The sequence below is a fragment of the Gadus morhua genome, chromosome 4, assembly GCF_902167405.1.
Source record: "Gadus morhua chromosome 4, gadMor3.0, whole genome shotgun sequence".
NCBI lineage: Eukaryota > Metazoa > Chordata > Actinopteri > Gadiformes > Gadidae > Gadus > Gadus morhua.
Window position 1 is genome coordinate 23,639,039 of NC_044051.1, and position 491,247 is coordinate 24,130,285.

General features: G+C 44.7%; 6 protein-coding genes, 2 long non-coding RNA genes and 1 pseudogene across 9 annotated transcripts; 6 read left to right on the top strand and 3 right to left on the bottom strand.

Moving 5' to 3' along the window:
* The first annotated feature begins 128,070 nt into the window (after nucleotides 1-128,070).
* On the top strand, nucleotides 128,071-129,675 carry LOC115541647 (putative nuclease HARBI1). Its single transcript, XM_030353475.1, has 4 exons — nucleotides 128,071-128,568; nucleotides 128,670-128,782; nucleotides 128,876-128,987; nucleotides 129,062-129,675. The coding sequence occupies exons 1-4, from the start codon at nucleotides 128,136-128,138 to the stop codon at nucleotides 129,433-129,435; spliced, it is 1,032 nt and encodes a 343-aa protein (XP_030209335.1). The 5' UTR covers nucleotides 128,071-128,135; the 3' UTR covers nucleotides 129,436-129,675.
* A 23,954-nt stretch (nucleotides 129,676-153,629) lies between these two features.
* On the top strand, nucleotides 153,630-154,940 carry LOC115541696 (uncharacterized; annotated as a pseudogene).
* A 41,947-nt stretch (nucleotides 154,941-196,887) lies between these two features.
* LOC115541697 (inactive dipeptidyl peptidase 10-like) lies at nucleotides 196,888-451,168 on the top strand. The gene is made up of 27 exons (XM_030353542.1): nucleotides 196,888-197,232; nucleotides 217,327-217,441; nucleotides 218,175-218,270; nucleotides 285,100-285,194; nucleotides 287,107-287,181; nucleotides 294,076-294,128; nucleotides 294,826-294,907; nucleotides 295,252-295,372; nucleotides 298,047-298,201; nucleotides 315,970-316,070; nucleotides 316,702-316,825; nucleotides 318,978-319,016; nucleotides 319,421-319,528; nucleotides 323,049-323,140; nucleotides 324,576-324,623; nucleotides 338,078-338,196; nucleotides 348,143-348,190; nucleotides 351,240-351,338; nucleotides 353,164-353,233; nucleotides 353,459-353,587; nucleotides 371,293-371,358; nucleotides 371,797-371,851; nucleotides 403,775-403,880; nucleotides 437,851-437,909; nucleotides 448,446-448,518; nucleotides 449,059-449,132; nucleotides 449,687-451,168. The coding sequence occupies exons 1-27, from the start codon at nucleotides 196,888-196,890 to the stop codon at nucleotides 449,789-449,791; spliced, it is 2,652 nt and encodes an 883-aa protein (XP_030209402.1). The 3' UTR covers nucleotides 449,792-451,168.
* On the bottom strand, nucleotides 343,784-346,711 carry LOC115541642 (uncharacterized). Its single transcript, XM_030353463.1, has 8 exons — nucleotides 346,244-346,711; nucleotides 345,858-346,080; nucleotides 345,632-345,758; nucleotides 345,033-345,331; nucleotides 344,786-344,876; nucleotides 344,447-344,563; nucleotides 344,289-344,364; nucleotides 343,784-344,213 (listed from the first exon to the last, which is right to left on the bottom strand). The coding sequence occupies exons 1-8, from the start codon at nucleotides 346,569-346,571 to the stop codon at nucleotides 343,918-343,920; spliced, it is 1,557 nt and encodes a 518-aa protein (XP_030209323.1). The 5' UTR covers nucleotides 346,572-346,711; the 3' UTR covers nucleotides 343,784-343,917.
* LOC115541643 (uncharacterized) lies at nucleotides 425,016-434,178 on the top strand. The gene is made up of 6 exons (XM_030353465.1): nucleotides 425,016-427,472; nucleotides 427,956-428,025; nucleotides 431,084-432,070; nucleotides 432,297-432,464; nucleotides 432,905-433,000; nucleotides 433,213-434,178. The coding sequence occupies exons 3-6, from the start codon at nucleotides 431,108-431,110 to the stop codon at nucleotides 433,519-433,521; spliced, it is 1,536 nt and encodes a 511-aa protein (XP_030209325.1). The 5' UTR covers nucleotides 425,016-427,472; nucleotides 427,956-428,025; nucleotides 431,084-431,107; the 3' UTR covers nucleotides 433,522-434,178.
* LOC115541654 (uncharacterized) lies at nucleotides 441,080-445,987 on the top strand. 2 transcript variants are annotated; one of them, XR_003976403.1, is made up of 8 exons: nucleotides 441,100-441,206; nucleotides 441,360-441,499; nucleotides 441,744-441,880; nucleotides 442,515-442,619; nucleotides 442,709-442,945; nucleotides 443,026-443,209; nucleotides 443,643-443,770; nucleotides 443,871-445,987. It is a non-coding gene; the product is annotated as an uncharacterized LOC115541654 (long non-coding RNA). The 2 variants fall into 2 exon arrangements; XR_003976404.1 differs by lacking the exon at nucleotides 441,360-441,499 and having other exon boundaries at nucleotides 441,080-441,206.
* A 365-nt stretch (nucleotides 451,169-451,533) lies between the features above and the next one.
* LOC115541644 (tubulin alpha-1C chain-like) lies at nucleotides 451,534-458,682 on the bottom strand. Its single transcript, XM_030353466.1, has 4 exons — nucleotides 458,528-458,682; nucleotides 454,875-455,097; nucleotides 454,263-454,411; nucleotides 451,534-452,856 (listed from the first exon to the last, which is right to left on the bottom strand). The coding sequence occupies exons 1-4, from the start codon at nucleotides 458,528-458,530 to the stop codon at nucleotides 451,882-451,884; spliced, it is 1,350 nt and encodes a 449-aa protein (XP_030209326.1). The 5' UTR covers nucleotides 458,531-458,682; the 3' UTR covers nucleotides 451,534-451,881.
* Nucleotides 458,683-460,840: 2,158 nt separating this feature from the next.
* Nucleotides 460,841-462,227, top strand: LOC115541652 (putative nuclease HARBI1). The gene is made up of 4 exons (XM_030353484.1): nucleotides 460,841-461,385; nucleotides 461,467-461,579; nucleotides 461,700-461,774; nucleotides 461,856-462,227. The coding sequence occupies exons 1-3, from the start codon at nucleotides 460,956-460,958 to the stop codon at nucleotides 461,754-461,756; spliced, it is 600 nt and encodes a 199-aa protein (XP_030209344.1). The 5' UTR covers nucleotides 460,841-460,955; the 3' UTR covers nucleotides 461,757-461,774; nucleotides 461,856-462,227.
* Nucleotides 462,228-462,369: 142 nt separating this feature from the next.
* On the bottom strand, nucleotides 462,370-462,756 carry LOC115541657 (uncharacterized). The gene is made up of 3 exons (XR_003976407.1): nucleotides 462,678-462,756; nucleotides 462,538-462,585; nucleotides 462,370-462,453 (listed from the first exon to the last, which is right to left on the bottom strand). It is a non-coding gene; the product is annotated as an uncharacterized LOC115541657 (long non-coding RNA).
* Between the last annotated feature and the right edge of the window lie 28,491 nt (nucleotides 462,757-491,247).

The following is a 491,247-nucleotide window of genomic DNA, read 5'->3' on the forward strand; positions in this document are numbered from 1 at the left end:
CAAATGTATTCCCATTTAAAAAATCTTCTGAATGGTATACTTTGGTTCCACCTAGTGGATCAGAAGGGACACTGCAGTATTGAACACTGCGTCTGTGGGAGTCTCTTCATCACCACATATACAGGTGCTTCTCAATAAATTTGAATATTGTTGAAATGTACTTATCTTCAATAATTCAATTTAATTAATTCATTATTATATAGATTAATTTCACCCAAAGGGAAATATTTAGTGCCTTTGTATTTATCTTGATGATTATGGTTTAAAGCTCAACATTTGAAAATCTTGAAATCATTTTCTAACTGGTTTTAGGGAATTTTTACATAATCAAGATTAATACAATTAACGCCTTGAAATATTTTACTGATGGTGAAATTTATCTATATAATATGAGTTTCACTTTTTAAATGTAATGATTGAAATTAACTTTTCCACAATATTTCAATTAATTGAGATGCACCTGTCAATTGCAAAGGAAATGTTTAGTTTTTTTTTCAATCGCTTGAACACATTTTGCAAAACTTGGCTCATTGTGGCAAAACTCAACACACAAGCAAATAAGACAACACTGAGAAATATACCATTCACATCTACGTCAAATTTAAACTCTTCTATCGAAGCCTAACAATCCTTTGTCAATTGACAAAATGATACACACTTATCATATGAATACACTTTCAGATCAGCAGCAGCACCCTAGTCTACTTTATATAAAACATTGCAGTCTTCCCTATTCACTGTTTTTATTCAGTTCCGCAGAAGGCACATTTTCAGAACAATCAAATACTCAGTACTGTACATTGCAATAAGGTACTTTACAGCGCAGAACCAAAAATACACAACTGTACTGTAAATGTAACCAATAAACAGAATTGACTTAGGTTGTGATAGCAGTGTACTCTCGATTCAGATTTATTCAACAATTGCTGGACTGAAACGCATCTTCATCATAATGGAAATCGGCTAAACCATATAACAGTATATTTAAAGCACATGGAAATGCAATTATGTTTTAGTTAACCCTCAATTGGAATACGAAAATAAAATACAAAAATAACATATATTTCCCACTTTTCTCCAATATCATTAAAACAAATACTAATAATGCGAAAACTCTATTTGCAACTGTTGACAGACTGACCAACCCCCCAACACAAATTCCACCTGATCTCCATTCCACGCAGAAATGCAATGAGTTTGCAGCTTTTTATACTGATAAAATTGAAGGCATCAGACGCGCCATCAATATCTCCACTTCAAACAAAAATGTTGGACTACCACCCTGTTCAGGCAAAAGTAACGTGGCAGGGATGGCATGCTTTAATGTTATAGACTCTAAAACTCTTGTGGAAACTGTTACACAACTAAAGCCATCCACCTGTTGCCTTGATTCTTTACCTACCAACCTCTTTAAGAATGTTATAGACATATTGCAGATAGTTATCAACTCTCCAGTCAGGCAACTTCCCAAAAGCCTTGAAAGCTGCAGTTATTAAACCCCTTTTAAAAAAGCGGAGCCTAGATACCTCTATTATTAACGACTACAGACCAATATCAAATCTACCCTTCATAAGTAAAATCATTGAGAAAGTTGTCCTCCAGCAACTTAATCACTTCCTGGCATCAACTGGTTGTTATGACACCTTCCAATCAGGATTTCGACCCCTGCACAGCACTGAGACCGCCCTCATTAAAGTTGTAAACGACATCCGCCTTAACACAGACTCTGGCAAAACCTCAATACTAATGCTACTAGACCTCAGTGCTGCATTCGACACTGTAGACCAGGCATCTCCAAACGGCGGACCGCGGTCCGGGTCCGGACCAAGTGACGGTCCTATCCGGACCCATGACCAATTTAAAATAATTTAAAAAATAAAATAAATAAAATATTTCTTTATTTTTTTTTATGATTTCACTATACAAAGCATGATTATGTTAGTAAAATCATTTCTCACTGAAATACAAATTGAAAGGCAGAATAGTCTGTAGTACAGCAGGAAAACAGCAAAAAGCAATGATCTTCACAGAGCGAAGATCATGCACTCACCGAACTCCCCCCCTCCCTCCGTCTGTCACGGCATAGCGTCACTCAAAAAAATAGCCAATCAAATTTTTTGTTTATCGGAAGAGCGATTTGGAATGAGAAAATGGCTTGCTTGAAAATAAGGAAAGTTGATCCCGAAAACAGACATTTTAAAGATGAATGGACTGACCAATACATGTTCATTCTCCCACAAGGCAGTACTAAACCTTTGTTGTGTCTTTTTGAAACCGTGGCGCTGATAAAAAGCGGGAATATTAAGCGGCATTACGAATCCAAACACAGATCCTTCGAGGAAAGGTATCCCCAGAAGTCAGAAGTAAGAGCGTGGAAAATATCCGAGCTGAGAGCTCAGTATGAGAGGTCTATGCGTGTCTTCACACACTCATTTACAGGCCAGCAACTTGCAAATGAATGCTCACTTAAAATTGCATGGATTTTGGGGCAACATAAAACTTTCAGTGACACGACTGTTGTGAAGGGGTGCTTGAACGCCGCTGCAGAGACGTTACTTGAAGGTAAACAAAGGGATGAATTGCGTGAAAAAATAAAGCAAATCCCAATGTGAGCTGCAACGACAGCCAGAAAATCCGAAATGTTATCAGATGACGCTTCACGTCACAGCTTGATGCGGCTGTTCAGAGTGCCCCATCCTTGAACAACTCACTTGTTCAAACTCGCACACAACGTCTAACTGATCACTGTTTTGATTGTTTTTGTTTTATTTATTTCTTATTGCTTATGTTTATTTATTTATTTATTTTTTTCCACAATGTGTTGCTTTTTAAAAAATGTATGATGACTATATGCTCTGTAAGGTGACCTTGGGTGTCTTGAAAGGCGCCTCTAAATTAAAGGTATTATTATTATTATTATTATTATTATTATTATCCTTAGCCATTGATGAGTCTTCAGATGTAACGGATAATGCCCAGCTTTTGGTTTATGTGCGATTGTTTCATCAAGACAAGAAAGAGATCTGTGAGGACCTGTTGGGCTACTTGAGACACACACAAGACGAGAAGATATTTATGAGGCTATTAAGAAGATGCTGTTAAAGAGGGGGATTGATCTAACAAAGGTTGTCTCAGTCACTAGAAGGGGTAACTGTTTTGCTTACTTGAAATGTAGGCCTGGTGTACCTGTTTTGCTTACTTGAAATGTAGGCCTAATGCACTTTGTGTTTATTTGAAGTGTAGGCCTAGTGTTCCTGTTCTGCTTACTTGAAATGTAGGCCTTATGCACTTTTTATGTTTGCTTGAAATGCAGGCCTAATGTACCTGTTTTGTTTACTTGAAATGTTAATATGTGTTACTTTGTCTTACTAGTTTTTCATGGTTAAAAGTAAGCTATTTGGAAAATAAATACATCTGAAATTATTAGTTAATATGCCGTGTTAATTGTATTTGACAAAAGAAGGCTATTAGGACGTGTTAGGTTCGGACCTTTCTTGGAAGGAATTTTTAGTTACTGGACCTTGTTCAATTTTAATTGAAAACCCCTGCTGTAGACCATACAATACTATTGGACGGGTTAGAAAACTGGGTGGGGCTTTCAGGCACAGTCTCAAATTGGTTCAGATCCTACCTACAAAATAGGAACTACTTTGTTTCCATTGGCGAACTTTGTATCAGAATCAACCAACGTGATGCTGTGGAGTCCCACAAGGTTCGATCTTAGGACCCTCTTTATTCAACCTCTACATGCTCCCACTAGGGAAAATCATGCAAAATAACAATATTGACCATCATTGCTATGCTGATGACACGCAAATCTATGTATCGCTATCACCAAATGACTATCGGCCCATAGATCTGCTGTGCCAGTGCATTGAGCAAGTGAAAGACTGGATGTGCCGAAATTTCCTTCAGCTAAATGAGGATAAAACAGAGATAATTGTAGTTTGGTGCTAAAACGGAAAGGCTTAAAGTAACCCAACACCTTCACTCTGTCCTGAAAACCTCAATCAAAGCCAGAAATCTAGGGGATTATCATGGATTCTGATTTACATTTCGACAGTCACATCAAATCAGTTACAAAATCTGCATATTATCACCTTAAAAATTTAGCAAGACTTAGAGGGCTCATGTCCACCGAAGACTTACAAAACTTGTACATACCTTTATCACTAGTAAGCTTGATTACTGCAATGTTCTCCTTACAGGTCTCCCAAAACAAACTCTAAGGAAGCTTCAGCTTGTTCAGAATGCTGCTGCTAGAGTCAAAAAATTTGAACATATTACACCAATTCTTAAATCGTTACATTGGCTTCCTGTAGGTCAGAGAATTGATTTTAAAAATCATGTTGCTAACCTTCCACTACATAAGCGTTCTAGAACACTAAGATCTTCTGAGACCAATCTGTTAATTATCCCCAGAGTAAACACGAAACATGGGAAAGCAGGATTTAGTTACTATGCAACAAATAGCTGGAATATACTCCCTGAGGATTTAAGACTTGCCCCAAATCTGAGCACCTTTAAAACAAGATTGAAGACTTTTATGTTTCCTTTAGATTTCTGCTAAATCTTAAATACTTTGCTATTATTACTAAAATGCCGTTTTAACTTTCCCTTTATTTTCTATTTTTACCAGAAAGATACATGATCTGATACCAGAGAGAAAGGATAAGGGTTTGAGACCCAAGTTCTGTCTGGGTTAGAGTCCTAGAATCTGAGTTGGAGACCCAGAGAAAGGACCAAGTTCCTTAGGTCGGGTTGGAGTCCCAGAGAAAGGACCAAGTTCCTATAGGTCGGGTTGGAGTCCCAGAGAAAGGACCATATATTGGAACGTCCTAGAATCTGGATTGGAGTCCCAGAGAAAGGACCAAGTTCCTTTAGGTCGGGTTGGAGTCCCGACGTGGGTTCCAGAGAGACTGTTGATCTGATCTTAAATACATTGCACTTTCAATTTTACTTACTAAAAAGCCTTTTTAACTTTCAATTTAATTTTTCTATTTTTACAAGAAAGATACATGATCTGATACCAGAGAGAAAGGATAAGGGTTACTAGAATCAGGGTTGGAGTCCCAGAGAAAGTACCAAGTTCCTTTAGGTCGGGTTGGAGTCCCGACGCGGATACCAGAGAGACTGTTGATCTGATCTTAAATACAATGCACTTTCTATTTTACTAATTTCTTTGCATATGTTTTCTTTTACTTATCTATTATTTTATTTTATTGTATGACAATGTTTATATGTGAAGCACTTTGAGCCTGCCTTGTGTATGAAAAGTGCTATATAAAGTTGCCTTGCCTTGCCTTGCCTTTTTTTAGGGCGTTAAACCAAATACTTAAATGTCTCAACAACAACAACGTATAGTCTTTCTCAGTCCATAAACAAACTAAATACCGGTCTTCTTAAGAAGTAATAAAGTAAAGTAAATTAAAGTAAGGTGCGGGCCAGCAAAACAATATTGTAGAGCTCTAATATGTGTGGGGTGATTGAAATGGTTTTGCCTGTAATCCTCGGGGACGTCCAGAAGATGGCGACGGCTCCTCACGAGCCACTGGGAAAAGCAACTCAGGAAAAAAAACTTAACGGCCGTCTCTCACCAATGTTCATCAACTCGGCGGAGTTCCCTTCTTGCGTCTTCTTGTGGATACACGGCTTCTGGATTTTTATCAAAAGCAAACCGAGTACTTTGTACTGTAAATAAAATACTTTTAAAAAGTTAAACTCTGAAATAACAGTAGGAAAATTACAGCTTGTCCACACATTGCTTGCATGTATTGAAAGAGAAAAGGCCACGCATTTTCATCGCCAAGGAAACGATAACACGGCAGTCGTAAAGCTGCCGGAACATAAAGTGGTCATAACACTTAAAGAAACACGTACCAAAAACAATGATATTACAAGACAGAATTAGCTGACTGAAAATAAAGCTGGGTTACATAAACACAGGAAAACAAGGCAATTGTGGGTGGTAGGTGTAAGGATTTCGGTAACCCTTCCTTTTACAGTCCCCTAATTACTAGGTATTTACCCGGTACATACATGGTAAATCATAGTGTATTACTGGGTAATTGCCACTGGTAATAAGAAGGTAAATACAGAGGTAGTTACCCGGTAAATACATGGTAAATCATAGTGTATTACTGGGTAATTACCTCTGTAATAAGAAGGTAAATAGAGGAATTATCCGGTAAATTATAGTGTATTACTGTGTAATTACCACTGGTAATAAGAAGGTAAATACAGAGGAATTAATGCTGAAGTACTAAGTAAAACCTCCACTATTACCCATCAACTCAACTAAGTAGCGTGTAGTTGTAACTGTTTTAGGTTGGTAATAACTCCGATATTGTGTACTTCCTAGGAAATTAGGCAACCAATTCTTATAAACACCTATTATCCAAGGTTTATGTTGGTAACAGCCCAAATTTAATGATGTACTATCTAGAAATTAGCATAGTGCTTTCCAATAAAATACTTTTTCTTAGTTATTATTCATAGCTACACCCATTTAGAAAGGGTTTATTCGATTTACCACTATGGAATTACTTACCTGGTAACAACCTCTGCAGGAAGTTTTCCTCTAGTGTCATGGTACATCTTCTTAAATACTGGGTACAAAGCCGTTTGTTTCCATGGTATTACCAGGTTCTTACCATATAATTTATAATAGATTCCATTATCCATGCAGTCAACACAAACATGTACCAAGTACGTTCTGCGACGTTACCAAGTAAAACACGACAATTTACCCAGTAAGTAAGCTGAAACTGTACTGTAAAAGGAAGCCTCGTTTGTTTCCATGGTATTACCAGGTTCTTACCATATAATTTGTAATACATTATTCCCTTTTCCATGCAGTCAACACAAACTTGTACCATGTACGTTCTGCGACGTTACCAAGTAAAACACGACAATTTACCCAGTAATTAAGCTGAAACTGTACTGTAAAAGGAAGCCTCGTTTATTTCCATGGTATTACCAGGTTCTTACCATATAATTTGTAATACATTATTCCCTTTTCCATGCAGTCAACACAAACTTGTACCATGTACGTTCTGCAACGTTACCAAGTAAAACACGACAATTTACCCAGTAAGTAAGCTGAAACTGTACTGTAAAAGGAAGCCTAGTTTGTTTCCATGGCATTACCAGGCTCTTACCATATAAGTTGTAACTGGTTATTCCCTTTTCCATGCAATCAACACAAACCATATATGTTCTGCAACATCGTTCACCAGTAGTTAAGCACTTTAAAACCCCAAACCACTGTTATTAAAACATTAAAAGGCATATTAAAATTAAACAAAATCAAAGGCTTATCTTTCAAACTATGCATATCTCACAAACGGGCACTGAACACTGAAGAAATCGGACAAAAAAAAGAGCCGTCCACATCAACTCAATTTAAATGTTACTGATGGTGTTTTCATAAAACACATGACATTGTTATGGCAAGTGACCACAAGGAAGACTGCTTCAACCTCTTCCATTTGAATAAGCGGTGAATGCCATGCAGCAATCTGCCTATGGGAGCATCTTTGTGGGCATTCGCAAACCAATGTGTCCACTCGATGAACGAGAGATTACTCTTTAGTGTTTTCTCTGTGAGGTATCCCTGCAGTCTCCACATCTGGGATTTGAAGGCTGACCAAGACCTGACCAGGTACCTCCAAATCTCCCCTTCCATACTGTAATAAAGAATCAGAAGACAATAAAAAAATAAACATTAGGACTGTCAATTAATGAACATTTCTAGAACATGTAGAACTCAAAGATTATTTTGTCTATTAGTTAAAAAAGGATGCTGATCCTCTGGCCAGTGTTTGGTCATATTGAAAAGAGAAAAAGGCATAGCCATAAATACAGTTAATAGGACGGGAGGGGACAGGCTGTTAGCTCCGGTTAGCACTTTAGCATCGAGCTAGCGGAGCTTCTGTCATTCAAATAACTCGGACATGTTGTTTGAAACCTATAACACCCAATTTATTAAAATATCCGGATTTAATCGGGCTCTCTCCCATAAGTACAGTTAATAGGACGGGAAGAGACAGGCTCTGTTAGCCCCGGTTAGCGCGATGCTAAAGAGCAGCTCTACCGGAGCATGCCACCTCAACAGGTGCAAGTTAGCCTCCGGTTTGATATTCGCCGGATATTCGGTTTACCACCCAATCGGATTCATCAACATAAGTGCAATACATTACGGGCTTAGTATGTGGAGGACGGTTTAGGAACACGCGTATCGCGAAAAATCACAAACACATGTTGGCGCCATCGATGTCTGTGCAACAACGTCATTTACGTTCTGGCTGCTACCTGTTTTAGGGACCGTCAGCAAGTTACACTCACCGACTGGTGGCAGAGACATTACCATGGAATTGTTTGAGGAAATTAATCACACAAATATATTGCAATATAGTTAATCATAATGCAGTTAATAGTTTAATATTCGACAAAAATCAACTAAACTATATTTGAAATTATTAATTGCATCCCGTTCCCGTTTAACAATGATGCAATATATTAGCAAAGTTACCTGCAGTAAGTAGCAGCCCACCATTGGCAACTTCTACTACATCAGGTGACAAAATGTATTTTTTAGTGATTTTTATGATATTTTATATGATTTATTTCCAGAAACAATTCCATGGTAACGTCTCTGCCACCAGCAGTGTTGTATAGTAGCGAAGTAGAAATACTTCGTTACTGTACTTAAGTAGTTTTTTTTGGATATTTGTACTTTACTTTACTACTTATATTTCTCTGTACTTTTTACTTTACTTCGCTACATTTTGCGAAGAAAACGGATACTTTTACTCCGCTACATTTCCCTTGAAACCTTCGTTACTCGTTACAAAATCAACTCATCTTTAGAAAAAAAAAAAAAAAGAATCATGAGAGATATGAGAATAACGTCGGGGACTGTGGTAGAACACAGACTGCGAGCTTGTTTGGCGAATCAGCTGTCCCAGCTCACGTTCGCAAAGCCCCCTTGCTTAGTTACTGTTGCTACGTCGATCAAACCTCCTACGACTGTCAACACACAAATGCATGGCTAGGACGAGGGCAAGGGCTATCAAAATTCTACTATTTGTATCAGGCTGGTTTGTACACGCAGTATTACAACACTATCTTATACACTTCAATACGCTGTATATGTGCGTATTGGCGCGAAGTAGAATAAACAGAATAATCACCTCAAGGCAGGGCACTAAACAGTTTGATATGCCCGGCTCGCGGAAGGTTACCGCCCTCGACTTCGTCTCGGGCGGTAAGCCGTCCACGAGCCGGGCATATCAAACTGTTATTGCCCGGCCTCTCGGTGATTATTCCTTACTTATTCTCAAAATTCTGACCCTTTGCTTTTTTATTAACAGCAGTTACTTGTACTTTTACTTTCAGTACTTAAGTACATTTAATATCAGAAAAGTACTTTTGATACTTAAGTACAGTAAAGATCAGATACTTTAATACTTTTACTTAAGTACTATTCTAAAAGGTGACTTTTACTTTTACTTAAGTAATTTTCCAGTAAGGTATCTGTACTTTTACTTAAGTATGGCTTTTGAGTACTTTATACACCACTGGCCACCAGTCGGTGAGTGTAACTTGTTGACGGTCCCTAAAACAGGTAGCAGCCAGAACGTAAATGACGTTCTTGCACAGACATCGATGGCGACAACATGTGTTTGTGATTTTCGCGATACGCCGTCCTATACCGTCCTCAACAAACTAATGCTGCTATCCATTTTGATGGTAGGCTGGTACGAACGACCAGCTTCAGCGAGAACGCGACGTATTTCCCTTGCTCCAGCCTTCCAGTTTGCTATTTGTGTCCGACGAGTTTAAGAAGAAAACTATTTTGGAAAAAAGAAATAATCCAGTGTATAATGGTTGCCAGCCTTTACAGAAACATTAACATTGCAAGCCTTTTACATTGCAATAATATTTTGCCATTTTCGCCAATTTTTATTTCAACAAGTGCTGTCGTGTTTCTGTCGAGCCACGAGGGGTAGTAGCGGGCTAGTCGTCATTAGCAACATAGCCTCTTTGGCAAACCAGCTTGAAAACACAACTTTACATTGAATTTCACGCAAAGCAACACCATAAATTGGTGACCGGATTAAAGCAGCAATGAAATCAAGTGTGTAAGAGGATTTAAAATCGACATTACAACCCCCAACGTGGTACAAATACAAAGAAAATACAGCTCAATCCCCATTGACTATGGGCGCAGCCATCTTGTTTGCTAGTTGTACAGATCTGCTCGCTCTACTTTGAAAGCGACGAGATACTACGACCGAAAGGGGGCGTGCCTCAGTGAAATGCCGCAAGAAAGCTGGGAGATTGGCGACTTTACCACTTCGTACATCCAAATGGATAGCAGCATAAGCCCGTAATGTATTGCACTTATGTTGATGAATCCGATTGGGTGGTAAACCGAATATGCGGCGAATATCAAACCGGAGGCTTACTTGCACCTGTTGAGGTGGCATGCTCCGGTAGAGCTGCTCTTTAGCATCGCGCTAACCGGGGCTAACAGAGCCTGCTCTTTCCGTCCTATTAAACTGTACTTATGGAGAGAGCCCGATTAAATCCGGATATTTTAATAAATTGGGTGTTATAGGTTTTAAACACATGTCCGAGTTATTTGAATGACAGAAGCCTCCGCTAGCTCGATGCTAAAGTGCTAACCGGAGCTAACAGCCTGTCCCCTCCCGTCCTATTAACTGTATTTATGGCTATGCCTTTTCTCTTTTCAATATGACCAAACGCAATGGCCAGAGGACCAGCATCCTTTTTTAAACTAATAAACAAAATAATCTTTGAGTTCTACATGTTCTAGAAATGTTCATTAATTGACAGTCCTAATGTTTATTTTCTTGTCCTCTGATTCTTTATTACAGTATGGAAGGGGAGATTTGGAGGTACCTGGTCAGGTCTTGGTCAGCCTTCAAATCCCAGATGTGGAGACTGCAGGGATACCTCACAGAGAAGACACTAAAGAGTCATCTCTCATTCATCGAGTGGACACATTGGTTTGCGAATGACCACAAAGATGCTCCCATAGGCAGATTGCTGCATGGCATTCACCGCTTATTCAAATGGAAGAGGTTGAAGCAGTCTTCCTTGTGGTCACTTGCCATAACAATGTCATGTGTTTTATGAAAACACCATCAGTAACATTTAAATTGAGTTGATGTGGACGGCTCTTTTCTTTGTCCGATTTCTTCAGTGTTCAGTGCCTGTTTGTGAGATATGCATTGTTTGAAAGATAAGCCTTTGATTTTGTTTAATTTTAATATGCCTTTCATCAACAGTGGTTTGGGGTTTTATAACAACAATTAAAGTGCTTAACTACTGGTGAACGATGTTGCAGAACATATATGGTTTGTGTTGATTGCATGGAAAAGGGAATAACCAGTTACAACTTATATGGTAAGAGCCTGGTAATACCATGGAAACAAACTAGGCTTCCTTTTACAGTACAGTTTCAGCTTACTTACTGGGTAAACTGTCGTGTTTTACTTGGTAACGTCGCAGAACGTACATGGTACAAGTTTGTGTTGACTGCATGGAAAAGGGAATAATGTATTACAAATTATATGGTAAGAACCTGGTAATACCATGGAAATAAATGAGGCTTCCTTTTACAGTACAGTTTCAGCTTAATTACTGGGTAAATTGTCGTGTTTTACTTGGTAACGTCGCAGAACGTACATGGTACAAGTTTGTGTTGACTGCATGGAAAAGGGAATAATGTGTTACAAATTATATGGTATGAACCTGGTAATACCATGGAAACAAACGAGGCTTCCTTTTACAGCACAGTTTCAGCTTAATTACTGGGTAAACTGTCGTGTTTTACTTGGTAACGTCGCAGAACGTACATGGTACAAGTTTGTGTTGACTGCATGGAAAAGGGAATAACGTATTACAAATTATATGGTAAGAACTTGGTAATACCATGGAAACAAACGAGGCTTCCTTTTACAGTACAGTTTCAGCTTAATTACTGGGTAAATTGTCGTGTTTTACTTGGTAACGTCGCAGAACGTACATGGTACAAGTTTGTGTTGACTGCATGGAAAAGGGCATAATGTATTACAAATTATATGGTAAGAACCTGGTAGTACCATGGAAACAAACGAGGCTTCCTTTTACAGTACAGTTTCAGCTTAATTACTGGGTAAATTGTCGTGTTTTACTTGGTAACGTCGCAGAACGTACATGGTACAAGTTTGTGTTGACTGCATGGAAAAGGGAATAATGTATTACAAATTATATGGTAAGAACCTGGTAATACCATGGAAATGAACGAGGCTTCATTTTACAGTAGTTTCAGCTTAATTACTGGGTAAATTGGTGTGTTTTACTTGGTAATGTCGCAGAACGTACATGGTACAAGTTTGTCTTGACTGCATGGATAATGGAATGTATCTATTATAAATTATATGGTAAGAACCTGGTAATACCATGGAAACAAACGGCTTTGTACCCAGTATTTAAGAAGATGTACCATAACACTAGAGGAAAACTGTTCCTGCAGAGGTTGTTACCAGGTAAGTAATTCCATAGTGGTAAATCGAATAAACCCTTTCTAAATGGGTGCAGCTACGAATAATAACTAAGAAAAAGTATTTCATTGGAAAGCACTATGCTAATTTCTAGATAGTAGCCTACATCATTAAACTTGGGCTGTTAACAACATAAACCTTGGATAATAGGTGTTTATAAGAATTGGTTGCCTAATTTCCTAGGAAGTACAGAATATCGGAGTTATTACCAACCTAAAACAGTTACAACTACACGCTACTTAGTTGAGTTGATGGGTAATAGTGGAGGTTTTACTTAGTACTTCAGCTGTAATTCCTCTGTATTTACCTTCTTATTACCAGTGGTAATTACACAGTAATACACTATCATTTACCGGATAATTCCGCTGTATTTACCTTCTTATTACCAGTGGTAATTACCCAGTAATACACTATGATTTATCATGTATTTGCTGGGTAACTACCTCTGTATTTACCTTCTTATTACCAGTGGTAATTACCCAGTAATACACTATGATTTACCATGCATGTACCGGGTAAATACCTAGTAATTAGGGGACTGTAAAAGGAAGGGTTACTTTCCTGCAAGACACTATTATGTTCAGGGCCACCGTAGCTGGAGACTGTGACGTAACGAAATGTTTAATAAAGTTAGTTGAATACTTACCAGCTAAGATGTCAGTCGCATATTATTGCATGGTAGGCCTACCAGGAGTAAAATTATTAAATAGTTAATGTCTGTGTGAGATAGACGGAATGGATGTCATAAAACCACCAGAACCATTGAAGCTCACGGGAAATATTGATTATGCTTGGAAACAGTTTAAACAGGCGTTTCAACTTTATTTGACTGCAACTGGCGCCAACGACAAGAGCAGTGAGAGGAAAGTAGCACTGGTACTTACGACAGCAGGGTCACAAGCGATAGAAATATTCAATATGTTTGAGTTTACAGATGGAGATGAAAAGAAACTGAGCAATGTTCTGGAACAGTTTGATGCATACTCTAGTCCGAAGAAGAATGAAGTATACGAGAGACATGTTTTTCGTTGCTGCGTACAGCAGCAAGATGAATCGTTGGACTCGTATGTGACTGAGCTAAGGCTGAAAGTGAAATCCTGTAACTATGGCGACATGCAGACCTCCATGCTACGCGATCAGATAGTCTTTGGAAAACACAATAAAAAGGTGCGGGAACGCCTGCTAAGGGAGGACAGTCTGACATTAGAAGATGCAATCAGAATGTGCAGAGCTAGCGAACGGACTGAGAAGCAGATAAAGATTTTTGAGAAGCCATTTGTTAATACTGAAGCACCAGTGGGTGTAGACAGGGTTTTCAGAGTTCGCACACCTTGCTCAGAGGGGGAACGTTCTAGTAATGCACGTGAAGCAGGATCAGACTACGTTATGAACTGTAGGCGCTGCGGTGGGAAACATCGCTTCAGGCAATGCCCCGCATATGGGAAAGTTTGCTCGAAGTGCAGGGGAAAAAATAATTTTGCAAAAGTGTGCGATTCTGCTAGTGAAAAGAAACAAATTAATATGATGGAAGAGAGCGGAGGCTATGATGAGGATGACATATTCTATACTGACACTGTCACTGTGGAAAATGAGGCCACTTCAACGTTTGAAGTTAGTGTGTGAACACAATAAATGCATGGATTGTGCCACTTACAGTGAATGGCATAGAGATTCACATGAAACTTGACGCAGGAGCTATGGCAAATCTTATCACATTGAAGGACATCAAAGCTCTGCACCACAAGCCGGTCATAAAAAACAGAAAAGTGGGATTGAGAGCTTACAATGGACAAATGATTGAAACACAGGGTGTCTGCAGATAACAAGTCCAGAATAAGCACATCAAGAGAAATCTACCGTTTGGGATAGTGCCAAAAGGGAAGGACTCCCTACTGGGAGATCAAGCTTGTGAGGAAATGGGACTTGTTAAACATGTTCTAAACATTGCCAAGACAGAGAGAAAAGTACAGTCACAGCAGCTGAAAAATACAAGAGTGACCACATCACAAGCAGAAAGCTGGGAAGTGCATTATCCAAACATTTTTGATGGTATAGGGGTGCTTCCGTTCCCATAGAGCATTAAACTAAAGGATAATGCTAGACCTGTGCTGCATGCTCCACGTCGAATTCCGGTTCCACTGGGACAAGATCTTCGCAAAGAACGGGACAGAATGGTGTCATTAAATGTCGTTCAACCCACGAGGGAGCTACGGAGTGGGTGAACTCAATGGTCTGCATAAGAAAGCCTAATGGTGCTCTCAGAATATGCATGCACCCGAAAGACCTCAATGAAAACATCCTCTGAGAACAATATCAAATTCCCAAGAGGGAAGAGATCCTGAGTGAGATGGCTGGGGCACAGTGGTTCACAAAGCTTGACGCGTCACATGGATTTTTGCAGTTGCAAATTGACAGTGCAAGCACAGACCTATGCACCTTCAACACGCCCTTTGGGCGCTACAGTTATCAGAGACTTCCCTTTGGTATTTTCTCAGCACTTTCCTCAGCACCAGACATTTTTTACTGAGCAATGGAGAATGTGTTTGAAGGAGTGGAGGAGGTCAGGGTTTATATTGATGATGTCATAATATGGGCGGAGACCCAAGGATAGCTCAACAGCAGAGTGCACAGTGCGCTTCAGAGAGTCCACAAGTAAGGGCTCAGATTGAACAAGGATTCAGTTCAGCACACAAGAAGTCACGTTTCTTGGGGATCGACTGACACCGGCAGGAGTACAGCCGGACATGAACAAAATCAAAGCAGTGACGGACATGCCCCAGCCAACTGACAAGCATTAGGGATGGTGAACTACATGGGAAGATTCGTGACTAATTTGGCCGCAAAGACTGTTGCTCTCCGCCAGCTCCTGCATTCAAACACAGAGTGGTCTTGGCACCAAATGCATGAAAAAGAGTGGAAAGAAATCAAGGACATTTTAAGCACAGAGCCAGTGTTGGTGTTTTTTGATCCAAGTAAGAAGAAGCAAATCTCCACGGACGCCTCAAAAGATGGACTGGGGGCCGTCTTGCTGCAGGATCATGATGGAAATTGGAAACCAGTGGCTTATGCTGCACCATCCATGACAGAAAGAGAACACAGATATGCGCAGATAGAAAAAGAGTGTCTGGGGATCGTCTTTGGCTGTGACAAGTTCCACTCTTATGTTTTTGGCTTGCCACACATTGAACTTGAGACCGATGACAAGCCACTCATAACTATCAGCAAAAAGCACTTGAATGAGATGACACCACGCATCCAGTGTATGATGATGCGTCTACAGAAGTATACCTATGAACTGTCATACAAGCCGGGAAAATACCTGGTAGTGGCTGACGCTCTGTCAAGGGCCAATCCAGCACAAGGAATGAACACAGACGGCACAGAGGAATATGAAGCCATACGAGGCCACGTGGATGCTGTGGTGGAGGCTCTACCTGTGAGCTCTACCCTGAAAGAAAAAATAATAATGGAGACTGCAATTGACCGCCAGCTCCAGAAAGTGATATGGCACATGCGAAATGAGTGGCCAAAGCAAGCGTGCCAGCAGTACTACACATTCCAGGATGTATTGGCGGTAAATGGTGGCCTGCTGCTGAAAAAAAAATAGTCATCCCAACAAAGCTGCGGAAGAAGGTCCTCCAAATACTGCATAAAGGGCACTTGGGCATAGAGAAAACAAGGAGACTAGCCAGACAGACTGTTTACTGGCCAGGCATGAATCGTGACATAGCAGAGATGATCAATGACTGTGCCACTTGCCTTACTTACCATAACAGACAGCAAAGAGAACCGCTGCTGACAGACATGAGGGCGGAGCACCCCTGGGAAAAAATTGGGACAGACCTGTTCCACTTCAGAGGGAGAGAGTATCTACTGATGATCGACTACTACTCCAACTATCCTGAGATGGCTCTGCTCATGAGCACAACAGCAACGGGAGTAGTTAAGCATATGAAGTCCAGCTTTGCACGACATGGCATTCCAGGAACTGTCGTCTCGGACAATGGGCCTCAGAATGCCAGTCAGGAGTTCAAGCAGTTTGCCAGAGAGTATGGATTTGAACACTTCTGACTGAGGCAACAGAGAATGGTGAGGATCCTTATTTAGCTCTGCTCGCTTATAGAGCAGCACCTCTGGCGTGCAGGAAGTCTCTGGCTGAACTGCTCATGGGCAGACGATTACAGACACAGATCCCAACAGTGAAGAAACAAGTCTCCACACCTGTGCTGGAAGCCATGAAAAAACTACAGAAAAAACAAAAGAGATACTTTGATCGCACAGCAAAAGCAATGCAACATCTGCAGGCGGGCGACAGAGTCAGAGTTTTCAACACAGAAAGACAGGACTGGCAGCGCGCTGGAACAGTGCTAAATGAAGAGGCTCCGAGGTCCTACGCAGTTCAGACAGACACCGGGGCTGTGGTCAGACGAAAAAACAGGTTGCAGTTACTCAAAACACAGGCCAGCAATTCAGTTCCTTCAATAGAGGAGCACAGGGACAAACGTGCACAGCAGGGAACAGTAACAGAAAATCAGCCAGTGGTTTTAGAGGAGAATGCACCTGTCATGACGGAGCCAGAGGCAGCTCCAGAGAGACAGTCAGAGCGAATCAGAAAAGCCCCTGACAGACTTGATCTATAGCAGAAGGCTGTAAGCTCATTATTACACAGTTGAGCTATAATAAGTTTATTGTTTTAAAGGAAATTATCAGTTAAAAGAGTTAACATCAGGTAATGTGTTGAGCCTTAGTTAATACCAGGTAATGTGTAGCTTTATTGTTGAGTCATGTTCTCATGCTCAGGTTAGGCTAAAGTAATCATGACACAGTCACGATTACCAGTGTTGTATAGTAGCGAAGTAGAAATACTTCGTTACTGTACTTAAGTAGTTTTTTTGGATATTTGTATTTTACTTTACTACTTATATTTCTCTGTACTTTTACTTTTACTTCGCTACATTTTGCGAAGAAAACGGATACTTTTACTCCGCTACATTTCCCTTGAAACCTTCGTTACTCGTTACAAAATCAACTCATCTTTAGAAAAAAAAAAAAGAATCATGAGAGATATGAGAATAACGTTGGGGACTGTGGTAGAACACAGACTGCGAGCCTGTTTGGCGAATCAGCTGTCCCAGCGCACGTTCGCAAAGCCCCCTTGCTTAGTTACTGTTGCTACGTCGATCAAAACTCCTACGACTGTCAACACACAAATGCATGGCTAGGACGAGGGCAAGGGCTATCAAAATTCTACTATTTGTATCAGGCTGGTTTGTACACGCAGTATTACAACACTATCTTATACACTTCAATACGCTGTATATGTGCCATTTTTGCTACAAAGCTAATTTAAATACCCTTTTTGGGCAGGGACTTAAGTTTTCCGAAAATCCGCGATCCTGGATGACACCAAAATCAATATTAAGTAACGTGTACCAGCGCACACACACACACGCACACGCACGCACACACACGCACGCACACACACGCACACACACGCACACACACGCACAGACACACACACACACACACACACACACTTTCGGTGCTGTTTTAATAATGATAAATAATTAATTTAATTTGTATAGCACACTTTAACACTGCAAGGAGGTTTGAGTGTCCTTGATTTAAAATGAGCGGTGAGGAGGTCCTGGAGGTAGGTTGGACCGGAAGTGTTTATGGCCTTGTGGAGTTTTGCCTATTGTGTTTGTGTTAGTTGAAATAAACTCCATTATTCTCAAAATTCTGACCCTTTGCTTTTTTATTAACAGCAGTTACTTGTACTTTTACTTTCAGTACTTAAGTACATTTAATATCAGAAAAGTACTTTTGATACTTAAGTACAGTAAAGATCAGATACTTTAATACTTTTACTTAAGTACTATTCTAAAAGGTGACTTTTACTTTTACTTAAGTAATTTTCCAGTAAGGTATCTGTACTTTTACTTAAGTATGGCTTTTGAGTACTTTATACACCACTGACGATTACTCACTGCACAGTTAAAGAGTGTGCAGTGAATCTGTTTTTGTTTACTGTATAAGGGAGATGTAAGGATATCCTGCGAGACACTATTATGTTCCTAAGAGGCCACCGTAGCTGGAGACTGTGACGTAACGAAATGTTTAATAAAGTTAGTTTAATACTTACCAGCTGGGACTTCCGGGTTACACAGCATGGAGTAGGTGCGATCGCTTTCTAGCTCCCACTAACTATTTCTGACTTAACTGATTGCACCCTATTTTCATCAACTATTTGTTCTTGTATTGCCGATAACACCAACACTGTATAAGGGAAAATGCCTAAATCAAAGAAATATGCAACAAGAGACTCAGCAGAGTCAGAGATAACCTCGGACAGCTTTAGCAGTGACGTTAATGTTAGCTTAACGGCTACTTCCATTTCGGTCTTGCTTGAGCAGCACAGAGCAGCAATAGCCACCGAGTTCAAGTCATTGTTCGTCAGCATGGACGCTAAGCTAGACAAGATCCAGGCCGTGGTCTCAGGCCAGGGGAAAGGTATAACCGATCTCGAGGAGAATGCAGAAGCTGTTTGCGGACGCCTGGAGCAACTTGAGGCTACATGCTCCTCACTGCAGGAAGATAACAAGTCGCTGAAATCGAAATTATCGGATTTGGAAGGGAGAAGTAGGAGACAGAACTTTCATCTTGTGGGCCTACCCGAGTCACTTGAGGGCGCACGCCCCACCTCCTTTTTCTCCAAGCTTCTCGTCAAGGTCTTTGGTGATCAAGTTGTTCTCCCTTCCCCCCCGGAGCTGGACAGAGCTCCTCGCACTTTGGCACCCAAACCTGGCCCGCGTGAGAGACCACGTCCCGTCATCATCCGCTTTCACCGATACCAGATTAAAGACTTGATCATGATACCATGGCCACAAGCTCCGGTTCTACGAGGATTACAGCGCGGAGGTTTTGAAGCGGCGGCTGAATACAAGGGGGTCTTGGCTGAGCTCTATCAGCACGGTCTCCGACCCTCTCTCCTCTTCCCTGCGAAGCTGCGCATCACTCTCCAGAGCGGCGAGAGGATGTGGTTTCGGTCCGTCTATGAAGCATCTAACTACATCTCTACATTGGGTGTGCGTCCGTAGTAAATACGATTGCCTGCTGTGAGTATACAACTGTGGACAAAGGTTATTTTCATGTCCCCAGCCAATCTCTCAGACTGATGGTACTTCACGCCTTTTTTCTCCCCTCTTAAGTGAGTAAATCAGCTGGGTGATTTTTTTGTTGCGTGTCGTTTTGACGTATTGTCTAATTCACGCGCTTTATGTATTTTTATTTTTATTTTAAAACAGTTGGATAAGCGTGTCTGTTTTGTTATTTGTCATTTTGGCATCACCAGCTTACCTAACTCAAGCCTTTATTTTTTATTTGTATTTTGAATCTGCTGGGTGAGCATGGCATTTCTGTTTAGTATGTTGCCATTTTGACCGTTTGCGGGGTATATATGATTGTTCATAGTGTTGCTAGGCTGTTATGGGTTGAATTGAACACGATCTATGTGGGAGCTAGCACAGATCAGGAAGTTAAAGCTTGGAATGTTTGTTGTGAGACTAGTAAGGGTTTTTAGGGGTTTGCTGTTTAGAGCAATATATGGGGTGGGGTCAGGGCGGGGTCAGGGTGGGATGGGTGGGTGTTAACTGGGGGTTTAGCTGATAAGCCATCACCTGCTGTGTTTTCAGTTATTTATGTTTTCCTTCCTTTTTTTTGTGTGTTTTATTTTCATTTCCTCGATATTTTGCTACTCTGTCCTTGTGCCTTTCATTTTCTCATCGGAGCAACTCTTTTTACTTTTACTCTCACTATAACTGAGCTTGATGAAGGGCAATCTTAATTTAATTAGTTGGAATGTCAAGGGGCTAAATCACCAAGTGAAGAGGGGTAGGGCCTTAACCCACCTAAGGCGGCTCAGGGCTGGAGTAGTTTTCCTTCAAGAAACCCGCTTGCATGAATCTGACCAAGGGCGATTAGGTAAATGCTGGCGTGGACAATCTTTCCATTCTAATTTCAGGGGTAGGGCTAGGGGCACAGCTATCCTTAGTGATAGTAATATTCCTTTTGAGTCCTCAAACATTATATCAGATAAAAGTGGACGTTTTATTATTGTTTCAGTCAAACTTTACAATAAGTCAGTCAACGTCTACGCGCCTAACGTTGATGATGTAGAATTCTTTTAGAGATTATTTTCTCAACTCCTTGATCTAAATTCCCGCTGCCTTATTCTTGGTGGGGATTTTAATTGTTACTTAGATGCAGTCTTAGACCGCTCTTCCCCTAACCCTTCCACTCTTAGCAGATCTGCGGGTTATATCAAATCATTTCTTGCTGATTATAGCCTCTCTGATCCATACAAGTTTTTATACCCCACAGGAAGAGAGTATTCATTCTTTTCAAATGTCCACCACACCTACACCCGTATAGATTATTTTTTTGTTGATAATTCATTAAAGTCAGACCTTAAGTCATGCAGTTATGAAAGTATTGTGATTTAAGACCACGCTCCTCTGCTCCTTCAACTGGCTTTCTCTGATGCTGAGTATACAAGAAGGAAGTGGAGACTGGAACCATTGTTGCTCACAGATGAGTTTTCTTTCACACATCTCCACACATATTAAAACTTTTTTGAGTATAAATAAAACACCAGATGAGTCCAATGCAACAATTTGGGAAGCCTTGAAAGCCTATTTGAGGGGTGAAATTATATCATTTGCAGCATACAAAAATAAGTGTACAAAACAGAAACAAACTGAAATTGCCGGTCAGATTCTGAACATAGACAAACAATATGCTAATTCACCCTCATCTGAACTTTACAAAGAACGTTTAAAACTTCAGACAGAATTCAACCTTCTTTCCTCTCGTCAAGTTGCTGACCAGTTGCTTAGGAGCAGTGTACTTTTTACGAGCATTGTGACAAGATTAGTAAACTGGATTCTAGTCTCAACTGCGCGGATTTAGAGCGAAGCAACTTATCCCTGGTATACGGACAGACAGTGGGTGTACAACATCAGATCAGAAATTGGTAAACCAAAAGTTCAAAACATTCTATTTCAATTTGAATAGCTCTGATTGTACAGTGGACGTAACTGTTATGGAAACCTATTTCAGTAACCTAAACATGCCTTCCCTTTCTCAATACCTGAGACATAGCCTTGAGGCACCTATTACACGGAAGGAAATTATTGCAGCAATAACATCTATGCAATCAGGTAAATCTCCTGGTCCAGACTGTGGTGTTTGAATGGAAAACATGTTATATGCTGTTATGCCTGTAGGGGGCGCGGTAGAATCTAAGTAACTGTGTAACCATATGTTGCCAGAAGAAGCCAGTCGGTAAGAGGAACAGACATGTTCATGTTGCTCTACGCCTGCTATTAAAGTAGCCACGTTTCTATGCATATTCCTCTCTGTCGTTTTCCATCATAAGTATCCACAAAGTCTGTAGCGACACAACAGACTTTTGGCGACGAGGATAGGATATCTTATGTGAAAAGAGTTTTCAACAAGTGAAAACTTCGTCGAGACGAGGGGACGCATGGTGGAGAAAATGGCGACGGCATTCGGGAAAATTGAAGACCTTCACTTCGACGAAAATGAAGAGGAATTTGACGCCTGTTTGGAAAGGCTAGAACAATTCTTCGTAGCAAACGGTCTGTCCTATGACGATGATAAGGAAAAGACCATGTTCCTGACAGTGGTGGGCAGAAAGAACAACACCCTGCTTATGGACTTGTGTGCGCCATTAAAGCCGTCCGTTAAAAAGTTGTCGGAGCTAATTGACTTAATGCGCAAACACTTTGTGCCGAAGACAAACTTCTTTGCAGAAAGGTACAAGTTCAACTCGAGAGACCAGAGAGAGGACGAGTCCATAAGTGAGTACATGGCAAGTTTAAGGAAGGTAGCAGCTACTTGCAAGTTTGGGGCATTTTTGGAGTAAAAAGTGGAGAACTCCGTGACCGCATGCTAAATTCCACCCACACTAAAGAATTGACGCTGGCTAGTGCTTATGATATGGGACTGGCACACGAAGTGACTAAACGAAATGCACAGCAGTGGTCACACAAGTCGTTCAAGGCTAACGCCATTTCCAAGACAGCAGCAGTGCCGAAAAAGGAGGAAAACGGGCGGCCATGTTATCGATGCAACGGAAAGGGGCACACACTAGAGGGGTGCCGCTTTAAGGAGGTGGAATGCCGGGCATGTAAAAAGAAAGGACACATCACCAAGGCTAGCAGATCCCGACCAGAAGGAAGGAAAGACAAGCAGACCAAATGGACCAAGCATTTGGATGTTACAGCGCGCACTGAGGATGACCGCAACCGGGATAAAGGTAGAGGGACTCCGGCGGCAGCGGAAGACAGCGAGGCGAGCCTTCCTGACACCGACGGTCAGCCTGTGGACATCGCCGTTTCACCGCAGAGAGAGCGCAGCGCACCGTCTGAGAAGCCAGAGCACCGGAAAGCCGTGACACCAGAGACTAAAGCAGCCTCGAGCTTTGACACAGAGTACCGGGCAGGTAACGTCAGAGACATTGAACTGTTTTCAATAGGGTCTAAAAGGGGTCAACATTGTTTCTGAATGGGATACAGGGATTGAAAAACCTTATTATGTGTATGTAAGGGTAAATGAGAAAGGGTTTAAAATGGAAGTAGATACAGGAGCAGCCGTGTCTGTCATTTCAGAACAACTGTACAAGCGTAGGTTTAAGAGAGCAAAGCTAATGCCTACAAATTGTGTGCTAAGAACCTACAGTAAACACTCACTTAGCGGGAGAGGGAGTATTTCTGTTAAGGTAAAGTGTAATGGGAACATTGGCACACTCACCCTGCTTGTGGTAAAAGGTAAAGGTCCAGCTTTGTTGGGGAGGGACTGGATCAAAAAGCAAAACCAAGATTGGTCCTCTGTGAACAGAGTAGCACCTGAGAGTTTTGAGGAGCTTTGTAACAGGTACCCAGAGGTGTTTCAGCCCACTCTAGGCAAGGTGACAGGGATAAAAGCTAAACTTCATGTCATGACAGGGGCCATTCCCAGGTTTTGCAAACCACGATCTGTGCCTTACGCACTTAGGGACGCAGTCGAAGCCCAGTTAAACATAATGGAGGCTGATGGGGTTATTACACCTGTTAATTTCAGTGAATGGGCTGCAACCACTGTAAACATCCCTAAAGTAGATCAAACAGTGAGAATCTGTGGGGACTATAAAGTGTCTATTAACCCCTAGCTGTGTCCAAGTGTCCAGTCCATCGTTGTTCTAGCAATCTTTTCAGTGTCGGGCCTTTATACTGTGCAGCTACAGTAGGCTTACGCAGGAATTTGTACAATAGATTGCATACATCAAAGAAGTCACGGAATGCGTCCTCCGAGGACAGTGCGTGTACAATCACTAAGTGGAGCTGGTGATTAAAGATTCGCTTTGGTCGCTCAAGTCGCTCATGACGTACAATTCAAAAGTGCCTGCTGGTGCGCCCTGGGATCCACGCAAGCGAAGGGCGTCTACATTCCGATTGGCTGTCAGTGTTTTGCCGCTGAAACGCGTCATAGTAATTTGCATAAAGTTCAACAGTTTTAAACTTTTCTTGGACGCTCTGGTCGCTCAACTTTGGCCGCTGGTAGCGTTGATCGCTTTGGTCGCTCTTGCCCATAGAAAGTGAATGACTTCCGGCGATTTGGTAGCTCAATTCGCTTCTGGTGTGGACGTACAGTAAGCCCGAACAATTCCTCATTCTGTCTCAACGTGTAGCCAAATAGCGACAGGAAAAGTCCACATCCCTTTTCATTACTGCTGTCTACGGCATCAATTGAACCCCTCAATGGCAATTCATTCAATGCAAGGAATGTAATTGTGTCCACAATCCCAGCCACATACACACGGTTTCGTGAGAGTTGATCAGAATTGATCAGGGTCGAAATTTCGCTGCCTGTTGAACATCGCAACTCTCTCTCTTTCCACGCAGGCACACCTGATAGATGTTCTTTGCTCTTCGCATGTCTGGCAAAACCCTTAGTTTTGTCTTTAGCATGTTTCCAATTGGTAGCTCACAGTTGTGAAAGTCGAATCAATGCCACCAAATTTCAGACAGGAAAAACAAAATGCAGCATCGGCTTCGACTGAATATTCCAGCCATTCCCTTCCCCTGTACCAAGAGCCTACAAAAGATCGGAAGCAGTCGCTTTGGGTTAATTTCCTTTTGGGAACTGCTTAAGTATTGGCTGAGCGGGACTCAGATGGCCAAGGTCGCTAATTTGAAGTCTCTCATTAGCACTACCGTCAACAGCTCTTACTTTAGCAGGGATCCCAGAAGTGAGCGACGATGTAGGCAGCTGACTCGGCTCTGCTACAGATGGTGGCGTGTCTCTGTCAGTTGATATTGTAGATCTTGATGATGCTGATGCAGATGCCGAAACACCTTTCTTCATCCAATTTCGGATATCCATTTTTAAATTTACAGTATAGCTTAGGCTAGTACAGTAGTGTCAGTAGTAGGGTTGCCAACCGTCCCGTAAAATACGGAATCGTCCCTTATTTGGCAATTAAATGTTGCGTCCCGTATTGAACCAATACGGGACGCAATTTGTTCCGTATTTCCATAAATGTCCAATACACATGTCTGTCACACACACAAATACTAAATCTAACAATAATGATCAAAACAAAACACAGGGAATACTACGGTCAGCGAAATTGTCGCGGCGGGATCTACGCAAGACCCGCTCCGGTCATCTGTGTGTCTGCGCATGCGTTTGGTGGTCACGGTTGCCTAGCGACAGACACCACACACCGGCGCTGCTCACAAAACCCGCGCCTTTTAAAAATGCCCACTACACCCGGTACTCCACCACGTCCTCAAAAGCGTAAACGCTTGCCGAAGTACGGACGTGAGTGGGAAGACGCACATCCTTGGCTGGACAGCGTCAATGGAGATGTTTACAAGGCAAGTAGTAAAATACGTCGACGAGTGTTTTCAGTGGCGCACGGTGGGCTGTCTGACATCAGACAGCATGCAACAGGAGAGGAACACTGCAGACACGAAAGATCACAGAAGACCCAAGCGTCAGTGTCACAGTTCTTCATACCCCAATCATCTCCTGAGGTTGATACGGTATGGGACATTATGTTGTGATTGATTTCCTATCTGGTTGTGCTTTTGCCAGAACATCGCAGTGCATGGGCAGAGCCTATTTTAGTAAACTGTTGTGGTTTGATTGATTGTTTAGAATGTTGAGTTTTAAAAGTCGAATGAACGACCATTTATTTAATATACAGAAGTATATAAATATTATATATGGCCATTTAAAGAACAAATCATACTAATGGATTAACAGTTAATAAATAAAAAAATACATTTGTTCAAAGAAAACCTTTATTCTTTAATATACATACATTTCCTAGATTAAAAATGTTTGTATAGCTTTCTGTGTATTCTGTGTCACAATTTTTATATTTTTGAGGAATGCAGTGTTCAGTGATCATTACATCAATTATATTATTAGTGTGGTTTAACTGTTTGGATGACCTGACTTATTTTCGAGTGACAAGACAGGCAGCAGACAAATGTTCAATTTAATCAACAATATGTCATCCCACTCTTCCTCTCTATATTACCGCAGCTGAGGTGACACAGATGTACCACACAGTCAGACACAACCTCAGCTACAACAGTGTTGACTGTGCACATAAACTGAATCAAAAGATTCTCCTGGATTCAAAAATTGTAAAAGAAATGTATAGGGAGAACAAAGGCAGAGGCAGTGTTTAAAGATGTCCTTGCTCCAAAGGCAGTGGCTGATGTTCTTAAGGCCCTAACATCAGATAAACCCCTCCCATTTTCCATTCAGACAGATGCATCAAATAAAGGCAACAGGAAGATGTTCCCCCTTGCTGTTCAATACTTCAGTCCAGAATGCGGGGTCACCAACAAAATGCTGGATTTCATTGAAAATGCAGATGAGTCCGCTGCTGGGATTGTAGCTCTCACAGAGCAGTCGCTTGACAAATTTGGCTTATCGTTGGATCATGTGACAGCATTTAGTGCACTGCAGACAACACAAATGTGAATTATGGAATTCAAGACTCTGTCTTCACCAACTGGAAGAAGTAATAAAAAGATCTGCTGCAAGGAAACTGCCATGCCCATATTTTGCACAACTCAGTGAAGCATGCTCTTTACCAGCTCACTGTAGATTTGGAAAATGTTGTGCTGAAGGTCTATGCCTTCTTTTCCACATCTGCCAAACGAAGAGAATCACTCAAAGAGTTTTGTAGGTTTTGTGATGTTGCGTTCCAGGAAATTCTGCAACATGTCACAACCAGGTGGCTCTCCCTTAATCCAGCCATCACCCGGCTAATGCAAACCTGGATTGCACTGAAATCGTACTTCATCAGCCTAGGGGGAGGAGTGTCCCAAACAACTTCGAGCATTGTTAAATTTCAGTGAGGACTCAACTGAGGAAGATGGAGACATTGTGGAGGTTTACCTTCTTTTCTGCAATAATATCCTCTCTCTCTTTGAGGAAGTTGTAAAGAAGCTGGAGAGTGATGAAACCACCTGTGTTGAGTTATATTCCATCATGGAAAACTTCAAGCAAAAGCTCACACAGAGACGAGATTAACAGTTCTATGGCTACTTAACTAAATTGAAGCTGCAGCGTCTCCTTCCACTTGATGCTGACATGGCAAGGGCAGATTTTACTGTATTCCTCAACACAGCACTCTCATATGTTGAGAAATGGTTCAACTTTTCGGAAGACTACTGGTTGTTCTCACTGCAACCTCTCTCTCTGCACCATGGCACCATGACCTTTACTGACATTGAGAGGGTGACCACCAAGCTCAACGTCATCCATAAAGTCAACATGGATGAACTTTATGATGAATGCTCCACAGCAAAACCCATTCTGAAGAGGCTCAAAGAAGATGCTGAAGATGAATGGAAGTCCAAAGGTGTGGCTGCCAGGTTGGTGGCTCTCTTTCGAGTAGCTGACCTGCCAAACATGCTGTCTATCACCAGACACATCCTGAGCATCCCAGCATCCACTGGATGTGTGGAAAGGATCTTCTCCAGAATGGCCAACAAATGGAGTGACTGCAGGAATAGGTGCTCCACAGAGCTCATGAGAAGTGAGCTGCTGATCACTCTCAACTTTGAGCAGTCCTGTTCAGAGTTTTACAACAGCGCTTTGAAAGACAAAGAGTTACTCAGTGCTGCAAGGAGTAACAAGAAGTGCACCTGGAAAAATAAGTAACAGTTTTGAGGGGAGGAGTAATGTTGAGGGAAGGAGTAATGTTTTGCACTTTCTTTTTTTACATAAGGGTTTTTATTGTTTATTTGTACTGTTTTTTTTTGTAAAAATGTTCAAAGAGAGTCCCTATAGTTATGCACTTAAAAAGTAACATGAAGTTCTCAGTTTATTTAGTTTATATTTTAAAAGTTCATTGCTGCACACGCCACACAAAGAGATTTCATTCAAGATTTAATTGACTGCACTTTATAAGAGAATGTTTTATGATAATAAAGCATTTCAAGCTTCAAGTATGACTAATCCTTTCTTGATCAACCCTTTACTAAAAACACCAGCACAAAATAAAACATACCACTGCTGCGGGCGCCCCGCCCCACAGGAGTCGGGCCCGTGGTGAGCGTCCCTTATTTTAATTTCTTAAAGTTGGCAACCCTAGTCAGTAGCTACGACTATTTTCCCACGCTTTGCCGCGCAAAATGTAACAATTTTGGAACTTCATTCTAGCTACCCCAACAACCAATGAAATCAGGGTTGCCAACTTTGGGACTTTGGCTGGAGTGAGACTCTAAAATATTAGTGTGAGCGGCTAATTTTTTGGACGACCCTTAACCCTAAAAAAATGTTTCATACAAAATAGTCCTCGTTTAGTATAAAGCCTCATCTATGAAAAAAAGTTAAAGAATGGAAACGCTTTTTCAAAATGTACAATCTGGGCCACCTTGAATCATTTGGGGAATTTAAAAGTACCACTCGCCCGATTCTCAAGTATTCCAAGATATACCCTGGGCTAGGCTCTACCCCCTGTGAAAATCGACAAGATATACTATTTTGTATAGGCAAACGTCCCACCAATATTTATACCACTTGCTTACTCTCTATATGTCATTCATGGTTTTATTTTTATAATTTTTATTTTACTTTACATTTAATTCTTCATAATTCAGGCATTACAGAACTTTCATGGTCATAAATAAAAAATACGAACTGCAGTTTAATTTCTTTGTTTGTTCTTGAATTGACGTAGAATGGAGAAAAGGCTCATGGGATTGGGAAATAAGGTTATCCAATAAACAGATGGAGGTCAAGTCTATTTTTGGAAATGTAGGGGGATATATTAGTGGCCCCACGTCGAATGGTATGACCCAAGATACGTCAGACAGAGAAAGCGCGCAAATTCGACGGTACCACCTTGTCATTTGTTTACCCAGGTGCCATGGCAACACCATTGCTACCACTCATTGGCTGAATCTTTGAGAACGTTGTAGACTCAATCGATATGAGGTGGCGGGGAGACGAAGCTCTGTTCGTTTGTATATTTTATTTACGTAACCATATTTTTGTTTTATGTTAAAAAAAAAAGAATCAAAGAACCAGTTCTTCTTGTTTTGGAAAACAAGTTCTTGTCGTTCACGTTCGGGATTCATTCGTTGTGAACGAATTGGTCGCGACCGACCCATCCCCCAACGCGCATCAGTGGGCTCCGACTCCGGCTCTGAACTCTCTCTGACCTTTTCAAATGCAACTTAGTATCATGTGCGTGGTTTTCAGCGAATCAACGATCAGAGAATACTGCCGTGATCACGTTGTAGGTAGGCAGATGATACAGCTGTTAGTCTGCTCCCGCAGAAAATGAACGGGAGGATTTTTTATTTTGCGTGACATTTCTTGCGTGTGCGTGACAGCGTGAGATTGATGGTGAAAGCGTGAGAGTCACGCCAGGGGCGTGACTGTTGGCAACGCTGATGAAATTGATTTTGCAAATACCGGTAGGCTAAACTGTTTCTAAGAAATTGTATTAAAATGAGTAGGGTCAAATCCCTACGGTTTAAATACGGTTTTGCAGGTGAAACAAATTATTTTTAACATACTTCATATTCCTTTCCACTGAGGGGGCGGGGATTGTCGTGTGAGGGGGCATCGCCCCCTCACACGACAATCGCCCGACACGCCTCCCCCGTGGCGCCGGGCCTGAGGTGAACGATTCACAAAGCTTGAATTATCACAAGCATACCAACAAGTAGAGCTAGAAGAGAGTTCTAAAGAGTACTTGACCATAAACACACACAAAGGGCTATACCGAGTAAACAGGCTGCCCTATGGTTTGGCCAGTGCACCTGCAATATTCCAAAAGCTAATGGATCAAGTTCTGCAGGGCATATATGGTGTAATCTGTTATTTAGATGACATATTGATCACAGGCCAGGACTCAGAAACACATAGGAAAAACCTGGAAGAAGTGCTGAAAAGACTAAAAAAACACAACCTCAGGGTTAAGAAAAATAAATGTGCCTTCTTTCAGCACAGTGTATCATATTTGGGACATGTCATTGATGCAGAGGGAATTCACCCAATGCAAGAAAAATGTGAAGCTATTGCTAAGGCAGCCGTTCCCACAACTACCACTGAGCTTAAGTCTTTCTTATCACTGCTGAGTTATTATGGAAGGTCATTCCAAACCTTTCTACCATAATAGCACCTATGACAAGGTTACTGCAGAAAGATGTAAAATGGGAGTGGGCAGCATCACGCCAGAAGGCCTTTGAGGAAGCTAAAGAACAGCTTATGTCTAACACAGTCCTTGTTCAGTACAACCCAGACCTGACACTCATACTAGCTTGTGATGCTTCACCAGTAGGGGTAGGTGCAGTGATCTCACACAAAATGCCGGACGGCAGTGAAAAACCAGTATCTTTTGCGTCTCGGGTGCTTACCAGCGCTGAGAAAAACTATTCACGGATAGAAAAAGAAGCACTTGGCCTGGTTTTTGAAGGAGTGAAATTTCATGAATACTTGTATGGTAGTAAGTTTACACTGATAACAGACCATAAGCCATTACTGAAGATCTTAAGTTCAAAAACAGGGGTACCTCCCTTAGCTGCAGCTAGGATGCAGAGATGGTCCTTGATTTTAGCTGCTTACACCTATGAGATGCAGTACAAACGATCTGAAGATCATGGAAATGCGGATGCATTATCCAGACTACCAATAACAGACGACAGTTTTCCCAGACCAAACCCAGTATTCAGAGTGTCTTATTTAGACAGTCTGCCTTTAACGGCAAAAGATATTGCACAGGAAACAGAGAGAGACCCTGTACTAGCTAAAGTAAAGCAACATACTTTGTCAGGTTGGCCAAAGTATGTTCCAGATGAGGCTCTAAAACCATATGCAAAACGCAAGTTTGACCTTACTATTGAAGAGGGCTGTGTACATTGGGGTTTTCGGGTGGTCAGACCAGAAAAGCTGCAAAGCAGGTTATTGGCAGAGTTACATGACAGCCACTGGGGTATGGTGAAAATGATGTCTCTCTCCAGAAGCTTATTTTGGTGGCCTACACTTGATGAGGATATTGAAAGTGAGGTAAATCAGTGTGACATATGTAAGCAGCAGCGTAGCATGCCTGCCACACGGGACTCAGGTCCATGGGAGAGAATACACCTTGATTTTGCAGAAGTCAAAAAGGAAATGTTTCTTGTGGTTATGGATGCATATAGTGGCTGGCCTGAAATAATACACATGCAAACCACTACAGCCAGAAAAACTATTGAAGCATTTAGAAACCTTTTTGCAGCATACGGTTTACCAAAAGAGGTGGTGTCAGATAATGGACCTCAATTTACTTGGCTGAAAGACTGGTCCAAAACTTTAAAAGGTCTTTAGCCAAGAACAGAGCAGTGGGTGGCATGACGTTGCAGCATTGTATCGCTAAGTTTTTGTATGGCTACAGGAACATGCCACATACAACAACTAAGAAAACACCAGCAGAGCTGTTTCTTAAAATACAGGTCCAGACTAGACTTTCGATAGTGAAACCAGAAGTGTCTCCATCGTTCCACACAGGTAGTTTTCCAAAACAGTCAGAGATGAAAAGGAAAGTCAGATCTTTCTCTATGGGTCAGGCTGTGCTTGTTAAAAACTAGAGGGGAGGAAAGAAGTGGTTGGATGGTGTAATAACTGATGTTTTGGGTCCTGTAACTTAATTGGTGTCTGTAAAAAGACATGTAAATCTGATGCTGGATGCAAAGAAAAAGAATGCCATTCTAGAAAAGACTATGAGTAACACTGAAGGAAAATGGGATTACCACATTGATCCTGGAGATGACATGAGTGACTATGACACTGTTCCTGCTGTCTGTGAGCAGATGCATGAGAACCACCAAAGCTCAAGGGAGACTGAACAAGCTCGCAAAAACACTTCAAGTTCAGGATGCATGGAGCGCCCTAAAAGGAATGTGCGCCCTCCTCAACGTTTGGACTTGTAAAAGAAAGAGACTTTTAAAAGAAGAGTCATGTTATAGAAATGCATTATTGTTTGTACACAGGGGAAGTTGTTTTAAATACCTGGCAGGTGTGTACATTTATTTGCTTTGGTATTTTTTGTACCAGGATAATTGTTGTTCAAAATAAGGGTACAAAATAAGTAAATAAAATGTTAAGTTTAAAGCTACAGGGGAGGAGCAGTGGTGTTTGAATGGAAAACATGTTATATGCTGTTATGCCTGTAGGGGGCGCGGTAGAATCTAAGTAACTGTGTTACCATATGTTGCCAGAAGAAGCCAGTCGGTAAGAGGAACAGACATGTCCATGTTGCTGTACGCCTGCTATTAAAATAGCCACGTTTCTATGCATATTCCTCTCTGTCGTTTTTCATCACAAGTATCCACACAGTCTGTAGAGACATAACACAGACGGACTTCCATCTGACTTTTTGAAGAAATTTTCAGCCGAATTGTCGCCTTTTTTATGTTCAGTTTTCTCAGACTCATTTGACTCAGGTAAACTCCCGCCTTCGTTCTATCAGGCCTGTATCTCCCTGTTGTTAAAAAAGGATAAAGATCCTCTAGATCAGGGGTATTCAACTAAAATTCAAATAGGTCCAGTTAGAGAAAATGTCCTCACGCAAAGGTCCGGAACATCATAATGTCTAACTTGCGTTATGATTCAGTGCGATATTGAAGTAGCCTAGTAGTTGTATCAACGTCTGCATGTAATCAACAACTGACTGTCAGGAAGAACAATTCAATAATTCTTAATAACATTAAGCCTACACACCTTATGATTGGCTTCATCCAGCTGAGCTAGCACATCCTGGGTTAAAATTTCACTTTTCTTTGTGGCTGATGATGCTGACATGGTTATTTGCTTTATTTCGTTAAGGCTCTTCTTTCTGTTTCCCCTCAAGTAAGGTTTCAGCTACTGCACTCATTGACAACCCCTCCATCAGTAATTGGCTTTTTGTGTTGACCCAAAATCCAAGTGACTCTGAGGGAACATTCATTACGTTGTTGGGCAGTGAATGAATCGGTCAGGATCCGGTTGGATAGTTCATATTGGGCTCTGAGACTGCTTATTTTCTGTGACCGCAGTTCAGACTTGAGTGGGTATGTTTGTTGAAAACCGTTGTGCTTTGTCTCATAGTGGCGTTTCACGTTGGCACTTTTTATGAGTGCCACTGTCTCTGAGCATATGAGACAACCTGGTGTTGTGTTTCCAGTGGGACGAATGAACATGAATGAGTCTGTCCATTCTGAGTTGAAAGCTGTTTTCGCTGTTCACTTTTCTCTTCTTAGAGAGCGCCATGTGTAATAATTTTTCTGTCTCCGGCTCACTGTCTGTCTCCTTTCTGTCTCGCTGTATTTCTCACTGTTCTCCCGCTGTCTTTCTCACTGTTCTCCCGCTGTATTACTCACTCTTCTCCCGCTATCTTTCTCACTCTTCTCCCGCTATATTACTGAATCTTCTCCCACTGTCTTTCTCACTCTTCTCCCGCTGTATTACTCACTCTTCTCCCGCTGTATTACTGACTCTTCTCCCGCTGTCTTTCTCACTCTTCTCCCGCTGTATTACTCACTCTTCTCCCGCTGTATTACCCACTCTTCTCCCGCTGTCTGTCTCACTCTTCTCCCGCTGTCTTTCTCACTCTTCTCCTGCTGTATTTCTCACTCTTCTCCCGCTGTCTTTCTCTTTTCCCGCTGTCTTATCTGCCTTCTCCCGCTGTATTATTCACTCTAATCTGACGTCTTTCTCTGTGATTCTCGCACTTCTCTCTGTCATCTCTCGCATGATCGCTCACTGTCTGTGCGCCACGCAGCCTGTGCCGGGAATGCACATATTCGATTGGCTGAGTAGCATCACGTGGGATGGCTTAACTCGAATGCAATTGATCAATGGATTTCCTGATTCGCTAAACCAGAACCGTAATCGCTAGAAACACTGTGCCAGTCAAAATAGAAGCGCCCTGTCAAAATTAAAAATACTTGAACAATTTATTGACTATAGGTCTGGGTCCGTATAGGACGGCGTCTGGGTCCGGACCAGGACCGCGGTCCGCCTGTTAGTGACCCCCGCTCTATATTGTGCATCATAAAGACCAATTTCACTATTAAATACGGATGTGAAGATACATTCTAAAATTCACGCCCACAGATTGGAGGATGTTCTCCCCTCTATCATACCCCCTGACCAAACTGGGTTTATAAAGGGACGCCAATGATTTTATAATATCCGCCGGTTAATGAACATTTTATATTCCCCCAAAAATATTGAATCAGAATGCCTCGCTTCTATGGATGCTGAAAAAGCATTTGATTGAGTAGAACGGAATTATTTGAATTATTTGTTTTTTGCCCTTGAGAAATTCGGTTTGGGTCCTGTTTTCACTTCTTGGGTTAAATTATTTTATGCATGCCCTTCTGCCTCAGTATTAACAAACAGCCGTTACTCAAGTAGTTTTGATTTGCACCGTGGGACCCGGCAGGGTTGTCCTTTGAGCCTGCTCCTTTTTGCTAATGCAATCGAACCACTTGCGATTGCAATTTGCGGTAACAAACAGATGCAGGGGATATGGAGAGGAGGAATTGAACATAAGGTATCATTATACACCGATGACTTACTTTTATTTGTCTCAAAGCCAGCCACCTCCCTACCGGAGGCACTTTCTGTGTTGGAGGTCTTTAGTCAGTTTTTTGGCTATAAACTTGAGTAAGAGCGAACTCTTTCCGATTAATTAAACTTAATTATACAGCTCTTCCACTCAAAGTGGTGACAGATCATCTGAGTTACCTTGGGGTATGTTTTACCAGAATTTTTAAAAACCTATTTAATTCGAACTTCATCAAATTATTGGATCAGGCGAAGCAAATATTATCGAAGTGGTCTCCTCTGTCTTTTTCTCTTATAGGTCGAATAAATTCAATTAAAATGACACTACTCCCAAAGTTCCTATATCTATTCCAATGTCTGCCAATCTTTCAGGCCCTTGACTCTTTAATGATAAATTATATTTGTGTGGGAAGTCTTTATTATATTCTGTGTTGGAGGTCTTTAGTCAGTTTTCTGGCTATGGCCCTCCCTAATTTCCAATACTATTACTGGGCTGCTAATATCCGTTCTTTAGTGATTTGGGTGCATTTTCACCTTGACGACTCTGCCCCAGTCTGGGTAACAATGGAGTCCAGCGCTATTAGCCCATTGTCTCTATCTGCCCTCTTAAGCGCCGCACTCCCACTCTCTTCGGCTATTCCCAACAGTGGTCCAGTGATTAAGCACTCCCTTCGAATCTGGACCCAATTTAGGAAGAATTTTGGACTGCAGAATCTTTCACTTTTCAGCCCAATTGCAGGTAATCATTTGTTTGCTCCCTCGACGGAGGATGGGGCATTTAAGATCTGGCTTAAAAAAGGCTTAAAATACATCTGCGATTTATTTATCAATGATTTATTTGCTAGTTTTTCTCAATTGACCAAAAAATCTGTAAAATGTTTTTTCCCGATTTATGCAAATCAGGCATTTTACACAGAAGTTAATTCCCCAATTTCCTTATAAACCGCCAGCCACCCACGTCGATATGTTTCTTTCTGTTAACCCCACATTGAAAGGCTCAATTTCTGTGTTTTTCAACCTTATTTCAAAGTTGCATAGCCGTTCATTAGCAGCTATAAGAACCCTGTGGGAGCAGGACCTAGGTTCTGCCTTCTCAGATCACATGTGGGATTCAGTCCTGGATCGGATACACTCTACCTCCATGTGCGCCCGGCATGCTCTTGTGCAATTTAAAGTAGTACACAGGGCTCCAGAGTGTGCCTAATTTGGGCGCACATGCGCCTAGAATTCGGGGTAGTGCAACCAAATATTTTATTTGGGCGCACCGGTGCGACTGAAAATGTATCTGGTATAATTATTATTATTTAGTTTTTTACAGAGCAGTCCATTCATAATATTGTAATAACCACTGAAGAGGCAGTGAACGAAGTATTGATTAGACAGCGATTTATTAGACACCTAATAAACCGTTGGAACACGCAAGACCGGTAACAATAGAAACGCCGGGAAACAAACCCGCGAAGCCCAATCCAGGGGGGGCCTGCCCGTAATTCCGACGCCTCATTGTTCCGACGTCTCAATGTTCCGAAATATTTCCCATTAGATCGACATGCCACTATTCCGACGGTTCAATGTTCCGAAAACGAAACCCATTGGTCTGAAGGTCCGTTAGTCCGACTTTACAAAAAGGAGGCGCATTAGGCCGACGGTTCAATATGCCGAATAGGAAAAAGAGTTTTATACCTCGCTTGCTCCCTCTCTCTCTCACTCTCACTGTGTGTGTGTGTGTGTGTGTGTGTGTGTGTGTGTGTGTGTGTGTGTGTGTGTGTGTGTGTGTGTGTGTGTGTGTGTGTGTGTGTTCGTGCCCGTGTTGAGAATTAGACCTCCGCTCTCTGTCCATGGTGCTGCAACACCGTGTCGAAATGAAGTGAAGCGTTGTCTTTTTGCCCTCCAAAATTCATCATGAACGTGATATGTAGGCCTAGGTTGTATTTTGGAGACAGAGTGAGAGTGAGAGAGATTGATTTGTTTATTTGGTTTTGAAGAGAAAGTTTTGGATGCATGCATAGGCTTTGTTTGTTTGTTTGTTGCTTTAAAATTACATTCGCTCGCAACACACAAACACACACACACACGTTCATTCACGTTCACCCACAACAACCTACCGATCTTCAATCAAAACAACATCAAGTAAGCGATGCCGCAGCGCGTTGACAAGTCCGTCCCGAGTCTCGAGGCGCCCATAGGGTTTATGGTTTATATGTTTGAAAGCCGTGACACACTCTTTTACCAGTTGGCCTGAAATACCACGCCTTGCAGTCATGGTCCTGGACCTATAAAGAAAGTCGTAGTCGTACCATGCGTGTTTAGCGCAACATTGAAAAGGGTCCCGTCTGAAACAGTGTCGCGCAGCGCTGCGTTCCGAACGTTGTGTAATCAAATACACCGGTATGGCGGTCTATAAAAAAATCATATCCTAACGAAAATACACACCGTTATTCAGTGTGAACCGGTATAGCGCCCAGCACTAACGCAAGTTGACGCCGCAACACCATGGGGGCGGGGCAGGGGGCGTTAAAAAACGCCAGGCTACGCTATGAGGAACCAAAATGTGCGTTCTTATTCGATCTCGTTAGAACCGTTTACGTCAGAGCCGGTTCCCTACTGGAACCGAGTTTCGGTGCTCAACCCTAGTGGGGACGCGTCCCCGGCGTAATCGACGCCTATGAGTATGTATGACTCATAAACTCTGATAAACATGACTATAAAGTCATCTAATGGTACTATTTGTCTTGCCTTTACTACCTATTCAGCAGCTCGTCTTTGTGCTGCAGGTGGGCGACGCCCACTTTCACTTCATGCGCTGCAGTTCTCACAACAGCCCCTGGGGGTGCAGTGTTGCACCTCGTGTCGGCTGCTTTAACCCGCTGTCGAGGACGCTGGTAGATTTCGCTCTGTCCAATCGATCTGTCGATCCATCCTTCGATCCTCAATGTATTTTGAACATTGAGCCCTCTTTCTGGTTTGTCTAGGATTAAATAGAGTGGTTAACACTGAAATTAGGAATATTGGTACTGTCTCCAGTATTTGCCTTATTTCGAATCACCCCTGCCTGCTTCACAATGGCTGGCTATGGGCATTCACAAACCTGTCCTTAAAACACCTCTTAACCTTCGTTTGCAGGAATGTGAAACTCATCGGGTGTTTATTGGTGTTCGTTGATGTTCCTCATCAAGTATCGTAGCGAAATACAGTTTCTGTCGTGTTTTATTTGGCATTTTGTAAATTGGCATTTTGTAAATTAAACGGAAACCGGACTGTGGAGGATAGGATGAATGAGGAGAGGGGTGCTTGTGTTTGTTTGTGTGCACCAGCATTGCAGTTGTACCTGCCCTCAGTTTAACCTGCCCCTCAGACAGAGACAGAGACACAGAGACAGAGAGACTGGTGTGCTGACAGCGTGGTGGGTCTGATTGGTCGCTATACGTTCACTCTCTTCTTTACGTCATTACATGACCATCTTAAAAGAAAACACTGCAGACAAGAACAGGGTAGAACAGCGGAGAGCGCTCACTAGTAGAGCCATCACCCCACAGACTATAAAGACTTTAATACAATAACAAAAAGGCTTTGCGACGAAAACAAGCAACGGTAAAAAAACCGAGAGACCACGTTTATTTGATTTAGCTTAAAGTGAAACTTCACCCATTTGCATTAAACTTTGTATCGTTAAAAACCGAAGCAATGTCGGATTAGAGACGCAGTCGTTTATTCATAATATCATGGTCCTTCAACATCAATCAAAAGTCGCGGTACATCTGGAATTAAGAGAGTCCAAGCCAACATTTGATCCCCCGATTCCTTCTCCACCATGGCCGAGAATCAATACACGGGTCTTATTTTGCAAACCGCCCGTACCCGCAAATTGCTGTTCAGGCGTCCGACCAGACACGCACCCGTGTCCGACACAATTTCCTTTTTTTACCTGTTTCATCCAAATTGTGCGGGTCACCTGTCGGGTACCTGAAACCGTGCAGAACTCTGGCCGAGATAATCCCCACTACAAGGCTTTACTTGATGTGGAAGTACCTGAGATGTCCGAGAACCCGACGCAGTCTTTAATTCATAATATCATCTGGAGGCGCACACAGCTTTTGGCCGTGATATTATGTATAATATTTTACATTTACATTTACATTTAGGGCATTTTGCAGACGCTGTGCTACGGTGACGGTTTCGGGCCGCCCTGGGCGATTGCTCCCGCGCCCCCTCCCTTCTCCGTTCGCATCGTATATTTTAATTGACTTATTAAGGGCGCCACCAGAGGGCGCCCCCAACGCATTTGTCGCCGTAGGCTGGCGCCTAGCTCGCCTATGCCGAGCGCCGGCCCTGCACTGAGCTGTGGTTCTGGGTCACACTGAGCCGTGGTTCTGGTACACTGGGCTGTGTTTCTGGGTCACACTGAGCCCTGGTTCTGGTTCACACTGAGCCGTGGTTCTGGTACACTGAGCTGTGTTTCTGGGTCACACTGAGCCCTGGTTCTGGTACACTGATCCCTGGTTCTGGGACACACTGAACCATGGTTTTGGGTCACACTGTGCCCGGATTCTTGTACACTGAGTCCTGGTTCTGGGTCGCACTGAACTGTGGATCTGGGTCAAACTGAGCCCTGGTTCTTGTACACTGAGCCTTGGTTCTGGGTCACACTGAGCCGTGGTTCTGGTACACTAAGCTGTAGGTCTGGGTCACACTGAGTCCTGGTTCTGGGTCACACTGAGCCCTGGTTCTGGATCACACCTAGCCATGGTTCTGGTACACTGAGCCTTGGTTCTGGTACACTGAGCCCTGGTTCTGGGTCACACTGAGCCGTGGTTCCGGTTCCACGCTCCCCTGAGGTTCTAAAGACGATGCGTGCTTTATCTCTCTGCTCTGACCGTAAGAGATAAACATGTTACTTTTATGATGGCAGTATCTGTACTGTGAATGTACTTTATTAATCCGAATTGGAATCAGATTCAGAGTAACTTTTATTACATATTTTTGTATCTAAGGGAACATTTACTGCTGTTCTACAAAAGGACTCACCACAGAGAACAAACCGGAAAGATGACCACTTTAAACCTATACATTTTATATCCTCCAAAACATTCCAAAACAAATCTATTCGAATTATTGGGTCAGTCCGACTATGTTTGGATTTTTATGATGCATCATGCATGTATGAACCTTAGTTGGACTAGAATCGGACCGAATCGGGTTTCTCATAGCTGGATTAAGACTACTAGATTATTCGATTGATAGTTGTGCATGTAAACGTTCAATCGGATTGGAATCAGATTTTACGTCCTGCGCACACTCAAGTTTTTTTCCCGGGGCCTTGAGTCTGAAGTAGAAGGAGAAGATAGTTGCGCTGTAGTCGCCATCGAAAAGGTAAAGAGGTCAGCCGGTGACCTCTATTACCACTAGTTGAAATGGGTACAGCGCCAACAATCGTACCGGGGTATGACATGCTTCGGCCAGTTTATCGATTTTCTCCCCGCCATGTATAATCGGGCAATTGAGTTCCTGCGCCTGTCGTCATAGTTGCTGGTCACGTGCCGAAAAACGATAGGCGTAGCCATTTTGGCAGTAATCGCGTCAGTTATCTGGCAGGCACTGACTGGCTGTCACGGTGACACAGTGACACTTGACAGGATGGTTGACAACTGTTGTGCACCAGGTTGCCGAAACAGACGAGGGAAGAAGAAGGGATGTTCATTTTATCGCATCCCAAAAGATGCAGCGAGGAGGGAAATGTGGTTAAGTGCTATTAAAAGAGCCAGGAGCCAACAGAACAACAGTGAAAGGTGGGACCCGCCGGCCGTTGGATTTCGGTTGTGCAGCGAACACTTCATATCAGGTGGGTGACGAATACAGTACAATGTTACAAAAAGTTTCTGGTCAGTTTAATTTTACCTAAGTACTTGAATCATACCATCCAGTTATTATAACTAGCGGACATAGTGACGTCCCTTTTTCAAGATATGTTTCTGGCGCAGCCTACCCAGTTAGCAAATTAGCTTGTAGTAAGCTAGTGGTAAACAAACCCGTGTTGACATTCCTTTTTATTTTGTAGGGAGAAAGAGTGACAACCCTTTAAGCCCGGACTTTGTGCCATCGCTTTTTAGCTATCTTCCGTCTCCAGAGAAGAGGAGACGGAAAGCTAGACTGGAGGTGTTTAACAGGAGGCAGAAGACGAAATTGCAGAAAATAGAGCAGGCAAAGCTATGTGCAGAAGCCACCCGTCTAAGGTGGGTAAAACTAGTTGTTAGATCAAGCCCCCGTCTGATTGATTATTTTCATGTTGGGTCTACTTGTGATCGGTGTTCAAATAGGTAACTGCCATGATATGGTTATAAACAAAAACATCACACCAGTCATTTAATGAAGGATAATGTCATGTGATTTCCATGAAACATCCCAAACTGTAAACGTGTAAACATGTCATTGTCATCAGTATTGTATGCATGATAACTTCATTTGCTGCTTCTGTGTTTTCATCAGGGCATCAACTGATTGTCCCCAAAACAATGCAGCAACAGAAGACCAAACCACAGAGCCCTCCATCACAGAAGACCAAGTCATAGAGCCCCCCATCACAGATCCTTTGGAAGACTCAGGTGATGAAGATCCTGTCCAGCCTGATCCAGCAACACCACCATGCACTTCTGAAACCTGTAGTAAGCGCATCGAGTCTCTTGAGCTAGAATGCCAAGCTCTAAGAACTGAAAATATGTTGTTAAGGGACAAAATAAGTAGGAAGACCCTGACAGAGATAAGTTTGCAAAATGATGATAAAAAGGTGAATGTCCTCACTGGGTTAGCAACCTATACATGTCTGATGACCATCTTTCAATATTTGACTCCATTTCTCAAACTTAAGGCATCGATAACATGTTTTCAACAATACATGTTGACTTTGATGAAGCTGCGAATGAACTTGACATTTGACTTTTTAGGTTTTTATTTTGGCATTGACCCAACTGCGGTCTCCAGACACTTCAAACACTGTGTTAATTTGATTTATTGTAGACTGGTGCCAAGTCTAGTGGTGTGGCCTGAAAGAGAATCTCTAAGAACATCTCTTCCATATGTATTTAGAAATGGCGGCTACGAGAAGACTGTTTGTATCATAGATTGTTTTGAAATATTTCTAGAGAAACCAAGTAGATTGCGACCCAGTGCACAGTGTTACTCAAAATACAAATCACATCACACCATGAAATATTTAATTGCCATTTGCCCTCAAGGTACAATTTCTTTCATTTCTACTGGATGGGGAGGTCGCACCAGTGATAAGTTCATTACAGAACACAGTAATTTTTTACCCAATATTCTCCCAGGAGATGTTGTTTTGGCAGACAGGGGGTTTCTGGTGAAAGAGTCTGTTGAAAGGTGTCAGGCTGAATTAAAAATTCCAGCATTTACTCGTGGGAAAGTACAGTTAGATCCTGTTGACATAGAGAATACAAGATCTCTAGCCTCTTTAAGAATTCACATTGAAAGAGACATAGGAGTACTTCGTCAGAAATATACTATCTTACAAAACACTGTGCCAATAACTTTCACAGATATAGAGACAGAAAATGATGTTACTTATCTTGATACAATTGTGAGTGTATGTTGTGGACTAACAAATGTACAAGATTCTGTGGTGCCCTTTGAGTGATGAATTTGTGTGCCAACAGAAAATAAACCTTTTTGATTGCTTCTCACTTGTTTGTTGTGACTACTTTTCTCACTCACTAGATTTGAATGATCTATCCATGTTTTATGATCGCTACAGATACTACTACAGACAGTCAGACACAGAAGAGAACAACATTGGCTTAACAGTTTTTATTAACCAATTAAATATTTACATTGCATCAGCTAGTTCATATTCACACATTGTGTAATTAAGTAAGACTAAGTAATTAAGTTGTTTTTTTTTGGGCATTGATTAGTTTCCTACAGCTGGGACACACCCACTGTTTCGGTACCCTTTTCATCCGAAGGCAGGTTTGGTGGAACTTCTCCACGGCACAGAACCCTGAGGCACAAACAAGCATGTTCCCTGCCGCAGTAGCACCACTGTTGCTGGGGATTGGTGTTTGCAGTTGCTTGTTTTGGTGCAGAAAACCATTTGCCTAACAACTCTGGGATTATACATTTTATAAAGAAGGTACGAGCAAGTTCAAGTTCTTTTTGGAAGAATTCTGAGTCGAATGTAATGCGTTCCACAAAGAGTGAATCATCTTTTTCCGTCCACAGAATAAAATCACAGTAATCACATTTCGTAACAAATAGCTGCATCTGAACTTGGTGGAAGTATGCATAGTCTCGCTTAACTTTAATTTTTCCTTGGGAATCTTGTTCCAGGCAAAAGTGTCCAACAGACTGTACAGCTTCACTGATAGAAAGGTCCTTTGCTGAAAATGGACACTTAATTTCTATAACCCCTGTACCACAGCAGCTGCAGGAAACATACCCATCCGGTGAGGCCCCAATAAATGGGTGGAGAGTTGATATTTTAAATCCGGCTGGTCTAATCAGGACATCTCTGTGTGATAGACGATGTTGCATTTCGTAGTATTTTCTGGCTAGTTCTTCATTCTTGCATCCCCAACTGAAAGAAGAATGTAAATATTAGGTTTGGACAATAGTAATGCTCCCCACATTACTACTTCCCTGCCCTTAACAAAATGTTTACTGCTGTACTTGGTTTACCCTTCTGCTCTTTTTTTTTTAAAGAATAGCCTAGTACTTACTGCATTTACCCTCTCTGTTCATTCACCTCACAACTTCTCTATGCTCATGAATACCTGGTAGCCTCACTGCTGAAAACATGGGACTTTGGGTCACATATCTGTCTTATGGGAGACACTGCTGGCTTTCTGGGGTCTGTTCTTGTTGCTGCTCTGAAGGTAGATCCTGTCACCCTACCACTCCTCCGATCAAACCAAATTCTGGACTTGGACTGGGCTTGCGTCTCCTCCTCTACAATATCACTCTGAAGAAAACATGCCAATCCAGTTACTCAGGTACTCATTTACATTGCAAATTAGCAGCACACACAGCACATGTGCACATAACATGGTAGATCTTAGATTTCAGTCAATAGTAAAAAGAATATGTTCTCTACCTGTTGTTCAGTGACAGTCAAGTCATCAAATTTTCCTTCTGCACGCTCTTGTAATTCAGCCAGGCTCAGGTCTCTTGCCTTCTTGTCGTACAAACTGGTAAGGGGTTCAGGTAAATCAAGCTTGACAGCCTTTGGTACATAGGTTGGGGCATACCCGGGAACAACTGACAGAACAGCAGGTCTGCAGGACTTCACATCTTGAGTCCGGCACTGAGAGAGGTTTTGGTAGAACTGCGCTTGCTCAGCAGCAGTCAGGGGTGGGAAAGATGGGGGCGCAGATGTACCCTTGGTGGAATTCCCCTTTTTATTTTGTTGACTACTGTTGATTATGATGTCCTTTCCCTGTTGGTACTCCACATTCTTCCCAGCATCCTCACTGGGAGAGGTCCACTTGCATTTTTTGGACGTGCAGCTGATCTCCTCATGCCTTGCATTGTTTTTTTCCCACAGTCTGAAGAGCACAGCTGACACATGAGAACAACTCTCCCCAAGTCCTGCTGTGCAGTTACAGTGGGCTCCCATCACTACACCGTCGTTCCTCACCACCACCCATGGCTTCAGTTGACTGTCATTCAGCCGTTGGGAGTGATTAACCTATGTATGAAATTCAAAAAATATAAATTAAGGTTGAAAATGACAGCCACTTAGGTTGGGTACGTTTAAAAACACAAACTAGCAAGTTACAGATGCACTGCAGTAGCTAGTACCAAGATAATAAACAAACAATGCTAACGTGACACTGTCTATCAAACTGGGATAATTTAATACTTACCCTTGCAGTGATGATACCGAAGTCTTTGGATGCAAGACTCCACAGTCGAAGTTGAGTTACAAAGCCTATGTAATTTTCCAGTATAAAAACGAATTTCATCTAAACTAAAATGGCACGTATACTCGCTCGGTAGGAACTCTTGAAGGCTGCTGGCGCTGGTCGTCATGTTTACTGCCAAAATGGCGTCCGACAACCAAAAGACACGTGACGCAGGAGCTCAATTGCAGTTGTCCAATTGTCCAAAAGAGTCGAACTATGGCTGTAATCGGATTATGTAAAAATACTGTTTGTTGTATACGGGGAATGGGTTAACCTAGAGATTGTTAGTGCTTGGCACTTGGTTCTACGAACATCCTTACTGTACCGACAGCGATAAATTGTTTCACCTCTTCTGACAAATATAATTATTGTAACTCGCTATGGATAAAAGCTTATGCTAAAGGCCCTCAATGTAATTGTAATGTCTCAACCCAAAAGTCATTCATGACCTGACTCTGAATGTGATGATTATCACAGTTCACTGGTCCTCCACAAAAGTGACGATGGAAACACAAACAGCCAGGCTAGAGGAAGAGTTCAGCCGGACCAGGCGGGAGGTTTCGTCCTGTGTCATCATGATGTCACTGACATGACCTCAAAAGATGGCTACATGGTACACTTCATCTGTAGGCCTACTGCACACGCACACACACACATCACACACTCTCACACACACACACACACACACACACACACACACACACACACACACACACACACACACACACACACACACACACACACACATACACACACACACACACACCACACGTGTGTCCCACACGTGGGGCTGAGGTCGTTGTTAAATCATGAAAAAAATTGCAACCTTCTCAATTATTTTCTTGAATACATTATTTTGTAACGTTTCAACACAGAAAAATCGATGATAGATTAAACTTTGGTTGGCGGTTTGCACACTTCATTTTCGTGGAATTATTGTTGGATATCTCTTTTGTCCCGGTTTTAAATAAAGAAAATACCTTGATAAACGTGTAAGATACGAGGCCTATAGATTTAATAGATCTTTAAGGTTGTTAATGTTATCGACTGTGAAATGATTGTTATTGTTCTGTTCTGCCCATGGTGTGTTGATCTGGGGGAGACGCTAATGAAGTCATGATGTCATGCATCATTAACCTTCATGTTGTCATTATCTCCTCGAAGAACGGCATGATTCATCCCTCAGTCTGACGGAACGCAAGCCTGCTCACGTACGCACATGCATACACTGACAAACACAAACACACGTGCGCATATGCACTTGCATACACAGACACACACACCTACATTTGCGCATACGCACATGCAAACATTGACACACACAAGCGTTCGCTGGCACACACATACTCTCATGGACCCTGGCATTTGCGGTCACAGAACAAAGACCCTATGTCATTGGGTCTTCTGGTCATGTGCTGGGAAGACTTGTGGCGTATCTCTGTGTGTCTCCCATATGATGATAGATGATGGCGGGGATGTTTGGGAAGGGGGGGACTAAATGGTGGATCACTTTTTTATATTTAGTATACATTCCCATATTTATAGGTATGGGAGATAGAGGGGAGGACATGCAGCTATAGGGCTTGAACCCGGGTAACTGCGATCAGGACTGAGCCTATATGGTATGCGCTCTACCCAGTGAGCCACCGGGTAGCCCACTCTCTGTGCATTATTTTAACTCTTTCTCTTGTCATGTGTGACTTTTAAGGGTTCATTCTTCTGGTCGGATCACATAAGGATTTAAGTAGGTCTTCATCACAAAACTCCAAAAGTGCTAACTTAAATGAATGAAATGTTATCCAAGGGAGGTCTGATGATGCTCTGACAGGTTTAAAACCCTCTCTCCGGCGAGGGAAAACACACTCCACTCAAAGCGGACATCAGAGAGACTCCATGAGACAGTGAGCCATGATTGAGGTCTCAGATCATCTGTCATTAGCACACGGCCCAGAGCCCCTCAGGATCCCTTCAACCCAATGCCCAGAGTCCATCCGGTCCCTTTGACCCACGGCCCAGAGTCCACCAGGACCCTTCAACCCACGCCTCAGAGCCCATCAGCACCCATCAACCCACGGCCCAGAGTCAATCAGGACCCTTCCACCAACAGCCCAGAGCCCATCAGCACCCTTAAACCAACAGCCCAGAGTCCATCAGCACCCTTCAACCAACGGCCCAGAGTCCATCAGGACCCTCACCGTCTGGCTGGGAGTCAAACCAACATCCTTTCCTCCCCTAGATTCCATGACACCTCCTCTTGGTTTCCATGTTTCCACGGTGATGCATCCCCCCCCCCCTCTCTCTCTCTCTCGTGTACGTTGAGGAGGAAATGTGCGTTTAACATTGCGTTACATTTGCCCCCGGTGCTAAATGTCAGTGCCTCCGCTGACTGGATGCTAGCTGACAGCGAGGGCTGTGTATGTGTGTGTGTGTTAGTTTGTATGTGTTGGCATGTATCTCTCTCTCTCTTTCTCTTTGCTAGTGCCTCAGTGTGCATGTGTGTGTGTTTGTGTATGTGTGTGTGGGTGGTGGGTCGGGGGGTCGGTTGGATCTCGGACCCACTGACCTAGAAGTCTGTCGACGCCCCCTGGACAACATGACCACCGGCATGTTAACCTGACACAAACAAACACACACTCGCACAAACACACACACACACACACTGAGGCACACGCAAAGGGAGCGAAAGAGAGACACACACACACATACACACACACACAGACTCACACACACACATACACACCGTAAAAACAGTAGAGTGGATGTACAGAAGACGCGAGCCACAGGAACAGGTAGTGTGTTTATCTCCTGGACAATTCGTCAGGCGTTGCTATGACGATGTTTGTGAGCCATTCGCCTGCTAGATAATGATGGTTGAAATGTCATGATCTATGACGCACACTGAGAGATCGGGTATGGTCCTATTAAATATGAACTCATTATTATATTGACAAATTAGTCTATGTATTCAATAACAAGTGCCTGACTAAAATTCTCCATGTCCGATGGCAAGATCATATCAGGAGTGAGGAGCTGCTCAAGAGAGCTGAGATGAAGCCACTGAGGAAGTCAAGATCCGAAGATGGATGTTGATTGGCCATATCTTGAGGCAGAATAGAGAAAGTGATGGCAATGTGGCAATGACGTGGGCACCGGAAGTGAAAAATGTAAGAGGAAGACCTAGGACAACGTGGAAAAGGACTATGGAGAAAGAGAGGAGAGATGGTGGCTGGGTCTCATGGGAATTGGTGCGAGTTGCAGCAGCGGACCGAGAGAAATGGAAAGGTTCTGTAAAGGCCCTTTGTTCCACGAGGCACTTGGAGGACAGGTAACAGGTAACATTATAATGTTGGCCGCTTTACAGAGTAATCTAAGGTAGTTGGCCCTTTGAGGTTTAGGGTTTTTCACTGTGTTATGTCTGAGAGTGGTTAGATAATTGTATGTTGGTTTTTTAACAGTGATGTTTACAGGAAGATGTAGGCCTACAGTTTAATCTGCTTCCTGCTCTCTAAGCCAAAAAAAATGCTGCATTATTGACCTTTGAAATATTACCTAGAGCATTCAGCCTCATATTTTATCATTCATGTTTTATATTTACACTTAAACTTGGTTTAGTGTGGCTGCTGAAAACCGAAAACCTTAATCTACCAACCCAGTATCACGCGATTTCGTGCTCATGCGCACGAACGTTAATCTATTGAATCGTGTTCCCGAGCGCGATAGTCTGACTTTCTTCGTGCTACACAGAACGAAATGTAAACCAATGCATTCTGAATGGGAGTGTTCTCAGACAATTAACATGCTCCACAAAACGCTACGAGAGAGAGAGAGAAAGAGAGAGGGAGGGACAGAGAGAGAGAGCGAGAGAGAGGCTTCAGAAAGGGTGTGCGCAGATAGTACAGTGCACCCTAGTTATGTTTATGCCAAAACCACAAATGCTATATATATATATATATATATATATATATATATATATTGCCTAATTATAGCCTATATATTGCCTATATATATATATATAGGCTACATATATAATTAGGCTATAATTTTATTATTTAGCGTGTAATGAGACAATCTATAGCCAAATTGTCGAAGATGCCCGAGAATCTCCGGAAATATCAGCATGGGAAATCGGCGCATCAGACCCATGAACCTATAAAGAAAGACGTCATCTCAAGCGGGAGAGAATGTTTGCGGTGCTGGTTTGTGTCCGTAAGTACAGGGCTCTCAAGTCTCATGCATTCGGCGTGAGACACACGCAATTCAACCAATGCACACGCTCGAACCTGGTCTCACGAAAATACGTGACACTGTCACGTTATTTAATATATCGAAAAGTGATCAGGGACACGTATTTTCTACATTTTGTATTTCAATTGGAAGTATTTGTCGTGTCACTAAGCACGACTTCCAAACTAAGGTTCTGTCCGGGAGCGTTCTCCCTAATGTCCCTTAAAGGCCCCACTATGCAACTTTTTTAGCCAAAATTACATTAAGTATGCAGGTTGAGAGTTATGCTGATGGTTCTGCATCCATTCTGGGTGAATTGGTGGGTGTGTCATTTACCCATGTCGCCTCTCAGTTGAAAAAGCGCATATGCAACTTGATCTGTTCGGACCGACACAATCCGGGATGTGACGCAGCGGAAGTATCCTCGAAATGTAGTCAGATTGTAGTTTCGAAAATGCTTTACGGCACAGACACACCCCCAAACATCGGCACCGGCTAGATATAAACAGCCAGTTGCGAGGCAATGTTGTCCGATGTAGGAAACCCAAACGCCGCCGTGTTTGGGTGCATGATAGAGTTTAGATCGGGTTAGATTAAAATAATCTCGGATATAAATAACGATCTCATCTCCATCGTCATCCGTTTTATCCGGGGTCGGGTCGCGGGGGGGAGCAGCTCAAGCAGGGGGCTCCAGACTTCCCTTTCCCGCGGCCACATTGACCAGCTCTGACGGGGGGGATCCCGAGGCGTTCCCAGGCCAGTGTTGAGATATAATCTCTCCACCATAGTCCTGGGTCTTCCCCGAGGTCCCCTCCCCATATGGACGTGCCTGAAAACCTCCAAAGGGAGGCGCCCAGTAGGCATCCTTGCCAGATGCCCGAACCACCTCAGCTGACTCCTTTCTAAGTAAAGGAGCCGCGGCTCTAATCCGAGTTCCTCACGGATTACTGAGCTTCTCACCCTATCCCGAGACGCCAGCCCACCCTTCTGAGAAAACTCATCTCGGCCGCTTTTACCCGCGATCTCATCCTTTCGGTCATCACCCAACCCTCATGACCATAGGTGAGGATAGGAACGAAGATCGACCGGTAGATCGAGAGCTTTGCCTTGCGGCTCAGCTCTCTTTTCGTAACAACGGTGCAGTAAAGCAAACGCAATACCGCCCCCGCTGCTCTGATTCTACGGCCAATCTCACGCTCCATAGTACCTCACTCGCGAACAAGACCCCCGAGGTACTGAACTCCTTCACTTGGGCTAAGGACTCATAAATAACGATAACGGGTTAAATAACTTCACATGGTGTGTCTGGGTGTTCTCCAGCATTCGTATGTGTTGATCAGCAGAGAAATAGTCCGCCAAGACGTTGAGGTTGGCTTAGCAGCCAGAGACTCTGTCCATGCAAGTGAACGGAGCGTTCACTCTCTCGTTCATAAACTATCAAACCAAACATCCTTCACATTCACGATCTGCGAACATTCTGAAAGTAAAATGCCACATTTCTCGCTAAAAATGTTTCCATAAACGCATTTAATGGCGTAACTATGTTACTATTTCCACCCAGAAAAACAGAAGATGTCGGCCGTATGCTTCTGTGCAAGGGTCACTACTATGGTCACTACAGTAACGAATTGCTTTACGGCACAGACCCACAAACACGGAACCGGCTCGATATAAACACAAGTAACTAATGGATGGTTATATTCATCATAGATCAGCCGACTAAAAAGAGACAGAGAAACCCAATGTCGGAGGGAACAGAAGAAGAGAAAAGGGAGACAGACCGACAGAGAGGCCAGACAGACACGAGGTAAACGTTGGGCAAGCTTTTCAGGAATAGCGTGATGAACTGAAAGAAAAAGAAGACTGCAAATCAGACGCCGACTCGCCGTGTTGCTTTTGAAATTGGAAAGTACCCTTGGGTGAACTTTGTCTGCGTAATATTCTTGATTCTGATAGTCTCTGTACACATGTGTTTGCTCAACCATTTTTTTGAGCCCTGTAAAAATTGGTTTTCTCGACCGTTTTTTGTTGTGAGCCCTGTTTGTTTCTAGCTTGCTTGGTTGCAACCATATAAACACCTTTGTTTCCATGGGTGTTTTTGCTGTTCGTATGTCTCGTCCCCCAGCTACAGACTGAATCCCCGAATCCAGGTTCTTGTTTATTTAGATTATTATGTTGGCCAAACCTCGTACACTGATTGTTCTGTTCAACCTAAGATAAAATAATTATAACCTAGGGTATAAATTCTCCCCGTCAACTATAAAAAATGATGGATTTATGTTTATTGCAATGCAAATACACCATTTTAAAAATGTATAACCTTGCCTACACTTTATGAACATCTATTTTCGGACATGGCTCCGCGCATTCGCCGGCTTCTCTGAAAACAAATGCACATGGCTCGCGGTAGAAGAGCATGGGGAAGGGGACGTCAACGAGTTGTTACGACAGTGTTGTGAAATATCTACTACGAAGCTTTAAGGGGGCGCTTGTGTAGAGAAATGTGCGTGCCAAAACCAAGAAAACAGCCAAGAAATGCCCGAAGTTGGATAGTGGGCCTTTAAGGAGGCTCCGTACAGATCATTCATTGTTAAAATTGTTCTGTGATAACTAACAAATGACAGCTTTTGGCCACCCGTTTCTACTTAAAATTGTCTGTGATAACTAACAATATGACAGCTTTTGGCCACCCGTTTCTACTTTCACCTTTGATTCTGAGAAATTGTGACAATACCGGATATATTAAATGCAGGTGCGCTGCTCTGTAGGCAACCGCCGAAGGAAAAAAGGGTAGCTGGCTTCATCTGTTCTTTTTAGAATTGTATGTCTTGATGTTTATTTTATCTAGCCATCTATTCTCTTGTTTTTGGCTATGTGAATGAAAGTCTGCGTCGATGCCTCGCAAGTCCAGTGTCGCGAGCGGACGTTGCCATGACATCTAGAAATCATACCGTATTAATGGGTTATCATTAATATGATGTGTAGGGGTTGATAATAAGGCACGTTGTAACGAAAAGAGAGCTGAGCCGCAAGGCGAAGCTCTCGATCTACCGGTCGATCTTCGTTCCTATCCTCACCTATGGTCATGAGGGCTGGGTGATGACCGAAAGGACGAGATCGCGGGTACAAGCGGCCGAGATGAGTTTTCTCAGAAGGGTGGCTGGCGTCTCCCTTAGGGATAGGGTGAGAAGCTCAGTCATCCGTGAGGAACTCGGATTATGAAGCCGCTGCTCCTCTACTTAGAAAGGAGTCAGCTGAGGTGGTTCGGGCATCTGGTAAGGATGCCCACTGGGCGCCTTCCTTGGGAGGTGTTTCAGGCACGTCCAGTGGGGAGGGAGACCTCGGGGAAGACCCAGGACTAGGTGGAGAGATTATATCTCAACACTGGCCCTGGGAACGCCTCGGGATCCCCCCGTCAGAGCTGGTCAATGTGGCCCGGGAAAGGAAGTCTGGGGCCCCTGCTTGAGCTGCTCCCCCCGCGACCCCGACCCCGGATAAGCGGATGCGATGAGGATGAGGATGAGGGTGATAATAACTCGTGAACAATATTGTTTTAGACCCCGGTCTGGGGGAATACTCGTATTCTGATTGGCTGCAGGCGTGCATTAACTCCTGATATATCCCTACAGACACCTGCTAAGTAGTTTCCAGTCAGTGTTTAGATTCTCTGCCCGAGCCCGAGCCTGACGTGGGCCCGGGTCGGGTCCGATATTTCCCACCAACTATACTCAGGCCGGGCCTTTGATCAAGCGTTTTATTTTTTTTATCATTGGTTTTATTGGCCTAATCTGAGGAGAAATCTATGCCATAAACAGAAATATTATAGGCCTTTATTACAAGGTCTTCTCAATGCCGTGGAACGCTCCGCTTCACTTGCATGGGGTAGTAGTCCGGTGACTTGTACTACCCCAGGTCTTCCGTTTGCTAAGCGACGTACACGTCTTTGCGGACAAATTATTTCTCTGCTGATCAACACTACGAATGGCCAAAAGACTTGTATGCCCCCCCCCCCCCTTAAATTAATACTATGGCAGAATTATTATTATTATTATTATTATTATTATTATTATTATTCTCATTCAACTTGAATATGTGTTTTTAGAGTAGAGTGGTGGAGGGATGACGTATGTTGGCCAACCAACAAGTGAGTGTGGTAGAAATTAGTGAGTATATTTTATGGTAAACCATGATTATTAATAGGTTTTATATTTTTAATTGTGGAAAGCATTGTGCTTGCAGAATCTGAGTTCATAACAGATGGTAAGCAGAAATGTCCTGGGAACTGCGGGGTCAAGTCATGTTGACCTCACCCTGTCAGCCCTGGGTCATTTTGGCTAACGAGGTCAATCCATGTTGACCTCAGACCAGGGCACGGTTGATAACATGCTGAGACGAAGATTGACTGGGCGGAAACCCCCATTGGAACAAAGGGAAACCTCCATTGTGACAAAGAAATTCTTGTATGTGTGTATGTGCATAAAGAGGAGCTGGAGTCTATGTTCGCCAGTGACTCTGCAAACCCACTCAGGCTGTTGTCGTTGTTGTTTTTCTTCACGATAAAGTCTTTTTCAATTCTTGCTCCGGACCCCTCGATTTCTTTACTCTCTCTCTAATTAGTCTAAGTGTTTTAAATCTCGATTAATCTACGACATAAATTGGCGTCGCGACCAGGAGGAAATAGGGACTCGCCAGCTGCCGGGCCAGAGGACGGGACGCGAACGGATCATACGACCAGAGCTCAAGGGTAAGTTGTCTTGCCATATATAGGATAGAGTCGTTTGATCTGTTCTTGCCCCGTCTGAATGCCGAGCAGCAGGTAAAGTGTCTCTTCGATCAAACGAACCGAAATTATAGATAAATGAGCGAGTGAGAGATACGGGGGCTCCGGGAGAGATTGACGTGCGCGCGCACATATGCCATAACGCGTTCTGTGGTTCTAAATAACCAAGACGCTTTGTGGCTCCCTATTTTCACGAGTTATTGTTATTGGGAGTTTTGAGGTTTTGGTTAAATAGACCTATTATAAAGTCCTGTGGCTGTCTTCTGAAGGAAGGAAGGACAGGGCAGTGTTTTGTTTAAATAGGCCTTCTGTAAAGTCCTGTGGCTGTCTTCTGGAAGAAGGAAGGACAGTGCAGGTCCGCAGGTCGGTTGAAGTAGGCCTACCTGTTGGATGACTGAGAGTATCCCAGAAAGCTGGGTTGGAATTCATTGCTGTCGATTAATTCATTTTTATTTTCGAAAAGTTTCCTTGAAGTACCGACTAGTGAATTGTCTCTTGGTTTGGGCCAATCGAGCAGTTTTCTGATCTCGGATCGATTGAGTGAGTTTCTTTTATTTTGGGCCAATTGAACAGTCTTCTGATCTTGGATCGATTTAGTAAACTCTCTCTCTTTATTTTGGGCCGATTGAACAGTTTCCTGATCTTGGATCAACTGAGTGAATTTTCTCTTATTTTGGGCCGATTGAACAGCTTTCTGATCTCGGATCGATTGAGTGAATTTTAATTCTGATGTTGGCATTATGAGAGAAAAGGGTTTTTATTTTAAGTTCAGGTTGAGTAGCTCAGATTTGGAGTACTCGACTGTTCATGTTTTAATCAAAAGGCCAGTTTCTACGCTCGGTCAACTTTTTATTTGTAATTATTACAAACAATTCGGACATTTTTAATAAAGATAAAGAAAATTGTATGAACCGGCTTATTGTCTGTATTTAAGTCGTGTTAGGATTAACTCACCTCGGAGGTTTTTACGACCCGGTTCATTTTTTGTTGTTGTTGTTGATTCTGTCATAAATAAATTAGGCGGACAGAGAATAGTTAATTTGTTTGAAGTAGTTGATAATCATAAATAAACTAGACGGATAGAGAATAGTCAATTTGTTGAAGTATTGAATAAATGTGTAAATCTTCTTTGACATCGCGCTGACTAACTGCACGTGCACGAGCAAACACACAGGGGACGAGCAGGAGCCTGCAGGCCGGGGTTAAAGATAACAGTGAAGGGTGGGGGCCACATTCCAACCTTCGGGAGGGAGACGAGCGCTTGGGAAGAGTTCACGTTTGTAGCTTAGAGATAGTAAAGTATTTAAACTAACTAGTGGAATAAACTCAAATAAATTTTATTAATAAATAGTGTACTTCAGAATAGATAAATAAAGTAATAAAGTAATAATTAAAAATGGCACCAACAGCGGTAGAGATTTTGAGTAGAGACCGTCTATTGCTCAAAGGTGAGATGAAAAAGATCTCTGAGAATTGGGAAGAAAGGACAGAAGCAGCAGGTACTATATGGCCCATGGGAGGGACTTTTGATCCAATAATGTATAGGGACATGGAGGTAGTAATAAGGAATTACATAGATAACATAAGTGGAAAAACGGCCTTAGCGAAGAAGGACAGGGAAAGGTTAGTGCTAGCTTTGTTCAAAGAGGAGGGAGAGAGGTGTCGCGCATTACAACGAGTGGCCAGAAAAATAATCACAAAGGAAGAGTGTAACAATGCTGACATTTGTTGTAGTGAGGGTGAAAACGAGAATGAAGGAGAGGAGGAGGATGACATTGAGCATGATGGTGAAGGGTCATCACAACCATGTGTAAAACACATTACTAAGAATGCTAAAAGGAAATTAAAGAAGCAGAACAAAAGAAAGGAGGAGTGGTCTGGGACACAAGGGGCAGAGGAGCCTGGCTGCAGTACAGCAGTACTAAGCCCCACACCACTCGAGTTAGATGAGAAACTAAGGAGAGAACCAAGGAAAAAAAAGGCACCCGACACCCTCCCCGGTAATTATCCTATTCTAGTCAAAGGACAACAGGTCCGTTTTCAACCGTGGGGTTCACAGGACTTAGAGGGGGTCATTTCTAGACTCCCTAACATAATTAACGGGGCGTCTAAATGGATTAGAACATTTGAGGAGCTCACAGTGGGAAAACTAATTGCAGTGGGGGACCTGAAAGCTCTGTTGGCAAGAGTGTTGGGGTTATCCAAGATGGAGTTTGTACTGAGGAATGGAGGGTTGAATATACTGGATGGAAAGTATGATGAGACTACACTTGATCATTGCAGAGGGGCGTTGTGGGCCACACTCAGGAGGGAGTTCCCGGTCCGTATGGATCCTAAAAGCATGAGAGGTCTCCCTATTGGTGACACAGAGAACCCTGCATCCTACCTGCAGGCCCAAGTAGACAGATGGCGCATGGAGACGGATGAGGATCCTGAGATCCATCCGGTGTTCTCTGTCATGTTTAGAAACTCTGTGATAGAGACACTACCCAGCCAAATCAAAGCCAAGCTAGAGGATGTGGTTGGACTGTCTACATCAGGATCTCATAGAGATTTTAATGACCATTTAGTTCATGCAGTGGATGAATATCGTCAGAATAAACAAAGAATACAGGAACAAAGCAAGGAGGTTCAGAGGAAGCTATATCAGCTTCAGCTGGAAGATCTCACAAGGAAGGAAAGAGATAAGAAGAGACAGGCAGGTGTTTTAGAACCAGCTGCTGTAATATCGCAAGCCGCCCAGCAGGGCGCACTTCAAAACCAATATCCAAGATTGGCATTTTCTCTCCCAGTACAACAGCCTCAGAGCCAACTGTCACCTACTCCACCTGTTACACATGTGCACATCCATAATTATGGGAACCCCACAAATAAAAATAGACAGAATCAGCAACAGGGGTCCCAAGGACAGAATAGAAATAATCAACAGCAAGGATTCCAAGGGCAACGCAGAGGTCCTTTAATATGTTATGGGTGCAACCAGGAAGGACATATGAAGAGAAATTGTTTGACTAAAGCCTGCCACACACATAAAGATTTTATAAATCTCAACCGATTTTTTATCTGTGAGAGACCCCACACATAAACATTACATTAACAGTTTTGATCGTATTGTGTGTGGTGTCCTGCGATATTCCAAACACAGCACACCACACACATAAAGATTTGTCTTCAGACGCACTAGAATCTGTCCTCAAGCAAGAAATCTCGCGTGAACAAACGTGATCTGACGTAGTACTCTGACTGACCTGTAGGGGGCAGTCACACCAAAAATAGTCATTGAACTAACTACAAGAAGAAGTGAAGAAGAGCGAGTGTAAACCGGTGTAAACTCATGGAGGACCAGCTGGATACCGACTGCATGATGGTGGTTTTGGGATTAATCCTAACTGAAAAATCCCTTAACTTTAACTGTCTTTCGCCATATTGGTGGTATTCAGGGCTATCGTAGCCATGGAGATAGCTCGTTATAATTCCGTGTTCAGTCAGCTCGCTCTTTATTGGTTAAATTCAATATTACGTCACGTTGGAGACTCCCGATTGTCGGCTTCCCCCCCACACAAGACGTTTGACACCATAACGTTCTCCGCCGATAATCTTAAATATTGAACATGTTTAATACTTACGATTATCGGCGTCCGACTGATTTCGGAGCCGATTGTCGGCCGAATTTCACTCTTAACACACCACACACTACAAGAGAATCTTATAAAATAATCTTAAGAGCTTAAAATAATCGGGGCGATGTCTGTCCGTGATCGGAAGGGGAAAATCGGGGCAAAATCAGCCCGATTATCTTTATGTGTGTGGCAGGCTTAACCCTCTTCCATCCCAGCAAGGACAGGGTAACGGTTATCAGGGGAGGCAAGATCGAGGGAACTACAACCAGGGACAGCAGGGTCCCTTTATGGGACAGGGATACTAGGGGTGCCCAGAGAATCCACAGGGGGAGGGTCAGCTTGTAGCAATCACAAACAAGCTGGATGAGGAACCAATACTGCAGGTTCTGATAAAGTATAGAGGCACGCCAATGATGGCCCACACTGGAGCCACTTACACTTGCGTAGGTCCAAATTATGCCTCACACCTCCCCCTGGCAGGAAAATTCACCAAAACGTTGGGATTCTCGGAGCACACGCAGTTAATACCTATGACAGCTCCAAGGATGACAGTCTGTGAATTCTTATTTTAAGTTGTATATGTGAGCGAATGAGTGAGTGAATGAGCGAATAAGTGAGTGAGTGAGTGAGTGAGTGAGTGAGTGAGTGAGTGAGTGAGTGACGTGAGTGATGTGAGGTGACGTGAGTGAGAAAGAGCTGGCATTGAGTTGAGTTAGAGGGGACAGATGAAGTGATTTGTTGGAAGAGTGAGACAGAGAAGAGGAAGAGTTGTGTGGATTGGCAACGAGAAGTGGCGATGAGATTGGAGAAGGCTTCCGGTTAGAATTTTCTTTGGGAGAATGATATCTTTCGATGGCCTTTTAAGATTAATAATCTAGTTTTGGGGTGTGTCCAAAAACGAATAAACCAGAAAGAAAAGGAAAGGATTACTGAAAGTGAAAATGGTTATGGAGATTTGTGAAAGCAAAGGAAGTAGATAAAAAGAGGTAAAGAAAGTTAGAGAGAAGGAACGTAAGTGAGGAAAACCCGCCGGTGGGGGCTGGACAGAGAGACAACAGAGAGAAAGAGACTGAATTTGCATTGTACTGAATAGATTATTTGTGTGCTTGGATGTACTCTGTATTTGGTCCCTGAATGTATGTCCACTGTTTTAGAGAAAACATAGAACCACCACTGGGATTGGTGATTCTGTGGCTCTTGGAGACTCTGCATCGCGTCGGAACACCATGTGGTATAGATCATTACATCTTGGTACACGGAGCACTGGTGAGACAAAAGGTTGGATCAGAGGGAGAAGGTGTCTGAAGAAGGGAGGGGAATGTAAAGAAAGCAAAAAGGGCGGACGCGGACCGACACAGAGGTAATAAATCAGCGGAGAGGAGGCTGGGGGTCGGTTTAGCTCAGGAAGTAGAGGGTGTCTTGTAACCGAATGGTTGCTGGTTCGATCCCCATCTCCTCCTAGCTGAGTGTTGATGTGTCCCTGAGCAAGTTAAATGGTGATTACAGGATTTAGGGATAATTATCTAGACTCCAAAACATGAGCAATTAGCGTTAAAAAAATTGTCTGCACACCACACTCCACAGGAGTCAATGGGTTCAATGGCGCCAGGGTAAAGTGACTCATCAAAGGAGGAGCAGACCCAACCCATGGACTCTGCGTGGATAGGTGGATGTTATTTTGGTGCTTGGGCCTGACGAGGTCTAGGTGCCAAGATAACAACACAAATAAAATATTTCCTTCGAGATTATGATAAGTAATAGACAATTTATTAAAAGTGATCTTCTAATTTAGAAAAAACAATCGGCAATACTTAAAAATTAGACCAAATAAGTATGATAAAACGTTATCCAAATTTCTAATTTAGGTTATCCACAATGACAAATGTAATTTAAAATAAATAAGTAAAATAAAATAAGAACGGGTGTGTGTGAACCTGTTCTCGTGTGTGTGTCAGGACTGCCGAGGTAGGGGAGAATCCTCTCCTACTCCGAGTGACAGAGCACACTTCAGATAAAACAATATGGTTAATTACTATAGAAACAATGTATAAATTCAGTGTTCAATAAACTAGTTAAGATCAACATAGAGGATTTGGGTTTGGTATAGTAGTGAATCAGAATATGGAAAACACTAAATGCAAGCAATAGGTAGAATAAAAGGTTTAATTAGGTCGTCCAATTTAAATAGATAATGAAGGGCAATCGGGTAGGATTATGAAGAGAATTGTGATTTTGAGTAGCGGTTAAGACAAAAGTGAGTCGCCCAATATTGAAAATGCAAGTTTTAATATTGTGATTTTTGTTTTCTTTCACATCTCCCTAGTTAAAGACAATAGATGGATTGACGCCACATCTGCTGGGAAGGAGTCATACATGCTATGTTGTCAAATTGGATTCGGAAGTAGTGGGTTTACTTTTCAAATGCCACTACTGCTGCTGCAACACTTTAATAATTTTAACTCTGATAAATTATCTTTTGTTTTATAGTCGCCCTGATGTGTATTCATTACGCACACATATGGCTGCATAAGGCAGATGCGGCTGAAGACTCTGTCTCCATCCCTCCACTCTGCGATCTATACCACCATATAGGTGGGGATTGATCGTATCCCAGGTACGGCATCCTGCAGTAAGCCAGTATGGAAGGCTGGTTAGCCAACGACGGGTAAGATCCCACCTTGAAACCCGGGACAACCTAATTCAGGCACAGTCACGATTACTTGGCAGAGTCACTGTGAGCACTGGCTCACTTGAACATGTAGTGACGAACTGCAAGGGAAAGCCGGCTGATGAAAGGTGGAGGGGGAACAACAGGAGTCAGATATGTCAGCTCTGGCAGCAGAGGTCGTCTTGAAATGGGGCATGTCGCGTTTTATTTCATTTTATTTTACCTTTGTGGTATAGAAGGCCACTAACGCATGTACGTTTTTTTCGGTTTAGTGCATGACTTTGGAACAGCGTGGTTTCAGGCGGCTGATGGTAAACCCACCCATATTGGGCTTTGGATTTGGACATACTGGTTTCGATTTCCCTTCCCAAAAGATTGGTTTCAGTTTACTGATGCTTAAGGTTAGACTTTCGACGTTGGGTGCACCAACGGCGTTATTAGATTTGTTTATCATTTACTGCGCATGGTTTTGACCATTGCGCAAGGGGGGAGGTATTAGGAAAAATTTGAAAACAAGGTTTTTCTTCACCATACTTGCAAACAATGATTGACATCCAGCTAAATGAGTGTGAAATATTTGAAAAAACAGTGTTCAACAGATGGGTATAAGCAGTCCCATCAGAAGACCAAAGTGCGGCTACGGTAATCAAGGTTCTGACTAGAGAAGTCATGGCAAGGTTTGGAATTCCGTCACAAATTAGCTCAGGCGACAGAGCAGCGTTTAGTCAGAAAACACTCAAACAAGTGATTTAACATCTGCATGTCAAACAAAGATTAGGCTGTGTCTACATTCCTCAAACCACAAGGTATGGTGGAGAGAGGAATCGGACGCTTAAGACAAAGATTAACAAAATTAAATTAGAATACTAAATTAAAGGACTAATGCATTACGACTGACACTAATGAGTTATCGCATGAAAACTAACAGAACGACGCATCTAACCCCGCATGAAATGTTTACTGGTCGACCCATGCCTTCATCTGTCATTCGAGGGCCTCATTAAGGACCTCCATTAGAACAATTGGAAACTGAATTAAGACGTTATATGGGACAACTAACTGGCATACACAGGCTTATTTTTCAACAAGAGAAAGGCAGAGTTCCAGAGTTGGAGAAGGAGCCACCAAGGGGGGTGGAGCCGGGTGACCAAGAGCCTAGGCGAGAAGGACCATACAAAGTCACCAGCGCAACACCAACAGCCATCCAAGTGGAAGGAAGTGCCACGTGGTATCATCTCAACCACTGCACAAAAGCTGCTCAACCCAAAAGCAGAGACGACCGTGAGAAGGAGGAGCCAGACGCAGACACACGTGGGGCTGACCAGCTGCCCCAGGACCAGATCCAGTCGAGCCAAGAGATACAACAGCATGATGATGCTGAAAACAGGGAGCCTGTTTCTGATCCTTTACGGGTTGTGCCAGATTTCGCTGGCACAAGCACAGACCCCGAGGAAGGATGAAACCACGGGGACAACACAAACCTGGAAGGGCCAGGAATTAGGGGGTGGTAGGCCTACTGAAGAAAGCCAGAGAGGAACACAGGATAATCCGGCCCAAAATCATTCAGGACTGGTTGACAACAAAGGGAAAACAGTCTTGTATGCTCACATACCACCGCAAGACCAAGTCAATGACTTTGTGTTTACTGTTATGTCGGATGACCAACACCTATGTGCATTAACCCTCCGCCAGAATTATGAACATGCACATAGGAAAGATCGGTGTAAATTACATATCCAATTTTATTCAATGAAATGGTGTTTAACAGTAACGTCAGGAATGCATGTGGCTATAACAGAAAGTATAAATTAAATATGAGAGAATATATACTTCTTAAAGCTGTGGCTTGGCAGAACAGACAGGCTTTAGATTGGCTTTTAGCAGAAAAGGGGGGAGTTTGTGCTCTTATTGGTGAAATGTGTTGTACCTTCATTCCAAATAATACTGCCCCAGATGGATCATTTACACTTGCGATGAACAATTTAAAACGTTTAAGAAAAGAATTAAAGGAAAACGCAGGCCATGATCAGGGAATGTTTGGATGGCTTGAAACAAAGTTTGGTATGTGGGGAATGATGTTCGCAAAGATAGGTGTAGTGCTCTTAATAGTACTAACAGTGATGGGTCTGATCTTCTGCTGCTGCATTCCCATAGTCAGATCCGTAATAGCATCCAGGCTTTCTAAAGAGAAGACCCTCATGGTGACTGGCATAGAGGAGTCGGGGGAGTGGGAGAGGATGCTCTATGGAGAGATAGATTGGAGTGACACTAGAAAGGAGACCGGAATGTGAGAATCGGACATCAGAAGGAGGTCCTATTCTCTTAACTGGTGACCACAACCATTTCAGACAGTGTGAACAAATGGACATTGGACTAATGGGTTCCAGGGCATGGTGGCTGCGAACAGAAGCAACTACGGTGCCCTAAACCCGCCACATTATATAGTATACCAGTACATGACGATAAATCAGAGTTATCCAAATCCATGCAAGCTTCTTGACAATTTTAGTTTTTAATTTCTATTATTTACTTATTTTTTGAAATATCATTTTTGAGTTTCATATTTTTATGTCATATATTCTGAAATGCTAATTTTCAATGTAAGCTGAAAATACTGTGTTATGTGTGAATTCTAGTTAGACATGTTAGACATTTGATAGATCCTTTTTGCCTTAAACCAGGTTGAGATTCCTGAACATGTTTAAAGGTTTTTTAATGATGATCAAATGTAGTGCAAAATATGACCCAAACGAATGTTATGTTTTTGTTGTGATCTTAGTAGTCACAAAGGGGGGATGTGTGGTAGAAATTAGTGAGTATATTTTATGGTAAACCATGATTATTAATAGGTTTTATATTTTTAATTGTGGAAAGCATTGTGCTTGCAGAATCTGAGTTCATAACAGATGGTAAGCAGAAATGTCCTGGGAACTGCGGGGTCAAGTCATGTTGACCTCACCCTGTCAGCCCTGGGTCATTTTGGCTAACGAGGTCAATCCATGTTGACCTCAGACCAGGGCACGGTTGATAACATGCTGAGACGAAGATTGACTGGGCGGAAACCCCATTGGAACAAAGGGAACCTCCATTGTGACAAAGAAATTCTTGTATGTGTGTATGTGCATAAAGAGGAGCTGGATTCTATGTTCGCCAGTGACTCTGCAAACCCACCCAGGCTGTTGTCGTTGTTGTTTTTCTTCACGATAAAGTCTTTTTCAATTCTTGCTCCGGACCCCTCGATTTCTTTTACTCTCTCTCTTAAATTAGTCTAAGTGTTTTAAATCTCGATTAATCTACGACATGAGCGTCGCCCTGGATTCCCTCGACAAAAAGCCAATGGGTTTTTCCATTGGATTTTGGATTATTGCAGAAACATTTGCATCTTTGAAGCACCTCCTCAAAAAACTGAAAATAAATAAATAAATAAAAATAACCGTGCTCCAAAGAACGAAATGTAAACCAATGCATTCTGAATGGGAGTGTTTCTCAGATTTTTCCATGCTACACAGAACGAAATGTAAACCCATGCAAATAAAGACTTCGTGGTCATTATAATTTAAGGCCCAATCCCATTACTACCCCTTACCCCTCCCCCTTATCCCTTCCCCTTACCCCTTCCCCTTGCCCCTCAATACAGAGGGGTAAAACGTTCCCCTAAGAAATGAGACGCCCCTCCATTACGTGGCTTCATCGTCGCTGACTGCGGACAGCTGACTGCTATGTCAACAGAGGCCAAGAGTAGGCATGTTTCAGATCAAGCATACGTTGCATTGCGTTGCCTCACATAACATAATGCAGGGGTGCCCAACCAGTCGATCGCGGTCTACCAGTAGATCGCCGATAGATCCCAAGTCGATCGCGAGGGGTGAAGAAAAAAAAATAAAAAAATTGCGCGGGACATATACGTGCGGTAGCGCATGCGCTGTCAACAGTAGTTGAAAGCCGTCAACAGTAGTTACGCAGTCCTAAACGTTGGCATGGCTGAGGGGAAACGAGTTAAGACCTACCATTTTCACCCTGAGTGGGAGGAAGATCCTCATCCTCATCGTCATCCGCTTATCCGGGGTCGGGTCGCGGGGGGAGCAGCTCAAGCAGGGGGCCCCAGACTTCACTTTCCCGGGCCACATTGACCATTCAAAACAAACTTGACTATTGAATCAAAACAAACTTGACTAGTGATTCAAAACTAACTTCACAATTAAAAACTGCTCGAAAATAGTATTATTACACCAGTCTGCCGTAATTAAAATGCTGAAAATACTTACATTTGTGCGTGTCCTTCGCTTGAGCCATCGCTGCTGTTTGTTTATCTGGCGATTTCGGTTGGCCACTAGAGAGCGCCAAAAGCTTGTATGTATAGTTCAACGGTTATTGACCGTTATGTCATGTTTTATATCGAGCTTAGGGATCTCATTGTCCGTGTATGACTTTGAGCCGAATATTACAGTCAACTTTACAGCATGGGTCCGAATGATAGCAACTAGTAAAAATGCATTTTCGGCCGTATTTCCCTCGAAGCCCTCCCTTTAAAGTGTGGTCCTTGGACAGCTTCGTTTCAAGGGCTACGTAGCCTTTTGTCTTGGCCCTACCCCTTAACCCAAATGGGAATTGGGACACCCCTTACCACTTCAAAACAAGGGGGAGGGGTAAAGGGGTCGAAATGGGATGCAGCCTAAATATCATTAATCTCCTGAGTGTGTACGGTGGTATTCTATTTTTTTCAACGGGGCTGCATCCAGTCACTTGACCGTCATGGTTGCTATGGTGGTTGCTATCGACCGCCCCCCTCTAATCCTTACATGGCACTAAAAACCACGCGGCAAAGGAGCTGCCGTCAATTGTCTTGTTTTTGTCGTAAACTAGGGACCGATGGTTAAAAAATAGACAGATATTCCAAAGTATCCTTAAAAGGCAGCTTGGATGTTTTTATTTTCTGCAGTTTAGACTAGAATTTATTGAATAAATATTTGTGAGAGGTCATTCCTTCTCCTGAGTTTGCTTCCTATTTATGTCTAGTGTACACCCCTACTGTCCACAAGCACCCCCCCCCCACCCCTCCCCATATGGATTTGGAGAATTGTTGCCACGTCCCAGTGGTGGAGGTATCAAATATATGAAAGAGGGCATTAAATTATACTACAATGATCAATTAGGAGGCCGAAGCCCTGGCGGCTCGCCTATAGAGGGCGCTGGGGCGCCACCCTCCCGCCGACCGGCCATCTTTTCTTTTTTAAATATATTTATATATAATTTTTTTAAATAATCTTCTCATTTTGAGAATTTATCTATTTTAATTGCATTCGAGTAATGCATTTACTTTAGAATATCTTTAGAATCCCCCATGATTAAATCTTCATTCACTGACATGTTCAACGTTCATTTTGGTAAAGCAGATGTCTTCCGTGGGGCGCTTTTCGCTCAGCCCCACATGCCTGAATTATTAGCCAATGGTTCCCCCGTTGCTAGGCAGAAAAGTATATAATTTCGCCAATCAGCGTCGTCGAATTGTATGGCTTTGGGGCGCTAAAGATATAGCCCCAAGCGCAGTGCACCGTCCACTGCGCGTAACCGTGCGTTTGCCATTACCTCAGAGATCAGCAAGATGGCGACTTTGAGTACTGCTTCCAATGTTTCCCTGTGAGTTCAGCTAGTAAAAGAACTCGGAGCAGAAAAGCCAGAAGTGAACGTAACCCAACAAGCAAGAGAAAAGGATAGAGCCTACAAGAGAAGTTTTTCCAGAGTTTGGTTCAGGCTTGGCTAACTAGCTCTGGGTATGCCAATGCAATTTTTTGCTTTCCTTGTATACTTTTTAAAACAAGTGCGTGTGATAGTTCGTGGACACAGACCTGACGTAAGCGAGCAAGAGTGCATATGAACAACTGTGTGAAGCTAGCCATGCTAGAGGTAAGCAACTTCTATTTATTCCACTAGCCTATATGTATTTCCCTTGAGATGAACACTGGTTGCAGACCCTCACAACCTCCCCCCACCCCGTACTGTATATAGTTCTCTGCAAACCTATGGTGGGACCAGGCCTTCATTGTGCATATTGTATATAGTCCTCTGCAAACCTATTCAGTGTACATACTGTATATAGTTCTCTGCAAACATGGTGGCATCAGGCCTTCAGTGTGCATATTGTATACAGTCCTCTGTAAACCTATTCAGTGTACATACTGTAAATAGTTCTCGGCAAACCTATGGTTGCTTCAGGCCTTCAGTGTTCATATTGTATATAGTCCTTTGCAAACCTATTCAGTGTACATACTGTATATAGTCCTCTGCAAACCTATGGTGGCATCAGGCCTTCAGTGTGCATATTGTACTGTATGTAGTCCTCTGCAAACCTATGTTGGTATCATGCCTTAAGTGTGTCTTCAACAACCACACACAAAAGTTTGCACATTTACATGAATTTTGTGGAATTCATATTTCATTGTATTTGTCTAAATGCTTACTAATGCAGACTGTATATATATTTATGAGTGAAGTTTACCAACACAATGGCTTGGCCGTAACACAGTCACCCATTATCTCTATCTCTCTCTCTCTCACTCACACACAGAGAGAGAGAGAATGTTATTTTTTTGCCTTTACTATTTTGTCAGAATGCACCAGAATGCTTCGTTTGTTTGTGAAAAACGCAAAAAAATCTTGTGGGGGAGGATGCCCCCAGACCCCCCTTTTTGGGTTTGGAATGCAAACGTTCAGCCCCCCCTCAAATAAATTCCACCAGCCGCCACTGCTACCTATAGGGTACCTAGGGTTTGTTTCAGGTTAGAACACCTAGGCCAAGACATCAGGTGTCTCCACCGCCATTTTCCCATTGGTAATAGTTGACCTTTGCTGCTAGCCCACTCCACCAGAGAATTTCTGTTGGCCCCAGTGTATCCAGGAGTAGGGGGAGTGTCAGGGATGGTTTGAAGGAAGCGGTCAAGTTCTGCCTTGAACTGGATCAGGGTTGGGATTGACTTGACATTTTTGGGTACATCGTTGTACAGAGCAGAGGCTGTTGATGAGAACGAGTGGAATCTCATTGTGTTGATGCTGCTATACTTGGAGCTTGCAAGCGGCCGTACACAGGTTACTCCTCGCCTCTCCGAATGTTGGAACACCAGGTTGACGCTGTTGGGGATGGCACCCTGGTAGATTTTCCAGACAAGGATGACCTTGTATCTTTCACGGCGGCGTTGTAGAGAGTAGAGGTTAAGATGCTTGAGGCGGTCCCAGTAGCTGAGATTCGAGCAACCCGCTATCTTTGCAGTGAAAGAGCGCTGGATCGACTCAATCATGATAACGTCGCACTGCAGATGTGGTGACCAGAGAGCACAGCAGTACTCTATGATGGAGCGAACATAGGTCTTGAAGAGCAGTAGCATCGTGCTTTTGTCCCTGATTGAGAACGTCCTCAGAACCCAGCCGGCTTTTCGTGCAGCTTCGGCTGTTTTTTTGGTGATGTGTTGCCGCCAACGGAGATCTTTGTCAATGTACACTCCGAGATCTTTGACGACATCGTCTGAGGAGATTACTAGTCCTGTTGATAGCTTGTAGGGCTCCTGTAGATCTTGATTCTTCCCGTGCTGTAGGAGCTGGAACTTGGACTCATTTAGCTCCATGTTGTTGTTAGTTGCCCAACGAACAACTGCGTGGAGATCCGCCTGGAGCAGCTTGCAGTCTGTAGGGGAGCCGATGCTCTTGTTGAGCTTTGAGTCATCAGCGAATACCTTTATTTTGCTGTGCTTAATGACAGAGAACAGATTGTTTATATACAAGATAAAGAGGAGTGGGCCCAGCACTGTGCCCTGCGGGACACCACTCAGAACTCTGATGACGTTAGATCTCACACCATCAATCACCGCATGCTGAGTTCTACCGCTGAGAAAGTTTGAGAGCCAACGATGTACTTTTCCCTGGATTCCATAAAGGTTGAGTTTCTTCAGCAAGATAGCATGATCGACCTTGTTGAAGGCTTTGCTGAAATCCAGATATAGGATGTCCGCGTTCTCGTCGGCATTCAGATCATTCAATATGTCTTCCATGTGGTGGAGCAATTGAGTCAAGCAGCTTCTTCCAGCCCGGAAGCCATGCTGGTCGTCATTGATGATATCTTGGGCCTCGATGTTATCAACCAGTTTAGCTCGGAAGACTCACTCGAACATCTTGATAAGAGGAGAAGTCAGAGAGAGCGGTCGGTAATTGGCAGCAATCAATCTTTTTCCCTTCTTGAATAGTGGGATACACTCTGGCTCTTGAACTTAGCGGCTATGTCGCCGGAGTCCAGAGATGCTCTCCAGAGCTGTGTGACCACTGGCGCAAGGACTTGTCCACATTCCTTGAGGATGATGGCAGGGAACTTATCCGGACCAACAGCCGAGTATCAGTCCATTGCTTTGATTGCACCCAGGACCCAGTCTTGCTCGTCGAAAACAAGATCTGTTATTGACTGTGACTGTGCAACAAGCTTCGATACACGGCAAACCTCAGCAAGGTTAGCTTTGTTAGGGTTGCTGAATGCCCTGGCGTATTGCTCTTGTAGGATGCTGCCCATCCTGACAGGGTCGGACTGAAGCTGGTTGTCGCTATCCAGTTGAGGTCCAACCGACGAGACTGGAGTTTTGAACTTTTTTGCAAAAGATTAGAAAGCTTTAGGGTTTGTCTTGATCTTACTCAGTTCAATGAGCTCGTCTCTGAGGCGCTGCTGCTTGATGTCTTTTTTCATAAGCAGCTCAATGGCAGCCCGCTCGTCATTGAGCTTGCAGAGTTTGTACTGTTGCGAGGAGGAGAAGGGCCCTGGGACTTGTACTTGATGCAGTTAATCCTGGTGTTGAGTCGCTTTCTTTTCCGGAGTAGAGCTCTTCTTGATTTGGGGATCTTTGATGATTCAGAGACTTGGCGATTGTGGCTGTGCGAGGGGGCGTGCTTCTTACACACATCCACGATGATGCTTTCAAACAGGTCCCAAGCAACTTCTTGATGTGTCGATGGGTTGATGAATGTAGACCAATCCGCAGACAATAGATCCCTGTTGATTGATTCCCAGTCAGCAGAGTTGAAGTTTATGTCATCGAGTTCCGATGAAGGGGTGAACTGGGGTGTTGCCACTTGATTCAGCAGGAACTGAGGATGAAGAAGGGTGCAGCACACGATATCGTGATCCGATTTCTCTGTCTTGTAGACCGATACACTGTGGATCAGATCCGTGTTTTTGGAGAGGATAAGGTCGAGGATATTCTGGTCATTCCGGGTAGGTTCATTAACTATCTGCTCCAGAAAGTTTGAGGACATGAACTCCAGGAGAGCTAGCTCCGAGCTCCTGTCAGAAGATGTAATGTTGGTCCCGGGCTTTGTAGATCTTGTAGACCAGTCAATGAACGGTAGATTAAAGTCACCGGTGATATGTAGCTCGGGCGTACCTACTACGCTGTCGATAAATTCTTGAATGATGCACAGACATTCGTCGAACTTATCGAAGGGTGCCGATGGTGGGCGATATACTCCGGCAAGGATGAAGTTACTGTCTGCATTATAGACTAGCGCAACTTCACAGAAAGAGTTGGAGAACACTTTAACCATGTCTGCGGGGATCGCCTGGTGAAGGTAAATGGCTACTCCACCTTGGGCACACTTGTCACGGTCTGCCCGCAGGGCAATGTATCCGGGGATACAGGTCTCGGCTTCGAGGTGATGGGGCTTCAGATGGGTCTCCGTGAGGATGAAGAAGGGAGTGTGCAGTGGGCTGGAATTTATTTCCTCTTGGATAGATTTGATCTTCCATCGCTGGTTTTTGATCCCCGGGTTCATTCCCTGACCATTCAGAAGGAAACTGGATGATATGGGAAGAGGGAGAGCTCCTCCTACATTCCCTTGGGAGCTTGATATTGCAGGAACTGCGGTGGAATCTGTAGAGGATAGGCTGTGAACGATTGGGTCGGCAGGCTGTGGGTGGGATGATGGACCTCGGGTAGAGGCTGGAACTGGACTGGAGGAGGGGGATACATCTGTCGGTTGGGTTCGACTCGCAGCTGTTGCTGGACCATCATCGATTGAAGGGAAGATTGGATCAGCGCAGACAGATCTTTTGTCACCTCCTTGGTCAAGTCTGCTTTCATCTGAGCAAGGTGCTTCAGAAAATCCTCATTGTTCATCGGTTTCGAGGACGGGGGGTTGTTGATAGCTGGCGTCCTGTTTGGAGGCAAGGTTTCGTTACTGCTACGCTTGGATTGTCGAGCAGGTGATGATGTAGCCTTTTTTTTAGGAGGATTTGTATTTTTGTCAGTGGGCTGGGTCTTTTTGGGTGCTTTCACATCTTGAAGGCGCTTTACACCGCGGATGTGGATGAGCTTACAGTTCTTGTTGAAGCACATCATTGTAACGAGGCCATTCTGACAAAGTGTCGGGTGGAAGAAACGGCAGTTATCTCCACTCTTACAGCCCCTCGTGCTGCCATCGGGGCCATTTCTCATGTATCTTTTGCACCAGGTGGGGTGGTAATGCTCGCATGCACCACCGGTGAGACTTGTGATACCGTGAGGGCACTCTTACTTGAGAAGACGCGGACAAACCGTCTTGGACCGGTTGTATTCACTGTCTTTGTGGGGCTTCTTCTCTTTGGTATTATTCTCAGAGATGCGGGCAGAGTGCTGATGTTTTCGAGCTGGGGGGTTGATTCCCTCCGGCTTGGTTTCCGGCTTGGTTTCCGGCCTGGTTTCCACCGGTTTGGCTTCCGGTGCGGTTTCCTCCGGCTTGGCATCCGGGGTGGTGTCCTCTGGGATTGTTTCCGGGCTGGTTTCTCTCGCTGGTTCCTGGTGGTCTGGAGGCGGAGGATTCTTACCCGAGAGGCACTCGCTGCATCGATAAACTACACCAGCTTCTTCATCCAGCTGGGCATCTGTCTAGCATTCTTGATGACCAGGTCTGCGACACATGTAGCATGTTACCTCGCTGGAGGAAGAGTTAGCAGCACTGTAGGGACAGTAGTCTTCTTTGCACTTGTTGCAGGGGATGTCACGTGCGTCCTTGATGAATCACACTATGGCCATAGCAGCAGCCATCTTGGTTGTGCGGCTGGAGCTTTTAATCGCAGATATCCGTGTTGCCAGCGCTGGGTAGACATTATCCATGGATTAATGGTGGATTCAATGATTCGTTTACGTGAACCAGTTCGCGTCAGTCAGTTCGCCAAGATGAGTCGTTCGCGAATCGTTCGTTTGTTCGTTCGTTCAGTCCAGTTTCCGTTTCCGTTTCCGGTAGCGGTGAATCGCATCATGGAATGCACCCATTGCATGGTTCTCAGCTGAGTCAGTCAGACTAAGTGCTACCGGAAACTCGACTGAACTGGTTCAGTCGAGTTTCCGGTGAATCGAATCATGGTCATGGAATGTGTTTGCAGATGGTTCTGCTGACTCTGTCAGTCAGACTCAGACTCTCAAAGGATCGTGGAACTTAAGTCGGTCATCAGCTGCTGACTTTATCCTGAAAGGTGAGTCAATATCGTTAATTGTATATATTCAAAAAATACCCGAGATAAACGTACAATGTGTAACCCTAACCCTAAAATGTAAACACCAGGCTACTCAACAAGAAAATGTAACGAACCACTTGAGGCTTTACTTTACCTCAGAGATAATGCGTTAGTTAATAATGATATGCCGTGCGGCATATCATGCGGCATCTGCGCATAGTGCTGCTGCGTAGGCCTACATGGACATTCCAAGTATGTTTACTTCATGTATCGTTGAAGCTAGCTAAGTACAGCCTAGTTATAACTATAACCTACTCCTGGTGCAGTGCATGCAACAGTGTGTGCCATTTATTCAGCTACAGTATGGGAAGGTTACTTTGAAAATGTAATTCGATACTGTTACAAGTTAGTTACCCTATTAAGAATGTAATAGTATGTGTATGTGTATTATTATTAATATTATCAAAGCCAATATAACACATTTGAGTTTTCCTTTTTAACCGTAGGCTACAATAGGCCTATCCCTCAACACTGAATGAGCTACTGTGTCAACTGTTGAACACAAACTTTAACATCTTTTTGACTATGAAATCATTCTGAGATCTAATAGATTTGATTAAAAAAAACGTTTTAATAATATCAAAATATATAAATAATAAAATTATTCACACACACAGTGGCGGCTGGTGAATTTTATTTTAGGGGGGGCTAAAAGTTTGTAAACCAAACCCCTGTAGGGGGTTCTGGGGGCATCCTTCCCAGTAGATTTTATTGTGATTTTCACATACAAACTAAGCATTCTGGTGCATTCTGACAAAATAATAAAGACAAAATAGAACATTTCCTTACAAAGACGAATGGAGCCGGGGAACTAAGTTGTAACTTAATTTATTTGCCTTGTAGAATTCAGACAGATTAAAAGTGCAAATACATCAATAATAATTGGGAATTATACACAAGAGTCAAGTATGCACTTAGACAAATACGATAAAATATCAATATAATGTGCAACCTTTTTATGTGCGGTTGTTCAATACACACTGAAGGCATGATGCCACAATAGGTTTGCAGAGAACTATTTACAATATACACACTGAAGGCATGATGCCACCATAGGTTTGCAGAGAACTATATACAATATGCACACTGAAGGCATGATGCCACCATAGGTTTGCAGAGAACTATATACAATATGCACAATGAAGGCATGATGCCACCATAGGTTTGCAGAGAACTATATACAATATGCACACTGAAGGCATGATGCCACCATAGGTTTGCAGAGAACTATATACAATATGCACACTGAAGGCATGATGCCACCATAGGTTTGCAGAGAATTATATACAATGTACACACTGAAGGCATGATGCCACCATAGGTTTGCAGAGAACTATATACAATATGCACACTGAAGGCATGATGCCACCATAGGTTTGCAGAGAACTTTATACAATATGCACACTGAAGGCATGATGCCACCATAGGTTTGCAGAGAACTATATACAATATGCACACTGAAGGCATGATGCCACCATAGGTTTGCAGAGAACTACATACAATAATAATAGTAATAATAAATGAAATTTATATAGCGCTTAATATAGTACTCTAAGACGCTTTACATATTGGCCTATCAAAACTATGTAAGACAGACTAGGAATAAAATAAAAACAGAGGTTAAACATGAAGAATAAGGTGGGAGTTAGGTGGGGAAGGCTAGTGTGAAAAGGTATGTTTTGAGGGCAGATTTGAAAGAAGAGAGGGTTGGAGAGACTTTGATGTGGGAGGGGAGTGAATTCCAAAGGGTGGGGGCAGCAACTGAGAAGGCCCGATCACCCCAAGTCCGTCGCTCAGTCCGTGGTACTTGTAGCAGGTTGGCAGAATTGGACCTGAGGAATCGGGAGGGGGCGTGGTGATGGAGGAGGTCGGCAAGGTAGGGGGGGGCTAGGCTGTTGAGGGCCTTGTAGGTGATGAGTAAGAATTTGTAGTTGATTCTGTGTTTAATTGGAAGCCAATGGAGTTCACGGAGGACAGGTGTGATGTGTTCTCTGGAGCGGGTACCAGTGAGGAGGCGTGCAGCTGAGTTCTGGACATATTGAAGTTTTTTGAGGACTTTGTTGGTGGTGCCGTAGAGAAGACCATTGCAGTAGTCAAGCCTGGATGAAATGAAAGCGTGGATGAGTGTCGCAGCAGCGGTAGTTGACAGGTTGGGGCGGAGGCGGGCGTTGTTTCGGAGGTGGAAAAAGGCAGTTTTGGTAATATGGTTAACATGGGGGAGGAAGGAGAGTGGGGTCCAGGATAACTCCAAGGTTACGATTTTGGTGGAGGGGGTGATGATGGAGCCGTCAATGTTAAGGGTATATACACTATACCCTTCAATATACACACTGAAGGCATGATGCCACCATAGGTTTGCAGAGAACTATATACAATATGCACACTGAAGGCATGATGCCACCATAGGTTTGCAGAGAACTATATACAATGTACACACTGAAGGCATGATGCCACCATAGGTTTGCAGAGAACTATTTACAATATACACTTGAAAGGGGTGTGGTGGGGGGGTTGTGAGGGGCGCTGTAACCCAGTGTCCATCCTCGGGGGGGGGGGGTTGTGAGGGGCGCTGTAACCCAGTGTCCATCCTCAGGGGGGGGGGGGGGTTGTGAGGGGCGTTGTAACCCAGTGTCCATCCTCGGGGGGGGGGGGGGGGGTTGTGAGGGGCGCTGTAACCCAGTGTCCATCCTCGGGGGGGGGGGGGGGGGTTGTGAGGGGCGTTGTAACCCAGTGTCCATCCTCGGGGGGGGGGGGGGGTTGTGAGGGGCGCTGTAACCCAGTGTCCATCCTCGGGGGGGGGGGGGGGGGTTGTGAGGGGCGCTGTAACCCAGTGTCCATCCTCGGGGGGGGGGGGGGTGTGAGGGGCGCTGTAACCCAGTGTCCATCCTCGGGGGGGGGGGGGGGGGGGTTGTGAGGGGCGCTGTCACCCAGTGTCCATCCTCGGGGGGGGGGGGGGTTGTGAGGGGCGCTGTCACCCAGTGTCCATCATCGGGGGGGGGGGGGGATGTGAGGGGCGCTGTAACCCAGTGTCCATCCTCGGGGGAGGGGGGGTGTGAGGGGCACTGCAACCCAGTGTCCATCCTCAGGTGGGGGGGTTGTGAGGGGCGCTGTAACCCAGTGTCCATCCTCGGGGGGGGGGGGGGGAACAAAACCGAACATTGCCATTTAACAAACATTTTTGTCCTTTGACCAACAGTGATGGCAGAAACAAAACCCAAGAACCTCTGGGAACTGAAGAAGCCTGAATGTTCACTTCAGGTTCGCATTGAGGAACATGACTTGTTGCGCCTTGGAGGGAGACAGACGGCTGCGCCTGTCTGAAATGATCAGCCCCATCTTACTGAACACGCGTTCAGATGGTACTGACGTGGCGACCACAGACAATCTCTCCAACATCAGCTGAGTGAGCCGCGGATAGATCAACGATCTACTTTTCCACCAGGTCAGAGGGTTGGAGGACCTAGGGATCAGTGCCTCTTGAAGGAAGGACCGGATCTCGAGGGTCGCTTCCGCACCTGCACTAAGGTGACTAACGAGCCCTGAGACCTGCTCGTCGAAGTCACCCCAGACCATGCTCTCCTCTGTGGCTTGTCCCCCCGCAGCTCCTTCTTCCACCAGAGCTTCCTGCTGGGATGGATTGGAGACGGTCGCCTGTGCTGCAGCAGTTGTGAGCCTTTGGATGGCCTCGGTGGCTGCCTGGTCATCAGAGAAGGTCTTCCTCTTGAATCTGGGGTCAAGGATGGAGGATTCAGACAGCAAGGCGTTGAACTCGATCCTATGGAAACGCTTTGCCATCTCAGCGTTGAGTGAGGTTAAAAGGGACACCACCACAGGCTGCTTGAAGCATCCGGACCTCAGGTGGTTTGCATTGACCCTCTGCAGACCCCGTGCCAAAATAATTCTTTTGGAGGCAGTCACGTAGCTACAGATAGGACACAGAAAGGACACAGTTACAGTGGGTCATCTTTGTTATGTGGAACCTTTTTTAAATGTGTTTTAAATAAAATATTTATGAATTTGTTCTATTCTATTTATTATCCATGTATTTATGTATTTATATCTATTTATTGACCATATTTTTATCTATTGACCTTTTATCTATGTATTGCCATTACCATGTGTCATATATGTCATATAATTTATTATTCTCCAATGAATTTAATTACATAAATTAAATAAATAGATAAAATACATACCCTTCTCCACTGATCTCTACTGTCACCTCTTCATATGGCTGAAGCACTTCGCATGCATCTTCAATGGCCGCCCACTAATCATGGGTCAAGGTGGTCACTGCTGGATTCACCAAAGCCAGGGTGGTGATGATGGCATCCCTCAGTCTCACAAAACGCTTCAACATGAAGAAGGTTGAGTTCCACCGGGTGGGGCAATCCTGCAGAACCTTCAGGTCTGGCTGACCCATTTGAAGCAGAGTGGCCCTTAGCTTCTCCGCCGACAAGGAGCTTCGATGGAAGTGGTCCGCAATTTGTTTGACCTTATCCACTGTTTCTGACAGCTTTTTCAACCCCCCCCTAACTATCAGATTCAATGTATGGGCCAAACAATGCAGGTGCTTCCATCGGCCTTTCTGAATCGCCAAGGTTATATTCAACGCTCCATCCGAAACGCAAGCGACCACCTTGTCCTGGATCTCCCACTCCCGCGTGATCCTCAAAAGATGTCCGGACAAATTGTCCGCTGTGTGTCGCTCACTGAATTGAAAACAATCCGGGAGACAGCTGACCATTTCATAATTCTCCACGAAATGGCATGTCACGGACATATAGCTCTGGGTCGTCCTGGATGTCCAACAGTCTGTTGTCAGACACACAGCTGCAGCGTGTCCCACTCTCTCCTTGACTCCGGCATGGCAGGTGGCATAAAGCCGAGGAACCAGGACCTTGGAGACGGTCTTCCTACCTGGTAGGGTGTAAAAGGGATTAAGGGCCTTTGTAAATGCCTTGAAGCCCCTGTCCTCCACAAATGAAAATGGCTGTAGGTCCCAGACCACCATTTTTGCCAGCTGTTCATTCAGGTTTTTCTGCCGTTGCGGTGTTATCGGCCGCGACATGTACTGGGTCAGCCTGGATTGCGTAGCCTGGCCTCTGCCCCTGGAGTCTGTGGTTTGCGATGATCAGACGGTGCCGCAGACTGTGCCTCTGCCTCCTCTTCCTCCTCTCTCCTCACCTCGTTAAGCCGGGCCCCAGGGTGCCTGGTCTTGATGTGACGGTGCAAATTGGCTGTGGACCCTCCTTTAAACGAGATTTTGTTCTTGCAAATATTGCAGGTAGCTAACACTGAACCCTCGGTTGTGTTAAAATGAGTCCACACGATGCTCTTCTTTCGTCCCGACATGGTTGACCTCTTATCTTTTGTTATAACGCAGATGAAGGTCAAGAGACTCGAGACAAGAGGAAGTTAAAGTTCAGAGTTTAAGTTATAGTTCAACTGAGACCCACCAACTGGTGGGGGTGGGGGGGTGATGGATGTTAAAAAAAATGTGTGAAACTAGCAAATACAAGATTGTGTATGGTTAAATATGTTAGCATCTATATTCAATGGCCTTTGAGTTATTCAAAAGCTTTATTTAATGTATGCATAATGACATGTCCTTAAATTAATAGGCCAAGGATCAAAATGCCCCCTTCCCCACATTCAAGGTGAAGGAGGAGGGGTGGGTGGGGGGGGGGTAGTTGATTATCGGAAGCTTAACAAATCAGCAAGATAATAGACTTGATTTAGCAATGATGGAGTTTAAAAGTAATTTGTGTACAGTTGTGTTTATTCTGGGCATATTTAATTTTTCTTGGGTTAACAGTAACAACACTATTGTGAAGATGGCCACCCCCACTCAAGAATCGATCAAGATCCACCATGGTGGGGGTCCCAGGTCGCGTGCAGCAGAACGAACCATGAAAGAACAAGACAGATTGACGAGACATTCAAATATTTTATTAATCTGGCATGACACAGAAAATACAAAGACAACATGCATTTACCATTTCACTGATATTTAATCGTATTATCGTACGCTCACTAAGCCCCTTAGTTTTTTTCCCCAAGGAATCGGTTTATTTCTGGCTTGCATATGATTGTCTGGCTCTCGTGAGTCGCCTCGGTCTCTCGTCTTCACCACTCACACAGTGAGTGAGTGAACGAACTGTCAGCGAGTCGTGGGTCTGGGAGGAGTCAATTCTGAGTCACGAACAAGACGAACGAGGCGAACGAGAGAGAAGAACCAGTTTGGTTTGTTCGTTCTAACGATTCGTTCATTCGAACGAATCAGTTCGCGACCGAACCAACACTATGGAGCAGCTTGACGGCAGACAATAGGTGTTTAAGCAGGAATGAGCTAGAACCACCAAGGAAGTCCACATTGTGCTCCAGGGACTTTGTTGGTTAGTAGGCGTCAAGGATAATTTTGGTCTCCGTGTTAGTTGCGAGGGCTTTGATTTTCCCGATGAGAAGCTCGTCTTTGGAGAAGTCAGAAGGCATGCTCGGTGCGGAGCGTGTGTGTGCGTGTTTCTCCATGTGTGTGTGGAGGCGTCGTGTGTAATTGGAGAATTCCCTTCGTCTCTCACTTTAGGTGACTGAGTCGAGAACCTTGAAAGGTCCCATGACATGAAAATCTCACTTTATGAGGTTTTCTAACATAAATATGAGTTCCCCTAGCCTGCCTATGGTCCCCCAGTGGCTAAAACTTGCGTTTGATGTAAAACGAGCACTAGCTGTTCTGCTCGCCTTTGAAAAAACGGAGGATCAAGTGCGCTGATTTGGAATGTGTGTTTAGGACGTCATCAGCATCTAAGCTCCTCCCCTTACTCTGCCTGGCCCGCCCAGAGACGTTGGCCCGCCAAAGAGGCTCGACCGTGCGAGCGCCACATGTGTGTGTGTGAATACACACACTGTAACGCAAGTGTTTCTTGTCGGTTCTTTGACGTGTCTTGTATTTCCACAACGAGACTGTCGTGGGGGTTATCTGAGCCATGGTTGAGAAGGAATTGGGGGGAAGGAACTTTGGCTTTGACTCGCTGAAGTACATGAACTGCGACATGCCGCCGGTTGCCGCAAGGCACCATCGCCCGGCAGCGGGCAGCCGGCAGCCGGCAGCAGGCAGCGCGCGGTTCAGTCGACTTCAGGTTGATGTGAAAGTGGAAGAACCAGAGACGTCGCAGAACCCGACAAAGTCGTTTGTGATTCATAATATCGTCTGGAGGCGCACACAGCTTTTGGCCGTGATAATATGTATTATATGATATAGATATCTATGCATTATATGATATTATTTAGATACCTCCTTGTCGCGGCCTCCTTGTCGCGGTTCAGTCTACTTCACATTGATGTGGACGTTGAAGAACCAGGAACGTCGGAGAACCCAACGCGGTCGTTTGAGATTCATAATATCGGCTCACACAGCTTTTGGCCGTGATAATATTCATCAAATGACATAGATATCTATGTAGGCTATATGATAATATTTAGATATAGAGCTCCAGGACTCCTGTGTGTTCTAGAATATTTACAGAACACGGCTAAAGGCTTTGTGTGCCTCGCCATTGCGATACATCCACTGTAAACAGAGCGCATGGTACCGTGGCTGCAAGCTGCTCAGGGCCACACCCCCACCCTCCTCCTTGACCCGCTTCGCTCCTCCTCATTTGCATTATAGCTACAGACACCAAAACAGCGCATTTGGAGGAAGCTCAATGTGCGACTGGCTCGGAGTGGCTGTAACTCTGCACCACGGCTGAATTTCGGGAACGTCTTTGAATACTGTGTTAGTTGCCCACTAATACCTATATTAAAGAATACATACAATAGCATGTCATGGGACCTTTAAGTAAGCTGTACCTTGGGGTCTGTTATATATCAAAGGGGGTCTCAAAGGATGCATACGCTTCAACCTGTGGCTCCAGCCCTACAGGAAATGACTCAGCAAGTGCTCCATCTCGTTGCACCTCACCCAGCGGCTCGCTTGCAAGATTTTGGTCTGAAGTTCTTCCCAGACCTACACCCTAGCCATCCAACATGCATATCTGAGAATTAGGCCTCTCTTTAATAATGACAAAAAGTTATGAGAGAAATACACATGAACTATTTGTTATCTGATAAGCAGCGTGGTGCCGGCTCCTTTTGACCTTTTGACCCCAGACTTAAAAAACGTGACCACAGGCCAGCTGTGTCTACACACCTTAATCCACAAATGTACACCTCCATCCCACAAAAAATGGGGACAAGAAACTAACCTCCGTCTTTTGTACATTTACTGTACTGTTGGAGGTCACGCCCCTTTTCCAGCCTTTTCGAGATTGCTAGGGATGCTAAAATGTTTACACACATTTCCCGGGACCCCGAGAACGACTTATCCGAGATTTGGAGTTCTAGCACTTAGAGAAAAAAAGTTTTTACAAATGGACTGTCATTTGGACAAAGCCCCTCAGAAGTGTTGCCTGCAAGATCTAATGGTTCAGAATGTGGTGGAAAAACAGTTTTTGAGATAGGAAGGTCCTACCGCCCTGAAATTTGAATACCTTATTCTAGGGCCTAAAGTGTCAAATAATGACGTACATGAATTTCGACGTATTCCCTGCTGACAGTCTGGGTTGGCTGTGCAGAGCACTAAACACTCGGGAAAACGTTTGAGATTCACTTGTTTCCATTTCCGGGAAATCAACTACGTAGAGGCACTCATGCTGCGCCCCCATATGCCTGGTCAAATCTGCCCGCGCACACGCTTCAAGGAAGGTAACCAATCACAACGGAGTTGGGTTGGCGCGAGGGGGCGGAGAAGGACGTAACCGAGCGCTAACAGAGAATGCTGAAAGCGCCCAGATGAGAGGAAGAGTTTCCCGAAAATCTACATCGTTCTTTGTGTATGGTTAAACATGACTATCAATCATTATAACAACGTTTATAGGTCATAAAAGTCGAAAAGCATAATAGGTCCCCTTTAAAGGCCCACTATGGAGGACGGCCATTTCTTCGCTGTTTTCTTGGTTTGTGCACACACTTTTCCCCCTACAGCTTCGTAGTAGATATTTTACAACACTGTCGTAACGACTCGTTGACGACCCTTCCCCATGCACTTCTACGCTAGCCATGTGCATTTGTTTTCAAAGATGCCGGCGAATGCGTTGAGCCATGTCCGAAGTAAATAAAGTGTAGACAAGGTTATACATTTTTTAAATGGTGTATTTGTATTTGTTCTTTTTGGTTACCATGGCGCTGTGTCGAGCGGCAGCCAGCAACAGATGCTCTCTCTTTTCTTCACTTTTAGCTATTTGTTTCATATTCATTGTTTTCTATTACCTTTTTTTTTTTCTTCAGTAAGTTGTTCTAACCTTAGCCAACTATGTTTGGGAACTTTTTTTCGTGTTTTTTGTCCATGTGTCTCATTCTTTGGACAATTTTTCTCGACCGCGTCTCCGTTGGGGCGCAACAATGCGGCGTATCCATTGTTTACACCCGAGATCAGCTGTTGTCGCTACAACCATCGGCGCTGATGCGGGAGAGACCTGAAATCCCCAGAGAACTGAGGAGGAAGTTCAGGGGATGTAAGGCTGGACATAAAAATCGAGAAAAGAAGCGGAGATATAAACCATCTCTCCCTTCCATCACCATGGGGAATGTGAGGTCGTTGGCTAATAAGACGGACGAGCTGGCAGGCTTGGTGAGGACTCAGCGGGTGTATCGTGAGAGCAGTGTGCTGTGTTTCACGGAGACGTGGCTCCATGAGGACATTCCGGGCGTTAATGTTACTGTGGACGGCTTTCAGACTGTTCGGGCGGACCGGAATCACCGAGAGAGTGGCAAGAGGAAAGGTGGCGGACTTGCTATTCTTATTAACAAAAAGAGGTGTCATCCTGGTCACGTCACGGTGAAGGAGAGGGTGTGCAGCCCGGACATTGAACTGCTTGCCGTGAGTCTGCGGCCATATTATCTGCCGAGGGAGTTCTCACATGTGATATTCCTGGTTGTTTACATTCCTCCGACTGCAAACGCGGTGGATGCGAGTGACGTCATCCATACCGTCGTCGCGGGACTGCAGACACGGCACCCTGACGCATTCATCGCGATATCTGGGGACTTCAATCACATCACTCTGGCTGTAACACTGCCCACTTTCAAGCAGTTTGTTGACTGTCCTACCAGGGAAAACAAGACACTTGACCTGCTGTATGCAAATGTTGAGGATGCTTACAGCTCCACTGCCCTTCCTCCTCTTGGAAAATCAGACCGCAACCTCATCCACCTGCAGCCCCTGTATAAGCCCCAAGTCCAGCGGCTACCTGTGACCACCAGGACTGTGAGGAGATGGTCACAGGAGACCGATGAAGCTTTGCAGGGCTGCTTTGAACTAACAGACTGGGAGTTGCTCTGTGATTCACATGGAGAGGACCTTGATGATCTCACGGACTGCATAACTGGGTACATCAACTTCTGTGTGGACAGTGTTGTTCCTACAGTGACTGTACGCTGTTTCCCCAATAACAAGCCGTGGGTCACCAGAGACATCAAGGTCCTGCTGAATGAGAAGAAGAGGGCCTTCAGAGATAGGGACAGGGAGCAGATGAGGCGGGTACAGAGGAAGCTTAAGGAGAGGATCCAACAGGGCAAGGACAGCTACAGGATGAAGTTGGAGTGCAAACTCCAGCAGAACAACCTGAAGGACGTGTGGAGCGGCATGAGGAGCATCACTGGCTACAAAACATCGGGCAGCCAAACAATAGGAGGTGGTACTGAACGAGCCAACGAGTTGAACCTGTTTTTCAATAGGTTTGATGAGAGGGCTCCGGACTACCCCTCCCCCAGCTCCTCTACAACCATCCACCTCCAAACCTCCAGCCCTGCTGCCCACCCTCCATTCCTTCCTGACTACACCCTACCTGTTCTCTCCCCCCCACCATCACCTCTCCCCACACCCTTCAACACACACGGCAGACAGACCTTCACTGCAGAGCAGGTGAGGAAGGAGCTGTGCAGACTCCGCCCAGGCAAGGCAGCAGGACCCGACGGTGTCAGCCCAAGGGTCCTCAATACATGTGTAACCCAGCTGAGTGGAGTTCTGCAGCACATCTTCAACCTGAGCCTGAGTCTGGAGAGGGTCACTGTACTGTGGAAGACATCCTGCCTGGTACCTGTACCGAAGAAGGCGCGTCCCAGCATCCTCAACGACTAGAGACCGGTAGGGTTGGGTATCGAACAATGGTGCCATTTGGCACCGACCGAATTATGTCGGTCCTACCGAGTATCGAATTGTTTTGGAGAAAAAGGCGCAAAATTTCGATACTTTACGGTAGACGACGCAAAAGCTTTTATTTTATTATTTTTTATCTATCGCAGCCAGCCAATTACTACCGTTGTTGTTGTATACAGGCGACTTGACTGACAAATCAGCATGAAGCTATTTGGGTGACGTAAGACTCGTCACTGCCTTCGAGTTGAAAGCGGGGCAAATTCACTGAACTTCGCGCTAGCCAAGATGCGTTCCAAAACGTGGTTACATTTCGTCAAGATTGATAGCAATACTGTTAAATGCAACCGTTGCTTGGCGATTATTAAATGCAAGTCCGGGAACACATCAAATAGGATGAAGCATTTCATCATCCATGGCATAAATTTAAGACTGGACACCTGCACCGTCTTCAACACTCCATCTGCTGGGTCTTCTGCTACCACCGATGAAATAACAGGTACGTTTCCCGCTAGAAGTTAGCTAGCTAATAGCAGGTTAGCTGTGTGCCAGCTAATATTACGGTAGCTAACGTAATTTACGATCGTTAGTTGAGCAAAGATTTTTTTTTTTTTCAAAGTCACCAACAATAGCTTGTAGTACAGGCTTTGCATTTGCCTTTGACTATCTCCTATTTCATTTCGTACTAAGGTCCATCTGTCCAAGCTAGCAGCAGTGTAGCTGGTTCCACCCCCTCCCTGACTCCCTTTACTATGGCAGCTAGTCATAATAAGCTGAGGAAGGAAAAGAGAGACGAATTCCACCGTGCTGTAACCCGCTTTATAGTTAAGGGGTTGCATCCTTTCAACACAGTTGAATCTCCATCTTTTAGGTAGGTTTGCAACGACTTTACTAGGGAAAGTAAGCAAAAGTCTTGGATTTGAAAACCTGGCTTCATGTAAGAAAGTATGCTCCATTCATGGAACCAGCTGATTTCACAAATTAGTTCTCCTACGAGCTGTGCTCTTCAGCCTGAAGAGCTGTACCCACACATGCACTGGTTTAGTGCATGGGTGGGGCAAATACATGGTTAGTAGTACTTCTACTTGCTGAAGGCGGGTTTTCCACCTCTGAATGATGATCTGGTGATGGTCTGCACGACATACACTGTTCTATTTTTTCTTTGTTTTATTAAGAGAGATGGTAGCAGCCCTGAATCCGAATTACCAGCCCCCATCCAGAGACCTACTGTCCAATACTTTAGTACCTGCTTGGTACAAGGTAGAGAGGGAGAGAGTGAACGAGGAGTTGAGGGAGGTGAAGGAAGTAGCGCTGACCAGTGACGGATGGACAAGCGTCGCACAGGACCATTATCTCTCAGTGACGGCCCACTTCATTAAGTCAGGCTCAGGCAGGGTGACGGAGAGAGTTCTTCAGACCAAATCTGTCTACCAAGCGCAGACAGGAGTGAATGTGGCTGCAGAAATTAGCCTTATATTGGAAGAATTTCACATCAAAGAGAAGGTGGTGGTGATTACAATGGACAACGCCATGAATATGGATGTGGCGGCAAGGATAATGAACTACATCAAGTTGCCTTGCTTTGCTCATTGTCTTAATCTTGCGGCACAGAAGCTCTACACAGATCAAAGTATTGCCAGGTGGGCTGCCCGAATCCGCACAGTGGTAGTGTGGCTGAAGAGAGCAGTCTTGGCAAAACCAGTCCTCAAAGAGAAGCAACGCCTCCTAAGTATGTATCCATTATTATTTTCAATAAAAAAGAGCTATATTTATACGTAGATAAATATATAGCTAACTAATATTTTTATATTTTAAGACCTTCCTGAGCACAGACTGGTGTTGGATGTGAAGACCAGATGGAATACATTGTTCCTGATGGTTGAAAGGTTCATTGAGCAATACCCTGCCATTCAGGCAACTTGTATGGACCCTCGCCTGAGAAGATCAATGGAAAGAGATAGGTAAGGTTGTAGAGGCTTATTTCTTTTTTTTATTATGTTTAGAGCAATACACTTTATAGGCTAGACCACTGTACAAAAGGCTGTTTGTGTGTGTTGTATGTTTTCTTTCAGACTGGAAAGAATCACAGAACAGGACCTCCATAAGGCTGAGGACTTTGTTGGTATAATGAGAGTCCTGTACACGTCAACTCTTTGTGTTTCTGCGGAGCATACCCCAACTTGCAGCCAGATTTTGCCAATCATGCAGAAGCTGGAAGCCCACTTCAAAGTTGCAGATGGTGAGGACCCCTTCTCTGCCACTGTCAAGAGAAAGGTCTGGGATGACCTCTCTAAGCGGTACAAAGTAAGTTCAGGGTGTCCGTGGGTCCAATACTAATAATAAATAGTAATGGTTAAATTGACTAGAATTACCCCTACCCAGGGATGGACTGGCCCAAAAATTTGGCCCGGGACTTTGGGATGGAGAGGCCTTTTATGAGACCGCGGGAATAGCGCGCGTAGAATTTTGCCACGGTGTAAAATAATAAAGCTAGTCCTTATCCGTGGATATGTGCATTGCAACTGCATGTCAATGTTGGGATGTGCATGTGTTTAGAATATTGTGAAGATCACTGGGAAATAGGGATGGGCGATATGGCCTAAAATCCATATTGCGATATATATTGCAACCTATTGCGATAACGATATATATCACGATATATAAATCATAATAGAACCATTTCAGAACAGGTTACATAGACTAAGGAAAGCCAAACTGCTAAATGTATAAAACAAAAGAAAGAAACATAGTATGTCGTTTTGAGAACAAATTAGGGAAATACGTCCGGTATTAGGCATTGCTATTTTAAATAAAGAAAAATCTTCCAAGTGTGTGCAGTCAGATACTTGATATTAAAACATAAAAGTGCAAAGTGAACGCATACAATTTTAAAATGAACATGAAATGAGCGCAATCACCACCTCCTCCGTTTCGCTTTCAGCCATATTTGCTTAGATGACAATGATGCGTTGAAGCCGGTTGCAGCTCATGGCTCTTTAAATTTCGCGGGTCGCGGATGATGCGTTGCAGCCGGTTGCAGCTCGTGGCTCTTTAAATTTCGCGGGTCGCGGATGATGCGTTGCAGCCGGTTGCAGCTCGTGGCACTTTAAATTTTGCGGGTCTCGGACGATGCGTTGCAGCCGGTTGCAGCTCGTGGCTCTTTAAATTTCGCGGGTCGCGGATGATGCAATGCAGCTGGTTGCAGCTCGTGGCTCTTTTTAAATTTCGCGGACGATGCGTTGCAGACGGTTGCAGCTCGTAGCTCTATCCATGACCCGCTCTTTATATTTCGCGGGTCATGGATAGATCTCGTCAAACATGCATTATCGCGATAGAGCAATATAACTAAAATCTCTATCGTAGGCCATTTTTTATCGTTTATATCGTATATCGTTTATATCGCGCATTCCTACTGGGAAATATTTTATAAGCAATCTTGTCCATGTACAAAATATTAGAAATTGCATGTGCCTAGAAAGGTAAATCAAGGCTGAAAATGATCTAAATAGTGCAAGATACAATTATTTTAGTGGAAAAAAATTGTCATACACATACACAGGGTTTGGGAGATGGGGGCGGGCCGGGGTTTGTTGTGCGTTGCTGTGGTTTCGGTGTTGAAGTGTTCCAATGGTTTATTAGCGGTGGTATCTAATAAATCGCTCTCTATTCAATACTTCATTCACTGCCTCTTCCGTGGGCATTACAATATTATGAATAGTTCTCCGACGTCTCTGGTACTTCCATAATTAGTTTAAGTCATTATTATATTGCCAAACATGCTCGCTAGTGCACCTGTCATACTGCTGTGTCCTGTTCCCGCCGAACCATTGGTCTCGCTGACAGGGGCGTCGCCGTCAACCTTGGCTTTTCCACGGAAAAGGTCGGTTCATTTAGCACATTTGGCTGCGTCTTGTTCTAACATTTTTTTCAGTTTCAACCTCAACTTCTGAGCGCCACCCAATTCTTTTTCCTCTCCACCACCTTTTTTCCTTTTTGACTTTTTCGTATTTCTGTGTAACTTCAGTGAGATCAACGAGAAGTAAGTGACCCAGCCGTGTGTCAGGCTGAGCCAATCAGAAATGACAGACCGCGGAGCAGTCCAAGTTGGGAGGGGCCGTTCGGCCGCTCGCTTTGCCCCCATACACTGTGGGGGTGCTCCCCCCTCTAAATTGACATTAATACATCGGCCCCGTTTCACCGTCAGGCAAGAGCAGCTCTGGGCAAGAGCTCCATTTCGCGCTGTAAGTAAATATCCGGCAGCAGGTCACCCCAAATCAGGCCCGGTTCCAGAACAGAATGCCTTGGGGTGCATCTGAGATTACCGGGGGTGCACCAGTACTATACTAAAACCAGCTACCCAGCTTCAGTTCAGACTTCGCTTTTTTACACACAGGCTTTTCCTACCATAGACAAGCACTTCTGCGTAGTTCTACTGACATGTTGGGACAACAAACAATTACTGTGCTTAAAAGATGGTATCATATCATGTCTTGTGATGTGGAGAACATTTCAGCTGCAACATTAGCTTATTGATATCTTAGATAGCTTTGAATATGAGATAGGTTTTTGAGGTGTAAAAAAGAACAGAATTCTACACAAAAAAAAAACCATGTGACTGCAATTCAAAAATAACGATTATTTTTTTTATAAATTGTGGCAGGATATTTGACGTAACAAATAATTGTACATTGCCACTTATAAATAAAACAGATTTTAGCTGAACAAGGAAAGAACACTTTCAGACTTTGAACTTTGAACAAAAAGTAATCATGCTCTTAAAGTTAACACGATTGTAAATAAATGCAATAAAAAGAAATATGGGTTCTTATGAACATAATACATTTAATACATGTATTGGATATCCAACGGATATCCAACGGATATATAACTGTTGCTGCCGAAGAAGTTCAACGTCACTACCGTGCGCACCATAGATATACTATATGGGTGCGTGCATTTTGCACACGATGCCGGCCGGCGGCCAATCACAGCAGCGCTGATATAGAGCGACAACATTGCGACCTCGAGTGTGATATTGCTTTATACAACAGTTATACTAGTAAAATGTACTGTTAATAATAATAATTGACAATAGATTTTGTTTTGTTTGTTTATTTAATCATATAAACGAATGAAATTGCTTCCGGCAACAAAAATAGATCCCCACTGAGCGGACTGTTGCCAAGCAACATATAAACAAAACACCATACATAAATGCGGAGGGATTTTGTCAGTTTGGTGAACAGTCAGAGTGATGTTGGATGCTGATATCTCAACGGTATTTAATGGAAATTGTCACAGGTTTCATTACAATTTGTTTTGTGAGCAAGTATTTTATTATTTTTTATCATATTTATAAAAAAAATAATCTTTTTTATTTTTTTTCAATTGAGGGTGCAAACATTTTTTTTGGGGGTGCAATGCATGCTTATGCTAGGGTTGCCAACTTTAAGAAATTAAAATAAGGGACGCTCACCACGGGCCCGACTCCTGTGGGGCGGGGCGCCCGCAGCAGTGGTATGTTTTATTTTGTGCTGGTGTTTTTAGTAAAGGGTTGATCAAGAAAGGAATTAGTCATACTTGAAGCTTGAAATGCTTTATTATCATAAAACATTCTCTTATAAAGTGCAGTCAATTAAATCTTGAATGAAATGTCTTTGTGTGGCGTGTGCAGCAATGAACTTTTAAAATATAAACTAAATAAACTGAGAACTTCATGTTACTTTTTAAGTGCATAACTATAGGGACTCTCTTTGAACATTTTTACAAAAAAAAACAGTACAAATAAACAACAAAAACACTTATGTAAAAAAAGAAAGTGCAAAACATTACTCCTTCCCTCAACATTACTCCTCCCCTCAAAACTGTTACTTCTTTTTCCAGGTGTACTTCTTGTTACTCCTTGCAGCACTGAGTAACTCTTTGTCTTTCAAAGCGCTGTTGTAAAACTCTGAACAGGACTGCTCAAAGTTGAGAGTGATCAGCAGCTCACTTCTCATGAGCTCTGTGGAGCACCTATTCCTGCAGTCACTCCATTTGTTGGCCATTCTGGAGAAGATCCTTTCCACACATCCAGTGGATGCTGGGATGCTCAGGATGTGTCTGGTGATAGACAGCATGTTTGGCAGGTCAGCTACTCGAAAGAGAGCCACCAACCTGGCAGCCACACCTTTGGACTTCCATTCATCTTCAGCATCTTCTTTGAGCCTCTTCAGAATGGGTTTTGCTGTGGAGCATTCATCATAAAGTTCATCCATGTTGACTTTATGGATGACGTTGAGCTTGGTGGTCACCCTCTCAATGTCAGTAAAGGTCATGGTGCCATGGTGCAGAGAGAGAGGTTGCAGTGAGAACAACCAGTAGTCTTCCGAAAAGTTGAACCATTTCTCAACATATGAGAGTGCTGTGTTGAGGAATACAGTAAAATCTGCCCTTGCCATGTCAGCATCAAGTGGAAGGAGACGCTGCAGCTTAAATTTAGTTAAGTAGCCATAGAACTGTTAATCTCGTCTCTGTGTGAGCTTTTGCTTGAAGTTTTCCATGATGGAATATAACTCAACACAGGTGGTTTCATCACTCTCCAGCTTCTTTACAACTTCCTCAAAGAGAGAGAGGATATTATTGCAGAAAAGAAGGTAAACCTCCACAATGTCTCCATCTTCCTCAGTTGAGTCCTCACTGAAATTTAACAATGCTCGAAGTTGTTTGGGACACTCCTCCCCCCAGGCTGATGAAGTACAATTTCAGTGCAATCCAGGTTTGCATTAGCCGGGTGATGGCTGGATTAAGGGAGAGCCACCTGGTTGTGACATGTCGCAGAATTTCCTGGAACGCAACATCACAAAACCTGCAAAACTCTTTGAGTGATTCTCTTCGTTTGGCAGATGTGGAAAAGAAGGCATAGACCTTCAGCACAACATTTTCCACATCTACAGTGAGCTGGTCAAGAGCATGATTCACTGAGTTGTGCAAAATATGGGCATGGCAGTTTCCTTGCAGCAGATCTTTTTATTACTTCTTCCAGTTGGTGAAGACAGAGTCTTGAATTCCATAATTCACATTTGTGTTGTCTGCAGTGCACTAAATGCTGTCACATGATCCAACGATAAGCCAAATTTGTCAAGCGACTGCTCTGTGAGAGCTACAATCCCAGCAGCGGACTCATCTGCATTTTCAATGAAATCCAGCATTTTGTTGGTGACCCCGCATTCTGGACTGAAGTATTGAACAGCAAGGGGGAACATCTTCCTGTTGCCTTTATTTGATGCATCTGTCTGAATGGAAAATGGGAGGGGTTTATCTGATGTTAGGGCCTTAAGAACATCAGCCACTGCCTTTGGAGCAAGGACATCTTTAACCACTGCCTCTGCCTTTGTTCTCCCTATACATTTCTTTTACAATTTTTGAATCCAGGAGAATCTTTTGATTCAGTTTATGTTCACAGTCAACACTGTTGTAGCTGAGGTTGTGTCTGACTGTGTGGTACACCTGTGTCACCTCAGCTGCGGTAATATAGAGAGGAAGAGTGGGATGACATATTGTTGATTAAATTGAACATTTGTCTGCTGCCTGTCTTGTCACTCGAAAATAAGTCAGGTCATCCAAATAGTTAAACCACACTAATAATATAATTGATGTAATGATCACTGAACACTGCATTCCTCAAAAATATAAAAATTGTGACACAGAATACACAGAAAGCTCTACAAAAATGTTTAATCTAGGAAATGTATGTATATTAAAGAATAAAGGTTTTCTTTTAACAAATGTATTTTTTTATTTATTAACTGTTAATCCATTAGTATGATTTGTTCTTTAAATGGCCATATATAATATTTATATACTTCTGTATATTAAATAAATGGTCGTTCATTCGACTCTTAAAACTCAACATCCTAAACAATCAATCAAACCACAACAGTTTACTAAAATAGGCTCTGCCCATGCACTGCGATGTTCTGGCAAAAGCACAACCAGATAGGAAATCAATCACAACATAATGTCCCATACCGTATCAACCTCAGGAGATGATTGGGGTATGAAGAACTGTGACACTAACGCTTGGGTCTTCTGTGATCTTTCGTGTCTGCAGTGTTGCTCTCCTGTTGCATGCTGTCTGATGTCAGACAGCCCACCGTGCGCCACTGAAAACACTCGTCGACATATTTTACAACTTGCCTTGTAAACATCTCCATTGACGCTGTCCAGCCAAGGATGTGCGTCTTCCCACTCACGTCCGTACTTCGGCAAGCGTTTACGCTTTTGAGGACGTGGTGGAGTACCGGGTGTAGTGGGCATTTTTAAAAGGCGCGGGTTTTGTGAGCAGCGCCGGTGTGTGGTGTCTGTCGCTAGGCAACCGTGACCACCAAACGCATGCGCAGACACACAGATGACCGGAGCGGGTCTTGCGTAGATCCCGCCGCGACAATTTCGCTGACCGTAGTATTCCCTGTGTTTTGTTTTGATCATTATTGTTAGATTTAGTATTTGTGTGTGTGACAGACATGTGTATTGGACATTTATGGAAATACGGAACAAATTGCGTCCCGTATTGGTTCAATACGGGACGCAACATTTAATTGCCAAATAAGGGACGATTCCGTATTTTACGGGACGGTTGGCAACCCTAGCTGCGACCTTCAGTGGGGGTTTCGGTCCACAATAGCAAATAATCACATGTTGGATAAAGGAGATCGCCTAGGATTGCCTTTGCATTGTTTCTTGTTGGTGGGCGTGCCCTTAACCTGCATCCGCGTCCAAGTTTCATTGACATGATCAAACAGCCCGCCCGCTCCCTGATGACAGCCCTCACTACTTTCTACACACAGCTATTCGATAGATGCCAGATTATAAAACACGCATTTCAAAAATGGAGTCTGACTGTCAACGTCTCAATTTGCGGGACGTGCACAAAGTAATGGAAATGCGGGACTGTCCCGCACAAAGCGGGACATCTTGTCACCCTATAACAACCACAAAAATAGACTAGGCCCAATAACACTGCCGGAACGTTAAGCATGAACGGTATGTTACGTTCCGAACCGGTTCAGGAACGATATGTTGGTGGTGGAACTGTTGGGCAAAATAACCTGCTGAGTACATCACATGTACATTACAAATATAGCTAACTCCTACCCTAGCCTGATGAGCACATCACAGGGCAGACACATTACAATATAGTCAACTCTTGCTCTAACTCAACGAACAAAAACATGATAATATATAGTCAGGTCAAGGCCGGAGCCGAAGGCCCCATTTCCCAGGCTGGCAGATGGTGGACACTCAGACAATGCACCAGTCATCCTCAAGAACGGGAGAGCCACATTAATTTATCACAACAGGAGACACTTTGAAGCTCTCCCCCGTTACCTGCCCATACCAAGAGCCTGAGAGCCACATTTCGGGGGGGCACTCCCCGGTTTAATTTACCACACAGGAGACATTTTGAGAGCTCTTCCCCGTTAGGAGGAACCAAGAGATACCCCTGCCCACACCAGGGCCTGAGAAGCCACATTTCGGGGGGGGGCACTCCCCGGTTTAATTTATCACACCGGAGACACGAGGAGCTCTCCCCCGTTAGGAGGCATACACAGCAGGGCCTGGGAGCCAAGGCCAAGCAAAAACACACAGAACCACACACACCTCAAACGCACACACCTCATCGAGAGGAGGATACAGCATAAAACTGTATCACACAGGGACTCTTCACCTTCTTCTGAAGCAGACCTTCCACGGAGGCGAAGCTCCGGACGAACCATCAGCGCTGATTAGGGACTTAGACATATTCGATTTCTCACGCTTATGACTCTGTATAACCGTTGCCACTTTACTTAATAAATCCAAGGTCCTCGTGCCGACAGACTTTATTACCTCTCCGTCTCATTTTATCTGGTCCAGTAACTAGACAGACCGTTTTTCCCTTCAATTTGGTGACCCACGACGTGATTTTTTCTAAATTGGACCGCAACTGGGAAACGAGAGACGGAGAGCGGCACGACCTCGGGACCCCGGAGCACCGGACCGATTCCTGCAGTCTCACCTCGCGCGCGCCCAACAAAAGGTAGGCAGAACCTGTTGATAAAATCCAAACTCTGCATAGTTATATAGGAACCACATTAGGAGGTGAGACTGTGAGAACGGTTCGCTACGGGATATCTCGTGGGGACGAATAGAACTGTACCCCAGCATTTCCCCATAAAAACCCGATTGACCCTGAATGCGTGACACATCGAATATCGGCTCGTTGCATGGTGAAAGAATACCCTCGAGACCATAGGGCCTATAAGAATCGGGCATAGTGATACAAGACTACCGATGGCCAAGTAATGGGTGTGTGTGATCCCCACCGGCGTGTTAAAGAGGGTTTAGTATCCCCACCGGCGTTTTGAAGAGGGTTTAGTATCCCCACCGGCGTGTTAAAGAGGGTTTAGTATCCCCACCGGCGTTTTAAGAGAGTTGTGATCCCCACCGGCGTGTTAAAGAGGGTTTAGTATCCCCACCGGCGTTTTGAAGAGGGTTTAGTATCCCCACCAGCGTGTTAAAGAGGGTTTAGTATCCCCACCGGCGTTTTAAGAGAGTTGTGATCCCCACCGGCGTGTTAAAGAGGGTTTAGTATCCCCACCGGCGTTTTGAAGAGGGTTTAGTATCCCCACCGGCGTGTTAAAGAGGGTTTAGTATCCCCACCGGCGTTTTAAGAGAGTTGTGATCCCCACCGGCGTGTTAAAGAGGGTTTAGTATCCCCACCGGCGTTTTGAAGAGGGTTTAGTATCCCCACCGGCGTGTTAAAGAGGGTTTAGTATCCCCACCGGCGTTTTAAGAGAGTTGTGATCCCCACCGGCGTGTTAAAGAGGGTTTAGTATCCCCACCGGCGTTTTGAAGAGGGTTTAGTATCCCCACCGGCGTGTTAAAGAGGGTTTAGTATCCACACCGGCGTTTGTGTATTAAATAATTCTATGTGGTGAGAAGGTTGGAGTCCTTTATCAGGGTTAAAGTCCCTTTGCAAAGAGAAACAGTGTGTGTATGCGCGAGTGAAAGAGAGACAGCGTGTGTATGCGCGAGTGAACGAGAGACAGTGTGTGTATGAGAGAAAGAAAGAGAGCGAGCGTATTTTTGGGCCGGCTGAAATATGGAAATAAATCAATCAGTGATAACCCGGCTATGTGTGCAACGCTTGCTTGCTTTGCTATGCTTAACGCTATTTTGCCGTGTCTGATGATTGTGGGTGCGGGACACAGAATGAGAAGTCTGTCGATATGTTTCTGTGTGCGTCTGCGAGAAAGAGGGAATCTGTGAGCGAATCAGTGAGTGTGTATGCGTGGTCCGCTCTATCTTTGCCCGTTAAAACGGGTAAAAGTAAGAATAGATAGATTGATAATAATGAATAATGTCTCTCTGACGTATTACGTTGCTCTATGGCGTAACCTGCGGAAATAGATAAATTGACAATGATAAATAACCTTTTTTACTGTGTCGCTTCAATTTACTGTTTGAACCGTTAAAACTAGACCTAGACAAGTTGACAAGGATAAATGATATCTCTTTTTTCTCTGTGTTTCTTTGAATTACTGCCAGACCTGTCGCATTGATAAACTACGATACTAAACAACATCTCTTTGCCGCGTTGGTTGACGGTTTAGTCTGTTGAAGCAGATTAATCAATAAAGATAGATAACGATTATTGGCTATGAAGAATATCTGGATGTATTGAATAACGTCTTTAGGCCCTGTTGTTGTTTTTTGCTTCCCTCCCCCCTGTTTTTTCCTCCTCTTTTCTCGATCTCCTCCTCCAAGAGTGACAAGAGTTACCCCCTAGTCTCTCATCCGCTCTCGTGTGTTAGACAGGCCCAGAGTGTAATCCCCTTTCCCATATGTGTAGTCCTCCCATTTGAGGTCCCCGTCCATCATATTTGAAGTCCTCTACTCCACCTCATGTTGTAGTTCCCCTCCCTAGAATTGTATGGAAGTTAGAACCTGTGAGGGTGTTTTGGTTCGGCCTGACGAGGCCTGTACCAATTTCGGTGGTCAGCTTCGTAGTTTTGTGTATATAGAAATTTGGAAAGGGGGAGCAGTATTAAGTTATATATAATAAAGTGAAAAGTTAATTGTGAATGAAGGGACAGAAGGATCTTTTTGTGTGTGAGAGATAGTTATTAGGCCATTGTTCCATGATGGATAGTTCAGGATGTTGCATTCCAGGCTTATCTTTTAACAATCCTAGGTGCTGCTTGACCCTAAGGGGAGTGAGGAAGAATAAGAGAGAGAACACATTTCACCCCCATTTGTCGACCTACACCATTAAGGCAGTACAGAGAGACACACTAACACACAGTACAGAGAAAGGAAATAGAGAGTGTGTTCAACTGAAAGCGTGTGGTGGCCATACGCCATAAAATACCACATATCCAAGGAATACAGGTAGAGCTCTGTTGAGTTTTCAGGCTTTGATAAATTTGTAGTTCCCCGTCTGCCATGTTTGAAGTTCTTTGTAGTCTCTGTCCATAGGTTTCACCTGAACAACCCCTCTGCTGGCCGAGAAAAGGAACTACCACTGGTTTCTCCCACACCCAGCCCCCGGGGCACGCTCGCTTCAAGGCGTTATGGCCGCACCCAAAATGGGAGGGAGACACGCAGAGAGAGAGAGAAGCCACATTCCACCCTTATCTTGCACCAAACAGCACCCCGTACTGAGGAGGGAGAGAGAGCGTGTTCTCCTGAAGGAGGGAGAGAGTCACAGGGAGACACGCAGTGGATATTCACATTATGGCTAATTTTTTTTTTCTTTAAGTTTAGTTTTTATTTTGTTTTTTGTCTTCCTAGGACAACAGTAATGATAATCTAATGCAATTGGACTAAAGAAGAAGGTTTGCTATGAACTAAGTGATTATTATTATTTTCACACAGGAAAGAATAATTGAATAAATATGGATATGATAAAGATGAGGATAATAATTAAAAATATATACATAAAGTAAAAACGTAATCTTGATAAACTGTACAAATAGGACTACACCAATTAAAATATAGGGTAAATCCCTTTGGTCAAGGATGACGGGGATTAGCGCTACATCTGCTGGGAAGGGGTCCCACATGCTATGTTGTCAATTTGGATTCGGAAGTAGTGGGTTTACCTTTCAAATGCCACTACTGCTGCTGCAACACTTTAATAATTGTAACTCTGATAAATGACTTTTTGTTTTATAGTTTCCCTGAGGTGTATCTTTCACGCACACACACGCTGCATAGGGCAGAAGCGGCTGAAGACTCTGTCTCCATCCCTCCACCTTGCGATCTATACCACCATATAGGTGGGGATTGATCGTATCCCAGGTACGGCATCCTGCAGCGAGCCAGTATGGAAGGCTGGTTAGCCAACGACGGGTAAGATCCCACCTTGACACCCGGGACGACCTAAGGCAGGCACAGTCACGATTACTTGGCAGAGTCGCTGTGGGCACTGGCTCACTTGATCATGAAGTGACGAGCTGCAACAATCATGGGAAGTGCCGGGTGGGGTGTAAGGTGGAGGAGGAACAGGAGTCAGATATGTCAGCTCTTGCAGCAGAGGTGGTCTTGGAACGGGGCATGTCGCGTTTTATTTTATTTTATTTTACCTTTGTGGTATAGCAGGCCACGAACGCATGTACGTTTTTTCGGTTTAGTGCATGACTTTGGAACAGCGTGGTCTCAGGCGGCTGATGGTAAACCCACCCATATTGGGCTTTGGTTTTGGACAGACTGGTTTCGATTTCCCTTCCCAAAAGATTGGTTTTAGTTTGCTGATGGTTAAGGTTAGACGTTTCGACGTTGGTTGCACCAACGGCGTTCTTAGATTTGCTTATCATTTAATGCGCATGGTGTTGACCATTGCGCAAGGGGTGAGGTATTGGGGAGAATTAAAAAAAAAAAATAATAATAATAATAATTAGAAAACAAGGTTTTTCTTCACCATACTTGCAAACAATGATTGACATCCGGCTAAATGAGTGTGAAATACAGTGTTCAACAGATGGGTAGAAGCCATCCCATCAAAAGACCAAAGTGGGACTACAGTAATCAAGTTTCTGACTGGAGAAGTCAAGACAAGGTTTGGAATTCCGTCAGAAATAAGCTCAGACAAAACGTTTGTTCAGAGAACACTCAAACAAGTGATTCAACATTTGCATGTCAAATAAAGACTAGATTACGCCCCAATCCTCAACCACAAGGTATGGTGGAAAGAGGAATGGGACGCTTCAGACAAAGATTAACAGAATTAAATTAGAGTACTAAATTAAAGGACTAATGCACTACGACTGACACTATTGAATTATCGCAACAGAACGACACATCTAACCCCGCATGAAATGCTTAAGGGTCGACCCATGCCTTCACTTAACATTCGAGGGTGCCAAAAGGGACTTCCATTAGAGTAATTAGAAATAGGATTAAGGAAAATATGTTTGAACATCTAACTGTTGTACATAAGTTTGTAATTCCAGCAAGAGAAACACAAAGTTCCAGGGCCAGAGGAGGAGCCAGATGCAGACACGCCCGGAGCCGACCAACTACCCAGGGATGATGCAATCAGATTTCGGCAGGGATTGATGGAGAGCCCAGTGAGCGATGGGCACTACAGGTGCAGCGGGTGCCGTCCAGGCTTACCTGGGGATCGAGTATACACCGGGGAGTTTGGACGAGGGACCACCAGAGGGGCCCGACCTGATCTGGCTGGAGAACATGGAACAGACCCCTGCCCCACTGTCCAAGGGCCCCCCACGCAATGCAGCGCACCAATACATGAAGATCATCCGGCCCCGGCGTCCTGTTTCCACCACCGTATGCTGAAACCCCACCACCACACCCCCCCCCCCCCCCCCCCCCCCCCCCCCCCCCCCCGCCTGTGACGTGCTAGTAACCTCTCCAGGTGGGCTGCCCCATTCCCGTCCCCGCCAACGGCACCACCCCCCTCCCACCTGATGCACCCACGTCGCCCGGACCAGGGATCTGCGTTCCGGTACCAGGGGCTGCGGCCCGTTCCCTTAAGGCTTGAGGGCGCCCCTGGCTGTATTCGCTTCTGTACGCTTCACTGTTTTTAGCCGCTCCCATATCTATGCCCGCGTCTACGCAACCGACGCCGGGAACGTAAATGTTGTTGTTTATATCGCTGTCCCACTAGATGGAGCTCGGGGATACACACGGGCGAGATTCCAGGGGCCTTGATTGCCCGTTTATCAGATGAGGTCCTGAGCGCAGTTGAATAAAAGGGTCTAATGCTCAGGTGGCGCCTTGCGACCACCTGCCCGTGATGACGCTCAGGACTATTCCATGGTTTTAGTTGTTCCCGTGCTCCGGGCCTACCCTGGATACCCCATGCGTGTGATTGCTTATTGTTATGTGACCAGTTAACTCCTCCTCACATCCTTAATGTGTGGTCATCTAGGGATGGGTTGAGGGGGATTGCCATTCGTTGTGTACCTCATATCTTTCTGATATTATTATTATTGTTTAGGGACACGTTTCATGGTTACATTTCTTTCCTGTGATTGTTGCATTTTTGTTTATATCGTTATTGTTTACTGTTAGTTTTGTTGTTGCATTTTGTTGTTGTTGTTATGGTTTGGTGTTGGTTTTGTTGTGTATCATCTGCTGCCAGCATTGTTGGTATTGTCTGCTCGCGGTGTAAGGCCGGGGTGGATCCCACCCCCTAGGTGGGGTGTGTATGGCATACCCATGTCTGAAGCATGGGTAGCGTTTCTCCCACGTGGTTTCCCCATACACCCGGTCCAGCGAGTTGTTTTAGTCCCATGCTCATGGTTGTTTGTTTTATGGTCATTTGCCTTCTTTCTGTTATTTCTAATATTGTTATAATGGTAGTCCCGCGCTGGAGTCCTATCCCTCGTACCCCTAATGAGTAAAAGTCGTCTTGCGACGACTTGAGGGGGATATGTTGGGCAAAATAACCTGCTGAGTACATCACATGTACATTACAAATATAGCTAACTCCTACCCTAGCCTGATGAGCACATCACAGGGCAGACACATTACAATATAGTCAACTCTTGCTCTAACTCAACGAACAAAAACATGATAATATATAGTCAGGTCAAGGCCGGAGCCGAAGGCCCCATTTCCCAGGCTGGCAGATGGTGGACACTCAGACAATGCACCAGTCATCCTCAAGAACGGGAGAGCCACATTAATTTATCACAACAGGAGACACTTTGAAGCTCTCCCCCGTTACCTGCCCATACCAAGAGCCTGAGAGCCACATTTCGGGGGGGCACTCCCCGGTTTAATTTACCACACAGGAGACATTTTGAGAGCTCTTCCCCGTTAGGAGGAACCAAGAGATACCCCTGCCCACACCAGGGCCTGAGAAGCCACATTTCGGGGGGGGGGCACTCCCCGGTTTAATTTATCACACCGGAGACACGAGGAGCTCTCCCCCGTTAGGAGGCATACACAGCAGGGCCTGGGAGCCAAGGCCAAGCAAAAACACACAGAACCACACACACCTCAAACGCACACACCTCATCGAGAGGAGGATACAGCATAAAACTGTATCACACAGGGACTCTTCACCTTCTTCTGAAGCAGACCTTCCACGGAGGCGAAGCTCCGGACGAACCATCAGCGCTGATTAGGGACTTAGACATATTCGATTTCTCACGCTTATGACTCTGTATAACCGTTGCCACTTTACTTAATAAATCCAAGGTCCTCGTGCCGAAAGACTTTATTACCTCTCCGTCTCATTTTATCTGGTCCAGTAACTAGACAGACCGTTTTTCCCTTCAGAACGCAAGAACGAAAACGTCAAATATACCGGTTCCGTTCGGAGCGGAACGATAATTTTGTTTTCAAGCCCTGCTGCTGTGTGTGCACGTGCGTATGTGTTCTAACCTGCGCGGGTGTCGATGGCGGAGTCATTATGTTTAAGGGCTGCGCTGTGTGCGCGTGCGTGTGTGTTCTTACCTGCAGTTGAAGTTTAGTCTTTTTTCAATAGAATACTTTTTGAGAATGGATGTTTATGCAAACAATGTGAAGCAGGGAAAAGGTAGAGTCCCAGTTTGAAGATGAAAGAGGAGGTTTTGTGAGGCGCAGCTTAACACTGGCGAATCTCAGTGTGTTCGCCGTCTCGATTCAACATGCCCCTCTCACCAGCTTTTTAAACTCATTCGGGATCTCGTCGTACGAAGCCAAACATCTCTCTCCATTTGTGTCCCTCTGTTGTTATTAAGAAGCCCCTTTTGAGAAGGAGAATGAATTGTAATTAAAGGTGATTGCTGCAGATGTGTACCCCGCTCTCCTCCCTAATAGAAGCTGACCACAAGTCTGTTGTTGGCTGGAGGTTTCAGCGCGACACGGTTTTAATTAACTTTCAGAGAGAGCGTAGCTTCACCGTAGCTTAGCAGCTGCGCTGCAGAACCTTGTGGTAATCAAAGTGAGAGTGGATCAGCAATGACCCCCTGGTGGGTTGATGGGCTCGTGGCTTCACGCTGAGAGCCTCCATAGAGCATGGTTTGCCCGTGTGGAATGATTTTACGTGGTCTTCATTAGATTCCAGAGTTTCTTGGGGGTGGGGGCGGGCATACAGCACAGCTCCTGGGCCGAAGAGCAGGAAGTGCAATGCCTTGTTTCCTGTTTCGATGAGGAAGCAACCACACATGCATATGAGGGGCCGTATGGGACATTATTCAGAATAAGCATGCGCAGATATGATCCTCATAATAGGGATGTCAGTAACCTACTCGGATCATGTATAGATGCTTTCGCAACTTGCTGCAGGGACATGAGGCCAGACAGATATCCACTGATGTGACCAATATCGTGGATTTTAACCGAGATATAAAACACTTAGACTAATTTAAGAGAGCGTAAAAGAAATCGAGGGGTCCGGAGCAAGTATTAACAAAAGACGTTATCGTGAAGAACAACAACAACGATAACAGCCGAATGGGTCTGCAGAGTCACCGGTGGTCAACGGATCAGCCTCTTCTTTATCCACACACACACAACAGTTTCTTTGTTCGAGGTTTCCACCCACATTAATCCTGAGTTTGTCTAACCACATTTTCAACAAAATAATTTAGGACACCAGTCTGAGGTCAGCATGCATTATCCCCGTAGCTTCCTGCTCATATCATGGGTTCCACCATCTGTTCTGACCCCAGACTCACAGGCACCGTGTGTCTTCTACCATTAAGATATACAGGCCTAATAATAATCATAGTTTACCATAGAATATAATCATTAATTTCTACCACACATCCCCCCTTTGTGGCTGCCAAGATCACAACAAAAACATAACAGTCGTTTAGGTCAGACTTCGCGTTACATTTGATCATCGTTAAAGGTGAGCATGTTCAGGGAACTCAACCTGTTGTTTAAGGCAAAAAAGATCTATCAAATGTCTAACTAGAATTCACACATAGTAATCATAACATAGTATTTTCAGCATGCATTGAAAATTAGCATTTCAGAATATATGGCATAAAAATATGAAACTCAAAAAATGACATTTAAAAAAATAAGTAAATAATATAAATAAAAAAATAAGATTGTCCACAAGCATGCATAGATTTGGATAGCTCTGATTATCGTCATGCACCGGTATACTATATAAATGTGGGGGGTTTGGGCATTGTGGTTGCTGCTCCTGTACGCAGTCACCAGGCCCTGGAACCCATTATCCAATGTCCAATGTCCATTTGTTCACACTGTCTGCAATGGCTGTGGCTCACATGGAGAGGTCACCAGTATGAAAATAGGACCTCCTTCTGATGTCCGATTCTCACATTCCGGTCTCCTCTCTAGTTTCACTCCAATCTCCCCATAGAGCATCCTCTCCCATTCACTCGACTCCTCTATGCCAGTCACCATGAGGGCCATCTCCTTAGAAAGCCTGGATGCTATCACAGATCTGACTATGGGAATGCAGCAGCAGATGATCAGACCCATCACTGTTAGTACTATTAGGAGCACTGCACCTATTTTTGCGAACATCATTCCCCACATACCAAACCTTGTTTCCAGCCATCCAAACATTCCCTGATCATGGCCTGCATTTTCCTTTAACTCCTTTCTCAAACGTTATAGGTTGTTCATCGCAAGTGTGAATGATCCAATACTGGGACAGTATTATTTGGAATGAAGGTACAACACATTTCACCTATAAGAGCACAAACTCCCCCCTTTTCTGCTAAAAGCCAATCTAAGGCCTGTCTGTTCTGCCAAGCCACAGCGCTTGTGGCTGTCAGCTGTTCGCCCAAGGCGGATAATGCATCATCTGTGTAGTTAATAAACCTTTGTTGGTTGTAAAAGATATAATTGATCCATTCCGCATTTTTAGCAATTCCGATTGCTGGCAGTAGTGCCTCAAATCCTGCTGCTATTTCACTTTGTGCCTTAAATTTATCGGGTATTCCCCTGGGTTGTCCTATTTTATCAATTTTTATGTCCTTGTCTGGTTCACAACATTGACATTTGGTTCTCTCTAGACTTCTGCTGAGAGCCTGGTAAAAGCTGAACATTTTTAATAGCAGGTGGTTGAAATAACATTCGTTTCCCGTTTATATCGAATAGTGTGACATTCCAAATTATGTTACATTGTTCCTCTGGTATGCTACCTACATCGCTGGCATTTATGTTTCCTTCGTCATTTTGATAGCATTCTAATCCCTCTTCAATATGAAAATTTGTTTGTTTCGGTCGTGTTACTTCGCCTATTTCCTTTGATAGAGTTATGTCAAATTCTCGGCATCTTTTCATAATTACGTTCCATGGCTCTCCGTCAAATTTATCTTCAAGATATTTGTTATGTTGACTCGATCCTAACAGCAGAAAACATTTCATTGAACATATAACGTACTTTTTCTGATATGGGATACCTTATGTTTGTGTTCTATTTAAATTGACCTCTTTTAAGCAAAATTCTAAATCATATTTAGTATTTACAACATATATTGCATCCTGACGATTTTTGCTACACAAATAACAGTTGTTTGCCTCTATTTGTTTCCCTGTAAATTCGACCCATTTGTACCACCTATTTGATTTTGCTTGCCTGGACAACTGGGGCCGGTTGCACCAACTGGGCGTAACTAAGACTGGTCGTAACTGCTAAGTAGGTCTTAGTTACGACCTGGCGTTAGAATGGAACTAACGCCGGTTGCACCAACGGGACTTACGCCTGGTCTTAACTACGCCCGGTCTTAGCCATGCGCGGCCATGTGAATGTTCCATGGTACGCGCATATCACCGCGTTGCTAGGATACCTCGTGACAACAGCTGTTTACTATTTTACTTGACATGCTGTTGGACACCGAAATAAATAATTCATTCGTTCACTCATTGTCATTCATCAATTGTGTTAATGCCTAACAATAAAACACTGCAAACGAATATAATTAAAATATGTATTTGTAATGTCTGGTTTACGACGAGCAGGCATTTAGACGGGAATGGTTCTGTAGGAGAGATTTGTTTAATGTGTCGGCCTATATAAAACATATAAACATAGTTAAAACAACATTCACAACTGATTATAAGTTGAGAACGGACTAATCGGCCAGCGATATCTTCCCGACAGGCAGTCGATCTGTGAACACTGATCATATCGCCGGCTGTGCTTTGAAATGCAGTTTAGCGAAGCGTTGCAAGGATGGTGGTAAAGCTGCATTGGATTGGCTGTAATTGCTATAGAAACAGCCTGGAATTTCAACTCTACGCCTGCCCCTGACCAGGCGTAGGATTTACGCCTGGTCTTAGTGAAAAGAACGCTAAGCCCAGTTGGTGCAACCAGCGTAACGGTTAGGTTGGACTTAGAACGCCAAGTTACGACCAGGCGTAGTTACGACCAGGCTTACGCCCAGTTGGTGCAACCGGCCCCTGGTCTGTTGTTCTTACCCTAATGCGGCCACTGGGATCAGGTTTATATTGTTTTAGGGTCCTAGCTGTTGAGCGGCGACCAATGCTTTTAGTTTTATTACCCTCCCAAATAGTTGTCTGTTCTACAAGAGTCTCTTCAAGAGACATTGATGTCGATGTTAAGATCCTTGTCGCCATAGTTTCTGAATTCTCCATTGATATTGCGGTTGCCAGTGTTTCTATATTATCCTCTTTAGACATTATCATTGTGGTCACCTCTACTTTTGCTAGCATTGTTGTCTGTATTATTTTACCCTGAGCAGTCGCTGCTGTACCATTTAGTTTTATTTTACCCTGAGCAGTTGCTGCTGTACCATTTGTTGTTAGTTTTTTTATTAGATCACTCATGACTGTTGTTATTTCTCTAATTGGAGTTACGTTAGTGGTTGCTAGTATTGTGGTTGCCTCTCTAATAGAAGTTACATTTGTGATTGCTAATATTGTTGTATCCTCTCTAATAGAAGTTACATTAGTGACTGAAGGATGTGCTAAATCCCTGATATCAGAAGTTTCATTAGTCTTACTTGCATCTAGAGTTGAATTTAATCTCTTAGTGGTTACCAACGAATTTATCCCATTATCTCTAACTGGAGGTTGATCTACTTTATCGGTGGCTGTGGTTACATTTACTTTGTCATCATCTGAAGATTTTAGTGGATTGCTTTGATCAATCTCAACGACCTTACCCGGTTGATTTTTGATTACACAAGGGTCTTCTGCTTCTAATGTAAAATTGAACGTTCTGTCTGTCACTGCTTTAAGAAGTATATATTCTCTCATATTTAATTTATACTTTCTGTTATAATCCCATGTTTTTCCTGACGTTACTGTTAAACACCATTTCATTGGTTTAGGTTGGATATGTACTTCACACTGATCTTTCCTATGCGCATGTTCAAAATTCTGGAGAAAGGTTAATGCCCTGTTTACACCTACCCGATAGTGGGCCCCAATGGTGCCCGATGGCTAAATCAGCAGCTATCGTTATAACATCTGCAAATAGCGTGGTTGCATCGGGAAACACCGTTACTCTTCCCGGGAACATCGTTAGACAACGGGAAGAAACGGGAAGAAATGCTCAATGATCGGGCAACATCGGCAAAGAACGAACATGTTTGTTAATTTTGGGTCTATCGGGGTAGAATCGGTTACCAGGTGTTGCTATGGGCTAATTGGCTATAATCGGAAATAGAACGGGAGTATAACGTAAGACATCGCAAATCGTTCGGGAATTTTCCTGGGCACATCGGCTTTATTCGTTAATCTTCCGCGCTTTATCGTGTTTTATCATCTTTATATCGGCAACCTCAACACACGAAAGACCCTCGAGAACCCAAGACAAATAACGATTGTGAGTGACCAGATTGTGTTAAGGAAGACCCTCAATCTGCCACTTGGGTATAAATAGGGGGTGATGGATGGATGTCCTACTTTTATAATTACAGGGTACTTCGCCCATTTAGAACCGGCGTTCTATTATTATAAAATCGCTATTGTAATATAAATAAATATATAAATAAATATCAGTCTAAACCAGTCTCCCCTTTGCCTTCTCCCGAAATGACGCCAAATGACGCCAAACGCGTCATTTGAAGTGTTTGGCGTCATTCGAAATGACGTCAAATGACGCCAAACGCACTTCGGGTGTCTTCCCTGGCATAAATCGTTATGTTATCGTTATAACATTGGGTATGTGTAAATGCTACCCCGATAAATTGACCCGATTATACATTTTTAGCCCGATGTCACCCGAATCACCCCGACTTCCACATCGGTGGTCCATCGGCCATTAGCGGCCATTAGCGGGATGGTGTAAACGGGGCATAATGTACATAACGGTGGGTAACCTGACATAACAGTAAACACAAATAAATTAACTTGGTTCTGCGGTGGTATCTGACCATGTAAGACTATTTTCCCTTTCTTGTTAACTATTCCTGAGTGAGTTGGGGCCGGATTGTCCTGTGTTTCTCTTAGGCTTCCTTCAGTACCAGCCCCTGATTCCTGGCTCTTCCAGGTCTGTGTTGTCTCCATGGTTTCATCCTTCCTCGGGGTCTGTCCTTGTGCCAGGGGAATCTGGCACAACCCGTAAAGGATCAGGAACAGGCTCCCCGTTTTCAGCATCATCATGTGGCTGTAGCTCTTGGCTCGCTTGGATCTGGTCCTGGGGCAGCTGGTCAGCCCCAGGTGTGTCTGCATCTGGCTCCTCACCCTCCTCCTCACGCTCATCCCTGGCTTTGGGTTGAGCGGCTTTTGTGCAGTGGTTGAGATGATACCACGTGGCACTTCCTTCCACTTGGATGGCTGTTGGTGTTGCGTTGGTGACTTTGCATGGTCCTTCTCTCCTGGGCTCGTTCCACTTTCTCCTGAACACCCTGAGGTACACTTGGTCACCTGGCTCCACCCCCCTTGGTGGTTCCTCCTCCAACTCTGGAACTCTGTCTTTCTTCTGTTGAAAAATAAGCCTGTGTATGCCAGTTAGTTGTCCCATATAGCGTCTTAATTCAGTTTCCAAATGTTCTAATGGAGGTCCTTTATGAGGCCCTCGAATGACAGGGGAAGGCATGGGTCGACCCGTAAGCATTTCATGCGGGGTTAGATGCATCGTTCTGTTAGCTTGCATGCGATAACTCATTAGTGCCAGTGGTAGTGCATCAATCCAATTCAAATTAGTACTTGCACAAATTTGGTTAATTTTTGTTTTGAGCGTCCCATTAACTCTTTCCACCATACCTTGTGATTGAGGATGGTAGACGCAGCCTAATCTTTGTTTGACATGCAAATGCTGAATTACTTGTTTTAGTGTTTTCTGAATAAAAGCAGCCCCATTGTCTGAGCTTATTTCTGACGGAATTCCAAACCTTGGCATGACTTCTCTAGTTAGAAACCTGCTAAACCTGTCTATGATAACTAACATATACCTTTTACCACCTATACTTTTAATCATGTCAACATAGTCCATGACCAAATGTCTAAATGGTCCTTCAGGTGTAGGAATGTGCCCCAATGGAGTAGTGATTGTTTTTCTTACATTGTTTTTTGCACATACTTCACACTCATTTAGCTGGTTATCAATCATTGTTTGCAAGTATGGTTGTTAACCTTGTTTTCTAATTCTCCTCAAAACCTCCCCCCTTGCGCAATGGTCAAAACCATGCGCATTAGTGATGAGTAACCCCAACAGCGCCGTAGGCGCCAACATCATCCCGTCATGAGTTCTCCATAACCCTGTGGAGGAGCGTATAGCACCTCTTTTCAGCCACATGTTCTGCTCATAGACACCAGCTTTCTCCTGCATGCGGACAATGTCGTCCTCACCAGGCACGGCCTCAGGCATGGATAATACTGACTGGATTGCCCTGCAACTGTCCGAAGCTACTTTTGCAGCCTCATCTGCAGCGTTATTACCTCTCGTGATATTATCAACGCCCTTTCTGTGCGCTCGACATTTGATTATTACCACTTGTTTTGGCAGCAACAACGCCGACATCAATTCCACAATCTGATTACAATGCAATATGGGGGATCCATCAGTTTTCTTAAACCCCCTCATTTTCCACACTGCCCCGAACAAATGACATGCGCCGTGTGCATATGCAGAGTCTGTGTAGATGTTCACCGATCTACCCGCTCCCTCTTGACAGGCCGCTGTAAGAGCCTTCAACTCAGCCAACTGTGCTGAGCATGGCTGTGCGCACTGAGAACTACCAATAACGGCGAATGTGTTGTCCGGATTCTGTCTAACCACTGCAAAACCTGCATGGTTACCCAAATGATCTCTGAAGCATGATCCATCCTCAAAAAAATCCTCTTCTGCCCCAATTGTGGGCTCAGACAATAGATCGGGCCTTAGTTTAGTGAAGGTGAGAGAATCAGCCACACAATCATGTGGTGTCCCTTCAAAATCATGTGGAATTCTGTCTGCTGGATTCACCGTGAAACATTTTTCTATGGTTACATCTGGAAATGTTAGTAATGTCAAATAATCCAACAACCTAGCGTCCGTTAACACAAACTTTCCTTTCTCAATCAACTCTGTGATTTTGTGATGTGTCCGAATCGTGGTGGGTAGCCCTGTGCTACCGCATCCAACTTTGAGCTGTAGTATGCTATTGTTTGACTCCGCCTACCACTACACAAGTCCTGCATTAACACTGCCGATGCAAAGCCCTGACTCCTATGGGTCAGATTCCCGGAATAAATCACTCAGTCGCGGAGGGGTGAAGGCGCACTCGGCATTTAATGCGTAACACAAAGGAAAATAACTCATGTAACACGACTATAGGGTCTCCGTGAGCCTCTAGTTGCGCGCTGGTTAGGCCGTCCTCTCCAGGTCGCTGTCGCTCGTGTTCCCCTGACGTTTGCAGCATGCCGGCTCCTTATACCGTGGCTTCCTGGTCTCGTCCTCCCCCCGGCCAGCTGTTCGCACTCTCGCTCATTAGCGACATCTACGGGAGGCTCTTTGTCGCCGATTAGTGGATGGCGGCGGTATATGCCGTCTAACACAAACCCTCGGGACCGCCCGGGCCGAGGTTTAAGGGGCGGGATGCCACACTCCCCCACCGCTTGCTCAGGCCTCCGGTAGACGGGGAACCAACCCAGGCAAGCGTCCCGTCGTGACAGGGCGTCAGCGTTGGCGTGCTCTCGGCCCGGTCGGTGGTCCACCTTGAACCTAAAGTCCTGTAGGGCCAGGAACCATCGTGTCACTCGGGCGTTCATGTTTTTGGCGCCAGCCATCCACTTCAGTGGCGCGTGGTCGGTGACCAGAGTGAACTCCCGCCCTAGGAGGTAGTACCTCAGCTTGTAGAGGCTCCACTTAATGGCCAGGGCCTCCTTTCCTACCGTCGAGTAGTTTCGCTCGTTCGGCAGTAGTTTCCGGCTGATGTACATGATGGGGTGCTCTTCTCCCGCCCGGACCTGGGACAGGACTCCCCCCAACCCGACCTCAGAGGCGTCCGTGTGCACTATCAGAGGGGAAGCAAAGTCAGGGGTTATGAGTAACGGCTCCGCGCATAAGGCTTCGCGGAGTGTCCCAAAGGCCTGGCCAGCAGCCTCTGACCTGGTGATCCGATCCGGCAGGGCCTTCCGGGTTAGGTCGTTCAGGGGGCTGGCCAGCGTGGCGAACCCGGGTATAAATCACTGGTAGTACCCAACCAGCCCTAGAAACGACTTCACCTGTTTCTTGGTGCGGGGTTGGGGCCAGTCCCTGATGGCCGTGAGGCCCGGCGGAGGTGGACATCCCAGCTGTGGCTATATATGATGATGTCGTCTATGTAGGTGGCCGGCGCTCCATGTACTTCAAAGGGGAGGACGGTGTACTGGTAGAGCCCCCCTGGAGTTGAGAACGCCGTTTTCTCCCGGGCCCCCCGGGTCAACAGTACCTGCCAATATCCCTTGGTTAGGTCCAAGGTCGAAAGATAACGGGCTGGTCCCAGGCGTTCGATCAACTCGTCCACCCGGGGCATGGGGTAGGCGTCGAACTCGGACGCCTCATTCAGCCTCCGGAAGTCGTTGCAGAACCGGTAAGATCCATCTGGCTTTGGTACGAGGACCTTCGGGCTGGACCAGGCACTGCGCGACTCTTCGATGACCCGGAGCTGTAGCATCCGGCGGACTTCGGCCTGGATGGCCTCTCTCCGGGCCTCCGGAATCCTGTAGGGTGGAACTCTCACCTTCACTCCCGGCGCCGTCCGGATGTCATGATGGGCGACCGTTGTCCTCCCCGGAAGTTCGGAAAACACATCCCGGTGCTGCATGACAAGGTCGTCCAAGTCTCGCTTGGGCTGGGCTGAGGTCCTCGCCCACCGGAACCTCCGGGATCTCTTGTCGGGCCGCCAGCGCCAGGGGGGCAGGGTCAGGGGGTTCCCTTCCCCCTCGCAACTGTTTCAAGATGTTAATGTGATAGACCTGGGTGGGCTTCCGCCTCCCCGGTTGTCTAACCCGGTAGTTTACTTCTCCCACCCGTTCAACCACCTCATAAGGTCCCTGCCACTTGGCGAGGAATTTGCACTCTGCCGTGGGGACCAGGACCAGGACCAGCTCCCCAGGATGGAGGGTTCGCAGCTGGGCTCCCCGGTTGTAGACCCTCGCTTGGACCTGCTGGGCTTGCCGGAGGTGTTCTCGGACGATGGGCCACACTCGGGCCATGCGGTCCCCCACCTGCTTTACGTGGTCCAGGGTGGTGCGGTGGGGTGACGGCTGGCTCTCCCATGCTTCCTTGGCGATGTCCAAGATGCCGCGGGGCCTCCGTCCGTACAGCAGCTCGAACGATGAGAACCCGGTGTATACCTGGGGCACAGCCCGGACTGCGAAAAGCACATGGGGTAATAGCTGGTCCCAGTTCTTACCATCTGTAGCCATGGCCTTCTTCAGCATCTGTTTCAATGTCCGGTTAAAACGTTCCACCAGGCCATCGGTCTGGGGGTGGTAGACGGAGGTCCGGAGCTGCTTCACCTGCAGGAAGCTGAGTAGTTCCTTCATTACACGGGACATGAAGCATGAGCCTTGATCGGTTAACACCTCCTTGGCTATCCCCACCCGGCTAAACAGGAGCATCAGCTCCCGGGCGACCGCCTTCGCGGTGGCTGCGCGCAGGGGTAGGGCCTCGGGGTACCGGGTGGCGTAGTCCACCAGGACCAGGATATATCGTGACCCCGGCTGGTCTTGGGGAGGGGCCCCACAATGTCCAGAGCTATCCGCTCGAAAGGAGTCTCTATTATTGGCATGGGGATAAGGAGGTCTCTGACTGTGGCCCTAGGCGCCACCCTCTGGCACTCGGGGCACCCCTGACAATGGCGCTCCACGTCCCTTTTTACCCCCGGCCAATAAAACCGCGCGAGGACCCGCTCTCGGGTCTTGTCCATGCCCAAATGGGCTCCCAGGAGGAGGGTGTGGGCCATAAAAAGCACCTTGCTTACGTACGCCCGGGGAACTACCAATTGTTCCCTTACTCCTTCCTCTCCTTCCGGAACTCTATATAACAGCCCCCCCCTCGTGCTAAAGTGTGGGTGCGACGTGTGACTCACCGAGTCCCGGGTCTGACCGTCGTGGGCCACCACATGGCTCCAAGACTGTTTCAGGGCCTCGTCTTGGAGCTGGGCGCTGGCGAACTGTCCTGGTCGGGCCGAGCCTCCCTCCCTCTCCGGAAGGAAATCGGAAAACTCGGTGAGGGGGGAGCTCTCCGGGTCTTCCAGGGGGTCGGGTTACTCGGACGCTGTGAGGGTGTCCGGGGTGTCGGGATGGGGTCCCGGCAACCGGGTTAAGAGGGTCCGTCCCCCTCGGACTCCTGGTCCTCTGCCGTCGATTCCCTGGGGGACGACGGGCTCCGTGTGACCCCGTACGCCTGCCGAGCTCCCCTCGCCCCCCGGCGGGGAGGTTCTCTCCTGTCCCGGAGTTCTCGCGTTGGGTCCCACAACCGGTTAAATATCGGGCAGTCCCTCCAAATTTGGAGCGGAACCGGGAGGTGGGGTACAATCCCCGCCCGTGCCGTAAACACCCAGAGTGGTGTCCGTACGACCACATGGCAGCCCTCATAGGTCCGTATGTCCCCGTGCACGCAGGCTACCTCCATGGGTTTCCCCTCCCTCCCTCCCGCCAAGTCGGGGCGGAGGAGGGTGACCACGCTGCCGGTGTCCAATATGGCCTGCGTGTCCTGGTTCATAACCCTTGCTGGTATGGTCGGGCTCCGGGACGTCGTCTGTGCCCAGCAGGTGGCCAGCATGCAGGGCCGGTCCGCCCCCCAGTCCGCGTAGGCCGACGGCATTGATACCTCCTGATTTCCAGGGCAGTAGCCCAGCAGGTGGCCAGCATGCAGGGCCGGTCCGCCCCCCAGTCCGCGTAGGCCGACGGCATTGATACGTCCTGATTTCCAGGGCAGTAGCATTCAACAGGGCATTCAACCTCGATCTGACAGTATTGTAATTTCTTCTCTGACACCTTGTGTCCGCCTTTTTCCAATTTTCTTAATACAGACATGGAGTCCTCGTGACATTGTTCCATTGTGGGGGAACATATCAGAAGATCATCCACATACTGTATCAGAGTTCCATGCAATTCTAATTCCTCCAAATCATTCTTCAGCACTTGATCAAACAAATGTGGGGAATGTTTGAATCCTTGTGGCATCCTTGTGTATGTGTATTGTTTACCTTTATACGTGAATGCAAATAGATATCTGCTTTCCTCCGCAAGCGGCACACTGAAAAATGCTCCACATAAGTCAATTACTGTAAAGTATTTAGCATCTGGAGGGATGTTGGTCAGCAGTGTGTGTGGATTTGGAACTTCGGCATGCATATCTTCAACAACATCATTTACAGCTCGTAGATCATGTACCAGCCGCCATTTTTCTTTGTCAGCTTTTAACACTGGAAGCAGAGGAGTGTTACAGTTGCTTTTGGTCTCTATTAGTACTCCTGCTGTTATTAGACCTTCTATGGTAGAGGCTATTATTATCCCAGTCCCTGGTTTCATGTAATACTGTCTTCGCCATGGTAGCTTAACATTTTGTCTAGTCTGGACTAACACTGGGTTAGCTGAATGTACCAAACCTACATCTGTATCGAACCTTGACCACACCTGTCCAGGTATGGCTGCCAACATTTATTTTCTCATCTCATTCCGCCCATCCCATGGTCCATCTATTGTCATCTGCCGTTGTTTTTTCTGAACCACCTCCACTTCCTGTAAGATTCCTGTCATATGCGCATTAACACAGAATCTTCAAAAACTTCCCGCAACATGACATGAGAACCAATGGATTCTCTGTGTTTTCCCAAGTTTGTTGTTTTTCATTGAACATCATTTCCCCCAGATCTTTTGCTTCAAATCCCTTGTTTATCAACAGATGATGACTGATCTGCATCTTGTATCATCATGGCTGCTCCTTGTGGCCCAATTACTATGTACTGTGACTCTATCTCTGCTGCTTTTCCTGCCGTTTTCCAAATCTGGGTCCTGTGTTGGGTCATACATTAGAGTGCAATGATATCCTATCCTTGACTCCCTTGCATTTGGGATCTGAGCCTTGATGTAGCTACCCCATTTCCCCACTGTCTCTTTTACCTGGTCCTGAATTCTCCCTATCCAATATACATTTGCAGTGTCAAGCTTTGATAGAGTCATTTGAGATGCTGTTCCTGCGGTTTCAATCATTATGCCCTGTGGTGTACATAATATCTGCAATCCTAATTTACACAATGCATCCCTTCCAATCAAATTAACCGGTGTAGTGTCTGATACCAAGATGGGTAGCTTAGCTGTACGTCCGTACAGTTTTAGCATTACTGGAGCTGTCATAGGTATTAACTGCGTGTGTCCCGAGAATCCTACAGTTTTGGCGAATTTTCCTGCCATGGGGAGGTGAGAGGCATATTTTGAACCTACGCAAGTGTAAGTGGCTCCAGTGTCAGCCATCATTGGCGTGCCTCTATCATTTATCAGAACCTGCAGTATTGGTTCCTCATCAGCTTGTTTTGTGATTGCTACAAGCTGACCCTCCCCCTGTGGATTCTCTGGGCACCCCTAGTATCCCTGACCCATGAAGGGACCCTGCTGTCCCTGGTTGTAGCTCCCTTGATCTTGCTTCCCCTGATAACCGTTGCCCTGTCCTTGCTGTGGTGGGAAAGGGTTAATCAAACAATCTTTCTTAATATGTCCTTCCTGGTTGCATCCAAAACATGTTAAAGGACCTCTGCGTTGTCCTTGGAATCCCTGCTGTTGATTATTTTTATACTGTCCTTGGGACCCCTGTTGCTGATAATTTTTATACTGCCCTTGGTGCCCCTGTTGTTGATTATTCTTATACTGTCCCTGGGGTCCATTGTTGTGATTCTGCTTGTTCCCAATCATTGGGTTCCCATTGTTATGTGTGTGTATATTTTTGGCGGGACGAGTGGGTGACCATTGGCTCTGAAGCTGTTGTACTAGGGGGGAGAATGCCTGTTGAGGAGGTTGGGTTTGTGGTGCGCCCTGCTGGACGGCTTGCAATATTGTATCAACAGGCTCTGAAACAACCGCCTGTTTTTTCTTCTCTTTTTCTCTTCTTGTGAGTTCTTCCAACTGAAGCTGAGATAGCTTCCTCTGCACCTCTTTGCTTTGTTCCTGTATTTTGTGTTCATTTTACCGATATTTGTCCACTGCATGAACCACATGATCGCAGAAGTCTCTATGAGATTTATTTGTAACCAGTCCAACCACATCATCTAGCTTAAATTCTATTGGGCTAGGTAGAATCTCTATCACAGAGTTTCTGAACATGACCGAAAACACAGGATGGATCTCAGGATCCTCATCCGTCTCCAAGCGCCATCTGTCCACTTGGGCCTGGAGGTAGGATGCAGGATTCTCTGTGTCGTTGATAGGGAGGCCTCTCATGTTTTTATGATCGATATGGGTCGGGAACTCCATTCTGAGTGTGGTCCACATCGCCACTCTGTAGCGATCAAGTGTAGTCCCATCATACATTCCGTCCATTATATCCAACCCTCCATTCCTCAGTACAGACTCCATTTTAGATAACCCCAATACTCTTGCCAACAGAGCTTTCAGGTCCCCCACTGCCATTAGCTTTCCCACTGTGAGTTCCTCAAATGTTCTAACCCATTTAGACGCCCCGTTATGTATGTTAGGGAGTTTAGAAATTACTCCCTCCAGGTCCTGTGAACCCCACGGTTGATAGTGGACCTGTTGTCCTTTGACTAAAATAGGATAATTTCCTGGGTGGGTGTCGGGTGCCTTTTTCCCCCTATGTGATCTCCTTTGTTTCTCATCTAACTCGAATGGTGTGGGGCTTAGTAATGATGTACTGCAGCCAGGCTCCTCTGTCGCTGGGCTCCCACTATACCCCTCCCCCTTGGGGTCATTACTCTTTTTTAGCTTCCTCTGAGTCTTTGTCCTCTTTACTGACCTCTTTCCTCTCTTTTTCTTTTTCCGGAGAAGGCCCCTCGCAAATTCGCTCATTGCCATCTTTCACATCTTCATTACTGTGCTCATCACCACTTGCCCCATCTTCGTCCTCATCTTTACTCTCACTAGAACTAGTGTCAGCATTGCTACACTCTTCCCTTGCTTTCCTAATCCCCTCATAACAGTCCATGTGTACCCCTCCTCCCCTGTGTGTTACATTTATTATCTCCTTCATCTAGTGTGACTTCCCCTTTATATTCTACGTTGCCTGTTACCAGTGGATACATGTTAGTTGGTTTGTACGGCGGTGGCTTAAGCTTCAGAGGCAAAGGTTGAGCCTCTTCTTCCTTTGTAATTATTTTTCTGGCCACTCGTTGTAATGCGCGCCACCTCTCTCCCTCCTCTTCGAACAACGCTAGCACTAACTTTTCCCTGTCTCTCTTCTCTAAGGTCTTTTTACCATTTCTATTAGGTTTGTAGTTCCTTATTACTACCATGTCCCTACACATTATTGGATCAAAAGTCCCTCCCGCGGGCCATATTGTGCCTGATTTAGCTGTCCGCTTCTCCCACTTCTCAGAAATTCGTTTTATCTCATTTCTGAGGAGTGGATTGTCTCTACTCAAAACTTCTACCGCTGTTGGTGCCATTTTTAATTATTACTTTATTACTTTATTTATTTTATTTATAAATACACGCTATTTATTTATACAATTTATTTGAGTTTATTCTACTAGTTAGTTTGAATATTTTATCATCTCTAAGGCTACAAATGTGAACTCTTCCCCGGCGCTCGACGCTTCTATTTTTAAACCTGCTTTGCAGGCTCCTGCTCGACCCCTGTGGTCGCTCGTGCACATGCAGTTAGAGTCAGCGTGATTATGTTTAAGTCAAAGAAGATTTACACATTTATTCATTACTTCAACAAATTAACTATTCTCTATCCATCTAATTTATTTATGATTATCAATTACTTCAAACTAATTAACTATTCTCTGTCCGCCTAATTTATTTATGACAGAATCAACAAAAAATAAACCGGGTCGTAAAAATCTCCGAGGTAACTTAATCCTAACACGATTTAAATACAGTCAATAAACCGATTCATACAATTTTTTATATTATATTGAAAAATGATCAATAAAAAGTTGACTGAGCGTAGAAACTGGCCTGATGATTAAAACATGAACGGTCGGATGGATAATCAACCAACCAGAATTTCAAACAAGTACCTATCGCTTCACAGTGCCAAGATCAGAATTACAAATTAACTATTTCAGTTTATCCAAGAGCTGCATCTCAATCGGTCCACGATCAGCACATTAAACTCATTCACATGGCACTCCAAACAACAAGCCTATTCTTCTAAAATAATGGCTGAATACATAACAACTCGACCATATCAAGAACAAACAAGAAACTTCTCAAAATACCAACTCAAAGGGTACCCCAACCAAGAACCCTATCTATTCAAAAGTGCGAGAAGCCTGTTTTCTCAAAATGCCAAAATCGGAACTAGAAATTCACCAATTCATCAATTGGTGCGGGACTTGCAGTTCAGCCGCTCCAAGATTAGAATTGAAAATTCACCAGTCGGCATCCCAAGGAAACCCCTCTCAAATAAAAATGAATTCATCGACGGCAATGAATTCCAACCCAGCTCTCTGGGATACTCTCAGACATCCAACAGGCACTTCAATCGACCTGCGGACCTGTACTGTCCTATTGGAACTTTCCCACTTATTCGATCCTCTAGAATACAGCCACAGGACTTTATAGTAGGTCTATTTAACCAAAACATAAAATAACGACAACTCGCATCAAAATAGGGAGCCACAAAGCGTCTTGGTCATTTAGAAGCACAGAGCGCCTATGGCCTATGTGCGCGCGCACGTCAATCTCCCCCGGAGCTCCCGTCTCTCTCTCTCTCTCTTTAACTTAGGTTAGTTTGACTGAAGAGACACTTTACCCGTTCACCAAGCGTTCAGACGGGGCAAAAACAGATCAACCAACCATTAAATTAGTGGTGAGCCAAACTCACCGAGAATAATTTTGTGCACTTGGTTGTGTGATCCGTCCGCGCCCCGTCCAGCAGCCCAGGAGTTGGGCTGTCTCTTTCCAATCCTGTTTGTGACGCCAATGTATCGTGGATTTTAACCGAGATATAAAACACTTAGACTAATTTAAGAGAGAGTAAAAGAAATCGAGGGGTCCGGAGCAAGTATTAACAAAAGACTTTATCGTGAAGAACAACAACAACTATAACAGCCGAATGGGTCTGCAGAGTCACCGGTGGTCAACGGATCAGCCTCTTCTTTATCCACGCACACACAACAGTTTCTTTGTTCGAGGTTTCCGCCCACATCAATCCTGAGTTTGTCTAACCACATTTTCAACAAAATAATTTAGGACACCAGTCTTTGGTCAGCATGCATTAACCCTGTAGCTTCCTGCTCATATCATGGGTTCCACCATCTGTTCTGACCCCAGACTTACAGGCACTGTGTGTCTTCTACCATTAAGATATACAGGCCTAATAATAATCATAGTTTACCATAGAATATAATCATTAATTTCTACCACACCAACCATCTGATACCCCCAACAACCTTAACTGGCCATCCAGGTCGGTCACGATACACCATAGCCGCTGAACAGATTTCGCACTGTGTGTCCATTGGCAGGACATGGCAGAGAATTGCATCATGCTTTGCAATCAGTCGTACAACCCTCTACCGACACAGGCAGCCTTGTGACCAACATACTTCAGAACACCCCAAATGCAGGTGCAACATATGTACTTGGATGCCTAAGATCACGTGGCATAATAAGGTCTATAGTGTTCAGTCCCCCAACCAGTTATGGTAAGTTCACATGGTGGAAGAATGATTCAGATACTTTACTTAGGTAAAAGTACTAATACCACGCTGAAAATACTCTACAGGTAAGAACATGCAAAACCTTACTCAAGTAAAATTATTACCAGCAAAATGTACTTGTATAAAAAGTAAAAGTAGTCATTGTGCAGTATAACGATCCCTGTCAGTGTTTTACTATTATATGATGTTTTTGGAATAATATTACTATTGCATTATGTTGTATTTTACTGTTGTAGATGGGCAATAATGCTGATTCTGATCTCCCAACAGGCATTTTAATAATAATAATAATAATAATACATTTTATTTAACAGCGCCTTTCAGGTCACTCAAGGACACTTTACAAGTTTAAAACAATTTAAAACAAGGGCAAACAAATAACAAAACCATTAAAAGTGCAAGTAAAAACATGACAACTACAGTGAAAATGCTATCCTGAAAAGGTGGGTTTTGAGAGAGGATTTGAACTGAGGGAGGGAGTCAATATTTCGGATGTGAGGTGGGAGTGAGTTCCAGAGTTTGGGAGCAGAGCGGCTGAAAGCTCTGCTCCCCATGGTGACGGCAACCACAAGCTGGTTAGGTAGCGGATGGTCATGCATGGCTGTGTCAATGGCTTCAGCCGGACAATTATATACTTGCGGTGCTTATCTTACAACAGAACTTTAAGGGTCTTGTCATAGTTTGTAGAGGGAGATGAGAACTTCGGTTTGCCCTTAAGGGTCAGATGTGATCACGGCATGGAAAATATACATGCCCGTTTTATGTTGGGAAGAAGGGGATTGAACAGTGTTATAACGGGTGTTTCAGTACACAACAAAATAATTAAGAGACTATGGGCTGAAGTCAATAGAGTTGTATCTAGACACTTTATCAACATATTTTTGTTCATGGAGGAACACGGTATACTGGGTTCATTGAATGAAGTACATCTTTTTTGTCTGCATTATGCGTATTTACGAAGAATTGATTTAACGATTATGAGCCATTTCTTTCTCCTGAAATAGAATCCTGGATTAGAATCATAATTTTAAGACTGCATCAACTAAGTTTACATCAGTAAACAATTTCCTAGAGAGCAGTGTTCTGTTGTACTCCTCCGCATGCCTCTTCCTTTCTTGATCTCTACAGTTGGACATTGATGCTGTGACAACACACAAGTCTTCTTCCTCTGTCCTTTTTCCCTACCTCTGTTCTGTATGTTCAGTGTTGTTAAATCCTTTATCTTTTTTTTTTATTATTTACTATTAGTTACTGTTCTTATTGTGTTCTTGTTATTGTGATGTTTGAATAAACTTGCCTGTTGCAATGTTGGTATAATGTTTGTATAATTACTGTTATACAACTGTTACTGTTTCAATGTGACCCAGACAATATTTCTCATTTAACAAACATGCGTAGCTTATAATGTGTTGCAGGGCACAGCAATTATATTCAATGGCTTAAAACAAACCCATCTGTAAAGATCAGTGAATGCATAGCAATCAATGACCAGTGGTGTAGATGGTTTTCACTCTGTGCAAGGTCATTAGCCCAAGTAAGTCCTACAAAAAAAGAACTACAGTAATAGCAGATGTTGAAGTTGTTAAATCGTTAACAAACAATTTGCATGGAACAATCGGTTAAGGTAAGTTAAGTGCTTTAGTCTCGACACTCGACACTCGCGATTTTACCCGGGCTCCAGCGCAACTTTCCCTACCAGGTGCAGCCTCAGGTAGCCTAGGACCATTCATACAGGAGCAAGCAAGAACGTTACCCATTTCTGTCCTTGGGAAACGAAAAGACGTACAATCCGTTTCCACTGTTAGAGCAGTTTATCATTGCACATTTACGAGGCATTTATTTTTTAAACTATCTTTATTTTCGAAAAATAGACAATGACAGATGAAATGATATTGAGCGGGACATTGACTGTATTATTTAAGGTGGTCATACCGTACCTACCATGTATATAACACATTGAATACAAGAAATGGAAGAAATTCCATTATGCCCATGTACTTTCACCATACATAACTATATAAAAAATAAAAGGGCCTGCAGGAAAATATAAATACAGTACGCAAAAAATTAACTTCGACGGATCCTGCTTCAGCTTCAGATGCCGTCAAGAGGGGTCTGTGGTCGTAATCAGTCGCAAGTCCGTCCCTGACCAATGAGCATTCAATAGCAGAATGCTAGCGTGCGCGGCCAACAACCGCCCAAACTGTAAGAAATCGAAAGGACATAAGTACTCATTCATTCGACTTTTGACCTATAATCTATATTGAACTTGCGGAATCTACAATAAAAATTGCAATATTTCAACGACAAGCAGGTGAAAGAGACATATTTAGCCGTCTAGCCCCATAGACTCCCATTCAATCTGGACTCGCCCGCGATCACCCCCAGTGGATGTCTAATGGAACTACAACCAAGATCGGTACAATGGGGTGTATAGGAAGTGCCCAGGCTCTTCGTAGACGGGCTCTGGCCTGCATCGATGGTGACTTGTGTGGACTTGGGACCGTTAAATATCCGAGGATGCATTTTGCATTCCTGTTTTAAAATATCTGTGTGTAAGCTATAAAATAGGCTATATAGGAACATTTTAAAAGTAAAACAAAGATGGAGGCCTATTCAACATATTTACATACTATTATTTTAAAATGAAAGAGGGGTTTTGTTTTATATAATTTGTTTATATTGTATAAGTCGCTGATGGAGGAAACCCATCGCAACGGAATTCCATGTCGGATCCATCTGATCGTGTGTGTGTGTGTGTGTGTGTGTGTGTTTCTATTCTATTCTCGCGCATTCGTAATTCTTATATCAATAGCCTACTCTCCAATAATATAATAATATATATACATGAAAATTGAGAAACGGCAATTTCATACAATCTTTTTCAAGCCACTGATTGTTTATATGTAGGGTACAGCTGGCTTGCCGTGTGAATACGCATAACTTTTAATTTATAGTCATTCAAAATATTAAAATACTATTTTAAAACTGAAGAAGCTGGTGTTTTGTTTTATATAATTTGTTTATATTGTTCAGTAGTTATATGCCTACATGACTCCCAGCAGCCAATGCTCCGTCGATGCTATAAGATGTCTATAGCTGTGTTCAAAATCGTTCCCTATATAGTGTTCATGATATAGTGCACTATTTAGGGAGCGAACAAACGAGAATTCGGACACTACGCTTAACGCCTCGTTTCCACATACGTACATTCTCGTATGCGATCCAACCGTCTCCGACCAAAAGTCCATTCATTCCTATGTGATTCTCCGTAATGTCCGTTTTTCCTCCGAGACTCCTCCCCTCCGTAAAATTTCTGTCCGGTATGTCCGTAATATACTTTCAAAATTGTTTACTTTCGCCATAGTTTTATGGAGATACCGTATGAAAGTTTTTATGTTTTTCACAAAACATGTAAGTACCTGGCAGGCCAAACTCCTCGCCGATCTCTTTCCAAGCCTGGTTGGTTTTGTTTTTATCTCTGTATGTCGATCCTCATGTTCCAAAGTACCGGTCTCCTAAAAACGGCCATTATCATACGCTCCCCCATCTTTTGTCCGTAAATAAATTCATGTCCGTACGTAAAACACTAGAGACTCCTTCCGTAAATTTACGGAAGCACGGATATGAAAAACATACGTATGTGGAAACGAGGCGTAAGATTTCTAAACGTCATTTGCGTCAGTAAATGCACCGGGTATTTGTGTGACGCAGACAGATGCGCCAACATCATGTTATCAAACCGGGCACTCACGACGAAAGCTGGAGGTTGTATTGATGTTGAATGTTACATTTCCTTGTTTAATATTTTTTTGTAATTTTTAACATATTCTATGTTAAATCCCAAATAAATTGTTGACATTTCTAAACGAAAGCCGGAGACTCCATCATTAAATGTATTCGTTTTTGCGGTTATTCAGCTTCTTCTTTTCCTCCGGGAAAACACGACCGCATTGCATTGTGGTATACGGGAGTAACATGTAGGGTACATCGTATGTACCCTATTTTAAGTCCACTATATAGTGCCCTATATTGTGGACAACTGAGAATTCGAACACCCTACAAAATGGCGTGCACTCTATTTAGTGCACTACATCCATGGTAGGGAACGATTTCGAACACAGCTTATGTCTATAGCGCCCAGCACTAACGCAAGTTGACGCCGCAACACCATGGGGGCGGGGCAGGGGGCGTTAAACGTCAGGCACCGCTATGAGGCACCGAAATGTGCGTTCTTATTCGATCTCGTTACAACCGTTTACGTCGGAACCGGTTCCCTACTGGAACCGAGTTTCGGTGCTCAACCCTACTCAAAAGGCTATTGGCTTTGTAAGGGATCCTGATATTTAAGTTCCTGTTTTTTCAGCAACATGTGTTTTTTATTATTTATTTACATTTTGTAGGTCAGTTGGTGGTGTTTTCTGTTTGTTTTGGATTGCAATGTACTTTCGACTCCACCCTGCTACTTCCTGCTTTTCTTTGGTTTGCTGATATCCCCTGAGTTTGTGAACACACCTGTTGCTAATGTGTGTTGATTGGTTTGTGGCTACTTAAGCTCAGTGTGCCCATTCAGTCTCTGTCGGATCGTGCCTGTATGATACCTGTGCCTTGCTGGGAATAAACTCGGAGAAAGTTCTTGAAACCAAGCATTCTGTCTGCGATTGGATCCTTTTCTACCGAAAGCCTAACAGTACGATCCGACTAGTATGGATCCAGCAGAACTCAGCCAGTGGAAGACGGTCCTCGAACACCATGGTGTCACTCTGGGGAGACAACAGCAGCAACTGGAGGAGATTGGGAGAACAGTAACGGCCATCTCAAATGGGCTCACTGATCTCGCAGCCCAGGTTCAACAACTCCAAGTCTCAAGGGCCCCTCCAGCAGCAGCTCCCCTGGACCCCGTCGTACCACGGCCCAACCCTTCAGTCTCAGAGCCCCGTCTGCCCCCTCCCGAACACTATTCAGGGGAGCCAGGTACCTGTCGTTCTTTCTTAGCCCAATGCGAACTAATCTTCCAACTTCAACCGTCAGCTTTCCCTACCGTCCAAGCAAGAGTGGCGTATGTCATTACCCAGTTGTCCGGCCGAGCTAGAGAGTGGGGCACAGCTGTCTGGTCAGCCAGGGAGACCTTCTGCAACCTCTTCTCCACATTCTCTGAAGAGATGAAGAAGGTTTTTGATCGTTCCAAACACGGCAGAGAGGCGGCACGGGAGATGCTGCATATCCGCCAGGGAAACCGCTCTGTGTCGGACTATGCCATAGATTTCCGGACTCTGGCTTCTTCTAGTGGATGGAATACAGACGCTCAGTTCGACGTTTTTCTCAATGGTCTCTCAGAGACCATAAAGGATGAAGTGATTACCAAGGAACCCCCCTCCAGCTTCGATGCTGTGGTTGACCTGGCCATCCGCGTGGACTCCCGACTGCAGCAGCGCCGCAAGTGGAGATCTCCCAGAAGCCTTGGTGGAGCACCAGGTGAAGGAGCAGCTCCTCATCCGGCCTGGCCAGCCCTGCCCTCCACCTCATCCACACCTCCAGAGCCAATGCAGATTAACCGCTATCACCCCAAAGCAACAGAGAAGCAGCGGAGACTCAATGGCAATTTGTGCCTGTATTGTGGTCAGTCTGGCCACTTCTCCGTCTCTTGTCCATCAAAAGGAGGTGCTCATCAGTGAAACGAGGAGTACTGGTGAGCTCTACCCTTTTCAAGTCCTCCTCGATCATGCTTCCAGCTACAATAGAGTGGGCTGGTCAGCAGCAACCACTCACCGTTCTCATTGACTCTGGGGCTGATGAGAATTTCATTGACACTAGACTAGCTTTTCAATTGGGACTGCAGATTTTTCCTTTAGATTCACCCCTAGTGGCCAATGCCTTGAACGGTTGGAAACTTGCTGATATAACCCATGTGTCTGCTCCTGTGTCTCTTCTAGTTTCTGGCAACCATCGTGGACAGATCCAGCTCCACATTATTGAGTCCCCTCACGCTCCCTTAGTCCTTGGTCGTCCCTGGTTGAGGAAACATAACCCTCACATTGACTGGGTCAGCAACAAGGTTCTGGGCTGGAGCCCTTCCTGTTTGTCACTCTGCCTTTGCCAAGCTCATGTCCCCGTCCCTGCCGTGGTTGATTCCCCTGATGAATTCCCGGATTTGTCTGCCATTCCCTCTGTGTACATGGACCTCAAGGCCGTGTTTAGTAAATCCCACGCCGTTGCCCTTCCCCCTCATCGCCCCTATGATTGTGGTATCAACCTCCTGCCGGGTAAGGCACCACCCAGGGGCCGACTCTACTACCTCTCCCGACCTGAATATGGGTCCATGGAGAAGTATATTCAGGAGTCATTGACTAACGGCATAATTCGCCTCTCTTCCTCCCCTGCGGGGGCAGGATTCTTTTTCGTTGGTAAGAAGGATGGCTCCCTTCGTCCCTGTATTGATTATCGTGGTCTCAATGACTTCACTGTCAAGGACCGGTACCCTCTTCCCCTCATGTCGTCCGCATTCGAGCTACTCCATGGGTCAACCATATTCTCCAAACTGGACCTCCAGAGTGCTTACCACCTGGTTCGGATTCGCGAGGGGGATGAATGGAAGACCGCGTTCAATACCCCAACCGGTCATTATGAGTACCTCGTCATGCCATTTGGCCTCACCAATGCCCTGGCTGTTTTCCAGGCACTAGTTAATGACATCCTCAGAGACATGTTAAATAAGTTTGTTTTTGTCTATATCGATGACATTTAGATTTTTCTCGCTCCCCTACTGACCATGTTCGTCATGTCCGCCAGGTTCTCCAGCGCCTCCTGGAGAATCAACTCTATGTTAAGGCACAGAAATGTGAGTTCCACCGCAGCTCTGTTCCCTTCCTGGGGTTTGTTATCTCTGCCGGGGCCATTGAGATGGATAAACAGAAGGTGAGAGCAGTCATTGACTGGCCCCAACCGACAACCCGCAGTGAGATGCAACGCTTTCTGGGACTTGCTAATTTCTATCGGCGGTTTATCAGAAACTACAGCGGGTTGGCTGCCCCTCTCACTGCCCTTACCTCGACATCAGTTCAGTTTGTCTGGTCACCTGCTGCGGAGAGAGCTTTTCAAGATCTCAAGAGGCGGTTTACCTCTGCCCCCATCCTGACACAGCCTGACCCCAACTGCCAGTTCATCGTGGAAGTGGACGCGTCAGATGTGGGTGTTGGAGCCATTCTTTCCCAGCGTTCAGCCAAGGATGGGAAGGTACACCCTTGGGCCTTTTTCTCCCATCGACTCACTCCATTGGAGCACAACTATGACGTTGGCAATCGAGAATTACTGGCTGTTAAGTTGGCTCTAGAGGAGTGGCGCCATTGGCTAGAGGGGTCTAGTGTTCCTTTTCTGGTTTGGACTGATCATAAGAACCTTGAATACATTCGCACAGCAAAACGTCTGAATTCCCGCCAAGCCCGCTGGTGCCTTTTACTTTCCCGATTCAACTTCACCCTGTCTTTCCGTCCCGGATCAAAGAATGGCAAACCAGATGCCCTCTCCCGCATCTTCCCTGCCTCAAGTAGCCCAGAGGAACCGAGGAATATCATTCCTGGTCACCGTATTGTTGGGGCAGTCCAGTGGGACATAGAGTCTCTGGTGCGCTCCGCCCAACTGGACAATGCTGCTCCCAGTCAGTGCCCTGTCAACCGCCTGTTTGTCCCTGTGCCCCTCCGTTCCCAGGTCTTGCAGTGGGGTCATTCTTCCCGGCTCTCCTGCCATCCTGGAGCTAGGCACACCCAAGCCTTCATCCGCAGGAGATTTTGGTGGCCTACCATTGATGGTGATGTTCGTGCCTTTGTCTCAGCCTGTTCTGTCTGTGCACGGAGTAAGAACTCCACGCAACCCTCTTCCGGCCTGTTGCAGCCCCTACCCATCCCCAAGAGACCGTGGTCTCACATTGCTCTGGATTTCGTCACTGGCCTCCCACCGTCTGATGGTAACACCGCTATTCTCACAGTTGTTGATCAATTTTCCAAATCAGTACATCTTGTTCCATTACCCAAGATCCCCTCTGCCAAGAAGACTGCAAGCTTAGTCATGCTGCATGTGTTCAAGTACCATGGATTGCCTGTGGATGTAGTTTCCGACAGAGGCCCACAGTTCACGTCTGACTTCTGGAAGGCCTTCTGCACTCATTGGTGCTTCTGTCAGTTTGTCCTCAGGGTACCATCCTCAAAGCAATGGCCAGACGGAGCGGGCAAACCAACAACTTGAGACAACTTTGCGTTGCATGGCAGCTGAGAGACCGTTCTCCTGGAGCTCCCAGCTGCCTTAGGTTGAGTATTCAATTAATTCCCTCCCATCTGCCTCCTCAGGCCTCTCCCCTTTTGAATGCTGTCTCGGCTACCAGCCCCCCCTATTCCCTGCTCAGGAGGTAGAGGTCAGCGTGCCTTCAGCCCAGGCCTTCTGCTTCTCCATGTCTGCCGTTGCCGGCAGACATGGAGAAGCGCACGGACAGCTCTGCAGCGTGCCTCGGTCAAGATGAAGAGTCAGGCAGACCGCCGTCGCTCTAAGGCTCCTCCCTATCGTGTGGGACAGCGTGTCTGGCTGTCGACCCGGGACATTCCACTCGGGGTGGAGTCTCGGAAACTCGCACCCCGCTTCATTGGTCCTTACCCCATTGAGAGAATTATTGGCCCCGCTGCTGTCCGTCTAAAGCTCCCCCCCAACCTCCGCCGCATCCATCCCACCTTCAATGTTTCCAGGGTTAAGCCCTTTGTCTTGAGCCAGCTCTGCCCCGCCCCCAAGCCCCCTCCTCCACCACGAATCATTGATGGCTCAGAGACCTTCACTGTTCACCAGCTCTTAGATGTTCGTCGCCGGGGCCGCGGCCTCCAGTTCCTAGTGGACTGGGAGGGCTACGGTCCAGAAGAGAGGTGCTGGGTTCCAGGTCGTGACATTCTTCACCGTTCGCTCATTAAAGACTTTCTAGAGAAACATCCAGTTCCCCCAGTTATGACGCCAGGAGGCGTCCGTAGGAGGGGGGGTACTGTAAGGGATCCTGATATTTAAGTTCCTGTTTTTTCAGCAACATGTGTTTTTTTTATTATTTATTTGCATTTTGTAGGTCAGTTGGTGGTGTTTTCTGTTTGTTTTGGATTGCAATGTACTTTCGACTCCACCCTGCTACTTCCTGCTTTTCTTTGGTTTGCTGATATCCCCTGAGTTTGTGAACACACCTGTTGCTAATGTGTGTTGATTGGTTTGTGGCTACTTAAGCTCAGTGTGCCCATTCAGTCTCTGTCGGATCGTGCCTGTATGATACCTGTGCCTTGCTGGGAATAAACTCAGAGAAAGTTCTTGAAACCAAGCCTTCTGTCTGTGATTGGATCCTTTTCTACCGAAAGCCTAACAGGCTTAAGCAATACAAGTAGAGGCATATACTTGAACTTTATACCCTGAACTTTTAAACGTTGCAAACGTGCAAAAACATAATTATATATTTATGTGGCATTCATTCCAATGCTGAAAATATATCTGTGGCATTCAGTAGGCCAATGCTGTGGTAAAGTGTGCAAAGTATGAAGTGTTTCTTTCTGTTCAATAGATAGAACGTTATCAATCCCCTGTAGGAGAAATTTGTTAATGTTTGTACCTGTACAATAATGGTAAAAAAATAAATACAAAACACGACGATAACTGAGTAAGTCAAACCGTCAAATTCACCGCAAATTCAATGTGAACATGTATGAGGCTTTAATAAAATCCCGGACGATTTTGAAATTCCGGCACACATTTTTTTAGAGTGTCTCAAAAAGAGGGCATGTCCGGGCAAAAGAGGACGTCTGGTTACCCTACGTACGGGAAACCCATTTGATTCCTACCTGTAACACTGTTAAATAGCGGCCCAAATTGGTGGGCGCTATCCTGGTAATTTCTATGTGTGAGAAATACGAAGTATGGTGGCGTGTGAGCTTGGGCATGGGTTGAAATGCGTGTGTCTCACGCCGAATGCGTGAGACTTGAGAGCCCTGTTACTGGTATATTATCCCGGATGTTGACAGTCGCAGTTCAGCAAAAGTGGCATAGAGGAAGAAGGGGGCCGGATGTTGACAGCAATGGTTGTGGAACTGTGCAGCGCCGTATAACTAATGTATTAAATAGCCTATGCAAATTTGATCGGACCTGACTGGAAAGTATTACCCGACACAGTGGCGGGTGAAGTGATACAAGTCACCCGCCACCATACAAATCCCCCTGCAAATGGCGTGTGGCGGGTGCTAATTTCCATCCCTGACACACACACACACACACACACACACACACACACACACACACACACACACACACACACAGTGGGGAGAGTGGCAAAGATGCATTATGTGTTATATATATATATATATATATATATATATATATATATATATATATATGATATGTAGGGGTCACTCCTGACCACAGCACATAAAATATGGAGACTTCAGATGCATATAAAACCACCAACCATGGCCGGAACATAGCTTTTGGGGTAAAATTGTTCTTATCACTCCTACGAATCTTTCATCTCTCCCATGGGAGGTCAGAATTGAATGTGTGTGTTTGACGGACATTAGTAACCATCGGAGGCCTGTTTCAGGTAGCTGGTTTTGAGGCAACCCCGAGTTTGTTCGCTCTGAGTTAATGGAAACTCTGGGTTTTCCGTTTCAGGTAGCAGGTTCAGCGCAACCGAGAGTTAGTTGCTGCGGCAACATACGCCGTGGACCTAACCTGCTCGGGAGGTGGTTAGACCTACTCTGAGTTTGTTGTCTATAAGGCTGAAGGCAGCTCTCCGACAGAAGGAAGTGTTAGAAATGGCATGTCCTTTTCTAAGAGAGCCCGTGGACGTAGAGGCTGCGATCCTCAGAAGGAATCTCCGTGAGGAACGATTATTAAGACCCCGTTTGGATATACTTTCTTTTCCTGATCATTTTCTTCACGAGCGCTATCGTTTTTCAGCGCAATCTATCATTTATTTAGACAAACTTCTCAGCCCCCATGTTAAGTGTCAAACGCACCGGGGGCATGCTTTAAGTTCAATTCAAATTATTTGTGTCGCACTCCGTTTTTTGGCAAACGGCAGCTTTCTTTACAACGTCGGTGACGCCGAGCACATTTCAAAGGCAACCGTGTGTCGGTCTGTCAGAAATGTGACTTTGGCACTTAAACGTTTTCTTTACACGTTTGTTATGTTTCCAAGTCACCGACCTATAAGAACAATCAAGGAAGAGTTCTACAGAATTGCAGGTAACAGTAGCAACAATGTAGCCTATTTGTTTCTTGGAACGTTTTAATTTAATAAATAATATGCACAATTTAATTAAATTAATTAATTTGTAATGTTCTAGATTTTCCGGGTGTCATCGGGTGCATCGATGGAACTCATATTCCTATTAAAGCTCCTTCAGTGCATGAAGGAGACTATGTTAATAGGAAGTCCTTCCACAGCATCAATGTGCAGGTACAGGTGAAGGCCTAGACCTTCAGCATTTTAAATTAAAGATACTTAACAAAACAGCCTCTGTATCTAATTATACTCCTCTGCAATTTGAAGGTTGTATGTGATGCCAGAAACATCATCACCCAAGTGGAGGCAAAGTGGCCGGGGTCTGTGCATGACGCACGCATATTTCGGGAGTCTAATTTGAGCACTCGCTTTGCCATTGGTGAGTTAAGCCTATATTTGAAGGATTTATAATCCATATTTGTTCAGATGATTAATATTTCACCTGTATCGTAGGAGAGTTCGACGGTCATGTTTTAGGTGACAGAGGGTACCCCTGCCAGCCTTGCCTTCTGACCCCGTATGCCGATCCCGTGCCAGGACCACAGCAGCGCTACAACCTGGCGCATATGAGGACGAGAGCCAGGGTTGAAAACACTTTCGGGATCCTGAAGGCAAGATTCCAGTGCCTCAAAATGCTGCGAGTCACACCAGAAAGGGCATGTGATATAATAATTGCATGTGTGGTTCTTCACAACATCGCGATTTGGAGAGGGGAAAATTGCCCACCTGCAGTTGCAGATGAGCAGCCCATAAACCCAAACCATGCCATGGATCCACAGGACGGAAGGGTGGTTAGAGATAGACTCTGCCAAAATCATTTTGTTTGAGTTTTCTATGTAGGCCTAGTTAAATGTATTTTATTATTTCCGAAATGTTTTCTTTGGCATTCTTTCGCCTTCCTGTATAATAATAAATTTAATTTAGAGGCGCCTTTCAAGACACCCAAGGTCAAGTTTGTATGATAGTAAACTCGTGTGACAGTCCCAGCCTCTGGTAGGGGGTGACACTGTTCAACAAAATAACTTGTCCCACCACAGCCCGTGTTCTAATAAAGACATTCTACTTTTTATGAGGATTTCTTTATTTCCTGAAAGCACAAAAAAAAGTCATTCATATTGGGTATGTTTTTGGAGCAGGAAACAGCATCCCAGTTTGTACATCACCCACCTTTAACTTGTGTTCCAAAATTTGGATCTCCAAAGCATCCTTTTGCATCTTTTGCCTTATGTGGTCCATTTCTAAGTCTGCTTTGTTTATTTGTTTTCCCAGATAGATTTTATAGAGCTCTTTGACTGGAAGCTATAGGAATGCAAAAGATGACATTGGATTTCACAGTGCCAAGTACAGCGTTTCATTATAATTCCAGGGAGAATCTTACAGAGGTAAGCTGTGAAGTAGAGCTAGAAGTGGATGGCCTCTCATTGAATTCGATTTCATCCTGTTTAAGAGAAAGAAGATGTCAGTTTTAAATTGTACAACGCTGTCATCAACTTTTAGATGTTATTTTTAAAAGGTGTTAACCTCAATAGGCCTTTCCTCTTCCCTTTCAAATGCCGCAGACAATGTTTCTCCATCATCTTCCTGTAATGACATTAACAGTTGGGTTCAGCAATTATCAAGACATTATTAATAATCTGTGGAAGGTGAAGAATTGTTACAATTGCATGGAGGTTGGTGAGGGCATCTGGTTCCAGTAGGTTGATGACGCCATCAGTAACTGGAAGAAGATGATGAGACAGTGAAATTATTACTTGAGCCAGAATATTGCCCCATCTAATTTGCAACGCGCTGGGTTGCGTGTACACATTTAATTATTTTGAATAACCAACCTCTGATAAAGGCACTTCTATCCTGGGGGGGATCAGAGGAGCTCCCCCCAGGGATGCCCTCAGCCACAGGACGCATACTCTGTTGGCTGAGGGCCATCTCCTCAGCCACTGTGAGGGCTGCAGGTGGTGGACCCCCTCCAGTCTTCCGGGCCTCTGCTTTTTTTCGATTTGCTAACGTGGAGGGAAATGTTACCCTAATATTCAGTAAGCGCTATTTTGAAGACACATATATATGTATATACACATACATACATACATACATACATACATACATACATACATACATACATACATACATACATACATACATACATACATACATACATACATGCATACATGCATACATATAATGCATTTTGCCTAGGAGTAGCCTTCTAATATATCTAAATCCTATTAAATATTGGCAGTGTTGGGGTGGCTGAGAAATGTAGGCCTACTACTTACATTTTGCCTACTGCTTAAATATAGACCCATCACATGTTGAATATAGCTGTTAAATTAGGTAGAGCAGGCAAAACAGCACAATTGATTTGATTTCAATTAAACATTAGTTTACCTGTTTGAACTATATTTTTATACTTCATTTTCATTTGCTGCCAAGTCCTCTTGGGGCAACTCGGGTTGTTCCTGTGTAAATTGACACACACAGACACACACACACAATTTGCATATTGAATAAGTGGAAGATATTAAACTTTCCTCTTATTTTATTTTACTATTTTATTTTACTCATGCATTGACTTGTTCGGCTATTTCCTGCCAAGCTCTCTCTCGTGCTCTCGCTGCCGCGGCGGTATTGCTTTTTTGGGTGAAAATGTGTTCCTGCTCGGCATATGCGTGCATTAATATTTCCAATTCCGTGTGTGAAAAGTAACTGGATCTACGTTTTTGGTCCATATTGATCATGTTATCAGAGATCCATTGATGATGGCTCTTTATAGTCAACAGGCACGCCCCCAACCCAGCGTGAACACGCTCAGAGTTGATTAACCCAACGCTGATCACCTGTTCTGAAACCGAAAACCCAGAGTTGCTTTTCAACCCTGAACTCTGAATCAACCAACTCAGATCGCAGGATTAAACTCAGAGTATGTTAAACCAGCTACCTGAAACAGGCCTCGGTTGTCTTCTTGGACACCCCAGAATTGCTCGAACATAAAACACATAAAACACACACACTCTTCGGATTCATAAATGACGACAGGACACACACTGGCACACAGACATACACCCACACATTTGTATCTGCAGTCACACCTTAAATTGAGCTGGCGTTCACCGATGGTCTGGCGATGCAATCCAGCTGCTCGATGGCGCCATGGTGTGGATACGTGGCGTCATTACAATTCACCTGTCGCTTAGTCACGCCCCCCGTCGTTACTGTGGTATTATTGCACTTTACTTCATAATAATAATAACGTGATAGGAACCTATGTGTTGGGGGAAGGTTTAGCCGGATGCACGGGAAGGGTTGACCACGTGATACTCGGGAGAGGCTGCGTGGTTCAATAAAGTGGTAGCCTGTTAACAGTGAACTTGCGTGTGTTATTATTCAGTAAACACGACATGGTGTCAGAAGTGCTGTTATATGGTACCAAGTAAAAGAATAAGACGATCTGCTTGGAAGGAAATACAAAAAGGAGACCGGTGAGCGTCTCAGATGAGTGAAAGTGGAGACGAGCGTAGTGGGGAAGGAGCTAGCACAATGGCTAACACACACGGCGCTACGTTTAACATCCAGCCACCGGAGCCCTTTGATTTTTCCAAATCACACGAGTGGCCAAAGTGGATACGCAGATTTGAGAGGTTCCGCCAAGCAAGCAACTTAACTGCAAGCTCCGATGACAACCAGGTGAATACTTTGATCTATTAAATGGGAGATGAAGCAGACGACGTGTTAAGAGGCTTGAAGCTAAGTGACGAAGACTTGCGCAGCTACACTACAGTACGGGAAGGCTTTCAGTCGTTCTTTGTGGTGAAAAAGAACATTGTATATGAGCGTGCACGATTCAACATGCGAAAGCAAGAAGAGAATGAGACTGGGGATGCATTCGTCACTGCCCTGTATGCCCTAGCCGAACACTGCAATTATGGAACGTTACACTACTCAGGGATAGGATTGTGGTAGGGCTAGCGGATATACGGCTCTCAGAACGTATGCAGATGGAAAAAAATCTAGACCTGGAAAAAGCCATTGATATGGCGAGGCAATCAGAGGCGGTCAAAAAGCAGCAAAACACATTGAGGTGTGATACCAGTGGGGCAAAGCAGATGGATGCCTTCTCTGCGGACAGAGTTTTTCCAAATCAGACGGCACGAAGAAAAAGACAATCCTAAATTCAACAAAATCAAATACAACAGTGCAATGCCATTCAACAGCCAGGGCAAGACCACAAAACGCTTTCAGTGCTATAAATGTGGAGGCACTTCACACCCCATGCATGAGTGTCCTGCCAATGGTGCCAAGTGCCATTCCTGTGGAAAAATGGGTCACTACCAGCGTGTGTGCCTTGCAGGTAAAGCTGTGCATGGTATTGAGGAAGAGGAAAGTGAGAGCTTCTTTCTCGGCTCTGTTTCATCTGATGCTGATTCATGGACTGTTGATATTGGCATAATGGACAAAGATGTCACTTTCAAACTTGACTCCGGAGCAGATGTCACTGTCGTTTCATAGACTCTTTTAAACAACATTTTTTCTGGCACACAGCAGCCTGTTCTTCATAAAGCAGAGAAACTCCTGTATGGACGAAACCCTCTGGATGTGTCGGGATTCGTCAGACTGCAGCTGAGGAGAGGAACTAAACAGACAGCAGAGAAGGTGTATGTGGTCAAAAACCTGAAAACGCCCTTGCTCGGGAGGCCAGCCATTGTGGCCCTTGGTTTACTCATCCGTGTGGACAGCATAGAGATGGAGAACATCAAGGCATGCTATCCCAAACTCTGCAGTAGCTTAGGTGAGATACAACAACCATACGCCATCAAGCTTAAACCCGATGCTGTGCCATTTTCTGTGAAAACCCCCAGGAGAATTCCTATACCGTTGGTTGGCAAAGTCAAAGAAGAGCTCCAGTGCATGGAAAGCCTGGGCGTCATCAGCCGTGTTGAGGAGCCGACTGAGTGGTGTGCCGGCATGGTGGTCGTGCCCAAGAAGGATAAGGAGTCTGTACGCTTGTGTGTGGACCTGACCGGCTTGAACGTGTATGTGTGCCGCGAAAAGTACATTCTACCGTCAGCAGACCAGAGCCTTGGAATGCTTGCTGGGGCATTTTTCAGCAAACTGGACGCCAACATGGGGTTTTGGCAGATTCCGCTGACAAAGGAATCATCCAAGTACACCACATTCATTACACCTTTTGGGCGGTTCCATTATAACCGCCTCCCCTTCGGTATTGCCTCAGCACCCGAACACTTCCAGCGCATGATGGCTGAGGTCATTGAGGGACTAGAAGGGGTGGTCTGCCACATTGGTGTCCTACTGGTGTGGGGACGCGACCAGGAAGAACATGATGCTCGACTCCATGGCGTGCTACAGAGACTGGAGAAAGCAGGCATCACCCTTAATGTGGACAAATGTGAACTCTCCAAAAGTGAGGTAGTCTTCTTGGGCCACATCATCACATCCGTGGGCATCCGCCCTGACCCAAGGAAAACAGATGCCATCATGGAGATGAAAGAGCCCACAAATTTCGGTGAGCTGAGGAGTTTTCTCTGCATGGTCAATCAGCTGGGAAAGTTCATTCCACAGCTAGCAGAGACGGACAAACCACTCCGTGACCTCCTCTCTAAGAAAAACTGTTGGGTCTGGGACGTGGACCAGGCAACGGCGTTCACATCGCTGAAGAGAGCACTGTCTTCTCCTCCGGTCCTTGCTATGTATGACCCGAACAGAGACACCAAAGTGTCTGCCGATGCATCGCCATATGGGCTGGGTGGCGTTCTTCTTCAAAAGTGGGAGGAGGAATGGAGGCCTGTGGCTTATGCATCGCGGTCGCTAACTCCAACTGAGCAACGGTATGCACAAGTGGAAAAGGAGGCTCTTGGCCTCACATGGGCCTGTGAACGGTTCAGGGATTTCCTCATAGGGAAACAGTTCTGCATGGAGACTGACCATAAACACCTTCTCAGCCTACTTGGAGCACAAGCACTGGATCTGTTGCCGCCGAGAATCCAGCGCTTCAGGATGAGACTCATGCGGTATTCATACTCCATTGTGTATGTTCCAGGAAAATCACTTTGGACAGCAGACACACTGTCACGCTCACCTGTGAAATCACGCATGTCTACAGAGGAACAGGGGCTGATGGAGAGCACAAACATTTATGTAGACGCTGTCATAGAAGAACTACCTGTAAGCCCCATGTATGTGGAAAATCTCAAAGAGCAACTGAAAGTTGACAGTGTCTGCTCACGTGTCATGACCCTGTGCTCAGAAGGATGGCCAGCACATGCGAAACAGGAACCTGTACTGAAAAACTACTGGCTAGAGCAAGCTACACTCACAGTGAAAGACGGCTTATTGCTGAAAGACACAAGGCTCGTTATACCTGCTGCCATGAGGAACGACGTGTTAGCAAAACTGCATGAAGGACATCAGGGAATGGAGAAGTGCAAAAGCCGTGCTCGTCAGTCTGTGTGGTGGCCTGGTCTCAGTCAGCAGATAAACGAAATGGTGCTCAACTGCAGAGCATGCATACACAACACATTCTCACTCCGAGCGCGTCGATTTCTGACGAACGGTCAGTGACTTTGGCTTCAGTTTCTGACGCAAAAGGGTACCCTTGCGCTTCTTTTTTCGACGCATGGGGTTTTCAACTCCTTACAATGTAACAACTTCACGGGGGAGCCGATGGGTGCACACAGAGACACTATGAGCATTCATCCCATTGGCTAGCGGGAGGACCTTGCGCTTCTTTTTTTCGACGCAGGGGGTTTTCCACTCATTACAATGTAATCCCTCCACGGCAATATATGAAGCTATGAGCATTCATCCCATTGGCTAACGGAAGAGCCGATGGCTGCACATAGAGACGCTATGAGCATTCATCCCATTGGCTAACGCAGGACCATGTGCTTCTTTTTTCGACGCACGGGGTTTTCCACTCATTGCAATGTAATCCCTCCACGGCAATGTATGAAGCTATGAGCATTCATTCATCCCATTGGCTAACGGAAGACCCGATGGGGATTTGGAGAATTGTTGCCATATCCCAATGGTGGAGGTATCATATATATGAAAGAGGGCATTCAATAATGCTACAATATGTTCAATAAAACGTAATCACAGACAAAATACGTTTTTTAGACAAACGTAATTGAGAATGCCGAATAGTTCTCTGGGAACGTAATTTTGATGAGAAAGGGTTGCTCTGTCTGTCTTGGTCTCTATAGCAATGACCTCAGCTACCCAGCACTGATCAAAAAAACGATTGTTTCTCTCAATCAAAGCACAAAACAGGACAACTGATGCCCATAAACTTAACCCATACATGTTTTGTAATTAACAAGCACGCGTTGGTGTAGTTGTGTTGAGGAATGTCACAGATTTCACTGTAAAATCGCCGTTAATGTGCAGATATCGGGTCTTCCGTTAGCCAATGGGATGAATGAATGCTCATAGCTTCATACATTGCTGTGGAGGGATTACATTGCAAATGCAATGTGTGGAAAAACCCCTGCGTCGAAAAAAGAAGCACATGGTCCTGCGTTAGCCAATGGGATGAATGCTCATAGCGTCTCTATGTGCAGCCATCGGCTCCCCCGTGAAGTTGTTACATTGTAAGGAGTTGAAAACCCCATGCGTCGAAAAAAGAAGCGCAAGGGTACCCTTTTGCGTCAGAAACTGAAGCCAAAGTCACTGACCGTTCGTCAGAAATCGACGCGCTCGGAGTGAGAATGTGTTGGCATACAAGAGCGACAGAATCGCAAGGAGACACTTATGCCATCAGAATGCCCGGGAAGACCATGGCAAAAGTTGGGGGCGGACCTGTTCCTCCTGGGGAGCAAAACTTACCTGCCTGTGGTTGATTACTTCTCCAGGTATGTTGAGATTGCACAGTTACCGCACACCAGGTCCACCGATGTCATTGTCCATCTCAAGTCGATTTTTGCCAGGCATGGTATTCCTGAGGTCCTGATGTCTGACAACGGGCCGCAATTTTCTGGACAAGTTTTTGCTGGCTTTGCAGCCTCGTATGGATTCAGACACGTCACCAGCAGCCCAAGGTTTCCGCAGAGTAATGGTGAAGCGGAACGGGCAGTACAGACTGTCAAAAATCTGCTGAAGAAGGCAGCAGACCCCTACCTGGCTCTACTCGCCTACAGAGCCACGCCCCTTCAGAGTGGATACAGTCCAGCTCAACTCTTTATGGGTAGGCGTTTTCGCACCACAGTGCCAATTCTTCCCACTCAGCTAGACCCTGCACTGCCTGATGGTGTAGCTTTCGCTAGGGAGGAAAGAGAGGTGGTGAGGAGGTCAGACGCTGAAACTACAACAGGCGTCACCGTGTCAAAGCTCTCAGTGCTCTGACGGCTGGAGAACGGGTATGGGTAACTGACACAAAGACATCAGGAACCGTGCTTCAAAACCATTCCACTCCAAGGTCCTGCTTGGTGGATCTACCCCAGGGGGTGGTGAGACGCAACCGCAGTCACCTGATACCTCTACATACACCTACAAATGACAGAGGTTTTCCAACACAGCAAATACCAGAGACAACGCCTGAGCAGGCTCCTGTGATACCTGCTGTGACAACGCATGTTTCACCGACAGAGACTCCCACTCTCAGAACCAGGTCTGGGAGAGCTATAGTTGCACCTGGTAGACTTAACCTGTGATAAAAAAAGAAAGAAAATACTGTGTTACTGTGTACTGTTCGTGTTCTAGCTTTGTACACTGGGGAGTATTTCGAATTCAACAGTACTTTATTTAGTTGTTAAACAATCTGCCTTTATTTACTTTGTTCTTCCTTACAGGGTTCAGATAGGGACAGACCTTTCAACAAAGATGCAGAATAATCCTCTAAGGTCTGATGAGACAAAGGTAGTCTACCCTTTGTTCTCTAGAAAGGGGAGATGTGGTATTATTGCACTTTAGTTCATAATAATAATAACGTGATAGGAACCTATGTGTTGGGGGAAGGTTTAGCCGGATGCACGGGAAGGGTTGACCACTTGGGCCGTTTCTCATTTTGCGTACTTGTGCGTGCTCGTGGACTCGTGAAACGTCATCAGTCGTTATTCACCAGATCCCGGTGAACCTCCCCATACTTGGGCGCACTGGGGCGCATGCGCACGCAGCGACCGGCAGCAGGAGTTGTACGTTTACTTGTCTGTCCTTTGGTAGTTTTTTTTTTTACCATCTATGTGCGTTCTATGTACTTTGCCTGTGGATTACAAGTGCACCGTTGACCCATAACTTAGGTGAGTTCTGATGAATGAGTTCGGACTGTGAGTGGAAGCCGGCTAACTATCCTAGCTCCTAGCTCCGCTAAGCTAGGTGATAGGATAATAACAGTAGGAGAAAGTTGCTCTGGACTGCCTTCTCAGAGCGGGAACACTCTTTATTAAGAGCCCGAACCCTCTGGTCATATCATATCGTATTGTATCTGGTCATACCTTACAGTATCTACTAGGTCCGAGCCACTACTCGGACCTAGGATAACAACAGAGGATAGCCGCCTGGGTCTGCTCCCCCAGAGCGGGAACACTCCTCTTAAGAGCCCGAACTCTCTTCTCTCATTATGGATCTACTCGCTCTGCTTCTAACGTGGTTGGTGCTCCAGCTGACGTGGAGCACGGGACACACACTGCTGTCTCCTACGGCCTGCGCGGATCCAATACACTGCAGAGCAGCTACTTCGCTGGAGCAACATACAGGAGCCACCCGCGGACCTGATTCGACCAAATCCTGCGGATCTACTGGGACCCATCGTGCCTTCCAGAGCCTGCTGGACGAGGAGAAGGATCAGAAGGCGAGGACGGAGAGGAGGCACTCGCCTGCGGAAGCTACAACCCCTTTCCCGCATCCCGCTGCCTTCCATCATCCTTTCCAACGCGCAGTCCCTTAGGAATAAATCCGAGGAACTCCAGGAGTTGGTCGGCTGCAGTCACCATTTCAGGAACGCATGCCTTCTAGCCTTCTCGGAATCCTGGCTATCTGAACGTGACTTGGCCACTGATCTGGAGATTGAGGGCTTTGGGACACCCTTTCGTCTGGATCGTGATGCCTCAGTCACGGGCAAGTCATCTGGCGGAGGGGTATGTTTGTATGTTAATGAGCGTTGGTGTAATGCTAAATCTGTCATTGTCAGGGAAAGTGTATGTACTCCCGATGTTGAACTGCTCTCTGTCTCCCGGCGGCCAGCATATCTACCAAGGGAGTTCCCACAGATATTTATTACAGTTGTTTACATTCATCCAAAAGCTAATGAAGCTAGGGCCTGTGAGCAAATTTTAAAGGTTGTACAGAAACTTCAGCTAATCTCCCCTGACGCACCTAACCTCATCCTCGGTGACATGAACCATGTCTCCCTGAAAAAGACTCTCAGAGACTTCCATCAATATGTCACTTGTCCGACCAGGTCTAATAAAACCTTAGACATGTGCTATGGTAATGTTAAAGATGCATACAAATCTGTACCCCTCCCGCCTCTAGGATCCTCCGACCATAACTGTATTCATCTTTTTCCTGTGTATCGCACTGCACTTAAAAGGGGCAAAGTGCAGAGCATCCGCATTAAGAACTGGAATGACAAAAATGCATGTGAGACTCTTCGTGGCCTTTTTGAAGCCACAGATTGGGACATGTTCTCCGAGTCCTCTGCCGATATCAATGAACTGACTGATGTTGTTACTAGCTGGTCTGTGTACTGTGAGAATATCATTATCCCAGTGAAAACAATCAAAGTTTATCCTAATTCCAAACCATGGATAACAAAGTCCCTTAGACCTCTTCTTCACATGAAGAACAAAGCCTTTAAAGAGGGTAATTCAGTAGAACTGAGACGTCTGCAAAAAGAAATTAAAAGAGAGGTCTGGGCTGGCAAAAAGACCTATAAAGATAAAATTGAAAGCCAACTTAAAGCTAATAATCTGGGCTCTGCCTGGGACGGCATGAAAACCATCACTGGGCTGAAAGAGAAAAGAAAAAAGGTTTCTTTAGCCAATTACACCAGTGACTTGCACCTTGCACAGAGCCTCAACAATTTTTATGTCAGATACGAAATGCACGATTTTAGCGAGGAACACTCGGTGATCAAATATAGACATCTGTCCGCCCCCCCCTCTAATCCCTTTTTTATGGAACAGGATGTGATCAATTGCTTCAAAAAATGCAACCCCCGTAAAGGCCCAGGCCCCGATCACATCGGCGGCCGTTTATTAAATACCTGTGCGGATCAATTGGGTCCCATTTTTAATTTGATTTTTAACAGATCTCTCAGACTGCAGATACTACTAGACTACAGTCTACCATAGTACCCATTGGCAAGCGCATTAATCCAAAAACACTTAGCGATTTCAGACCCGTAGCCCTTACTTCCCTGGTTATGAAGCAATTTGAGAAACTTGTCAAATCAGAGCTTGTGGAAAAAACAAAGAGCCTTCTTGACCCTTTTCAATTTGCTTATAGGGAGGGAAGAGGCGTCCAGGATGCTACTGCTACTCTTTTAAATCTGCTTTTTAAACACCTTGAGGGCAGTAAGAAGCACGCCAGGCTACTTTTTGTCGATTTCTCCTCGGCTTTTAACACGATCCAGCCCCATGTTCTTATTGACAAGCTAGTTAACACCTTTAGCCTAGACCCATGTTTAGTAGGTTGGATACTGGATTTTTTAACTAACAGATCCCAATGTGTTAAGGTGAATACAACTGTGTCTAGCCTTCTGTCCACCTCCACTGGTTCGCCACAGGGCTGTGTTCTCTCTGCTCTTTTGTTTACTTTATACACCGACGACTGTCGCAGTAACCACGACAACCGTTTCATCCTAAAATACGCCGATGATTCGGTCATAGTCAGCCTTCTCAATGATGATGAGACTGTGCATGGCCAGGTTGTAGAGGACTTCCTGACCTGCTGCAACGATGCATTCCTTGAGCTGAACATCTTAAAAACTAAGGAGCTCTGCATTGATTTCAGACGTGGCCCCCATCCCATTGAGAACACTATCATCTGTGACCAGCCAGTGGAATTTGTGTCTAGTTATAAATACCTGGACACGATCATCGACAATAACCTAAAATTTGATGTTAACACGGGCATGCTGTGCAAGAGGGGCCAGCAACGTCTTTACTGCCTTAGGAAACTAGTCAGATTCAACGTTTCAAAAAGCCTGTTGAAACTGTTTTACTGTGCATATATACACTCGGTCATCCCCTTCTCTCTCATCTGCTGGTTTGGTAACCTCACTGTCAAGGACAAAAATTCTTGGCATTATTGTTAAAACTGCCTCCAAAATCACTGGCATCCAGCTAGAGGGCCTCAATTGCTTTTATAACAGACAGCTGTTCAAGAAAACCTCTCATATCCGTCTTGACAGTGCCCACCCGCTGAGCTCTGAGTTCAGGCTGTTGTCTTCTGGCAAACGTTTGTGTTAACCAAGGATCAGCAGGAATAGATACGGGTATTCTTTTGTCCCTGCAGCCATCCGGGCATTCAATGCGGCCAGCAGCAGATAATTTATTTTACTTGTGTTGCGATGACTTTTTTTAATCTATTTTAATGTTTTAATGTTTTAATGTGTTAATTTGTATTTTACATTTTTTTTTATATATCCTGGCACTTTATCTTTCGAGCACTTTGTCTCCACAGTGTTTTGTGTTCATTGTTGTTTTGTCTTGTCTTGTGGGTTAAACCACTTCTCCTGGCTGCGAACAAATTTGCCCTCGTGGGACATTTAATAATTCTCTTGAATCTTGAATCTTGCCCGAGCACTGTTCCAATTCGAAGTACGCATCAAGCGAGTACTGTCGTAAAACCCGGAAGTGTTCTTGATGCGTGCTCGATCTCGCCGTTTCACCCATGGACATAATAAAGGATGGACCACGGACTGGAAAATGGCCGCCCATTCATTCCTATACAAACTGCTCAGTGGCGCAGGGTAACATACAGGAGCGATTTGCTTCCGCGTTATGGGGCCAAGACACGTGGCCTAGTCCGTGTTGTACCGGATGCAGAAATATAGAACTGATACCGTAATGCACCGCTTCTTTGTCTTTGGATCTTTTGAATAAATGGATCAATACATGATGAATCACAATGATCGCAAGCAGAGGACCGTGAGAGCTTTTGAGCAGCAGATGAACCAGTCCAAAAATCGGACACGTTAACGGAGCACTGAACTAGGCCCTCTCGGATGCCATTTGTTTCACTACGACTCCTTTCAGCTGCACACCCCTCTTCCCCAGCGAGATAACGGCTAATAAAACGCTTGAGGTGGCGTTATGGACTGAAAAAACGTACATTTTTTTAGGACATGGCATGAAGGTAATTATGAGCCTTTGATTGATATCCAGACATTTTTTGCGGAGACACAATCCTGTTCCCCACTTGTATTGGAGTGGACGGCGATATCTCCTTCTGGGCCACATGAAATGACAGACCCCCGTCCACAGCCAGCTTAAACAGCTGCAATACCAGTCTTGGCCTCTGAGCACTGGTGGATTGCGGAAGTATGCGCCGCTCCTGGGGGCCTGGTTTCACCGAGCATGCATCGGAGGTGGCTCGTGTGTACTTGCAACCGCTATAAATCCCAGGATGCATTTCGCACTCGCAGCAGTACGATGGCGGACAATATGGAGAAGACGCACAACTGTAGCGTCAAGTTACTCTTAACTTATATATTTAATATATAATATAATAATAATAATATAAGATAATATATAAATATATATATATAAAGTTGTGTGTGTATAGCTTATACGCATGACAGGACACGCATATCTTTTCTATTTTTATTCATTCAGAATATTTACATACTATTTGAAAATGAAAGAGGCTGGGATTTTGTTTTATATCATTTGTTTATATTGTTCAGTAGTATATGCCTAAATGAGGCCGTAGCACAGTTAAAGGACGAGCAGAGGTGGTGACGTCATCGAGTCCGCTGCTGTTCCAATTGCAGGTACGTACTCGCGTTAGGGCTTTGACTTCGAACTTCGTGATTCGAATATAATTCGAATATCAAAAAATAAATCAAAATTCGAACGAATATTAGGCAGCCCTTAATATTCGAACCTGTTATGGGCAGGCCAAGAGGGAGAGACGTCGGAGAACCCCACGCAGTCTATTCATAATATTGTAATGACCACGGAAGAGGCAGTGAATGAAGTATTGATTAGACAGCGATTTATTAGAAACATAATAAACCGTTGGAGCACGCAAGACCGGTAACCATAGCAACGCCGGTAAACAAACCTCGCAAAGCCCAATCCAGGGCTGAATCCGAATACTCATACTTATAGTATGCATTTTGTAGTACGCCACAAATATAGCGCGTCCGAATGCTCAGTGTGCATTGTGTAGTCCGGAAAACGTTTCCGAATACGTGCTACCGCCACAGTATACAACGGTAGGTCACTACGTTACCAGACTACGAGTCTGGTAACGAAGAAGAGATGGCTGACCTGACACTACCAACAGCGGCTTAGAAAGACGTCATAGAAAGCGGCGAAAAACGAGACATTAAAAATAGTAAAAAAGTAAAGTAAGTAATTAAGTAAAAAGAGACATTTTTAATTTAATAGCAGCGATGACAAGATGGAAAACAGGTAACTTATCAAGGTAATTTTGCCGGCATCTGAGGGGAGACACGTCATCTCCAAACATCCGGTGGAGTTTCGGCGGTGTTCGGAAGCGTTCAGAGGCGTTCTACGCATAGCTGTAGACCGTTCTAGGCGTTCTACACATAGCTGTAGACCGTCAAGTAGTAGACACTGAACATAAATAGTATGTACTAAGTATTCGGATTCAGCCCAGGTATTACTGAAGGCACTTAATGGTCAAAATAATAATAAATATTCGAATATATTCGAATATTAATATTAATAAACAAACAAACTTCGAATATGATTTTTGGGCAAAAGTCAAAGCCCTAACTCGCGTGCTCGCAAGTCTGTGCTTGAAGTACGGACTTGCCAAGTACGTACTTGCAAGTCTTCGAGTCCGTAGTACGCGTGCTAGGAATTGAGAAACGGCCTTGATACTCTGGCTGCGTGGTTCAATAAAGTGGTAGCCTGTTAACAGTGAACTCGCGTGTGTTATTATTCAGTAAACACGACAGTAACCATGACGAAATCTGACAAAAAAAACGGACTATATAACAAAAACATATGGAAAAATGTCAGCTGACAGTAAATCAAAGCAGGTTTTTGAGAATTTTTTGGCATAAAATGATTTAATTTCTTCTATGAAAGGGACTACATTACGATATAGAGTGGCGAAGTCACGCCCCTTCCGGTAGAGCTCATGGGACCTATGAGATCGAAAAATATGGCAGTTTCTCAATTCCTAGCACGCGTACTACGGACTCGATGACTTGCAAGCACGTACTTGGCAAGTCCGTACTTCAAGCACAGACTTGCGAGCACGCGAGTACGTACCTGCAATTGGAACAGCAGCGGACTCGATGACGTCACCACCTCTGCTCGTCCGTTAACTGTGCTACGGCCTCATTTAGGCATATACTACTGAACAATATAAACAAATGATACAAAACAAAATCCCAGCCTCTTTCATTTTCAAATAGTAGGCTATGTAAATATTCTGAATGTTTAAAAATTGAAAAGATATGCGTGTCCTGTCATGTGTATGAGCTATACACACACGACTTTATATATATTTAAGCAATAGATCACGCCAGGCTGTGGTATGTGCTCATTATACTACTGTTAAGGGGCGTTGGGCCGGCGGCCCCCTTCACAGTGGTATAATGAGCACATGCCACTGACTGAAGTGATCTATTGCTTTTATACAACGGTTACTATTATGGCGAAACGAAAGTCATAGACACACTACATTTAAAAAGAAACCAAGAAAGTCAAAATAGCCGTTTAATTAAAGAATACAAAAAAATAGTCCCTCCTGGCTGCCGCTATGCATCGACGGTCGCTATGCAACACACTTTAGCGTCCCTCCGAGAGAAGGCTCCGATAGAGCGGTTCGCCGGCAATTTATCCTATGGAGCAGTTCACTTGCCGTGTGCCTAAGCTTTCGTTAGTCTCTCCATCGCCTTGCTCACTCCCGGAGTAACAACATTTACACGCTCTCCATCATCCAACATATGATTTACTTTGTAACTGTTTCTACTTCCAGGCGCGGAGCCGGAGTGATATGCAAACTTTCACAAAATGATCGGGCGTCATAGCAGTTATGTATACGCTCATTATACAACAGTTGGGAACCAATCAGATCGCTGGATTTAGGTCCCCCGTTGTATAAATATTTATATATTATCTTATATTATTATTATTATTATTATTATTATTATATTATATAAATATATATATAAGTAAAGAGTAACTTAAGCTACAGTTGTGCGTCTTCTCCATATTGTCCGCCATCGTACTGCTGCGAGTGCGAAATGCATCCTGGGATTTATAGCGGTTGCAAGTACACACGAGCCACCTCCGATGCATGCTCGGTGAAACCATAGACATCTTATAGCATAGACGGAGCATTGGCTGCTGGGACGCGAGAAATACGGCCGCCATCTTGGAGTGGTCAACCGGGAACAGCAACAGCAGCAGAAACAGGATGCCGGGCTGTTGTTCAGCGTATTCCTGCTCAAATCGGCAGACCATCCACAATAGGAATCGGGGGATTACTTTTCACAAGTAAGATTTAACATTACCGTACTATTGGTATAATTGGTATTGAATAATAAAACACGCCAAACCATGTGGCCTTTATCATAGCTACACGTATGACAAAAAAACGCATGAAAATCAGCGGTATTCAGTGAGGCATGATTAATTAAATGTGCTGACAGTTCATTGCTCCAGCCAAACGGATTACACTGAGTGGAGCGGATGACCACTCCAAGATGGCGGCCCTGCGTCTCGTCAGCGCCAGTAGTCGGTAGCATTCGATGCTCCGTCTATCATATAAGATGTCTATGGGTGAAACGGCGAGATCGAGCACGCATCAAGAACACTTCCGGGTTTTACGACAGTACTCGCTTGATGCGTGCTTCGAATTGGAACAGTGCTCGGGCAACGACTGATGACGTTTCACGAGTCCACGAGCACACGAGCACGCACAAGTACGCAAATTGAGAAACGGCTTATGAATGGGTGTCAATGGAGAGAAAATAATTATTTTCTGGTCCCAGTCTTTATATGCCCTGGATTACACATATGTTGTTTGTGGATTTAAAGGATAATTTTTCATGCAAAGAGTTGGACCGTTTATTGTGCAATTGTTCAGATAAAGGCTGTAGAGAAAACACAACGAGAAAGACTACACGGCTCGTATGTGACGTCACGCTCCCTGCGACTGGCGTTGAGAAGACCGACAATCTTCCCATCGGCCTAACTGAAACTCTGCACGTGCCCCGACTTATAATGGTTTTCACCTCTTTCTATGCTTTTATCCTCGCCTTGAAAAAAAGTTGTGAAGTGGAGCAGAGAGATCGCCATCTCTGTACTGAGTTCCAAGTGCGGGTGTGGTGACGTATTTAATATGCGTCAAAAACAGCGAAGAGCTGTAGTTCACAAAGCGGCCTCACATTAAACCCAAAATTATCAAACTTCTTCACGAAAATTTTTAGTTTTCTTTGCATGAAAAATTTCTCATTTAAATCCACAAACAACATATGTGTAATCCAGGGCATATAAAGACTGGGACCAGAAAATAATTATTTGCTCTCCATTGACACCCATTCATATCTTTCGATCTCATAGGTCCAATGAGCTCTACCGGAAGGGGCGTGACTTCGCCACTCTATTGGGGGTCATATTCAACAAATTAAAATACATACAGAAGGTGACAAGCTTAAATTCAGTTGGTATTCTGGCTTACCACACAGTCTCATCCACATCACACTTTTTCTTGTCCCATTTTGGCTTGGGAATAGGGATGAAATATACCCCATTCTGCAGCCTCTCGGGAGAGAGGATGCAGAATGTCACAGAGTGTGTCTATGCATGTTTGCTTCTCCGTGTGTGAGTGTGTTTCTCAGATTGTGTGTGTGTGTGTTTGTATGGGTGGGTGTCTCAGAGTGTTGGTGTGTGTTTGGGTGTGTGAGTGTATACGTCCACATCAGGAGTGACCAAAGCGTCAAAGACGCTTTGGTCGCTCACAAAGTTTCGCTGCGAATATTTCTGTTCGCTTAGGTCGCTCATGACGTACAATTAAATTATGCAGACGCATTTAAAGGAGCCGTATGCTTTTATACGGCTATAATATATATATATCTCTTTAAAAGACAAGAGATATATCCCTTGTCATTTATCCCTCGTCTTGTCGTTTAGTTTGTTTATGTGACGATTTCATTGGTTGGTTAGATTGGTGGCATGGAGCGCAAATGAAAATGATTCCCGCTTAAATACGAACGTTCTAGATGTATAAATACTCCCGCTTATCATCACTTGGTATCCAAACCACTATGGCGTTTCGATCTCTGAACTGAAAAAGGGTTGGTTCGTACAACACCGGGTGCCCAGTTACAGCCGCGATTAAAACTTCAGCCGACATTTTGTTCAGTGAGTGAATAAAGGTAGGTAGGAACCAAAGTGCCTGCCGGTGTTCCCTGGGATCCACGCAAGCGAAGAGCGTCTACATTCCGATTGGCTGTCAGTGTTTGGCCGCTGAAGCGCGTCATAATCATTTGCATAAAGTAAAAAAGTTTTCAACTTTTTTTTGACGCTCTGGTCGCCCAACTTTGGCCGCTGGTAGTGTTGGTCGCTTTGGTCGCTTTTGCCCATAGAAAGTGAATGACTTCCGGCGATTTGGTCGCTCAATTCGCTTCTGGAGTGGACGTACAGTAAGAGTGTAAGTGACGTTGCATGAATAAGTTATTTCGTTGTGCACACTTGATAATTAATACTTCAATGGGCCTACTTCAGTTTGGGTTAAAACGTTAAAACGTTTAATATAATGTATCTTAACCCATTTGTAATGTGTAATTATAATGTGTCAATGTGCTGCAAGTGCACGGAACTAATGTTTTGTTCCTTGTTTCCCTACGTCAGTTTAATTGATGCAAAGCATGACCAAGCACATGTTTGAATGTTGCTCGTTAAGTGAAGTGATATGATAATAATAAGTTAGCCTCTGAAGCTAAAGCAGACGGCCAAAAAACAAGGACAGTAAAATAACCTTTAAAGAACCTCTTGTCACAGCAAGCGGCCAGCGAGGTATTTTTTTCCTTTATTTCCTGTTTATGCATGCCATTTCCACGTGCGTATTAGTGTCATATCTCTCCGTTTTATTTTGTGTATGTTAATACTGTGTATCATTTGCTGATGTCGTACTTTGTTTTATGTTTACTTGTGATCGTTTTCACGGCATAAAGAACGCCCGTTTGAAGAAACCAACCTGTGTCTGTGTGTTGTGACGAACGAGAGCTACAGTGAAAACTCGGACCGCTCCTCACGGGTAGGAGAGACGACAAGACAGCAGCGCGCACCAATGCAACGAGGACCCAGCAATCAGCTAAGGAAAGCCCATGTCGCACTGTCGGCATAGCGACTGCATGCAGCGGTGATTAGACTGTTAGAAGCGCAACTTTCAAACTATGGCAATAAGTGCTTCCTCCACTTCCTTCAAGTTTAAGTGGTGTGAAAAGTGGTAAAATAGTTGCAAAAAAGATTTTGCAACTATTAACCCTGCATTATATTGTGCTTAGCCTACATGTTTTATGGATGCATATTTGCTGGTGTTAATTGTTGTTACACGTGACAAAGATTAAAGGGTACTTTCACCAATTTAAAATATATATCTTTATTATTAAAGTTGTTAAAGTATTTCTAAGCTGATTCAATTTGCAACTAAGGTTTATTTTGGATAATTTGTCAAAGTAATTTAAACTTGCTTACTTTGTTTTGAAAATCAAAGTTAATTTGAGATAAGATCATTTGAGTGTTTAAAGGGTTTTCTTGGTGTGATATTCAAGTCTATATTTAAAAATGAGGCTTCTCACATAGCCTTCCCACATTTGTCAAGAAATTCATAATTATTCACCTTTTGGCCACTCACTTTAAGGCTAATATTTACACATAGCCACATAAGTTACGCATGTCCAAGCCATTCAAGTCACCTCAAAATGTCTGAGGCAAGCGCTGAAACCTGCATTAAAGATCCTAAGGCACTTGTTATTGAAGCTACAGATGATGAATCTGCAGACCATTTAGAAGAGTTACGTAGTGAATGAAGCCTCAAATGACGAGTTGAATCAGCTCCTTGAGAACATTCAAAACACCTGCTCTGAAGTAAAGGTCATTTATGAAGAGTTACGAAGAATACAAACTCCTGAACAAGACCTGCGGCGCAGAGTTGATAAGTGTGTAGAACTTTCAGGATTCATTACACAAAAGGCAGATAGGCAACTTAAAGGGCTTACAACAGACGACGAGGAAGAACCTTGGCCTGATGTCGGATCCATCTTAGACTCAACAGGTTCAATGTCAAAGCCAATGTCTTATCGATCAAAATGCGGTTCTGCTAACTCTAGCTCCATCGCAGTCAGAATAAATGAGGCTGCAGCTGAAGCTGCTGCATCCCAAGAAATACTGGCAGTATTGGAAGAACAAGAAAGGGAAGAGACCGAGCTGCAAATGCTACAGGCTGAAGATAAACAACGACTGGCAATATTTGAAGCTAAAAACCTAGCTAGACAGCAGACTATGGAAGACAAGCGCAGAAAGCTAAACCGCCTAGAAGAAGTGAAAAGGTTGAACGCTGCAAAGAATAGAGTAAAGGTCTATGATCAGGATGAAGAAAATGTTGAAGTAGTTAACATACTGTATGAAGTTAAACCTAACACAACTCAACCCTTCCATACCTCAAGCCCCTCATGCATTCCTAAACCTCTTTCAGTCCCAACTCAAGCCCTCAATGCCGCAAGTTTGTTCCTTATTTTGTCAGGCCATCTGATGTTGAGGATGCGTCTTAGGCAGTGATTTGTGAAAACCTGTAGCTTCTTTAGTAGTTTCTTTGTTGTTTTCCATGTTTCCGATCCGTACAGGAGAATGGTTTTAATGCTTGAATTGAATAGCCGTATTTTGGCCCCCATCATTCCAAATGCCGCTCTTGCCTTGCCTATTCTCCTCTTAACGTCCCCTTCTGATCCACCATCACTCGCTACCACGCTTCCCAGGTAAATGAAGGAGTCAACTTCCTCTATTGGTTGTTGGTTTACTGTCAAGCTTGCTAGTGTCTTGGTATTGGCCTTGAGAACTTTGGTCTTCTGTGTACTAATGCGGACGCCTGTTTCAGCTGCTCTCTGTTCTACCACTCTCAGTTTGTCCTTCATTTGTTGGTGGTTATGGGACAGGAGCGCAATATCATCTGCGAAGTCTAGGTCATCCAATTGTGTAAACGGGGTCCATTGGATACCATTTTGTCTATTATAAGTCGCTTGCCTCATGATCCAGTCTACCGCTAAAAGGAATAGTAATGGTGACAGTAAACAGCCTTGTCTTACTCCTGTTGTGATGTTAAATGCCTCCGTCAGCTGGCCTTCATGTATGATCCTACACTGCGTTCCAGAATAGATGTTCTTGATGATGTTGATGAACTTCTCGGGTATGGCGTAGTGACTCATGAGTTGCCAGAGCACTTTCCTATCCAGACTGTCAAATGCTTTCTCAAAGTCCAGAAATCCTGCGTAAAGCGGGGACCTAAACTCTTGGGATTGTTCAAGGATGATTCGCAGGGTTGCTATTTGGTCGGCACATGATCTATTTGGCCTGAAACCAGCTTTGTTGTCTCGAAGCTCTGCATCCACTGCTGCCTTGAGGCGTTGTAAAATTACTCCATTTAACACTTTGCCCGGGACGGATAGAAGCATTATTCCCCTGTAATTGCCACAGAGGCTTAGGTTGCCTTTCTTGGGGGGGGACGTTTTGAAACGTTGATCGACAAGAAAAACATTCCTCAGAAAGAAAAACTGTATTACCTCAGACAGTACTTAGGTGGCACTGCAAAAACAGCCGTTGAGGGATTTTTCCTACTAGGCACAGAAGCAGCATATGAGTCAGCCTGGCAGCTGTTGGAAAAACGTTTTGGAGACCCATTCATAATTGGAAATGCCTTTAGAAACAAGCTACAAGACTGGCCAAAAATTAATTCCAAGGATGGTCGTGAACTGAGAGACTTTGCAGACTTCCTCCGAAGCTGTGAGGCTGCTATGCCCCACATCAAGACCTTGGAAGTTCTCAACGACTGCAATGAGAACCAAAAGATTCTGCTGAAGTTGCCAGATTGGTTGGTATCCAGCTGGAACCGCAAAGCAATGGAAGCAAGACAAGCATATCTTGAGCACCCACCATTTAAAGAATTGTTTGTTTCCTGTCAAAATAAGCAGACCTCGCTTGTGATCCCATCTCCTCAGTACAAGCACTCAAAGGTGTGGCAAGTGACAAACCAAGGTATCCACGAAGCCATACTGTTCAAGCAAAGACTTTGTCTACCAATACAACACGGAACAACATCCTATCATGCATTTTCTGCAAAAGAGTAGGACACGTCGTCGCTAAGTGCAGAAAGTTTACAGAGAATACAGTTGAAGATCGTGTCAAGTTTGTGCAGGCAGAAAAGCTTTGTTTTGGATGCTTGAAGACTGGTCTTCACTCAAGAAGTAGTGATAACAGGAGCAGATGTGAAAAGTGTCAGAAGAGACACCCCACATGTCTGCACGACCAGTTCAGGGAACATCTTAGGTAGACACCCCTGAGAAGAGACATATCAAAGGAAATATCACCCAAAAGAGAAATAGCTGGAACAGCAACCACTAACAGAGTCATGCAAGAGGGACCAAACACACAAACGTCCTCGATTGTACCAGTCTGGGTTTCATCTCCTGAACAGCCAGACAAAGAAGTGCTCGTCTACGCACTCTTGGACACGCAGAGTGGTACGAACTTTATACTTGATGAAGTGGCCCAAGACCTTGACACAAGCAAAGAGAATGTTAGTCTGCGGCTATCCATAATGTCTTCAAGGTCAATGGTTATAAACTGTAAGAAACTACGAAACCTTCAAGTGAGAGGATACAACCTTAAGAAAAGGATCCTATTGCCACCACTCTTTACACTAGAGTTCATTCCAGCAGACAGGGCGCACATTCCAACTTCTGAAACAGCTCTAAAATGGCCTCATCTGGAAAAACTGGCAGCCAAAATCCACCGCCATTAGACTGTGAAGTAGGCCTACTGATTGGCTATAACTGTCTACAAGCGCTTTTGCCGAGAGAGATCCTGTCTGGTGAAGAAAGTCACCCATATGCTCAGCGAACCGATCTAGGCTGGAGCATCGTCGGCCGTTCACACCCAGCCAGTGACTTTGTTTATGCAATAGGAACCAGTCATAGAATCATACTGCGACAAGTAACACCTCCTGTGCAGCCATCAGTTGAGCTCAAAGGGGAAGTACACTTTGTATGCAGAACTCAAATCAAAGAGATCACTCAGACGGATATAATCAGGGCTCTCGAATCTGATTTCACGGATCACACTGCATACTAGTGATGAGTCTCGAGAACCGGTTCTTGTTCAGAACCGGTGCCGAGTCAACCGATTCCTTGAAATCATTAGCAAGCCTGCTTAACGATTCCGCTTATCGGTTCCGGTCGCGGCAAATGCGTCATGACGTCACACACACGCTGCTTTGTTTTGGTTCAGAACGCAGCAAACATGGCGCTGCCGAGGAAGAAGCGCATTGTGCGTTCACACCAAACGCGACGGGGCGACAAGATCCCATACAAAGTCAACGTAGAGACGCGTGTCGGGCGAATTTTCGCGAGAGAAAACCGGCGACGAGTTTGACGCGAATTTCGCGTGATGACAGCCAATCAGCGTTCAACAGCGTGGCCACTGAGTGACATGTGTAACGTAACAGCCAATCAGCGTTCAACCGTCAAACTCAGCAGTGCAGTGCAGTCCGTGGTGAACTGCAGCATGGAGGAGAAAGTGATTTTTGCCGTTTGCGACTCCCGGAGCTCTATATATAATAGTATATAATATAATTGTGTATATAATATCACGGCCAACAGCTCTGTGCGCCTCCGGATGGTCGTAGCGTGGGGAGCTCTCATAGGGATTGGGGTTATCGGGGTTTGTTTACCAGCGTTGCTATGGTTTCCGGTCTTGTGTGTTCGAACGGTTTATTAGGTAGGCCCATCTAATAAATACTTGTCTAATCAATACTTCATTTTGTCAGTTGAATATTGTTACAAGTTGAATGCAAATGAGCATTGTTAGTATTCCAAAAGGCACAAGCTCTTACTTGTTTTCAGTCTGTGTTTTTAGTTTTATGGCACATAATGATGGCATTTGGGCTTAAAAAGCCAAATACATATTTATTTGTCCAGACCAATTGATTTGAAAATGTACAATTTCCTAATACTAGACGAACTTCTGATCAGATATTAAAGAGATGTAATACAAACAAACACATTTGTACTTATTTTCTCACCCAATGAGAATCGATAAGAGAATCGATAAGGAATCGGATCGATAAGCAGAATCGGAACCGGAATCGTGAAATTCTTATCAATTCCCATCCCTACTGCAGACGATAACCCAGTTTCTCAGGAAGCCCTTCTCTTCTTGTCTATTGTGAAAAATGGGATAAGGCAGAAGGAAAACGGACACTACGAATCCCACTTCCTTTTAAGACGGACAAACCAAATCTCCCAGACAATAAGCAATGTGCAGTTCATAGGATCTCGTCATTAGAGAGACGTTTTAGGAAAAATGAGCAGTACTACAAGGATTATGTCCATTTCATGAATGACATAAGAAGAGGAGATGCTGAGAAAGTATCAAAGCCTGAGCTTGATAACCAACCAACATGGTACATTCCGCACCACGGGGTCTACCATCCCCACAAACCGGGGTAGATTTGTGTGGTTTTCGACTGCTCGGCTCGTTTTTTTAAAGAAACCTCTCTAAATGATCATCTCTTGACCGGGCCAGACCTGACCAACATATTGGTTGGAGTGCTGTGTCGATTCAGAAAGAGCCCAATAGCCATCATGTGCGACGTGGAACGGATGTTCCACCAATTCCACGTTGCAAAGGAGCATCAAGACTATCTCAGATTCCTCTGGTACGACAATGGCGATCTGGACTCCAAACCCTCTGTGTACAGGATGAAGGTGCACCTGTTTGGGGCAGCTTCTTCCCCAGGCTGCGCCAACTTTGGCTTAAAGCATTTGGCATTGCAGGGTCAAGGAAGGTTCAGCGAAGAGTTCATCAAGTTCATTCTGAGAAGCTTCTACGTTGATGATGGCTTATCAAGCGTCATGTCACCTGCTGAAGCCATACATTTGGTAGAAGAATCAAGAGCCTTGTGCAGAACAGGTAATCTTCGGCTGCACAAATTTATATCCAATGACAAAGAGGTGACCAACGCCATACCATCTGAAGAACGTGCCCAAACCAAGGATCTAGACATGGCCCTAGGAGAACTTCAGATTGAGCCCTTGGAGTCACGCGCCCTTGGAGTCCATGAATTCCAATTCAGAGTGATAGTTAAAGAGAATCCACTGACAAGAAGAGGAGTCCTCTCTACCGTCGCCTCTGTCTAAGATCCACTAGGGTTTGTGGCCCCCTTTGTACTGGTTGGCAAACAGATATTTCAAGCTTTATGCAGAGATAAAGTAGACTGGGATGAAGAACTTCCTGAGCACATTCTGCCACAATGGGAGTAATGGCTTCAAGATCTACCTCACTTAGCAGCTCTGAAGATCCCAAGAAGCTACCTTCCATCAAGCTTTGGGGAGGTCCTGCAATACCAGCTTCACAACTTCTCAGATGCAAGTTTTAGTGGTTATGGTGCATGTTCCTATCTTCGAGCTATAAGTAAAACTGGACAGGTCAGGTGCTCTCTGGTCATGGGGAAAGCAAGAGTAGCACCCACCAAACTCACAACAATCCCAAGACTTGAGTTGTCTTCAGCTGTGACTTCCGTCCGCAATGGCGATGTCGTCAAAAGGGAGCTGGAGATTGAAAACCTGCAAGAGTTTTACTGGACTGACTCAAAGGTGGTTCTTGGCTACCTGAACAACGACGCCAAGAGGTTCCACACATTTGTTGCGAACCGGATTACAAGAATAAAGTCTAGTACAAACCCTGAGCAATGGCGACACGTCAGCTCTGAAGAAAATCCGGCAGACTATGCTTCAAGAGGCCTAAATTCAGCCCAGCTTAAAGAGTCTAACTGGCTGAAAGGACCTAATTTTCTCTGGCAGAAGGATCTTCCACGCGAAGAAGAAATGGTGAGAGAAGTTGAAAAAACTGACCCTGAGCTTCGTAAAGCCCATGTTCAGAGTCAAGAAGAGTGAACTCAATTCAGTTGTGAACCACCTCAGTAAGTTTTCTGACTGGACCAGAGCAGTGAGAGCTGTAGCCAGGCTCAAGCGATTCATCAGAGAATTCAAGAAACTTCAGCCAGGAACGAACAAAGCAACTAGCCTTGAAGATAGAAGAGAAGCTGAAATCTTTATTATCAAGCTGGTGCAAGAAGAAGCTTTCGCTCAAGACATCCAGAAAATTCAGCAACAAAAAATCAACTCCCTGAACAAGCAAAACAAGTTGCACCGTTTGAATCCCTTTTTGGATAAAAACAATGTCCTCAGGGTGGGAGGAAGGTTAACCAGATCAGCCTTGCACTATGACGTAAAGCATCCTGCCATACTTCCGAAGAAGTCTCACATTTCAGCTCTGATAGTCAGACATCATCATGAGCGTGTACAGCACCAAGAAAGAGGCGTGACCATGAACGAATTGCATTCCAACGGAATATGGATTTTAGGATGTGGAAATGTAGTCTCATCTCACATCTTCAAGTGCGTAAAATGTCGAAGGTATAGAAGAGCTACAGAAGTTCAACAAATGGCAGACTTACCGGAAGAGCGGACTGAGACATCCCCATCCTTTACGTCAGGGGTCTCAAACTCAATTTACCTGGGGGCCGCTGGAGGCAGATTCTGGGTGAGGCTGGGCCGCATCAAGTTTTCCACAAAAAAGTACAAATATCCATTCTTCTCAAGCTTTACTATTAACAGTTCTATTTCATGTAAGCTACGCCGTCTAGGCTTCGCCTTATGGGCTTGTCCCGTGCGCACGCTGGCGCGCGCTGAAAATTCAAACTATGCACCTATCAGCGTGGGCACCACCCACATTTGAGTGGGTTGTCATGGTGGCGGCGCCGGTTAAGGCGAGCGAGCGACGGACTCCTCAACAACATAGCAGTATTTTACTTATTTTAGTGTTTTTATGCGTGATTTTACCCTGTAAAGTTGCGGGCTGCATTATATATGACCGAGAGACACTGTTGAACATAAGAGATTCGGGAATTATTCACTGTCAACCGGAGTTTTTCTACTGGGATCCCCAGCTGGCAAACGTAAACAAATGCCTAACAACGGCCCTACTACCGCGTCGGAGACGCCGGAGACGTGGGCGACGGGCTGGCCTGCTCGTCCGACTCAGACGGCGAGAAGGCAAAACACCTCTCCCCAGCATTCTGCTAGCCAACGTACAATCCATAGAAAACAAACTGGACGAGTTGAGAGCAAGGATTACCTTCCAACAGGAAACAAGGGACTGCCATATCATCTGTCTAACAGAGACGTGGCTGGGTGAACATATCGCGGACTACGAAATCTCTCCCATGGGCTTCTCTGTACATCGTGCGGACAGGTCAAGAGAACTTTCGGGGAAAAGTAAAGGCGGAGGTGTATGCTTCATGGTGAACAAAGCCTGGTGTAAACCGGTAAGTGTTCACTCACTCAAGTCATTCTGCTCCCCGGACCTCGAATACCTAGTCCTGCTCTGCCGCCCACACTGGCTTCCGAGAGACTTTACTGCTGTCATATGCATAGCAGTTTATATTCCACCACAAACTGACACAAACGTCGCACTCAAGGAACTGTACGTAACCATCAGCAAAATAGAAAACAGTCACCCAGAGGCCGCTCTAATAGTGGTTGGAGACTTTAACCGAGCGTCGCTGAAGAAAGTTTTGCCAAAATTCTATCAACACATAACTGTAAATACGAGAGGCGGAAGATGCTTGGATCACGCCTACACTCAATTCCGCAATGCATACAAACCCCTCCTCCGCCCCCCGTTCGGCAAATCAGACCACTCTTCCATTCTCCTTGTGCCCGCCTACAAGCACAGGCTGAAAACGTCTCCACCAATCACGCGCACATGTCGATGCTGGTCTGACGAATCAGACGCTATCCTCCAGGACTGCTTTGATTCCATGACTGAGTTCGCGGAGAACAGTGGTGACGTCAACGAGATCGCGGAAGGAGCGCTGGGTCTCATTGGAAAGGTGATAGAAGAAGTAGTGCCCACAAAAACAGTCCGTGTATATCCAAACAGGAAACCATGGATTAATTTTGATGTTAATACAGCACTTACTATTAGGAAAACAGCATTCAAAACGGGAGATACAACTGAAATTAAAGCTGCCCGGTATAACCTAAGAAAAGTGATCAAAGCAGCAAAGAGGGATTATGGCAAAAAAATAGAGGCACAGCTGAGCAGCAATGACCCACGCAGAATGTGGAAGGGACTACACACCATCACTGATTTCAAAGAGACCTCTAGCTGCACAGCTGATACTTCTGTCTCTTTACCTGACGAGCTGAACAGTTTCTACGCCCGCTTTGAAGTGAGCCAAACCAGTCTCCTAGAGAGGACCTACTCAGAGGACGCAGATAATACAGCCAGCGCTCTTGTCATCACAGAAGAGGATGTACGTGTGGTGTTCAAACGCATCAACATCCGAAAAGCGGCCGGGTCAGATGGGTTACCTGGCCGGGTGTTCAAAGTATGTGCGGACCAGCTGGCTGGTGTATTCACAAACATTTTCAACCTCTCCCTCTCCACGGGCATAGTGCCAGCCTGCTTCAAGTCATCAGTAATCATTCCTGTACAAAAGAAGAGCAAGGTAACATGCCCAAACGACTGGCGCCCTGTTGCTCTCACCCCCATAGTGAGCAAATGCTTTGAAAAGCTCATCAAGGTGCTGATCTGCAGAATGCTGCCACCAGCCCTGGACCCCCACCAATTTGCCTATCGGAAGAACAGATCGACAGATGACGCCATTGCCACAGCACTCCACTTAGCCCTCGCCCACCTCGACAAGAGGAACACCTATGTGAGGATGCTGTTTGTTGATTATAGTTCGGCATTCAACACAATAGTTCCCTCCAGACTTGACAGGAAGCTCAGGGATCTAGGCATTGATCCCAGCCTATGCAACTGGATCCTTGACTTCCTGACGGATCGAAAACAGGTGGTGAAGATGGGTCCTAAGATCTCCGCCCCTCTGACCATCAGCACAGGAGCCCCCCAGGGCTGTGTCCTAAGCCCCCTCCTCTACTCCCTATACACCCACGACTGCGTGGCTACACATGGATCCAATGCAGTGATCAAGTTCGCCGATGACACGACAGTCATGGGCCTGATCACTGATGGTGATGAGACGGCCTATAGGAGCGAGGTCGACTGTCTGGCTCAGTACAGCCAGGACAACAACCTCATTCTCAACACCGATAAGACCAAGGAGCTCGTAGTGGACTTCAGGAAGAAGAGACAGATTCAACACCCCATCTCCATCAATGGGTCTGCTGTGGAGAGGGTACACAGCATTAAGTTCCTGGGAGTCCACATCACCAGAGACCTCACTTGGGAGGAGCACACCAACCAGGTGGTGAAAAAAGCACAGCGGCGCCTATTTCACCTTAGGCGTCTGAAAAAGTTTGGCGTGGGGCCCAAGATCCTGGGGGCCTTCTTCAGAGGCACAATGGAGAGCATATTGACTGGATGCATCACTGCCTGGTACGGGAACTGCACTGCCCAAAGCCGCAAAATGCTGCAAAGGGTAGTGCGGACAGCTGAGAGGATCAGCGGATGTGAGCTTCCCTCCATCCAGGAAACCTACAAGGCCCGGTGTGTCAGGAAGGCCCTCCGAATCATTGGGGACCCCAGCCACCCCAACCAGAAACTGTTTGAGCTACTGCCGTCAGGGAGGCGGTACCAAAGCCTAAGGGCCAAAACCCAGAGGATGACAAGCAGTTTTTTCCCCCAAGCAGTCAGACTCCTGGAAAAACACACTACGCCCCAACCATCCACACGCACACCACAACAACAGACTGTTGTTACTTTTTAGTATTATTGATGCTGCTACTTACTTATTTATTTATTTATTTTTACTTTGTTCCTTTTCATATGGTTTCTTATTCTTATTCTTATTTATTTTATCTTTTACTGTTGCTGCTATGTGAATGTTGAGGAACCAAGCCTAAGATTTTTACTCTTGAGTACTGTACTATAAGATGTAATAAAAGTGATTCTGATTCTGATTCTGATTCATTTCCCACGGTATCGTGTCTATATAACGCGGTGTATACCGTCGCTCATCCTCCCTTTTCTTTCAGCACTTGTGCTTATCTGCGAGAAATTGAGAACTACTATTAAGGAGATGAGAACTTCAACACGGATCTCCCAAGCCGGTGGCAGCGGCTCGGGCGAGGCCGCGGACAAACGGCCCTTTTCAGGGCCACCTGAGAGCGCTCCTAGAGCTAGGTCCTTTTCAGGACTCCTATGCGCCTCCTGTCCCGCCTCCCTGGCACCGGGTGACGGGCACTTGGCGTGCTTTTGGTGCCTCGGCGCCGACCACGCCGCGGCTGCTATGGCGGCCCCCGTCTCCTGTGTCGCCTGCCGGGAGCTGCCTGAAGAGGGGATCCTCTCCAGGCATCTCTTCTTTTCCCCTGCGGTGGAAATGGCGCCATCGACCTATTCGGACCTGACGTCGACGATGGCATCATCGACGCCTCCCTGGACGACGTCTTCGGCGACTCGGCGTCCGGTTTTTCCCGCTCTCGGGTTACAACCGCCACCGTCATACAACACGAGGATCCGCGCCGGATGACCGATCTCTTCCGGGAGATCATGAGTGAGGCGGCGGCCATCAAAGGGATTCCCATGCCGGCCCCGCCTCTCGCCCCCGTATCTGACGATATGCAGGGCGAGTGCTTTCGCACCCCATCTTTTTCCCGGCGGGTTACCCAGTGCCCCTTGTTCCCGCCTTTGCAGCACTTGTTTATTGCTGCCGGTGAGGACCCTTCGACCCTGAAGGCTCCGGTAAGATCCTACACGGATTTCACCAACGTGGAGGGGTGGGCCGATACTCAGGCGAGGGGGATCCCTCGTCTGGAGCCTCCCCTGGCAGCGCTTCTCTGTCCGGGCGCCGGATGGCTCCTTAACGAAAAGCCGCTGCCCCCCGACCGCCTCCAGAAGCATGATTGTCGGCCTAACGGACAGGGTGTTCGTTTGTGCCTCTCAATCCGCGGCGGCGGTCAACAACATCGCCCTGCTCTCCTCTGCCATGGTCTCCTTGTCGGCTGACAGGGAGGCCTGCGGCCCGGAGGAAGCCGCGAGATGGCTGGCGGTTTCCCGCTTTTCCAGCGCCATCCTCCAGTTATGCCAGCCGATAGCCGTTTCGGCCGGCCAGCATATGGCGTGGGCTACCATGATTCAAAGGGTCATATGGCTCTCCCACACTGCGGTGCCGGAACGAGAGCGGGCCAGCCTCGTCCAGGGTCCACCAGCGCCGGATGGCCTATTTGGTCCCAGGTTCTCCGAGGTGCTCGCGCACCAGCAGTCAGTCCGTGAGAATCGTTCCCGGTTCGGGACGATTCTCACGGCCCCCCCCCCGCCAGCAGGCTGAGAGGAAGCGGGGTCTAGGTCGGTCCCAGCGTTCCATGGGGCCGCCTCCGACTCCAGCCCCGGTGCAGCAGCCGCAGCCGCCGCGCACAGGGAGAGCAGCAGCGCCACGGACCGGGAAGTTCCGGACGCTTGCTCCTACTTTTTCTTTCCCTATTAAAGAAAAGAGTAAAGACCGTTCGGCCGAACGGCATACATGGTACCTAAAGAGCGATATTCCCCAGGCCACCTGCGTCCTACGCTTGTGGTGCGCTCCTCCATGTTGCCTCTTTCCCCCTCTCAGCCCGGTGGCTGTAGGGTGGCAGTCGGACGGCGTGTTCACATGGCCTCTGGTTCACCTGCTTCTAAGAAGCGGCATCCCTTGGAGCCTCGTGGACGGATCAGAGACTCGTTGCACGGTCTCCTGGTTCCCCACATTATAGGTGAAGAGATGGGTCCGCGCGCTGTGGCTACAGCCTGTGGACAGCGCATGCGCACAGGTGCGGCGGCCGGACGGCTCGCTCCCTGTTCAGCGGGCACGAGCGCGACGTCTAGACAGCTCGTTGTTTTTACAACTGCTAGTTGTGGTACGTCTCCTACGCTCGCTGAGCCTCCTCCCTTTCGTGGGAAGCCCCCCTTGGTTCACACGCAGTGTGAAGGCGGTAGGGGCAGAGGAATACGGGTTATTCCTGGACGGTCTTCCTCAGCTGTCGGCTCGCCCTCTCTCCAACCGCTATGCGTGTTGGCAAGAGCGGTGCGTTCTGCCATCGTGGTTGGACACCACGTTGAGATGGGGCCATCCCATACAGTTCAAGCGTCGTCCCCCACCCTTTATGGGGTTGGTGGAGACCACGCTACGGGACCCGGCTGCGAGCACGGCTCTGGCAGCAGAGGTGGCACGTCTCTTGGTAAAGGGGGCCATCACTGTCGTTTCCCCCCACGAGTCTCACCTAGGTTTTTATTCCCGCTACTTCCTGGTTTCCAAGAAGTCAGGGGAAATGAGACCTATTCTGGATCTTCGCGTGTTCAACAGATTCGTTGCCACGAGGAAGTTCAGAATGCTCACGGTCGGAGCATTGTTCCAGTGTGTGAGAGAGGACGATTGGTTCACATCCCTGGATCTCAAGGATGCTTACTTCCACGTCCCTGTTCGGCAGGCGCACAGGAAGTTTCTCCGCTTTGCCTTTATGGGGATGGCGTACGAGTACCAGTGTCTGCCGTTCGGCTATTCCCTGGCTCCGCGCACCTTCTCGAAGTGTGTGGAGACGGCGTTGGAACCGCTCAGACGTCAGGGAAAGAGGATTCTCTTCTACCTAGACGATCTGCTTATTCTGAGCAACTCAGAAGAGACCGCGAGAAGGGACACCATGTTGGTGATAAACCATCTCTCCTTCCTGGGGTTTGCCATCAACTGGGAGAAGAGCTCCCCGCTCCCCAGCCGGCAGACAGTCTACTTGGGGCTTTGCCTAGACTCAGCCACCATGACTGCGATGCTTTCGCCTCCTCGGCGAGACGCCATCCTGTCGGCGCTCTCCCGTTTTCACGTTCGCAGAAACGTGACCGCACTGTCCACCATGCGCCTGTTGGGGCTGATGGCAGCTGCCCACCCCGTGGTCCCCCTGGGTCTGCTTTTTATGCGCAGACTCCAGCGGTGGTTTGCTCGCCAACGGTTGGACCCCAGGCGACACAAGCTCAGGGTGCTCCTCGTCCCCCGTTCGGTGTCGCCAGACCTGGAATATTGGAAAGGACCCTCCGCCCTTCTCAAGGGTGTTCCACTGGGCAGGGTGGCGTCCTACGTAGTGGTCTTCACGGACGCCTCGTTGACGGGTTGGGGAGGAACGTGCCTCTCTCACTCGGTCGGAGACAAGTGGCGCACGCCCCCTACAGCACACATAAATGTGTTGGAGCTCGACGCTGTGAGGAAAGTGCTGTTGCATTTCTTTCACCTGGTGCGCGGCCGCCACGTTCTGATCAGGACAGACAGCGTGTCGGCGGCGGCGTACATCAACAGACAGGGGGGGGTCCGCTCCCCTGCTCTCCACCGAAAGGCGGTCGAGCTCTGGCTTTGGGCTCATCAGTATCTCCGCAGTCTGAGAGCCCTGCATATCGCGGGCGCCCAGAACTTTGGGGCGGACCTCATGTCTCGAGGCGGTCCCCGCCGAGACGAGTGGCGGTTACATCCCGACATTGTCAGACTGATCTGGCAGAGGTTCGGGACAGCGCAGGTGGACCTCTTCGCGTCCCGGGAGAACACGCACTGCAGGTGGTGGTTCTCCCTCAGCCCTCGGGATCTTCCCCCGTTGGGGGTAGATGCGTTGGCACACACACCTTGGCCGCGGGCTCTCTTGTATGCGTTTCCCCCGCTCCAGCTGATCCTTCCTCTTCTGGAACGGGTCAGACAGGAGAGACTGTCCCTGATATTAGTGGCCCCGGAGAACCGTTCAGCTCTGTGGTTTCCAGAGCTTGCCGCGCTCTCGCGGTCGGCGCCTTGGCCAGTACCATTCAGGCCGGATGCGCTTTCACAGGCCCACGGGACGGTGCACCACCCGCCCGATGTCTCGGGACGGCTGTTGGTTTGGCTCCTGAGAGGTTGATCCTGCAGGGCAAAGGTTTGCCTGAGACGGTTATCAACACTATTCAGAGTGCTCGTGCGCCTTCTACTTCTTCCCTCTATGCGGCGAAGTGGTGCGCCTTCTCTAATTGGTGTGAGACGAACCACGCTGTCCCATCTCAATGCGAGGTGGGAAGCGTGCTTTCGTTTCTACAAAACTTATTGGAAAAAGGTTTGGCCTTCTCCACTATCAAGGTCTATGCGGCAGCCGTTTCGGCTGGCCATGCAGGCTGATGGTGGACCGATCTTCAGCCATCCACTGGTCAAGAGATTCTTGCGTGGGGCTAGACGGGTTAGGCCTGTTTCACACGTGCTTACACCACGCTGGGATCTCCCCACCGTGTTGCGCGGATTGTCCAGGGATCCTTTCGAGCCTCTCTCCCAGGCCCCTTTGGATGCCCTGTCATTTAAGACGGCGCTCTTGTTGGCCTTGGTTTCTGCCAAGCGGGCCGGTGAGCTAACCGCTCTGTCTGTCAGCACGAGTTGCTTGTTGCTAAACGAGGACAGCTCCTTCGCGTTGCTCAGACCTAATCCTGCGTTCCTCCCGAAGAACATTAATAGTTCTTTTTGGTCGAGGGATATTGTGCTTAAGGCTTTTCACCCCCCGCCTCATTCTAGTGAGGCGGAGGCGGAGTTGCATCTCCTGTGCCCGGTTCGGGCGTTGGCTATGTACGTGAATCACAACAGTTGTTTGTGTGTTATAACGACGCTAGCAGGGGCCGCGCTCTCTCTAAGCAGCGGTTTCCTCGCTGGGTATGTGAGGGTGTTTGCCTAGCCTACTCTCGGCAGGGCTTGGCTCCACCGTTGGGCGTTAAAGCTCACTCCACACGGAGCGTGGCCGCTTCAACGGCTCTACTCAAGGGCGTTTCGGTGGAAGACATCTGCGCGGCTGCGTCTTGGTCTTCCCCCGGCCCCTTTGTCCGTTTTTACATGTTAGACAGGTCCAGGGGCTCACTCGGCAACTCTGTGCTAGAGTCCGGGACCCCTTTTACGGCTTAAGAATATAGACATGTTCTTTAAAGCGGCGTGGTTGGATTTCCTCTCGCCGGCTGGCGAGTTGGTCTTGATTACCAGTCTCTTACTCTCCCACCTTTTTTCAAATGAAAAACAGGCTAGGGGGTTTTCTATTGGCTCGCCAATTGTCTGGTGGTTTTGTTTACCAGTGAGGCACTCCCGCCGTTTTCTTCAAATAAGAAACGGCCGAGAGAGTCCCATTATTGGAGAGCCGAATTCCGTAGCTCCGCCCCCGGTGGTAGCGGACCTAATGGAAACCGTGTTGCTCTGGTTTTCTTTTCCTTTTCATGGGTTCCATGAAGCACGGAATAGAGCCGGAGTCTTTACAGACTCACTTTTTTCTCCCTTGATCATTGCCTTGCTTGATCTAGGAGGAATTCGTTTTTATAAAGCTGTTGTGTTTTACACTTCCTTGGCTTTTTGAGTCTTAATGTGCTCTGGTGACTTAGGTCGTTTTGACTGGGGTCCAGCAGGAGTACATTGATCGGGCTCCGCTCGCAGCTTCACCTTAGCCCATAAGGCGAAGCCTAGACGGCGTAGCCTACATGAAATAGAACGATAGTTATGTTATTATAACTCTAGTTCTATGATTGTAGGCGTAGCCGTCTAGTTTCCCACCTGCTGTACCCTCCAAATGCTGAAAGAAAAGCGTGGAGGATGAGCGACGGTATACACTGCGTTATATAGACACGATACCGTGGGAAATGTGGGCGGTGCCCACGCTGATAGGTGCATAGTTTGAATTTTCAGGGACAAGCCCATAAGGCGAAGCCTAGACGGCTACGCCTACAATCATAGAACTAGAGTTATAATAACATAACTATCGTTCTGTAACATGAATGCTTTTTTGAACATGAATGGCTCTTTTGAACATGAACGACTTTAAAACATGAACCTTCTTCAGAACATGAAGTGTCCTTCTGAACATATGGCTTTTCAAGCCCGACCCGGCCCGTGCACGATCTGTACGAGCCCGGCCCGGCCCGTGCACGATCTGTACGAGCCCGGCCCGGCCCGTGCACGATCTGTACGAGCCCGGCCCGGCCCGACACATTAACTGTAATTATGAGCCCGAGCCCGATTTCAACCCGAATTTTTTTTTCATAGATGTGTAACTTATGATATATAAATTTCGATTGATATGTGTCGGCCTCAACTTGATACAAAACACTCTTTCACACGTCGATATTTCCTCCCCCACTGGACACACAGGAACACACACACACACACACACACACACACACACACACACACACACACACACACACACACACAGACGTATCCAGGCCCATGCAGTTATAAAATGCAATCAAACATGTCAGAACATAGACATTTTCTATAAATAGCCTACCAACGTTTGCAGTGAAAAAAAACTGACGCACATTTCATGCTCAGGGATATGAAGCTCCACAACTTCAGGAACTCGGTTGCTAAGCGGTTAGTTTCAGATGCTTCAGTAAGATCGAAATACATCAGAGGAGTCACACAGGAGAGAACCCGGTCAGGTGCATGGTGTTTGGAAAGAGATACACACAGAAAGGGCGTATCTCCAGCGCACACAGACTTGGGAGAAGCCATACCGTTGGCCTAGCACATTTCACCTCCGTCTTATGCAAGGTTTTTGTGCGCAGCAAGCTTTATAAATGAGGCCAACGGGCAAGCGCAGCGACTCTGCAAAAAAAAAAAAAAAAAGATTAAAACGTGCGGGCCGCACTAACACTTAACTTTGATATCAAGTAGGGGCCCACAAAATATCGTCCCGCGGGCCGCGAGTTTGAGACCCCTGCTTTACGTACTGTGGCATCGACTGTTTTGGCCCCTTCAGTGTTAAGGAAGGAAGAAAGGATATGAAACGATATGGACTGTTGTTCACCTGCTTATGCTCAAGAGCAGTACACATGATGATTTAACCACAGACGCCTTCCTGAATGCACTTCAAACCTTTATAGCCATCAGAGGACCTGTAGGACCAAGGTGAAATGACCTGTACGCCAATTAAGGTGTGATCAGGGAACACATTTTGTGGGTGCTAGAAGAACATTTTGCGAGTTGCTCAAAGGAATGGATCAAGAACAACAAACATTTGGTTGTGAATTCGTAATGAATGTTCCATCAGCAAGCCATATGGGTGGAGTCTGGGAGCGCCAAATCCGTACAGTTCGAAGCATCCTGACCGCCATTCTCGACAAGTCTACAAGCAGACTTGACACTGCATCTCTGAGGACGTTTCTTTACGAAACAATGGCTATAATCAACAGCAGGCCATTAAGTGTCGAGCATCTGTATGATCCTACCGGTCCAGAACCGCTCACTCCCAACCATATACTTACGATGAAATCTTCCGTTATTCTCCCCCCGCCTGGAGAGTTCTGCAAAGAAGACCTGTATCTCAATAAAAGGTGTAAAAGAGTGCAGTTTCTGGCCAACGAATTCTGGCGAAGATGGAAGCTAGAATACCTGCTGAACCTGCAACAAAGGCAGAAGTGGCAAAAAACAACACGAAACTCAAAGGTAGATGACATTGTGATTCTACAAGACGACAGCTCACCAAGAAATGAATGGAAACTTGCCAGGGTTGTAGAAGCTCTCCCTAGCGCAGATGGAAAGGTGCGAAAGCTGAAGCTACTTGTCAATAGCACTACACTTACAAACAAAAACTTACTAGATCATTTCACCTTGAAAAAAAACGTTTAATATAATGTATCTTAACCCATGTGTAATGTGTAATTATAATGTGTCAATGTGCTGCAAGTGCACGGAACTAATGTTTTGTTCCTAGTTTCCCTACGTCAGTTTAATTGACGCAAAGCATGACCAAGCACATGTTTGAATGTTGCTCGTTAAGTGCAGTGATATGATAATAATAAGTTAGCCTCTGAAGCTAAAGCAGACGGCCAAAAAACAAGGACAGTAAAATAACCTTTAAAGAACCTCTTGTCACAGCAAGCGGCCAGCAAGGTATTTCATTTCACCATTTAATCCACTTTATTTCCTTTTTATGCATGTCATTTCCACGTGCGTATCAGTGTCATATCTCTGTGTTTTATTTCGTGTATATGTTAATACTGTATCATTTGCTGATGTCGTATTTTCTTTTATGTTTACTTGTGATAGTTTTCACGGCATAAAGAACGCCCGTGTGAAGAAACCAACCTGTGTCTGTGTGTTGTGACGAGAGCTACAAAGAGTGTGTGTGTGTGTGCGTGTTTGTAAATGTTTGTGTGTGTGTGTCTCAGAGTGGGGGTGTGTGAGTGTGTGTCTAAGAGTGTGTGTATGGGGCTTTATTGACAAACTCCCACATTTAGAGAAAACCTCTAGAATTTGGCATTACAACTAAAGAAATTATTGTGTCAATATCTTCTAACATAAAGAGATCTAGAAACACGAGTCAAAATGTGTGTGTGATTGCCAGTTTGTCTGAGTGTTTGTGTGATGGGGTATCAGAGTGTGTGTTTGTGTGTGTGCATGTCTGAGTGTCAGTGTGTGCATGCCTGAGTGTGTGTGTGTGGCCCATCTAACATGACACAAGGAACTTCCTGATCCGACATTCCAACGTTTCGTAAGCACCCGCAGCGCTGTACGCTGTCTGCATTGCATGCATCGTGATTCGGAATGGGGCTGAATCTGCATTGCACGATCTGTTAAAGTAGAGCCATGTGTTGTGAGGAGGGAAGTGCATCATCAGGTAAGAAGATCTCGGGCCGCTCAGACTTTGACACCAGGGGAGATCTCAATGAAACACGATACACTCTATCGAGTCAGCTGGGGGCTGCGGACAGTGCTCTCCACCAGAAAATACGATTTCAGTTGTTGCTAAATGGACTGCATTTAAAGAAGGCTTTTTTTTTTTAACCAGTGGCCACTCAAAGCACTTTACAATACTGCCTAACATTCACCCATCCATCCACACATTCACACACCGACGGCGGAGTCAACCATGCAAGGCGACAACCTTGCATGGTCGACTAACCCTAACTGTCAGGAGCAGTTAGAGATGCCTTGCTCAGGGAGACATCAACACTCAGTTAGGAGGAGCCGGTGATTGAACTAGCAACCTTCCGGTTCTACCTTCCGAGCCACATGCCGCCGTTGGTAAGAGGGTCTTCCAAGAAAATAGAGAGATGAGAAGAAAGAAGTGAGTATAACATGGGCGGAGGAGGAGGTTAGGAGTGATGGAAAGAGAGAGGGCGAGAGGGAAAGGACAGCGCAACCCCTGGGAGAAAATGGATAAAGGTTAACCCTATCGATATGTTTGTCTGATCCAGCCCTCCATCGCTCTCCGTTTCCAAGCATCCAAGTCGTTTCCATTTGATTTGGATGATGAGCGAACAATGTCTTCATCTCCAGGATGATTCAGTCTCAAGTGTGTCAGTTTATGACTCCAACCCACCCTCCTGCCCTCGTCTACCCCCCTCCCTACCCCTGTACGACCCCCTCCACCTTTCCAAAGTCTCCCCAAGACCCAGCGCTACCACTCCCTCCATTTAAATTCAGGGCATTTAACAGACGCTTTTATCGAAAGCGTCTTACAATAATTGCATTTATCAAAAGAAGGAGAAACAACAATATTTCACTCTCGGTACAGTAACGATGTTCATAGAACCAAGTGTCAAGCACTAACAACAGCTAGGTTAACCCATACCCCATGTAAAACAAAGACAGCTACACCCCCCAGCGTAGCTGGAGTCCGCCCCCCTCCCAGGAAAATGAATAAGGCCCGCGGTGAATGACTTGAGGTCTAGATGAAACAGGTGGAAGAACACAGCCCTGCTACGGTGGCAATCTGTGGGCTTTGCTCTGTTGCAAAAATTTGAATATATTTATTTTTTGGAGTCCCGCTGTAAATATTAGCTTTACAGTCTAGTAGTAAAGAAAATAGTACTGGGTGGGGAGCTGGGTGGGTTTGCGTCTCCCGGGTTGTGTAGCATCTTATCCTAGCTCTCTCTTTTGTGTACGGGGAATGGGTTAACCTAGTGATTGTAAGTGCTTGGCACTTAGTTCTATGAACATTCTTACCGTACCGACATAGATATATTGTTTCTCCTTCTTCTGAGAAATGTACTTTGTAAGTTGCTTTGGATAAAGCGTCTGCTAAATGCCCTGAATGCAAATGTAAATGTCTAGCTTGTTAGGGTTGTTTATTTTTTTACGTACTGTTGTGACCCGACCCCAGGCATGTCTCTCTCACGCAGAAAACACCACACGCCAAGACTCCTTCAAAGCACCACCTCTCCCTCGGGCCCCCTGCCCTGAGGGTTTTGGGCCGGGTTGCCACACTCCTCCATGCCTCGGGTCGTCTCTAAGGCCCCGTCCACACAAAGCCGATTTCATGGCGAAACCGCAAAGGTCTTGTACGGTTCGGTCTTCCATCCACACGAAGCCGGTGAATCCGCTGACCGAAACCGTATACTTCTGAAACCACCCTCGGAGGTGGTTTCAAATCTACCCGGTTTCGTTTTGGATTCGTGTGGACGCCTGAAACCGACTGAAACCGTAAACCATGACGTCATCGCCCCACCCCTCGACCCTCTAGCCAATGACTGTTAAGCCTGCGGAGTCACAGAACTCACAACAAATAAGATGATGGCGGACTACAGGCTTGTAATCGTTCTGCAGCAGATCATGTCCCTTGTTGGGTTGCTAAGCCATTATTTATTGAGACTGTTGACTGACTGTTTGTTTGTGTTGTTAGTGGTTCGGGGGGCAGCCTTTATGCGCATGCTCGCCTCTTCTTATTTAATTTTCTTCTGGATTTCTGTAGCAGAAGCAGCGCCCCTTATGGGCCTGGCATGTGTACTACAGCGTTTCTACAGATCTACCCGGTTTCGCTTGACTCCGTCTTTACGGAGATACTCCGAAACCGGATAGATCGAAACCGGAACGGTTTCGCCCGTTTCGGGGCCTGAGTGCCCAGAGACAGGCATCTCGGCGGGATAGAGCGTTGGCGTGTTCCCTGCCCGGTCTGTGATCCAGCTGGAAGCTGAAGTCCTGGAGGGCTAGGAACCACCTCGTTACCCGTGCGTTGGATTCCTTCGAGTAGGCCATCCATTTGAGTGGCGCAGGGTCGGTGACGAGCGTGAACTCCCGGCCCAGGAGGTAGTATCTCAGCTTGTCCAGTGCCCACTTGATGGCCAGGGCCTCTTTCTCCACAGTCGAGTAGTTCTTCTTGTTGGGGGGGAGCTTTCTGCTGTTGTAAATCACTGGGTGTTCCTCTCCCACCTGGACCTGGGAGAGTACCGCTCCCAACCCCAATTCCGACACGTCGGTATGGACTATCAGGGGCAGAGAGAAGTCAGGGGTTATTAGGACGGGCTCCGAGCAGAGGGCTCATCTGAGGTCCCCGAATGCTCTCTCGGTACCCTCACAGACCAAGAAACGACTTCACCTATTTGGAGGTGGGGGGGGCCAGTCCCTGATGGCTGCGACCTTGCTCTCTTGGGGTCGGACGTTCCCCCGTCCGACTTGGTACCTCAGGTAGGATGTCTCCTCCAGTCCCAGGTGGCACTTGGCGGGGTTGGCGGTGAGTCCGACCAGGGGTGCCGGTGCCAGTGGGTCAGCTCCAGTTCACCACTTTTTCAGGAGGTTGATGTGGTAGAGCTGGGTGGATTTGCGTCTCCCGGGTTGCCGTACCCTGTAGTTTAACTCCCCGACCCCGTCGACCACCTCGTAGGGCCCCTGCCACTTGGCCAAGAACATGCACACTGCCATCGGTATGAGTACCAGAACCAGGTCACCGGGACAAAATATGTGCAGCTGGGCTGCCGGGTGTAGACCCGGGCTTGGGCTTGCTGGGCCTGTCTGAGATGGTTCCTCCTGACAATCACATTATTAAAAATAGACAATTTTTTTGGGAGCATGCTCTTGCAAGTAGTTCGCTGCCCCACCTTCCCATATGGACGACACTAGCCTGGGTTCGACTAAGATTTCTTCAAATACACCTCCCTGCCTTACCTGTTTCCATAAACCCTTTTCACAGATGCGTCACCGTGGGGCAAACACAGGTGCTGTTCGTAACACTTACTTGTGGTTCTGCTGCTTGTATATACCAGGGCACGGTGGGTAGACTGGTCTGCACTAGTTTAGTCTACTACCGCGTCCTTGGACATTAATACAGCAGACCCATCACTAGCTTTGGGAGCTCTTTTAAATGCGTTTGTCCTACGATGACACCCCAATGACACAGGTCTGTTAATCAGGAGTAAAAAGTGGCGGATTGCGTTGAAAGACAACATACATAGACGAGATATGAGACATCTCACTCTTTTGACGCGGTAATGAGACTGCCATGGCATTTGAATGAAGACGTTTTACCATCCCTGCATTATTTAACACCAAGTAGTCGTATATATCAACTACTACAACTACTGTGCTAATTCCCTCAACAACTGGACATGCTCCATAGCAGTCTTGATACATTTTAAATGAATGGGCGGTTCATCAAATATGTATTGTAGAGAGGTTCTACATTTTTAATGTCAAAAGCAATTTCCGGGAATGTACAAAGATACGAGATGGAAGGAGTGAGAAGGCATTTGTTGACACTTGCAGAGAACATGGCGAAACAGAAAGAAATAGTGGTCCACTCACCGGCATGTCACCAGCTGAGAGCAAGGGGGAGAGGAGATGTGGAACGCCATTTGAGTCAATAATAAATAAATGAGGGAATAAATATATCAATGAATATAAGTATGTAAATTAAGAATGACACATTTATTTCATGATATCATTTATTTATTGCAAAAATTTGAGTCAATAACAAATAAATAAATGACGCATTCAATATTTAAATAAATATAAGTATGTAAATTAATGAGGACACATTTATTTATTTAATGACACATTTCCATCTAGTGGGGGAGATGATGTTGATTCGACGACACAAATAAATCTGAAATAAATGGGGACTGCTCGCCCTCTTCTATTGATCATTTATCAACGGAAGACGGGAGCTTTCAATTTAGTGTGTTTACATGCACTCGAGAAAACAGAATAATTGGGTTAGTCCGACTAATCACTCAAGGAACTAGGGACCTGGTTGTGGAAAACCACACACACACACACACACACACACGTCCCTGCATTTCACACCTTATCACGCCACTTAAGATGCAAAGCAGTGAACAGTGAGCATGTGAAAGCACAGAGCCCAACGGCTGTAGCGGTCTGGGAAGGGGGCAAAATATTAGCACCCCATCAGAGGCGTGATGTTTTGTACGTTGTAGGGGGCTGTCAGAGACAGAGAAATATAGTGTGAGAGAGACTGGAAAAGTGTGAGAGAGAGACTGAGGTATGAAGAGAGTGGGAGTCGGGAGAGAATCAGAGAGAGGGAAGAGAGAGGGAAGAGAGAGAGAGAGAGAGTCAGAGAGAGAGAGAGAGAGAAGGAGAAACTGAGACAGAGGTATCTGCAGAGAGAGCTTGACAGAGAGGGAGGAAAGATATTCCAGGAGTATACAACGAGGGGTGAGCGAGATGTACAAAGGCTTCCCAGACATCCTGCTACAGCTGCTGGTTGGTTGAGGCTTAACGAGCTGGCTAATGAGCAGGACCACAAGCAGAGGGCCTGCAGACAGACAGGTAGTCGCTCAGTGATCACAACAGAGCAAAACAGAGTAGAGTGGACTTGAGTGAGGTAGAGTGGGTTTTTTCTCAGTACCAGAGAGAGGAACTTATTTTTCAAACCTTTTTTAATCCCCTTAATGCTTCAGACAGAGAATTGTCTCAGCTTTGTTTTTGTCGACGTGTCGCTGGAGAAGGATTTCGGCGTGGTTTTGAAGGATCCCAGAAGGAGGGAGTAAGAAGTGACGGGTGCTGGCATCTGTCTGATAACCAGGACCACCAACCCCTTCCTCCACCCACCGCCTCCACCCCCGGGACCACCAAGCCCTTCCTTCACCCACCGCCTCCACCTCCGGGGCCACCAAGCCCTTCCTCCACCCCCGGGACCGGGTCCTGTCAAGATGAACCAGACTGCCACCGTGGCTCACCAGAGCAAGTGTCAGCACAGCAGCAATGTCAAGGTAGCACGTTATTTTTGGGGTTTTATTTTATTAAACTTTTATTTATTTTTTTTATTTTAAGAAACAACAAAGCCAGCTAAAGGCAAGGCTGGCATTTCAAACTGGCATAAACATATCACTGCCGAGCCAAACCCCACTCGTAAGCTCCGTGCTAAGCGCCCTTCTGAAGTATCTACAAGCTAGTTTAGTTTCCTCCCCGTTTGGTCAGTCTTCTTCTTACTCACTCCGAAAATGCTTTTTGTAGAAGTTTGTTCATTCTTCTTACTTCAGCTTCTGCTCAAACACTTTCTTTGAGAGTGTTTAACTGCTTGTGTGATCAACCTGAGGGTTTAAGCAATAAAGCACAAGGAGGATTTTGACAAATCCAGGCCCTCCATCGTAACGACTGGTTAGTTTATGCAAAGCAATGCTTTGGAGAGACAGCGAGAGATCAAGAAAGAGAGAAAGGGAGTGAGAGAGAGGAAAGGGAGATAAAGGAGGTAGCGAAAGGGAGGGAGAGGGAGAGAGGGAGAGAGCAAGACAGAGACGGAGAGAGAGCAAGGAGGAGAGAAAGGGAGTAAGAGAGAGGAGAAAGCGAAAGGGTGGGAAAGGGAGAAGCGAAAGGGAGGGAGAAGGAGAGAGAGAAGGAGTGAAAGGGAGTGAGAGAGCTAGAGAGGGAGAGAGAGAAAGGAAGAGAGAGAGCAAGAGAGACAGAGAGAGAGACATAGAGGGGAGAGAGCGAAACGGAGGGAGAGATAGTGAGAGAGAAACATAATCCTATAAGAATCATTTTAATGTTACAGCAGTGTGCCAGAAAGAGACAGACTGAGTTGAGACAAACTGAGGTAATTTATGCTAAGTAAGATCTGCATCAGGCTCCTCTCTACGGAAGATAGCTGAGACTTTAGAATTTAGTCGAAGTACAGGATTTGGAAAGCAAGGCTACTTTTGGTAAATTCATATATTCAAAGGTATATTTTTTAATTGAATCCATTGTAGTCCAGCAGATCCACCGTTTGCTATTTTCGCCACAATTTAAAAAAATCAATGAAAAACGATGCATTGACAGCTATTTTTCAAAAGCATTACGGTCAAAGGGGATATTTATTTTAAATCAGTTTTCCTCTTTTATATTTACACTTACTTATGGAATATTAAGTTGTTAGGAGAATGTGATGTACCTCATTAGGGAATGAGGTAGGCCTACACCTTGTAAGTGTAAGGGGGTACACATCATTAGGAGAAAGGGGGACACCTTGTTTGGGTTAACAGGGCACAGCTTGTTGGGGTGTACAGGCTACATTTGGTTAGGGGAAGGGCGGGGGAACACATTGTTAGGGGTAACAGGGTACAACTCTTAAGGACTAACAGGGAACTCCTTGTTAGGGGTTACAGGGTACAACTCGTTAGGTTAGGGGGAACAGGGTACACCTCGTTAGAGCTAACAGGGTACACCTCGTTAGGGGTAGCAGGGTACACTTTGTTAGGAGAAGGGGTACACCTCGTTAGGGGTAACAGGGTACACCTTTTTAGGTTAGGGTCAACACTGCAGGCATTGCACCTCCTTAATTGAACAAATACCAAATTCAAATGTTATTGCATTATGTTTGGTCCAGTGAATTTGGTCGGTTATTTTTTTTGGCCATGTAGATCTGGCTGATGTATTTTGTTCAATCGCCGAAGTCGGAGTAAAGCTGAACAATTATTGTAGCCCTCTCTGACCATCACCACTAGGTGGCAGTAATTCACAACTTTAAACAACAACAGCAAACAAATTGGCCTCACTCGAGGAAATACTTCAATAGCTTCATATCATAAACATTCAGATTTAATAACTATCATCTGTATTTATATCAAAATATTATAGATTGAACAGAGAACCGAGCTAGAGTCTGTTTGTTTGGCCCTATGTAGGGTGTATCTGCGCATCAGTTCACACTTCACAGATATAAATGTCATGCAGGTATTTCTGCCTCAGGCCGTGCTTTTCCATTTTCTTGTATTATTGCGGAACGATTTGCCACATGAACACGATCTGTTTGAGTCACGGCCTTGTAGATGTGAGGTCTATCTTTGGTTAGTCTGCTAAAAATCGTAATGTCCCAGAAAAGTCTCTAGCGATGACTAGAGAGGGCGCTGGTTCATCAGGTCGATGGTAGAGATTACATAAGTGATGAATGATAAATTGGCCTCAAATGTCTCCCACCTCTACAGAAACTACTGAAGGGCCTTTAAATACTGAAATACTGTCATATATATATATCATTTAAACAATACACAAAACATTCTCTGTCCATTCATTTGTTTTTGCCATTCCGCACATGCAGATATGTCAAAAAACAAAGAAAAATCTATTTGTATTTTTTATAAATACCCAAAGTTATCAATACATGCTTGTCTATGCTAAACAAGCTTTTCATGTTTAAAATTGTCTGAACATAGGCGTCAATTATGGACACACACACACACACACACACACACACACACACACACACACACACACACACACACACACACACACACACACACACACACACACACACACACAAACACACACATGTAAGTCGATAAACAGATATTTTAAATATAGAAGAGGAGCTAATGAATCGCCGCCAGGCTAATTCCCAGGGACAGATAATTGGGAGCTGTGATCTAGATTCAAACACAATAGCCTAACCATACGCCATTGATGCCACCTTCTGTCAAACAGAAAAACGAGGTTAAATGGTTTTTCTATTACAAATGACATGGTTTGCCAGTAAAAAAAAGTAAAAAGACAGGGAGATGGTAGAGACCTCGTTTCCTGATGTACCGCCGGGTCTAGGAATAGCTTGAATAGCTTTTGCAATTTTTTCAATTTTTTCAGTTTGTGATTGACTTGGTATTTTTAAGCAGATTCCTCGGTTAAGGTTTGCTTTGATCCTTGACGGGAGAGCGAGGCTGAGGGAAGAGCTAACTGTTGCTTGTGTGTGTGGTCTGGGGGTCTCACAGCGTAGAACTACACCACACAGAGAGGTTCTCAGACAACATGATGGAACCAGAGCTACGCTTCATAGAGGTGAGGCATCAACGACTTGTTGTAAATTACAGAACCTAAGCACTGGATCTTATGCAAGTTCATCTTCTAATGATGTGGTTTAATGTTATACAGACTGTAAGTAAGCAATCAATATTAGCGTGCATACTAATATAGCAGTATATATTCTAGTATATTTGATGATGATAGAATTTTTTATAGTGCTATAAAGGTTTGCAGTGAAAAGGAGGATGTTCACAATGAGGTAAGCACAGAATCTGATATTATTTCATTTTCTATACATGTGAAGACAATTGTAAATATATTATTATTATATATTATTATAATATATTATTATGGATTGGGTGTAGTCAAAATACTACTATCCTTTTCAGTAGCAATACTATAGGGCTGAAAAACATAAAACATATTTTGATAGCGATGATGGGACAGTGAATATAGAGATGTTGCCACATTGACAATTCATTGGTTAAGTTTATGTTTCTCACTGCTTCTATGGTGTGTAGGCCTATTCAAGAGGTTTTCCTATTACCTTTTTGTCATGATTAGCAATATCGGAGCTTGATTGAATAAGTCATGCCCTTGCTGGTGACCCATACTGCTTCTAGTCAATTTGTGTGGTCAGTTGCTGTTAAGCAGATGTTTCGAAATTCTTCTATTTGGCTTTTCACTCTTTCCTGCCTTCTAATAGATGAATACAAACAAAATACCATATGATTGTTGGAATAATACATTGTAAATAATAAAAATAAAAATGTATTGTTTGTTTTTAACTGAAGTTGGATTCAAATGAAGGAAATCCAACCAGTGCAGCACATTCCAGTCTACTGCTGTGATATCTGGGTAGTGAATACGCTAACAAGGTTAAAGATGACGGGAAGATTTACTGGGCAGTCCAGAGTCAATGTGTGGTAGCCTGATTGGTAAAGCGCTGCTATTTAAACACATGATGACATCACTGCAAGGGTACACTCACTGTGGGTGAGAATCACATTACTACTCTGTAAATAATCTCCATTATTCTCTGTAATTACATAATCCTTCTACCTTTGCCTGTTTAAGACACACACACACACACACACACACACACACACACACACACACACACACACACACACACACACACACACACACACACACACACACACACACACACACACAGAATCTCCAAGGCACAGATATTATCAGAATATTCAAAGTAATGGGGGTAACTAAGCCAGGGACAGAACTATTTATTGATGATGCATTCTGTATACATTACACAACAGATTGGATACATTCATACAATGGTTCTGTGAATTTCATTTGAGAGACAGCACGAGATTTATGGAACATTAGATGAAGGAATGTCCCACCCAGCACACCCAAACCCAGACAGACACAGACATGCACACACACACACACACACACACACACACACACACACACACACACACACACACACACACACACACACACACACACACACACACACACACACAGCGTAGTGTGTGTGTGTGCGTGTGTGTGTGTGTCACTTACATTCTCTCTATCACTCTCACCCTCTCTCTCTCTCTCTCTCTCAAACACACGCAAGCACACACACACACACACACACACACACACACACACACACACACACACACACACACACACACACACACACACACACACACACAAACACACACAATGCCCATTTGACACAAGGTGAGGTCAGGGATAGAGTGAGGGAGAAAGATAGGGAGAGAGAGCTAGGGAGAGAGAGAGGGAGAGGGAGGGAGAAATAGATAGAGATGGAGAGAGAAAAAGGGATTGAGAGAGAGTGGGAGAGAGAGATTACCAAGTTGTTGTTCATTTAATCAACAGCAACTAAACCTGAATTCGAAAGATTTAGAGTGAAAGAGAGAAAGGGAGGAGGATAAGCGAGTGAATGTGTGTTTGTAAGTGAGTGAGTGAGAATAGAGAAGCAGATGGAGAGACAGACAGAGGAGGGAGAGTAAAGGGTCAGAGAAAGAACGTTTTGGTTTGGTCTCTGGTTGCACCTGTTAAATATTTAATGGTAAAGGGGAGCACACCATCCCCCTTTCCACGTCCCATCTCCCTCTCTTTTCTCTCTGTCTTAGGTGAGTGCTGCATGCAGCGCTCAACTATTGTTCATAAGTTTTATTCTTTCTTTCTTTATTATTCTCTATAAACTTTGGGACCTATCTCCTTCCTCAATTTTTCATCTAGAGACTCCATTCCAATTTTAAATTGTTCATATTAGCTTGAAATCACACGCTTCTTTACAGATTTTTAAAATATTTTATACTTTTTAAGATATTAAAATACTATTTTTTAAAATGGAAGTAAATTCTCTGACAGTAATTACTTCAGACTTCGTAACTTGCTCAATGTTTTATCATTAACCTTCGTTTAAAGGTTAACAAATCAACACCCTTGTGTCTTCAATAATCTGGAAACAGAATTTTGATTACCTTTATACTTTTTTCAAAATCACAGTTTAAATTCCATGTCGGCTTGTTTTCAGTTGGTGTCATTGATTTACGCAGTAAGAGCGCGAGGAAGTGCAGGCAGCGTTGCCAGATTGGGCGATTTTCCCGCCCAATTTTACTATTTTTAATAACGTTGGGCTGGAAAAATTTGCATTAGGCGAGTACATACAATTTCGGCTGATTTAAAAAAAATGGCGAATTATTACAATTTTTCTACAAACATCTATCAATACCATACCTTTCATAAGGCATATAGTTTTCGCAGCTAGTACCACTTTTACTTCAGCTACTACTACTACTTCAGCGACTACTACTACTACTACTACTACTACTAATGCAGCTAGTACCACTACTACTACAATCTCCCAGCTTTGACAGTAGTACAGTTTAACTTCAAGCTTTTGTAGCAATGTATTTCAGCACTTTGCTTCTTCAGTTAATGCAATTCAGCGTTAGCCTGTTCCTACCAGACTCTCGTAGGCCTACTTCATTTCATTTGAACAGAGAGTCTGACCCACCCAATTGACTAACGTTAACTCATTTGAAGGCGAGTGTCTGTTGAAGTTTAACACTATTGGATCTGCCCAGTGCCACTCTGGATCTGCCATAATCAATCGCTAACGTTTGGTCATGACGATCAATGCGCTGGGACCGTCCGGGAATCGTTTGTGTATAACCTAAAATCGGTTGCTATGGAAACGTGACGTCACACTTTAGTACTCTTGTCTGTTCAGCCTTCAAAACTAGCTGGTAAATTGTGAAAAATGCATTAAACTGTCATCAGAAAACGTGGTTATATGCTATATAGACCCTATAGTATCTTGGGTATAAAGGCTGGGACGAATTTTAAAGTACACCTTATGTTGAAAGTATAGACCGTGGCGATTCCCATTGTGGCGAATGGCGCGGTGATTTTCTTCAACACGAGAGCCGGTAAATTTTGAAAAATGAATTAAACATTATACAGTTTGTCATAGTTTTTATTATCAAAGATCTATTTTTAGCTCGTCAACGTCGCGTCTTAGTCATGGAAAAAAGGTTGTTGACAAGCATTTTTCGTCATATTTTTCGTTAACGAAATTAACACTGTAACACCTCTACCGTCTCAGCTACTTTTTACTATCTATGCGCAGTGGAACAGTGATAAAACATTGCGGTTCATCAGCTATCGTCATGATCTCTATAGTAACGCTGATAAACATAACCGAAGTTCGCGAGTTAACAATTCAATAACCAACACAACGCAATCAAACATGGCCGATAGCAAGAAATTTTTTTTTTCCTCATTCCTCTTGCTGTTGTTCAGTTCCAGCTGCTCTGAGCGTAGTCTCCACGAAAAGACTGTTGCATTTCAAATACAAAATATATAGGCGGTGCCCGGGCCATTCATTCATTCTTTCACCTGGCACGGCGGGAGTCGGAGTGGTCGCGGTGCCCAAGGTCACGGTGCCCGGGCCGCAAAATCAATGAAAAACGATGCATTGACAACTTTAAGCAATATAACACGAGTGTGAGTGGGGTTGTTAGTTTATTTTTATCTAGAGCAAGAGGCGCTAGAGGATCAGGGTAAGGTCAGGGTGAGAACCACTGCTGTACACAAACCAAACACCGTGCGTGAAGATGTCCATCAACGAGAGCTGACTGTAACGTCATTGTTATTGTTCGCTGATTGGACGCACAAAATTTGGACGGAGAAAACAGGCGAATGTACCGCAAACCCAGACGTAGTACTGAAGGGAAATGAAAATTGAGTGGAAGGTTTTTTAGCAGTGCACTGCAATACATTTGACCTTTCAGATTCTTCAATTCAATTCCTTTTACATTTCTGTATTTTTAGCAAAGCTTTGCGCTTTTCATTCACCAGTCACTTCATTTGTTTCCAATAGGGATGGGCGTGAGGAATCGATTAGGCCTACTCGAGTACTCCTCGTTACAAATGAACTCGGTTGGTGGACAGGCAAACTCGAGTTTGCATATAGCCTACACACACAAACAAAGTTTTCTGAAGCAAATGTATCAATTTTCTGTCGGCGCCACTAACGCATGACGTGGGCACAGAGTAAATTAAATGCATCCATTTCCATGGCGCGTTCCGTGCCGTGTGCAGGCACGCCAGAATTCAAAAAGTTAAGAGATGGCGGTTAAAGCAAACCGCAGCGAAGAATTGAAATACTTAAAAGAAATAGGAGATCATAAGGTGAAATGTAAAATATGCCAAGCGAAATTGAGCTACCAGAAAGTACTATGCGGCAACATATGCTCCTGAAACACAATGGTGAGTTCGGGAAAGCAGACCCGCAGCAACGGTGAAAGTGAAAGTGTGTCGGCTATTTTCACCGCCGCAAGACGCAGCTGTAATCCCGGGCGTGTAGAGAAGATCACAACGCTGAGTATTTCCATAGTCCATTTGCTGCCGTTTTATTTGCAGCTTTAAGCATTTATTTGCAATGGTTAGGCTACTTGCTTCGTTTTTTTTAAACTGTTAGGCCTACAGGCCATGGTTCGACGTGATTTAAATTGTGAGACGCATATTTATTTTTGTAAGGAAAATGTGTTTTGAACGTTTGCAAAAATAAACTAGAACTGCAAGCAGTTATGCAGGGGTCCAAGAAGTGTGCATTTCGCCGGCACAACGCGACAAGAAATGTGCGTTTCGCCGGCACAACGCGAAGCAAGTATTCAAAATGCTACCGTGAACAACATGTGGATATAAAGGTTTTGACTGTGGGAGGTTCGGTGTGGGAGTTATAGCCCAAAACGCGTTTTCAGAACATTCCATTGGCCAATTAGGAGATACATTGTGTCGTCGTTTTTTTGCACCCCCTTGTGGCGAATTTTTCCAAAGACAATTTTCCTTTTCCAAATAACTCCCGCCCACATTAATAATTCTTGGCCATATTTCTATATAGACTAGGGATTGCCCCTTGATGGTTTCCCTTGAGTTTGAAGAACATTCCTCTGGCAAATGAGAAGATATACAATTTCCTCGTTTATTGCGCCCCCTAATGGCGAAATATTCCGAATTCTTTATTGAACGCCATTAAGGGTAGCACCGACATGTGTCAAAAATTTGGACTTGATCCGATGTCTAATTTTGGTATTTTCTGAATTTTTGCGTATCGACGTAAAACGTAGCTAATAAACAAATATTCAAAACGCTACCGTTTCGTAGTCGAAGGTCGGATCAAAAAAGTGTTTGAGTTTTTCTTTTCGTGTGCGTCTGAAGACGTCGTGTGCAAAGTTTGGTGTTGATTGGTCAAGGAATGTGGGAGGAGTAGCGAAAAAACAGTTTAGCGGTTTTCGCGATTTTGCGAAAAAAAATTATAGACGCAAATGGGCGTGGCCTATGCCAAAAGATGCAGCAGACTCCAGTGAATATGTGCGTACAAGTTTTTGACTGTGGGAGGTTCGGTGTGGGAGCTATAGCCCCAAACGTGTTTCTCCTTGGTATAGCGCCACCTAGTGGCCGGCATGTCTGGATTTAGTCGTCTGCCGTCACCTCACGGACCTGGATCTAGTCATGCAATTCGCGTGTCCGCACCATTTACGGTTTGGGGTGTGGGCACACTTTTAGTGCTGGAATAATAATAACTAGAACTGCAAGCAGTTATGCAGGGGTCCAAGAAGTGTGCATTTCGCCGGCACAACGCGACAAGAAATGTGCGTTTCGCCGGCACAACGCGAAGCATGTGTTCAAAACGCTACCCTGAACCTGTGGATACAAAGGATTTGACTGTGGTAGGAGTAGCTAGAAGTCAGTGTAGCGTTTTCGCGGCGAAATTTTGTAGAAGATATACAATTTCCTCGTTTATTGCGCCCCCTAATGGCGAAATTTTCCGAAATTTTTATCGAACGACAATAAGGTTAGCACCAACATGTGTGTAAAATGTGGACTCGATCCGATGTCTAATTTTGGATTTCTTTGGATTTTTGATATTCCACGTCTAATTTAGCTAATAAACCAATATTCAAAACGCTACCGTTTCGTTATCGAAGGACGGATCAAAAAAGTAATGCAGGAATTATTTTCGTGTAGGTCTGAAGATGCCGTGTGCAAAATTTTATTTCAATTGGTCGAGAAATGTGGGAGGAGTAGCGAAAAAACATTTTTGCGGTTTTAGCGATTTAGCGAAAAATATTCCTAGACGCAAATGGGCGTGGCCTAGGCCAGAAGATGCAGCAGACTCCAGTGCATCTGTGTGTACAAGTTTTTGGACTCTGGGCGGTTCGGTGTGGGAGTTATAGCCCCAAACGCGTCTGTCCTTGGTATAGCGCCACCTAGTGGCCGGCGTGTCTGGATTTGGTTATCTGAGTAGCGGTGCCGGACCTGGATCTAGTCATGCAATTGGCGTGTCGGCACCATTTACGGTTTGGGCTGTGGACCCACTTTCTAGGGGGGAATAATAATAAAAAGAAAAAGAATCCTTACAAAAACAATAGGGATCCAACCTGTTGGCTTGGACCCCTAATAATCCTTACAAAAACAATAGGGATCCAACCTGTTGGCTTGGACCCCTAATAAACACTACAAAAACAATAGGGATCCAACCTGTTGGCTTGGACCCCTAAAAGCATGTGTTCAAAACGCTACCCTGAACCTGTGGATACAAAGGATTTGACTGTGGTAGGAGTAGCGAGAAGTCAGTGTAGCGTTTTCGCGGCGAAATTTTGTAGAAGATATACAATTTCCTCGTTTATGGCGCCCCCTAATGGCGAAATTTTCCGAAGTTTTTGTCGCACGACAGTAAGGTTAGCACCAACATGTGTGTAAAATTTGGAGTCGATCCGATGTGTAATTTTGATTTTTTTGGGATTTTGGATTTTCCACGTCTAATTTAGCTAATAAACCAAAATTCAAAACGCAACCGTTTCGTCTTCGAAGGTCGGATCAAAAAAGTAATGCAGGAATTCTTTTCGTGTAGGTCTGAAGATGACGTGTGTAAAGTTTTGTGTCAATTGGTCGGGAAATGTGGGAGGAGTAGCGAAAAAACATTTTTGCGGTTTTCGCGATTTAGCGAAAAATATTCATGGACGCAAATGGGCGTGGCCTAGGTCAAAAGATGCAGCAGACTCCAGTGCATCTTTGGGTACAAGTTTTTGGACTCTGGAAGGTTCGGTGTGGGAGTTATAGCCCCGAACGTGTTTTCCTAGGTATAGCGCCACCTAGTGGCCGGCATGTCTGGATTTTGGCGTCTGCGTAGTCCCCACGGATCTGGATCTAGTCATGCAATTGGCGTGTCGGCACCATTTACGGTTTGGGCTGCGGTACCACTTTCAAGGAGGTAAGTATAATAATAAACACTACAAAAACAATAGGGATCCAACCTGTTGGCTTGGACCCCTAATAATAATAAACTAGAACTGCAAGCAGTTATGCAGGGGTCCAAGAAGTGTGCATTTCGCCGGCACAACGCGACAAGAAATGTGCATTTCGCCGGCACAACGCGAAGCAAGTATTCAAAACGCTACCGTGAACAACATGTGGATATAAAGGTTTTTACTGTGGGAGCTTCGGTGTGGGAGTTATAGCCTAAAACGCGTTTTCAGAACATTCCATTGGCCAAATAGGAGATAGACAATGTCGTCGTTTTTTGGCGCCGCCCTGTGGCGAAATTTTCCCAAGACAATTTTCCTTTGCCAAAAACTCCCGCCCAATTCTTGGCCATATTTTCTATATAGATTCGGGTTTGCCCCTTGATGGTTTCCCTTGAGTTTGAAGAACATTCCTTTGGCCAATTAGAAGATATACAATTTCCTCGTTTATTGCGCCCCCTAATGGCGAAATATTCCGAATTCTTTATTGAACGCCATTAAGGGTAGCACCGACATGTGTCTAAAATTTGGACTTGATCCGATGTCTAATTTTGGTATTTTCTGAATTTTTGCGTATCGACGTAAAACGTAGCTAATAAACAAATATTCAAAACGCTACCGTTTCGTAGTCGAAGGTCGGATCAAAAAGTGTTTGAGTTTTTCTTTTCGTGTTCGTCTGACGATGTCGTGTGCAAAGTTTTGTGTCGATTGGTCAAGAAATGTGGGAGGAGTTGGGAAAAAACAGTTTTGCGGTTTTCGCGATTTTGCGAAAAAAAATTCTAGACGCAAATGGGCGTGGCCTATGTCAAAAGATGCAGCAGACTCCAGTGAATATGTGGGTACAAGTTTTTGACTGTGGAAGGTTCGGTGTGGGAGTTATAGCCCCAAACGCGTATTCCTTGGTATAGCGCCACCTAGTGGCCGGCATGTCTGGATTTTGTCGTCTGCATAGTCCGAAGAGACCTGGATCTAGTCATGCAATTGGCGTGTCGGCACCATTTACGGTTTGGGCTGTGGGCACACTTTTAGGGAGGTAAGTATAAAAATAATAATCCTTACAAAAACAATAGGGATCCAACCTGTTGGCTTGGACCCCTAATAATAATAATAATCCTTACAAAAACAATAGGGATCCAACCTGTTGGCTTGGACCCCTGAAGACGTCGTGTGCAAAGTTTGGTGTTGATTGGTCAAGGAATGTGGGAGGAGTAGCGAAAAAACAGTTTAGCGGTTTTCGCGATTTTGCGAAAAAAAATTATAGACGCAAATGGGCGTGGCCTATGCCAAAAGATGCAGCAGACTCCAGTGAATATGTGGGTACAAGTTTTTGACTGTGGGAGGTTCGATGTGGGAGCTATAGCCCCAAACGTGTTTCTCCTTGGTATAGCGCCACCTAGTGGCCGGCATGTCTGGATTTAGTCGTCTGCCGTCACCTCACGGACCTGGATCTAGTCATGCAATTCGCGTGTCCGCACCATTTACGGTTTGGGGTGTGGGCACACTTTTAGTGCTGGAATAATAATAATAATAATAATAATAATAATAATAATAATAATAATCCTTACAAAAACAATAGGGATCCAACCTGTTGGCTTGGACCCCTAATAATAATAAAAATCCTTACAAAAACAATAGGGATCCAACCTGTTGGCTTGGACCCCTAATAATGAATACTCTGATAACTCTGACTGTTTTGATGGAGAATAAGCATTACATGTTTGGTTGGTAATATTGCCGTTCATCATCAGGCCTATTCCTGCTGCAGATGCGTTGCATTCTAAAAATAGATTTGATTTAACGAGTACTCGATTGATCCTCGAGGAATTCCTTCGATCACTCGAGTTTGGAATTTATTACTCGTGCCCATCCCTAGTTTCCAACCATTTACATTTCTGTTAAATGGTGTGCATATTTACTTTGTTTACTCTATATAGACCTAGGAACTCTGTTCAAATCCCTTCACTTGATTTAAGCCATTTAAAGTTTTTTTATGTCTTAATCTATGTGGCTTAATCATATCAAATTTTCAACCTCACTTTGTACGACAGCACTCATCGCATTTTCTGCAGGAAATGCATTTTCTAGTTCCTATTTAGTCTCATAACCTACCTACGCTTTTATACATATTATATCAGTTGCATTCCTTTGTAGCATGCTTCTCTTTTAGATATATTTACACTCTCTCACACGCTCCTTCTCTCACTGTTGCGCGCACACACACACACACACACAGACAAGGGAGCGCACGCACGCAGGTATGCACACACACACAAAAAAAGACATGTACACACAAACGCACGCTAACACACACTCACACACACACACACACACACACACACACACACACACACACACACACACACACACACACACACACACACACACACACACAGACACACACACACAAAGTTCTGAGGTGCCGGTTATCAAATAACGAAGCGTCATGGGCAGCTCGAGGTAGCATAGACCTTCAGCAACACGGAAAGCTCCTCGACAGTAGAAAACATAAAATAAAGCGAGACGAACCGTGAGATAGACACACACACACACACACACACACACACACACACACACACACACACGTAAACACACACACACACGTAAACACACACACACAGACACACAGAAGGAGGAGAGAAGTGAGAGCGAAAGAGGATATAAACGGATGAGTGGAAGTCGAGACCACCAGAGCACCGAGCCACCAGAGGAAAGCTGCTCTACTGAGACTGAGCCGAGCACCTCGCTCACCTCGATCGCGCTGATCGGTGGATAGACCACACAGGACCAACCCGGGAGAGCGTGTCTGGCCCACCAAGAGGGAATAGGTGGATGTCTGGAGTTGCGACAGCGCGTCGTGTCCCTCCGCTGCAGTGGGGTGATCGGTTCGGATTGGTTCGGAACGTATAGTGGCGTCTAGAGGGTTCAGCGATTACTGGAGCGTTTCTGTCTGAAGACAAACGGGAAACAGGGACGCCGTATTGACCATGACGGCTTCGAGCGAACCCGCGAAGAAGAAGCCTAAAGAGTCTCTGCAGGAGGAGGTAAAGGTGTGTTTGGTTCAACCTGGTCTCACTGGAATCCGTGAAATGACCACGGACGCTTAACTCGAAATCCGTGGGATCATCACGGAAACACGCAGATTTCCGTGATTTGCGCACGGAATTCGCTCCACTGCAAGTAAATGACACTGATATTCCGTGGCACACACACAGATCCCCGTTTCAACGAGCGAGTCGAGTCGACCACGGGCGCTTAACTCAAAATCCGTGGTGGTCTCACTGAAACACTTAAATTGTCTGTGATGTGTCCACGGAATTTGCTCCAATGCAAGTAAATGACACTGTTATTCCGTGGCACACACACACATAGATCACCGTTTCAACGAGCGAGTCTACCACGGGCGCTTAACTCAAAATCCGTGGTGGTCTCACTGAAACACTTAAATTGTCCGTGATGTGTCCACGGAAGTTGCTCCAATGCAAGTAAATGACACTGATATTCCGTGGCACACACACAGATTCCCGTTTCAATCTGTGTGTGTGCCAAAGTTGACCACGGCGGGGTCTTAACTCAAAATCCGTGGTGGTCTGACGGAATCACTTAAATTGTCCGTGATGTGGCCACGGAATTTCTCCAATGCAAGTTAATGACACTGATATTGCAACCCTGTATCACGCCAAGGCATGAAATAGATACGTTGGTCCACATCGCAAGGCGTGTTCAGGGTAGAGCTTAGATCGGGCCGAAAAATCAAACCCGACCCTATCCGGGCCCGTGCTCATTCGAGCCCGGCCCGGCCCGGCCCATTAACTGTAATGATGAGCCCGCGACCGATTTAAACCCGACCATTTCTTAATATGTGGGCGGTTATAGCTGACGCTGTCAACAACAATTTTGAGTTGCTTGAAGTGAATCACAGAAATTGGTTAACAATTATCCAGATGAACAATGCAACAAGGACAACACGTGTAGCCTAAATGTGTGTTTATTCGTAATTGGATCGTAGCGTACATCCAAATGGAGAGACTTACTTGTCCATATTTTCACTACGACGTAGGCCTACAACATAGCCAAGCTACAAAATTAACACGAAATAACAATAAATTAGCAAAGTATAAAATAGAACAATTTGACAAAACAATAGGCCTACTCATATTTAAAATAGGCGTAGAGTAGCCTTGCGCAAAAAAACTCGAGTATCGAAGAATCAAGATTGGGGCGGGCTAGGCATCAGTGGTTAAGCCAACACACTCAAGACAAAAATAATAATAGAGAATTAACAAAGTAATTATTGGATTAAATAAAAACGGGGCTTATTAAACTGAGCATGTCCACCCCAGGTTTACGTCCTGCCTGTTGATTGTAGCCTCCTGCCTGTATGAGGATAGATGAAGGGAAATTAATTAGGCCAAATATGCTGCCTGCTATAACGTAACAAATAATAGTAGCATACATTCATTATAACGATATAGCTTCCTTACAAGGTTCTACATGCTGTTATGTAAGAACAGGATCACGTCGACAGTGGCAGGTTTTAGAGCCGTCCTTCTCTGCTCAATGGTCCGTCCGGCTGCGCGGAAGACGCGCTCACTGCTGCTGCTGCTCGCTGGAATGCAGAGGACGGACCGTGCCAGCCTGGCTAGTTTTGGGTATACCAACCCATTGAGCTTCCACCACTTCAATAGGTCCCTGTCGTCCTCCATGACATGCCTTTGAGAATTATATTTGGCAACTTCATCGTCATCTTGATCAATGTCGTCATCTTGATTCTCCCACTCGGCAAAGACAGCGTCTCTCCTGGGCCTGGCTGCTGGTGGTGTGAGGCCAGTGCTCTCAGCTGCTGCAGCACCTGCAGCACCATCCTCCAGAGGCAAGAGTAGGGTGCGAGCATAGACGTGTACTTCGGATATTTCCGCGACAGACATCATCCTCAACTTGCTGAACTTTGGCCACAGAAAAAGAGCAACTTTGTGCAGCATGTCCACTTTGATTTTTTGTCGTATGAATTCAGCATGTCTCTGGCGCACGAAGGCTTGCTGAGGAGAGTCGATGGGAGAGGGCTCGCAGTGATTCTTCAGCCTCTCAACCCAGAGGCAGACCAGGTTGATAGTTGGGTATTTGTCGCCTTCAAGCTCTCTCTGGGCATTATAAAAAGGCTCCAAAAAGTTGACCAGAAAGTCCAATAAGTCTGGAGCGATGTTTTCGATGCGCTGAAGCTCACCGCGCGTCTCCAGCTTCTCCCATAGTTCGTGGTAGATGTCCTGCACTGATTTCAGTGTGAGGTAAACGGTGCTGAATCGCGTGTCTCCCATCTGTAGCACTGTCTTCGATAATTGCGCAACAAGGCGAGATTGTTTGAGATGTTTCACGAGTGCTTTCGCAGCAGATATTGTCTCTCCTATGTCTGACGCATTGTCGGCCAGTGCGTCGGACTGCAGGCCATGGCGAAGGACAGTATTGATCAAGTGATCGAGACAAGAAAGCCTCCTATATATTTCCAGGGCTTTGATGATGTTGCTACCTTCATCTGTTACCCACACTATTCGATTGAGGGAGCTAGGGTCGAGGCCAAATTTGTTCACCAGCAGGCGGCTTATTTCACGTCTGATGTTTTTCCCTGTTTTCGCATCCTCAATGGGAAACATTGCTGTGGTAAGAGTTTTACCAACTAATGCAAAGTCGTCTGTGACGTAATGACACGTTATTGCGATGTAGCTTATCTTTTTGTAGTCATCGGTCCACATGTCTGTGCTCATTCCCACGTCTCCATTCTTCTGAGCATCTTTGAGCGTCTGTACAAGAACTTCCCTCTTCTCCTCTGCCTTTACTATACAAGCCTTGGAAATAGTGCTGTGGTGAGGAAGGATGGACTGGGCTGATACACGACCATATGTAGCGCCAATGTTGACTAGTTCTTGAGCTAGCTCCTGGAAGCCCTGGCCACTTACAACGTAAAACGGCCTTATGTCCTTACAACAAAACCCAACGCATTTCTCTGTGAGGGCTTGCTTCACTCTCATGGGTATGGTTGGAGAAGTAACAAAAGATGACATTGAAGGCTGATTATCATCCTTTCTCGCATGGCAAACCTGCTTCATGTGTCTGTTCATGGAAGAAGTACCCGTTTTTTTGCTATCATAAGTGAACAGCATGCCACACTTGCTGCACTCCACAAAGCCGACACAAACATTGTCACTACCCATGACTTGTTTAAAATATGTCCATACCTCCGACTTTCCTTCAAACTTGCTCACTTTTAATTCTCCCGTTTTTATTTTTTTCTTTACTTCTTCAGGCTCCATGTTGCACGCCAGCCAATTCAGCACAGCAGGGCAGGCTCGGTGTTACGCTTGCCAGTGGAGGAAAACTGCGCATAACACGTTGCCTTTTGCAATTTCGTAGTCTGACTTCTGCAACTTTGTATACATTAAGAATATTATCTACCTATATAGAATATTTCGTCTGATTAATAGACAATTTTGCCCGTAGCCTACCAATTAAGCTAATAGTGATTAAAAAAAAAAAAAAAAAAAAGCTTGATCACGCCCGGTCCGATCCGACCCGAGGATAGTGGCGGGAAATATTGGACCGACCCGGCCCGCGGGTCGGGTCGGTTCGGTTCGGGCTCGGGTGCGGGCAGAAAATCTAAACTCTAGTTCAGGGTCACGCTTTGCCTGACCAAATCGGATCCTGAACACGCTTTCTTCTCAATTTGAAATTAATGGAGGAATAGCACCAACAGGGGGCGAGACGCTCTCCTAGCATTTGGTGAAATTGTTACGTAGCCTATATTAATCTTTATTATCTGAATAGGAAATGCAATAGTTTAGGACAGATACACCAATCACCTGCCACTTTGCCAGGGGCAGGTGATTCAGGGGCAGGTGATCCAGGGGCAGGTGATCCAGGGGCAGGTGATCCAGGGACCACACTGCCAGGGACTGATGGGGCGACTGTGGAGGACCTAATAAGGCAACTAGAAAAAGAAAAATTTATGAGAAGGAGAGCAGAGAGGGCTCTTGTAAAACAAAAAAGAATCAATTTGGCACTAAGAAAGAGAAATAATTCAGTCCACAAGAAGTTAAAACGAAAATGCCATACAGGCCCGCCGACAGGGGGGGACAAACGGGTACGTTGTCCCGGGCCCTGGACTGGCCCTGGAATGGGGGGGGCCCATAACTGGACCCCCATGAAGTTGGGATTAATTATTGTATGTATACTTCAAAATGTGTTGATTTAGAGAAGAAAAGTGCTTTATTTGCATTCAATTAATGACTCCTAGATTGTTTGCCTTCATTGCCCTTGAAAAAACGGCCAATAACCTCCTATCACCCCTATGCCAAAATGGTTTGGTCTTTGGAGAAGAAAAAAGACGACATCATTCCATTAGTGGTCAGTGCGCGAGTTGATTCAACATGCACAAGTCAGGAGCCCTGAAAAAAAAAGAAAGGCGAAAAAGAGAGGAAGAAGCCGAAAGCCTGAGGGGATCTCTTTATAAATATTTCAGAAAAGACTCAGGTGATGCTGCAGGTACCAGTAAAGGCAGCTATGTAAGGCAGCTATGTAAGACACGGCCAACTTTCTCCAGCCCCGTCGTCAAGTAACACAGGCACAGGCGGCGTGTCAAACATATTAGCGCAGCACCACATGAGCAAGTCACACGGAGATCAATATCAGACAGACAGGGGGCATTGAATAATTTGATAACCACAACGGCTTTATTACACTGTGTTTCATACGCCTATATCTAATTGAATCTTAGAATATGCACATTACTCCGGAAATAGGCCCATGTCCAAATCAAATGTTTCAGGCAGGCACGCGCTGCGCACTCCAATCAGGCTGAATTGATTTGAGAATCATTCCCAGTCAGCTGAATTACAGCCAGTGTAACGCGGCTCATGGTTTCAAATAAGCCAGTGGCATGGCAACATGTGAAATTGCCATTTAGATAGAGTTGGATGTAACGAATGGGTTATAAACGTGACGTTTTGGGGTAGCCTGTAACTTAGTTTCTGATTGCCGTTAACTTGAAACTCGCCAGATGAATGGGCTCCGCCTTGTTCCCCAAACATTCTCTGGAAGTTCAGCGGACATAAACGCGGGTCTGGCGATAAATAAAAGTACCCTTGACATGATTCCCCTTGGTCAAGTGAAAAATGGTCGATGAAATGTGCAGTTAATGAGCTCTAAGTGAATACAATAGCGTGAGTTTTATAGTGGTTTGATTCTGAAAGCCATAACTTCACTCAGTCCATATCCATAGCCTATCCAATTAAAGTTGTAAATAATCCTTTTGGTTTATCCGTAATAAATGGGCTTGTCATCCCGACGTCATGTGTTTGGGAGCTGCACAAGGGAATTCTGTGGTTGTGTTTCGGCGTTTGACAATTTTGGGAACAAAAAAAAAAACCTTAGATTTTTAAACTTTTGTAGTCTTTGGGATAGAGTTAGCCAAGTTGATCAGTCTATTCTTTTCTGTGTTAAATCGTCAAATTAAGGGGTTTTCAATTTGTTCTTTTTTAAATGGTTCATTTTGACCCCTGTTAATTTAGATATAGCCCTTTTTATCGAAATATGTTCACCTTTATAGGAGAGGCTAGAGAGGATGAGAGAGAAGAAGAACAGGCTACCAAACAGGATGAGAGAGAGAGGAAGAACATGCTACCAAAGAGGATGAGAGAGAGGAAGAACAGGCTACCAGTGAGATAGAGGAAGAACAGGCTACCAGTGAGAGAGGGGGGGGGGGGGGGGCCCATTGAGAAAATTTTGTCCCGGGCCCAGCCAAACCTGTCAGCGGCCCTGATGCCATACACAGGTTAAATTCACCGCCCATCATAATCAGCATTGTTGAAGCGGCGGCATCTGTAGGGCTTCATGTGCTGAACATCACCCTTTCCAGGATATAATTAATCGTCCTTAAATCAACCTAAAAGATCCTAGTAATCCAACATAAATAACTAACTAAATAAAAGTTAGATTCACTATTGAACTTCGTAATTGTTGGTGTGGATACCTTCACATGGCGAAGTCGAGCTAACAAACTAGCAGGCAATCGGTCGTCTACCAAGATAAAAATGATATATAATTATGCTGTGCATATATAAATAAATATCAGTATATGCATCATAAAGGTCCTGATACAATATAGACAGTTGACAATTCAAAAGAGGTAGCTATTTAATCAATTTACCCCTGGAGATATCTTCACAGGTGGTGAAGTCGAGCTAACAAACTAGCAGGCAATCGGTCGTCTACCAAGACAAAAAAATATATAATTACGCTGTGCATATTCAAATAAATATCAGTATATGCATCATAAAGGACCTCTAATACAATAGACCAGTGGTTTTCAATAGGTGAGGCGCGCCTCCCCTGGGGGGCGCCAAAGAGTCGCAGGGGAGGCGCGAAACAAGCAAAGAAATATTAGCAGTTAGCAGTTACAATAGCAGTTAACTCATTGTTCGTGCTTGCGTGTGTGAACAAGTTGGCCCATTGAAAAATGCATCGCTTTCTGATACAACCACCGAAGTCAGCAGAAAGGGAGGAGCCCACAAAAAAACATAGGAAATATGATCCCGATTACTTAAAAATAGGGTTTACATGGTCGGGTTCCGAGAGCGCACCTCTGCCACAATGTGTGGTGTGCAAAGAGGTTTTGGCTAACGATAGTATGCGGCCATGCAAACTGCGCCGCCATATGGAAACAAAGCACACGACTTTAGTTAAAGGAGCATTTCACCGGTGGAGGCATGAATATGTATTGAAATTGGGTCCTATATGTAGTCGAATAATAAAATAAAATTCTAATTTGGTGCCGTCTTGACCGAGAAAAGGCAGAAAGCGACTTTTTGGCGCTTGTGGATTGAAGACAACAACTCCCACCATGCACAGCTTCGCTGGCGGCCACTCCCGCTGATCATCTCCGCCGATTGGACACCTCCTTGTTCCATCTACTAATGGAACAAATCAGCGTGGAGCTTGACCCGACGTCACTGGCAGAGAGTAGTGACGCTTGCACAGAAGCATACGGCCGACATCTTTCTTTATTCTGGGTGGAAATAGTAACATAGTTACGCCATTAAATGCGTTTATGTAGACATTTTTAGCGAGAAATGTGCATTATACTTTCATCATGTTCGCTCGTTGAATGTGAAGGATGTTTGGTTTGATAGTTATGACGAAGAGGGAACGCTCCATTCACTTGCATGGACAGCGTCTCTGGTTGCTAAGCAACCTCAACGTCTTGGCGGACTATCTGCTGATCAACACTACGAATGCTGGAAACACACCAGACACACCATGTGAAGTTATTTAACCCGATTATTGTTATTTATATCCAAGATTATTTAATCTAACCCGATCTAAACTCTATCATGCACCCAAACACGGCGGCGTTTGGGTTTCCTACCTCGGACTCCTAAATCCAGCGCAGCCACAGGCGCGTTGGCGCGTTGAACCATTTTTGTGACACACAATGATCAAGCGTCAAGTTAGGCACGTTACACGCGTTTGGTGTGGCCGTAGCATTATGCGGTTTCACCCAAAAAAACGGCTTCGTGTGGACGGGGCCAAGAAGGCGAACATCACTTCACCAAGTCACCAAGACAGCGCCAGGCGACTTACGCCACTATCTGCCAATGGATCGTGGATGCCTGGGCTGATATAACAGTCTCAACTGTGGTCCAAGCTTTCACGAAGGCAGGAATAATCACTGAACTGCCAGGCAACAGCAGCGACACTGACTCGGATAATGACGAGAGGGATCCGGGCATGTTGGATGCCGTACTCGCCCAACTGTTCAATTCGGACACACAAGAATTCGAGGGATTCGTAGACGGGGAATGAACTGAAAAGTGAGCTTATTGTTAAGAGATATTGATATTGATCAGATATTGATGAGATATTGTTAATATGCACATTAACCTTTGAACATCGTTACCATGGGAGTGACCGGAGTTGTCAGAACGCTTAATAAAGTTTGACTTTATCTGACTGTTTTGTTGACATTCCCTTTAGCACATCTCGGTCTAGTCGATGCATAACGCAACCCCAGTCAAACGTTTGACTGCAGTATCTTCTATTCTATGCGCCTTATAATCCGGTGCGCCCTATATATGAAAACAGTTCTAAAATAGGCCATTCATTAAAGGTGCGCCTTATAATCCGGTGTGCCTTATAATGCGGAAAATACGGTAGTCCTCGTTTGTATTTCTTTCGAAATGGTGAACTTTTGCATGGAGCCATCTTCTATGTCAGATCCAGTACCCTCCGCCAATGTACTTCAGTTTTATCAACAGCCTCTGTTATCTTAGCTTCAGACGCTGTGGATGTTAGTTTCTGCTGGTGAAGTCCCACCCACTGGCACTGCTCTAATAGGTCTGTAGCGTCAGGGGGTGGGACCCACTAGTGCCCACTAGTGGTTGTAGTCTTACGAGAATCATCCCCTCTTACACTTCCTATTTTCTTGTACGCAAAAATCGTCATATTGCGTCATTGAAAACAGGAAGTGTTGGAGATCGATACGGATCTCTCCAGTCTCTCCAGAAAATAAGGGAATGATGCTAGACCATTCAAAAATATGCGGGGGGTTCTAAAAATACAAAGCTTATGTGAAATGGGTGAAGTTGCCCTTTAACAAGCCACTAGAGTTTTTTGAGAGGAAACGTGATGAATTGCGGTCACAAAAAGCAGTAATTCGTTCGTTTGGCACCACTAACGTCAAGGCAACTGAGGCATCTTATCGAGCTGCTCTCCGTATAGCGAAGGCAGGCAAGCCCCATACTGATGGAGAAACATATCTGCTCCCTGCAGCTAGAGAAATGTGTTCAGTGATGCTGGGAGAAGCAGCTGCAGCTAAACTTGACACGATCCCAGTATCTGACAACACCATCCAGCGATGAATATCCGACATGGCTTACGACGTCAAAGAACAGGTGGTGAACAGTGTTCGCAAAAGCCCCATACACGCCATTCAACTGGATGAGTCCAGTGACGTTGCACACTGCGCTCAATTGATGGTGTACGTCAGGTTTATTGAAGAGCTAAATGTGCGCGAGGATTTTTTGTTTTGCATTCCCCTCCCTGCCCGCACAACAGCAGACGAACTTTTCAAGGCTCTGAATGATTTTTACCAGGCCGAAGGCCTTGAGTGGAGCCGGTGTTGTGGCATATGCACGGATGGAGCAAGGGCCATGACCGGCCGTCACAGCGGTCTTGTGAAACAAGTGCAGACCGTTGCCCCGGCCGCTGTCTGGAGACACTGCATCATTCATCGCCAGGCTTTAGCAGCAAAAAAGATGCCCAAAGAATTGCGTGCGGTTCTGGATGAGGCAGTGAAAATTGTGAACATAATTAAGGCCCCGTCCACACGAAGCCGGCGAATCCGCTGACCGAAACCGCAAACTTCTGAAACCACCCTCGGAGGTGGTTTCAAATCTATCCGGTTTCGTTTTGGTTCCGTGTGGACGCCTGAAACCGACTGAAACCGCAAACCATGACGTCATCGCCCCACCCCTCGACCTCCTAGCCAATGGCTCTTATGCCCGCGGAGTCTCAGAAATCACAACAAAAAAGATGATGGCAGACTACAAGCTTGTAATCGTTCTGCAGCATATCATGTCCCTTGTTGGGTTGCTAAGCCATTATTTACTGAGAATCTAGTTCGCCATCATAGAAGAGCTGTTTGTTTGTGTTGTTAGTGGTTCGGGGGGCAGCCTTTATGCGCATGCTCGCCTCTTCTTCTTCTGGTGTACTTCATTTGTGTACCAGAAGCAGCGCCCTAATGGGCCTGGAATGTTTACTACAGCGTTTCTACAGATCTATCCGGTTTCGCTTGGCTTCGTCTTTACGGAGATACTTCGAAACCGGATAGGTCAAAACCGTAACGGTTTCGCCCGTTTCGGCTTCGTGTGGACGGGGCCTAAATCACGTGCCTTAAACGCACGCATGTTTAGAATCATGTGCGATGAAATGGGCGCTCAATTCAAGCAATTGCTCCTGCATTCCGAGGTGAGGTGGCTCTCTCGGGGTAAAGTCCTCACCAGGCTCTGCGAGTTGCGAGAAGAAGCCTTCCTCTTCCTCACCGAGATAAACTCCCCACTCGCAAAACATCTGGAAGACATGAACTGGCTCGCGCTGTTGGCTTATCTGTCTGACATTTTCGAGCGGATCAACACCCTGAATACTTCTCTCCAGGGCAAAGAGTGCAATGTGTATACGGCACACGACCAAGTGTCTGGCTTCATGAAGAAGCTGGATGTGTGGTGTGCCCGTATTGGAAGGGGCTCTGTTGAAATGTTCCCGACATTGGAGGATACGCTGGAGAAGACAGCGCAGCCGCTCAGCTCTGTGAAACCGGTCATCAGCGCGCATCTGAGCGGGCTGCGTGACCAGTTCGGAGAGTATTTTGGAGAGGAGCCACTGGGAAACCAGTGGGTCCGGAACCCCTTCTCCTTCCCACCCACAGTCCGAGATGATCTGAGCATACACGAGGAGGGGGCTCTTGTCGAGCTCAGCTCAAATGTGGACTTGAAACAGAGACTGGTGGAAATGCCGATTACGCAATTCTGGTTGAGTATCGAGAGCGAGTTTCCCCATGTGTCCGCAAAAGCCATGAGAGTCCTGATCCCCTTCACCTCCACTTACCTATGTGAATGTGGGTTTTCCGCTCTGACCCTGATCAAAAACAAATACCGGTCAAGGCTACAAGTACAGGATGACTTGAGGCTGTTTCTTTCTTCTGTGCAACCTCGCATTGAACAGCTGTGTGCATCAAAGGAGCGCCCGCACTGTTCGCATTGAGAATAGCGAAAAGTGTATAATTAGCCCTAAATCGGAATATGGAATGTGTTGACGTCTGATAAATTCAGGATATCTTTATTATTATTATTATTATTATTTCAGTTGACGTCTCGTGTTGACGCGAGTTCAGTTTGAATAAAAGTAGCCTCTGACATGGAAATATTGGATGGACATTTTATGAATAGGCCCTTTTTTGTGAATGTACTTTGTTAAAAGAAATACAACTAGAACTGCAAGCAGTTATGCAGGGGTCCAAGAAGTGTGCATTTCGCCGGCACAACGCGACAAGAAATGTGCATTTCGCCGGCACAACGCGAAGCATGTGTTCAAAACGCTACCCTGAACCTGTGGATAAAAAGGATTTGACTGTGGTAGGAGTAGCGAGAAGTCAGTGTAGCGTTTTCGCGGCGAAATTTTGTAGAAGATATACAATTTCCTCGTTTATTGCGCCCCCTAATGGCGAAACTTTCCGAAATCTTTTTCCAACGTCACTAAGGGTAACACCGACATGTGTGTAAAATTTGGACTTGTTCCGATGTCTAATTTTGGTATTTTTCTGGATTTTTGATTTTCAACGTAAAACGTAGCTAATAAACAAATATTCAAAATGCTACCGTTTCGTAATCGAAGGTCGGATCAAAAAGTGTTTGAGTTTTTCTTTTCGTGTGCGTCTGAAGATGCCGTGTGCAAAGTTTGGTGTTGATCGGGCGAGAAATGTGGGAGGAGTAGCGAAAAAACAGTTTTGCGGTATTCGCGATTTTGTGAAAAAAAATTACAGACGGAAATGGGCGTGGCCTATGCCAAAAGATCCAGCAGACTCCAGTGAATATGTGCGTACAAGTTTTTGACTGTGGGAGGTTCGGTGTGGGAGTTATAGCCCCAAACGCGTCTTTCCTTGGTATAGCGCCACCTAGTGGTCGGCGTGTCTGGATTTGGTTATCTGAGTAGCGGTGCCGGACCTGGTTCTAGTCATGTAATTGGCGCGTGTGCACCATTTACGGTTTGGGCTGTAGTCCCACAAGTACGGGGGGAAGTATAACTAGAACTGCAAGCAGTTATGCAGGGGTCCAAGAAGTGTGCATTTCGCCGGCACAACGCGACAAGAAATGTGCATTTCGCCGGCACAACGCGAAGCATGTGTTCAAAACGCTACCCTGAACCTGTGGATACAAAGGATTTGACTGTGGTAGGAGTAGCGAGAAGTCAGTGTAGCGTTTTCGCAGCGAAATTTTGTAGAAGATATACAATTTCCTCGTTTATTGCGCCCCCTAATGGCGAAATTTTCCGATTTTTTTATCGAACGACATTAAGGCTAGACCCGACATGTGTGTAAAATGTGGACTCGATCCGATGTCTAATTTTGTTTTTTTTTGGATTTTTGATTTTCCACGTCAAATTTAGCTAATAAACCAATATTCAAAACGCTACCGTTTCGTCGTCGAAAGTCGGATCAAAAAACTGTCTGAGGGTTTCTTTGCGTGTGCGTCTGAAGATGCCGTGTGCAAAGTTTGGTGTTGATTTGTCGAGAAATGTGGGAGAAGTAGCGAAAAAACAGTTTTGCGGTTTTCGCGATTTCGCGAAAAAGAATTCTAGACGCAAATGGGCGTGGCCTATGCCAAAAGATGCAGCAGACTCCAGTGAATCTGTGTGTACAAGGTTTTGAATGTGGGAGGTTCGGTGTGGGAGTTATAGCCCCAAACGCGTCTTTCCTTGGAATAGCGCCACCTAGTGACTGGCGTGTCTGGATTTGGTTATCTGAGTAGCGGTGCCGTACCTGGATCTAGTCATGCAATTGGCGCGTGTGCACCATTTACGGTTTGGGCTGTAGTCCCAAAAGTACGGGGGGAAGAATAAAAATAAAAATAAACTAGAACTGCAAGCAGTTATGCAGGGGTCCAAGAAGTGTGCATTTCGCCGGCACAACGCGACAATAAATGTGCATTTTGCCGGCACAACGCGAAGCAAGTATTCAAAACGCTACCGTGAACAACATGTGGATATAAAGGTTTTGACTGTGGGAGCTTCGGTGTGGGAGTTATAGCCTAAAACGCGTTTTCAGAACATTCCATGGCCAAATAGGAGACAGACAATGTCGTCGTTTTTTGGCGCCGCCCTGTGGAGAAATTTTCCAAAGAGAATTATCCTTTGCCAAATAACTCCCGCCCACATTAATAATTCTTGGCCATATTTTCTAAATAGACTCGGGTTTGCCCCTTGATGGTTTCCCTTGAGTTTGACGAACATTCCTTTGGCCAATTAGAAGATATACAATTTCCTCGTTTATAGCGCCCCCTTAGGGCGTAATTTTCCGAATTTTTATTCGAACGTCGTTAAGGGTGGCGCTAACATGTGTGTTAAATTTGGACTCGATCCGATGTGTAATTTTGGTTTTTTTTGGATTTTGGATTTTTCACGTCTAATTTAGCTAATAAACAAATATTAAAAACGATACCGTTTCGTCGTCAAAGGTCGCATCAAAAAAGTGTTTCCATGCATTCTTTGCGTGTGCGTCTGAAGATGTCGTGTGCAAAGTTTTGTGTCGATTGGTCAAGAAATGTGGGAGGAGTAGGGAAAAAACAGTTTTGCGGTTTTCGTGATTTTGCGAAAAAAAATTCTGGACGCAAATGGGCGTGGCCTATGCCAAAAGATGCAGCAGACTCCAGTGAAGCTGTGTGTACAAGGTTTTGAATGTGGGAGGTTCGGTGTGGGAGTTATAGCCCCAAACGCGTATTCCTTGGTATAGCGCCACCTAGTGACCGGCGTGTCTGGATTTTGTCGTCTGCGTAGTCCGAAGAGATCTGGATCTAGTCATGTAATTGGCGTGTGTGCACCATTTACGGTTTGGGCTGTGGTACCACTTTTAGGGGGGTAAGAATAATAACTAGAACTGCAAGCAGTTATGCAGGGGTCCAAGAAGTGTGCATTTCGCCGGCACAACGCGAAGCATGTGTTCGAAACTGAGAAACGGCGTATGCCAAAAGATGCAGCTGACTCCAGTGAATCTGTGGATACAAAGGTTTTGACTGTGGGAGGTTCGGTGTGGGAGTTATAGCCCAAAACGCGTTTTCAGAACATTCCATTGGCGATTAGGAGATGTATTATTTCGTCGTTTTTTTGCGCCCTCTTGTGGCGAAATTTTCCAAAGACAATTTTCCTTTTCCAAATAACTCCCGCCCACATTAATAATTCTTGACCATAATTTTTATATAGACTCGGGTTTGCCCCGTGATGGTTTCCCTTGAGTTTGAAGAACATTCCTTTGGCCAATTAGAAGATATACAATTTCCTCGTTTATTGCGCCCCCTAATGGCGAAATTTTCCGAAATTTTTATCGTACGACATTAAGGTTAGCACCAACATGTCTGTAAAATTTGGACTTGTTCCGATGTCTAATTTTGCATTTCTTTGGATTTTTGATTTTCCACGTCTAATTTAGCTCATAAACCAATATTCAAAACGCTACCGTTTCGTCGTCGAATGTCCGATCAAAAAAGTGTCTATCAATTCTATGCGTGTGCGTCTGAAGATGCCGTGTGCAAAGTTTGGTGTCGATTGGTCAAGAAATGTGGGAGGAGTAGGGAAAATACAGTTTTGCGGTTTTCGCGATTTTGCGAAAAAAAATTATAGACGCAAATGGGCGTGGCCTATGCCAAAAGTTGCAGCAGACTCCAGTGAATATGTGTGTACAAGTTTTTGGACTGTGGTAGGTTCGGTGTGGGAGTTATAGCCCCAAACGCGTTTTCCCTTGGTATAGCGCCACCTAGTGGCCGGCGTGTCTGTATTTTGCCGTCTGCATAGTCTTCAGGGACCTGGATCTATTCATGCAATTGGCGTGTCGGCACCATTTACGGTCTGGGCTGTGGTACCACTTCTAGCCGGGAATAATAATAATAATAATAAGAAAAATCCTTACAAAAACAATAGGGATCCAACCTGTTGGCTTGGACCCCTAATAATAACTAGAACTGCAAGCAGTTATGCAGGGGTCCAAGAAGTGTGCATTTCGCCGGCACAACGCGACAAGAAATGTGCGTTTCGCCGGCACAACGCGAAGCATGTGTTCAAAACGCTACCCTGAACCTGTGGATATAAAGGTTTTGACTGTGGGAGCTTCGGTGTGGGAGTTATAGCCTAAAAGGCGTTTTCAGAACGTTGGCCAAATAGGACATAGACAATGTCGTCGTTTTTTGGCGCCGCCCTGTGGCGAAATTTTCCAAGGACAATTTTCCTTTGCCAAATAACTCCCGCCCACATTAATAATTCTTGGCCATATTTTCTATATAGACTCGGGTTTGCCCCTTGATGGTTTCCCTTGAGTTTGAAGAACATTCCTTTGGCCAATTAGAAGATATACAATTTCCTCGTTTATTGCGCCCCCTAATGGCGAAATTTTCCGAAATTTTTATCGAACGACATTAAGGTTAGCACCAACATGTGTGTAAAATTTGGACTCGATCCGATGTCTCATTTTGGATTTCTTTGGATTTTTGCTATTCCACGTCTAATGTAGCTAATAAACCAATATTCAAAACGCTACCGTTTCGTCGTCGAAGGTCGGATCAAAAAAGTCTTTCGTGCATTATTTGCGTGTGTGTCTGAAGATGTCGTGTGCAAAGTTTGGTGTCGATTGGTCTAGAAATGTGGGAGGAGTAGGGAAAAAACAGTTTTGCGGTTTTCGCGATTTTGCGAAAAAAAATTCTAGACGCAAATGGGCGTCGAAAAAAAATTCTAGACGCAAATGGGCGTGGCCTATGCCAAAAGATGCAGCAGACTCCAGTGAATATGTGCGTACAAGTTTTTGACTGTGGGAGGTTCGGTGTGGGAGTTATAGCCCAAAACGCGTTTTCAGAACATTCCATTGGCGATTAGGAGATGTATTATTTCGTCGTTTTTTTGCGCCCTCTTGTGGCGAAATTTTCCAAAGACAATTTTCCTTTTCCAAATAACTCCCGCCCACATTAATAATTCTTGACCATAATTTTTATATAGACTCGGGTTTGCCCCGTGATGGTTTCCCTTGAGTTTGAAGAACATTCCTTTGGCCAATTAGAAGATATACAATTTCCTCGTTTATTGCGCCCCCTAATGGCGAAATTTTCCGAAATTTTTATCGTACGACATTAAGGTTAGCACCAACATGTCTGTAAAATTTGGACTTGTTCCGATGTCTAATTTTGCATTTCTTTGGATTTTTGATTTTCCACGTCTAATTTAGCTCATAAACCAATATTCAAAACGCTACCGTTTCGTCGTCGAATGTCCGATCAAAAAAGTGTCTATCAATTCTATGCGTGTGCGTCTGAAGATGCCGTGTGCAAAGTTTGGTGTCGATTGGTCAAGAAATGTGGGAGGAGTAGGGAAAATACAGTTTTGCGGTTTTCGCGATTTTGCGAAAAAAAATTATAGACGCAAATGGGCGTGGCCTATGCCAAAAGTTGCAGCAGACTCCAGTGAATATGTGTGTACAAGTTTTTGGACTGTGGTAGGTTCGGTGTGGGAGTTATAGCCCCAAACGCGTTTTCCCTTGGTATAGCGCCACCTAGTGGCCGGCGTGTCTGTATTTTGCCGTCTGCATAGTCTTCAGGGACCTGGATCTATTCATGCAATTGGCGTGTCGGCACCATTTACGGTCTGGGCTGTGGTACCACTTCTAGCCGGGAATAATAATAATAATAATAAGAAAAATCCTTACAAAAACAATAGGGATCCAACCTGTTGGCTTGGACCCCTAATAATAACTAGAACTGCAAGCAGTTATGCAGGGGTCCAAGAAGTGTGCATTTCGCCGGCACAACGCGACAAGAAATGTGCGTTTCGCCGGCACAACGCGAAGCATGTGTTCAAAACGCTACCCTGAACCTGTGGATATAAAGGTTTTGACTGTGGGAGCTTCGGTGTGGGAGTTATAGCCTAAAAGGCGTTTTCAGAACGTTGGCCAAATAGGACATAGACAATGTCGTCGTTTTTTGGCGCCGCCCTGTGGCGAAATTTTCCAAGGACAATTTTCCTTTGCCAAATAACTCCCGCCCACATTAATAATTCTTGGCCATATTTTCTATATAGACTCGGGTTTGCCCCTTGATGGTTTCCCTTGAGTTTGAAGAACATTCCTTTGGCCAATTAGAAGATATACAATTTCCTCGTTTATTGCGCCCCCTAATGGCGAAATTTTCCGAAATTTTTATCGAACGACATTAAGGTTAGCACCAACATGTGTGTAAAATTTGGACTCGATCCGATGTCTCATTTTGGATTTCTTTGGATTTTTGCTATTCCACGTCTAATGTAGCTAATAAACCAATATTCAAAACGCTACCGTTTCGTCGTCGAAGGTCGGATCAAAAAAGTCTTTCGTGCATTATTTGCGTGTGTGTCTGAAGATGTCGTGTGCAAAGTTTGGTGTCGATTGGTCTAGAAATGTGGGAGGAGTAGGGAAAAAACAGTTTTGCGGTTTTCGCGATTTTGCGAAAAAAAATTCTAGACGCAAATGGGCGTCGAAAAAAAATTCTAGACGCAAATGGGCGTGGCCTATGCCAAAAGATGCAGCAGACTCCAGTGAATATGTGCGTACAAGTTTTTGACTGTGGGAGGTTCGGTGTGGGAGTTATAGCCCCAAACGCGTCTTTCCTTGGTATAGCGCCACCTAGTGGCCGGCGTGTCTGGATTTTGTCGTCTGCATAGTCTTCACGTACCTAGATCTAGTCATGTAATTGGCGTGTGTGCACCATTTACGGTTTGGGCTGTAGTAGCACTTTCTTGGTAGGAAGTATAATAATAATAATAATAATAAAAATCCTTACAAAAACAATAGGGATCCAACCTGTTGGCTTGGACCCCTAACTAGAACTGCAAGCAGTTATGCAGGGGTCCAAGAAGTGTGCATTTCGCCGGCACAACGCGACAAGAAATGTGCTTTTCGCCGGCACGACGCGAAGCAAGTATTCAAAACGCTACCGTGAACAACATGTGGATATAAAGGTTTTGACTGTGGGAGCTTCGGTGTGGGAGTTATAGCCCAAAACGCGTTTTCAGAACATTCCATTGGCCAAATAGGAGATAGACAATGTCGTTGTTTTTTGGCGCCGCCCTGTGGCGAAATTTTTAATTTTCCAAAGACAATTTCCCTTTGCCAAATAACTCCCGCCCACATTAATAATTCTTGGCCATATTTTCTATATAGACTCGGGTTTGCCCCTTGATGGTTTCCCTTGAGTTTGAAGAACATTCCTTTGGCCAATTAGAAGATATACAATTTCCTCGTTTATAGCGCCCCCTTAGGGCGTAATTTTCCGAATTTTTGTTCGAACGTCGTTAAGGGTGGCGCTAACATGTGTGTTAAATTTGGACTCGATCCGATGTCTAATTTTGGATTTCTTTGGATTTTTGATATTCCACGTCTAATTTAGCTAATAAACCAATATTCAAAACGCTACCGTTTCGTCGTCGAAGGTCGGATCCAAAAAGTGTTGATATTTCTTCTTTTGTGTGCGTCTGATGATGTCGTGTGCAAAGTTTGGTGTTGATTGGTCAAGAAATGTGGGAGGAGTAGCGAAAATACAGTTTTGCGTTTTTCGCGATTTTGCGAAAAAAAATTCTAGACGCAAATGGGCGTGGCCTATGCCAAAAGATGCAGCAGACTCCAGTGAATATGTGCGTACAAGTTTTTGACTGTGGGAGGTTCGGTGTGGGAGTTATAGCCCCAAACGCGTTTTCCCTTGGTATAGCGCCACCTAGTGGCCGGCGTGTCTGTATTTTGTCGTCTGCTTAGTCCGAACAGATCTGGACCTAGTCATGCAATTTGCGTGTCGGCACCATTTACGGTTTGGGCTGTGGTCCCACTTTTAGGGGGGTAAGAATAACTAGAACTGCAAGCAGTTATGCAGGGGTCCAAGAAGTGTGCATTTCGCCGGCACAACGCGACAAGAAATGTGCTTTTCGCCGGCACGACGCGAAGCAAGTATTCAAAACGCTACCGTGAACAACATGTGGATACAAAGGATTTGACTGTGGTAGGAGTAGCGAGAAGTCAGTGTAGCGTTTTCGCGGCGAAAATTTGTAGAAGATATACAATTTCCTCGTTTATTGCGCCCCCTAATGGCGAAATTTTCCGAATTTTTTATCGAACGACATTAAGGTTAACACCAACATGCGTGTAAAACTTGGACTCGATCCGATGTCTAATTTTGGATTTCTTTGGATTTTTGATATTCCACGTCTAATTTAGCTAATAAACCAATATTCAAAACACTACCGTTTCGTCGTCGAAGGTCGCATCAAAAAAGTGTTTCATGCATTCTTTGCGCGTGTGTCTGAAGATGTCGTGTGCAAAGTTTGGTGTCGATTGGTCAAGAAATGTGGGAGGAGTAGGGAAAACACAGTTTTGCGGTTTTCGCGATTTTGCGAAAAAAATTTGCAGACGCAAATGGGCGTGGCCTATGCCAAAAGATGCAGCAGACTCCAGTGAATAAGTGGATACAAGTTTTTGACTGTGGGAGGTTCGGTGTGGGAGTTATAGCCCCAAACGCGTATTCCTTGGTATAGCGCCACCTAGTGGCCGGCATGTCTGGATTTGGTCGTCTGCCGTCATCTCACGTACCCGGATCTAGTCATGCAATTGGCGTGTGTGCACCATTTACGGTTTGGGCTGTGGTCCCACTTCTACGGGGGAATAATAACAAACACTACAAAAACAATAGGGATCCAACCTGTTGGCTTGGACCCCTATTAAGAAAAATCCTTACAAAAACAATAGGGATCCAACCTGTTGGCTTGGACCCCTAATAATAATAATCCTTACAAAAACAATAGGGATCCAACCTGTTGGCTTGGACCCCTAACTAGAACTGCAAGCAGTTATGCAGGGGTCCAAGAAGTGTGCATTTCGCCGGCACAACGCGACAAGAAATGTGCGTTTCGCCGGCACAAAGCGAAGCATGTGTTCAAAACGCTACCCTGAACCTGTGGATACAAAGGATTTGACTGTGGTAGGAGTAGCGAGAAGTCAGTGTAGCGTTTTCGCTGCGAAATTTTGTAGAACATATACAATTTCCTCGTTTATTGCGCCCCCTAATGGCGAAATTTTCCGAAATTTTTATCGTACGACATTAAGGTTAGCACCAACTTGTGTGTAAAACTTGGAGTCGATCCGATGTCTAATTTTGGATTTCTTTGGATTTTTGATATTCCACGTCTAATTTAGCTAATAAACCAATATTCAAAACGCTACCGTTTCGTTATCGAAGGACGGATCAAAAAAGTGTTTTCATGCATTCTTTGCGTGTGCGTCTGAAGATGTCGTGTGCAAAGTTTGGTGTTGATTGGTCAAGAAATGTGGGAGGAGTAGCGAAAATACAGTTTTGCAGTTTTCGCGATTTTGCGAAAAAAAATTCTAGACGCAAATGGGCGTGGCCTATGCCAAAGGATGCAGCAGACTCCAGTGAATATGTGGGTACAAGTTTTTGAATGTGGGAGGTTCGGTGTGGGAGTTATAGCCCCAAACGCGTCTTTCCTTGGTATAGCGCCACCTAGTGGCCGGCGTGTCTGGATTTTGTTATCTGAGTAGCGGTGCCGATTCTGGATCAAGTCATGCAATTGGCGCGCGTGCACCATTTACGGTTTGGGCTGTAGTATCACTTTCAAGGGGGGAAGAATAATAATCCTTACAAAAACAATAGGGATCCAACCTGTTGGCTTGGACCCCTAATAACTAGAACTGCAAGCAGTTATGCAGGGGTCCAAGAAGTGTGCATTTCGCCGGCACAACGCGACAAGAAATGTGCGTTTCGCCGGCACAACGCGAAGCATGTGTTGAAAACGCTACCCTGAACCTGTGGATACAAAGGATTTGACTGTGGTAGGAGTAGCGAGAAGTCAGTGTAGCGTTTTCGCGGCGAAATTTTTTAGAAGATATACAATTTCCTCGTTTATGGCGCCCCCTAATGGCGAAATTTTCCGAAATTTTTATCGTACGACATTAAGGTTAGCACCAACTTGTGTGTAAAACTTGGAGTCGATCCGATGTGTAATTTTGGATTTCTTTGGATTTTTGATATTCCACGTCTAATTTAGCTAATAAACCAATATTCAAAACGCTACCGTTTCGTTATCGAAGGACGGATCAAAAAAGTGTTTTCATGCATTCTTTGCGTGTGCGTCTGAAGATGTCGTGTGCAAAGTTTGGTGTTGATTGGTCAAGAAATGTGGGAGGAGTAGCGAAAATACAGTTTTGCAGTTTTCGCGATTTTGCGAAAAAAAATTCTAGACGCAAATGGGCGTGGCCTATGCCAAAGGATGCAGCAGACTCCAGTGAATATGTGGGTACAAGTTTTTGAATGTGGGAGGTTCGGTGTGGGAGTTATAGCCCCAAACGCGTCTTTCCTTGGTATAGCGCCACCTAGTGGCCGGCGTGTCTGGATTTTGTTATCTGAGTAGCGGTGCCGATTCTGGATCAAGTCATGCAATTGGCGCGCGTGCACCATTTACGGTTTGGGCTGTAGTATCACTTTCAAGGGGGGAAGAATAATAATCCTTACAAAAACAATAGGGATCCAACCTGTTGGCTTGGACCCCTAATAACTAGAACTGCAAGCAGTTATGCAGGGGTCCAAGAAGTGTGCATTTCGCCGGCACAACGCGACAAGAAATGTGCGTTTCGCCGGCACAACGCGAAGCATGTGTTGAAAACGCTACCCTGAACCTGTGGATACAAAGGATTTGACTGTGGTAGGAGTAGCGAGAAGTCAGTGTAGCGTTTTCGCGGCGAAATTTTGTAGAAGATATACAATTTCCTCGTTTATGGCGCCCCCTAATGGCGAAATTTTCCGAAATTTTTATCGTACGACATTAAGGTTAGCACCAACTTGTGTGTAAAACTTGGAGTCGATCCGATGTGTAATTTTGGATTTCTTTGGATTTTTGATATTCCACGTCTAATTTAGCTAATAAACCAATATTCAAAACGCTACCGTTTCGTTATCGAAGGACGGATCAAAAAAGTGTTTTCATGCATTCTTTGCGTGTGCGTCTGAAGATGTCGTGTGCAAAGTTTGGTGTCGATTGGTCAAGAAATGTGGGAGGAGTAGGGAAAAAAAAGTTTTGCGGTTTTCGCGATTTTGCGAAAAAAAATTCTGGACGCAAATGGGCGTGGCCTATGTCAAAAGATGCAGCAGACTCCAGTGAATCTGTGCGTACAAGTTTTTGAATGTGGGAGATTCGGTGTGGGAGTTATAGCCCCAAACGCGTCTGTCCTTGGTATAGCGCCACCTAGTGGCCGGCGTGTCTGGATTTTGTCGTCTGCCTAGAACTCAGGGACCTGGATCTAGTCATGCAATTGGCGTGTCGGCACCATTTACGGTTTGGGCTGTGGACCCACTTCTAGGGGGGAAAAATAATAACTAGAACTGCAAGCAGTTATGCAGGGGTCCAAGAAGTGTGCATTTCGCCGGCACAACGCGACAAGAAATGTGCGTTTTGCCGGCACAACGTGAAGCATGTGTTCGAAACGCTACCCTGAACCTGTGGATACAAAGGATTTGACTGTGGTAGGAGTAGCAAGAAGTCAGGGTAGCGTTTTCGCGGCGAAATTTTGTAGAAGATATACAATTTCCTCGTTTATTGCGCCCCCTAATGGCGAATTTTTCCGAAATTTTTATCGAACGACATTAAGATTAACACCAACATGTGTGTAAAATTTGGACTCGATCCGATGTCTAATTTTGGATTTCTTTGGATTTTTGATATTCCACGTCTAATTCAGCTAATAAACCAATATTCAAAACGCTACCGTTTCGTCGTCGAAGGACGGATCAAAAAAGTGTTTCATGCATTCTTTGCGTGTGCGTCTGACGATGTTGTGTGCAAAGTTTGGTGTTGATCGGGCGAGAAATGTGGGAGGAGTAGGGAAAAAACAGTTTTACGGTTTTCGCGATTTTGCGAAAAAAAATTCTAGACGCAAATGGGCGTGGCCTAGGCCAAAAGATGCAGCAGACTCCAGTGCATCTGTGTGTACAAGTTTTTGAATGTGGGAGTTTCGGTGTGGGAGTTATAGCCCCAAACGCGTATTCCTTGGTATAGCGCCACCTAGTGGCCGGCGTGTCTGGTTTTTGTCGTCTGCCGTCACCTCACGGACCTGGATCTAGTCATGTAATTGGCGTGTGTGCACCATTTACGGTTTGGGCTGTAGTACCACTTTTAGCTGCTGGAATAATAAGAAAAAAATCCTTACAAAAACAATAGGGATCCAACCTGTTGGCTTGGACCCCTAATAATAGGAAAAATCCTTACAAAAACAATAGGGATCCAACCTGTTGGCTTGGACCCCTAATAAAGATCATACACATTCACTTACTGGAGATCATGCAAGGAAAAGGTAAATTCCCGCTAGAAATGTTACTAGAAACACGTTTAATGGTGCATCTGTCCTAAAATATTGCATTTCCCATTCAGATAATAAAGATTAATATAGGCCACGTAACAATTTCACCAAATGCTAGGAGAACGTCTCGCCCCCTGTTGGTGCTATTCCTCCATTCATTTCAAATGGAGAAGAAAGCGTGTTCAGGGTCACGCTTTGGTCAGGCAAAGCGTGACCCTGAACACGCCTTGCGACGTGGACCAATGTATCTATTTCACGCCTTGGCGTGAAACCGGGTTGGAATATCAGTGTCATTAACTTGCATTGGAGCAAATTCCGTGGCCACATTGCGGACAATTTAAGTGATTCCGTGAGACCACCACGGACTTTGAGTTAAGCGCCCGTGGTCGACTCGCTCGTTGAAACGGGGATCTGTGTGTGTGCCACGGAATATCATTGTCATTAACTTGCATTGGAGCAAATTCTGTGGCCACATCAAGGATAATTTAAGTGATTCCGTCAGACCACCACGGATTGTGAGTTAAGCCCCCGCCGTGGTCAACTGTGGCACACACACAGATTGAAACGGGAATCTGTGTGTGTGCCACGGAATATCAGTGTCATTTACTTGCATTGGAGCAACTTCCGTGGACACTAGTGGTGGATTGAATGATTCGTTTCCATGACCCAGTTCGCGTGATTCAGTTCGCCAAGAGGAGTCGTTCGCGAATCGTTCGTTCGTTCAGTCGAGTTTCCGGTAGCACTAACTCCACTGAGTCTGACTGACTCAGCTGAGAACCGTGCAATGGTGTGCATTCCATGATACGATTTACCGCTACCGGAAACCAGGCTGAACGATCAAACGATTCTCGAACGACTCCTCACAGCTCAGTCGAGTTTCCGGTGAATCAATTCACCGGGAACCCAACTGAACTGGGTGGAGTCGTTCGCGAATCAGCCTAGTTTCCGGTAGAGGTGAATCGCATCATGGAATGCACGCCATTGCACGGTTCTCAGCTGAGTCAGTCAGACTCAGTGGGGTTAGTGCTACCGGAAACTCGTTTGTTCGTTCAGTTGAGTTTCCGGTGAATCGAATGGTGAACAAGACGAACGAGAGAAACGAACCGGTTCGGTTCGTTCGTCCTAAAGACTCGTTCATTCGAACCGGTTTGCGAATGAACGAGCCTACACTAGTGGACACATCACAGACAATTCAAGTGTTTCAGTGAGACCACCACGGATTTTGAGTTAAGCGCCCGTGGTAGACTCGCTCGTTGAAACGGGGATCTGTGTGTGTGCCACGGAATAACAGTGTCATTAACTTGCATTGGAGCTAATTCCGTGGCCACATCATGGACAATTTAAGTGATTCCGTCAGACCACCACGGATTTTGAGTTAAGCCCCCGCCGTGATCAACTGTGGCACACACACAGATTGAAACGGGAATCTGTGTGTGTGCCACGGAATATCAGTATAATTTACTTGCATTGGAGCAACTTCCGTGGACACATCACAGACAATTTAAGTGTTTCAGAGTGACCACCAAGGATTTTGAGTTAAGTGCCCGCGGTAGACTCGCTCGTTGAAACGGGGATCTGTGTGTGTGCCACGGAATAACAGTGTCATTTACTTGCATTGGAGCAAATTCCGTGGACACATCACGGACAATTTAAGTGTTTCAGTGAGACCACCACGGATTCTGAGTTAAGCGCCCGTGGTCGACTCGCTCGTTGAAACGGGGATCTGTACGTGCCACGGAATATCAGTGTCATTAACTTGCATCGGAGCGAATTCCGTGCGCAAATCACGGAAATCTGCGTGTTTCCGTGATGATCCCACGGATTTCGAGTTAAGCGTCCGGTCATTTCACGGATTCCTGTGAGACCAGGTTGGTTTGGTTTCCCGCTCTGATCTACAGATTGCGGCCACGTGGTTCTAGAACTCGCGACCAATTCAATAATTAATTATATCAAATCCCTTTCCCCCTCAAGCGTTTGTTAACGTCGCTTTCCAAAATGTACAGTTTTAAGTGAATGGTCCGGTTGAACTTTAGCTAAAGCCTAAGTTAGCCAGCGAACGTGTTTGAGGTCCCTTCGGCTCGATAAGGAGCCGCTCTCTCTGCAGCAGGTCGTCCACTCTGCAGCTTGGTAACCGTTTGGAAGAGTGAAAGGGCAACATTTCGGACACATTTCTCTCTCAAGTTATTCTGATGAATGCACTCTTCTTTCCCTCGCTCTCAATCTCTCTCTCTCGCATATACTCTTCCACAAATATCCGACTAAAATGCACAAATGCTGAGTGTGTGTGTGTGTGTGTGTGTGTGTGTGTGTGTGTGTGTGTGTGTGTGTGTGTGTGACTGTGTAAAAATGGACACTTCTTATCTTTGTGCCCCTTAATTTGACCTTTAAATGTTTTTCTAAAATAATCTTCAATTAAGGAAAATTAAATAATCTGGACAAGAAAATTAATCTAGACATTTTTTTCCTTCATTCTACCTGATATTTCAGCCATTACTGTTGTTCAAAATGTTTTTTGTAACCCCAATACAAATTTTTGGTCTGTGGAGAAAGATAGCTGCAGTGGAATAAAGTTACACAGCAGATTTAAAGGCACAGTATTCCTCTGCTTCAGTCCTCCTAGTAAATACACGTTCCGTGGTAGGAGTTTTCTTTCAGGGGTTTGTTTGATCATTAATCATTAAGCAGATGATTTTCTCCAAAGGGACGGACAGGGTCGTCTGCTGTTACGGTCTGGGATAGGTGTGGATCAAAGTGCGGAAAGAAAGAGGCAGCAGGCAGCAAATCGTTTGTAAAACAAAATACTTCTTTAATGAAGTGAGTACAAATGCAGTACAAAAACCACAGATTCTCCTTGAGAAAACAAAGTTGAGAACCTTGTCTCAAAAACACTACTATGTTTTATGAAACTATGGAACAACGTTCCAGCAATAATCAACAGGAAAAAACATTATTGAAGATACAGCAGGTAGTAAGGGGAGCAGAGGGAACAAATAGGCATGACCACAGGTGCAGGGGATCCGAGGTGTAGCCATGGTTTCAACATTGGGTGGGACAAAGGCCTGGTGGCGGGGTCCGGCCCCCCCCAGGCAAAGATTTTGAACATGAATTAATCTGGTGCACTCTGAGAGCAAAATCTCAATACCTAGCACCTAATTTTGAAGACCTTTTTAGGGATGGATGCTTAAAACACTTTACTACTGGATGTGACCAAGCAGTGTGGGAGTGTGGAGGACTTGAAATTAGGAAAAGGTTGACACACCTATACTTCAGAGCTCTGTTTTCCCTTACATTTTGAATTAAATATAACATTTTGTGCTCCTCAATATTTCAACCAATTCAGTAAGTTATTTTTTTCCACATTACATTCATTGATGTGTTTTTTTTTTTTTTTTACAAAAAACACACAAACAAACACCTACACCACCACAACAAGGACACAAAATCCAGCCATTTCTTACTTCCATTACATTTTTTATTGCATAACCATCACATTTGCCAATGTTGAATAAAACCCACCCAGCTGCATCTATCTCATGGACCTAAATAGAAGTCACCCCAAAACCTTTGTTACCCCTCAGAAAACATAGATTTTCTGATATTTTCATCCACAAGTACATAGATGAGTTTCACGAGAGAGCGCACTGAGCTAATCTCATGGTGAAATTACATTAGCTGTAATGAATGATGCACTGTTAAAGAATTAGACATATCAAGGACATAACCTAAATGTTTTCTGATTAGTTATGGATTAATCTATGAATACATACATTATACAATGTTTTGTAACTTTGAATGAGACTTGACTTAATAATTATTATATTGCTATATTAGCAACTGCAACGCTGCTGCGTAAAGTTGTGTGTCAACTGAAGGAGGCGAGGAAAAAAAGAGATGAAGATGATGAAGACAGCGATTTTAGTATTGATACTGTTGCACATAAGTATCTAAGCCGATATATATTTTTTTAATTTGAATCGATTAGTATCTGAGTATACATTTTTTTGACCACCCTACACTATATACATGTGTGCTAAAAGGATTCTGCTTGAATGTCATGATTCGGTCTTAACCTTTCATATTTACTCCTCTCTTAGGCGACTCACCTCTATGCCACTGTCACGTTAAAATTGTACCGGGGGCGAAAATTGTACCGGCCTACGTCATCGTTTGTTTACATCCTGACAACCTGACAACCTGCCCGGCAACAGACGACGCGATGCAGAAAACATGTTTCCAAACGACGAAATAACATAATACAGATAGCGGATCGCTATCTGTATTATGATAGATAGCGATAACACTTGTTTTTACTTTATATTTGTATTGTATTTAATTGTTTAATCGAAACAATAAAAAAATTTGCCCGCAAAACAGGCGATCGCGTCAAATGACGCGTCAAATCACGTAGGAAGGTTCTTGAACATTCTAGACTATGAAACCTGCTTAAAACACTCAGTTTACTAGCTAAATTCGATTAAACAATTCAATACAATACAAATATAAAGTAAAAACAAGTGTTATCTAGCGATCCGTTATCTGTATTATGTTTCAAGAACCCTCCTACGTCATTTGACGCGATCGCCCGTTTCGCGGGCAAAACATTTGTCATCTGACGCGATCGCCCGTTTCGCGGGCAAATTTTTTTATTGTTTCGATTAAACAATTAAATACAATACAAATATAAAGTAAAAACAAGTGTTATCGCTATCTATCATAATACAGATAGCGATCCGCTATCTGTATTATGTTATTTCGTCGTTTGGAAACATGTTTTCTGCATCGCGTCGTCTGTTGCCGGGCAGGTTGTCAGGATGTAAACAAACGATGACGTAGGCCGGTACAATTTTCGCCCCCGGTACAATTTTAACGTGACACCACCACTAGATTGACAAACTCTCCCTGTGCTTTCATCCTCCAAACTTTCTGTCTCTCCCGCTGGCTTACTAGCTCTTCTCTGAACACAACAGAGGAAACATGGAAGGAATAATATCACAGATATCAGCAAACTATTTACCAGTAGACTACTGAAACACACTATAGACATCATTGCCACTGCCAACAGGATTCTGCTCTAATGTCACAATTGTGTTTAAACCATTAATATTTACTCTTTGACAATTATTTTGCAGACGCTTTTATCCAAAGTAACTTACAAATTGCATTGAACATAGGAAAAGCCAAGACTCTACTAGTTTCCAGAACTCCTCTCATAGGCTACTCACCTCTATGTCACTAACAGATTGACACACACTGCTTTCATCCTCCAAACGTTCTTGCTCTCTGTGCTTCACTCTCTTTATTCTGAGAACACCAAAGTGAACATGCCACAGGGAAGAAATATTGTCAGATAACAAGTACTGTTCCTTTCTCAGATAGTCAACAAACCACTTTTGATCTGAATGACAATAATTCTATGACTAGTTTTTTGTAGTCTATTAACTCCACTGTAATGTAATGCTACAACTCAGGGGCGTAGCCATCTTTTCAGAAGTGAGGGGGACAAATTGTTCAGAGGTCTATTGAGTGATTTATCATCCTCTCGCATTCAGTTGCACCTCCATAGTGGCTACATAACCAAGAACAGCACAGCACCAGGGGAACGACTTTAGTTCTTTAAGATGATGTAGGCTACTATCAAAATCTAAAGTCAAAATCGAATGCTGCCAAACTCTGGTTGAGTTGACACAGAATGACCCTCGAGCATCTACAGGTTAAGTAACCAGATAATAAGTGCCAAATGACAACACTCTGTAAAGTGCCAAAGTTCTGTAAAACACCATTCCTGTTTCAAATTATCAGCACCAAAATGGAATGGAAGTTACAGGGTAATAAGCCACATAATTTAATTTAATGGCAAGAAGTGACAAGTGTAAGTGACGACAATAAACATATCGACATGAAGATGTAGCTATTTTACATTTGCCGTTGTCAATTAGGACAACACAGATGTGCAAAATTAATCAAGACTAAGACAAATGGTATGACCTATACCTGCTTCCTTAAAAACACAAATAGTGCAGTAGTCAAATAATATCAGCAAATAAATAATAAACAAAAAGTCTCTTTGAATATAAACTAATCTAATCTTAGAGTCACTCTTATCCTATATACATTTCCTTAGCCAGTTATAATTTCTCCTGCAATGATATAGATAATAAATGTTCAAAGCAAAACTTATAATAGTATTAAGAATAGTAGTGGTGACGTAGCTGTGGAAATTAATCGCAAAGTCACTTTTATCCTATCGATAATTTCTCCTCAACTGCTGTGAAGACCCTCCCTGTTCATTCCTGCTGCTGCTGGACTCTAGTCCACTGTCTCCTCCCTGACCCTGCTCTTTCTATTGTATGAAGATTAAAAGATATGTGCAAAACAACCGTGAGCACAAGTTCTGTGCAGAAATGCGAGGAGTGGGTTTATTCCTAGGTGGTTGAGTAGCCAAGTAGAAGTATTGTTACTTTAGAATAATATAAGTAAAAAAGTATTTTGCAGTAAAACAACTCTTAAGAGTAGAGTTTATCCAATAAGTTACTCAAGTAAATGTGACAGAGTAAATGCAACTAGTTACTATCACCTCTGCACCTAGCAAGCGATTTAACATAGGTAACAGTTAACAATTGTTAACTAGCTTACCTTGATATATTGACATCTATTAGTTGGTCATCATTTAGTTAAACAACATGCAACAGCATTACTCAACTTCGAAAAAACTAACCGTCTTCGGCATGTTCGGCTGCTGGTTTGGTGAACATGCTTGAAACAGATCTGAATCAACGTCTCTGTGATGAAATCACAACACGACAGCGGTGTTTGCCGCTGTCACCTTTTGAACGCACCACCTGCTCATGGTGCGTTCAAAAGCGGCTCGGAAAAACGTGCTTCCACCTGTAAAATGAATTGAATGGTTGTAATGGCTGTAAAAAGGGCGGGGGACACAGGGCACAGATACGGGAAGTGCGGGGGACATGTCCCTCGTGTACCCCGCGTCCGCTACGCCCATGAGTTTGACCATTAACATTATTCTTCCGAAATACGAAAACATAAATCCCAGACCAATGAGGTCAACTGTCACGATGTTCAGCGTTGTTCATTTTGTTATGATACAACATAGGGTTCCACTTTAACCTCCCTGTGTGTCTGCTTGTATGTGTGTATATGTGGCTGTGTATTTGTATGCTTGTGTGTGCCTGTTTGTGTGCATGGTGCATGTGTGCATGCATGTGTATGTGTACGTGTGCATGCATTTGTGTGTGTGTGTGTGTGTCCGTGCATGTGTTTGGGTGTGTATGTGTGCGTGCATGCATGCGTGTGTGTGTGTTTATGTGCGTGTGTGTGTGCGTGCATGCATGCCTGTGCTTGTGTGCGTGTGTGTGTGTGTGGTACAGGAGTTTGTGGACGTCAGCCCTCCTCAGAGGAACTGGAAGGGCATTGCCATTTCCCTGCTGGTCATCGTGGGTGTCTGCGCCCTCATCTCCCTGTCAGTCGTCCTGCTCAGCCCCGGTACGTAGCCGCGCCCATGTGCAAGTGTGTGTGTGTGTGTGTGTGCGTGTGCGTGTGTGTGTGTGCGTGCCTGTGTGCGTGTGCACGTCTGTGTATGTGTGTTTGTGCATGCATGCCTGTGCGCGTGTATGTGTGCGTGTGTGCCTGTTTGTGTGCGTGTGTGCATGCGTGTGTGTGTGTTAGCGTGTGTGCTTGTGAGTATGTGCGTGCCTGTGTGTGTTTGCTTGCATGTGTGTGTGTTTGTCTGTAGGTCAGAATGATCCTAACAGATCGATGTCATGAAGGTTGGTGCCTTGAGGTAACTGAATGTGAGGCAGGCTGCTGCTACGCAGACCTTTGGATTTATTCTGATGCTTCTAATAATGGTTTTATGATATGCTTGTGACTGTTATTTTTGAGCACTGAGAACAGTGCTAAACAATCCTTCAATATTATGTTTGGATAATTGCAATACAGACAGACTGCCAAACAGAAATCAATGTCACGTATGTCGTCGTTCTTAATAAGTGTGTTTCATGCGTTCCTGAGAAGAGTGGCGTGAAAACACGGGGTGTTATAAATCCGTTGCTATTCCATCCTGCTAAAGAACACTGCATGAAGGATGAGCGCACCAATAAATAAGTAACTAATACAGCATCCAGCATGGATGGCTCCCCCCGAGCTGAGCCCCACCCTAACCCCCGCCTGGTCTGTTTGTTTGTTTGTCTGTTTGTTTGTTTGTTTTGGCCCCCAGCTGAAGTCCCGGGCACCAAGAGGTCCAGGGCAAGCGTGGCGGATCTTTACTCGCTGGAGTTCAGGGTGCGGGACCCCGTGACGTCGTGGTTTGGTGGTGAGTACAGATAGTAGAGCTGGGACCAGCAATACGTTGTGACGTTTACAGTAGTGCAGGGACCAGCGATACGTTGAGACGTTTACAGTAGTAGAGGGACCAGCGATACGTTGAGACGTTTACAGTAGTGCTGGGACCAACGATACGTTGTGAGGTTTACATTAGGGCCGGGATCAGCGATACGTTGAGAGGTTTACAGTAGTGCTGGGACCAGCGATACATTGAGAGGTTTACAGTAGGGCAGGGACCAGCGATACATTGTGAGGTTTACAGTAGTGCCGGGACCAGTGATATGTTGTGAGGTTTACAGAAGTGCCAGGCCCAGTGATACGTTGGGAGGTTTACAGTAGTGATGGGACAAGCAATACATTCTTAGGTTTACAGCAGTGCCTGGACCAGCGATACGTTGTGAGTTATCCAGTAGTGCTGGGCCCAGCGATACGTTGTGAGGTTAACAGTTGGGCCGGGACCAGCGATACGTTGAGATGTTTACAGTAGTGCTGGGACCAGTGATACATTGAGAGGTTTACAGTAGGGCCGGGACCAGCGATACGTTGTGAAGTTTACAGTAGTGCTGAACCCAGCGATTCGTTGTGATGTTTACACTAATGCTCGGACAAGCGATACATTCTTAGGTTCAAAAACATCTAATCCAATGTGGCACAGTGCCACATTGGATCAGGTGTTTTTGTGTGTGTGGTGTGAGGTGTGTGTGTGCGCGTGCGTGTGTGCATGTGGGTGTGTTAATGTGTGTGTCAGCATGTGTACATACGTGGGTGGGTGTTCGTGTGTGGGTATGTTTGTGCATATGTCCGTGTGTGTGTTTGTGTGTCAGTGAACGCGTGTTTGTGTGTGTTTGTGTTTTTATATGTGTGTGCATGCATGGGGGTCTCGAGGGTTGTGGTGTGGCTGTGGAAGACAGTGAAAAAAGAGGCGATCAATGTCAGACGAACGTGAGAACATAATTCAATTATTTATTCTCCCCAGTTTCAAAGTATGACGCCACCCATTGTTACGGCCACATTGGCCTTTCAGTTGTCATTGTGTGTGTGCTACTCGTTTTGTCTGCCTTTGCTCTCGTAGGCCTGGTCCCGATTTTTCCAGGATGGGGGTGTGCCCGCGTACGGGGCGTGTCCCGTGAACCATATAAAAGGGGGCCTGGCCTCCGAGAGACGGCGGCGGGAGAATTGATTTGTGTTTTGCTCTATGATTGTCAAGATCAGTTTGATTCATGCTTTTTACGCAATTAAACCTAGAAACGTGGATTGTCGCGCTGTCTCCTGCCCCGTTTCTTTGTTATGTCTGAGCTGTGTAACACCCATAGTTATTAAAGCTTGGTACGTATTGGAGAATCTTCCCTCCTAAATTCGTGAGAGAAAAACCTAACCAGTACTTTATTTAAAAAAATAACTAAGTATCACATACATTTTAGGTAACATTTTAACAGTGTTTTGTTTTGGTATTAGTTAGATCAGGGGTTTTCAAAATGAGAGAGTGATCCGCCCCCCCACCCCCCCCAATCTTTGAGTGTTTTGAAAGAACTTTAATTATTTAAAAAGATCTCTGTCAACCACAGATGCCCGCCCAGCACCGGGTTAGCCCTCTGCGCCAGCCCACTGCGCTAGCTTGTTGCATTGTCAACAACAACAACAACTTGTTCAGACTGGCGCCGGTCCAGGGTGACTTTTGTGTCAAATAAATACCCAAACCAGGAACGTCCGCGGTCGAAATCGGCCCCCGCTCCGACCGCGCAGTATGTGTAGTCGACTGCTTTTGAAAAATTTGCTAGCAACAGGAAGTGCGCGTCTGCCAGTTGTAATTTTCTCTCTCTCCGCTCAGTGTAGGCCTACTTGATTCTCGGTGTCAGTCGGTGTTCATTTGGTGCATATCTCTGTCAAGCTGTTGTTGAGGCATTGGAAATGAATTGGAAATGTTAGAAAAATGTATTGATTGAGAGAAAGGGAAGGAGAAGTGATGACAGGTGATGGGAGAGAAGCAGATTGAGAGAGAGAGAGAGAGAGAGAGAGAGAGAGAGAGAGAGAGAGAGAGAGAGAGAGAGAGAGAGAGAGAGAGAGAGAGAGAGATGATAATAGGTAGAGAATGACAGAGCACTGGAAGGGCTTTAACATTCAAGCCACAAACAAACACGCATGCACACACACACACACACACACACACACACACACACACACACACACACACACACACACACACACACACACACACACACGCATGCACATAAATACCTCAAATCATTGCCTGCCATGTATTCTTCTTACACACCCATCCACACAGACACACAAACACGCACACTGTAAATGCAAACATGGTATTTAATAAAAATAGTAAATTTAGCTTAATCAGTTTTTATCAACCTGCTATTAACACTGCTTTTAATAAGTTATTTGTACTTCGAGGTTGGAAAATCTTACAAGCTCAGTCTCCCTGAGCTGAATTCATTTAGAAAAAGTATGTTTTTTTCCTGTGGGCATGCACAGATCAGTCCTCTCTACGCTAGACAATACATGTCGCATCATGCCCGCAACTGACCAGGTGGAGCTGGACCTAAACATTGCTTCAACGGCACTTCATTTTCAGCATTTCAGCATTCTCAACAAAAGCAAATCAATTTAAGAAAATCAAAATAAATGAGTGAGTGTTAAAATTAATTCAACATTATAGTATATTTCATCATACTGAATATTTTGTGCATGTTTTGAATTTCAAATATTTGATGCAATTAGTATTTCTGGACTGTCTCTATAGATAATGTGGGTTCAACTTATAGTCCATCATACCCAGGACTACAGTTCCCTTGATGTCTAGCCACATAAGTGAGTCATTTACCATTTATCATTTACCTTTTGTACTGCTGTCTTCACTTGTTCTTGTCTTAAAGAAGTTCAATGATTAAAAGCTTGATAATTAGATCGATTTTAAGGTTTTAGTTCTTCCTATAGCTCTGGTATTTCAAGTCTGATGCTAAATATTAGTGTTTTTGTCTTTCTATTTTGTTAGGCTTGATGCTAAAATTATCTTGTCTTTCTTTTCAGATTTTTCAAAAAGACAAAGTTTCCTATGCAGCGGCGTGTAAGTACTACACATTTTGTGCTGAAAAGAGGGGCTACTTACTTAAGCATTACCACTTAAAACATGGGTGCCACACAATATCACCACTACCATGCCTTCATAAGGAATGCCTGTGCACATTTAAATCTTTCAATGCACTCAAAGTCCACTTATCAACATGACACACTCAAAAGGACCTAGGGAACGTGGGTGAAACTGCTTTCCATTGTCAGCTGTGTGACTTTGTGGAGCCTTGCACTGAAGCTTTTTACAGATTTACGAAGACATTTGAAGCTGAAGGAAAAGGTTTCTTGTCCATATCAAGGCTGTAACTTTCAGAGCAATGTTTTTCAACCTTTAATGCACATAAAAGCAACGAAGATCAAGACCAAGACCACAATAAGATGGCATTCAAACCTGAAATTGTGTCACATAATGAACCTGAGGAACCTCCACCTCATATAAATATTCAACCCGAGGATAGTGCCCCTGAAACTGATGCAGTTGCGTTTGAGGTTACTGAGCTCAGTGAATATGTAGAAGACTTGAAGAGTCAGTTGGAACATAATGTATCTGCTCTTCTTCTTAAAATATAATCCATTGCTATTGTTACAATTACATTGTTCTCAGTGGTAACGCCAGTTTAGTTTGTCCTAAATAATGACAGGTATATCCCCATACTAAAAATGCTGCAAACATTACTAAACAATGGAGACATTTTAGATAAGGCCATGTCACCTGAGACAAATTTGTCACAAGGATACAGATATCACAGGGATGGTACCCGGTTTAAAGACAATTCTCTCGTGACAGAGGAAGAATTCAGGATTTCTCTTTGCTTATACATAGGTGATTTTGAGGTGGCTAACCCCTTGGGAACCTCAAGAAAGAAACACAAGCTATGTGCCATCTACTGGGTAATTGGAAACCTACACCCTAATATCGCTCCTCTCTTCATTCCATTCAGCTTGCTCTACTTTGCAAGGTCAGCAGTTTCAAAGATCATGGTTATCGTGAAATTCTCTGCTCTCTCATTCAGGGCCTTGTTTTTCTTGAGCAACAGGGTGTATATGTTGGACAGTTAGGAGCCGGCATAAAAGGCCCAATATTATTTGTTGCAGCAGACAATTTAGCTGCCCATTCTTTGGAAAGGTTCTTTCTTTGAAAGCTTCACAGTAACTCAGATGTGCCAATTATGTATGGCCAAACGGAAGGAAATACAACGCAAGGAAGTGAGGACAGGATCATTTTAACTAAGAACAAAGGAAAATCATGATAGACAGGTGCCAGATGTATTGCAGTATCCTACCATAGCGTGAAAAGAAGCTGCCCACTTAGTGAAAGCTTGAAACATTTTCATGTTGTCAATGGTTATCCCCCAGATCTTTTGCATGATCTTCTGGAGGGTGTTGTTCCGGCTGAATTGGCCTTGTGCTTGAAGGCACTAATATCAAATCCTGAATGTGGCTATTAAACAGTTTCCATATACATTTTCAGACAGAACAAACCAACCCCAGCTCATGGCAAAGAACTTTGCTTCCAAAGCAACAATTTGAGGAAATGGTCATGAAAATTGGACACTCCTCCGCCTTCTGCCACTACTGATAGGTCGCATTCCTGAGGGGGAAACCTGGGAGGTTTTAATGAACTTAAAAGATGTAGTGGAATTGTCAGAGTCTGCAAGCTTCTCAGAGGAGTCAGTGTGCTTTCTTGACTGCAAGATTGCAGAACATAGAGATATGTTTCAGAAAGTTTTCCCGAACGAAAAGCTACGACGAAGCACCACTACATTGAGCACTACCCTCAACTAATTCAGACTTTTGGTCCATTGTGTTATGTGTGGACATGCGTTTTCAAGGCAAACACAAGTTCTTCAAGAAAGTTGTTTGTCACATTCACAACTTCAAGAACCTACCCCTTACTTTAGCTCTCACACACCAGCATATGATAGCCTTCCATTTAGCTGCTAACTCCTTTTTCAAGCCATCTGTTGAAATTAACAAAGTGAAGTCTGTAATGGTTGCTTCATTTCCTGAAAATGTGCAGAACTGTCTCTTTCTCAGGAATAACTACCAGAACACAGTCTTTGTAGCAGCTTCTGTTTACATGGATGGCCTTAAGTACAGTGCTAATATGGTCATTTCCGTTGGATCATGCTCAGGGCTCCCGGATTTCAGACAAATAGCAAAGATTGTGGTGAACAATACAGACATAATATTTGTCTTCAGACTCATGACATCATGGGACAATGAGCATCTTAGAGCATACAAGCTCTGTAGTAACCATTTGTCCACATTCTCTGTTACTCAGTTGTCTGAACTAAATGATGTTTTCCCGATTTAATTTGACAGAGTTGGAGACAAGCAGCTTGTCACACTTAAACGGCAAATATTATGCTGAGTGAAACAAACAGTTATCAAAATGGACCAGAGGTTGTTGCTGAGAGTCATCATCGCTGAAGATGATGTAAGGAAGTTGACTTTAAATAAGAGACCACAGTCCATTGAAGAATTCAAAGTGCAACTGGTGGATAAACTGTCACTGCAGAATGACTTTAAACTGCAGCATAAAGATCAAGACTTCAAAAATGCCCTCTGCAATTTGACTGAAATAACTGATTTACCTGAAAGAGCTACAATCAAAATCTTCCCTCTTGTGACTCTCCATTTAACAGCATTGTCATCACCAGAGGCGGACAGAGTACAGAGCTTCCTTACTTGAGTAAAAGTACAGATACCCCTTGCTAAATTTTACTCAAGTACAAGTAAAAGTACTACAGTCAGATGTCTACTTAAGTAAAAGTACTGAAGTACTTGTTTTTAAAAGTACTTGAGTATCAAGAGTACAAGAGTATGTTTTCTAAATATTGCATTACTACTGCCACAGTGCTTACATTTATGTATAGAAACGTCCTACATGGAGTTATGAAAAATGTTAACACCTTGGAGAATGTAAAAGGAATTGAAAGTAAAATCAAGTAATTTTCATCTTTTTACCATGGCAATAGCACAATAGTATACAGTATAACAGTATACTCAAGAACATAAAAACAATTGCTCAGCTTACATAAATATGCAATATCAGAAAAGAAAATTCAGCTAACAATTCTATGTATGTGTGAGTTTCTCCGTTTTTTTATCAATCAAATCAACAATCGTCTCTCATCTAATTCTGACCATGGAGTTGGCTTTGGCGGAAAGCGAAGGTGATTGCTGATAGGCTGAATGCTGTCCTAATCAGTTTGAGAGGGAATCACGTTTGAGAGGGAAACAACAAATTGAGGGTTTCCGTGATTTTTCTTTTCTCCTTTTATTTTTCAGAAGGAGTAACGGGTACTCACGGTTATGGATAGAAATGTAATGGAGTAAAGAGTACAATATTTGCCTCTCAAATGTACTTGAGTAAAGTCATGAGTACTCCCAAAAAATGATACTCGAGTAAAGTACAGATCCCTCAAAATTGTACTTAAGTACTGTACTCAAGTAAATGTACTCCGTTACTGTCCGGCTCTGGTCATCACCCACCACAACATTAGACACTGAGTGCACCACAGCAGACACTGAGATCCTGTTGACTGTAGGAGCATCACCATTGCTAAGACAACAGTGGCCAGAGTTCTTTGACATACCCAATTTCTCAGTTGATGTTGAGTATAGACTCAGACAGGAAGATCTTGCCTTTATGAAAGATTGAACACATATAACTATACCACGAGATATGAAGCATGACATACTAGAAAAGCTTGCTGAGACGATGTAGTTTCAAGGCTTACCCTGAAGAGAATTACTTCAGCAGTGTTGCAAAAGCACTGATTAGCAAACACCCCTGCCTAACTGAGCCTGGACCACACAGACGGTATGGCTGGAAAAAGAGCCATGAGTTTAAGATGGCCAATTGTCGCACAAAGCTTCGAAAAGCTTGATGTGAGGATGTAGCAATCAATGCAGGCAAAATAAGTAAAGTTAACCCAGCGGGAGAATCCTCAAGCAAGAATATCAAACGGCCAAAAAGAGGTGAAGCAAACTACCTGACTAACTTACCTGAAGGACATGATGAAACAAGCCTTGAAAATGCCAGAGTGGTTCTCGTGGAAGAAATTAAGAAAAGCAACCAAATGGCACGCTCATTTCACAAATGATGGACCAAACAAATCATTCCCAGTACGCAGAAAATTAATTGTAAAAAAGGAGCCTGCTGTACAGAACATGGTTGAATGATGGCCAGCACTCTTCAGAGAGAGACAGATAAACTATTGCTGTCCTCAACCAATAAAATAATGCCAATCAAAAAGATATTCAAGGTGTGTGGCTAGAAATCCAAACACTTGTAGGAATATTAATACCTCTGCCACCTCTCCATCCCTACCCACCCCTCTCTCTACTTTTTCAGGTGTGTGCTGAGTTTAATATAAATGCCAGTAAGAGTCTTGAGGGAGACTTCTTTGAGGCTCTGGACCAGTACGCCCTACGTTTCATCGAACTTTTCAAAACAAAAAAGGGAACTTTTGGCCACAAACTCAGTGAGCTGGTGCTGGATGGTAAGTAGGTTCATTTTGCTTTTGATCTGTATGATAGTTCAACAATCAAGTTCTAAATGAGATGATCCAGACCAACCTATTGTATATCCTGTCTGCTTGTGCCTTGCAAATTACTCTGTTCACTGGTCTTTTCTGTCTCTGTGTATCATTAGACACCAGACGTGACAGTACTTCGCTCTGTTGTCCTCAAAGGCATTCTCATTTTACTCCGTGATGACAGTGAATTCTTCAAGACCCGCTCTGTGAGTACTTGCAAATAAGAAAAAGTTTGGCCTGCATTAATATAAAACATAGAAGATATAATTATATCTGCTCAATATACAATATACATTTTGTTCAGTGATTGATGTATTTTGTATAGTAATACCTCCACAACTAATCTGAGAGATATGTAAACAGCCAGTAAATAAAAATAAAATTTGCCACATAAATGTTATACACATTCATTCATTTCAAATCTAAGGAGTAGGAGTCTAGATTGAAAAGTCAGTGTCACTGTTCAAGAATGTATAGACCTTGTTCTATCTCCATAACTTTAGTTTAACCATACTTAATATATTTTGTTTGCTATATTGTGACAACACGTATTAAAAAGCCATATTCTCTAGCAAACCCTAAAAATGAATGTTTTAAAACAGCATCAATTGCAATACTGAAGAATGTGTGTGTCTTTGTAGGATACAGCGAGAGCGAGGCCCTAGAATGCTTCACTGTTGGTGTGCTGACAGTTGTCAGTGAAGATAGTCCTCACGAGGGTCAAAGCTCAGTGGACCTCCAGCCCATCTCCAATGCCATCATTCTGGAGGGAGATATTGTCATGGATAATATTAAAAACTTGCCTCAGGCAGTTTGTCTGTTGTTTGGGCTTGCACATGCATTGCTTTTGGATTACCCAAAATGCATGGCAAATACACTCAACTTCATTCAGACTGTGATGCTTGGGCGGGGAAAGAAAAACCTCCCACCAAAACTGTAGAACAGTCTTCTGGGTTAGAACAGTAACGAGCCTTCAGCTGTACATAGCACTTTGTAAGCTTTGCAGCTATTAATGTTCACCTGTTATCAGAGAAGTTTGATGCTTTCATGCAACTGTTCTCGCTTATTTACGATCTCAATTAAAAAAAAAAAATCCATTAAAGTCTGTACCATGTTATGCACAGTGGTGGGCTGTCAGGGCCAGCAAGGCCTTCTCTGCTGCCCTAAACACTATCAGAATCACTGACTTATGTTTTAATATATTTTTTCCCATGAATATGTATTAAATTATTTCCAATAGTCTATTCTCTTCATTTAATAGCTTTTCTCTTGGTTGCGCTGCTTCCAGTAGTGTATTATTTATGTTAGAGCTTTTATCCAATCTTATTTCAGCCATCATGTGTTGCCAGGGTCAAAGAAATCTGCCTTGACACCTTCAGAATCGATAGTGCTGGCGTCTGCTTAAAGTAAGTGGCAATGACTGTTGCTTTAACCAATCAGATTTCGAGTTGGCAACACCGAGGGCATCTTGCAGGCGTCCAGTGACGTCGGCATTTTCACGTCCTTTGATTGGATGGTCAGAGAGGTACTAGTCAGAGCCGAAAGCATCGATAGCTACCGGCACAAACTAAAATAAAGCGAATAATAAATAAATCAAGCGATTCCCTGTAGCAAATTAAAACTTACTACAGAAACACGACTGGACAGACTCGACTTTCAGCATTAGCCTCTATGGCGATAGAAAGGGACTTATTGTTGGAACTGAAACGCACAGATAAACTGTACAACAGTGTAATCTAACTCTTCTTGAGGAAAAAAAGGAGGATGGACTTTGCGTACAAATAATCATTGGTGAGTATTGCATTTTATTTAAACATTTTAATATTTTTGTCAGTTAATTAGGTTAATATTGACGTTTCTGCTGGAGATGATATGGCAGCTGTGTCTACAGTGAAAATAGACTTGTTGAATTGTCCTAATTGGGTCTCTTGCTTAAGTAATGGCATTCTGTGATGCAACGCCCTATTATGCTGCATTTCTGTGTTATATTGATGGTTTCTATAGCCGTTGAGTCATAATGATGGCAGTAAGAGGAGGATTATTTCATGTAGGACACCACTGAAGGCCTAGGTGTGAAATGCACGGCCCGCTATTGGTAATGCAGGTATGCTAATGGAAGAAATAGCGCCACCTTGCAAAGAGTTGTTACTTGTTATTGGATGATAATGTCAGAAAATAACCAAGCAAGGTTTTCCTGTTTACATTTCTGTTTTAGGAAACTTTTAATAGTTGTAATGTAGTACAAATACAAACCCCAAGGAGTGATGTTTTTCTTTGTGTTTGATCTTTGTTTTTAATCCTTGGACTGCTCACTTTGGGAAACAAAAGCATTTGTTGTACTGTCAGTTTTGATCAGAAATGCACTGATTTTGCATGCAATGAAGTCCTGTAGTTATCAGGTCTATACCTGTTTAATATTGGGAGTCTGTTACATGCATAGAATTATCTCACAGAAATGTAATTTTATTTTTTATTTTATCTTCATATTTTTCCAGGTAATTTTCTACAGGTATCAAACCACAACTTTGTTACTTAGCTGCTTTTTGTACTTGCTGAATCAACCCAGTGAGTGTTCTTTAAAAGTATCTGTTTGTGGCGTGTTTGCCTTTATTAGATTGAAACAGCAACAACAATAGATAAGAAATGGGGGAGAGAAGAGGCCACAGGTTGGACCCAAACCTAGGCAGCTGCAACAAGGACCCATTCAAGGAAATTGATTTCTTTAATTTAATTGAACTTGAAAAATTTGTGAACAGAACTAGAGATTTTGCAGGCTATGTGGAAAGTGCGCCGACGTTGGCTCAGCCTGGCTCGCCTCTTCCCGTTACAAAGCTAAGATGGCTGCCGTTGAGTACCAAAAGGGTGCATTTTCCCACACTCCGAGGTTTGGCCGTTTTAAGTACACCATCCGGGTCCTTTCAGTACACTCATTTTCGCCCAATCTTAATTGGAACCCCCTACGTACTCAAACTAAGGGTGCATCCGAATACTAAGTATATACTATTTCTGTGCAGTGTCTACTACTTGACCGTTAATCTAGTACGTTCTACAGCTATGCGTAGAACGCCTCTGAACGTTTCCAAACACCACTGAAATGCCACCGGATGTTTGGAGATTATGTATTTCCCCTCGTGTGCGGCTAATGTGCGCGGCACATTAGATGCCGGCAAAATTAAAGTAACCTGCGATAATTTACAGTTTTTTGTTTTTTATTCACCGCAGCGTTCTTCTTTGGTAACCAGACTCCGGCTGAATTGTGGGATAGCGTAGTGACCTACCGTTGTATACTGTGGCGGTAGTACGCATTCGGAAACTTTTTGCCTACTACACAATGCGTACTGAGCATTCGGACACGCTATGTTTGTGACGTACTACAAAATAGCAACTATATAGCAGTCAAGTATGAGTATTCGGATGCAGTTAGTATAGTGAGTACTGATCTCCTCATCTCATCTCATCTCATTTTCGTCCGCTTATCCGGGGTCGGGTCGCGGGGGGAGCAGCTCAAGCAGGGGGCCCCAGACTTCCCTTTCCCGGGCCACATTGACCAACTCTGACGGGGGGATCCCGAGGCGTTCCCAGGCCAGTGTTGAGATATAATCTCTCCACCTAGTCCTGGGTCTTCCCCGAGGTCTCCTCCCCACTGGACGTGCCTGAAACACCTCCCAAGGAAGGCGCCCAGTGGGCATCCTTACCAGATGCCCGAACCACCTCAGCTGACTCCTTTCTAAGTAAAGGAGCAGCGGCTCTAATCCGAGTTCCTCACGGATGGCTGAGCTTCTCACCCTATCCCTAAGGGAGACGCCAGCCACCCTTCTGAGAAAACTCATCTCGGCCGCTTGTACCCGCGATCTCGTCCTTTCGGTCATCACCCAGCCCTCATGACCATAGGTGAGGATAGGAACGAAGATCGACCGGTAGATCGAGAGCTTTGCCTTGCGGCTCAGCTCTCTTTTCGTTACAACGGTGCGGTAAAGCGAACGCAATACCGCCCCCGCTGCTCCGATTCTCCGGCCAATCTCCCGCTCCATAGTACCCTCACTCGCGAACAAGACCCCGAGGTACTTGAACTCCTTCACTTGGGCTAAGGACTCATTTAGCAGTGCTGATCCTCATCCCAGCCGCTTCACACTCGGCCGCCAGCCGATCCAGTGAGTGCTGAAGGTCACAGGCCGATGATCCAATGAGGACCACATCATCTGCAAAAAGCAGTGACGAGATCCTCAGACCACCGAACTTCAACCCCTCCCCACCACGACTACGCCTCGATATCCTGTCCATGTATATCACAAACAGGATTGGTGACAAGGCGCAGCCCGCGAACACAGCTCTCGCTTTGGGAGTACAGGGATTGGATGGCCCTGAGGATAGACCCCCTTACCCCATACTCCTGCAGCACCTCCCACAGTTTCTCCCGGGGGACCCGGTCATACGCCTTCTCCAGATCCACAAAACACATGTAGACCGGATGGGCATACTCCCAGGCCCCCTCCAGGATCCTTGCGAGAGTGAAGAGCTGGTCCGTAGTTCCACGTCCGGGGCGAAAACCGCATTGTTCCTCTTCAATCTGAGGTTCGACGATCGGCCGAACTCTCCTTTCCAGCACCTTGGAGTAGACTTTACCAGGGAGGCTGAGAAGTGTGATACCCCGGTAATAGGCACACACTCTCTGGTCCCCCTTTTTGAACAGGGGAACCACCACCACGGTTTGCCACTCCTTTGGCACTGTACCCGACTCCCACGCGATGTTGAATAGGCGTGTCAACCATGACAGCCCCTCAACACCCAGAGCCTTTAGCATTTCTGGCTGGATCTCATCAATCCCTGGGGCTTTGCCACTGCGGAGATGTTTGACTACCTCAGTGACCTCCGCCAGGGAAATTGACGACGAAACACCATCAACCTCGAGCTCTGCCTCCAACTTGGTGCCGACCGAAAGTCCTTCTCCATGGCCTCTCCGAACTTCTCCCACACCCGCTGCTTAGCCTCCGACACGGCAGCAGCTGCAGCCCTTCGGGCCTGTCGGTACCCTGCAACCGAGTCAGGAGTCCTCCAGGATATCATATCCCGGAAGGCCTCCTTCTTCAATCGGACGGCTTCCCTGACCACCGGTGTCCACCACGGTGTCCGAGGGTTACCGCCCCTTGAGGAGCCTAAGACCCTGAGGCCACAGCTAGCCACCGCAGCATCAGCAATGGAGACTTTGAACACCGCCCACTCCGGCTCAATGCCCCCAACCTCCACAGGAATGCCAGAAAAACTCAGCCGGAGGTGTGAGTTGAAGATACCTAGGACGGGGGCCTCCTCCAGACGTTCCCAGTTCACCCGCACTACTCGTTTGGGCTTACCAGGTCTATCCGGAAATTTCCCCCATTCCCTGATCCAACTCACAACCAGATGGTGGTCGGTTGACAGTTCCGCCCCTCTCTTTACCCGAGTGTCCAAAACATGCTGAGACTGTGCGTGGAGGTAAGCCCCACCAGATCTAACTGATAGCGCTCCACCTCCCTCACAAGCTCCGGTTCCTTTCCCCACAGCGAGGTGACGTTCCACGTCCCCAGAGACAGCTTCTGCCGCACGGGTCTGGTCCGTCGAGACCCCTGACCTTCGCTGCCACCCATGTGGCTGCGCACCCGACCCCAACGGGTCTTCCCACAGGTGGTGGGCCCATGGGATGAAGAAAGGGGGGATGCCACGTAGTTTGTTCGGGCTATGCCCGACCGGGCTCCGTGGCAAACCCGGCCACCAGGCGCTCGCCATCGAGCATCATGGCAATTCTCTATTGACTGCTTTGAGTTGTTCAGTTCACTTTAAACCAGAACTGCTAAGTGCTAATCAGCAAGTCTTTGAAACTGATGTTGTGGCAGGAAGGGAGGGTGATAGAGGTCATTATGGTCATGGACACAGCTGTAGATGGGCTTTCAGGCGTGTGTGTGTGTGTGTGTGTGTGTGTGTGTGTGTGTGTGTGTGTGTGTGTGTGTGTGTGTGTGTGTGTGTGTGTGTGTGTGTGTGTGTGTGTGTGTTAAAGCAACAGAAGGCAAGCTGCTTAATTACCCTGGTTTTAAGTGGGACCGATAACCACAGGATGCGTATGTGCTTGTGTCAATCCTTTACCCAAAATGCAAAAAGTAACTAAGTATCACATACATTTTAGGGAACAGTGGTTAGTTTTTTTGTTATTAGTTAGATCATTATCATAGTCTAGAAACACACCACACAACCAAATACGCTCAGTCGGACAAATCTATTCAAAATGGAAAGTATGTTTACACACTCTACTCTATTTGTGTCTTTGTCTCTATGATCTTCCCCCTTCTGCTTAATGTTTTAATTCATTTCGCATTTCATGTTATCATTCTCCAACAAATATGCCAACACACGATTTATTATGATGTGTCTTTAAAGGAAAAACAAACCCCTAAAACCACTTATCTTAAACGATAGTAATGTAGTGGTTGTAATAGAAGTGCTTTTATAGTACTACTATCGTTAATATTAAGATCCTGGTCAGAATCTCAACTGCAATGCATAACGTTTTAAAATCATATGATAATTTGTGAATATGGACAAAAGTGACCTCCATAGGTTAAACACATGCTATTAGTTTCTCCTAAAATGTTACAAGCAGTATTGGGTTACCAGGTAACATCAATGGAGTGGTAGGGGGGTCGGTGGCTCTGGTGGTAGATCATGTTGGCTGGTGATGAAGAGAGACTTCTTTTTAGGACACGTTGGCCAGAGAAAAAAATATTTAATATTAGAGCATGATCATGGGAAAGTGCAGGCAGCAAAGTTACCAGAGATACATTCAGTGAGACAATAGGTGAACAAGGATTGGTGGGAGAGGCTAAGTTAACTGCAATACACTATGGGGGATGTGGACATGTATGCAAGTCTGCAAGCAATGCTGCAAGACAGTTAAAGGAATCTACACAACAAAGAAGGCAGTCGATTGACCTGGCCTTGGCATCAGACATAATGGCTCCAGTGGCAGTGCTTAATTTGAGGGGGAGCAAGGGGGAGCGCGCTCCGGAAGCTCTGACGTGCGCTCCGCCAGCTGGATCTTGAGTGTGTGTGTGTGTGTGCAGGGCCGTCGGACTGCGGGGACAAAGGGGACAGTTGTGGGGGGGCCCAAGGCAGAGGGGGGGCCCAAAAATGTTTTACTTTACCTTTTTATTTCCCCCCCCCCCCCCCCCCCCCCGTCAACAATCAGACCCCCCCCCCCCGTCAACAACCTGGCGCAGGGGGGCCCATCAGTACCTATAGTATAGGGGCCCAGGATTTGGTGCTACAGCCCTGTGTGTGTGTGAGGGGCTAATACTGTGTGCATGTGTGTGTTTTGTTCAGATGTGCAGCAAGAGAGGTTGGACTTGGAGTGACGCGAGTCGTTTGAGTGATGTGTGATAAATCTGCGAGGAGTTAGCGAAAGTAGTGAACTTTATTATTATTATGGTTTTTGTGGTATTCTGGTATTTTTCTGGTTAATAATATGTATCTATTTGTTAACGTGGCCAAGTTGTCATGCCAGATTGTTGTTCTAACTAGGCCTACTATAATCTATGAGGTAGCCTATCTATTTGTTTTCATCTTTTGATGCGACGGAGATCCATTTTCAAGGACTTGGTGTATTTTGTTGTGTTGAGAATACAATGACTCAATGAAGCACCTGCGAGTGCATGATATACATATTCCTCAACTGTTAGTAAACAACGGTAAACTTTATAACGTGTGGCTGTGTGTCTCTCCAACCTAACATATGTTTACTATTTTTTCTGCGTACATCCCCATTCACGAGGCTTTAGTGGGCTAATTTCTTGCGATGTTGAAACACCCCCCCCCCCCCCGCCGCTTTTTTTCTACTCGTCCTCAGCGCTGTCCAGTGGGAATGCAAATGTGAACTATCTTAACCTCTTTCAGTTAGAGAGAGGAAGGGATGTATCTTAAGATACGGGAGAATGTACACAATTCCTTTTAATGTGAAAAGTAATTATGTAAACACGGTTAATATAATTTGTATATCATTTTAAATTATAGTTATGATTAATATTTCCACGAAAGCTGGTAACCAGAAGGTTGCTAGTTCGCTCCGCCTAGCTGAGTGTCAAGGTGTCCCTGAGCAAGACGCCTCACCCTGATTGCTCCTGACGAGCTGGCTGTCGCCCTACGTGGTTAACTCTGCGGTCGGCGCGTCAATGCTTGTATTAACTGTTGAAAGTCGCTTTGGATGAAAGCGTTTGCTTAATGCCATAAGTGTAAACATCTGAACAGCAATATTCTTTGGCCCCAATAAGCCAATCTTTTTGTTGTGGGTCACTTAATGAAAAGGGAGGAGAGGAGGAAAAATCGGATTCTGACTGGTGGCTGATCCTCCTGGTTGTAACGTTCTCTCGTCCGCTGGTAACGGGCGGACGAGAGGGCGGGGCAGGTTGGTCAGGATGGGACTGGTGGAAGTCAGAGATGAGACGGAAGTCCATGATGAAGCGAGCCGGGATCCAGGAACGCTCTTCCGGACCATATCCCTCCCAGTCCACCAGATACTGGACCCCAAGTAAACACCAGACCTCCATCGACGAGCTGAGGGGGACGAGGGGGCGGAACGGGAGGAGCCAGAGGACTTTCCTGGACGGGTTTGACCCTGGAGACATGGAAAGTTGGGTGGATCCTCATGGAACGAGGAAGCTGAAGGCGTCCCGCCTCTGGGTTTATGATGCAGGTTATGGGAAATGGTCCTATGAACTTGGGGGCCAGCTGGCCACTCTCCACTTTAAGGGGCAGATCACGGGTGGAGAGCCAGACCTTCTGGCCAAGTTGGTAGGCAGGGGTCGGCGTGCGGTGTTTGTTGGCAGCAGCAGCGTGGCAATCTGCAGATTTGGAGAGAGCAGTGCATGCCAGGGTCCAGGTGCGTCGACAACGATGGATCAGGGCTTGAGCCGAGTGGCAGGAGGACTCCTTCTCCAGGTCGGGGAATAGGGGCGCACTGAAAGGGCGAGAGGCCGGTGGATGGGCAGGTAAGGGTGTTATGTGCATACTCTACCCATACCAGTTGGTCGGACCAGGAAGCCGGATTGCGGTTCACCAGGAATCGGAGGGTGGTCTCCAGATCTTGATTGACCCTCTCGGTCTGTCCATTGGACTGGGGGTGGAAGCCGGAAGATAGACTGGCAGTAGCCCGACTAGGCTTCAGAATTCCCTCCAGAAGACCGAGGTGAATAAAGGGGGATAAAATGGGCAAACTTACTTAATCGATCTACGAGGGTGAGGACGACGGTCTGGCCCTTGGATGCAGGCAAACCAGTCACAAAGTCCAGAGATATATGCGAACAGGGACGATGGGGGATGGGCAAGGGGTGCGGGAAGCCGGCAGGTGGGCGGCGAAGATGTCTTATTCTGGTTACAAACAGGACAGGCGTTGACGAAGCCCCGGACATCCTCTTCCAGTGACACGACAAGAAGCGCCGTTGCAGGAAGTCACTGGATGCCGGGATGGCAGGTGAGCCGGGAAGCATGGCCCAACTGGAGCACGTCAGAATGGAGGTGTGACAGGACAAACAGGCGGTCAGGGGGACAGGAACTGGGAGCTGGCAGGTCCACAGTGGCAGTTCGTTCCTTCTCCTCTATCTCCCAGGTGATGGAAGCGACGAGGCAGGAGGCTGGGACGATGGTGGAAGGCTTGACCGTCTCATCGGGACACTCGGGGAACTGTCGGGAGAGAGCATCAGGTTTAGGTTATGAAAACCGGGTCGATAGGACAAGGTGAAGTTGAACCGGTCGAAGAACAGTGGGCCTGTCTGGAGCAACCTCTTGGCGGCCCGGATATACTCTAGGTTCCGGTGATCGCTCCAGACCAAAAACGGAACCTTGGTTCCTTCTAGCCAGTGCCTCCACTCCTCCAAGGCCAGCTTCACCGCCAGCAACTCCCTGTTGCTGATATCATAGTTTCTCTCCGAGGGGGTTAGACGGCGAGAGAAAAAGGTGCAGGGTTGGATTTTCTGGTCGGTGGATGAACGCTGGGAGAGGATCGCCCCTAATCCCACTCCGCATGCGTCCACCTCCACAATGAACTGCCGGTCGGGTTCAGGAATCTGAAGGATGGGGGCGGTGGCTAAGCGGGTCTTCAGGGTCTCGAAGGAGTTTTGTGCCTCGTTAGAACAACAGAAGGGGACCTTGGGTGAGATGAGGGCCGAGAGGGGGGACGCGATGGAGCTGAAGCCTCTGATGAAGCGCCGGTAGAGGTTGGCAAACCCCGAGAAACCCTGGCCCTGGTAGCGGCCATCACTTGCTGCAGCGCGTTCCCGGGTGATGCGGTCGTCCGTCTGGGCTGGGTCCATTCTTGGCCAGCTTGTGCTGTAACGGGGGGGTTAGGCAGAACCCAAGTTCACAGACAGACGACAGTTGTAGGACAGTTTAAAGGATTTATTCTGGTACAGGATCGAGCAGACAGACCGAAAGGGACTCGACATCGGTCGGGAGGTCAGGCAGGCAAATGGTCGATAACAGGAAGTCAGGCAGGTGAATCAGGAGATGGGGACAGAGGAGCAGACAGAGCGACAGGGCCTGGACGGCAGGCAGGAGGTCAGACAGGCGAGGGTTCGTTAACAGGCAGAGTGGAGTAAACGAAGTCAATCGGGAGTTGCGGGAAAAGCTCTGAATGAAACGAGAGACAATTTGGCAAGGACTGAGTGAAAGGAGAGGGCTGTTATAGGGGGAGCACAGGTGAAGAGGGTTGGGTTAATTAGGGGAGATCAGGGGGGTAGGCAGGTGAATGGGAAAACCAGGGGCGGACCATGACACTGGTGTCCATGAAAACCACAACCACGACACCATGGGTTCTATCTTGCGTTCGGCGCAATTTACTTTCTACACTGGCGCATGTGTCGTTGCTAATTTGTAACTTGCGCAAAGCGTTCTTTTCCCTCCACCGCCACGTGTCGGTAAATTAGGGAATGATCTTGCGCTCCAAGGGGAGGTTCGGCAAAAGGATGAGACGTGTTATGGCGCAAACGTTCCCTGGCGCTATTTTGCAGTTTCAGAAATCACTTCCACCACAAACCTGGTTTAAAGTCAGTGGCGCGTTATTCAGATGCTATTTTAAGGACACATGCATAATATTGCTTGTGCACCTCGCACATACACTTTACTTCTCTCATCTACACGGACGCAGCAGTTCCCATTTTTGCAAATCACACATAATTACAAGGAAAATAAAGTATTACCACACAAGGAAAATCATTGTGGTGTCCATGAGGAAGAAGAAAAAATAGGCATAAATCTAGCGTACACATCCCACACAACTTCTGAAGACAGTGAAGCAAATTCTGAAGACTGCGAAATCACCGGAAGGGAACTCATTCAATTAATATCCAAGTAATTTCCGATGCTAATTGTAAAATCAATCATGTCTTTGCAAATTACCCTGACTAGCCATGACTCATTCATATTGGCAAACTCAACCATTCCTGCCACATTTGAGGGGAATCCTCCCTTGGATGGGTGGCTGTTAGGGGACAACGGCCATCCGTTGAAGACATGGCTCATGACCTAATTTCTTATGCCATCAACACTGTGTGAATTGGTATTCAACAGAAAACACACAAAAACACGCAGTGTAATTGAACGAACATTCGGAATACTGAAAATGCGCTTCAGGTGTTTGGATAGGTCAGGTGGTACTTTACAGTATGGTCCTCAAAAAGTCGCAGTATTCTTTGTGGCATGTTGTGTTTTACACCACACATTGTGTTTAACATTGCCATGAATCATGGATGCGTTGATGACATTAATGAGGATAGATTAGAGGGCTTAAGGAGACGTGATGCTGAACTGCATGTGCCGATGCCATACACCCAAATGCCCCAGCAGCAGCACGGGAGAGGAGAGCTCATCTGACAGAAGAGCTGCATTGTATATAGTGAGGTAAGCAAACTAATGACATCTCCGCTCTATTGTACAATTATTACCATGCATTCATAACCTTGTGATTCAGTGAAAGTGAGCAAAAAATTCGGAAAGTATAGTATGTCCTTGAGATATTTTTTATTAGACTTTTGTCAAAAAGTCAAAATGTTCAGAGGCCTAACTGAAAAAAAATAATACAAAACGAAAAATGAAAAGTTGAATAGATTTAAACAAGCTTTAGCCTAAAAATCTATTATTTTTCCCTCCACTGTAAGGCCTTTTACGCCCGGCTCGGCGGGATTGGACACGTAAGGGTCCAGGAGTGACGTAGCTGGATGTGCTCCTGGTAGAGCGGCTGGACGGAGATGGAATGGGGGGAAGAAGGGGCAAAACAGGGGGCGGAAGGGGCACAACAGGGGGAGGAGGTGGTATGTTTGGAGGCCATAGACGCTCCATGGCTGTAAAATTGCAACATTGCCATAGAACCGCCCACAAAGCTACTTGCGTTTGGCGCTTCTCACTTGCATTTCAGACCGTTAAAATAGGGCCCAATATCTTTACAATAACATCTTAATGTACTGGAAATCATGTGTGTAAAATGGATTATTCAGAGTGTCTCAGGTTATGTAATCTGTCCTCTTATTTAAATTTGAGGATTAATCATGATGAGTTTACGTAATATCTAAATATATATTTATATATATATATATATATATATATATAGAGAGAGAGAGAGAGAGAGAGAGAGAGAGAGAGAGAGAGAGAGAGAGAGAGAGAGAGAGAGAAAAAAAACACTCTTATTAAATGTTTAAAAATAAAACATGTGTGTGTTTGTGTATGTCTGCCTGAATGCATGAGCGCTTGAGTGTTTTCATCAGTTCATGTTGGGGTTAGGCGATTGGACCTATCTATTGGCTAACGGCGATTGGCTGAGTCCATCAGCAGTGATTTGTTGTTATTTTTATTACATTTGGCTAACCATTTTAACATAATCAGCCTGTTGCAGTAATAAGTGCACTACAATTCTGTTCGATATGAGCGTGAGTAACTTTGTCACATGAAACAACCCGTTGTTTGTGATGTGATTGCGATGTCTTGCTTCTTGTTCGAACTGAATGTGCTTTGCATTATTGGTGTTGTAGCATCCAGAACATTGCAAAAGACATCGACCCAACTTTTCCATCTGACTTACAATGCAGTGCAGCTCCTGTGGGGTGTTACACATGTTGGTCCTAGATATCCCAGGGTGAACCGAAAACCAAATCAGGGTGAGCCAGGCGGAGGCAACTTTGGCTCATTTTCTTCCACATAGCCTGTGTGTGTGTATGTGTGTGCATATGTGTCAGTGTATATGGGTCAGTTTGTGTAAGTGTGTATGTCTATGTTTGTGTATGCATACGTGTGTATGTATGTGTGTATGTCTGTGTGTGTGTGTGTGTGTGTATGTGTATGTGTGTGTATGTGTATGTTTGTGTCTGTAGGTGTGTATGTGTCCGTGTGTGTATGTTTGAATGTCTATGTGTGTGTTTGTATTTGTGTATGTGTGTTTGTGTGTGTGCGTGGGTGTGTGTATGTTTGTGTGGGTGTATATGTATATGTGTATGTGTGTTGTGTGTGTGTGTGTGTGTGTGTGTGTGTGTGTGTGTGTGTGTGTGTGTGTGTGTGTGTGTGTGTGTGTGTGTGTGTATGTGTATATATGTGTGTATTTGTATTGTATATAAGTTGTCATGACAAAGACATCCTCTGGTAATGCCTTCTTGGTTAATGTCAAGTTGTCATTATAAAGTCATTCCAAACAAATTGAATGTCAACTTGTCATAACCAAGACAACTTCTGGTAATGTCCCTTTGATTAATGTCAACTTGTCATAATCAAGACAACCCAAACAATGTAAACTTGTCATAACAAGAACCGAATTACACTTAATGACCGTAGTCATGAACGTTTATGACATGTTCATAACGTTTACGATAAGTTCATGACAGTGTCATGCCACTCTTATGTAGATACCTTCAAATAAAGTGTTACCATAAATGTTAATAACGTGTGAGCTTTGTTATTTTTATGAAAACAACGAGAGCCGGATTCATATGTTTATGGGCTTCAAAGCTCAAAGGATCCAAAAACGTGGAGGTTTTAAATCATCAACCACACTGTTCAGGGTTGGCTTGATTCTAAGTGCAGGTCCTGTGGGTGGGCACACACAAACACACACACACAAAAACTCTTAGCTGTCCATCGTGTCCGATGATGACACTTGCTCCAGGGATGGGGGTGGGGGAGGTGGGGGGGGTTCAGCGACATTGCCGCTGGTGCCACTTCTCATGGGCTTAGAGTCCGATCCTTGAGCCGTACATTCGTCCGCAGATGGAGCAAAGGAAACCAGATGCCAGAAAGGTACCAGCTGACCGCTGGTGTCGCTGGATGCGCCTCTCGGAACGTCGGTCTTGGTTAGTTTGGTGAATTTGACAAACTGCAGTAGCACAAGTTACCTGCCAGGCTGGTCTGTTGAGTGCCAGAGTTTCAAGCTGTGTGAGGGGTGCCATGCCGTAATTCCGACGCCTCATTGTTCCGACGTCTCAATGGTCCGAAATATTTCCCATTAGATCGACATGCCACTATGCCGACAGTTCAATGTTCCGAAAAGTCGGACAAACTTGGTCCGAAGGTCAGTTTGTCCGACTTTTCAAAAAGGCGGCGCATTAGGCCGAGGGTTCAATATGCCGAATAAGCCTTCATATAAAGACCTATGTAAAGGTCTTTGTGATGCTCTCGGCTCTTCTCCAGAAGCTGCCTCAAGACAAAAACCATGTCCATCGTGGATCTGGTCTTACGGAAACCACACTGTATTTCCGGAAGCACACCTTCTGAGATGTGCTCAACCAATCTGCTGAGCATGATCTTGGCCAGGACTTTCCCTGCGATGGAGAGGAGAGATATTCCGCGGCTGTTGCCGCATACTACTGTCTCCTTTCTGTTTATAAATGACCACGATGTTAGCATCCTTCCAGTCCTGTGGGAGGGTCCCATGTTCCCAGATGTTTTGGATCAGGAGGTGCAGGCGACGCGTGAGGATGTATCCTCCGTTTTTGAAAACCTCTGCAGGGATTCCATCGGGTCCAGCGCTTTTATTGTTCTTCAGCCCTGCAATGGCTCGCTGGATTTCTGAGTACAGTGGTGGGGTGTCCAGGTGTGTGGTTGGCGGCAGGTCTGGGAGATTATCCAGAATATGTGGATCGACAAGGTTGGTGTGGTTGAGGAGACTCTCAAAATGATTTGCCCAACAGGCAAGAATCTCGTGGCGGTCCTTGAAGAGTGTGGACCCATCAGCTGATAGGACTGGGGCAATCGCCCGCTTCCTGAGGCCATGCAATGTTTTTATGGCATCGTAAAAGCCTTGAATGTTGTTGCAATCTGCCAGGTTCTGGATCTCTTGCGCCTTTTGCACCCACCAGCTGTCCTCCATATTCCAGAGGGCTGGCTGGGTTGCTGTTCTTGCAGCAGTAAAGGTGGTTTTAAGGGTGGGAGATCCAGGGAAGGACAGGAGAGCTTTGTGGGCCTCATGCTTGGTTATTAGAAGTGACTGTATCTCAGTTGAGTTACAGTCAAACCAGTCCTGGTGACGTTTCCTTGACTGACCAAGCACCTCTATGGCTGCGCTATGAATAGCCTGACGCAGGGCTGGCCAGTCGGCTGATGACCCGGGATCTTATAGAGGTTTTCAGCAAGGAGCCGTTGAAGGTTGTCTTTGGTGGTGGGGCTGCTCAGCGCTGTACGGTTGAGTATCTTGTTTGGAGCTGTCCTCGGGCCACGGGGCTGAATGCTAATAAGTAGTTTGGATCTGACCATGAGGTGGTCAGTCCAGTACTCAGCTCCGCGCATGATACGGGTGGTGAGGACATCTTTTCTGTCCTTTTGACGGACAATCACATAGTCGAGGAGATGCCAATGTTTTGAGCGGGGGTGCTGCCAGGTGGTCTTAAGCCTGTTCTTCATCAGGAAGATTATGTTGGTAATGACCAGCTGGTGCTCTGCACAGAGGGAGAGGAGTCATAGCCCGTTGTGGTTCATCTTCCCCACTCCATGCTGGCCAATGACTTTACTCCATATCAGGTGCTCCGTGCCCACTCTAGCATTGAAATCTCCCATGAGTATGAGCTTTTCCGTAGCCGGGGTGTTCTGTAATACGGCATCAAGAGCTCTATAGAAATCCTCTTTGATGTTATGCTCGGCATCAAGCGTGGGTGCATATGCACTGATGAGGGTGGCAAAGCGTTCCTTTGCCAGGGGAATGCGCCATGTCATCAGTCGTTCATTGATGCCCACGGGGGATTCCGGAATGCGCTGCAGCAGTTTAGACTTCATAGCAAAGCCAACTCCATGATTACGGCGAGTGCCTTCAGGGACCCCCTTCCAGAAGAAGGTGTACCCAGCACCAACCTCTGACACGGAGTCCTCTCCATGTAGTCTTGTCTCGCTGAGAGCTGCTATGTCTATGTTGTATCTTGCAAGCTCCAGAAGCAAGAAGCATGCGCATAGGTGAGGATTAAGGTGAGGGTGTGGGTGCGCAGACCTCACTCCCACCATCTTCACACCTACCAGATGGACCTCCAGTGGCATGAGAGAACCCATGACGACCTTCGTCTGGCAGGAGTTGCAGGGGACTGTCGGTGGTCCGGTCAGTTGGACTCCGCCTGTGCCTGTCCCAAGGTGCAGGTTTGTTTTCGGGGTTTGCTGCCCTAGCCACTGTACCCTTCTGAGTTAACCCATGTGGCTATGGGGTTGCCTTCTTCCCCCTTCCCAGCCGTTGGGGTCTTCACTATTTACCCAAGCTGGGGCTATTTACCCATAACTGAGACAGTGGTTGATTGGCAACAGGGCATTTCCACTCACTGCTGCTCCGAGATCCTTTACAACTTAGCCTGGGACCGCAAGGGACCAGTTACCATGTGTGCCACGGGGAGGCGTGTACAAGATCTTGGCAGTGGAGAGGCTATGTACCGGCTGAGGAGACTTCGCACTTGGCTCCTCTTTTCGCCCCTGTTAACAAAGGGCTATCCGGTGGCAGTAGCTGAGAGCAGAGAGTAGCAAGCAGCATGCAGCATGCACTAACTACAAGCACTACTACTCCAACACTACTGCACAGACGCATCACACGTCCTGTGTGTGTGTGGACGTAGACACACACACACACATACACATACACACTCACACAAACATACACACACACACACACAAACTTATAGACATGCGCGCGCACACACACACACACACACACACACACACACACACACACACACACACACACACACACACACACACACACACACACACACACACACACATTAACAGACACAGTAAGCACCTGTGCTTGCAATTACCAAACCCAAAAGTGGTGAAGCTGCACACGTTCTTCAGCTCAGGCCAGAGACAGAGGTGCTTGCGACCACACCTCTACACGTTGGTGTAGACGGGCTGCGTGATGAATTCGTTTTTCTCCTACTATTTACTTTATAGTTTACTGGAGGATTATGTTATGGGGCGGACCAGAAACCTAAAACTCAAACCAATAAACAATAAACATGGCCTCACTCAGTAGGCCTTCAGAGACTGACCTCATGTGGTAGCAGTGGTGGCGTTGGAGACGCTATGTAAAGCTTTCTTTTATTGTTATTGTTTCTGATATTCCAACTGACCCCTGACCCCGTCCCACCCCCATACTGACCCCTGACCTTGTCACATCCCCATGCTGACCCCTCCACTCTCCCCTGACCCTACAATGACCCTGAACCTGTCACATCCCCATACTGACCCTGAACCCGTCACATCCCCATACTTCCCCTACACTGACCCCTGAACCCATCACATCCACCTACTGCCCCTACACTGACCCCTGAACCTGTAACATCCCCATACTGCCCCTACACTGACCCCTGAACCCGTCACATCCCCATACTGCCCCTACACTGACCCCTGAACCTGTAACATCCCCATACTGCCCCTACACTGACCCCTGACCCCGTCAAATCCCTACACTGCCCCCTGAACCCGTCCCATCCCCATACTGACCCTACACTGACCCCTGACCCCGTCAAATCCCTATACTCCCCCTACACTGACCCCTGAACCAATCACATACCCACACTGCTGGAGGATGTTTCAAACCAACCCAGGCCGAGCCAGGCAGAGATCATGTGCACTTTAAGCTAAAAGCAAGTTGATCAATGGCTTTAGGTTTACATGCATTTGTAGCTTTGTTTATGTTTGTTTATCTCTACCAGCCTCGTGGTGACGTACAAGCGATTATATGAACAAAACCTTTTCGATACTTCCCCTCTGATTTATAAAGCAATTTTACCCATAGGCAATTTTACCCATAGTCGATTACGGGGGGGACGGGGGGGACATGTCCCCCCCACTATTTGAAATACAAATTTTGTCCCCACCACTTTTAAAAATGTGCAAACCAATTGCGACTGAAAAAATCAATTATACAATTATATTACATTATTTACTATTATATATAGAGCTCCGAGAGTCGCAAACGGCAACAATCACTTTCTCCTCCATGCTGCAGTTTACCCCGGACTGCACTGCGCTGAGTTTGACGGTTGAACTCTGATTGGCTGTTACGTTACACATGTCACTCAGTGGCCACGCTGTTGAACGCTGATTGGCTGTCATCACGCGAAATTCGTGTCAAAGTTGAAATATTTCAACTGGAGCGATCGCCTGTGCACGGCGAAAGTGTGGCGCGACAAATCAAAACATTTCTATACGTTCACTTTGTATGGGATCTTGTCGCCCCGTTGCGTTTGGTGTGAACGCACTGGAGAAGTTTCAAGACAGACAGCCAAAATTGACATTTTTATTCAGAAAATAGCCGGTTCTTTTGCTTCCTATAAAAAGCATGTTTGTGACGCTGGATAACGATATGGATACATCATCTAGCCTGCATGTGGAGGGCCACATAAGGTAAGAAATTGGTTTACGTGAACTTTGCTGCTGGTTCTGTTAGCTATTGATGACCTGGCCAAAGGTTACCTACGGTCCAAAGCGATTGTGATCTGATTCTGGTTGGTGCTCCAGCTAGTATGCATTGTATATATAGATTGCAGCTAGTAGCAGCTACACACGGTGCGATTGCTATGCTAATGTGGTTATAGTTGTTTTGTCTGATTGAGATATGTGACGACTTGGAGCCTGGTAGGCCTATCCTGACATAAATATGTTATCGCATAACCTGTGTGATTATCCTAAACTGTAGGGGATTTTATTTGTGGGCAATTTGCTTATGATCACTAGGTAGGGTTGCCAACTTTAAGAAATTAAAATAAGGGACGCTCACCACGGGCCCTACTCCTGTGGGGCGGGGCGCCCGCAGCAGTGGTATGTTTTATTTTGTTCTGGTGTTTTTAGTAAAGGGTTGATCAAGAAAGTGCCGAAAGTCATACTTGAAGCTTGAAATGCTTTATTATCATAAAACATTCTCTTATAAAGTGCAGTCAATTAAATCTCTTTGTTTGGCGTGTGCAGCAATGAACTTTTAAAATATAAACTAAATAAACTGAGAACTTCATGTTACTTTTTAAGTGCATAACTATAGGGACTCTCTTTGAACATTTTTACAAAAAAAAACAGTATAAATAAACAACAAAAACACTTTATGCAAAAAAAGAAAGTGCGAAACATTACTCCTTCCCTCAACATTACTCCTCCCCTCAAAACTGTTACTTCTTTTTCCAGGTGTACTTCTTGTTACTCCTTGCAGCACTGAGTAACTCTTTGTCTTTCAAAGCGCTGTTGTAAAACTCTGAACAGGACTGCTCAAAGTTGAGAGTGATCAGCAGCTCACTTCTCATGAGCTCTGTGGAGCACCTATTCCTGCAGTCACTCCATTTGTTGGCCATTCTGGAGAAGATCCTTTCCACACATCCAGTGGATGCTGGGATGCTCAGGATGTGTCTGGTGATAGACAGCATGTTTGGCAGGTCAGCTACTCGAAAGAGAGCCACCAACCTGGCAGCCACACCTTTGGACTTCCATTCATCTTCAGCATCTTCTTTGAGCCTCTTCAGAATGGGTTTTGCTGTGGAGCATTCATCATAAAGTTCATCCATGTTGACTTTATGGATGACGTTGAGCTTGGTGGTCACCCTCTCAATGTCAGTAAAGGTCATGGTGCCATGGTGCAGAGAGAGAGGTTGCAGTGAGAACAACCAGTAGTCTTCCGAAAAGTTGAACCATTTCTCAACATATGAGAGTGCTGTGTTGAGGAATACAGTAAAATCTGCCCTTGCCATGTCAGCATCAAGTGGAAGGAGACGCTGCAGCTTAAATTTAGTTAAGTAGCCATAGAACTGTTAATCTCGTCTCTGTGTGAGCTTTTGCTTGAAGTTTTCCATGATGGAATATAACTCAACACAGGTGGTTTCATCACTCTCCAGCTTCTTTACAACTTCCTCAAAAACAGAGAGGATATTATTGCAGAAAAGAAGGTAAACCTCCACAATGTCTCCATCTTCCTCAGTTGAGTCCTCACTGAAATTTAACAATGCTCGAAGTTGTTTGGGACACTCCTCCCCCCAGGCTGATGAAGTACGATTTCAGTGCAATCCAGGTTTGCATTAGCCGGGTGATGGCTGGATTAAGGGAGAGCCACCTGGTTGTGACATGTCGCAGAATTTCCTGGAACGCAACATCACAAAACCTACAAAACTCTTTGAGTGATTCTCTTCGTTTGGCAGATGTGGAAAAGAAGGCATAGACCTTCAGCACAACATTTTCCACATCTACAGTGAGCTGGTCAAGAGCATGCTTCACTGAGTTGTGCAAAATATGGGCATGGCAGTTTCCTTGCAGCAGATCTTTTTATTACTTCTTCCAGTTGGTGAAGACAGAGTCTTGAATTCCATAATTCACATTTGTGTTGTCTGCAGTGCACTAAATGCTGTCACATGATCCAACGATAAGCCAAATTTGTCAAGCGACTGCTCTGTGAGAGCTACAATCCCAGCAGCGGACTCATCTGCATTTTCAATGAAATCCAGCATTTTGTTGGTGACCCCGCATTCTGGACTGAAGTATTGAACAGCAAGGGGGAACATCTTCCTGTTGCCTTTATTTGATGCATCTGTCTGAATGGAAAATGGGAGGGGTTTATCTGATGTTAGGGCCTTAAGAACATCAGCCACTGCCTTTGGAGCAAGGACATCTTTAGGGTGCGTCCCATTTCTACCCCTTACCCCTCCCCCTTACCCCTCCCCCTTGGTTTGAAGGGGTAAGGGTGTCCCAATTCTCATTTTGGTTAAGGGGTAGGGCGAAGACAAAAGGCTACGTAGCCCTTGAAACGAAGCGAAAACGTAGCTTGAAACGAAGCTATCCAAGGACCACACTTCAAAGGGAGGGCTTCGAGGAAAATCCGGCCGAAAATGCATTTTTACTAGTTGTTATCATTCGGACTCATGATGTAAAGTTGACTGTATATTCAGCTCGAAGTCATACACGGACAATGCGATCTCTGAGCTCGATATAAAACATGACATAACGGTAAATAACCGTTGAACTATACAAGATTTTAGCGCTCTCTAGTGGCCAACCGAAATCGCCAAATAAACAAACAGCAGCGATGGTTCAAGCGAAGGACACGCACAAATGTAAGTATTTTCAGCACTTTAATTACGGCAGACTGGTGTAATAATACTATTTTCGAGCGGTTTTTAATTGTGAAGTTAGTTTTGAATCACTAGTCAAGTTTGTTTTGATTCACTAGTCAAGTTTGTTTTCAATCACTAGAAGCCGATGCTAATGTGTTCCGCTATCGCTATTTGTTGAGATAGATATCCGATAACCCTTGACATGACATGTTAAGGTTTCAAGTAACATTTGTGTGCAGTGGATATGCTTACTACTACTACTACTACTACTTGGTTGATTATACCGGCGCACTGCTTTGATATCGGTAAAGCTGCCACCTAGGCTACGTCGCTCGCCTGTCAAACTGAAGATTTCCTTTCCACCTTTACCTCAGGGACACCACAGGAGACCAGACGGCTCATTAATTTCAGGGGGACCAGGGACAATGAGTTCCTAAAATCGGAAATGATCGCTAGAAAACAGTGGGAGTGAGTCTTACGTTGTTCAATCTTTTCATTCTTGCGTCTGTTTTCTACTTTGGTATTTCTGTGTTGAGCTCATTAGCCCACTGAATGTCTGTGTCATTATACCAATTGCCTAATGAATGTATCAACCAAACGAGACCATTGTTTTTGTTGTAATTTAGTATTTTGGGGTGTGTGTGTGTGTGTGTGTGTGTGTGTGTGTGTGTGTGTGTGTGTGTGTGTGTGTGTGTGTGTGTGTGTGTGTGTGTGGCCGAGCTAAATTTAATTTGATTTTGTTTTATTTTTTATCATTGTTCATACCTTTTTTTTATGTGAACTCCACCAAATATTGGTTCCTAAGTAAGTGGGTTTCGTTGTTCCCTATGGCATGCCTTTTGTTTCCCTGGGGAGTGGTTTGGCGTTGCACCTGTGTGTACCTGTGTGTACCTGTGTGTATGTGCAATGACAACAAATAAAATCCTATCCTATCCTATCCTATGGAAATGTTTTGATATGTTGAGGGGAGTGTCTTATGTCTGCATTTATTTGAAAGAGCATATGCACAGAAAAGCAGACGGACGGAGTTACAATGGAGATCCAGCGAGTTTTTAAAGCCATGTGACGCGTCGCATCACATAGGGAAGTTAACACCAGCATTTCTGACGTTTTTATCCACTAATTCATTATGTTATGTGAGGCAACGCAACGCAACGTATGCTTGATCTGAAACATGCCTACTCGTGGCTTCTGTTGACATAGCAGTCAGCGACGATGAAGCCACGTAATGGAGGGGCGTCCCATTTCTTAGGGGAACGTTTTACCCCTCTGTATTGAGGGGCAAGGGGAAGGGGTAAGGGGGAGGGGTAAGGGGAAGGGGTAAGGGCTAGAAATGGGATTGGGCCTTAACCACTGCCTCTGCCTTTGTTCTCCCTATACATTTCTTTTACAATTTTTGAATCCAGGAGAATCTTTTGATTCAGTTTATGTGCACAGTCAACACTGTTGTAGCTGAGGTTGTGTCTGACTGTGTGGTACACCTGTGTCACCTCAGCTGCGGTAATATAGAGAGGAAGAGTGGGATGACATATTGTTGATTAAATTGAACATTTGTCTGCTGCCTGTCTTGTCACTCGAAAATAAGTCAGGTCATCCAAACAGTTAAACCACACTAATAATATAATTGATGTAATGATCACTGAACACTGCATTCCTCAAAAATATAAAAATTGTGACACAGAAAGCTCTACAAACATTTTTAATCTATGAAATGTATGTATATTAAAGAATAAAGGTTTTCTTTTAACAAATGTATTTTTTTATTTATTAACTGTTAATCCATTAGTATGATTTGTTCTTTAAATGGCCATATATAATATTTATATACTTCTGTATATTAAATAAATGGTCGTTCATTCGACTTTTAAAACTCAACATCCTAAACAATCAATCAAACCACAACAGTTTACTAAAATAGGCTCTGCCCATGCACTGCGATGTTCTGGCAAAAGCACAACCAGATAGGAAATCAATCACAACATAATGTCCCATACCGTATCAACCTCAGGAGATGATTGGGGTATGAAGAACTGTGACACTGACGCTTGGGTCTTCTGTGATCTTTCGTGTCTGCAGTGTTGCTCTCCTGTTGCATGCTGTCTGATGTCAGACAGCCCACCGTGCGCCACTGAAAACACTCGTCGACATATTTTACAACTTGCCTAAACATCTCCATTGACGCTGTCCAGCCAAGGATGTGCGTCTTCCCACTCACGTCCGTACTTCGGCAAGCGTTTACGCTTTTGAGGACGTGGTGGAGTACCGGGTGTAGTGGGCATTTTTAAAAGGCGCGGGTTTTGTGAGCAGCGCCGGTGTGTGGTGTCTGTCGCTAGGCAACCGTGACCACCAAACGCATGCGCAGACACACAGATGACCGGAGCGGGTCTTGCGTAGATCCCGCCGCGACAATTTCGCTGACCGTAGTATTCCCTGTGTTTTGTTTTGATAATTATTGTTAGATTTAGTATTTGTGTGTGTGACAGACATGTGTATTGGACATTTATGGAAATATGGAACAAATTGCATCCCGTATTGGTTCAATACGGGACACAACATTTAATTGCCAAATAAGGGACGATTCCGTATTTTACGGGACGGTTGGCAACCCTATCACTAGGCAACAAACGGAGAGGACGCTGGCGCTGTCTGTTCGCCGCTTCTCCAAGCAATTTTTGGGCCAATTTTATTTTGAAAAGTGATTTTTTTGTGGACATATAATCTCTACTTGGTTCCCTGCAAGCTACATCAGCGACGAAAAGCAAGCTTATGGACTGTCTTTAGTTGTTCCAGTGTTATTGTTATTGTGAAGAGCCGTGTAGCTCACTTGCTATTTTGGCGTCCCTAGCAACGGCTAAAAACAACGGCTAAAAACAAGTAGCCGATTTTTTTTTTTGGTGATCCTGGTGAGGAATATGCCCTGGTCAACCTGCTAAGCTGTCTCTACTGTCTCGTGGATTTTCTGCACTGCCTCCCAGCTCTTCCCCAGATGCTTCGGGTCCGTACCTAGCTGCTAACAGGCTAACATCACTCTGGCTGGTTCGATGTTGACGTACTTCGCCCCACAGCTGCTGAAGTACAACAATCGCTCCATCCCAGCCTGTATTTCCACCATTAAGCAGCTAGGACTATTGCGTAGACCTCAATATATCCACAGAGGCTCAGGGAGAAACTTTATTTATGGTCAGCCTGCCGGATTCATCACATCTATCAGGTCCGCTGAGATGGCTGAGGGCAAAAGACACAACATTGCGAGATCCCCGCACTCCCGGCTGGATAGATTTCATGGAGTGGATTCCAACCTGCGCGGAGTGGATTTTAAGGCTCTGCGACCTGTATATAGAATAACCCCACAGTCACTGGTCCAATTTGAGCTTTTCAACACTCAATCCTTAAATAATAAATCCAGCTTGATTGAAGAGCATATCAGGGAAAAGGACTTGACTTCATGTGTCTAACAGAAACCTGGCACCAGCCAGAGGTTTACTCTGCCCTAAACGAAGCCTGTCCCCCAGGCTACAGTTACTTGGAGGCAGCCCGCAGAACTGGACGCGGTGGTGGCCTAGCTGTCATCCACAAACAGGACCTGGAGTTGTCCCCCATGGTGCTGCCTACAACTTCCTCCTGTGAATGTCTTGCATTCACATGCAAGCCCCCCCATCCCATGACTGTTCTACTCATATACAGGCCCCCAAAACCCAACTCTGCTTTCATCCAGGAAATGTCTGATCTCCTCACAACACTCTGTACTACCTCTGCCAATACCATCATTCTGGGTGATTTAAATATTCATGTTGACACCCCCTCATGCCAGCCCGCTGCTGATTTTCTTCAGCTGCTAGACTCCCTCAACCTACAACAACATGTTGATGCCCCCACACACTCCAGAGGACACACAATTGACCTGGTCATCTCAAACTCCGCCCCCATCAGCAACCTACAGGTCTATGATCTTGGCGTCTCGGATCACAGAGTTGTGTCAATGGAGCTCCCTTTTCCTTCCTCCCACACCAAACCAAAGCGGCAGATCCACTTCAGGAATGTGAAAAATATCAACATGGATGCCCTGGCCCTGGACCTTCAACATCTCTCCTCTGGCTCAGCTGACTCCCTCTCTGTTGCTGACTCAGTGAACTTATACAACCAGTCCCTGAGCAGTCTCCTGGATCTCCACGCCCCCTTAACATCGAGGTCAGTCTCCTTCTCGCGCTCCGCACCCTGGTACACCAGTGAACTACGTACAATGAAGGCGGCTGGGCGTGTCCTTGAGTGGCGACTCAAGGCCTCTGGTCTGACCGTTTACAAACGGGCATACAGGGAACACAGGAGGGCATATGCTGAAGCCCTGAATAATGCACGGTCCAGGTTCTATTCCACAATAATCAACAATAGCCCTGGTAACTCCCAACAGCTCTTTTCAACTATCAATCCCCTTCTCAAACCCCCTTTACCATCCCAATCTGATGTCACCACGGAGAGGTGCAACATGCACATCAACTTTTTTCAACAAAAAGTGAATAACATCCGCTCACACCTCTCCACCACTACTGTCCTGCCCCTTCCAACTGCTGACCCACCGATTGACTCTGTCCAGACCCTCTGCTCCTTCTCCAGCATCACAAAGGAAGAGGTGGAGGGCGTCATCAGGAAAATGAAGCCATCCACCTGTGCACTAGACCCCTTCCCTACAGCTCTGCTGAAGGCCAACATCTCTGCTGTCTCTCCACTCATCACCAATATCATTAACCACTCCCTCCTGGCCGGCCATATCCCATCTGCATTAAAAACTGCTGTCATCAGACCAACATTAAAAAAACTTACCTTTGATCCAGAAGTCCTCTCCAACTACAGGCCCATCTCAAATCTCCCATTTCTGTCAAAAGTTCTGGAAAAAACAGTTGCAGCACAACTCCAGGATCACCTCATACAAGATCACTTGTTTGAAAAATTCCAGTCTGGTTTCCGCTATGGCCACAGTACAGAAACAGCCTTGGTCAGGGTCACAAATGACCTCCTGATGGCAGCAGACACCGGCTCCCCATCTCTCCTCATCCTCCTGGACTTAACAGCTGCTTTTGATACGGTTGACCACAATATTCTCCTTCACCGCCTGCAATACACCATTGGACTATCAGGAAATGTAAAGAACTGGTTCACCTCCTACCTCACTGACAGAACTGAGCACGTCTCCCTGGGCAAAGCAAAATCACACACCAACAACGTCACCTACGGTGTCCCCCAGGGCTCAGTGTTGGGCCCCACACTGTTCTCACTGTACATGCTCCCCCTGGGTAGTGTCATTAGCAGGCATGGCTTATCTTACTACTGCTATGCTGATGATACACAGCTCTACATCAGGACAACCCCCACTTCTTCTGCCCCTCTGCCAACATCCACACTGACCACCTGCCTGGAGGATATAGAGGCGTGGATTAGGGCTGTCGCAATAATCGCAAAAATGAAATATCGCGATATTTAGAGCACACTGCGGTAGATAATGGGCCATCGCGATCACCTCATATGACCTGATGCGGGTTGCGCGTTCATGAAACTGACCGTGGAATTCTAGAATGAAACGTGCGTTGCCATGATAACCATTCATTAACGTTCATTAATTTAGTAATGGTGAACTCGCGTTGGATAACGCGAGTAACGCGCCTAACCTGACGCTTGATCATTGTGTGGTGGTTCAACGCTTCCAACGCGTCAACGCGCCAACGCAGCTAGATGAGTCCATGTCCATGCAAGTGAACGGAGCGTTCCCTCTTCGTCATAACTATCAAACCAAACATCCTTCACATTCACCGAGCGAACATTATGAAAGTAAAATGCACATTTCTCGCTAAAAATGTTTCCATAAACGCATTTAATGGCGTAACTATGTTACTATTTCCACCCAGAATAAAGATAGTTGTCGGCCGTGGCTGCGCTGGAGTCCGAGGTAGGAAACCCAAACGCCGCCGTGTTTGGGTGATAGAGTTTAGATCGGGTTAGATTAAATAATCTCTGATATAAAATCTCTGATATAAATAACAATAATCGGGTTAAATAACTTAACATGGTGTGTTTGGTGTGTTTCCAGCATTCGTAGTGTTGATCAGGAGAGAAATTGTCCGCCAAGACGTTGAGGTTGCTTAGCAACCAGAGACTCTGTCCATGCAAGTGAACGGAGCGTTCCCTCTTCGTCATAACTATCAAACCAAACATCCTTCACATTCACCGAGCGAACATTATGAAAGTAAAATGCACGTTTCTCGCTAAAAATGTTTCCATAAACGCATTTAATGGCGTAACTATGTTACTATTTCCACCCAGAATAAAGATAGTTGTCGGCCGTGGCTGCGCTGGAGTCCGAGGTAGGAAACCCAAACACCGCCGTGTTTGGGTGATAGAGCTTAGATCGGGTTTGATTAAATAATCTCTGATATAAATAACAATAATCGGGTTAAATAACTTCACATGGTGTGTCTGGTGTGTTTCCAGCATTCGTATCAGCAGAGAAATAGTCCGCCAAGACGTTGAGGTTGCTTAGCATCCAGAGACTCTGTCCATGCAAGTGAACGGAGCGTTCCCTCTTCGTCATAACTATCAAACCATTCTCCATGGCAACTGGTTCCACACAAACCTTCAGCTCCGTTGTGTCCGAAAAGTTCGCTGACAAAACTCCGGTTACGGGTGTGTTTTGAATTTAAATGTGCATTATCTCGCTTAAACGGCATTTTAAAAAATTGTGCAATAATATCGCATACCGCGATATTGCGCCCCCTGTTTTCACCGCGGTGAAAATTCCTCAACCGTGACAGCCCTAGCGTGGATGAAGCTCAACTTCCTACAACTTAACAGCCATAAAACGGAAGCCATCCTTGTTGGCACGCCACATCAGCTCCGCTCCCCCACCATCACCAATATCACCTTCTCTGGCCAAAACATCCCCCTTTCCACATCCGTCACCACAACCCAGTCGCCAAGAAAAAACGTTGACGGTGTACGTTTCCATGAACACTGGATACGTAGCATTTCAACGTAAAAAATAGCGTGTTATACCTGCAGTATCCACGCGTGCCGCTGTGGAGGCGGGTTTTGGGGTTTGGGTTTCACGGCTTTCGCGGCAAATTGTGGACACGATTGTTTAGGGGGGGGGGGGGGAGGTAGACTGTTGTGTTGACCGGGGGGGGGGGGGAGACACGTTTGTTGAGGGGGACGACGACGACACGATTGTAGGGGGGGGGGGGGGGGGGGGGGCGGCGACACGTTTGTTGAGGGGGGGGGGAGACACGTTTGTAAGGGGGGGGGGGGCACGCTCGACAACGAGAGTTGGTTTTTATTGAACGCTCGACAACGAGAGTTGGTTTTTATTGAACGAGACTTCAACACGGAACAGCTGCACGAAACGATGGTCACGTCACTCTCGGTGACGGTGTCGACAACAATGAACAGAGTTGTGTCAATGGAGCTCCCTTTTCCTTCCTCCCACACCAAACCAAAGCGGCAGATCCACTTCAGGAATGTGAAAAATATCAACATGGATGCCCTGGCCCTGGACCTTCAACATCTCTCCTCTGGCTCAGCTGACTCCCTCTCTGTTGCTGACTCAGTGAACTTATACAACCAGTCCCTGAGCAGTCTCCTGGATCTCCACGCCCCCTTAACATCGAGGTCAGTCTCCTTCTCGCGCTCCGCACCCTGGTACACCAGTGAACTACGTACAATGAAGGCGGCTGGGCGTGTCCTTGAGTGGCGACTCAAGGCCTCTGGTCTGACCGTTTACAAACGGGCATACAGGGAACACAGGAGGGCATATGCTGAAGCCCTGAATAATGCACGGTCCAGGTTCTATTCCACAATAATCAACAATAGCCCTGGTAACTCCCAACAGCTCTTTTCAACTATCAATCCCCTTCTCAAACCCCCTTTACCATCCCAATCTGATGTCACCACGGAGAGGTGCAACATGCACATCAACTTTTTTCAACAAAAAGTGAATAACATCCGCTCACACCTCTCCACCACTACTGTCCTGCCCCTTCCAACTGCTGACCCACCGATTGACTCTGTCCAGACCCTCTGCTCCTTCTCCAGCATCACAAAGGAAGAGGTGGAGGGCGTCATCAGGAAAATGAAGCCATCCACCTGTGCACTAGACCCCTTCCCTACAGCTCTGCTGAAGGCCAACATCTCTGCTGTCTCTCCACTCATCACCAATATCATTAACCACTCCCTCCTGGCCGGCCATATCCCATCTGCATTAAAAACTGCTGTCATCAGACCAACATTAAAAAAACTTACCTTTGATCCAGAAGTCCTCTCCAACTACAGGCCCATCTCAAATCTCCCATTTCTGTCAAAAGTTCTGGAAAAAACAGTTGCAGCACAACTCCAGGATCACCTCATACAAGATCACTTGTTTGAAAAATTCCAGTCTGGTTTCCGCTATGGCCACAGTACAGAAACAGCCTTGGTCAGGGTCACAAATGACCTCCTGATGGCAGCAGACACCGGCTCCCCATCTCTCCTCATCCTCCTGGACTTAACAGCTGCTTTTGATACGGTTGACCACAATATTCTCCTTCACCGCCTGCAATACACCATTGGACTATCAGGAAATGTAAAGAACTGGTTCACCTCCTACCTCACTGACAGAACTGAGCACGTCTCCCTGGGCAAAGCAAAATCACACACCAACAACGTCACCTACGGTGTCCCCCAGGGCTCAGTGTTGGGCCCCACACTGTTCTCACTGTACATGCTCCCCCTGGGTAGTGTCATTAGCAGGCATGGCTTATCTTACTACTGCTATGCTGATGATACACAGCTCTACATCAGGACAACCCCCACTTCTTCTGCCCCTCTGCCAACATCCACACTGACCACCTGCCTGGAGGATATAGAGGCGTGGATTAGGGCTGTCGCAATAATCGCAAAAATGAAATATCGCGATATTTAGAGCACACTGCGGTAGATAATGGGCCATCGCGATCACCGCATATGACCTGGTGCGGGTTGCGCGTTCATGAAACTGACCGTGGAATTCTAGAATGAAACGTGCGTTGCCATGATAACCATTCATTAACGTTCATTAATTTAGTAATGGTGAACTCGCGTTGGATAACGCGAGTAACGCGCCTAACCTGACGCTTGATCATTGTGTGGTGGTTCAACGCTTCCAACGCGTCAACGCGCCAACGCAGCTAGATGAGTCCATGTCCATGCAAGTGAACGGAGCGTTCCCTCTTCGTCATAACTATCAAACCAAACATCCTTCACATTCACCGAGCGAACATTATGAAAGTAAAATGCACATTTCTCGCTAAAAATGTTTCCATAAACGCATTTAATGGCGTAACTATGTTACTATTTCCACCCAGAATAAAGATAGTTGTCGGCCGTGGCTGCGCTGGAGTCCGAGGTAGGAAACCCAAACGCCGCCGTGTTTGGGTGATAGAGTTTAGATCGGGTTAGATTAAATAATCTCTGATATAAAATCTCTGATATAAATAACAATAATCGGGTTAAATAACTTAACATGGTGTGTTTGGTGTGTTTCCAGCATTCGTAGTGTTGATCAGGAGAGAAATTGTCCGCCAAGACGTTGAGGTTGCTTAGCAACCAGAGACTCTGTCCATGCAAGTGAACGGAGCGTTCCCTCTTCGTCATAACTATCAAACCAAACATCCTTCACATTCACCGAGCGAACATTATGAAAGTAAAATGCACGTTTCTCGCTAAAAATGTTTCCATAAACGCATTTAATGGCGTAACTATGTTACTATTTCCACCCAGAATAAAGATAGTTGTCGGCCGTGGCTGCGCTGGAGTCCGAGGTAGGAAACCCAAACACCGCCGTGTTTGGGTGATAGAGCTTAGATCGGGTTTGATTAAATAATCTCTGATATAAATAACAATAATCGGGTTAAATAACTTCACATGGTGTGTCTGGTGTGTTTCCAGCATTCGTATCAGCAGAGAAATAGTCCGCCAAGACGTTGAGGTTGCTTAGCATCCAGAGACTCTGTCCATGCAAGTGAACGGAGCGTTCCCTCTTCGTCATAACTATCAAACCATTCTCCATGGCAACTGGTTCCACACAAACCTTCAGCTCCGTTGTGTCCGAAAAGTTCGCTGACAAAACTCCGGTTACGGGTGTGTTTTGAATTTAAATGTGCATTATCTCGCTTAAACGGCATTTTAAAAAATTGTGCAATAATATCGCATACCGCGATATTGCGCCCCCTGTTTTCACCGCGGTGAAAATTCCTCAACCGTGACAGCCCTAGCGTGGATGAAGCTCAACTTCCTACAACTTAACAGCCATAAAACGGAAGCCATCCTTGTTGGCACGCCACATCAGCTCCGCTCCCCCACCATCACCAATATCACCTTCTCTGGCCAAAACATCCCCCTTTCCACATCCGTCACCACAACCCAGTCGCCAAGAAAAAACGTTGACGGTGTACGTTTCCATGAACACTGGATACGTAGCATTTCAACGTAAAAAACAGCGTGTTATACCTGCAGTATCCACGCGTGCCGCTGTGGAGGCGGGTTTTGGGGTTTGGGTTTCACGGCTTTCGCGGCAAATTGTGGACACGATTGTTTAGGGGGGGGGGGGGGAGGTAGACTGTTGTGTTGACCGGGGGGGGGGGGGGGGACACGTTTGTTGAGGGGGACGACGACGACACGATTGTAGGGGGGGGGGGGGGGGGGGGGGCGGCGACACGTTTGTTGAGGGGGGGGGGAGACACGTTTGTAAGGGGGGGGGGGGCACGCTCGACAACGAGAGTTGGTTTTTATTGAACGCTCGACAACGAGAGTTGGTTTTTATTGAACGAGACTTCAACACGGAACAGCTGCACGAAACGATGGTCACGTCACTCTCGGTGACGGTGTCGACAACAATGAACAGAGTTGTGTCAATGGAGCTCCCTTTTCCTTCCTCCCACACCAAACCAAAGCGGCAGATCCACTTCAGGAATGTGAAAAATATCAACATGGATGCCCTGGCCCTGGACCTTCAACATCTCTCCTCTGGCTCAGCTGACTCCCTCTCTGTTGCTGACTCAGTGAACTTATACAACCAGTCCCTGAGCAGTCTCCTGGATCTCCACGCCCCCTTAACATCGAGGTCAGTCTCCTTCTCGCGCTCCGCACCCTGGTACACCAGTGAACTACGTACAATGAAGGCGGCTGGGCGTGTCCTTGAGTGGCGACTCAAGGCCTCTGGTCTGACCGTTTACAAACGGGCATACAGGGAACACAGGAGGGCATATGCTGAAGCCCTGAATAATGCACGGTCCAGGTTCTATTCCACAATAATCAACAATAGCCCTGGTAACTCCCAACAGCTCTTTTCAACTATCAATCCCCTTCTCAAACCCCCTTTACCATCCCAATCTGATGTCACCACGGAGAGGTGCAACATGCACATCAACTTTTTTCAACAAAAAGTGAATAACATCCGCTCACACCTCTCCACCACTACTGTCCTGCCCCTTCCAACTGCTGACCCACCGATTGACTCTGTCCAGACCCTCTGCTCCTTCTCCAGCATCACAAAGGAAGAGGTGGAGGGCGTCATCAGGAAAATGAAGCCATCCACCTGTGCACTAGACCCCTTCCCTACAGCTCTGCTGAAGGCCAACATCTCTGCTGTCTCTCCACTCATCACCAATATCATTAACCACTCCCTCCTGGCCGGCCATATCCCATCTGCATTAAAAACTGCTGTCATCAGACCAACATTAAAAAAACTTACCTTTGATCCAGAAGTCCTCTCCAACTACAGGCCCATCTCAAATCTCCCATTTCTGTCAAAAGTTCTGGAAAAAACAGTTGCAGCACAACTCCAGGATCACCTCATACAAGATCACTTGTTTGAAAAATTCCAGTCTGGTTTCCGCTATGGCCACAGTACAGAAACAGCCTTGGTCAGGGTCACAAATGACCTCCTGATGGCAGCAGACACCGGCTCCCCATCTCTCCTCATCCTCCTGGACTTAACAGCTGCTTTTGATACGGTTGACCACAATATTCTCCTTCACCGCCTGCAATACACCATTGGACTATCAGGAAATGTAAAGAACTGGTTCACCTCCTACCTCACTGACAGAACTGAGCACGTCTCCCTGGGCAAAGCAAAATCACACACCAACAACGTCACCTACGGTGTCCCCCAGGGCTCAGTGTTGGGCCCCACACTGTTCTCACTGTACATGCTCCCCCTGGGTAGTGTCATTAGCAGGCATGGCTTATCTTACTACTGCTATGCTGATGATACACAGCTCTACATCAGGACAACCCCCACTTCTTCTGCCCCTCTGCCAACATCCACACTGACCACCTGCCTGGAGGATATAGAGGCGTGGATTAGGGCTGTCGCAATAATCGCAAAAATGAAATATCGCGATATTTAGAGCACACTGCGGTAGATAATGGGCCATCGCGATCACCGCATATGACCTGGTGCGGGTTGCGCGTTCATGAAACTGACCGTGGAATTCTAGAATGAAACGTGCGTTGCCATGATAACCATTCATTAACGTTCATTAATTTAGTAATGGTGAACTCGCGTTGGATAACGCGAGTAACGCGCCTAACCTGACGCTTGATCATTGTGTGGTGGTTCAACGCTTCCAACGCGTCAACGCGCCAACGCAGCTAGATGAGTCCATGTCCATGCAAGTGAACGGAGCGTTCCCTCTTCGTCATAACTATCAAACCAAACATCCTTCACATTCACCGAGCGAACATTATGAAAGTAAAATGCACATTTCTCGCTAAAAATGTTTCCATAAACGCATTTAATGGCGTAACTATGTTACTATTTCCACCCAGAATAAAGATAGTTGTCGGCCGTGGCTGCGCTGGAGTCCGAGGTAGGAAACCCAAACGCCGCCGTGTTTGGGTGATAGAGTTTAGATCGGGTTAGATTAAATAATCTCTGATATAAAATCTCTGATATAAATAACAATAATCGGGTTAAATAACTTAACATGGTGTGTTTGGTGTGTTTCCAGCATTCGTAGTGTTGATCAGGAGAGAAATTGTCCGCCAAGACATTGAGGTTGCTTAGCAACCAGAGACTCTGTCCATGCAAGTGAACGGAGCGTTCCCTCTTCGTCATAACTATCAAACCAAACATCCTTCACATTCACCGAGCGAACATTATGAAAGTAAAATGCACGTTTCTCGCTAAAAATGTTTCCATAAACGCATTTAATGGCGTAACTATGTTACTATTTCCACCCAGAATAAAGATAGTTGTCGGCCGTGGCTGCGCTGGAGTCCGAGGTAGGAAACCCAAACACCGCCGTGTTTGGGTGATAGAGCTTAGATCGGGTTTGATTAAATAATCTCTGATATAAATAACAATAATCGGGTTAAATAACTTCACATGGTGTGTCTGGTGTGTTTCCAGCATTCGTATCAGCAGAGAAATAGTCCGCCAAGACGTTGAGGTTGCTTAGCATCCAGAGACTCTGTCCATGCAAGTGAACGGAGCGTTCCCTCTTCGTCATAACTATCAAACCATTCTCCATGGCAACTGGTTCCACACAAACCTTCAGCTCCGTTGTGTCCGAAAAGTTCGCTGACAAAACTCCGGTTACGGGTGTGTTTTGAATTTAAATGTGCATTATCTCGCTTAAACGGCATTTTAAAAAATTGTGCAATAATATCGCATACCGCGCCCCCTGTTTTCACCGCGGTGAAAATTCCTCAACCGTGACAGCCCTAGCGTGGATGAAGCTCAACTTCCTACAACTTAACAGCCATAAAACGGAAGCCATCCTTGTTGGCACGCCACATCAGCTCCGCTCCCCCACCATCACCAATATCACCTTCTCTGGCCAAAACATCCCCCTTTCCACATCCGTCACCACAACCCAGTCGCCAAGAAAAAACGTTGACGGTGTACGTTTCCATGAACACTGGATACGTAGCATTTCAACGTAAAAAATAGCGTGTTATACCTGCAGTATCCACGCGTGCCGCTGTGGAGGCGGGTTTTGGGGTTTGGGTTTCACGGCTTTCGCGGCAAATTGTGGACACGATTGTTTAGGGGGGGGGGGGGGGAGGTAGACTGTTGTGTTGACCGGGGGGGGGGGGGGAGACACGTTTGTTGAGGGGGACGACGACGACACGATTGTAGGGGGGGGGGGGGGGGGGGGGGGCGGCGACACGTTTGTTGAGGGGGGGGGGAGACACGTTTGTAAGGGGGGGGGGGGCACGCTCGACAACGAGAGTTGGTTTTTATTGAACGCTCGACAACGAGAGTTGGTTTTTATTGAACGAGACTTCAACACGGAACAGCTGCACGAAACGATGGTCACGTCACTCTCGGTGACGGTGTCGACAACAATGAACAGAGTTGTGTCAATGGAGCTCCCTTTTCCTTCCTCCCACACCAAACCAAAGCGGCAGATCCACTTCAGGAATGTGAAAAATATCAACATGGATGCCCTGGCCCTGGACCTTCAACATCTCTCCTCTGGCTCAGCTGACTCCCTCTCTGTTGCTGACTCAGTGAACTTATACAACCAGTCCCTGAGCAGTAGGGGTGCAACGGATCACAAAGCTCACGGTTCGGATCGGGTCACGGTTTTTGAGTCACGGGTCGGATCATTTTCGGATCAACAACAACAATAAAGATAACAAGACAAATGTGACTTTAAATAAAATCTTTTAACTGTGTAAAAACAAAATAAAGTGAAAAATTAGGTAATAATCCTGCTTCCTTTAAGCATGGTCAATATTTAAAAAAATTGCAATTTGAGGCATTATTCCTTCTTCTTTTTAACATGGATAGGATAGTAAATAATCCCTAACCCTGGATTTACAATTCAGGATGTCTGCATTGCCTGGGGAGAGTTTAGAGTCTACACTCTCCCAAGGCAATGCAGACATCCTTATCTTCTTTTTTTTAGTTTGGTAGCGAAATACAGTTTCTGTGGTGTTTTATTTGGCATTTTGTAAATCCATTGATTTCGGTTGGGATACTCATGCTCATTGCAAGGGGGGTTGGTTGTAGTCTTTTCGCTCGGTTCTAGCCCTACTGTTGATACGCGAAAAGACTACAACCAAACCTAAAGACGTCCGGTTCCGGTTCCGGTTTACGTTTCAATGGGATTTACGGAACGCCAAATAAAACACAACAGAAACTGTACTTCGCTACGATACTTGATGATGTTGTTAATACCGGAATTGTCCTCTAAACATGCGCTGATCACGTCAACGCACAACTTTTTTTTTTAATCAGCCGATCCGCGGATCACTTGCGTCCCGAACCGTAATGGTTGATCCGTACGGATCACGGGAAACCCGTGAACCGTTGCACCACTACTGAGCAGTCTCCTGGATCTCCACGCCCCCTTAAAATCGAGGTCAGTCTCCTTCTCGCGCTCCGCACCCTGGTACACCAGTGAACTACGTACAATGAAGGCGGCTGGGCGTGTCCTTGAGTGGCGACTCAAGGCCTCTGGTCTGACCGTTTACAAACGGGCATACAGGGAACACAGGAGGGCATATGCTGAAGCCCTGAATAATGCACGGTCCAGGTTCTATTCCACAATAATCAACAATAGCCCTGGTAACTCCCAACAGCTCTTTTCAACTATCAATCCCCTTCTCAAACCCCCTTTACCATCCCAATCTGATGTCACCACGGAGAGGTGCAACATGCACATCAACTTTTTTCAACAAAAAGTGAATAACATCCGCTCACACCTCTCCACCACTACTGTCCTGCCCCTTCCAACTGCTGACCCACCGATTGACTCTGTCCAGACCCTCTGCTCCTTCTCCAGCATCACAAAGGAAGAGGTGGAGGGCGTCATCAGGAAAATGAAGCCATCCACCTGTGCACTAGACCCCTTCCCTACAGCTCTGCTGAAGGCCAACATCTCTGCTGTCTCTCCACTCATCACCAATATCATTAACCACTCCCTCCTGGCCGGCCATATCCCATCTGCATTAAAAACTGCTGTCATCAGACCAACATTAAAAAAACTTACCTTTGATCCAGAAGTCCTCTCCAACTACAGGCCCATCTCAAATCTCCCATTTCTGTCAAAAGTTCTGGAAAAAACAGTTGCAGCACAACTCCAGGATCACCTCATACAAGATCACTTGTTTGAAAAATTCCAGTCTGGTTTCCGCTATGGCCACAGTACAGAAACAGCCTTGGTCAGGGTCACAAATGACCTCCTGATGGCAGCAGACACCGGCTCCCCATCTCTCCTCATCCTCCTGGACTTAACAGCTGCTTTTGATACGGTTGACCACAATATTCTCCTTCACCGCCTGCAATACACCATTGGACTATCAGGAAATGTAAAGAACTGGTTCACCTCCTACCTCACTGACAGAACTGAGCACGTCTCCCTGGGCAAAGCAAAATCACACACCAACAACGTCACCTACGGTGTCCCCCAGGGCTCAGTGTTGGGCCCCACACTGTTCTCACTGTACATGCTCCCCCTGGGTAGTGTCATTAGCAGGCATGGCTTATCTTACTACTGCTATGCTGATGATACACAGCTCTACATCAGGACAACCCCCACTTCTTCTGCCCCTCTGCCAACATCCACACTGACCACCTGCCTGGAGGATATAGAGGCGTGGATTAGGGCTGTCGCAATAATCGCAAAAATGAAATATCGCGATATTTAGAGCACACTGCGGTAGATAATGGGCCATCGCGATCACCGCATATGACCTGGTGCGGGTTGCGCGTTCATGAAACTGACCGTGGAATTCTAGAATGAAACGTGCGTTGCCATGATAACCATTCATTAACGTTCATTAATTTAGTAATGGTGAACTCGCGTTGGATAACGCGAGTAACGCGCCTAACCTGACGCTTGATCATTGTGTGGTGGTTCAACGCTTCCAACGCGTCAACGCGCCAACGCAGCTAGATGAGTCCATGTCCATGCAAGTGAACGGAGCGTTCCCTCTTCGTCATAACTATCAAACCAAACATCCTTCACATTCACCGAGCGAACATTATGAAAGTAAAATGCACATTTCTCGCTAAAAATGTTTCCATAAACGCATTTAATGGCGTAACTATGTTACTATTTCCACCCAGAATAAAGATAGTTGTCGGCCGTGGCTGCGCTGGAGTCCGAGGTAGGAAACCCAAACGCCGCCGTGTTTGGGTGATAGAGTTTAGATCGGGTTAGATTAAATAATCTCTGATATAAAATCTCTGATATAAATAACAATAATCGGGTTAAATAACTTAACATGGTGTGTTTGGTGTGTTTCCAGCATTCGTAGTGTTGATCAGGAGAGAAATTGTCCGCCAAGACGTTGAGGTTGCTTAGCAACCAGAGACTCTGTCCATGCAAGTGAACGGAGCGTTCCCTCTTCGTCATAACTATCAAACCAAACATCCTTCACATTCACCGAGCGAACATTATGAAAGTAAAATGCACGTTTCTCGCTAAAAATGTTTCCATAAACGCATTTAATGGCGTAACTATGTTACTATTTCCACCCAGAATAAAGATAGTTGTCGGCCGTGGCTGCGCTGGAGTCCGAGGTAGGAAACCCAAACACCGCCGTGTTTGGGTGATAGAGCTTAGATCGGGTTTGATTAAATAATCTCTGATATAAATAACAATAATCGGGTTAAATAACTTCACATGGTGTGTCTGGTGTGTTTCCAGCATTCGTATCAGCAGAGAAATAGTCCGCCAAGACGTTGAGGTTGCTTAGCATCCAGAGACTCTGTCCATGCAAGTGAACGGAGCGTTCCCTCTTCGTCATAACTATCAAACCATTCTCCATGGCAACTGGTTCCACACAAACCTTCAGCTCCGTTGTGTCCGAAAAGTTCGCTGACAAAACTCCGGTTACGGGTGTGTTTTGAATTTAAATGTGCATTATCTCGCTTAAACGGCATTTTAAAAAATTGTGCAATAATATCGCATACCGCGATATTGCGCCCCCTGTTTTCACCGCGGTGAAAATTCCTCAACCGTGACAGCCCTAGCGTGGATGAAGCTCAACTTCCTACAACTTAACAGCCATAAAACGGAAGCCATCCTTGTTGGCACGCCACATCAGCTCCGCTCCCCCACCATCACCAATATCACCTTCTCTGGCCAAAACATCCCCCTTTCCACATCCGTCACCACAACCCAGTCGCCAAGAAAAAACGTTGACGTGTACGTTTCCATGAACACTGGATACGTAGCATTTCAACGTAAAAAATAGCGTGTTATACCTGCAGTATCCACGCGTGCCGCTGTGGAGGCGGGTTTTGGGGTTTGGGTTTCACGGCTTTCGCGGCAAATTGTGGACACGATTGTTTAGGGGGGGGGGGGGGGAGGTAGACTGTTGTGTTGACCGGGGGGGGGGGGGAGACACGTTTGTTGAGGGGGACGACGACGACACGATTGTAGGGGGGGGGGGGGGGGGGGGCGGCGACACGTTTGTTGAGGGGGGGGGAGACACGTTTGTAAGGGGGGGGGGGGGCACGCTCGACAACGAGAGTTGGTTTTTATTGAACGCTCGACAACGAGAGTTGGTTTTTATTGAACGAGACTTCAACACGGAACAGCTGCACGAAACGATGGTCACGTCACTCTCGGTGACGGTGTCGACAACAATGAACACACGAACAATGTTAATAGAACAACACACAACCACATAACATCCCGAACCCATTAACCCCACTTAATCCTAACAACAAAACAAGTTAACAAAAGCCCCTTTTGTCAACTGACAACCCCAATTCCCAGAATCCCCCGCGGCTCCGGAACACGGCGTAGCCTATATTAATCTTTATTATCTGAATGGGAAATGCAATATTTTAGGAGAGATACACCATTAAACGCGTTTCTAATGACATTTCTAGCGAGAAATGTACATTTTCCTTACATAATCTTCAGTCAGTGAATGTGTATGATCTTTATTAATCTTTATTATCTGAATGGGAAATGCAATATTTTAGGACCGATTCACCGTTAAACGTGTTTCTAATAACATTTCTAGCGAGAAATATACTTTTTACTTGCATAATCTTCAGTCAGTGATTGTGTCTGATCTTTAGTTTTGTAGTTATTAGGATTTGATCGGCTCGCTCGCATGTTTCAACGACGTCAGGTTGTTAGGAATAGGGACGCTGCTTTCGCTAAACTAGCAGCTCACGTACTTCTGTTGTAGATTAATCGAGATTTAAAACACTTAGACTAATTCAAGAGAGAGAGAGTAAAATAAAACGAGGGGTCCGGAGCAAGAATTGACAAAAGACTTTATCGTGAAGAAAAACAACAACGATAACAGCCGAGCAGGTCTTAAGAGTCACTGGCCCAACATTGGGCTGCCGCCTCACTTTATACACGTATAGGAATTTCTTTGTTTCAATGGAGGTTCCCTTTGATCCAATGGGGTTTCCGCCCAGTCAATCTTCGTCTCAGCATGTTATCAACCGCGCCCTGGTCTGAGGTCAGCATGGATTGACCTCGTTAGCCAAGATGACCCAGGGCTGACAGGCTGAGGTCAACATGACTTGACCCCGCAGTTCCCAGGACATTTCTGTTTACCATCTGCTCTGAACAGACTCTGCAAGCATCTTGTGGTTTCCACAATTAAAAATATAAAACCTATTAATAATCATGGTTTACCATAGAATATACTCACTAATTTCTACCACACATCCCCCCTTTGTGACTACTAAGATCACAACAAAAATATAACAGTCGTTTGGGTCATATTTTGCACTACATTTGATCATCATTAAAAAACCTTTAAACATGTTCAGGAGTCTCAACCTGGTTTAAGGCAAAAAAGATCTTATCAAATGTCTAACATGTCTAACTAGAATTCACACATAACACAGTATTTTCAGAATATATGACATAAAAATATGAAACTCAAAAAATGATATTTCAAAAAATAAGTAAATAGTAGAAATTAAAAACTAAAATTGTCAAGAAGCTTGCATGGATTTGGATAGCTCTGATTATCGTCATGTACTGGTATACTATATAATGTGGCGGGTTTAGGGCACCGTAGTTGCTTCTGTTTGCAGCCACCATGCCCTGGAACCCATTAGTCCAAATGTCCATTTGTTCACACTGTCTGAAATGGTTGTGGTTCCCATGGAGAGAATAGGACCTCCTTCTGATGTCCGATTCTCACATTCCGGTCTCCTTTCTAGTGTCACTCCAATCTATCTCCCCGTAGAGCATCCTCCCCCACTCCCCCGACTCCTCTATGCCAGTCACCATGAGGGCCATCTCTTCTTTTGATAGTACTGTTGTCTGTACTATTTCACCCTGAGCAGTCGCTGCTGTACCATTCGTTGTTAGTTTTATTATTAGATCACCCATGACTGTTGTTATTTCTCTAATTGGAGTTACGTTAGTGGTTGCCTCTCCAATAGAAGTTACATTAGTGATTGCTAATATTGTTGTATCCTCTCTAATAGAAGTTTCATTAGTCTTGCTTGCATCTAGAGTTGAATTTAAACTCTTAGTGGTTACCAACTTACTTTATCGGTGGCAGTGGTTATATTTATTTTATCATTATCTGACGATTTTAGTGGATTGCTTTGATCAATTTCAACTACCTTACCCGGTTGATTTTTGATTACATAAGGATCTTCTGCTTCTAATGTAAAATTAAACGTTCTGTCTGACACTGCTTTAAAAAATATTAATTCTCTCACGTTCAATTGATAATTTCCGTTGTAGTCCTGTCGTAGATTAATCGAGATTTAAAACACTTAGACTAATTCAAGAGAGAGAGAGTAAAAGAAATCGAGGGGTCCGGAGCAAGAATTGAAAAAGACTTTATCGTGAAGAAAAACAACAACGACAACAGCCTGAGTGGGTTTGCAGAGTCACTGGCGAACATAGACTCCAGCTCCTCTTTATGCACATACACACATACAAGAATTTCTTTGTCACAATGGAGGTTCCCTTTGTTCCAATGGGGTTTCCGCCTAGTCAATCTTCGTCTCAGCATGTTATCAACCGTGCCCTGGTCTGAGGTCAACATGGATTGACCTCGTTAGCCAAAATGACCCAAGGCTGACAGGGTGAGGTCAACATGACTTGACCCTGCAGTTCCCAGGACATTTTCTGCTTACCATCTGTTATGAACTCAGGTTCTGCAAGCACAATGCTTTCCACAATTAAAAATATAAAACCTATTAATAATCATGGTTTACCATAAAATATACTCACTAATTTCTACCACAGTCCCATGTTCTTCCTGACGTTACTATTAGACACCATTTCATTTAATCAAATTGGATATGTAATTTACACCGATCTTTCCTATGTGCATGTTCATAATTCTGGCGGAGGGTTAATGCACATAGGTGTTCGTCATCCGACATAACAGTAAACACAAAGTCATTGACTTGGTCTTGCGGTGGTATCTGAGCATACAAGACTATTTTTCCTTTGTTGTCAACCAGTCCTGAATGATTTTGGGCCGGATTATCCTGTGTTCCTCTCTGGCTTTCTTCAGTAGGCCTACCACCCCCTAATTCCTGGCCCTTCCAGGTTTGTGTTGTCCCCGTGGTTTCATCCTTCCTCGGGGTCTGTGCTTGTGCCAGCGAAATCTGGCACAACCCGTAAAGGATCAGAAACAGGCTCCCCGTTTTCAGCATCATCATGCTGTTGTATCTCTTGGCTCGACTGGATCTGGTCCTGGGGCAGCTGGTCAGCCCCACGTGTGTCTGCGTCTGGCTCCTCCTCCTCACGGTCGTCTCTGGCTTTGGGTTGAGCAGCTTTTGTGCAGTGGTTGAGATGATACCACGTGGCACTTCCTTCCACCTGGATGGCTGTTGGTGTTGCGCTGGTGACTTTGTATGGTCCTTCTCGTCTGGGTTCGTTCCACTTTCTCCTGAAGACTCTGAAGTACACGTGGTCACCCGACTCCACCCCCCTTGGTGGCTCCTTCTCCAACTCTGGAACTCTGTCTTTCTCTTGTTGAAACATAAGCCTGTGTATGCCAGTTAGTTGTCCCATATAACGTCTTAATTCAGTTTCCAATTGTTCTAATGGAGGTCCTTTATGAGGCCCTCGAATGACAGGTGAAGGCATGGGTCGACCCGTAAGCATTTCATGCGGGGTTAGATGCATCGTTCTGTTAGTTTTCATGCGATAACTCATTAGTGTCAGTCGTAGTGCATTAGTCCTTTAATTTAGTACTCTAATTTAATTTAGTTAATCTTTGTCTTAAGCGTCCCATTCCTCTCTCCACCATACCTTGTGGTTTGAGGAATGTAGACACAGCCTAATCTTTGTTAGACATGCAGATGTTAAATCACTTGTTTGAGTGTTTTCTGAATAAACGCTGATCTGTCGCCTGAGCTAATTTGTGACGGAATTCCAAACCTTGCCATGACTTCTCTAGTCAGAACCTTGATTACCGTAGCCGCACTTTGGTCTTCTGATGGGACTGCTTCTACCCATCTGTTGAACACTGTTTTTTCAAATATTTCACACTCATTTAGCTGGATGTCAATCATTGTTTGCAAGTATGGTGAAGAAAAACCTTGTTTTCAAAAAATTTCCTGATACCTCCCCCCTTGCGCAATGGTCAAAACCATGCGCATTAAATGATAAACAAATCTAATAACGCCGTTGGTGCACCCAACGTCGAAAGTCTAACCTTAAGCATCAGTAAACTGAAACCAATCTTTTGGGAAGGGAAATCGAAACCAGTATGTCCAAATCCAAAGCCCAATATGGGTGGGTTTACCATCAGCCGCCTGAAACCACGCTGTTCCAAAGTCATGCACTAAACTGAAAAAACGTACATGCGTTAGTGGGCTCCTATACCACAAAGGTAAAATAAAATAAAACGCGACATGCCCCGTTCCAAGACCACTTCTGCTGCCAAAGCTGACATATCTGACTCCTGTTCCCCCTCCACCTTTCATCAGCCGGCTTTTCCTATGATGGTTGCAGTCCGTCACTCCATGATCAAGTGAGCCAGTGCTCACAGTGACTCTGCCAAGTAATCGTGACACTGCCTGATTTAGGTTGTCCCGGGCTTCAAGGTGGGATCTTACCCGTCGTTGGCTAACCAGCCTTCCATACTGGCTTATTGCAGGATGCCGTACCTGGGATACGATCAATCCCCACCTATGTGGTGGTATAGATCGAAAAGTGGAGGGATGGAGACAGAGTCTTCAGCCGCATCTGCCTTATGCAGCCATATGTGTGCGTAATGAATACACATCAGGGCGACTATAAAACAAAAGATAATTTATCAGAGTTAAAATTATTAAAGTGTTGCAGCAGTATTAGTGGCATTTGAAGGTAAACCCACTACTTCCGAATCCAATTTGACAACATAGCATGTATGACTCCTTCCCAGCAGATGTAGCGTCAATCCACCTATTGTCCTTAACTAGGGAGATGTGAAAGAAAACAAAAATCACAATATTAAAACTTGCATTTTCAATATTGGGCGACTCACTTTTGCTTTAACCGTTACTCAAAATCACAATTCTTTTCATAATCCTACCCGATTGCCCTTCATTATCTATTTAAATTGGACGACCTAATTAAACCTTTTATTCTACCTATTGCTTGCATTTAGTGTTTTCCATATTTTGATTCACTACTATACCAAACCCAAATCCTCTATGTTGATCTTAACTAGTTTATTCAACACTGAATTGATACATTGTTTCTATAGTAATTAACCATATTGTTTTATCTGAAGTGTGCTTGGGTATCCCCTTGTGTACTCTGTCACTCGGAGTAGGAGAGGATTCTCCCCTACCTCGGCAGCCCTGACACACACACGAGAACAGGTTCACACACACCCGTTCTTATTTTATTTTACTTATTTATTTTAAATTACATTTGTCATTGTGGATAACCTAAATTAGAAATTTAGGTTATATTATTAGAAACGTTTTATCATACTTATTTGGTCTAATTTTTAAGTATTGCCGATTGTTTTTTCTAAATTATAAGATCACTTTTAATAAATTGTCTATTACTTATCATAATCTCGAAGGAAATATTTTATTAGGGGTCCAAGCCAACAGGTTGGATCCCTATTGTTTTTGTAAGGATTTTTTTAGGGGTCCAAGCCAACAGGTTGGATCCCTATTGTTTTTGTAAGGATTTTTCTTTTTATTATTCCAGCAAAAATAAACCTAAAAGTGTGCCCACAGCCCAAACCGTAAATGGTGCCGACACGCCAATTGCATGACTAGATCCAGGTCCGTGAGGTGACGGCAGACGACAAAATCCAGACATGCCGGCCACTAGGTGGCGCTATACCAAGGAATACGCGTTCGGGGCTATAACTCCCACACCGAACCTCCCAGAGTCCAAAAACTTGTACACACAGATGCACTGGAGTCTGTTGCATCTTTTGACCTAGGCCACGCCCATTTGCGTCTATGAATATTTTTCGCTAAATCGCGAAAACCGCAAAAATGTTTTTTCGCTACTACTCCCACATTTCTCGACCAATTGACACAAAACTTTGCACACGGCATCTTCAGACCTACACGAAAAGAATTCCTGCATTACTTTTTTGATCCGACCTTCGACAACGAAACGGTAGCGTTTTGAATATTGGTTTATTAGCTAAATTAGACGTGGAAAATCCAAAATCCAAAAAAATTCAAAATTACACATCGGATCGACTACAAGTTTTACACACATGTTGGTGCTAACCTTAATGTCGTACGATAACAATTTCGGAAAATTTCGCCATTAGGGGGCGCAATAAACGAGGAAATTGTATATCTTCTACAAAATTTCGCCGCGAAAAAGCTACAATGACTTCTCGCTACTCCTACCACAAACAAATCCTTTGTATCCACAGTTTCAGGGTAGCGTTTTGAACACATGCTTCGCGTTGTGCCGGCGAAACGCACATTTCTTGTCGCGTTGTGCCGGCGAAATGCACACTTCTTGGACCCCTGCATAACTGCTTGCAGTTCTAGTTTATTATTATTTTTATACTTCCCGCCATAGAAGTGGTACCACAGCCCAAACCGTAAATGGTGCACACGCGCCAATTGCATCACTAGATCCAGGTACGGCACCGCTACTCAGATAACCAAATCCAGACACGCCGGCCACTAGGTGGCGCTATACCAAGGACAGACGCGTTTGGGGCTATAACTCCCGCACCGAATCTCCCACATTCAAAAACTTGTACGCACTTATTCACTGGAGTCTGCTGCATCTTTTGGCATAGGCCACGCCCATTTGCGTCTATAATTTTTTTTCGCAAAATCGCGAAAACCGCAAAACTATATTTTCGCTACTCCTCCCACAATTCTTGACCAATTGACACAAAACTTTGCACACGGCATCTTCAGACCTACACGAAAAGAATTCCTGCATTACTTTTTTGATCCGTCCTTCGATAACGAAACGGTAGCGTTTTGAATATTGGTTTATTAGCTAAATTAGACGTGGAATATCGAAAATCCAAAGAAATCCAAAATTAGACATCGGATCGAGTCCACATTTTACACACATGTTGGTGCTAACCTTAATGTCGTTCGATAAAAATTTCGGAAAATTTCGCCATTAGGGGGCGCAATAAACGGGGAAATTGTATATCTTCTACAAAATTTCGCCGCGAAAACGCTACACTGACTTCTCGCTACTCCTACCACAGTCAAATCCTTTGTATCCACAGGTTCAGGGTAGCGTTTTGAACACATGCTTCGCGTTGTGCCGGCGAAACGCACATTTCTTGTCGCGTTGTGCCGGCGAAATGCACACTTCTTGGACCCCTGCATAACTGCTTGCAGTTCTAGTTTGTGTTGTTATCTTGGCACCTAGACCTCGTCAGGCCCAAGCACCAAAATAACATCCACCTATCCACGCAGAGTCCATGGGTTGGGTCTGCTCCTCCTTTGATGAGTCACTTTACCCTGGCGCCATTGAACCCATTGACTCCTGTGGAGTGTGGTGTGCAGACAATTTTTAACGCTAATTGCTCATGTTTGAGTCTAAATAATTATTCCTAAATCCTGTAATCACCATTTAACTTGCTCAGGGATACATCAACACTCAGCTAGGAGAGATGGGGATCGAACCAGCAACCCTTCGGTTACTAGACAACTGCTCTATCTCCTGAGCTAAACGACCCCAGCCACTTCTCCGCTGATTTATTACCTCCGGCTCGATCCTCATCCGCCCTTTTTGCTTTCTATACATTCCTCTCCCTTCTCCAAACACCTTCTCCCTCTGATCCAACCCGTTGTCTCACCAGTGCTCTGTGTACCAAGATGTAATGATATATACCATATGGTGTTCCGACGCGTTGGAGAGTCTCCAAGAACCACAGAATCACCCATCCCAGTGGTGGTTCTACGTTTTTTCTAAAACAGTGGACATAGGTTACATTCAGGGACCAATTACAGAGTACATCCAAGCACACAAATAATCTATTCAGCACAATGCAAATTCAATCTCTTTCTCTCTGTTGTCTCTCTATCCAGCCCCCACCTGCGGGTTTTCCTTACTTACGTTCCTTCTCTCTAACTCTCTTTACCTCTCTTTATCTACTTCCTTCGCTTTCACAAATCTCCATAACCATTTTCACTTTTAGTAATCCTTTTCCTTTCCTTACTGGTTTATTCGTTTTTGGACACACTCCAAAACTAGATTATTAATCTTAAAAGGCCATCGAAAGATATCATTCTCCCAAAGAAAATTCTAACCGGAAAGCCTTCTCCAATCTCATCGCCACTTCTCGTTGCCAATCTACACACTCTTCCTCTTCTCTGTCTCACTCTTCACAAATCACTTCATCTGTCCCCTCTAACTCAACTCAATGCTAACTCTTTCTCACTCACTCACTCACTCACTCACTCACTCACTCACTCACTCACTCACTCACTCACTCACTCACTCACTCACTCACTTATTCGCTCATATATACAACTTAAAATAAGAATTCACAGACTGTCATCCTTGGAGCTGTCATAGGTATTAACTGCGTGTGCTCCGAGAATCCCAAAGTTTTGGTGGTGAAGGGGAGTTGAGAGGCATAATTTGGACCTACGCAAGTGTAAATGGCTCCAGTGTGGGCCATCATTGGCATGCCTCTATAATTTATCAGAACCTGCAGCATTGGTTCCTCATCAGCTTGTTTTGTGATTGCTACAAGCTGACCCTCCCCCTGTGGATTCTCTGGGCACCCCTAGTATCCCTGTCCCATAAAGGGACCCTGCTGTCCCTGGTTGTAGTTCCCTTGATCTTGCCTCCCCTGATAACCGTTACCCTGTCCTTGCTGGGATGGAAGAGGGTTAGTCAAACAATTTCTCTTCATATGTCCTTCCTGGTTGCACCCATAACATATTAAAGGACCTCTGCATTGTCCTTAGAATCCTTGCTGTTGATTATTTTTATACTGTCCTTGGGACCCCTGTTGCTGATTATTCTTATACTGTCCCTGGGGCCCCTTGTTGTGATTCTGCTTGTTCCCACCCATTGGGTTCCCATTGTTATGTGTGTGTATATTTATGGCAGGTGGAGTGGGTGACCATTGGCTCTGAGGCTGTTGTACTGGGGGGAGAATGCCTGTTGAGGAGGTTGGGTTTGTGGTGCGCCCTGCTGGACGACTTGCAATATTGTATCAACAGGTTCTGAAACAACTGCCTGTTTCTTCTTCTCTTTCTCTCTTCCTGTGAGTTCTTCCAACTGAAGCTGAGATAGCTTCCTTTGCACCTCTTTGCTTTGTTCCTGTATTTTGTGTTCATTCTGCCGATATTTGTCCGCTGCATGAACCACATGATCGCAAAAGTCTCTGTGAGATTTATTTGTAACCAGTCCAACCACATCATCCAGCTTAACTTTGATTGGGCTAGGTAGAATCTCTATCACAGAGTTTCTGAACATGACCGAAAACACAGGATGGATCTCAGGATCCTCATTAGTCTCCAAGCGCCATCTGTCCACTTGGGCCTGCAGGTAGGATGCAGGATTCTCTGTGTCATTGATGGGGAGGCCTCTCATGTTTTTATGATCGATATGGGTCGGGAACTCCCTTCTGAGTGTGTTCCACATCGCCACTCTGTAGTAATTAAGTGTAGTCCCATCATGGATTCCGTCCATTATATCCAACCCTCCATTCCTCAGTACTCCATTTTAGATAACCCCAATACTCTTGCCAACAGAGCTTTCAGGTCCCCCACTGCCATTAGGTTTCCCACTGTGAGTTCCTCAAATGTTCGAATCCATTTAGCCGCCCCGTTATGAATGTTAGGGAGTTTAGAAATAACTCCCTCCAAGTCCTGTGAACCCCACGGTTGATAGTGGACATGTTGTCCTTTGACTAGAATAGGATAGTTCCCGGGGAGGGTGTCCGGTGCCTTTTTTCCCCTTTGCGATTTCCTTAGTTTCTCATTTAACTCGAGTGGTGTGGGGCTTAGTACTGATACAGTATACTGCAGCCAGGCTCCTCTGTCGCTGGGCTCTCACTATACCCCTCCCCCTTGAGTTTAGTACTCTTTTTTGTTTGCCTTTTCTGAGACTTCGTCCTCGTCTTTGTGTTTTTTCCTCTCCTTTTCTTTCTAGGAGAAGGCCCTTCGCAAATTCGCTCATTACCATCTTTCACATCTTTATTACTGTGCTCATCACCACTTGTCTCATCTTCGTCCTCATCCTCACTCTTACTATAACTAGTGTCAGCATTGCTACACTCTTCTCTTGCTTTCCTAATCCCCTCATAACAGTCCATGTGTATGGGTGCGCCCCTATTCCCCTGTGTGTTACACTTATTATCTCCTTCATCTAGTGTGACTTCCCCTTTAATTTCTACGTTGCCAGTTAACAGTGGATACATCTTATTTGGTTTGTACGGCGGTGGCTCAAGCTTCAGAGGCAAAGGTTGAGCCTCTTCTTTCTTTTTCTGATTATTCTTCTGGTCACTCGTTGTATTGCGCGCCACCTCTCTCCCTCCTCTTCGAACAAAGCTAGCACTAACTTTTCCCTGTCTCTCTTCTCCAAGGGCTTTTTACCACTTCTGTTAGGTTTGTAGTTCCTTATTACTACCTCCATGTCCCTACACATTGTCTGATCAAAAGTCCCTCCCGCGGGCCATATTATGCCTGATTTAACTGTCCGCTTCTCCCACTTCTCAGAAATTCGTTTGATCTCATTTCTGAGGAGTGGATTGTCTCTACTCAAAACTTCTACCGCTGTTGGTGCCATTTTTAATTATAAATTTATTACTTTATTTATTTTTTCTGAAATACACTATTTATTAATACAATTTATTTGAGTTTATTCTACTAGTTAGTTTAAATACTTTATTATCGCTAAGCTACAAATGTGAACTCCTCCCAAGCGCTCGTCTCCCTCCCGAAGATTGGAATGTGGCCCCAACACTGGCCTGCAGGCTCCTGCTCGTCCCCTGTGTGTTTGCTCGTGCACGTGCAGTTAGAGTCAGCGCGGTTACACATTTATTCAGTACTTCAAAAAATTAACTATTCTCTATCCGTCTAATTTATTTATGATTATCAACTACTTTAAACAAATTAACTATTCTCTGTCCGCCTAATTTATTTATGACAGAATCAACAACAAAAAAATGAACCGGGTCGTAAAAACCTCCGAGGTAACTTAATCCTAACACGACTTAAATACAGACAATAAGCCGGTTCATTCAATTTCTTTATCTTATATTGAAAAATGTCCGAATTGTTTGTAATTAATTACAAATAAAAAGTTGACCGAGCGTAGAAACTGGCCTTTTGATTAAAACATGAACAGTCGAGTACTCCAAATCTGAGCTACTCAACCTGAACTTAAAATAAAAACCCTTTTCTCTCATAATGCCAACATCAGAATTAAAATTCACTCAATCGATCCGAGATCAGAAAGCTGTTCAATCGGCCCAAAATAAGAGAAAATTCACTCAGTTGATCCAAGATCAGGAAACTGTTCAATCGGCCCAAAATAAAGAGAGAGAGTTTACTAAATCGATCCAAGATCAGAAGACTGTTCAATTGGCCCAAAATAAAAGAAACTCACTCAATCGATCCGAGATCAGAAAACTGTTAGATTGGCCCAAACCAAGAGACAATTCACTAGTCGGTGCTTCAAGGAAACTTTTCGAAAATAAAAATGAATTAATCGACGGCAATGAATTCCAACCCAGCTTTCTGGGATACTCTCAGTCATCCAACAGGTAGGCCTACTTCAACCGACCTGCGGACCTGCACTGTCCTTCCTTCTTCCAGAAGACAGCCACAGGACTTTACAGAAGGCCTATTTAAACAAAACACTGCTCTGTCCTTCCTTCCTTCAGAAGACAGCCACAGGACTTTATAATAGGTCTATTTAACCAAAACCTCAAAACTCCCAATAACAATAACTCGTGTCAAAATAGGGAGCCACAAAGCGTCTTGGTCATTTAGAACCAAAGAACGCGTTATGGCATATGTGCGCGCGCACGTCAATCTCTCCCGGAGCCCCTGTATCTCTCACTCGCTCATTTATCTATAATTTTGGTTCGTTTGATCGAAGAGACACTTTACCTGCTGCTCGGCGTTCAGACGGGGCAAGAACAGATCAAACGACTCTATCCTATATATGGCAAGACAACTTACCCTTGAGCTCTGGTCGTATGATCCGTTCGCGTCCCGTCCTCTGGCCCGGCAGCTGACGAGTCCCTATTTCCTCCTGGTCGTGACGCCAAATTATGTTGTAGATTAATCGAGATTTAAAACACTTAGACTAATTCAAGAGAGAGAGAGTAAAATAAAACGAGGGGTCCGGAGCAAGAATTGACAAAAGACTTTATCGTGAAGAAAAACAACAACGATAACAGCCGAGCAGGTCTTAAGAGTCACTGGCCCAACATTGGGCTGCCGCCTCACTTTATACACGTATAGGAATTTCTTTGTCACAATGGAGGTTCCCTTTGATCCAATGGGGTTTCCGCCCAGTCAATCTTCGTCTCAGCATGTTATCAACCGCGCCCTGGTCCGAGGTCAGCATGGATTGACCTCGTTAGCCAAGATGACCCAGGGCTGACAGGCTGAGGTCAACATGACTTGACCCCGCAGTTCCCAGGACATTTCTGTTTACCATCTGCTCTGAACAGACTCTGCAGAGCATCTTGTGGTTTCCACAATTAAAAATATAAAACCTATTAATAATCATGGTTTACCATAGAATATACTCACTAATTTCTACCACACTTCCTGCGTTTTGTGTTATTAAACTGTTACTTTATGTAACTTTTAATGATATCATCTTGTTAGAAACACGTATATCTGAGAGCCAACCCAGTCGTCAAAAGCATACGTTGACAGTGTACGTTTGTGAACACTGGATTACGTCGCATTTCAACATAAAATAGCGTGTTATACACACACACGCACGCACACACAAGCACACACACGCACACGCACGCAAAGACACACACACACACACACACACACACACGCACACGGTGCACTTCGCTGCTAAAACAACAACAAAAAAATATTCCCTCAAATATTATTACTGAAGAACCGTTTTCCAAAGAACGAAATGTAAACCAATGCATTCTGAATGGGAGTGTTTCTCCGATTTTTCCATGCTACACAGAACAAAATGTAAATCCATGCAAATAAAGACTTCATGGTCATAATAATTTAAATATCATTAATCTCCTGAGTGTGTTGGGTGGTATTCTATTTTTTTCAACGAGGCTGGTGCCGTCTCCTTTTGACCTTTTGACCCCAGACTTCTGGGGGAATAGCTGAATCAATTCATTAGTCAATCAGAAGCATGTACATATCTTCCCGGTGGCGTTGGAGGACGAACAAGGTGTCCTTCAACATCTACGCTTCCAGGCGATTGCAACGGTGCCACACACGAACATGTTTAATGGTAGTAATTAGCTGTCGAAATTGGAGGCCTTAATCAATAATGAGCAGCTATTGATTTGCTTCCCGATAAAAATTTGTGACAAATGACATGTTATTTAGCATCTACACGTTGAGCTGAGTCCAATGACACCAAGCATGACACTCTAGCTAATGGTAACATGTATTTTACATGGTACACCTAGGTCTAGGACATGATCTCGGTGTAGCAAGAGGGCGAGCTTGATCTCATTGGACTCAGCTTAACGTGTAGATGCTAATTAACATGTAATTTGTCGAAAATCTCCGTCGGGAAGCAAATCTATAGCTGGTCATTATTGATAAAGGCCTCCACAATCGACAGCTAATTACTACCCCGAAACATATTCAAATATGATCATGTGTAGCACTGTTGCAATCGTCTCGAAACGTAGATGTCAAAGGACACCTTGTTTGCCCTGTTGCACGACCGGGAAGATATTTTCATACTTCTAATAGATTGATTCATATTTTAAGGTTCTCGGAGTGAGACTTTAAGCGGCTGCAGCAGAAGTGTTGAGACGAAAGATAATATCAGGACATTAATAGAATATTCCCATTCACATTATGATTCTTCGTCATAACATCCGACCAAACATCCTCTACATTCACAGAGCGAAGATTATGAAAGTCCAGGCCCCCCCTTCCTGCACTCGGGGTCCGACCGGGCCAAGTTTCGGTGCGGGGGTCCCAGTTAGGCCCTAGAATATGGTATTCAAATTTCAGGGCGGTAGGACCTTCCTATCTCAAAAAGTGTTTTTCCACCACATTCTGAACCATTAGGTCTCGCAGGCAACACTTCTGAAGTGGCTTTGTCCAAATGACAGTCCATTTGGGAAAACTTTTTTTCTCTAGTGGCTAGAACTACAAATCTTGGATAGGTCGTTCTCGGGGCCCCGGGAAATGTGTGTAAACATTTTTGCATCCCTAGCTATCTCGAAAAGGCCGGAAAAGGGGCGTGACCTCCAACAGTACAGTCACTGTACATAAGACAGAGGTTAGTTTCTAGGCCCCATTTTTTGCGGGATGGAGGTGTACATTTGTGGCTTAATGTGTGTAGACACAGCTGGCCTGTGGCCACGTCTTTGAAGTCTGGGGTCAAAAGGTCAAAAGGAGCCGGCACCACGCCGCTTATGAGATAACAAAAAGTGAATCTGTATTTCTCTCATAACATTTTGTCATTATTGAAGAGAGGCCTGATTCTCAGATATGCATGTTGGACTGTTAGGGTATAGGTCTGGGAAGAACTTCAGGCCAAAATCTTGCAAGCGAGCTGCTGGGTGCAGGTGCAACGAGATGGAGCACTTGCTGTGTCATTTCCTGTAGGGCTGGAGCCACAGGTTGAAGCGTATATGCGTCCTTTTGAAACCCCCTTTGACCCCAAGGTACAGTTTACTTAAATGTTCTCGCCTCAGTCACCTATTGCATCACTTCCTTTAGGGCTTCGGCCTCCTAATTGATCATTGTAGTATAATTGAATGCCCTCTTTCATATTATATGATACTTCCACCACTGGGACGTGGCAACAACTCTCCAAATCCATATGGGGGGGGGGGATGCTTTTGGACAGTAGGGGTGTACACTAGACATAAATAGGAAGCAAACTCAGGAGAAGGAATGAACTCTCACAAATATTTATTGAATAAATTGTTTCAAATAACCCTGCCTCGTTAAATCAATGAACTTGGTGTTTTGCTTTCAAAAATAGGTTATAGAGGAAGTCTAAACTGCAGAAAATAAAAACATCCAAGCTGCCTTTTAAGGATACCTTGGAATATCTGTCTATTTTTTAACCGTCGGACCCCAGTTTACGACAAAAACAACACAATTTACGGCAGCTCCTTTGCCGCATGGTTTTTAGAGCCATGTAAGGATTAGAGGGGGAGGTCGATAGCAACCACCATAGCAACCATGACGGTCAAGTGACTGGATGCAGCCCCGTTGAAAAAAATAGAATACCACCCAACACACTCAGGAGATTAATGATATTTGAATTATTATGACCAAGTCTTTATTTGCATGGGTTTACATTTCGTTCTGTGTAGCATGGAAAAATCTGAGAAACACTCCCATTCAGAATGCATTGGTTTACATTTCGTTCTTTGGAAAACGGTTCTTTAGTAATAATATTTGAGGGAATTTTGTTGTTGTTTTAGCAGCGAAATACACCGTGTGCGTGTGTGTGTGTGTGTGTGTGTGTGTCTGTGTGTGTCTGTGCGTGCGTGTGCGTGTGTGTGTGTGTGTGCGTGTGTGTATAACACGCTATTTTATGTTGAAATGCGACGTAATCCAGTGTTCACGAAACGTACACTGTCAACGTATGCTTTTGGCGACTGGGTTGGCTCTCAGATATACGTGTTTCTAACAAGATGATATCATTAAAAGTTACATAAAGTAACAGTTTAATAACACAAACGCAGGAAGCACGTGAGCTGCTAGTTAGGCGAAAGCAGCGTCCCTATTCCTAACAACCTGACGTCGTTGAAACATGCGAGCGAGCCGATCAAATCCTAATAACTATAAAACTAAAGATCAGACACAATCACTGACTGAAGATTATGCAAGTAAAAAGAATATTTCTCGCTAGAAATGTTATTAGAAACACGTTTAACGGTGAATCGGTCCTAAAATATTGCATTTCCCATTCAGATAATAAAGATTAATAAAGATCATACACATTCACTGACTGAAGATTATGTAAGGAAAATGTACATTTCTCGCTAGAAATGTCATTAGAAACGCGTTTAATGGTGTATCTCTCCTAAAATATTGCATTTCCCATTCAGATAATAAAGATTAATATAAGCTACGCCGTGTTCCGGAGCCGCGGGGGATTCTGGGAATTGGGGTTGTCAGTTGACAACTGGGGCTTTTGTTAACTTGTTTTGTTGTTAGGATTAAGTGGGGTTAATGGGTTTGGGATGTTATGTGGTTGTGTGTTGTTCTATTAACATTGTTCGTGTGTTCATTGTTGTCGACACCGTCACCGAGAGTGACGTTACCATCGTTTCGTGTAGCTGTTCCGTGTTGAAGTCTCGTTCAATAAAAACCAACTCTCGTTGTCGAGCGTTCAATAAAAAACAACTCTCGTTGTCGAGCGTGCCCCCCCCTACAAACGGTGTCCCCCCCCCCCCCCCCCCCCCTCCCCTCAACAAACGTGTCCCCCCCCCCCCCCCCCCCCCCCCCTCAACTAACGTGTCTCCCCCCCCCTCCCCGGTCAACAACAGTCTACCTCCCCCCACCCCCCCTAAACAATCGTGTCCACAATTTGCCGCGAAAGCCGTGAAACCCAAACCCCGAAACCCGCCTCCACAGTGGCACGGTATAACACGCTATTTTTTACGTTGAAATGCTACGTATCCAGTGTTCATGGAAACGTACACCATCAACGTATTTTCTTGGCGACTGGGTTGGTCACCAACCTCGGTGTTAAAATGGACCCACAACTTAATTTTGACACCCACATCCAACACCTCTGTAAGACAGCATTATACCACCTCAGGAACATCGCCAAACTCCGCCAATCACTCACCCTGGCTGATGCAGAGAAGCTCGTTCATGCCTTTGTCTCCTCCAGGTTGGACTACTGCAATGCACTTCTCATTGGGATCCCTGGCAAGAGCATCCAAAACAGTGCTGCCAGGGTCCTGATGAGGGTGCGCAAGCATGACCACATCACCCCCATCCTGAAATCACTGCACTGGCTCCCTGTCCCACTCAGAATTGAGTACAAGGTCTCCCTCCTCACCCACCAGTGCCTTCACGGACTTGCCCCCCTCTACCTTCAGGAACTCCTCACCCCCCCGACAACCTCACGTACACTCCGTTCAGGATCCACTCACACCCTCCAAACCCGACATACGAAGCTGTGCACCATGGGTGATCGGGCCTTTTCTGCTGCTGCCCCTAGACTATGGAACGCCCTCCCTGACCACCTGAGGGCTCCACAGACTACAGCTCTTTTTAAACGGAACCTCAAAACTAGGGCTGTAACGATACGCGTATCAAACCGAAAATCGCGATACTCAAAGCCACGAACCTGTCTCGCGGTGTGAGAAGGCAGAAGCGCGATACGCCCTTTCTAACTGTGCGGGCAAATTGTCCGATTGAAATTTGCTAATAATTTGTCTAAATAATAGTCTGCCGACAGCGCCCCCTCCTATCGATGCCGTAAGTATGCGACTGAAATCCTCCGTGGCTACGGAGGATCGCATTTCTCCACAGCCGTCGAAGTGCTCATATGCGATATGAACGACATTTATCCAGAGGGGGCCTGTGTGATCCTGTCTCTAGTGTTTTGTGTGATTTGACTGGCAGTTTGTCTGCTTGTAGGTCGGAATGAAGCGGCCACCGATTATTGACAGGATGGGTACTTTATTCTACCGGACTCGTTCGCTTCTTCACTAGACACACGCGCTACCGCTCGCTCTCCTCGCTCGTCCACTCACTCGCTGACGTCACTCACACACGCATACGCACATTGCCATTCTGGCGCACACATGCTACTCGTAACGCCTCGTTATTGCGACGTTCATGACATTCAGGTTTTTCTCCATCTATTGAAAGTTAGGCTATTAAACATGTTGCATTCTATACGGCCTGATTATGTCATTATTTACGCTACATAGCCTAATAAGAAGTGCTAATAAGGATATTTGACTAAACCAACCAAACAGTTGAAAAAAGCATCCTCCCACACGTTATTTCTTTATTAATTTAGCTATACTTTAATAGTATTCTTTCTGTTCAAATCTGTTCAGTGTTCCAAATTATTTGTTATTAAATGTTACATTAAGTTAATTGGTATAAGTGTTGTTTAAATAAAATGCTTTTTAAATTTAAAAAAATCGTGGGATGTATTGAACCGTGGGTCAAAAAATCGTGATACAAACCGAATCGTGAGTTTGTGTATCGTTACAGCCCTACTCAAAACCCATCTCTTTAAAAGAGCATTTAGCTAAACTTTCTTTGAGGTTCCCCCTTTTAATCGTTTTTTTTTTTCTCTGAAGCACTTTGAGATTCTTGAATATAAAGTGCATTATAAATAAAATTTAATATTATTATTATGATGTTGTAACGTGTGAAGTCTACATTGGTCCTTCGCAAGTGTTTACTGGTGGTCAGGATTTGGCAGATGCAATTCTCCTCTGGGCGCTTGTTTTTTTCTTCTTTTTTTAATGCAGCATAACATATGCTACCAGCAGCCCTTGCTCGTCTTCAAAAGGCTGATGCTCAGTACCTTGTTTCATTTTGTACCCCCTTTACAGTCTGGCATTGTTTGTCTGGTAAACTTTGTTGATGTCAAGATAAGTGTTAAATTGCCAACACTGTTCTTTGTCCTATGTGTATTAGTATTACATATCCCGAGCCAATACCCTGGTGTTTCCAACGCCGTTTTGCAAAACAAGCCAAAACACAAACTGTGGTTTTCAACTTTTATTGTTCGAATAGGATTTTCAACACCTGACAATACACTGTAGAGCATATTGTAATGCAGCGTTGAATGGATGAATAGCTTACATAAGGGTACCCAGCACTTTTCAAACCACACTCAAGCTTATGATTATTGTCCCCACCACTTCTAAAAACAAACTGACGCCCTTGCCTGTGACCACAATCAATAGTCTGTTAATTACAGTGGTGCTGTCACCTGATTGCCTCATCAACAGTGTTCTCCTTAATCATTGGATTTTCTCTCGAACACGCAATTTACAATTCTTCCTGCGTTTGTGTTTGTGTACAAAGTCCCATGTGAACCAGAACCTTGTCTCTGTTGTGTCCTAGCCTCAGAGGTGGTATTCAGAGACCACAGCGGCCATGTGGTCAAGCTCAACGTCGTCTTGAACGAGACCGAGGTGCTCATCAGGAACAAGACATTCGTAAGAACTCTCTCTCTTTCTCTCAATCTCTCTTCACAATCATGACAAAACAACTATTTGGCTATTAGGGTGTTTTAATCAGAGGTGTCAAAAGTATTCAGATTCATTACTCAAGTAGAAGTATAGATACTAGGGTTCAAAAAAGACTGCTGTAGAAGTTGAAGTATCAACTCAAGCTTTTTACTTAAGTAAAAGTATGAAAATAGTGGTTTAAAAACTACTTAAAGTATTAAAGTAAAAGTAATGTAAGGGGAAAAAAATGACATTAAGGACAAACGCTTAGGCCGCGCCACAAGGGCCTATCGAATTAGCATCAGCTTTTTGGCCAAGTATGCTCACAAATGGAAGGAATTTGGTCTCTGCATGCATCCCAACCGTGAATTAGTGACACACACAGCACACTGCTTTAGCACACTGCCCAAGTTCCCCCCAAAACCATTTTTCTAAAGGCTATTTAATGACTATACTGTTAATGTTGAAAAAATTGGGATGCCCCTTGTTTCAGACACATTTATGCCCATTGAAAATGAACGGATATTAGTACAATGCAAATACATTAAAGAACCATATCTGTCTACTACTGAGCATTAACATGTGTTTCATGGAGTGGAAATATGATGACTAGTTCCCTGTAAGTATTTTAATGGTGCAATAAGTCACACTTCAGAGGCATGTTATCAAAGCCTTTAATGGGAATGTAAATATCCAAGCTTAGCTGCAGGAATTTTTGAGGTCAACGGATGTAAGGTAACGAAACACACACGTCCTAGCGGGCCAGCAAAGCACTACCCGGAGTGGGCTGCCACAGTGCACCAGGGGAGCTTCAGGTGCCTGCCTCGAAGGCACCTCATCTGTAGATGATGACGTAGGAGAGTGCTGCAGTACAATTCCATACATCACCCACACATATTTTGGGTACCAGTTGGGTTTCGAACCTTCCATCCTCCTGTTACAGGTCCAACTCTTTAACCAGTACACCACACATGCCCACGACAACAGCTGCCATGGCGTTGCCATTTTTTTACTTCGGAATAAGGTGGATAGGCTACCATGAAATTATTTACTGAACTTTTTCCACAAACAGCATTTCCAAATTAATAAACTGATAAATGCAATAAGATATATACAGATATATGCATGAAAAAATAACTTGATTACTTAAAATAAATAAACTATGAAATGTAAAATGTAAAAACAAAAAAACAATCATCATGTATACATTTCCCTCACCTGTCATAGGGGTCCAAATGATGTCCAAAAAATGTATCCAGTTCAAAGATGAAATGCTAGAGCTACAGGAAAACTAATGGTACAGAAAACAACTTGAAACAATAAGAAGTAGTATAAAAAAGACTATAAATAGCCCTTACACGGAGGTCCAACAGACGTCAACATTAGACGTCACCTGGCGTTACAAAATAAACCATTCAGTGGACCAAAATCGGACAATCCAATAATGACACAGAAAAGATGTTTCTCCGACGTCACATTGCCAGTGGGATCATGTTTACAGATCCTGCACCTGTCATAGGCGTCCAAATGACGTCCAACAATTTACCCACTTCAAAGGTGAAATGTTTGAACGCCAATATGACGTCCAAGTTGGGTCGTGGTTTGACATCCAAATAGTGGACCTAGTTTGGACGTCAAATTGATGTCCAGAATTGGTCATGGACCGATGGACCAGATATAGACATGATCTTCACGACAATCCAACGTCCAATGTTTAGCGCTCTACGTCAAAGTTCTCAGTTCACTGTAGTTTCTACTCATATACTACTACTTAATAACCCTGCCGATGTGGAGCATTCCTAAATGCAGAGGTTTGTTGTGTTCAGAGTAGTGTCAGGTGTGATGTGTTTAATGTAGTGTGTTTACTGTAGTATGTTTACTGATTTCGTTAAACCTCCAGGTGGATTTCAGGGCGGTGAAGTACTCGCTCTCTCCTGATCTGAAGTTCGCCCTTGTGGCCTATGATGTGACCCAGGTGAGGTTATTATTAACTACTTTTGTTATTATCACTATTAATAACCAAATGATTTATTATCATTATTAATCACTACATTCTAACAGAATAGTCAAGGTCAAGGTCGGATGTAAAATGTAACGTAAAAAAACGACGGAATCAGAATAAGAATCAGAATCAGAGTTACTTTTATTATACTTAATTGTACTTAAGTACAAAAGAGTAAGAATCTTAGGCTTGGTTCCTCAACAGCCAAATAGAAAATATGTAAAAACTGTGGATGCAGTGGTAATATTTGGCAATTTAGCAAGCAGGAAATAAATATATAAACATAAGCAAACAAGCCGTTCTTCATCCTACTAAAATGCGCACACACACATACACACATACACACACACGCACACACAATCATATACACTTAAATGCTAATTAATCACAATCACACGGTCACCTACATGCACACGCCCACACAACAGAACAGAAGCTGTTTGTAAATTGTGCATGTGAGTTTGTGTGGCCATGTTTATGTAAGTGTTTGTGCGTGTGTTTTCCAACTGCACTGGGTTGGTCCGTATGTGTGTGTGTTGGCCTTAAGGCTTTTGGGCATTCATGTTTGTGTTTCTATTTCCGTGTGTGTGTGTGTGTGTGTGTGTGTGTGTGTGTGTGTGTGTGTGTGTGTGTGTGTGTGTGTGTGTGTGTGTGTGTGTGTGTGTGTGTGTGTGTGTGTGTGTGTGTGTGTAAGCGTGCATGTACGTGTGTTTGTGTGTGCATAGCCGCAATTATATGAGGAGCCACCTGGGACATAATTCATACTTGGTCTTGCACACACTATTATACTGCTTTTACATGTATGTATGAGAGTGTATAGTCGTGTATGTGAGGGAGTATAGTAATGTATGTGAGAGAGAATAGTAGTGTGTGAGAGAGAGAGTATAGCAGTGTATGTGAGAGACTATAGTAGTGTATTTGAGAGAGTATAGTAGTGTGTGACAGAGCATATACAGTAGTTGGGTATGTGAGAGAGCATAGGAATGTATGTGAGAGAGTATAGTAGTGTATGGGAGAGAGTATAGTTGTTTATGCAAGAGAATATAGTAGTGTGTGAGAGAGTATCGTTTTTTATGCAAGAGAATATAGCAGTGTGTGAGAGAGAATAGTAGTGTGTTTGAGAGAGTATAGTTGTTGCTGGAGGGAGCTCTAGGTAATGGAGGCAAGCAACATCATCATCAGAGCTAACTATGGTGTGCTCCCATCTCCAAAAAACCTCAACCAGTGGTATGGCAAGGACCCAACCTGTGCCCTCTGCCCAACCCCAGGGACTCTCAAACACATCTTGACCGGTTGTAAGACAAGCCTTACACAAGGCCGCTACACCTGGAGGCACAACCAGGTCTTCAAGAATCTGGCAGCAGCTTTGGAGAGCAAATGGAATACCACAAACTCCCTGCCCCTTAGAGCAACAAATCCCATCACAGCACCAACATTCATCCGAGAGGGACAGAAAAAGCCCAACCATCCCCCTCCCAAACCAGATGCTGGGCAGCTAGCCAAGGCCCGGTATTGGAAGATGCTAGTCGATATTGGCCATCAACTAATCTTTCCACCTGAGTTTGCAGCCCCCACCCTTAGACCAGACATGGTACTCTGGTCCCCTTCACTGAAGTCTGTCAACATCATAGAGCTCACAGTCCCATGGGAGAATTCATCTTAAGAGCCTATGAGCGCAAGAAACAAATGATGATTCTTTGTTTATGGAAGATATTATAGTAGTGTGTGGGAGAAAGTATAGTTGATTATGCAAGAGAATATAGTAGTGTGTGTGAGAGATAACAGCATTGTGTGTGAGAGAGTATAATTGTTTATGCAAGAGAATATAGTAGTGTATGTGAGGGAAAATAGTATTGCGTGAGGGAGTATAGTAGTGTGTGAGAGAGTTTGAATGAAACGGAGCACGCATTATGCTGCGTTATGTGAACGCAGCATAACAGAATCGCTCCTCTGTCAGCCAATCAGAAACTGAGGAATCAAACTCACTTCCGTTTCAGTAAAACTCTCTCACACACACACAACTATACTCTCTCACACACACTACTATATTCTCTTGCATAAACAACTATACTCACTCACACACACACTACTATACTCTCTCACATACAGCACTATACTCTCTCACATACACTACATTTCCATCTCACGTACACTACTATACTCTCTCACATTCCCAACTATATGCTCTCTCACACACTACTATACTCTCTCACATACATTACTATACTCTCTCACATACGCGACTATACACTCTCATACATACGTGTAAACAGAGTATAATAGTGTGTGTAAGACCAAGTATGAATTATGTCCCAGGCGGCCCCTCATACAATTATGTAGTTCTTTGTTCATTCATATGTGTATTTGTATCTGCATATGAGTGCGTGTGTGTCTGTGTATGTGTGTGTTTGTATCTGTATAATGTGGCAACCCCGGTCGTCGGCGGCTGTGATTCTCAAAACAAACGCTCAAGCAGGGTTGCGGTGCAACGGTTTTATTACGTGCAGCTCACCAAAGAAAAGGCGAAATCATACAGTAACTTAGGTTTCTTCCACACTGGGGAAAAAGGGGCGAGGGGTCTCCGGTTCCGGTCCGTCGGTGAGGTCAGCGTGGCTATCGCTCCCGGCTTCTGCCGCTCAGTCCGCGACTCCACTGAATGGTCTCCAACTCGGCTTCCCCCGTCTGGTGCGTGCCCGGCCCCTCTGCCGTCTCCTTCCGCCAGGTGATCCCAATGCCCATGATTCCCCGGGATTGCTTGGTGCGCGATCTAGCGCAGCCGCGCTGAACGGGACACATCTCCCGCGGACTACCTGTCCGCGGAGAGGGCGCTGTTCAGGCTGCTGGCGCAGTTCGTCGAAGCACGACGGCGCGGGGTTGCCACAATATGAGTGTGTGTCTGTGTGTGTGTGTTTGTATCTGCATATGAGTGTGTGTGTGTGTGTTTGTATCTGCATTTTAGTGTGTGTGTATGCAGGGTCGTCCCTAGGAATTCTGGGGCCCCCGACAGAATTTGGTTATGGAGCTCCCCCCCCCAACCCAAAAATATATATATATTTTCAAAGAAAAATACAATTATATATAGCCTACATTTTTTATATATTCATTCTCATTTTATAATCATTAAATATTGGGTAATACTGGGTCAAAATTGGGTAGTCATTATCATCAGAAGAAAATGAATAACAACTGTATAACAACATGATAAACCTACCTACTTACCTAGTCTACTTTGTACAATTGATAGTTAGTTTGTATTTAGTTACACATTTACCTGTAGTTAGTATAGACAGAAATAAGATAATAGACTGTGACAGTGCTGCTTCTACTTAGACTGTCCTCCTTCTCCCCTTCTTCTATTTCAACCTCTCAACCTTTCTACTCATCATGGCTTGAAGAGGGCCCTGACTCTAAGATACATCATATATTCAGAATATGTCTCATAATTATCTGAACATATTAAACAATGTTGTCAACAGTCTATTTGATTGAATCGAGCTGGGCATGACTAAATATGTATTTGTATGTTGTGATGCATTAGCCTACAATAAATAGCAGCTATTAATCTGAGGGTAGACTACTTGTAATTGTAGCTGACTTAAAACTTAAAAGTCAGCTAAAATGTAAGTATCCTTAATTTAATGTCTGCTAATATTGTAATGCAGCCAATCAAAATATTCAAAATCTGTTTGCATAAATGTTATTATCATGCTGACAAGCAGTATGGAATGTTAATCATCGCATTATCTCCATTTATTACACTGGTCTTTTCAACGTTCCGTTCACTTGCATGGGCACTTCACAACTTCCGGCGGTCAATTATTTTTGGATAATTCATTGGCAACGGATGAATAATGACCGCTATCAAGGTAAACAAAATGACTTTTTGCCATTGGTAACACTCTGCACGTAGTCCGGTAACTTGTCAATGTAATAAGCAGGATATGTATCAACCCAAGCGCTGTCGGTTGCTAAGCGACGACGTCAACATCTTGGGCGGACTATTTCTCTGCTGATCAACACTATGAATGCTGATAACAAATACATTGTAAATAAATTGTTTCGTTTTGGCAAGTAGCCGTGTAATAAGCGGGATAATGTATAGAACTTTGCCGGTCATTATCGTAAAATAAGCCCCTTCATGGCGAAGCAAGACACCTCCGCTGCGCTTCGGTGTCCTGTTCGCCCTGTCGGGGCTTATTTTCTCGATAATGACCGCCGTTCTATACATTATCCCTTACTTATACCATGGTCTGGGTGAATACTCGATTCTGATTGGCTGGAGGGTGTAGGTTAAAAAGTGTTAATTTACACCTAGGAAAGATGTAGACCCTATGAAGGCCACGTTGCTTGGCAACGCCTGCATACTGGAGATATTAATTAATCCGTTCGACTTGTAAAAATAATCTAGGCTTTTTGTAGACAGGTAGGCTATTGGATATCATGATAATGGTAATGCAAACGATCTTTTCAGTTTTATCATCCAGTGCAGGCTGTAATTATTTTAGCCACAGTAGCGCCAACTGCTAGGCTAGGCTTGTTATCAGGTTGTTGGGAAAGTGTAGAGGAAGGAATATACCTTTCTTGATAAAAAACTGGGTGACGAACTGTCGACCACTTTGAGCTCTTTCCTCTCTCTCTTTCCTCTCTTTCCTCCCCTGACAACCTGACTTCTTCGTTTCACCGACCGGGATACACACAAACTGACTTTAGACTGCTAGTTTAAGACACTAGCAGTCTGCACTTGCTTCACAACGATCTGCCTGGCTGCTACTTTGCTCTGCAGTAGCGTAAGACTTGGGCTGTACCAAATAATGACAAATGAGAGGGGTGATAACAGGGAGAAAACTTTCTAATGTATTTGTAAAAATGGAGAAACAAATCACAACAAAACAAGGAAACAAACCACCTTAATTTGATGATTTAACCCGAAAAATAAAACTTTTTCTTATTTATTTTTGCATATACTTTTAATAATGTGCGACCCTGGAATCATCCTAATTTACCCCCCCCCCCCTAAGGACGTCCCTGTGTGTATGAGTATGTGTTTCTGCATGTGTGTGTGTGTGTGTGTGTGTGTGTGTGTGTGTGTGTGTGTGGGTGTGTGTCCATAAAAGCGTGTGTCTCCGTAAGTGTATGCAAGTTTGTGTGTCTCTGTCTATGTGTGTGTGTGTGTGTGTGTGCGTGTGTTTGTGTGTGTGTGTGGGTGGGTGATCACTGATTTCAGCCACCGCTCGTTCCCAGGTGGAACTCCTGCTCTCCCCCCAAGCCCCGCGAAAAACACTGCAGTGTAACTGAATCCTCCCCCCCCTGCGACATTATCACCCCTCCGACCTCATCATCCCTCCATCCTCTCCTAACCCTAACCCTAACCTCCTCATCAACTCTCCCTCCTCATCACCACTCATCACCCCTCATCACCCCACCAACCTCATCATCCCTCCCCCCTCCTCATCACCCCTCACCCCTCTGTCCCACAGCAGAACTCAGCTTTCTCTTTCTCTGAGTTTTATCAGAACAAGGCAAAAGTACTTAAACAAAGACAAGGTCTTCATTTCCTTCTTTCTGTTGGTTTCTCCCCCCCCCCCCACATCCCCCGTTCCCCCCACCCTGTCTGAACAAGATGTGTTCATTTATTTAAACATAAAATAGTTCAAGTTAACAAAACAAGATTTTACCTTATATTACTTATTTTATTAAAATTGAAATCAAATCAATAGAATCAAGTAAGAATAACTATATCTAGGGCTGCTGAGTACTGAGAATGTTTTGAAAGGCGGCAGGATAAAAACGATAGTTATTTAGCTTCTTCCTCCGAGTGGTTATGGAGATAGTTTGCTCTGGGCGGCAGCAGACAACACTAAATAATGAGTTGCTCCACCTCCTGGAGGAGATCTGGGTTGTTTTTGTGTTTAGGTATATTATATCTATAATATATATCATAGATAGAATAAATATTATATATCGCCTTGCAGCGTCGAATCCGCATTAATACATGAAGGAACCCTTGCAATGTCGGTTTACTAAGCTGTAACGTTGTTGCCTGATTGTCCCAATATTAAAGGGGACCTATTATGCTTTTTCGACTTTTATGACCTATAAACGTTGTTATAATGATTGATAGTCATGTTTAACCATGCACAAAAAACGATGTAGATTTTCGGGAAACTCTTCCTCTCATCTGGGCGCTTTCAGCCTTTATCTGTCAACGCTGGGTTTTGTCCTTCTCCGCCCCCTCGCCCCCCTCCTGCCAACCCAACTTCGTTGTGATTGGATACCTTCCTTGAAGCGCGCGCGTGGGCAGATTTGACCAGGCATATGGGGGCGCGGCAGGAGTGCCTCTACGTAGATGATTTCCCGGAAATGTGAACAAGTGAATCGCAAACGTTGTCCCGAGTGTTTAGCGCTTTGCCCAGCCACTCCAGACTGTCCGCAGGGAATACGTTGAAATGCATGTCCGTCATTATTTGACACTTTAGTATGGTTAAACATGACGATCAATCATTATAAAAACGTTTATAGGTCATAAAAGTCGAAAAAGCATAATAGGTCCCTTTAAATATTTTACAATATTAATATTATAGTGTTTTTACAATCTTTACAAAAAAAGAAATGGTTTGCCGAACAACAGCTGTTTTGCATGGGGTTCACAGGGCAGTTAACAGCAGATCTGTTTCTGAGATTAACCCATCACATTTGGTTCTCTGATACCCTTGAGCTGTCCCCACCATCTGCCCGCCTTTACCTCTGGATGAACTTGGATTCTGTAAAGAAAGCCAACAACTTTTCTGTGGTGGTCGACATGGATGGCTGTATTGGTTTCCGCTTCAAGATCACAAACTTCTAAAGAAATGTCTCCTGCTTCTCTAGGTGTATAGATACTCCTACACCGCCTCCTACATCATCTACAACCTCCACACCAGGTAGGTGTACTGCGGAGAGACTCCCCAACCTTCCTGTTTTGCCCGTTTGTTCCTCGCTGCTCATGTTTATGTTCATGAATCTTATTATATAATATATAATAATTACATCTTATTGTGCGTAGGCGACGAGTACAATTCTTAGAGTTGGTTCAACGGCCACATTGCAGCAACAATACAAAATAAGTAATAAAGATAAGTAGAAATAAAAATATGTAAAATTAGTAGCAACATAGATCACAATAATAAATAACGATAATAAAATAAAAAAAAGTATATAATAACAAGATAAATTAAAACAGTGGTAAACTGTGCACACTAATATTTATGTATACCGTGAGACAGAGTTAGAGAGAAGTGCAGACTGGGCGCTATTTTTTCTGTTTTTGTGTGTGTGTGTGTGTGTGTGTGTGTGTGTGTGTGTGTGTGTGTGTGTGTGTGTGTGTGTGTGTGTGTGTGTGTGTGTGTGTGTGTGTCTGTGTGTGTGTGTGTGTGTGTGTTTAATATTTTGTGTTTGATATTACTGTGTGTGTGTGTGTGTGTGTGTTTGTGTGTTTCTCTGTGTGTGTGTGTGTGTGTGTGTGTGTGTGTGTGTGTGTGTGTGTGTCTCTCTCTATTTGTGTTTGTGTGTGTTTCTCTATGTGTGTGTGTGTGTGTGTGTGTGTGTGTATATGTTTCTCTATTTGTGTGTGTGTGTCAGGGAGGTGTGGGAAGTGAGCCCTCCAGAGGTCCAGAATGCAGTGCTTCAGCACGCAGCTTGGGGGAAACATGGCCAACAGCTGGTGAGGATCTGATAATGTGTCTGTATTGTTGCTTTTGTGTGTCTGTCGTATTGACCTTCCCTCCCTCTCTTTTCGACTCTTGTGTGTCTATATATACGTGTGTGTGGGTGTGTATGTGTGTCTCTACGCATGTGTCTCCGCGCATGCGTTTGTGTGTGTGTGTTTCTGTGCATGTGTGTTTCTACATCTGTATGTGTATGTGTTTGTGTGTGTGTGAGTGTGTGTGTGTCTTTGCATGTGTGCCTCTACATATGTAAATGTGTCTGCGCGTGTGTGTGGATCTGGACGTGTTTGTGTGTTTGTGTGTGTGTGTGTGTGTGTGTGGACATGTCTGTGTGTGTCAGCTGTACGTCTTTGAGAACAACCTGTACTACCAGGCTGACCTGCGGGCCAGCACCTTTAGGGTGACCTCATCAGGGGCCCACGAGGTCATCTTCAACGGCCTCGCTGACTGGCTCTACGAGGGTCTGTAACACACACACACACACACACACACACACACACACACACACACACACACACACACACACACAGTGGGCGCCTGGTCTGTGATGCTCAACAGTGGGATAACCAATCGGAACAGAAACAGGCAGAATCAGGGGGTGAAATCAAACTTATGACATTTATTTATAAAGGTGCGGGGAAAAGGGAGGGGTAAAAAAGGCAACTCAAATCTTCACCGGGTCGGCGGTTGATGTTAGGGTGCTCTGTCTGGCTTTTCCACTAGACTTGGCAGACAGAGTGTGTGTGTCTGGTCTCCTCACGCTCCCCCAGCCAGTCCGTCTTCAGCTTCTTCTGGTGGGGTTAAAAGGCCTCCTGATTGCAGGGCTAACTCAGCACACCTGTGAGACAGCTGAGTGGGGCGGGGTCTCTATGACACAGCTTTTAGAGTAGTACCTCCCATCCAATACCACACCCCTTGTGTCCACCATGTGGCCCTGTGGGGCACTGCTCAGCGGATGGGCCACCACAACACACACACACACACACACACACACACACACACACACACACACATACACACACACACATACATAGAGAAGCCCACACACACACACACACACACACACACACACACACACACACACACACACACACACACACACACACACACACACACACACACACACACACACACACACACGAAGACGATAAGAATTTCCTCGTTTGGTTATGATCTCAGTGACTAGTGACTTTCGATATCATGTATTTGAGAGGTCCCGTTTTATTTCGTTAAAAGTTATCCAATATTAATATAACTGAGCTTTGGCCATAGACTTTAGCTAGGGGGCCATTTGAATCTCACCCATGTAAAAAATAATGAACCATTCCACTCCGGGTACTTAAATATATAACTATAAATGTATAGATACATTTATACTAGAGCTGTCAAGCGATTAAAATATTTAATCGTGATTAATCGCATTAATTTCATAGTTAACTCTAATTAATCGCGATTAATCACAAATTATTTTTCTATGCTAAATATCCCTTGATTTTTTTGTCCCATAATTCTTCTCATTTTAATTCTCTTATCAACATGGTGAAGTGCATCGGCTTGCCTTGTGCAAATGATTTTTTATTGATAACAACATTGGCATATACCAGTCATACTCAAGTAGTGGCCCGCGGGCCTTTTGTGGCCCGCGGGGTGTCTATTAATGGCCCTCGAGCTGTTTTGAAAAGTTTTTTTAATTATTAAAAAAAAAAAAAAAAAAAAAAAAAATCGTGTTGGGCGCTCTTATTTTGAAACCGCGCGCCGCGATCTCAATACGAGGCTGGGGGTTGCAACGATAAACAGATAGCACTCCAGCCCACAGACCGCTCCAGCCCTCCCAAACTCGAGGCAGACAGTCCATCTCAGCAGCAGTCAAGGCCGATTTAGGGTCGTTTTAGACGCAGAGACGTAAGCACGTAATTTACACAAGGGACTTGTTTTAGACAAGTTTTGATTTACGGTTCCTTTAAGGTTCCTTAAGGATTGCGCGTGTTGCAAGGGGATTCTCCGCCAGAACAGTAGGGGGAGCAACGAACGAATCTGTGGGCGTGGAAGTGGAAATCGCTGGCTTGTTTATATTTATAAATATCATAATTCGTTCTTGTGTTTTCTTCTTCTCCTTCTTCAAAATTCTTCATTCGCTTCTGTCACGGCCTTTTAAAAATGGCGCTATTATGCTGTAAAACCGGAAATGTGAGACCCCTGAAAGGATGTGGTTAGCTGGCGAATCACAGTCTTTGCGAGCTGCGTAGGGTGTGTTTCAGTCGCATAGTCAGGAATTTTGGCCGACGCACTTAAGCACGTAAGGGGGGATATTTTACCGCGCAAGGGGGGGTTATGTATCTTACGTGCTTACGCGTTACGTCTAAAACAGAGCATATATCGGCCTCAGTCACACGTATACCGACCGGCCCCTTGAGTCACTGAAAAAATTTTTTGTGGCCCCTCATCATTTCTACTTGAGTACCCCTGGCATATACACTGATCAAAACAGGACGATACAAAAAAAGAGCCTATAGTGCAATTAAACGACTGCTTTGAACAAATGTCATTTGAACATAGCAGTCAGGCTACTGCTTCTTTGTTTTGAGCCAAAGAATTTTTATTTTTATTTTATTTTTTTATCATAAAATAATTGCGTTAATCGCGCGATAAAAAAATTAACGCCGTTAAATTTGGTTTGCGTTAACGCCGTTAATAACGCGTTTAACTGACAGCTCTAATTTATACTGATCAATGTTTCTATACCCCCAAACCAACCCTGCGCACACTAAAACGACACACTATTTAACTACTTATTCTTATGTAATTTGGACAGCATTTTTGCACCAAAGAATAAACCATGGCAGGTACCTCTAACATTTGAACACTTTACACTTTACTACACCTCATTACTTATTATTACGTATTACAACAGTTTTTTTACTTTATTATATTTTATTATTATTATTTATTTTTGTATCTATGCTGCTACATATTGTGCATATTTATATTTTTTATTATCTTTATTTACTTGATCTTGTATTGTTGCTGCTATGTGGCTGTTGAGGAACTCAGCCTAAAAATTGTGCTCTTGTGTCCTTGTATACAAGATTAAGATGTAATAAAAGTAACTCTGATTCTGATTATGCGGTGATCCAGAGGAGATCCTTAAGTCCCACCTGGCCTACTGGTGGTCGCCTGACGGAGAGAGGCTGGCCTTCCTCACCATCAACGACACCCTGGTGCCCAACATGGCCCTGCCCCAGTTCACCGGCAGCACATACCCACAGGGACTACACTACCCATACCCCATGGTAGGTGTACACCTCAGCAGAGCATCTTGGGAAATGGAGTTTATAAGTGTCCAGTCAGCAATGTAGCGGACGAATTAAAGGTGACAGATTATAAAACTAGGTGTGAGTGTGATAAGCCGTTACAAGCCGTTTTGAAAATCGGCCTCTTCTGACATCACAAGTGGGGGTGTCCCCATAGATGTGTGCTAGATAGATCAGTCTACCAGCCCACCTACTGGACTGTAGCAAACGTTGCTCATATATCCTCATACATCTAGGTGGACCCGCACATTTGTGAAGTCAGAAGAGGCAGATTTCCAAAACGGCTTGTAACTGCTAGTCAAACTCTCACTGTGTGGTATAATATGTCACCTTTAAGCTTCCCTGGATAAAACTGTCCACGAAATGGCCAACACTATCATTATCTATATAATATAATAGTTGAATTGCCAAATGAGTGATTGTTCGGCTTCAAAGACTCAGTCTTCTGTGTGCTATTTTCTGTGCTAGGTTTTGCCTTCCATAAATGTCCTCAATGTTTGTTTGATTGTTAAGGTTGTGGGTGCAGGCAGGCAGGTAGGACCCAGATGCAGACGGGTAGGGAAGAACTGCACTTTATTTCTGCCAAAAGGCTAAGGCAAGGAGCAAGGGAACACAGGTAACAACAGAGAACACGCAGGACCAACAAACCACAATGACAGCACGAGGAACAAAGGAAAGACAAGGGCTTAAGTAACAAACACAAGACACGCAACGAGGAACAGCTGAGACACATTAGGGGAGGGAGCAGTAATCAACACAGGAGGGAAACACAGGGAAACACACCAAAACACGACACAGACCATGACATTGATAACCCCTTTATGTAATGATAGTGACATTATCCAATCAGTTTATTGTCAAATTAGAGCACACTATAGACACATTCTAGATACACAACCTCAGGTGGTAAAACGTAGAAGGTTTGGCAGCATTTCCAAACCCCGATTCAAACAAAGTCATGTTGTACCACTCACACGGAGGGGGTTGTGATGGGAAGTGAATAATACATTCATAAATGTATTATATTGAAGATCCCATATCACACTTTTTCAGGGTTAATAATTGCATAATCACATTAGATTATGGTTACACGCCTGTATGTAAGAAGGAGGCAGGATTTCTGCACTTCAGCCCTTCCCACTGCACAGTCTGACGTCACACAATTACAGAAGTAAAGTTTGAGTGCAAAAAAGCTGTTTCACACACTTTTTGTGGGGCGTTCTCGTTTGGCGCGAATTCTCCCCCTGGCTCAGACTAAAACATGTATACATCATATAACGTCTAAAGCAAAGGGAAAAGTCGGAAAAGCATGATATCACCACTATAATGACGCTGTATTATATCATGCTATATTAGAGTATAATTCTAATAGTAGATTATATATTCTGTCTAACTGAATGCAGATGCTGGCATGAAGGGAGACACACATTGTGGTTATACCGTGAAAGTCTTTAGAGCGGTCGTTCCTTCAGCGCCTTGAGACCGCTGTGGAAACCCTGATGTGACAAGTGATTATATTTCAGCGTTGAAACCACGCAAAAAGTCATCATAAAAAAGGCATCATGGACCCGCATATGTAAACATACTGTATATCTTATATGATTTGATCGTCTATCTGGTCCGATCGGTCTGGTCTGACCAATCAGATTTGACTATGAGGGCCCCCCCATAAAATATATTATGTATGGATGACACTCATAACATGTGTGTGTGTACCTTGTGAGTGATTGTGTGTTTGAGTGTATGTGTGTGTGTGTGTGTGTGTGTCTGTCTATATATGGGTTTGTGGGATTTGAACGACCTTACGACCCTTTACAACAGAAATGTTAAACATAGAATGTATGTAGGCCCATTTTTGGTACAATGCATTGTTCGCGTTGGCAAATCGTTGTCGCATATGTTTGTCTGCATATGTGTGTGTCGTTGTCGTATATTTTCTTGTCTCAAGCTTTTTCTAAGTGTGTTTTTGATTGATTTAAAGGAGATTCAATACTCAAATACTGTCCTCAATCCCTTTCTGTGGAGAGCTGGCAAGGTCGTTTAAACAGCAGCCATTTTAGTGGAATGAAATAAAAAAGGCTGTAGATATTCCAACAGAGTCTGTGTTATCTGGTGAGATGCTTCCACAGCAGGACTGTGAGCTGTTAAACAGATAAAAAATAACTAGGGCTTTCCATCGTGCAAACAAACCTAAACAAACTCTGTTCCCCTCCTTCCATTCTCCGGTGCATTTGTGTATGTGTGCGCTTGAGTTATGGATTTTTGTTGGACTTCGTGGAGGCAACCAGTTCACTCCTCTGTGTCATCCATTAATTCCTGGTAATGGACACCTCGTCGGGCATTATCTCTCACGTAATATATAGCTCAGCCGAGCTCACTTAGAACTACGTTAAACATCTTGAACATGTGCGTCATGTGAACACACCCTCATTAACATATGAAGTCTGCGTCCTTGCATAGCGCTCCACAGCGGTACAATAATTACACTGCATCCCTTCTGCGAACTTGGGTACAGAATAGACACTATATATATATATACATTCAACTGAGGACATATTTATACATTTCGCTCAACAATTTATTGCTCAAAAATGATTTACCGATAAATGAACGGCATCCACTGAATGAGCGAAAGTCTGGACTTCTTGAAAAAATAAGTCCCTAATTGTTTTCACAGTCTGGGTCCCTCAGTGCATTGCTCTCTGGCATATCCTTACAAAAGTTCACAGTATTGTTTAATTGGTTAAGTTATTAATTGGTGCAGCTTAAAAAATACCATTATTGTGCATCAATCACTATGAACTTTGTACAGTAGCCTACATTTTGCATCCCGTATAATGGCTGATGGAAAGGGGTTATTAATGATGCATGTTTGAACACAAAACTGCTAGTCAATTGTGCTTGTAGGCAAGCAGGCTAAATGTACAGATAGTTACAGGCTACTTAAATGATATTAGCCTATAAAGAAGAAGACGATACATTTACCAGCTGTAATGATCCCTGCCATTCTTCTTTAAACGTTTCATCATCTGGTGACAAATGCGGCATTTTGTTTTTTTCATGAGCAGTTAATTTTTCTGAAGGTATTTGATTAGCTTTAATGGTTTTGTATTTGAAGTACCTTCAAAAATGAGTTGTCTGAGCGCCTGCAGCGCCATCTTAGCATGCTTGTTTTGTAACAGCATAGTAAAAGTCACAGATTTGTGTTCCTCTTTCCAAAATGTTGTCTTTTTGCATCTAACTTAATGAGACATGACATCACCATACGTTCTTCCGGGTTGTAAAAGCTGGAATGCCGAGCTGGCGTAATTCCACAATCAAAAACAGTGGTTACTATCGATGTGTTACTCATAGATTACTGTTAGATTTAAACAGCAAAGATAGAGACATGTTAAAGTCAACATCAACATAATTTATTGCAGGAATTTAATATTCCAAAAATACATGCGCAGCCGAAATGTACCAATCAAACGCCATGTCACAAGGCATATAATAAAATCCAATGATTACATTGCTTTTGTGTGGGAGGTCTCTTTCGAGCTGCACTTGCTGTCTCTCTCGGATTTTAATTCAACCATCGTGGTTAAAAGGTCCTCATATTGATCAATGGCAGGAGACATAGGCTACTGTAGACATAAATCATGCTGAGACCTGCGGGTGTCTGAGAATTTCGGCAGGCGTTTTTTGTTGCGATTGTTTGCATTAAGCACTGTGGGCGCTTTGGTGAGGCTGTGATGAAGTTCATTATTTATTGGACCGTGTCTAGACAGTAACGAACATCCCTGACCATAGTTAATCGTGTATGTCTGCACTCAGACGTGAACTCATTATTGCATGCGGGTGTCTTCATTCATAATTTTTTTTGCAATAATACAAATTATTCTAAAGAGTTCTAGAGTTATGGTTGTGTTTGCGTGTGTGTGTGTGTGTGTGTGTGTGTGTGTGTGTGTGTGTGTGTGTGTGTGTGTGTGTGTGTGTGTGTGTGTGTGTGTGTGTGTGTGTGTGGTGTGTGTGACATTACTAATCATCTATTTTGCCTGGTAGCGCTTTACATTAAGGTATTTTAATAAGCCTTATAATAAGGGTTATTAAGACTATCTATAAGGGTCGATAATAGCATAATAACCATGTTTATTGGGAGATTATAAGACTTTTATAAGCACTTATAAGAAACTTGTTAACTATTTATTGATTGCTTAATAACAATAATAATAGTCTTATGAGTTTCTTATAGTTGTTAATAAACACATTATAAACCCATTTATTGAGTCTTACTAACTTACCTATTATGTCATTGTTAAACCTTTTTTTTGTTGGACTTCACGGAGGCACAAATTATTCTAAAGAGGTCTAGACTCCGTGCGCAGCCCCGCCTTCTCCATTGAAACAAGAAAGCCCGCGCCTTGACGAACTTGGCAGTGTTAAAAGACCTAGGCTATAGCCTACATCATCCTGCCCAACAATATGGGAAGGATCTAGACCAAGCTCTCCTAATCGGGTCAGCAATAGCCGTGTGCCAATGCCTAGCCTCTGCGTTTAAATGATAATGAATGAATGGAACGTTGCATTTTTAATGTCTACAAATATTCTAGACTAGAGAGTGCGCGCCAATCAATGAAAGCGGAATAAAATAAAGTCGGCTCTCTTTGCTGCGCAAAGCATGTTTCAGAAATCAGCAAATTAAGATAAATGTAGTTGTGACACAAGCTATTTTTGTAATATGGAATTATTTCAGGGGGGAAAATGCCGTGAAAAAATGTAGGCACAGGGCATTCAGGATTAGGACTGCTATCGGCATAGGCCCAATAAATTGTGTTTTAATATCTTAAGCATTCATATTATTTTCGTATGCTACTCTGCTGTTGGCCTTGATGGGGAGATATTTTAACGCTTTTTAACCCCATTTCCCTGCGACATTCCTGCGTCACCCCATCCTACGGAGCCCATTTCAGCACTATTCCAGCAGACAGTTACAATCCTACAAACGTTGTGAGTGCAGTGAACGTGCGTTCATGTTAAGAGGAGTTTCGGGAAACGCTCCAAAGAAATTCATGATGGATCACAAGATCCATCGTGAGAATGATCAAACGAGCGTGGATCCATCGTTATCGGGAACGGGGCCCAGGGCAGAGTGATTGAGAAAACATAGTAAATGTTTGGAATTAATGATTTTCTTCTTGTGGGGTGCTAAGGGACGTGTATATATATATATATATTAGAGCTGTCAGTTAAACGCGTTATTAACGGCGTTAACTCAAACCAAATTTAACAGCGATAATTTTTTTATCGCGCGATTAAAAAAAAAAAACTTTTTTTCTTTTTTTTTTCTTTGGCTCAAAACAAAGAAGCAGTAACCTGACTGCTATGTTCAAATGACATTTGTTCAAAGCAGTCGTTTAATTGCACTATAGGCTCTTTTTTTGTATCGTCCTGTTTTGATATATGCCAATGTTGTTATCAATAAAAAATCATTTGCACAAGGCAAGCCGATGCACTTCACCATGTTGATAAGAGAATTAAAATGATATATATATATATATATATATATATAATATTATATAATATTGATATAGTTTTCGTCCTCGTTCCATCTTCAGATCAACAACAAATTTTGTTATGTAACTATGTGTACAGTAGCCGGCTGGATCGCTTCAGGGCCTCGTCTCCCGAAAACGATGGATCTTCGCTCGTACGATCATTCTCACGAGGGATCTTGCGAACCATCGTGAATTTCTTTGGAGCGTTTCCCGAAACTCCTCTCAACATGAACGCGCGTACACTGTACTCACGACGTTCGTAGGATTGTAACTGTCCATTGACACGGTCCTGAAACGGGCTATGTAGGAGGAGGAGATGCAGGAATGTCGCAGGAAAATGGGTTGATTGGGCCTAGGCCGACATATGCTATATCAGTCCCAATCCTGAACACACTTTGCGTACCTTCTTTCACGGCATTGACACACTGTTATTGCTGACCCGATTAGGAGAGCTTGGTCTAGATCCTGCCCATATTGTTGGGCAGGATGATTTAGGCTATAGGAAACCAGATTGAACAATTTCAATCTGGTTTCCGCCCCTCCACAGCACAGAAACAGCCCTGGTTAAAATCAACAATGACCTTCTCATGGCAGCAGACTCCGGACACCTCACTATTCTCACCCTCCTTGATCTGAGTGCGGCCGTACTCAGTTCATCCAACTCAAAACTTTCAAATCCCAGTCACTTCCAGTCACTGTGTTCCCCAGGGTTCTGTTCTAGGCCCCCTCCTGTTCATCATTTATCTACTTCCACTTGGCCATATTTTCCGTAAAATTTAACATTCATTTTCACTATCATTCCAAGCACACATCAATAACATCACCAGGTCTGCCTACTACCATCTACGCAATATCAACCGCCTCCGCCCATCCCTCACACCCCATAGCACAGCCACCCTTGTTCACACCCTGGTCACTTCCCGCATCGATTACTGTAACTCCCTCCTCTTCGGTCTCCCCCTCAAGTCCATCCGAAAACTCCAACTGGTCCAGAACTCTGCCGCCCGCATCATCACCAGAACCCCCTCCATTAATCACATCACCCCAGTCCTTCAGCAGCTTCACTGGCTCCCGGTCAAAACCCGCATCCACTTCAAGATTCTGCTCCTCACCTTCAAGGCCCTCCACAACCTCGCCCCTCCATACATCTGTGAACTCCTACACACCAACACACCCAACCGCACTCTCCGGTCCTCCTCTTCCATTCAATTCACTGTGCCTCCCGCCCGCCTGGTTACCATGGGGTCCAGAGCCTTCAGCAGATCTGCCCCCCACCTCTGGAACACCCTCCCACCTGACATCCGTAATTCTGACACTCTTTCCACTTTTAAGTCCCGTCTCAAAACAAATCTTTTTAAACTGACATATTCCATCTAACCCATCCCACCCCACACTTGTTCTTGTGTTTTTTATGATTGTTGATTTTGTTTTTTGTTTTTAAACTGCCCTGTAAGGTGACCTTGGGTGCTTTGAAAGGCGCCCTCAAATAAAATGAATTATTATTATTATTTATAGTTCATAAATGTAGTTGTGACACAAGCTATTTTTTTTTAAACGCCTATTCAACATCGCGTGGGAGTCGGGTACAGTGCCAAAGGAGTGCAAATCGGGGGGTGTGCCAATTACCGGGGTATCACACTTCTCAGCCTCCCTGGTAAAGTCTACTCCAAGGTGCTGGAAAGGAGGGTTCGGCCGATCGTCGAACCTCAGATTGAAGAGGAACAATGCGGTTTTCGCCCCGGACGTGGAACTACGGACCAGCTCTTCACTCTCGCAAGGATCCTGGAGGGGGCCTGGGAGTATGCCCATCCGGTCTACATGTGTTTTGTGGATCTGGAGAAGGTGTATGACCGGGTCCCCCGGGAGAAACTGTGGGAGGTGCTGCGGGAGTATGGGGTAAGGGGATCTATCCTCAGGGCCATCCAATGGCCCTGAGGATAGATCCCTGTATGACTCTTAGCAGGAAACCGATGGATTTGCTTACTCCGGGTAGGAAATGAGTCCTTAGCCCAAGTGAAGGAGTTCAAGTACCTTGGGGTCTTGTTCGCGAGTGAGGGTACTATGGAGCGTGAGATTGGCCGGAGAATCGGAGCAGCGGGGGCGGTATTGCGTTCGCTTTACCGCACCGTTGTAACGAAAAGAGAGCTGAGCCGCAAGGCAAAGCTCTCGATCTACCGGTCGATCTTCGTTCCTATCCTCACCTATGGTCATGAGGGCTGGGTGATGACCGAAAGGACGAGATCGCGGGTACAAGCGGCCGAGATGAGTTTTCTCAGAAGGGTGGCTGGCGTCTCCCTTAGGGATAGGGTGAGAAGCTCAGCCATCCGTGAGGAACTCGGATTAGAGCCGCTGCTCCTTTACTTAGAAAGGAGTCAGCTGAGGTGGTTCGGGCATCTGGTAAGGATGCCCACTGGGCGCCTTCCTTGGGAGGTGTTTCAGGCACGTCCAGTGGGGAGGAGACCTCGGGGAAGACCCAGGACTAGGTGGAGAGATTATATCTCAACACTGGCCTGGGAACGCCTCGGGATCCCCCCGTCAGAGTTGGTCAATGTGGCCCGGAAAAGGGAAGTCTGGGGCCCCCTGCTTGAGCTGCTCCCCCCGCGACCCGACCCCGGATAAGCGGACGAAAATGAGATGAGATGATGAGATGAGATTTATACACTGCCATCTCGGTTCGGTCGCAGCTTGGCACGCCCGGCGATTTTACCTTATTATCTCAAGTTTCCTGTGTAAAACTGAGGGGGTCAAATTCCCCGTTCATAACGGCGCAGGCTTTCTTGGTTCACTGGAGAAGGCGGGGCTGCGCATGGAGTCTAGACCTCTTTAGAATAATTTGAATGTTTTAATCTTTTTATGAATGAAGACACCCGCATGCAATAATGAGTTCACGTCTGAGTGTAGACTACAAACGCGATTAACTATGGTCAGGGATGTTCGTCTAGACACGGTCCAATAAATAGTGAACTTCATCACAGCCTCACCGAAGCGCCTACAGTGCTTAATGCAAACAATCGCAACAAAAAACGCCTGCAGAAATTCTCCGACACCCGCTGGTGTTGGAGAATTTCATGATTCATGTCTACAGTAGCCTATGTCTTCTGTCATTGATCAATATGAAGACATTTTAAGCACGATGGTTGTATTCAAATCAGAGGGAGACAGCAAGTGCAGCTCGAAAGCGACCTCCCACACACGAGCAATGGAATCATTTTATTTTATTATATGCCTTGTGACCTGGCGTTTGATCGGTACATTTCGGCTGCGCATGTATTTTTGGAATTTTACATCGCTGCAATAAATTATGTTGTTGTTGACTTCTAACATGTCTCTATCTTTGCTGTTTAAACCTAACAGCAGTCTATGAGTAATATATCGGCGGTAACCACTGTTTCTGGTCGCGAAAATGCGCCAGCTGGGCATTCCGTGGTATTGGATTTGTTTTAATAAAACCCATCCAATACACGGAATGTCTGTTGGCGATGCAACTGATGCTATAGTAGGCTAACGATGTTCTTAGCATCCTACGAGAACCCCTGAGTCCTCGTTAGCTACGAGCGTTTTTTTTCGATGCTTTCGGGAAACGGTGTGAAAACTGTACGATGCTTGTACGACGCACTTCACGATCCACTTAGGCTAACAATGCTTTCGGGAAACTGGGCCCAGGTCAGTGGAAACCATTCACTTTCTGCCACCCAGAAGCATCTTGACGCCTATTGTTTACAAACATTCTGAAATGCCGTTAAAGGCTTTTATTTTTAGGGTAATTTTTAAACCGAAAGTTCTGTTCATGCAAGTAGCAGATGGCTTGATGGACATGCGACAAAATGTATCACGAAGGTTTGCCAAACATCTCGGAGTCGTCAGCACCCCGAACCAGGTCTTTGAGAGAAGAAGCAACTGGCAGTCATAAGACAGGCACAAGCAACATGACTCTTCTGGTAAGTTTAAGAATGTAATGCTATTGCAACGTTAGCTGGTTCTAGGTAAGCTAGTTCTTTGCGGGGTCATCCCTATGTACCCCGGGTCCTATGTATCCCGTTTTTCTCAAAAAGGGTCCTATGTTCCCCGCAATCTATCAATCTTTAAAAATATTTAAACTTTGACGCGATATTCGCGTGATGACAGCCAATCGGCGTTCAACAGCGTGGCCACTGAGGGACATGTGTAACGTAACAGCCAATCAGCGTTCAACCGGCCAACTCATTGCAGTGCAGTCCGGGGTGAACTGCAGCATGGAGGATAAAGTGATTTTTGCCGTTTGCGACTCCCGTAGCTCTTTATATGATAGTATATACTATAATATAATTGTATAATAATATCACGGCCAAAAGCTCTGTGCGCCTCCCTCTTCCACAAAAGGTAAAGACATGCAATGGTAGTTATCTCGGCCGGAATTTGGCAGTAATGATGGAAAAAGTAACAGACCGGGGAACATAGAACCCTTTTTTTTAAAAAGGGTCCTATGTTCCCCGGTCACATACATATCGGGGAACATAGGACCCTTTTTGGGAAAAGCGGGGAACATAGGACCCTTTTTTTAAAAAAGGGTCCTATGTTCCCCAGTCTCATACAAAGAGGGGAACATAGGACCCGGGGAACATAGGACCCGGGGAACATAGGACCCGGGGAACATAGACACGCTCCCTTCTTTGCTAGCGAAAATCTTTTAGCTAATGTTTAGCTCATGCCATCATATGAAACTAGGTAACCAAACGGATCTAATGCAAACAATTTTGTCATGCTAGCTTGTCAGGAAGGGGGCAAGTAATGCTTCAAAATCTGTCTTGTCCCCGATACAGATTATTAGAAATTAATCCTAAATTGTTATTTCTTTGCTGTCCCCAGGTGCTGCCCAAATGTCTCAAACTGCCAAACCGGGTCTGCAGAATTTAAAACACGAGCATGAGCTGTCCAGATTGAAATTGGAATGCCAAGAAGAAAAAATAAAATACCTTACAGCTGAGAGAGACTTCCTGAAAGGTCAACTATCTGAATATAGGTAAATAATTAGTTTCTTCCAAAATGTTCACCATAACAGAGTAAACACTGTGTGTCCGGAATTTCAGGGACACCTTTCTTACAGTGAACTGCGGCCCCTTTTGCTGAATCCATATCTAAACGGCATAATTGCTTATTGTAACCTGTCTGCTAACTGTCTATGTGGGCAATGTTCTTTGTGTTTCCTTTATACAGCAACAAGAAAGACCAGCCACAATTCCCAACCATCCCATGAGGCCATGGAGAAGTCAAACTCAAATTCGTTGTTGTCTTCCGAATCCTCCAACTCCTCCAACTCCTCCGACTCCTCCTCAGACGATGGGAAGAAGAAGAAGAGGAAGAAGTCAAAGAAAAAGACAAAGAAGCAGAAGGGAAAGAATCGGAAGGGAAAGAAAGGAAGCAAAACGGCCACACAGCGATATGTTTCAAGAGGTAATTTATGTTAGGCCTATACTTTTTATAGTCAGGTTATCATCAGCCCTAGATTTTAATGTTGCCTATTTTGGGTTTTGGAATATGAATTCATAATCATATCCAATTACTTGTCTATGGTATTTGACTGGTTTAGCAACACTTCCCAGGTTAGGCAAACCATGAAATTGTGTAAAAAATGTCTGCCAATTTTACAATTTAGCCCTTAGTTCAGTCACTACATAATTAAACTTCACAATATGAAATCAAACAACAAGCACATCAACATACTTGTTGTATGAATATATTAACTATGGTATTTGCAAACATACACTCCCCCTAACAGCTCTATTTGTGTGTAAAAAAAAATTCAACCTTTAGACTTCCGGGTTGTTCGAGTGGACTCATTTATTTTAGATAAAACTTCTTTGTTTCAATGGTATCACATCAATTCACCAGAGGAAGATAAAACTACAAATTGATCAAAAAAATTCACATGATTTTCTTTTTCTCGGTTTGCAAATCATACCAGACTATACTACTACAACAAACCCATCGATGTGATTTGTGTGTTGCCCAATTTTAGGCTAGAGATGCTGAATGCTGTTAATTTCCATTGCACACCTTAAACACCTTGTTTACTTATTATTTTATATCCTAGCACGCGACCCAGATGAAGTCCTTGACAGGTACCGCAGAGTGTTGAGTGTCTTCAAAAAGAAGAAATCCATAACTGCGGCCTGTGAAAAAGTAGGAGTGGATCGCAACACCATTGCACTAAATGCTCCCATTGCGGAACTTGCCATTGGGGCCCCCGATTAGAAAATGTATGGGTGCAATTCATGAAAGTGTTTAAACCTAACAGCAGTCTATGAGTAATATATCGGCGGTAACCACTGTTTTTGGTCGCGAAAATGCGCCAGCTGGGCATTCCGTGGTATTGGATTTGTTTTAATAAAACCCATCCAATACACGGAATGTCTGTTGGCGATGCAACTGAGGCTATAGTAGGCTAACGATGCTCTTAGCATCCTTAATTAAGTTAAGGTGAAGTTAGAGGATCAATCGAGAACTTGTTTAATCTAATACATTTTTAGAATGCAACGCATCTGCAGCAGGAATAGGCCTAATGATGAACGGCAATATTACCAACCAAACATGTAATGCTTATTCTCAATCAAAACAGTCAGAGTTATCAGAGTATTCATTATTTATTTTCTTATGCCCCGTTTACACCATCCCGCTAATGGCCGCTAATGGCCGATGGACCACCGATGTGGAAGTCGGGGTGATTCGGGTGACATCGGGCTAAAAATGTATGATCGGGTCAATTTATCGGGGTAGCATTTACACATACCCGATGTTATAACGATAACATAACGATTTATGCCAGGGAAGACACCCAAAGTGCGTTTGGCGTCATTTGACGTCATTTGGCGTCATTTGGGGAGAAGGCCAAGGGGAGACTGGTTTAGACTGATATTTATTTATATATTTATTTATATTACAATAGCGATTTTATAATAATAGAACGCCGGTTCTAAATGGACGAAGTACCCCTTTAATTATAAAAGTAGGACATCCATCCATCACCCCCTATTTATACCCAAGTGACAGATTGAGGGTCTTAACACAACACAATTAACACAATCTGGTCACAATCGTTAATTGTCGTTAGACTATTGGTATAATTCGGCCTGCAGGCAATCGGTATGTTTCGGGTTACATTGGCTTACATCGGGTCTAATTCGGGTAAAAAAATAAATAGCGTGACTCTATCGGGTGTAATTCGTGTGCATTCGTGTAATAAACGTGCTATTCCGTATGTCTTCCCTAGAGACATTAACCTTTTAACCTTATTAACCTTTATAAGCAGTGTTCTCGCTTTAGTAATCGGCAGTAGAACATACGTTGGTTTCACCAAAAACACCTGTTTTTGACCAAAAATGGAGAAAACAAGCTTTTTGTGAAAATAAACTTTTTTTGCTTTAGTAATAATAATAATAATAATACATTTAATTTAGAGGCGCCTTTCAAGACACCCAAGGTCACCTTACAGAGCATATAGTCATCATAAATCGTTTAAAAAAAAAAGACATTGTGGAAAAAACATAATAAATAAAAAATAAATAAAACAAAAACAAGACAAAACAAAACAAACAAACAATCAAAACAATGATCAGTTAGACGTTGTGTGCGAGTTTGAACAGGTGAGTTTTGAGTTGTGACTTGAAGGTTGTAATGGTGTCTGACTGTTTTATGTGTGGGGGGAGGGAGTTCCAGAGTCTGGGTGCTGAACAGCTGAATGACCGGGCACCCATTGTAGTGAGTCGTGATGTGGGGATACATAGTAGTCCAGCAGAGGTTGAGCGGAGGGAGCGGGAGGGAGTGTATTCTTGGAGGAGGTCGCAGAGGTAACTGGGGGCTAGGTTGTGGAGAGCTTTGTAGGTGAGGAGTAGGGTTTTATATTGGATGCGGTAGTGTACTGGGAGCCAGTGAAGTTGGATGAGGACAGGGGTGATGTGGTCAGATGATTTGGTGCGGGTGATGATCCGGGCGGCTGAGGTCTGAATGATCTGCAGTCTGTTGATGAGTTTGGTGGGGAGTCCGGCGAGGAGGGCGTTGCAGTAGTCTATGCGTGATGTGACAAATGACAAATGACAAATGACAAATGTTAGTGACCCCTTCAACACCTGAAAATTGGTTTCCCTCCATAAAACAGCAAAAACAAAATTGAGACAGGTATTTTGATAGGACAATAATAATTTATTTGCAAATATATAACCAATATATAATATAAATAAAAAAAAAGAAAATTCTTCAAAATGTCAGTTGTACAATTCTTTCCAGGTATGTATTTCTGTATGTTGGCGCAGCTATATCAAATCCTGTGTGTGTGTGTGTGTGTGTGTGTGTGTGTGTGTGTGTGTGTGTGTGTGTGTGTGTGTGTGTGTGTGTGTGTGTGTGTGTGTGTGTGTGTGTGTGTGTGTGTGTGCTTGTTTCCACCCCTACACAAAATAGTTCAGCTTAGTGTGGTAAGCTGTAAAACACTCCCCTGCGTGCAAGGGGACACGACAGGACTGACACCACATTTTGTCTCGCTGCGCAGACCCCTGCGAGCACAGACCCTACACCTCCTTGCTGGTCTCCCCTTCTTGCTGGTGGGCATCAGGTGTTTGAGTTTGTGTCTGCTTAGCCCTCCGTCTAGCCTGCTCTCTGGGTCAGTGTTATATGGTGCTCTCGGAGTACGTCAGCCTTCCTCCAAGTCCCAGACCCCTCAACCCCCACACCTTCCACTTCCTCCTCCTCCACTTCCTCCTCCTCACACCCTCCCACATGTCGCTTTACTGTCCAGGACTTCACTACCCTGCGAATGAACTCCAAGAGGGTTTTACACTCCCCTGGGTTTCTGGCTCGGTAGAGGACATAGGCGTTAAACATGCATAGTTGGAAGAGATAGGCTACAAACTTCTTTGACCAGTTCAGCGATCTTCGGATGAAGGGATAGTATGCAATAATTTGGTCCAACTTGTCTACCCCATTCATGGATGCATTGTACACAACAACACACTCTGGCTTGAGCTGAGCAGCCTTGTCTTTGTTTCCCCTCCTCCACACATCAACCCTCTGCATGCTATCTTGGTGGTAGGTAGTCACCATCCTAACCAACCGTTTGTCCTGCCATGCTACTACCATCACCCTCTCATTGTGCCGCACAACTTTTTCCCCCACCCCCAAGTCAGTCTTTGTCATCTCGCTGATGATCTGAGGTTCCCCCCTATGTTTCCTCAGTGTTCCACAGACGTTGGTTTTCACTCCCAGTAAACCTTCACACAGTGCTACAAAATTTTAGAAATGATCCATGAACAATGGAGACGATCAAGGAGAGAGAACACTATCTCTGGCCGAGTACTAGCTTCCCCAACATAAGGACGCATATTGAAGCAGTACCCTGTGGCAGAGTCACACAGTATGTAGGATTTTATTCCATATTTAGGCTTTTGTGGGTTATACACCCTGAAAGACAGGCGCCCCCCCCAGTGCATCATACCCTCATCAATGCAAATGTTTTGCCCTGGTTGATACATCTCCTTGAACTTTTCCACAATGTAATCTAACACTGGGCGGACTTTGTACATTTTGTCAGTTGCATCTTGTGATGCATTATTGTTGAAATGAAGGAACCTCCATATAATCTGAAATCTGTTCCTAGGCATAGTCTTGCCGAAATGGGGCGTGGCATCTACCTCATCAACACTCCAGTACAGTTCAAGGCTAGGCTTTTTGATATAACCAGTGAGAAAACTGAGTCCAAAGAAAGTTTTCAATTCTGGGACTGACACTGGTTTCCATGCATTTCCTCTGCTATATGGCAGATTGTCAGGTTGTGCATCATAATATTGACTTGCATATAGGTTGGTCTGATCCACAATATTTTGGAGCAGCTTGTCAGTCAGGAAGTCAGTTGGCAGGTCGCTATCCAGCTCCGCAGCAGCCCTCCGGGGTCCAGGGGTTGCAGTGAAGGGGAAATTGTTTGGTTGCCAGCCAGCTTGATGCCAGTCATCCCCGCAACCTCTGCTGGATGCACGACCTGTAAATTATAGAAATATATAAAATTACCATAAAACATATTTTTTATTGCTGCGTTGTGATGTGAAGAATACTTTTTTTTACCTTTCTTCTTCGCTTTGCCAATAGGAGTCGGAGCTCTGCTGGATGCACGACCTGTAAATTATAGAAAAATATACAATTAGCCTACTATAAAAAAAATATTTTTTTATTGCTGCGGTGTGATGTGAAGAATACTTTTTTTTACATTTCTTCTTCGCTTTGCCAACAGGATTGGGAGCTCTGCTGGATGCATGATCTGTAAATTGAAAATTGCTTCACATCAGTAGGCTGGCAACAGATGTTACATTATGAACTAGTTGGACTAAATGGCGTTCAATGTGACATGGACTGAGGCTAACAGTGGGAGTGCGAGTGTGAGCTCTGCTGGACGCACGATCTGTAAATTGTAAATCCCTTCACATCAGTAGGCTACTGGCAACACATATTAGCTACAGTAATGAACTAGTACAGGGATGGGCAACTGTCGGCCCGCGGGCCGCATGCGGCCCGCATCCTCACTCAGTGCGGCCCGCATCCTCACTCAGTCAGGCCCGCACATAAAAAATACATAAAATACAAAGTAATAATAATTGATCGAGTTACAGAAAACTCGGTCAAGAAAGAAAGATGAGAAAAATTCATAGAATTCGAAGGCAAACCCATGCGTCTAGTTTGCTTAGAAGCGATATCAGTCATTAAAGATATCCACTTAAGTCGCCACTACAACTACTAAAACTCTTTGTTGGGTTTTAGTTCATTGAGTTGTTGCACTTAATTTTGGGCCACTGTTTTTCAGTTTTTTTACTTCATTGAATGATGATGTATGTGAGCCCTTTGCACTGATAAAAATACTGACCATTCATGTGGCTGTTTGAGCATGGAAAACATGAAATTAATGTATGTTGGTTCAATTAACATACCGTACATAGGTTATGATTCTGGATGATTTTTTAGGTAGTGGCCATCCCCAAAATGCACCAGAATACAGGAAATCATATCTACCAAATTCAAAATTGTGTAGCTTCTCTCAGCTCACGTTTAGTTGAAGTGTGCAGTCATGTGGCCCTCCGATGGTTATGATGAAAAATGTGGCCCTCTTTATCATGGAAGTTGCCCATCCCTGAACTAGTGGGACTAAATGGTGTTCATCTGACGGACTGAAGGAGGAGAGAAGGTGAAAAGTTAGCTCTTACCCCCCTTACGTCTTCCTGGAGACGCGTCAGGGGATGAGGCTCTGCTGTTCCCGGTTGACGGCAACCACTCATCTGACGAATCTGGGTCAGGTTCGCTGAATTCATCACCTGATGATTCGGAGGTGTCTGCTGAAATACGCCGTGTAGGCCTACTCTCTCTACTTGGCCCGGGTTTTTCGTCAGAGGCTTTATCGCAAACAACCAAGTTGATCGCGACACTGAGACACATACTCTGTTCGAGTGTTAGCTGTCTGAAATTTTGCTTACGTTTCGCGGGCGCCATGTTCACTTTCTTCACCCATTAGGCTACTGTTTACTCATCTCCCATCCAATTTGGCACAGCGCACGACCCACCTAGCGGGTCAGTTCGGTAGTAAATTCTCTGTTTACAAGCCTGATTTTTTGTGACAAGGTGCTCCAGATCGCTCCCCAGCCCGCCCCGTTGAAAAACATAATTGACGTCTATAGACGTCTTTGGCAGTCAACGGTTGTATTTAAATTGACGTCTATAGACGTCATTAGCAGCCAATGAGTTAACTGCTAATAAATGAATAATAAAGCCGTTTTACCTTCATAAGGCAGCAAAAAATGCTTAGTAAAGGTTTAGCAATGACATAATAAGTAAGTTAGTAAGACTCAATAAATGGGTTTGTAATGCGTTTATTGACAACTATAATACATCTATTATTAATGTTATTAAGCAATCAATAAATAGTTAACAAGTTTCTTATAAGTGCTTATAAATGTCTTGTAATCTCATAATAAACATGGTTATTATGCTATTATTGACCCTTATAGATAGTCTTATTAACCCAAATTAGAGTTAATAAGCATAAAATAAGGTCTTATTACCTATTAACAAAGGCTTATTACAAGGACTTTAATATAAAGCGTTACCTTTTGTCTTTCTTTCCCTGTCTGCCCTTCTCTTTGTTATTTACACAAACACACACACACACACACACACACACACACACACAAACACGTGCGTGCCCAGGCCGGTCAGGTCAATCCCTCCGTGAGGCTGTCTGTGGTCAACCTGTTTGGGACGAACACACACACGCAGGAGCTGGTACCACCCGAGGGATTCAGGACGAGGTGAGTCACATACACACACACACACTGTTTAGTTCCCTTTCAAATGGTGCCCCAATTGTTAGGAACAGGCATTTGTGGGATGAGCAGCAGCGCTGAGTATGTGGGTTGGGCCAATGAAAAATTTGCCAAATCTTTTCTGCAAATGGGGCACCATTTGAAAGGGTACCTTGAAGGCTATCCAATGGTATAAGATTTATTGCCAAAAAGCATTGTTACCACAGAGAAGTAATCAACCAACACCAATTTCCTTACTTTTTGTGCTAAGTTTATATACACGCAAACAAGAACACACACACACACACACACACATTTACACCCACGTAGACACACACCCACAAGCACACTCACAAATAGACAGACATGTATACACACACACACACACACACACATTCACACACACGCACATACACATACAAAAACACAACCACAAGCAAACACACACATACATACATAGACGCACGCACACATACTTACCATTAAACAGAAACAAACACACACACACACACATAAATACACACACATATCAAACACACATCTACACGCCTATTACATAAAAAAATAAATCGTCATTTTTTATCTCTCTTATTCTCTCTATCTCTCTCCCTCCCTCTTTCTTTCTCTCTCCTTTCAGGGATTTGTACGTTTCAATGGTGAAGTGGATAAGCAGCACTCACCTGGCGGTTCGCTGGCTGAGGCGTTCCCAGAATGCATCAGTGCTCACGGTCTGCGATGCAACTACAGGCTCCTGTATACAGGTGATTCATCAAGGGGTTGTTGCTTTTAAATATGTAATAATTGTATTAATTGATGTATTCATAATACTAATTAGGGGTGGGATGTAATATCAATACAGCGATATATCGTCGCCCTTCTTATATTTTGGATTTTTATGCTTTAAGAGTTATACAGGGAATATCGCCCGGAATATTGATATTTTAATTAGTAAAATAACGTGCTCTAAACAGTTTCAAAACTCAGTTTGGACCTTGAATAAAGACAGAAATCCAGCACTTTACCTTTTCACTGTCATTTTGTATTCATCGTGAGACATATATGGTGATGTATCGCTGTAGGATTGTCTAACAATATATCGATTATTGCAGAATCGCTGTATGGCGATATTATCGGTGTCGAGGGCCATGTATCCCGTATCGTATCATAAGGCACCCTTTGATTCCCATCCCTAGCACTAATATAGACCACTTGGAGTGACTTGGCCACTGCCTATGTTCGTTATTGGCGGTTGAAGATTTGCTTCGCTTAGCTTTTATCTGAAGTGAAGGTGAATGAAAGAGACGTGTCATTCAGGAGATTGTAACTGCTGCTGCCTCCCTTGTCTTTGAGCAAGGCATCAGTTCTTATAGTTGTCCTTGAGCTAGATGCCCAACCCATACCCGTGTGCAGACATTGGGGATCAAATGCAAAACACACCGGACATCCTAGCTTATACTCTTTCCTGCACACTGTACAGAGGACACGCAGAACATCCATTCTGAACTCAATTCCGGGGCGACAGTAGCTCGGGTAATTTCTCCGACGCTGCATTGTTCTGACCTCTCGGTCGTGTGCGGACTCCTCCGGCGGCGGAGCAGCGGGAGGAGTCCAGCCGGAGGAGTCTGCATACGACCGAGAGGACGGAACAATGGAGCACTCTGAGAAATGGACCCGACAGCTGTCCCTCATACGGCAAGAATCCCTTTCTCCTCTATGTTGCGTTTTAATATGGACTTCAGAGAGTCAAGCCAAAGTTCTGACGCTCCATTGTTCCGACCTCTCGTCGTATGGAGACTTCTCTGGTGGCGGCGGAACAGTTCCTCCGGGAGTACAGATATGGCAGCAATCCCTTTCTCCTCTATGTCGCGTTTCAATATGGACTTCAGAGAGTCAAAGCCAAAGTTCCTTTACCCCAATTCCTTCTCCACCAAGGCCGAGATAACCCTCACTACGAGTCGTTACTTGTTGCTGAAGTACCACACAGTCGGAGAACCTAACGCAGTCTTTAAGATTCATAATATCAGAGAATATCCCTGTCAGTTGCAATGAATGAATAAAGATTGTAAAAAAACATTTATTTTGACAGAAGTTACTACTTTACAACCTCATTGATGACCAACATTTAGAAAGACATGTACTTTTAATTCAGCCTTTGGTGAAATCGAACTGTTACATCTTTCCTGCTGTCGGCTCCCAGACCTTAGTCGAGGAGCACAGGATAGACGTTCCCTCCAGGGCCGATGTTCTCTCGGGGGTAACACCATTCACTTTGACCGGCAGTGGGTCTGCTTATAGGTCGGAATGAAGCGGCCACCGATTAGGCTGGGTACTTTATTCGTAGTTCAACTAACTTAACAGTGCACGTCGTTTGCACAGACACGACCGGACTCGTTCATTCACTAAACTGTCACGCGCAACCGCTCGCTCTCCTCGCTTGTCCACTCACTCACTGAAGTCACTCACACACACAAACTGCCATTCTCACGCACACACGTATGCTATTCAGAAGCGTAGTGTGTACTGAATGCATGTTGATGATGATACACTTCTTATAGGGGGTAACTACATTGGCACGACACCGGCTTCCTCCATCTTCTTCGCCACCTTTTTAAATAAATTGCCGTCTTTCGTTTTCTGACGGCGACAACAACATGACTATTGTCTCCTTATACTTCCGGATGACGGCCCCTGGGAAAAATCTTGAGCATGCGCAGAGCGCTAAATCGGATTCCATGCGATCCGACCCGATTTGACTAAACAATCGAATAATATAGGTGTCTTAATTCGAGTAACTCGATTCGATTATAGTGTGACTAAGGTGTATACATGCATCTTAATAATCCAATCATAGTTGGACTAACCCAAACAATCTTTAGTGTCATGTAAACGCACTGAGTGTGTTGTTGTTTTCAGAGACAACAGGAGACTTCAGAGGCCTGGCTCACCATGCAGGTACAACTCGCCTGGATGGTTACACACATGGATGGATACACTTCTTCTTTCAACTTGAGTGACTGATGGACAGACGGACATACACCTCATAATCAAACTCTCTCAGTCATTATTTTTGTCTCTGTCTCGTTCTCTCTCCCTATCTTGCCCTCCCTTCCCCCTCTTCTCGCTCTCTCTCTCTCTCTCTCTCTCTCTCTCTCTCTCTCTCTCTCTCTCTCTCTCTCTCTCTCTCTCTCTCTCTCTCTCTCTCTCTCTCTCTCTCTCTATCTATCTATCTATCTATCTATCTATATATATATTTTCTCTCTCTCTCTCTCTATATATATATATATATTTTCTCTCTCTCTCTCCTCTCTCTCACTCCCTCCCTCTCTCTCTCTCTCTCTCTCTCTCCCCCCCTTTAGGACAGGGTTCCCTGGTTCTCCAGGGACAGGAGCAGGCTGTTCCTCACCCTGCCGGTGAAGCAGGGCGGTCAGGGTGACTTCCAGCATATCTCCATGCTCATCAAAAAGGTAGACCAAGGGTGTCTGTAATTTATGTAATGTACGTAACATAGGTAACTTCTGTAACATATATAACGTATGTAACTCATATAACATATATAACGTATGTAACTTATGCTGTGTAAGTTCTTTAATTTCTGTAACATAAGCCGCATTGCTTATGTTGATAATGTTGACGATGTTGACAATGTGAACATTTTTGATGATGCTGATAATGTCGTAACATTGCTAACGTTGGTAACCCTGGCAACACTGGTAATGATTCAGATTCAGATTCAGATTTTATTTGTCACATACACAATACATTGCAGTGAAATGTTCACAGTCGGCTCCATGCTAAATATATGCATAACAACATAACAAAACAGTAAATGCATTCAATATGTCAGAGGTTATTGCACAAAGTCTAAGGAGCGGGGGATTACTTAAATAAATATATATATCAATAAGTGCAGTTGCTCAAAGTGCTTTAATCAGTGCCATTTAGATACCTCACAGCTTGGGGGTAGAAACTCTTCCTTAGTCTCTCAGTTTTTGCCGCCAGTGAGCGGTATCTGTTTCCAGAGCGGAGCAGGGAGAATAGTCCGTAGCCAGGATGGCTGGGGTCTTTCAGGATGCTGCTGGTCTTGCCCTTGCACCGCTTGGTGTAAATGTCTGCTAGATTAGGGAGTTTCCCCCCTATGGTACGCTCAGCTGAATGCACCACTCTCTGCAGAGCCTTACGGTCCTGAATGGTGGTGTTCCCATACCAAGCGGTGATGTTCCCAGTCAGCATGCTCTCTATGGTGCAGGTGTAGAAGCTCCGCAGGACTGGTTTGGAGGCCCTGAATTTCTTCAGCCTCCTGAGATGGTACAGTCTCTGTCTGGCTTTCTTTCCCACGGTGTCCAGGTGGGTAGACGACGTCAGATCATCTGTGATTTGGACACCGAGGTACTTAAATGTGTCCACCCTCTCCACAGGGGTCCCATTGATGGATACAGGCGTGTATTCCCGTTTCTGTGTCCTCCCGAAGTCCACCAGCATCTCCTTCGTTTTGCTGGCGTTGAGGTGCAGATTGTTTTTCAGGCACCATTGTGTCAGGCACCTCACCTCCTCCAGGTAGGCCGTTTCATCGTTGTTTCGGATTAGGCCTACCACTACGGTGTCGTCAGCAAACTTTATGATGGTATTTGAGTCTGCGATGGCTGCACAGTCGTGGGTGTACAGGGAGTACAGTAGAGGGGACAGAACACAGCCCTGGGGGGCCCCTGTGTTGAGGGTGAGGGGGGATGAGGTGTGCCGGCCAGCTTTCACCACCTGAGGTCTGTCTGTTAAAAAGTCCAGGATCCACCTGCAGAGCGCGTCGTTCAGCCCCAGGCTCCTGAGCTTTTTGATGAGGGTGGAGGGGAGGATGGTATTAAAGGCTGAACTATAATCAACAAATAATAGTCTCACATAGTTCAGCACTTTCCCCTTACTCGTGTCCAGGTGTGATAGGACGCTGTGTAATATGTGAGTAATGGCATCCTCAGTGGATGTGTTGGGCCGGTACGCGAATTGTAGAGGGTCCAGGGTGTTGGGCAGTGAAGAGCAGATGTGGGCCTTGACCAGCTTCTCAAAACACTTCATCACCACAGAGGTAAGAGCAACTGGGCGATAGTCATTATGACAGGCTGGTCTAGGTTTTTTGGGTATGGGGATGATGGTGGACCTTTTAAAGCATATGGGGATGATGGACTGTGCCAGGGACAGATTGAATATAGCCGTGAACACTGGTGCCAATTGGTCGGCGCAAACCTTGAGAACCCGCCCCGCTATCTCATCTGGTCCTTCAGCCTTCCTGGCGTTCACCAGCTTAAGTGTCCTCCTGACATCATGTTCAGAGAGAACGAGTGGTCCTCCACTCCCTCCTACTCCGTCGCTCTCCCTCCCTGGTGCAATGGCCCCTTGGCAGGTGTCAAAGCGTGCAAAAAAAGTGTTGAGGTTATCCACCAACTCCTTACTTGCACCTCCCGAGGAGGGGGGCGGGCGTTTGTAGTCCGTCATGATTTTTAGCCCCTGCCATACGCTCCTGAGGTCTCCTTGCTGGAATTTGGATTCCATCTTCTCCCCATATTCCCTCTTGGCATCCTTCACTACCTTTCTCACATTGTATGCTGCTGCTTTGTAGTCATCCATATTGCCAGTCTCCAATCCTAATTTATATGCAGCCGTGCGTTGTTTCAGGGCATTCCGGGTATTATTATTTATCCATGGTTTCTGGTTTTCAAATACTTTAACAGTCACTTTGGGGACATGCATGTCTGTGGTTGTGGAGATAATATTAACGACATTCTCAGTGAGCACATTAATGTCAGTGTTAATATCTACAGTGCAGTTCTTAAACGTACCCCAAAGTGCTTCATGTAGTGCTACTCGCATGCTGTCCTCCGATTGGTCCGTCCACCGACGCACCTGTCTCGTCATCGGGGGTTCCCTTCGTAGTTTGTTGACATACGATGGCCAGAGGAAGACAGCAGCATGGTCGCTTTTCCCTAACGGGAGCAAGAGACTGGGCCTTGTATCCACCCTTAAACGGAGTATAACAATGATCCAGTGTTCTTGACCCTCTCGTAGCACAGTCAATGTGTTGATAAAGGTTTGGCATCACTTTCTTCAAATTCGCCTTGTTGAAATCGCCAGCAACCGCTAGCGCGGCCATTGGATCGCTGGCCTGGTAGCTGTTCAGTGCATCGTGAAGCACTGTTAGAGCTGTTTTTGTACATGCCTGGGGAGGAATGTACAATGCTACGATTACCACAGATGTAAATTCGCGTGGAAGATAGTGAGGCCGACATTTTATTGCCAGGATTTCCACCTCAGGGGAGCAAAAGCGCCGCAGCACGGTGATGTTTCCGCTGTGACACCAGCCCTCATTTACCATGACGGCTACGCCACCTCCGATCTCCTTCTTGGACTCCTCAAAAGTTCTGTCAGACCGGTAAACGGAGAGATTCTCCATCGGTTTTATGGAATGGTCTGCTTTGGACGGATTAAGCCAGGTTTCAGTGAAGAGGAAGATGTTACAGTTCCTTATGTCTCGTTCAAATGCACAACGCAAACGGAGATCATCCACTTTCTCATCGTTCAAGGACTGGACATTGGAACCATGATACTTGGCAAGGGTGGCTTGTGTACGCGGGCCCTCAGGGCATGCTTCACCCCTCCGCGTTTCCCTCTGGATCTTCTCCGAGGTTGTTGAGCTGCACTCCTCAGGATCTCAGCCGGGAGCGAGCGAGCGAGCCCAAACATCAGATGGACTACGTATAAAGTGAGTTGATAATCCGATGTCGATGAGTGCCTGGGAGTTGTATGTGATTATACCCAGTGCTGTATTAGCAAAAATATCCAGTGTTATCACCCAGAATACAAACAAATAACATAAATTTAGCGGAGCCGGCTTGACGGCTGCGGAAGCGGTCCGCGCCATCACACGCACGCCGTGTGATGGCGTGCCTAATGCAAGAAACGTTGGCATTGTTGGCAACGTTTGTAGTGTTGTGTTTTCAGTCACGGAGCGACCAGAATGAGGTGCGCCACCTCACCTCTGGCGACTGGGAGGTGACAAGAATCCTAGCGTATGACGAAAGCAATCAAATCATGTGAGTTAAAAGGTTCTCACTCACATAGATGCATACATGATAACACTCAACGATAAGGGTAAATTAAAGAAACATTAATTAACATCAGTGGATATAGTTATAAGCATTATCTAACTATTAAAAGTATAGTTACCATTCATTTACATTAGCTATTGTAGTAATAAGCATTAATATACAGCATTACCATAAGGGTTAGACTTTCGGTTAAGGTTTGGGTTAGGATTAGGGTTAGTGGGTTAGGGTTAGGTTCACCCTTACCCTAAGCCCCTTCAATCATTTCTTAATAAATACCTTCATTAACATGAACACCATTATCTTGGTTAACTTGAACACCGCTACTAACCATGGACACCATTAGTAAATGATTAGACCAATAGTTGATTAGTTTATTAACGGTAATACAATTGTTAGTGAATGTTAATTATTGCATTTTGCTATTTTAATGAATGGTTCTTTAATTTACCCTTATTGTAAAGTGTTATATAAATAGCAAAAATACATTAAATACTTGTTTATTTATGTTTGACTTTATTTGACAAAATATATTTTTTTATGAAAGAGACATTACAGAAAACCATGTACTAACAGTTTAAACAAGCATTATCTACTTAATGATCTAAAGCCCAGTTCAGACCAAAGATTCGCCTTGCAACGGCATGCAACTCGCAACTCCTTGCGACTCCTTGCGACGAGACGGGCTGCGACGTTCTAAAACTGGGCCGTTCACACTGGCTGCAACGCGCTGCAACTGGCTGCGACGCTAGGTGGTTTCCCTAGCAACTGTGAATGCTCTGGCACAGCTGAGAGCCGCAACAGCATCATTTGCGTAATTAGGTTAGATTAGTTAGGTTTGTGATTAGTAAGGTTTGCAATTAGTTTTATTTTTATTTTGCTTGAGAGTAGGCTAGTGTTACTGTGTTTTGTCATTCTCCGGATATCGGATATTTCAATCGGATATTTTTATGCTGGAGTGGACAGTACGGTACCGGGACGGAGTAAGGCCGTGACGTACAAGTTGTTCTGTGCTGTGATTGGCTGAAGAGAAATAGTTAAATCGCCGCGTTCTAAAACTGGACCTTGCGATTTGACATGTTCAATCTCTGGCGACTCCTTGCGACTCCTTGCAACGACCCGTTCACACCGCCACTGCGACGTTCTAAAACCGTCTTGTTGCAAGCCGTTGCAAGGTCAATCTTTGGTCTGAACTGGGCTTTAGAGAGAAACTATTTACAAAGAAGAACCTCTTCCCATCTTACCAAAACCAGAAAATAAAAGTCTTGATACTGGTATAAACTAGTTATAACCGATACAAAAAGGAGTGTTTGGTCTGTCTGTGAATGGACTACACAATAAAACACAGGAGGTGATGACCGAACACGTCTTCATAACCTCGTCTTAGCTTCTCCGTTGTGTGTTCTTTTCTTAACGTATGCAGATACTTTCTGAGCACAGAGGATTCTCCACAACACCGACACATGTACAGGTAAGATACTGAAGTTCAACTTGCTTTCATTTTCACTTGGCTTTTTGCTCAATAGCTTCCGATTTATGGAACCCAGACACCTCAGACCAATGTGGACATGTCCTGCTATGTGGTACTAACAAGACACACCTCACTAAAAATCATATTTTGCAGCGTCTATTTCATTTAAATATTTTAAGATTCCCATTCATTTCCTACGAAAAATTGCTTTTTCCTCAATAGCTTCCGAGTCATGGGACCCAGACACCCCAGACCAATGCAAACCTGTCCTGCTATGTGGTACTAACAAGAAACACCTCACTAAAAATTCATATTTTGCACCTCCTATTTTATTTAAATATTTTAAGAATCTCATTAATTTCCTATGGAAAACAGCTTCTTACTCAATAGCTTCCGAGTTATGGGACCCAGACCACCTCAGACCAATGGAGACCTGTCCTGCTATGTGGTACTAACAAGACACACCTCACTAAAGATTCATATTTTCCACCTCCTATTTTATTTACATTTTTCATAAATCCAATTCATTTCCTATGGAAAACGGCTTTTTGCTCAATACCTTCCGAGTTATTGGACCCAGACATCCCAGATCAATAAAGACATGTCCTGCTTCGTGGTACTAAAAAGACACACCTCATTAGAAATTCATATTTTTACGGAAGAGGATTAGGGCCACACATAACAAAAGAAAAATAGTTCTGACTTTAAAGTCAGAATTCTGACTTTAAAGTCAGAATTCTAAGATTAATGTCAGAATTCTGACTTAAACTCAGAATTCTGACATTCATTTCAGAATTCTGAGAAAAAAGTCTCAGGAGAGAGGGAGAGACACTTTGCTTTATGCAGTAGGAGGTAGAAGTAGAAGCCATTTCGTTAATGGAAGACCAAAAGGTGAGTGAAACTGGAACATGTGTTGTTTTGGTCCAAGTTTCACTCGCCTTTAGGTCTTCCATTAACGATGGAAGACCTAAATGGCTTCTTCTTCTTCCTCCTACTGCATAAAGCAAAGTGTCTCTCCCATAGAGGTTGGTCCTTACGGGTACCAGTAGTTCTGACTTTAAAGTCAGAATTCTGACTCTTTTCTCAGAATTCTGAGAATACAGTCAGAATTTAATTATTTTTTTATGTGTGGCCCTAATCCTCTTCCGTATATTTTGTACCTCCTATTTTATTTAATTTTTTTAAGAATCCCATTCATATGGGAAACGGCTTTTTGCTCAATAGCTTCCAAGTTATGGGACCCAGAAACCCTAGACCAATGGAGATCTGTCCTGCTATGTGGTACTAACAAGACACACCTCACTAAAAATGCATATAAACGTATATTTTGCACCTCCTATTTTGTTTAAATTGTTTTTAAATCCCATTCATTTCCTATGGAAAATGGCTTTTTGCTCAATAGCTTCCATGTTATGGGACCCTAACACCCCAGACCAATGCAGAACTATTCTGCTATGATATACTAATCAAACACACCTTAATATATGTTTTCCCACTTCAATTGTATCCATTTTCTAAAGAAAAATGCAGAGCCTTTCTGGTATGTGTGTATTTCTTGGTTAATATATTCATTAATTGTACTCTTTTGCACCTACTATGTTTTATGATGTGATCAATAATGTTCTTTTGTATCTTTCAGGGTCTTTATTCAGCATTTACAGGGTTCATTCATTTAACCGGCATCTGTTGGGTAGCAACCAGCAATCACCACCGGTCTAAGCATGCATGCGCACATACACCTTCTAGCTTGGTATGGTGGCTCACCTGTGACAATGTGTACGAGCATTGCATATCGTTCTACAACTATTTCATTTACAATATTTAAATAACACCCTTCTTCCAGATATCAGAAAACCGATTTCTGCTTTACCTTCCACCAGGGGCACCAGCAGGAGCATTGGAATGGAACAAAGTATTGTTTAATTCAGCATTTTGTTGATGTTTTTCATTGATCATTTCATTATCTGAACTTACCGAAAGAACATTTACACGATATATTGCATGGCATTATGGGGCTACACAAGCCCGGAACTGTACCTACGCTGGATGCTACAATATTGAACAAAAAGCCATTTTCAATAGTAAATGAATGGTTTGTCTTTAAAGAGGCACTATGAAAACCTTAAAGTAAAATAGGAGGTGCAAAACCAGTTGCCTTGCAGTGCCCAACTCAGGACACTTGGGGGGAGAGAGCTGAGAGTGGTGGGGTGTATTAAGTCAATGGTAGACTACATACTTCATATAATATTGACATCCCATCAGGGCTCTACGTAAACTTTTTTTTTGGGCTTAAGTTTGATAAGTTTGGGCTTATCGATATCACTATCGAGTCTCATTGTTTTTTTCCTCCCGTAGGGCCGTAGTGTCCTGTAACGTTATTGTCCCTGGAGTCGCATGACTCGCGTCACGGCATTTAAATATAATCAATCCAATCGCTGCAGTGTGTCCACCAATGTTTTTTAATGAAATTGTAAACAAACAACAGGTATTAAAAGTAAAACTGGTGAAGTCTGGCAGTTAACCTCGCTCACGTCACGACTCACGAGGATGGCTGAACGGGCGAAAAGGTCTACAGTTTGGCTTCATTTTACCAAGCCCAAAGATAAAGCGGAAGTGAAATGCAACTTATGTTGCAAAATAATTTCTTGTAAAGGGGGGAACACAACCTCAATGGCCAAAAACATAAGCATCGTGCATCAAATAAAGGCCAAATGCACTACCTTCGACTATCTCGGGGTTGAAAAGACTCCGACTCCTCCTCCTGCCGCCGCACGACAACCGGGCGTCCACAGTACCAGCGGTAAGCGCACACACAGACTTTGTAGCTTGTCCCGTCAGTTAAAAATAGTAATCCAATAGTGAAATCCGTGTCGTAATCAGCAGCATACAAGCTAGTTCCTTGAAAAGTAATTAAGTTTCAGACGTGCTGCGTGATGATGCGTTAAGGTTGGCTCAGTAAAACGACTACTAGGTTATGCGTTCAAGTGTAACGTAAAGAAAAGGGAAATTGAGTTTTTGGTGAGAAACATGAGTAATACAGTTGTATAGTGCTCTAATCATTTTAGAATATATAATTAAACTAATTTAACTTTATTAAAAATGACATTTATTTTAAAATAAAAAAATCCTAAATATTTTCCTAATCACTAAAAACATGATGAAAAGTGACAGTAGACAATACATTAACCAACAATTGTGAACAATTACATATTTTTTAAACCAAAAAAAGAAATTTCTTCAAAATATAGGACATTTCTTCAAATGCATTTTTTTCCCACTTCCTTTCTGTCTGAGAAGAACATTTGGAGGACCTTGTAATGATTTTTTTTTAATTATAAGTAAAAATATATATATGTATATATATACTCCAAACTCCCTTCACCCTGGCTGCCAGGAAGATGCCTTCTAATCAAGTGGAGCAGTGTAACAGGGCTGTCACAAAATTTGTGGTAAAAGGCTTGCACCCTTTTGCAACAGTTGAATCACCGTGGTTTAGGGAAATGACAAAGGCCCTCAATCCACGTTACACCCCTCCTTGCAGGACTGTTCTATCAAACACCCTCATCCCTGCATGGTATGAGGTGGAGAAGCAGAATGTCATTACAGAGCTGGCAAATGTTAGCAAGGTAGCCATTACAAGTGATGGGTGGACTAGCTTAGCGCAAGACCACTACATTACTGTAACTGCCCATTACAGCAGCCAAGGCAAGCTTCACCAAAAAGTCCTCCGGACCAAAGCTGTCTACAGAGCGCAGACCGGGGAAACAGTGGCAGTGGAGATTGGGGAGGTGTTGGGAGAGTTTGGCATTACTCACAAGGTGGTTGTCATGGCTGTAGACAACACGTCCAACATGGATGTTGCTGCAAAGAAGCTGGACATCCTCAAACTGGGTTGCTTTGCCCACACCCTTAACTTGGCTGCGCAAAAAGTTTACAGCATTGCTACGCCGCCCCGATGGGCAGCAAAACTAAGAGCAGTCATCGTGTGGATGAAACGTTCTTCAATGGCGAAGATAGTGCTAAAAGAAAAGCAGCTCCTCCTCAAACTTCCAACAGCACACCATGATACTGGATGTGAAAACCAGGTAGAACTCCCTTTTTCTGATGGTTGAGAGGTTCCTTGAGCAGTATCCGGCTCTCCAAGCTGCAGTGTTGGATCCACGTATAAGAAAGCCCATTGAGAGGGACCGACTGGATGGGATCACAGATGAGGACTTTACCAAAGCAGAGGAGTTCATAAAGGTCATGAAGGTCCTGTACACTTCTACACTGTGTGTATTTAGTGAGAAAACCCCCACCTGTGGACAGATCCTTCCGATACTCATGAAACTGAAGGCCCACTTCACAGTTCAGGAAGGAGACTCTTCGTTTGTGTCCGACATTAAACAGAAGGTTTTGACTGACCTATCTGGACGTTACCAGGAGGAAAAAATCCAACAGTTCCTCGGAGAGGTGACGGCAATGGACCCAAGGTTTAAAGCCAAAAGTGTCAGGCACAGCACCTGGGAATATTTGCAGGAGGCAGCTGTAGCAATAAATGCAACAGAAGCAGATGTCCCAATCCCTGAGTCCCATGAGGACAGCGACACAACCGAGGAGGCTATGTATGAGAATCCCCGGGTTGAAGTCAGTCCACCATCACAACCCAAAGCCAAGAGTGCCTTAGAGGAGCTTTTTGCCGAGGAGGAACAAGAGCGACGGACCATCCGTATGAATAACTCCAACAGCAGCATTCAGCAGAGAGTACGTGATGAAATCCAGCTCTGCAGAAGCCTGCCTATGATTTCTATGGCAGAGGACCCAGTTCTCTGGTGGTGGACAAAGAGAGACACCCTGCCCCTGCTAGCGGAACTCTCTCACGGCTACCTTATTGTTCAAGCATCTTCCACCCCTTCAGAGAGGGTGTTTTCCACTGCTGGGGACACCATCAGCCAGGAGCGTTTTCTGCAAAAAAATACCTGTTAATTTATGAGCTGATATTTTATTTCCTTTTGTGTTCCTTTTATATACATTATGACATTTTATTTTTTATTCGGTGCTGCTGATATATTCTTTCTATTGTTAGTTTTATGTTTCTAAGTGGCCTATTACATTAGCCATGTTTATTGAAGGCTAGAAGGCTAAAAGTATCGATAGTGGTATCGATAAAGACTCGGATCGATAAGGAGTATCGATGAAGGTATCGATATCAATAAATATTAACGATCCCCATCCCTACTCATGCCCCTAAGTTAAAAAAACTACTTTTTTTGTTTAGAACATTTATTAGCGTGCAGAAATTACACACACCAACAGCACACACAAAATTAAGACAAGAATACATTTAGGCTACACAAAACAGCACCAATTTACAAAAAAAACGAAATTAACATAAATAGTCAAAATCACATTTAGGCTACAAAAAAATCATGCCAGAGTCACTTGGCCATGACTTATAGTTGGGTCGACGTGACCTTTTTCCAGCTGACAGTTTTCGGCACATTTAGTGGGATCAAATAATTCAAGTGAGGGGCCCTATGTAGTGATCCTGATAAGATCCTCTGTGGTGGAGATATGCAAGCAGCTCCTCAAAGAGCTTTTGAGGCGTTTCTGCGCAAAAAAGCCCCGCTCACACTGTGCAGCAGAAATTGGGAGGACCAACAGTATGTCCACAAGGTGTGTAGGATGTTCTGTAAGAGTCATTTAAAAGGGACTCATACTGACTGATCAAAATAAATAACTACATACAAGAAATACCTCATTCCAATTAAAGTACAACCTTCCATTTAAGTGCTGAAGTGTATGTTACCTTGTAGTCAGTTCTGTATGGCTCTTTGGTTGAAACAGTTTGCCATAAGCTGCTTAAGGACTTGTCCTTAAACGTGTGGCTGACAAGGGTCTTCAAACTTTGCTATTCCCCTGGCAAAGCATCCATCTGGCATCTAGAGCTAGAGAGAGAAAAACATAGGTTTGTTACTCATCTGTTTCATAATCTGGTAACCCATCAAATCCATGATATTTGACAGCAACGTGCCTTGTAAGGACAGGAAGAAAATTCTCAATTAGGGCCTCCAACTGATCGTTGCCATAATCAACCAGTTCATTGGTATTCTCAGGCCAGGTGTCGTGATGAAAGATTTTCATACAATTCACTGCAGAGTAGTCTTCAGAGTCTTCATTAATGAGACTGCCGAATCTGTTGTTAATGGCTTCCACAGTGGTGGTGATGACAGTGGTGTTGTTTCTCTGTAGCCTGTGCTGCATTCCTGTGACCTCTCCCGAGAGTAGTACACCCTTTAAGAAAGAATGATGGAAAAAGAACAACATACCTAGTTATTAATCTCAAAGGAATTGTAAAGCATCCAGTAGCTTGTGCACACAACATGCACATTCAACCTACAGAATATTTCACACAGACATGTAAAAGACATGTGAGGTGATTACAAAAGAGTAGTCATGGACTATTTCTCATTAAGCTGTTGTACTACACTCAATTTCCTGTATCCCTAACAAACCTGAAATGAGATCTCTTCCTGCCCTTGTAGACATTCCATGAACTGACATAGCATGCCTCCTCTTTGCGGTGTTTCCTGCATAGCCTGCAACACCATCACTGTCTTTCTCAGCGCTGAAATGGCTTGAGGAAGAATGAGGTCGTTCTTCTGCAGAACGCAACTGAGCGAGGCCAGTTCATTAGACACATCAGCCAGGAAATTGCTAAATGTGCGGAAGTTAATCTCCTGCATTTCCTTCCTAATCTGAACAGGGGCAGTTAGAACAAATACATTGTTTAGATTTTAAGTGATGTAACCCAAAATAAATCAGGTTCATAAGCAATGTGTACTATGGTTTGGTAAAATGTACCTTCTTTGCATGCCCTTGAATTTCAGCACTGGCTGCTGAGGAGGCAAGGTTGTCCATGTGGTGCAGAACAGCCGAATACTGACCACTGTCAATTGACAGACTCCCTTCTTTTCCTGCACGAAGGAACACACTCAGTGCCCGGTGTACATGGGGAATCCACCTCGTCCCTATCACGCTCGAAGGAGAGCAGACCCTCACACCTAGCTCTTCTCCAATCAGGTTCAGCTCACGCCTGGATTTAGGGCTCTGGTGGTACGTCTTCCACACAAGATGGAGAAGGTCATAGACTTTGGCCACCATTGTCTCATTGAGCTGCAAATATCTTGGTGTACAGATCACTCCTGCTTTTTTATCCTTCTTTACAAAACATCTTGTTTGAAAAATGTAAAAACGACTTTGCTAGAAGGATGAACCTCCCCCTGTCCTGAGCTGGCCGAATTTACCTTGTTAAAATGTTTCCAAAGATTCTTTACCTCAAAATATATTATTTAGCTCTTTGGAGGGATGCATATCTTTGTTTATTTGGACGGTAAATCTCCTAGAATTAAAATAAGCGCCCTCCAAAGACCTTAAAAGCTTGCTGGACTAGCTCTATCTAATTTATTTACTATTATTGGGCATGCAATATAAAGACAATGCTACTCTGGATTGGGTGGGATCGTCTCATTGGGTGTGAGGCCTGGGTGCAAATGGAGTGTGCCTCTAGCTCATTTGGTCTAGGTTTGATACTATGTGCCCCATCACCTCCTCTGCAAAGCCAATGTTGCGCTAACCAAATGGTCTATCACTCAGTCAGTGTCTGGTCACAATTTAGAAGACATTTTAAGTTTGGTGAATTCTCCCATAAAGAATAATTGTAACTTCCCACCTTCTCTGTCAGATTCTACATTTGGAACTTGGTTCTCAAATTGCATTTAGTCCATTTCTAATCTATGTGCGGTGTTTGGGTGTTTTGCCCATCTTTCTCGATTATATAATTTACCAAAGTCCCACTTATTTAGATTTCTCTAAATTAAACACTTTGTCCAGAAAAGTATTACCTCCTTTCCAGATTTCCCAGCGAGCAGCAATATGGTTGAACATATCCTTTCATTATCCCCTTTGCGTAAAGGTCTTATTTCAGTTCTTAAGAACTGCATATCCAATATTTCCCCTCAATCTTTGCAGGATATTAGGAGGAACTGGGAGAGCTATCTTGGTGAGAATTTTACAGATGATCAGTGGAAGGCTGTGCTTGACTTAGTACATACATCTTCTCCTTGCGCCAGGCACAGTGTGATACAACTCAAAATAGTTCTATGAGCACACTTGACCAAGTCAAGACTGGTGAAAATGTTCCCTAATGTTGACCCCTCATGTCTCTGTAAAGGTCAACCAGCAGACTATATTCAGATGTTCTGGTCTTGCACCAAACTTAACACATTCTGGGCCAGCATCTTTGGCGCCTACTCTAAAATGCTTCAAAGACTCATCACCCCCAACCCTGTATGTGCCCTATTTGGTTTTACCCCTGAAAACCGTTCCCTTATAGCATTCACCTCCTTGATTGCAAGACGTTTGATCCTTCTCTCTTGGAAGGATCAAGCACCCCCCGGCTTCACTAGGTGGATTAGGGATATTATGCATTTCCTGAAGCTTGAAAAGATCAGATATACTTTTAAAGGTTCCTTGCAAAAATGTAGGAAGGTTTGGGCCCCCTTTTTAGAATACCCATGAGAGCTTGCAAATACCATTAAATAATGATGACTATTGGGCTATTATCAGAGGGAAGCAGTGCACCCCCCTACCCCCCACCCTCTCCCCCTCCTTTAATTTAAAATGTAATTGCCGTTATTTTATTTTATTCTTTATATATATATATATATATATTGTGGCAATCTGGTCCCAATAATGTCTCTTCGTTCCCAAAATTACCACACTGTCATCCGTTTCAGACTGAGAAATTTGGCTTTTATTCACAATACATGCGACTTCAGTAGGACACGAGGATCTGTGTCCTACGTGGAAAGAAAAAAGGAAAATAAAACCGATGACTCCGAGAGTCACGGTACTGTCTCGGTTCAGGGTCCCAGTAGCTGGTCTGGTCTTGCCTCGGGTTTAGGGGGGAGTCCCGTGTGTCGCCTCTGGCTCTCGATCGTCACCGGTGCGGCCGCGTTCTCTCGGGGCGTTAAGGAAGCAGTCCGGTTAAATCCAACGGTCCACTCCTCCGTAGCAGACGCCTCCCGTGTGCAACATTCCCGACGTCTCCAGGCTTGCTTGTGCGTCTGGACTCTCTCCCTAAAGGGACCAAAACCACAGCCTTTTATCCATTGCCTAATTGGCCTCCTCCTCCACCGCAGGTGCTTCTTATCAGGCTCACCAGTGCGACCTAAAATGAGCCCTCTGTCGCCGACTGGTGGGAATCGATGGTATCTCCCGTCCATGACCTCTCCCCTGGGCGGCCCGGTCCAATAGGTTGGGGCCGGGTTGCCACACTCCTCCACCGCTGGAAGAAGCCTCGGGTTGTTTTCTTCCGACCAGAGACTAGCATCTCGGCGGGACAAGGCGTCAGGGTTGGCGTGGTTCCGTCCTGGTCTGTGGTCCACCTGGAACCTAAAATCTTGTAGGGCCAGGAACCACCTCGTAACCCGGGCGTTTGTGTCCTTCGCGCTCGCCATCCACTTAAGTGGTGCGTGGTCCGTGACGAGGGTGAACTCCCGGCCCAGGAGGTCATATTTCAACCTGTCGAGGGCCCATTTGATAGCCAGGGCCTCCTTCTCCACGGTGGAATAATTCTTCTTGTTCGAGAGGAGCTTCCAGCTAATGTAGGTTACAGGGTGCTCTTCTCCCCTCCGGATCTGAGAGAGAACCGCTCCCAGTTCCACCTCGGATGCGTCTGTGTGGACTATTAGGGGCGGAGAAAAGTCAGGGGTTACTAGGACGGGCTCCGCGCATAGGGCTCTTTTAAGGTCGTCGAATGCCTTCTCTGCCACCACTGACCACGTTATCCGGTCTGGTAGTGCTTTCCTGGTTAGGTCATTGAGGGGACTTGCCAGAGTGGCGAAGCCAGGGATAAATCTCTGGTAGTAGCCTACCAGACCCAGAAAGGATTTCACCGGTTTTTTGATGGTGGGGCGGGGCCAGTTCCGGATGGCGGCGACCTTACTCTCCTGGGGTCGGACGTTTCCCCGTCCGACCTGGTATCCCAGGTACGCCGTCTCTTCCAGACGCCGACGCCGACACTCGGGGCAGGCCTGCCAATAAAGCCTATCCAAGACTCGTTCCCGGTTTTGTCCATGCCCAAGTGGGCTCCTCAACAGATGAGAGTGGGCCATAAACAGTACCTTGTTAACGTAAGGTTGGGGTATGTCAAGTAAGGTCGATTTCTTAGAGTCCAAGGACCTGCTACGGAGGAGTGTAGGTTAGAGCTTCAGTGAACAAACTAACTGTTCTAGTATAGGCATCGTGGATCTAAGAGGTTACCTAGTACAAAGAAATCAAACGTATCCCGGGAGTTAGTCATTCCAAACTCCTAAAACATCTCAGCAAATTCACCAAGTGCACGGATCCCAGAGGAGAGCTATCATAACAGACGTGATCGGTCTGCCACATTCCTGGCTACGGGTTATGCCCAGGGGTAGGGCACCGAGGTAAGAGGGATAGGCGTCTGATACAAGGTAGCTGGGGGCTGAGCGAATCTCCTCACCAACCTGTTACAACCGTTACGGGATACAGGTTTCACTAGCATCGCCATTTAGGGGGTGGTAGAATTGACGGATCTGACAGGTACCACCAGCTGTTCCCTTACTACTCCCCCTTTTTTGATCACTCTGTACAACAATCCTCCCCGGGTGCTGAATTAAGGGAATGGCAGGTGACTCACCGATTCCCTGTCTTGTCCTTTGTGGGCGAGGATGTGACTCCAGGCATGCTTCAGGGTGTCGTCCTGAAGTTGAGCATTTGCGAACTGCCCGGGCCGATCCGTTCCCCATCGCCCTGTCGGGTAGAAATCCGAGAACTCGGTGAGGGGTGAGCTCTCTGTTTCTCTTGGCGGGCCTGTCGGTTCCGTAGCTGTCTGCGTCTCCGGAGTGTTGTGGTCTGGTTCCCTAGATCCTGCCCAAGGGTCCCTCCCGTCGAGTGGGCTGGGGTGCTCGGTAGGATGGGGTCATCTCCGTCGGACCCGTCTTCCTCTGCGGATGATTCGGACGGGATTGAGAGGGGCACCCGTGCCCCATAAGCGGGTCGGCCGACTCTTCCCTGCCGGTGTGAAGTGTTCCGCGGTGGCCTATACTCGGGTTTGGGCTTCCACAACCTGTGAAAGATGGGGCAGTCTCTCCCGATTATTACAGGTACAGGAAGGCGTGGTACAACCCCAGCTCACGCCGTGTACATCCCTCGGGGGGTTTGTACTTCCACGTAACATGTCTCGTAGGTGGCGGTGTCCCCGTGTACGCAGGTGACCTCCATAGGTTCACCCCGCTGACCTCCGGCTAGGTCTGGGCGTAGGAGGGTCACGATGCTCCCTGTATCCAGGAGAGCCTGGGTGTCTTTCCTCCTTACCCGTACCAGGAGTGTAGGGGCCCTGAGCTCGTTGGGTTCTCTACATGTGGATTGGAGACACGGCCCGGTCTTTCCCCCGGCGGCAAAGCCTGAGGGCATGGGCACATCCTGATTTCCGGGGCACTGATGGGCTAGGTGCCTGACCTGACCACAGCTGAAACACCGTCGGTCCTCTCAGGGTTTCCTGGGAGGGGGTCGGCGGCCTCGGCAGGGTCGTCCTCTGGGAGACGCTACTCCACCGTCGGTCCCTACGTGGCTCGGCGTGTCGCGTGGGGTTCCGGTCGTTGTAGCTCAGCTGCTGGGCCACCTGCCAGTTTTCCAGCTGTCTCACCAGCTCATCTACCGTCTCGGGATGGTTGCTGCCGATGGTTCTCCGGGCCTCTGGTGGTAACTGACGGACGGTATTGTCTATGAGCACGCGTTCTAGAACACTGGGTGCTTCCCCGCCCGTGAGCCATCTTGTGATCAACCTTCCGAGCTGGGGATTTTGGACTGGACGACGCCCCGGATATCAAATCTCCAGTCATGGAAACGTTGAGCCCTGGCGGCGAGGCAATGCCCATAATATGCCATTATCGCTTGCTTCAAGGTCGTGTAATGGCTGTCCTGCTCCGGCTTGAGGTCTTGGCTTGCCTGCTGGGTTGGCCCGGTGAGGAAGGGTGACAAGATGTGGGCCCACTGGTCTTCCGGCCAGCCTTCCCGTCTGGCCGTCCTCTCAAAGACCTCCAGGTATGCCTCCACGTCATCATCTGGGCCAAGTTTGGTGAGTTGGCTCGTTGGTGCGGAAGCGGGTGATCCGCGTGTCGCCTGCTGGGCGAGGTGCAGAACGGCCTCCCGAAGAAGGGCGAGGCTCTCATGAGTGTCTCTCTGCGTAGCGGCAGCTAGGGCTTGGTCCCACTGTTGGCGCTGGGCGGCGGCCGCAGCTTCGGCTCCGTCTGGGCTCGGCATTGGTCGTGGGGGGTAGTCCGTAGCGGAGTCAGATTGCCTGCATCCTCCACCATATGTGGCAATCTGGTCCCAATAATGTCTCTGCGTTCCCACAATTACCACACTGTCATCCGTTTCAGACCGAGAAATTAGGCTTTTATGCACAATACATGCGACTTCAGTAGGACACGAGGATCCGTGTCCTACGTGGAACAAAAAAGGAAAAGAAAACCGATTCCGAGTCACGGTACTGTCTCGGGCTCAGGGTCCCGGTAGCTGGGCTGGTCTTGCTTCGGGTATAGGGGGGAGTCCCATGTGTCGTCTCTGGCTCTCGATCGTCACCGGTGCGGCCGCGTTCTCTCGGAGCGTTAAGGAAGCAGTCTGGTTCAGGAAGGAATCCAGCGGTCCACTCCTCCGTAGCAGACGCCTCCCGTGTGCAACTCTCCCGACGTCTCCAGGCTTGCTCGTGCGTCTGGACTCTCTTCCTAAAGGGACCAAAACCACAGCCTTTTATCCATTGCCTAATTGGCCTCCTCCTCCACCGCAGGTGCTTCTTATCAGGCTCACCAGTGTGACCTAAAATGAGCCCTCTGTCGCCGACTGGTGGGAAACAATGGTATCTCCCGTCCAAGACCTTTCCCCTGGGCGGCCTGGTCCAATGGGTTGGGGCCGGGTTGCCACAATATCCATATATATATATTTTTTTTACTATTTTCCAATGTTTACTTTACTGTTCTTATACTTACTTATTTTGAAATATTGTACTAAACTGTATATGATCCGTCTGTAAACCTTCTTTGGACAATAGTCATTATTGTGCAGATCTGGACTTAAAGGGACAAGCTGGGAAGGGTGGTTTGAGGGGGGGAAGGTATTTTTGCTCATTACCCTTTTTTGCGTCAAAATATTGTGTCAAATTTGAGTAATATTTTATATACGAATGTGAAATGTTGTTTAAAAAAAAGAAATGTTAAATTTCTCATGTCCATTATTATATTGTTAAAAAAAAAAGAGTTTAGTGAATAAAACCTCTATTTTACAAGGGTTATGTAGTGCAGTCAAGAAAGGTTTTTGGCTGAAATCTATCAAAATCAATAGATTTCAGTTCTGTCCCTAATTCCCCAATTCCCGTCTTCTCCCTCCAGTGTGTCAACTCTGGGCTTGTTTCCAAGGCGATGCCTGACCTGCGGCCTAAGGCAGGGCTGCACGTTCTTTGACGCTGACGTCAGCCCAGACTCCCAGCATGCAATTCTACGATGCAAAGGTTAGAAAATGGTGGAAGCTGCACGTTTGCAGCAAGAGGCCGCATCAAACACTGTTTAGATCAATTCTAATAATTTTTAGTTTGGTTTTAGTTGTATGGCTACTCTTTATGATGTAAAAGGGGCACTTTGTATTTAACAGTAGCCAGGTTTGTAAGTGTGTTTTTAGTTAAATATTTTACAATGTCTTTCATCTATGTAACATCTCTTTCGGTATGTGCTTGCAGTGTCACCCAGTGCGTTCATTTGTTGTAATTTTCCTTAATGTGAACTTTTTTGGTGTTGATGTTAATACTTATATATATATATATCAGTGCTGTCAGTTAAACGCGTTATTAACGGCGTTAACGCAAACCAATCTTTACGGCGTTAGTTTTTTTATCGCGCGATTAACGCAATTTTTTTTTTCTTTGGCTCAAAACAAAGAAGCAGTAGCCGTATTGCTATGTTCAAGGCAGTATGTTTGTATGTTCATCGTTTAATTGCACGATAGGCTTTTTTTTTGTATCGTCCAGTTTTGATCAGTTTATGCCAATATTGTTATCAATAAAAAACCATTTGCACAAGGAAAGCCGATGCACTTCTCCATGTTGATAAGAGCATTCAAATGAGAAAAATTAATGGGACAAAGAAATCAAGGGATATTTAGCATAGAAAAAAGATTGCGATTAATCGTGAGTTAACTATGGCATTAATGCAATTAATCGCGATTAAATATTTTAATCGCTTGACTGCGCTAATACATATATATGAATACTGTATAACATATAGCCTTCGATGTTAAAGTATTTCGGCATGGTAATTATGAAGCAAAAGGAGGGGAATTGTATTTAACACGCGCGTGGAGCGACATAACGCAGGCCTATCTATCTTATGGACATATTACAAAATGGACAACGGATTTCAAAATGGCGCCTATTCATTCCTATGTAAACTGCTCAATGGCGCAGGGCAACATCAAGGAGAGATATGCTTCTGCATCATGGGTCCATAGCCACGCCCTACTTCATGACGTACCGGATGCAGAAATATTCTTGTTTTTTAGCATTGTTAGCATTGTAGCATCATAAGCGAGAGGTCTGAGCGATCGCAGTCGCATTGTTTACCGACCATGGAAATACAGGTTACTAATCCCCCGATGATTCTCTATATGTTTTGTTGCAGAAGTTCTTCAAGGAAAGTCATCAAATCCAGAGATAGCTTTTAACAGTTACTTTATTTGGTAAAGTATTTCGGTATGGTAAACTAATACTATGGAGCAAAAGGAGGTTGAAGCGTGTCTTTGCACGTGCTGAGCGACTCCCAGCTGACCAAAGCTATATTAACCCTATCGTATGGGCTGCCAAGAGTTTCTGGGCTGTTTCCTTTGCATCGCCCGCTAGAGGACGTCAAGTGGGCGTGTCCTATGTAGTGGGCGTGGCCGGGGTGACGTAATGGCTTCGGCTTCTTCACCTAACTAAAGGTGATGCTGTCTGTGGATGGAGCAGCCTTCAATAAGGTCTTGCTCCCCTAGTATTTACGGCTTATATGTTTGGTCCTGCTTCCTAGTGGTTAAGTGAGGGTAATACAACTTGTGTGTTTGAATCTGCTTCCTAGAGGCTATGTGGAGGCAGCTCATGTTCTTAAAATACGTAACAGTTTAACAATTATTATTTTAGATTGGTTTGCCCCTTTTTGACTTTATAAGAAAAGCACCTTTTTGAATGTTAAAACAGAAATAATAATTAGCACTCGTAGCACACTTTTTTAATATATATTTCTGATTCTGAAACGAGAATCAAATGCCCAATATATACACAGACCCATCAGCTGGTGTACCCAGGGAACTCACAAGGTGTTAGGAAGCAAAGGAGTCCGAAATGACCCCACATGGTATCATGGACCTATTATGTGTGGGTGCAATGAATAAGACAGATATGATGGTGGCGGTGCCAGCCCCACGTCAGGTTTCAAAAACAAGTAATACTGAAACTGAATCTCAAACTTGATCCTGAAATGTATTCAACATGAAATATGGTACAGGGAGAGGGCTGTGGCCGCAATCGATGGAGGAGGCAGTCAGGTTTGCAGGAAGACAACAACAGGAGTATGATGGACAGGGATCTGACATGGACAGGGAATTTTTTTATTTAAACATTCAGAGGAAATCAGGCCTACTGTAGGCCTATGTAAATACGATTAAAGATGTCTAGGATAGTATAAATGATAACTGTAAATGGCAGGTGTACTTTGCTTTTCATGGAGCCATAATGTTATATTAATAAAAAGCATTTTATTGATGGGCACCTTTCAGGCCACTTAAGCACCCCTTACATGCATAATTAATAAAATATTAAAAACACTTGGGTGGAGTGTGTTTGTCACTTACAGTATATGAAAGAGCTGGAGTAACGGAATAAGATGCAGCTGGATAGGGCGCTGAGAGGTGATGCATAGGCATGATGGTGGCACGCCAGACAAGTACAGGAGCATGATGGACCGGGATCTGATGAGGAAACAAAGATTTTCTAACTTACGATAAAATATACTCTGAAGTTCCCAGTTTCTGCAAACAGAAGAGAAGGGGTTTAGTTAAGGCTTTGTATCATTAATAAGATAGACTGTGACAAACAATCAATAACAAACAAAAAAAATAAAACTACGTCATAGTTTAAAGCCCACTCACCACGTCAAGGTGCATCCATCCCTAGATGTGCTGTTCAAAAATAAATGCACTGTTTAACTATGCCTTGTGCTCCGTTATGCAAGCTCCAAGTGTCACACTGCTTAAGAAACAGATTCCTTCCAACTTACTATCTCCGAGAAATGCAATCAATAACTTATGTACAAATAAATGGTTAGATTTCAACCAGCAACGAAGTTGGAGTGGCCTACACACATAAATAATTGTAATACACCAACATTGTTAACTGTCATACATAGGTAGCTAAACAAGCAAATTAAAAATGTAATACCAACGCTGAAATGTTAATTAGACTATCAACAATAATATAAAATGATACCGTAATGCACCTGTTCTTTGTCTTTGGATCTTTTGAATAAATTGATCAATATATGGTGAATCACAATGATCGCAAGCAGAGGACCGTGAGAGTTATTGAGCAGCAGCTGAACCAGTCTAAAAATCGGACACGTTAACGGAGCACTGATCTAGGCCCTCTCGGATGCCAGGTCGAAACAACATTTGTTTCACTACGACTCCTTTCAGCTGCACACCCCTCCTTCAGCAAAAAATAATCAGAGAGAACGGCTAATAAAACGCTTGAGGTGGCGTTTTGAAAAGAAAAAAAGTAATTGTTTTTAGGACATGGCATAAAGATAATTATGAGCCTTTGATTGATATCCAGACATTTTTTGCGGAGACACATTCCTGTTCCCCACTTGTATTGGAGTGAACGGAGACATCTACTTCTGGGTCCCTTGAATCGAGGGACCCGTCCACAGCCCGCTTAAAGCCCATGGTGCAGGTTAACCGGAAGTTATGATTAATGGGTACATAAAGCACTCAAAATATGTATAGAAAGTTAGAAATGTCTCCAAAATGGTGTTAAAGTCCAGTTTTTGTCGTTTTTGGTTAGTAACGGTTATTTTTTACGCAATTTGGCGATGACGTCACGTAAGGTAGACGCATTAGAACTAGCATTATGGCGGACGGGGATGAGGAAGCGGTAGCAAGACCCACTGTCAACATTTATGATGGCCCACAGCCATATAATTTCGAACCGGTTAGGCGTATGAGGGGAAATGAGGAAATCCCGAGAGCCGATGGCCGTCAAAGACAAATAAATGCATGGTCAGAGGAGAATGAGTGGAGAGTTGGTGAAGTGTCCTGGTGAGTTGCTACCATTTAGAAACGCAGCAAGGAGCGCTGGAGCTAGTAGTCTATGAACAGCAGTGCATACAATAACTTATTTTCTTTTACTGTCAGTGAATAGCATCGAATGAAAGTCAACGTTTTCTTTATATCTAGTGACAGTGATTATGTCATTGGCTCAGATAAGTACCCTAAACTTAGTCAGAAGATCCAGAAATAGAAGGCATATTATGCCTTCTATTTATTCTAAATATGGGCTAGCTTAACAGTCCCACCTGTGAACCCCTAGTGTTTATTCTAAGCTTTTACCTTTCTCCGGTGAAAATGTTGTTTGCAAACGTAGCCGACGCCGAGTAGGCTGGTTATGTCTTCAGTGTGATTATTTTTGATAGTGCTAACTCGTTTTCCTCGTGATTGATTGTCATTGAAACTGTCAGGGTACCGCTTACCGGGAGAGAGCAGTAAGCGTGTCTGTGTCGCTGTGTTTGGCAGGTGTCTGTGTGGGCGGTGTCGTCCCATGGAAACTGTGGTGGAGAGCTTGTGTTGTAGGGAGGTGAGCGCGTTTTGGTCGCTGGTCGAGGAGCTCACCCCGCGGCCAGCAGATGTAACGTGCCTAACGCAGCATCCTGGATTTGAGGCATGCTGCCTGAATCCGTTTGTGCTAAAAATAGCATACACACACTTCAGGCAGGATCATGGTCCCCTTCAAGCCAGCACGCACGAGTATGTTCATGGTTTATGTTTACTTTACAAATCTTTTTACACTGAGTCATTTGAACCAACAGTTATAGGTGACAGGAGATGTGTTGCATACACAATAAACATGCATAAGAAACAGGCTTAAAATGACGTTTCCAACCTACTTACAGTTTTAAACTTAAGAATCTTTCCTACTTATCCCTAGGCAATACCGGTACACTGCGTACAGGCAAGCTATACGCTGGGCTTATGGCGTTTTAGGGAGGAGTATAAGGAAGCCTCTACCCTCTTGTGTGGTTTCAACCATCAGACAGCAATTCCAGAATGGTGACCAGACCTATCAGGGCTTTCAATGGCCTTGTTTGGATGAAAATGAATAAAAATAATAGTTATGCTTATTCTGTTGTGATCATTCAATTGCCCTTAAAATGTTATAAAGTACACAGAACACATGCATTTTGGATAAAAAAAAGTTGATTGGCATTGCTTGTAATGGTTACTGAACAAAGACACAGGTTGGAATTAAATCTATATAAAAAAATGGTTAGGCACAAAACATACAAGGAACACTGATGAAGGGCTAGACCCGCAATGTTTAATTCTAATTCTAATTAATTCTGCAATAGTGTAGTCATACCCGAGGGACAGTTGATGGTTCTCTTTCTCTCACACACACACACACACACACACTATTTCATGCAGTGATACATGCAAAAGCACATCAAGCAGACACACAGTGAGCCCAGACAACACCGCACACAGAGGTTGACAAGGCACAGGTAAAATGATTACCAAATTATTTTGAATTACATACAAAGAAATTTCATGCAAATAACAACTAAATCATTGGACTTGTGCGTGGAAAAAAATAATGTGAAATTAGGTTTTCTTGAAGCGTGACTGCCGGGCTAGGTAGAGGCTGATGGCCTCCTCCTTAGGAATCTGTTGACTGCTGCCAATGAGCCTGAAAAGACCAAGACAGGTAGGCAGGGAGGCAGACAGACACACAGACGGAAAACGTACAAATAGACAGGAAGATGGACAGACAGAATTCCTTTTTGAAATGGAAACACATGAAATTGTCCTGCATATGAATTATAGCAAACATAAACAGTAAACAGAATGTTATGAGATTGCCAGGGAATGAAAAAATAATTTCATCACAAAGGTCACATGTCAAAGCATCCAGACAATTACTCAAAGACAGCAACTAAAACAAAACTATGTATAGCGTGCATAATACCAGTACTGTACCTGGGTCCAGCCACTCTTTGTTGCGCTGATCTTTGTCTAGAGGGCCATGGGCACAACTGGAGAAGGCAGGGGTGTCATGGTCATGGATGTCCTGGATGTGGTTCACTAAACTTCTCCATTTGGCCTCCATGACCGCTGGGTTGCCATCTGGGGTTGAGGCTGCAGTCCAATAGAGGTGATTCACTATAGCTGGCCTCCACAACTGTAGTTGGTCACACTCTTTGGATGCTGCATCCAATGCCTTCCCCAGACCTGTTTTAGAACAAATGGTATTAATTGATATGCACTAACAAAAACTGCTTCAAGGTTCCAACAATGGATACATACTTTTGGCAATGTGCCACACGTCAAAATAATGCTGTGTCCCTTCAGGGATCAGCTCCTCTCTCACCCATTTGGCAACCTAAGGAGAAAAAAACCACAAACATCCAGCTTCAGTGCAATTCAGATATTTACATTCTATACTGCATTTTTATTGTAAATACCTGGCGATGTCGGTCCCTGATCAGCGTTGCCAAATGCAGGTCGTTTCCCCTCAGCAGGCCAACACTGCGCTTGAGGCCTTCAAGCTCACACCATGAGCTGTTGGGGACCTCTGAGCTCTGCAACATGACATAACAGTGTAAGTGTAGAATGCTGGTGGTGTTGAAGGAGGCGTTAATGAACCGAAGCGTTGCTGGACCAGGCATTATGATACACTACTCTAGTTAGGCAATACACAATAAAGCTCTATGCATGGTTGTAGTGGAAAGATGTTATATTAAGATACAATCCTTTTACCAAATTGCAGAGTTCATTTCTTTGTCTAATAACATCAGGTTTACCTGAACAAGCTGAACATCCACCACCTTGTTCACTCTGTCCTCTATCAGAGAGTATGACCCATACTTTGCGCAGTGCCCAGGAGAATCTGACCTGGAATTAATTACAATTTATGTTTCAAGTTTTTAAAACCATGGTCTGTAAAGACAATCCACCATGTCAACTGCAAATGCCAACTAAAGCCACCCTACATGATAACAAATAACAAAATCAAAACGTGGAACTGGTCTAGCTCTCACACTGGTTTACCTGCAGTCACCAGCAAGAACTAGCCCGCCATCCATTGCCCGTAGGTCACTAAAATTCTTGGCTTGATCATTCTGCCAGGCCTGAACGATTACAGGGATGGTGTAGCGGCGCTGATGGCGAAAGAAACTGCTGGCACTGATGCACTGCAGGCCAAACAGGGTCAACATTCTTAGTGTCTGTGTGGCCAAACATCCAGTAAAATGAATGGCCCCACTTAACAGGAGGTTGCAGGTTGGCATGTTCCTGTGGAGCATTGGCTGGTTTTGCCAGAAACGGTGGTAGCCACATGATGCACAGACCTAGATATGTAAGAAAATAAAATAAAACATTGTACCGTAATCAACAGTATATCAGGATTCAATATAGAGTAAGTACTGTACATTACTGGTCAAAGGTTTCATGTTTTCAATGAAACACACATGACCAATACAGTATAACACTCAAATATGATGGCATCACAAACCAGCAGACTTAAGCCAGCCTGGTACATACATTGTAAATTAACTGGCAAGACAGTCAGAGCTATCAGATTGTAATTAGATATTCAGATTTTCTAATCAGATGGCCACGTAAACAAAACTGCATAAACAAAACTGTACCTGCTTGATCTTAACAAAAGTTCCTTCCTGCTGCACGATGCTACTATCCGACCTCTCACAACAGGCCGGACAGATGGCAAAAAGGCCCATCAGCTCCTCTTGGCAAACAATGAATTTGTCAATGCAACTACAACAACAAAAAATGAGGGGGAGGGGGGCGGTGTCATTCAAACTAACAAAGCATTGAGCATTCAATATGGTCTATGTTGGTTTTAGATTATCTCACTTGTGGTGGGGGTCACACGTGTAAGGTGGCTCCTCATCAAACAATTCCTCCTCATCCATCGGCTCTTCGGGCACCCACGACAAGTCACTGATGACAGTGGCATTATCATCATCGTCGTCGTCAACTGTCTGTTCAGGACTAGCGAGGGGAGTGGAGGTTTGTGGGCTGATTGAAGTCTGTGTGCCCACGCTAACCATCTTGGGCTTCAGGTTAACCTGCACAGCTGTGGCAGAGGCAGTAAACATACCCAAACATATGACAATCATGGCAAATCGGCGGCTATGTTTTGGTGTAGGCTATGTATTCATTTCATCAATGTGTATGGAAATGTCCTACTTGCAATGTTTTAGACATAATATCTACCCCTTAAAATACCAAAGATTTACCGTGAGACCATCGGGGGGGCTTCAAAAAGCATTGTGTCCCAGCGTCAGAAGTGGAGGAGGGCAAGGGCTGATCCCCAGTATCGACACTCTCCACAGTGTCTACACTGGCCACGGTCTCCTGCTGTGAGGCGTCTGTCAACATCTTGCGAAAACAAATATAAAAAAGTATATTAGTATAAAGTATAGTATATATAAGTATATAAAAGGTCACGGTCAAATACAGTATATGTGAAAGAGAACCGTAGCAGTCTAGCACTAACACAAAACGCAAACACACTGTTGTGAAAGCCGCTTGATGTTGACGATCACTGATCCAAACACTAGCCATGAAGCTTTCATGACGATATGGACATTTACTTCAGGGCAATTTTGTTTTGGCTCATATTCGTGAATCACGAAATATGCTCTTCTAATGTCAGACTGATCATGCTTGTAGATGAGGCTGTGTCAAAGGGAACACGGTATGCAAAATACACAGCTAGCTAACGCGCAGCTTGTAATTAGCAGCTATAGCATGATGCTTACCGTGGCAATCTCTCGCTTGCGGCAGACGGTGTCTCTCGACCTCGGGACAGGGCAGGCAGAGTGGTTTGCATGCACAGACGGCACGGCGTTAGGAATTAACTTCGCCGTCCTCTTACTCTTTAAACCAAGTGAGACCATCTTGGCATCCCCTGAGTGGTAATCCTCCTCCTTGAAATGCGCGCTGCATATTCTGGAGTACGCGGTAACAGAGCTAGCTGAAAAATCTGCCCGCCTAAACTTGACAAATTGCACCCAGCTTCGGAGAATCCCTTTGTCCTTGGGGAAGCAATGGACCCTATGTCCACTTTTGCTGGAGTTGTTGCACCCGCCACAAATACAGTAGAAAACCATGTTATCTACTTGTATATCTACTCTCTCTCTCTCTCTCTCTCTCTCTCTCTCTCTCTCTCTCTCTCTCTCTCTCTCTCTCTCTCTCTCTCTCTCTCTATATATATATATGTTATGCTATGCTATGCTATCCCTCACTATCTATCGATGTTATGCTATTCTATCTATCTATCTATCTATCTATCTATCTATCTATCTATCTATCTATCTATCTATCGATGTTATTCTATCTATCTATCTATCTATCTATCTATCTATCTATCTATCTATCTATCTATCTATCTATCTATCTATATCTAGGCTATCTCTATTTATGTATTTACTAATATAATCTGACACTGTCACTCTCTCTCACTAGCGGCTTCGGCTGTCGTCCAAAAGCGCAGTACCTTACGTGACGTCATGCAATGCATTGTGGGAGAAATAAGAATCATCGCTAACCTGTGGCTAATAACCACTAATATATCACCTACTTTTCCTAATATTTATATTTTGTGATACCCTACAACATCAAATACAATGGATAATTGTTTAAATGTTTATTACCAACTAGAAAATTGCCAGAAAAGAAGAAAATAGAAACCTGCACCATGCCCTTTAAACAGCTGCAATACCAGGCTTGGCCGCTGAGCACTGGTGGATTGCGGAAGTATGCACTGATCCTGGGGGCTTGATCTATCTAGCCACGGGGCTGCCATATGTTTCTGACCTCATCTGGCTCCCGCTCTGCATTTGTATCAAGTAGGCGTGGCCTATGTGACATATTGGCTCCAGCTTCCTCGTCTGTCTTAAATTTGCTGCCTTCTGTGGCTGGAGTAGATATTGCAGCTTGTATGTATGGTCCTGCTCCCCTTATGGCTATGTATAGTAATTGCAGCTTATGTGTTCAGTCCTGCTTCCTTGTAGCTAATTGGGGGTAATGCAGCTTATGTGTTCGATAATGATCCTGCTTCATTGTGGCCATGTGGGGGTAGCTTATGTGCTTAAATTACATAACAACGCCTGCGTTTATGTATTCCTCTAAAGGTCCTGGAGTTCCTTCGCTTCTGCTGCTGATCTTCGCTGACGTCCCCTGTAAGATAAAAGACTTAACTTCTAGCATTAGTACTGTTCACAATGTACTGTTCTGGAGGACACAAGTTAAGGCCAAAGTTACAAGAACCCGTCGGTTAGAGATGGACAACATTAGGGCTTGCTCAAGGACTCTTTAAAATACCTAATAGTAACAAATATTCTAAATTAGAGAAAATAACTGAATCACAACGAAAATCAAAACATTGATTGTTCACAAATCCGAGCTAGGGGGATTAATGGCGCCCACCGAGAACGCCCCTTACAGTTTTCTCGATTGTATACACACAAAAAATGGAACCATGCACACAATTCTGAAAACTTGAAGCTCATGTATCAACTACAAGATTCCAGACTGCTAAACTCTAAGCACAATTCCACTGTTTTCACATTTTTGCTAAACTCTAATCACAAATTTCATCATTTAGCACACTTGGTTCACCTGGATTACACTGGCCTTCAAAACGCAACAGCTAATTACCAATAACTCTAACTCACTTCTCACCTGTTCAAACACAACTGGCAAAACACTTAAAGGTTGGGTATGGAATTCGCTTTTTTGGCCATTTTTGCAAAATTACTTGAAATCCTTATCATAACCCACTTACAGCCACTGAGTTAGAAGTACTGACATAAAAATTAAACAAGTCAATCATCTGTGGAACAGGCAGGGCTCGAAAAACTCCAGCCAATGATTTCCAGAGCCACCGAGTTGCATTGGACAGTAAGTACGTCAATCAAACGGTCGTACTGCACTCCCCCTCCCCCGTGCGCGACCCCTTCATGCACATACTCAAACCTCGTGACCCAGAGCAAGCTTCTGTTTTTTGTTATCCTGCGGTAGCTACTGGAGCTAGCTAACTAGCAAATGACTCGCTCTCGCGCATCTGTTCGCTCGTGCATGATTGCGCGTCCATGTACTTGGAATGGGTGGAGTCAGAGTCAGCGTTGAAGGAGAGGGGGTAGGAACATTTGAGTTGTGTGTTTTCAAAATCTGCTGGCATTTCGCAAATCCCATACCCAACCTTTAAATCATGTGTCAGAGCATAAAAGAAGACTTTGTGAGCTCTACTATGTCATAGATATGGTCATTTGTCATATTCAGGATTGGGGGTGGGATACATACTGATGTACATGTAGATCTGTTTCACCTCATTTATATTCTTATTTTTATTTTTTCTTGGCCTACGAAAAGCTTTTTATGCAGTCAGCTCAGCTGAACATTTTACTATATTACAGTAAAGCCTACATCCCCGAAAGATAGTCTTAACATTTTCTTACTGTAGTGTTTTTCATTTGACTTATCAGTGCAATTACTGTACTGTAATTTACCAAAATAGGTAACATTGGTGTATTGTCAGAACAATGTTGCAGCATCAACTATAGGTGTACAGAATGACTCTTAGAACATTGTGAGTTTAGCCCATTGGAGCTCATTGGATAGACACATATGCATTGTATCCTATTCTGATACGATTGTGTCAATGCAATATTTATATGATATATTCACAGTATTGTATTACAATATGGCAACAGTCTTTATACTTTATGTACCACATAATTGCAACTTTTAAAAAGAAAGCTATTTCTAAACAATTTTATACATTGGAATATGTAACATGGCCTCATAAGGCCAAAACATATGTTAATAGTATTTTGATGGAAGTGTTTTGAATTGATCACACCAGTGTTTAATTGATGCTCTCTAAGGGGCCGTGTCCACCAAAAGCCTTTTTAAAAGGCGGAGCGCCTGTCTGCAATGCATTCTCTATGGCGCGCCTTTTAAAAAGCCGCCCGGGTCGGTCATTCTCTATGGCGCGCGGAGCGCGTGAGGCGCGCGGAGCGCGCCTCACGCTTTTAGACGCGCGCCCCAGTTGAAAACAGTTGAACTTTTGAAGAAAAGCGCTCCACGTCATCGGCGCTTTTTTCGAACGACCAATCAAAATCGAGGAGGAGGCAAGGCTAAAAGGATCAACAGAACACAAACTGAAAACAAACTGAAACATGTCGGACGAAAGTTTAATAACAGCTGTGAGTGAGTGTCCGGTCCTGTACGACCTCACGTTAAAGGTGGTATTCCCCGTACTGCCTCCTGCCACGATTACTGCTGTGGACCCACACTCTCCTCCGGGCAACCACGACAGGCGCAGGGGATCGTCCGCAACCTCCGCTGCCACGGCAAGAAGCGCTAAATCTTGCGTTCATTTTCTAATAAAATTGTAGGAGCAACCAGTTCAGGTGTCAGATGCCAGATGATGGAGCCAACAGATAGAAGCTGTATATCTATGGATACAAGCGATGATGTGTATTAATGACGTAAACGAAAAACGCTCCGTGCGCCTTTTTTGAGCGGCGCGCACAAACGCGTTGAGAGCAGTACACGGAGCGCTCCACCTTTTAAAAAGGCTTTTGGTGGAAACGGGCCCTAAGAGTTATTCATTTGAAAGCTGTGTTTAGTGTTTGGTGGAAAAAATCCGTTTTGAGAAGAATTGTCTAGTTTTGACAAAATGATAGGCTCTTCTGAGGTTTGTGTTTAGAGTTTTGAGAAATTTAGCTATTGTTTCAGAAAACGTGTTTAAACGATTAAAAAAAATAATAATCAGTGTGTGAAGCAGCTTGTTTGCGCTCAAACTTTACCTCCGTAACAGTGTGACATCAGACAGTGAGTGGTGCTGAAATGGAGGAGTCCCGCCTCCCTGCTACCCACAATGTTTACAACTTCTCTGGCGGGTGAATTTGCCAACACACGCGCAAAGCGTTCGACCTCTCGCAACAGATTTGGCGTGCTGTCCAATCACAGGGGGGGGGGGGGCTTTAAAGCTACATGATACAAATCAGACCGTTTTTGAAAGACACTGAAATACGTTTTGCAGAAATGAACAGTATGAGAATAATAAGCAGTATTTCTAACATACATGCAGGTTACCCTATTCTAGTAGTACCCCCCAAATGAAATGATTAACCCTAAGAAATTATGGTCAAGGCTGTGAGTTCACGTCTCCCTCTTTGGAGACCAAAGCCTCTGCTAACATGTGTCTCTACTCTTCAACAGCCTATTTTATTCTGGAGGACAACCTGCCACTGCGGTCGGCATTGGAGAGCAGACAGAGAGTCCAATCAGAGACCAAGATGATCTCACATGACCACTTTGGTGAGCCGCCTGTTTGGCATTGATATTCAGTGTTCCTGAGGACGGGTAACGAATCAGGGATGTTGTGGAGTTTTCACGCTAGGTTTGGTCGTCGTACTCTTCCTCTAAAGCAGGGGTGTCAAACTCATTTTGGTTCAGCGGCCACATACAGCCCATCTGATCTCAAGTGGGCCGGGACAACGAGACTCGTAGTGGGGGTTATCTCAGCCATGGTTGAGAAGGAACAGGGGGAAAGGATCTTTGGCTTTGCCTCCCTGAATGAACCTTTAAATGAAGGAGAAAGGGATTGTTGCTAACAATTGTCTCTCACCGGAGCCCTGCTGCCTGCCGCCGCGAGGCACCACCGCCACGAGGCACCACCGCTGCGAAGCACCACCGCCGCGAGGCACGCTGCCCACTTCCAAGGCGGTGGTGCCTCGACAGCGGGGCTCCGGCGGGAGACAATCGCGGGCATCCATGTCGCGGTTCAGTCTACTTCAGAATGATGTGGAAGTGGAAGGGGGGGGGTTCAGACCGGGGGGCGCCGGTAGGGCACCCTCACAACCAGATCAAACCTGATCTGGTTTCAAACCTGGTTTCAAACCTCAAACCTGTGCCTGGTCTTCTCGACGCACACCGTCAAGCAGCCTGGAGAACTGTGCAGATCCTCCTCTCTCCCGCTACACCCGCCTAGAGGACGGAAGTAGCTACCACAGGCCAAGAGCCTACTCCCAGTCTGCAGGTTAGCAGGTGGCCCCCTCCTGTAGTGTCCTCTTTCTGCCCAGCCCACAGATACTTTCCTGGTTATATCCTGTGCAGCTAACGAAGGATACGCCCATTTCCCAAAACAACAGGTGGAGCCAGCCACTCCTGCATTGGCTGGCTATGCTGTCCATGTCAGGCACTGAGCAAATCACAGAGTTCACAGGCAATTAAAGGAATGCACAACAATCATGCAACAAGGAACACCCTAATATCAATGTCAATATCAAATCAGGAGCACAGGAGAGGAAGAGTCACCCTAATATCAATGCAAAGTCATCAAATTAAAAGCACAGCAAACATAATATAGTAAATATAATTAACGCAAAATCAAAATCCAGAGATCCACACAGAGACGATTTTTTGGGGAAACCGCATAAGTCTTGTGCGATTTTCGGCCGACCGTCCAGACGGAGTCGGCTAATCCGTTGCCCGAAACCGCACATTTCTGAAACCACCCTCGGAGGTGGTTTCAAATCTATCAGGACCTATGCGGTTTCGTGTTAGGATTCTTGTGGACGCCTGAAATCCAAACGGTGACATCATTAGCCCCCCACCAGCTGGGGGACATCAGAGTTGTGTGGAATTTGTTATTTATTATTTTATTTTTATTCTTTTTGTAGCTTCAAATAAAGCCCCTTGATAAATGTAATTACTAACTGTACATTAAAAAGTATTTCTGCTCAATTGAAAAGTTTGAATCTCCTTGTGACTGAATGTTTGTAGACAGCGCGTAGGCTGAATGGGCGCAGGCTTGATGCGCTCCATTTTTTTCTGTGGAGAACCAGCGCCTTGAATTTTTACTGCAGCGTTTCTACAGCTCAATGCGGTTTCGCAATGACTCACTGGGAGCCCTCTTGCTCCCAGTCATGGGATATTCCTAAACCGCATAAAACGAAACCGGATCGTTTTCACCCATATCGGCTCCGTGTGGACGGGGTCTCTCTCTCTCTTTATCTCTGTCTCTCTTCCACACTCTTTCTTGCTATCTCCTTTGACCTGCCTGACCTCACCATTTCACTATCTCTCACTAGTCTTTCTCCCATCTCTCCTCCAGCTTACACTCTCTCCCTCCTCCTTCCAGAGCTGGCTGTGAGGCTGACCTATCCCTCCGACTTTTCCACCTCCTACCTCTACGGCCTCCTCCTGATGGTGTAAGCCGGCTGCTTCCTGCTACAGGGGACCCAATGAACCACACATTGCTTGTTTTGCTGTTGTTTTTGGGCAGTTGTTAAAGGCATCACGTTAAACACTTTAAAAAAAAAGGATGACATAGGGGACTATCAAGTAAACTGTTTAAAAGTCAATATTTTTACTCATAGATAAAGCTCTCTCTCTCTCTCTCTCTCTCTCTCTCTCTCTCTCTCTCTCTCTCTCAGTGAAAGCCCCCCAGGGGGGCAGGGCGTGTCTGATGAGTTCCGGCTGGGCTTTGATTGGCTGCTGGCGTCCTCCGAGCAGGTAGTCGTGGCGCGGGTCGATGGCCGAGGGTCGGGTTTCAGAGGTCAAAGGTAACCGATCTACAGGGTTATTCAAATCAGGGATAATTGCTGTGTGTTGTCCTGTGTTTGACGCTGACCGATCAGTGTCATTAAAGGAGCTGTAGGGGAGAGTAAAGAGAGAGAGCAAAATAGAGTGAATGAAAATATCATTTTGAAACTAAACAACCTCAAAATGACACCTCCTTCTCTTCTCCCTCCCTCCCTTTATTTCTCCTCTATTAAAAAGCGTTGCTGCAATGTGATTAACGGGCAAAATAGATTCCCCAATCAATCAAAGGGAAGATGCCCTCATTGGTCAGATATGTGGCCAGGAGCTGTCTAAATCTAAATTGTCTCATACAGAGGCAGACGCAGTGAACTCAAAACAGATCACATTTCACTCACTAATATCAGACAGGTGTCTAGGCTGTTTCCACTAAATAACATTGAATAGCTGTTTAATATTACTTTCAGTCCTCTGCAACGCTTATCATTCAGCTACGTGCCAATGTCTAAAAAACACGCATCAGCTCTGCAGTCGTTCAGGAAATGCAAATTGATTAACATGTGAGCTTTTTTGCAAATATTTGTATACTGATGTACTTGGAAACATTTACTGTAAGTACATTTCCTTACCGTTAAAGGTCCCATAGCATGAAAACTTAACTTTATGAGGTTTTCTACCATTAATGAGTTCCCCTAGCCTGACTATGGTCCTCCAGTCGCTAGAAATGACGTTACTTGTAAAAAGAGCACTAGGTATTCTGCTCGCCTTTGATAAAATGAAAGCTCAGATGCACCGATTAGGAATCTGGCCCCATATGTCTTCATAAGGGGCCAGGTTACCTCCCTTTTCTCTGCTTTGCCCGCCCAGAGAATCCCGGGGAACCGGCTGCGGGGCTCCGGCGGGAGATAATCCCGGGCAACAATCCCTTTCTCCTCCATGGTACTGTTCAATCTGGACTTCAGCGAGTCAAAGCCAAAGTTCCTTTCCCCAAATTCCTTCTCAACAATGGCTGAAATAACCCCCACTACGGCCAAAAGCTGTGTGCACCTCCGGATGATATTATGAATCCGAGACATTTCGATACATCCACTGTAAACACTAGCACATGGTACCGTGGCCACAAGCTGCTCAGGGCCACACCCCCACCCTCCTCCTTGTCCCTCTTCTCACATTTTGTAGAAAGCTCATTGTGGGACTGGCTCGTAGTGGCTGTAATTCTGCACCAAAGCTAAATTTCTTGAACGTCTTCAAATACTGTAATAAGGGCCCACTAAGACATAAGCATCCATAAAGCAGCATGCCATGGGAGCTTTAACTGCTTTCATGGACCTGCAGAATAACCTTAGCCTAGTGTGGCATTCGGCGGTCGAGGAACCAATAAGATAAAGTTTAGTCAAAGAACTAGTGACAAGTTGCCAACAACGCCACCCCAGGAATTTCACCTGGAGAGTTAGATTAACCTAAGTTAAAGCACACAAGTTTGTTTACTAATGAAAGCTTGAGACTGGGTCCAGCATACAAACTCAATCCTTTTAATTAATATATATAATCTTTAAACATGACTTCTCAATAAAATATGTTCCCACAACCACACTAAAGCGAACACACACACACACACACACACAAAATACACAAAAAGGAGAGGGCAATTAACTAAATGGGGTTTAAATCAGGGTTAAATCGCTTCAACCCACAACTTAAACAACCCCAATAAATGCAAACCAAAAGAAAACTAACAAAGAAATTAAATCAAAACAATGGAGATTTATCCAAACTGATAAATCCAAATGAATAAGTAAAGCAATTAAGCCAAACCAAAATAACTAAGAAAACGAATTAAACCAAAACAAACATGCAAAGCAACCAAACACAAATAATATCATCAATAAGATCAGTTAGAATTCGGTTAAATTAATAGATTAAGATAATGAGACTGAGGATGAGGCTGCAATCACCATACTCGGTGGCAGGTACAGCACAGTAGGAGATGCAGAGTAGGATGGATGTGTTGGCTATATAAACCAGTGGACAAAACAGCAGCCGGCCAACAGCAGCGTTAAGAGGGGGGGGGAACGTGCTGGCAGAAACCGCCCACACACACGTCAACCCTGCCATAGAAAAATAAATTTGTTCTAGAGGCTGAACAACAACTGTAGTAACTTGAGTTAGCGTCATCTTATCCACATACCGTCAGGAGTTGAATGAACATCAAAGGGGAGGAAGGGGATCACTTGTACCGAGCAGCACAATTACAAGTGCAACTCGATCAATCAGCTGATCGCTCCCCGCTGCAACAGGTAGAGGAGGAAAACACTCGCACGCCCTACAACTGGGGTCAATACGGGAGAAGGAAGACCCGGCCTATGAACTGCCTGAGGGATGGAAGCCAATGTTTAGAAGGTACACAGATGCACACAACTACTACAGACCAAACAACGGCGAGCTGCACGATCCAGCTAAAAGGCGTTCAGGTGCGGTGATAACAGGAGTGATAACAGGAGGCGGGGCAGCCAGGAGCTCCCAGGCAAGAGGGCTCCCAGTACACAACCACTCACCTTTATAGGCAGCGCACCCAACAGTGAGGCCGGTACTGCAGCACTAATTAAAGGCCCATCCTGCTACATTCTACCCCCATCGACTTCATCGTCGTCCCGACGATGGAACAACTGATCCAGAGGATCACCCAACTAACTCCACAGCCTAAAGAGTGCAGTAACGGCATTTGACGCTGGACCAGGGGGATTTGCAGCCCCAGATGCCAAGTTCCCTACAGGTCGCGGAAGGTGATAGAAGTTTGGGTGCTGGCCAGCCGTCGACCTGGCTGACCGGCGTACTTCACTTTCAGCAGCATAACTGGCGGATGGAATGGCCAGGGAAAAGGAGGGTGGATCTGCCACTGCAGTCGAGGGAGCGCTTGACGACTCTGACCCAGCAGAGTCAGGTGGTGGGAGCAGCAACCGAGGGGTGGTTTGAGTCACCACGGCTGTGCGTGCAGGGGCAGAAACAGGGGTCTCCGGCCCCAACATAAACAAGTCTCCGTCAAACGGCAACTCATCCTCTGACCGAGGCCGGTCAAGAGGGGGTGGACAAGGGGGCAATGCACTACCCTGAGGGGCAGCTCCAGCAACGGCTTTCAACAGTGTTCGATGGACCTGCCGAACTTTGGTCTGCTCGTCCATCGGTGCGATGGTGTACACTGGACCACCCTCTCGGGGTGCCTTTACGACTCGGTACACCACAGGGCCCCACAGGTCCTGTATCTTGTGGCGCCCCCTTGCACTATAATCGCGCAGCCACACCAACTGCCCCACCTTTAGTGGGTCATCCCGAACATGATTATCATGATTCCTCCTTCTGCGCTCTGCCGCCACCTTCAACCTTTCCCGGGCCCCGTCAAAGGCAAGCTGGAGCCGGTTTTGATGTTCTTGGATCCAGGGGAATCGGGGGGTGAGTATATTGCTCGTTCCCAGAGTGACTCGCTAAGCAAATTCTAGTTCTAACTGCAACCTCCCGAGGAGGGTACATGTCAGACCTCCTGAAGAGGGTACATCTCAGACCTCCTGAAGAGTGTACATCTTAGACCTCCTGAAGAGGATACATCTCAGACCTCCTGAAGAGGGTACATCTCAGACCTCCTGAAGAGGGTACATCTCAGTCCTCCTGAAGAGGGTACATCTCAGTCCTCCTGAAGAGGGTACATCTCAGACCTCCTGAAGAGGGCACATCTCAGACCTCCTGAAGAGGGTACTGCTTCAGCTCGCGATTGGTCACGCAGCAAAACGTCTGCATTCGTCATCCCACCAGGTGCACTTCCTTTCACCGACTCCATCAAGCTCAACAACGCGAGGGAGAACTCGTGCAGTGTCTCCCCTTCTTGTTGCCGTCGGGAGAAGAACGCCTCCTATAAGGCTACATAAGACTTTGAGCACCCATACAGTTCCTGTAACACAGATGATTTTAGCTGAGTCTTCCTTCTCCACAACAGACCGATATTTGATTTCCTCTCGAGCCTCACCCTCAAGATGATCAAACAAGAAAAAGGCTTGCTCAGATGTGGATAAGTGACGCGCCCGCATGCAGGCTTGAGCCTCCTCAAGCCACTCAGTCAACCCCATACCTGAGTTTCCCCTGAACATAGGACACTTTCTATCCCTTGGCACAAAAACCAGCCTCTCTGCTATGGGGTTCCTAGTAGTAACAGGGGCCACAGATGGCACAGAAGAAGTGGAGGATTCAGAACTAGGACCGGGCACGGCCACAGCCTGCTCCTGTCGCAACCTCTCATTGTCCACCTTTAACTGCGCCACCAGCTCCCTCAACTCCTGCAGCTCTACATCCATAACTAACACTACAGTCAGACTAGGACACAACAACCCCACAACTGTATTCTCACCGGGACTCTGCGGACCACGAAAGGCCAAGCTGCTGTTTTGCCACTGAACACAATTCAAAACATCTACATCAAATATGTACCCTGGGGACTATTAAAATAAACAAAACAAATTATATAAAGAAACTGGGCCACACGTCTCTGTTTTCCAAAAGTAAGAATCCTGCCGACAACGCCAAATGTGGCATTCGGCGGTCGAGGAACCAATAAGATAAAGTTTAGTCAAAGAACTAGTGACAAGTTGCCGACAACGCCAAATGTGGCATTCGGCGGTCGAGGAACCAATAAGATAAAGTTTAGTAAACAAACTTGTGTGCTTTAACTTAGGTTAATCTAACTCTCCAGGTGAAATTCCTGGGGTGGCGTTGTTTGCAACTTGTCACTAGTTCTTTGACTCAACTTTATCTTATTGGTTCCTCGACCGCCGAATGCCACACTAGCTTGAATAGAATACCATAACAACACAACAATATTGAAGCTTGTCTACAAACACAAAGATAATTATTCCCTATTTTCAACACTGTTATTATTTTGCTACCATGCGCAGCCAGTGCACCTATACAATCAACTACTTCTGGTTGGGTCGTCTACGTGGAGGGTAAGCTTTTAGCCGCCCAGGGCAGATAGCCTTATATCACAGCGGCGAAAATAGTGCCAAAACATCTATGTTTAAGGAAACACTAGAATCTTGTTGTATTTTTACTTCAGATCACTTATGAAATCTTTGGAATTTAATTAACAGTGTATTCCCCTCACATGAACTTGAGCTAGGCTACTGTATATCTGCAAGTCAATTATAACCCAGTGAACACCCTACTGGATGTACAATGATGAATTAGGAATGAAAGAACTTTCCTTCTCTTAGACCACTCAAATTGTTTTGTGGATTTATGATTTATTTCATTAAGATCGTCAACATCTGACCATTTTCATGGCTATGCATCAATAGGGCAGGATGTTTACAAGACTTTTAAAATGACCTTTTTTTAAACAAATACATACACCTAAAAAAGGTGATATTATGCCACCAGTTGTGAGCAGGGATGTTGGAAGTAGGGGTGCGACCCCCCCCCCCCTCTCACCACCAAATGCAGAGTTGAAAACCGAAACTTAAATATCGCCTGGCTGGGCTGACTTGAGTTGGAGCAGCCAAATAGCCTAAATTAATAAATATTGTTACTAAATAGAAGTAATGTGTATGTTGTGTTGTTTGATTTTCGTCAGTAGCCCACAGTGGCCTAGATTCTGCGCTCTGAACGCCACGATCTTCAATAGGCCTACACTATCGCCGATCACATGAACACCCAGCCGGCTTCTTTTTTTCTTTTTTTAATTTCTTTGATTGCTGTGGGGAGTCACGTGGTTTTCAAAAATCAAAACCCACCTCATGTGTATTTGAACCAATGACAGTGCATGCTATGCTGCACACGCCATGAAAATGAGATAAAACATTAATGTTGCGTCGCGCCTTATCCGGTATCAATGGTTAACCTTTGATTCTAACCAGCTACTGCCGTGTTGGATAGTGCTGCACGCACCGCTGCCAATTTCCAGCAGCCCCCCCCAAAAAATAGTTCCAACGTGCCTGGTTGTGAGTGTGATTAGCAATTACAAGCCGTTTGACAATCTGCCTCTTCTGTATTTTAGTGACATCACAAGTGGGAGTGTCCACCTAGATCAGGGGTGTCCAAACTTTTTTCAAAGGGGGCCATATTTGAAAAAATCCAATACCTTGAGGGCTGAATGCCTCTCCCGCCATATCTTTGGACCATAATAAAGGCACAAACAAATTAATTGCATTTCATCATTTTTATTTAACGATATGCAATAGTCTTGAATTTGACAATAACAAATGCTAGAAGAAAGAAAGTCTCTTTCACAACTTGTATATCACACCACACAAGGAACAAGCATTGAGGAATAGCTGTCCAAGTTAATTTGAGAAGACATGTATGATTTCATGACTACTTTTTGACCATGCCAAATTCACATAAACTGTATTACAACAATTGCAGTCAAATAAAAATATTGACGTTTCTTCAATTTCATTAACTCAGAACAAGAGGAAACTAACAACAATTTGACCATGAAAAATGCACATGCAAGAAAATGAACATACAATACTGCCCTACAAAGGCAGTAACCAGGCCAACATTGAAACTGAGAAAAATGCCTTCAAAGTTTCATACTGGCCGGCCAAACCTGTTGCAGGTACAATAGTGGTGATACTTTCAATTAATACCTTTATAGGAAGAAAAATAGTTTTTGTCTCAAGACAAAGAGGTGTTATAAAACCCATTTTCAGTCTAAACTCAATTGTGACAAAATACGTAGTTGCTGCACTTTGCCTTTGTAGGGCAGAATAGGTCTCGCACAATTTCCAGATCACACCACACAAGCAAGAAGTGAGAAATAGCCCGTCCAGGTTAATTTCAGAAGACATATTACTACTTTTTTACCATAACAAATTAACATAAACTGTACAGTCAAACAACAATAGCCTATTGTATTTCTTTAAAGTTGCAGTGTAAGCCACAGGTGAGTATAGGTTTCTACAAATTAATTCAGTGTTTCTTTCAGATCTGTTGACTGACAAAAATAGCAGGTAATTACACTGTGAAGTTAAGAAGTATATTTGTCCATGAAGCTTACAATTTACCCATTCAGAAACTTCAATTTAACATTTTACATGACAGAGAAACAGGCAACTTACTGATACTAATGAGAGGGGTGATACTGAGATCTGGATTGCAGGACACGGGTCACGTCTGGTTTGATAGCAGTGGTTGAGATGCATAAAATGTCACGCAGGTGGGCGTCAGTTAGTCGGGACCTCAAGTGGTTCTTGTTCAAGTTCATAACAGAGAATGTCTGCTCGCACAAATAAGTGGAGCCGAACAAGCTCAGCATTCTCTTTGCAAATGTTTGCATTTCTGGGAATCTGCCTTTTTCCAGCTGACGATAAAAGAGAGAGCTGCTGCTTTCGGCCACGCAACTCATCATCCCACTGTAGTTCAATTAGTTCCAACTGCAACTGATTTGGGGCAGTATCCGGGTCCGCGGAGAAGGGAGATGAGAAAAGTGAAATATCCTTTTCTTTTTTTTTCTTTTTTTAATACTTTATTGTAGGATCATTTGTTATTCTGATGAGTTATTTTTACATTGACATCATCCTACAAACATTTTTTTTTTTTTTTAAATATATATATATATATTTAAATGTAACCAATATAAATAAATGAATAAGTAACAAAATAAAATAAAAAATAGGTAATAAAATAGAAAAAATAAATAAATAAACAAAACAACAAATCAATACAATAATGATAATATATATATATATATATATATACACATACACATACATATACATATAAATATATACATATATACATACACCTACACACACACATATATACATACAGATGTACATCCACACACACATGCATAGGCCTACATACAAACATATGTATCAGTACACATACAGTATATATATACACAAGTTAACTATTCCAGCTCTTCACGACTATCTTCAGAATATTAATAATAATAGTTTAATTATAATCCATATATGTTAACCATTTATTACATTGTTTCAAAAACTCAATTTCTAGATTTCTAGTTATATAGGTTATTCTTTCCATTTCTAAAATATTATTTATATTTGACTTCCAGTTTTTAAAAGATGGTGGAGTAGGTTCTATTTCATCCTTACTGACCGCCAGAGGCGGTGCATTAAGCACTGGATTTATCCGTCTCGCGCATGCGCAGTTCGAGTACCTATACCAACAAGGTCACATGTGACCCTCGTGACACCGGATTGGCTATATAGCCCGGTGTCGACAGAGGATCTGTTCCTTTCATCTTCTCGCAAAGACGCATGTTGTAGTACCGCTTGCGGATAGCGTATTCGCTTTTTGAAAAGGATCGCGCTCCAGACTGTGTGCAGCCTCGCGACCAAGGGTCGGAGCAACGGGTGAACTCGTCCTCCAGGGGCTGTTGGTCTGTACAGCGCTGAAGTAGAAGCTTCCAAGGTTTTGTTTAGTTTCAGTCACTTACCGGTGAAGGCAGCGCTCTCGCGTCCTCTCCCGGCAACACTGCTGGGGTTATTTTCACTACTGGGATTAATTTCGCTACTGATAGCTCCCTTATAGAAACAGCTCGGCTGTGTTCTGGGTTACCAAATTTATTTGGTAAAAGGTTTTTCCAGTCAGTCACTTACCGGTGAAGGCAGCGTTCTCGCGTCCTCTCCCTGTAACACTGTTGTTTATTTCTTTCGGTCACTTACCGGTGAAGGCAGCGCTCTCGCGCCCTCTCCCTGTAACACTGTTGGGGTTTATTTTTTAGTCACTTACCGGTGAAGGCAGCGCTCTCGCGCCCTCTCCCTGTAACACTTGTTTGTTTATTTTCAGTCACTTACCGGTGAAGACAGCGCTCTCGCGTCCTCTCCCGAGAACACTGCTGTATATTTGAGTGTGTAATTATTTTTCCAGTCACTTGCTGGTGAAGACTGCGCTCTCGCGTCCTCTCCCGGTAACACTTTCTTGGCTCTTCTTGAATTAGTAGCTCTCTGGTGAAGGCAGTGCTCCCTCTCCCAGTGTTCTGCTGATGGCTCATGTGTGTGGCGCCTGTGTGGCCCTCCTTGAGCCTGACGATGGCCATGATCGCTGCCCCTCTTGCCTCGGCTTCGAGCATTTGAGGGAGGGCCTTACCGAGAGGGCCTGTATGAACTGCGGCTCCATGCCCTTGGCACTCAGGCTGGCTAGGCTCGCAGCGGTGGAACATCCGGCAGCTGTCGACCTACCATCAATGGCGCCACTTCCTCCTGCTCAGCCCGGCCATTCTTGGCGTCGGGGTAGAGCAGGCCCCCCCCCCAGGAAAAGGGCTAGGGACGAGCTAGCATCCAAGGTGGATCGCTTGTCGTCCGATATGGAGAGGATACAGGAACTCCTCCTGACCCTGCAACCTGGGGCAGGTGGCGCGGTGGCTGACATCCGGCCTGACCCTTCCTTGGGGGATGTGCCGGGGACGGACGATGTCCTGTCGCTGGCGGCATCAGCCAACCTCTTCAGTGAGGGTGTCACGGGGGAGGAATCCTCAAACGCTTTTGGGGAGGCCTCCCGCTCCTCTACTCAGAGCTCTGGGCACAGCACAGAGGGTAACCCCATCGGGGCCGTCATCCGTACGGCCCTGGCTCGCCTGGGGCTCGATGCTCCTCAGGCAGACTTGGCCCAGCCTAGCGCCTTTTTCAGGCGCAGCCCTGCCACAGCCCCTTTCTCTGTCCCTCCTTCGGAGGAGTATTTAAAGGAGCTACACCTCTGCTGGAAGGACGCCAAGGCTCTCCCCCGTCCTTCTTCCAGTGCTCGGGCCTTGGCTGCCATGCGGGATCCAGCGCAGTATGGTTTGGGTTGCATGCCACCCGTTGAGCCCGCCATTGCCTCCCTCATTCTAACCCCCGATCAGGCCTTGCGGCCGGATGCCAGGTGTCCTCGGCCCCAGTGCAGGGTCACAGACGACCTGCTTTCGAAGGCCTATGACGCAGCAGCACGTATGGGGCGGATTGGCAACTCCCTCTCCCACCTAATGCTGGCGCTCTCGACCTCGCTGCAACAAGCTGCAGTTGAGCCGTCTACACAGGACCTGAGCGACGCGTCCCTACAGGCCTTTGCCCTCATGTCCAGGGAATTGGGGCGTGTTATGTCCACCCTGGTCCAGACTCGCCGCCAGGTTTGGTTGGCTCAGTCGCCCCTGACGGAGGCGTGCAGGAAGGCCCTTAGAGCCGTGCCAGTGGTACCGGGGGAGCTGTTTGGGTCAGCTGCCCTGGAGACGCTGGAGCGAGCTGCCCAAGCTAGGCAAACCAACCTGCAGCTGTCAGGTCTTCACAGGAGTGTCTCCGCTCCTGGCAGGCCTAGAGCCCCCCCGGCTGCCCCCCGGGGCCGCTACCAGCCACCACGCTCTTACCCAGCAAGAGAGGAGGGCCTACGCAGGTCTCGGCGGTCCGCCCAGCAGCCCGCTGATAGCTTTCGCGCCCCCGCCCGCCCATCGCCCGGGCAGCCTCGGGCCGCGGAGCCTCACCGGTACCCCTCCAGAGCCGACAGAGGCCGGGGGGCCAGGCGCTAGGACCACGGGGCCGGTCGTCGGCTGTTTTTCCCAGCAGCAGATCAGCTATTGGGCTGCCTGTACTATAGACCCCTGGGTGGTTTCCACCTTAACCCGGGGGTACGAATTACAGTTCCGACGCCGGCCCCAGGCCTTTGGCCGGGTCAGGATGACAGTCGTCCGCGACCCGACGAAGGCCGCAGCTCTGGCCCAGGAGCTATCCGCCCTCCTGGCCAAGGGTGCGATCGAGCCAGTGGACCCTCAGTTACAACCCGGGGGGTTCTACTCGGCGTACTTTCTGGTCACCAAGAAAGACGGCGGATTCAGGCCCATTCTAGACCTAAGGGGCCTGAACACGTTTTTAAAAATTTTACCATTTCACATGCTCACCTCGGCGGACACCCTGAGGGTAGTTGCCAGGGGGGAGTGGTTCACGACTATAGACCTAAAGGACGCCTATTTTCATGTGCCGGTTGCGGCACACCACAGGCGGTTCCTGAGGTTTGCCTATCGGGGCAGGCATTACCAATTCAGGGTACTTCCCTTCGGGCTTTCCCTCTCCCCGAGGGTTTTCACCAGGGTTGTGGCGGCAGCCCTCGCACCCCTGCAGACGCAGGGCATGAAGATCCTGCCGTATCTGGACGACTGGCTGGTCTGTGCGCCCTCCAGGTCCCAGGTGGCCCAGGACACGGCCCGCCTGCTGTCGCACGTCGCCCGGCTGGGCTTGACGGTGAATCAAACAAAGAGTTGCCTGGACCCTTCCCAACGGGTTACCTATCTGGGGTTGGTCCTGGACTCGGTCGCCATGAAGGCCTACCTTTCACCTCGACGGGTGAACGACATCCTCCGCCTCCTTCCTCTCTTCAGAGCCGGCAGGAGGCTGCTTTTTATTCTTTTTCTTCAGCTTCTGGGCAAGCTGGCAGCTGCTTCAGCTGTGGTGCCTCTGGGTTTACTGTCCCTGCGCCCACTCCAAATGTGGCTGAACAGCCTGCACCTAGATGCCAAGTGGCACAGGCAGAGGAGGGTCAAGGTGACCCTGCAGTGTCTTGTCTCTCTGGCCCCATGGAGAAGGAGAGCGTATCTGGAGGCAGGCGTGCCCATGGGCGCAATCCCGGCACGCCGGGAGTTGGTGACAACCGATGCCTGCCTCTCGGGATGGGGCGCAGTGTGGCAGGGCAGGACTGCGCAGGGACGGTGGTCTGGCCGGGACATGGCACAACACATCAATGTGCTGGAACTCCGGGCTGTGCAGCTGGCATTAGCCAGCTTTCTGCCCCATTTGACAGGCCGGCATGTCCTGGTCCGGTCGGACAACATGGCCACGGTTTCGCAGGTGAACCACCAGGGGGGCACCAGGTCAGCACGGCTACTCCGGGTATCCCAGAGCCTGTTGACTTGGGCTTCTCCCCGTCTGGCCAGCCTACGTGCAGTCTATTTGCCGGGGGCCCAGAATCGGGCGGCAGACTTCCTCTCCCGACGGAAGCCTCCACCGGGGGAATGGCGGCTTCACCCCGAGGTGGTGGAGTCAATGTGGGGCCTCTTCGGCAGGGCAGAGGTGGACCTCTTTGCCTCGGAGGAGTCGGCGCATTGCCCCCTCTGGTTCTCCTGGGCAGAAGCGTCCAGCCCTTTAGGGCAGGACGCGCTGGCGCACGATTGGCCGGACAGGCCTCTTTATGCCTACCCACCATTGCCTTTGATTCTGCCGACACTCCAGAGGGTCCTTTTGCAGGGCCACCGGCTCCTTCTGGTGGCCCCCTTTTGGCCGGGGAGGCTCTGGTATCCACTGCTGCTCAGGCTCTGCTGCAGCACGCCATGGCGCCTCCCCGACAGGAGGGATCTCCTGTCCCAGCTGGGGGGTCAGATCTGGCATCCCGACCCCTCTCGCCTACAGCTCTGGGCTTGGCCACTGCAGGGCCCGACCCACTGCTGAGGGAGTGCACTACGGCTGTCAGGGGTACGGTCATGAGTGCCAGGGCACCATCGACCAGGTTGCAGTACGGAAACAGGTGGAAGCTGTTCTCCAACTGGTGTGCGGCTAGGGCCGTGGATCCAGTGCATTGTGCTGTGACCACGGTGCTGGAATTTCTGCAGTCCCTCCTGGATAGTGGCCGGTCGCACTCTACCCTGAGGGTCTATGTCGCTGCCATCTCCTCCCTACATGATAGGGTTGACAGCGCCACGGTAGGGCGCCACAGATTAGTGTCCCTCTTTCTAAGAGGGGCTTTGAGGCTGCGTCCCCCTACAGCCATGCGGTCTCCAGCATGGGACCTGCCGCTGGTGCTGGAAGCCTTGTCATCTCCTCCCTTCGAGCCTTTGGGTCAAGGGGGTTTGAAGTGGCTGTCTATGAAGGCTGCCTTTTTACTCGCCATAACATCTGCCAAGCGGGTCGGGGAGTTGCATGCCCTATCAGTGAGTGATACATGCCTGAGGTGGAACTCTGATGGCCGAACGTTGCGTTCCTGCCAAAGACCCTGCCACGCAATCACCTTAACCAGCCCATCCAGTTAGCACGCTTTGACCCCCCTTCTGGGGAGGGTGGGTCTGAGCTGCTGTGCCCGGTGCGGGCCCTTAGGGCTTATATTTCTGCTACCGCCGGTATTCGCCAGTCGGAGCAGCATTTTGTTTGCCATGGTGGCCCTAACAGGGGTCATGCTTTAACAAAGCAGAGGCTGTCCCACTGGATTGTGGAGACCATAACACACGCCTACGGGGCCAGTGGCCGCCCCCCGCCATCCAGGGTGAGGTGTCACTCAACTAGGAGCGTCTCCACATCATGGGCTGCCCTGAGAGGGGTGCCCCTGGGGACCATCTGTGCCGCGGCGTCATGGGCGTCGCCTAGCACATTCTCCAGGTTCTACCGGGTCAACGTTGCCACTCCCCATCCAATGGGCGTGGCCCTGATGCCAAGCTCTGCTTTCTCTGATCAGTAGGTGAGCACCTTGACTCTTCGTGACGTTGTTGGTATTGGCCATCCAGTGCTTAATGCACCGCCTCTGGCGGTCAGTAAGGATGAAATAGAACGCAGAGTTACGTATGTAACTCCGGTTCTATGAATCCTGGATGACCGCCAGAGTTACAGGTCACTCAGAAGTCTCGTGGTTCGCGAGAAGATTCTGGGAACAGATCCTCTGTCGACACCGGGCTATATAGCCAATCCGGTGTCACGAGGGTCACATGTGACCTTGTTGGTATAGGTACTCGAACTGCGCATGCGCGAGACGGATAAATCCAGTGCTTAATGCACCGCCTCTGGCGGTCATCCAGGATTCATAGAACCGGAGTTACATACGTAACTCTGCGTTTTAGCCAGTTCCTTGTTATTTGTTTCATTGCTGCTATCCTAAGTATCCTAAATAAGTATTTGTCTCTTTCTGATATGAGTTCATCCGGTGTTACACCTAGAATAAAGCATTTTGGTTCAGGTACCTGGTTAATTTGGAAAATATTTTCGAAATAGAATTTGTAATCAGTTTCCAGAAGGTATTTGGTGATGGGCAAAAGTAGAAAACGTGTGAATGGTCTGCATTATTTTCCCCACAGTTTCTCCAACACTCTTATGAGTTTGATGTCTTAAACTTTGATTGTATTTTTGGTGTGATAAAGAATCTTGTGTATATTTTCCATGCGTACTCCCTCCAAAACCTAGAGTTTGTTGTTTTATGTATTGTTCCATAAATGTTTTCCCAGTCCTCTTCTTTTAACTGTCCCTCTAATTCTAAGTTCCACTTCAAGGCCACAGTGTCTTGTGTTTCATTGTTTTCTTGTAGTATTTAATATATTTTAGAAAGTGTATTCTTGATGTCAATATTATAGTTTTTAATCATAAATTGTACTAAGGGATGCTGCTCATGAATGCCTGCTCTTTTTTGAAAGGTTTTTATATAGTTTCTAAGTTGTAAATATTTGTAGAAATTTGACTGGACTAGATCATATTTCTTTAAAATAACATCAAAGGGATTTACTTCATACTTGGTTATTATTTGTGAATATATTTGTGGTCCTTTTAAGGACCAGACTTTTAAGACATTGTCCATTTTGTTTGGTTTGAAATCTGGATCCCATGCCATTTCTCTAAGATAGAATAATTCCTTATTTATATCATGTTTTTTACAAATTTGTTTCCAAGTACATAAAGTATTGTTAATCCATCTATTTTGTCCTTTCAGTTGTGTCATATATTTTCTATCAATGAATGGTAATGTTTTTATTGAAAATGGAGTTTGTTCCTTTTCTATCGGAAGCCACTTTGCTTTAATATTATCATTAGTCCATTTCATTATGTTATTTATTTGTGTGGCATGAAAATAGGTTTGGAGGTCTGGAAGTCCACCATGTTCTTTTGATTTTATTAATATTTGACCCTTTTCCTTTTGTTATTCCAGATAAAATTAGTTATTATTCCATTCCATCTTTTAAAACTTTGAGAAGGAATTGATGTTGGCAGGTTCTGAAAAAGGAAAAGGAATTGTGGAAATACCATCATTTTAATTGTGTCTACTCTTCTAAAAAGAGAGTTCGGTATAGTTTTCCACCTGTTCAGATCCTGTTTGATTTTGTTCACTAGATTCTGATAATTAACTTTGTGAACTTTACTTAAGAAGAAGGGAGATGAGAAAAGTGAAATATCCTTTTCCATGCCATAAAAGTCCCAAAACCGCCCGTTGAACTCTGCAGAGAGAGATGCGCCGATATTCCCCGGTGGAAAACTGTCCATGACCTCGCGCAGCGCAGGGAAATGTGCGGTGCTGGGCTCCCTCTGTGACAGGTGTCTTTGGAAAAGCTGGAACTTGCTTCCAAAGGCCTTGATGTGTGGAAACAGCTGGCACACCACTGTGTCTTTCCCTTGCAGACTTATGTTGAGCACATTCAAATGCTTTGTGATGTCGACTAAGAAAGCCAAATCTGCAAGCCAGACAGGATCCGACAGTTCTTGCATTGGTTTTCCCTTTTCAGCCAAAAATGTTCCAATTTCTCTTCTGAGAGAGAAAAAGCACTGCAGCGCTGACCCGCGGATGAGCCATCTCACGTCGGTGTGATAGATAACGTCTCCATATTCCGCATCCATGTCGAGTAGGAACCGCTGAAATTGAAGGTGGTGCAGCGACTTGGAGCGAATGAAGTTAATCGTCTTTACCACCGGTTGCATAACATGTTCACATTTCAGACATTTAGCGCATAGGACCCGTTGGTGAATTATGGATTATTGGATGTACAATGATGAATTAGGAATGAAAGAACTTTCCTTCTCTTAGACCACTCAAATTGTTTTGTGGATTTATGATTTATTTCATTAAGATCGTCAACATCTGACCATTTTCATGGCTATGCATCAATAGGGCAGGATGTTTACAAGACTTTTGAAATGACCTTTTTTTAAACAAATACATACACCTAAAAAAGGTGATATTATGCCACCAGTTGTGAGCAGGGACGTTGGAAGTAGGGGTGCGACCCCCCCCCCCCACCCCCCCTCTCACCACCAAATGCAGAGTTGAAAACCGAAACTTAAATATCGCCTGGCTGGGCTGACTTGAGTTGGAGCAGCCAAATAGCCTAAATTAATAAATATTGTTACTAAATAGAAGTAATGTGTATGTTGTGTTGTTTGATTTTCGTCAGTAGCCCACAGTGGCCTAGATTCTGCGCTCTGAACGCCACGATCTTCAATAGGCCTACACTATCGCCGATCACATGAACACCCAGCCGGCTTCTTTTTTTCTTTTTTTAATTTCTTTGATTGCTGTGGGGAGTCACGTGGTTTTCAAAAATCAAAACCCACCTCATGTGTATTTGAACCAATGACAGTGCATGCTATGCTGCACACGCCATGAAAATGAGATAAAACATTAATGTTGCGTCGCGCCTTATCCGGTATCAATGGTTAACCTTTGATTCTAACCAGCTACTGCCGTGTTGGATAGTGCTGCACGCACCGCTGCCAATTTCCAGCAGCCCCCCCCCAAAAAATAGTTCCAACGTGCCTGGTTGTGAGTGTGATTAGCCATTACAAGCCGTTTGACAATCTGCCTCTTCTGTATTTTAGTGACATCACAAGTGGGAGTGTCCACCTAGATCAGGGGTGTCCAAACTTTTTTCAAAGGGGGCCATATTTGAAAAAATCCAATACCTTGAGGGCCGAATGCCTCGCATGCCTCTTCTCGCAAAAAAATAGGTAACTGGGCAGTGTCAGACGCATCTGTGCTTTAATCACAGGCTAAAGAAAAAGTAAAAACTCACTCCCCTGTCACCCACTTGCCTCTTAACGTCCGCTGATAATTCTTCAATTATGCGGGCCACGGTGTTGTGCGCAAGACACATATTAGCAAACCCTGCTGCTTTTCAGGGCAAATGTTATCCACCATCTTCATGACACAGTCTTTGACAAACTCGCCCTCTGTAAAAGGCTTCCTGTGTTTAGCGATTAGCATCACCACTTCATAGCTGGCATTGGTGCTGTTTTCTACGGAGTCCCGAGCACGGGTGAAGAGCCGCTGCTGGGAAGCTAAACCGGCTTCAAGCTGCTTTACTTTTTCTGCACGGTTGCTTCCTGTGAACCTGTTGTATGCATTAGCATGGGTTGTCTGATAGTGTCTCTTCACATTGAATTATTTTGCAACGGCGACACATATTCTAATTTCCATCGCTACTGGAAGCGACGGTCCTCTTTATCGACCTTCCGCTTTTTAGTTACGGCAGCCATGAATGTAGAAATACGTCCATGCTCCTGCCAACCCTTATTAGCTTACCTGTGGTGGGGAGGGGTCAGGTTCATGGGGTTCACCATGTGGTGAAATGAGAATTTGCAACAGTGGCGAGCTGGCGGGCCATAAATAATACATTTTCGTAAGGGACCCGCGGGCCATAAAAAATTTAACCCCGTGCCAAGATTGGCCCGTGGGCCGGACTTTGGACATGCCTGACCTAGATGAATGCTGGATAGGTCAGTCGACCAGCCTACCCAGTGGACTGCAGCAAATGTTGCGTACATCATAGATCATACATCTATCTATCTATGGAAAAAGGGCAGATTTTCAAACAGCTTGAAATGGCTATTCACACTCCCATAAAATCACACCTTTAATACCTAGCCAGTAATCTCCTACAATCTGCTACCCTCAACTAAGCTCAACTCAGATAAGAGGATAATTTAAGATAAAATTAGATAAGATATGACAAATCTATCTTAATTTAGATAAACTAGGCTAAACTATGCTATGCTAATCTAAGCATTTTCAACAGATTTCTGCATCAGATCCATCAGAAGCTGGGAACAGTTGATGTACAGGACCAGCTGGCTGCACTAGAGTAAGGACACACACACACACACACACACACACACACACACACACACACACACACACACACATTTAGACACACACAAACAAAGACAAATGCACATATAGACACAAAAGCACGCACACAAACTAGCACACACAAACAAGTGCATAGACACAAGCACACACAAACAAGTGCATAGACACAAGCACACACAAACAAGTGCATAGACACAAGCACACACAAACAAGTGCATAGACACACACACACACACACACACACACACACACACACACACACACACACACACACACACACACACAGGAATTCAATCCCCTTCTGTCCTATTGTTTTTCCGGTAACGTGAAACATAGACCAAACGTAGACCGTTATTAATGTGATCGATCTCTGAGTGAGCCTCGTTTAACATCACAAGGTATCGAGTGTGTCGGCTGCTTTGTGTTTCAGATATCTTGGGAAACTGCCCTACATCGACCAAAGACGCGTGGGAATCTACGGCCAGGTAGGCCTCGAATCAGAATCAGAGTTACTTTGATACATCTTATTATACAACTAAACAAAAGTAAAATTATTATGCTTGGTTCGTCAAAAGCCACATCCCATCAACAATACAAGATAAAGTAAATGAAGATAAGTAAAAATACATAAAAAATAAGCAGCAGCAATAGATCACAATAATAAATAATAATAGTAATAAAACATCTGTTTACACCTGTAGGCCTACATCTGCACAATCTGTAGGCCAGCTGCACACAATCCAGGAGGAGGAGGAATTGCATCATTGCAATAAATATTGCTGTTGTTTTTTTCTAACCCAAGGGACTACTTTCTCCATTCTGTTTTTTATTATTCACATTTTCAAGTCAATATTGGCGTTCAAAAAGACGGTTCATCATATAGTTACAAGATAGTTCACTTCAAATAAAATCTAAAATCCCTCATCAGAGGAAGATAACGTGTATTTGTTGATTCTGAGCAATTACCGTAATTAATGGTGCCATGACATGCTATTTTATGGATGCTTTAATGTAGATAGTGGGCCACTAACACAGTATTCAAAGACGTTCCCGAAATTCAGCCGTGGTGCAGATTTACAGCCACTCCGAGCCAGTCGCACATTGAGCTTCCCCCAAATGCGCTGTTTTGGTGTCTGTAGCTATAATGCAAATGAGGAGGAGCGAGGGGGTCAAGGAGGAGGGTGGGGGTGTGGCCCTGAGCAGCTTGCAGCCACGGTACCATGCGCTCTGTTTACAGTTAATGTATCGCAATGGCGAGGCGCACACAGCCTTTAGCCGTGTTCTGTAAATATTCTAGAACACACTCTATAGCTCTATATCTAAATAATATCCTATAGCCTACATAGATATCTATATCCTATAATATATATTATCACGGCCAAAAAGCTTGCATTACAGTCCTGGAGCTCTATATCTAAATAATATCATATAATACATAGATATCGATATCATATAATACATATTATCATGGCCAAAATCTGTGTGCGCCTCCAGACGATATTATGAATCACAAACGACTTTGTCGGGTCCTGCGACGTCTCTGGTTCTTCCACTTTCACATCAATCTGAAATAGACTGAACCGCGCGCTGCCTGCTGCCGGGCGGTGGTGCTTCGAGGCGGTGGTGCCTCGCGGCAACCGGTGGCATGTCGCAGTTCGTGTACTTCAAGGAGTCAAAGCCAAAGTTCCTTTCCCCCAATTCCTTCTCAACCATGGCTGAGATAACCCCCACTAGTCTCGTTGTGGAAATACAAGAGACGTCAAAGAACCGACAAGAAACACTTGCGTTACAGTGTGTGTATTCACACACAAACACACATGTGGGGACGCTCGCACGGTCGTGTCTCATTGGCGGGCCAAAGTCTCTGGGCGGGTCAGGCAGAGTAAGGGGAGGAGCTTACTGCAATGTGACGACATAAGAAACCACATTCCAAATCAGCGCGCTTGAGCCTCCGTTTTTTCAAAGGCGAGCAGAATACCTATTGCTCGTTTTACACCGAACGCAAGTTTTAGCCACTGGGGGACCATAGGCAGGCTAGGGGAACTCATATTTATGTTAGAAAACCTCATGAAGTGAGATTTTCATGCCATGGCACCTTTAAGCAAATGGTAAATGAACGGCATTTATATTGCGCTTTTCTAACCATCGGCCACCCGAAGGGCTTTATAATATCGCCTAACATGCAATACCACCCATTACTGCACACATTCCAGACCGAGTCAAACATGCAGGGCGACAGCCAGCTCGTCAGTATCCGTTAGGGTGACGAGGTCTTGCTCAGGGACACCTCGACATTCGAACTAGCAACCTTCCAGTAACCAGCCAACCCTCTCTACCTCCTGAGCCACATGCCGCCCATGTGAATGCATAGAAGAAGCTAAAACTCTGTTGAATAACTGAAAGAGCAAGGTATTACCAGTGCCAGGGTAAGGGGTTTGTTTCCCAATGGGCCACCCATATGCAGTGTTGGGGTAGTTACTCAAAAAAAGTAATTAGTTATGACTAGTTACTTCTGTAAATTGTAATGAGATTACTTTGCTAGTTACTGCGTTTGAAAAGTAACTTCACTACTTATTACTTTACTTTCCCGTTTCTTAATTTACTGTAGATACATGGACAAACATCATAGCCCCATCATCACCTAGTGTGTATTGTATATCTCTATACACAATAGCATATAAAACCATATGAAAGAACAATATCCCTGTCTGCACAAAGAAATGCCTCACTGTAAAATCCACAAAGAGGATAAAGAAGGCTATGGTGAGGTCAATCAGTAGCATTTGGGAAACATGAGAACAAAAGTTAAGTGATCAATGAAAAATATAAACTTAATCCCATACAATTAAAACAGAAATGCACTTGAGTGGCGGCGACACATGCTGTTACTTTATGTGGTCCAAAGGCTGAATGAACCTGATTTATTTCGCAAGCTATGACAACGTAAGTGTGTCTTCTTTTCACCCTCATGCAGACAAGAGAAGCCTTCTCAAGTTTTAAAGTAATGCTGTTTATCCAGTGCACCGTCATTCCTAAGTAACTTTTGTTGTTGGCGGACCAAATGTCCGCGGTGGTGGACACATGATCCAGGGAGGACTCGAAAATTATTTTGAGCTTTGATTCCATGTCAGTAGAACACTTGTTCAGGTAATGGAAAAATGTTTTCCTGTCGGATGTTGGCTTGCGAGTGGCTGGTATTTTATCTACTTCCGTCAAGTTGGAAAGAAATTGGCAGATTTGGAGTTTGCGGTTAAATAGATCATCAGTGAAACATCGCTGCGACACAAATGACACATCTAGCTAAATGTAGTAACCTAGAGAACCAGCTACAACCTTGTTTTCATCCAAACGAACTGTCTTTGGAGAACGGTGAATTGCATTGGCTTCTATTGGGCCTTTCACACCGCCGCAAAATCTGAGCCCGTTCCGGGCTAGTTCGGAGCTAGGACCAGTGTTTTGGTTTCACACTTTTAGAGTACCGGCTCCGGCCTCTAAAAACCGGTTCAACTCCAGCCCCAGGATTGAGCTGGGCTAGAACTAGAACTGCTTTTATGCCGGGGGCTGGGGGCGGGGTTATCCTTACCTTCATAAACAGGAAGACCAACGAAGACCGGCATTTTTAAAACACTGAAGTAAACAATGGACGTGAATCCGTGTAAGGTTAGTTTTAACCATACAGGGATTTATGGTTTACCGATTTAAAACAAAATCAAAAAAAACAATTTACAGTGTCGTTTTTTGTTTTTTTTCTGATTCCGTTTTGAATCTGAATATTCAAAGAACGAACCACACATGGATTGACGTGAAGACGAAATTGTTGTTGTTGTGTTTGAAACTGGCGCAAGGGTTCTTCTTATTATTGTACAGTTCCAGCAAGGCACGAGGGTTGCTGGGAAAGCGGAGACGTTTGCAGTGACGTCATGACGTTGCTCTCGCCGGCTCCATGGCTGGCTCTGGCCGGTGTGAAACCAACTGGTTCATAACTGGGATAAGGCTGGACCTGTTTGGAACTGGCCCTAGCACCAGCCCGGAACTGGCTCTTGGTTCTTTTTGGTGTGAAAGCCCCATATGAGCTGTCGGCTTTCAGCCACAAGCTTATGGACCGTCTTCTTCTTTTATTTAGGCAGGCTTGACGCAGCTATGGCGTATTGCTGCCCCCCACTGTTTGATATTTCCTCCTAAAATTTAAATCCTTTTATTTATTCCAATGATGTGAAGGTAGTCCATCAATTCCTTTGTTTTATCCACTGAATCCAGATTTAAAAGGGTGCGCTGATTAAAAACTGATTCCCCAGCTGATCCAAGCCTCCGATACAGAGTCCTCCTTTGCTTGGAATAGCGCCCACACTGGAGAACTACATGTTTTACGGTCTCTCTTTCTCCACACTCACACCTGCTATCTGGGTGTTTGCCAATCAGAGCCAGCCCACTCCTCAGCCCACAGTGTCGAAGCCTCAGTCTTGCGATTGCTACATCATCTTTTCTTATGCACCTAAAAGTGCACCTATCTTTATTTACATTTACCTGTATTGAAAAGTACGCCCTTCCCTTCCTTTCCTTCTCCCAAGATTTTTGCCACCTTTCTTTTAGAGCCCTGTTTATTTTTTCCATGTACTTGGGCGCCCCATATTGCAAATGAATTTGCACTGTTTCCTCCTACACCGCCTTCTTTACCTCCTCATCCGCCTCGTCGTTCCATTTCACACCCACATGAGCCGGCACCCAGAGAAACCCCACCTCTATCCCCGTCTTGTAAATTCTGAACATAGACTGTAGTATTTCCACAATTAAATCTGGTCTGGACTTGGATTTTCCTTCTTTTATTGAAATTAAAGCTGCAGCTGATTCGCTACATATTATTGAATACCCCTGTTTATTATCCTCCACCCATCGTAAGGCCCATAGGACTGCCACCATCTCTGCTGTGAATACTGACATGTGATCTGAGATTCTCTATCCTATTCTGTACCCTATTTCAGGAATGCTAATACCCACTGCTACTTTACCACTCTCATGCTCCTTTGACCCATCAGTGTAAATTAGTAGATGGTCTCCCCATACTTGTTACTGCTAGACTTCTATCCCTTTTACTACACCCTCTGAGATCCTTGATTTGCTTATACTCATAAACTTTAGGTCAACACTGGGATCTGGAACAGCCATGTCGGGGCAACTGAGCGACACACTGGAGGACAAACACTAACATCCCCAATGCCAATTTCCTGAGCCAAAGATTTAAGATTTTCTGCAAAGCTAGTTTTAGTTGTTCTTATTCCCATAAACTCACTCTCAGTAGGTATTTTGTTGGTAACACTTCACTTTGTCCTTTGAGCTTCATAAGGTATTTCAAGCCAAGTTCATGTCTTCTTAGTTTTAGCGGAATCTCACCCATTTCTATTAGTAATGCTGCTATTGGAGTTGTACAGAATGCTCCACAGCAAACTCTTAAGGCTTTTGCTTGGACTATGTCTAATTTATTTCACACTGAAAAAGATGATCCATAAACCATACGTCCATAATCAATTGCTGATCTTATCATTGCTGTGTAAGTCATCATCATTGATTCTCTATCAGCCCCCCAGTCTGAACCAGCCACACACCTAAGGACATTAATTATTTCCCCACACTTCAAAGCTACCATCTCAATATGCCTTTTCCCTGTCATTCTTTCATTCAACCACATTCCTAGAAACTTAAAATACTTGACTTTCTCAAGATTGTTGTTGCACAATTGAATTGTCTGTGATGGCATCTTTTTCTTATTTCCAAACACCATACACTTAGTTTTATCTGTAGAAATAATTTTAGAACCCCAGTCATTGGCCCACTCAGTCACTTTCTCCAAAGCACCTTGAATTTGATTAAACAGGTAGTGGAGGTTCCTCCCTCGCTTCCAGATAGCCCCATCCTCTCCCCACTCTACTAAACATGCCATTCACTATTATATTAAAAATATCCACCTCAATATATTATATCCACCTCAAACTCATCTGATAGTTAATTTCCAATCCTCACTTGAATTGACCGGTTACATAAAAAATTCATGATCCAGTTAAACATTCTCCCTCTGATTCCAGCATCATATAGTGCAATTTGTAACCCTTCCTTCCAAAGCATGTAATATGCTTTTTCAATATCCCAAAAGACCGCTACTACTGCTTCCTTATTTGCCATAGCTTTCTTTATGTCCATGTCCAAACTTAAAACAGCATCCATTGTCGACCCTCCCTGCCTAAATCCACTCTGATGAGTCACAGAAAAAAAAAAACCTTTCTCCAGTTTATCCACAAGTCTATCCATTATCATGCGTTCCATAATTTTGCACAAGACAGAAGTCAAGGTAATTGGTCTGTGGGAACTAGGGCTATCTGCTGGCTTGTCAGGTTTTACAATTTGAATAATTACAGCATGTTTCCATTCTTTAGGCAGACACCCACCCTCCACCACATTATTAATTAGGGCAAGTGTAAAACCTTTTTGGATTAGCAGATTAAGAATTCTTTATACAACAATATTCTGGGCCAGATTACTAGGTTCGACTTCTGGAGCAAGATGGATAATTATAGATGACACAGTTTCGTTTGACGACTTATTATTCAAAAGTTCTTTCTTTAAACAGTACAAAACAAACATAACCTTATACTTTATAAATCACATAAACGACATAACCTTGGGCCCAAGTAGGAAGTAAAAGAGAATAATAGAAAATGTAACCCGGGATTGTAATTGTCTCTTGTGTGTGGTGATTGTTCCGTGTTGGATTCTCGAACGATATGCGGAATAGTAGTGGCCGTGCAGATCCTACCACTCAGTCAATAACTCACAACCGGTCCAAAGAATTTCAAATATCTCAGTGGATCCTGGTTCAATGGTAGCTTGCCATCTTTGGACGGGATCGGTCAGTGTGGAATCAATCAAGCGTCAAAAGAAAACACCTGACCTGTATAACACAGTCAGAATAATATTCAAAAACCTGCATTCAAATTACTCATTCAACACAGTCAGAATAAATCTATACATTTAATTCTACATTCAAAGGTCCTCGTTATACATGTTGCATGAAACTCTTTACCAGTGGAAACATTCATAAACCAACAAGAGAAACCAAAATATCAATGAGGCATTTCTCTTACCAAAGGTTAAATGACTTGCTGTGGCCCTCCCGCAGCATCAAAACGGCGCCCGCGTGGCAGCGCGAGACAACTAACGGTAAAGAAGGGAAAACCCTCTTTTTAGTACATCACACAATTCAACAAAATAACCCTCAATGCACTTCAAAATGTACACAGCCTCTTTAACATCAATATAACCTATATTTCTCTCATAAAGTGTACAGAACTAGTCAACTATGTTGTGTAGAAACCGCATTCCTTACAAACCCTCACATAGACAGGCTTAATTAGCGGCGCTAGCCGTTAGCATATGTTTAGTTTCCCACGTTGATGAGTCAGACCACGGTTAAACTCACCGAAAGTATTTTCACAAGAGAACTGCGTCGCTCTGACGGTTCTCTGCCGGTTCATCTGTTTGTATCTGCGTTCGGTTATCTGACTAAAGGAATAGCACAGTGGCTTGTTCTGGCTCGGAACTTAAGCACATGCGTTCCTCTCCGTCTCATCTCCCTGCGTGTGCAACTCACGGCACTCTCAAGCGACCAACTCCTCCCGCAAACAACAGTTCTATTTCATGTAGGCTACGCCGTCTAGGCTTCGTCTTATGGGCTTGTCCCGTGCGCGTGCTCGCACGTACTGAAAATGTTCAACTAGGCACCAATCAACGTGGGCCCACATTCCCACGGCACCGTGTATATAAGGCGGCGCAAACCGCCGCCCATACTCCCTTTTCTTTAAGCCTTTGTACTGATCAACGGAAAACGAAGATGACTTCCAGACCGGACTCCAACAGAGACCGGTGGCGGCGGCGTGGGCGAGGCCACAGACCAACGGCCCTTTTCAGGGCCACTGGAGAGCGCTCCTGTAAGAGCTGGCGGGCCCTTTTCTGGGCCTCAGTGCGCCTCCTGTCCCGCCTCCCTGGCTCCGGGTGACGGACACCGGGCGTGTTTCAGGAGCCTCGGCGCTGAACACGCCGCGGCTGCCTTGGGTGCCCCCGCCTCCTGCGCCGCCTGCCGCGCGCTGCCTGAAGAGGTGCTCCTCTCCAGGCACCTCATTTTCTCCCCGTCGGTGGATCCCGCTGAGGTCATCGACAACTTCGGGGCCCAAGTTCCGGACGCCCAGGACGCCGACGCTTCGAGGTTGACGACGTCGCCTCCTTGGACGATGTCTTTCCTGGCTCTGCGTCCGAGTTCTCCCGCTCCGGGGCTTCCACCGAAGCCACTATCGTCCCGAGGGAGAGACCACGCCGGATGGCCGATCTCTTCGGCGAGATCATGGGTGAGGAGGCGGCCATCAAGGGCATCCCTATGCCAGCCCCGCCACTCGCCCCCATGTCGGGTGACATGCAGGGTGATTGTTTTCGCACCCTGTCTTCATCCCGGCGGGTTACCCAGTGCCCCCTTTTCCCACCGGATCAGCACCTTTTCACCGCTGCGGTTGGGGACCCCTCTACTCTGAAGGCCCCTTAGAGGGCCTTCACCAACGTGGAAGGGTGGGCTGATACTCAGGATCCCTCGCCTGGAGCCTTCCCTGGCAGCGCTTCTCTGCCCGGGCGCCGGATGGCATCCTAACGAGAAGCCGCTGCCCCCCGACCGCCTCCAGAGGCAGATTGCCGGCCTGACGGACAGGGTGTTTGTCTGTGCCTCGCAGTCTGCGACGGCGGTCAACAACGCCGCCCTGCCCTCCTCTGCCCTGGTCTCCTTGTCGGCTGGCAGGGATGCTTACGGCCCGGAGGAGGCAGCGAGATGGCTGGCGGTTTCCCGCCTCTCCAGCGCCATCCTTCAGCTGTGCCAGCCGGTAGCCGTTTCGGCCGGCCGGCATATGGCGTGGGCCACAATGATCCAGAAGGCCATATGGCTCTCTCACACCACGGTTCCGGAGCGAGAGCGGGCCAGCCTCGTCCAAGGCCCATTAGCTCTGGATGGACTATTTGTGCCCCGGTTCTCGGAGGTGCTCGCTCACCAGCAGGCCGTCCGTGAGAATCGTTCCCGGTTCGGGGCGATTCTCACAGGCTCCTCCCACCAGCAGGCTGGGAGGAAGCGGGGTCCAGTCCGGTTCCAGCGCTCTAGGGGGCCGCCTCCAACCCCGATGCCGCAGCAGCAGCCGCCGCCGCAAGCCGGGGAGAGCAGTGCCGCGGGGCCAAAAGTTCTGCAAAATTGCTCCCACTTTTTCGTATTTTACCAATAAAGGAAAGAAAGACCGTTCGACCGAACGGCAGTAAATACTCCCTAATTCCTTTAAATTACCTCTTCCCCCCCCCCCCCCCCCCCCGCCCTCAGCCAGATGGCTGTAGGGTGGAGGCCGGACGGCGTGTTTACATAACCTCTGGTTCACCTGCTTCACTTTGAGCTTTGTGGGCGGGCTGGAGACTCATTAAACGAGCCCGTGGATACGGACGCTTGTACTAGTTTCCTAGTTACCCACATAATCCCCTCTACCTCCCTTCTACAGTCTGTGGAAGGCAAGAAGACGGGTCTGCGCGCTGTGGTTACAGCCAGCGGACAACGCACGGTCATGAGTGCTACGGCTAGATGGCTCTTGGCCTGTTCAGCGGACACGAGCGTGGCGTCTAGACAGCTCGTTGTTTGTACAGCGACTAGTTCTGTGACGTCTTCCACGCTCGCTGAGCCTCCTCCGTTTCATGGGATGCCCCCCTTGATCCACACACTGTGTGGAGGCAGTAGGGGCCGAGGAAAATAAGTTATTCCTGGACAGCGTTCCTCAGCAGTCGGCTCACCCTCTCTCCGTCCGCTATGCGTGTTGGCTAGAGCGGTGCGTTCTACCATCGTGGTTGGACAACACGTTGAGACGGGGTCATCCCATACGTTCCCCACCCTTTATGGGGTTGGTGGAGACCAGGCTACGGGATCCGGTGGCAAGCACGGCTCTGGCAGCAGAGGTGGCCGGTCTCTTGGAGAAGGGGGCCATCACTGTCGATCTCCCCCACGAGTCACATCAAGGGTTTTACTACCGCTTCCTGGTTTCCAGAAAGTCAAGGGAGATGAGACCTATTCTGGATCTTCGCGTGTTCGTTGCCGCGAGGAAATTCGGATTGCTCACTATCAGAGCGCTGCTCCGATGTGTGAGAGAGGGCGACTGGTTCACATGCCTGGATCTCAAGGATTCTTACTTCCACATCCCTGTTCGGCAGGCGCACAGGAGGTTTCTCCGTTTTGCCTTTATGGTGGCTTACGTGTACCAGTGCCTGCCATTCGGCTAAAGCTTCCTGCTCCCCGGACGGCAGATAGTCTACTTGGGGCTTTGCCTAGACTCAGCCGCCATGACAGCGATGCTCTCGCCTCCTCGGCAAGACGCCATCCTGTTGGCGCTCTCTCGCTTTCGCGTTCTCAGAAACGTGACCGCGCTGTCCATCATGCGCCTGTTAGGGCTGATGGCAGCCGCCCATCCCTTGGTTCCCCTGGGTCTGCTCTATGCGCAGACTCCAGTGGTGGTTTGCTCGCCAACGGTTTGGACCCCATGCGACACAAGCTCAGGGTGCTCCTCCTACCCCGTTCGGTGTCACCAGTCCTGGAATATTGGGGAAACCCCCCCCACCCTTCTCAGGGGCGTTCCCCTGGGCAGAGTGACGTCCTACGTAGTGGTCTTCACGGACGCCTCGTTGAAGGGTTGTGGAGAAACGTGCCTCTCTCACTCGTGGGAGGCGAGAGGCGCACGCCACCTACAGTCCACATAAATGTGCTGGGACTCGTCGCTGTGAGGAAAGTGCTGTTGCATTACTTTCACCTGGTGCGTGGCCGCCACGTTCTGATCAAGACAGACAGTGTGTCGGCGTCGGCGTACATAAACAAACTGGGGGGAGTGCGCTCCTCTGCTCTCAACCAAAAGGCTCGAGCTCTGGCTTTGGGCTCATCAGTATCTCGTCAGTCTGAGAGCCCTGCATATCGCGGGCTCCCAGAACTTTGGGGCGGACCTCATATCCCGCGGCGTTCCCCGCCGCGACGAGTGGCGGTTGCATCCCGACATTGTCTGATCTGTGGGGTCCCCTGTGGGGTTCCATTCTCTACTGATCTGGCAGAGGTTCGGGACGGCTCGGGTGGACCTGTTCGCGTGCAGGGAGAACACACACTGCAGGTGGTGGTTCTCTCTCGACCCTCGGGATCTTCCCCCGTTGGGGGTGGAAGCGTTCGCGCACACACTTTGGCCAGGGGTTCTCTTGTATGCGTTTCCTCCGCTCCAGCTGATCCTTCCTCTTCTGGAACGGCTCAGACAGGAGAGATCGTCCCTGATTATAGTGGCTCCTGAGAACCGCTCTTCTCTGTGGTTTCCAGAGCAGGCGGCGCTCTCACGGACGGCGCCGTGGCCGATACCGTTAAGGCCGGATGCGTTTTCACAGGCCCACGGGACGGTGCACCAACAACCCGATGTATCGGGACGGTGGTCTTGTTGGTCTGGCTCCTGAGAGGTTGATCCTGCAGGGCAAAGGTTTGCCTGAAGCGGTTATCAACGCTATTCAGGGTGCTCGTGCGCCTTCTACTTCTTCCCTCTATGCGGGGGGAGGTGGGAAGCGTGCTTGCGTTTCTACAGCACTTATTGGAGAAAGGTTTGGCTTTCTCCACAATCAAGGTCTATTCGGCTGGCCATGCGGGCTGTGATGGTGGACCGATCTTCAGCCATCCACTCGTCAAGAGGTTCTTGCGTGGGGCTGGACGGGTTAGGCCTGTTTCGCGCGTGCTTACACCTCGCTGGGATCTCCCCACCGTAATGCGCGGGTTGTCCAGGGACCCTTTCGAGCCTCTGTCTCAGGCCCCTGTGGATGCCCTGTCCGTTAAACTGCGCTCTTATTGGCTTTGGTTTCTGCCAAGCGGGCCTGTGAGCTGACCGCTCTGTCTGTCAGCCCGAGCTGCTTGTTGCTTAACGAGGACAGCTCCTTTGCGCTGCTCAGACCTAATCCTGCGTTCCTCCCTAAGAACATTGATAGTTCTTTCCGGTCGAGAGATATTGTGCTTAAGGCTTTTCACCCCCCGCCTCATTCTAGTGAGGCGGAGGCGGAGTTGCATCTCCTGTGCCCTGTGCGGGCGCTGGCTATGTACGTGAAACGCTCGGCTGCGTTCCGCTCCATGCAACAGTTGTTTGTCTGTTATAGCGACGCTAGCAGGGGCCGCACTCTCTCTAAACAGCGGTTTTCTCGCTGGATATGTGAGGGTGTTTGCTTAGCCTGCGCCACCATTGGGCGTTAAAGCTCACTCGACACGGGGCATGGACGCTTCAACGGCTCTACTCAGAGGCGTTCCGGTTGAAGACATTTGCGCGGCTGCATCTTGGTCTTCCCCCGGCCCCTTTGTTCGTTTCTACATGTTAGACATGTCCAGGGGCTCACTCTGCAACTCTGTGTTGGAGTCCGGTGCCCCTTCTACGGCTTAGGAATGAAGGTATGTTCTTTTAACCGGCATCGTTGAAATTCCTCTCGCCGGTTGGCGAGTTGGACTTGAATGCCAGTATTTCTCTCCCTCCGTTTTTCAAATGGAAAGCGGAGTAGAGAGGTTCCTATTGCCTCGCCGTTTGACGAGTTGGTTTTGTCTGCCAGTATGGCACTCCCGCCGTTTTTTTTAAATAAGAAACGGACGAGAGAAGCTCCTTATTGGAGTGTCGAACTCCGTAGCTCACCCCGATGGTAGCGGACCTAATGGAAACCTTATTACTCTGGTTTTTCCCTTCACTTTCATGGATTCCATGAAGGACTTTTTTCTCTTGATCATCGCCTTGCTTGATCTAGCAAGGTGAGATCAAGGTTTTTTATCAAGCTGTTTTGTTTTGCACATCCTCTGCTTTTTTGAGTCTTGTGTGCCCTCGTGACTTAAGTTTCTTCACAGGGGTCCAGCAGGAGTAAAATGATTGGGCTCCGCTCGCAGCTTCACCTTAGCCCATAAGGCGAAGCCTAGATGGCGTAGCCTACATGAAATAGAACGATAGTTATGATATTATAACTCTAGTTATATGATTGTAGGCTTGGCATCTAGTTTCCCACCTGCTGTACCCTCCAAATGCTGAAAGAATAGCGTGTAGGATGGGCGGCGGTTTGCGCCGCCTTATATTCACTGTGCCGTGGGAATGTGGGCGGTGCCCACGTTGATTGGTGCATAGTTGAACATTTTCAGTGCGTGAGAGCACGCGCACGGGACAAGCCCATAAGGCGAAGCCTACAATCATAGAAATAGAGTTATAATATCATAACTATCGTTCACACTTCTTCTTCTTCTTCAGTCTCCGGCAGTTTGGACGCTGTCCAGCGTATTACTGCCCTCCACAGGTCCGATGATTAACTACATTTTTACATGTAATCCTGTACTATGCAGGACCTGCAAAACTGCCCTAGAGATCAGTTTATGGTTATCAAAGAGCCCAAACAAGGAAAAAAACTGAAAAAGCTACATACCCCTGCTTTCTTTTTCCCACCCTCTCTGCCATTCCTTCGTTAAGCCTTCTTAAATTATTTCTCTCAGTTCCACTGTCCCCCAGGATATACGAACATCTACCTCTCTACTCAAACTCTGTTTTGCAATCTGATCCACCTGCTCATTCCCCCCAACCTCAGCGTGTCCCGGAACCCAGCAAAAGGATATGTTAGATCTAAACCCAATTCTAAAAAACACAGTTAGAATGTCAGTAATAATATCAGGTCGAGCCTTAGATTTCCCCCCTTTTAAGGCTTCCAGAGCAGCTGCAGAGTCAGAACAGATGATAACCTCTCTAGGTCTGGTTTCTTCAATCCCCCTTAAAGCTCATAGGATTGCCATTAACTCAGATGTGAAAACAGAGCTCCCATTAGAGATGCGCCGGCCAATCTTCACCCCAAGCTGCTCGACATACATCCCAAACCCAGCTCTCCCACTAACTGGGTCTCTGGATTCATCTGTAAAAATAATCAAAGTACTGTCTCTAATTGAGTTTAGATGTTCTGCTATTTTTGGAGTTACCAGCTTCTTATCTTTTTCCTTTAGAAAGACAATTTCAATGTTCAGCTCGGGCAGCACCCAAAATGGCATAGGTAGCCAGCTTGTATTTTCCGCTACACTAACCTGTTCCAAACCCAGCCTCCCAGCCCACTGATTAATATTTACAAAAAATGTTTTATACTTATTGGCTCCGTCAGACTCTTGTAACAGGCACCTTGCTGGAAAAGTTTGATGACACCCACTTAGTTTTACCCAGTACTGCAACCCTAACTTAATGCGCCTTAACCATAAGGGCATTTCTCCCATTTCAATAAGCAGGGCAGGGACTGGGGAAGTTCTGAAGGCCCCACAGCAAAGCCTCAAGGCCCTGGCCTGCAGCACATCTAGCCTTGCCAGACCAGATTTAGACGCAGACCCATACACAAAGCACCCATAGTCCAGAGAAGATCTGATCATGGCCTGGAAAATTAGAAGCATTGTCTCCCTGTCAGCCTCCCACTCACAGCCAGCTAGACATCTGATAACATTCAAAACATTTTCACACTTCAACAAAATTGTTCTGACATGCACAGCCCAAGTCATCCGCTCTTCAAACCAAACGCCCAAAAATTTGAAAGCTTTTACCTTCTCCAGTGGAGACCCATACATATACAGTGGAATCCGCTTATAGTGGTCACGGATATAGTAATCAACCGCTTATAGTGTTCAAAAGGCTTGGGACCGAATCATTTCTATACAAATGCTGTTTAAATAATTTGTTTATAGTAATCAAGAAATCCGCTTATAATGTTCATTTTTGGCCATTTTATGAATGTAAACATGTGCAAAAATAATTTTAAAATTATTAAAAATTATTATTATTATTATTAAGTGTAGTTATTGTTATTTTTTACCATGATTCCTTTCTGGACGTCTGCTTCTGCCTAGCTAGCTAACGTAAAGAGTTGACGACCAGGCAGCTAGAACTAGCTTGCGAATCATGGCTGGAAAAAGGAAATCATTTTCTATGAATGAAAAACGTAATCTCCTCGAGGCATATGATAAGTTGCCAAAAATGAGCCAACGAGATGCTGTGGCGAAGCTTGGCATTCATCAGGCTACCTTGTGGAGTCTAATTAAGCAACGAGAGACAGTCATGAAGGCTAACGACGGAGACCGAAAACGACGGCGCCCGGGCAAAGCACCTGCGGTTGAGGCTGCCCTGGTGAAGTGGATTGATTAAGCCCGGTCTCGCAACGCTCCGCTGAGCGGACCCTTGGTCAGGGAGAAGGCTGAGTCATTAGCAACAAGTCTCGGAGAGGAGAGTTTCAAAGTTTCTAGCGGCTGGTTTGAGCGATTTAAAAAGAGGGAGAACATTGTGTTTAAGAAGCTGCACGGAGAGGCTGCTGAGGCTGACACTGTGTCACGCGACGAGTGGCTCGAGCAACAGTGGGTCAGGATGAGACAGGAGTACAGTGAGGAAAGCATCTAATTCAGTAAATGTGGAAGCTATCCGTTTCATTTCATTGTTCTCATTGAAAAACCATACAAATTATATTCTGCATAAAAAATAAGTGAAATAACGGTAAATTCGGTTTTAGTAATCATCCGCTTATAGTGTTCAAATTGGCTCTGGACAAACGTGACCACTATAAGCGGATTCCACTGTACAATGCAATATTAGGCCCCTTCCTCTTAAAGCCAAATACTATATATATTTAAACTTCGAGGCAGATATTTTGAAGCCCCATGTGTTCCCCCATTCCTCTACTGACACCAATGCTCTTTGAATCTGCTTTAAAATAAACTCAACATTTTGCCCTCTTTTCCAGATAGCCCCTTCGTCGGCTATTCCTTACAGCTTCGTCACACGCTTTATTCCACCATGGAACCAGCATACGGGGCCTAGGTGCCCAGGCCTGCCTTAACCTGCCATTGGGCCCTGGGGCTGAGGTTTGTTGACGGGGGGGGGGGGAAACAAAAAAAATCACATTGTCTTGGGCCTTCGCCGATCTGGGGGCCTATCATGGGCCAGTATAAAATATAAATAAAAAAGAATATATATATATATTTTTTTTTTTACTGCAGCGCATGATAGCCCCCCCGATCGGCGTAGGCCCTAGGGCAGGGGTCGGCAACCTGCGGCTCCGGAGCCGCATGCGGCTCTTTAGCCCCTCAGCCGTGGCTCCCTGCAGTTTTCTTAAAAAAAAAAAAAAAAAAAAAAGAAGATAATTATATATATCGTCAACTAAACGAGAGGTCGCAATGGATGCGCAATTGCGCTACCGTGAGGGGGGGAGTGAATGACAAAGCTTCGTTGATTTGCAGGTGGCTAATCCCAGTAGGAGTTAAATCTTTAACTGGCATCCGGCATCAGGAAGTAGCCTAGATGCTGCCATTGGCAGGAGGCGGGACATGCCAGTGAGCCGCCAATCAGCAGCATCCACCGTTGACAGCCAATTGCACGAACGAATACTGAGCGAGAAGGGTTTACAGCATTAAAGTTCTTGTGTTGAATATTAAAGTTTCAGTACGTTATATTTTGATAATAAAGGTCCTTACAGTTTTTTCATTACTTGACTATTGTATCGCTATGCTATGCTATGCTATCTATTCCTTGTTTACATTGCTGGCCATGACCGATCACGTAGAACGTCAACGGTTGACGCTGCTAACTGGCTACTGTAGTCTACTGTACTGTAGGCTACTCCCTGATGCCACATGACGGCTAAAGATTTAACCATTTAACTCCCTCTCTGACTAATATTGAGTAAACTAACCATGGATAAATCCAAGAAAAGAAAAGTGGCAGAGGAAAATCGAGATTTTAATTCAGCTTGGACAGATTCATTTGCTTTCAGTACTACTGATGCAGGCTTACCTATATGCTTGATATGTGGCGAGAAATTAGCCAATAACAAAAAATGTAATGTTGAAAGACATTTCCAGAACAAACACTCACAAAAGTACCAAGCAGGAGATGAAAGGAAAAGAGCGATTTCGTAACTGCTGCGGAAAGGTGAGCAGAGTAAAATGACTTTCAAGAAATGGATCAAGTCTCCAAATTCAACAACTGCTGCTAGTTTTGCGGCAGCTCAGGAGATCGTCAGGTGCGGAAAGCCATTCACAGATGGAGAATACTTGAAAGAGACATTCATTAAAATATCAGAACATCTATTCTCGGACTTTAAAAACAAAACTGAAATTGTTCAGAAAATTAAAGATATGCCTCTCTCTGCAAAAACCGCAGGACAGGACCATTAAGATGTCAGAAAACATCACCAGTCAACAAATTAACGACATAAATTCAGCTCCAGCATTCTCCATCGCCTGTGATGAGTCCAGTGATGTGAACGACATTGAACAACTAGCGCTGTTATGCAAATACGTGAACTCTGACGGGCCGCAGGAAGAAATTATTGAGTTGATACCGCTAAAAGGCCAAACACGGGGGGAGGACATTTGTGAGGCTGTGGTGAATTGTTTAAAAGCCAAAGAAATAAATACCACCAACATGGTGTCAGTGGCTACTGATGGGGCACCTAGTATGAGAGGAACACAGAAGGGGTTTATTACTTTACTTCAGAAGTCGCTGGGTCGAGAGCTGCTGACGTTTCACTGCATCCTGAACCAAGAAGCACTGTGCGCTCAAACATTTCCCCCCGAATGCAAAGAGGTGATGGACCTTGTCATTCAGATAGTCAACAAAATAATGGCAAAAGGGTTAAACCACCGACAGTTCTGTTCATTGTTAGATGAAGTCGACAGCGCATATTCAGATCTCCTGCTGCATAACAAAGTCCGGTGGCTGTCCAGGGGAGAAGTGCTTAAACGGTTTGCGGCCTGTCTGGAACAAGTGAAAACTTTCCTGGAAAGTAAGGGCCTCACCTATCCAGAACTGGAACACCCAGATTGGCTTGTGTTTGAGACATGGAATGCAATTCCCGAAACTTATCACAACATCAAGTATGTATGCCTTTGGATCCACATACTCGCTCACGCCTCACAGATGTCAGCCTGTAATCCTGCGTTAAGATGAAGGTCACGTCCTACAGCCCCGACATAGAAAAGCTCAGCAGTGATGTTCAGAAACAGAAATCACATTAAACAGGTGAGGACACTACCATTTAATAGGCTATTATTTTGCACCAAAAAATATATATTTTAGAAACTGAGCTGTTGTGTTATTTTGTTTTTTGTTCAGATTCGATGGTTTATTGCTGTGGCCGAGGAAAAATCAAGAGGATGACAACAAACCTATGTTTACCTGTTTAGGTGTTCTTTATGTTTAGACTTATTATACTCGTTCTATATGTTTGATTTATTTCAAAGTTATTTCTCCTCTTCATAAGAGTTTGAGGTTTTCCTGTTAGAACAGCAATAAAATGTTCTTCAACAGCTTTCTCTTTGTTGTTTTATAATTTCATGAATGCAACGAACTATGTTATTTTTTTACAGAGTGTCACAAAAAATGTCTGTGCGGTGCGCAGCGTTAGCGTCTCCGGAGGGGGTGAAGTTAAAAGTTTGCGGCTCCAATTTTTTTTTTTTTGCGGGAGATGGGCCAAAATGGCTCTTTTGATACAAAAGGTTGCCGACCCCTGCCCTAGGGCTTCAGCCCAGGCAAGCCCGTGCATTAAGGCGGCCTTGTAGGTGCCTGCTTCACAGGAATGGAACAATGAGCAGCCTCATGTATCACAAAGCTAATGGCAGAATTCTAATTGTCCACAGAATCCTCACTTTCAACTCCCCAATTAAGCTTCGAGCACTCTCCTGGAACTTATCCCATTTAGTTTTAGAAAAATTATACCTAGGAACCCTCTCTTCCACTTCTCTCCTACCAAACTTACAAATAATTGGATAATGATCGCTTCCAAGAGTGTATTTGTCCATTACATCCCATTCACCAGTTCTAGCTAAATTTGAAGAAGCAATTGATAAATCTATTTGACTACATGTGTTTCTCAGAATATCATACCTATTTAGCCTTCCATCATTTATCACTACCTGATCGTACTTATCTAAAAAACTTCTATTATCACACCATTACTATCCCTGTGATCACTGCCCCATAAAGGATTATGCGCATTAAAATCCCCAACCCATATAACAGGACACCTTACCTTCTCCATTGTATCATCAAAATCCGACAATACCAAAGGTTTACAGGGGTTATAATAATTTAGCACAGTTATAGAGCCATGCCTGCTCCAAACCTCCACAGCCAAACACTCACCACAAGAACAAACATCAACTTTCCTATATTGCAATCCGTTCTTAACAAAAGTTGCACAACCCCCACCTGATCTATCCGACCTATCTAACCTCAATCACTCATATCCTGGAATTACAAAATCAAGACAGGGCTTTAGCCATGTTTCTTGAATACAAATCAATTCTGGAGCCTCTTTAAATTCATTAAGAAATCTCTTTAACTCCTGGCCATTCGCAATCAGACTCCGGGCATTCCATTGAAGAATATACCACATTCAAACGTTAAGGAACCTCATCATCATCGCTTACATCCTCCAAACTGTTGGTCCTCGTCAACTGTGACGTGTCCATGCCCCGAGTCTCTGGCAGCTGCTTTGTTCCCAGGAACCTTTCGGCTGCCCCCACCACTAGCCTGATGATGTCTGACCTGTTAGCTGCTTTTTTAGCTCCCACCAACACATCAGAAACTAAAGCCAAAAATGACTCCTTATTAAAAACCAACATGACAGAAGGAAGCGCCGCCCCAACACTGCTCCCTCCCTAACAGTGGAATCTTTGCGTTCTCTAGCCACTCTTTGTACTGCCTCTGCATATGACACCTTGGGCCCTATTTTAACGGTCTGAAACGCAAGTGGGAAGCGCAAAGCGCAAGTAGCTTTGTGGGCGGTTCTACGGCGCTATCGCTATTTTACAGGCGGATAAATGACACTTGCGTCGTGGCGCAAGTGTCAAAAGGGTTGGTCTGAAGCATCCTAGTTACCCGTAGGTGTGGTTTGGGCGTAACGTCCAACAAACCAATGAGAGTGCCAGCTCCCATCCCCTTTTAGAGCCATGAGCGCATTTGAATCGGACGAGTTGATATTTTGACAGCGCGTCTGGAGTCTCCGATGGGACAGATGCATGAATTTCAAACTGCAAATGGCTCAGTTTATTGCCAAATAATATGGCCTAATTCACACATGGAATAAGGGGTTTTCTTCCACAACTTCAGAAATACTGAGTCCTCAAAATAAATTTCGGCAAAGAAAACGTATATGATATAACATATGATATGCGGCAACTGTGGTTCTATTTAATGATATACGCAATGCATTATAAACATTGTTTCTTATCAGTATTGTATGCTATCCTAATATGCATGTGTCCCCGCGGTAATAGACATTGCCATTGATTGTATTATGCGTTACGTGTTTAGTTTGCGTGTGTTTAAACAGAGCACACACGCGCGCCCGCATTCATTCATTCTTTTTAACACTCACTCGCGGTAAAACAATGTTTTTCACGATCAAATACTCATCAATCCTAAAAGTTATGGGCATGTAGGCCTACACGATGTCTCTGTCAAGAAAATATGTGTTTGCTGTACGGTGTTTGCAGATGCATTGATTTAAAAGTACAACTTATTACCGCTGCATCAGCTGTTCTTTCCCAAATAATTTACCAAGAATGTGCGGCTAGGTAGATGGGAGAAGCAAAGTGTATGCGCGAGTTTCACAAGCAATCCGTATGCATCGCATGCTCGCCCTTAAAATACCATCTGAACAACGCGCCACTGACTTTAAGGGCCCTATTTTAACGGTCTGAAACGCAAGTGGGAAGCGCAAAGCGCAAGTAGCTTTGTGGGCGGTTCTACGGCGCTATCGCTATTTTACAGGCGGATAAATGACGCTTGCGCCGCGGCGCAAGTGTCAAAAGGGTTGGTCTGAAGCAGCCTAATTACCCGTAGGTGTGGTTTGGGCGTAACGTGCAACAAACCAATGAGAGTGCCAGCTCCCATCCCCTTTAAGAGCCATGAGCGCATTTGAATCGGACGAGTTGATATTTTGACAGCGCGTCTGCAGTCTCCGATGAGACAGATGCACATGAATTTCAAACTGCAAATGGCTTAGTTTATTGCCAAATAATATGGCCTAATTCACACATGGAATAAGGGGTTTTCTTCCACAACTTCAGAAATACTGAGTCCTCAAATAAATTTCGGCAAAGAAAACGTATGATAGGCTATAACATATGATATGCGGTAACTGTGGTTCTATTTAATGATATACGCAATACATTATAAACATTGTTTCTTATCAGTATTGTATCCTAATATGCATGTGTCCCCGCGGTAATAGACATTGCCATTGATTGTATTATGCGTTACGTGTTTAGTTTGCCCAAGTGAAGGAGTTCAAGTACCTCGGGGTCTTGTTCGCGAGTGAGGGAACTATGGAGCGTGAGATTGGCCGGAGAATCGGAGCAGCGGGGGCGGTATTGCGTTCGCTTTACCGCACCGTTGTTACGAAAAGAGAGCTGAGCCGCAAGGCAAAGCTCTCGTTCTACCGGTCGATCTTCGTTCCTATCCTCAGCTATGGTCATGAGGGTTGGGTGATGACCGAAAGGACGAGATCGCGGGTACAAGCGGCCGAGATGAGTTTTCTCAGAAGGGTGGCTGGCGTCTCTTCTCACTTCCCCACAGCTCATTATGAGCATTAAAATACCCAACCCACACCATTGGTTCACTAATCTTATCCACAATTTCCTGAAAATGATTATCCTTTAACTTGACTTGGGGTTATACAAATTGACAATGGTGATTTTCCCTCTGTCAGTCCATACTTCTGTGGTAACACACACACAACACTTCTTCTATACTGAATTCCATTTCTTGTGAAAGTTGCACACCCCCCTCCTGCTGTATTCTCTCAATCTCTCCTTTCACATTTACATCCCGGTATTCTAAAATCAAGTATTGGTTTTAACAAAGTTTCCTCAATGCAAATTATTTCTGTTTTTCTTCAAGCCCATCTAACATGTGTTTAAACTCTTGCCCATTTGCAATTAGACTCCTAGCATTCCATTGCATTATATAAAACATAATACAAAGGACACTAATCCCCATCGGAATTCCCATATGTACTTTCCATTTCCTCTTCCTCATTATCATCCAAGCCTGGATGATGACTTCCATTTCACCTTTGATCTTCACTCTCCTGAGTGTAGGTAAACTCCCATATTTCTTTAGGATTTATTCCCTTGAAACCTAGCAGCCTTTCTGCAGCAGAAGCAATTTCTCGTGCCACATCAGATTTTTTCTTTGCCTCCAATCTCTGTACTCCAAAAGCGAGAGCTGTGTTTGCGTCCTCGGCAGCCAGTCAGTTTCATTCTCAGTGGGTGCTGGTCTCCGCCAGGGCTGCGCCTTGTCACCAATCCTGTTTGTGATATACATGGACAGGATATCGAGGCGTTGTCGTGGTGGGGAGGGGTTGAAGTTGGGTGGTCTGAGGATCTCATCACTGCTTTTTGCAGATGATGTGGTCCTCATTGGATCATCGGCCTGTGACCTTCAGCACTCACTGGATCGGCTGGCGGCCGAGTGTGAAGCGGCTGGGATGAGGATCAGCACCGCTAAATCTGAGGCCATGACTCATAGCAGGAAACCGGTGGATTGCTTACTCCGGGTAGGAAATGAGTCCTTAGCCCAAGTGAAGGAGTTCAAGTACCTCTGGATCTTGTTCGCGAGTGAGGGTACTATGGAGCATGAGATTGGCCGGAGAATCGGAGCAGCGGGGGCGGTATTGTGTTCGCTTTACCGCACCGTTGTTACGAAAAGAGAGCTGAGCCGCAAGGCAAAGCTCTCGATCTACCGGTCGATCTTCGTTCCTATCCTCACCTATGGTCATGAGGGTTGGGTGATGATGACTTGTGGGTACAAGCGGCCGAGATGAGTTTTCTCAGAAGGGTGGCTGGCGTCTCCCTTAGGGATAGGGTGAGAAGCTCAGCCATCCGTGAGGAACTCGGATTAGAGCCGCTGCTCCTTTAGTTAGAAAGGAGTCAGCTGAGGTGGTTCGGGCATCTGGCAAGGATGCCCACTGGGCGCCTCCCTTGGGAGGTGTTTCAGGCACGTCCAGTGGGGAGGAGACCTCGGGGAAGACCCAGGACTAGGTGGAGAGATTATATCTCAACACTAGCCTGGGAGCGCCTCGGGATCCCCCCGTCAGAGCTGGTCAATGTGGCCCGGGAAAGGGAAGTCTGGGGCCCCCTGCTTGAGCTGCCCCCCCCGCGACCCGACCCCGGATAAGCGGATGACGATGAGGATGAGGACCATTTGTACCCTCCACATTGCTTCAACCATGAATGCCAGTAGCCCTTTCTTGCTTATCAAAACTGAATCATCATTTACAGCTATAGCATGCCCCTTTGCAACATCTCTTGCAACAGCCATACTTTGACTTTGAATTTGACTGCCAACCCTGTTCTCCTCCACCATTCTGGCTGCCTCTGCATAAGATATTTTGTTTTCCTTCTTTAATCATTCAACATTATCTGCTTTGACATAGTTTTGACACCCCCTGAAGGAAGCCGGGTGATCACCTCCACAGTTACCACACTTCACAGGTTCATTGCACTGTTTTCCATCATGATCCTTGCTACATCGTCCACACCTTTGCTTTCCTCTACACACAGCTTGGACATCGCCATGTCTCTGGCACTTAAAGCATCTTAGAGGAGGTCTTTCATACTCTCTCACTGGACAACTCATGTATCCCAAAATGACTCTCTTAGGAACCACATCATCTTTAAAGGTAAGAAGGACAGGTGTGGTTCCTCTTCCATTCTCACCCTTTCCCATGCGCTTTGCAGCTGTGACATTAGCCCCCTTCATACAAGATAACAACTCTTGCTCAGACATTTTCAAGGACACATTATACACAACTCCTTTAACCTCTGTACTAATCTGTCTGTTGAACACCTCCACTCCCTTACCCAGCACATTTTTTATCTTAAGCAGCTTGTCTTGATGCCTTGCAGACTGGCAAATTATATAAATCATCCCATTTTGCAGAATAGAGGCATGCATTACGTCACCCATCTCTTTTTTTAAATTCATTAGTCAATTTAAGTAGCCTGGTCCTACCAGACTCTCGCACTTCATTTCATTTGTACAGAGAGCCTGGACCTACCCAATTGAGAAACGTTAACTCACTTGAAGGCGGGTGTCTGTTGAAGTTTAAAACTATTGGATATGCCCAGTGCCACTGGATCTGCCATAACCAATCGCTAATGTTTGGCCGGGAATCACGTTGCGCCCAGGCTGTGAACAAACCAAACACAGTGCGTGAAGATGTCCGTCAACGAGAGCTGATTTAACGTCATTGTTCTCAGCCACTCCCACTGTTCGCTGATTGGACCGCCAAAAATCTGGCTTCCAAGGAAACCCATGCATATGAAGCAGACCCAGACCTATTACTGAAGTGAAATGAAACTTGAGCGGAAGTAGGTAGGTGGGCGGTGCCAGGCTACAATTTAAGGGGACTAGCAGCAGAAAACCCAACACCTCCCTTCACTTTGATTAGAACCTTAAACCCATCATCACTTTTTTTGTATGGTCTCATTGCTTTGGCCTGTGGATTATCCACATCACTGTCTGGAGACTGATATCCTCTCTCTTTCCTTTTGGGTCTATCCTCGACCACTGTACTCCATTCCCCTCCACCCCCATCCTATTCCGCTCCCGTCGGCATGGGCCGACGCTGATTTAGGCACTCCCCAACTCAGCACCCGAACGTCAGATCGAACAGCTGAGTTGCACAGACCTGTGCAGGGATATCGTTCCCGGACCTATACAGGCCGTCGGGAAATATCCCTACAAACAGATCCACGTAACAACCCTAACCCTAACCCTAACCCTAACCCTAACCCAGATCCACACCCAAGCTGAACAACCCAAAACCAATTCAGAAATCTCCTTAAGCCGCTGTTCTGAAGCCAACAACTTTCACTAATAAACAATTTGAAAACACTGCCACTAGCACGGCACTACTCCACCCTGATCCGTATGGAGCCAGTATCCTGCCATAATTCAAACCTGAAAAAAAAAGTTTCAAAGGCTTGTAAGTCTGGGTGTGAAAACTCAAAACCTTGTAAAACAGGTTTTGCAACACTGAAAAAAGAGATTATAACCTAAAAGAAAATTCAAGAATAACAAGAATAACAAGCGTCCTGCGCGGTGGATTATTTTTTCCATTTCCTGGAACCATCCGGGTACGGTAAAGGGACATTGAAAAAAAAAAGTTATGAGATTAGTTATTAGAACTAGAGTTATGTTATTATAACTCTAGTTCTATGATTGTAGGCGTAGCCGTCTAGGCTTCGCCTTATGGGCTTCAGTGCGTGCTTGCACGCACTGAAGCCCAATCAGCACCAATCAGCGTGGGCACTGCCCACATTTCCCACGGTATCGTGTCTATATAAGGCGGTGTATCCCGTCGCTCATCCTCCACGCTATTCTTTCAGCATTTGGAGGGTACAGCAGGTGGGAAACTAGACGGATACGCCTACAATCATAGAACTAGAGTTATGATAACATAACTATCGTTCTATTTCATGTAGTTTACGCCGTCTAGGCTTCGCCTTATGGGCTAAGGTGAAGCTGCGAGCGGAGCCTGATCAATGTACTCCTGCTGGACCCCAGTCAAAACGACTTAAGTCACCAGAGCACATTAAGACTCAAGAAGCCAAGGATGTGTAAAACACAACAGCTTAATAAAAAACTAATTCCTCCTAGATCAAGCAAGGCAATGATCAAGAGAGAAAAAAGTGAGTCTGTAAAGACTCCGGCTCTAATCCGTGCTTCATGGAACCCATGAAAAGGAAAAGAAAAACCAGAGCAATACGGTTTCCATTAGGTCCGCTACCACCGGGGGCGGAGCTACGGAATCCGGCTCTCCATTAAGGGGTCTCTCTCGACCGTTTCTTATTTGAAAGAAACGGCGGGAGTGCCATACTGGCAAACAAAAACCACCTGACAATTGGCGGGCCAATAGAAAAAACCCCTAGCCTGTTTTTCATTTGAAAAACGGTGGGAGAGTAAGACTGGTAGTCAAGTCCAACTCGCCAGCCAGCGAGAGGAAATCCAACCACGCCGCTTTAAAGAACATGTCTATATTCTTTAAGCCATAAAAGGGGTCCCGGACTCCAGCACAGAGTTGCAGAGTGAACCCCTGGAACCCGGGAAGACCAAGACGCAGCCGCGCAGATGTCTTCCGTCGAAACGCCCTCTAGTAGAGCCGTTGAAGCGGCCACGCTGCGTGTGGAGTGAGCTTTAACGCCCAACGGTGGCGCAAAGCCCTGCCGAGAGTAGGCTAAGCAAACACCCTCACATATCCAGCGAGAAAACCACTGCTTAGAGAGAGCGCGGCCCCTGCTAGCGTCGCTATAACACACAAACAACTGTTGTGTGGAGCTGAACGCGGCCGAGCGATTCACGTACATAGCCAATGCCCGCACCGGGCACAGGAGATGCAACTCCGCCTCCGCCTCACTAGAATGAGGCGGGGGGTGAAATGCCTTAAGCACAATATCCCTCGACCGAAAATAACTATTAATGTTCTTCGGGAGGAACGCAGGATTAGGTCTGAGCAACGCGAAGGAGCTGTCCTCGTTTAGCAACAAGCAACTCGGGCTGACAGACAGAGCGGTTAGCTCACCGCCCTGCTTGGCAGAAACCAAGGCCAACAAGATCGTCGACGTCGATGATGCCGCCGTCGTCGTCCAGGTCAGAGGCCCCGGCCCTGAACAGGTCGACGGCCTCAACGAGGTCCAGCGAAGGGGAAAAGAAGAGATGCCTGGAGAGGATCCCCTCTTAAGGCAGCTCCCGGCAGGTGACACAGGAGACGGGGGCCGCCATAGCAGCCGCGGCGTGGTCGGCGCCGAGGCACCGAAAGCACGCCAAGTGCCCGTCACCCGGTGTCAGGGAGGCGTGACAGGAGGAGCATAGGGGCCCTGAAAAGGGCCTAGCTCTAGGAGCGCTCTCAGGTGGCCCTGAAAAGGGCCGTTTGTCAATGGCCTCGCCCGAGCCACTGCCACCGGCTTGGGAGATCCGTTTTGTCGAAGTCATCTTAATGTATTCTTGATTTTCCGCTTATAAGCACAAGGGCTGAAAGAAAAGGGAGGATGAGCGACGGTATACACCGCCTTATATAGACATGATACCGTGGGAAATGTGGGTGGTGCCCATGCTGATTGGTGCATAGTTTAAATGTTCAAGCCCATAAGGCGAAGCCTAGGCGGCGTAGCCTACATGAAATAGAACAACTATAGTTTCTCGTGGGCACGAGAAAGTTGGTGAGCACGAGAAAGTATCTCATGAGCACGGGAAAATATTGTTTGCATATCTCTGGCAGTGTGTGTGTGTGTGTGTGTGTGGGTGTGTGTGTGTGTGTGTGTGTGTCATCAGCGAGTGGGTGGACGAGCGAGGAGCGCGAGCGATAGCGTGCATGTGTGTCAGTTTAGTGAAGTAATGAACGAGTCCGGTTGTGTGAAAGAATAAAGTGCACAGCCTGTCAAGAATCAGTGGCCGCTTCATTCCAACCATATTCCAACCTATAAGCAGACCCACTGTCGGTAAAAGTGAAGGGTGTTTCCCCCCGAGTGATCATCGGCCCTGGAGGGAATGTCTCCCCTCTGCTCCTCGGTCTGGGAGCCGAGTAGCGTGTGGTCGGTGCCCCTTCATTTCGGTGGGGCAGAAACTACTGGCGTGTGACCACACCCACAATTTAGATATATATTTAACATGTATATTTTCGAGCTACATTTAAAAATGTTAACTAAACTAATTGTGAGTAAGAATAAAATAAAAATAAACAAATTGCCTGATGTTACTGCACGCTTTTGAAGTGCCATCCGCAACACTCGTCATATGATGTCAGGCTAATTAGAATAGCCTATGTGCAATGGAATCACCAACTCTGCAAAGTCAAAAATTTCAAAGGACAAATTCGACATTATAGGGAAGTTATTTCTTCCATATTTTATTTTAACAATCTAACAACAATTTAACAACAGGCTTAGCGAGTGCATTGCAAATACATGTAGACCTTCGATTTGGAACTTGGCACGACGATGTGTGCAAATCTCTCAATAACAACACTTTTGAAATCAGGTATATCTCAATAAGAGATGTTTAAATCAGGTATGAAATCAGGTATAGAATTTTAATACCTGCTGAAATAAATAAATATATATATAGGCTTCAATGCCGAAAGATACAGGCGGAGTAATTCGATTTTTTTAACAGTCCTAGAATATGACCATGGGGCAGACTACTTTACGACCATATGGGCGTCTTATAGCGCGGATTGCAATTCTTATCGCAGCCTGCAGGGTTATGCGAGAAACATACGGAGGGACGCGGTCGTTGAGCTCCCCTGCCCCACATTGCATGACACGTTGACACTCAACTAGAATCGCCACCACCACCATTTGATATCAACAGACCAAAAATAGTCGGAAAGCCTACAGAAACTATAGATAGTTAATGTGACAATGACATTATTAAAAATAAACTTGGAGCAATGATTTACTGAGGAACTATTTTTTTTGGGAGCATGCTTTTGCAGGGAGTTCGCCGCCCCACCTGCCCATATGGACGGCACGCGCCTTCTCGTGCGCACAACATACTCTCTCGTGCTTACGAGATACTTTTGCGTGCGCACCAGATACTTTCACGTGCGCACCAGATACTTTTGCGTGCTCACGAGAAACTTAATTTTTTTTAGCCTATGTCTCTTTACGGGTTCTGTAGGTTCCGTACCCTGATGGTTCGAGGAAATGGAAAAAAAAATCAACCACGCAGGTCACTTGTTATTCTTGTCATCGGCAGAGCAGTGTCAATCACGCACAGCCCGGTGAACGGCACATGTGATTGGAATGTAAGTCAGCAGAGAGCAACCAATAGGTTTGGAGCCAAATTGTCCCGCCCCCAGGAAAGTTTTTTTTGCTGCAGACCTTTGACTGTCAGGAGTTTCAAAACGAATGCGCGACAGAACACTGCCAATAATCACGTGACTCAAAGCTTGCGCCTGTGTGGTCAAATCTCTGAAAAGTCAGTGCTGAAAAGTCAGTTCTGAAAAAAATACATTTCAATTGTGTAAATTTACACCTTTACAAGTTTTTAAAAATAAATATTCAACCTTTCAAAAATTATTTCTCAATTTATGAACACCTGTTTGCAGAATCCCATTTACAAGGTTTCAAAACCGGGAAACAATGAAATACACTGTTGCCAGATTTGAAACTCTGCAAATGCGCTGGTGAAAGTTTTTGAACTTTGAAAATATGTTTGTGAAAAAAGAAATACTTGGAAAATGTGTTGGTGACAATGATGAAGAAGATAAAATAGAATACAAAATAATGTTTGAAGATGTTCAAAAAAATTTTCAGGTTATAATCTCTTTTTTCACTGTTGCAAAACCTTTTTTACAAGGTGTTGCATTTTCAAACCCAGACTTACAAGCCTTTGAAACTTTTTTTTTCAGGTTTGAATTATGGCAGGATACTGGCTCCATAGATCCGCTTCCTCTCCAACTCCCGTTCTTAGGGACCGTCTGCAAAGTGCAAAACAGAAAACTACCACAATGGTCAAATTTGAATAGCGTCGCCATTATTGACTAGAGAGCCCCAAAACTTGCTCCATATAGGCAAGGCCTCTATATGGTCTTACTACAACCTTTTGTTTTGAAAAATATATCTCCTTGTTTTTTGAGGAATTTGTATTTAGCAACAATTTCAATAGCGTAGCCATTGTTGAATCTAGAGCTCCAAAACTTGTTCCACATAGGCACGGCCTCTATATGGTCTGACTACAACCTTTAGTTTTGAAAAATATATCTCCTCTTTTTTTTAAGGAATTTTTATTCGGCCAAAATTTCAATAGGCTCGGCAATATTGACTCCAGAGCCCCACAACTCTTTCCATATAGGCACGGCCACTATGGTCTTACTACAACCTTTAGTTTTGAAAAATATCTCTACTTCTTTTTAAGGAAAAATTCCAATAGCGTTGCCATTATTGACTCTAGAGCCCCAAAACTTGTTCCATATAGGGATGGCCTCTATATGGTCTTACTACAACCTTTAGTTTTGAATAATATATCTCTAGAGTCAATAATGGCGATGCTATTGAAATTCCTTGAAGGGGACCTATTATGCTTTTTTGACTTTAATGACCTATATACGTTGTTATAATGATTGATATTCATGTTTAACCATACTAAAGTGTCAAATAATGACGTACATGCATTTCGACGTATTATTGCTGACAGTCTGGGGTGGCTTTGCAGAGCGCTAAACACTCGGGACATTGATTGCGATTCACTTGTTCACATTTCCGGGAAACATCTTCGTAGACGTACTCCTGCCACGCCCCCATATGCCTGGTCAAATCTGCCCGCCCGCGCGCTCCAGGAAGGTAACCAATCACAACGGAGTTGGGTTGGCAGGAGGGGGGTGAGGGGGCGGAGAAAGACGAAACGGAGTGTTGACAGAGAAGGCTGAAAGCGCCCAGATGAGAGGAAGAGTTTCCCGAAAATCTGCATCGTTTTTTGTGAATGGTTAAACATGACTATCAATCATTATAACAACGTTTATAGGTCATAAAAGTCGAAAAGCATAATAGCTCCCCTTTAAAGGTCTCATGGCATGAAAATCTCACTTTATGAGGTTTTCTAACATTAATATGCAGTTTTTACCCCAGCACTGTATGGTTAAGGCCACCTTAACAAAAATAGGGCCCCGCCTTGACTACCAATGTATGTACTACCAATTTTTTTCAAATAATTTTTATTTAATTATTATGCATTAACAAAGTACAAAACTCTCGTAGGGAGTAAAAAGATAAAGATAAATAATGCATTGTTGATATTGTTCAAAACAATAGTCCTGCGAACAGAAACCGCGAACTGAAACCCTCACTGAAGACTGCAAGGCCATGAGACACACCCCCATGCGACATGGAGGAGAAAGGGATTGTTGCCGGCGGGCAGCCGGAAGCCGAGGGACCACTGCCTCTTCGCTGCCCGCTGCAGGAGGCGGTGGGGCCTAAGCGCTGGCCGCTGCCGAGACGGCGGTCGCTTTCTCCTCCATGTCGTGGTTCAGTCTACTTCAGATTGATATGGACGTGGAAGAACCAGAGACGTCGGAGAACCCAACGTAGTCGTTTGAGATTCATAATGTCTTCTGGAGGCGCACACAGCTTTTGGCCGTGATAATATATATTATATTATATAGATATCTATGGATAAAATATTATTTAGATATAGAGCTCCAGGACTCCCGCCGGAGCACCCGGAGTGTTCTAGAATATTTACAGAACACGGCCAAAGGCCCCTCGGACTACAGCTGTTTTTAAAAAAAAACGAAAGACTTATCTTTTTAAAAAAGCCTTTTGCTAATTTCCCCTTTACTGTTTATGTATTATATGTTTAAACAACCTGCTTTATTTATTTTTTCCTCTCTCATAAGCTATGTAGCACTTGGAGATTTCTGACTGTAAAGTGCTCTACAAATTAAATATATTATTATTATTATTATTAAAGGCTGTGTGCGCCTCGCCATTGCGATACATCCACTGTAAACAGAGCGTATGGTACCGTGGCTCGGCTTTTTGGGGCTCTAGATTCAATAATGGCGACGCTATTGAAATTTGACCATTGTGGTCGTTTTGCCCTTTGCAGACGGTCCCTAAGCTCGCGGCTGAAAGCCGACAGCTCATAGCACTAAAGACGGTTCGTTTGGAGGAAAACACGGTTGTAGCTGGTCATCTAGGTTACTTCATTTAGCTAGAGGTGTCATTTGTGTCGCAACGATGTTTCAGTGATGATCTATTATCTAACCGCAAACTCAGAATCTGCCAATTTCTTTACAACTTGACATAAGTCTTTTATCTAGTATTTTTCTAAATCCGGGCAATTCAATAGTCAACAGGGGAAGCATGTCTTCTACAATGAACCCTGCAACCAGCCGGTCTTTCTGTGTCAAATGCTTCTGCGCTCCAACACTTGAACACTCCTTCCCACAAGCAGCTACGTCACTCAAATTGATCGCTATGGCAACCTGCCGAGGCAAGCAGGCGCTGCAGACACACAGGCAGCATGCATGCACATACCACAACAGATCTGAACTTTACACGCAGGGAAACACGGCTTGGGTAACGCAGGAAAGTGCGTTACTATTGTCTATTAAAGCAGTGTAGTTACCAATATTTTAAATGTAATGCATTACTTTACTTCATTACCCAAAAAAGTAATATCATTACCCCCAACACTGCAGACATGTATGCACTCAGGTTACCACCAGACTTGGAGAGTAGCGTTCACCACAAAGCGTTTGTTTTATAAAACCTTCCTCCCTGCGCTGCGGCACGGCTCCAGGGCTACGGCGGCTACGTGGCGCTGGAGATGCTGAAGGCCGCAGGTCCGGACCAGCCTGTCCATTGTGCTGCCGTCCAGGCTCCGGTCATTGACTGGTCCATGTACGGTGAGCAGGTTACCACAGAACCACAACCTTGTACACATTTACATTACATTTAGCAGACTTTTTTATCCAAAGCGACTCACAATAAGTACATTTAAAAGAAACAAGCAACAGCTATATATCACTGTCGGTACAGTAAGGATTTTCATAGCAACAAGTGCTACAATTGCAAGGTTAACCCATTCCCTGTGTACAACAAAGATAGCGAGAGTAGTTTAGTTTAGTTTAGTCGATCAGTTTTACTTTAAAGGTACTATCTCCAAAATGGCATCAAAAACAATGGTTAAATATTGTCCAATCCATGATGCCCACCAACCTGAAGGGAGAACACAGGGGGAGAGGAACCAAAAATAAATATAACAGCAGCAATCCAAAGTAGGGTCTTAAGAGTTCTGCAGCTGATTTGTTGCATCTCGATTCTGTGCTCACGCCATGAGAGCAGACCATAATTACTACAACACGTAGTCAGACAGCGTTGTCATTTTTACAAAGGGTAGTGGGGAGAAGGAAGGAGAGGAGAGTGTGCGACAGTCCATTCAGGGGGAGGGTATATAACCTTCTGAGGAGGGTATCATAGGGTCTCAGATTAAATGAAATTCTTCGCTTGATCCCATTGTGCTTTTCCCACCATAGGAAACACACCAAGTCCAGTGTTTCCCACAGAATAGGTAGCAATGTGTGGTGCCCCCCTGGTGCCAGTGGGGGAATCGAGTGTCGGGGTGCCGTGGCGGTCGGTGGAGTCGGTCATCGGGGTGTATGCAGAGTGTGTGCAGCGGGTGGCGTGCAAACACACACTTTCTGAAGCTGCCATGTTAAATATACACCTGTATGCTTATCTATTGTCACCTGATGAGACAATTTTAAAGCTACAAGAAGAATTTGAAATTATACAGCTCAATCTTAATTCTTTAAAGTAAGTTCTTTAAGAGAAAACAACTAAAATCGTGTTTACAAGAACCCTGCCTGGTTTCATTCCTAGCCCCAACTCCATACATTACCTGGCAGGCCAGTAGAATTAATTTGCTCACACGAATACCTGGACTTTATGTTGGAGGAAGACCTGACTTTTAAGTTTCATGTTGAGAATTACTCACCAAAATTGTTGTTAAAGTTTAGTTTTACCATTTTTTTGGCCAATTTTAGTGGCAATCTTTAGATTCTGTGCCATTCAAGGTATTGTATTTACTGTATTTAACTTTTTTGGTAAAACAAAATAAATTGTACAATGCAACAATATAAATATAATAATAAAAATAAATATAGCTGCGAGCAGCAATGTGGGTGTCAAGCATAATCGGACTCGGTAGGCTAATTCTGCCGGATGGACGCAATCGGCCAGGGGGCTACATGACGACCGCCTCGGAAATCGGCAATACCGACAGCCGGTGGGATGAGCATTATGTGGGAAAAGGACCCCACCTAGAGGTAAGGGCGCAATACAGTCTGCCTGACAGAACAAATGTCACAAATACATAGGGGTATTCGGAACAATATCCCTCAAAGAGACACAATGTAAAGAAGCATCCGTTCTGGAGGTGGTTCGTGAAGCATCTAATCCAGTGGGAATCGCAGTTTATATAGTAGGTGGGCGGAATGGTAAATATAGTCATTGTTGCATTATACATTGAGTACCGCTTGTCGCCACACGAGTGCAGTGTCTACCCATTAATGAGCGCCACACGAGTGCAGTGTCTACCCATTAATGAGGGCCGTCACGTTTGATTGCCTGTCACGGCCAAACGGTTTTGAATTTGAGAAAGCTGTTTAACACATTTGTTCAACTTGTTCTGAAGATCATATATGCAAAGTTTTATGAAGATTGGACATTATTTGTGGCCTGTGGAAATTTACAACTGATTTTGACAACTTTCAACATGGTGGCCAAGTTCTGAGGTTGCAATGAGAAATAATTTATAAGCTATATAAGGAGGTCTGGCAGTATCCTCAGACATTAAAAATAAGTTTGAAATGTACTAATGTGAAGAGAGAGGAGTTAAAACACGTCTTAATTAATTATAGCGCCCCCTAGAGGTCAATGGTCACCAAATTCATTGAGTGTCCCCATGATGATGTTATGGGTCTATGTAACAAGTTTGGTTATGATATGTCAAAGGGATGCTGAGATATTGGCGTGTTTCCGGTTTGGTTGATTCGCTACGAATATCATTGGCTGTCGCGGATATTTCTGCAAGAAATAATATACTAGCTATACGGGGAGGTCTAATAGTATCACTAGACATTGAAAATAAGTTTTAAATGTACTCATGTGAAGAGAAAGGAATCAAAACACATCGACATTAATAACAGCGCCACCTAGAGGTCAAAGGTCACCAAATTCATCCAGTGTAACCTTTATGGGGTCATGGGTCTATGTACCAAGGTTGGTTATGATATGTCAAAGGGCTGCTGAGATATGGGCTTACATCCGGTTTGGCGGCTTTGCCGCCAAATTTGATTGGCTCTAGCGGACAAACAGTTTTGAATTTGAAAGGTCTATCAGATTTGTGATAGAAGTAGCACTTTGAAGGTTTTTGACATAAACCAAGATGGCGGAAATAAACGTCATAGCGCAATGACGTCATAGGGTGTGTTGAACTGGGCTTGGTTCAAGGAATCCAATGATATCTGGTTTGTGAATATTGGTCGAATGGGTCGAAAGTTAAGAACACGAATGCATGTGAAACTTTGACCTGTCGGTGGCGCTAGAGCTGTTGGGCTAGCGACCTGAGATTGGCTTAATGGGCTAATGGGGCTGTCCTGAACCAGTGTGCCAAATTTCACAACTTTTCGCCAAGCGGTTCTATGGGCTGCCATTGACTCCAATGGCAGTATAACTGTACGTCCACACCAGGAGCGACCAAAGCGTCAAAGACGCTTTGGTCGCTCACAAAGTTTCGCTGCGAATTTTTCTGTTCGCTTTGGTCGCTCAAGTCGCTCATGACGTACAATTCAATTATGCAGACGCATTTAAAGGAGCCGTATGCGTTTAGTAGGCCCTACAGACAGCCATATCAAATAGTGAACTCTCCCATACACCTTGGCCATATTGCCGAGACGGTTTTGCTTGTTCGATAAAGTGCTTCGACAACAAGTAGGACAGTGATTCCCCCCAATACAAAAAAAATCCTAAAATGTAGGCTAATTACAACCGAGAACAAAAAACCCTGCGTGCTGTAGTAGTTAAAATATGTTTCACTGATCTGGATCTGCAAATCATGATCTGCACTCATTCGTCGCATTCAAAACAAATAGACATTCGCGCACATGGCTAATTTGCATACGCGCACAGGAATGGTTGGCTCCGCAAGGCAAATAATGGAACATATCGATCTATCTAGGCTTTTCTGTCTATCTATCTATCAACGCGTGTCTAGTTTTAATGTGATGGATTGTGTGTATGTCCAGTCAGAATTGTTCTGTGTGGTGTTGTAGGCTACTGTCCTGTGTGGGCCGAACCACCTAAATGGATTCCCGACGATTTGTGTCGTTTGGTATTAATAAAGACTTGACTAGGCTTTCTATCTATCTAGACTAGATATATCCCTTGTCATTTATCCCTCGTCTTGTCGATTAGTTTGTTTATGTGACGATTTCAAAAACTTTTTTGGTTTTGTTTAAAGCATGCTACACGCGATTGGTTGGTTAGATTGGTGGCATGGAGAGCAAATTAAAATGATTCCCGCTTAAATACGAACGTTCTAGATGTAGCCTATAAATACTCCCGCTTATCATCACTTGATATCCAAACCACTACGGCGTTTCGATCTCTGAACTTAAAAGGGATGGGTTCGTACAACACCGGGTGCCCAGTTACAGCCGCGATTAATACTTCAGCCGACATTTTGTTCAGTGAGTGAATAAAGGTAGGTAGGAACCAAAGTGCCTGCCGATGTTCCCTGGGATCCACGCAAGCGAAGAGCGTCTACATTCCGATTGACTGTCAGTGTTTGGCCCCTGAAGCGAATAATAGTCATTTGCATGAAGTTAAAAAGTTTTCAACTTCTTTTTGACGCTCTGGTCGCTCAACTTTGGCCGCTGGTAGCGTTGGTCGCTTTGGTCGCTTTGGTCGCTCTTGCCCATAGAAAGTGAATGACTTCCGGCGATTTGGTCGCTCAATTCGCTTCTGGTGTGGACGGACAGTAATAGTAAATATAGCTGCGAGCAGCAATGTGGGTGTCAAGCATAATCGGACTCGGTAGGCTAATTCTGCCGGATGGACGCAATCGGCCAGGGGGCTACATGACGACCGCCTCGGAAATCGGCAATACCGACAGCTGGTGGGATGAGTAAATGGGAAAAGGACCCCACCTAGAGGTAAGGGCGCAATACAGTCTGCCTGACAGAACAAATGTCACAAATACATAGGGGTATTCGGAACAATATCTCTAAAAGAGACACAATGTAAACAAGCATCCGTTCTGGAGGTGGTTCGTGAAGAATCTGATCCAGTGGGAATTGCAGTTTATATTGTAGGTGGGCGGAATGGTAAATATAGTCATTGTTGCATTACACATTAAGTACCGCTTGTCGCCACACGAGTGCAGTGTCTACCCATTAATGAGCGCCACACGAGCGCAGTGTCTACCCATTAATGAGCAACGTCAAGTTTGATTGGCTGTCACGGCCAAATGGTTTTGAATTTGAGAAAGCTGTTTAATACATTTGTTCAGCTTGGTTGGAAGATCATACATGCCAAGTTTCATGAAGATTGGACATAATTTGTGGCCTGTGGGAATTTACAACTAATTTTGACAACTTTCAACATGGCGGCCAAGTTCTGATGTTGCAATGAGAAATAATTTATAAGCTATATAAGGAGGTCTGGCAGTATCCTCAGATATTAGAAATAAGTTTGATATGTACTCATGTGAAGAGAGAGGAGTTAAAACACGTCTTTATTTATTATAGCGCCCCCTAGAGGTCAATGGTCACCAAATTCATTAAGCGTCCCCATGATGATGTTATGGGTCTATGTTTCAAGTTTGGTTATGATTTGTCAAAGGGATGCTGAGATATTGCCGTGTTTCCGGTTTGGCGGCTTCGCGGTCGAATATCATTGGCTGTCGCGGATATTTCTGCGAGAAATAATATACTAGCTACACGGGGAGGTCAAATAGTATCACTAGACATTGAAAATAAGTTTTAAATGTACTCATGAGAAGAGAGAGGAGTCAAAACACATCGACCATAATAACAGCGCCCCCTAGAGGTCAAATATCACCAAATTCATTCAGTGTAACCTTTATGGGGTCATGGGTCTATGTACCAAGGTTGGTTATGATATGTCAAAGGGCTGCTGAGATATGGGCTTACATCCGGTTTGGCGGCTTTGCCGCCAAATTTGATTGGCTCTAGCGGGCAAACGGTTTTGAATTTGAAAGGTCCATCAGATGTTTTGCATCAAGCATCGCCGGATGATCATGTGTGCCAAGTTTCGAGATGATTGGACAAGATTTGTGATATAGGTAGCACTTTGAAGGTTTTTGACATAAACCAAGATGGCGGAAATATACGTCATGGCGCAATGACGTCATAGGGTTTGTTGAACTGGGCTTGTTTCAAGGAATCCAATGATACCTGGTTTGTGAATATTGGTCGAATAGGTCGAAAGTTATGAACATGAATGCATGTCCAATTTTGACCTGTTGGTGGCGCTAGAGCTGTTGGGCTAGCGACCTGAGATTGGCTTAATGGGCTAATGGGGCTGTCCTGAACCAGTGTGCCAAATTTCACAACTTTTCGCCAAGCGGTTCTATGGGCTGCCATTGACTCCCATGTCAGGTAAATAATAATAATAATAATAAGAATTCGTACGAAAACAATAGGTTGTCTCGCAACATAGTTGCTTGACACCCAAATATAGCTGCGAGCAGCAATGTGGGTGTCAAGCATAATGAGACTCGGTTGGCTAATTATGCCGGATGGACGTTATCGGCCAGGGGGCTAAATGACGACCGTCTCGGAAATCGGCAATATCGACAGCCGGTGGGATGAGTAAATTTATTCAGTGTCACCTTTCTGGGGTCATGGGTCTATGTACCAAGGTTGGTTATGATATGTCAAAGGGCTGCTGAGATATGGGCTTACATCCGGTTTGGCGGCTATGCCGCCAAATTTGATTTGCTGTAGCAGGCAAACGGTTTTGAATCAATCGATCAATTATATGTTTTGTATCAAGCATGGCCAGAAGATCATGTGTGCCAAGTTTCGAGATGATTGGACAAGATTTGTGATAGAAGTAGCATTTTGAGGGTTTTTGACATAAACAAAGATGGCGGACATATACGTCATGGCGCAATGACGTCATAGGGTGTGTTGAACTGGGCTTGGTTCAAGGAATCCAATGATACCTGGTTTGTGAATATTGGTCGAATAAGTCGAAAGTTATGAACATGAATGCATGTCCAACTTTGACCTGTTGGTGGCGCTAGAGCTGTTGGGCTAGCGACCTGAGATTGGCTTAATGGGCTAATGGGGCTGTTCTGAACCATTGTGCCAAATTTTACAACTTTTCGCCAAGCGGTTCTATGGGCTGCCATTGACTCCAATGGCAGTATAATAATAATAAATATAGCTGCGAGCAGCAATGTGGGTGTCAAGCATAATGGGACTCGGTAAGCTAATTTTGCCGGGCGGACGTAATCGGCCAGGGGGCTACATGACGACCGTCTCGGAAATCGGCAATACCGACAGCCGGTGGGATGAGGAAATGGGAAAAGGACCCCACCTAGAGGTAAGGGCGCAATACAGTCTGCCTGACAGAACAAATGTCACAAATACATAGGGGTATTCGGAACAATATTCCTAAAAGAGACACAATGTAAACAAGCACCCGTTCTGGAGGTGGTTCGTGAAGCATCTAATCCATCGGGAATTGAAGTTTATATTGTAAATCGGCGTAATGGTAAATATAGTCATTGTTGTAGTATACATTAAGTACCGCTTGTCGCCACACGAGTGCAGTGTCTACCCATTAATGAGCGTCGTCAAGTTTGATTGGCTGTCACGGCCAAACGGTTTTGAATTTGAGAAAGCGGTTTGATACATTTGTTCAGCTTGGTCGGAAGATCATTTTTGCCAAGTTCTATGAAGATTGGACATTGTAGTGTTCTCGTGCAGTGTGTTGTAACCCTGACTTAACACAGAGTTAAACCGTAGCCAATGAAGACAGAGTCGTAGTAAGGTTGACCATTTACTGTCACAATTCCTCATGAACAGACGGTGAAAACTGCAAATAAAAGAATACAAAAATACTGAATGTACATTTGACTAAACAGCATGTTGTACATAGTTGTAAATAATAATATGAACTGTCTAACACTGCATGAAGACATTCTGATGCCAATTGCATTGATTTTAGTTTGTACACAATTGCTAACCAAAACGTTTTTAACAACACATCAAACATTATTTTTAAATAAATCCACTCTAATATATTATCTTAAACATGTCTTGCATTGATTAAACAAACTTACGGCATTGCCTCTTAGATGCTTTCATGTGGATGCTAGCGGATTACAATCAGAAGATGCACATGTCTGCCATTCCTTCTACAGAGGTAAGATTTTTAACAGGAAATTACGTCACAGGAAGTGACTAAACCGGAAGTGAAATAATAACAAACCTAAAACGGCAAAATAATATGAATTTATACATTGGCTTATTTTAACTGTAAAGTAATTATTCACATCCGTTTTTACATATACATATTTAAGAAATCAATGTAAGAATATTAAATGAGTGCCAGGAGAGACAACACAGACATAATTTGTGGCCTGTGGAAATTTTCAACTGATTTTGACAACTTGCAACATGGCGGCCAAGTTCTGATGCAATGAGAAATAATTCATAAGCTACATAAGGAGGTCTGGCAGTATCCTCAGACATTAAAAATAAGTTTGAAATGTACTCATGTGAAGAGAGAGGAGTTAAAACACGTCTTCATTAATTATAGCTTCCCCTATAGGTCAATGGTCACCAAATTCATTGAGTGTCCCCCTGATGATGTTATGGGTCTATGTATCAAGTTTGGTTATGATATGTCAAAGGGATGCTGAGATATTGGCGTGTTTCCGGTTTGGCGGGTTCGCGGTCGAATATCATTGGCTGTCGCGGATATTTCTGCAAGAAATAATATACTAGCTATACGGGGAGGTCTAATAGTATCACTAGACATTGAAAATAAGTTTTAAATGGACTCATGTGAAGAGAAAGGAGTCAAAACACATCGACATTAATAACAGCGCCACCTAGAGGTCAAAGGTCACCAAATTCATCCAGTGTAACCTTTATGGGGTCATGGGTCTATGTACCAAGGTTGGTTATGATATGTCAAAGAACTGCTGAGATATGGGCTTACTTCCGGTTTGGCCGCTGCGCTGCAAAATTTGATTGGCTTTAGCGGGCAAACGGTTTTGAATTTGACAAATCTATTCGATGTTTTTCATCAAGGATGGCCAGAAGATCATGTGTGCCAAGTTTCGAGATGATTGGACAAGATTTGTGATAGGAGTAGCATTTTGAAGGTTTTTGACATAAACCAAGATGGCGGACATATACGTCATGGCGCAATGACGTCATAGGATGTGTTGAACTGGGCTTGGTTCAAGGAATCCAATGATACCTGGTTTGTGAAAATTGGTCGAATAGGTCAAAAGTTATGAACATGAATGCATGCCCAACTTTGACCTGTTGGTGGCGCTAGAGCTGTTGGGCTAGCGACCTTAGATTGGCTTAATGGGCTAATGGGGCAGTCCTGAACAAGTGTGCCAAATTTCACAACTTTTCGCCAAGCGGTTCTATGGGCTGCCATTGACTCCAATGGCAGCATAATAATAATAATAATAAATATAGCTGCGAGCAGCAATGTGGGTGTCAAGCATAATCGGACTCGGTAGGCTTATTCTGCCGGATGGACGCAATCGGCCAGGGGGCTACATGACGACCGCCTCGGAAATCGGCAATACCGACAGCCGGTGGGATGAGTAAATGGGAAAAGGACCCCACCTAGAGGTAAGGGGGCAATGCAGTCTGCCTGACAGAACAAATGTCACAAATACATAGGGGTATTCGGAACAATATCCCTAAAAGAGACACCATGTAAACAAGCATCCCTTCTGGAGGTGGTTCGTGAAGCATCTGATCCAGTGGGAATTGCAGTTTATATTTTAAGTGGGCGGAATGGTAAATATAGTCATTGTTGCATTATACATTAAGTACCGCTTATCGCCACACGAGTGCAGTGTCTACCCATTAATGAGCGCCGTCAAGTTTGATTGCCTGTCACGGCCAAACGGTTTTGAATTTGAGAAAGCTGTTTAACACATTAGTTCAGCTTGGTCTGAAGATCATATATGCAGAGTTTCATGAAGATTGGACATAATTTGTGGCCTGTGGGAATTTACAACTGATTTTGACAACTTTCAACATGGCGGCCAAGTTCTGATGTTGCAATGAGAAATAATTTATATGCTATATGAGTAGGTCTGACAGTATCATCAGTCATTGAAAATAAGTTTGAAATGTACTCATGTGAAGAGAGAGGAGTTAAAACACGTCTTCATTAATTATAGCGCCCCCTAGCGGTAAATGGTCACCAAATTCTTTGAGTGTCCCCATGATTATGGTATGGGTCAATGTATCTAGTTTGGTTATGATATGTCAAAGGGCTGCAGAGATATTGGCATGTTTCCGGTTTTCCGGCTTCGCGCTCGAATATCATTGGCTGTCGCGGATATTTCTGCAAGACGTAATATATGAGCTATATGGGGAGGTCTGATAGTATCACCAGACATTGAAAATAAGTTTTAAATGTACTCATGTGAAGAGAGAGGAGTCAAAACACATCGACATTAATAACAGCGCCACCTAGAGGTCAAGGGTCACCAAATTCATTCAGTGTCACCGTGATGCGGTCATGGGTCTCTCTACCAAGGTTGGTTATGATAGGTCAAAGGGCTTCTGAGATATGGGCTTACTTCCGGTTTGGCAACTTGGCGGTTAAATTTGATTGGCTTTAGCGGACAAACGGTTTTGAATTTGACAAATCTATTCGATGTTTTTTATCAAGCATGGCCAGAAGATCATGTGTGTCAAGATTCGAGATGATTGGACAAGATTTGTGATAGAAGTAGCATTTTGAAGGTTTTTGACATAAACCAAGATGGCGGAAATATACGTCATGGCACAATGACGTCATAGGGTGTGTTGAACTGGGCTTGGTTCAAGGAATCCAATGATACCTGGTTTGTGAAAATTGGTCGAATAGGTCAAAAGTTATGAACATGAATGCATGCCCAAATTTGACCTGTTGGTGGCGCTAGAGCTGTTGGGCTAGCGACCTTAGATTGGCTTAATGGGCTAATGGGGCAGTCCTGAACAAGTGTGCCAAATTTCACAACTTTTCGCCAAGCGGTTCTATGGGCTGCCATTGACTCCAATGGCAGCATAATAATAATAATAATAATAAGAATTCGTACAATAACAATAGGTTGTCTCGCAACATAGTTGCTTGACACCCAAATATAGCTGCGAGCAGCAATGTGGGTGTCAAGCATAATGGGACTCGGTAAGCTAATTTTGCCGAATGGACATAATCGGCCAGGATGGCTACATGACGACCGTCTCGGTAATCGGCAATACCGACAGCCGGTGGGATGAGCATCATGCGAGTACGCGTCAATGTTTACCAAATGGGAAAAGGACCCCACCTAGAGGTAAGGGCGCAATACAGTCTGCCTGACAGAACAAATGTCACAAATACATAGGGGTATTCGGAACAATATCTCTAAAAGAGACACAATGTAAACAAGCATCCGTTCTGGAGGTGGTTCGTGAAGCATCTAATCCAGTGGGAATTGCAGTTTATATAGTAGGTGGGCGGAATGGTAAATTTAGTCATTGTTGCATTATACATTAAGTACCGCTTGACGCCACACGAGTGCAGTGTCTGCCCATTAATGAGCGCCACACGAGTGCAGTGTCTACCCATTAATGAGCAACGTCAAGTTTGATTGGCTGTCACGGCCAAACGGTTTTGAATTTGAGAAAGCTGTTTAATACATTTGTTCAGCTTGGTCGGAAGATCATATATGCAAAGTTTCATGAAGATTGGACATAATTTGTGGCCTGTGGGAATTTACAACTAATTTTGACAACTTTCAACATGGCGGCCAAGTTCTGATGTTACAATGAGAAATAATTTATAAGCTATATAAGGAGGTCTGGCAGTATCCTCAGACATTAGAAATAAGTTTGAAATGTACTCATGTGAAGAGAGAGGAGTTAAAACACGTCTTCATTAATTATAGCGCCCCCTAGAGGTCAATGGTCACCAAATTCATTAAGCGTCCCCATGATGATGTTATGGGTCTATGTTTCAAGTTTGGTTATGATTTGTCAAAGGGATGCTGAGAAATTGCCGTGTTTCCGGTTTGGCGGCTTCGCGGTCGAATATCATTGGCTCTCGCGGATATTTCTGCGAGAAATAATATACTAGCTATACGGGGAGGTCTGATAGTATCACTAGACATTGAAAATAAGTTTTAAATGTACTCATGTGAAGAGAGAGGAGTCAAAACACATCGACATTAATAACAGCGCCCCCTAGAGGTCAAATCTCACCAAATTTATTCAGTGTCACCTTTCTGGGGTCATGGGTCTATGTACCAAGGTTGGTTATGATATGTCAAAGGGCTGCTGAGATATGGGCTTACATCCGGTTTGGCGGCTACGCCGCCAAATTTGATTTGCTGTAGCGGGCAAACGGTTTTGAATCAATCGATCAATTCGATGTTTTGTATCAAGCATGGCCAGAAGATCATGTGTGCCAAGTTTCGAGATGATTGGACAAGATTTGTGATAGAAGTAGTATTTTGAGGGTTTTTGACATAAACCAAGATGGCGGACATATACGTCATGGCGCAATGACGTCATAGGGTGTGTTGAACTGGGCTTGGTTCAAGGAATCCAATGATACCTGGTTTGTGAATATTGGTCGAATAAGTCGAAAGTTATGAACATGAATGCATGTCCAACTTTGACCTGTTGGTGGCGCTAGAGCTGTTGGGCTAGCGACCTGAGATTGGCTTAATGGGCTAATGGGGCTGTCCTGAACCATTGTGCCAAATTTCACAACTTTTCGCCAAGCGGTTCTATGGGCTGCCATTGACTCCAATGGCAGCATAATAATAATAATAATAATAAGAATTCGTACGAAAACAATAGGTTGTCTCGCAACATAGTTGCTTGACACCCAAATATAGCTGCGAGCAGCAATGTGGGTGTCAAGCATAATCGGACTCGGTAGGCTTATTCTGCCGGATGGACGCAATCGGCCAGGGGGCTACATGACGACCGCCTCGGAAATCGGCAATACCGACAGCCGGTGGGATGAGTAAATGGGAAAAGGACCCCACCTAGAGGTAAGGGGGCAATGCAGTCTGCCTGACAGAACAAATGTCACAAATACATAGGGGTATTCGGAACAATATCCCTAAAAGAGACACCATGTAAACAAGCATCCCTTCTGGAGGTGGTTCGTGAAGCATCTGATCCAGTGGGAATTGCAGTTTATATTTTAAGTGGGCGGAATGGTAAATATAGTCATTGTTGCATTATACATTAAGTACCGCTTATCGCCACACGAGTGCAGTGTCTACCCATTAATGAGCGCCGTCAAGTTTGATTGCCTGTCACGGCCAAACGGTTTTGAATTTGAGAAAGCTGTTTAACACATTAGTTCAGCTTGGTCTGAAGATCATATATGCAGAGTTTCATGAAGATTGGACATAATTTGTGGCCTGTGGGAATTTACAACTGATTTTGACAAATTTCAACATGGCGGCCAAGTTCTGATGTTGCAATGAGAAATAATTTATATGCTATATGAGTAGGTCTGACAGTATCATCAGTCATTGAAAATAAGTTTGAAATGTACTCATGTGAAGAGAGAGGAGTTAAAACACGTCTTCATTAATTATAGCGCCCCCTAGCGGTAAATGGTCACCAAATTCTTTGAGTGTCCCCATGATTATGGTATGGGTCAATGTATCTAGTTTGGTTATGATATGTCAAAGGGCTGCAGAGATATTGGCATGTTTCCGGTTTTCCGGCTTCGCGCTCGAATATCATTGGCTGTCGCGGATATTTCTGCAAGACGTAATATATGAGCTATATGGGGAGGTCTGATAGTATCACCAGACATTGAAAATAAGTTTTAAATGTACTCATGTGAAGAGAGAGGAGTCAAAACACATCGACATTAATAACAGCGCCACCTAGAGGTCAAGGGTCACCAAATTCATTCAGTGTCACCGTGATGCGGTCATGGGTCTCTCTACCAAGGTTGGTTATGATAGGTCAAAGGGCTTCTGAGATATGGGCTTACTTCCGGTTTGGCAACTTGGCGGTTAAATTTGATTGGCTTTAGCGGACAAACGGTTTTGAATTTGACAAATCTATTCGATGTTTTTTATCAAGCATGGCCAGAAGATCATGTGTGTCAAGATTCGAGATGATTGGACAAGATTTGTGATAGAAGTAGCATTTTGAAGGTTTTTGACATAAACCAAGATGGCGGAAATATACGTCATGGCACAATGACGTCATAGGGTGTGTTGAACTGGGCTTGGTTCAAGGAATCCAATGATACCTGGTTTGTGAAAATTGGTCGAATAGGTCAAAAGTTATGAACATGAATGCATGCCCAAATTTGACCTGTTGGTGGCGCTAGAGCTGTTGGGCTAGCGACCTTAGATTGGCTTAATGGGCTAATGGGGCAGTCCTGAACAAGTGTGCCAAATTTCACAACTTTTCGCCAAGCGGTTCTATGGGCTGCCATTGACTCCAATGGCAGCATAATAATAATAATAATAATAAGAATTCGTACAATAACAATAGGTTGTCTCGCAACATAGTTGCTTGACACCCAAATATAGCTGCGAGCAGCAATGTGGGTGTCAAGCATAATGGGACTCGGTTGGCTAATTATGCCGGATGGACGTTATCGGCCAGGGGGCTACATGACGACCGTCTCGGAAATCGGCAATATCGACAGCCGGTGGGATGAGTAAATGGGAAAAGGACCCCAACTAGAGGTAAGGGCGCAATACCGTCTGCCTGACAGAACAAATGACAAGAATACATAGAGGTATTCGGAACAATATCCCTAAAAGAGACACAATGTAAACAAGCATCCGTTCTGGAGGTGGTTCGTGAAGAATCTGATCCAGTGGGAATTGCAGTTTATATTGTAGGTGGGCGGAATGGTAAATATAGTCATTGTTGCATTACACATTAAGTACCGCTTGTCGCCACACGAGTGCAGTGTCTACCCATTAATGAGCGCCGTCATGTTTGATTGGCTGTCACGGCCAAACGGTTTTGAATTTGAGAAAGCTGTTTGATACATTTGTTCAACTTGGTCTGAAGGTCATATATGCCAAGTTCCATGTAGATTGGACATAATTTGTGGCCTGTGGAAATTTACAACTGATCTTGACAACTTTCAACATGGTGGCCAAGTTCTGATGTTGCCATGAGAAATAATTTGTAAGCTATATGGGGAGGTCTGGCAGTATCCTCAGACATTGAAAATAAGTTTGAAATGTACTCATGTGAAGAGAGAGGAGTTAAAACACGTCTTCATTCATTATAGCGCCCCCTAGAGGTCAATGGTCACCAAATTCATTGAGTGTCCCCATGATGATGTTATGGGTCTATGTATCAAGTTTGGTTATGATATGTCAAAGGGCTGCTGAGATATTGGCGTGTTTCCGGTTTGGGGGCTTTGCGGTCTAATATCATTGGCTGTCGCGGATATTTCTGCAAGAATCAATATACTATCTATATGAAGAGGTCTGTTAGTATCACCAAACATTTAAAATTTGCATGAAATATACTCATGTGAAGAGAGAGGAGTCAAAACACATCGACATTAATAACAGCGCCCCCTAGAGGTCAAAGGTCACCAAATTTATTCAGTGTCACCTTTATGGGGTCATGGGTCTATGTACCAAGGTTGGTTATGATATGTCAAAGGTCTGCTGAGATATGCGCTTACATCCGGTTTGGCGGCTTCGCCTCCAAATTTGATTGGCTTTAGCGGGCAAACGGTTTTGAATTTGACAATCTATTCGATGTTTTTTATCAAGCATGGCCAGAAGATCATGCGTGCCAAGTTTCGAGATGATTGGACAAGATTTGTGATAGAAGTAGCATTTTGAAGGTTTTTGACATAAACCAAGATGGCGGAAATAGACGTCATGGCACAATGACGTCATAGGGTGTGTTGAACTGGGCTTGGTTCAAGGAATCCAATGATACCTGGTTTGTGAATATTGGTCGAATAGGTCGAAAGTTATGAACATGAATGCATGTGCAACTTTGACCTATTGGTGGCGCTAGAGCTGTTGGGCTAGTGATCTGAGATTGGTTAAATGGGCTAATGGGGCTGTCCTGAACCAGTGCGCCAAATTTCACAACTTTTCGCCAAGCGGTTCTATGGGCTGCCATTGACTCCCATTGAAGGATAATAATAATAAATATAGCTGCGAGCAGCAATGTGGGTGTCAAGCATAATGGGACTCGGTAAGCTAATGCTGCCGGCAGGACGTAATCGGCCAGGGGGCTACATGACGACCGGCTCGGAAATCGGCAATACCGACAGCCGGTGGGATGAGTAAATGGGAAAAGGACCCCACCTAGAGGTAAGGGCGCAGTACAGTCTGCCTGACAGAACATGTCACAAATACATAGGGGTATTCGGAACAATATCCCTAAAAGAGACACAATGTAAACAAGCATCCGTTCTGGAGGTGGTTCCTGAAGCATCTAATCCAGAGGGAATTGCAGTTTATATAGTAGGTGGGCGGAATGGTAAATTTAGTCATTGTTGCATTATACATTAAGTACCGCTTGACGCCACACGAGTGCAGTGTCTGCCCATTAATGAGCGCCACACGAGTGCAGTGTCTAGCCATTAATGAGCAACGTCAAGTTTGATTGGCTGTCACGGCCAAACGGTTTTGAATTTGAGAAAGCTGTTTAATACATTTGTTCAACTTGGTCGGAAGATCATATATGCAAAGTTTCATGAAGATTGGACATAATTTGTGGCCTGTGGGAATTTACAACTAATTTTGACAACTTTCAACATGGCGGCCAAGTTCTGATGTTACAATGACAAATAATTTATAAGCTATATAAGGAGGTCTGGCAGTATCCTCAGACATTAGAAATAAGTTTGAAATGTACTTATGTGAAGAGAGAGGAGTTAAAACACGTCTTCATTAATTATAGCGCCCCCTAGAGGTCAATGGTCACCAAATTCATTAAGCGTCCCCATGATGATGTTATGGGTCTATGTTTCAAGTTTGGTTATGATTTGTCAAAGGGATGCTGAGAAATTGCCGTGTTTCCGGTTTGGCGGCTTCGCGGTCGAATATCATTGGCTGTCGCGGATATTTCTGCGAGAAATAATATACTAGCTATACGGGGAGGTCTGATAGTATCACTAGACATTGAAAATAAGTTTTAAATGTACTCATGTGAAGAGAGAGGAGTCAAAACACATCGACATTAATAACAGCGCCCCCTAGGGGTCAAATCTCACCAAATTTATTCAGTGTCACCTTTATGGGGTCATGGTTCTATGTACCAAGGTTGGTTATGATATGTCAAAGGGCTGCTGAGATATGGGCTTACATCCGGTTTGGCGGCTACGCCGCCAAATTTGATTTGCTGTAGCGGGCAAACGGTTTTGAATTTGACAAATCTATTCGATGTTTTGTATCAAGCATGGCCAGAAGATCATGTGTGCCAAGTTTCGAGATGATTGGACAAGATTTGTGATAGAAGTAGCATTTTGAGGGTTTTTGACATAAACCAAGATGGCGGACATATACGTCATGGCGCAATGACGTCATAGGGTGTGTTGAACTGGGCTTGGTTCAAGGAATCCAATGATACCTGGTTTGCTAATACGTCCTGCCGGCAGCTAATGCTGCCGGCAGGACGTAATCGGCCAGGGGGCTACATGACGACCGGCTCGGAAATCGGCAATACCGACAGCCGGTGGGATGAGTAAATGGGAAAAGGACCCCACCTAGAGGTAAGGGCGCAGTACAGTCTGCCTGACAGAACATGTCACAAATACATAGGGGTATTCGGAACAATATCCCTAAAAGAGACACAATGTAAACAAGCATCCGTTCTGGAGGTGGTTCCTGAAGCATCTAATCCAGAGGGAATTGCAGTTTATATAGTAGGTGGGCGGAATGGTAAATTTAGTCATTGTTGCATTATACATTAAGTACCGCTTGACGCCACACGAGTGCAGTGTCTGCCCATTAATGAGCGCCACACGAGTGCAGTGTCTAGCCATTAATGAGCAACGTCAAGTTTGATTGGCTGTCAAATTGCCAGCTGTTCAGCTTGGTCGGAAGATCATATATGCCAAGTTTCATGAAGATTGGACATAATATGTGGCCTGTGGAAATTTACAACTGATTTTGACAACTTTCAACATGGCGGCCAAGTTCTGATGTTGCAATGAGAAATAATTTTAAAGCTATATAAGGAGGTCTGGCAGTATCCTCAGACATTAAAAATAAGTTTGAAATGTACTCATGTGAAGAGAGAGGAGTTAAAACACGTCTTCATTAATTATAGCGCCCCCTAGAGGTCAATGGTCACCAAATTCATTAATTGTCCCCAAGATGATGTTATGGGTCTATGTAACAAGTTTGGTTATGATTTGTCAAAGGGATGCTGAGATATTGGCGTATTTCCGGTTTGGCGGATTCGCGGTCGAATATCATTGGCTGTCGCGGATATTTCTGCGAGAAATAATATACTAGCTATACAAGGAGGTCTAATAGAATCAGTAGACATTGAAAATAAGTTTTAAATGTACTCATGTGAAGAGAAAGGAGTCAAAACACATCGACATTAATAACAGCGCCACCTAGAGGTCAAAGGTCACCAAATTCATCCAGTGTAACCTTTATGGGGTCATGGGTCTATGTACTAAGGTTGGTTATGATATGTCAAAGGGCTGCTGAGATATGGGCTTACATCCGGTTTGGCGGCTTTGCCACCAAATTTGATTGGCTCTTGCGGGCAAACGGTTTTGAAGTTGAAAGGTCTATCAGATGTTTTGCATCAAGCATGGCCAGAAGATCATGTGTGCCAAGTTTCGAGATGATTGGACAAGATTTATCATAGAAGTAGCATTTTGAAGGTTTTTGACATAAACCAATATGGCGGAAATATACGTCATGGCGCAATGACGTCATAGGGTGTGTTGAACTGGGCTTGGTTCAAGGAATCCAATGATACCTGGTTTGTGAAAATTGGTCGAATAGGTCGAAAGTTATGAACATGAATGCATGTCCAACTTTGACCTGTTGGTGGCGCTAGAGCTGTTGGGCTAGCGACCTGAGATTGGGTTAATGGGCTAATGGGGCTGTCTTGAACCAGTGTGCCAAATTTCACAACTTTTCGCCAAGCGGTTCTATGGGCTGCCATAGACTCCCATGGCAGCGTAATAATAATAAGAACTCATACAAAAACAATAGGTTGTCTCGCAACGTAGTTGCTTGACACCCAATAATAATAATAATAATAGGAATTCGTACGAAAACAATACGTTGTCTCGCAACATAGTTGCTTGACACCCAAATATAGCTGCGAGCAGCAATGTGGATGTCAAGCAGAATGGGACTCGATAAACTAATTCTGCCGGACAGACGTAATTGGCTGGGTGGCTACATGACGACCGTCTCCGTAATCGGTAATAACGACAGCTTGTGGAATGAACTAGAGCATTATGCTCTAGTTCAAAATGGAAAAATGACCCTAGTGGTAAGGGCGCATTATCGTCTGCCTAACAGAACAAATGACACAAATACGTAGGGGTATTACGAGCAATATCCCTAACAGAGACACAATGTTAACAAGCATCTTGAGGTGGTTCATGAAGCATCTAATCCAGTAAGAATTGCATTTTACATTGTAAGTGGGCTGAATGGTGTCATTGTTGTTTGACGTCCCCCTGAGATCAACGGTCACCAAATTGTTTGGGTGTCCCCAGAATGATGTCATGAGTCTATGTAGCAAGTTTGGCTATGATATGTTAAAGAGTTGCTGAGAACAGGCTTGTTTCCTGTTTGGCAGCTTTGCCGTCAAGTTTGATTGGCTGTCACGGCAAAACAGTTTTGAATTTCAGAAAGCCGTTTCACACATTTGTTCAGCTTGGTCTGAAGATCATATATGGCCTGTGGATATGTTATATTGATATTGACAACTTTGAACATGGCGGCCAATTTCTGACGTTGCCATGGGAAATATTTTATTAGCTATATGGGGCGGTCAGACAGTATCACCAGACATTGAAAATAAGTTTGAAATATACTCATGTGAAGAGAGAGGAGTTAAAACACGTCTTCATTAATTATAGCGCCCCCTAGAAGTCAATGGTCACCAAATTCATAGAGCGTCCGCATGAGGATGTCATGGGTCTATGTACCAAGGTTGGTTATGATATGTCAAAGGGCTGCTGAGATATTGGCTTACTTCCTGTTTGGCGACTTCACAGTCGAATATGATTGACTGTAGCGGCCAAACGGTTTTGAATTTGAAAAATCTATCGATGTTTTTTATCAAGCATGGCTTGAGGATCATGTGTTCCAAGTTTCGAGATGATTGGACAAAATTTGTGATAGGAGATGCATTTTGAAGGTTTTTGACATAAACCAAGATGGCGGAAAATCCATTAATGACGACATAGGGTGCGTTGAACTCGGCTTGGCCCAAGGATTCCAATGATACCTTGTTTGTGAATATTGGATGAATGGGTCAAAAGTTATAAACATGAATGGATGTCCAATTGACCTGTTGGTGGTGCTAGAGCTCATGGGCTAGCGACCCCAAATTTGCTTCATGGGATCATGTAACCAAATAAGTGTGCCAAATTCCACATATTTTGACCAAGGCGTTCTATGGGCTGCCATAGACTCCCATGGCAGCATAATAATAAGAAGAAAACATACGAAAAACAATAGGTTTTCTCGCAGCCTCGCTGCTTGACACCCAATAATAGTCCTTCAACCACAGCAATCGCTTCCCTGTCGTCATTGTGTTAAACCAGCCAATAGCGCTCAAGGGGGAAAAGCCAGCTTGGTGATTGGCTCCAGTAAAAGGGGATCAGAAACAGAAATAAATGTATTGCTTTTCTCCAGCCCCTGCTGCAGAGCTAAATCAAATCTCCAGCAGAACGGGCTGGGGGTATCCAGTCTCACACCGTAATCTATCTAAACTGCAACCACAATTCACATTAATCGCATCGTTTGCTGCGTTACTAACGTTGTCTATGCTGACTTAGGTTGCGGGATGTTCAATATCAATAAGGTTGAGTTCATAAGGCTAACATTATATTTTCTGAGTCAACAATAATTTTGGGCAGGTGTGTTTGAGCACAGTATATCATGCTAAACATTGGTAAACTCCAAATGTCGCCGACCGTCTTCACTGTGCAAAATATCCCGCTGCTTCGGGTTTTTCTTTGTAGGCGCGTTGAGAGGAGGAGCGGGCGAATCCGCTGTCAGTGTGTGTGCTGTGCATGTATCAGTGATACGCGGGGTTGATCCAATAAGTGGTAGTGTGACCGCGCACCATCGGCATGTATGCGCGCATGTCTCTTTGTGCGTGTGTGTGTGTGTGTGAACGAGAATGACAGGGAGAAAGAGTAGCATGCAGAAATGAATGAACGGAACGATATTTATATTTCAAAATCTCGTAAAAAATAAATAAATAAAAGCAGAATCAATTTGTGGCGCTCGGTGTTGATTCTGTTGCGGTCTATGTATGGGAAATACTGAAGTTACTAAGCCAGACAGATGCTTAAGGTGGTTGATTTCCATTTCAACAAGGTCCTCTCCTGGCTATATGAGAGGAAAAAGCAGTTGCCTCGTTTTTGCTATTGCTCAGAGATAAGTCATTCTCACAAAGATGAGAGAATATTTTTGAGAATGACATAAAGATGCCTGTCTGGACTTTAACTGATTCTTGCTTTGCAGTGTGACATCGGTTACATTTCTCAACCACACTTGAGGATATTGGAAGGTCTGGCAGTAATGGACACGGTGTAGGACTATGACCTGCATTAGGCCCTCTACCCAGAGCCGTAGGTGCCCTCTATCCAGAGCCATATATCCAGAGCCCTCAGTGCCCTCTATCCAGAGCCCACTATCCAGATACCTGTCCAGAGCCTTCTATCCATGGATAGAGGGCTCTGCAGAGCCCTCTATCCAGAGCCCTCATTGCCCTCTATCCAGAGCCCCCTATCCAGAGCTCTCAGTGCCCTCTAGCCATAGTCCTGTCCAGAGCCCTCTATCCAAGCCCTGTATCCAAAGCCTGCAGTGCCCTCTATCCAGAGCCCTCTATCCAGAGCCCTCTATCAGAGCCCTCTGTCCTCCATCCAGAGCCCTCTATCCAGAGTCCTATATCCAGAGCCCTCTATCAGGGCCCTCTATCCATAGCCCTCTATCCAGAGCCCTCAGTGACCTCTATCCACACTGTAAACCCGAACAGTACTACTAACTCATAACATTTAGGGTACAGAAATCAAAACCAGCCACTAAGTCAGGTGAAAATAAAACCATTAAGTTCTTTTTACTACTGAGGTTGTTTTAATTTTGTATTCATCAAAGTTTATGAGTGTAGGATTATCTCTAGTTTATAACTTTTGTGTACAGGGGGACGCAACGTCTGACGTCATTGACGTCACGACGCTTAGGCTCCGTCTTTTCATTTTCTCGAGAGTTCAAGATGGCTACCCGTTCGCGAGAGAGAAGGCACTGCATGTAAACGAGCAAAACTAGTGATTACTTAGCTATTTTTACACAGACTAGTTTGTTTTTTGACTGTCCTTGTCTTGTATACACTTTATACGTTTATTTCTTTTTATGGAAAAGCCTATCATTTTGTCGACGCGGTTTTGCATTTTGGCGCGTTGACGTTAGCTAAGAGTAACGTTAGCTAAGAGCTAACGTCACGTACACGCAATGCCAGCAGCCGACGCCGATTCAACGGTCATTTTTTCAAGTGTGGTGCTGATGCTTCTGATGGTACAGTTTATTCTTCTGCTAAGCGCTCTTATCTGGTGAGTAAAAACCTCATACATTTTTTGTAATCTTGTCGGGTGCAGTGGCAATATGGCTAGTGTTAATTAGCCGGCTAATGCAGACACATAACGTTGTGCTGTTTGCTGTATTCTCAGAAGAAGGCCGAGCTCTGCCTTACTAAACACAAGGTAATAAAATATTAGAATACATAGTATATTTTTTATTAGATTTTAGTTATGACAATGAATTATTCGGTGAATTATTCGGTGCGAAAAGCCTAAAAGCCGCTTTCGCACCGAATAGTTCCAGGAACTAAACAATAGGAACCATTAGTACCCAAATAGTACCGGGACTATTCTTCCCCTAAATCTCCCCCAAACTGTTTTCACGTTTGCATTCGCACCGGCGCTGGCCAGGGGGAACTTGTGGGAGCGGTCAAGGAGCAACGTAGGCGCGGCGACCGGGTTTAAATTGTCACTCGACTTTAGCGTCACATAACAAACCAGCATGGAGGAGATCAACGGGAGGTTGTTTTTGTTGTGGCTTGCCGGGATGATGATCTCACATTTCGAACAGCGGCGTTTACAAAATTGGCCAGATTACCTAGCAGCGAGACGCAGGAGACGAAGGATTCTGCTTAATATGATAATCTCTCATTTTGTGGACGAGGGAGTAGCAGAGCGCAACAGGCAAAAGAGACGACGTGTCGTCGTCTTCTTCTTCGCCTCTTAAATATTGAATGTTAAATGTATAGCTCGCTCTGTGAGGCTACGCTACCCAGCAGGGCTTTAAAACATGTCGCGCTGCTTGGGAAGGCGGGGCCAGCGGTCGGCAGTGGGCGGGACTTATTATTTGGGCCAATCAACGTAGACCTCGAAACGGGGGTGAAAGGGAGAACCAAAAAGTCCCTGCCTCGAAGTAGGAGCTAAAATAGTTCCAGGAACTACTGTTTCGGGGGAGAAAAAATCCCCCAAAAATCCCCCAATCGTCTGGTGCGAACGCAAACAAAAAGGTACTAGGAACGTTTAGTTCCAGGAACTACAAAAGGTACTGCCGGTGCAAAAGCGCCTAAAGCCTGGTTCTCACTACTCAGTTTATGAATTTATACAATGAAGAATATCTTACTTTAATCAGCAGAAAGATATAATGAGGCAACGTATGAAACTAAGAATACAAGTATCCTAAATGATATGTGAGGAGAACTTGAATAAATACCACTAATTATTTTACATCTATAATATTTCAGACATTTGATTTGTTTTAACATCCAATGTAGAGTTTTAAAAGTTAAAAATAAATGTGATGCTGCTTAAAGATATAATTAGCTTGACTTAAACTGTACTGTATAATGTGAACATTTACAAGTACTTCATACATTTCACTTGAATTTACATCTGTTATTATTGCTCTTTCTTTGTAGGCTCAAGTGGAAGGCGAATGCTGCTGTTCTTCCTTGAGCTTAAAGACATCGGTAAGTAAAGGAATTGCGTTGTACAAACTGGCCACCTTGATATAACACTGTAATGCAATCCAATTAAACACAAAGAACATCAGTTGAATCTACTCCTCCTTAAAGCAGTTTGAACTTTATATTATGACCAATTGATATATTGTAGATAGGGGTGTAACCGTTTAGTAAATCATAACCATTTAGGAAAAATCAATACATTATTTTAGTATGTTCTGGAGACACACATTCATTAATTCACAAATAACACAAACTATTTTGGGATGGTGTGTGTGTGTGTGTGTGTGTGTGTGTGTGTGTGTGTGTGTGTGTGTGTGTGTGTGTGTGTGTGTGTGTGTGTGTGTGTGTGTGTGTGTGTGTGTGAGAGAGAGAGCCAGGGAGCCTAATAAACTGCCAACTAAGTGTATATTTGAGGTTGAATATAAAACGTGTCCCTTATTTTACAAACTAATCAAAAGTGTATTTTCAAATATTATGTGCATGTAGGACTACAGAGTGCTGCTCCGGACACTGCAGCATTTTCAAGATCAGTCATCAAAAAGCTGCTATTTTTTCGGTGAGTCGGACAAATCTTAAATAAATAAATAAACGCATTTCATGATGGCAATCTTGTTGGACTGGAATAATAGCAATTAATTTATATAATTTGTAAAATCTGTTACCGCAGGATTAACCTGAGTATAAGCATATTTCTACTTCAGGAGTAGTGTGCTTTAGTTTTCGAATGATTAAGTATTAACTGTGTAGAGCTTTCACTACAGACTAAAACAAGTGTTTTGTGAAATTACAGGGTGATTCAATGGAGTGGAAGTGCAAGTTGTGTTCAGTATCTGCAGACACCCGGGCAGAGTTATTTAGGCACTATCGTTTGCAGCATGGCCATTTTTCAAGAGTCTGCCCTCTGCCATGTCTGTATGGCGACTGCATTTGTACTTTTCAGTCATTTAATGCAATGAAAGCTCATTTGTCACGGGTTCATAATGACACACCCAGAATAGCTGCACCTGGAGGAGCATACACAGGTCATGCCCTTTTTACATGTCCCTTGTGTAACTTTAAGCATCCCTTTTCTGAGGAAACACTATTTGGTCATTTGAGGAGTCATTTAAGAAGCCATGAAATGGTACCATGCCCATTCAAGAACTGCAATTACAGCACCAATGTGTATTCTTCATTTAATGCACACAAAAGTAGAAAACATGTAGGTAGTTCAGACTTTGATGATAATGTTATATTAGAAGAAAATTACAGTGTCCCAGTCACAACTACTGCTGAATGTGTTGGTGACGCCCCTGCTCAGTGTGAGAGCACAGACACATTTGATCTTTCTGAGGATGAGAGTCAATGTGACACTGACAGTTTAAGAGCACAGTTGCAGCATAACTTGGCATCGTTATTCCTAAAGATGCGAACTATTCTTCATGTATCTGACATGGCATCTCAGGAAATAGTGGAACATTTAACTCAGATATTTACCTTGTCCCAACCTCTTCTCAAAAAATCCATTCTAGAAGTCTTGGAAAGTCACGATATCTCTGCTAGCGAAACTACTCTTGATGAGGTAGTGAGTGCTGTTATGGATAGTAACATTCTTGTTAGTGCCACAGCTAGAGGTAAGGAGTTATCTTCAACCAAAAGAAGGAAAACCTATGTTGAGAGAAATTACCCGGTGGTACCACCTGTAGAGTATGTACTAGAGCCGGGGCACACAGCAGTGCATGTTCCCATTCTTGAAATGATCCAAAACATTTTCAGACATACTGACATTTTGGAAAAAATTCAGGAAACAAAGACGGCTCAAAATGATCATTATGAGAGCCACCAAGATGGCTTATACTATAAAGGGAATGACTTATTATCTTCTTCAGATGAGCTAAAGCTACCACTTATTTTGTACATCGATGATCTTGATATTGCAAATCCACTTGGCACATCACGGAAAATCCACAAACTCTGTTCAGTGTACTGGATACTTGCTGATTTACCCAGTAAATACAGATCAGCCTTGCATGTGATTCAGCTAGCAGCATTGTGTAAAGTAACAGACGTTCAGAAGTTTGGTTACGAAAGAGCCCTTGGTCCTCTTTTACGAGACATCCAAACCCTTGAACGAGATGGTGTATTTATTGAGTCCATTGGTAAGGCAGTTCGGGGAACAGTCATGTGTGTGGTGTCTGATAATCTTGCAGCCCATGCATTAGCAGGCTTTACAAAGTGTTTCAGAGCTGAATACTTTTGCAGATTCTGCACAGCTACTCAAGACAAACTTCAGTCTTGTGATGTTGGGGGTAGAGAATTTAGTCTGAGGACTAAAGCCAGCCATGACAGTGATGTGCATGCTGTAATGCATGGGGATTTTCAGAGTCAGTTTGGTGTACAGGGAGACTGTACTTTGAGCCAGCTAGAGTATTTCCATACAGTCACTGGTTTCCCACCTGATGTCCTCCATGATCTCTTTGAGGGCATCGTGCCTGTAGAGTTGGCCTTGAGTATTGGAGAAATGATCCGTTGCAAATATTTCACCCTTGAGTATTTAAACAGGAAAATAGCATCATTTCCATACCAGCGCACAGATAAGGTAGACAGACCCCAGCCTATTCCAAAGACCTTCAAAGTAAAGAGAACTATTGGCGGCAATGGCCATGAAAATGCTACTTTAATAAGACTCTTCCCTTTGATTATTGGTAATATAGTTCCTGAAGGAGATGTGGCATGGACTGTACTGATGGATTTGAAAGATGTAGTTGAGATAGTGCTTTCTCCCACATTTACAGAAGAATCCCTCCAGTACTTGCAGACAAAAATACAAGACCATAGACGCATGCTGCAGGAGACTTTTCCCGATTTCAAACTCCGACCTAAACATCACTACATCGAACATTACCCCGACCTCATACGCTGCTTTGGGCCTCTTGTCCACTTGTGGACGATGAGATTTGAGGGCAAACACCGCTTTTTCAAGCGTGTTGTACATGACACACAGAACTTTAAGAATGTGTTAAAAACACTGGCAAACAGGCATCAGCACATGGTTGCATACTATCTTAGTTCCCCATCATTCTTTAAACCTCATCAGCAGACATGAAATGTTTCTTCTGTGATGGTATCAGTGCTTCCTGATGTTGCAAGGGCATACATTGAACAAATAACGGACAGCAACATGATTTACAGCACATCAAATATCAACATTGATGGGACTAATTATGACAAGGAAATGTTTGTGTCTGTGGGGCAGGAGGGAGCACTGCCACAGTTTAACAAAATTGAACAGATTCTCCTTGTTAACCACCATGTTGTCTTTCTTTGCCAAGAACACAAGTCATACTACATCGAACACTTGCGTTCCTATGAACTTTCGGCAGGGAATTTGGCTGTTAACACTGTATCAGAGCTTAATGACAAATCACCTCTCTGTGCATACAACATAGAAGGAAGACTGCTCTTAACACCTAAAAGGTTCATATTACTAGACTGAAAAGTAGTTCTTCCTGTGCCTAGTTCAGCCCAAATTTTAAACATTGTTGAGTGTATGGTTTGGTGATGTAGTACTACTAGTTTTTCCAAAATAGTGCAATCAAACTAACTTATTTTACTCGTTTGTGTGTGTAAATCAGGTCTGTGAGAAATCAACACAGAAGATGGCTACTCCCCAGAGATTTGTGCTACGTGTATATGTTGCAACAGATGTTGCCATGAAACTTACTCTAACGGAGCGACCAACCTCTGTAGAAGAGCTTATGGACGTAATGAAAGAGAAGTTCAGGCCAAGACTGGATGGTGACTTTACCTTGCAATATGAGGATCCTGACTTCGGCGGTCAACTTACTGTTCTTGCGGATATTCAGGAGTTGCCTGAGAAGGGCACATTGAGAATACTGAGATCTGAAAGTGATGCCACCTCAACCGGAAGTTCCGATACAGACATACTCCCACATGTACCTTTAACACAGCGTCAAAAGAACTGGCCGGATTGTTTCCCTCTGCCTACTTTTTCATATGAAGTGCAGCATGTACTCGAAGAAGGAAATGGTGTTTTTGAGAGATCCAGAAAGAATGTGAATTTGACAAGGTCCCAAAAGCACAACATCCTGGAAAGCATGGCTGAAACCATGCACAGCTTCAAACCATATCCAAATGACAGTGAAGTGGGTAAGGCTGCTGAAGCTCTGATTAAAGCTCACCCGTGTCTCACAGAGTATGGCAGCAAAAGTGGATGGTATGGATGGAAGGTCTGCTTGAAGTTCAAGATGGGGAACTACCGTACCAAGCTTGCCAGAGCTGGGTGCGCTGAGGTGTCAGTTAACGCAGGCAGGAGGAGCGTAAACAACCCGGACAGAGAACATCCCCATTCAAACATAAGGAGAGCCAGGCGGGCTGAAGTAAACTTCCTACCCAACTTTCCAAGAGGAGAGAACGAGGCCACTCTGGAACAACTGAAACTTCAAATCCAGAAAGAGGTTGAAAAGACCGAGATAAATCAGACATTGGTAGACCAGCTAATGCACACAACCTTTGCCCTTCATCGGCAAGATATTGTTAAGGGTGATACATCTGTGCGGGACTTTTTGGAGAGCTGGCCAGCTCTGCGCATGAAGTCACAGGTAAAAACTATTCCTCTTTTTTTCTGCATAATAATTGTTGCCATCCCCCACCACCCTTTATCCATTTACACAGGCAAAGTGTCATTGTCACTACGAATATTTTAAACTTTCTCATATAGCTTTATAGCTTAAAACTAGTGATTGATTCCTCACATTTGCTGTTTAAACCCAAGTTAAAAGCTCTTCATTAATGTTTCCATGTTTGTGTGTATTTGTATGTCTGCAGGTGTTTGCCGAGTTCCATCGCATCACAAATGTGAACCTACAAAACCAATTCTACTGCGAGCTGGATCGGTACACACCAAAATTGATCGCCTTGTACAGGCAGAAGGCCTCACGGTCTGGCAAGACGGCAGAGACTCTGAGGCGGATCCTAGGGATTTATGATCTCCAGGTGAGTTAAGATGAACTTGGCCATGGGGACAACATAAACCACATTTGAGTTTGTAATTGTGTTGTAATGTCTAGGTTGATACTGCTATCTAATTACAATTGCAATTTGTGATTTTTACTAATTGTTTTCTCACCTGTTCAAATGTTCCCATACATTACTACTTTAAAATGCCATTTACAAGCTCTATAATTTAAAATGTTTAATTAGGCTGCACTGAACAAATAATACAAAACAAAGACCTTCACTTTTTTTCTATAGTATATTTTGAGGGCGTTCACTAGTAGCACAAGCACATGATGGACAGATGTTTCTAATTAGATGTTAAATGAACATCTGCAAGTAAACCCATTTTCTGTCACTGAGTATGTATAGATTTGAGGAATCTTGGCTTCATGTGCTGGTAAACTATTTGTATTATTATTTTTTGATTGCCAATCCAGGAACAACGTGATGTCCACATGAGACGAACCCTGGCCCTCCATGCACTCCCAGTGTACTTGCGCGAGGATGACAGTGAGTTCTTCAAGACTTGCAATGTAAGTACTCACACAAGCATTAACAGAAATGTGGAGTCACATTAGGAAGGGATTATAGAGCCCATATTGAAGGAGGCAGTCATTATAACCACTAGTAACTTTCAACATATAACAAGACAGACTTAGAACATAGAAACGTGTGTGTGTGTCTGTCTGTCTGACCTTGCTGCTGGAACTGTCCTTTTTATAATTGGATTGTTTGTGTTTTTCAGGGGGAAGATGAGCCAGATATTGCCGACACCCCGCTGGCTCTCCTCACTGTGGGCACTACTGGTCACGACATCTTCAGCCCAAACAGCATTTGTGTTGTAGTAGAAGATGACGTTGTTGTGAGTGATCTTCCAAAGATGACTGATGCATATGTACTGTTGTTTGGGTTGATCTATGCATTGCATTTAGACTATCCAAAGAAGCTTATTCAAACATTCACCTTCATTCAGAAGATACTGATGTTTCTCGATGACAACAAACCACTGAAACCGTGCCTACTGACTTTGAAAAATGACTTGCTGAGAGAGTAAGCCAAGCATTAACATCCACATGTCTCTGTGAAGCATGTGAAGCATCCAGGTTCATGTTAAAATAGATGGATCCATTTAGCAAATGCTCAGTTTTATTGTTTGTATTGTTCCATTGATTACCTCAGCTCACAATTTGCACTGTTAGAGATTGCTTTTTTAAACAATCCCAGTGGGGGATCTTGATTTACTTTTGATCATTTTAGGAGAATTTTCAAAGCACTTTATTTTATTTACAGTTGGGTGCAAATGTATTCAGCCCCCCTGAGTCAATACTTTGTAGAACCAAAGAGAACCAGAGAGTAAGCCAAGTATTAACATCCATGCGCTGCATGTGAAGCATCCAGGTTCATGTTCAAATATATGGATCCATTTAGCAAATGCTCAGTTTTATTGTTCCAATGAGTACCTCAGCTCACAATTTGCACTGTTTGAGATTGCTTTTTTTAAACAATCCCAGTGGAGGATGTTAATTTTGATTATTTTAGGGGAATTTTAGTATGTATTTTTATTTGCACCTTTGAAAGCACTTTATTTTATTTACAATTTGTTTTTTTGCTTATAAAGGGCTAACTTACAAATACAGTGCAAGTATTTCAGAAAGTTTGTCCAATTGTAAGGACATTAATGTTTATCTCTAAATAAAACAAAACTTGAATTGTAACAATGAAGTTGTTTTGACATTTTTGTAAGTATTTTATTTACTTAATATGTTACTTAAAATAAATATTACCGCTACTCAAACATTTTTGGGTTATCAGTTACGACAAACATTTTAAGTAGTTGTACTTAAAATAGTAAGTTGACTAATTGTAATTCTGTTGAGTGGATTTCCGTTGGTGTTTGAGTTTAGCACACTTTTATCTTTTGAGTAGATTTCTCCAAAGATTATAAGTTGTTCTCAATAACTTTTTTGAGTTCATCATGACTAATTAAATCAATTTAATTAAGTTTGCATTAATTAAAAATATTATAAATATAAATAAAGTATTTAAGTTATGTGGAATTTAAATTATTATGTTTATAAATAAATGCATTAAGTTCAGCGTAAGTATTTTATTTACTTAATATGTTACTTAAAATAAATATTACCACTACTCAAACATTTTTGGGTAATCAGTTACGACAAATATTTTGAGTACTCTGAACTTGTTCGGTTTTACAGTGCAGAGCCCTCAGTGTCCTCCTTCCAGAGTCCCCTATCAGAGCCCTGAGTAACCTCTACACTGTAAAAAATAAAAAGTTGGGCAAACTCAAAATTGCAAGGCAACTTACTGCAATCAATTTTTGAGTTTTGAGCCCATCAAAAACGTGATTTTCTTCTTTAGACAAACTTGAAAGTTAGAGTTATACCAACTAAGATTTTTATATTTTACAAACTCAAAAAAATAAGTCAGGGGTGTTAACTTAATATTTCAAATTAAGGTTAATATTATTTAAAAAAAACAAGAGTTTTTTTTTTTTTTATAATTTTTTTATTTGGAAATGTATATGAACACAGAATACACTGAGCATACATTTTAACAGACATATCCATAGTTCTTTTTTTAAATACACATACAAACAACATCCCACCCACCCCACCCACTTGAACATGTAGTACACACACCTAGAATAACAAAAAATAAAGAAGATAATAGGTAGAAAAAATAAATAAATAAATAATAAAACAAACAAAAAAAAAAAAAACTGTACGCTACTTGTTATAGGGTCCTAGTGCAAGAAATATTGCTATGGGGTATAAGGTATAGTTTTGAGTTTCCCTATGTATTTCAAAACCGGATCCCAGGTGGAGTAGAATTTGTCCCTTGACCCCCTAAGTGAGTATTTAATTTTCTCTAATTGTATAAAGTGCATCAGGTCACACATCCACAAAGACGCTTTGGGAGGGTTTTTTGATTTCCAATGTAATAATATTCTTCTGCGTGCAAGCAGAGTCACAAAGGCCAAAATGAAGTGCTGTCATTCACTCTTTGTAAAGCACAGTTCCACATGTCATCTTCCATGTCTTCCCCCAATTCATCTGCCCAGTCCGCCCTTATCTTTGTGATGCAAAACGAGTTTTAAGTTCACTTTATTAAAATTAATAATTTGAAACTTCCATTTTACATTTCTGAATGCCAGACAGCAATAGAACAAGCAACATGTAGCTAGTTCAGCAGCAGAGAATCGCTGTCTAAATGCAGCAAACCAAAGAGCAGAACAAGTTTGACATAATGCTCAAACTTGTTCTGCACGAGACGGGAGCCCAGGTTAAACGGTGACGCAACTCTCGTGCCTCATACACCGCACGATCCCGAGAGCTGCCATTATTGAACACACATCCGCAACACAGCGCACCGCACACCCAACCAACGGACATGCAAGTCTCGGTAACGGTGGCGGCAACACTACGCACAATAAACAACACACAAACAATAAAGACCCCAAACCCGTTAACCCAACTTAACCTAACAGAAACAAATTGACAAAAGGCAATAAACCCCTTTTTCCCAACCGGCATCACGAATACCCAGACTCCCCGGGGGGTAGTGTCGAAATGCGCATGCGCACCGTAGTTGGCCCAGCCTCAGACAGAGTCTGACTTAAACCCGTGTGTCTTGCTAACAAAGAGACTACCGTGAGCCCAACTCTTGACCCAAAACTCAACATTGTTGGTTGGACTAAATTGCATTGCACAGTTGTACATGAATACTTAATGTTTTATATTCATTTTACTCAGAAATCATAATGAGACCAACAATTTTGAGTTTTCGTTTTTACACAGAGCACTATATCTAGAGCCCTCTATCCAGAGCCCTCTGTCCAGAGCCTTCTTTCAAGAGCCCTTTATCCAGAACCTTATATCTAGAACGCTCTATCCAGGGCCCTCTGTCCAGAGCCTTCTTTCAAGAGCCCTTTATCCAGAGTCCTCTATCTAGAGCCCTCTATCCAGAGCCCTCTACCCTCTATCCAGAGCCCTCTGTCCAGAGCCTTCTTTCAACAACCCTTTATCCAGAACCCTCCATGCAGAGCCCTCTATCTAGAGCCCTCTATCCGGAGCCCTCTATCCAGAGCCCTTTATCCAGAGCCCTCTGTCCAGAGCCCTCCAGAGTCCTCTATCCAGAGTTCTCTATCCAGAGCCCTGTTCCAGGTCTTGGCTCGGTTTTATGTCTGTACTGTACTGTCTGTATTGTTTTTTTTTACCCAAAACGTTTTTATTCATATTTAAGTTTAAGCATTATTATCATTTGTCCCTTGTTCAGTTGAATTTGAATTTCCATTGCATAACATAATCATCTCTCTCCTCTCTCCTTCTTCTTTATCACTTAGCATTTATCTTGAAATTTAGCATGATTCTAGATCTGTACCAGATTTGTACCATCTGTAATTACTACTACTATTAGTAGTAGTAATTAGTGTTAATTTTTGATGATCACGTATTAAGCTCATTTTATTATTTAGATGTTCGACCACTTGTTCTTGCAGTGTTCCATTCAGCTTCTAAACCGTACACTAGTTTTAATCCACTTAGAAACAGCTTCTATAACATACTCTAGTTTTAACCCACTTACAAACAGCTTTTACAACATACTCTAGTTTTAACCCACTCACAAACACACGAAGGTTAGGCTAATTTGGGTCCCCCCACACCTATATGTGTGTGTTTGTGTGTGTGTGTGTGTGCGTGCATGAGCTTGCGTGCGTCTTCATGTGTGCGTCATGCGTGCGTGCCTATGTACGTGCCTGTGTGTGCATGTGCGTGCTTGCATGTGTGTGTGTGAGTGTTCTAACCTTGACCAATGTGAATAAGCTTCCTTCTCTACAGTGTGTTCTTCACTATGTCAATAACATGCTTATGTAATGCTTTCTTTAGATCATGGCAACAGGAGTTGCCATGGTAACATAAAACAGTCAATAATGATGATGAGTCATCATTAGTTAATGGATGAGTTGATTATATACGGAGTACCACAAACTATATATTAGAACAAAGCACAAAACATCTCCCACATACAAAACCCTCCACTAAGCTACATGAGATCTTGTTTCTGAATTCAGTTCATAATTCAGAAAATAGTAATAGACAACCACAACAACAACAATAGTCCCATCATTTACTTGTATTAATGATTAGTTTATCATTGACTATAAGTTTATAAAGGAAATCAACTGAAAATTATTAGAAGTGTTACTGTTGAGGATGGTGTCAAAGGGTGAGGGAGCAATGGATGAATTGAGTTAAAAATTCTATCATGACTCCAAGAGCTGTTGAGCCCAGAGAAAAGGAATACCTCTAATATTTATGAAACCCTTTTGACCACCCTCCCCCCCCCCCCCCCCCCCCCACAGCCTCGGCCTTCTCTGAGCGCTACCTGGGCCCCCCGTCCAAAGAGGACCAGGTGTACCAGGTGAGATGCCTCCAGCTCTCCGTCCGCTAACACCTGTTGTGTTGTCTTGTTGTTGTGCGCTGCTTGTTGCTGTAGTTTGTTTCTAGAGAAATATGTCACGGCAGATGGGAAAGCAGCAGGGAATGTCACACGTCTGTGTGTCTGCACAGTGGGGTCTGTGTGTGTGTGTGTGTGTGTGTGTGTGTGTGTGTGTGTGTGTGTGTGTGTGTGTGTGTGTGTGTGTGTGTGTGTGTGTGTGTGTGTGTGTGTGTGTGTGTGAGTGTCTGTGTATGTGTGTGCGTGCGTGCGTGCGTGCGTGCTTGCATGAGAGAGAGGATACCTACACAGCAAATTCATGGGTGTTATATTTCCGGCGTTTTGACAAATTAACGACGTCGCAGTGATAACTGTTGTACTATCTACACTAATGGTGTAGCTTCAATTAAACGTCATCGTTGATTGGCAGCGTTAGTGTCAATCAACACCTATTCGGTGTTGGGAGTTCCATCCGGGGTATTTTACATCCACCTGAATCTTCCGCCAAGAAGTCTGCCATTACTTCGCCTGAAACTGATGCGTGAGCACGATGTGGTCCATAGTTCTGTGGTAAGTAAGTTATGTTTATTGAGTCTACGTTTGAAAAACGTAGATCGATAAAGAACCAGTATTTGTCTGTTGCTTTTTCCGATGCATAAATGTGATTTTGCTTTTTATAAAACGCTAGGTTTGAACAATGTACCATGCCACGATACCTTTCCCGATCGAAGTCAAACGTAAAGTTAAGTCGAGGCTGAATTAAAAGTACTTTACAACCCTAACGAGGTTGTAAAGTAGTAAATTCGGGCAAATCTTTCAAAATAAATGTTTTTCTGCCGAGGTGTTTACGATCTTTATTCATTCATTGCGCCGTAACCGAAATGACAGGGATATTCAATGATATGAATCTTAAGGACTGCGCCGTCGGGTTCTCGACTCTCTGGTACTTCCACACATGTCCACCATGGCCGAGATAACCCCACACCACCACGGTGTGGGGTTATCTCAGCCGTGTTGGAGAAGGAACTGGGGGAAAGGAACGTTGGCTTTGACTCTCTAAAGTCCAGACTGAACCGTTACATGGAGGAGGAAGGGGCGAAGTCCACTTCCACATGTGTCGAAGTCCACATGTGTCCAAGTCCACATGTTATTTCTCCGACGCTCTGTTGTTCCGACCTCTCGTCGTATGCGGACGAGTCCAGCCGGAGGAGTCCGCATACGACTGAGAGGTCGGAACAGAGCGTTGAATACCTTTCGGCCAATTCCTTCAACACCATAGCCGAGATAACTTCCACTGTGAGTCTTTACTTGTTGTAGAAGCACCAGAGAGTCGGGAGAACCCGGCGGCGCAATGAATGAATAAAGACCGTAAACACGGAAGAAAAAAACATTTATTTTTAGGTGACATGGAGAGACGTGAGCATAACAGGTGTATCAGTTCACACCGCCACCGTCGGAATGTCTGAATGTTTCTTTATTAGAACAAGCACAACCACCAACACTCCCGGAGCAGTGAGCCCAGCGCAGCCTCCCGAAGCCCCAGCGGGAGGCTTGCCAGATTGGGCCCGATTTCCCGCCCTAGCGCGCTGCAGCTAGGGTTGCCAGATTGGGCAGCGCGCTGCAGCTAGGATTGCCAGATTGAGCGGGAAATCGGGGCCAATCTGGCAGCCCTGGCGCCGAGACGCTTTAGAAACGCTTGAAAATAAAAGTGAAGCGTAAAACTAAGCGGCCGTGAGACGGGCGTAGAACGCTGCCGGTGTAAATCAGTGCACATTTTTTCCAGTTAGCTAGAATTCTAGCCCATGTTGAAATTAGTGACATTTTAAAACTTTCATTTCTCATCATCAGGTAACGTCACCCTGACACGGTGACGATGATTATCAAGGTGAAGTACCTCAACTTGAAGAAATATGTAAAGATATCTGAGCCATGTTTGGAAATGTTCATAACTGAAGGTAAGTGCTAACGAGATAGGCAAGGTTAATGTGAAGAGGTGGTTGTCTGAAGGTGCTGATATTAGCTTGAACTTAACTTGTCTAATTGTGCTGTGTGGGTAGCCTGGAAATCCAGACCACATCTAGGGCTACAAAGAAAAATGTGCTTGCGCTACATCTCAGTGCTTCAGGACCGTTTGGGTAGAAGCAATGTGAGCAGTGTTGCCGACTCTCACAGAAAATAAGCAACCGGGACGCTGAAAACAAGCCCAAAACAAGCGACTGAAGAAAAAAAACCCTGTTCCTGTTCTTGAATTCCTATTTTTACCTGTTTTCTTATAGCGTTTTGTATTCAGATGTTCAGATGTAGGGTAAACTAACTCTTGATTCTCTTTTCTTTATATATTTCAGTTCGGGTAAAGTTCTCCATTCCTGAAGACAAGACCTTGACATTGACCGATGATGGAGGAACTGAAGTTGATGCTGATGTGTTTCCAGAGTTGGTTACAAAGTACGGGGCCTGCCCGTAATTCCGACGCCTCATTGTTCCGACGTCTCAATGCTCCGAAATATTTCCCATTAGATCGACATGCCACTATTCCGACGGTTCAATGTTCCGAAAACGAAACCCATTGGTCTGAAGGTCCGTTAGTCCGACTTTTCAAAAAGGAGGCGCATTTGGCCGACGGTTCAATATGCCGAATAGGAAAAAGAGTTTTATACCTCGCTCGCTCCCTCTCACTCTCACTCTCACTCTCACTCTCACTCTGTGTGTGTGTGTGTGTGTGTGTGTGTGTGTGTGTGTGTGTGTGTGTGTGTGTGTGTGTGTGTGTGTGTGTGTGTGTGTGTGTGTGTGTGTGTGTGTGTGTGTGTGTGTGTGTGTGTGTGTGTGTGTGTGTGTGTGTGTTCGTGCCCGTGTTGAGAATTAGACCTCCGCTCTCTGTCCATGGTGCTGCAACACCGTGTCGAAATGGAGTGAAAAGTTGTCTTTTTGCCCTCCAAAATTCATCGTGAACGTGATATGTAGGCCTAGGTTGTATTTTGGAGACAGAGAGAGTGTGAGAGTGAGATTGAGAGAGAGAGGGAGAGGGAGCGAGCGAGGTATAAAACTATTTTTCCTATTCGGCATATTGAACCGTCGGCCTAATGCGCCTCCTTTTCGAAAAGTCGGACTAACGGACCTTCGGACCAATGGGTTTCGTTTTCGGAACATTGAACCGTCGGAATAGTGACACGTCGATCTAATGGGAAATATTTCGGAACATTGAGACGTCGGAACAACGAGGCGTCGGAATTACGGCATGGCACCCAAAGGACGTGTGCTTGATCATCCATGATTCTGAAGGAGGTATGTTACATATAGTGAAGTATGTTCGTACGCACGCTAAAACACCAACTTGCATGGAGTTGCAATGCAGAGATGTTGCTAGTGAGGAATTGTGGTATTCATGGTTAAAGTGTACTTGAAAGTGTTTCTCCCCCCCCCCCCCCCCTTTGCTAGAGTCGCCTGCCAGTGAGTCTTCAGGTAGCCTCACGGATACACTTTCCCTGTTGAGTAGTCAGGGTAGTGAGGTCGAACTTAGCCAAAGCAAAAGGGCATGCTTGGGGACAGAGATGTTGCAGTGTGTTACAGCGAAAGATGTGAGTCCGCAAATATTCATATACTGGACAGGTTGTGGTTTTGTAGCGACTGGTGAAGCTTAAATGTGTCGGATATTCGCCTTTTTGCTTTACTTTTACTTTTTTGTCCAACACCTGGATGTGTGCACCACAGAATGTTTTTTGTAAAAAGAATAAGCAGGACATTACTCAATGTACAGTTTTCACTTTGTTGTTGAATGTTACGACTATTTTCTAGTGATGCGTGTCTTCGCGATGATTTCAGTTGGTGAAGAATGTTCTGCTGGAGAAGCCTGGTGGTGCAACAGTCCTGAAGGAGTACGAGAACACTGGGAAAATATGTGACAGTTCCAGACGGCAGATGGTGAACATTTTAGCAGCACACATGACAGAAAAAGAGGGGTATGATAGTCCTAAACTTATTTGTTAATCATGGTTCTTCCATTTTATGTAGTAGAATTCCACAACGACTGACTAAGGAGAAATATGCACTTGGCATCGTCACTTTGTTCCCTTCCCTTTTCAAGATTAGTATTATTTTTTTTTAGTCATCCAATGTCAAAGAAAGGCTATGTAAGTTATATTTAATATTTTGGGGTGTCTAGACGCACACCAGCTTGGGACACAAATGTCTGCAAATCAGGATTGTGATAAAAGTAGACAAGGGAGTTGTATATTTGAGCAATATAGAGCTGTGATGGGGATTCTGCTTTAGCCACAAGCAGGCTCGGACTGGCCATCTGTACGACCAGGCATTAGGTGGGCCGGTCCACATGTGGGCCGGTGGCCTCCGAGATCGGGCCGGGTGCCCCCCCCCCCCGACGATCAGAACCGGAGAATGCGTCCCCAGAGCATGCGTGCCCCCCCCCCGCCAACAAACGGGGAACGGGGAGGCAATTAATTGTAAATATTAGTTCATGGAAGAATATAGCATTGTGCAGGGGTGATGTGAGAGAAAGTGAAATTTTCTCTTTTCCAGAGTACGCTGGTCATTCATTGTAGGGACATAGATAACAGAGACTTGTGTTTTTGTTAGGAGCATTTCTATGATGCCCAAAGTGGATCAGGCTTCCTGGCTTGGAGGCTCAAGACTATTCAACGGAAGACCAAATTTCATCCCGAGTCATCTAGTTCCCCTAAGGTAACTGCATTTAATTTTTAACTGCATTTCATTGGTTCTGTACCTGTACTCTGCTACTGACAATAAAGTTGAATCTAATCTAATCTAAGGCTGCTGTTGTGATGGGAGGTGGTCCAACACTCGTCAGGGACAACAGTCAAGAAGATCAGCTTCAGGATGAGCAATGCAAAGAGGCCATTTCCTTGATGACTCATACCAACGAGCGTGACACCATCTTCCAGAAGATGCAAGAAACCTTCCATTTCCGGCAGGGGCTCATCCACAATCCTGAAACCTCGGCATCAGTCCTGTCCATGTTCCCAAGACTTTTGGACACAAAATGATTGGTAAGTCTGTAAATGCTTCAAGTGAAGTATTCTGCTTTTCGACTGCCTTATTCTCAATTGTCATTTGTGTTATCTTCCAGGTTCTTCAAGACTTCAGCCTTCTCTTCGGAGCAGAAACAGCAGCCAGACTTCTGGAAAAGTGGCCCTCATACAAACCAAAGTTGATAAAAGAAGCCGCTGCCCTGGTACAGACCCCGTTATTGCAACACCTTTTACAATCTGCCAGAGGGGAACAAGTGGAGTCATCTGCAGATTACCGCCCAGGTAAATGTTCATTGGTTTAAGCATGCCAATAAGTGAATGCGTTAAATGTCAGTGTTAAGGGTGGAGTTATAGATGCTAAAGAGTTTGTAAATGGATATATATGTATACACCAACTTTTAAACCACTCAAACCATACCATTTTCCAAGATCATGTCCTCTAGATGTGAATAAACATGCAAAGACAGATATCACACCTTCCACCTATGTCATGTTCCTACAATGTATTTCCAATGTATTGTAACGCATTGATTTTCAATGTAAATCTATAATTCATGTTCAGCAGGGTCAGACCTTTACTTAAAAAAAAGAAGTTGTTTTTTGTGGAAGGGGTTGCACGATAAGGCCCCCGTAGCTCACGGCCTAATTACTTATAAAACACAATCTCATTATCATCCCTTATTCTGGATTTTTATATATAACTTCCCCAAACCAGGTTGGGACAGCGATATGTCCACTTTACTCCTCCTGTTACACATCCTGTCACCTCAGCCAGCTGGGAGGAAAAGGGGTCACAAGATCAGTGCAAGGGATGCCATTGACCACCTGGTAATTTTTCACAAGGTTTGTAATTCCGGTACAAAAACTGCTTTGAATTGTGGTTTGATTTAGACTTCAATATTTATTATTGTCCTTTCTTCCATGTTCCCTTCACTCATGCCAGAGTCTGGATGAACATTTGGATTCTGATGAACGTCAACAGCCGTATCTGCTTGCCTCTGGAACCACCAAACGAGCCATGAGCGCCTTCTACATCGCCATGGATAAGAAGCTCATCCCATGCCAGGGAAACACATCTCTTGCAGCATTCGATGAACTTTTCAAGGTCCATTTTGTCTTCAGTTTGAATTACGATGAGTCTTTTCGCAGCATGTACACGTTTCTCCAGACAACGATCTACAACATTGATGTGGGATCAACCAAAGAGAGTCCGAAACTAAAAGAGTTGCGAGCAAAGTTGCTGCATGATGTTTAGGTGTTACATTTGTAGGAAACTACTTGGCTCTAGTGGGGCCTTGGTTCAACACCTTAAACTGTTACATGGGTTGTATCCTGGCAAAAAGTTAAATTTAATATGTGCTCAGGATAGTTGTTGCTTAGAATTTAGAAGTTACTCTGGTTTCCGCAAACACCTGAAACGTGTACACTGCAACATTAATGTGACTGAACCAGGTTTGACAGATGAACCCCAACCTAGCACATCTTTAGGTACGCCGGCTCTGCCTTCAGATGTGCCCCCTCTGTCCAAACTTCTGACTTGAATCCTGACTTAATCAATAAAAGGGAATGTTCTTTAGATTCAAAACATATGTGTGCTTCTGTTATTGCGAAGTTGCAGGGTAGTGGTGTGGCAAATACTGTTATTTTGTCAGTTGTAGAAAGTATGGAGGAATGTTTAAATGATATCCACACTTCAATAACGCGTCAGGTCTTAGAGGTCGTGCCAGAGGGTAACCCGAGCAGAAGTGCACTAGAGGAAGTGTTAGAAAATTTGGAGAACCCTTTTGCTGATCTCAACACCGATAGCAAATGGAAAAAATATTTTTATTCCAAATGGGGAGTTGTACAACCTGTAGAGGTGCATTTAGGAGTAAGATACGATTCTAAGATAAACAGAATTTCTGGAAATTACGAACAGGTACCAGTTAACGACACTTTCATCTATGTGCCTTTGTTTAAGGCACACCTGTGCCACACCTTGAAGGTGTGGCACAATATGAGGTTAAGCTACTGTTTGACTACCTGGCAAAGAATTTCCTATCCAGTGAACACATATTATTGAGAATTTATGGTTATAGCTATGGATACTTGGACCGTAAGAACAGGCCAACAAAGATCAATATTCATGGAAATGGGCTTGGTCTTAATGCCAGTCAAACAATGTGTCTTTTGAGAAATATTCCACTCATCTTTGCCAATGTTGTTCCAGAAAATGATAATCATTGGAATCTACTGTTGCTTCTGCTTGATATTATGTACATAGTCTTCTCACCTAACATCTCTGAGGGAATGACTGTCTACTTGAGGTCTCTTATTGCCGAACATCATACGTTATTCAAACAAATTTACCCCACACACAATCTTATTCCCAAACATCATTTAATGATCCATTATCCCTCTGTTATTAGAAAAATCGGTCCTTTACTTCATGTCTGGACCATGAGATATGAAGCGAAGCACAGATTTTTCAAATCTAGCACTAAAAACTTAAAAAATGTGACAGTCTTTAGCATCAAAACATCAGTTAGCTATTGCCTATCATTGGGAGGCGTTCACGGTTAGTGGTATTGAATCACGACCAGTAAAAACCCAAATGTTAAGTGAATTAGATGAAGAAGAGCTGGTCTGTGAATATTTTCAACTCGATAGGTCCTCTACTTTATCTTTTACTGCATGGGTGAAATGCGACGGCATTGACTATCACATAGGATCTGCTGTGTGTGTAGATGTTGAGGAAGAAATGCCATTGTTTGGTAAAATTGTTTTAATAATCCTAAAAAAAGAGGCTATACATTTTGTTCTTATTGAGTTAAATTCTGTGTATGTTGAGCATCTCCATGCCTTTCAAGTTGGAGAAATGTACCATATGTACATTGTAAATCGAGATGATTTGCAGCATCACAAGCCTTTCGACCTGCAGATGTCCTATGGCTGTGACGCATTGTTTTATATTGTACCTGACTGCTGCATTTTGTAAGATGGAGTTGCTGCTGAATTTTGTAAGATGAGTCATGGTGCGATTTTGTCAGATGAGATTTAATTAAAAAAAGTCTAATATAATGCATTTCTAGTAAGTATTTTTGTTCAGGTTCATATGGAAAAGTCCAACTAACATTTTGTAGTATAATATAAAGTAAAAACAACACCTATATTGTCAATTTGACACTGGGTGAAATGTTAAAAAATAACACTTTTGGAGTTGATATCAAAGGAAATAACAATAATCTGGTGTTTAAAAATAACACTTTTGGAGTTGATAATAAAGGAAAGGTAACAATAAACTGGTGTTTAAAAATAACACTTTTGGAGTTGATAATAAAGGAAAGATAACAATAAACTGGTGTTTAAAAATAACACTTTTGGAGTTAAATTTAGGAAAAGAAATAACAATAAACTGGAGTAAATGATTCTGGCTTGGTGTTCCTGATGAACTCTTAAAGTGTAACATTTTATCACTTTGTTAGTGTTGTAATTTATTACACTAATGAAAGTGTCAAATTAACACTTTTGTGGTGGTCCCCATATATACACCCTGAAAGTGTTGGATTTAACTCTTTCAGTGTAAAAATGTCGATTTAAAATTTGCTGTGTATGAGGGTTTGTGGGTGTATATGAGTTTGGGTGTGTACGTGTGAGTGTGTGTTTGTGTGTGCATGCACTAATTGTGTTTGTAAGTCATGTGTTTTATTTTTTGTTATGTGTTCAAGATGTACTGTTGCTACTTTTCATTACTTAAGTAATTTCCAAGATGTTTTTAAGGGGTTTTAGCAGTAGCGTGCGGTGACCCTAAATTTCAGTAGGGCAGAAACTACTGGCGTAGGTATGACCACACCCACAATTTATATATTTTTTAATTTAACAGAAACTCAACACTGTTAATCACAGCTGCAACACCACTCGCCATATCTGCTACTATCTACTACTTGACGACCATATATGCGTCTTTTAGCGCGGATTGCAATTCTTATTGCAGCCTGCAGGGTTATGCATGCATATGGAGGAACGCGGTCGCTGAGCTGCCCTGACCTAACATTGCATGACTCGATAAACTCAACTAGAATTGTCTCCATCATCCAAAATTTGATGTCAACAAACCAAAGATAGTCGGAAAGCCTACAGAATCTATCAATAGTTATTGTGAGAATCACATTATTAAAAATAAACTTGGAGCAATGATTTACTGAGGAACTTTTTTTTTCCTTGATAGTATGTTTCTGAATAAGCATTGAATCCTACAGGACTCTCAAAGGTAAACATACTGCTCCAAGCTGTCTCCAAGGAGACCAAGGCTCCGGGGATCGAACCCAGATCCTTTGTTGCAGCAAAAATCGAATATTCTTCCCTCTCTTCACCTTCTTCACCTCACATTGTTCTTGAAAAAGCTATCATAAAACAGCCTTGTACGATTTCCAAAGGGACTTCTGGGAAGTGAGGCTGATAGTAATCCATGTGTACGAGTCAATACTTGAGCTAACAGCTAACTACGAAAATGTCGAGTGCTGCACGATGACTTGTGTCAGAACATACAGAAGAGAGAGTTCATGGGTCTTGGCGTGTGTCTTCATTACATACGTGTCGTCACAAAAGGGTTAAACAAAACATTTGTTCTGGGAAAAAAACATGTTATCAAGGAGCTGTCTTTCTTTCTCAGAGTTCACTTAAAATCCCTTAAAACATCTTGGAAATTAAAGCAATGATAAATAGCAGCAGTACATCTTAAAAGCATATCAAAATAACATACACATGACAAATAAAAAATAGTGCATGCACACACATACACACAATGACACCACACACCCAAACACACTCACAAACCCTATAGGTACCCTCACACATGCACATGACAAATAAAAAATAGTGCACGCACACACACACACACACACACACACAGACCCCACTGTGCATAAAACATTTCATTGACATAACACTTTATCTAAAAGTTTGCTGCAGGCGCCGGTCTGGCCGGATAATGATACAGCGATTTAGATCCCCCTAACCACCTTTGTGTCATTGGTTCGGTTGCCCTCGTCCTCTGAGAGAGAGAAAGTAAAGGGAGTCGGGGGAGAGAGAGAAGGAGGGGAGGGGATAGAGAGAAAATAAGAGGGATGAGGGAAGAGAGAAGGAGAGACAGCAAGAGATGGGTGGAGAGAAAGAGAGAGTGGGATTGGGGGAGGAAGAGATATAAGAGAGAAAGAGGGAGACGATCCAAGATCACACCTCAATCATGTCCTCTCCGTTGTTCCTCCAGGTGTTCACACAGGCTGCTTCTTTCAGAGATGCAAACTGTACGAACAGATGCAGATTTACCTCTACGTTTACTTTTCTGTTTTTTTAGCAATCTTAGGTCAAGCGTCCAAATTCTCCAGTGTGAATTTGCGTATGTTTAGGAAGAGAAATGAGGCATGATGCTTTCTTGCAAAGCGCCTAGGTTTTTCAAAATATATGAATTGTTTTCTGCACTTGATGCCGTGCTTCTCAGATCAAGGTGTTGTTTACGACGTGTTGATCTTGTGTCCAGGCATCCCAAGTCCTGCCCAACCTGAGGTCCTCGCCCAGTGGGGGGCTTTTGCTGGCCCACGGGACAGCTGACGGTACACACACACCCACACTGGGAATACGCAATGTACTTTACATGCATATACTATTGCTCTCCATCTGTACATACTGAAGGTATACATACACATATATATGATCAATAGGAGGAGAATTATTCTTAAACACACGGACAAGATATACTGCGTTTTAGATATACAACATATACTGAGCCAATACATACACAAATACAGTGTCTATATGCGTACATATTGTCAAATACATACATATACATTCATTTGTGTAAATATACTGTACATATACGTAAATATAAAGATATATGGCCCTCGTCTTCAGTCCGAGTGTCGAGGGTTCCCTGAGCAAGATGCCTCACCCTGACTGCTCCTGACGAGCTGGCTGTCACCGTGCATGGTTGACACCGCCGTCTGTCTGTCCATGAATGGGTGAATGTTAGGCAATATTGTAAAGGGCTTTGAGTGTGGCCACTGGTTAGGAAAGCGCTGTATAAATGCATTCCATTTATATGCTATGTAAAATAAGTTCCTGAAGTAACAGACGTCCTGCTGTTTCCCTTCCAGCCAATGTTCACTTCCAGCACTCCGCCGAGCTCATCAAACGGCTGATCAGGATCGGGGCCAACTACAGCATGCAGGTCTCAGCGAAACTCCAATCTCACTTCTACTGCTCTCTATACATTTGTTCTCATTGGTGTGACTTTATACCAATTTCTAGTATAAAACTTTAGGTTTTAAGTTTGTAGATTCCAGTAGGGGCCCTTTATCAGCTTCAGGGGGGTTTTAGTTTTACTAGACATTCACCACTTCATTTGGATTATCAATTTGACGTTTACTGTAAATCAGAGAAAAACTAAGCCTATTTTTTTCTCATAATTATCTCAGCGATCAAAATCGTTTTCTTTTTACTGAAGAGTAGAACAATTATTTGAATGCAAATGACATATTTCATCCACTTTCTACAAATGATACAGTAATTAGATTTAAATTACTTCACATGATGTGGTAGGTTGCTGATTAAACATGTTGAAATATTGAAGGTTGAAATTCTCATGTTTCACAATGCCTATTCCAACAGGCCGTAATCGTAGGCCTGAGAATTCTTCCCTCAATAGAGCAGGAAAATGACATTTTGTTAGCTGTGTCCTCCTCCATAACTGCCCTCATCCTTTCATTTGGTGTTTGTTTCCAGATTTATCCAGATGAAGGCCACTTCCTGTCGCCAGGCAGCCAGCTGCAACTCACCCAGTGTCTGATTGGCTACTTTAAAGGATGCCTGCTTGACTCCTCCCCGTAGCTAAGACTACAGCGAGAGGAAGACTGAGACGAGACGTCAAGTCCTACAGTCTGAACTTGTGTGCGTGTGTGTGGGTATGTGTGTATGTATCATTTCAGAGTTTATTGTGCTTGTTATTAGTTACTGTGACTTTTTTCTTGTGTGTCATAATGCAAAGTATTTTTTACCGGTAGCATAGTGTAAAATGGACAAAGTAAATCTATAGATAGGTTTCTTTCAGCTCGAATCAAACTGCACTTGGGAAGCAGCTGCTGATATTGGACCATCCTTTGTGAGCCTAACTTATAAACAGATTGAGGACGCTGTGGCATAACCTGGGAACAGAGCGAGTAGTGCGATAGAGCATGCGTGTTTGTGTCACACTTTTCCCTCGTACTTGCAACAGTTGTATTGTTTATAAGATTGGGAAACTCACCAGGTTCATGAATACTGCAGTCTATCAAAACCAATACCACCACAAACTCCTATTTGATAAGCCATTTGTAATGGTGACTTACAACAGTGCTTTTGCTGACGTTCCTCCAAGCAATTCCATTGGTGAATTTTAAATGTGTTATTTTATGTGTTGACAATTAATATAAATTAATGCTCCCTGCTTATTAGGGAGTGGTTTGTGTCATAAGGGTCTCTGTAAACTACGCTACTTACTGTATGGCAAGAGGTCATAATGCTGCCTTAAATGTCTTGTCAACCATACACTTGTGGTGCTATCCATTTGGTACGCCCACCCTAACGAGGCGTAAGGTATAAATCTCCCAGGTTTCTTGCGGCATTTCATGGAGGCACGCCCCCTTTTGGTCGTAGTATAAAGCTTCCCACTCGTAGTTCTGAGAGTAGACAGAGTTCAGTGAAGCTGACCGTACGACTCGATAACAAAAATGGCTGCACCCGTAGAGAATTATTTTCTTTGTATTTTTTACCACGTTGGTCAGTTTAATGTCGATGTTAAAGGCTCTTACACACTTGATTACATTGCTACTTTATTCCGGTCATCAATTTATGCAAAACACTGTCTTTCTGAATGTGCAGTACAATGTACAGTTGTTTTTTTGAGCTGATTTGCTAAAGAGGCTAATATAGCGAACACTAACTAGCCAATGCGTAACTGGAACGTTTAAGTGCTGCAAGCCAGGAAATCACGTTCTCGCTAAAGCAGGTCGGATGTACCATACAAATGGATAGCACCATTACTGGAACACACACTGTTGACATTTTCCATCTCCAATCTGTCAAACTTAAGATAATTTATTTCATTTAAACCACTAGGGTGGGGTCATGTTTTTCTTGCTTGAAAGAAGCGCTAGGTTTATTATGGATGTTGTATTTGAGACTTTTGCTATTAAATATTCAAGAGTCTTGATTCTTTTGAGAAAGTCATTATTTTGTATTACTTGTCTAGAGATGCTAGTTTCTTTTAATACCGATGCCTGTGGGGAAAATAAACTAACTTTGTAGTTAAAGGCTTTCAGCCGTTAGGTAGCATCACCATCTTGTGGTAATAAGCGGTATCTCACCATTGTGTACAATTCCGGGAAATGGATTCCAGATGACATCTGTATTTGGCTGATGTGAGCCATGATGCCATTTGTGCTTTCCCCTCCACTCCCTCAGTAACCTATTTGGAAACTTGAAACCATTTATGGGCCTTTACTCTGCGAACTGGATAGCATTTTAATAGATAAAATGTTTTTCTGATTGCATGACATTTCTTCAAAGCAGGAAAAAAAAAATCAGAGAATTGATTACAGCTATTCATTTTTTTTATTTAAAAACGAGTTACAGATACAGCTCTTAAAGTTGAAGAATTATCTTATTGGCATAACTAAAAAGAACCAAACGCCATTGGATTGAGTCTGTCTAGCTAAATTTCTGCATGGCAGTAACTTGTTGAAAACAAAAAAAACGCAAACATTATTCAGTTAAATAACATGTCCGTTGGCGGTCACATGGCGTTTGAACAATTTGTTGGCCAACAGATGTGGCTGCTTTCACAACCTCCATACCGGTATTGGTGAAGGCCGTCACATCCGTACAATAATAGCTATACACATCTTCTTACCCACTCTCGCCCGCTGTCCCGTTAAGACAACCTAATACTCCTCGCCCTCTTCGTCCTCCTCACAAGAGTCAATGCCCACCTCTTCATAATCCTTCTCCAGAGCGGCCATGTCTTCTCTGGCCTCTGAGAATTCTCCCTCCTCCATGCCCTCCCCGACGTACCAGTGGACGAAGGCCCTCTTGGCGTACATCAGGTCAAATTTGTGGTCCAGGCGCGCCCAGGCCTCGGCGATGGCGGTTGTGTTGCTCAGCATACACACGGCCCTCTGCACCTTGGCCAGGTCCCCTCCGGGCACCACTGTGGGGGGCTGGTAGTTGATGCCCACCTTGAAGCCGGTGGGGCACCAGTCCACGAACTGGATGGAGCGCTTGGTCTTGATGTTACTGATGGCCACGTTGACGTCCTTGGGCACCACGTCGCCACGGTAGAGCAGGCAGCACGCCATGTACTTGCCATGGCGCGGGTCGCACTTCACCATCTGGTTGGCGGGCTCGAAGCAGGCGTTGGTGATCTCTGCCACAGTGAGCTGCTCATGGTAGGCCTTCTCAGAGGAGATGACGGGCGCGTAGGTGGCTAGCGGGAAGTGGATGCGGGGGTAGGGCACCAAGTTGGTCTGGAACTCTGTCAGGTCCACGTTGAGGGCACCGTCGAAGCGCAGGGAGGCAGTGATGGAGGACACGATTTGGCTGATGAGACGGTTGAGATTGGTGTAGGTGGGGCGCTCGATGTCCAGGTTACGGCGGCAGATGTCGTAGATGGCCTCGTTGTCGACCATGAAGGCGCAGTCGGAGTGCTCCAGGGTAGTGTGGGTGGTGAGGATGGAGTTGTAGGGCTCCACCACGGCGGTGGACACCTGGGGCGCTGGGTAGATGGCGAACTCCAGCTTGGACTTTTTGCCGAAGTCGACGGAGAGACGCTCCATCAGCAGAGAGGTGAAGCCGGAGCCGGTGCCGCCGCCGAAGGAGTGGAAAACTAGGAAGCCCTGGAGGCCTGTGCACTGGTCGGACTGGGAGAGAAGGACGGAAGCCGTTAACATTAGACTGCGGGACAGGGGGTGAAACACCTGGAGCACCCGCTTCAACATGGAGGTAGAAGAGAGCGCTGAAGAACCCCAGTGAGGGGGTCAGCCACAATGACACCTTTCTAAATAGGGGACATCCCAGACGGTAGTGCCCAACCAGAATCACCATGATGGACACACAACGAGTCATTGTGTCGGCTGTTCAATCTAGCAGTGATACATCTGGGTGAATGCACTTTGGACTAGAATAAAACTGATAAAAAAATATGTGAAGTGATGCAGTATTACAGCAGTAATTACTAGGGCTGTAACGATACGCGTATCGAAACCGAAATCGCGACACTCAAAGCCACGAACCTGTCTCGCGGTGTGAGAAGGCAGAAGCACGATATGCCCTTTCTAACTCTCCGGGCAAATTGTCCGATTGAAATTTGCTAACAATTGTCTAAATAATAGTCTGCTGACAGCATCCCCTCCTATGCCGTAAATATGCGACGAGATGCCCTCTCTGTGATGACGGCTCTATGGAGGCTACGGAGGATTGCATTTCTCCACAGCCGTCGAAGTCCTCATTATGCGATATGAACGACATTTATCCAGAGTGGGCCAAGCACGAAAAAAATTGCCTCTGTGATCCTGTCTCTATTGTTTTGTGTGATTTGACTGGCAGTTTGTCTGCTTATAGGTCGGAATGAAGCGGCCACCGATTATTGACAGGATGGGTACTTTATTCTACCGGACTCGTTCGCTTCTTCACTAGACACACGCGCTACCGCTCGCTCTCCTCGCTCGTCCACTCACTCACTGACGTCACTCACACACGCACACTGCCAATCTCGCGCACACACATATGCTACTCGTAACACTATGCCTCGTTATTGCGACGTTCATGTTAGTCGTTCATGTTTTTCCCCATCTATTGAAAGTTAGGCTATTAAACATGTTGCATTCTATACGGCCTGATTACGTCATTATTTAAGCTGCATAGCCTAATAAGAAGCGCTAATAAGGATATTTGACTAAACCAACCAAACAGTTGAGGGTTTTTGCCTACCAGCAAAAAGCATCCACCAACTGCAATCTTTGGTTATTTCTTTATTAATTTAGCTTTACTTTAATAGTATTCTTTCTGTTCAAATCTGTTCAGTGTTCCAAATTATTTGTTATTAAATGTTACATAAAGTTAATTGGTATACAAGTGTTGTTTAAATAAAATGCTTTTTAAATTTAAAAGAATCGTGGGATGTATCGAACCGTTGGTCAAAAATCGTGATACAAACCGAATCGTGAGTTTCTGTATCGTTACAGCCCTAGTAATTAAATCATGTTAGAACCAATACTACACAAGTGACTAGATTCAATCAGGGACCAAGACATTCCCCTGAGCTTACCAGTTTGCGAATCCTATCTAGAACAGAATCGATGAGCTCCTTGCCGATGGTGTAGTGACCGCGGGCATAGTTGTTGGCTGCGTCCTCCTTACCCGAGATGAGCTGCTCTGGGTGGAACAGCTGGCGGTAGGACCCTGTGCGCACCTCATCTGAAAAGGAGTTAGGAACCAGGTTATTGCAAGCGCACCATGAACCTACACCAAGGCAGCTTTACATTTTAACCCACCAGAAGTCTGGTCAATTCTCAAAACTTTTGTCAAAACCACCCATTAAGCTTCTAGAAGCTCTAAACTAGTCCTCATTAACTTCAGCCAACTGCAATGGCTAAATGCTAAAGCTACATCTAACAGTTATAGCTAGCCATTTCAGCGAGGGCCATTGGCTACTGCTTACCAATATAGCAAGCCTCAACGGCTAAAGCCATTCGCTACTGCTTACCAATATAGCAAGCCTCAACGGCTAAAGCCATTCGCTACGCTAACCGCACTGTATTTTCTTTCCGTCATTACTACAACCGCTGCTGCGGCAGAACAAATGTAAAGAAGCCAAACAATTAAACTGAATAGTGTTGTTTGATAGAAAAGGTGTACAAATATAACCTTGCCGACTTACCGATAACGGTGGGCTCCAGGTCTACGAAGACGGCGCGGGGAACGTACTTCCCAGCGCCTGTGTTGCTGAAGAAGGTGGTGAAGGAGTCGTCATAACCAACGTTGGGCTTGTCGGAGGGCATCTGTCCGTCGGGCTGGATGCCATGCTCCAGGCAGTACAGCTCCCAGCAGGTGTTGCCCATCTGGACGCCAGCCTGGCCCACGTGTACAGAGATGCATTCACGCTGGGGGAGAGAGGAAAGGCCGACGTTAGTGAGGTCAAAGCCGAACGCAACACTCTTCTTTGCCGTCGAAGCATTCAAATTCATTGACAAAAATAGAAAGAAAGAAAAGTTGAACTGAATTGAGGAGGCCTAAAGTATAGACGTTAGCACTACAGTGTTAAAGGTCCCATGACATGCCACCAGGTGAGAGTGTGAGTAGCCGGTACAAGGCGTTTTTAAAATCTGCCTCTTCTGACATCACAAGTGGGCATGTCCACCTTGATGTAACGGATAGATGTGTCGGCATTTCAACCACTTTGTTCATATTCATCCTAAATCTTTCTAGAAATGCTAGGTCGCAATCATTTGTACTGTAAATTGCTCCATGCCGTATGAACTATAATTAGCACTTTTTTACTCTGGAAACCATCCCATGTACCAAATTATCCCAGCCAGCTGGTGTGTGGGGGGAGGGGGGGGCTGCCACATAACTAAAGGGCGTTTCCCTTTCGCTGATGAGGGACGCAGACCGGATGAGGCCCATGTGGAACTTTTGACGCTGTGCATTCCAACTCCCCCCCCCCCTTCCTTAATCTCCAGATCTTGTCAATCTGCCCATTGTACCCCATGGGGTGACAGAAAGATTAGTGATGCACCACAAAATAAACCTAAATGGATTCACAACACCACTGCAGTGTGTACAACTCATTCGACAAGACACAACTCATGTGCAGTACCATCTCACTACACTGGTCACCTTGTTTTAACCCCCTGTCCCCCGGTATGAATGTACACCCATTACAACTAACCCCATAAAGCTAGCCTTGTTGCTATCCATGTCCTCGCTAGAACCTCGTCATCGTGGCGAGGGAGGGGCCGAAGGAGTTGGATGGGTGATTTTGCAGTCATGTCAAATAAGGCTGAACGTGCCTAGTATTGGCAGAAGGGCAATGTTCAAGGCTAGCACTTTAAATGGAGTGTCCTTTTGGCCCTCCCTCGCCGTCCGGAGAAGCTCAACGGTTGTCCCATCTTCCACTCAGTCATTTAGTGAACAATTCAGCCAAAGCGACCCAATAGTGAATGCATTGTTCGAAGTACAATACTATTCCTCAGTGGCAATGGGACTAGATGATTGTGGCTCTATCAAAGGGCCAGTGGCCTGTTTAATGACCTCCCATGGTTTAGCATTAGGGACAGGACAGACATTTTAATCTGGCCTTTGATCATCACACCCCCATATCTAACAAATTATGAGAAAACAACAAAGTTCTTTATTCAACAGACAAGTGATTTATAGTATTATTAAACAATTGTACGTTGTTGTAATGTCAGCGTTGAGTCATCTTTCGAGATTCAAAGTACTTCATGCCCTCATATCATCGGCCCATGAATTTCTTTACGAGTGCCTTTTTTTATATCTAAGCCTATTCTTTGTTTCTGTACTTTGAGGGGTTCCTCGGTTAATTTCCATTAATGATTAACGGACACTAGGTCGCTTAGGTCTGCAGTGTGGTTTAGCCATCTGTCTATCAGCCACATCCGCAAACTTGCCTAGGTCACAGAATGCAGATGTACAGACTGCAACCGAAGCCAGTCAAAAGGACAGAAGGCCACCGCGTCAATTATTGTGACACAGATGAACATATTTAAGGCCTCAGTGCCAGCAATTCTGTTAAAACCAAAGACAATGAAATGAAATGCATGCAACAATGAACACCAAAAGCATCTACATGTGAAACGAATTAAGACAACCAAGCAAAAATAAAAATGTAACCCCTGTATAGGAAACATACCTTTAGCCTTCATCAAGACTAAAAGGTAAAGGCTTCCTTTAACAAGGATATATCAAGATAAGAGACAGGTCACGAAAGATAACTCGATGAGTCACCCATTTTGGTGCAGCAACCCCACCAGGGGTCCTCACACGCCCCCGTGCGGAGCAGCGCCTATGAAGCCCTTAATTAAAATAAGTCTAGAGACTACAAATTATATTGTGTTGAATGGCGTTAAACGGCATCCATCAGACCTCTGCATGTGTAGTCCTGAAGTGACCACTGGGAAACCCGCCCGCTTATTTTATTTATTTATTACAGTGCGCACTTTGAGACGCGCTCTTTAAATTAAGCGTTTCCCACCCTTCTCATGACAAGTAAATAAACTATTAAAACATTCTCTGTAGATTTACCATTTCTACCATAATCGACCATCTGACAATTAATAATTTATTGGTGAAAAAGTAACGCGATGCGCAGGGATTGAGTGATGCAAGATTCGGAATAATGCACATTTCACCGCTCACCGCCCCCCCCCCCCCCCCCCATCTGTTAATCACGAGTCAACAAATCCTCCATCATGTGCCGCTTTATCTGGTACGTTTATTCCCCGGGGTATGCGCGCCTCCTTCTCATCGGCTTTATTTTATCCCCAGTAGTAGCTCCAATGATCCCAATCTAACCAGTTGCATACTCCATCACTCGAACGATTTTTGAACCCCCCCCGCGCTCCACCATTTGGGGGGCTGACGCCGTCGGTCGGCCATTACACGACTTCAACCCGCATGCATTACATTCAAACCACCGGCATGTGTCCTTAAACATAAGGAACACGACATATGTTGGTATTGGGAGGGTACGCATGGATATGATTATGGTAATGGGGTCAATATTGTGGTCCCAGCAAGTATAAAACGCTTTAGACGGCAGCCGGTCTGTCCCAGCGGTCACTATCAGAACTACACCTGCAGAGGTCTAATGGAGGGTTGGTCTGATGGAGGCCCCATCACCGTTAAACACCATATTTATAGTTTCTAGACCCGCCATCCAGGGCGGAGGGCCACATAACGCACAAGAGGACGCTGTGCCATCCCCTCACGGGCCCCCTGAGTCCAGAAGGGTCCTTTCGTCGTAGTATGCGTCAAAGTGGACCGCAAAACTGGATCACAAGTCAGACCACGAGAGAACAAGGCGCAGCCCGTTGCGTCATGGGCGCGTTTCCCTGTTCCCGTTCCCCGTGTGAGGACGGATTACAGCGGGACGCACCACGGGGACCCATGGCGGGGACACGGGACGCACCCGCCTGCGCCTTCTTCTCTCGTGCTCCGACTTTTGATCCGGTCTGCGGTCCACTTTGACGCACACCTCGGCGAAAGGGCCCTTCTGGACCCACAGGGGGCCCGTGAAGGGAGAGCACCGTCTCCCTGTGCCGCATGAGGTCCCCGACTGGGATTTAGCGTCTAGTTACTATAAATATGGTTTAACGCTACAGGGACGGTAAGGTGGCCTCCATCAAACTCACCCGACCCCCCCAAAAAACACTTTTTAACCAAAAATGAACCCCGTCTCCCTTCCCCCTTGAAACACACGCAGACGTCTCCTGCGGACCTGGTTCGAAGTAGAGCGCTGAGATGAACCCCTGTATGAGGGGGAGGAGAACGGAGAGCTTAAGGACTTACCATGTTGTCTTATTTGATCTTTTCTGGTTAACGTCGAGGGAGAAAAGGCGGTTTCTTTAGTACAAAGTCTCACAGCACCTGTAATGAGGTCCCCGGGAGAGCGTCGTGGCGCCGCCGCAGCGCGCTCTGAATTTTATACTGCGGAGTGAGCTGGGGGGCGGAGTCATGTGACGCAATAGGGGTAGCGTAGGCTGACGTCATGACATCAGAGCGACCACGCCCCTTCATTGATGCCAAGCTTGAAAGCAGCTGCGTGTGTTTTGCACGTCAAACAATGTATAATACACTGGTATATAAATAAATCTGTTCTCAATACTTATATAATACGCCAGAGAGGAGAGGACAGTGTTATGATCTGTTATTCTCCTTGTCGCAGAATGGGGATCGCCACCACAATGGTTTGCATGACTGGCTCTAGAGTTTATTATTTTAAGCTCTTTAACTGGCAAAGTAACCGTCGCTATGTTTCAATGCTAGTATAGCTACTATTATACAGTAGGCATTTTCAATTGGTAAATCCTTATTTTTGTGAAACTAACACGTATTTTGTGTTGTGAAGCAAGATGTCTTGAATAAATCACCAGTGACATAAATCGAAACCCAGTGTGGTAATGCTCTCTGACCTCTAGCAGCCCTCCTTTCCCTCTCTTTAGTGCTGTTCTGCACTCTGATGTCGCCACATGACTGTCGGCTCCGCTTGTCAAAAAAATAGAACGTATTTGTGAATAAATGCTTTGAATTCTGTATACTGGACTTGGTGAGCTTAAATAGGCTACATTTAAGTGACATTTAGTGAGATGGCCTAAAACGGAATACAAATGAATTATTCTAGGACAAAGGCTTTCAGGATCAATTCAGAGGTTCAACTGTTCGGGATTCATTTTGCTTAGCCAGTGAAAGTGATCAGCTGTAGATTCCACACACTGTTAAAAATACTTCACTACAAGTAGGCTATAAGTCCTCCAAATAATTCAGCAGAATTGCATTAGGCCTACTGCCATAAGCATAATAGGCAGCCGTCATATGCGCTAAAATGGTCACAAATGCGAGTGTGTGTGTGTGTGTGTGTGTGTGTGTGTGTGTGTGTGTGTGTGTGTGTGTGTGTGTGTGTGTGTGTGTGTGTGTGTGTGTGTGTGTGTGTGTGTGTGTGTGTTGTCATGTAGGCTATAGATATAGATTGATTGTCTTGGCTTGCTTGCATCCATGAAATATTGTAACGTCAAGTAGAAACACTTCCTTCAACAACTTGCTCTACACACACACACACACACACACACACACACACACACACACACACACACACACACACACACACACACACACACACACACGACTCTCTCCGACCACATGTCACAAGATCGGTCATACATGCTCTCATTTGCAAATGCACTGATTGTGTGCCCGTCTCCGATATGCTATGTACCTGGCATTTATTCAGTTCATGTTCATGTTATGGCCTAGCTGGCTACTGCATATCGAGAACAATCTGGGGATGAGGACATCCCCGAATATTGTCGGGTATTTCGCACACTGCCATCTCAATATATAGCCTAACATATACAAATATATCACTGTACTAGACACAAATGTATTTTCCACTAGCTAATCGTGGTCATTACATTGTAGTGAAACTAGCAAAGACAACACAGCTTTATGTTACAGCGAAACATGGAGGCACTGCAGCTCTGATTGGTTAGACAGCCTTCAAACTTAGTGGTCAAGCAAAGAAGAGGGAGGGGCTCGTTCTGCATACCTAATAGCATGAGTGAATGACTAATAGCCGGAGTGAATGACTAATAGCCGCGGCTATTAGTCATTCAAAACCGTACGGAATCCGTACGGAAACCGTACGGAATTCTTGCCAAACCGTACGATTCCGTGCGGTTTTGCACTTTTACCGCGCCATTCTAGGGCCGGATTGTGGCCTTCTTGGCTTTCCATACGTTTTTCCGTCCAATTCTATTTTTGCCGCGAGCCGCTGCTAAACCGCGTCAATTTCGACAGAGCAGGTCGAGCCGGACAGGAAGTGAAAAGTAAAAGCCATAGAGCATCCGGTCAATTTTCAAAATAAAACACAATACTCAGCTCATGTAACTTCCGAAAACCCAGAGTTGCTTTTCAACCCTGAACTCTGAGTCAACCAACTCAGAGCGCAGGATTAAACTCAGAGTATGTTAAACCAGCTACCTGAAACTGAGGGGTGTTCCACAAAGCCGGTTTTATCACATAACCGGGTAAGTTAACCCAGGGTTTGCGGTAACCCTAGGTTTTCCGTTCCAAAAGGATCACGGTATGTTAGTTGCTATAGAAACATATGCTCTGAATCAAACCTGGTCGGAGCAGGTTTTGCGCAGGTTAAGTGTAAAGATAACCCGGTTTTGCTCAGGGTATTTAAACCCGCGTTCACCACAGCTTTTACGTGATCACAATGGCATGCCCTTTTGACGAGAGGCCGATTGATATCGGAGCGCAAATAATTCGTGCCATTCACAGAGAGAGATTAATTCGACCACGGCTCAACATATTGTCCTTTCCGGAGGACTTTTTGCTGGAGAGATATCGGTTTTCATGTGATTCTTTGCTATATTTAAATAACCTTCTCCAACCATACATTGCAAATGTGACCAATCGTGGATCTGCCCTCAGTTCACTCCAAACAATTTGCACAGCTCTCCGTTTTTTTGCGACGGGAAGCTTTTTGTACAGCGTAGGAGATGCTGAGCACATAGGCAAAGCCACGGTCTGCCGCTCAGTACGTAAAGTTTGTCTTGCGCTGAAGTGGTTGTTGTGGAACTTCATCGTTTTTCCAGGCCATAAACCCATGAGACGCATGAAAATGGAGTTTCACCAACTTGCAGGTCAGCATTATCTACTTTACGTGTTCCCAAATGGCACCGAAATTATCCTCGTTGACTTTTCATCTGGGTGTTGTATTTCAGGATTTCCAAATGTAATTGGGTGCATTGATGGCACACAAGTGCCCATACTGGCCCCATCTATAAATGAGGCTGATTATGTGAACAGGAAAGGCTATCACAGTATAAATGTTCAGGTAAGTGTACACTGCCTATATTGGCTATTTCCAATATCTCCATGGTTTGTTAATCGCTGTCGATGTTTTTCTTTTATCACTCGATGATATGTGATGCTTCCCACATGATCACCAATGTAGAGGCAAAATGGCCTGGTTCAGTCCACGATGCAAGGATGTATCGTGAATCCAATTTGAGCCGTAAATTTCAAGAGGGTGAGTTGCATTCTGAACATATCATAGATCTCATATAATTGTGCTTTTGCAAGATAGCTCAAAGTTTGTATTTGATCGCAGGGCAATTCGATGGGTGGATCCTAGGAGATCGAGGGTATCCATGCCTCCCGACGCTCATCACCCCGTACCCTAATCCCGCTCCTGGACCACAGACTACATTAAACCGGGCACAGAGCAGAACCCGCGTTAAGATTGAAAATACATTCGGGATATTGAAGTCCAGATTTCAATGCCTACGTGGACTAAGGGTTTGTCCGGAACGGGCATGCGACATAATTGTTGCATGCGCCGTCCTCCACAATATAGCCACCCTGCGCAAAGAGATGCCTCCCCCCTTTGACCCGTTCCTCGAGGAGGAACACATTCCCCAAATGGATTCAAGGGCTGGACAAAGGATGCGGGAATACATTTGCCAAAATCATTTCAATTAAAAAAAACAAAACACCAAACACTGTTTTTATCCATCATTTTTATTCTTTAGTTGCTGAGGGAGGAAAAATAATATAATTAGACATTGAATAGCAATATCATGTCCGCGTTGAATTTCTGCCCAACCTACTTTTTTTACCTCTATCAGCAGCTTCGTGTACTCCATTTGCAAATCAGCCTTAGCGATTTCCCGCTGAAGATGAAGTCGATATAATTCTTTAGTCGTCAACTGAAATAGATGAAAATATTGTTTTAACATTCAAGCAACATACTTGGCCAATAAAGTAAGTGAGTAGCCTAGGATATGTCTTACACGCTGATATTGCGACCCTGATGTACCCGCCGCTTCCTCGACCACAGTCTGTTAAGAGACAAGTGAGTTTGAGAACACTGTTAGTTTAGTTAAATCGTCAATAATAACTTGGAACTGGCAAGAAAAAGCTAGGCCTATACCTCAGTTCTTTCAGACCCATCCATGGCAATATTTTCATTGGCCTCCTGTCATACAAAGAGCAATTATAGGCCTATTGGCTGAGTATTTTGAGATGCGCTCACAACACAAATGATTAAAAAAAAAAATAGGCCTACCGGACTTACAGAAACTGGAGGATGTTCATTCGTAGCCGGCTCGATTAAAAGCAATACTCCGTCTTGATCTGTGAAGTTGATTAATTAGTCACGTTTTGGAATAGAGCCACATAGGCCTATACAGCAGGCATACAACAAACATGGGGTTTTCTACCCAGCTACAAAAGAACATTTGGAACATTTGCGCTATGACACACACACGGCTTGCATGTGTTCGCATACAAAAAATGAAATACAAAAAACCTACATTCAACCAGTGGGTTGACAGTGGACGGAGATGGCCCCGGACTCTCGGAGGAGGTACCTCCAGGTATCCCCTCCATGCCAGGGCGCCCTGCATTAATGGTTAGAGCCAGCTCCTCAACCGGGATGAAGGTAATTGGAGGGCCCGATCCAGTCTGCCGACTGTCGGCCCTCTTACGATTGGCTTTAAAAATAAAAAAATGGGCTATTTAAATACAGGAGGAGTGACAAATAGGCCTATGATATGACAAATATGTAGGACGATGGTGGGAAAAGCTTACCAGCTTGTACAACGTTTTTGTATTTCATTTTTACTTTTTAATTTTATTAATTTTATTATTTTACTATTTAAGAAAGCTTAACTGAGATAGGCAATGAATAGATTCATAGTTCAAATATTTAGGATAGTGCTTTTACCATGACACTTACAAATTTACGCGGTCAGCTATCCTCTGCCAGGCTTTATTTCTCATTATGGCAGATGCTTTTGTGTTGCATTTCCTCATTATCACTCCCTTTTCCTCATCGTAACTCTCCAGGAGAACCTGGAGGTCGAGATCAGAGAAATATGCGGCCCGTTTCGCCATATTGATCAAAAATCAAATCAAAATTTGATTGAAATCAAAGCCAAAACTGATTGAGCACCGTTTATAAACAACACTTCCGGGTTTTGTCCGTTGGCTTGTGTCGATACGTCAAGTGTCGATACGTCATCAGTAACGCCCCGTGCCCACTACCTCCGTCCGTTGACTGATCTCCATTGACTTTGAATGGGGACGGACGCGCAATGCATTGTGGATCCGTCCGTTCCGTTGGAGCCTTCGGCTCAGTCAAAAAGTTGAAAAATGTTCAAGTTTTCGGCAGCGACGGATCCGTCATCCAATCAGATCGCGTATGCAAATTTAAGCACTGTGACGCGACTCAGGCTCTGACGATACTGGAAAGCGGGAAAGCGGGTCATCTTGCTTCGCAACAAGCAGGAAGAAGCGGGAAGAACCCGGCGAACCGATTTGATTGGCTGACGGATGCATCTGCAAAGATTACTCCCCCATCAGTCAGCCATGCCTTCCCACGTCCGTTGACTGACGGAGGTAGTGGGCATGTAGGGTAAGACCCCGAGCCGATCTGTACGCGTACTACGGAATCGCGGACTTGGAGGTTCGTACTTTGCAAGTCCGGACTTCAAGTACACACTTCCGAGGACGGGAGTACGCACCTGTGCCCTATACCACGAAGCTCGCTGAACATACCCAGGCTTTCTTGGGAAAACCTGGCTCGACAGAGCCGCAACTCGCAATCAGAGTTAAATGGTACCACGAAGCTCACTTTAGATTCGATTAGTTGAACCAGGTTTTCCGCTTTAGGTTCAGTGCGCGTTCACGTGAAAGGGGCGTTTTTTGCGTCATTTTTCCTCACCTTTACGATAGATCAAGCAGTCTATATGCGTATAAGTGAAAATATTCTGCATATTGTCTGTAAAATAACTATGCCAAATGCAGAATTGTTCGCCATTAATCCAAATAGAATGATGATGATTTAAAAATGCATAAGCAACGTCCATCCTGCCTTATTCTATCATTTAGGGAATTCACTTTAAATACACCCTATTTAAGAAATGTATTGCATGTTTTCGACCACTGAGAGGTAGCGGCTCTAGCGTAATGGATTGGTATATAATAATTCATTCATTGAATTTATTTAGCGCTTTTCTAGACACTCAAAGACGCCTACAGTGAAGGGGGGGGGGGGGACCTCACTAACCACCACCAGTATGTAGCACCCATTTGGGTGATGCACGGCAGCCAATCGGCGCCAGAACGCTCACCACACACCAGCTTGAGGTGGAGAGTGAGGGATGAGGTGGAGAGAGAGGGAAAAGAACATTTAACACTACTATGGACCACATGTAAACCCTATCGACCACATGTAAACCCTATTGACCATATTTAAACACTATCGACCACATTTAAACATGTAAACCCTATCGACCACATTTAAACATGTAAACCCTATCCACCACATTTAAACCCTATCGACCACATTTAAACCCTATCGACCACATTTAAACATGTAAACCCTATCGCCCACATTTAAACACTATCGACCACATGTAAACCCTATCGACCACATGTAAACCCTATCGACCACATTTAAACACTATCGACCACATTCAAACACTATCGACCACATATGACCCGAACGCCAGCGACCGGGGTTCAATTTCGCTGGTCTATCATCATGCATTTTACCCCCATAGATGTGGTGCCAGCACGGCCTTGAAAATATGGGTTCAAGTTCGAAATAAGCACAAAAATATAATACCATAAGCTTTAGTGAATAAGTATTGCATATGCTTGAGAATTAGAACTTTTTAAGCTTCACATAAATTTGCATCACTTGGGAGTCGAACCCCCCGCACAGAAATTCAAGACTGACGCGCTACCTCCACTCCACCACACTGTCACGGAGACACAATGCGCAACAGTAATCATTGTCTACATATGGTCCAAAAGGACGATCAAATAACGAACGCCCTCTGATGAGAATCTGTATCTCTCATGAAGAACCCCAATTTCGTTGTTTGCACAATGACAATAAAGTCTGAAATCTGAATATCGTCAGACAATGCCAAGGGATCGGTTCTGTCCCGTAAAACCCTCTGTCTCCGGAGAGACGCCTGTACGAGAAGTGCGCCGGGGTCCACGGGAACACCCACAAATGGTGACGCCATTGTCAGAGGAGGGGCTAGGAAGCTGCGCACGCCGATTTAAGTAGCCGATCTCCGGCTAGACTAAGCCGAAAAACTGCTCCCGACCAGGTTTGGTTGCGAGCATAAGTCACCATGGTGATACAGCGACGCTAAAAGAGATCGACTTTCGTGGTACAACTAACCCAGGCTTGGAGCTCAACATACCCCGCTAACCCTCTAAGCGAGCTTCGTGGTACAGGGCCCTGCAATTGGAACAGCAGCGGACTCGGTGACGTCACCACCTCAGCTCGCCTGTTAACTGGGCTACGGCCTCATGTAGGCATGTAACTACTGAACAATATAAACAAATTATATAAAACAAAACACCAGCTTCTTTAGTTTTAAAATAGTAGACTATATTGTAACGGCCGGTGTTCGCAACGTGTTCGTTCTCTTCAGGGTTCGTGCCGGGGATTCTGGGGGATGATGTTGTTGCTGTTATGGTTGCTGTTATTGTTGTGGTTCTGGGTCCGTTGCTAGTTGTTGGTGTTGTTGATGATCAGTGGGGTTAATAGGTTGGGATTGTTAGGGGTCCAAGCCAACAGGTTGGATCCCTATTGTTTTTGTAAGGATTTTTTTAGGGGTCCAAGCCAACAGGTTGGATCCCTATTGTTTTTGTAATGTTTATTAGGGGTCCAAGCCAACAGGTTGGATCCCTATTGTTTTTGTAAGGATTATTATTAGGGGTCCAAGCCAACAGGTTGGATCCCTATTGTTTTTGTAAGGATTTTTTTTATTATTATTCCCGCGCTAAAAGTGGGCCCACAGCCCAAACCGTAAATGGTGCCGACACGCCAATTGCATGACTTGATCCAGGTCCGGCACCGCTACTCAGATAACAAAATCCAGACATGCCGGCCACTAGGTGGTGCTAACCTCAATGTCGTACGATAAAAATTTCGGAAAATTTCGCCATTAGGGGGCGCAATAAACGAGGAAATTGTATATCTTCTACAAAATTTCGCCGCGAAAACGCTACACTGACTTCTCGCTACTCCTACCACAGTCAAATCCTTTGTATCCACAGGTTCAGGGTAGCGTTTTGAACACATGCTTCGCGTTCTGCCGGCGAAACGCACATTTCTTGTTGCGTTGTGCCGGCGAAATGCACACTTCTTGGACCCCTGCATAACTGCTTGCAGTTCTAGTTAGGGGTCCAAGCCAACAGGTTGGATCCCTATTGTTTTTGTAAGGATTTTTCCTATTATTAGGGGTCCAAGCCAACAGGTTGGATCCCTATTGTTTTTGTAAGGATTTTTCCTATTATTATACTTCCTACCAAGAAAGTGGTACCACAGCCCAGACCGTAAATGGTGCCGACATGCCAATTGCATGACTAGATCCAGGTCCGTGAAGACTATTCAGACGACAAAATCCAGACACGCCGGTCACTAGGTGGCGCTATACCAAGGAATACGCGTTTGGGGCTATAACTCCCACACCGAACCTCCCAGAGTCCAAAAACTTGTACACACAGATGCACTGGAGTCTGCTGCATCTTTTGGCCTAGGCCACGCCCATTTGCGTCTATGAATATTTTTCGCTAAATCGCGAAAACCGCAAAACTGTTTTTTCGCTACTCCTCCCACAATTCTCGCCCGATCAACACCAAACTTTTCACACGACATCTTCAGACGCACACGCAAAGGAATCGTGAGACACTTTTTTGATGCGACCTTCGACGACGAAACGGTAGCGTTTTGAATATTGGTTTATGAGCTAAATTAGACGTGGAAAATCAAAAATCCAAAGAAATCCAAAATTAGACATCGGAACGAGTCCAAATTGTACACACATGTTGGTGCTAACCTTATTGTCGTACGATAAAAATTTCGGAAAATTTCGCCATTAGGGGGCGCCATAAACGAGGAAATTGTATATCTTCTACAAAATTTAGCCGCGAAAACGCTACACTGACTTCTCGCTACTCCTACCACAGTCAAATCCTTTGTATCCACAGGTTCAGGGTAGCGTTTTGAACACATGCTTCGCGTTGTGCCGGCGAAACGCACATTTCTTGTCGCGTTGTGCCGGCGAAATGCACACTTCTTGGACCCCTGCATAACTGCTTGCAGTTCTAGTTATACTTACCTCCCTGAAACTGTGCCCACAGCCCAAACCGTAAATGGTGCCGACACGCCAATTGCATGACTAGATCCAGGTCTCTTCGGACTATGCAGACGACAAAATCCAGACACGCCGGTCACTAGGTGGCGCTATACCAAGGAATACGCGTTTGGGGCTATAACTCCCACACTGAACCTCCCACAGTCAAAAACTTGTACCCACATATTCACTGGAGTCTGCTGCATCTTTTGGCATAGGCCACGCCCATTTGCGTCCATAATTTTTTTTCGCAAAATCGCAAAAACCGCAAAACTGTTTTTTCCCTACTCCTCCCACATTTCTTGACCAATCGACACCAAACTTTGCACACGACATCTTCAGACGCACACGCAAAGGAATCGTGAGACAGTTTTTTGATCCGACCTTCGACGACGAAACGGTAGCGTTTTGAATATTGGTTTATGAGCTAAATTAGACGTGGAAAATCAAAAATCCAAAGAAATCCAAAATTAGACATCGGAACGAGTCCAAATTTTACACACATTTTGGTGCTAACCTATCTGTCGTTCGATAAAAATTCCGGAATTTTTCGCCATTAGGGGGCGCAATAAACGAGGAAATTGTATATGTTCTAATTGGCCCAAGGAATGTTCTTCAAACTATAAGGAAACCATCAAGGGGCAAACCCGAGTCTATATAAAAAATATGGCCAAGAATTATTAATGTGGGCGGGAGTTATTTGGCAAAGGAAAATTGTCTTTGGAAAATCTCGCCACAAGGGGGCGCGAATAAACGAAGAAATAATATATCTCTTAACTGGCCAATGGAATGTTCTGAAAACGTGTTTTGGGCTATAACTCCCACACCGAAGCTCCCACAGTCAAAAACGTTATATGCACAGATTCACTGGAGTCAGTGGCATATTTTGGCATAGGCCACGCCAATTGGTTTTGAACACATGCTTCGCGTTGTGCCGGCGAAATGCACATTTCTTGGACCCCTGCATAACTGCTTGCAGTTCTAGTTAGGGGTCCAAGCCAACAGGTTGGATCCCTATTGTTTTTGTAAGGATTTTTATTAGGGGTCCAAGCCAACAGGTTGGATCCCTATTGTTTTTGTAAGGATTTTTCCTATTATACTTACCTCCCTAAAAGTGGGACCACAGCCCAAACCGTAAATGGTGCCGACACGCCAATTGCATGACTAGATCCAGATGTCTTCGGACTATGCAGACGACAAAATCCAGACACGCCGGTCACTAGGTGGCGCTATACCAAGGAATACGCGTTTGGGGCTATAACTCCCACACCGAACCTCCCACATTCAAAACCTTGTACACACAGATTCACTGGAGTCTGCTGCATCTTTTGGCATAGGCCACGCCCATTTGCGTCAAGAATTTTTTTTCGCAAAATCGCGAAAACCGCAAAACAGTTTTCTCGCTACTCCTCCCACATTTCTCGACCAATCAACACCAAACTTTGCACACGGCATCTTCAGACGCACACGCAAAGAAACCCTCAGACAGTTTTTTGATCCGACCTTCGACGACGAAACGGTAGCGTTTTCAATATTGGTTTATTAGCTAAATTTGACGTGGAAAATCAAAAATCCCAAAAAAAACAAAATGAGACATCGGATCGAGTCCACATTTGACACACATGTCGGGGCTAGCCTTAAGGTCGTTCGATAAAAAATTCGGAAAATTTCGCCATTAGGGGGCGCAATAAACGAGGAAATTGTATATCTTCTGCAAAATTTCGCCGCGAAAACGCCACACTGACTTCTCGCTACTCCTACCACAATCAAATCCTTTGTATCCACAGGTTCAGGGTAGCGTTTTGAACACATGCTTCGCGTTGTGCCGGCGAAACGCACATTTCTTGTCGCGTTGTGCCGGCGAAATGCACACTTCTTGGACCCCTGCATAACTGCTTGCAGTTCTAGTTAGGGGTCCAAGCCAACAGGTTGGATCCCTATTGTTTTTGTAAGGATTTTTCCTATTATACTTACCTCCCTAAAAGTGGGACCACAGCCCAAACCGTAAATGGTGCCGACACGCCAATTGCATGACTAGATCCAGATCTCTTCGGACTATGCAGACGACAAAATCCAGACACGCCGGTCACTAGGTGGCGCTATACCAAGGAATACGCGTTTGGGGCTATAACTCCCACACCGAACCTCCCAGAGTCCAAAAACTTGTACACACAGATGCACTGGAGTCTGCTGCATCTTTTGGCCTAGGCCACGCCCATTTGCGTCTATGAATATTTTTCGCTAAATCGCGAAAACCGCAAAACTGTTTTTTCGCTACTCCTCCCACAATTCTCGCCCGATCAACACCAAACTTTTCACACGACATCTTCAGACGCACACGCAAAGGAATCGTGAGACACTTTTTTGATGCGACCTTCGACGACGAAACGGTAGCGTTTTGAATATTGGTTTATGAGCTAAATTAGACGTGGAAAATCAAAAATCCAAAGAAATCCAAAATTAGACATCGGAACGAGTCCAAATTGTACACACATGTTGGTGCTAACCTTATTGTCGTACGATAAAAATTTCGGAAAATTTCGCCATTAGGGGGCGCCATAAACGAGGAAATTGTATATCTTCTACAAAATTTAGCCGCGAAAACGCTACACTGACTTCTCGCTACTCCTACCACAGTCAAATCCTTTGTATCCACAGGTTCAGGGTAGCGTTTTGAACACATGCTTCGCGTTGTGCCGGCGAAACGCACATTTCTTGTCGCGTTGTGCCGGCGAAATGCACACTTCTTGGACCCCTGCATAACTGCTTGCAGTTCTAGTTATACTTACCTCCCTGAAACTGTGCCCACAGCCCAAACCGTAAATGGTGCCGACACGCCAATTGTATGACTAGATCCAGGTCTCTTCGGACTATGCAGACGACAAAATCCAGACACGCCGGTCACTAGGTGGCGCTATACCAAGGAATACGCGTTTGGTTCTATAACTCCCACACCGAACCTCCCACAGTCAAAAACTTGTACCCATATATTCACTGGTGTCTGCTGCATCTTTTGGCATAGGCCACGCCCATTTGCGTCCATAATTTTTTTTCGCAAAATCGCGAAAACCGCAAAACTGTTTTTTCCCTACTCCTCCCACATTTCTTGACCAATCGACACCAAACTTTGCACACGACATCTTCAGACGCACACGCAAAGGAATCGTAAGACAGTTTTTTGATCCGACCTTCGACGACGAAACGGTAGCGTTTTGAATATTGGTTTATGAGCTAAATTAGACGTGGAAAATCAAAAATCCAAAGAAATCCAAAATTAGACATCGGAACGAGTCCAAATTTTACACACATTTTGGTGCTAACCTATCTGTCGTTCGATAAAAATTCCGGAATTTTTCGCCATTAGGGGGCGCAATAAACGAGGAAATTGTATATGTTCTAATTGGCCCAAGGAATGTTCTTCAAACTATAAGGAAACCATCAAGGGGCAAACCCGAGTCTATATAAAAAATATGGCCAAGAATTATTAATGTGGGCGGGAGTTATTTGGCAAAGGAAAATTGTCTTTGGAAAATCTCGCCACAAGGGGGCGCGAATAAACGAAGAAATAATATATCTCTTAACTGGCCAATGGAATGTTCTGAAAACGTGTTTTGGGCTATAACTCCCACACCGAAGCTCCCACAGTCAAAAACGTTATATGCACAGATTCACTGGAGTCAGTGGCATATTTTGGCATAGGCCACGCCAATTGGTTTTGAACACATGCTTCGCGTTGTGCCGGCGAAATGCACATTTCTTGGACCCCTGCATAACTGCTTGCAGTTCTAGTTAGGGGTCCAAGCCAACAGGTTGGATCCCTATTGTTTTTGTAAGGATTTTTATTAGGGGTCCAAGCCAACAGGTTGGATCCCTATTGTTTTTGTAAGGATTTTTCCTATTATACTTACCTCCCTAAAAGTGGGACCACAGCCCAAACCGTAAATGGTGCCGACACGCCAATTGCATGACTAGATCCAGATGTCTTCGGACTATGCAGACGACAAAATCCAGACACGCCGGTCACTAGGTGGCGCTATACCAAGGAATACGCGTTTGGGGCTATAACTCCCACACCGAACCTCCCACATTCAAAACCTTGTACACACAGATTCACTGGAGTCTGCTGCATCTTTTGGCATAGGCCACGCCCATTTGCGTCAAGAATTTTTTTTCGCAAAATCGCGAAAACCGCAAAACAGTTTTCTCGCTACTCCTCCCACATTTCTCGACCAATCAACACCAAACTTTGCACACGGCATCTTCAGACGCACACGCAAAGAAACCCTCAGACAGTTTTTTGATCCGACCTTCGACGACGAAACGGTAGCGTTTTCAATATTGGTTTATTAGCTAAATTTGACGTGGAAAATCAAAAATCCCAAAAAAAACAAAATGAGACATCGGATCGAGTCCACATTTGACACACATGTCGGGGCTAGCCTTAAGGTCGTTCGATAAAAAATTCGGAAAATTTCGCCATTAGGGGGCGCAATAAACGAGGAAATTGTATATCTTCTGCAAAATTTCGCCGCGAAAACGCCACACTGACTTCTCGCTACTCCTACCACAATCAAATCCTTTGTATCCACAGGTTCAGGGTAGCGTTTTGAACACATGCTTCGCGTTGTGCCGGCGAAACGCACATTTCTTGTCGCGTTGTGCCGGCGAAATGCACACTTCTTGGACCCCTGCATAACTGCTTGCAGTTCTAGTTAGGGGTCCAAGCCAACAGGTTGGATCCCTATTGTTTTTGTAAGGATTTTTCCTATTATACTTACCTCCCTAAAAGTGGGACCACAGCCCAAACCGTAAATGGTGCCGACACGCCAATTGCATGACTAGATCCAGATCTCTTCGGACTATGCAGACGACAAAATCCAGACACGCCGGTCACTAGGTGGCGCTATACCAAGGAATACGCGTTTGGGGCTATAACTCCCACACCGAACATCCCACACTCAAAACCTTATACACACAGATTCACTGGAGTCTGCTGCATCTTTTGGCATAGGCCACGCCCATTTGCGTCTGGAATTTTTTTTCGCAAAATCGCGAAAACCGCAAAACTATTTTTTCGCTACTCCTCCCACATTTCTCGACCAATCAACACCAAACTTTGCACACGGCATCTTCAGACGCACACGCAAAGAAACCCTCAGACAGTTTTTTGATCCGACTTCCGACGACGAATCGGTAGCGTTTTGAATATTGGTTTATTAGCTAAATTAGACGTGGAATATCAAAAATCCAAAGAAATCCAAAATTAGACATCGGATCGAGTCCAAATTTTACACACATGTTGGTGTTAACCTTAACGTCGTTCGATAAAAAATTCGGAAAAATTCGCCATTAGGGGGCGCAATAAACGAGGAAATTGTATATCGTCTACAAAATTTCGCCGCGAAAACGCTACACTGACTTCTCGCTACTCCTACCACAGTCAAATCCTTTGTATCCACAGGTTCAGGGTAGCGTTTTGAACACATGCTTCGCGTTGTGCCGGCGAAACGCACATTTCTTGTCGCGTTGTGCCGGCGAAATGCACACTTCTTGGACCCCTGCATAACTGCTTGCAGTTCTAGTTAGGGGTCCAAGCCAACAGGTTGGATCCCTATTGTTTTTGTAAGGATTATTATTCCTATTATTATTATTAGGGGTCCAAGCCAACAGGTTGGATCCCTATTGTTTTTGTAAGGATATTATTCCTATTATTAGGGGTCCAAGCCAACAGGTTGGATCCCTATTGTTTTTGTAAGGATTATTATTATTATTCTTACCCCCCTAAAAGTGGGCCCACACCCCAAACCGTAAATGGTGCCGACACGCAAATTGCATGACTAGGTCCAGATCTGTTCGGACTAAGCAGACGACAAAATCCAGACCTGCCGGCCACTAGGTGGCGCTATAACAAGAAAATCGCGTTTGGGGCTATAACTCCCACACCGAACCTCCCACATTCAAAACCTTGAACACACAGATTCACTGGAGTCTGATGCATCTTTTGGCATAGGCCACGCCCATTTGCGTCCATAATTTTTTTTCGCAAAATCGCGAAAACCGCAAAACTGTTTTTTCCCAACTCCGCCCACATTTCTTGACCAATCGACACCAAACTTTGCACACGACATCGTCAGACGCACACGAAAAGAAAAACTATATACTTTTTGGATCCGACCTTCGACTACGAAACGGTAGCGTTTTGAATATTGCTTAATTAGCTACGTTTTACGTCGATACGCAAAAATTCAGAAAATACCAAAATTAGACATCGGATCAAGTCCAAATTTTAGACACATGTCGGTGCTACCCTTAATGGCGTTCAATAAAGAATTCGGAATATTTCGCCATTAGGGGGCGCAATAAACGAGGAAATTGTATATCTTCTAATTGGCCAAAGGAATGTTCTTCAAACTCAAGGGAAACCATCAAGGGGCAAACCCGAATCTATATAGAAAATATGGCCAAGAATTATTAATGTGGGCGGGAGTTTTTGGCAAAGGAAAATTGTCTTTGGAAAATGTCGCCGCAGGGCGGCGCCAAAAAACGACGACATTGTCTATCTCCTATTTGGCCAATGTTCTGAAAACGCGTTTTAGGCTATAACTCCCACACCGAAGCTCCCACAGTCAAAACCTTTATATCCACATGTTGTTCACGGTAGCGTTTTGAATACTTGCTTCGCATTGTGCCGGCGAAACGCACATTTCTTGCCGCGTTGTGCCGGCGAAATGCACACTTCTTGGACCCCTGCATAACTGCTTGCAGTTCTAGTTATTAGGGGTCCAAGCCAACAGGTTGGATCCCTATTGTTTTTGTAAGGATTTTTCTTATTAGGGGTCCAAGCCAACAGGTTGGATCCCTATTGTTTTTGTAAGGATTATTATTCCTATTATTAGGGGTCCAAGCCAACAGGTTGGATCCCTATTGTTTTTGTAGTGTTTATTAGGGGTCCAAGCCAACAGGTTGGATCCCTATTGTTTTTGTAAGGATTCTTTTTATTATTCCCCCCGTGAAAGTGGGACTGCAGCCCAAACCGTAAATGGTGCACACGCGCCAATTGCATGACTAGATCCAGAATCGGCACCGCTACTCAGATAACAAAATCCAGACACGCCGGCCCCTAGGTGGCGCTATACCAAGGAATACGCGTTTGGGGCTATAACTCCCACACCGAACCTCCCACATTCAAAACCTTGTACACACAGATTCACTGGAGTCTGCTGCATCTTTTGGCATAGGCCACGCCCATTTGCGTCTAGAATTTTTTTTCGCAAAATCGCGAAAACCGCAAAACTGTTTTTTCGCTACTCCTCCCCCATTTCTCGACCAATCAACACCAAACTTTTCACACGGCATCTTCAGACGCACACGCAAAGAAACCCTCAGACAGTTTTTTGATCCGACTTTCGACGACGAAATGGTAGCGTTTTGAATATTGGTTTATTAGCTAAATTTTACGTGGAAAATCAAAAATCAAAAAAAAAAAAAAATTAGACATCGGATCGAGTCCACATTTTACACACATGTCGGGGCTAGCCTTAATGTCGTTCGATAAAAAATTCGGAAGATTTCGCCATTAGGGGGCGCAATAAACTAGGAAATTGTATATCTTCTACAAAATTTCGCCGCGAAAACGCGTCACTGACTTCTCGCTACTCCTACCACAGTCAAATCCTTTGTATCCACAGGTTCAGGGTAGCGTTTTGAACACATGCTTCGCGTTGTGCCGGCGAAATGCACATTTCTTGTCGCGTTGTGCCGGCGAAATGCACACTTCTTGGACCCCTGCATAACTGCTTGCAGTTCTAGTTATTATACTTACCTCCTTGAAAGTGGTACCGCAGCCCAAACCGTAAATGGTGCCGACACGCCAATTGCATGACCACATCCAGATCCGTGGGGACTACGCAGACGCCAAAATCCAGACATGCCGGCCACTAGGTGGCGCTATACCTAGGAAAACACGTTCGGGGCTATAACTCCCACACCGAACCTTCCAGAGTCCAAAACCTTGTACCCACAGATGCACTGGAGTCTGCTGCATCTTTTGACCTAGGCCACGCCCATTTGCGTCCATGAATATTTTTCGCTAAATCGCGAAAACCGCAAAAATGTTTTTTCGCTACTCCTCCCACATTTCCCGACCAATTGACACAAAACTTTACACACGGCATCTTCAGACCTACACGAAAAGAATTCCTGCATTACTTTTTTTATCCGACCTTCGACGACGAAACGGTTGCGTTTTGAATATTGGTTTATTAGCTAAATTAGACGTGGAAAATCCAAAATCCCAAAAAAATCAAAATTACACATCGGATCGACTCCAAATTTTACACACATGTTGGTGCTAACCTTACTGTCGTACGATAAAAATTTCGGAAAATTTCGCAATTAGGGGGCGCCATAAACGAGGAAATTGTATATCTTCTACAAAATTTCGCCGCGAAAACGCTACACTGACTTCTCGCTACTCCTACCACAGTCAAATCCTTTGTATCCACAGGTTCAGGGTAGTGTTTTGAACACATGCTTCGCGTTGTGCCGGCGAAACGCACATTTCTTGTCGCGTTGTGCCGGCGAAATGCACACTTCTTGGACCCCTGCATAACTGCTTGCAGTTCTAGTTATTAGGGGTCCAAGCCAACAGGTTGGATCCCTATTGTTTTTGTAAGGATTATTATTCCTATTATTATTATTCTTACCCCCCTAAAAGTGGGACCACAGCCCAAACCGTAAATGGTGCCGACACGCGTAAATGGTGCCGACACGCGAATTGCATGACTAGATCCAGATCTCTTCGGACTACGCAGACGACAAAATCCAGACACGCCGAACACTAGGTGGCGCTATACCAAGGGAAAACGCGTTTGGGGCTATAACTCCCACACCGAATCGCCCACATTCAAAAACTTGTACGCACAGATTCACTGGAGTCTGCTGCATCTTTTGGCATAGGCCACGCCCATTTGCGTCAATAATTTTTTTTCGCAAAATCGCGAAAACCGCTAAACTGTTTTTTCCCTACTCCGCCCACATTTCTTGACCAATCGACACCAAACTTTGCACACGACATCTTCAGACGCACACGCAAAGGAATCGTGAGACAGTTTTTTGATCCGACCTTCGACGACGAAACGGTAGCGTTTTGAGTATTGGTTTATGAGCTAAATTAGACGTGGAAAATCAAAAATCCAAAGAAATCCAAAATTAGACATCGGAACGAGTCCAAATTTTACACACATGTTGGTGCTAACCTTAATGTCGTTCGATAAAAATTCCAGAATTTTTCGCCATTAGGGGGCGCAATAAACGAGGAAATTGTATATCTTTTAATTGGCCCAAGGAATGTTCCTCAAACCCGAGGGAAACCATCAAGGGGCAATCCCGAGTCTATATAGAAAATAAGGCCAAGAAATATTAATGTGGGCGGGAGTTATTTGAAAAAGGAAAATTGTCTTTGGAAAATTTCGCCACAGGGCGGCGCCAAAAAATGACGACATTGTCTATCTCCTATTTGGCCAATGGAATGTTCTGAAAACGAGTTTTAGGCTATAACTCCCACACCGAAGCTCCCACAGTCAAAACCTTGATATCCACATGTTGTTCACGGTAGCGTTTTGAATACTTGCTTCGCGTTGTGCCGGCGAAATGCACATTTCTTGTCGCGTTGTGCCGGCGAAATGCACACTTCTTGGACCCCTGCATAACTGCTTGCAGTTCTAGTTATTCTTACCCCCCTAAAAGTGGGACCACAGCCCAAACCGTAAATGGTGCCGACACGCAAATTGCATGACTAGATCCAGATCTCTTCGGACTACGCAGACGACAAAATCCAGACACGCCGAACACTAGGTGGCGCTATACCAAGGGAAAACGCGTTTGGGGCTATAACTCCCACACCGAATCGCCCACATTCAAAAACTTGTACGCACAGATTCACTGGAGTCTGCTGCATCTTTTGGCATAGGCCACGCCCATTTGCGTCTATAATTTTTTTTCGCAAAATCGCGAAAACCGCAAAACTGTTTTTTCCTTACTCCTCCCACATTTCTTGACCAATCGACACCAAACTTTGCACACGACATCTTCATACGCACACGCAAAGGAATCCTGAGACAGTTTTTTGATTTGACCTTCGACGACGAAACGGTAGCGTTTTGAGTATTGGTTTATGAGCTAAATTAGCCGTGGAAAATCAAAAATCCAAAGAAATCCAAAATAAGACATCGGAACAAGTCCAAATTTTACACACATGTTGGTGCTAACCTTAATGTCGTTTGATAAAAATTCCGGAATTTTTCGCCATTAGGGGGCGCAATAAACGAGGAAATTGTATATCTTTTAATTGGCCTGAGGAATGTTCTTCAAACCCGAGGGAAACCATCAAGGGGCAATCCCGAGTCTATATAGAAAATATGGCCAAGAAATATTAATGTGGACGGGAGTTATTTGAAAAAGGAAAATTGTCTTTGGAAAATTTCGCCACAGGGCGGCGCCAAAAAACGACGACATTGTCTATCTCCTATTTGGCCAATGGAATGTTCTGAAAACGCGTTTTAGGCTATAACTCCCACACCGAAGCTCCCACAGTCAAAACCTTGATATCCACATGTTGTTCACGGTAGCGTTTTGAATACTTGCTTCGCGTTGTGCCGGCGAAATGCACATTTCTTGTCGCGTTGTGCCGGCGAAATGCACACTTCTTGGACCCCTGCATAACTGCTTGCAGTTCTAGTTATTCTTACCCCCCTAAAAGTGGGACCACAGCCCAAACCGTAAATGGTGCCGACACGCAAATTGCATGACTAGATCCAGATCTCTTCGGACTACGCAGACGACAAAATCCAGACACGCCGAACACTAGGTGGCGCTATACCAAGGGAAAACGCGTTTGGGGCTATAACTCCCACACCGAATCGCCCACATTCAAAAACTTGTACGCACAGATTCACTGGAGTCTGCTGCATCTTTTGGCATAGGCCACGCCCATTTGCGTCTATAATTTTTTTTCGCAAAATCGCGAAAACCGCAAAACTGTTTTTTCCTTACTCCTCCCACATTTCTTGACCAATCGACACCAAACTTTGCACACGACATCTTCATACGCACACGCAAAGGAATCCTGAGACAGTTTTTTGAATTGACCTTCGACGACGAAACGGTAGCGTTTTGAGTATTGGTTTATGAGCTAAATTAGCCGTGGAAAATCAAAAATCCAAAGAAATCCAAAATAAGACATCGGAACAAGTCCAAATTTTACACACATGTTGGTGCTAACCTTAATGTCGTTTGATAAAAATTCCGGAATTTTTCGCCATTAGGGGGCGCAATAAACGAGGAAATTGTATATCTTTTAATTGGCCTGAGGAATGTTCTTCAAACCCGAGGGAAACCATCAAGGGGCAATCCCGAGTCTATATAGAAAATATGGCCAAGAAATATTAATGTGGACGGGAGTTATTTGAAAAAGGAAAATTGTCTTTGGAAAATTTCGCCACAGGGCGGCGCCAAAAAACGACGACATTGTCTATCTCCTATTTGGCCAATGGAATGTTCTGAAAACGCGTTTTAGGCTATAACTCCCACACCGAAGCTCCCACAGTCAAAACCTTTATATCCACATGTTGTTCACGGTAGCATTTTGAATACTTGCTTCGCGTTGTGCCGGCGAAATGCACATTTCTTGTCGCGTTGTGCCGGCGAAATGCACACTTCTTGGACCCCTGCATAACTGCTTGCAGTTCTAGTTATTATTCTTACCCCCCTAAAAGTGGGCCCACACCCCAAACTGTAAATGGTGCCGACACGCAAATTGCATGACTAGGTCCAGATCTGTTCGGACTAAGCAGACGACAAAATCCAGACATGCCGGCCACTAGGTGGCGCTATACCAGGGAATACGCGTTTGGGGCTATAACTCCCACACCGAACCTCCCACATTCAAAACCTTGTACACACAGATTCACTGGAGTCTGATGCATCTTTTGGCATAGGCCACGCCCATTTGCGTCCGCAATTTTTTTTCGCAAAATCGCGAAAACCGCAAAACTGTTTTTTCCCTACTCCTCCCACATTTCTTGACCAATCGACACCAAACTTTGCACACGAAATCCTCAGACGCACACGCAAAGGAATCGTGAAACAGTTTTTTGATCCGACCTTCGACGACGAAACGGTAGAGTTTTGAATATTGGTTTATGAGCTAAATTAGACGTGGAAAATTAAAAATCCAAAAAAATCCAAAATTAGACATCGGATCGAGTCCAAATTTAACACACATGTTAGCGCCACCCTTAACGACGTTCGAATAAAAATTTGGAAAATTACGCCCTAAGGGGGCGCTATAAACGAGGAAATTGTATATCTTCTAATTGGCCAAAGGAATGTTCTTCAAACTCAAGGGAAACCATCAAGGGGCAAACCCTAGTCTATATAGAAAATATGGCGAAGAATTATTAATGTGGGCGGGAGTTATTTGGCAAAGGATAATTGTCTTTGGAAAATTTCGCCACAGGGCGGCGCCAAAAAACGACGACATTGTCTATCTCCTATTTGGCCATGGAATGTTCTGAAAACGCGTTTTAGGCTATAACTCCCACACCGAAGCTCCCACAGTCAAAACCTTTATATCCACATGTAGTTCACGGTAGCGTTTTGAATACTTGCTTCGCGTTGTGCCGGCGAAACGCACATTTCTTGTCGCGTTGTGCCGGCGAAATGCACACTTCTTGGACCCCTGCATAACTGCTTGCAGTTCTAGTTAGGGGTCCAAGCCAACAGGTTGGATCCCTATTGTTTTTGTAAGGATTTTTATTATTATTATACTACCTCCCCTTGAAAGTGGAACCACAGCCCAAACCGTAAATGGTGCCGACATGCCAATTGCATGACTAGATCCAGGTCCGGCACCGCTACTCAGATAACAAAATCCAGACATGCCGGCCACTAGGTGGCGCTATACCAAGGAATACGCGTTTGGGGCTATAACTCCCACACCGAACCTCCCACATTCAAAACCTTGCACACACAGATTCACTGGAGTCTGATGCATCTTTTGGCATAGGCCACGCCCATTTGCGTCTAAATTTTTTTTTCGCAAAATCGCGAAAACCGCAAAAATGTTTTTTCCCTACTCCTCCCACATTTCTTGACCAATCGACACCAAACTTTGCACACGACATCTTCAGACGCACACGCAAAGGTATCGTGAGACAGTTTTTTGATCCGACCTTCGACGACGAAACGGTAGAATTTTGAATATTGGTTTATGAGCTAAATTAGACGTGGAAAATCAAAAATCTAAAGAAATCCGAAATTAAATATCGGAACGAGTCCAAATTGTACACACATGTTAGTGCTAACCTTAATGTCGTACGATAAAAAATTCGGAAAATTTCGCCATTAGGGGGCGCAATAAACGAGGAAATTGTATATCTTCTAATTGGCCAAAGGAATGTTCTTCAAACTCAAGGGAAACCACCAAGGGGCAAACCCGAGTCTATATAGAAAATATGGCCAAGAATTATTAATGTGGGCGGGAGTTATTTGGCAAAGGAAAATTGTCTTTGGAAAATTTCGCCACAGGGCGGCGCCAAAAAACGACGACATTGTCTATCTCCTATTTGGCCAATGTTCTGAAAACGCGTTTTAGGCTATAACTCCCACACCGAAGCTCCCACAGTCAAAACCTTTATATCCACATGTTGTTCACGGTAGCGTTTTGAATACTTGCTTCGCGTTGTGCCGGCGAAATGCACACTTCTTGGACCCCTGCATAACTGCTTGCAGTTCTAGTTAGGGGTCCAAGCCAACAGGTTGGATCCCTATTGTTTTTGTAAGGATTTTTATTATTATTATTATTATTATACTTCCTACCAAGAAAGTGCTACTACAGCCCATACCGTAAATGGTGCACACACGCCAATTACATGACTAGATCTAGGTACGTGAAGACTATGCAGACGACAAAATCCAGACACGCCGGCCACTAGGTGGCGCTATACCAAGGAAAGACGCGTTTGGGGCTATAACTCCCACACCGAACCTCCCACAGTCAAAAACTTGTACGCACATATTCACTGGAGTCTGCTGCATCTTTTGGCATAGGCCACGCCCATTTGCGTCTAGAATTTTTTTTCGCAAAATCGCGAAAACCGCAAAACTGTTTTTTCCCTACTCCTCCCACATTTCTTGACCAATCGACACCAAACTTTGCACACGACATCTTCAGACACACACGCAAAGAATGCATGAAACACTTTTTTGATCCGACCTTCGACGACGAAACGGTAGCGTTTTCAATATTGGTTTATTAGCTAAATTAGACGTGGAATAGCAAAAATCCAAAGAAATCCAAAATGAGACATCGGATCGAGTCCAAATTTTACACACATGTTGGAGCTAACCTTAATGTCGTTCGATAAAAATTTCGGAAAATTTCGCCATTAGGGGGCGCAATAAACGAGTAAATTGTATATCTTCTAATTGGCCAAAGGAATGTTCTTCAAACTCAAGGGAAACCATCAAGGGGCAAACCCGAGTCTATATAGAAAATATGGCCAAGAATTATTAATGTGGGCGGGAGTTATTTGGCAAAGGAAAATTGTCCTTGGAAAATTTCGCCACAGGGCGGCGCCAAAAAACGACGACATTGTCTATCTCCTATTTGGCCAATGTTCTGAAAACGCGTTTTAGGCTATAACTCCCACACCGAAGCTCCCACAGTCAAAACCTTTATATCCACAGGTTCAGGGTAGCGTCTTGAACACATGCTTCGCGTTGTGCCGGCGAAACGCACATTTCTTGTCGCGTTGTGCCGGCGAAATGCACACTTCTTGGACCCCTGCATAACTGCTTGCAGTTCTAGTTATTATTATTCCCCCCTAGAAGTGGTACCACAGCCCAAATCGTAAATGATGCACACACGCCAATTGCATGACTAGATCCAGGTACGTGAGTTCTAGGCAGACGACCAAATCCAGACATGCCGGCCACTAGGTGGCGCTATACCAAGGAATACGCGTTTGCGGCTATAACTCCCACACCGAACCATCCAGAGTCCAAAAACTTGTACACACAGATTCACTGGAGTCTGTTGCATCTTTTGGCATAGGCCACGCCCATTTGCGTCTAGAATTTTTTTTCGCAAAATCGCGAATACCGCAAAACTGTTTTTTCGCTACTCCTCCCACATTCCTCGACCAATCAACACCAAACTTTGCACACGGCATCTTCAGACGCACACGCAAAGAAACCCTCAGACAGTTTTTTGATCCGACTTTCGACGACGAAACGGTAGCGTTTTGAATATTGGTTTATTAGCTAAATTTGACGTGGAAAATCAAAAATCCAAAAAAAAACAAAATTAGACATCGGATCGAGTCCACATTTTACACACATGTCGGGGCTAGCCTCATTGTCGTTCGACAAAAAATTCGGAAAATTTCGCCATTAGGGGGCGCAATAAACGAGGAAATTGTATATCTTCTACAAAATTTCGCCGCGAAAACGCTGCACTGACTTCTCGCTACTCCTACCACAGTCAAATCCTTTGTATCCACAGGTGCAGGGTAGCGTTTTGAACACATGCTTCGCGTTGTGCCGGCAAAACGCACATTTCTTGTCGCGCTGTGCCGGCGAAATGCACACTTCTTGGACCCCTGCATAACTGCTTGCAGTTCTAGTTATTCTTACCCCCCTAAAAGTGGGACCACAGCCCAAACCGTAAATGGTGCCGACACGCGAATTGCATGACTAGATCCAGATCTCTTCGGACTACGCAGACGACAAAATCCAGACACGCCGAACACTAGGTGGCGCTATACCAAGGGAAAACGCGTTTGGGGCTATAACTCCCACACCGAATCGCCCACATTCAAAAACTTGTACGCACAGATTCACTGGAGTCTGCTGCATCTTTTGGCATAGGCCACGCCCATTTGCGTCTGCAATTTTTTTTCGCAAAATCGCGAAAACCGCAAAACTGTTTTTTCCCTACTCCTCCCACATTTCTTGACCAATCGACACCAAACTTTGCACACGAAATCCTCAGACGCACACGCAAAGGAATCGTGAAACAGTTTTTTGATCCGACCTTCGACGACGAAACGGTAGAGTTTTGAATATTGGTTTATGAGCTAAATTAGACGTGGAAAATTAAAAATCCAAAAAAATCCAAAATTAGACATCGGATCGAGTCCAAATTTAACACACATGTTAGCGCCACCCTTAACGACGTTCGAATAAAAATTTGGAAAATTACGCCCTAAGGGGGCGCTATAAACGAGGAAATTGTATATCTTCTAATTGGCCAAAGGAATGTTCTTCAAACTCAAGGGAAACCATCAAGGGGCAAACCCGAGTCTATATAGAAAATATGGCGAAGAATTATTAATGTGGGCGGGAGTTATTTGGCAAAGGATAATTGTCTTTGGAAAATTTCGCCACAGGGCGGCGCCAAAAAACGACGACATTGTCTATCTCCTATTTGGCCATGGAATGTTCTGAAAACGCGTTTTAGGCTATAACTCCCACACCGAAGCTCCCACAGTCAAAACCTTTATATCCACATGTAGTTCACGGTAGCGTTTTGAATACTTGCTTCGCGTTGTGCCGGCGAAACGCACATTTCTTGTCGCGTTGTGCCGGCGAAATGCACACTTCTTGGACCCCTGCATAACTGCTTGCAGTTCTAGTTAGGGGTCCAAGCCACCAGGTTGGATCCCTATTGTTTTTGTAAGGATTTTTCTTATTATTATTATTATACTTCCTACCAAGAAAGTGCTACTACAGCCCAAACCGTAAATGGTGCACACACGCCAATTACATGAATAGATCCAGGTACGTGAAGACTATGCAGACGACAAAATCCAGACACGCCGGCCACTAGGTGGCGCTATACCAAGGAAAGACGCGTTTGGGGCTATAACTCCCACACCGAACCTCCCACAGTCAAAAACTTGTACGCACATATTCACTGGAGTCTGCTGCATCTTTTGACCTAGGCCACGCCCATTTGCGTCTATGAATATTTTTCGCTAAATCGCGAAAACCGCAAAAATGTTTTTTCGCTACTCCTCCCACATTTCCCGACCAATTGACACAAAACTTTGCACACGGCATCTTCAGACCTACACGAAAAGAATTCCTGCATTACTTTTTTGATCCGACCTTCGACGACGAAACGGTAGCGTTTTGAATATTGGTTTATTAGCTAAATTAGACGTGGAAAATCCAAAATCCCAAAAAATTCAAAATTACACATCGGATCGACTCCAAATTTTACACACATGTTGGTGCTAACCTTAATGTCGTACGATAAAAATTTCGGAAAATTTCGCCATTAGGGGGTCGTTCGACAAAAAATTCGGAAAATATCGCCATTAGGGGGCGCAATAAACGAGGAAATTGTATATCGTCTGCAAAATTTCACCGCGAAAACGCTACACTGACTTCTCGCTACTCCTACCACAGTCAAATCCTTTGTATCCACAGGTTCAGGGTAGCGTTTTGAACACATGCTTCGCGTTGTGCCGGCGAAACGCACATTTCTTGTCGCGTTGTGCCGGCGAAATGCACACTTCTTGGACCCCTGCATAACTGCTTGCAGTTCTAGTTATTATTATTCCCCCCTAGAAGTGGTACCACAGCCCAAATCGTAAATGATGCACACACGCCAATTGCATGACTAGATCCAGGTACGTGAGTTCTAGGCAGACGACCAAATCCAGACATGCCGGCCACTAGGTGGCGCTATACCAAGGAATACGCGTTTGCGGCTATAACTCCCACACCGAACCATCCAGAGTCCAAAAACTTGTACACACAGATTCACTGGAGTCTGTTGCATCTTTTGGCATAGGCCACGCCCATTTGCGTCTCGAATTTTTTTTCGCAAAATCGCGAAAACCGCAAAACTGTTTTTTCGCTACTCCTCCCACATTCCTCGACCAATCAACACCAAACTTTGCACACGGCATCTTCAGACGCACACGCAAAGAAACCCTCAGACAGTTTTTTGATCCGACTTTCGACGACGAAACGGTAGCGTTTTGAATATTGGTTTATTAGCTAAATTTGACGTGGAAAATCAAAAATCCAAAAAAAAACAAAATTAGACATCGGATCGAGTCCACATTTTACACACATGTCGGGGCTAGCCTCATTGTCGTTCGACAAAAAATTCGGAAAATTTCGCCATTAGGGGGCGCAATAAACGAGGAAATTGTATATCTTCTACAAAATTTCGCCGCGAAAACGCTGCACTGACTTCTCGCTACTCCTACCACAGTCAAATCCTTTGTATCCACAGGTGCAGGGTAGCGTTTTGAACACATGCTTCGCGTTGTGCCGGCAAAACGCACATTTCTTGTCGCGCTGTGCCGGCGAAATGCACACTTCTTGGACCCCTGCATAACTGCTTGCAGTTCTAGTTATTCTTACCCCCCTAAAAGTGGGACCACAGCCCAAACCGTAAATGGTGCCGACACGCGAATTGCATGACTAGATCCAGATCTCTTCGGACTACGCAGACGACAAAATCCAGACACGCCGAACACTAGGTGGCGCTATACCAAGGGAAAACGCGTTTGGGGCTATAACTCCCACACCGAATCGCCCACATTCAAAAACTTGTACGCACAGATTCACTGGAGTCTGCTGCATCTTTTGGCATAGGCCACGCCCATTTGCGTCTATAATTTTTTTCCGCAAAATCGCGAAAACCGCAAAACTGTTTTTTCCCTACTCCTCCCACATTTCTTGACCAATCGACACCAAACTTTGCACACGACATCTTCATACGCACACGCAAAGGAATCCTGAGACAGTTTTTTGATTTGACCTTCGACGACGAAACGGTAGCGTTTTGAGTATTGGTTTATGAGCTAAATTAGCCGTGGAAAATCAAAAATCCAAAGAAATCCAAAATAAGACATCGGAACAAGTCCAAATTTTACACACATGTTGGTGCTAACCTTAATGTCGTTTGATAAAAATTCCGGAATTTTTCGCCATTAGGGGGCGCAATAAACGAGGAAATTGTATATCTTTTAATTGACCTGAGGAATGTTCTTCAAACCCGAGGGAAACCATCAAGGGGCAATCCCGAGTCTATATAGAAAATATGGCCAAGAAATATTAATGTGGACGGGAGTTATTTGAAAAAGGAAAATTGTCTTTGGAAAATTTCGCCACAGGGCGGCGCCAAAAAACGACGACATTGTCTATCTCCTATTTGGCCAATGGAATGTTCTGAAAACGCGTTTTAGGCTATAACTCCCACACCGAAGCTCCCACAGTCAAAACCTTTATATCCACATGTTGTTCACGGTAGCATTTTGAATACTTGCTTCGCGTTGTGCCGGCGAAATGCACATTTCTTGTCGCGTTGTGCCGGCGAAATGCACACTTCTTGGACCCCTGCATAACTGCTTGCAGTTCTAGTTAGGGGTCCAAGCCAACAGGTTGGATCCCTATTGTTTTTGTAAGGATTATTATTCCTATTATTAGGGGTCCAAGCCAACAGGTTGGATCCCTATTGTTTTTGTAAGGATTTTTCCTATTATTATACTTACCTCCCTGAAACTGTGCCCACAGCCCAAACCGTAAATGGTGCCGACACGCCAATTGCATGACTAGATCCAGGTCTCTTCGGACTATGCAGACGACAAAATCCAGACACGCCGGTCACTAGGTGGCGCTATACCAAGGAATACGCGTTTGGGGCTATAACTCCCACACTGAACCTCCCACAGTCAAAAACTTGTACCCACATATTCACTGGAGTCTGCTGCATCTTTTGGCATAGGCCACGCCCATTTGCGTCTATAATTTTTTTTCGCAAAATCGCAAAAACCGCAAAACTGTTTTTTCCCTACTCCTCCCACATTTCTTGACCAATCGACACCAAACTTTGCACACGACATCTTCAGACGCACACGCAAAGGAATCGTGAGACAGTTTTTTGATCCGACCTTCGACGACGAAACGGTAGCGTTTTGAATATTGGTTTATGAGCTAAATTAGACGTGGAAAATCAAAAATCCAAAGAAATCCAAAATTAGACATCGGAACGAGTCCAAATTTTACACACATTTTGGTGCTAACCTATCTGTCGTTCGATAAAAATTCCGGAATTTTTCGCCATTAGGGGGCGCAATAAACGAGGAAATTGTATATGTTCTAATTGGCCCAAGGAATGTTCTTCAAACTATAAGGAAACCATCAAGGGGCAAACCCGAGTCTATATAAAAAATATGGCCAAGAATTATTAATGTGGGCGGGAGTTATTTGGCAAAGGAAAATTGTCTTTGGAAAATCTCGCCACAAGGGGGCGCGAATAAACGAAGAAATAATATATCTCCTAACTGGCCAATGGAATGTTCTGAAAACGTGTTTTGGGCTATAACTCCCACACCGAAGCTCCCACAGTCAAAAACGTTATATGCACAGATTCACTGGAGTCAGTGGCATATTTTGGCATAGGCCACGCCAATTGGTTTTGAACACATGCTTCGCGTTGTGCCGGCGAAATGCACATTTCTTGGACCCCTGCATAACTGCTTGCAGTTCTAGTTAGGGGTCCAAGCCAACAGGTTGGATCCCTATTGTTTTTGTAAGGATTATTATTAGGGGTCCAAGCCAACAGGTTGGATCCCTATTGTTTTTGTAAGGATTTTTCTTATTATTCCAGCAGCTAAAAGTGGTACTACAGCCCAAACCGTAAATGGTGCACACAAGCCAATTACATGACTAGATCCAGGTCCGTGAGCTGACGGCAGACGACAAAATCCAGACATGCCGGCCACTAGGTGGCGCTATACCAAGGAATACGCGTTTGCGGCTATAACTCCCACACCGAACCTCCCAGAGTCCAAAAACTTGTACACACAGATGCACTGGAGTCTGCTGCATCTTTTGGCCTAGGCCACGCCCATTTGCGTCTGGGAATATTTTTCGCTAAATCGCGAAAACCGCAAAACTGTATTTTCGCTACTCCTCCCACATTTCTTGACCAATCGACACCAAACTTTGCACACGACATCTTCAGACGCACACGCAAAGAATGCATGAAACACTTTTTTGATGCGACCTTTGACGACGAAACGGTAGCGTTTTGAATATTGGTTTATTAGCTAAATTAGACGTGGAATATCAAAAATCCAAAGAAATCCAAAATTAGACATCGGATCGAGTCCAAATTTTACACACATGTTGGTGCTAACGTTAATGTCGTTCGATAAAAATTTCGAAAAATTTCGCCATTAGGGGGCGCAATAAACGAGGAAATTGTATATCTTCTACAAAATTTCGCCGCGAAAACGCTACACTGACTTCTCGCTACTCCTACCACAGTCAAATCCTTTGTATCCACAGGTTCAGGGTAGCGTTTTGAACACATGCTTCGCGTTGTGCCGGCGAAACGCACATTTCTTGTCGCGTTGTGCCGGCGAAATGCACACTTCTTGGACCCCTGCATAACTGCTTGCAGTTCTAGTTAGGGGTCCAAGCCAACAGGTTGGATCCCTATTGTTTTTGTAAGGATTTTTATTATTATTATACTACCTCCCCTTGAAAGTGGTTCCACAGCCCAAACCGTAAATGGTGCCGACATGCCAATTGCATGACTAGATCCAGGTCCGGCACCGCTACTCAGATAACAAAATCCAGACATGCCGGCCACTAGGTGGCGCTATACCAAGGAATACGCGTTTGGGGCTATAACTCCCACACCGAACCTCCCACATTCAAAACCTTGCACACACAGATTCACTGGAGTCTGATGCATCTTTTGGCATAGGCCACGCCCATTTGCGTCCAAATTTTTTTTTCGCGAAATCGCGAAAACCGCAAAAATGTTTTTTCCCTACTCCTCCCACATTTCTTGACCAATCGACACCAAACTTTGCACACGACATCTTCAGACGCACACGCAAAGGTATCGCGAGACAGTTTTTTGATCCGACCTTCGACGACGAAACGGTAGAATTTTGAATATTGGTTTATGAGCTAAATTAGACGTGGAAAATCAAAAATCGAAAGAAATCCGAAATTAAATATCGGAACGAGTCCAAATTGTACACACATGTTAGTGCTAACCTTAATGTCGTACAATAAAAAATTCGGAAAATTTCGCCATTAGGGGGCGCAATAAACGAGGAAATTGTATATCTTCTAATTGGCCAAAGGAATGTTCTTCAAACTCAAGGGAAACCACCAAGGGGCAAACCCGAGTCTATATAGAAAATATGGCCAAGAATTATTAATGTGGGCGGGTGTTATTTGAAAAAGGAAAATTGTCTTTGGAAAATTTCGCCACAGGGCGGCGCCAAAAAACGACGACATTGTCTATCTCCTATTTGGCCAATGGAATGTTCTGAAAACGCGTTTTAGGCTATAACTCCCACACCGAAGCTCCCACAGTCAAAACCTTTATATCCACATGTTGTTCACGGTAGCATTTTGAATACTATCTTCGCGTTTTGCCGGCGAAATGCACATTTCTTGTCGCGTTGTGCCGGCGAAATGCACACTTCTTGTTATACTTCCCGCGGTGAAAGTGGAACCACAGCCCAAACCGTAAATGGTGCACACGCGCCAATTGCATGACTAGATCCAGAATCGGCACCGCTACTCAGATAACAAAATCCAGACACGCCGGCCACTAGGTGGCGCTATACCAAGGAATACGCGTTTGCGGCTATAACTCCCACACCGAACCTCCCAGAGTCCAAAAACTTGTACACACAGATGCACTGGAGTCTGCTGCATCTTTTGGCCTAGGCCACGCCCATTTGCGTCTGGGAATATTTTTCGCTAAATCGCGAAAACCGCAAAACTGTTTTTTCGCTACTCCTCCCACATTTCTTGACCAATCGACACCAAACTTTGCACACGACATCTTCAGACGCACACGCAAAGAATGCACGAAACACTTTTTTGATGCGACCTTTGACGACGAAACGGTAGCGTTTTGAATATTGGTTTATTAGCTAAATTAGACGTGGAATATCAAAAATCCAAAGAAATCCAAAATTAGACATCGGATCGAGTCCAAATTTTACACACATGTTGGTGCTAACATTTATGTCGTTCGATAAAAAAATCGGAAAATTTCGCCATTAGGGGGCGCCATAAACGAGGAAATTGTATATCTTCTACAAAATTTCGCCGCGAAAACGCTACACTGACTTCTCGCTACTCATACCACAGTCAAATCCTTTGTATCCACAGGTTCAGGGTAGCGTTTTGAACACATGCTTCGCGTTGTGCCGGCGAAACGCACATTTCTTGTCGCGTTGTGCCGGCGAAATGCACACTTCTTGGACTGCTCTT

Bases quoted from the DNA above. Each gene is read 5' to 3' on its own strand.
- LOC115541652 (XM_030353484.1), top strand. From the start codon at position 460,956: ATGGCATGCCCTTTTGACGAGAGGCCGATTGATATCGGAGCGCAAATA. The intron at 461,386-461,466 runs GTCAGCATTATC...GTTGTATTTCAG, and splicing joins GGAGTTTCACCAACTTGCAG to GATTTCCAAATGTAATTGGG. The intron at 461,580-461,699 runs GTAAGTGTACAC...TCACCAATGTAG, and splicing joins ATCACAGTATAAATGTTCAG to AGGCAAAATGGCCTGGTTCA.
- LOC115541643 (XM_030353465.1), top strand. From the start codon at position 431,108: ATGGCTACTCCCCAGAGATTTGTGCTACGTGTATATGTTGCAACAGAT. The intron at 432,465-432,904 runs GTGAGTTAAGAT...TTGCCAATCCAG, and splicing joins TAGGGATTTATGATCTCCAG to GAACAACGTGATGTCCACAT. The intron at 433,001-433,212 runs GTAAGTACTCAC...TGTGTTTTTCAG, and splicing joins AGTTCTTCAAGACTTGCAAT to GGGGAAGATGAGCCAGATAT.
- LOC115541697 (XM_030353542.1), top strand. From the start codon at position 196,888: ATGAACTGGCTCGCGCTGTTGGCTTATCTGTCTGACATTTTCGAGCGG. The intron at 285,195-287,106 runs GTAAGAACTCTC...TTAAACCTCCAG, and splicing joins TCATCAGGAACAAGACATTC to GTGGATTTCAGGGCGGTGAA. The intron at 371,359-371,796 runs GTAAGGACACAC...TTTGTGTTTCAG, and splicing joins GACCAGCTGGCTGCACTAGA to ATATCTTGGGAAACTGCCCT.
- LOC115541644 (XM_030353466.1), bottom strand. The intron at 454,412-454,874 runs GTAAGTCGGCAA...ACTCCTTTTCAG, and splicing joins CCTGGAGCCCACCGTTATCG to ATGAGGTGCGCACAGGGTCC. The intron at 452,857-454,262 runs GTAAGCTCAGGG...CTTCTCTCCCAG, and splicing joins TAGATAGGATTCGCAAACTG to TCCGACCAGTGCACAGGCCT.
- LOC115541647 (XM_030353475.1), top strand. From the start codon at position 128,136: ATGGCATGTCCTTTTCTAAGAGAGCCCGTGGACGTAGAGGCTGCGATC. The intron at 128,569-128,669 runs GTAACAGTAGCA...GTAATGTTCTAG, and splicing joins AGAGTTCTACAGAATTGCAG to ATTTTCCGGGTGTCATCGGG. The intron at 128,988-129,061 runs GTGAGTTAAGCC...CCTGTATCGTAG, and splicing joins GAGCACTCGCTTTGCCATTG to GAGAGTTCGACGGTCATGTT.
- LOC115541642 (XM_030353463.1), bottom strand. From the start codon at position 346,571: ATGGCTAGTGTTTGGATCAGTGATCGTCAACATCAAGCGGCTTTCACA. The intron at 346,081-346,243 runs GTAAATCTTTGG...CCTCTGCCACAG, and splicing joins GCCCCCCCGATGGTCTCACG to CTGTGCAGGTTAACCTGAAG. The intron at 344,365-344,446 runs GTATTTACAATA...TTTTCTCCTTAG, and splicing joins TCAGGGACCGACATCGCCAG to GTTGCCAAATGGGTGAGAGA.